This window comes from Eublepharis macularius, chromosome 2, assembly GCF_028583425.1.
Source record: "Eublepharis macularius isolate TG4126 chromosome 2, MPM_Emac_v1.0, whole genome shotgun sequence".
NCBI classification, from domain to species: domain Eukaryota; kingdom Metazoa; phylum Chordata; class Lepidosauria; order Squamata; family Eublepharidae; genus Eublepharis; species Eublepharis macularius.
Genome location: NC_072791.1, coordinates 219239755 through 219816470, shown reverse-complemented (window position 1 = coordinate 219816470; position 576716 = coordinate 219239755). Strand labels below are relative to the sequence as shown.

Below are 576716 nucleotides of genomic sequence, written 5' to 3'. Positions count from 1 at the left end.
TTCACTTGGCTGGGATCAGGTGAGGAGAAGGTGACAATGCCCGCCCCCTGTCACCCAGCCTGGATCAGGTGCAGAGGAGGTGGCCATGCCCCCCCCCCCGTCATCATCCGGCTGGGATCAATTACGGAGGAGGGAATGCCCGCCTGCCTACCCTCCCCTTTCTAGAGCCTGTTGTATTTTTTCCCACAATGGGCTTTGTTGCTAGTATTACAATATTACAAAAGCACACAACACACTTTTTAAATATATGGTGATGGCAGCGAGAGTAGCATATACAGCAAAATGACTGAGTGGATGAACAAATTGTATGAATATGCGTCTATGGCCAAATTAACCTCTTATATACATAATGGACCAATCTTAAAAGTGGAATTTTTTTTTTACTATGTAGTTGAAAATTAAGAAAAACAAAAAATAGCTATTACTAAAGTAGATCAACCGTAAAATTAACATTTTAAAATTTTGAATATGAAATGCTGAGTGTATGTAAGTAAAACGGAGAGAAGAAAGTCTGTAGTATAATATGCTGTTATATATTCTGTTTCTATTGCCTTTGTGTGCTGTTATATATTTTGCTTATACTATTTTATGCGTTGTTTACTGTTTTTACTTTTACTGTTTACTGTTTTTTCCCCCTTTCAAATAAAATTTAAAACTTTAAAAAAAGAAACTCAAATGTTGACTTTGTGAGTGTTTTTAAGCATTTAAGCCATGAGTGTGATGAGTTTGAGGTTCTGAACATAGCAAATAAAATACTTCAAAAATAAAAGACATGTCGTGCTTTATTAACTAAAATACATTTGATGCTTCCTTGGTCTTTCTCCTAAGGAAGTCAACAGAACAGTTCCCAATGAGCTAGGGTTGTCCAGGAAGTTTTTGGCTGCAGATCTGGCAATGGAGTCCTGTGCTTATGTATAGATCTTACTTCATTGGAGGAGGGAGGAGGAGCCAGTTGTACACAATTCTACCTCATTCTTGCAGCCGAAAATGCTGAGGTGCCTTCTGTTTACCAGGCTTTCCTCTTTTTAAGAAAGAGTTTGAGGACAAACGGCAGACTTGCTGGGAAAGAGGAAAGTTGAGAAAAGGTCAACTCCATCAACACCTTCCATGAGTTTTCCCACCAGTTCCAACTCAATAAATCTCCCCCTGCTAAAAAAAAAATAGCTACAAGAAGCATGAAGCAGTACAAGAGTATGCATGCAAGGATTTGAACCATCGGGCTGCTTTTCCTGTAAACGAACACTAGGTCATGATGGGTCAAGCCACGCAGCCCAAGTTTGACTAACACAAATGTGGGAGATGCAGGGGGAGTGACGTGAGGGAAAACTACAGTTCCCATGGAGCAGACTCACCTGGGTGGCCAAGTTGCGGCCTGTGAGATGGAGGAGGGGTACGGACTCCGGAGGCATGGTGGCTGCCATGTTATCTTTCTCCAGAAACTGAGAGGGCTCTCCCTGGAATTACAGACTGGAAAACCAACAAACTATTCCCAGGGGAAGTAAGCAAGGCAAAAAGCCCCACAATGAACTAAGTAGTTTTTTGTAAAAATTTTAACAATTTTGTAAAGTGCAAAACATATTTACAAAATGTTACAATCCAATCATATTGCAATATCTATACAAAATTCATATACACTCTATAATCAATTTCAAATGGTGGAAAGGATGATTCAACACAAGTTAATTCATTCACACAAATTTCCTTTTCAGCAGTGCGAAAGCTCTCTTCTAAATAACATTGAACTCTGTGGAGCAGAGAGACTGTAAAGTTCAAGTTGTTCAGGTTGTCACACCAAGGCTGTGAAGCTGTGGAAGGTCATGCCTACAGGTTCAGCTAGGAAATTTTGTCACATCCTGTTTCGCATTGTCGCTTCATCACAAGCATATTTTAGCATAAGCTTCCAAAAGTTTTCCACACTACCATCTTAACATTTTGTGGTCGGTCGGTCTGAAAAACTATTTTGTTTATTGTAGGGCTTTTTGCCTTGTTTACTTCCCCTGGGAATAGTTTGTTGGTTTTCCATGTTATCTTCCTCGGCAGCCCCTCACGCTGGCCCCATGCCCAGGAAATTCAAATCCTAGGCGGCCAATCAGGATCCACCAGGCTGACTGGGCTGGGAGCAGGGCCGAGTGCCAGACCTGGGAGGTGGGGGTTCCTCTCAGGTCTGGCAGCACTCTTTAAAGGGTCTGCCGGCTCCGGACACAGCTGTTTATTGGCTATCAGGAGAGTCAGCCGATGCTCTGGATCCAACCTCCATGCATCGCCAGTGCTCCATAAGCTGTTATTCGACAAAGTTGTGGCCTCCTTTTCTCCATTCAGCGATGTCAGTGGTTCTTTGTCACAGAGCTTCCCTCCCCTCCTCTGCCTCCTTAATGCTGGACTGTAATGTGTACGTGCAAGTTGTTCCAGATGCTAACAGTTCGTATGCCTTTGCAATTATCAATTCCTGAGGACCAAAATACAAAATACGGCCTAGAAAGGTCATGAGGAGCCAGGAAAAGGGGTTTGAAAGCCCCTCCTCCCCCTGCTGTTTCCGCTGGCAAAAGACGCATGGGAAGGAAACCAGAAGCTGCTTCTTCTGCAGCACTGAGAAAACAAGCGCTGTGGTGAATTTTCCCCTAATGTACATCTGACTGTGAGACGGGCCACGCATCATGTTCCGTATTTTGGCTGTAAGTCAGGCAGCAATAAAGGACACACAAAGCCACCTAGCTGCTTTAGTGATTGGTAATGAAGAGTGCCATCAAGTCACAGCTGACTTATGGTGACCCCCAGTGCGGTTTTCATGGCAAGAGACTAACAGAGGTGGTTTGCCATTGCCTCCCTCTGCAACCCTGGTCTTCGTTGGAGGTCTCCCATCCAATTACTAACCAAAGCCAACCCTGCTTAGCTTCTGAGATCCAACGAGATCAGGCTCACCTAGGCTATCCACTTCAGGGTACTTTACGGATGAAAAATTATTATTTTGTGCACTTAAAGAATGGGATCAAAAACAGAAAGGTGGACAGAGGAAGTTTTGGGAAAGCAGTGATCCTAGCAGTGTGGTTCACCCTTTTTTTTTTGCATAAATATGTTAACTGGTTGAACACAGTTTGTTGAACACTGTATTGTGCCCACTACAACTGGGATATAAAGTGCAAGTTGAACTTGTGGGTGATGGAGCAGCCCTGGGCTACAGTGGATATACACGGAGGACCCCGTTCAGAGACACAGTCCTAAGAGACCACTGTATATAAAGTATAAATTTAATATATCAGTGAAAGTGCAAAGTGCGAGAAAATCCCAATCAATATCATAGCTCTTGATAATTGTTCAAAGCTCACTGACCACAATATAACCAATGCCTAATAACAGTGTTCACCATCAGACAATGTCCCAATTACTGTCAATAAATGGTCGCTGAAGAAACAATGCTGGTGAGTTTCACAGTTCCTTCAACATAACTATTCGGTGATCCGTTTTTTTCTTTCCTTTTCTCTGCAGGCAAACTCCCGTCGGCACTTGACGGTGAGAGGACACACTCCAGGAGAGCTAAAGATGGGGAAACCGTGGCCGTTCCCACACGGCTTACCTGAACCCGGAACGCTGCGCAGCATGCTGGAAAAAACGCGGAAGATCGCGTTTTCTCTCACGAGTTTTGCGCAAAGTTGCACAACATCGTGCAAAACTCGCAAGAGAAAACGCGATCTTCCGCGTTTTTTCCGGCGTGCTGCGCAGTGTTCCGGGTTCTGGTAAGCCGTGTGGGAACGGCCCCTCTCCCAGGCTGTTGGCAACGGGTGCGGCAGCCTTATCACAGCCCGTTTCGCATTGCTTTTTCAAGCCTCATCGTGACTGGATTGTCAATGACAGGATTCTCTTAACATGCAAAGGTATTCATTCAAAGGTTAATTTCCCAGTGTGCTGTTTGATATCCTGGGCTACAGAATCACCTCTCTAGGAAAATGGGATGATGCAGAAAAAATCTTGATTGACCTCCATGTAATAAGCAAGTATATAATTAACAGTAGCAAACCTTGGAGGGGAGGGGAGGATTGCCACTCAGTAAATAAACGACTCGTGCCTTGTTAAACAGAAAATTTGGGTGAAATTATTGGAAAACAGCATCTATCAATCAATCAAAGCTCCCTTTGGTTACCTGCCATTGATTTGATCTTCCCACCAGACCACATACCAGCATTGCACAAACAAGTTTTATACAGTAACCACAATTTACATCATTTTTTTTCCCTCCATGATGAAAAAAATCTGCAATGCAAATAAGATGACAGGGAGAAAAAATAGCGATACTCTGTGAGACAAATCGGTTTAGCTTCAATCATCTTGCGGTGCATACCAGACATGCCAGCTCCATCCTGGCCAATCTCTTTGCTTTACATGTCTTCTCCTATTCAGGGCGTCAAAGTAATTGTCTCCTCCAAGCGTGCTTACAGATCCAAGCTCATGGATTATAGCAATCTGTTAAACTCGCTTTGTTTCCAGCCATGGTGATGTGCGGCGTGAGGTCCTTTTGTTTCTCACAAACAATTAGAATGCCTGTTGAAGCACTGCGAAACCTCTAAAAGCAGTATTGGTGGAAAACGTCCGTCACAGCTAAAGCCCTCTTTCACAAAAGGATCTTGTCAACAGAATATTTGTTGAGAGAGAGAGAGAGAATAAAAAGACAACATGCACATTTGGGAATCCTTCATTGCCCCCCTCCCACGTGCTAATGTTTTATTTAGAGTTGCCAACTCGAAATTGGGAAAGTCCTGGAAATTTGGGGGGCAGAACCTGGGGATGGCGTAGTTTGGGGAGGAAAGGGAGCTCAGCTTCAGCAGGATGTGTTGCCACAGAGACTGCCATCCAAAGCTGGCAGTCCCTGTCGTCTGGAAATCAGTTGTAATTCTGGGAGAGCTTTGCAACCTTCCTATACACATTGAAATGGTCGCCCACTTCACCTCTCTTTCAGGGCTTCAAAGGTGAAATTTGGGGCCTAGGGAAAAAACATGATTTTCTTCTCCTGCACTGTCTCAAATGCCGTCGGTAATGAACACGATGTAACTAAGTACTTGGAATATAAACATGTGATATAAAGTGTAGCGTGATGATAAATTCTTTAATACCAATGAATCCAGCTTGCCATCCTCCGCCCTGAGCCCGCCTGGTGGGGAGGGTGGACTAAAAATCTAATATAATAAATAAATAAATAAATAAATAAATAAATAAATAAATAAATAAATAAATAAATAAATAAATAAATAAATAAATAATGCCCCCATTGGTGGCAGGCAAGCTTACCAAGCCCCCCCCCCTTTTAAACAGGGGTTCTTCCTGTCACTGCTTACTTGGCCAGCAGGGTGGGAAGGAATGGTGGGAAATGAGGGGGAGGAGGGGGGATGTATGCAGCATTCTGGCATTCTGATGTCATTTCCCATGCACCTAGTGGTAATGTCAGCCTGTCACCAGGGGACACCAGGGACATTCCGACATTAGGGCAAAACTCTATGGTTTAACCTGATGCACAGAGAGTGACATCAGCATGTCTCTAGCAAAGAAATAATGTTGCTGCCACACACACACACACACCCAGTAAGTCTCCTCCATTAGTAAGACGCACACCCGGTTGTCAGATGGAGCTGAAAACCCTACAATGAACATACCCCAGGAAGATTAGATTACGTGAAGACTTCTTTTTTTCTCGTGCCTCCTCAATGATCCCTCCTTATGTTTTAATTTGTTCTCTTGTTTATATATGCATCATAAAACCATCCGTCCATTCATCCGTCCGTTTATATTAAATCTCAAGGGTATAAATGTTTTATGGTGCTTTTTAATTATTCTTGTTTTAATTGTTAGCTGTCTTGGTGGCCCAGATTGGGCAGAAAGGCAGGATTTAAATGCTGTCACTAAATCAAATATTGGTTTATTGATAAGCAAATAAGGATCCTGTCTGATTCTGTAAGTTACTGCCCTGGTCAAAGGAGAAAAGCAGATGAGCGCAACCTTGTCTGCGCACTAACCGTATTCAATACGAACCACTGGGGGGTTCTTAGACTTTGTCAGGATTGGGTGGGACTGTTGATGCCGACGGTGTTGAGATGGCCGTCCTGGCCTCCTCCTCGAGTGGGTCCGCCTCCTTTCCTGGCATCAGCCGCCTGGTTGGCTGAGTCCCCCCCCCTGCCTGTGGCAGGCGAGGGCTCCTCCCCACTTGGCCTCAGAATCCAGGTGCACCCAGGGACTAGGTCTGCCTGTCCCAAGGCTGTGCCGGGCCTGGTCTCCCTCAGGTAAGTACGGGCGGGGGGAGGTGGCAGGCGGCCGTTCATCCGGAGCACAGTGGCCGCCTCTGGACAGACTTGCAGGCCTCAGGGCAGTTGGCCCTCTTTATGCCCTCTCTATGAGTCCCCGTACATATGGTTCCTTCTTCAAAGAGCAATAATAACTATGAAAAGGGAGGGTTCTGTCTTCAGTCTCTTCAAGGGGAGGCCAATTGTGTGGTGTGGTGGCCCAGAGTGGCACACACTGGTTGATTATTCCCTTTCAGGGTTATTTGGAAGCTACAAGGCAGGCAGAGGTCTCCAGTTTAAGAAGGTTCTTAAAAAGAAGGTTCTAAAAAGTTAGGAAACCTGTGGAATAAGTAACACCCCAAAGTAGGCTAGCAGCCACTGGCATTCTCTCCAGAACAGAATATATATTCTGTGAAGAAACTGTATCTCTGTAACTCAGTCTCACCACAATTTACATTTGTACACAGTTGGTCTTTAAGATCCATTGTTCACTTTCCTCTTACTGTAAAATAAACCTTTCTCTCTCTTCGTTTTTTTTTAACCTCTGTTTTCTTCATGGTAAATTTAGAGCAGACAAAGTCAAACAGGTGATTTACCAAGGACACAATTTACCTCAGGGGTGGCTAGCTGTAAATAGTGCCAAGCATTGGCAAGCCAGTAAGTAAATATTTCTTTGGCCTCTTTCACAGCTGTGCTTGGTTGTGTGGTGGCAAAGTGAGAACAGGCAATAGTCCTCAGTTAATCCCAGAATCAACACAATTGTGAATGCAGGTTTTCCCATCAAAAATATATTAATGTATATTTTCCTAATGCAAATTAAAGAAAATGAAGGGGTAGAGAAATGCAAAACTTTATGGGCACAGAATTTAGGTAATAATATTGATCCGGTGCAGTGGAATAAGATATGGCAAGTAAATATTAAAATAACTAAATCTGCTCCGTTTAAAGAGAACTTATATAAGATGTTTCATAGATGGTACCTAACACCAGATAGATTGGCTAAAATGTTTAAAGATATGTCAAATAAGTGCTGGAAATGTAAGAATTGTACAGGGACGTTCTTTCATATGTGGTGGTCCTGTAAAGAGGTGCATAGATACCAGATAATGGTACACAAACTAATACAAACTATTTTGCAGATATCAATTCCTCTCAAACCAGAAACTTTTTTATTAAATTGTATGCCGGATATGAGCAAGGAGCAAAGACATTTGACAATTCATATAGTAACGGCGGCTAGAATTTTATTAACAATTTACTGGAAACAACAAAAAATTCCACAAGAAGAGTTAATAGTGAAAGTAATGGAAACTGCGGAAATGGACAAATTAACTTCGCTAATGAAAGGGCAATTGGAAGAAGATTTTTCCGCACCATGGGATCCCTTCTACAAATGATTGACAAATAAATATAATAATTAAATGTAATATAATACTAAGGGTAATAGTATATGATACAATAGAATTCACAGTTGATGATCTAGTAGGACGAAATACAGTGAAGAGCCAGATAATGGATATAGGCAAGTGTAATGATAACTGTCTCATGTCTCTTCTATATATATGTGAAAAACAATAAAAATATTTATATTTATATATATATAAATGCCCACTCCTGCCCCACCCACAACCTGTTACAGACTACATCATGAAATAGAGATCAAAGATCATTTTAAACCATGCAATCTCTTTGGTCTCAAATAAGTTTCAGTCTCAAATAGGGCTTTTTTTCATCTGGAACGCAGTGGAACGGAGTTCTGGAACCTCTTGAAAATGATCACATGGCTGGTGGCCCCGCCCCCTGATCTCCAGACAGAGGGGAGTTGAGATTGCCCTCTGTCTGGAGATCAGGGGGCGGGGCCACTAGCCATGTGACCATTTTCGCTGAGGGCGATTTAAACTTTTAAAAACTCCCCCCTTGTTCCAGCTGACCCAAAGTGACACCATTGGCCCTGGGAGCATGCGTGCACTTTGCGCACGCACATGTAGTACCAGGGGCACCACCTCCTGCCAAGAGTTGCCCCCTGTGCTGGCAACCCCCTGAGTTCTAGCACCTCTTTTCCCAGAAAAAAAGCCCTGATCTCAAATAATATATATACGGTATATGGTATACTCCTGCAGAGGTGAGGGGGTCTCTACTGTCTTTTGCTGATCGTAGCATCTGTTGTATTTTTTGGGTGGGTCTGAATACTGCTTGAAGGTTATGCTTTTTCATAAGCTTTCCCATCTGATCAGTAATTCCTTTGATATATGGCAAAAACACTTTTCCTGTAGGAGACTGTCTTTCCTTGGTTGTTCGATTCATCGTGGGTTTGATTGCTCTTCGGATTTCATTTCTGTAGTAGCCATTTGCCTGAAGTGCGTGGTTTAGATGATTAATTTCCTCATTGAGAAAGTGCGGCTCACATATCTGTCTTGCACGATCCACTAATGTTTTCATTATGCCTCTTTACACTCTATACTCGACAATAGCCCTGCAGAGAAGATTAGCACATCAAGCACCAATCCATATGCAAAAGAACCTCCTCAGGATACATTGAAGCCTCCCGCCATTAGCATTCCACACCCTGGGAAACTCTTACAGGATGACTCAGCTCCACCCCACCCCTCCTGAGTAGATACAAATGACCTACATCTTTTCCACACTGTGACACTGAGAGATCTCTGTCTTTTGGTGCTACACCTCTGAAGATGCCAGCCACAGCTGCTGGCGAAACGTCAGGAACTACAATGCCAAGACCACGGCAATACAGCCCGGAAAACCCACAACCACCATTGTTCTCCGGCCGTGAAAGCCTTCGACAATACAGTTCTTGGTTTCTTGTTAGACCAAATAAACTTGTTAGTTTTTGTTTGCCATGATTTCAGCTTGTTTTATGTGATTGGAACAGGTAGGTTTTGGAAGAGGAATAAAAATTGAGGAAGTACAGTTGATTTAAATTACCATAAAAATTTTAACAAATGTTAACTCATTTTTGTCTGTAGTAAAGGATTAGTCTTCCCCAATGACTAGCCTCAACAATGGCTTTAATTTACAGTAGAATGACACTTCAAATTTAATCTTGAGTACCAGTTCTTTATCATCTTCTGTGGTATCATGGGACATTGCTACCATCTTCCATGTTGTGCAATTGTCCTCCAACTCATTCCATTCTGAATATACTGAAGGAACATTTTGTGCATTGTCTTTTCACTTCTGTCTTGGTTACCTGAACATTCTTTGAATCCACCTCAAAATTAAAATCCACCTTACCTCTTGTAGGCTGTATAGCCCATTCCATACATGGCACTTGTTCTGGACCTTAGGTTTTTGCTAGAGCTCCATAACCTCTTGAATATGTCTTCCCTTCCGTGTTCTCACACTGTGCCAAATAATTTCATTGGCAATTTGTTTTGAAAATCTTGCAAGGTATTCTCTTTGATTTGTCTCTTCCAGCACAGAGAAATGATTGGGTGAATAACTATCAATGGAATCCTAAACAGAGATACACCATTCTATGCCCATGGAGTTCAGTTTACTTCGAATTTTTAAACTCTGCTGAGGATTACATCAGTCATGACCTACCATTTATTTACTTCATTTATCCTAGGGAAGCAAAGAGGTTTATATTGTTCTCCTCTCTTTTATCCTAAAAATAAAATCTGTTTTTCTCTCTAATAATTCTGGAAGGTAGGTTAGCCAGAGCGGGTGTGACTGGCCCAACGCTCTAATACATAGTGCATGCTTTATCACTGCACATTTTTGCCTCCATTTCTTTAGCTATTCCTTTGTCCTTGGTCAGTGAATTTGCAAGTCTTTACTTTTTTCAGATCATCACTCTGAAAATTTTAATGACTAAAAATATGGTATTTCAGTTATGTTTTTCAGTAGCTGTTTAGTACAGAGCACAATTAAACATCTAGGAATGAATAAAATAGATTTTATTTGTTCATACATAGAAACATAGGCACAACAGAGACGTACATAAAATCAGGCCACCACTGTTTGACATTCTAGCTTCTTTTCCCCCTATGTGATTTATGCTGTCAGGTGAAATGCTTGCTCTGATAATCACATTCTCTCACTGACTATCAGCTCACCCTGATAAATGCTAAACTGATTCAACGTATGTCTCTCTGCTTGTCAGAAATGCCAGTTTCACCTATTTTAAGGACCTCTTTGTAGCTGATAAAGGCAGGGAATGCTATGGAACACACGCTGCAGCATGACATTTTCCTAATAAACTTAGCTATCTTCCCAGATGAATACTGATCTTCTCACTAGTCTCTGGAGGAATATTCACTATCTCCCTCATCGCCAGGTCAATTTACACCTCCTGTTGAAGTGGTACCTATCAAGTTATATTCTTCCCGCACTCTGACTTGTCTTCCATTGGCAAAGATCACCGTCACATTTTTCATAGCTGATGTACAGTAGTCACCATTTCCACACAGAAATACTAAGGCATAGGTCATTTTCGCACATCTTTACCCTCGCACAAAATTGCGCAAAACTCACAGAATGAAGGTGTCTTCATGGTGCGATTTCTGACATCATCGTGCCACAAAACAGGATCATGATGGGGTGACGCCAGGAAGACGCCCTCATTCTGTGCATTTTGCGCGATTTTGTGTGAGGGTAAAGACATGTGGAAATGACCATAATGTCTGCAATTAAGAACACAAAGACAAGGCACATCACTAAGAAGAGGGCATGCTTTAATTTGGCTTATTTTTCCACAGGAAGGAAAGTAAACTTTCTAATTGTAAAAGTATCTCAGAAGTAGAACCTACTGCCCTGGGATCTCCTTTCTTGGTAGTTTGGACAGGATATTAGTACTTATAGGATAATCTGTTATAGCAGTGGGCTTCAATGCTGTGTCCATGGGCATCATGGCACCCAATGATGTGTTTCCTGCCACCAGCTGTCGCTTTCCCAAAGCTTGCCTTCGCTAAATCAAAGAGACAGTGGCTTCAGAAAGTTCTGGAGGCATCACCCTTTTGTCTATAGAGAGCACCCTGTTGTAAACAACTGACTCAATGATGATCAGATGTTGGCATGGAACCTCTGAATGTTCTGTGGGACCTCCAGACATTTTTTGCTTGGAGCCAGCCTCCCCAGAAGCCATTTTCAAATTGAATTCCCTCTACAGCAGCCATTTTGTTATTGCACACACTAATTGTTCCCAAAATCCCTCTTCGGTTTACCAAGTCCCAAGACCCCCGTATTAGACTGACGGGGATGTATTATTTGGGTGTTGCTTCACAAAGTCTTCTCTTGAAGTGAGCTCAAACAACCATGTTCATCCATCCAGTGATGACCTTCATGTGTGAATGGGCCATTCACAGATCTAACACCACAGACAGAACTTTTATACCAGTTTACTTTCCTTCAAACATATTTATTTGAAACAAAACATAGTTTATTTAAAAAAAAATTTAATAGAAAAGCCATAATGTAAATGGTTGCAAATTCACTCCAAAAGGGAGATCAGAGAAAATGGATGGGTTGATTTTTGTCATTCTAATATTGAATAAATATGATCTAATTTATAATGGGTTTGCTTTCTCATTCCTATCTGATTCCAGAAGTTTAGGACTTTATCCGTTTGGTCTGGAAAAGTGAAAACATTATGCTTTTCAGTGGAGCAGTGGGTTCTCCTCTTCCTTCTCTTGTTCCTCTGCCAAATACTGCTTGCTGGCATTTGCTCACTTAACTGTAATGGTTGCTAAGAATAAGGGACTCCCAGACGATGATTGTTTGGCAAGTTGACAGCCACCAACATTGTGTGCTTACTCACCTGGACATTGGGGGGAAAGTGAAGGAGAGGGAAGGACCTCATAGAGTGGGTCGCCACCAAAGGGAACACTACCAATGTCCTTCAAAGGTTGACCAAGTATGGAGATAGCCTCTGTTTCCGCATTCTATTAATTATACTTGAATCAGAACATGTTTGTAATCAGCTGTCTCTCTCTGCTACCTTCTCTCAGCTACCAAGAACCTCCTTTCCCCTCCAATGGCCTCTAACGCTCATTGGCTCAGCATTCCACCCACTCCCATTGGCTGTCTCTCAGGAGAGGTGGAGCTGGAGCCAGTCCTGTCATCACAGACACTGACCCTGAACATGGCACCTGTGCATACCATAGTGATAGCCAATGAGTTTACTGGTGGCCACTTGCTTCTCTTGCCCCCTCCTTGAAGTAAAGTGCCAGTACTGGTTTTCCTCCATCTCACTGAAGTAGGAGATTCTACAGAAGACTCCAGCAGGCATAATTTTTGAGTCTGCAGGGAGCATCCATTCAGAAACAGTTGCTTCCATCAATGAGGGATTCTTAGTTTTAAAACCCCTAACATTTTGTGATTATTTGTGCAAACCATGGCAGGCATTTCTTGGTAGTTCGCAGTATGCTCTCTCAAAATTTCAAAAGTTCTCACATGGTCAACAAGTTTGGAAACTCCTGTCCTGTACAAACAGTAGCTTCCTATGAGAAAATATTTATTATGTGCCAGGTACATGTAAGTCAATATAAAATATCTACACTTTTCAACATTATTTATGTTACTCTGGTTCCAAAACTCTTAATAACACCATCTTGAGATGAGAATTCCTTTTTGGGATTCCATTTCAGATTTGCTTACAAGACAAAAGTATCATGCCATGGCCAGAACAGGTTGAAAGTGAAGAAAAAACAGTCCCTGGGTAATTAGGGGCTCCTTGCTATAATTTCATCACTTATTTTCATTTCAGTTTCCTGGCTCCTCATTGGATTGATTTTGAATTTTTTTTACAATTTTTTTCTTTTTGCTACCAAACATTAAATGGAAGCATGCATTGTCCTAAAAGTGAACTGTATTACTACTCAAGAATGTGAGACTAAAATATACAGTGTATCATTATCTGTAAACAAGGGGAATCAATCTTGTAGAATAAACATTCTGAAAACAAATCAAGAAGCTGGATCTAAATACACAAAACACTGTTTACAAGTCAGCCCCATGTCTTCCTCGAGTGCAGTCAAGAAAACTATGCTGAGAGTTCCAGGTTGAAACATAAGGCCAAGCTACAAGTGATGAATGGCACTTGAATGGCAAGTGAACAGACTCACATGTATTCCTCCCTGTTCACTTGTGCTCCATATAGTGATCAAGTGGAGCGCAAGTGAACTGGGAGGAATACACGTGAGTCTGTTCACTTGCCGTTCAAGTGTCATTCGTCACTTGTTGCTTGGCCCTTAGATTCTTACTAGAGTTGCCAAGTGTCCACTTATGGTGGGAGGGCCCCTTCTTTTTGGATGTGAGATGTCCTGTCTGGCCAAAAACCTGAATGTGAGTGTCTCCTTTTTTTGAGAGTTACTACTTTGGCGAATCAGGGGAATGCTATGGACATAGTTTATCTTGATTTCAGTAAGGCTTTTAATATTCTTAGTAAAAAGGTTTGGATCCTATTAACGTTAGGTGGATTTTTAACTGGATGACCAGTCGCACTTAAAGAGTATTTATAAATGGTTCCTCATCCTCTCAGAGAGGAGTAACAAGTGGAGTGCCTCAGGGATCTGTCCTGGGCCCTGTGTTGTTCGACATCTTTATAAATGACGTGGATGAAGGAATAGATGGGATGCTCATTCAGTTTGCAGATGATATTAAATCGGGAAGAGTTGCAAACAGTAGAAGACAGAAGCAAGATTCAAGGTGATCTTGACAGGCTGGAAAACTGGATTAAAACTAACATGAATTTCAACAGAGATAAATGTTAAGTTCTGCATTTACGTGGGAAAAATCAAAGGCATACTTAGAGGATGGGGAAGACTTGTCTTGGCATGTGAAAAGAATCTAGGGGTCTTAATAGATCATACACTAAACATGAGTAGAGATGGGCACGAACAGCAATACGAACTAAAAAAACCCACGAACAGCCCAATCTGCTGTTCGCGAACAAGCTGTTCATCATGAGGCCCCATTCTAAACGAACAGGTAGTTGTTGCAAGCCTCATTCATTGCTGTTCGTTGCTGTTTGTCAAGCCAGACAATCTGGCACCTGCAATCAATTCCCATGGCAACTCAGGTAGGGATTGTCTGAACTCTGTCTAAATTCCTGCTGTTGCCCTGGAAACCCCAATCTAAGCCCAATTTAGCTTAATAGGCAGGTCTTCCTTCCAAGTGTGGACTGGAGCTCCAAATTTGTTACAAGAGGAAAAGACCAGGGGGGAGGGTGGCTCCCAGCTCTGGCTTTCAGGGAGAGACAGCTGCTGTTAGAGAGACAGGGTGAGTGCATTGGAGCTTGAATTTTCTTTGTGTGTGGTGGGATAGGGACCTACCCCTTCAGGTTCCAGGGCTGCTGCCAAGCTCTGGGGCCAAGCTATTATTTATTATTGGTACCTTTCCTGCTGCCTGCTCAGGTAGGGTTTCTGGGAGTGGTGCAGTAGGGATCTTGATGGCTGGAGGAGAGCCTGCTGGCCCCCACAAACAATGAACAAAGAACATGTTCAGGAACTGGATCATATTCGTCAATGTTCATTGTTCGTGGATGGCAATGAACAACGAACACCATGTTCGGGTTTTTTTTCTGTTCTCACCCATGTCTAAACATGAGCCAGCAGTGTGATGCTGTAACTAAAAATGCACATGCAATTTTAGGCTGTATCAACAAAAGTATAGTGTCCAGATCATGCAAAGTGATATCACTTTACTCTGATTTGTTTAGACCTCATTCGGAGTACTATGTTCCATTTTGGACACCACGGTTTAAGAAGGATGTTAACAAGCTGGAACATGTCCAAAGGAGGGCAACAAAGATGGTGAGGGATCTTATAAAGAAAGCTTGAAGGAACTGGATATGTTTAACCTGGAGAGGAGAGAACTGAGAGGTATATGATAGCCATCTTCAAGTATCTGAAGAGCAGTCACATAGAGAATGGAGCAGAGTTGTTTTCTGTTGCCCCAGAAAGTTGGACCAGAAACACAGGTTAAAATTAAAGCAGAATTCTTTTCAGATAACATCTATCAGAACTTCCCATCTGATCAGTTCCTCAGTGGAACAGGGGTCTTTGGGAGGTGGTGGGCTCTCCTTCCTTGGAGGTATTTAAGGGGCTAGATGGTCATCTGCCAGCTATGATGGTTCTCTGACTTAATATGGATGTACACAGATCTGGCGGTGCAGGGCATGAAGGGATGAGCTAGTGCTAAGCTCTCGTGGAACTTTCTTATATGCTGAGGGTAATGCTGATTGTCACGGGCTCAGGAAGGAATTTTCCTCCAGGCCAGATTGGCCAGATTGAAATCCTGGAGGTTTTTTGCAGTGTCTTGATGCCACATGTTTCCTTGCAAAATGAATATAAAGATTCGATTTCTTCAGACCAGCCTCTCGGGATGGAACTGATCTGCATTCTCTGAAATGCCTGCTGTGTCTGTGGCTGTGATCTGAAACGACAAAGCTTAAGCCATCTATCATTTCGACCACTACGCTGGCTGACCACATGGCTTCTGGAGTTTTCAGGTGCTCAGTTTTTTATAGTTACTCTTGGGTATTGCTCTGGCTGCTTTGATCCAGCTGCTTATCAGAAATATCTCTGAGTAAAGGAGCGACAAGTTTAGATGTGTTAAATTCCAAAAATGAGGCTATATATTTCATCTTCTGGATCGGCTAGTGCTGTTTAAACTAAAGAAAACATTAACTTGATTTGGCTTTTCTTGCGTCCTTCTTACCCAGTCAGAGATACATAAATTAGCCATCACATTGTTCCCCCGTAATCAGGGCTGATACTGTTAATCAGTTGCATTTCTATATTTTTGCCTTTTAAAAGCGAACACAGACAGTGGGGTGGTATTGATTGAAAAAGGGGTGATTCACATGTCCTTGAGCCCTTCGTGTGGCCACTGCAAATCTTGTCAATCAAACCTGCTCAAGGAGTTCCATACTGGGGACTTCATTCGTGGGCATGCATGGGCCTGATTTGCATCAGGGTTGAGGTACACAAAGAGAAGAGACTTAAGCCTCCCTTCCAGTGTCATTTTCCCAACATGGACAACTGCTATTTGCTTGTTGGAGAAACTTATATTCGGCTACATGTAAGTTCGCCCAGTGAGAGCCGAACTACAGCTGTGACATACTTGCACATAAACTTGGAGAACTGACCTTGGTGTAATGATTAAAAGTGGCAGGACTGTAATCTGGAAAACCGGTTTGAAGACAGCTGGGTGACCTTGAGTCAGTCAGAACTCCCTCAGAGCTCTCTCAGCCCCACCTACTTCATAGGGGGATTGTTGTGGGGATAATAACAACACTCTTTGTAAAGTGTAGTATAAAAGTCCAACTGGTGAAGAGTCATATAATAATAAATATTCCTTTAATTTGTCAACAGATGTAATTTTCATGAGAGTGACCACCAAACGAGTTGAGAAGAAATGGAGCTGTTTCTTCAAACAATCAGCCAACGGGTTTTTGCCAGCATATTTTCAATTCCCGTTTCGTACTCTTACTTCCTCACAGGCATAATGTTATAAATGGACTTTTATACTACTAATTGGTCTATTTATTAATTGTATTAATTGTATTATTCATTGACTGCTGGATTGTTGATGTATTGGAATATAAAGTGACTTACTATTTTTGTAAGTACTATTTATAAGATTACACACTATTAGTACTTTGCACTTTGATAAAAATTCTTTAAAAATTGTTATAACTGTTGTTTAGCAGGGCTTTTATTCAGCAGGAACATGGTGGAATGGAGTTCCGGCACCTCTTGAAAATGATCACATGGCCGGTGGCCCTACCCCCTGATCTCCAGACAGAGGGGAGTTTAGATTGCCCTCCACGCTGCTGGAGTGGTGTGGAGGGCAATCTAAACTCCCCTCTGTCTGGAGATCAGGGGGCGGGGCCACTGGCCATGTGACCATTTTTGCCGAGGGTGATTTAAACTTTTAAAAACTCCCCCCTTGTTCCAGCTGGCCCAAAGTGACATCATTGTGTGGTCCTGAGTTCCACCACCTCTTTTCCCAGAAAAAAGCCCTGTTGTTTAGTATTGTAGTGTTCCTCCGGAGCATCTTGTGGGTTTAGTCTGTTCTTTTCGGAGGTGCCCCATTTGGATTGGTTTTGCCATCTGTTTACAAAGCATAAGCAGGCAGCCACAAAAGCGCCACCATCATGGATTGGCTTCAAAAATCATGTGAGGAAGCTGGCAGCCTTCCGTGAGTATCGCGCTAGTTTAAAGACATGTGAAAACAGCCTGTTTCTAACGGTGCCTGTCTTTCTCATTTGAAAAGGATTGCTTCTGTCAAAATTTTATTTGTCATGGGCCAGGCAGCCCAGCAGAGCAAAGAGAGATGCAGAGGACTCTTTTGAGGAAGAGGCAGCTGGAGAACCTGACCCGGATCTGTGGCCAGCGGCAGAGGCACTGCAGGAAGAGGCAGTCTCTGAGGGGTTAGACACAGCCCCACAGCCAGGTCCAAGCACATTGGCCCCTCAGCTTTCCAGCCCTGGGCTGGCCACACAGACTCAGGCACTGGCCAGATCTCTCCTCTCATCACCGGAGCGTTGGCAACACCTTTAGAGAAAGACAAGGAGAGACTTTCAAGGCAGCCCAACGCCAGCCCTACATCAACAGTGATGATGAGTGTTTGCAGGAGCAGGCAGCTGGCAGGTGCATGATGCCACACCGGTGGCTTAAAAGCAGCAGAGAAGGGAGTGGCTGTGTGGAAGCAAGGTGTCTGCTTACTACTGTCCTGGCTGCTTGTGCTTGGAACTGATTCCTTTGTCTCTGATATTGCCTTGTGCCTGTTATTGTGGACTTGATTCTGGAATTCCCCCTTTGGAATTGAAGCTGTGAGTGTTGTCTAACCTGAGCCTGAGCTTTGGAACTGTGATTCAACCTGCTCTGACACCTTTGGAACTTCCCCTGGCTGCCATCTGTGTGAGTCAGTAATCGGTAATGTTCAACATTTCTTTTTAGTTTGTGTAACCATTGTTATTCCCCTATTTGTTTATCTGATTGCAATACACTCTTTATTTTGTGCTTAATTCTTGTCAAATCTTAAAGTCCCTTCTCCAATAAGGCAAAAATATCTCTGCAATAAAATTATTATGGTTTGCATCTATATGCATTCTTGACACACTCAGGGAAGCCTTCCTCATGGTAGGGGTAGATATGTGTAGACCATTTGGATAACAGGGGTCTGCTTGTCCACATGTTCTCAAATACATGATCCCAGCACACATGGAGTCCCTCAGTGGGATAAATGCACACACACACACCCATGGCTGTTTCCACTCCAGAAAATGGCACTGAAAGAAAAGCTGACGGACAGCACTTCAAGACACACTAAACCACAGAGTGCTTTGGAGGGTCTAGTAACACCTTAAGTACAAGGGTCATTTCATAGAAAAAGAGCTGGAGGAACTCATTAGCATAACTCATTAGCATAACTCATTAGCATATGCCACGGCTCTTGACATCGCCAGAAATGTGTCATTGGCATAACTGATTTGCATATGCCACACCCCCTGACATCACCTATCCTGGCTGTTTTGGACCCAATCCTGGCCATTCAGGGCCAAAATTGGGCACCAAATGGTCAGGATCGGGCTGCTGTTGAGTGGGAGAGTGATCCACCACCCGTCAGAGGCCCGATCCGGGCTGTTTCAGCCCCAATCCAGGATGAAATGGGCGCAAAATTTCTGAGAGTCAGGTGAGCGGGGCCACCTGACATGTGACATCTTTGGGGAACTGCCGGAACTGCATTCCTGCACATTCCCCCTTGAAATGAGCCCTGCTTAAAGACCAATGACATTTTCAGGGTATGAGCTTTCGAGAGAGTTCCCTTCAAGGCATGGAGAAAGCTCATACCCTGCAAATCTAGTTGGACCTGAATCTTGCTCTTCTATTGCAGACCAACATGGACACCAAACTATCAGTCGTAGATGTGACTGCAAGTCAGATCAAGGGAGACTCCTCAACCCAACTTGCGTCACACATATCATGCAGTTTGATCTTGAGGCAAGCAGCTCCTGGGGCTGTTTCAGATTGGGAAAATAATGCAGAAGGAAAGGCCTGGGAGATCCAGGTTTGAATCCTCAATCTACTGTAGAAGCTTGCTGGGTGCCTTTAGGTGAGTTGCGTACTCTTGGTCTACCCTTCCTCACAAGGTTGTTGTGAGGATAAAAATAGAAAATTATTTAAGCCCCTTTGAGTCCCCATTGGGGAAATGGGGCAGACTGTAAATGAAGTACATAAACAAGTAAATCAGGTTTCCACACATGTCTGGAACTCCCAGACCATGTCTATTAACCCAGCTTGTGGGTGACATGAAGAGTTTCATATATGTGAATTGGCCCTAAGCTTTACAGAGATTTATGTTGCATTTTGGTTTTGTTTGTCCTCTTTGGTAAGACTGCACTCCAAATGTTTAGGGTTGATGTGCATCTACACGATGAATTATATATATATATATATATTTATAGATCCAGAGGAGTTAGCCATGTTAGTCTGTAGTGTCAAATTGTAGAGTCCAGTAGCACCTTTAAGACTAACCAACTTCATTGTAGCATAAGCTTTTGAGAACCACAGCTCTCTTCATCAGATGCATAGAATAAAGTTGGTTAGTCTTAAAGGTGGTACTGGACTCTTTACTGTAGGAAGAGGTCAATAGTTAGGCACACCTACCTTGGCCAAAGGACATTCTGCCGATACTCATAAAAGCTTAACAATACAAAGTGTCTTTCTGCTACATGCAGTTTTCTTGTCTCTGCTAGTAACTGATTAGCAGGGGCTCAGCAAAAGACAAACATCTATTTCCTTGGTCATTGTTCCTTGTGTATGCATGCTATGTTTAAATAAACGACCACTGCCTGGCTGGGCATACCGGTGTTCAGAACTTCAACCCTGCGTTGTGTCGTTCCTACACTTTAATATTTTTTATAATGTTGATATGCATTGTATTGTATTCAGGGCTTTTTTTCTGGGAAAAGAGGTGGTAGAACTCAGTGGGTTGCCCTCGGAGAAAATGGTCACATGGCTGGTGGCCCCGCCCCCTGATCTCCAGACAGGGAGGAGTTCAGATTGCCCTCCATGCCATGGCATGGAGGGCAATCTAAACTCCCCTCTGTCTGGAGATCAGGGGGCGGGGCCACCAGCCATGTGACCATTTTCAAGAGCTTCTGGAACTCCATTCCACTGTGTTCCAGCTGAAAAAAGCCCTGATTGTATTTATTCTATCTGAATGATTTTTTTAAAAAACAAAGAAGTTCTTACAACACAAGAAGATGGCAAGCTTAGGGAACAAAAATCTATCCACAGTCCAAAGGCAACCGGCCTCTTCAGTTTTCCTGTGTAAGCATGCTTCATTTACGAAATCCGTTCTGACGACTCTTTGCTGTCTGTCCCCATGACATCAAATCCTGTATGCTGCTCCAAAATAACAGGAAGGTGGGATGTTCTTCTGTGTGTAATCGGGCTCTTGAAGAGCTATTTCAAAACTCAAGATTTGATTTTTGAAATTCTAGATTAGCAAGACTAGTTTCCACACATTCCTCACTTATGTAAATCAGAAACCATCTCATTTGATGCCTGAAGTGTGAAGAAATCTGTCTGATGCCACAGATGTCTTTTGCAAAAACAAACAACAACATCCGCATATATGTTAATATACTCTTCAAGAAGTTCTCTGAGAAGAAGCAAATAACGTCTTTTTTTAAATTTCAGATATTGCTCAAAGTTAATCCATTCGCCACACAAAAGCAGCAAGGAGAAAAGCCCCAACCCAGAAATAAAATATTCTGTTCCACAGTCATCCATATAAAATATTGTTTACTCTCCAGGCCTATTGCTTCAGGAAACTATTGATGAGTGGTAGCTGCTTCTCCATAGGGAGAAGAGACAGTCCTTTGCTCTCCAACAAGGAGCATTTGGGGGGCCACCTTGGCTTTATCTCCATACCACAGAGGCATGCAAGATTGGATTTCAAATTCAGACTAGGGAGAAGGCTGAATGCTTAGCGAAAGACTCTCTTTACCAACTTCTCAAAATAATTTTTGCAAAGGCTCTGAGCCACCTCCCTAGATTCCAAACCCTTTTGCAGAAAACAAACTAAAATGTTCAGAGCACAAGATACATACTACAATCAGCATCCAGTTTCAAATGCCTCGCTGCCGAGCTGAACACTGTAATTACAATTATAACTCTGTGATGCCTCGTGCATAAATTATTCAAATGAAACCAGCGATTATTCAAATGTTATCTGCAGGAAATGCTTCATTAAAAAAAAAATCCAAGCGAACAATCATGGGACATATGGCTTGTTGCTACAAAATGCCAAGCTATTAAAGGCTCGAATTAAAGAATAAACTGTGTGCAAAGCCAGTCACTACACACCGTGAACGGACTTATTTCAGGCTGAATTAATGTTGCATGGTTTTTATTTTTGTTCAGCTTTAACAATACCTGGCTGTTCAGAGCAAAGAAGATAATCTTATGAACATAGCACTAGACTATCATTACATTCAAACATAATAAGAAAAGCCATACAGGCGAGCTTGTTAAGAGAAGTCCTGGGGCTTGTGCAGTCTCCTCCTTACCTTCCCATAGCTTAATTCTGATTTGTTGGTAAGAATTACAAATCACAGTTTGTGGCTGAGACTTAATGATGAAGTATGGTTTGTTGTAAACCCAGCAGTCTCCATTTCCCAAACCCCAAGAAGAGCAGAGAAGAGAGGCTTATCATGTGCCCACTTGTGACGGGCAGTCTTCAGCTGATTATTTCCATTGCTTGCAGTAGTGGCAGGAGAAAAATAAAGGGGAAAAAATACTGCCGGTCTCCTTACTGGTACATCCCTTCCATGTACAACCCAGAATGGGTAGCTCTAGGAATCACTAAAAACCATAGAGTTTACCATAGAGTTTCCAGTGTTTCCTAGAGTACTTTGTCACTTCCAGATACATTGTCACTTCCAGGTGCATAAACAACACGATTGATGTCACTAACACACACCCATGTACCCGCCCCTCAACCATACTGCTGGTTGTCAGGTTCAGTCTGTAAGGAGAAGGAAGGAAGGAAGGAAGGAAGGAAGGAAGGAAGGAAGGAAGGAAGGAAGGAAGGAAGGAAGGAAGGAAGGAAGGAAGGAAGGAAGGAAGGAAGGAACCTGAAAACTGCTGTATGGCTATAAAAACCCGAGTTGGTCTGGGGAACCCAGACCCAGCTCTTTAAAAACCTGCACATGCAGAGATATCCTCAGACATCCTTCTGTGAATATGACCATTCACAATTTGTCTTTCTGCCAATATAAGATGAAGCTGGAATCATCTCAGTTTTGAAATCTAGGGGCCAAGCTACAAGTGACGAATGACACTTGAACAGCAAGTGGATTGAGTGGAGGGCAAGTGAACAGGGAGAAATACACTTGCCGTTCAAGTGTCATTCGTCATGTGTAGCTTGGCCCTGAGTAAGTTCACTTTCTAGAATTATAAATCCTACCAATTGCGTTGCTTCCTGTCCGTGTGACAGGAAAATCCGTGCTTTCCATACAACTCTGAAAGCTGCAGAAACTCAATGGTGACCGAAGCTTGGCTGGATCTCTAAACTGCATGTGAGATGGGGTGATGAACTGTTTGTTGAGCTCTCCAAACCCAAATGAGAATGAAGAGGCTACCAGTGCTAAGCTATGAGCCCTCAACCCAATGTTCATTGTGCCTCAGGAGATGTTCCTCAAGAAGATGTAGATAAACTTCAGGGAAAGTATAAACCCCTCTCTTAGCCTAGTCCAATAGCAGTGTGTGTTTGTCCATCAACTGGACCAGGAGGAAGGATCCAAATCGGCAACTTCATCAGGTCTGTCTAGACAGGCAAAATGTTGTTCCATGCTGCTCACACGTAACATAAAGCTAGTAAGCCCAACACTGATAGAATTACATTTCAACGAGCCTTCACTGCAAGAATGAAATATAACAGGGGTAGAAGGAAAACTGAAGCAAACCTTTTTGTTTCAGAGTTTGGGTGCTTGGAGAGAAGTATTTATGGCGAACACCAGTGCAGAACTGAAACCTAAAGCACCTGATGTTTTTACTAAGAGTTGCACAATGTATATTTCCTTTCTTCCAGATTCCACATCTCCCTCTCAATCATCTTCTAAAGTTTGTAGCTACATATAAGAGACCCACTGATAAGGAGAAATAAATATAAATAGATGTTAGAAATTCAGGGAAATGGAGTTGTCTCATCACTTAGCAAAACTATACAAACAGATAACTGCATTCAAATCATGGTCACTTAGGTATCATGGTAAGTAAAAGGCCAATGGTCTTTCTATATCCGTTCATTGTCAGTGCGGTACAAGCATAAACACCTCTGTGAGCAATGGTAGATGGCTGGATCATACTATGTCATCATAGCAACATTATCAACATTTATGGACTCACCCAGGTTTCTCAGTTGCCCAGACCTGGTGAAGAATTCCCTAGCCCCAGCTGTAATATACCTCCTACCCTTGAGAAATTGAGGAGCAGGGGTGGAAAAAAAATGGCCTACATAGTGACACATTAGGGATTTTCTCTACTCTGTGGTCTTTACCATAGAGAGCAGGAGGAATTCCTAGAATGTTGCCTGGAAGTGACATCATGTCCCCAAACTCCACTTACCCAAGCACCACAACCAAAATCCCACAGCATTTGCCTAGGCAACTTTGGGAACTCTAAATTTATCTGTGGAGTCTTCAGATATGCACTCTTCATTTCCCTTCTTTCCTTTCCATTTTCTCTTTACTGTCGGCTTAACTATTAAGGACCTTTGCCTCCATAGCAAACCATAGCATCATGACATTACAGTCACACAATATAGTTTCCATTGAGTCCAAGATTCCAAACTCCCCTTTAATATGGGTTTTGAGAAAAAAGAGCAAACCATAATTTGTCTTCCAAGTATAATGATAAATTATGGTTTGCCACAAAAATAGAAGTCTTTCATTATATCATCCCATATGTGAAGGGGGAATGGAATGGTATGGCAAGAAAGCTCAAGAGTCCAAGGATTCTCCAAGATTATCCATATAATGATAACTAATGACAATTAAGGGTTGTCAATCTGTTGCTGTTTGCTTGATATTGTGGCCAAACTATATATCAAACACTTGTTTTCTAGACTAGAGGACTGGGTAGATGAGAAGCAAATTATTTACCCAGTCCAAGCAGGTTTTAGAAAGGGGCTAGGGATTATTGATCAGGGCCAAACACTTATCATTTGGCATATTTGGGTATTCATGGTCACTTGGAGGCTATATATGTAATGTTTGTTAATTTGGCTGCAGCATTTCATTCTATCGATAGATACCACCTGTGGGCAAAGTTGGCGAGCTTGAGCATAGACAAAGAGACTACTTTCCTTATTACAGGAGTTACGCAGAGGAACTTCTGCCCAAATTAGAATGGGAACTTCCGGCTCGTTAACAGACAGAATTGTTATTGATAAAGGAGTGAAGCAGGGGTGTGTGCTTGTATATTAATAACATAGTTGAGAATTTATCTGGCCTCCACTTTGTTCCCCCTTCTTTGGACCAACAAAAAAAATTCTGTTTTGTTTTATGCAGACGATATGGTTTTAATCTCCCAGACAAAAATCGGTCTGTGTGGTTACGACATCAACTGGGGCGTTATTGCAAGGAGGAAGCTCTTAATATCAATTTTAAAAAGAATAAAGTAATGGTCTTTAGCAAAAGGGCAAAACGGTCCTCCTGCAACATCCTTGGTAACCCTATCCATCAATGCAGTTTTTTGAAATATCTTGGTGTTACTTTCAGAGAGACTTTAAACTGGAAACAGTAAAATCTTCAGCATTAAGAATGGTAGGGTGTATCCTGTGTGTCTATACTCAAAGAGAGGTCGTCTTATTGATCCAGTTTTGAAATTATTTCAGAGCTGAAGTTTGGGGTTCGAGAAAGGCCAGTTTGGTGTAGTGGTTAAGAGCACGGGACTCTAATCTGGAGAGCCGGGTTTGATTCCCCACTCCTCCACTTGAAGCCAGCTGGGTGACCTTGGGCGAGTCACAGTTTTCTGGAGCTCTCTCAGCCCCACCCACCTCACAGGGTGATTGTTGTGGGGTAATAATAACTCTTCGTAAACCGCTCTGAGTGGGCATTAAGTTGTCCTGAAGGGCGGTATATAAATCAAATGTTATTATTATTATTATGTTATTAGGGAAGCCTATCTAGTTTAGAAATAATCCAGAACCATTTCTTAAGACGTATCCTAGCCCTCACCAGGGGTCTCCAGCTGCTTTGATGAGAGCAGAATCAGGTATTCCTTCCCTTACAGCCCGAGTGCTTCTGGCCATTATAAAACATTGGGTAAAGAATAAAAATCCTAGACAAGTTTCACTTAGTCAACAATCCTTCAATTTTTTGATGGCCAATAACTCGCAGCTCTCTGTTTACCTTAATGAGATATTCTTAAGGTAGTCTGTTCCTGGTGATCTTATAGGGTTTCTGACCTCTTACCTCCATTTTAAGGATTGGGTTTTTGACTCCGATGCACTGATCAATCGCTCCCAAATTCTAAATGCAAAAGCAGCACCGTGGTTCAAATTTATTAAATTTGACATCATCCACTCTCATCTTGTTAACATCTCTAATCATAATCTGAGGACCAAACCACACAAGATAAAACACACTTGAATTACACTCAAATACACTCAAATTACAAAATAATCCGAGTGTAATTTGAATTATAATTTGAGTGTATTTTGTCTCATGTGGTGAGACCTTTAGAGAGGCCCTATTGCAATTTCAATCCATACCCTCAGCAATATTGTCTGGACTTTATTCTCAAACTCATATAGCCAAAGGGTCTGTATCTGTGGATCTTGTACACTATAGGCTTTACCTCTTTTTATACTTTTTTGTCCTTTATATTCGGACCGCAGATCAAAGTTTCTGGCGCAACTTTGATGTAGATGTGGGCATGAACCAGGAAAAAACTAACCATGAGGTTTGTGGTTCGTCTCGTATCATGAACCATGAACCATGAACTTTCATGAACTTGTTTCAGTTCCTGAACTGGTTCGTGGTTCATGGTTCATGGTTTGTGGGGTTTAAATGCCCCTTTCTGTACTGCTGCAAAGCAGCACGGAAAGAGGCATTTCACCCCACTGGCTTGGATCAGCTGCTTGTTGGGGAACTGCTGCTAGCTTCCGTGTCACTTTGTTTCCAAAGGGCTGTGCAAAACACTTGGTTTTTATTCCCTCTGGCAAAGCCTGAAACATGCCTGGGGGGGGGGAGGAAAAGCAGCTATTTAATTCTTTCCTGGCTTTTAAAGCCAGGAGGAAAGTGCAGTAATGTTACAATGTTGCAATGTTGCCATGTTAAAATGTTACAACTTTGCAACACTTTCTTGCCTTTAAAAAAAAAAAGAGAGAGAGAGAGACTTACAACATCAATCTTTCCTCATTTCTTTCTCCTTTTTTTGCATCAGACCATTCCATCATTCATCCCTTTGGATTTGATCATTATGACATTCCCATAAGGACCTTATGCATTTTAATCCATGGTTGAAATGTTTAAACTTTGACAATAAATATTTTATTCTGATCTGCAGGGACCTATATTTGGTTGTATACCGTATTTATATTGTTAAATAACTAAATAGCTATACCTAATAAAATGTATCATCTAATTCTGAACATGGTTTCAAACTTTGGATCCAGAATTATGCACAATGGGACCAGGTAGAGAAAGAGGAGTGTTTCTACAATATGGGGGAACCTCTTAGTATCCCACTATATAAAAGGCTAACTGTGTTCCAGACAACTCTTCCTATGCTGGTGCACCTCTAGAGGGCGCTGCTGTGGAGGGAAGCCCAGAAGAGACAACCTGTCCCTCTGAGAGCGCGCCATGTTGGGAAGCCCATTCCAGGATCATGAGCAGAGCAGGCAGCAATGCCTGCCCCCCACCTTCACCCAGTTGGGATCAGCAGTGGAGCATGTGGCAATGCCCACCTGCCCACCTTCGCCCAGTTGGAATCAAGAGTGGAGCAGGTGGCAATGCCTGTCCCCCGACTTCACCCACCTGGGATCAGGAGCAGAGCAGGTGGCAATGCCCACCCCCCACCTTTACCCAACTGGGATTAGGAGTGGAGCAGGAGGTGATGTCTGCCCCCTACTTTCACCCAGCTGGGATTAGGACTGTAGCAGGTGGCAATGACCACCCCTACCTTCACCCAGCTGGGATCAGGAGCAGAGTAGGTGAAAATACTCACCCCCCACCCACCATCACCCAGCTAGGATCAGACGTGGAGCAGGAGGCAATGCCCACCTGCCCACCCTCCCCTTTCTAGAGCCTGTTGTATTTTTCCCACAATGGGCTTTGTTACTAGTAGTCCCATAAGATCTCAGACAGCTGTCTTGGTTGCTTAGGTAAGTCCAAATGGCAGCTGAAATCTTGTTTGATAGCTTCACTGCTTATTAATCTTTTCAAATTTATTTAACGTGCCCTTTTTTGCTTTCCATATCTTTCTGCAAATCTGAGAGCTATTCCAAGCTTTCAGAAAATTATACCTGACCATAAGGTGATCCCCCTTTGTGTTTTTTAAAAAAAATTCACAAAGGAGTGCCCATTATCACAATTAGATGTACAATGCAATAATATACATAGGTTATGTATATATATGAAATATGCATACTGGGTCTGCATTATACTAGATAATCAGCGCATAAGACCTCGAAATCCTGGAATGGTTATTTTATCCAATATTTTATTGACTATTATTTGATAAACATAATTAACATAGATAATAAAATGTCTTTCATTTAAAATTGCTAACCGAAGTTATTTCAATCTGAATATTGTTGCAAATAACCAGCTTCTAAAAAACATTTTTGTGCATAAACAATTTGGCTATGATAAGGAGAAAACATTCAGCTAGGAAAGAAAGAGACTAGAGATGTGCTTGTAAAACTAATCGCTTGTTATCTTGTCGAGTCCTTTCTTTTTAAACCTGGGTGGCAAGGCATCCATTGCTATTTCTGCATTTCATCTTCATTTACTGGATGCACACAGTTAAAGTCTATTGATGTTCCATTGCAAAGGAGAACTGCCCCAGTAAAATCATCTGTTTGCCTCTTTGCTTCCTGATGGGTTTACTTTTGCCATCTGCTTGCACATTTATTCTAAAATAAAATGTAACAAAATGTTAAGGTTGCCAGTTTAGTACATGGCAACAGATTTATGATGGCAGACAGATCAATAAATTTCCTCATAAAAATGGAAGCCAGAATGTTTGTGCTCTGTCAGGTGCTTCACCATGGTTTCTGCAGTCCAAGGCAGCCAACGGAAAGAAAAGCCGGTGGTAGGATTAGGTTTTCCAAGTGTCAGGTGGTGGCTGGAATCTCCCAGAATTACAACAGATCTTCAGGTGACGGAGTTCGGTTCCCCTGGGAAAAATGGCTGTCTTGAAAGGTGGACTCTTTATATCCAGCTGAGATCCACCCCTCAGGCTCCATCTTCTAAATCTCCAGGAATTTCCCAACTTGGAATTGGCAAGCCTAGGTACGATTCATTTTTGAAGTAAATCTGCCTTCCCATGTTACGATTTCCAAATGTGGGGCTGGATAAACTCCAGGTATTGCTACCTCTGAAAAAGAGCTGAGACTAGAACTTAGGCACTTGTGGCTACCACCCAAAACAGAAGGCCTGCATTGCCTCATCTATGCACATTCAACAATGTTTGAAAATGAAAACATCATGTCATGTGACATCATCACACCATAATTTTGCTAAGTCATTTGCTGCTTGCTCATCAAGAAAATTTACACTGGATTCGGTTTCGTTTTCTCAGCCATGCCGGACGCTCCTCTCGGCGGGTCCGGGAGGAAGCGCCCGGGCACCCTGTCCGGGCAGCTGATCTGCAAGGATTAGCCCCCAGGACTCCCAGTTAGGGAGGCACGGTCCGGGACGCTGCGGGAAAACCCCCCCGGAATCAATGCGGGGGGGAATTGCCCGTTTGTCCCTATGGAGGCCGGCAGACGTGCACGGCGCCTTGAGTGCCGCCGGGCAACGAGAAACGGCAAATAAAAGAAACAGGCGGAAGCCTGTAAACAAGCGAATCCCTTCTGTTCTACAAGCGTTTGTGAAGGAGAGGTTGATCTGAAGAAGACTCGCTCTTTCCCCTTCGGTGAGTTCCAGGATCTGGCTGGCGCCCCCCCCCCCCCCAATGGCAGCAAAGAAGCAAAGTCCCGCTCTCGGTAAGTCAATCTCGGCTACCTTACAGAAGGGAGAGTCGCTCGAAGAGTTGGTGCGCAGGGCGGTGGTGGAAGCCATAAAACCCTTTGTTGACAAGCTGAACGAAACTGATCAAAGGGTGGGCTTAATTGAAAGCGAAGTGAAAACCATCAAGGAAGTAGCGGGGGGGCAGAGAAGTCTGCTCTGGAAAGTGCGTCACTTGTGAAGGCTACGAAAAAAGAGCTGAAGTTGGTGGAGAACCAGCTGATCGGGCTACAGGTGGAACGAACGCAGACAATTTTGCGTCTCCAAAACGTGAAAGAGGAGGAAAATGAGGATCTGTGGGATTTGGTCTCGGAACTACTGGCGACACCCGCGAGGACGACTAAAGAAGAGGTTAAAAGCGCCATTTTGGAGGTCCGTCGGGCTTCTTCAAAATATGCAACAAAGCGACAGCTGCCTCGCGAGATCATTATTGACTTTTCATTTAAAAAGATTCGGGACACTATCCTATATAACTCATACAATGCGGATTTGGATTTTATGGGTCTTAAAGTCAAGGTTTTGAAGGGCGTTCCATTTCTAGTCCGGAAAAGACGTTTTAAGTACAAAAAGTTCGCAGCTCTTCTGAGGGACCATGGAATAAAGTATAAATGGTTACTTCCGGAAGGAATATGGTTTGGACATAAAGATCAAGCCTATAAGATACTATCAGAAGATCAACTAAAGGATTTTGAGGATAAAAACCCGGAATTCCAGTGCACCAAGAACGAAGAAAAGGAGAAGCCTGAGGGGGGGGGAGGAGGAGAAGAGCACCGCAGCTGCGGTTGCACAGAGAGAATTGCGTCCGGGACCCAGAAGGGGGAGGAAAGTTTAATTAGAATTTGAAATGTGTATTCTGTATGATTAACCACCCCATCATTATCTTATTGAGCTATTTTTTTTTATTATGGCAGTATGAAGGGAAAACATTGAAGTGTAGTGTTGATTGTAGGTTATCCTTCCCTTTTTGTCCCTTTTTCCCCGCCCCTTTCCTTTTTCTTCATCTCTATCCCCTTCCCTTGTGATAGTCTTGTGTAGTGTTTTTGTAGTGTTGTGTAGTATACTGAAAAAAAAAATTAAAAAAAGAAAATTTACACTGGTGGTGTCTTTTCTTGTGCTTCATATTACTAGGTCCTTTTACATTGAATATTTGATTATACCCAAAGGCATCTGGTTCTGCAAAAACGTATCTCATTCAACCAGGTTATGAGTATCTCTTTTGCAAAGTGAAAAATTGATTTTTCAGTTCCTTGAAGGGAACACAGATGTCATGTGACCTGACTGTTCTTGTCTTTTGTTTTCATTTTTCATTATTTTATTAGTGCAAAAACAGGGGAAGAAAGCAAACAGAAAGGGCGGGGGGAGAAAATAGTGCTGGCTACAAAAACACTTGTGATGGACAGGACTGGCTCCAGCTCTGCTTCTCCTGAGAGACAGCAAATGGGAGCAAGCGGAATGCTGGGCCAATTACAGTTGGAGTCTGTTGGAGAGAAAAGGAGGCTTTGGGAGGAGCAGCTGAGAAAAGAGTTTGAGGCACTGCTCAAGGAGGCAGCAGAAAGAGACTGTTAATCTCTTCTGACTTCCTTTTATATTTATTTTATTTTATCAAATTTATACCCCATCGTCCCCACGAACGAATGGGCTCAGTGTGGCTAACAACATATATTATGCAACTAAAACCATATACATATCTAAAAAACCATAAAACAATACAAATCCATTCACTTCTATGTTCCATCGTGTAAATAAAATTTAATTTTGTTTTGTTTAACCCTGGCTGGCTTGAAATTGTTGGCTCAGGGAAAACACCTCACACACAGGCCTCAAACACTCTGGTCATGTTAAATGGGCCAAGTTCAAATGGTGGCAGTATATATATAGGGAGAGTAACCTTTAAGTTTCCTTTTCCCCAATAGCCCTGGGTGAGAGGAGATACATACAGGGAACAGGCTGCCTGTCTAGTGGAGTCTCTGGGAGCGGAGAGTGGGGACCCTGTGTGGATTTGGGTACCTGCTAAACTGGAGGTTGACAGGTGGTATGTGGTGACCAGTCTTTACCTTCGCGGAAAGCCCCAAATCTGTGAAGGGAGGATAAGGGTGGGTGGCAAGGGTGTGTGAAAAGTTATGTGAAGGGTCATACCTGTTCCATAATGCTATTAGCAAACCTATGCATCGGCATCTATAAAAGGTTTCCTAATATCTAAAAATAAGTCCATAAGCCATCTATATGTCTCAAATGTTAATAAGGGCTTCAATCGAGTGATTTACAAAAAGGGGATTTTGTCTTTCCAGTGCTGAAGTATACGCCTGTAAGGGCATGGAGGGTCCATTTCCGTTGACCATCAGTTAAATTCCAAGAGACAGGCAAGTAGTTTAACAGTAAGTTAACATTCTCAAAAATAAATAAATTTTCTAACACAAAATTAATATGACTAATAACTTCCTCCCAATAGGACTGAATGATTAAATATGTTCAAAGCATATGCTTAAGAGCTGCATCTCATGAATTACACCGACAACAGCAAGAGACTATGTTTAAATGTTTAGTAAAAAGATGCTCTGGTGTCCAATATACCCTAAACATAATTTTTTGCTGAAAAAGTCGCAGCTTAAGATCCATAATAGCAACAGTCATATGGCTGAAAGCCTTATCCCACTGCTTTAATAAAATTGGATGCTCCAGATAGTTATTCCATTCGTCTCTAAGGCTATGTGTATCATATTAATTAACCTACCTCAAATATTTATCCTACTATATAAAAGCCTAACCTTGTTCCAGACAACTCACTTCCTACCCTGGTGCGCCTCCAGAGGGCGCTGCCATGGAGGGAAGCCCAGAAGAGGCAGCCCATCCTTCTGAGAACAAGTCGCAGCGGGAAGCCCAGGCTGGGATCAGGCACAGAGCTGGTAGCAATGCTTGCCCCCCCTTCACTCAGCTGGGATCAGGAGCAGAGCAGGTGGCAATGCCCTTCCCCCGTCTTCACCCAAGAAGGTGTCAATGCCCCTCCCCCACTTTCACCCAACTGGGATCAGGAATAGAGCAAATGGCAATGCCCGCCCCACACCTTCACTTAGCTGAGATCAGTAGCAAAGCAGGTGGTAATGCCCACCCACACTCCAGTCAGGATAAGGTGCTGAGCAGGTGGCAATGTCCACCCCCCTTCACCCAACCAGGATCAGGAGCATAGCAGGGGCAATGCCTGCCCCAACTTCACCCAGCTGGGATCAGTAGCGGAGTGGTGGCAATGCCTACTTGCCCACCCCCCCTTTCTAGAGTCCATTGTATTTTTTTTCTCAGAACGTGTTTTGCTACTAGCCTTCAAATATTGTAAGTTCCGCTTTTTGTACTGATTTAATAAGAATCTCCGAAAATGGAGAAGATTCTGAAGCACTCAAAGCTGCTAGGCCATATTTGAACACCAACAAATGTTGCAGTTGTAAATATTGCCATTCAGCAGAAGTTGTAATTACAAAGAGATCCCTCTGTGACCTACTGACTAATAGCAAAAGCATATCACAAATATGATGGTTGTTGTGGATTTTCCAGGCTGTATAGCTGTGGTCTTGGTGTTGTAGTTCATGACGTTTCACCAGCAGCTGTGGCTGGCATCTTCAGAGGTGTAGCACCAAAAGACAGAGATCTCTCAGTGTCACAGTGTGGAAAAGATGTTGGCAGGTAATTTATATCTACTCAGGAAGGTGGGTTTGGGCTGAGTCATCCTGTAAGAGTTTCCCAGGGTGTGCAATGCTAATGGAGGGAGGCTTCACTGTATCCTGAGGAGGTTCTTTTGCATATGGATTGGTGCTTGATATGCTAATCTTCTCTGCAGGGCTATTGTCGGGTATAGAGTATTTTGTTAGCCTGGTGTTTTTCAGGACTGAAAACCATGCTCTATTCATTCTTAAGGTCTCTTCTTTCCTGTTGAAATTGTGCTTATGCTTATGAATTTCAATGGCTTCCCTGTGCAATCTGACGAAGTAGTTGGAAGTGTTGTCCAGTATTTTAGTGTCCTGGAATAGGATACTGTGTCCTGTTTGAGTTAGGCTATGTTCAGCCACTGAGTTGAGTTAGGCTATGTTCAGCCGGATGGCCAAATCTGCTGTGTCTTTCATGTTCTTTTATTCTTGGCTGGATGCTACACTGTGTGGTCCTGATGTAAACTTGTCCACAACTGCAGGGTATGCGGTATGCTACGATCAGCAAAAGACAGTAGAGACCCCCTCACCTCTGCAGGAGTATACCGCATACCCTGCAGCTGTGGACAAGTTTACATCGGGACCACAAAGCGAAGCATCCAGACAAGAATAAAAGAACATGAAAGACACTGCAGACTTGGCCAACCTGAAAAATCAGCAGTGGCTGAACATAGCCTAACTCAAACAGGACACAGTATCCTATTCCAGGACACTAAAATACTGGACAACACTTCCAACTACTTCATCAGATTGCACAGGGAAGCCATTGAAATTCATAAGCATAAGCACAATTTCAACAGGAAAGAAGAGACCTTAAGAATGAATAGAGCATGGTTTCCAGTCCTGAAAAACACCAGGCTAACAAAATACTCTATACTCAACAATAGCCCTGCAGAGAAGATTAGCATATCAAGCACCAATCCATATGCAAAAGAACCTCCTCAGGATACACCACTGGCACGGAGGGCAATCTAAACTCCCCTCTGTCTGGCAATCAGGGGACAGGGCCACCAGCCATGTGACCATTTTCGCCGAGGGTGATATAAACTTTTAAAATCTCCCCCCTTGTTCCAGCTCCTCCCTTGTTCCAGCAATCTAAACTCCCCTCTGTCTGGCGATCAGGGGGCGAGGCCACCAGCCATGTGACCATTTTCGCCGAGGGTGATATAAACTTTAAAAAACTCCCCCCTTGTCCAGCTGACCCAAAGTGACATCATTGTGCAATCCTGCTCTTTGCACATGCATGTGGTACTAGGGCACCATCTCCCACCAGGAGTTGCCCCCTGTGCTGGGAACCCACTGAGTTCCACCTCCTCTTTTCCCAGAAAAAAAGCCCTGCCAATACTTATTCCAGCTCTGTCTAATCTACCCTAGTGTAAAGTTCAACAAGTGTTCAGGCATTGTTGTGTTTACTTTCTAAACTAGAGTTATTATTTCAGGCATCTGAAATTGTTTGCCAGTACCTGTTAAGTTTTTGACCAAGTCGTCTGCGGTTATTTTTGCCCAGTGGTGATTCTTTCTTGCGCTATTTTAAACCAAAGCCAGCTCTCTTTTTATTTCCTATCTTCCTTTTTTTAAAAAAAAGATTACGTTGTCATGTGCTTGCTCCGGGCTTTCTGATCTACAACTCCTTCAGGCTGCTGGTTTGGTCCCTACCTTCAATCCAAAGAAAATATGTTGCATTACAGGCAGGCAACGACTATTAGAGGCTGACCTTCCTCAAGGTCATTGACAAGTTTTGTTACCTTGACGGTACATTGCCTAGAAGGCACCCAACAACCTGTGCAGAACACAGCCTGATGCTACAGACAAAATGCCATTACTCCATAAAAATAGCACATCCAGTTCACAGGAAAGAAGGCCTATCAGTCCTTGCCCTTGCAATGGTTGCAGTTGGGACTGTGCCTCTTGGATAGCCTTATTCAGCTATCAGTAGCTGAACAACAGATGGATCAGAATCAATGTATTTGAAATCTCTTATTTGCATTATTCAGTTGGCTTGCAGGGTTAGAGTAGGGAATAGAGATGGGCACGGACTGGAAAACGGACTTAAATTTCACACGGACCAGTCTGGTTCGTTGTTCGCAAACCAGCAGGTCATGGGGATGCCGGTTTCCCATGGACCCATGACCTTTTTGCCGGTCTGTGGTATGTTGGACCAGGGTTTGTTTTTTTTTAAGTTTAAAGTGCTCCCAGTGCCACTTGCAAGCAGCGCTGGGAGAGCTTTAAAACTCCTCCCCTTGCTCCAGCTAACTGACGGGGAAGTCCCCATCAGTCAGCTGGAGCAAGGGGGGTTAAAGTGCTCCTTGAGCCACTTGCAAGCAGCACTGGGAGTGCTTTAACTGCCCCCCCCCGTTCCAGGCCCCAGAAGTGGCCCCTACAGACCCACAGACCCACAAATTCACGAACCTGTGCACAATTCGTGGAAGTTCATGGTCCATCTGGTCTGTCAAACTCCATGGATCACGTACTGTCAGCTCATGGCCTTTTCCCAGTCTGTGCCCACCTCTAGTTGGGAAGGGAACACACATTATGTCAGCCCACTGTCAATTCATACAGCTCTCATAATTACATACTGAGTTAGCAGGCTGTGATAGGAGACCATTGCTGCTTGCAGCCTCTCAAAGCAGCAGCAGGAGAAAAAATATTAAAAGCCAGTGTCTCACACAGTGTGACATCACTTCTGAGGAAAAGCTGGAAGTGACATCACCTCTCTCTAGGAATTCTGGGTCTTTTCCTGAAGTGACATCACAGTACTTGCAACACTGGTACCCCTCATTTCCCATTCCCCAAGCTCATAGCAGTTGGCAGTTTGGCAACCCTAATTACTTACTCATCTTTTGAATAATCAAAACACCATATTCAGAAGAAAAAAAATTTAAACAGCAAAGGAACTTACTAGGCGGAACCAAGGGTGTCTCCTGCAGCTCTATCATCTTGTAATAAGTGAAGAACACAGTTCTTCCGCATTTGATTTGTTTCACAACTTTGCTGGTGGTAGTTCTGTTCTTCAAATCCTGCCCTGCCCTCCAGTTTCTAGTAAAAGCCAGGGCCCATTTCACGGGGGAATGTGCAGGAACACAGTTCCAGCAGTTCCCCAAAGAGATCACATGTCAGGTGGCCCCACCCACCTGACTCTCGGACATTTTGGGCTTGTTTCAGCCTGGATTGGGGCTGAAATGCCCTGGATAGGGCCTCTGACGGGTGGTGGATCACTCTTCCACTCAGCAGCAGCCCGATTCTGACCATTTTGAGCTCCTTTTCGGCCATTTTGAGCCCCTTTTTGCCATTTCGGGCCCAATTTAAGCCCCAAATGGCCAGGATTGAGTCCAAAGCAGCCAGGATAGGTGATGTCAGGGGGTGTGGCATATGCAAATCAGTTATGCTAATGAATTGTGCTAATGAGTTCCTCCAGCTCTTTTTCTACGAAATGACCCCTGGTAAAAGCAATGTGAATACTAGAAGTGATAAGCAGAGGGGAACCATGGAGGCACGGTAATTTGAGCTACATGTTGAGAGGAGTCTGCCATAAATCTAGGTAAGCAGTTCCTAAGAGTGGCCAAACTCAGTACAAACAAGGAAGGCATTCTGCTTTAGGACGGAGACTGAAGCGAGGGCAGAGAAAAGAGCTCACCCATCAGTTGCTGAGTAATGGAAGTGGAGCTAATTGAAATTCCAGGCATTTAATCCCGTCTCCCCACCATCATGTTACAATTATAAAATGCAAATACCAGAGAGCGACAAATGCTACGTAGCCTGGCATTTATCATTTCAGCAACAAACGCTCAGCGTCTTGCACAAACAAAGCTGCTGCTGCCCATCTTCTCATTGATTTGGGATTAGGTAAGGTACTCATAGAGACACGTTGGGAAAGGATTTTACTCTCTGTAAATGAATAGCAGCTCAAAAAAGCTCAGATCCTTTGAATGAAACTTCCAACGGAGCCAAAAGACAGTGGCTGAAAGCACAAAAACCCTTTAAAGACACCTGCAAAGCTAATTCCTAAGCCGTGTCTTCTCTGCAGATAAACGGAGGGCCATATGCAGACTCCCATTATGGCTTCTCTGCATTTATTCAACCTTCTATCAGTCTTGGGGATTAATTTAAATAGAGGATAAGGACTGTCATTTGCCAGGGTACAGGAATGTCTCAGTCTTTACTGAGATTCACTAACCCCCCTGGCCGCTTAGCATTTACAAAAGAGCATCGGATACCCCTTCAGTTGTTCCCTCTTTGGTCTTTTAAGCTGCGAATGATCTGAGCTTCTGATCTGTTGGACGTTGTCCACATGAGATTAAGCACTTCCAAGGGCCTTTGGATTTCAACAAGATAAATGTGCTTAACTCTCCTGTTCTTGACACCTTTTTTTCTGGATCATCTATGCCATTTTATGATTGAACTGTATGTTTTTTATGATTTTAACATAAATTTGTAATGTTGCTTTTAATATTGTTATCTGCTCTGAGCCTGTTCACAAGGAGAGTGGACTAAAAGTCAAATCAATCAATCACTCGGTCATTGGGACGTAAGAGAGCCAGTTTGGTATAGTGGTTAAAAGCAGCAGGACTTTAATCTGGAGAACCAGGTTTGATTCCCCACTCCTCTACTTGAAGCCATCTGGGTGACCTTGGGTCAGTCACAGCTCTCCAGTTACAGCTCTACTCAGCCCCACCCACCTCACAGGGTGATTGTTGTGGGAATAATAATAACACGCTTTGTAAACCACTCTGAGTGGGTTTGTCCTGAAGGGCGAGGTATATAAATTGAATGTTGTTGTTGTAGTTGTAGTTGTTGTTGTTGAATAGTCCCAATGAGTCTCAACTGGCATCCTCACACCAGTTGAGACTCATTCAATTGACTGTAATTGACTGTACTGAATGATATGACTGAACATGTTTGATTAACTATTGTGGTGGATACTTCTCATCCCTGAGGAGGTTGTCGACACGAAACAGCGGAATCAAGTCGGCTCTGCATGTTGGGCATCTGGGCTTTGAGAACCGCATCCCACTGGTTACAGCTCCACCTGAAAAGAAAGAATATACTATTTATTGACTTTAATAAGAACACTTACCTGTTGGACATCTTCCTTATGGGATCTTACAGTACTCCCAATTGTGTGGAAATTTGTGCAGGTGCACTAGCTGTGACTTTGAGGTGCACCGAGCTTTGACTTTGGTATTTGATTTATTGTGATTCTTTGATTTGATTTATTGTGATTCTTTGATTCTGAGAGAGTTTTTTACTCCAATATACTGTTTTGATATATTTTTTGATTCATTACTGTTTCCTACTCGTGTGCTTTAGCTCTAGAATTTCCAGCAATTCCTAGAGTGACATCACTTCCAGGAAACACCTGAAATGGATGTTACACCATAACTGACGGCATGTTTTGAAACAGCGTTTCTCTCCTGTCAGCTACAGGAGCAGTGGTGGGGAAAGAGAGCCAAGGGATTCCCAGCCACTGGCAGAAAAATGGTTTATTTGCTTACAGACCATATCCTCTGTCCAAGCCTACAGAAGCATGGTAACTTCTGCTGTGGCAACTGGCTTGTTTATCCGCCCAACATACTTCCAGTGGAGTAGTCAAGTCAAGTCAAGTTTATTATTACAGTCTGCAACCAGTACATATAAAACCATTTGCAAATCAGTTTAAAAACAGTTGAGACTGGATACAGGGGAAGAACGATGAATAAATATAAGAGTAAAAAAAAAAGATCATCATAAATTAGTTGTTTAAAAGGTTAAAATACATTCAGTCTGCCTTATGAGATTTACGTTGCTTGTAGACCTGGGCACAGAATCTTGCTACTTGACATGTTGTCTCGTGATTCCGATCAGATAAAAGATAATCAAATTTGATTTTATTTGAACTTCCGGGGAATCTTTCTACTAACGGACTGATGGTTTCCACTCTAATTTTACTATGACTTGGGCAGTTGAAGAAGATGTGCTCCATTGAGTCAATTTCTCTTAGGGGACAGGAGCAAAGCCTAAGAAAGTAAGATGCAGAGGAGTTAGCCATGTTAGTCTGTGGTAGCAAAATCAAAAAGAGTCCAGTAGCACCTTTAAGACTAACCAATTTTATTGTAGCATAAGCTTTCGAGAATCAAGTTCTCTTCGTCAGATGCATAGTACAGAAACTGGTCAAATATAGAAGAGGAGGAGGGAGGATATTTGACCAGTTTCTGTACTATGCATCTGACGAAGAGAACTTGATTCTTGAAAGCTTATGCTACAATAAAATTGGTTAGTCTTAAAGGTGCTACTGGACTCTTTTTGATTAAGAAAGTAAGGGACAGCTTTAAACTTTCCTTCCAGAATGGCAGAGGGTAGAGTCGAACTTCTAGCTAAAGTAAATGCCCTTCTGGAGTTACTAGATTCAAGAAAGTAAAAATAGGCTGCAGGAGCGGCAGTATATTTAATAGTATCTGAAGAAGTAAAATCTGGTGCTCTGAGTAAATCTGTTTGTCTTTCAATGCAGTGGAGTAGTCCATGGTTTGATATGTCAGTTTTTATTTCCTGACGCAGCTTGGCATGGCCTACCCAGAAGTGGAGGTGATATATTCATTCCACTTTTATGCAAGAACAACAGAAGAACGATTATGCTTCCGTATGCCTAAGAAAGTGGATTTCTTTATGTTTCTCTAGGCAGCTCTGGGCAGGCCGCAATGAGTGCTTTGATTCATTAGATAGGATCTCATCCGAAAAAACAAGGAAATCACTCAGGTACCTCTTGATCATTTTAAGTAGTTTCGGAACACAGAGAGAATGAACAGTTCAGTGCCTTAGCAGAGAAGGTGGAAGACAACAACCATCCTCCTAGGATCACAACAGCTGCACACCAAAGAGCCAGAACAGTGGAGGACAATACGGCAATATGGCACGGGCATACTACAAAGCTGGCATTAATAAATGGAGGAGAGATTCATGACAAGTACAGAGAAAGAGTTTGTCTCAATTCCCTGCCTGGCCTCCCACTCACACAGCCCTCTCTGTTTGATCCTCCTTTCTTCTTGAAGTGCAGAGAACTTCCTACCCTCCCAGATTATTTTCTCCCTCTTTAAGGATTATTTGTGTACAGCAAAGGAGTTTAGGGAGATCAGTGACAATATTCATTGCTATATTGTTGAAGGCTTTCACGGCCGGAGAACAATGGTTCTTGTGGATTTTCTGGGCTATATAGCCGTGGTCTTGGCATTGTAGTTCCTGACGTTTCACCAGCAGCTGTGACTGGCATCTTCAGAGGTGTAGCACCAAAAGACAGAGATCTCTCAGTGTCACAGTGTGGAGAAGATGTTGGCAGGTAATTTATATCTACTCAGGAAGGTGGGTTTGGGCTGAGTCATCCTGTAAGAGTTTCCCAGGGTGTGCAATGCTAATGGAGGGAGGCTTCACTGTATCCTGAGGAGGTTCTTTTGCATATGGATTGGTGCTTGATATGCTAATATTCATTGTGTTCTTACAAGTGCTGAGCCGTTTTTTTAAAAATGTGGTTTGGTTTTTATTTGGTTGTTTGGTGTTCGAGATCAGAGGTAGATTTTTGCTCAGGCTAGGTAAACTACAGCTTAGGGACTGAGCCTCAGAAATCTATCAGAAACCTCATAGGGTTGCCAACCTCCTGGTGCGGACTGGAGATCTCTCATAATTACAACTGACCTCCAGGCTACAGAGGCCAGTTCTCCTGGATAAAATGGCTGCTTTTAAAGCATAGACTCTACGGCATTATACCCCACTGAAGTCTCTCCCCTCCCCAAACCCTTTTGCCTCTTCTTAAGGGAATTTCCCAATCAGGAATTGGCAACTCTAAATTTTAAAAAATACTAAAATTACTAACAGTGCAATCCTAGGCAAAGTTACTCCAACCTAAACCCATTGATTTCAATGGTCTTAGACTGGAGTAACTCTGCTTAGAATTGCACTGGTATGGTAATGCTCCCAGGCTCTTCATCTTGATCACAGCATGTATTAATCTGGGCCTGTATATAAACCCAACATCTTTATTCTGAATGCAACCCTAAGAAGAGCTACTCCAGAGTAGCTCTTTTTAGGATTGCACTTCTCTGTAGGCCTTCATAATGCCATTCTGGTACCTGACTCCTTAGTAGAAACTAAAATTCAGCACAATCCTAAGCATATCTACTCAGAAGTAAATAAGTCCAGCACATGATCAATGAATTGCTAGTTTGGAAGTAGGCGGGGGGGGGGGGAGAAGTTCCCTTTTTATTCTTTTTGCCTTGGAACTGGTGGGAATCTTGTATAGGGGGCTAAATATCTGGGTATCAGAAATAATCGGGTTTTAGACTCTCTTTTTATCCCGTGGTGGAGAAACAGATGCTTGGGGGGCAACAGAGAAGGCGGTAGGAACGACGCTTTGCCAACGATTCATTGCTGCTCTGATGAGAGGTGCAAACCACCAAGGCTTTTTTTCAGCAGGAACGCGGTGGAACAGAGTTCCGGAACCTCTTGAGAATGGTCACATGGCCGGTGGCCCCGCCCCCTGATCTCCAGACAGAGGGGAGTTGAGATTGCCCTCTGTCTGGAGATCAGGGGGCAGGGCCACCAGCCATGTGACCATTTTCTCCGAGGGCAACCCACTGAGCTCCACCACCTCTTTTCCCAGAAAAAAGCCCTGCAAACCACTACATACTAGTCAATTCCTTGCCTTTAGGGTTGACCTCAGGCAAAGTGAGGAGATATGTCCCTGGTGCAAAAGGGACTTAATTCTCCTCCTCTTGTAGTCATAAGGAACACACACACACACCTTACTCACTAGTGAAAAAGGGAGTAGGATCCAACCCACTGTGTTTGAATGGTTTCAATATTTTAAGGGTGGCAATTATTTCTGCTACAGTTCTCATACAAGGTGGTCATCTTCAAAGCCCCAAATCAAAAGTAACTCAGTAGGAAAATGAAGGCTATTACACTGAATAATAATCTAAGTAATGATCAGTGAAATGCAAACGTAGCGTGAAACGATGGGGGGAAGCTGAATTACCTGTATAAAACCTTCCATATAAATGAATGTACATGGTTTATGTTTAAACCGGAATACAAATTTTTCGCCCACCTTGTGTACACCTCAGTGATGGCTGAAGCCTCCAGACCCTACGTTGGAGTCAACAAACCCAAAAGATTATTTGATGCATGCATAAATTTAACACACACTGCCCTCAAGCCTACCAAAGGCATTTGGACTTGTTTGGAAATGAGATCTGAGTGCCTGTAGCAACCTGTAGCAATGGAAAAACCTCTAAAAGTATTCGTTCTTGGAACATGACAGGTCTGCACAACATCGACACGACCCTCTGAATTCTTTCCCCTGCAGAGTTTAGCATTAGAGGAAAACAACAGAGTTTATAGCATCACCCACACGGAGGCGATATTAAATATGTAGCACTGTGAGTCCAAACATGAAGAGTTCTCATCATGTATTTTTTAACTTCTTTCAAGGTATAAATCTGAGATCAAAAGGAAGTATACTGAGGGGTAGGTTGGGTTGGAGTTTCTCATAGCCTAGGCTCAGGCAGTTAGGACAAACATGTGACCGTACTAATGTAGGTGCCTTCAAGTCACATCCAAGTTTAGGCGACCCCAGCAAAGGGATTTCGAAGCAAGTCAGAGTCCCTCTACACAAGACATCTGACACGTGAAGAACACATGTCAGGAGATGTGATGTTAGCCTGGAAGGGCAGTTTAAAAAGACAGAGTCGGTGGTAGGGCAAAGGATTTGCTATGCACTGGAACTGAGTGAAGGGGCTGTGAAATGCCAGAAGGGAAATGTCAGCCCATTATAACCTCTCCGGGTCCAAGCTCGGCTCTGGAAGGCAGCTCCAGCCCATTTTTATTCCTGGCTGCCCTCTGGTTGCGACCTCTCACAGTTCTAGACTGGATGGGTGAAATTGACAGAGCCTTCAGGGAGATGAAGATGAAATTAACAAACCCTCAGGAACCATCTCTGCCGGCTCTGTCTTTTTAAACTATGCTTCCCAGCTAACTCTACATCTCCCTACACTTGACGAACATGCACCAAAGCGTCTCATGTAGAGAGACTATGAGGAGCAGAGGTGGCTGGCCATTACCTTCCTCTGCAGAGTCTTCCTAGGTGGTCCCCCATTCAAGTACTGATCCTGCTTACCTTCCAAGATCTGAAGAGACTGGGGCTATGCCATGTGGCTTTCCTTTCCCAGGACAAATATACATAAATTGCATTGAATCCTGGTTACTATTTGCCACCATCAAGAGAGCTGTGAATTTCTGTGATCACAAAACTTCAAACAATACATTGCATGTGCTGTGCAACTTGCAGCAAGCGGTGTCCTTGGAGAGACTTTTCTCAGTTCCTTCACAATGCTACACAGCTTGAGAATGTGTGTGTATGTGAAGCATGTGATTGAGAAGTTCAGTATCAGAGAATATGGGAAGACTGCCCAGGCTCTAATCTGCCCTTTTTTAAGCAAAGTGATTGAGAGAGCTTTTGCAGACCAGCTCCAGGTCTTCTTGGATAACTCTGGTTATCTGGACTGGATGCTGCCCGAGCAAAATTATTATCAGAAGCTAGGTGGAGCACCCATATTACTGCCATTCTGCAATCGCTCCATTGGCTACCCATCAGTTGCTGGGCTCAATTCAAGGGTTTGGCTACCACATACAAAGCTCTTCATGGCCTTGGACCCACATATTTATGGGGCCACCCCTCCTCCTATCCTCTGGTATAAGGTTGCCAGGTCCTTTTACCTTCCCAGAAGGAGCGGAGGACCCAGCACTTACCTTTTTCTTGTTCCCGGCACAGGCGGCCTTGCACCAGCATGATGCTGTTACTTCCAGGAAGTGACATCATTGTGCAAGGCAGGGGAGGATGGAAGCACTCTTGGGGCAACAAACTGATCCCTGGAGCATGCTTGGGAGGCCCATTCCCCACCTTTCCCCTCACTGGCCAGGTAAATGGGGGAAATGGGATCCCTTTTCTAGCATGGCAGCCTTGCTCATCTGTACTGGGCCTTCTACAGGACAAAAACAATAGCTGCCCATTCTCTGTTATGGGCCTCACCTTATAAAATGGACTGCCTGAGGTTCCTCCTGGGTCTCTGCAAACTTTAAAATACCAGTTATTCAGGAGGCCTTTTTAAACACAGGTATTAGGGCTATGCATCAAAGAAATAATTCAAAGAGATGTTTTGATAAAGGATAGGGACTGTAGACTATACTACTGGGCACTTTCTCTTACTGTAAGCATGTCTAATATATCATGTCACACTGCTTATGTTTGTTTCAGCTCTGTTATCGGATTTCTGCTTGTTTTCAAATTTCTGCAATCTATACCTTATTGCATTGTATTGCATTGTATTGCATTGTATTGCATTGTATTGCATTGCATTGCATTGCATTGTATTGTATTGCATTGTATTGCATTGTATTGTATTGCATTGTATTGCATTGCATTGTATTGCATTGCATTGCATTGCATTGCATTGCATTGTATTGCATTGCATTGTATTGCATTGTATTGTATTGTATTGCATTGTATTGCATTGCATTGTATTGTATTGTATTGTATTGTATTGTATTGTATTGTATTGTATTGTATTGTATTGTATTGTATTGTATTGTATGTCCCTGCCATTGATAGTATAGAATTACACTGCATAATCTGCCTGGAGTCTGAGTGAAAAAGGTGGACTGTAAATAACAAATAAAATAATAAATATTGTTATTTTCTTACACGCTCAGGATTTCACGACTGTCATGTAAAAAGCCTTCCAGGCTAATCTAATTCTAGGTCACCAATTTCTCTTTTCCACTCCATTCATTCTCTGCTTCATAACTTATTGACCCCAGCAAACTTTTGACCCCTTCACCAGCTCCCTCCTCCCCTCTGCTGATTAATTCTGGAACGAGGTCATGATCCATGAGAGCGTTGTAGGAACATTTTCTCTGTGTTGAATATTCCCATGAAATCAAGGACATATCCTGGAATTTGGCTAGCAGGACACAGGCGAAAGTTTCCCACACGTCAGTCCTGACCCGACTCATTTGTTCTTTGACCTATATCTGGTTTGAGGAGGCTGCAAAGCTACTGCCTGATATTAGTCTGTCTCCAGACATGAGAATCTGTTTAGGACTCTCGCTAATTATCATGCAAGGAGTAAAGAAAGAAGGTGACCTTTGGGCGCCCTAACTCGCCAACTTTTGGTTCAACATGAGCCTGTGAAGTGCTGAGTAATTAATAAGCATGTAGAGAGAAGTAAAGGTCTCATTTTATAGCAAGAGAAATTAATTTTAGCAAAGAGTAGATATAAATATAGAAGCACTTAATGTGCTTTCTGTGGCACAGGTTCTTAATGGAGCTATTTCCTTGGGTTAAGACCAGAATCCATTTCAAAGTGGGAGATTATTTTTCCTCCATGTCTTAGGCTGTTATTCCCAAAATCAGATGAAACTCAGATTTAATCACAACCTTTGTAATGTTTCTCTAGGCGAGCTAAGGTTTGTCCTTTCAAAAAGGAAAACGTTGGTTGTTTTAGCTTGGCACATTTATTAGGTTCAGACATGATGGCCAACAATTGTTTATGGCTCTGGGAACAGATTGGGGATCCTCATTAGCAGGGATTTTTTTCTGGGAAAAGAGGTGGCAGAACCCAGTGGGTTGCCAGCACAGGGGGCAACTCTGGGCGGGAGGTGGTACCCCTGGTACCACATGTGTGCACGTAAAATGTGTGCATGCTCCCAGGACCAATGACATCACTTTGGGTCTGCCGGAACAAAGGGGGAGTTTTTAAAAGTTTAAATCGCCCTCGGCGAAAATGGTCACATGGCTGGTGGCCCCATCTCCTGGGCCTTTTTCACACTACTAACCTGCTTCCATAACATTGAAAAATGTTGCGCAAAAACTGCGGAAGATAGCATCTTCTCACGAGAGTTTTGTGCGACATCGCAAGAGTTTTGCAAAAGAAGATACTGTCTTGCGCATTTTTTGCGCAACGTTTCGCAATGTTATGGAAGCAGGTAAGTAGCGTGAAACCGGCCCTGATCTCCAGACAGAGGGGAGTTTAGATTGCCCTCTGCACCACTCAGTGGCATGGAGGGCAATCTAAACTCCCCTCTGTCTGGAGATCAGGGGGTGGGGCCACCAGCCATGTGACCATGTTCAAGAGGTGCCAGAACTCCATTCCACCGCTTTCCAGCTGAAAAAAGCCCTGCTTTAGCATACCCTCCTTCCATCTCTAAATGTCTCCCTTTGCATAATTTATATCAATATTTCTCTATTCATGAGGTCATGGTAGCCATCAGCCCAGACACAGAGGGCCAAACTTACTGCCTGCCTCCCAGCCAACTGGAATTAATACTGTAGGCAACTACCAAAACCAGAAATGACACAGTGGTTGTTGAGAACATACCAAAAGCCTTAGAAAGCACATAGACACAGGATCTCATAAGGAAGCTCTAGAGCAGAGGCCGCTTAGACGTCTCTCTTAAAGGGATAGCTGAGAGGGTAAAAAGAATCTGAAGTGTAGCATTCGATACTATGGCCAAGATAGCAGAAAGATGTGGCTGGGGAAGGGATAACATTAGCCCAAGATAGAGGCTTTCTCAAAGGAACCCTGATGTGACACAACTCCGGAGGGAACCTAAGAGTCTCTCTACATGAGACGCTTTAGTGCATGTTCATCAAGTGTAGGGAGACACAATGTTAGCTGGGAAGGGTAGTTTAAAAAGACAGAGCTGATGGAGATCACTCCTCAGAGGGATTGTTAATTTCATCGCCTCCCCAAAGGCTCTGTCAATTTCATCTCTCCAGTCTAAAACTGTGTGGGATCGCAATTAGAGGGCAGTGAGGAATGGAAATGGGCTGCAGCTGCCTTCCAGAGCTGGGTTTGGACATGGAGGGGTTACAATGGGCTGAAGTTTCCCTTCTGACATTTCACAGCCCCTTCACACAGCTCTAGTGGATAACAAAACCTTTGCCCTGCCTCCAGCTCTGTCTTTTAGCCTTCCCAGCTACCATTGCATCTCCCGACACGTGATCTTCACGTGCCAGATGTCTCGTGTAGAGAGACTCTAAGTCTCTCAGGGGTTGAGGCAGCAATTGACTTAATTCAAAGAACTACAAGCTATAAATTTACCCAGCAGACCAGTGATAAGATTCTGGACCTAGAATTCCAAGGAGGCATCGGACCAAAAGCTGTGTTCCCTGAGGTCCAGTCAAAGGAAAGGACCCCTCAATGGCATCCTTCTCAGGCCTATTTTGGTCTTTGAAGGAAGGTCCATTAGGGGCAGGCCTGGCAGCTCTCAGCCTTTAGCAGCAGCCAGTGTGGTATGCTAATTAGCATTTCAGAGTAATTATATCTGGGAGACCCAGGCTTGAATCCAAATTCTGCCATGGAAGCTCACTGGGTGACCTTGGGCCTATCAATCTCTGTCAGCCTAAGTTACGTAAAATGGAGGAGAGTGATGTAAGGCCCTTTGGCTCCCCATAGCAGGGTATAAATGAAGTAAATAGATCATACATATGGCTGAAGATGGGGGACAGGAAAAGGTAGTGGGTGGAGAGAAGGAAGCAGGGAAAGATGAGGATATAGGAAATAGTGTGGGAAATGCAGGGGAAATGAGGTGCCTCCTACAAGTCCTTGCAGGTTCCCCACCAAGTCACTGGACTCGCCCAACTCAGCCAAAGAGCCGAACTAAACGAAATGAGTTACTTGAGTTCAACACGTGTCTGTTTACCTCAAGGTATGATGGGAAGTGTAGGAAGTGTAGGCGTCCTTGCAGCTTTAAGTTTAATGTTTACAGAGTGGCATGGAGAGGAGTGCAGGCGTCAGGGTCTTGTCAGGAGCCCCCTTCCCTTCTGCTGAGTGTGGGGGGATTTCGGGGCCCCTCTCCTGCCCCCCTTCCCCGCACAGCAGACAGGGTGCCTGGCCACTGCTAGCTGCTAGTGCAGCTTCAGGTGGGGGGCGAAGAGGTCAGCAGACAGGGTGCCTTGAGCATCACTGCATCTTTCTCCCCCCCCCTCCACACCTCTCCCCCTCAGAGTGATGCTGGGCTATGTAGCTCTGGGTCATGCAGTGCGGCTTCAGGTGGGGACCGGGCAAATGGGGAAAAGGCAGTGGCATTACAGCCCGACACTGCGCCAGCCCAGACGCACATGCCACATCGCTGTGCGGGGGGCCGGGCGAGTGGGGGGAAGATGCAGCGATGCTCCGGGTGCCCTGTCTGCTGACCTCTTTGCCTGGCCCCAACCTGAAGTAGCACTAGCAGCTAGCAGCAGCCAGGCACCCTATCTGCTGTGCGGGGAAGGGGGCAGGAAAGGGGCCCTGAAACCCCCACACACACCCAGCAGAGGGGAAGGGGGCACCCAGCAAGAGTCCGATGCCTGCACTCCCCTCCCTGCCACCCTGTAAATGTTAAACTTAAAGCTGCAAGGATGTCTACACTTCCTACACTTCCTATCAAACCTTGAGGTAAGCAGACACGTGTTGAACTTGAATAACTCGTCTCGTTTAGTTTGACTCTTAGATTCTATCTACACAAGACATCGTAGGTTCAAGTGAAAGACTTGTTCTCCCATTGTGGATACACATGCAGCATTAGGGAGACAGAGTACACTTGAATATAAGACCACGGAGAAAGTAAGTCACTTGAGCATTCCTGTGTAAAATGTCTTGTGTAGAGAGACTCTTAGTTTTCCTAAGCTGAGGCTGTTAGGGAAAGGAAGGTCTTGCCAATTTCTAGGCAGCACCTCAATATGAGATCTCCAGTATACAGAGATCAGTTTCCCAGGAGAATATGGCAGCTTCAGAGGATGGACTTTGACATTATACCATAAGCATTTCTATAGATATGATTCAGATCAAGATACAGCACATGGATTGGGGCCTTCCCCTGCACCATTGTACTGACCTAAAACAGTCTTTTGGAGCAGCTATGGGCCAAACAACAAGTGACACTTGACACTAGTTGGACACTTCTCAGCTTCCCTCAAGTTTTGATGGGAAATGTAGGCGTCCTGGTCTCGCAGCTTCGCTCTCCGACTGCTGTCCAATGGACTTTTCAACTGTCACTTGTCCAACATTCCATCAAGCTGCCTACATTTCCCATCAAAACTTGAGGGAAGCTGACAAGGGTCCAACTAGTGTCAGGCGTAGTTTGGCCCTATATGAGGAAACTTAATGTATGCTGGAGGGTGGCCTCCTCTCCCCTGCACAGTAATCCTGATTCAAACAGGATTCAAACTTCCAAGCGCAGACCTCCATGGCCTTTTCTGCTGACCAGGCCCAAGGGAAGTATAAACCATAGTTATCCCCTCACTGAGTTGTCCAGAGATATAGAGGCTCCCACCAAATATTAATATCACATCTGAAACATGGAAGGGAAGTTGTTTCTTTAGTTGATTTATATAATGCACTCTCCAAAGGTTTGCCCATGGTGAATGCCAGCTGAAAAGACAAAACACAATGATACAACCAATATAAATCTGATAAATATCATTAAAAACACCAGCAGCCAAAGAACCTTTGGATTTCTATCCCTGGCCTCACTAGGTGACCTTTCTAGCTTTATTGCATGATCTGTTACACAGCTCTTTTGTGAAAAGAATAAGATCCAGTGTATCTTTATAATAAATGCTTTTATACCCTCCTTCCCAATGTTTAGCAAGCAGGCTCAAACATCTACAACAAATGCCGGCATTTTAACATTTGAGGTAAAACAATTGTTCCAGGAGATTGTTGTTTACCAGAGTCTTAGGGAATTGTCGTTTACCGGAAGAACCGTTTAGAAGCATTAGAACAAAATACAGTTCAAAGAAATGTGTTATTTTATGGAACAATTCACGACTCAATACTCCCCATCATGGTCTTAGGTGAATCAGGCAAGCCAAGATGTGTTTGTTCCTCATGCCGGGCATGTCATTTGTTAGCAAACCAAGATTCCCCCCCGGATTTATTTATTTGAATTGTGTGCAAGCTGCATAGTACTTGAAGTATCTTTTCTTTTGCCATTCCCCACCCTCTTCATGCCAGGAAAATCTCTCTCCTCCTTATTCTATTTCCTGGGCACAGGAAAGAAAATATTGCTGTCACTTTCAGTGGGGCCTGCTTTCCGTCTCGCCCTTGTGCAGTTGTTCAATGGCTTTGGGGGTCTCTAAGTGGTATTCAATTTATTTGTATTCTGATGCCACTTAGGCGAAGCATACCTCTCTGTCAGCTGAATGGAAGCTGGAGGTGTTTTGTGCTCTCAGAAACTATGGGACGAACAAATTGACAATATCAATTCTAGCCAATCATCTTGCAGGCAATTTCCACCTGTCTGCCGAAGAGCATTATTCCTCCAATTCATTCTGCAGAACCACTTACTGTCGTTGGAGCAGAGCTCGGGTCGCTTTCTCAGGCTCTGTCAAGACCCAGGAGCTCAATTTTCAACCTTCTGCATTGTAGGTAGACTCTACGCTAAATGAGAAAGGAAGCTGCTCAAGCAATTCATTGTCTGTATGGTAGAAAGAGTGTGGCACAATAATTCCATGAGGCGATTTTTCTTTATCGGATTTTCTTTTCATGTTGGAGAGGAATCTTTCAATGACTGTCCAATAGCTGTCCAATATAGGAGTTTTCTTTGTAATAGTCCCTGCACTCTAAATTGTTCCTCCAGAGACCCAGTGATAATATTCATAACATTATCACGGCTTATTGGGAGAAGCCTTGGCTCAAGTGACAGAGTACATGGTAAAATCACAGGATCAAGCATGGGGACATAACTCAATGGCAGAGCATCAGCTTGGCATTTAGATCACAGGTTTGACCCCTGGCACCTGAGCCAGTTTGGTGTAGTGGTTAAGAGTGTGGGACTCTAATATGGATAGCCGGGTTTGATTCCCCACTAGAGATGGGCACAATCCGCATTACGAATGTAAAAAACCCACGAAAATGGCGATTGCGCGATCGTGACCCAGCAGATCGTGATTGTCCACGGCCAATGATCCAGCGGTCAGGAGAGGCCTGGATTGTGGCGTTCGGGCTCAGTTCGGGGATCCAGACACTCAGACGCCAGCAATCTATTGCCCTGGCAATGGAGCCAGGGGGATGCCTGAGCTCTGTTTGCCCTCCTTCTGTCGCCCTGGAAACCCCAATGGAAGCCCAGCTTTCCTTGATCAGCAGGGCTTCCTTCCAACCACAGAGCAGCAAAACAATCACAAGTTGGGAGAAGACACCCAGGGGAGGGAGGGGGAGGGGGTGTTCTGTAGCCATGGGCACTCCAATCTCATCCCTGCAAACCCTGATAGGCAGCTCTGATGGCCAAACACAGACCTCCTGTGTTGCTGAATGGGGCCCATGCTTATAAATAGCCATGGGCTGGGAATAGTGGCGCGCCCCGCTGCGTTTTCCATGATCCACGATCCGGCTTTGGTTTGGGGACGGGAGATGGTCATTGCTGTTCAGGAATTCGGGATTGTGGTCCGCACCGAACCACGATCCACTGGTTCGATAATTTTTTTTGGTTCGTGCCCATGTCTATTCCCCACTCCTCTGCTTGAAGCCAGCTGGGTGACCTTGGGTCAGTCACAGCTCTCTCAGAGCTCTCTCAGCCCCACCCACCTCACAGGGTGTTTTGTTGTGAGGATAATAATGACATACTTTGTAAACTGCTCTGAGTGGGCATTAAGTTGTCCTGAAGGGCAGTCTATAAATTGAATGTTATTATTATTATTATCTCCAGCTTAAAAGATCAGGTGGTAGGTGATGTGAAAGACATCTGCCTGAGAACTTGGAGAGCTGCTGCCATTTTGAGTAGACGATACTGACTTTGATTCACCAATAGTCTGATTCGGTATAAGGCAGTTTCAAGTATTCGTGTGTTCAAGCCTTGGTATCTCTTTTCTGCCTGAGCTCCTGGAGAGCTGTTGCCGGCCAGAACAGAATGAGTGAGTAAGATATAAAGTCTGAGGTTCTCATTACATATTTCTCGACCCTTATTTCTACCTTATCCTTTGTAACTGTGCGAACGCTCATGTGGCAGCATCTGAATTTGTATTTATAAGAACTGAATAATGAGGGATTAAACATAAACTCACATTCATCCATAACTGAGGGCCAAACCAGATGTTACCTTACAACATCCATGAGTCTGACACATGGACACTGAGAAGATTATGGTATGACATTTCCTCGTCCTTAAACAACAGAAATGGCACCAGAGGCATTTTTTAAATTCCAAAAATAACTAACTAGTTAATTTACTTTAGAGGGGAAAGGTCTGGTGAAATTAGGGGCTGAAATTTTTTGAGGTAATTCAATGTTTCTGAGGTAAAATCAGAACATTCACAGACTTCAGTTCTTAGGCTCTTCAAAGATACTTAAAGGCTTCGATTTTGAGGCTTTGGTTCACTTGTTTCCCCCCAAACAGTCTATAATACTTTCTCTTTAGTATTCTTTTGCACTTCTGGAGTTAGGAAGGCTGATGCCCACTTTCTAGTACTCTCAAGCCCCTTCTCTTTACACACAAGTGCTTTCCTTCAGTTGTTAATTGAATCTGAAGGTCTCCACAGGCAGTTTCCAACCCCACCCCACCAGGGATCTCTTCACTCACCAAAGCTACCTCCCTGTTTGACTCGGTAGGGAAAACTTCCTCTTCTTAGAAGATTGATCCCCTTTCTGTAGCTCATTTGGGAGTCTGTGCCTACTTCCCATACTCCCTTGCCAACTTTCCCCAGTACTCCTGCTGATGTTAAAACTGCTCTCCATGAGGACTCTCCCAACTCTTCACACTCCATCTCTCTCTCTACTGTGACTGAAAACACACCCTCTGCTTTTCAGCTCACGCTACCCAAACAGATCCCTTGGCGTTGCCTGTCACTCTTTGACTCTGTGAGGGATTAACTCTTAGCGGTCTTGCAGCTATATGTGTACAGCGCTTCCAAGATTTTTAAAACGTGAAATCCATAACATACGGCCATTTAAAAATGCTATGAGGGCCAAATCCTGACCAGGCCCATGGCACAGTGGAAATCCCTTTCCCCTGCGCACATTTTCAAGTGCTAAATGTAAGTATCTGCCAGTTGAATTGCAATAACTTCACTGCAAGAGTCCAAGACTGCATGAGTTAAAGATTTATTGATGATCGCAAGTTCAGCATCCCAAAACACTCTTTGTTAAGAATAAAATCTGTTTCCCAATACCCAACATATATAGACATTTAAGCACAGCCCCGTTCCCCCCTCCCAACCCCTCTTCTATCTACCGCGGAGGCGGGAAGGAATCTAGCTATAAGGTTATGTATCTATGGCAACAGTTCTTTTCTTGGTGAAAGTTCAACCGTTTCTCTGCCTGCTTGCAGTAAGGAACAGTGTCAGCTAACAGAATCTTTTACACACAGGATTTTACACAGCATGTCAATGAATATCAAACCCCAACATAACAGTTAACATTAAGTCTAAAGCACGGCAGAGGCTGACCATGGCAGGGGCCATGACCCTGAAACTAAAACAGAAACACCCATTTCAGCCTTTGTGGCATTCTTAAATGGCCGAATTCTTCTCTGAAATGACATCTAGTTTGGCCCTGAATGCTAGCTAGTTACCATTATTTTAACTACCCTATGGTTTATATGGTAACTAGAGACACTGATGGGACTTGTTGCTAGGGAATTTATCACCCTGACACTGTTTGCCAGCCAAAGGTCTTACTTTTTGGACTCAAAATATCATCTTCCATAAAAAGAATAAGACGCCTGGGATTTAAGTTCCAAGAACAGAGCTCTCAGCCCACATCTGTTGAAACTGTGTGTGAGTGATGTGAGGCTTTGTAACAAGTGAAGCAGCCGATTGTAGGTTTAATTTTTTTTTTAAGTCCTAGGTTGAGTCCTTAGCATCTCCACAGAGGATTTCAAGTGGGTGGCTATGAAAGACCTTTTCTGCAATCCTGGATAGACGTTGGCACTCAGAGCCGACAACACTGACCTAGATGAACCAATGGTCTAGCTTAGTACAACACAGCTACATCTGTGTATATATTCACAATTACAATTCACCTTGCATGCACAAATTTCTCTGCTTTTTGAGAAAGAGATGTAAGCAGTGCTTTTTTCGATGGTTGTTGTGGATTTTCTGGGCTGTATAGCCGTGGTTTTGGCATTGTAGTTCCTGACGTTTCGTGAGCAGCTGTGACTGGTATCTTCAGAGGTGTGGCACCAAAAGACCACGGCTATACAGCCTGGAAAATCCACAACAACCATCGTTCTCCGGCCGTGAAAGCCTTCGACAATACAGTGTTTTTTTCTTTAAAAAAAAGTTCCGGTGCCCCTCTTAGCCCATGTCCGAATGCCCAAGAGGTACCGGTACTCCATAAAGAGGTTCTAGTATGCCATGAAAAGGTACTGGTATTAATCTGTACTGGTGTGTACCCCCTGGGAAAAAAAACCTCTGAATGTAAGCCTCAACTCAGAGCCCCTTGCAACAGCCTGTATGTATACCACTTCAGAAGCCATTTTTTAAAAAATTATTTATTACTGCAAACTGGCTGAATATGGCTGAATATGTCACCATTCAGATATTGGGTGGGGCACTGCTCCTGCCAGTCGTGCGTGGCAAGATCAATTCATCCCTTCCATGTATGGGCAGGAGGCTGGGAGGCCAGAGGGGGCAAGGAGATGGCCCTGAAGACAAGGGCTAATGGGAGAGTGGGGGTCGGACCCTGAGAGAGTGGCCTGGGGGATATAGGCCAGTGCCACCCAAGGCTGAGGAGGAGACCTTTGGGACTGCTCATCTCCCTAGGCATGCAGCCAAAGGTCATCACAATCAAGCAAATAAAACACATAAGCAAAACATGAAAATGAAATCCTGCCCTCAAGTCACAGTTGACTGATAGTGACTCCTGGTGGGGTTTTCATGGCAAGAGACTATCAGACATGGCTTGCCATTGCCTGACTCTGCAACCCTGGTCTTCATTGGAGATTTCCCATCCAATTACTAACCAAGGCTGATCCTTATTAGCTTCTGAGATCTGACAAGGGCCATTTCCACACACATTGAATAATGCACTTTCAATGCACTTTTGCAATCCTTTAGAAGTGGATTTTTTGTTCCACACATGGAAAATCAGTTTCAAATGTTCACTAAAGAGTATTGACAGTGGATTATCCGACGTGTGTGGAAGCAGCCAAGATCAGACTTTCCTGGGTTATCCAGGTCAGGGCAAACAAAACATAACCAAATGATGAAACTATGATGTTAAAAATGCGTAAGTATTCATTAAAACACATTATACATTAGTATACATAAGTATACATTATATATTAATGTATACATAAGTATACATTAAAACACATTATACATGTTATACATAGGTGAAGGAGTCTCAGCTATTAAGCACAGGTCAAGCCCTGATTTTCTCAGCTGCCAAGACAAACTGTATAAAGTTGCATAGATCCAGGTCAGAAAGGCGGGTTAATTCTTCCACCAAAAGGGAAGAATCAACATTTTTAAAGATTTCCTCAAGAAATTTATTTCTAGGCTCTGTGTACAAAGGACAGAAAAAACTATAGTGTGGAAGGTCTTCAGGGGCTGAAGCTCTACAAATACAGAAACAATCATCAACTGGCGTTTGTTTGTAAAGGCCATCTCTAGGAGGGCAGTCCGTGGCTGCTGTCCATGGTACTGAAGGGACTGCTGCAAACTAATACGGCAAACTGACTGCACACCAAAAGGAGATGTTTACATTTCCAAGCAAAGGAATGTTTTGATTGCCTCCCCACTAATTGCATTCTGTCCCCTTGTGATATATGTCCCCTTCTTTCTCCCCTCTCTCCCCTCCTCTTCTGTATTTGACCAGTTCGGATCATGCATCTGACGAAGAGAACTTGATTCTCGAAAGCTTATGCTACAATAAAATTGGTTAGTCTTAAAGGTGCTACTGGACTCTTTTTGATTTTGCTACTACAGACTAACACGGCTAACTCCTCTGGATCTATGGCCATGGAAAGCACCGCATTCAGCCGAATGGAGAGGAAATCCATCAACCTCATGAAGAAACTGGCACAAATACAAACAGACATCATCTTTCTTTCTAAATGCAAAAGACTGGACATTCTACCCAAGGGGCTTCGTGTGAGGAATCCATTGAAATCCACTTAATACACAGACTACAGTGAGAAACTATGCAACACCTTATCCAGGAAACTCTTAATTCACCTCATTGGACTGATGTACAGCAAGCAACAATGGATCAAGCAAGAGATGTCTGAACTAGACTCTTCCATGAAAAACACTCCCTCTGCACAGACCGGGAACTGGGAGATGTTTACCACAACCAGAGAAACTATTTATTGCAATCTATTCACTGAATTACAGAACAAGAAGGAGAAGAAATTCTCAAAACTTCTGCCTGCAACAGAGAGCAAAAACACTTTGGATCCAAGCAACATCATCAATCTTTCCAGTTACAAGCTGAGCCCAGCAGAGAAATCAGTCCTCTCATGTGGACTATCTTTTTGCCCAGCCAGACCCACACAAACCATACAACTTTCTGGAGACCTGGAGGCCTATTTTAGACACCTAAGACTGAAAGAATTCTTCAACTACTCTGCTGAACAAAATGATGAACAAAGCACTGAACAGACACCATCACAGCAGCCCTCACCCCCCCCCTCAACCCAGCAATACACAACCTTCGTTACAAAACTCCAGGAAAAAGAATTCCACTTGGACACCCCCTGAGGGCCGTAACTCCTCATTGGACTTTTACATTGAATGCTTCCGTAGACGTGCTCAGGCTGAGATAATTGACAAACAACAACACCTAAAGCAGAACCTCAGCCATGTAGAAAGAGAGGCCATAAACAGCCTCCAAAATAATTCTGGCATCGTAATCAAGGAAGCTGACAAAGGCAGAGCAGTGGTCATCATGGACAAACAAAATTATATACAAGAAGCAGAAAGACAACTCTCCAACACAACATTCTATAAAATACTACCTTCTGACACCACGGAGCAATACAAAAGGGAACTCAATAAAATATTAAAAACACTCCCCATGGACATACAAGAATGCATCCATACAGACACACCCCAGGAACCACGACCAGGAAGATTCTACCTACTACCCAAAATCCACAAAACAGGTAACCCAGGATGCCCAATTGTTTCAGGAAAATGCACCATCACAGTAGGAGTCTCGGGATACATGGAGTCTATCCTCAGGCCCTATGCCACCAGAACACGCAGCTACTTACGGGACACCACTGACTTCCTCAGGAAAATACAGTCCATTGACAACCTACCAGATGACACCATCCTAGCAACCATGGATGTGGAGGCCTTGTACACCAATATCCCACATGCAGATGGACTGCAAGCCATACGGAATATTATCCCAGACAAAACCACAGCAAACCTCGCCACTGAACTTTGTCACTTCGTACTCACTCACAATTACTTCGAATTTGGTGACAACTTATATATACAGGTGAATGGCACAGCCATGGGCACACGCATGGCACGACAATATGCTAACATATTCATGGCGGACTTAGAGCAACGCTTCCTCAGCTCCCATCCACTGGAACCACTACTATACTTAAGATTCCTGGATGACATCTTCATCATTTGGACCCATGGGAAGGAAGCCCTTGAGAGATTTCATCAGGACTTCAATAACTTTCACCCTACTATCAACCTAAGCCTGGACCACTCTACACAACAGGTACACTTCCTGGACACCACTGTACAACTACATAATGGACGAATAAATACCACCTTATACCGGAAACCAACAGACCGATACTCATATCTACATGCCTCCAGCTTCCACCCTAAACATACCACTCGGTCTATTGTCTACAGCCAATCCTTACGTTACAACTGTATCTGCTCCAATGCTCTCGACTGAGACTCACACTTAAGAGATTTACAACAAGCATTTTTGAGACTACAGTACCCACCAAATGAAGTGAAGAAACAAATCAACAGGGCCAGACTAGTACCCAGAAACAGTCTGCTCCAGGACAAACCTAAAGGAACTAACAACAGAACACCACTGGTTGTCACCTATAGCTCCCAGCTCAAACCCATCCAACGTATCATCAGTGAGCTACAACCCATCCTGGAAAATGATACCTCTCTCTCAGAAGTCCTGGGTGGAAGACCTTTCCTTGCCTACAGACAGCCCCCCAATCTTAAACGACTTCTCACTTACAATCATGAATCGGCCAGCAGAGTCACCAGCACAGGTACCAGGCCCTGCAACAGACCCAGATGCCAGCTCTGCCCCTATATCTACTCAGGGAATACAATTACAGGACCCAATGGCATCAACTACACTGTCTCTGGCTCTTACAGCTGCTCATCCTCCAATCCGATATATGCCCTCATGTGCCAACAATGTCCTTCTGCTCTGTACATTGGACAAACCAGCCAACCTCTACGCAAAAGAATAAATGGACACAAATCTGACATTAGAAATGGAAACGTCCAAAAACCAGTGGGAGAACACTTCAATCTACCAGGACAAAGACTTAAAGGTCGCTGTGGTTCAACAGAAACCTTTCAAAAACAAAATCCAACAGGAGGCTGCTGAATTGGAATTCATATGCAAATTTGACTCTGTCAAGCTGGGACTGAATAGAGACTATGAATGGTTATCACATTATCACAGGTAACAGATTCCCTTTACAGAGGCGTGGTCTGGGGGAGCCCAGTGACGCCTGGTGTAGGCTTTCGGGGACCACAGTTCTCTTTGTCAGATGCAGCTGGCAGGGAGAGCTGTGGTCATCGAAGGCTTATACTACATAGGAATTGGATACTTTCACTGCTACAAACTAATACGGCAAACTGACTGCACATCAAAAGGAGATGTTTACATTTCCAAGCAAAGGAATGTTTTGATTGCCTCCACGCTAATTGCATTCTGTCCCCTTGTGATATATGTCTCCTTTCTCCCTCTCTCCCCTCCTCTTCTGTATTTGACCAGTTCGGATCATGCATCTGACGAAGAGAACTTGATTCTCGAAAGCTTATGCTACAATAAAATTGGTTAGTCTTAAAGGTGCTACTGGACTCTTTTTGAGTTTGCTACTACAGACTAACACGGCTAACTCCTCTGGATCTATCTCCATACAGAGGCAGCAAAACTTTAAATACCAGTGCTAAGAGCAGGGCTTTTTTTCAGCTGGAACGTGGTGGAATGGAATTCCGGAACCTCTTGAAAATGGTCACATGGCTGGTGGCCCCGCCCCCTGATCTCCAGACAGAGGGGAGTTGAGATTGCCTTCCGCACCGCTGGAGCGGTGCGGAGGGCAATCTAAACTCCCCTCTGTCTGGAGATCAGGGGGCGGGGCCACCAGCCATGTGACCATTTTCGCCGAGGGTGATTTAAACTCCCCCCTTGTTCCAGCTGACCCAAAGTAACGTCATTGGCCCTGGGAGCATGCGTGCACTTTGCGCGTGCACATGTGGTACCGGAGCATCACGTCCTGCCAAGGGTGTGCTGGCAACCCACTGAGTTCCACTACCTCTTTTCCCAGAAAAGAAGCCCTGGCTAAGAGGAAGCATTGGGGAAAGCCTCGGCCTCTGAGCCCCATTTGATCGGCCCTCCAGGGCAACTAGTTGGCTCCTGTGTGAAACAGGATGGTGAATTAAATGGACCGCTGGTCTGATGCAACAGGCTTTACGTACGTTTTTATGCTTGTTTGTTTTCTTTTTATCAGAACATTTTTTTATCTGCAAACTCTGACTTTCCTAGTAGGCTGCTGCATAAAGGGCCATGGGCAGCCAAGAGCAAACTTAGATTCAGTTTGCTCAGGTTTGTTTTAATGACCCACATCCTCCCTATTATGTACCATCTCTAATCACAGGCAGAATTAGAGTCTACCATCTGCGGGGGCTGAAGCGTAAACATTACTAGATAAAATGGGGTTGGGTGTAGAATTCTATGCCCTGTGACATGAATAAAAAGTTCAGGATTTGGACCTACTCTAATTGTGTTGTCAGATTCACCCCAGCTAAGTGTAATGGTATGTTGTTCTCTGTGGGAATCACCGCGGCTACCCTTTTCTTTGCAGACACATAGAGACAGCAGTCACGTCTCTGCCTTGTAACATTTTAGGAAATTTTAATTGGGAGATTTTTCTCTCTCCTTTAATTTTCACCCAAGAGTCTTATTAAAACTGTCCGACCAGTGTCATTACAAACAAAATCCTGGCAATTACTGTTCACACAGTCATCTGTGCTTAACCCCAGGCCTCCCAACCATCTGAAACCATGTGGGGGCGGTGATGAAGAAGAAGGCTTCTATTCCATGGCTGCTAGGCCACAGTGCAGCACATGTTTCATTCCACATCTTTCCTGTATGTTCAGCTGCATGTAAATATTGAGAACGGTTGTGGTACAAATGCATATTTCCTGGGAAGATGAACAACTGTTCAATGAGTTTATGAGGATTTGACAAATAGCCAAATTTGCAGGGGAGCAGACAGGCATCCGACTCATCTTCAGTGACATTTGCATGCATTTAAAGCATATATCTTAATATGGGTAATTTTTTTTTAATTGGAGGATGTAACTATTCGGAATGCTAATTTCCCTTCAGGGTATCTTTTTAAGGAAAAAAATAGGAAGCAGCCATTTTTTTGGGAAAGCAGTATGTCTTCTAAGGGGGTTTGACACATAAATGATTCTCTGCTGATTCATAATTTCATGTTAATTCTGTTGTAACTGCTTTTACTATTTATTGCTTTGGACAAACTGCTGTTGTGATTGGCTGCCAACTTGGTGTTTCATTGAAGGATTTAGTATTTCTTGTTTGCTGCCCCCAGAAGCAGATGGCTGCAGAGAAGCTTGTGTGTGTGTACCCACCACCTTTTTGTTTCTTATTTGTCCACAACAATCATTCACTGCATAAGTCTGTTCCACGAGGCCTGAAAAACTCTCCCTTAAAGGTAAGACTATCAGTGCTTACCCCCTGATATGGCCACTATTAGAATCTCTCTACACGAGACACCTTGGTACATGTTTGTCAAGTATAGAGAGATGCAATATTAGCCAGGAAGCATAGTTTTAAAAGACAGAGCCCACAGAGATCGCTCCTCAGAGGGTTAGTTAATTTCATCTTCACCACCCAGAAGGCTCTGTCAATTTCACCACTTCAGTCTAAAACTGTGTGGGTTGCAGCCAGAGGGCAGCGAGGACTGGAAATGGGCTGGAGCTGCCTTCCAGAGCTAGGCTTGGACCTGGAGAGGTTATAAAAGTTTCCCTTCTGGCATTTCTCAGCCCCTTCACAAAGCCTTTGCCCTGCTGCCAGCTCTGTCTTTTAAAACTACCCTTCCCGGTTAACATTGCATCTCCCGACACGTGTTTCTTCATGTGTCAGGTGTCTCATGCAGAGAGACTCACAAAAGATGACTAGAGTTAGCCAGCTGAAACAGTAGGCATACATTTCATTTGCGAGATGCCCAATGATAATGATAATCCCATCTGTTTGGTCACCATGTGAAACAAAGAGGTGAATCTTGAGCCTTAAGTAAGGTATGGGAAGAAATGACATTCTAAAGGCTTCCTGTTCAGGAAGTCTTTCAAATATAACAGGAAAGTAGTGGAGTCTATCTGGCAGCTCTTAAGGGGCAAACCTGAGTCATGTCCGCAAGAATGAGTGGCCAAGTCGGAGATTTCCACAGTGTGTGTAGACACTTTTGCTCAAAAAGGTGTTGATAAAATTTATGACCTATGATACCCAGTTCTTTGGCTTCACCCTTCACAGGTGCGTGATGAGGTGGTACACTGCATTCCAGGGCCATCTTTTTGACATGATGCTGATAATGGAAGAGACGATCCTGGAAGCTATCTGCCACATTAAGCTCACACCTCCTTTGACCCACAGAAGCAGCAAAAAAAATGCCTTGCCTACGTGAAGGTGTGTTTCAACCAGCTCTTTGCAAAATGGAAGCTCAACTGGTGCTGCAGGGCTAACGACCCCAGAAAATGTTTTGAGTCCCGAAGGAAAACGTGACGAACAATTCCGCTGCACTGCCAGAGAGGGTTTTTCTACACACTCAACTTATTCCTGATTTTCTTAGTAGTCGATTCCCAGGCACTGGAATTGGTTTGGGTGTGGCTCTTTCACACATCTGCCCTCCCTTTGCATTTTTGCAGTTTTTGTGAAGTCAGTTATATTTTGTTAAATAAACCGTGCATGTGTCTTAAATCACCAGGATTTTCAAGTGAGGGTATTGTTCTTCTCGGCGGCATTATCAGTGATATCACAGCACGCACAGCCTTCTTTTTGCACGTGCTTGTATTGTTACATTAATATAAGTACTGATTTTTTAAAAAAAAGATTGAAAATGAAAACATGGGGAAGACATTGAAAGGAGAAGCTTAAAAGGGGAGCAGTTCTGCCCACCCAAGCAAAAGTCCTCTGTGGAAACAGAGCCAGAAGCAGCAGTGCCTAGCCATACTGTTTTTTTCTGGCACCAGAAATGGCCACTCAACCACTTCCCAGACCACCAGGGCTTTTGCATTTTTAATAACAATAACAAGAACGATAACGAGAACGATAACGATAACGATAACGATAACGATAACGATAACGATAGCAGCAACAATAACAATAACAATAACAATAACAATAACAATAACAATAACAATAACAATAACAATAACAATAACAATAACAATAACAATAACAATAACAATAACAATAACAATAACAATAACAATAACAGCGTTCGATTTATATACCGCCCTTCAGAACAACTTAATGCCCACTCAGAGCAGTTTACAAAGTATGCCATTATTATCCCCACAACAAAACACCCCGTGAGGGGGGTGGGGCTGAGAGAGCTCTGAGAGAGCTGTGACTATCCCAAGGTCACACAGCTGGCTTCAAGTGCAGGAGTGGAGAATCTAACCCAGCTCTCCAGATTAGAGTCCCGCCCTGTGTCATTTTCATATCTCTATATTGTCCTATCATTGTCATAATAGATGCAACAGATTCTCTGAATTCCCAGTTTTATTTAAATAATATTTTTTTTTAAGTAAGTATTTAGGCCCTTCCATTGCAGAGATTTATGGGAAATGACATATCTCTGCAATGGAACAAGCTAGAGATTTGCTTTTTTTTTTAATGAAAGCTGAAAATACAGAGAATCTGCTGCATCTGTTACTACAATGGTAGGTCAATATAATAAAATGAAAGCAATTGTTTTTAAAAAAGGATAGTAAACAAAACTAGGAGGTGGGGAAGGAAAGGAGGGAGGAGTGGTTTGATGACAAATGTCCAATTATCAAAAAGTGGATTGGAGGTGGGTAGGAGTGGGCGGGGGGGTGGGGACCAAAAGAAACATTATGCAAGAGTAAAAAATTGATTCAAAACTGGCTTCCAGAGAAAGATCAGGGTAAAAGTGGCCTCAGAAGAAGCAGGAAAAAAGCAAGGGGAATCAAAAACAAAAAAAACCTGAAGCAAAAACCTGGTGGAACGCTCTGTCTGCTGAAATCAGGGCCCGGCAGGACCTACTATCTTTTTGCCAGGCCTGCAAGACAGAGTTGTTCCGCCGGGCACATGGCTGAGGCTGGGCCTCCTCCGGCCTGGAAAAAGGGGGTGTATAAAACCCTCCGTGGGAAGGCTATCCACCATCCTGTTTTGAATGTGTTGTTTTTAATGAACATGAATTTTTAATTGTATTTCTAATATGTTGTTATCCGCCCTGAGCCCGCTTGCGGTGAGGGCGGAATACAAATTTGAAATAAATAAATAAATAAATAAAATACTAAAGGCAAAAGATGCATGCAGAAATCAGGGGCTACATCCAAGTAGTATGGGGCTGGAACAAACGGGAGTGGGATCATGCAGAAAAGCCCAGTTTCAGGAACTGTAAGATGAGACTCAGTACCTGAAGCAAAGTGTCAAGGCTGAAATATCAGCCCAGCAGACTCTAAAAGTGGACCAGGAAGAGCAGAACCCCACCCAACAGCAAAATCCTCCACTGATTTGATGGCCTCCTCTACATCAGCTGAGAACCTGGAATGGCACAATGTCTGCCAGAGAAGTAGAAGGAGAATTAACCTATAAAACCCTATGTGGACTGGGACTGTCATATCTGTGGGACCGTCTCTCCCCATATGAGCCCCAGAGGACCCTTTGCTCGAGCAATAAACATCTATTAAAGATCCCTGGCCCTAGGGAGGCCCGCCTGGCATTGACCAGGACCAGGGCTTTTTTGGCCCTGGCCCCAGCCTGGTGGAACGCTCTGTCTTACAAGACCAGGGCCTGGCAGGACCTGTTAGCATATCGCTGGGCCTGCAAGACGGAGCTGTTCTGCCAGGCATATGGTTGATGCTAGGCGGTGCCCCCCCCCAGTGGGGGGTTAAACTATATGCCCTCCTGTTCAATGTCACCTCCCATCTCTCACATATTTTGCTGAAAAAACCTCTATAGATGGTGAAAGGTGAGCGCCTAACGTGCTGCTATGCTCTCTGTTTTTATACTTATACAGATGTAGTATATTTTTAAATGAATGATATGTACTATTTATGTTTTTAATGGTAATGTTGATTAATTGTGTAGTGTGTTTTTAAGCTTTGTTGTGATCCACCCTGAGCCCACTGGTGTGGAGAAGGTGGACTATAAATTGAATAAATTAAATTAAATTAAATTTATCTATTCCTATGCCAATAAAGGACTAACTGAACTGAACTGAGTATGGATTGGAGCCAATGAGTTGGATCCAGCAAGTGTTTTTGCACAATCTCACCCAACACTCCTCCTTCCTACAGCTGCATTCTCACAGAGCTTTTCTCCATGCAGATCTTATGATCCCCAGATATTCCCTCCTCCCTAATCACAAACAGAGCAACTAGTTATATCCACCATTACGACTCCCTTCCTAGATCCTGACTCCCACCCACCAACCTTTCTTCACTTTACTTTACCTTACTTTATTTGGTATTTAGCCCTCCCTCCCCGCAAGTGGGCTCAGGACGGGGTACAACATTCATAAAATGCATAATTATATAAATACAATTAAAATCATATCATAAAATCATAACTCAGATGGCCTTCAACGGAGAAAGACTTCCTGAAAGACTTTTCTCCTTCTGAAACAGATTTTGCCCCTCACAAAAAGTTATTTTCCATTGCAGAAAATCTGAGACCCTGAAAAAAACATCTAGCCAAAGACAGTCATAGGATCCAACATAATGGAAGTGTGTTATACAATTCAATCCTAAGTATTGTGTGAAATTACTGTTACTTTTTCTTTTGTTTATGGTGAGTTCCAGTATTTTGAGAAGAAAATTTTCTCTCCCACCCACTTCACAAATTTTATAAAACTCTTATCATGGCTCCACAACTTAGAGCGCAATCCTATGGCCGGCCCCAACGCCGACGCGGCTGCACTGGTGGTGTGGCGGCGCCGCCGGGCCGGATCCTGTGCCAGCAAAGTGTGGTCGCAGCGGCGCCCGCAGCGGCGCAGAGATGCAATTTTGGAGAACCAGAAAGTGTTGTGGGCGGGCCTGATCCACGGCCGCCGCCAGGCGCAGCCAAAGGGTGCTGTTCCTGACAAGCGTAAGGGGGAGGGGCCAGGAAAGGCGCAGCCTATGGGCAGCACGCGATCCCGGTCAGGCCCCAGAGCAGCAGGCAAACCGCGCCCATGCTGGCAGACTGCCTTGGCTCGTGTGTCGGGCGGGGCTTGCAGTCGGGAAGGAGAGGGGTGGGCGTAGTCTGAGAAGCCTTTCCCCCGTTTGCCCAATGTAGCACCAAGTCCGTGGCGGCCGCGTCCAGAGAGGTTGGCATGGGACTGGCAGGCGCCCTGCCATGAGGAATCCAGGGCAGCAGCCAGTCTCTGGCAGCAGGGGACAGCCCCCAAGTGGTGCCGAAGGGGAGGGCTGGCCTGAGGCCGCCACCAAGAGGCAGACACAGCGGGCCTGCCCCCTCGTCCCCATCCCAAGGCAAAGAACACAGACACCCATTGCACAGAAATCAGCCTTTATTATTATATCATCCCACCTCCCCCAGCAGACGTGAGGAAGGGGAGGCGTGTAGGAGAGCCGCCTGTGCAGCAAAACACCCCACCCCACCCCCAAGGCGGCAGCGGCGGTCACCGGCGAGGCCGGCGGCCGGACCCCCTTGGCCGTCCGCGGGCCCGGCCTCTCGCACGCAACTGGGCCCGAGGGAGGGGTGCCTCTGGGGCGGGTGGAGCTGCTGCAGCGGGTGGGGCCGGAGGGTCGAGGATGGCGACGAGCTGCCCGAGCAGGGCTTCGGCACGGACTTGAGAGGCACACCCCACCCCTCCCAACAACCATGGCCTGTTGGCGTGGGAGGCTGGCAACTGCTCCACAGGATTGGATGCGAGGCAGGACGCCCTGGGGTGGAAGGTGTTGGAATGACCAATGGGGCTGCTGCAGACGCCTGAGGGGCTGGACCCACTCTGGGAGGCGGCCGCTCATGGGACTGTGTTGCTGGGGCTGCGGCTGCGATGGGGGCGACCCTCCCCAGGCGCGCGAGACCTCCTGCCCGGGATATGGCATCCGCCTGCCACCACCCTGGATTCTCCATTGGTGGGGGCTAGGGTTCCCGCGAGCGGACCATTTCCCCTGCCATCTCCCACCCCCTTGCAGCGGCAGCTCGCACCACCCTCTCCCTGGCTTATCGGGTGCCAGCTACTCTCCCCACCGGGGATTGATCCCCCTCCCCGCTCACATGCCCCGCCCCAACCCTCTACCTGGCCATAGATACAGGGGGGTTAGCCGTGTTAGCCTGTGGTAGCGAATTCAAAAAGGGTCCCGTAGCACCTTTAAAACTATCCAATTTTATTGTGGCATAGGCTTCTGAGAATCAAGTTCTCTTCGGCAGATGGGTGGTACAGACACTGGTCAAATACAGAGGAGGAGGGGGGAGGAGGAGGGAGGGAGGGGGTGTTACTGTGAGGGGAGGGAGGGGGCGGGGAGGCAAGACGGGGTGTGTTGGATACATTTGTGGCAATGTGCAGGTGGGGAGATGTGATGGGAGTGTTGGGGGAGGGGCGGAGGACGAAGTCAGACTCGCAGACACAGAAGACAGTTGTTGTACATCTCGTTTTATTGCACTGGAAAGAGCGGGCTTGCGTTTAGGCTGGCGAGGGAGGCCGCGGCGCGACGGTGCTTCCTGGGCTGCAGCCAACCGTCCGTCAGAGATGTTTGGGGAGGGCGGGGCGCGGGGGAGCAGCCATGCCCTGGACGTGCCTGTGGGGGAAAAAGACACGTGTGGGCTTTGCCTCGTTCCACTGGCAAGGCAAGCCCCACACTCCGCCATCCGGGGGGGGTTGCACATGGTCGAGGGCAGCAGCTGATGCCTGACGGTCTGGCGAGGATGCACTCAGCCTTGGGAAGCCTTTACCTTTATGGGAGGGAATGAGCTGGTCACAACAAACACCTGGCCACATGTGGTTTTCGAGGCGCCTGCCTCTGAGGCAGCCAGGGGCGGCCATGGTTGCCCCCCACCCCTGCTGGGCCTCACCCAAAGCGGCAAGTGAGCGGGTGGGTTCAGGTGAATGGGCGGTTTGCACTAATCTGCGGAATGCCCCCCCACCTCCTCCTTACCTGTCAGCGCTCCGTCGGTCATCACCAGGTGGGAGCGCCAGAGTCAGGGCACCTGCAAGGAAACGGGAGAGCATGCAGTTAATTTGCAAAGTGTCATTCCCTTCTGCCACGGAAGGGTTAGTTTGTTTGTGCTTAGTTAGAAGCAACTAGCATGCATCAGTTAGCTGTGGAGTCATTCTTTCTATCACGGTAGAAAGAGAGTTAGGCAGACATTTGCACCTCTTCCCCTTTATGCGAAGTTCCCCCAGTTTTTCGCAAAGTCCCCTGAGTGCATTCTGCGCCTGCCAATGTGAATGCCCTCAGCCCGTTTCGGTTTTCAAAGGGGCAATGCCACTCAGCAGACGGGCAGAGCCTCCGGCCGAGTGCTCACTTACCTGGGGGTTTGGGCGGCGCTGGCCGGATGTTTTGTAGGGCGCGGTCGCAGGTGATTGGGTGCAGAGAGGGGGGCTCGTCCACGCCGGGCGCGCACGCTGATTGGTCCCCGGGATAGTTCTCATCCTATGCTCCTTCGGGCCATAGGGGCGGGGCGGGGCGCTCAGAGAGGGGGCTGATTTTTCGCCGTTCCATGGACGCCTATGGGCTACGCCTTCTTTTTCCGTGGCGTAGCTTTTTTGCGCCGCTGTGGGCGTTCCCGCTTCTGGAGGAGCTTAGGGAGCGGACTAACTCCGACCCCGCCTTGCTCCCCGCCCCCCCCCCTGCGTCGGCGTAGGGCTCTACGCCACTCCTGCGCCGCCGCCCGGGCGCCTGTGGCTTGCACCGGTGCTGGCCCGCCGGCGGGCCAGCGCCGCATCCCAGCGCGGGTGGAAGGCCACTTACGCGGGCGTACGGGCTAGATGCGCCCTCGCAAGCCTTAGTTCGGTTCCTGTTCACTTTCCGTGCCCTTCTTAGGATTGGGCTGCCCATCTTCTTTTTCTTCCCCTAAAATAAAAAGGCTCAAACAATTTGACCTTTCCTCACAGGAGACAGTGTTTCAACTCTATGATCATTTTGGTTGTTCTGTTCCATGCTATATTAGTCCAGCAAGGTTGTATGCTCCTAATACAGTGGCACCATAGAGGTATTATATAAAGACATTATGATACTGGCTGTCCCTTCCAGGTAACTCCTAACAATGAGTTTACTTTTTCACTTCCTCTGCAACCGCATCAAATTTTTGATGATCCCCACCAATACATATGCAAAAGAACCTCCTCAGGATACAGTGAAGCCTCCCTCCATTAGCATTCCACACCCTGGGAAACTCTTACAGGATGACTCAGCCCAAACCCACCTTCCTGAGTAGATATAAATTACCTGCCAACATCTTTTCCACACTGTGACACTGAGAGATCTCTGTCTTTTGGTGCTACACCTCTGAAGATGCCAGTCACAGCTGCTGGCGAAACATCAGGAACTACAATGCCAAGACCACGGCTATGCAGCCTGGAAAATCCACAACAACCAAAATCCCCACTTTCCTTGGTAGCAATTAGAGCCAAATAAAACTACGTTGGTAAAGAAGGGTATGTACTTATTGACAAAGCTAGGGATTTGTTCAGCATTACGCTGTGCTCACTTTCATTGAATTTTGCTTTCCATTTTGCTGCCTGTTTACCCAGTTTGTGCAGGGACTTATGGAGAGTTTCACAGTCTGCTTCATGCATTTAACCAAGCTTCACATTGATTTGAATAATTTGGTATCATCCCAAACTTGGCTACATGATTGCTCACCCAGGAAAGTTAAAGATCCTTGGGGGAGTCTCACTCCACCTTGATTGTTTATTCTTCCCTTCTTCATCTCATCCTTTAAAGCACACACAGAATTCTGAACCAGGAAGCCTATCCAGATATAACAATCAATGTAGGGCTATTTCTTACAGACAGCACATTCCAGTTGATCGTAATTCATCCTTATTGGATAGAGACATTTAGCTGGAAGCTGAGTCCAGTTTCCCACTAGGCATTCAAGTCCTTGTTAATACTGGCTACACTGGGTGGCCCTGGAGCACACTTCTCATGTTCTAAACCCAGCCCATATAAATGCTTTAAGTATACATCCTTACAAGTCAAAGCTTGTCATACCTGATTTATGGCAACCCCTGGCAGGGTTTTCATGGCAAGTGACTGAGAGAGGTGGTTTGCCATTGCCTGGCTCAGTAACCTTGATCTTCATTGGAGGTCTCCCATCCAATTACTAACCAAGGCCAACCCTGCTTAGCTTCTGAGATCTGACAAGATCAGGCTCACCTGGGCTATCCAGGTCAGGACGCATCCTTACATACACACATGCTATTTGCCACACACACAATTTTTCACTTAGGCCGAGCCATTCACAAGCAGTTCACCAGATGCTGAATATTAGTCTGAGCTCTTGACACCTTAAACAGTGTCACCTGTTACCACAAGTTATTTGGCACCCAAATAATTTATTCTCTTCGCTCACATTCACAGCATAGATTTATATATCTTTTAGAGCATATTATTGGCAAATATAAATTCCATTCATTGTCACACTCATATTTTAGGAGAGCACAACACTGTAAATAAGGCACTAAAACGGCCTCCTCTTCTGCATACCAATCCGCCACATCTCACCAGACAGCCTCATTTGTGTCTGGGGGAAAAAGCAATGCAAATTACTGCCTCTGCTTTCAGCTCCAGGAATAGACAACAGAGAAATGAGGATGGGAAGTGAAGCATTTTTTTAAGCCTTGTAAAACTGTCGGCATTTGCATCTGAAGCACCCCTTGCAAAATGTCAGCTGAAAGGCATCAAGTCTGGCAGGGGTTCTAGGTACGAGTTATGAAGAGGGCATCTCCCCCCCCACGCATACTTTTTGACATGACTTTGACACAAATTATGCCTTCTGAAACTTCAAAGGACGTTGAAAGGGAGAGTCAGGAGTATCAAATCCTTTCAGGAAGCTTAGAGGTTATTCAAAACCACCACAATAGATGCTGAGATAAAATGTAAATCACAGACTAGAGAAGGGGTGAAGGAAGAGGCCATCACGGTTAAATGGGGATGTGAAGGAAATTATAACGGTCAGAGACTTCCTTTCAAAAGCTGAAGTCATGCCCAAAGGAGGGCACAATTTTAACAAATAAACTTTGGAGGAAGGAGGACAAACACATCTTTAAATACATCAGAAACAAGAAACCAGCCAAGGAGTTTATATGGGTGAGAGGAACACTGAAGGACAACAGACAACTGTCTTTACTGAAAATGTCTAAGGGCAAAACTACAAGTGATGAATGACACTTGAACGGCAAGTGAACAGACTCATGGGTATTCCTCCCTGTTCACTTGCACTCCACTTGCACTCCACTCAATCACTACGTGTCATTCGTCACTTGTAGTTTGGCCCGCAGAGTAGCTCACATCCAAACCCATATAATGGAGAGGGCCCAGGTAAATTGATAAAAAGTATGATTGAAGCTAGAATTGTTGAACACAAACCAAGCTTTGCTGAGGATGAATCAGATGGTGCCTACAAACAGAAGTCCTCTCTCAAAAGGGCCAAAACAAGACTTTTTTATTTAAAAAAGTTGGGTCAGAGATGTCCAAACTCAACCCTTATTCTCCTCAGTTACACAACAGCTTCTGGGAACTAATTTCCCAAGTGCCACAGGGGCCTAATTCAGATTGCAACTATGGCATGTGGTTTCCTGGCTGTTCCTAGCATGAGGGGAAAACGGCTTCCACACCACTTTCCCAGGCCAAAATTTGCCTCATCTTTTGCAGGGGGTTGCTCATGTCCTTGAGAAATTAGATCCTGGCTGTCGATGATTGATAACGAAAGTCGACTTGTTAAAAAAAAGTTTTATCTAGTTTGGCCCTAGGAGTTCAGAAATCTATGATCAGATCTTGGAAGTTAAAAAGGGTCAGCCCTGGTTAGGACTTGGATGGGAGACCAACAAAGAAGCCCAGGGTTGCTACTAGAGATGGGCACAAACTGGAAAAACTCGAACCATGTGGTTCGTGGTTCATCAAATTTCACAAACCACGAACTTTCACGAACCTGCCTCTGGTTCGTGAACCAGTTCGTTTGGTTCATGAAAATGTCACATCCAGGTCAGAAAACCATCACTTCCGGGCCAGCAGAAGTTCACTTCCGGGTCAGCAGAAGGTCTGCAGGAAGACTATCCCATGTTGCCTAGGAAACTGATTGATTGGTACCAGGCTGTCTGCAGTGATGAACCAAAAAACAAACCAAATGAACCAGCCTAAAAGTTCGTGGCGGATCGTCAGAAATGGGATCTGATGAACCGTGGTTCACAAACCACAAAGCGGCCTGGTTCGTGCTTAATTTTGGTTCATAGTTCGGTTCATGCCCATCTCTAGTTGCTACACAGAGACAGGCAATCGCAAACCACCTGTGAAGGTCTCTTGCCTTGAAATTGCATTGGTGAGGTTATCATAAGTCGACTGCAGCTTGACAGCACTTAACACAAAGAGTGAGATCAGTTACCCTGGAGAAAAGGGCTGTTTTGGGCAGTCGGCTTTATGATATTATGTGCTGCTGAGGTCCCTTGCCTCCCCAAACCGTACTTTTCCTAGCCTCCTCCCTGAATTTATGGCGTAATAAATCACAGTTTATGAAACTATAAAGTATCATGTGCTGAGCCCAAAGACAGCTTAACCTCTCCTGCTGAAAGACAGGCTAATTGGAAAGGGGCCTGTCTGTTTCTGAAGCTGTTTCAAAACCATCCAGGTTCTTGGTGTAGCCATGAGTGTTCAGTCTCTTTTAATATAGTGAGCATGACTGAGCAAACAGCTGTTCTCGGAGTTGAAGGCTTTCTGGCCTTCTCCAAGAGGCTCTATTTGTTTTGACAGATCATTAAAGGCAAACATGGTGAACACAGATAGCTCCTTTGTTCTTGGATCGGTGAGCGCACTTAGGAGTGTTGTGCTACCCTGAGAATTTCTACACCTTTAATACATATTTTTAAAAAATTTTGCATTCTTTCCACCACACTGAACGCTGATGACGTGTGTGGGAGACCTTGAGGCCAAGCAGACTCTTTTTTTTTTAGCCAGCCACCTTGTTTTTGCACATCATCTATTCTCCTAGTACATATTTTAAAAATAAATCACAAAAATCTGTAGTTATCAACTGCTACCTTACCAGCCAGGATTTTCTTTTTTCTTACTCCTTCAAGCTTGGGGTGAGGGGGGGATCACTTCCCCATATTAGACCACAGGGTCCATGAAGGATTAATGCACAGGCAGGTTCATTTCTGCAGTTAATAAATATAAGTATTTTTATTTGGAAATTGGTTTTGGTGTAGTGGTTAAGAGTGGCAGGACTGTAATCTGGAGAACCAGGTCTGATTCTCCATGTCTCTGCTTGAAGCCAGCTGGGTGAACTTGGGTCAGTCACTGCTCTCTCAGAGCGCTCTCAGCCCTATCCACCTCACAGGGTGATTGTCAAGAGGATAATAATAACACACTTCGTACACCTCTCTGAGTTGGCCTTAAGTTGTCCTGAAGGGTGGTATATAAATCAAATGTAATTGTTTTTGTTGTTGTTAATTGGAATTTAAAACATAAAAGGAAAGAATATAACATCAGGAAAGGCCTCTATGCCCTGGTTGTTGGCCCTGCAAAATAACTGGTTGTTCACTTTGTGAAAGAGGATGACAGACTGGATGGTCCATGGGTCTGATCCAACAGGACACTTCTTATCTTCCTAAGATATAAAGGAATGAGGAACATACATGCATCAGTGATCTGGTTTCTACTTGCATTTGTTTTGATTTGAAGCCATTTCAAAATGCCAAAGATGGCATTGGCCAAGGATCTTTCTGATCTTTGGATGAAATCATGCCTACCATTTTTTCTTTACCCAGGAATCTAGGAGAAGGAATAAGGGGGGGGATCGTTTCCCTGCCCATCTCTTTTTCAAAATATGAACTCATCAGGGTCAGCCAGAGAGGATCCACCTCTCTCCCCAATGATGTGACCCAATCAATAACTTGTGGTCCAGAAAGGGATGGCAAGGGGCATGACAAGCTACTTAGAAAAGGCAAGGCATACTTTAATAAACATCCTATTATATAAAAGGCAAACTGTGTTGCTGACGACTCACTTTTTATCCTGGTGCGCCTGTGCAGGAGCACCAGAATAAAAATGGAGTCATCAGCAACACGACCTCCAAAGGCTGCTGCGGTGAGAAGGTCAGGCGAGGTGGCCCATCTCTCTGAAGGCTGCCAGGTCCCTCTGGGTCCAAATGGGCTTGATTCTGTCTCAATCTGGCCGCTGCAGATCGCAGGAACGCTGCTGAAGCAGCACGATGAGCCTGGAGTCCTTCTGTGCTCCACAGTGGCCCAATTTTGGCCTGTTTGAGGTCAAATCAAACCTGTCTGAGGCTGAAATCAGCCCTCTGTGGAGTGCAGGAGGCACTCCAGCATCCATCGTGCCATGCCAACACCATTCCTGCGCTCCATTTTTTAAAAACGGGCTCTGTTGCTAGTATACCATAATAAGAATAACAAAATTCAAGTCCACTCGTACATTAAAGGCTAGCAATTTTTTGGTCAGTATCTGACAAAATGATCTTTGATACATGAACAGTGTAATCCTAAGCAGAGTTACTCCAGTCTAAGCCCATTGAAATCAATGATCTTAGACTGGAGTAACTCCGCTTAGGATTGCACTGGAAATCTTACACTCTGAAAAAATGTGTTGGTCTTTAAAGTGCTATGGGAGTCGAATTTTATTCTACTACTACAAACTAACATGGCTACTCACCTGAAACTTACCTTCATAGTAGAATATTTAACCTCATATATAGACTGAGGTAACAGAGCTTTTCTTGTTGTCAGATACTAGACCTTCCAGGCATGGAAATTTACTATCCACTTCTCAGAAAACCTAACTCACCTAGCAACAGAAAGACAGACTAGCAATGAAAGAACGAATTCTACTCAATATGCAGTACACGCAGGAACAGTAAAATCAATCTTTGGCTCTAAGCCTAGAATGTTTTTCAAAGGATCTACAATCTACCCTACATCCCACTCGTCTGAGCTCCAATATAGTGTAGTAATTAGAGTGGCAAGACTAGTTCTGAGGAGCTCAGACCCAAATCCTTGGTCTCGAAGAACTTCACAGGCGACCTCTTGTTCTGTCGCAGTCTAACCTACCTTATAGGGGCCTTTTGAAGATAAAGTGGAGGAAAGTCATGAACAGCGTCCTTGGAGGAATGGTGGGATAATAATAAAGAGAGATTTCCACCTTGTTTTTTCTTTATCTGATGAGGTAAGTTCATCGCAACATGGTCACGATAACAACTCATTCATATTTCTACAGCACTTCCGGTCTTTGAAGTACTTTTCATACATTATCCTGTAATCTCTACAACAGGCCTGTAAATTAGGTCAGAATTATTATCCCCACGTTGTTAGGGAGGCTGAGGCAGAGAGAGTACGGCCTGCCTAAGGCCACCAGTGACTTCAGGACAGAAATGACAGGTCGTTCTATTTAAATGTGAACCTAAATGTGTTTTAACTTAGATGGATTAGGCCAACTATTTCTTTTATTCATCATCTGGCTGAGCTAGAGTGAAATCAGCTAAAGTCAAAGCCAGAGAAAAGAGAGCAGAGGAGGGAGGAATCAGAGCTCGCATTCCAAGGTTGATGCTTTTCTTCTCTTACCCGACTGTCAGGAAATTGTCAGCTTGATGCTTCAATGTGGGCCTGATGTTATCAGTATCTATCTTGCCTAAGGACTCAGGACAAAATCTATGCCTGAATTGTTACACCTGCTACAATATTTTCTCATTAACGTGATATGACTTCTTTTTTTCCAGGTGAGTCATAAACTCCAGGTCAGGATCTTTGGGGCTTCTAATGCACTTTGGCCAGAATAAAAACATTAAATCCATTTCAGCTGAATTTCAATGCGAGTGGTTAAAAATGCTGACATCAGCAACCGGCAAGTGAAGATAATGCAAAGCTCGATTAGATGTGACATTTGGTTCCAAGAAGATGTTGCATTTCACCTGCAAGGAATGTGATTCCCTTGTTTGTTAAAATTAATATAGCAATTCAACATCTGGCCTTTATGTGTTAGGAAACTAAAATGTACTGCTCACTCTCATTTAAATGAGTATTGATAAATCACTTAACTTAACAAATTAGTTTAATGGCGGTTTAGTCTTTATTGATTGTATCTGACTTCTCTGAAATTCTGCGATGCTAAGAAACCTCTCAAACCATGGTAAAAGAAATTAAAATCGTAACGCCATAGATGAAGTACTTTATTAACTGGCATCATTAATCAGAGTATTTTCTTCTAACCACAAACATTTTAAGGTGTAATATGTTTTTGTTTTGTGTTTAGCTACACAGTCATAAGAATTAGTTGAGCTTAAGATGACAGTGTAGAGCAGCGATCATGCATTCTGCTCTAAAAAAAATAACCTGCAAAAGCTCTGCTGAGAATTCTAATTTCTGTCATTTTCTTCACCATGAACTGTTAACTTCCTTGAGAAAATGTAAATTCAATTTGCTGGTTTAACTTGCACTACCTGTACTTCATCCGATAATGTCATTTGTACTGCATCATGGGCTTTGTAGTCTTAAGGCTCCATAAATGGGTGTGTTTGCTGATAGCTATTTTATTGGTAAAAATTAGGGTGTTTTATGTAGTTCTGTTTATTTTAAACAGAAGGACTATTGGACCTTTATTACAGTTCCTCACAACCAATACTCCTTTTTTCTCCGCACAGAGCTTCAGATATTCTCTATTTTACCCAGGTTTTTACCTCAAGAACACCTTCCCTTCCAGGTTTGAATCAGACCCCCAACACCACCTGAGATATTTTGCCCCATTTGTGCAATCTGTATGTTGCTGCTTCCCTGACTTCTTCAGATTTCCCAAAAAGTTTTTACTGCCACCCAAAGCTTTTGTCCTGTTTGTCCTTTATTATATGAAGACTTTGTAATAGATGATAGTATGGCAAAACAGTCAGAACATGGGGGGCTGCTGTTAGGGTTTCCAGATAAAACCCCGGAGAGTCTGGTTTGGGGGCAGACTGTTCAGGGGAAACAAAGTTCAAAAATTGGACACCTGTGTGTGTGTGCCCAAGGTATGACCTGGGAGGCAAGCAGGCTAGCCTGCCATGCTCCTGGGGAGCATCCATCCTGCTTGCTTGCCTGGCCTGCTGTGTGCCCAAGGAGCGAGTGGCCACCCCGTGCACTCGACCACCCAGCCTGCCGTACACCCCGAGAATAGCCAGCTCATGTGTCCAACCACCCTACTTGCCCAACCAATTACTCTCCAGTGATGGCATCATGGAAGCGACAATCACTTTGGGGTCAGGAACACAGCTCATGTGTCCAACCACCCTACTTGCCCAACCAATTACTCTCCAGTGATGGCATAATGAAAGTGACATAATCACTTTGGGGTCAGGAACGCATGATTGCTTTGTGTGCACATGAAAGAAAAAGTTAGTGCCGGGGCCCCCATCTGGTTGAGGGGGAGCCATCTCGCAACCCTAGTGGCTGTGAGGTAAAAAAACAGATGCTTTTAAAATGAACCAATAAATGTATTTTTAAGTATCCTTTTTTAATTAACCCCCCCAAAAAATTATTTTAAGTACATTAAGTGTAGATTGCAGAATATTTACAGGTGTATTGGTTTCAGAATAGGTTCATAAGCTTGGTGGTTTCAAAAATAGTTATATCTTCTTAACGGTATATTCACAGATCCAGTCACAAAGACTAATTTTCCACACAGAACTTAACTAACAGAACAAACACTCCTTAGTCTCATTCACACAGGCATAGATTCCCTCAGGCTTTTCCACACAACTTGCCTGACCTAGATAGAATAACCTCTCTTTCTGAGAAATACACACTGACCCAGGTGCATGCACAGTTTGCCTGACTTACACAGAATTTCTCAGAACTCCACACAGATTCACTGAACTTGACAGAACAGTTTCCCTCAGAGCTCTGACTAAAAACTGCCATTCAATCTGCTCCTCCCAGGATACACTGCCATCCAGTCAGATCAGACTCTATTCACACATCCAGCCCTCCCCTTTCTTCCTACCTCAAAGGCCTGCATTTAAATCTACAGTAACAAATATTTTAAACCGCACATGAACAAGTAAGTAAAATACAAAAACTTACTTACATGCAAAACATTAAAGTTTAGTATGAAGGAACTAAAATATCTTCAAGTGTAAGGATACCCTCAACAGTCATAAATGCTGGATGCCAAAATCCAGTGGCAACTGGTCAGAGGAAAATGGGCCTGTTCAGGTTTTGAGACCACTTGTCAGAATTTCTGTAATCAAACCAGAATTCTAGGCAAAGTCTTCTTATTCTTTTTTTTTTTAGTAAACATAATATTTAATGAGCATTCGAACAGTGTATATTAAGTGTGTGGACCAAAAGTTCACATATTCATTATTGTCCTCCTATCCTCCCCAGGTACACAGAATCAGACGTGCCAAGCAAGTTCACTACACGGAACTTAATGTTGCAATCAGAATGTCAGCACTGGTTTTAGATGTGCTGTTCTGATCTGGCATCAGATATGCATGGATATATAAGTGTGGATATATATATTTTTATATGGATGACACATTTGTGGTGAGGTCAGAGTTGCCTACCAAGGCAAAGGCCAATGAATCACAAATTTTAGAAATTATAGTAAGATACAATGTGTGGTTTAAACACATTAGATACTAGACCAATGCTCAGTGAAGAGGTCTCAAAGACTGCAAAGATGTCCCTGTTAGAGATGGGCACGAACTGGGGGGGAAACCAACCGTACGGTTCGTGGTTCGTCACATTTCACAAACCATGAACTTTCACAAACCTGCCCGAGTTCGTGAACTGGTTCATTTGGTTCGTGAATACATCACATCCAGGTCAGCAAATTATCACTTCCTGGTCAGCAGAAGGCCACTTCTGGGTCAGCAGAAGGTCTGCGGGAAGTCCACCCTCTGTTGCCTAGAAAACTGATTGATCAGCGCCAGGCTGTCTGCAGTGATGAACCAAAAAGTGAACGAAACAAACCAGCCTAAAGTATGTGGCGGTTCATCAGAAATGGGCTCTGATGAACCGCTGGTTTGCAAACCACGAACCGGCCCGTTTCGTCATGAACTTTGGTTTGTATTTCGATTCATGCCCATCTCTAGTCCCTATCCAAGACCTTGAATGCCTTTAATTTAGTGACTGAAAATACTTCTCTTTCGAATAGTTTATTATTTATTTTTATTTACTTCCGCCTTTCTTCCCAATGGGAACCTAAACCAGCCTACATTGTTCTCTCCTCTATTTTATCCTCACAACAACTCTCTGAGGCAAGTTAGGTTGAGCATGTATGATGGGCTCAAAGTTACCCAGCAAGCTTCCATGGCAAAGTAGGGATTTAAATCTAGGTCTCCCAGAATCCTAATCCGACACTCTAACCCATACTGGCTTTCATAGTATATAAGATGATTTACTTTATTTCAAAATTTTATTTCTCTGATGTTATTTATAATACTCTAAACACGAACGGTTGCTGTAATATGGCCATGTGTTTATTCTAAACACATGGCCATATGGCAGCAATGCTGATTCTGTGAACTTGGGCAGATCATGAGGGAAAGGGCAGAAGGGATTGCATCAGTGCTTGGTTTTTGTGGCTCTTCTTACTTGCCCAGGGTAATACTGATCATTACCCTGGGGTCAGGTAGCAATTTTCCACAGGCCAGTTTGGCCAGGAATCCTAGAGGTGTTTTGCCATCTTCTGGGCATGGAGTAGCGTCAGGTCTGTTGCCCACAGTCCCTCCATACTGTTACACAATTTTAGATAGGATGTTGCAATAGCTTCGTACACCTGTTCCCCTGTTGTTTTCCAGATTCCAGTACAGCGGAGACCTTATCTCGGATGGCTCGCCGCAGCAGCCTTGAGGCAGCTCCATCCTGATACTCCCATCCTGCGACTGATTACATTTCTGCTGGATGTGCTAAGAGGGTGGGGGACATGTAGAGGGGTAGTTATAGTGTATCATGCACTCAATGCGTCATTCTTAACAAGGAACCTGTGCACAGCCAGATGCCTTTAATTGTTTCTGTGTATCCTATGGACATATATATGGCGAAGCCAAGATATCTCAATAAAACCCATTTACTCAAGAGCCTGGATTTCTTGCTGCAAGGGTGGGGATTCAGCTTCAACGTTTCCTGTCTTCCATAGGCTGACAAGTAGGGGTCACTGGGGCAGTTGGGGGGGTAGTTGTGAAGTTCCTGCATTGTGCAGGGGGTTGGACTAGATGACCTTAGAAGTCCCTTCCAACCCTATGATTCTATGATTCTATGGTGCTTTCCTCCTAAAGGTATATAGAACACCCTCATCTTAGTGTGGAACAATCAGCACATTAACGTCTTGAGGACATTGGGAGAGATTCATGAAACAGGAGGGTGGAAATCTGAAGATACTTCTAGTTAAAATGGAGGGTAATGCTGATGCATCCCCGAGGCATCAAAAGAGGCAGATTTTCAGTGCAGCTCAGAAAAACTGGAGCTATTTTTTTCTATTGCAGTTGTAATGAATAAGAAGTCTAAAGGCAAAGAATAGAATTCTAGAATGTGTAAATTTGAAAGCAAGAAAGCATTCCGATATTAAATGCAAAACAAAGTACAAGGCCATGCAAAGTAAAAGCTGGGCAAGGCAAAATATCTAGTTTTAGAGTGATCTTTTCAAATCCAAGTTAAAGCTCATGTTTATTCAATTTAGCAGCCCATAGGTCATACACTGTAAAAACAAAACTTAAGAATTAAAAATCACAGTAAAACAAAAGTTTGTCACGTCCACAATGCAGTCATTTGCACACTCAAAGAAAACGAATTGCAGTGTTACAATTAAACAAATAAAACTGTAAAGCCCAAGATTAACCCTGTTAAATTTCCAAGCATTTGAAACTGCCTTTTATCTAGCTCATACCAGGGGTTTATCTAGCTTAGTATTGTCTGCTGTGACCCCTCTTCAGGGCTTGAGGGGACAGAGATAGCTGACCATTATGCACAGGAGAATGAACCATATATAAACTGTTATTAATTAGGATGACTAATGTGGATTCTGCATACATTACTGCAGATCGTTGCCTTTAAAAAAACCCTGTCATTCTTCTTAGCTGGGTTCATTTTTTCACACATGGATGATTCAGGTCAGGTTTTTCTTTTCAGTTTTGACTAACCTTTCTGGGTATTCTCATCTGAAATGAGTAAAATGATTGAGGATGGAGTTGCCAAGCTTATGTGATCCTTGGTCCACAGCTACTTTTCAAAGCATTTCCATGGACGTCGCTTGGACTAAGTGTGCACGCAACTGTTCATCAGTCTGACAGCCAGATCCTCCAAGAAAAAGGACGGCTTATTGTGAGCTGCGGGTGGCAGGCTGTGGCCCTTGGCAAGTAATGAAATCAGCCTTCTTGAGAAAGAGCATTTTTCTCCCTCCGAGCTAGCGAATGAATACAATTTATTTGAGCATTAATCACCAGCATATCATCTAGGAGAAGAAGAGGAGGAAGATAGCAGCAATCAGAACCAAGTATTATCCAGGCTCCATTGCAAGCCACTTGGGAACTTGAAAAATTATTCACATCTTGTTACAGGAGTTGGGCTTTGTCCCTAGGAAATGTGTAGGTAACTCTCCACTAACCTCTGAAACAGATGAAGGCTTTCATGTTCAGGCAGCAGTTGTCGTGCCTGAGAATTTTCATCTTGACAACAAAATGATTGATGTCACATAAAATGATTGTGAATTGAGACACAACGCATTTGTTTATGCACAGAAATTGCTCACTTAGTGCCTTTTCCTCACGAAGGTTCCTATGCATCTAATCATCGTCTGAGAGTCATTTACAGCTCCATGAAGTAAAAAAGCTGAACCTGTTAAACACTTTGCCACCATGAAGCAGTTCAAAGGCTTTGGGAATTAAAACGTGAAGAATTAAAATGTGGAGTTGACCTAGAATTTACTGGCATGCGGAGAAATGGTGCTCAGTTGATTCCCTCACTTCACTGTCCCCTGGGTGAGGGGGATAGGATGGAACAAGCTGGCATGGTCCCACACCAAGGTGGACATAAACCCCAAAGTAGGATTGCCAACTTCGAGTTGGGGACATTGTGGAGATTTGGGGGTGGAGCCCGCAATAGAAGTTTGGGTGGGAAGGAAACTCAACAGGCTATAATGCCATAGAGTCCACCCTCCAAGGCAGCCATTTTCTTCAGGGGAAATGATCTCCGTGATCTGCAAATTGCTTGTAATTCTGAAAGGTCTCTAGGCCCCGCCTGGAGATTAGCAAACCTGCCCCAAAGATGAAGAGACACCATGTCTTCACCCCAATACAGACACTGACCAAAGGTAAAGCAACTGCAGCATGTCGAACACACAACTAGTCTAGTAACCCACTCCAAGAGAATAGTTAACCAGTCTCCTGGTTGTTGTTACTGGGCCCTTAGAGATGCTGAAAGCACTGCAGGCATAAATGAGTCACCGAAGTACAAGAAGTACAAGAATAGGATTTTAAGGAGATACTCCTTTTTAGGGGGGGGGGGTGCATTACTAAATTCCTGAGCTGAAAATATAGATGAAAATCACTGTTTTGGGTTGTTACCAGGTTTTTCTGGAACAGTAACAAAAATCTAGGATGCCTGGAAATTACAAAATCCTCTCCCGCAAAAGAATCTGTGTTGTTTTTAGGGGTTTGGGTGCTTCCCTTCAGCAATGCAGCAGCATCTTATTTTTCTTTAATTCTACTGATTTCCCAGGCACTGCTCCAGGGAAGCTTGTTTCAAATAGTCTCAAACCCTACACACACACACACACACACACAATACATATGGGTATGTAACATTTTGGGGGTTTTTTAAAGTTGGTTTTGTACTATAATTGTATAGTACCCAAGCTTCACAAAGGTGTTTGAATAAAGTGAAGCATGTTATCCCAGTTCAGGAATCTTGTACTGTCTTTCTTCAACTGTCTGCAGTTTCCTTTACCTGATTTTTACCTCAGAACACAGTGTTCCACAGCTGACCAATCAGAAAGAGGGGGGTGCAAGCAGGCAGGAGCCTGCCAGCCACACAGGAAAGCCAGGCCCCGCAGGGAGATTGACAACCCTAGAGAAATTTGAGGGGAAGACTGGGAGGTACATTTTGCCTTAGGACACATTCAATGACTCCCAATAGCAACTGCAGACTGTTTAGAATGTGGGGGGTGAGGACCAATCAGGCTGCATATACAAATGACCTCTGTGTTCCATCTGTCTCGGGGGGGGATGATGGTATGTGGAATGTTCTGAACTGCAATCAGCCCACATATGTAAATGACCTTGAAAGGCTGGTCCAATCAGGGAAGAGTGGCCAAGCTGGCAGTGGACGAAGGTGCAAGCAGGCAGCAGCCTGCCAGCAATCATGGTAAAAATCTTCCTGCCAAATTCCAGATCTGAGATTATAATAATTTTTTTCATGGAACACTCTCCTACTCCTTATCCCTGATAAAATGGGACAAGGCTTTGGGTCCGTTGTGGTATTGGAGCAAATTCTCAATCTCTGAGCTGCATAAGAGCCAGGAAACGGTGTCAAGACAAACTGTTCCAGTTCTAGTGATCCCCTACTGCAAGATGCAAGAACTGCTTTGCAGGCCCTTGCCTGAAGCCAAAACAGGACACTCACAGGGAGGAAGAAATCTTAGCTTGCAACTTGAGGTGTGAAATTTGACTGCCCATCAGAATGTGAAATAATGCAGAAAGTATTTACAGAAACATTGCTGAGCAAAGACTTCTGCTGACAGGCTTGGACAACTCCATCAGTGTTCTTCAGGGTCCCACATGCAGAGAACATTTTCACAAAGGCAAACTGATACTGCATGCTCTGCGCTTTTAAATGAGAAAGCGTGGGTATTTGTTTTTTTAAAAAAGGAATTGCTAAGATATACCAGTTTTCAGCATTCATCTTTTAAAAAGTCAATCTCTAGCCCTTTTTTGTTGTTGAGTTACAAAGGTGTGTGGCCTACACCTTTCCCCTTATAACTCCACAACAAAAGAACTGGATATTTATGCTTTTTTAAAGAAAATGAAACACTGAAATGAATAGATCATGGCAATATATCAGTGTTTCATGGCAATATATCAGTGTTTCATTTTCTTAAAAAAAAGGATAAATATCCAGTATACCTCTAATTCTATAATGATCTAGCAGTTCAAGGGTTTTTTTTTAAATAGAAACCACAAAGGGCTGAGACTAGGGGCACCAGGTCCCCTTAACCTCCCAGTGAGAGAAGGGGACCCGGCATGTACCTGTGTAATCTGGCAGGTGCAATAATGTCACTTTGGGAAGTGTAATTGCAGCTGTGGGGAGCACAACTGCTGTGCACTAACTCAGGAAGCTTCTTGCCTCCCAGGTCCATTTCTCAGGTCCTTTCCCCTCTATCATGTATGCCAGCATCCATGCCATTATTGTGTTACCATGTTTGCCATTGTTGCATTATTGTGTTACCATGCTTGCCATTGTTGCATTTATACTGAGCATGATATAGGCACCCATGCCATAATCATTTAGTTGTACCCATTGCCATAATGCCTACGTTCCATACTATAGATATGTCTAGAGCGAGACCCACGCACGTGGATGAAAAACACAGTCAATCACTCTTTACAAAAGTCAATAATTCATATAAGCCAATAAATACAATTAGTAAATATCAGACACTATCACAAGTATATATATAGTTAACACAAACTATAATCATTATCAGGCAAGCCACTCCTGTAACATTTAGGTAGTCTACCAGGTGTAGTCCTCCACTCCTCTGTGTGTAAAAGGTAACTAGAAAACAGAATCAAGTAAGTCCATCAAAGTAAATATGTGTATGCAGTCCCAAAATTGAGTAGTAATCTGGTTATTTCTTTCAACAGGTATGCTGTCTACGGTGGAATATTAGGAGTGAAAACTCCCCGCCCAACAACTTGGGCTGGCTGTTGCCAGTTGTTTCGTGTGCAACACCTCTTCAGGGGTGGTAAACACCACCACCTGCGGTTCCATACTATACCTTCGGCATTTCATATAATTTGTCTGAAAGTGTTTAGATTGCTAGTACTAATTTCGAGAGGAGCAAACAGCCTCTGTCTTATCTCTAAGAAATATGTGCTTTCACTTCGGAGCAGCCTTGGGCTGAAGCTGCAGCTGTGTGCTGAAACGTATCTTTTCACAGAAGAGAATGATTTCATTCTATACTTTGTCTAGACTAAACTGCTTGGTTCCCATGTAACTTTTTAGGTTTTTGTGCCTGAATGCAAAAGGGCGGGAGAACGTCTCTCTATATCAGTAGTCCTATTGTTTAATTACTTCTGCCAACTTCTCCCTATTAGTGAATACCTGAACTGAATAGATCTCTATATAAAGTTTCTTCAACCGATGCGTCTGTTTGCTTTCTGTGAGGGACTTGGGGATCTTACTGACACCCTAGGACTGACACCCTCATCCAACCAGGTGAGTGGTGGCAGGAGGCAGAAACTAGAGACAAGGAATCCCCCCCCCGCAGCTAAGTCAAGAAGACTGTAGAGGAAAGTGCAACAACGAGAGCTACTTTGTGTGTAAGTAGCAGCCTTCCTTACAAGTGTTGGCTAGCACTTCCGAGTTTCACAGACAGAAGATCAGCAGGCCTTTTCTGGTCATGTTCTAAGGTGGCCACATTTTAATCACTGACTGAGCCTTTACCAAGTGTATGGTAGTAGTTCTCAATATTTCACCTTTAAAAATGTTTTGATGCACATGGGGGGGAGGGGTTTCATGCTCAGATGAAAAAAATTCTTAAAATATTTGAGGAACTGAAAGGGAAATAAAAATAGTATCAATACATTATTAGTATTTCTTGCGGTCCTGGGGTGGGATGGAGGGAGGGTTGTGGGGGAGCATTACAGGACAAAGAAATTTAAAATGTACTTACTGGACTTACTGGAAATTCCTACCAGTAAGACCTTCCAGTAAGTGAACAAGGCTGCATTTAAAAAAAAAAAAATTATCCTGCTGCCACTCTGAGCCACAGTGGGCAATGAGTCCTAGGGGTAAGGAATCCCCCATCCCACCTAGGAGTTTGACAGCCCTGGGTGGGGGAAATTCATTCCTGAGACAGTCTGTTCAAACAGAAAAGAGAAAGAGTCCAGTAGCACCTATAAGACTAACAAAATTTGTGGTAGGGTATGAGCTTTTGTGAGTCACAGTATCTGAAGAAGTGAGCTGTGACTCATGAAAGCTCACATCCTACCACACATTTTGTTAGTCTTATAGGTGCTACTGGACTCTTGCTCTCTTCTACTGCTACAGACAGACTAACACAGCTCCCCATCTTGTTCAAATGGAGTGAACAAATACTAGCAAGTCCAGGCTAAATGGCTAGCATGGCAGCCTCTGCAGTCTTTATGATAGCGCTGCAGCGGCATGCTCTTTGACTCAACACACTCGCACAATGATATATGGCTGCTTGTGATGCTGTTGTACCACTATAAATGGCTTGTGTATTGCAGACGACTTGTACGATGTTGATGCAAGATGCCCGCCCTTCGTATCAGGAACAAGTTTTACTATCTCCGTGCAGTTCTCCATTTCGTATGCTGTTCGCCACACTGTAGCCTTCTTTCTATCTGCCATGACAATTGAGATGTATAATTTAATGGCCCACCTCCTTCTGTTTCCTAATTGGAATTGCATTCATTAATTTAGCAGCATACTTGGCAAGTCAGATGTCTGCATGTTTTGCTGATTGAGTTTGAGTTAATAATTGAGATTTTTTTTTTTTAGAAATGCTTCCATCTCTTCCCTCTCTTTTGGTTCATTCCAGCATTGAAGACGAATATTTTTGCAGATTTATTTAAATTGCTAAGCACGGGTACAGGCACCTGCTTTATGAACTGAACCCCCCTGCACGTTCAGCTGTGAAGGATCTAAAGAGTTCTGGCAACTGAGATGCAACTTCCTGACTTAGATAATACACTTCAGCAGCAAAGATATTTTGCAAATGTTACAGACTTGCCACACTCACATGCCACCTAGACCACACTTGGCAGATGGAAGCGAACGCTCTCCTAATCATGGGTGATGAATGAACTTATTTCATTAGCACTCATTTGCATTATTTGCTGATTATGTTTCATAAATCCAGCGTAAAAATGCAGCATTATATTGCATCGTCCCACTGAATGGTGTTTTGTTCTGCTAGAAGAGAAGGTGCTGGCTCAGGCATTAGCGTGATGTCCTCTTCCTCCCGGTATAATGTCCTACAGCCACCCAATGGTGGTTTCCAGAAGGCACAAAAAAGCGAAAAACTAGACAACAGATGTTAACTTCAGTCTTGATGAGTCAAAAGTATAGAATTCAGTTATCAAAGATGGTTCAATCTAAATTTCTCAGATCTCTATTTGGTGCACCTAGATGTACTCCTAATGTCATTCAGAGGGCCAAGCTACACCTGACGAATGACACTTGAACGGCAAGTGGATTGAGTGGAGGGCAAGTGAACAGGGAGAAATACACATGCTGTTCAAGTGTCATTCGTCATGTGTAGGTTGGCCCTTAGTCAAGAAGCTGGTTTGCCCAGAGTTGAAATAAAAATCTGGGAACATGTCATCTATCGTTGGTTGTTGTGGGTTTTTCGGGCTGTATTGCCGTGGTCTTGGCATTGTAGTTCCTGACGTTTCGCCAGCAGCTGTGGCTGGCACACCTCTGAAGATGCCAGCCACAGCTGCTGGCGAAACGTCAGGAACTACAACGCCAAGACCACGGCAATACAGCCCAGAAAACCCACAACAACCATCGTTCTCCGGCCGTGAAAGCCTTCGACAATACATGTCATCTATTACTGGCTAAGAATTCAACTTGAGCCAAAGGGTATAATTCCTTTGTTGTTAACTTCTGAGCCTTCTCCTACATGGTGCTCAAAGATAACTGATAAAATTAAATTGATTGGCTTGGACCTGGTAGCCCTGTTTGATATGGGACTCAACAAAGCAAAAGCTTTAATCACCCAAAGACTAATTAATATAGAGTCCCAAAATGATGAGGCAATGCTCCCTCTAAGTTATAAGAGCTTTAAAAAAGGACTGCGTTACCCCATATCCCCATATCTTTCGGACATTACAAACAAAAGATGTAGATGGGCCTTCTCCAGAGCACGATTTGATGCATACCCCTCTGCAGTTTTGTATGGGAGATTCTCTCATCTGCCTTCGCAGCAGCGGTGTTGTCCCTGTTCAAATAAAGTGGTCGAAAATATCACACACATACTTTTGCACTGTGAATTCTACCAAGAAGAAAGGATACAATTAATTATCCCACTACTCTATAGATTTAAACCATTAGAGTATTATATGGATTTTAGTCCTGAAACCCTTCGGGTATATCTTTTAGAGGATAGCCAGAGAACTGTATCTTACGCAGTCGCAAAATTCTGTGTGATAGTACTCAAAGCGGAATCACTTGACGAAGGAAATGTCAATTGCTGGGAAGTGAATTAACAAAGTGAGTAAGTTTTACTGTTTTATATATATCATATATCATATATCTATGATTTTATCTTTTATGTATTTACCTATCTTAAGTATTTCAAGACTGCTCTTTTTATCTGTACTTTACTTGGCTGGTCTTGTGACTGTAATAAACCTTTGGGGTTATCAAAGACAGCATAAAAACTGCCTGTTGAGAATCCACTCGACCTTTTTGAGCTGGACGCGCAACCACTTTCTTCATGCTTTGGTTGCCTTTTGTGTCGCCCTCAAGTATCTATTTTACTGGCTTCTCTCTTTCTCTTGCTCTACTTTCTCTTTCTCCCCACCAAGACCAGCTGTATTCTGCCAATCAGATAAAACTCTGAAAGTAAAATAGAAAAGAGTCCAGTAGCACCTTTAAGACTAACCAACTTTACTGTAGCATAAGCTTGCGAGAACCATAGTTCTCTTCGTTGGATGCATGACGAAGCATCTGACGAAGAGAACTGTGATTTTCAAAAGCTTATCCTGTGGTAAAGTTGGTTAGTCTTAAAGGTGCTACTGGACTGTTTTCTATTTTGCTACTACAGGCTAACACAGCTAACTCCTCTGGAACTCTGAAAGTGAATTTCTGGCTATCTACAAGACTGTAAGTCAACAGAGAAGGGACAGGACTGAATGTATTTCTGCTTTATCTTCTCACACTCACTGGGAACAATAGCAGCTACAGACAGAAACCCGCCTCTCCCTTCACCTATCTCCCAAGCATTAATCAAGACCTCTCAGTAATTAATCATGAGGGTAAAGGATTTGGCTGCCTCAACCCTCAAGCATTAAAAAGAACTAAAGCCCTCATTAGCATTTCCCACGAAGAGTTTCTGAGACCAGAGCAATCTAATTCGAACTAGGAAATTTCCTGCCACAAACACTAGCTTAGTGAGGTAACTAAAACTGTCTCTAACACACCTTCAGAAACATTTCCTCTTTGCTTAAATTGATGTATTCTCAGGTTCCTAAAATTACTCCTTCTCACTATTGGCCAGTCAGGGAGAATATCTGTTAACTCACTTAGATACCTCTCATCTTTGCCCAAGCCTGAGCAAAAAGATTCCTTTGTTCTTAGTTCAAATTTCTGGCCCTACAACTAGAGCAACCCATTGATTGATCAGAAATATGCTATTCTAAAAAAAGGCAGAGCAGCCATTGACGAGTCAAGTGTTTCTGCTAATCTTCCTTTTTGGTGGACCACCATTTTGGATTAGTGACTTCCTAGACATTTGTACCCCTTCCTTGGCAGTTGATTATAAGCCCCTGCTTTACCATTTGTTCTGCTTCCTTGGCCTTCTGCCTTATCCTTCTTGATGTGCTAGCGTTTGGTTAGGATACTGCAAATTTTGCCAAAAATGTGTTTGAGAGTTGAACTTACAATGTTCAAAGGTGTCGATCAGATGCAAGTCAATCATCTGATCTCTTCAATTTGTGCCATATAGCCGCAAATGTCGCTGAATTGGTTTGCACCTGGATTTTTGCAAGAATCTGCATGCACAAAGATGCTGCTGATTCATGTTAATCTGTGGTCATTAGCATCACTAAGGAAGGACTACTTAGGTGAACATCAAAGGGTATACTTTTATTGCAACACAGCATTTATTTTTGTCTGGTTTATATAAGTGTTCTCTCACTGGTTCCCACTGAGGGCCAAGCTACAAGTGATGAATGACACTTGAACAGCAAGTGTATTTCTCCCTGTTCACTTGCCCTCCACTCAATCCACTTGCTGTTCAAGTGTCATTCGTCACTTGTAGCTTGGCCCTCAGTGTTCTCAACATCCAGAAACCAGCGGGCGAACACTTCAATCTACCAGGACATTCCACCAAGGACTTAAAGGTCACTGTAGTTCAACAGAAAACTTTCAAAAACAAAATCCAACGGGAAGCTGCTGAATTGGAATTCATATGTAAATTTGACTCAGTCAGGCTGGGACTGAATAGAGACTATGAATGGTTATCTCATTATCAGAAGTAACTAACTTCCTTAACAGAAGCAAACTGATCTCCATATCAGACGCTACTGTTTGCATCTACTCCTTCCTCCCCTCTCCTCCTCTATATCTGACCAGTTTCTTCTTGCCCTCCATGCATCTGACGAAGGGAACTGTGATTCTCGAAAACTTATGCTACAATAAAGGTGCTACTGGACTCTTTTTGATTTTGCTACTACAGACTAACACAGCTAACTCCTCTGGATCTATAATTCATGAGTGATTTTATTTTTAAGCAACTTTCTGCTGAGTGGAGCAGTTACACAACAAGGATGGGTGGACAATAGGACTTGACCAGGCTATGTGAGAATGCAAATTCAAAAAAAACCTAACTGCACTATACTGCATTATTAGGAAGAAATATAAGGAAGGAATATAGCAAAGCAACCTGTCAAAAACAAATGAACGGATCCCCAAACTATTGAACCATTCATCAAAAAATCAAGTCCCTGTTTATGACTGATTACACAAGCTGAAATGGCAAGTGTTCAGGCCTCAATAGCATTTGGAATACTTGTATCTAAAGATGGGCATCCTTGTGTTAATAATATTGTATGCTTGATATTATTATGATATGACAGCTTGAACCGGCTACATTTTATCCTTGATAAACTCAATAAATTCAGATAGCTCACAATATTCTAGACAACAACCCTATAAGGTAGGCTTTTATTAGTAAATATATAGGGGGCTTGCCTAAAGGCTGGATGTGACTAGAAGACAAAACTTTGGGTTACAGAAAATCTTGCCTCTGATACAGCAGCAGGCAATGAAGTGGAATAAGTGAAGAGAAATTCAGATTTTGGTGCAGTCACATCACCTATTTTATCAGGGGAAAGGTACGCAGAGACACAGGGCTGCTGTTTTTGGTGGAAGCCAGGAGTCTCCGATTTTATGTTGTTTTGCTCTCAGTATGGCTGGAGCAGCATAGCCTTCCTAGGTAGTTATTTAGCAAATGCAGATGAGCAAGAGGATCTATTTATTTTTACCTGGGTTTGTGAACTGATTAATCATTCTTGTTGATTAATCACCTGCTTTTTAACTAATTAATCATTTAAACAGTAGTGCCTTTTTGAGATGTTGAAGGAAGTATGAGATCTTCAGAATTAATAAACAAAAGGCAATCATTAATTAATCAACTAAAGCATCCATCTTCTGCATGTTATCTTGGAACTGAGTCCTATTGGACTGTGTGGGACTTAACTCTGAGCAAACAAGCAAAGCAAGGGTGGAACACCGCACACAATTAAATGGTTGAAACCCAGTTGGAGTTAAAAGGAATTAAACAGCCTGTATGTGGATTGCTGACAGCCCTGTTTGTTTGTTTTTAAATTATTCACATCATAGTACTTTTAATCCTAATTTTAAAAGATTAAACCCACCTTGAATATTTTGAGGTCAGGAAAGGTTGATATCTAAACCAACAAATAAAATAAATGTATTTAAGCACAGTCTATCCTAAAACTGTGCATTCCAAATATATACAACCCCAGCACCAATTTCCATTAAAAATGCTGTAACGTTTTGAATTTGGATTTTTAAGGAATGAAGTGCAAAACTAATAGGTCTCCAAGCAATTATAACAAATTGTTCTTTTTATAAATTATTAGTGCAAGCCGTTATCCAATGAGTCATGATGAATTTTAAAAACTGGGGCAAGTCCAGAAAGAATCTTGGCTAGAACAGTGAAATTGTGAAAGCGTTTCCTAATTAAAAGTCAAATAAGTTCAAGGACCTTCACTCAAAGTCAAACAGAGGCATTAGAAAGGAAAACTCACTGTACTATTGCCCAAGGAAATCTCATTTAATTCTAACTCGGACTGCGAGTTCCAGCAGGCACAGAAGACACTGCCCTGGATTTTTGGGCTGGAAGTTCTCCTGCACAATCCATGCTAAAAGAATAGGAATGGAGCAAGAACTACGCAAGTGCTAACAAAACTTTCAGTGCAATCCTAAGCAGAGTTACACCACTCTAAGCCCATTGATTTCAATGGGCTTAGACTGGAGTAACTCTTCTTAGGATTGCACTGCCAGAAACTTATAATTAGTAACTCCAGACTTAACATCAGAAATGAAGTTGGAATACTTGAATCTTTTGAACAGCACCTCTGAAATCTATGGGAATACTCAATGACAGCAGTTCTAGAGTTTGTGGCTTATGAATGTTTGTTTAATAGCCCAGGACATCGTTTTACATATTTATTTAATCGATAAACTTATACCCTGCCCTACAGCCCTCAAATTCTCAGGGTGGCTTACAACATAAACTAAAAGCCATCTAATACCCATAACTCAAAGAATGGCATTACTATCAAATCCAAATATATATTACATCAACAGTAGAGGGGGGCACAGACCAAAAAACAAACCAAAATTTGACACAGACCGTCCCAGTTTGTGGGACAGGCGTTTTTCATGGATGCAACTACTTTGGGGGCAGTCCATCGGTCTGTTGGTCTGTGAAAACTGACATGATGGACCGGTGCCGAGCAATCAATCCCCTAGGCAATGGAGGGGATGTCCACAGACCTCCTCTGGCTATCAAACAGAGAGCTTCCGTTCTCTATGACAGCAGAAGTAAATTCCCCCCACTGCTCAGGCAAGTGGTTTCTGTTTCTAGCAGGCAGTAAGACCTGGAGAAACTGCAGGGTGGGTTTTTCAGTCACAGAGGGAGGTATCTGAAGCTTTTGCTTGAGATTCTGGCTGCTTCTGTTCCACAGCCAGGCTCAGGGACTAAGCCTATGAGGACCTCCAGAATACTTTTATATATTATACTTATTAACAGTATCATTATTATTTAGAGCACCTGTCCCAGCTGGGAAGGTGCCTGAGTGGATCAGGGCTCTGGACCACCCCCTGTCCTTGACAAGTGCAAATGCACCCCTATAAGGGGAATTTTAACCTCCTTCCCCATGGGTCCTCCCGTCCCCTAGTCCACCAGTGCCTGCTACCCTCTGGCTGCACCCCAGCAGAGAGACTTATTGTCCATAGCTGGGTTCGTTCCAGGAGGATCTGACCACCACCACCACCCCCCCAGCCCTTTTTGGGAATTCCTTTCTACTTGACCATGAGGATCCATGTTTTTGAAGCATGTTTTTGCACCAGGGTGGTGCAATGAAGCAGTGAGTGCATGGTTTTGGGGGTGCAATTTGTGGCAATAGACATGATATGGTGGATTTTGGGTGGCCCCGTGTAAAAATCAAGAGGGTCCATGAGGATCTGTGCTTTTGAAGCATGTTTTTGAGTCATGGTGGCACCATCGATTGGTGGGTGCATGATTGTTTGGGTGCTGTCTGTAGAGTAGGACATGATCTATAATAGGCTAGCCTTTCTGCTTTGTTTCAATATAAAAATCATATGAATTCATGAGAATCTGTTTAAAATTATCTGCATCCAATTTCTATCAACTCCCTTTGATCTGTTCCAGAGACCATCATTCCACTTTGGTGGCTGTCATTCCAGCCCCTGAGCAGTTTAGCTGCTTCCAGGGACTCTCATTCCACTTTGGGGGGGAAGCCTTCATTCCAGGCCCAGATAGGGATGCCAGCTCCAAGTTGGGAAATCCATGGAGAATTTAGGGGTGGAGCCTGAAGAAGGCAGGGTTTGGGGAGGGGAGGAATCTCAGCATGGTATAATGCCATAGAGATCTCCTCCAGTGCAGCTGTTTTCTCCAGATGGACTCATCTGTGTGGCCTGGAGATCAGTTCAGGGAGATCTCCAGATACCACCTGGAGGCTGGTAACCCTAGGCCCAGAGCAGAGTAGTGCATGTAAGCTTGTGCAGAAATAACAGAGAACAGTGCCTCTGCGGAGCATTTTCTGTTCCCAGAGGAAGATTCCCTAACTCCATTCCACATTTTCATTGCAACTTTTTGGTGCTGGAATGTATCTCTCTGGATCCAATGGAAGTCAAATGGCATTTGTGGCTCCTATTATATCTAACTGAGAGCTAGTTTGGTATACTGGTTAAGAGCATGGGACTCTAATCTGGAGAGCTGGGTTCGATTCCCACTCCTCCACTTGAAGCCAGCTGGGTGACCTTGGGCTAGTCATGGCTCTCTGGAGCTCTCTCAGCCCCACCCACCTCACAGGTGTTTATTGTTGTGGGGATAATAATGACATACTTTGTAAACTGCTCTGAGTGGGCATTAAGTTGTCCTGAAGGGCAGTATATAAATCGAATGTTAACAACAACAACAACAACAACAACAACAACAATAATAATGGAACTTTCCTGGGGGCAGCCGCTTTGGGTGTCTATAACTCGGACATCTGAAATCCAATCTTCACCGAACTTGGAGGGTGGCTGAAGACTCTCTGTGAGTTTGGCATCTCTGAGCATGAAGAGGATTGTCCTAGGGCCCCAGGAAGTGACAGACCATGGACCGATGAACTGGTCTGCAAACCAGGGCAGATCCATGAAAAGTTCGTGGTCTGTGGTCCATGAAACATGATGGACCACAGACCAATGGTCCATGTTTTTTTTTTTCCCGGTCCGGGCCCACCTCTAGTTAACAGACAACAAACAACATTTAAAAAGCAGGATAGCACCCTAAAAGCAGAAAAAGCAGCAATAAACAAATCAATGTCAACTCCATTTTTAAAAATCTAAAAAACCATGAATTTATAAAAAAAATCATTTCAATTATAAATATTCATCAGTACAATTATGAAATTGTACGATGTGCAGTCATTGAAGTTACCTTGGCATGCCTTCCTTGGAATGGATGCAGGTCCACTGAAACATCAAAAATAGAGGCTGTCAAGACAGCTGAGCAAAGCTGTTAATTAGAGGAGTTTTGGAAGTCATTAATTGGGAGGTGTGGGTGTGTTTTGGCAAGTTAGAACTGACTTATGGTAACCCTGTGAAGAAGTTTTCAAGACAGGTCAGAAGCAGAGGTGGTTGCCATTGTTTTCCTCTGCCGAGTAACCCCAGTCATCATGGGAGATCTCCCATCCAAGTGCCAACCCTGTATATCTTCCAAGATCTGATGAGATCGGACTATACTATGTCGTATTCATAGACCAGAAGCAACTTGACAGCACATAAAACACACCCAAGACAGACTTCACTCCGTTCCATCCCTTATTTCTTGGCCCTGGGTTGTGTGCTTCTAACAGGATGTCCAGACTTTTTAACCCTTCCTGTTCCAACAAGGTGAATTTCCCTTCACCTTGTCATGAGCTTGGGAGTAGAGCCAGCTCCGGTCATCCATTGATCATGCACACATGGAATGTTCACACAACCCATCAGCTCAAACAGGGAACTAGAGTACATCAAATGAAAGTCCAAGGGATCTGTTTTGTGGACTCATGAGCTCAAGCACTAATCATGGTTAAGTGTAAAACCCAATGGCAGCTTCCTGGACTCATCCAGAGCAAGTGGCTACTTCATACATGCATAACTCAGCATGTGATGTATGAACTCAGACCTACATGGGAATGGGAGCGCATGTCCTCTCCATTTCACATTCAAAAATGAATGAAAATGGAAGGGAATGACTTGATTGCTCAAGACAAACTTTCATCTAGTCTTCTGGGAAACTCACAAGCAGAGCATGACAACAAGTTGTCTACTCATGTTTCTCCACAGCATGTGATATTTAGAAGTATACTGCTACTATGGTTTAGTGCTGTGATGGATGAATGGATGGACAGACGGACCAACCGACGCACTGACTGTTCGACAGATCGATCAACCGACTGACCGACCGACGGGAAGGCAGGCAGGCAGGCAGGCAGATAGATAACCAATACACCATAGAATCAAATTGTCTTCCCTTGGAATACAGTTGTTTTAAACATTACATATTTACTGAGACCATCTGTATTTTAATCCCCAAACCAGCTTTTTTATTATTATTTATATTCTTAAGCTGCAAGAAGATTATAACAAGGAAGTAAAAACTGACCTCTTTGATCCAGCATTCTAATGAAGGCTGCACACCAGCAAAGGGGAGAGGTGAGAAATACAAGAAGAGACTTCTTGAAAAGTTGCTGCAATGGACAGGAGCAGTTCCAGCTCTGCATCTCCCAAGGAACAGCCAATGAGAGCTAATGGAATGCTGGGGCTTGGGACCAATGAAAGCCATTAGGGCAGTTAGTGTGGAGGGGGGAGGATTTTAAGCTGCCGAATGGAAGCAGCACAAATAGCTGGATATTGACAGCTGTTATATTATATTGCATTGTTTAAAAAGTGTAGGGTTATAAAGGCACATCTTAAAACAATGTATCTAAGTACGTGAATCATTCACTCCTGTGTTATACATCTTGTAAATAAAAGTATTCTATTTGTCTCTTTTAACCCTAGATGATTGCAAGTTGTTGGCTGAGGGGAAATAACACAAACACAAACATCAAGGATTCTGGTCACCATGTGCCTAATTAACTAAATGGTAGCAACGTACTGTGGGGAGTCAACTCAGAGTTCCCTTACTCTAATAGTCTGGGCAGTAGCTGGGAGAGGGCTAGTGAACATAGGGAATGGGCTGCCTGTCTGGTGGAGCCTCTGGGAAGAAGAGAGAGGGCACCCTGTATGGATTTGGGTCACGCCTTTATGCCTGACAATTAGGGACTAGAGAGGTGGAGATTAGTGACTACCCTGAACTGTGAAGCCCCAAACCTGTGTTTATGGTGCATGACAGTGTGCCAGAGGGTCACGGGTGCCACACTGTTGTGCAAGGGGTTTTTTTTGGTATATTTATAGTCTTCCTTTCACCTATACTAGCCCTTGTGAAAAGGAGTGTGTATCCTTAACCCTCAGGAGCTAGTTGGTTTAGTCCAAAGATGCAGTCAGTGGAGGTTAGCTACAGAGGGCATCTACTTGCTGAGGAGCAGAATAAGATTCCCTGGGACTCTGGCCACCTTGTATAAGGTCTGTATTTTTCAAGCTGAAGCCTGGCTTCTGCCATGTCCAGTTTGCAAGAGGACTATATTGGAAGACTTTGTCATTTGATGGACCAGAAAAGTTGGACTTTGTTCACCACTAAATTGAATTGACCAAGACACTATATGTTAAAAGTTTCTGTTCTCTGATACACTTATGCATTCGGATATATAAATCTTCAGGTGCTGTTCTGTATGTCTTGCAACTTCTATTCCCCACAGAACTCAGAGGGAGAGATTATACATGACAAGCAAGGATGGTGGATATGGAGCCCTTCCTGCCAATCAGCAGGTTGAGGGAGAGGAACCGAATCCAGCCTTAATCAGACGAATGACGGCCGCAACCGCAGTATTTTTTGAATGGGCTCCTTGTGAACCACCCAGTCAGTTGAATCAGACAGGTGAACTCCACATGTAGAAACTGTTTGCTCATCCAGCTATAGATATGTGTGAGGAAACCTCTTCCCATACATTTAGCGTCTAGAATGCATTGGTGTAACTATGCTAATTATGCTAAGCACGTCCCTCTGGCACCCAAAGTTGGAGAAGTCATTTATTTATTTGGAATATATCTATGCCACCTCTCCAGAGTCCCACTTGAGGCTGTTTATAGCTAAGATAATAAAAACAAAACCATTAAAAGATGCTGTTCAGCAATGAAGCCCCCCATGTCCCCACCCATCTCAGTCCTCTCATGCGCATATCACATGCATCTATCATACATATACCTATATAAATAAAGCTGCCATTTGCTGAAAGGTGAAAGCAATACCGTTGGCAGTCCAGGATACAATAAGAGCGCCATTTTGTTGTTCCAGTCTGACTAGGCCAAGCTCCATCTTACACTGGAGACCAATTATTGGATCCCTCCCGGGGCAGTTTAACCTTAACTTGCAAGCTGCATTCCAATCAGAGCTGTAGTGCTGGAGATGGAGGGTTTAGTTAATCTCTTCCCCCTCTACTGTTACTCCTAATAGGGAAAAAGAGTAGGAACAGAAAGAGCGCTGCTTGGTGGGGTCAAAGTTTAGGAGGGGAAAGTTGATCCAGGAAACAGAACAGAAGAAAACTTGTTATTCATCTACAAGCCTAACTAAGAATCTCTCTACACGAGATGCCGTGGCACGTGTTTGTCAAATGTAGGGAGACACAATGTTAGCTGGGAAGCATAGTTTAAAAAGACAGAGCCAGTGGAGATGCCTCATCAGGGGTTTGTCAATTTCATCTTTGCCTCCCAAAGGCTCTGTCAATTTCACCTCTCCAGTCTAAAACTGTGTGGGATTGCAACCAGAGGGCAGTGACAAATGGAAATGGGCTGGAGCTGCCTTCCAGAGTCAGGCTTGGACCTGTAGAGACTATAATGGGCTAAAGTTTCCCTTCTGGCATTTCACAGCCCCTTCACACAGCTCCAGCGTACAGCAAATCCTTTGCCCAGCCACAACCTCTGTCTTTTTAAACTACCCTTCCCAGCTAACATTGCATCTCCAGACACCTGTTCTTCATGTGTCAGATGTCTCGTGTTAGAGAGAATCCTAATGTTAGTGTTTTCACTAAGGATGTCCCTGGGTTCAATGAGGAGACTTTTTCGGAATTTCTGTGCTCCTCACAGGCCTGATTCAGATTGAACCACAATGAGCAGAGCGTGGGGCTTAGGCCTTCCCCTCTACTGATTTCGACACTTGAAATGGCCCAGGTGGTGCTAGTTGCCCCATTATGGGAAACATCATGAGTACTCAGGCACCTGTCCAGAACCATTCAGATGGGGAAATGGTGTATATCAAAGTCTGTCTCTGCATGTTGTGATACCATGCAGAATTGGATGTGCATGCACATATAGGTAAATCCATGACATGGGGATCACAGATCCCCAATATGACCATTTCCACACAGCTTTTCTGGGAGCCCGGGGAAAGAGTGGTCCCAGAAAGGCAGCAAAAAAACCAGAAGCCAAACAGCCTGCAACCATTTTGGAAATGGAGACATCTAGAGTCAAGGGGAAAGGCCACCAGTGTTCAGTGAGTAGGCAGTGCTTTTAATGACGTGTGGAAACAGCAATTCGGTCCTGAGAGATATGACTGAATATACCAAAACAGTTTGGGGCAAAGATAAGTCAGCTTTCAGATCTGAAAAGTTAGGACTAGACTTCATGAGGTCTCAGTGTTCCAGGTGATGACTCCTAAAAAATGAAGATCAGTGATACACTAAGACCCGAAACAGACGTGACGAGTTACCTCAATTCAACCTGGGTTTTCTTGCCTCAAGGTTTGACGCGAAGTGTAGGCGTCCTTGCAGGTGCATCGCTGCATTTCTCCTTCCCCTGCTTGCGTGGCCCGGAGCTACATAGCCGCACGTGCTCTGCCTCCCCCCCCATTGCACTGAGCATCACTTCATCTCCCCCCCTCCCTCGTCTGGCCCAGTCCCCACAGTTCTGGGCTGCGCAGCTTCTGGTGGGGGCCAGGCGAGTGAGGGGGAGATGCAGCATGCTCCGGGAGCCTTTCCTCCCGCTCTCCCGGTGCAACCCGGTGTCGCTCTGTGGGGGCTGGGCCAGGCGAGAGGGGGGAGATGAAGTGATGCTCAGTGCAATGGGGGGGGAGGCAACTCCACCCCCCTCGCCTGGCCCAGCCCCCACAGAGCGACACCGGGATGCACCAGGAGAACGGGAGGAAAGGCTCCCGGAGCATGCTGCATCTCCCCCTCACTCGCCCGGCCCCCCACCAGAAGCCGCGCAGCCCAGAACTGTGGGGACTGGGCCAGACGAGGGAGGGGGGAGATGAAGTGATGCTCAGTGCAACGGGGGGAGGCAGAGCACGTGCGGCTATGTAGCTCCGGGCCACGCAAGCAGGGGAAGGAGAAATGCAGCGATGCACCTGCAAGGACGCCTACACTTCGCGTCAAACCTTGAGGCAAGGAAACCCAGGTTGAATTGAGGTAACTCATCACGTCTGTTTCGGCTCTAAGGAGTATTAGAGGAAATACCTGAGTAAAGATTCTGAGGCAAATATTTCATCAAGAACCCATGAAGGTACTTGAGATGAGGGGATTAAATAAATATAAATGCAATAAATGTAAATTGTCTTAAATTATATAACTTAATTTATACAGATGTATATATTTAATTGTCAGTCCTTTATTTCATGCTCACAGACCTACAGGTCATAAGCAAAACAGGTTCAATAATTTAAAATACAGAATAATACAATTCAATAAAATGGTTGATCAAATAGCCAAATACTAGTTACAAAATACAAAATATGTTACAGATGTATATATTTACAGGCATACAATAAATTAAAGAAAATTAAAAACTAGAGGCCCATAAGAAATAGGGCTGTCATCCTTCAGGTGGTGCCTGGAAATCTATGGGAATCCCCACAGATCTACAGATTACAGAGTTCCTCTAGAGAAAAGGGTTGCTTGAGAGTGTGGACTCTATGGCATTATGGTCCCTGCCCTCTCCAAACCTTGCCCTCCCCAGGATCCACTTCCAAATTTACAGGAATGTCACAAGCTGGAGTTGGCAACCCTACATTAGAGAGGGAAACAATTTAGAAATCCCACTTCGACTCTCTTCCCCAAATTTTCCCCTACAAGATTATAATTCTCTCAGGGACTGGCTATTTCCTCATGTGCTCCCTTTCACATATTTCCTTAGGGCCAAGCTACAAGTGACGAATGACACAGGTTGGACACTTGTCAACTTCCCTCAAGTTTTGATAGGAAATGTAGGTGACCTGATCTTGCAGCTTGGTTGTCCAACTGCTGTCCAATGGACTTCGCAACTGTCACTCATCCAACATTCCGCCAAGCTGCCTACATTTCCCATCAAAACTTGAGGGAAGCTGACAAGTGTCCAACCTGTGTCTCTCGTCACTTGTAATTTGGCCCTTAGACACGTGTGGATTCTCTAACTTGGGTTTGAGACTCTCCCAGAACAGCAACTAATTTGAGGGAATTAAGCTGTGTCGGGAGGAAATTCCTCCCTCTTCCACAGCCCAGCTAAGCTTGGAAAAAAACTGATATACTTGCCCCCTAGGGAACAGAACAGAGCCTTGTCCCTTCCTTTTCTAAAGTATGGCACTAGTAACTCCTAAAATGGCTGCCACAATGAGTTTAGCCAAGATGGAGTCAGAGAAGTAGGGTTACCAGGTCCCCTTAGCCTCCTGGCAGGTGGAGGACCCAGCTCTGAACGTCCTTGTGTTCCCTGCAGCCCAAATCAACCCACTGTGAGGTGCAGAAGTGCTCTCAGAGCAGCACAATGATGTCAGTGACGTCATCACTCCAGCCCCAAGAGCATATCCAGGAGACCTGTTCCCTGCCTTTCCCCTCACCAGCCAGGTACACAGTGGCGGGGAGCAAAAGGTGGGAGCGGGGGATCCCCCTCCCCCCCTGGGGGAATGGGGTCCCTATGGAGAAGACAGCACAGATCTGAAAGGGGGCCCCTGGTAAAAGAGCAAAGGTACTTCTCCCCCCCCCACCCCAACACCATCCCTTTCGCTGATACTCAATTGCTGTTGTCATATTTCAGTCCTCATCAAGCTTTCATTTGAGAGTGGGTCTCCCCACCCGTTAAAATACAAATTCATATATTTTTCGGTGTGCCTGGAAAGACTTCAAGTCAGAAATTCCCTCTCTCTCTGTGCATGTTCAGGTTTAGTTGCTGGGTACTTAGGGATACCTTACTGTAAATATGCCTTATTATACAATGTAAATGTATAAATAAACCCAAGTATAATTTCTGTTGGGAGGGAAGGTGGGCATGATATAGCCCAATCACATCAGGGCCGTTTCCACACTCCTCACCCTCATCCAGAATGCTGTGGAACATCGCAAAAAACCCACGGAAGATAGCGTCTTCATGCACGAGTTTTGCGCGACATCGCGCAAAACTCACGCAAGAAGATGCTATCTTCTGCATTTTTTTCGCAACGTTCCACAGTGTTCCAAATGAAGGTGAGGAGTGTGGAAACGGCCCTAATCTTAGAAACTTAGCAGGGTTGGCCCAGGTCAGAACTTGGATGGGATACTGTTGAGGAAGTCGAGGGTCGCTATGCAGAGGAAGCCAGTGGCAAACTATTCGTCTATTCTATTCTATTCGTCTAAACTATTCTATTCGTCTCTTGCTCTGAAAACCCTACAAGGCTGCCAGAAGTTAGCTGCAACTTGAAAACACCTATGTACAAACAACGTTTATTGCATGTACACAAGTTACTTCTGTATTCTTAACACAGTTTTTAATTCTTAATTTTTGCACCACACACATTTTACTCAGCAGAATTTTAAACACGCTGTATTTTAAAGCAGTGAAACTCTACAAGAAAAAAAGAACAGTAGGAAAAGCGGGGAAATGAAAAAGAAGAGGAAAACCACTCGCTTCAACGGAGAAAGGACAATTTTTGGTATGTTTTTCAAAAGGAACAAGCTCTAGTGCGCTTAAAACTTTAGTGATTGCATGCATTCAGCATTTTGTTTGGGGGTATGCATTATACATTTGCGCAAAATATTTCTGCCTTGGCAACCCTCCTCATTGAAAATGTTTTTAGTTCATATTTGAAATACGATTTGAGAGAATATGCTCTCTGTTTTATTGGAATATGTTGTGGGTTTTATTTGAATGTCTCAAAGATCTGTAATTCATACAGCTTTTTATACCAGATGGGAAAGAATGACTTGCCTCCTCCCCCAGTCTTGAGGGTGTAAGGTATACAATGTGGAAATAGAGCATTTCAATGACAACCAATAGTAGGAATTGGTTGCTTTCCCCATCTTACCTGTGAGGAAGCACCTCAGACAACTGCTTCCTGGTTGCAGAGTCGCTATGGCGACTGTTGTCGTGGCTGGTTATTTCATCCAGGTAGTGTAATTGGACTGCTGGCATCACACCCACCTTACTTCAAGGGATGCAAATAAAATTATAAAGTGCTGCGTAAAGCCTGAAATGGCCACCTTTAAAGTTTCATCTTCCCTTTCATGCCGCCGAGTCCATAAAATATGCATTAATCCCTGTTTTTAATAGCTTTTATCAATCCATCTTCCCTCTTGCAAATGGTAGGCCATGTTAATAGGTATGGCCGCTCGCTCTCTGCTTTTTCAGCCCCGTGATATATCTTATTATCTTGCTTTGTTTGAGAATTACTTACACAGGAAGAAATAAACAGTGCCTACACGGGGAAGACCACCATAGCCGAAGCATTTAACGCACAGGGCTGTTCTGTCGTTCCTGCTGGCTGAATATTAAGGGTTGGCTAAGAGCAAAATTAATGGTTCTTTTAAAAAGTTAAAATATTGGCCAGAGAGTCGTTGGGACGCACCATACACCAATTAAATCTTTTATTCCAGAGATTTACTTTTCCAATTAACTAACTCTTCCATTTACTGACCTCTTTAAAAATGCCTTTCATATTACACTGGGAAAAGAAACAGTCCAATGTAAATTAATATTGGGCTTGTATATTTGCTGGGAATAAGGGGAATTAGAGCTCTCAATCTTGAGCAGAAGATTTAGATCAAAATAAAAGGTCTGTAGAAGGTGGAAACAGTATATGTCACCTCCTGTTCTGAGAGCTAACAATTATTATTGTTGTTGTTGTTGTTAATAATAATAATAATATCATCATCATCATCATGAACAACATTCAATCTATATACCACCCTTCAGGACAACTTAATGGTCACTCAAAGTAGTTTACAAAATATGTTATTATTATCCTCACAACAATCACCCTGTGAGGTGGGTGGGGCTGAGAGAGCTCTGAGAGAGCTGTGACTGACCCAAGGTCACCCAGCTGGCTTCAAGCAGTGGAGAGGGGAATCAAACCTGGTTCTCCATATTAGAGTTCTGCTGCTTTTGACCATTACACCAAACTAAGGGGAAAGATTCTGAAGGTCAATTTTTTTAGAGATTCTTCAGTAATACCTTAATAAATATTTTTGTATATTTTTAAAAATATTTCTTGTTATGTAAAGTGCAAAATGCTGAAATGTGCAATGTGATAATCAATGAACAGGAATACCTATAAATATAATAATGTGACCTTATATGAGAAGACTATGTAACAATCCTTCCCGTCATCACATGCGATCAATATTACAATGCTACAATAAGTAAACACTACAATGAAATATATAGTCCACAAGTCCAACCGGCGAAAAAGATGTCCTCAAAGTTAATCTTGCAGGTAAGTATTCTTCAGTATCTTCTTATTAGTAATTTATATTCCTTCTCTTTACAGGTACAGTCACCATGTGTCAACCACATGTTCCCACTGGAATGATATTCCTACTCCAGAATGTAAAAATCCTGTTGCAAGCCACAGCCTGACGAGGCTTGCTCGCATATCAACTTTCCCGTTTTGTGTTTAAAACTTCCAGTCATGTTCCATTGGAAAGCTAGCCAAGTTGGTGATAAGAGTCTGAAGAATGCAAGTCCTCAGTTATGGAAGGATGAGCTTTTGAAAAAGTTTTAAATGCGAAACGTGTTTATTTACGTACTATCGAAGAATTTCTTTTAAAAAATTCCCTTAGGAGGAGAGTCTTTTCCCTTGTTACTGGTTTTGCACCAAAGGAGCCCTCACATTGTTAGCATTACACCAAACTGGCTAAAGAGAACATATTGATAACAGGTAATTCAGGAAGCAAGCTCAGGTTGCCAACAACAAATTGGGAAATTCTTGGGGATTTGGGAGTGGAGCTTGGGGAGGATGGAGTTTGAGATGCTGGAATATAGAAATGCCTCATGTACAAAGAAAAATAGATGATGATCCTTCAGGGGGCAACAAGCTATAGTTAGACAGGACTGTAGGGGGAGCACCTTCCTTCCAATTAGGCTTTTCTCCTTGTCTGTCTGCAGAGTGCTACTCTTAGGGTAATGTCCCCTTCCTTTTCAGAACTCTCAAGAACTCTCTCAACTAGGAAGGCAGCTATGTTTATTTGTTCTCTTTCCTGTCCAGCTTGTTGGCTCTGAAAATAAAGCTTTTGTACTCTTAATTAGTTCAGTGTCCTGAGTGCTACATAGGTTCCCGGCCTCAGACCCCAGCCCCCAATCACCTGGCCAGCAGGGGGGAAGGCACGGAAAGGACCTCCCAGGGTGCTCTTCTGGCGTGGCATGATGACATCACTCCCAGGAGTGACATCATCATGCAGGCCACGGGACTGGTACTGGGCTTCACCAAGACGGCTAATTCTTTAAGAATCCAAATTCTTTAAGAATTGGCTCAACGTGAAGCTGGGCATACAAAAGGTAAGTGCCAGGTCCCCCTCCCTGCTCCCACCAGTAGGGTAAGGGGACCTGTCAACCCTAATTGAACCTCAGCAGGGAAATAATTCCATAGAACCCATCCTACAAAGTAGCCCTTTCCTCCACGAGACCTCATCTCTGTAATTCTCCAGGTCCCACCTAGAGGATGGTAACCCTAGGACAAGCCAAAGCAGGTCTACTCAGAAGTAATTCCCATTTTATTTCATGGGGTTTTCCTGAGAGTAAGTGTTCTCACGATTGCACTGCTGGTCGTCCAGATCAGGGGTGCTTGGCACGTGCAGGAGCTTCACTGAGAATATGGAGTTCTCCTGCCCGAAGGACTTCTCCATTCGGTTTAGTGAAGAGACTCCTCTTCTGTTCAAACAGAAGTAAATTCTCACTTCTACACACACACAAACCCCCACCGCTGCCCCATATGCACACATCAAACTTCACGCGTGCACAGTTCACAATCAGTAACACAGAAAGAAAGGCACCCAAATAGGCCTATGTTAAGACAATTTTCCCTAGAAATGGAGAAATTAGCAGGGGAGTGATTGGGAGGTGCACTGGAAGAAAAGGGTTTAAAGCTCTCCCCCCACCCATTGCTCCCACTTGAAATTGTAGCACCAGTGGCTTTAAGTAAGTAACAACCAAAATACCAATGAACAAGTATTAAAAAGAGAGAGAGAGAGACTGGGCAGAGTATAACAATCACTAAGAAGAACGTGATGGGTGTTTGGAGCTTGTCCACTGGTATGTGTGTGAGAGAGAAAATAAACTTACACAGCGTAGGTTTAGAAAAGAAATTAGGGTTCTTTATTGTAGGAACTCCATACTCTGAGAGGAAAGAGGAGAGATAGATTCCTATCTACCTATCTAGTCTAAAAATGCACGTGGATGGTGCAAGATGGAGAGAAGAGATCATTGTGTGACAAAGGGGGAAGAGAAGGATGTCATATGGAGGAAGTCCTGAGACTAGCAATCCACACATCAAAGGATAGTTCAGGGCAGTAAGGAATAAACAGATGCCCTGACCTCTGTATTGTTCTAACTTTCTGGTTTGACCCCTCTAAAACCTGAGGAAAGGGGCACCATTGTCCTCCTCTTCTAACAATAAGTTTATGGGACTGCCTGTAAAATGAAGTTCCACACTAACCCAAAGTGGGGCAATTTCTATTTGGGAAACAGCACAGAGGGAAGAAGTTGGGTTTTTTTTTAACTTGCCCATGGCAACTGACCAAATTTAGGTTTTCCGCTGACTACTTTTAAAGAAAATTAATGACATCTAGAGATATGATCCCAGATCTCCAGCGTCTCAGCTAGTTGATCCCTAAGAGAAAGGAAAAGCATAAAAAACTCATCTACCAACATTCCAGAGCAAACCAAGTGGTTGGGTGGCAGCTCTGCTAACAGCTTCACTGAGAGCCAAGCTGCAAGTGATGAATGACACTTGCCTGACAAGTGAACAGACTCACGTCACATGTATTCCTCCCAGTTTACTTGCCATTCACTTGCACTCCACTTGATCAAGTGGAGCGCACGTGAATGGCAAGTGAACAGGGAGGAATACACGTGAGTCTGTTCACTTGCCAGGCAAGTGTCATTCGTCACTTGTAGCTTGGCTCTGAGTTCTTGGATACTACATGCAGAAATGGGCTCCACTTCCTATTAAACATGGCTGTTTTCACACAGTTAAAACTTTCAGAAATTCGCGCAAAACTCACGACACGACGGTGTCTTCATAGCGCAATTTTTCATTTAATGGTGCAATTTCTGACGTCATCGTGCCATTAAACAGGAAATTGTGCTATGCCACACATTTTGCACAATTTTCCAGAGGCATTAACAGGCATGTGGAAATGGCCCGTGTTGCCTGCCAGATGGCATTTTCTTTATCATTTCCACTTTGCGTCCACACGTGCCACGTTACAGCCTTGCTTAAGTTGGAAAGGCTTCCCTCTGTCTTCTATGCCTAAAAAACTGTGTAGACTTTTGCCTATCTGTCTGAAATTTGGCAGAAAGGATCTCGTGGGTGAGAATTTAATCCCCCAAAGAAAGTGAAGAATAAAACCTCGCCATTGTCATGTAGTTAGATTGCCTGGGACAATTTCTCCTGTCTGTTGAAATTTGGCTAACAGGCTCTCTTATGTCTCCTTTGCTTTTGTTTTCTTTCTAGATCATTACCTTCATAGGCAATCAGGTTGTTTTTGCATATTCCATTTATTTTGCTATAAAGGTGAATGGGGGAGGGGAATCTTAATAACGAACAGTCTCATATTACCAAGGACATCGTCAGGGGAGAAAGGGAGGAATTTCTGTTGTGTAATAATGTAATCAATTAATTCAGTGCTGGAACGCTAAATGACTCTAACTTCAGAAACAAGCAAAATGAAGAGTTCAATAGCATTACATGGCCAAGACACCAGAAAGCATTCTACAAACTGCACATTTCACCAATAGAGAATGCTGAGGTTAAAGACTAGTCCCAAGTTTAATAAGTGAATACATCCAAAACACATAAAGGAATTCATCATTTAGTATGGTTGAGGCTGGGTTATAGGTGAGCCGTCCTGCCAGTCTCTTGTTGGGGGGTAGTATAGCCCTCTCTCCAGTTTCCATCAGTTTCCATCACCTCCCACCCATAGAAATGTGGGTGGGTAAATTAAGGGCTGGGTAAACTGAGATGACATCCAGAATTATTTTATGATTGAACTGTATGTTATTTATGATTTTAACGTAATTTTTTAATGTAACTTTTAATATTGTTGTTATCTGCTCTATGTCCATTCACGGCGGGGAGAGCGGACTAAAAGTCAAATCAATCCATCAATCACTCAGGGCCAAGCTACACATGACGAATGACACTTGAACAGCAAGTGTATTTCTCCCTGTTCACTTGCCCTCCACTCAATCCACTTGCCGTTCAAGTGTCATTCGTCATGTGTAGCTTGGCCCTCAGTTAAAGAACACTGATCAGGAACAGTAGTACCCTCAACAAATCTTTCTCACCGAACTCTGCTAACAAGCACTCTTCCTAGTACAGGTCATTCAGTGACCAAGGTGGTCCTTATGAGACGGCACTTTTGGTAGCCAATTACCACAACTCTCCCTTTTTTGGCACTTCTGGGTACAACCCTGAAGTGACAAAAGGTTGTTCTAGGAATCACTGGAAACACTATGGTAAACAATGTTGGTAGCAATGTTGGTGATGTCACTGCAGGGTTTTTTTCCCCCATAGCTGCTTGGAGCAGTGGCGGGAGGCTTGGCAAGCCTAGCTGTACTGTACGCACACCATCGCTGGCACTTTAGGCAGGCTAAATAAACTTGTTTTGAAAATTTCAACAATAAATTATAGCAAGGTTGGGGGGCAGAAAAGATAAACTCCAGCTTTCCCTCTTTTCAAGCTCTCCTTCGTCTTGCTGACAAACTCCCAAAACATTTGGGCTGACTCAAAACCACCTCGCTGGCCCAGTTTGGTGCAATCCAGTCTGCCACATTATTCTGCTACGTGGGTAGATGAGGCCTTTATTCGACCACCTTGTGTATAAATTCAGCTAACGGTGAATGGTTCTTCTTTTTGTAACGTAAGTTAAAAATCAGATCCAACAGAAAAATAAAAGAACCAGAGGAAGCCAATGATATATTAAACTTTTCTGTTGGAAGCATCAGTTAATGGTAACTGTCCTTATTTCCTGGGCTGTCTTTCTGGAGACAGGCCAGGGTAGCCTATTTAAATCCAAGAACATCCAAATTTTGTTTCCAAAATAAGGGGAGTAGAATCCTTTCAAACCTGTCAGGTTTCTTTATTGCAGACATATATTTCCCACTGTCACAGGAACAAATCGGCTAAGATCCAAATGTGGAGAAAGAGAGACACCAAGTGGCGCAAAACCATAATTCCTAAGTGCATTCTCATCAATATTCTTCGGTTTTCAATACAGAACTTAACTTTTTTTTTGAAAAAAAGAAAACAAAACATCCTAATCATACCTCTTTAATTAATTTGCAAACAGGTTTTTTTTCATAGGTGCTAACTTGGAATCACACATTCTCTGCTTGAATAAAAACAGTTGATACAATCAGCTCTAAGTGGTTGGAACTGCCAGACCTCCTGTCGCTGTTAATGTCACATCTGTAGAAAATGATGGTGACAAAAATAGCAATACAGCCAAAGAAATTATATAATACTATGGAGCAGGGTGGTCAAATGGCCTAAGTGAGTTGCATGCTAAGAGCCAAGCCACAAGTGACGCCTGACACAGGTTGGACACTTGTCGGCTTCCCTCAAGTTTCGATGGGAAATGTAGGCATCCTGGTCTTGCAGCTGTAATGGAGAGCCAAGCGGTAAAACCAGGACGCCTACATTTCCCATCAAAACTTGAGGGAAGCTGACAAGTGTCCAACCTGTGTAAGGCGTCACTTGTGGCTTGGCTCTAAGACCTTCGCAAAGAGAAGCCCCACAAAAAACTAAACAGTTCTTGGCTGCCATCTTGAACCCCAGGCCTGCTCTCTATATCACAGCAACATGGTCAAAGGTCTGCCTTGTAACAGCAACCTATGAGTTCCCTTGAAAGAGCAGACCATCTGGGAAGCTTTTCTTCACAGATTCTAGCGTTGCCAGGTGCGTGCCTGGAACTCATCAGGAGAATTGGGGATGGGAGATGTCATCAATGTGTCAACATCACTTCCAGCTAAAATCTGTAAGTATCATCACTGGTGCTCTAGGGATTTTGCTGATCTCTATGGTAAAATCAGAGAGATCAGTAACATCCTAGAGCATCAGTGATGTCACTTCTAGGTCTTAGTCCAAAGTGAAATAAACAGCATCCCCCCCCCCCCATTTTCTCCCACCACTCATTTGAGCACCAGTGGAGAATGAAGTTGCTTTGATCGGGCAGGCAAGTTCAAATTAAGGGCCAAACTACAAATGACACTTGACACTATTTGGACACTTACCAGCTTCCCTCAAGTTTTGATGGGAAATGTAGGCAGCTTGGCAGAATGTTGGACAAGTGACCGTTGAAAAGTCCATTGGACAGCAGTCGGAGAGCCAAGCTGCAAGACCAGGATGCCTACATTTCCCATCAAAACTTGAGGGAAGCTGACAAGTGTCCAACTAGTGTCAGGTGTCACGTGTAGTTTGGCCCTAAGCTATGACCACTGCAATGTATGTGGCTGATCTCTGGACCAGCACTATTAACAATTCTTCCTTATCATTCCAGCCCACAGCTTTTTTGTGTTATTTGGGAGTGGTTAAAGGTGATAGCTGTATTTGATGCAGCTGCGCTCTGCCTATGAGGAAAAAAACTGTTTTTTATGAAGAAAATATGGCATATCCACCAAGGCTTTCCAAATAAACATATATGGGGAGAGCAGGTGTGAGTTGGGGAGGGAGCCTCAGTCTTTCACCGAATGACTCTTTGGGATACTGCAGACTAGAAACACAGCTCAGACTTTCAAAAGACACTTATTCTGGTGGAGGAGAACAAGTTTGTGGCTGTTGGCCTATGACTCTGCAGTGAAGGGACCGGCCTCTCCAAGAAATCACAGCTGTTGCTAGGAGACAGGCAAGCCTGTGTGGTGCAATGGTTAGCGTGCCAGACTAGAATCTGGGAACCCCAGAATGGAATCCCTAGTCTGCCATGAAAGCTTTCTGAGTAACCTTGGGTCAGTCACTCTCTCAGCATAACCAGCCTCACAGAATTGTTATGAGCAGGGCTTTTTTTCAGCGGGAACGTGGTGGAACGGAGTTCCGGCACCTCTTAAAAATGGTCACATGGCCGGTGGCCCTGCCCCCTGATCTCCAGACAGAGAGGAGTTTAGATTGCCCTCTGCGCTGCCAGCAGCATGGAGGGCAACCTAAACTCCCCTCTGTCTGGAAATCAGGGGGCGAAGCCACTAGCCATGTGACCATTTTTGCCTAGAGCAATTTAAACTTTAAAAAACTCTTCCTTTGTTCTAGCTGACCCAAAGTGACATCATTGTGCGGTCTTGAGTTCCACCGCTGAGTTCCACCACCTCTTTTCCCAGAAAGAAAGCCCTGGTTGCGAGGATAAAATGGAGGAGAATGATGTCAGCCTTTTGGGGTCCCTATCGGGGAGAAAGGAGGGGCACAAATGAAGTAAATAAAAGAGAATAAGCTTCTCCCTCCCTCCCTGGCCCCTCTATGTCAACATGACAACAATAATATTAATAATAATAACATTTGATTTATATACCACCCTTCAGGTCAACTTAATGCCCACTCAGAGCGGTTTACAAAGTATGTCATTATTATTCCCACAACAAAACATCCTGTGAGGTGGGTGGGGCTGAGAGAGCTCCAGAGAACCGTGACTAGCCCAAGGTCACTCAGCTGGCTTCAAGTGGAGGAGTGGGGAATCAAACCTGGCTCTCCAGATTAGAGTCCTGCCGCTCTTAACCATTACACCAAACTGGCTCTCATTACTGAGGTAGTAATGAACTCTATTTACATAGCATTGGTGGTTGCTGGTTGTCTAGTTTGCTTACCTTCTTCCATATGAAAAAAAAATTGTGTTGCCTTGAAACAATAAAATGTTGTAACACCAATGTGTGAAGCTTGGGTGCCACTACCATGACTGCAGTTTGTTCTGAAACATGCAGGGGAGCCAATAAAGAAAAACGAATTTGAAATTTCAGAATGCAAGACTTTTTTAAAAAATTAGGATCAACTCAAAAGTCACAAAGAAGCGAGTGGCTTCATTCAGATATTACACAAAACCATGGGCCAATTAAACCAACCATGGTTAGGGTGATTGTCTAGTATAATTAAGGTAACTTTTAGTTCTGATATTGGTTTACTGTGGTTCCAAATGTGGCCTGAATGAAGGCAACCTAGCTTAATCCAGGCTTGGACTCTTGGGCTCTACAGTCCTAGGCTACAAAAAGAATGAAATGAAACCAGTATTTGAAGAAGCAACACAGGATTGGAGAGAAACCAGATCCTGGTTTCCCAAACTAACCATCAATAAAATAAACCACCGTTGTTCATATGATGACTGAACTGAGCCAATCGCTTTTTTAGTTGGCTCAAATAAAAGGTTATGCTTACTGGTGGCTTTGGCTCCACTCTGATGGGTTGAGGCTGCACTTTCATGCCTAATTTCAGAATGGTTATACATGAATATAAAAGTACCATCCATTCAGCAACAGTCAGAGCATGGGATTCCCCCACCCCCCACCCCAGTCCTTTGGAACATATCGCTGCAAAGGAATGGTGATAAGGGCACCTTCACTTTCTGTATTCAGGATGCAGAGCTCATTTTGAGGGGGAACACACTGGAACACAGTTCCGGCAGTTCCCCAAAGAGGTCACATGTCAGGTGGCCCCGCCCACCTGACTCTCGGCCATTTTGGGCCCATTTCAGCCTGGATTGGAGCCAAAATGGCCCGGATCGGGCCTCTGATGGGTGGTAGATCACTCTCCCACTCAGCAGTGGCCTGATCCTGACCATTTTGGGCCCCTTTTCAGCCATTTTCAGCCCCTTTTTGCCATTTTGGGCCCAATTTCAGCCCTGAATGGCCAGGATAGGGTCGAAAACAGCCAGGATAGGTGATGTCAGGGGTGTGGCATATGCAAATCAATTATGCTAATGACACACTTCTGGTGATGTCGAGGGGTGTGGCATACGCTAATGAGTTATGCTAATGAGTTATGCTAATAAGTCCCTCCAGCTCTTTTTTTACAAAATGATCCTTGTAGGAAGGGCATGTAATGGTTTTATTTCAAAGGACATTCAGTTGGAGGATGGATTATTTTGGCAGATCTGAATATACTGTTCTTACTGTCCGGGGCTGAGCACTCCAAGCACCCCAGACTTGCCACAGCCCCCTTATGTGAAAGCCAATGGAACACCAGCAGCAGGCACAGGGGGCCCCAGGGAGGGGGTGCAGCTCCAGGCAGCAGCAAGGGAAGGGAAAAGGGATCCAGAGAGAGACAGCAGCCAGGGGCACGCTGCCCAACCCCACCCCAAAGGGCAAGAGGTACCCACACCTGTCCAAGTTGCAAGCAATGGGACAGAGGTACTGGAAGCCCCTGCACAAGCCCTAGGGGGAACCAGCAACCCCAGCCACCTAAAGAAGCCGGCTGAACTCCAGGAGACTGGCACAGCACCTCATGAGTGAAGACAGAGGAGGCCATGGTGCATCACCTGGAAGAGCCCTGCCACCCCTGTCCTGCAGGAAAGAATGAGGGAGAAGGGAAGAGGGGAAGGAGGCACACCTGAGGGGAGCCCCAGCTGGGATACATTCAGCCCTGCCCCGGCAAGAGAAGAGAGGAATGCAAGGAGAAGCTAGCGAAAGTGAAGAAACACCTGAGGGCAGACACAGCTGGGCAGCATCAGGAGAGGGAAGGAGCCTGGGAGGAAGGGCGGGGGAAGGTGGAGAAAACCCTATAAAAGCTGGGTTAGGAGAGAGGTTGTGAAGGAGGTGTGATGGAGTTGTTGGAAGCAAAGGAGTATGTGAGGAGGAAAAGGAAGGTTGGTGAAGGAGGGAAGTGAGAGTGATGGCTGGGTCAGCTTGAGCAGGCCAGCGAGTGGACCGAGAGGGAGTCGGGGTGATGTAGACTGCCCCTCCTGCCACAGAGCAAGGTCCTGCAGTATCCCTGACAACCCTCCAGAGGCAGAGTCAGGCACTCTGGCACCCAACGGAGCAGTGCCTGGGACGGGCCCTGACACTTATGTTATATATCATTTTTTTTAATCTTGCTAGTTGATTTTTATGCTAGCAGGAGCATTTGGGGATGGGGACAATTTCTTTGGCTTTGTGCAGTTGCACAACATCACTTAGAGCATTGCCTCAACATGATGATGTCACTTCTAATTGTCCTCTGGAAGTGACATTGTGCATTGGCTCAACACTATAGGACAGACCACCATTTCCCCCTCACTGGCCTGTCAAGCGGAAGCAGAGAAGAAGGGGGGGCAGACCAAAAGATCTCCCATTATAGCAAGAGACCTGGGCCCCCTCATCCAGACTAAATTGGCAATTTCTCCTAGTTCCCCCTTCCAGCTGGAGACCCCCCACATGTCATTCCACCCAATCCCCTATATCCTAGGAGCGGCACTTAGTGGAGATCAATAGGGAGCAGAGAGGCAAAAAAGTTTCATTTCACCATTGGAAAATTTAATCTAGACCCAACCCGTTGTGTTTTATGCCTGTGCAGCTTGTTGTTGCTTTGTTAACCAGCTGGAGTCTTAGGACATACGGCAAGATATAAATATTTGAAATAAATATAAATAAATAAAAACCCATGAATAAAGAAAGTGAATCTGTCAGGGCTCTGGGGACATTTCCCTTATACCTCATGTCTCAAGATTTTGCTTAACAACACCGACATTTCTAGAATGCATGTCTTCACCTGTCTTCTAGATGCTGCCTTATAACAGGATTACAGGAAATGTAACATTTGAAATAGGGGCCTACAGAAAGAAGCATTTGGTGCTATATCACCTACGTACATGAGATTCCATACTGAGGTTCTATGCTAGCATCAGGCAGAGGGGCAGACCACAACTTATATATTATATTTTCAAACAGCAAGGTTTTAGCCCTAAGGATGTGAACATACAAGGTGCACAATTTAACTATTCTTACCACAGAATTGGACGCAAAATGTTTATATTTTTGCTGTAGGGGACACACAGCCCCTTCGCCTATTGTTTTGCATAAACCTGAGGTGGCATTTGGGAATGTTACACAAACATCCAGTTGGAAGCTGAAATTATAAGTGTTCCTAATGGTGTTACAAACAATACAAATCAGCCTTGTATGAAGACTGACCACCAGTCTACTTAGGTCAATATTGTCCACTCTGACCAGCAGAGGTTCCCTAACAGGAGCCTGACTGGTTCCTTTAAATGCAAATGACTGGCATAGAATACAGGGCCTTTTATTTATTTCGGAATTTGTTCTATTCTATTGTTAATGATATGCATTATACTGATCTTTATTGCACTGTTTCAATAACTCTGGAATCTGCCCTGAGTCTCAACAAGAAAGGCAAACCAATGAAGTGAATAAAAAATAAATAATATTTAGGGAATTTATATGACGCCTCTCCAGAGTCCTACTTAAGGTATAAAAGGCTGGCATAGAAAAGACCTGCCCTGCTACTCAGCTGTGGTCCGTCCCCTCAAAACCTTGTGATCCTAACACTGCACCCAAATTTTGCAGAGGAATGGTGGTGGTAGAAAGGAGGGTTACCAGCTCTGGGCTGGAAAATTCCTTGTGATTCAGGGGCTGAGCCTGTGGAGGGTGGAGATTAAGGAGTAGAGATGGGCACGAACCGGAAAAAACCAACATGCGGTTCATGGTTCGTCAAATTTCATAAACCACGAACTTTCGTGGACCTGCCCCTGGTTCGCAAACCCATTCGTTTGGTTCGTGAAAGCGTCACACCCAGGTCAGAAAATAATCACTTCCAGGTCAGCAGAAGGTCTGCAGGAAGTTCATCCCCTGTTGCCTAGGAAACTGATTGATTGACACCAGGCTGTCTGCAGTCATGAACCAAAAAATGAACCAAATGAACCAGCCTAAAAGTTCGTGGCGGTTCATCAGAAATGGGATCTGATGAACCGTGGTTCGCGAACCACAAACCGGCCTGGTTCGTGCTTAATTTTGGTTCATATTTCGGTTCGTGCCCTTCTCTATTAAGTTCAGCAGGGGTGCAGTGCCATAGAGGCCACCATACAAAGCTGCCATTTTCTCCAGGGGAATTGATCTCAGCCATCTGGAGGTTATTTTCAGGTGGGTAGCTGTATTGGTCTGCAGTAGATCAGCAGGACTTGAGTCCAGTGGCACCTTAGAGATCAACAATATAAGCTTTCAAGATGAAAAACTCCCTTCATCAGAAAAGAGAGCAGTTGTAATTCCAGAACTCCAGGTCCCACCAGCAGGTTGGCAATCCTAGTGCAAATTGCCATCAAGTCACAGCCAATTTATGGCAGCCCCCTAGGGTTTTCAAGGGAACAAACATTCAAAGATGGTTTCACATTGGCTACTTCTGTGTAGCAACTAGCAACCCTTGTCTTCTTAGCATTGTCCCATTTAAATACCAACCCTGCTTAGCTTCCAAGATGAGGCTAGACTGGGCCATTCAGGCCATCTCTTGTAGAGAAATGTGGGGATGAAAAATTATCCATAAAATCAGCTGGATTCAGAATGGCTCTCCGACACCCAGATCTCCTTTTCTGAATTCAAAATCAGATTTATCTACAGAATGGTTGTGCAGTAGTTCTTGCCAGACAGGGAACAGCTTTAGCCGTCTACCCACAGAAATAATGACTTTTATTTATTTCTTTTAAGTCACAGTGCAATCATCATACTTTTAAATCAGCAGTGACGGTGATAAGCTGCTATGAACTCCCCATCACAGAGACACTTTTACAGACAACATAACTGATTTGCCCATGAAGGTTAGTAGCTTTTCGCATAAACATGGAGTCCATTTGCTTTTAGCATGACAAATTATTTATAAAGGTTCATGAAAACAAGGTTACAGATATAGTTGCTGGCAATAAACAGAGAAAAGAAACCTGCGGTGGTCTGAAATTTCTGACATGCGAACGCCCAGTGTTCGAAGAAGCTCCAACTGCCTCAGAAGGGCTTTGGCTAAAGTAAATCCATCTGTCTATGAGGATCACCCTCTCTGTCATTATTTCATACTTTGTTTTTTACACCATGCCACTGATGTAAGCAGGGCAGCACACAGCCAGTGGGCCAGATTTATACAAACAAAACTAACCTCTGATTCCCACTTTGGTTTATGAATATATGCAGCTACTCTGTAGGAGTTTGGTTTCCAGCTACAGGTCATTACGGTCTGTGGATTATTAACATGTGCAATCACTGGGACTAGTTCACTGTGTCCGGGGTCTGAGCCTCAGCCCCCGGACTTGCCAGGAGGGAGCAATGGGAGGTAACCAGGAGACAGCAGCCCTGCCGCCCCTGCCTGCAACCAGGGGCAGAACCCACCTACACCCGAGGAAAGGGGCAAAGGGACAGGGCCTCAGAAGGCTAGAGGAGGAAGAGAGGCACCAGCTAGCCCCACCCTCCAGGGGGCAATAGGGGGCTCAACAGAGCAGAGGGAGAGGGCAAAAGCAGGGAGAATAGGGACCCAGCAGCTGCCCAAACAGAGCTCGTACCTGGCAGAGAGGAGAAGCAGCCCCAACAGCCCCAAGCCACACCCAAGCCTATGCACCAGCTGGAAGGCAATAACCTGGCTCAGGAAAGATCAGGGACAAAGCAGCCCCAGGTGGAGTTGCCACAGGCATTCTGGGGGAGAAGCTGGGCAGCCAGCCAAGGGGCCACAGCTGGGCCTGCCTTCAGCAATCAGCAGAGTCAGGGAGGCTTGACAGCCAGGCAACAAGATGCAGCTGGTGCTGGTCAATGGAGCCAGATCAGCTACCTCAGCTGCAACTGCTTGGGGTAGCCCAGGACCAGGCTGGAAGGAGGGCGGGGCAGAGGAAGGAAGCCCTATAAAGGTTGGCTGGGAAGAGTGCTGGGGTGGTGGGTGTGAGTAAGGAGTGATGGTGTGGAAGCGGGAGCAGAGCAGTGTGAGAGTGGAGGCTTGGAGGAGAGTTCTGGGAGGAGGAGATGATGGAGGATGCAGGGGGTGAGCAGGCCAGTGAGTGGACTGAGAGGGAGTCTGGGTGATGTATACTGCCCCTCCTTCCACAGAGCAGGGTCCAGCAGCATCCCTGGCACCCCTCTGATGTCAGGGCCATCCCAGCTGGCACCCTGCCCAGCGGCAGCGACGGCAAGCCCTGACACATTGATGCTATGGCTGATAGTTATAATAATAATAATAATAATAACAACAACCGCAACATTCCATTTATATACCACCCTTCAGGATGACTTAATACCCACTCAGAGCAGTTTACAAAGTATGTTAATTATTATCCCCACAACAAAACATCCAGTGAAGTGGGTGGGACTGAGAGAGCTAGAAGCTGTGACTGACCCAAGGTCACCCAGCTGGCTTCAAGTGGAGGAGTGAGGAATCAAACCATGGCCATTTCCACACTGCTTGCCTTCCCTCGGAATGACCTGGAACATTGTGGAAAAAACATGGAGGATAGTGTTTTCTCGCATGAGATTTGTGAGATGTCGTTGTGAAGGAAGGTAAGCAGTGTGGAAATGGCCCACGTCTTCCAGATTAGAGTCCTGCGCTCTTAACCACTACACCAAACTGGCTCTCTTAATTATGCAAACAAGTAATTTTAGTCTGCAAAAGAAATCTATGGCCGTCTGAAATTTCTGACATGCTAATGCCCAGAGAAGGTGATCCTCATAGACGGATTTGCTTTAGCCAAAGCCCTTCTGAGGCAGTTAGAGCTTCTTCGAACACTGAGTGTTCGCATGTCAGAAATTTCAGACTGCCGCAGGTTTCTTTTGCAGACCAAAATTACTTGTTCACATGATTAAAAGAGTTTGAAACCTATAAAGCTGTCTCACACGGTCAGATTGTTGGTCTGTCTAGCCCAGTAGACATTAGTCTGTGAGATGCCAGAAGGAAAACTTCAGCCCATTATAACCTCTCCGGGTCCAAGCCCCAGTACCTTTCCATTTCTTGCTGCCCTCTGGTTGTGATCCCACACAGTTTTAGACTGAGGAGGCGAAATTGACAGAGCCTTCAGGGAGGTGAAGATGAAATTAACAAACCCTCTGAGCAACTGCCTGCTCTGTCTTTTCAAACTATGCGTTCCAGCTAACGTTGCGTCTCCCTACACTTTACAAACATACACTGAGTCATCTTGTGTAGAGAGACTCTGAGATCCCTTAATTGTTGATGCTAGGAATTTCAAGATCATAAAGCATGTGCTGTATTATGGCCCTCCCTCCTGCCACAAACCCACGTCCAACTCAGGCTTAGGCTGATCTTCCCCTACCCTGAGGTAAAACTTCTCCTCTTTAAGCCTATGAAGCTGTATACTGGGCTGGGAAGCCTCTGGTAGCGTGGTTGATGTTAAGCTTCAACTTTCCTTCTCGTCCCACCCTTAAGGATTATATTAAAAATGGTTACCCAGCCAAGTCTTAGTAGGGGACAGATCAGGGGTTTGCGCTTCCCTTTAACAGAAACTGGCACACAAGGCTTGGGGAGGTTCAAAAGGTAACAGAAGGTTTATTTACAGAAGGTTAAAGTCAAAAGGCAGGTAGGCAGGTGTTTGAACTGAAGAAACAGAAAGGTTTTTATACAGCAACTTCACTGGTGTGAGGCACAAAACACTTGGAATAACACTAGGTTGCTGGCTTCATTCAGAGGTTGACACTGCTTCAAAAATGTTTCCCTTTTAAAGCACAGACACAGCCCGACTTTCCCTCCTCTCCAGACTTAAGGGTGCTCCACTGAGACAAACCCTTCCTAGATACTGGGCAGGCATTATAGTTATGAGCTGTAACCCTGTTCCTGGCACTGAAGGGGAGACTCCTCTCTACCCACTTCCTTGGCCCTCTACAATTCCCAGATCTCTTGTGTCTAAGTAGGAGTTAGTGCTGGTTCTCCCCACTTTAGTCCTAGGACTAAAAATGTTTCACAAACTGTCAGGTCTGTCATCCACAGTCCTTCCATCTTTCTTGTTTTGCTGTAATTGTTCAGTGTATGTGTGTGTGTAGTTTTTCACACAGGCCAGTTTGCTCCTGGGAAGACAACGTGCTTATCTCGAATGGCTCACCACAGCGGCCTTGGGACAGTTCTCTCCTATTCTCCCACTGACTGACTATGCCCAGCTGGGCCCTGCGGGCGGGGGACTCCCAGGGAAGGACTGGAACTTTGCAGCAAGCCTCCCCTACGTCATTCTCAGCAAGAGATCTATGTACAGCCAGTCACTTATATTGCTTCTGTATAATCTATGGACATATATACGCTTTAGTCTTGATTTTCCAATAAACAACCTTGACTCAAGAGAGCTTGGATTTCTTGCTGCAAGGGGGGAAGTCAGCTACTACGTATCCTGTTTTCCATAACCTGACACAAACATTATTTCTTCTCACAGAGGATTCTCTGGCTGACCCTCTCTGGTCCAAAGCCAGGCTCCAACTCTCTTTCACTCTCTTGTTTACCCTCCACCTTCAACTGGCAGCTTCCCCAACATTCCACCCCAAACTGCCATTTCAGGCTAGCCCCATGGTGGTGGGGGGGGGAGGAAACATGTCAATCATAGCTCACTGACTGGAAATCTCAGCATCTGAAGCTGAGTCCATCACACCTCCATACTCCCATTCTTCTCCCTGTCCCTCAGAAGACTACATTCCTTTCTCAAGGGAACCAAATCTGCTGGTTCAACTGCCCCAGATCCTCTTCTCTTGTACAATAAATTGTACTGAAAACAAGCAGGATGTCTGTTATTAGAACACGGAAGGCATGCATCGAAGGTGGGGTGTACAGTGCAATTGCTATGCTGCCCCACTGGCATAGATATTGGGGGAGGCCAGCCCACCCCCCATCAAAGCTGGTGGGTGTGTTAAGTGTCCACTGTAGCTCCTTTCCCAAGCTTTATTTTTCCCAAATAGGAAAGAACATCGCAAAAGGAAGCATTTTGGGATACCATTGGGATGGGGAATAAATTTTCACCTGTCCATGGTGACTCAGTGTCTGGATGAGTGGCAGCGGCTTAAAGGTTAGGAACTATTGCTTATGCCATTCCACAAATGTTCATGGGAACCAGTGGAAACCAATCTAGCCTGTCTTGGCTCCATCCTTCTATCTCCACCCTTTCATCTGCATATTATATAGTGGTTAATAGAGCTGTGGTGCAGCACGTCGCTAGTTCAGATCTCACTACTGCCAGGGCTTTTTTTCAGCTGGAACGTGGTGGAACAGAGTTCCGGCACCTCTTGAAAATGGTCACATGGCCAGTGGCCCCACCCCCTGATATCCAGAGAGAGGGCAATCTAAACTCCCCTCTGTCTGGAGATCAGGGGGCGGGGCCACCGACCATGTGACCATTTTCATCTAGGGTGATTTAAACTTTTAAAAATTCCCCCCTTGTTCCAGCTGACCCAAATTGACATCATTGTGCGGGCCTGAGTTCCACCACTGAGTTCCACCACCTCTTTTCCCAGAAAAAAAGCCCTGACTACTGCCATGAACTCATCACTTTTCTCGGCCCCAGCTCCCCAGCAGTATTGTGTGGATAATAACACTGACTTTGTTCACCGCTTCTGGGTGGGCAGTAATCTGTCTAAAAGAGCAGTATACAAATGAATGGTTGTTCTTGTTCTTGTTGTCTGTGTTTTCCACAGTCCATCAGATGTTTGGGCTGGAATTTTTGGTCTCTCACAGACTCAGATTTTATCGAATCTAGAAGTCAGTGAGATACCGCATTAGTTTGTGGCATATTCCAAGTAGTGTAGCTGTTTGCAACTGGCGGTGGCCAGTTGTTATTGTCTCAATGCCAATATCGCTTATCGCAGTGATCTGTTTTACTCACTATAGTGATTAAGGAAATTCCTGGAGTGTTGCTAATGCCATGATATTACTTCTGCCCTCTCAACTGGAAGTGACATCACAATGTTCACGACTCTCCCCCTCCTGGGGCTCCACCCCAAATTGCACATGGTGATTGTGAGCTGGCAAACCTGTTCGAGTCCCCATTTGCAAATTCCAGGTTCACTATACCTATTCTGAATAGTTCCTAAGGCAACATTTTCATCTAAAACTAAAGAGTCATTAGGGAAGTATACTTCATTAGTTTGTCATTTTTCATTTTTGAATCAAATGGATTTTTTTAAAAAAAATACAGCCCATTTTAAGATTTTGATAAGCTTGGGGGCACCTGCTTCACTGATACTGCTGAGTTCACCATTTTGCGGAGGCAGCTTTCACCTACGAGATATTTTGGAATTATTTTCTGACAGCTACCGAAGCTATTAAAATACAAAAACGAACCAGAGACTAAATCAATGACAAGCATTTTGGTATCTCTCTCTCCTGCATAGTGAAAAGGCCAAGGGCTGTTTAATATTCGCTCATCTGCCACGATGTGCCCATCTAATCAGGTGTGACTGAGTAACCATGAAATTTTAGAGTGCCATCAAGCAGTCTTTAGACTGTCAGACTCTTCCCCCCTCGCCTTCTGTGTTGTGTGTAAGGAAGCCCAATTGCTTCTGCACCGATTTGATAAGCTCCTTGTTGACCTTAGGACAGTGAAATGCAGTGCATGAAAGTCTCGGTAATTTGTGTGATCGGTGCTACAGAGTCACCATGACAGTATTTTAAAATGAGGGTAAAAATGCAAGCATAAAATGACTTTTTTGTGTGTGGGAGTATAAGGTTATTAAGGAATAAAGTATTTCTTGCAGAAATATGCTGGATATAATGTGCTTCATTTGTCTAGAGGTGGCATACAGAACGGGTAAGAAAACAGCACTAATTCAGGGACACCCGCCATTCGAGACCCTTTATGCACGGGCTGTTTGCCCCCCATTTGGCCCTACGCTGTGTTGGATGTTTTTCTGATTTAAGTAGAGCATTTGATACCTTCTGTGGTGATCCCAACACTGTCCTGGGGTTTGCCCAGTTTAGTGGATGCTGGTTTCTCGCAGCTTTTTCCTCAATGCAAGAACCTTCAAGGACTGACTCCCATGTAGACGTTTACATTAGCCTTCCCTCCGCCCACTGTAGACTCTTCTCCTGCACAATGATAAATGTGTTCAGTTCCTCTCCCTCCCCTTTCCTCCTCCTCCTCTTCTTTCCCTCCCTTTCTCTGCCCTCTTGATCTTCTTTCAGCTTCCAGGGTATTTTCAAAAAATGGCTCCAGATCCTTGGGGGCGCTTAGTCTGCCATCAAGCACAGCAGACCTCTTGCCTCATTTTGGCCATCCTGAAGGGTGTCTCTCCACTCAGCGCCTACATTCTCTCTAAACACATGCAATCTACACGTTTCTGAATGACTTGAAACACAAGTCATCTCTGCTGTGCGTGTTATGTGCCGTCAAGTTGCCTCCAACCTATGGCGACCCTATAAATGAAAGGTTGTTCTTGCTCAGTGCACGTGAATGCTGCTTTCATGGGACCTCCCTTTGTGTGATTGTATCTGCAAGTGTGTCCAGAGAGCAGACCACCAATTCCACTCTGTTTTCACTGTGAGAACAAGTACTGTAGGCTCCATTGACTTGCCAATTTGAATTTCTGTAAGGTGTGAGAAACTGTAAAGATCTGCTCTTCAATGAATGGATCTGGGAGGTGGGGGAAACCGGAATACTTTTAGCAGTAGAGGAGGAACTGATATCAAATGTGTGAATGTATTCACGTAGAGCAAATTGAAGTGTGACTGTGCAAGTGAGTGCTTGGAAAGTTGGAGAGGGGACATGTGAAATGAGGTTCATTTGAGCATTCCTAGGTACTTAGTAACATGTTGTTCCACCCACAAAGTCTGGCAGATCTCCAGGCACTACCTGGAGGCTGGCAACCCTACAGCAAGCCTAAGCAGATCTACTTAGAAGTACCATTATATTCAATTGGCTTATTCTCGAGAAAGTGCTTTTCAGATTGCACTGCTACTTATCCAGATCAGAGATGCTTGCTGTGTGCAGGAGCTTTGCTAAGAATATGGAGCTATTTTCTCCAGGGGAACTGAACTCTGTAGTCTGGAGATCAGTTGTAATTACAGGTGATCTCCAGGCCCCAGCTGGAGGTTGGCAACCCTAGCTCCATCATAGGCTCTCACCTGGATCTATCTAATAATAAACTAACTGGGCTCCAATATGAAAAGCAAGAAAACTGGGCCATCCACTGACCTTGGAATTTTCCTACTAAAGTGGTATGGAACTGCCTTTTACTGAATCATTCCATTAATCTAAGAAAGTTGATTCTTTCTGGCACCAGGTGATCTTTTAACTGGAGAAGTTAGGGCTTGGATCTGTAACCATGTACAGTATGTACTGTACATGGTCATACTACATGACTATGATCCTTGGGCCAAGGATGTGCAGGAAAAAACAAGACTGTTAACCAAGGGGGTGCACACCATTATTAATATGTCTAATTCTCAGTGTTTGGTGTAGTGGTTAAGAGTAGACATGGGCACGAACAGAAAAAAACCCGAACATGGTGTCCATTGTTCATTGCCATCCACGAACAACAAATAACGAACATTAACGAACATGATCCTGTTCACAAACATGCTCATTGGTCATGGGGGCCAGCAGGCTCTCCTCCAGCCGTCAAGATCCCTACCACACAACTCCCAGAAACCCTACCTGAGCAGGCAGCAGGAAAGGTACCAATAATAAATAATAGCTTGGCCCCAGAGCCTGGCAGCAGCTCTGGAACCTGAAGGGGTAGATCCCTATCCCACCACACACAAAGAAAATTCAAGCTCCAGTGCACTCACCCTGTCTCTCTAACAGCAGCTGTCTCTCCCTGAAAGCCAGAGCTGGGAGCCTCCCTCCCCCATGGTCTTTTCCTCTTGTAACAAATTTGGAGCTCCAGTCCACACTTGGAAGGAAGACCTGCCTATCAAGCTAAATTGGGCTTAGATTGGGGTTTCTAGGGCAACAGCAGGAGTTCCGACAGAGTTCCGACAATCCCTGCCTAAGTTGACAAGGGAATTGATTGCAGCTGCCAGACTGTCTGGCTTGACGAACAGCAACGGCCACTTGTTCGTTTAGAATGGGGCCTCACAAACAGCTTGTTCACGAACAGCAGATTGGGCTGTTCGTGGGTTTTTTTAGTTTGTATTGCTGTCTGTACCCATCTCTAGTTAAGAGTGGCAGGACTCTAATCTGGAGAGCCAGGTTTGATTTCCAACTCCTCCACTTGAAGGCAGCTGGGTGACCTTGGGTCAGTCACAGTTCTTTCAGAGTTCTCTGAAAGAGATCCCTCCTCACAGGGTGATTGTTGTGAGGATAATAGTAACACACTTTACAACCTGCTCTGAGTGTGGCATTAAGTTGCCCTGAAGGGCAGTATATAAATTGAATGTTGTTACTATTATTATAAATGTGGCCAGAGTTGTGGATACTTAAATTCAGAGACTGGCGGCATGAATAGACATTACAGATCCTTCTACAAACCTGAGAAGAGCCCCAGGCTTGGGTAAAAAGTGGGTAAAAAGGGGTGAAATGTATTTTCCCAAAGGCATTCAGCTTCCCTGTGTGGCTAGCAGGCTACTGCCTGCTTGCACCCCATTCATTGCCAGCTCATCCACTCTTTCCTGACTGGGCCAGCCTTTCAAGGTTATTTGCATATATGGACTGATTGGGGCTCACAACAGTCCACAATTTATTCCCTGCCCCCCAGGGACAGTTAAAATGCAGAGGTCTGATTGGTCCTCACCCCACATTCTAAACAATATGTTGCTATTGGGAGTCATTGAATGTGTCCTGAGGTGAAAAACACCTCCCAGTCTTCCCCTAAAATTTCACTAGGGCTGCCAACGCAAAAAAAAAAAAAATCCCCACAAACCAAAAAATGTTACTTATCTATAAGTATTATAACTGGATTTAAAGTAATTAAATACCCTAGCAAAGCACGGGTATCAAGCTAGTTATTTTTTAAAGCTGCAGAAAAGTCTAATTATATGTCTCCCATGACATATCTAGTTTGGCTCTGAAAGCAGAGTACATTAGGTGCCTTCCAGAATGTTATATGGGAATGGCTGTGGAAGGTTATAATTTCTTCAAGAGACTTATGGTTACCAAAGTGGAACTCGTTCTGTAGGAGGTCATGGAAACCTTGTCGGTGAGGGGGAAACCGTGTGTCATTAGAGTATATGCACCTACTGCTGTTTTTCAACTCAGCAGGAAGTTGAAGAAGAGCTGAGGTAGCTTATATTTTATGGAACAGGTGTGATGTTGGAGAGCCTGTGTTGACTTTATTCTGACTGCGGTGCCAATGGCAGCTACACAATCACATCAGATTGTTGTTGTTCATAGCTATCAACAGGCTTTGATAGCCCGAGAGTCCCTGTAGAGTGACTGTGAAATCAACACACAACTGCTCTAGAGGAGGAAGAGGTAATATGAAAAAACTCTTCTCAACAGTAGATTGAATACTATCTCTGGTCCCTGTTGTTCACTACACTATTTCTTTACCTGTGCCCCTTAGAGTGCTAGTCCATGCCGTATAAAACAGTATTACCTGCCAGATACCACAGTGTTGCTGTGTAATTTCAGTAATAATCCGCACACATTCAACTTGATCTGCTACATTTTACTACTACTGCCAAATCCTTCTTCCAATGAGTTCAAGGTGACATATTTTTTATCTTCACAACAACAATGGAAGGGGAAAAACCTTCCATTTTATCTTCATAACAATTCTGTGAGATAAATTAGGCAGGGAAGGAGGGATTGGTACTATGTCAGCCACGCATGGCTCAGTGAGGGGTTGAGCCCACATTTCTCCAGTCCTACTTGAACACACTGAGTGCTATCCTGTAATGTCTCTCAGATATAGTACTTATGATAGATCTAGGGCCAAGCTACAAGTGACAAATGATACTTGAACAGCAAGTGAACAGACTCACGTGTATTCCTCCCTGTTCACTTGCACTCCACTTGCGCTCCATTTGATCACTACGTGAGTCTGTTCACTTGCCGTTCAAGTGTCTTTCGTTACTTGTAGCTTGGCTCTTAGAGCCAAAACACATGATACGAGATACTAGTGTCTATGCAAGTGTCTTTATCACAGTCTGTCCCTACCTTCCTGTGTCTTATTGTCCTTTAGAGAACTCGTGCCAGAGCCTCTGTCTGGTGCACGTGTCAGAAAATAAGTGGATAATCATGTAGCTGCCTTGCCGAATGTCTGTGGTCAGTACCATAAAGTCATCGTTACAGAGAGGTGATTTTGTTGTTCTCTATGGTGCTTAGTAAAATTGTACCAGTTGAGTTCAGTATTTCAAATGAGCAGTTCCAGAAAAGTCTTCTAAAGAACAACTGTCTCTCAATACCATTCAGACTGACTATTGGCTGGGACTCCCCAAAAGCAGACTCCTCCATCCTGTGATCTCAGCAAATCGCAACTACTAAGTACATATGATTTCCATTTCCTGTATACGGTGTCTCCAGCTGCTTTCGTGTGTTGCAGAAAGGAGATCTCCCTTGTGATCGCTGCTCAGCTTTACAAAGGTATGTATTTTACTGGGCATTTACAATTGTGAGTAGCCTGGGGAGGGGGGGGGAGTTGTATCTGATATAGCATTGTTAGCAGGGGGAAGGAAAGGAGGGTATGTAAGCAGGCTGCCATGCAACCCAAGTCTGCCAGCTCGGGGAATGGTGGAGAAACCCATGCAAACACTAACACAGGTGCGAGCGCAGTATGGCCGCGGCAAACAAGTGTTCAGCAGTCCTTGGATTGCCATGTGTAAGTCCATACGCGTGTCAAACATGTGTTTTTCGTATCGTGTGTTTCAGCTCTTACTCTCTAATTTTTAACCAGTGTTCCAGAGTACCCAGAAGACAAGCAGCTGAACCCATCCCCAGATGTATCATATATAAAAGATATTTGGGACTGAACTTACGCATGGAGTTACTAAAATTGTTATAATACTTGAACACAGAATCCTGAAATCTGGTGAATATGAAGTCTATGTCCTTCTACTACAAATATCTGATAATTAGCAACAAAGCCCATTGTGGAGAAAAATACAACAGGCTCTAGAAAGCTGGGGCTTGGGATGGCTGGCAGGCAGACTGGGCATTCCTGCCACCACTGCCCCTGGATGGGAACTGGGGAGGGCTGGCAGGTGGGCCAGGCATGCCTGCTGCCACCGTGCCTGGATTGGAGCTGAGGAAGGCTGGCAGGCAGGCAGGCAGACTAGGAAGGGCTGGCAGGTGGGCTCACCACCCCCCTTGCCTGATGATCAGTTGGGCAGAGAGAAGGTGGCAGGCTCACTGCCCCCCTTGCCTGCTGATCAACTGGGGAAGTCAGGGTGTGCTCGGCAGTACTGCCCCTTCCCAGCTGACTGATTGGTGAGGGCATGACTGCACCTGCGCCAAATGTGAGTCATCAGGAATACAGTTACCCTTTTATATAGTAGGTAAAAAAGTAAAGGTAGTCCCCTGTGCAAGCACCAAGTCATTACTGACCCATGGGGGGATGTCACATCATGACATTTTCTTGGCAGACTTTTTACGGGGTGGTTTGCCATTGCCATTGCCATCTACACTTTAACCCCAGGAAACTGGGTACTCAGTCATTTTACCGACCTCGGAAGGATGGAAGGCTGAGTCAACCTTGAGCCGGCTACCTGAACCCAGCTTCCACTGGGATCGAACTCAGGTCATGAGCAGAGCTTGGACTGCAGTACTGCAGCTTACCACTCTGCACCACAGGGCCCATCCTATATAGTAGGATGGGATATTTATATATCCCTTTCTCTAAATAGGAGACTTGAAGTATTCCTCATAATAATTAAGAATAGCTAGGAGTACCCCCCCCCCTCAAAAAAAGGCCTTAGGCACATAGGGATAATTAGAAAGATCAGAATATTACCCATTTTTATATATTACATAACAGGCAGCATATCAACACATATGTGGTTTTGATAAACACAAACTCCTCCCACAACCCAGCTCAAGTCTTACAGAAGTAGGCCAACAAGACTGGGAAAAGATGTCCTGTTCCTTTAATAGAGGCTTAATGTGTGGAAATGGTCAACTGAAGTTTTTCATGGTATAGACCAAGGGTCCTCAACATGGAGTCAGTGGGCTCCTGCCCAGCAGGGCTTTTGATTGGTGACTGGAGATCTGATTGGCTGTCCAGATTAAAATAATATTGTTTTGGCAGCAGCTGCCACCACAGTGTTGGTTTTATTCTCTCTCTTCTTTTAAAATTCCTCCTCATATCTCCTGTACTTGGGTTTCCTGTTGGTGCATGTGTATGTGCCTTCCATGGCAGACATTTTGTGCTTGGCTCATTTGCCATTTTCTCATTGAACACACCTCTAAGGTTGCCGACCTCCAGGTGGGGCCTGGAGATCTGGAATTATAAATGATCTCCAGACTAGAGATAGGCATGAACAGAAAAAAAATCTAAACATGATGTTCATTGTTCATTGCCATCCACAAACAGGGACTCACGAACAACCACGAACATGGCCCAGTTTACGAACATGTTCATGGTTGGATGTTCGTGGGGGCCAGCAGTCTCTCCTCCAGCCATCATCCAAGTCAAGATCCCTACTGCACCACTCCCAGAAACCTGACCTGAGCAGGCAGCAGGAAAGGTACCAATAATCAATAATAGCTTGGCCCCAGAGCCTGGCAGCAGCCCTAGAACTTGAAGGGATAGATCCCCACCGTACCACTCCCAGAAACCTTACCTGAGCAGGCAGCAGGAAGGGTACCAATAATAAATAATAGCTTGGCCCAGAGCCTGGTAGCAGCCCTGAAACTTGAAGGGGTAGATCCCGATCCCATCACACACAAAGAAACGTCAAGCTCCAATGCACTCTCTATCAAAATGCCAACAGCAACTCTCTCCCTTTCCACTGTCTGCAAACTAAGCCAGAGCTGGAAGCCCCCCTCCCCCATGCTTTTTGGTCCCTTGTAACAAATTTGGAGCTCCACACTTGAAAGGACCTGCCTATCAAGCTAAATTGGGCTTAGATTGGGGTTTCCAGGGCAACAGCAGGAGTTCAGACACAGTTCTGACAATCCCTGCCTAAGTTGCCAAGGGAATTGATTGCAGGTGCCAGACTGTCTGGCTTGACGGACAGCAATGAACAAGGCTCACAACAACCACCTGTTTGTTTAGAATGGGGCCTCAGGAACAGCTTGTTCGTGGACAGCAGATTGGGCTGTTCATGGCTTTTTTTTGTTCGTATTGCTGTTTGTGCCCATCTCTACTCCAGACTGCAGAGGTTAGTGACCCTGGAGAAAATGGCTGCTCTAGAGTGTGGACTTTATGGCAAACTCAACCCCCAAAATCTCCAGGAAATTCCCAACTTGGAGTTGGCAAACCTACCCACCTCACTGTGTCAGCATTCCAGAGGTACCCACAGACTCAAAAAGTTTGGGGATCCCTCAACTGTTAAATAGCATCCTATTAAAGGTCTATTAAAGGACAGTTTTTCCTCAAGACAACTGGCAACAACGTAAGAAATGAGTGCCCGGGGGTGGCGGGGTCCAACTGTCTCTTTATCTGAGTATTTTCTTCCCTAATGGAAAAGGGATTTAGGAGAAAATGAACATTCTGAAAATGGAGAATAAGAAACCATTCTCGAAATTACAGGAACTTCCGTGCAGCCATCCCTTAATGACAGGCAGCAGCTGTGTTAACTTCAATCCCCCTCAATTAAGAATTAGTATCCAGACAAGTATGGCGTTTCAAAATATCTATTGTCTATAAATCAACAGCTTAACCTCCGGGTGAATTTGAGGGGTAAGCCATTCTGGTGGCGGGCTGCTAATTGACAAACCTTAAATGGCTACTCATTATTTTTTAATGAGGCGATTATATATGGAGCTGAGGCAAATCACCTCACAAAATAGACTGTGGCACAGATGCCAACATTTGAGTTGCTTCTTAATGCAATTGGGGTGTGTGTGAAACAGACCTTTAAAAAAACCAGACAAGGGGGGGAAACCTATCAGACTAACATTTTCTTCAGTAAAAAGCACCCCTTCTCAACCACCTATAAAATCCTATCAGCTGCAGAACTGGTCGATATGAAATGGGATAATGCACTGCTAGCAAGATTTGAGGCTTGTACGCAAGGATTCAGGATTTGCAGGATAAAGGCTCCTCAGGTTACATAGGAAAGGTGAGAGCCACAATGAAGTTCAAAAGCCTGATCTTCAATGCATTCAAAATTAAATTGTTTTTTTAAAAAATTAAAAGCATTTCTTTGGCTTTTCATTCTTTATATGTAGGTGATATCAGGCGAACACCTGATATGTAGGTGTTCTTGAGAAATAACCATATATGATACAAAGTTTGCGGGGAAGGACTTCCATTCACCAGATTTAAAGGGTGCTTAGGGTTGCCAAATCCAGATTGGGAAATTCCTGGAGATTGTTGGGATGGAGTCTGGGGAGGGTGGGGTTTGAGGAGAGGAGGGACTTCAGCTGGTTATAATGCCATGCAAACCACCTTCCAAGGCAGCCATTTTCTTCAGGGGAGATAAGTTGTCATTCCAGGAGAACTCCAGATACCACCTGGAAGTTGACAACCTTATCCAGCCCTTTGGCACCAACTCTGACTCTTACATCCACTCCCATCCTTGCTCTTATTGAGGGGCTATCAGGTTGAGCCTGTAGGAACCTTCAGAATTATGAAAATAGTTAACGAACATCATCACTAAATGTCTAGTGGAGGAATCTGGCCAACGACAAAATGGCCACCATGGCTTCTGGGGCCAGTCGTAGAATGTTGGCAGCTTCTGAGCCAAGTGTTAGGATGGCAGCTGATTCTGAATGGATGCTTCCCGAAGCACCGCCTGCTCCAATGAAATCAAAGAAAGCCAGGACTGGATTTCTGCTTTGGAGGAAAAGGAACTGGGCACCAGGAAACACATTGGCAAGCAACATAGCGCCCACAGGTACCACAGCGGGGACCACATAAGCGCAATGCCATTTCTACATGTTTGTCTGTCCTGCAAGCCACCATTATTGTCAACTTACTCAGTACATAGCCAGCACAGTAGGAGAAAAGTGGCCTGAAGACAAGGCAGTGGACAGCAGCTAATAGAAGACAAGGCTTTAAGATCCAAAACTAAGATCTTATTCAACATCCAAAGGTGCTGCCTTAATTTTATAACTGAAGAGTTTTTTCCTAATTTTTAACAAGATTATGTAGTCCAGATGGAATGAGGATGTTTCTAAAAGCAAATCTAATCTTAAATGTGATATCCTTCTCTGTCTAATTAAATTGGTGATTCTTTCACTGTAGCACAGACACTGGCCGTTTCCACACTACTCACCTTCAATCGGAACGCCGCAGAACGTTGCGGGAAAAATGCGGAAGATAGTGTTTTCTAGCCCGAGTTTTGAGCGATATCGCACAAAATCTAAATTACTGTTTTTAAACATCTAAAAACATCGGTGCCAAAGCTCCCTCATGAAAACACTTGTTTGTCGAAGTCTCATTTCTGTGGCCGGAGAAACCAATCGTGGATTTTAAGAAGAGTTTCATAAAGCCTGAAGATTAACTTATTTCTTTCAGTAACATTTTTGTAAATCCTTTATTTTAAGATTGCCTTCAGATCTTGTAGGCAGTCTCTCGCCTTCCCCAGCCTGAGTGCATCAATACAATGTCACAACATTGTAATCTGAAATTATTTACATAGTTTGTGCTTGTAGCTGTAACTCTTTTACACCTGTTAAAAACTGAAAGATGCAGCCAGCGATGTGAAGCTACCTTAGGGATATGAAGAAGGGATATGGGAAGTACTACTGCTATTAAAATGCAAGAGATAAGTTTTTTTAAAAAAAAACACTTTCTTTCATATTAACCCCTGACAATATCCGAAATTTTATTTTTTTTCTCCTTTCTGAGGATCTAATCAAAAGAAACCTTTGAAATCAAAACATGACTCCACAAAATATATTTTCTACTGTGTTTACTCAAAAGGAAGATGGCCCTGAATATGAGACAACCCCTTAAATTATACACACACACACACAATTATTATTGGACATAACTTGCATGCTAATTAGAGGTGGGCATGAACTGAAATACGAACCAAAATTTGTCACAAACTGGACCAGTTTGTGGTTCATGAACCGGCAGTTCGTCCGAGCCCGTTTCTGAAGAACCGCCACAAACTTTTAGGCCGGTTCGTTTGATTCATTTTTTGGTTCATCACTGCACTGATCGATCAGTTTCCTAGACAACAGGGGGATGGGCTTTCTGCAGCCCCAGGAGTCACCTTCTGCTGCCCCGGAAGTGATGTTTTCACAAACCAAACAGACCAGTTTGTGAACCGTGGCAAGTTCATAAAAGTTTGTGGGTTGTGGGCCGTGAAATGCACCATATGGTTCATTTTTCCCAGTTCATGCTCCTCTCTAATACTAATTTATGATGGCCCCCTTTCTTTTTGATAAATGTTCCACTGCACCAGCAGAAAAACAATTCTGGGTCTTAAGAACTCAACAATGTAAATAGCTGTGGTCTGAGTGGGGGACCTAAGATGGTATGCCACTTAAACACCCCATAGTGGTTTTGGAAGGAGTGGTAATATCATGATCTGGCCGAGACGCGTGTGCCGGGTGTCGGCTGGGCAAGTTAGCTCACCCGTGGGTTGACAAGCTAGCAATGAGGCAGTCCGTTCAAGCAAGAGTCAGAGGTCCAGGTCAAGTCCAGAAAAGGCAGTCCGAACAAGGAGCAGGCAGGTTTGCGGGGTCTAAAGCAAAGCCGAGGTTAGTATCCAAGAGGTCAATCCAATGGAGAACAATGTTCAAGGCGGGGTGCAAGGCTTCCAGGCACAAGGCTCAAGTCACAGGAGAGTGGCGAGCTAGGTTGCTTCCATGCTGAGCTCTCCTCAGCATCTCCCTTTTATACTCCTCCCTGGTTCAAAGGGTGACGGGTAGGTGTTCCCTCTTCCTCTGATGGACTCACCTCACTCTCCAGGGTCAGTTCCAACCGACACTGTGCTTGCAGGCACACGCTCCTGCGTCTCTCCCACACAGCTACTCTTGCCTGGGTCTTACATCTAGTAGCTGGCTTGGTGACTCAGCCTTTCTTGCAGCTGGTGTCACCTTTCGCCTGCACTCATCTCTGCCTCTGGTGGCTTCTTCCCAAGTTCCTGGCTGTGTTTCCTGCTGCTCTGCCCCAGGCTCTCTTGGCATCACAACAGGCTCTGGAGTTGATTCCTCTGCCCCTAGGTCTGGCCCTGCCGGCTCCTCGTCCTCCAAAGAGGACTCACAAGCAGGTATTAATGTACCAGACCGATCCTGACCAGGCTGGCTCATGACAGGTAATTCATCCCACATGCCTAGCACTCCTACAATAATCTTGAAGGGGTGTATGTGCAAAAGACTGTCTTAAATCAAATTTAAGCCTAGCTGTCCTGATGTTCTATTATAAAAATCTGCTTTGGAATCCTACCTGTGTTTTTAGCCAAAACCGAACTTGGAAAATACATTTCAGCGGTTCGCATATAAATATGGAACAACTGTGATAAAAGGGTGCTCCATCCAGCATTGCACCGTAACTATGGTAACACACATTTTAAAAATGCACCATCGTAAATACATAAACCACCCATTTAGGAAAGATTTAGTTGCACCGATGGCTGATTTGCGAATATTCCAATCATGAAAAATGCTTCTTGTTAAAATTGTTTAAAAAAAAAATAGTGTAGCTGTTTGCAATTTTTCATACTGGCCAACTGTTGTGCTTTCTTTTACTTTCTATAACTTCACTATTTTGGAGGTGTAATTTCTATTTGATTAATAAGCCTTAATATTCCGATGTTTGCTCTATTAGCTTTCTTGCACGTGTACTGTGAAAAGACTTGCGATTCTTTTCTTGAAAAATGTGAGGCCTTGTTCGAGCTTGATGTGGCTTGAATAGCTGCTGTTTAGCAATGTTCAATTCATAAACACACACACACACTTCAAAACTGAGAAGAGATTGACAGCTTTGTATTAAAAACACACTCTTTCTTTGTCATGCCTGACCTTAAGAAGGCTGCTTTCCAACAGGATACTGTTCATTCAAACCCTACAAGAAAACATATTTTACCTCTTTTTACCCCCCTTAGGGGGCGAATTTCTTAAAATCCCTCCTTAATGAGCCTCTACATCACAAAAGGAACGTTCACCCCAAATTTCACATTTCTAGGTCCAGGGGTTTGGGCTGGGCGTCGATGAGTCAGTCAGGACACTTGTCTTTATATATATATAGACTAGCTTGATGCCCGTGCTTCACTACAGTAGTTAGCTACTTTAAATCCAGTTATAATACTTATGGGTATGTATCATGTTTTGGTTTGGGGGGGGGGGGTAGTTGGTTTTGTAGTATAATAGCATAGTACCCGAGCTTCACAAAGGTGTTTGAATAAAGAGAAGAGTGCTGAAGTCGAAAACTGATGAAGTGAATTTCGAAATGTAACATTTATTGAAGAGATTTTAAAAGGAAAAGATTGTAGTGCAATAAATAAAGTGAAAAATATGTACAACCTTTTTTTTTCTACTGAAGGACCTCTTTCTAGACCTTATTGGTGGTTTTCCCCTGAGGTGCTAGGATCACCAGGCTGCTGGGAGAGCTCACTCTGGAGCAGGCCAGGTAGAACTGCCCATGTGAGAAGCAGTCCTCCCTCAAGTCAATTCTTGCCACCTTCAGTGTCTGCTCCTGGGACTTGTTCATCATCATTGCAAAGCAGGCCTTGAGGGGGAACTGCAGTCTCTTGAATTTGAAGGGGGTCTCTGATGGTATGAGTTGTATACATTGTATGAACACCGACTCCCCCCCTCCCAGCACTGCCAGTGAACAATGTGGCCTCGATGATGTTCCTGTGGAGGCTTTCACTCATAGTCTGGTGCCATTGCAGAGTTTGGGTGGGCTGAGGTTCTGGAGCAGCATCACTGGAGCCCCCACTTTGAGGAGAAGCTTGTGGGCTGGGAAGCCAGGAGGGTTCAGCATACTGAGGATTCGGAACTCCACAGGATAGTGGACCACGTCATCCATTTGCCCCACTGAGTCCACAGATCTATACTCCATTTCTGCCCCTTTGAGGGAGTTGTGTTTCATTAATGACAGCAGCCTTGTTGTTCTTTGGGGTCAGAATGGCACGCTTGCACAGGCAGTCCATGGACTTCTCCATTATAGTGACGATATCAGGGTATATTGTGGCTGCTAGGTCTGCTAGGGTCGTCACTAATGTGCCCAGATCTGCAGGTATGGACATCTTTCCCTTGAACTTAGGATATTCTCTGTTCCCTATTTTTAGTAGGAGTTCACAGGATTCCCCAGCAGACCCCTCGCCTCTCAAGTGGACCCTCATGTTCTTTCTTAGTGAGAGTTTCCTGATGAGGGGCCACAGATAGGATGCCCTGACACACACAATAACCTCGTCAGCTCAAGTTCTCCTTGGGTCTACTGGCAGAGTCTGCCAGAAGTCTCCAACCAGCAGCCCAGTGACTCCCCCCATCACTCTCTTGTAGCCCCTGACATCTTTGAGGGTCATGCTCAGTGCCTCAAAACACCCTTTCCTCCTTTTAACATGGTGTATCCTCCACAATGTCTGCCAAGAGGCTTCTTGGGGGCAGTAAAAGGTAATGGCTGCAAGAGGTGTGAGGTAGAGTTGGACTGAGGGAGGGGTGATGTGGTGGACACTTCAACAGGTCAATGTGAGAGGTTCACATTGAAATGGCCCCTAGAAAGGTCATGCACCATCTCCCCATGAACATTTAAAAACTCAGTTGCCATACTGACTTTTATATAAAATCCCTATTCAGGAGTCTTGTATTGTCTTTCTTCAACTGTCTGCAGTTTCTTGACCTAATTTTTACCTCAGAACACAGTTCCACAGCTGACCCATCAGAGAGAGGGGGTGCAAGCAGGCAGGCATAAGGTTTCCAGGTCCAAGTTGGGAAATTACTAGAGATTTTGGTAGAGTGGGATTTGAGGAGGGGAGGGGCCTCAGAATGGTATAATACCATAGAGCCCACTCTCCAAAGCAGCCATTTTCTCCAGGGGAACTGATCTTTGTCACCTGGAGATCAGTTGTAATTCTAGAAGATCTCCAGCCACCTCCTGGAGGTTGGCAACTTTATATCACAGGGAGATTGGCAACCCTAGTGAACTTTTAGGGGAAGACTGTGAGATGCTTTTTACCTCAGGACACATTCAATGACTCCCTTAGCAACTGTTTAGAATCTTGGCCCCATATGCAAATGACCCTGAAAGCTAGCCCAATCAGGGAAGAGTGGCTGAGTTGGCAGTTGGCAGGGGAGGAGCCACACAGGGAAGCTGTATCCCTATGGGAAAACACATTTTACCCATTTTTACCCCCTTAGGGAGCAAATTTCTTAAAATCTCTTCTTAGAGAGCCTCTACATCACAAAAGGAATATTCTCCCCAAATTTCAGGTTTCTAGGTCCAGGGGTTTGGGCTGGGTGTTGATGTGTCAGTCAGGACACTTGTCTTTATATATATAGAAGATATCGCATACAGACAATTGTGTATGGACTTATTTTTAGAAATTGAGGAAGCTTTTATAGATGCCTATTGCCACTATTGCCATAATAAGTTTATTTCTACATTGTATGAGGTATGTTTTAAATTTTAACATGTAAAAAATAAGAAGGTTGTGTTTTGTTACAGACCTCCATTCTCCTCTCACAAAGCACTTGTAGAGGGTGGGGGACTTGCCCAGGAGGCATGGTAGAAGCTTGTTTGATTTTTACACATTTATTAGAATTATCCATCCAGAACTTTGGCTGCAGAGCTCTAGAATTGTCTTTATTGTGTACTGCACATCTCAAGTGTTGCCAAGTCACAGCCAACTTATGGCAACCCCGTACTGTTTTCATGGCAACAGACAGACAGAGGTGGTGTGCCATTGCCTGCCTCTGTAGCGGCCCTGGACTACCTTGGTGGTCTTCCATCCAAGGACTAACCAGGGTCTGCTTAGTTTCTGAGAGTCTGTCTACAAGAGACATCTGACATGTGAAGAACACGTGGGGAGATGCAATGTTAGCTGGGAAAGGTAGTTTTAAAAGACAGAGCTGGCAGCGGGGCAAAGGCATTCCTATACACTGGAGTTGTGTGAAGGGGGGCTGTGAAATGCCAGAAGGGAAACATCAATCCATTATAACTTCTCCAGGTCCAAGCCCAGCTCTGAAAGGCAGCTCCAGCCCATTTCCATTCCCCACTGCCCTCTAGTTGCGATCCCACACAGTTTTAGACAGGAGAGGTGAAATTGACAAAGCCTTTCAAATATGAAATTAACAAACCCTCTGAAGAGTGATCTCCGCCAGCTCTGTCTTTTTAAACTATGCTTCCCAGCTATCATTGCGTCTCCGTACACTTGACGAACACGCACCGAGGCATCTCATATAAAGAGACTCTGCGCTCTGATGAGATCTGGCCAGCCTGGGCCATTAAACTTTAACCATCCAAAAGATCTCACCTCCACTAAAATGTTCTAAATCTTTATTAAGTTACCTTTGATTTATATAATTCACCATAAAGTTCATTAAAGACTTCATTAGTTTTCACTAGTCTGTAAAAGTCTTGTCACTCCTGCTGTTCACTGACAGGTAATTAACTAGGTTTCATGTTTTAATTGGGGGGCAAGTCATCCATCTGCCCCATCTCTGGCATTCTACTAATTACAATTTGCTATGGCAAAAAGAAGATAGTTTTAATTTTTCCCTGTTGGTTCCAGTCATTAGGAGTCCATATTTAATGCTGAGTGCTCATGCAGGCTTTTCTTCTCAGCATCTTATACCTCCATTGAGCTGATTCTAGTAGTAGAGAAAAAGAGCCTCAAAAGACATCTGACCTAAAATGTATTATAGACAAATTACAGCCTGCTCTCTGGAATGTCGCTTTTGCCTGTCTCTCAAAATTTTTGCTAGTTCTGGAGTCAAGTTTGAGAAAAATGTGGTACAGTTTAAGCAGGACGAAGATACCCAAAACTGGACCCACCGAGCATCTTGTTTTAAACCAGATCTTCAGTCTCTTCGTTTGCATACTTCTGCAGTGGTGATATAGTATTCGACTAGGATCTGGGAGACCCAAGTTCAAATTCTCACTCTGCCATGGAAGCTTGCTGGATAGTCCAGTCATACACTGTCCACCTAACCTATCTTACCAGATTGTTGTGAGATTAGTTGGAGGCTAGGAGAATCATCTAAGTCCCCATTGTGGAGAAAGGAAATGTACTAACAGAACTATAAATAAATCAGGAAGAATGAGATATATTTTAAATAAATAAAAAAGTTGGCACAGCAGAGATCTGTAGCCCAAGCCCATACCATATTGGCAAGCTAATGTTGAACAGGTAGTGCGAGAGGAATCTTTATAAAAGAGACCCATGCAGTTCCACCTTTAGTTTAGTTTAGTTTAGTTTAGTTTAGTCTCGTCTCGTCTCGTCTCGTCTCGTCTCGTCTCGTCTCGTCTCGTCTCGTCTCGTCTCGTCTCGTCTCGTCTCGTCTCGTCTTGGTTCGGTTCGGTTTCGGTTCGTTTCATTTCATTTCATTTCGTTGATTTTTAGCCCTCCCTCCCTGCAAACGGGCTCAAGGCAGGGTACAGCAATGGTAAAATACACAAAATAAATAATAAAACAACAATCTCAAAGAGTATAACTTCAGAGTTAAAATCAAGAATATAAATTCAATTGGGCCTAATTTTCCTAGGGGCATTCATACCATTGTGCTCTATGCAAAACAGCAGGTGCTAAGACAGAGAGTTTAATGCCCTGAACAGGGTAGACAACTTCTGGCCAGTTTGCTTGGCACACAGGGCCAATTCTCCACCCAACAGATCAAGGAAAGGCCCAGAGGTGTTGGCAGCACTGGTAGGATTCTTTGCTTGCTCTCTGCATGTCTGGTGAAGCACAACCGTTTGCACCTTCCCTTAGATACTACAAAGTTTGGGGACAGTCAGGCCAGAAGGATGCCTACACTATCTTTGGTCATCAAACATCTCTGCCAGCAAACTATTCTCTTGTTCTTTTTCCCTAAGTACCCTCTTGCCTTTTAGGCCAGATAGCAGGGCCAGTTCTCTTTTCAAGCCACCTGAACTGCTTGGCATGGTACACAGTATATCACAGAGGCTCAGCTCACACACACATACCCATCAGCAGCACAAAAGATGCTTAGCATCACTGCTTAGAACTGCACCACTGCCAATTGGATCCAAGTCAAGCTCCCATGGCAATGGCACAGGTTTTGCATGTGATGGGTTTAGCTTGCTTGGGATAACTTTGAACTGACTCTATTAGCCTGGGATGAATTATCCTGTGACTTCTCTTCTCACTTTATGCTTTGTACTTTGGTACAGATACAAGGGTTTCCAGCATGAAGGCTGGCAACGGGCAGGAGGGCTGGGGGCAGGGATGGGATGGTATCGCAAACATAGCTATGCCACTTCCAGGTAAAACCAGAAACTGTAGCTCTAGGTCAAACCACAGAGTTTCCAGAGATTCCTAGAGTTACCCCGTGTCACTTCCAGGTTTTATCCGGAAGTGACATAGCAATGTTGGCAATGTCACTATTTTTTTTCTCTCCCTCGTGCTGCTGCTTGGAGTGGTAACAGGCAACATAGCTTGCCAGGGGAGGCGCCCCACTATAGGAGGAGGCCTGACGGGCATAACAAATACCCAAGATCCTCTGGTTGTTCAACCACCAATATTCCATCTGCCTTGCACCTAAATGAAAAACAAGGAAAGTTTATCAAAGTCAATTACAGTTTAGTTCACAAATATGAACCAAAGACAATATAATCTCATACATACAAAACTGTTGCAAGTTCTCTTGGGGTGAGGGAGGGCTAATCCTATAAAGCAGAGTCACCCGTCTGTTGATATATTCCATTTCACAAATGTGACGAGAGACTTAAGAAGGCATCAGAGCTGCAAACAAGGTGCTTGAATGCCAATAAGAACAGCATTAAAAGTAATATAAGCAAGACTCCAAAAAAGGCAGATGACACAGATCGGTGGGAGAAAGTCTAATTAAAACACATTCAAGCAAAATGTATCGTCTATGTTGTCTCCGTTTGAGTAACTAGCATGTGCACCCACATGGATTTGTTTTTGTCTCTTTGCAAAAAGGGAGGGGAGTTAGGCATATTAAAATGTAATGATTTATGAGTAAGCACACGAGATTAGATTTTTTTTTTACAGATTAGCAGGCTTTAGCTTCAACCAGGTTCTTTGATTAATCTTCTGAGGATAGACAAACGGAAGCAGTTCAGAAGTGGCTGTAGGAATCCTGTTCAAACTGAAATGTGTTACTTGTGAATATAGTTTATGAGAAATGGAAAGGCAAAATGAATTCTTATTTTTTTGTCGTTTTTTCATTCAAATATACCTTTGAGCCGATGTACTTTTTTAATTTGATTTTCAAATCACATGGACTATCTAGATAGAGATGTAGATATCTCTTACGAAAATGGCTAGAGGCAGACAGGCAAAAGGGGGGTGGGAAAGGAAAAACATATTATTGTCCAAGACACCAAGTATCCCGGACTCTGTTCTCTAGTGTCCATAAAGAAAATTTCTTTAAAAGTGATGTTCAAATTAGGTTCTGTAACATAGTGCTTGGATTCTACACCTAATTTCTGCTGATCATAGTACAATCACAGTAAAGTAACTAAAATACTACAGCAAGACACCAGTCAACAACTAAAGGAGCAGGCCTAAGCAGGTCTACTCAGAAGTAAGTCCCATTTTATTCAGTGGTGCTTATTCCGAGGAAGGTGCTCTTAGATTTGCATTGTAACTAAAGCAGCTATTCCTGCACTGTATTTGTTTTAATGTGTTAATCTGTTGCTTGTGGGGCGGGGGTTCTGTAAACATCACTTAAATGGAAAGACCAGGACGCCTACATATCCCATCAAAACTTGAGGGAAGCTGACACGTATCCAACCTGTGTCAGGCGTCACTTGCAGCTTGGCTCTTACTAGTTAGAGAAAAGTATGAGAGTTTTTCTCAACTCTGACCCCTGAGTAAACTTCGCACTGCTTTTTTTGCACACTCCATTAATTGCTTGAAGTGCCCTTCTCCATATGAGAGATCAGGCTTGGATTTCTCAAACATAGACATTTCCTCCTTGCTTCTCCATGTGGAAGAATTTGCTAGGAAATCACATGAGCATAGGGAAGTCTTTTCTGCATTAGATTTAAAGTTAGGTTCATAGAAGTGACAGCCCAGTATATTAATCTACTGTGCCACATAACCCCATAATAACATAGACATTTCTTCAAAGAGCACTTTCCTTCACATTCACAAGATTTTCTTTTCGCTTTACTCAGTATTCTTATGAATATTTTATACTGGCTTATACCTGCAGTACATCTTACACATATTATTTCCCCTGGGGCCTGGTGGGCCATTTATATGCCATTTATTTTTGCACACATTTTACTCTGACTTGAGTAGATAGACACATTTGTAAGTCACCTAAACATTTTCTGTTCAATATACTGTAATGCCCTGGGTTGCTCTTTCACTGCATATGCTCAGACTGGGGGATTGGGGGGGGTGCATCTAAATTTGGAGGACGGGATCAAATTGTAGGGATGGTATAACTAAATTTTTCTCCTATAATTTTCTCAGTCTCATTCTGACTGCCTTGTATGGTTTAGATTGCATCTCAAGTTACTCTCAGATGTTCAAACGCTTAAAACCTTTTACAATACTGAACATTTATTTAGGATATCAAAGACAAATAGAATGATTGTTTGCCTACAGCTGCAATACAGTTACATGCAGGGAAGAAAGCAAGATCAGATAAAGAGTTGTGAATAGACATGGGCACGAACAGAAAAAAACAAACATGGTGTTCGTTGTTCGTTGCCGTCCATGAACAATGAACATTGACGAACATGATCCTGTTCACGAACATGTTCATTATTCGTTGTTTGTGGGGGCCAGCAGGCTCTCCTCCAGCCATCAAGATCCCTACCGCACTACTCCCAGAAACCCTACCTGAGCAGGAAGCAGGAAATGTACCAATAATAAATAATAGCTTGGCCCCAGAGCCTGGCAGCAGCCCTGGAACTTGAAGGGGTAGATCCCTACCGCACCACTCCCAGAAACCCTACCTGAACAGGCAGCAGGAAAGGTACCAATAATAAATAATAGCTTGGCCCCAGAGCCTGGCAGCAGCTCTGGAACCTGAAGGGGTAGATCCCTATCCCACCACACACAAAGAAAATTCAAGCTCCAATGCACTCACTCTGTCTTTCTAACAGCAGCAGTCTCTCCCTGAAAGCCAGAGCTGGGAGCCCTCCCCCCCCCACCTGGTCTTTTCCTCTTGTAACAAATTTGGAACTCCAGTCCACACTTGGAAGGAAGACTTGCCTATCAAGCTAAATTGGGCTTAGATTGGGGTTTCCAGGGCAACAGCAGGAGTTCAGACAGAGGTCAGACAATCCCTGCCTAAGTTGACAAGGGAATTGATTGTAGGTGGCAGACTGTCTGGCTTGATGAACAGCAACGAACGAGGCTTGCAACGACCACCTGTTTGTTTAGAATGGGGCCTCACGAACAGCTTGTTCATGAACAGCAGATTGGGCTGTTTGTGGGGTTTTTTAGTTTGTATTGCTGTTCGTGCCCATCTCTAGTTGTGAACACTGAAGCCAGGATCATGTGTTTCTCATACATTTACAGAAAAAGGTTCTCAGGTCTTTTGAGGTTGTGACCCACAGAAGGTAGAGTCTGATCAATAAAGGCAGTACCTGTGAGGTCAGGTGATATAGCTTGGTAGGGTACACCTTGAGAGTGCCTATAGGGTGAACACCCTGTCAGTGAAAGCAATGAGCCTGTGACTGAGAGCCTTCTTCCACTACTAGCCACCTGTCAGCTTCCAGCTCCCCTTGCTGACTCTTTCCCTCCCGTCCTTCTGGCCCTGCTGCTGGCCCAACTCCACTTCCCAGGTAAACTTGCATGAACCCACCACATGCTGAGCGTCTCATGTAGTTTGGATCTCAGGACTCAGGGATAAAGATTTGTGGACCTGGCAGTGGAGGCAATGACGACAGTTCTCAAGTCAGGTAGAAATAGGGGAGGCTCAGCAGTAGAATATCTGCTTTGCATGAAGAAGGTTCGAACCCTGGTGTCTCCTGTTAAAAGGAACATGTAGTAGGTGATGTGAAACAATGAGACACAGGAAAGCCACTTCGTCTGAGTAGACGGTACTGACCTTGATGGATCTATGGTCTGTTTCAGTATAAGGCCACTTCATGTGTTCAATTATATGCATTTATATGTTTTTATTGAATTACTGTGTATATATACTTTATTTTTTAAAAAAAATAATGTTAAAATATTTTAATACTTGATGTTCGCTAGTGGCCTACCACTTATATCCTAACACCCCGCTTACCAAAGTTTGAAGTCTTCCTCCATCTTAAGAAGAGTTCCTCTGACACGAGCGTCACTTCCTCCGACAGAAAAGCCACTCCCATTTGAGGAAGGCTCCAAACTTCCCTAAACGGTGTGGAAGTCTGGAATACGATTACCGATGTCGAACGTAACTAAGAACAGTCATCACAGACAGGGCAGTGGCGGGATTGGAGTACCCTCATCACTGTTTTAATAAGTGACGGACTGCATTCTGGTAAGTGGGAGATGTTTTTGTAAAGGTGTCAGACCTCAGGCAGGTGACTGCTTGGGCATTGGCCACCTGCCTGGAAAAAGAAGGCTCTCCTCCTTCATTCTAGGTGGGTGGGGGACGGAATGCCACGATGCACATGCTCAGAAGAACCATTCTTTTTTTAAAAAAATCTAGCCAAATATAATGATGCAAAATGTCAGCAGTGCATAAAGGAGTGGTTCTTCCTAGCTTTAGAAAGGACAATTTGGGGGGCTAAGATCAGGATGGGTAGCCATGTTAGTCTGTCTATAGCAGTAGAACAGAGCAAGAGACCAGTAGCACCTATAAGACTAACAAAATTTATTGTTCCAGAGGAGTTAGCCGTGTTCGTCTGTAGTAGCAAAATAGAAAAGAGTCCAGTAGCACCTTTAAGACTAACCAACTTTACTGTAGAATAAGCTTTCGAGAATCACAGTTCTGTTCGTCAGATGCATGGGGGGTAAGAAGAAACTGGTCAGATATATAGGTGGAGAGGGGAGGGGGGAGTAGATGCAATCAGTAGCTTCTGATAATGGGATCAGTTACTTCTGATAATGAGATAACCATTCATAGTCTCTATTCAATCCAAGCCTGACTGAGTCAAATTTACATATGAATTCCATTTCAGCAGCTTCCTGTTGGATTCTGTTTTTGAAAGGTTTCTGTTGAACTACAGTGACCTTTAAGTCCTTGATGGAATGTCCTGCTAGATTGAAGTGTTCTCCCACTGGTTTCTGGATGTTGCCATTTTTAATGTCAGGTTTGTGTCCATTTATTCTTTTGTGCAGAGGTTGGCTGGTTTGTCCAATGTACAGAGCAGATGGACATTCTTGGCACATGAAGGCATATATCATGTTGGAGGATGAGCAGCTGTAAGAGCCAGAGATAGTGTAGTTGATGCCATTGGGTCCTGTAATTGTATTTCCTGGGTAGATATGAGGGCAGAGCTGGCATCTGGGTCTGTTGCAGGGTCAGGTACCTGTGTCGGTGACTCTGCTAACCAATTCATGGTTGTAGGTGAGAAGTCATTTAAGGTTGGGGGGGCTGTCTGTAGGCAAGGAGAGGTCTTCCATACAAAAAATATTGTAAGGTATGAGCTTTCGTGAGACACAGCTCACTTCTTCAGATACAGCTAGAATGTAAGTCTATCTGTCCTTATATCTTGGAGAGTGGTGTGATTTCAGATGCCAAATGACAATAGTAGGTAAATGACAATAGTTGGTGAATGACAATAGCAGGCATGATTGGATTAGGTGTGGAGAAATCAGCACTGGTAATGAGACAAGAAGCCTAGGTCTCGATTCAGTCCAGGGGGATGCATCGTCTTCAGCTTTCTTATCAGATGTGATTCAGCAGTCTCTCTTTCTAACCTCCCTTTGAAATTCCATTGCAGGATAACTGCTATTTTTAGGTCAGCAGATGAATGTTCTAGAAGGTTAAAATGTCCCCCCACTGGTTTTTGAATGTTGTGGCTTCTGATGTCAGACTTACGTCCATTAATTCTTTGTCAAAGGGACTGCCTAGCTGTCCAATGTAAAGGGTGGAAGGGCATTGCTGACATGTGATGGCTTAAATCACATTAGAGGTTGAGCAAGTGTATGAACCTGAGATGGTACGGCTGAGATGGTCCACCTTTAAATCAAGTTGTACGGTTTATATCTGCAAGTATATATAGTAATTAGCTGAGTGGGGCCGCACACGTTTTGAACGCAATAAGATGATGCTGGATCCAATTAATTAAGAAGACCAGTAAGTCTGTTTTATATAATTTCTATTGGGGGTGAAAGAATTTGATTGGTTCTAAATGCAATATGTGGACAAATGTAATTTACAGCATAAATATTGGCTGGCATGGTGATAAAGAAACAAGATTTTCATGAGTTTAGATAGTTCAAAGTGATAATGACGCGTTATGTCCATGTGAATTGGGTATGTTCAAGTGTACAGTTCATATTTTGTTGGTGTTTGCATGGCTTATGGCTTCGGCCGGAAAAGCAATAAACATATTATTATTATTAATATCGGCTGGGATGAGGAAATATCGAAACGAGCAGAACTATTAGCTGGCAGGCTCGTTGCCAACTTCGGCTCCCTGGAACTCTACACGGAAGATGTCTGCTGTTCACTAATGCCATCCATTTTGCATTCACCTATAGGAGTTAATACCTAAGGTTTTCAAACAACTGTGGACCTTTTTTTGATACCCATAAAATGACGGGGAACTTATATTGGACTTAGGGTCTTACTGTTAACTGAATTGACATTTCATTGTTATCTGCTTACACAATCAATTCTGAGGACATGATATATGGAGTTGTGTAATTTATAGGATATGATATATGAAGTTGTGTAATTTATAGTGTATATTGTGATATATATGACAGAGCACTGGCATTTTAATTACAGAGCGTGATAGCACACACCTGGTAGTGTTTATTGGATTCCTTAGGATCTATATGAGAGCAAAGTTGGCATCTTGGTTTGTTGCAGGCCTTGGTACTTGACAGTTTTTAGGCTGTTGGGCATGTATTGAGGACAAAGTCATCTTAATATAACTCTCACATATGATCCTGCTAATAGCACTGTTTAGAAGCAAGGACAGTATTAAATACAAGGTCCTCAATTACATGGTTTGTGTTGATTGTCTTGTATGTTGTCTTCATGTTCCTCCCATATTTGTAGCCACCACCCTGCAGCAACATCAGTTTGCCGCTATCCAAAGGCCGTCAACGTGCAGGAAAGATCGTGTGGGTCATTTTCTGGAATCAAAATCTGGCTTTATACCGCTCACTTCCCAAGACAACAGCTGGCTTTCTGTTGATCCGTGTGACTGAGTATAATGACCTTGTAGGCAAACAGAAGAGACAGAAGCGGCACACTGAAGTGAAAAACAGTAGTAATTGGTATTGGTGGGTAAAATTCATTCAGTTGTGTAAGACCTTGAAGATGGGAAGATGTATAAATGTGGTAATTGCTTCCAGTAATAAGGGTTTATTAAAAATTAATCTGCCTGGAAACTGCAGTCAATAAAATTATGAATTTCAAACTGAAACGTGCAAAAAATTGCAAAGAGAGTTGAGGGGCTCTCCATAGGACAATACAATGGTCTCGCATCACCTGGAACCGGCTCAGAAGTTTCGTTGGGCCTAATTAATTTTGCCTCCCTTTTTAATCCTTAAGATAGAAAAGAGGGTAGAATGTACATCGTGTAAAACCAAGGGCAGTCTTACCAATGGGTAGCCTGGTTACTTTCTAGAGGGGGCCTCCATGGCCAATGAGGTGATAGAGAATGCTGGTGGAAAATAGTTGTAGAAAAAGAGCTGGTGGAACTCATTAGCGTAACTCATTAGCATATGCCACGCCCCTTGACATCACCGGAAATGTGTCATTGGCATAACTGGTTTGCATATGCCACACTCCCTGATGTCACCAATCCTGGCTGTCTTGGACCCAATCCTGGCCATTCAGGACCGAAATTGGTCCCAAAGTGGCAAAAAGGGGCTGTAACTGGCCGAGCAGGAGGCCAAAATAGTCAGGATTGGGCCGCTACTGAGCAGGAGAGTGATCCACCACCCGTCAGAGGCCTGATCCAGGCCATTTCGGCCCCAATCCAGGCTGAAACGGGCCCAAAATGGCCGAGAGTCAGGTGGGTGGGGCCACTTGACATGTGACCTCTTTGGGGAACTGCCGGAACTGTGTTCCTCCGCGTTCTCCCTGGTTGTACGTCAAAATGCAAACTGCAGTGCATTTTTTAACAGATGTGCATTGGGAAAAGGACATTTTTTTGTTCTTTAGAATGGATTGAGTGGGAATAAAAGGACTGGGGGGTATTCTTTTTACATTTTAAAAATTAATTTTATTTAGAAAAAGAGAGAGATAATGATTGAAAGAGCATAGTACCTTATACAAAATACATTAGGCTACATCAGAAAGAGTATATAGAGTATATAGAGTATATAGTAATAGATTTGAGCTGAATGAAAGATATAATCAGAATATATAATATAACTGAACATCATACTTTTATTTCTCTCCCTCACTACTATTATAAAAAAGGGGGGAAAGAATGAGCTATAATACTTCAAAATGTATCTAAAAACCCATTTTTAGGGGTTTTTTGAGGGGGGATTCAGCACAGGTGGAACTTTAAACATTTTGTATTCAACGTTACATTCTATCTCACAATATTTGGTATGTTAACTTATTAGTTTCGCTATTTAGCTTAGCTGTTAGTCTATTTTGAGATTAAATGTACATTCTAAATGGGATAGATTGACCTATTGGATATATAAAAATTGATCCAAATATGCAAAGAGAACACACAGAAATAATAAGAACATTCTAAGAACCTGATAAGAAGAGTAATATTTTAAAAAGAGAACATTAGCAGTTTCTGTGGCCTAGTTATATAAATCACATTAACTATAAGCAGGGGTCATTTAGTAGAAAAAGAGCTGGAGGAACTCATTAGCACAACTCATTAGCATAACTCATTAGCATATGCCAAGCCCCTTGACAGCACTGGAAATGTATCATTAGCATAACTTATTTGCATATGCCACACCCCCTGACATCACCTATCCTGGCTGTTTTGGACCTAATCCAGGCCATTCAGGACCGAAATTGGGCCCAAAATGGCAAAATGGGGCTGAAAATGGCCAAAAAGGGCCCAAAATGGTCAGGGATCGGGTTGCTGCTGAACAGGAGAGTGATCCACCACCTGTCAAGTGGCCCAATCCAGGCCGTATTGGCCCCAATCCAGGACAAAACGGGCCCAAAATGACCGAGAGTCAGGTGGGCAGGGCCACCTGACATGTGACTTCTTTGGGGAACTGCCGGAACTGAGTTCCGGCACGTTCCCCCTCAAAATGAGCCCTGACTATAAGTAACAGAGTATGCAAACCTCAAAATAAATGTTCAGGAGGGGGAGTATTCTAGACTTTGGCTCAGGGGCCCAGAATCACTTAAGTCCTGCATGAGACAGTCATACAGGCCATATGGCTGGTCTGTTGGTGGGCAGGAGACCTCAAGGAGGCACTCTTACGCACTATTAACTATTGTGGGTGGGAAGGCAGTGTGGTATTAGCTTTTTTCCTTGTCTTTCTCCCTCAGTCTTGAGGCAGTACATTCGCCAGCCAGACACAAAGATCCATTCAGTGTTACACAACTGAGTACACTAAACAGAGGAGTGCCAAGTTTGAGACTGGTCCGTCTGAGACTTCCAGAAAGTACTTCCACATGGAATGTTAGCGAAGCACTACATTAAAACACATAAAGGCAATGTTCCAGTAAGACAGGCCCTCATAGCACATCCTAGAATTAAATTAAACAACATGACAAGTTGCATATATTTTTTAGATTCTTGACATTTATTTAATAAAATGTATGCCCTAGTTGGATTAAATCACAGACAGCAACAGGCTGTCAGGACATAGCCCACAATTAACATGGAACAACCCGTCTTTACAACCACCTTACGTTCCTTCAGAGATGATGGAAGTAGCTGCCTCCTGACCATTATATAATTATTGGGCTCCTAATTCTTTTATGGGCAGTAATATGCCTTTAGGCCTCTTTCCATCCATAGCTGCGGCTTTAATTGAGTTTAGTCAGGAAGTGAATTATGGAGTTGTCAATGAGAAAGCTGACATCCCAGTTTTTCAGATTCACAAACAGCTAGTCATGCAAACGGCTGTAATAGCTGGCAAAAGATACGAGGAAGTTTTTGCTGTATGTCAATTCACTGCCCCAGTGCTTTGGTTTTGTTTAAAAATAAACATTTTTTTTGTATTCGCGATTGCCTAGTTTCGTTGCTACACTACTTCAGCAGACTCTTCCTCATGGCCTGCCGCCGTGTACTAGTGGTGGCGGCGGCGGCAGCAAATTTCTTTTGATTCTGCACTGACAGAACCCGAAATGCTCGCAGCATGCCATCGGCTTTTAAAAGAAAATCGGGGAATGAGCGCAGGTGGAAAAAACGGTTAAAACCAGTCAAACCCCGTTTCTGCTTCCCATGACCCCCCAACACATGCAGAACTCTGGAGAACATGGGAAGCAGAACGGATTCAGGGACGCTATAAAGTGACCATGCATAAAACACTATTGTTCCATGGATTGCTATTTAAAAAAAATATTTTTTTTTGGACTGGTACTGGCCATTCCTGCTTTTGAGCTGCAGTCAAACGTTACTCAAAAGATGTATCTTTCGGTTGGATTTTTCATAAGCGGATTTTCATAACGATTCCGCAATGGCCCATGCTTCCTCGTTAAAGTTCAGGACCAAGGAAGAAGCTATCTGTGGAAATAAAGACTGGTTGCTGGATTTACCCCATCAAATATTCCATTACTTCTGTTGGGCATACTTCAGTGACCCCATGGCACCTGCTTCAGTATCATCCCATATGGCAGCTACTACTTTTATATGCCGTGGCATCCTAAGCAAATTAGGTGACTTTTACCACGTTATCACAATCTTTTCTTATTGAACATTATTGAAGGCAGAATGACAATGGCCCAATCCACATGGGCAAATGGCTGCAAATGAAAGGCTCATAAAGCCATTTAAATTGGCTATCATTTGTTGTTCTGGTCCCAGAAAGTTGGACCAGAACCAACGGGTTGAAATTAAATCAAAAGAGGTTTTGGCTAAACATTAGGAAAAACTTCCTGACAGAGTAGTCCCTCAGTGGAACAGGCTTCCTCGGGAGGTGGTGGGCTCTCCTTTTTTGGAGGTTTTTAAGTAGAGGCTAGATACTTCAAAATGTATCTAAAACCCCATTTTAGGGGGGTTTGAGGGGGGAATTCAGCACAGGTGGAACTTTAAACATTTTGTATTGCTGCCATCTGACAGCAATGCTGATTCTGTGAACCCCGGCAGATCATTCATGAAAGGGAGGGCAGGTAGGGTCACATCAGGGCTTATTTTTCATGACCCCTTCTTATATGCCCAGGGTAAGGCTGATCACCACCTTGGGGTAAGGTAGCAATTTTCCACGGGCTAGTTTGGCTTGGGATCCTGGAGGAGTTTTTCCATCTTTGGGGCATGGAGCAGGGGTCACTGGGGTGTGAAGGGGGGTATTTGTGAATTTCCTGAATTGTGCAGGGGGTTGGACTAGATGACCTTGGAGGTTCTTTCCAACTCTATGATTCTATATAGGTCAGTGGCCAAGAACCTTCCCACAACTACTACTGGCCATTAACCTCAAAGCATACATATATTTAAAACACACACTCTCCCTCATTATCCTGTCTGGTTTCTCTAATATCTGTCATCTTTGGTTCTTTTTCTTGGTCCATCTCTCTTTCTCCAGCTCCAAAAACCATTATGGCACCACAGGAGGAATCCATAGTATGAATGAATGAATGAATGAATGAATGAATTTATTTGCGGTCAGAGTCCATAACAATGACAATACATCCTTATCAATCAATGAAATCATTAAATCCAGCATAAAAATGTAAATGAATGATTGTATGAATGCAGGGGTCATTTCGTAGAAAAAGAGCTGGAGGAACTCATTAGCATAACTCATTAGCATAACTCATTAGCATATGCCATGCCCCTTGCCATCACCAGAAGTGTGTCATTAGCATAACTGAGTTGCATATGCCACACCCCCTGACATCACCTATCCCGGCTGTTTTGGACCCAATCCTGGCCATTCAGGGCCGAAATTGGGCCCAAAATGGCAAAAGGGGGCTGAAAATGGCCAAAAAGGGGCCCAAAATGGTCAGGATCAGGCCGTTGCTGAGTGGGAAAGTAATCCACCACCTGTCAGAGGCCCGATCTGGGCCATTTCGGCCCCAATCCAGGCTGAAATGGGCCCAAATGGCCGAGAGTCAAGTGGGTGGGGCCACCTGACATGTGACCTCTTTGGGGAACTGCCGGAACTGTGTTCCTGCCCATTCCCCCTCGAAATGAGCCCTGTATGAATGTACATAAATGAATGTAGTATGAATGATTGCTAGTTATTGGTAAGGACCCTCTGAGGGGCAAATTAGATAAGAAGGACAAGATCAAAGATTAGAATATTTTATGTTTTTTAAAAAATGACTTGGCAGCTGTAGCTGTCTGCTTTGAAGACTAGGAGGGAAGGCATTCTTTCCTCCTATGATTCTTTCAAGGCTTAAAATGTCTCTCTGAGGCAGCAAATCGCTTTTGTGTGAAGGAATAACAAGATCTAGACATTTGCGTTTTTCTGCCATGCGGAGGTCATTGTACCAGAGGGGTATTTCAATCATGGAGAAGGCCTGGGAACAAATAATTAGCAGTTCTTAACCATTGTCCCTCCCCTGATCTTCAAAACTGCTAGATTCCTAAGATTGCTAATTCGTTTTTTAAAATACTAGGTCCTAATTCTGGCTCTTTTCTATCTCATCTAGTTTGGTCTTAAGAAAGATGATGGTGGGGAACTAGGGAAGAACTAGAGGGAATAAGTATATAGAGGACATAATTGCTAGGCATAGGCCATTTTCACACATCTTTAAAATAGCATGAAACTCACGGAAGGCTGCCGGCTTCTTTTTATTTTATTTAAGAAATAGAAAAAAAACAATTGATAATGCATAAAAACTTATACAGAAAGCTATTAAATAAATCTAACATTATATATGCTGTAAATACATTGAATAATAATAACAATACATTGTAGTACCTACAAAATATGAGTAAAATATATGAATTATTTTTCATTCTTTCACACCCCTTCCTCAATTCCAAGCTGATAGACCACAGCAATAGAGATTATACTTCCACCTATTGTTAAAGATCCTGCATAAATGAGACTATAAGCATCTATATAGTATTTATCAACATTAGATTCATACTAGTTCAAAACAAAGCAAAACTTAACAATTATTCTAGGCAAGTATATAAGTAATCAAATTTATAGACAACTAAGAAAAATTTAAAAAATCTTCTGCAACGAGTTAATTCATTTTTATGGTTATTTATCTACAATTAGCAAACTAATCTTCAGTAAAAGAGTTAGCTATTATTTATTTAATATGTTAATCCATTAGCATACAAAACAATAAGAAACTACTAAGAAACATATTTCAGCAAAAGAGAAATGATATTCCAACAGGGAGAAGAAACAGACAAAAAAAATCTTTTAAATTTTACATTTATTTAAAGGGAAGATTCCCCATATTTAATTCCAGCATTTTCTCATTCTGGAAAGCTATTCCTCGCACGATTTTTCACGCCATCCATGATGCTGCTGCTTTCATGGCTTCCTGACTCTGATTTTTAAACGGATGGCATCAAAAATCATGCAAGGAAGCCGTCAGCCTTCTGTGAATATTGCGCTATTTTAAAGATGTGTGAAAACAGCCATAAACCAACGCTATTAAAGATATTCATGTTTCTTGTAAGAAATCAATCGATTGCTCTAGAACAGTGGTTCCCAATGGGAACTATGGCACTTGTCAATGTTTTTGCTTGTACTAACTTGTTTCTTCTCTAAAGCAAAGAACCAGTCTGGGCTTTCCTCTACTTCATTACAGGAGGAGGTGATCCAGAAGAACCCAGGAAGAACTGGCGTTCCAAATCTTCAGGAATTTCCCACACTAGTATTAGCAACCCTACTTGACCTCTATGCCCTGTTTATTTGGCCCTCCCAAGTAACTGGTTCTCCACTGTGTGAAACAGTACCTGGGACTAGATTGACCGCTGTTATGATCCATCCAACTTTGTACCATGTCCTTAAGTGTTTCTTATGAAAATTCCTGGTTTTCACATTTCCACTTTACGTTTTTAGGTGAAGACTTTAAAACTATCCAAACAACATCATCTGTGAAGAGGTACTCAAAAGAGCTCACAAATTTGGACACGGCTAAAGATGAACTTAAAGTAATATTGGGCCTCAGTTATTCCAGGCTTCATAGGTTAAACTGGAACCTTGATTTGTGTCCAGAAGATGGTGGTAGACTACAGTGGACTAATGTAATGGGCCTTCGGTGACATGCCAAACTGAAATCCTTAGCTGCTAATCTCCATATGCTTCCTGAAAGTGTATCCAGTTAATGGCTGTTTCCACGTCTTACCTGCCGCCAAAACATCACACAAAACACCCAGAAGACAGCATCTTCTTGTGCGAAATTGCACCAAGAAGACGCAATTTCATGCAAAACTCCTGGGTGACAGCGTCTTCTCATGAGAAATCACACAAGAAGATGCTGTCTTCCGGGTGTTTTGCACGATGTTCCAGCAGCAGGTAAGACGTGTGGAAACGGCCCAAGGCCAGCTGGAGAACTTGCCTATAATCTTCTAAAAATCATATAAGCTTCCTGGAAGTCAACTTCTGGGCTTTAATGATGCCTGAATTCCTACTTAAATCTTTCATGACAGCTTAGCAAACCTGACTTTACCCAATGTGTTGCTGACCTCTCTGAAGAGCTAGTCATCGATGAAGGCTAGTTATCTGCCTTCTTGGATATCAGTTTACACCTTTTATCACAGCTGGGTCTTCTCTAACAGTCTCAGCTGCTGCTGGCTCCATCTTAGCTTCTCAGAGCATGAGTTCTATAGCTCCAGGAGCCCATAAACAGAAGTTTCAACAACACAGCAAAATGAGATTTGTAGTTTCAGGCCAAAGTCAGCCTCCTGTGATGAGCAATCATTTCTTTACAACATACCAAAAGGAGGCTTTCATGAAAACGTTTGGGAAGAATTGGGAAGCCCAATGAGTGGAAAAAAATCAAACTTGAACAAATGTGCATTAACTTTAAAAATAAAACCAGGAACAAGTTTCAAGACAAATGTGGCATTTGAGTCATTGATTCAGTCATAATTAGAGATGGGCACAAACCGGAAAAAACCTGAACCATGTGGTTTGTGGTCCATCAAATTTCACGAACCACAAACCACGAACTTGCACGAACCGACCCCTGTTTTGCAAACCGGTTCATTTGGTTCGTGAAAATGTCACATCCGGGTCAGAAAATCATCACTTCCGGGTCAGCAGAAGGTCACTTCTGGGCCAGCAGAAGTTCACTTCCGGGTCAGCAGAAGGTCTGCAGGAAGCCCATCCCTTATTGCCTAGGAAACTGATTGATTGGCACCAGGCCGTCTGCAGTGATGAACCAAAAAACGAACCAAATGAACCAGCCTAAAAGTTTATGGTGGTTTGTCAGAAATGGGTTCTGCTGAAACATGGATTGCGAACCACGGACCAGCCTGGTTTGTGCTTAATTTTGGTTTCCTATTTTGGTTCATGCCCATCTCTAGTCATAATACATTTAATGTAAGACTTAATCAATGCACATTCAAAGAAAATCTATGTGTATGGTGTACATGGATTATACAAATGTTCACTGTAATGTGGGCACAAGTCTGAACATGTTTGGTCAAGCCAAGGGTGCTCAGGTGTCAAGGATATGGTTGTCAAGTCTATCTTGGAAAATTCCTGGAGAATGAGACACAGCTCAGCAGGGACATGATGCCATAGAGTTTGCCCTCGAAAGCAGGCATTTCCTCCAGGGGACCAGATCCCTGTAGTCTGGAAATCAGTTGTAATCTCAGGAGCCCTCCATATATAGGTGGGCAACACCAGCCTAGGACAACCTCATCTCTTTGCTATTTAGTTGGCTAGCTGGGAGAAGCTTGAAGCTCCCTGCTTGTTTCTGTACCGTTTAAGACCCGTTGGATTTTATCCCCAAGATTCAAGAGACTTGTAATTCCAAAAAACGTACTGGTGGATGCAGGATAGGGATCCCAGGTTTATAAGGATCCCCCGCTCCCATCCTCTGCAACTACTCACCTGGACGGCGGGTGGAACGGGCCTCCTAGGAACACTCCTGGGGAGCAGCATGATAACATCACTTCCTGGGGTGATATCACCACACCACCCCACAAGCACAAGCACCCATAGTGGGCCAATTTGGGCCCTGAATGGGCCAAATGAGATCCATTTGGAGCCCAAATTAGCCTGCTGTGAAACGCGCACATCCTCTCGTGCCTGCAGGATTACATCACCTGACCTGGGTAGCTCAGGTAAGCCTGATCTTGTGAGATCTCAGAAGCAGAGTCAGCCATGGTTAGTAATTGGATGGGAGACCTCCAATGAAGACCAGGGTTGCTGAAGCAGGCAATGGTAAACCACCTCTGCTAGTCTCTTGCCATGAAAACCCCACCAGGGGCCACCATATGTCAACAATGACATGAGGGTACTTTCCACCACTCCCCCTCTTGTGCCATGTTTCAGACTGTATTGTACATTGCCTTTAGTTTCAAAATTTGCCCTGTGGCATTTGAACGGTAAGAGGGTTGAGTTGCCAGTCTCCAGGTGATCTTCCAAAATTACAACTGATTTCCCCCTTGGAGGGGGTCTGGTGAGCCTACTTGAATCTGAGGTTCATTTTCAAGCCTCAGAGCTTGCAGAAGTTACTGCGGCTTGTACTGAGTGCACAAGTTAAGAAAATGGCTAACTGTGGTTGTTGGGGGTTTTCCAGGCTGTATTGCCGTGGTCTTGGCATTGTAGTTCCTGACGTTTCGCCAGCAGCTGTGGCTGGCATCTTCAGAGGTGTAGCACCAAAAGACAGAGATCTCTCAGTGTCACAGTGTGGAAAAGATGTAGGTCATTTGTATCTACTCAGGAGGGGTGGGGTTGAGCTGAGTCATTCTGTAAGAGTTTCCCAGGGTGTGGAATGTTAATGGCGGGAGGCTTCACTGTATCCTGAGGAGGTTCTTTTGCATATGGATTGGTACTTGATGTGCTAATCTTCTCTGCAGGGCTATTGTCGGGTGTGGAGTGTTTTTTGTCTGTCTTTTGGTGCTACACCTCTGAAGATGCCAGCCACAGCTGCTGGCGAAACGTCAGGAACTACAATGCCAAGACCACGGCAATACAGCCCGGAAAACCCCCAACAACCATCGTTCTCCGGCCGTGAAAGCCTTCGACAAAATGGCTAACTGTAAGAGAATGATAATGATTTTATTTCTAGAACAGAAAAGAAAATAATTAGACTAGGCTAAACTTAGAATTGAATGTTATGGTTTATTAACAAGTGAACTACAGAGCTGGAACAAGGCCCTGTTTGGTAATATGCATGTTAAAAGGCAAATATTTCGGTAAACTGTCAAGAGGCATGAAGATGATATTCTCTGTAAAACAAACAACAGAATAATGATGTGACTGACAGCTTTTCAAAAAACAAAAATAGAGCAGGTTTCACCCAAGGCTAAAAATGTGGTGTAAGTGGAATAAAATTGAAGTAATCTTCTTGGTCATTAATGTTCTAATTATGCATTTCATTATGTAAAATTTTATTGCAAAGGAATTCATTAATAACAATTAGTCTGCCACCCTGTTCTAATTTATATGCACCTGCTCCTAATTACAGTGCTTCTATATCAATATTGGAAAATGCTTAACCCTTTCGAGCGACGATGCCCTGAAGCACATTTAAGTCCTATAGGCATCAATGGGGACTGAACATATTTCATTTTGACCATTTTCTCACACCTGTAACCCTCCGGAAAATTGCACAAAACTCACGGCATGACGGTGTCTTCATAGTACAATTTCCTGTCATGATCCCATTTAATGGCACGATGGCATCAGAAATAACGCCATTAAACAGGATCATGATTAGAGATGGGCACAAACCTAAATACAAATCCAAAAAATGCACAAACCAGGTCGGTTCGTGGTTCGCGAACCAGTAGTTCTTGGAAGCTCATTTCCATGAACTTCCACTAACTGGTCTACTGGTTCGTTTGGTTCGTATTAAAGGGGCCTCTGACGTGTGGTGAATCACGCTCCTGCAGCAGCAGCCCAATTCTGACCATTTTGGGCCCCTTTTCGGCCATTTTCAGCCCCTTTTTGCCATTTTGGGCCCAATTTTGGCCCTGAATGGGCCAGGATAGGTGATATCAGGGGGTGTGGCACATGCAAATCAGTTAAGCTAATGACACAATTCTGGTGATGTCAGGGGTGTGTGGCATATGCTAATGAGTTATGCTAATGTGTTATGCTAATGAGTTCCTCCAGCTCTTTTTCTACGAAATGACCCCTGGGCACAACAATGTCCCTCCTGAAAGTAATGGTATCGTGCTGGTCGTGGGAACGCTCCTGTGCTTTGTTTGAGGCTGATTATGGCACAAACAGGCTAAATTGGCTCAGCACAGAGTTCAGGAGTGCTCCCGTGGCTGGTGCGCCAACATCATTCCAGGAGTGACATCATCATGCAGGTGCTGAAGCATGTGCGAACACCATGCTGTCAGCATGAAGTAAGAGCCAGGTCCCCCACCAGGAGAATATAAGGACCTGGCAACCCTAGACATAACTGATTCTTGGCAAGTGGCCTTGGATTGCAAAAACAGCATACATGCATTTTCTTACTTCAGTGTGGTCGCCTTGGCACAGATACCGGCACTACAATCCAGAGAAAGGCCGTTTTCACATGTTTGTAACTCTCTGGAAAATTGCACAAATTCACGGCACGATGACATCTTCATAGAGTGATTTCACATCACGATTAGACACGGGTACGAACCAAAAAAATAACGAACCATGGGGTTCATGGATCGTGGGTTTTCACAAACCACGAACCAGAAACTCCCATGAACTGGTATAAGTTCACGAACCAGTTCGTGGTTCGGGGGGTTTAATTGCCCCTTTCCAGTTGCTTATCAGCAGGGAAAAGGGCATTTAATTATTTAAAGGGCCCTTTCCTGCTGCTTGCAAACGGCATGTCCCTTTAAACTATCAGCTGGCAGGCGGTAGGGGGAATTTCCCCTCCTGCCAGCTGATAGTTTAAAGGGACCTGCCTCTTGCAAGTGGCAGGGACCTTTAAATGGTCCAGCCCCAGCCTCACGCTTACCTTGCTGCTGGGGTGGTGGAGGCCATGGCCCCGCTGCCCTGCGGGCCCATGGCCGCCTCCTGCAAGGGGTGGGAAGGCCATTTTCCGCCTCCTCTGCTGCCCACGCAGGGCAGCAGAGGAGGATGAAAACAGTCTTCCTGCCCCTCAAATGTTTCGGCCCCAATCCAGGCTGAAATGGGCCCAAAATGGCAGAGAGTCAGGTGAGCAGGGCCACCTGACATGTGACCTCTTTGGGGAACTGCCGGAACTGCGTTCCTGCGTGTTCCCCCTCAAAATGAGCCCTGGTCATGCCGCCTGGGAGTGCCCACACCATGCATGTCCCTGAGGTGCCTGCGGGTGGTGGGCAACCTCTGGGGGCTTGCTACCTCCTCCCAATCACTGGTGGATCATCAGGCAAGGGTGCAAACCCCTGGGAGATTGCCCGCCACAGGTGGGCACCTGAGAACCCTAGTTCTAACCCCATTTCTAGTAACTCTTGCAGGCTACATCTTACATAGGGGAGAAGGAAGACATGTAGTTTCAGACCACATTGCACACAGGGGAGGACATGCAGTTTCAGACTGCATTGCAAAATTCCTTGGGAGTAAGCTCTGTCTGGAAATGACTACCTCCATCACAGGAGGTTGTTTCACCTGGAGCTGTCCAATATTAATTCCCATCATTTTGTGATTGGCCACTGCCCCCATGTTGTAGTTGGCCAAACAACGCTCAACAGCCATCCGGTGGTGGCATTCACTATCTGTCCTCAAAACCCCAGCAGTGCCCACAGGGTCAACAAGGCTGGGAGACTGAAACAGATTAGCCAATCTATATAAACTGTAGATCGGGGGCCCTAACATGGTGCCCGCTGGAAAACGACCCCTTTCTTTTCTTTTTTTTAAAGGTGATTTTTTTCTTCTCTTGAATTATGTTACGACATAATCGAATTATATCATGATAATCAGCCAAAGACTTATCGGTAGTGAGGGCCTCACCCACGATATCAAGAAGTCACCGACGTCTCTCTGACCTCACCTCTGGTGAAATTAGCAGCATTAAAACACTTAAAAAATAAGTACTGGGAATTACATTGGAGATTGGTTTTATGTTATGTAGAAAAGGAGATATGCAAATAGTGGTTTTATCAGCTTCAGTTTACACACCAGCTATTGTCTTACAGGATGTGGCTGCTGTGACTCACTCTCTGATCACACCCAAGTTAGACTGGCGTAATGCAATCTATGTCGGGCTGACTTTGAAAGAGTTGGAAACTTCAGTTGGTCCAAAATGCAGTGGCTGGGTTGGCTACAGGTATCGTATCACTCCTAAGCTTTTTCTGGGCATAACTCAAAGTGCTGGTTCTTACCCTTAAGGTCTGCTTTCTGTGCCCCTGCCTTCAGAGGTAAGGCTGGTGGTAACTAGAGATGGGGCATTTTCTGTGGGGGCACCTCGCCCCTGGAATGCTCTTCCCCTTGAATCTCACCTGGCACCTACTTGACTGTCTTTTAGGGGCCAGGCCAAAACATATCTTTTTACTCCATTGAATTAGGCTTTATAAAGGTAAAGGTAGTCCCCTGTGCAAGCACTGAGTCATTACTGACCCACGGGGGGCAGGACATCACATCCTGATGTTTTCTTGGCAGACTTTTTTTTAATACCTGTTCCTTTTATTTTAACACAAATTTTTACAAAGTAAACTTCCTGGTATTGTTATACAGGTTTCCTTTTTCCTTACCCTCCCCTCCCCTAATCTTATTCTGTCATTGCTTCAGCCACAGGCACAAGGTCCAAAGTTTCCAGTTAAGATCCTTCTTGGCTTCTTCCTCCATGATCCAGTCAAAATAAGGTGACCACTTCTTATTAATCAAACTCTTCTTTTCCTCCCAGGTCTTCTCTTCAGTAAATAAAGCCACAATATCTGATTGTACAAATTCAAAGAGATAATTGTTCCAATTCTCCATAGTCCATTTGTTCTCATTTTTCCATCCCAATACTATCACAGCTTTCCTGGCTAATACCATAGCTTTGAGAACCTCTTGATATTTACTCTCTATTTTATCAGTCTTTAGGGTACCCAGTGTCATTAGATTGTTATCTATTGGTATTGATACCCCTGTCTTATCTTTTATCCTATCCAATACTTTCTTCCAAAATGTCTGCACTCTAGCGCATTCCCACCACATATGCGAATACCAGCCTTTAGCCTGGTTACAGTGCCAACAGTTCGAACTCATCCCCTGTACCGTACTGGCTAATTGGGCTGGTGTCCTGTACCATTTCATGAAATATTTCAGCTCCATTTCTCTAAACTTATCCATTTTAATCTTTTTCACCCCTGACATTAATTTTTTTAAAGTTATTTCTGAGGTCAGCCCTTCTCTATCTTGGCAGACTTTTTGTTACAGGGTGGTTTGCCATTGCCTCTACCCATCTACACTTTACCCCCAGGAAACTGGGTACTCATTTTACCGACCTCGGAAGGATGGAAGGCTGAGTCAACCTTGAGCCGGCTACCTGAACCTGGCTTCCGCCAGTATCGAACTCAGGTTGTGAGCAGAGCTCGGGCTGCAGTACTGCGGCTTACCACTCTGCGCCACAGGGCTCTGCTTGAATTAGGCTTTGAAGTCATCTAATTAGGCTCTTAATTTATCTTTCCAGCTTTTTAACAGTCTGCTTCTGGTCTCAGGTCTATTTTATGGATATTTTTATACTGTTTATGTCCCTAGACTCATTTTAATGGCTTGTTGTTTTTTATACTGATAACTTACTATTTTAATTGCAAGCTGCATCGGGCAGGACTCTGATGAGATCCAATAGAAATTTCTTAAATAAATAAATATTTAAGAGAGATGAGTTTATGCATCTATACATTTAATGTGTATGCTATATTTAACAGTGTGATATTGTTTTCTGTGTTCCGTAGAAAATGAGATATGTGAATAGCTGTTAAAAGAAAAAATTCATGTAGTTAAAACATCTAAAAAAACCTACCTCTTCATATAGTTTCTTCTGAATTTCTGTCTCTCTCTCACACACACACACACATCATATACCAGAGGCATTTACAATTAGTCACAACAAACAGATACTCAAAAATAATTGGCAGAAAAGTTCATAGAACTCATTGGTCCTACAAAGGCAGTTTCATTCTTTATACATATCAGGAAATGTGAGCAAATGTAAAGGGTTAGCTTTTTTGTTCCAACTAGAAATGAAATCTGTTTCTAGACTTTTCAGGGCTACAAACAGCGGCCTTTCAGTTGCCCCACACAAAACAACCCCTATAACTTAAAGCAGTCTGCCCATATACTCTCTATATACATATACTCTTGCCCAGGGCTTTTTTCTGGGAAAAGAGGTTGCAGAACTCAGTGGGTTGCCCTCGGAGAAAATGGTCACAGGGCTGGTGGCCCCGACCCCTGATCTCCAGACAGAGGGGAGTTTAGATTGCCCTCCACACCGCCAAGTGGCGCAGAGGGCAATCTAAACTCCCCTCTGCCTGGAGATCAGGGGGCAGGGCCACCAGCCATGTGACCATTTTCAAGAGGTTCCGGAACTCCGCTCCACCGTGTTCCTGCTGAAAAAAAGCCCTGCTCTTGCCTTATACAATCATAGAGTTGGAAGGGGCCATACAGACCATCTAGTCCAACCCCCTGCCCAGTGCAGGATCGGCCTAAAGCATCTCTGACAAATATTCATCCAGCCTCTTCTTGAAAACTGTCAGTGAAGGGGAGCTCACCACCTCCCTAGGCAGCTGATTCCACTTTTGAACTACTCTGACCCTGAAAAGGTTCTTTCTAATATGCTTACTGCATTTGGCATCAATATACACCCCAGTATTGCCCTCTCACACATATGCACTCACAGACCCTCCATCTTCATTTAGAATAGCCGCCCAGCCAGTTAGATAGTTGCCATCTTTTTATTTAATTTTGGGCAAATGTCATTTTTAAATCTCCCAATAATATTTGTGTAGGTGGGGAGGGGGAGGGAGGGAGAGAGAGAGGCTATGTAGTCTCTTTCTTTTTCTGTCTCTGGAAAAGCGGTCCCTTTGTCACATGCTTGTTTTCTCTCTGAATATTCTCTCACATGCAAGAGGAATATAACCTCCCACAGGACATCTGGAGCATGGAGTTTTGTTTCTCTTGTGCCTGCCAGGTGTGCCAATCTGTGCACCATTCTTTCCAGCTGAACAGGCCACATGCTCAAATACGAGGGTTGCTTGCTCCAGGTTGGTAAATTCTAGGAGATTTGGGGGCAGAATCCAGGAAGGACAGTTTGGGGAGGGGAAAACAGTAAAGAGATGCCGACAAAGAGAGCTGTGGTTCTCAAAAGCTTATGCTACAATAAAGTTGGTTAGTCTTAAAGGTGCTACTGGACTTTTTACTATTTTGCAGCTACAGACTAACATGGCTAACTCCTCTGGGGAGGGGAAGGAGCTCATAGCATCCTCCCTCCGCCTGGAGACTGGAAACCCTAACTCCATTTAGGTTTCTATTTTTCTTCTGTTACTACAAAAATACAAATGTGATGTGAATCAGCTTCAATAAAAGTAAGTTTTATCTGTTGCAATATACTGGCTTGAAGAGTATTTCACGACATGTGATTCCGGACTGCACCTCTGCAGTAACTAACAAATATCCCCAATAGTAACATTGTCAATTCATCTCCTGCATTAAATTACTTTTAATGGCTTTCTAGCACTATCCCTTCTGAAAAGATACTGGAGTCTCATTGGATTGGAGGAGAACAGAGACTCTGAGGGGAATTGGTGATATACGGAGTTTATTTTATTGCCTCTTGCTTTTATGACCTTTGGCCTACAAAAACTCAGCATCTTCATCTCTGTTCCCTGCCGGAAAATCTTTCATGCACCAGCAGGATCTTAAAAAGTATGCTTAAAACCTATTTTTTTTTACCATGCTATATTTTGTGACATCTGGCCTGATGAAGAGTTCTGGGGAACTCGAAAGCTTGCATACTGTGTGCCATCAGGTTTGTCCCAATAAAAAATATTACCTGGATTGTGTTTTTCACTTCCCTTCAAGCCTTTTTCGCATATCAGCATCCTAGGGTGGTGACAAAGTGTAAAGCCTTTGTCCAATTCTGGATTGATCATCGAGACTCTGATGCCGTAAAGAAACTGGAGATCTTCATCAATCTTCTGTTCTGATCGTTTTATCTTGCACGAACTAAAATTCATTCCCTCCTCTCAGCTAGTAAAGCCACAAGAACAAATGTCTGCCTTGATTCACTGCCCAGACACAATCTGTGAGAGCTTCGGGAAGTAACAAAAAGAACAGCGTTAGATATGGCAGCGTTCTCTTTGCTTTTTATATTTAGTCATTTAGTCCACATGTCATTTGGAATGTCTGAGCAGATCTTATTTAAAAAAACAAAACCTGCCAATTTGAGAAAAATGGGTTAGATGCGGCTTGCCAAAACCAGTGCAAGAAATTCACTTTACATGTCCTGGTATTCCCCTGAGACCCCAAAAATACAGTGCTGAGAGTCAGACCCTTCTGGAAAAAATACTATATGGCACTGGACAAAATTGCCCCAAACCACTAGCACTAGCTGAGAATCTGTTCCACTGCTCTTCCTCTGCTAGTGTAACGGTAAAAAAAAAAAAAGCAAGAGTCTAGTAGCACCTAGAAGACTAACAAAATGTGTGGTAGGATGTGAGCTTTCGCAAGTCACAGCTCACTTCTTCAGATACTGTGTGTCAGTCCCTGGCAGTTAAATCCCGAGGTTCTCCGCAGTTAACAAACAGATGTTCCAGCTGGAGTAACTTTATTAGAGATCCATTCAGTACAAGGTGCTTAGACAGTGGAATTAGCAAAAAACAACAGAGACGCATTCCCAAGGATCCTGAACAACCTGGAAACTAAACTACTCTTGGGAACCAATGAACAATGTCAAAACATCTTCTTAAGCACAATGAATTCACATAAATATAAACTCTTCAATACAAAAATACCAATTTATATTCATCCATCAATTAAAGATACCAGTCAATTCATCCATCAATTACAGATACCAGTCAGTCAAGAGATATACAAATAATTCTTCAATACATATTTAAAGTGTCATTTACAATAGACCGTATCCCTCAAAATCGTCTCTCAGTGTAATGAACTCAAAGTCTCTCTCCTTGCCAAAATGTTGGTTCTTAGTTTCCAAGATATTAACAAGATATTAACACCGGAGACCTCCATGCTGACAGATGATAAAAAGGTACGCGGGTAAAGCAAGAGGTCCAATAATCTTGTATCTTCCACAGGCAGAAGGTGAGAGGAAGACTGCGAGAAGGCACAGACTCCCTTTCCAGCACCCGTAGTCGTGAAGAGCAAGTAAACATAATGCGGAATGCCAACAATTAATACTTCTTCTTTTGATTTCTCTTTTAGGTGGAGTGATAGAGATGGAAGAAGGACTCTGAAGGGCCCCCTGCCCTACAAGCAGCTGGCTATCTAAATCAGCTTGTAATTCCTCAGGGGCCGATAAACAATCCACCAGAGCATCACACTTTCATACAATCACAATGAAAATCTCATGTGCATATAATTCAGCACACTCCAGGATTCACTTCTACAGTGACTTCATTTATTATCTTTTTGACTTGAAATGGTCCCAGAAATTTCCACCCCAGTTTTTTACTGGGTTGCTGCCCCCTTAGATTTTTGGTGGAAATGTATATATAATTTCCATGGGGCTGATCGCTTTTTATCAGCCTGTCTTTTGTAATCCTCTTTGGCTTTTTCCAACGTCTTTTTAATTATTTCCCATTGAGTCAGTAATGTAGACCACCACTCTTTTAGGTCCCCTGATGTGTCGCTGCCTGGGGTCTTTGCCATAACCATGTGCTACCATAAAGGGGAGGCTCCTGTGGAGCTGTGTACCATGTTGCTACAACAGTATTTGGCAAAACTTAGAAAATCTGTCCAATTGTCTTGTTGGTAATTAATGTAGCACCTTAAAAATTGTTCTAATACTTGATTAACCATTTCAGTTTGCCCATCGGTCTCGGGATGATGAACAGAGCTAAACTCTTGTTCAATTCCAATCAGTTTCAATAGCTCCCACCAAAAGTTGACAACAAACTGGACTCCACTATCTCATATCAGCTTGTCTGGTAATGAGTGTAGTATGACTATGACCAGAGAGGCTAATTTCTTTGCGGTTGTGATTTTTGAGCACGGGATGAAATGGGTTTGCTTGGAAAATAAGTCAACCACCACCAAAACTACAGTCTTCCATTTGGAAAGGGGAACCTCCGTTATAAAATCCATCGAGATCACTGACCATGGATGGGAGGGGGTTTCCAGGGGCCAGAGGAGACCTGGTGGTCCCCCCCTTTCCCCATCAGGCACACTTGGAAGTGGATACATATTGAGATATGTCTTTTCTCATGTTTGGCCAGCAAAATTGTCTTTGTACCAAATGCAATGTCTTTAAATAGCTGAAGTGGCCGGCTAGTTTAGAATCATGACAGTGTTTCAGCACCTCCCCCTTCAAGCCAGCTGGTACATATAGTCTGCTGTGATGGTACCATCTGCCTCCGTCTCCCTTTTGCAGTTTGTTTTTGGGCAAGGCATCCCCCTCCTTTTCAGCCTCTTTTTTGGCTTTCTCCTCCCAGTCCACGACTGAAGGCTTATGTTTCACTGGCTTTGCCTGGCTTCGGGTGGTTACTGCCCCCTCCCCCAACTGGGCTGGAGAGAACATTGTGTCTACTACATCTTCTCTCTGGCTCTCATGCTGGGGCATGCGCAAAATGGCGTCTGCTAGGAAGTTAGATTTGCCAGGGAGGTGCTTCAGCGTGAAATTAAATTTGGAGAAGAACTCCGCCCACTGGAGGTGCTTGGCATCTAATTTTCGTGGGGTGTGTAATGCTTCTAGATGTTGATGATCAGTCCAAATTTCAAAAGGCATTTTCGCCCCCTCCAGCCAATGTCTCCAAGTGCATAAAGCCAGTTTAACTGTCAAAGCTTTTTTGTCCCACATCAACCACTGTCGTTCGGTCTCAGAGAATTTTTTTGATACATAGGCACAGGGGTGCAATTTCCCCTCCTCATCTGCTTGTAAGATAACTCCTCCCATGGCAACACTGCTAGCATCTACCTGTACAACCAACTTCCTATTCTCATCGGAATGATGTAGGACTGGTTCTGAAGTGAATAAAGATGTTAGATGCTCAAAAGCCTCTTGGCACTCTGTAGTCCAATTTAATTTAGCACTGGGCTTCACCCCTTGTACTCCTTTACCCTTGGTTTTCAACAAATCAGTTAAGGGTAAGGAAATTTGAGCAAAATTTTTTATGAACGGTCTATAGAAGTTGACAAACCCCAGGAACAATTACAATTGTCTCCTGGTTTGGGGGGGGTCCCACCCGGGGGGGTCCCACCCCACCACCACTTGAATTTTCATGGGGTCCATTTTTAACCCTTGCTTAGATATTCTGTATCCCAGGAAGTCCAACTCTTCCTTATGGAATTCACACTTAGATAATTTTATCAGCAGGCGATCATCTCAGAGAGTCTTTAGCACCCTAACTTTACATGGGACTCATAATCTTCCAAATAAAACAACACATCATCAAGATAAATAACCACGCTCTTATACAAATGTTTGTGTAGTACTTCATTAATTAGATTCATAAACACCCCCAGAGCCCCTTGTAATCTGAAAGGCATGACTCTGTATTCGAATTGTCCCAAGGCGGTGTTAAAAGCTGTTTTCTATTCATCCCTCTCCTTTATTCTCACTTGGAAGTATGCGTCTCGTAAGTCCAGTTTTGAAAAGATTTTCCCTTGAAACACTACTCCCAACAAATCTCGAATCAAGGGGATGGGGTAAGCGTTGGACATCAACACCGCATTGATCCCCCTATATTCAGTACACAGTCTCAGCACCCCGTCCTTCTTTTTGCAGGACAACCCTGGTGCAGCATGAGGGGAGCTAGCTGGGTGGATGAATCCTCTGGCCAGATTTTTGTCAATGAATTTCCACAATTCCTCACGCTCACCTGGGCTCATTGAGTAAAGTTTTCCCTTTGGCAGTTTTTGCCCCGGGATTAGCTCTATGGCACAGCCGTATTGGGGGGAGGGGGAGTTCATCAGCTTCCTCCTCATCAAACACATGGCTCAAGTCCTGGTATTCTGGGGGGATCTGCTCAACCTCCTCCTGAGTTAGTAGAGCTGTCTCTAGGGGAGGTGCACTAGGTCCCAATGCCAGGTTCCATACATGACTTGAACAACCCCCCCCCAAAAAAACATAGCTGTCCAGTTTTCCACTTTGCATACGGGTCATGGTTCAATAGCCAACGCATTCCCAACACCAGCGGGAATTTGGTGGCATCAGTTAGTACAAAAGTTCTAGCTTCCCAACGGCTCCCCATTCCTACTGGGACCATCTCAGTTTCTACATTGGCCAAGGCTCCTTTCATTCAGGACACTTCCATCTGTTCAAACACAATGGAGTGGTTTAATTTACACATATTCAGCTGCAACCCTGTGACTAGAGCTGGGGCAATCAGATCCCGAGTGCATCCAGAGTCAATTAAGGCTCGCACTCTAATGTGGCATGTAAAGTAAGGCCCCTTTTGGCCTCACCTCAGGCAGTGGTTGCTCCTGCGGGACTTGTCGTCGGGAACTCCTCATGACAAGCCACTGGCGTTTCCCGCCAGCTGTTCAGGAGTTTCTTCCTCTTCTGAGGGTTTCTCGCTTGACCCCTCTATAGCATTGAGGCTGGTTGCTACTTTGCTCCTCTTTTTTGAAGCTTTCTTCGGTGGCTTGGTTGCCTGTGGGGTGGTCGATTTCCCTGAGCGGCTCCCCTCCATCCACCCCTTCTCAAGAACACACCATGAGTGGTCCACCTCCTGCTTTGGCTAGCAGTCAAGGACACTGGCTCAGCGGAGCATGAAAGAGAAAGTAAACATTTGCAAGATAACCTACTGTCATTGTAGCAATAAAGAATTTCCCACACTCTCAGAAGCCAGAGGCAGAACCCATATACAGTCATGGAAGATATGCAAAAGGCATATATGACACAAAAGCTCATACCCTACCACAAATTTTGTTAGTCTTATAGATGCTACTGGACTCTTGCTCTTTTCTATTGCTACAGACAGACAAACACAGCTACCCATCTTGATCTATCTGCTAGTGTCTTCACTGTAGCTCTTCCCACCACATGCCAGCTGAAAGTTTGCTCACAGAATTTTTGCTTCTCACAGGAGGCCTGGGGGAAAGATGAGGTAAACCCACCTCTGTTAATTCCTAATGGTTCATAAAATCCAATTCATAATAACAACAACAACAACATTTGAACTTATATACTGACCTTCAGGACAACTTAACACCCATGCAGAGCGGTTAACAAAGTATGTTATTATTATCCCCACAACAACCACCCTGTGAGGTGGGTGAAATTGAGAGAGCTCGAAGAAGCTGTGACTGACCCAAGGTCACATAGCTGGCTTCAAGCAGAGAAGTGAGGTATCAAACCCAGTTCTCCAGATTAGAGTCCTGCCACTCTTAACCACTACACCAAACTGGCTCTCTTCTTCCGGAAGCTGGTTTTAAATTATTTTTTTCTCATGCATAAAGTTTATATTCAGGGTTTTTTTGTCCCGCCCACCTCCAACCCACTTTTTGATTATTGGATATTCATCATCATCGAACCACTCTGCTCTCACATCTTCCTTCCCCCCGACTTGCTTTTGTTTTTAAACTTTTTAAAGTCATCAGTTTCATATTTCTATACCAACCTACCTCTGTAACAATATATGAAGCAGGTCCTCTGAATTCTCTGCTTAAAGTCTCCAGCACCTTCCCTTGTGGAGATATGAGGGGAAAGGCATGTCTCTGTAAGGGAAAAGGATAGACACTTATTTTTAAAAATGATATGACATTGATATGATTTTTTTTTAAAAGCACAAGTCCAGATGGCCCAGGGCAAGGGTGGCCATTTCTGGCAACAGTTTGAAAAACACCTATCAGCTACTGCTCTGGGCTCCATCCCAACAAGGGTCGGTTTGCAAACCCCTCCCCCGCCCCAGTGCTGGCCTCCACTTCCTGGTTCCAGATCAGCCTGGGCAGGACTTTCCAGTTTGGACCATGGGGGGATTAAGCATAAGTGGCAGAGCTGGTCTCCTTTTACACTTCACGGTGCCAAGACAGGCAGTGTGTTCAGTTTTCAATCTTGTTTTAAAAAAAACAGTCCTTATAACAATATAAGCTTGTGCAAAAAATAAAAGGGGGGTGCTGTGACATCACCAATGATCCCACCAATAATGACAGCACCCTCACTAGAAAACCCAAATTATTTAAGGCCCATGCAGAAGGCAAGAAAAACTGTAAAAATGCAGAGGGAGGGATGACATGCGAAAGAATGGTACCCAAAATGATTTCAATGCATGTGGATCGACTGCGAAGAAAATCAGGAATACGTCAAACGAGCAGAAAAGCCTTTAGTTTAAAAAACCCATGGTTTTGCAATAACTGTCCCAAGGTCAACTCACGAGCTGTCTGATCAAGCAAGGATTTGAACTCAAGTCTTCCCGATCCAACTTCTCTATAGCATATTAGTTTTTATTTCAAGAAGGGGATCCGATGATTATTTTTAATATGTCTTCTTAGTATTTCCTTCGTTTGAATGTTTGACATTCAAAAGCATTCAAAGTACAGATTATGTATAGAATTATCCTTCAAGGAACATTTCTACAAGATGAAAGGAGAAATCTTTTTGTTTTCCCTTACATACATCAACTTTAGAAATAACAGCCTGTCCAATTATTAAAGTGAAACATCCCTGATTATATGTAAGAATCAATGAATAGGGGTGCAGTTTTAAAATCCTATTTGTTTAATGAATCACACTTACTAAGACACTAATAATTATATTATAAAAAGGCAATCAGAGTAATGTAAAATCACCCATCATATAATGTTCAGCATGTCAATTTTATTGCTACAATAACAGGAATTTAATAGAGAAATATGACACACACAGGAACTGATGAAGATAAAAAAGCAGGGCCGATTAATAAAGCGCTGCGTTAAGCAAGAAGCTGAAATTGTTTGCATCGATACATAAAAACACCTGTTGGCCTCATTTACACAAATAATTGTTACATTAATAGACTAATGTAACTTTGCAAATTAATTCAGGAATCAGTTCTATATGCCTAAATCGACAAACAGCACACAAGAAGACGGTTTCCCTATCATTGCATAAAATTGCACTGTGAAGTTATCACAGATCAACACGTACGGGAACTTCTGGGGGAGAAATTGCTTTGTGGGGATAATACACCTTTGTGACCCATCTGGTCTTTTCCTGCAGAGGGCATGTCCTTCATTAAGACCGATCACTGTGAGTCTCTCTACACGAGACATCTCAACACGTGTTCATCAAGTGTACGGAGACACAATGTTAGCCAGGAAGTGTAATTTAAAAAGACAGAATTGGTGGAGTTTGCTCATCATAGGGTTTGTTAATTTCTTCTTCGCCTCCCCAAAGGCTCTGTCAATTTCACCTCTCCAGTCCAAAACTGTGTGGGATCGCAACCAGAGGGCAGTGTGGAATGGAAATGGGCTGGAGTTTCACAGCTCTAGTATATAGCAAAGCCTTTGCCCTGCCACCAGCTCTGTCTTTTTAAACTACTCTTCACAGCTACCATTGCATCTCCCGGCATGTGTTCTTCATGTGTCAGATGTCAGATGGAGGGGCTATGGTGACTGTGATTCCAACTTTTGCTCCCTGCCAAGGTGGTCATCTGTGTTATCCCAAAAGATTGATGGTTTGTTTGTTTGTTTGTTTGTTTGTTCGTTCGTTCGTTCGTTCGTTCGTTCGTTCATTCGTTCGTTCGTTCGTTCGTTCGTTCGTTCGTTCGTTCGTTCATTCGTTCATTCGTTCGTTCGTTCGATTGTTCATTCGTTCGTTCGTTCGATCGTTCATTCGATCGTTTGATCGATCTATCTATTGATTGATTATTCCGCCCTCCCTATGAATGGGTTCAGGGCAGATAACTACGATAGTTAAAAGTAACAATAAAATCATAAATACAAACAATTCAATTCAACAAAAACATCACCCTAAGTGCAGCTATACTTTCTTAACCCCAACCTACAGACCCCACAGGGTGGAGGGGTAACCCCATGAACTGATGGAAACCAGAACAGGGGGTTACATTACCGCCCCCCCCACCAGAGACGAGTCAGAAGGGTCAATGTGTTCTGAGTGTTGTGTGTTTAGAAACTTAATTCCCAACAGGATTCAAATCCGGATTCCCTCATCACTGTACGGCTCCAGAGAGTCACTTCTCTCACCGGTAAAACTTATGACTAATCCATCAGTACACCAAAGGTTCCCCAGTGTGCAAGCAGCATTTCATGGGACAATTTCAGGACAGAAAAATAACAGGAAGAAAAGGCTTACATCACTTCTTCCTGTGCGCCACAGTCCTAATCCAAATTAGGCCCCTGCACACCTGGGAATTAAGTCCTGAGCACAGAATTCATGCATTACTTTGGGTCAACAGATCAACAAGACCCATGGCAGAAACAAGGGTTTCATAAAATATGAATTTCTCCCCAAACATTACTCTGATGTATTAGAGGTTTGTAATCCAGATCCGAGAACCAGGGGGGTGATGCCGAATTTATGCCAATCCTGCTAACTTTGGCTTTCCCAGTTCCCATTGAAGACCCCTGGATCCGATCCAGGGGGCCAGACTCTTCTGGGCGGGATTATTCAGCTGTAGCAGGCTGCCACAGGCACCAATCAAGAGGGCAGAGGAGCGAATGGAACAGAGCCCATCTCCACGCTGCAGCAGGAGGCTGTCGGGACAGAGGAGGAGGCAGCAGGAAGAGTGGATTCCCATCCTCCCCCTGCCCAAGCTCCAAAACACAATATAAATAAGCCAAATAAGCCGACAAAACAACTGTGTAGCTTGGATTGGCTGAGATTTAATGGATGGTTCTTCCAAGGTAACAGCTGAAGACCAGGGTTTTGCCAGGTCTTGCCAGGTGCTTCCCAAACACTTCACTGCATCACTCACGTGGATGAGTTAAAGATATTTTTATTAAAGAAAGATTCCAGTATCAAGATACTATGACAGGGGAATTGGCTGGAATGCCTAAAGGTAGTGAAACAAGGTCAATTATAGGTTAGTGTCTCTGCACCCCGAGCAGGAAGAAAGTCCATTAGGAGTTTCGGTGCGCAGTGCCTGGGAAGAGGGGAGGAGGGGAGAGAGGAGCTTCGTTCCATCTCTCTGTGTGTGGAATCCAAGGTCAGGTTTTCAGGCTTTGGCCGGAATTCACAATCAAAACACCCTGCAAGGTAAGCAATTAGCAACAGTACAACAGAAATCAGGGTTTACTCTGCATATACTCAGAGGCATATTACTCTAGCAAGAAGCCTTTAACACATGGCAGATATGCTGGAGGCCCATATGACAGGTTTTCCTCCAGGAGCTTGGGGGCAGGGGAAGGGCATGTCAGAGCAGCAGTAGCAGCAGATCCCTCTGCTGTAGCTGCAGCTGTCGCTTTGTTGACATGGCAGCTGTCTCTGGAGCAGCTCCCCGGGGACAGGCAGCCCGCCAGATGCAGGGCGCCCTGGGAAAGCGCAGCAGCTGCCTGCCCCTGAATGGTCTTTGGGGGCCCTCACGTCCAGCCAGCTTGTAGCTGGAAGAATGATTTGTGATGGCTACTGCTGCTGGCTTCCTCTAGCTCTTCAGCCAACGAAGAGAGCCTGAAACTGGCAGGTTGCAACCAGAGGCAGAAGGAGCTGCTGAGGCTGCCGCCGCCGCAGCTGCTACTCCACCATCCATTCTCACAGAGAGGGGAAGAAGTCTCCGACTACACGTCCCAGGTAAACTTGCACAAACCTGCCTTGTGTACTGCATCTCTTGTAGTTTGGCTCTAAGATTCCAAAGGCCAAGAACCCTTTGGCTGTTGCCGTTTGGCTTGCTCCCAAAGGTTTGAGCCCAAGGTTTATCGTTATCTTCAGGGAGAGAAAGACAAACATTGCCTGGAAGGAATTCAGAGCCAAGCTACAAGTGATGCCTTACACAGGTTGGACACTTGTCAGCTTCCCTCAAGTTTTGATGGGAAATGTAGGCATCCTGGTTTTTACAGCTTGGCTCTCCATTACAGCTGCAAGACCAGGATGCCTACATTTCCCATCAAAACTTGAGGGAAGCTGACAAGTGTCCAACCTGTGTCAGGCGTCACTTGTAGCTTGTTTCAGTTGCTGCCAATAGGCAGCCAGCTAGGTATTCTTTATCTTCCACTCTCAGAATCTCTCTACACAAGACATCTTACACAGTGATGCTCAAGTGACTTACTTACTTATATTCAAGTGTACTCTGTCTCTCTAGCAGTGCATGTGTTCCCACAATGGAAGAACAAGTATAAGATCTTTCACTTGAGTGTCCCCATGTAAGAGGTCTTGTGAAGAGAGACTCTCTGACAGGCAGGACATTGTGTGTGTGGGGGGGGGTCGCCCTCCCATCTGATAAGCCTCTCGGCCAGAAGTTCCTCCTCTCCCTACAGTTGGTTCCTCACAGCTGGAAGGCTGACCCCTTTTGAATGGGGATTTTGCTTTGTACAGCGACCATTAGATGTCAACACAGTCCTAGCCATCAGGATTTCTTTCAGCTTTGGATGGGTCGAATCCAGGGCTTTTTTTCTGGGAAAAGAGGTGGTAGAACTCAGAGGGTTGCCCTAAGAGAAAATGGTCACACGGCTGGTGGCCCCGCCCCCTGATCTCCAGACAGAGAGGAGTTGAGATTCCCCTCCGCACCGCTCAGCGGCGTGGAGGGCAATCTAAACTCCTCTCTGTCTGGAGATCAGGGGGCGGGGCCACCAGCCATGTGACCATTTTCAAGAGGTTCTGGAATTCCGTTCCACCACACTCCAGTTGAAAAAAAGCCCTGGTTGAATCTCACCTTTTTATCTATTCTGCAAATATCCTCACAACTTTGAGACTCAAAGGGAGTGAATGTGAGGCCCAAATGTATTTAGCTAGGTAGCAGACCGCCTGTCCCAAAGAGTTGCCTCATAACCTTGGGTTGGCATAGACGGGTGTAATAAACGCAAAATATGAATTTTAAGCACAGAATTTTTTTTAAAGCCGTAAATGTGAATAAGTTAAGCATTAGCATAAATGAAGACAAGAAATGCCTTGTAATGGGTGGGTGGATTTATCAGTGTTTCATTAAATGATGCCATCCTCTTCTTGCTTCATTGACTCTTAATAACATTTGCCTTTCTTGAAGAAATGAAATTATGTTAGCATGACACACATTAGGAAAGAAATCTGTTCCCTGAATTACAAGAATGATTTGTGGGGACTTTTGGTCTGGTTCTGTGAATACTATTTGAGCAGGTGGGTAGAGCTCTTCTCCTCAGATTTTCAAGGATTTTTTTTTTTTAAGGAGAGAAACTTCCACAGTCAAAGTTAAATGAGGAAAGAGAACAGTGAGAAAAGCAGAATCAGAGAAGGGAATGGGGGCATTAACAAGATGTAAGGGGCCTCTAATCCCCATTATTATTATTATTATTATTATTATTATTATTATTATTATTATTATTATTATTATTTATTACATTTCTAACTCGCCCTTCCCACAAGCGGGCTCAGGGCAAGGTATAACGGATTATAAAAATATAATACAAATTCTTCAAGAATACCTTGAAACAGAATCAGAAAAGAGAAAGGAGGACATTTATGAAAGGTCGTGATGTTCCAATTCCCCCCTCCCCCAGTTATTTATATTTGGGGGCCATTCGCAATGTCTCAGCCTAATCTATCTCCTAAGTTAGTTGTGAGGAAAAATGGAGGATAGGAGAGAAATGTGAGCTGCTTTGGATCCTGATTGGGGAGAAAGGTGGGGTATAAATGAAGTAAAAAATAAAATAAAATCTCCATCAAATTGCCAAGTAATTGTTATGAACCAGAGACTACCTGAAATTTATCTTGTACATTCCTCCGTACATATAAACATCCTTAAATATCTGTGCTACTCACAGATGTTGTGCAGATCCTCTTCTTTACACATTGGGAGGGGGGTTATTATTATTATTAATAACAACAACAACAACAACAACATTCGATTTATATACTGCCCTTCAGGATGACTTAACACCCAAGTGGTTTACAAAGTATGCTATTATTATCCCCACAACAAAACACCCTGTGAGGTTAGTAGGGCTCAAAGAGCTAGAAGCTGTGACTGACCCAAGGTCACCCAGATGGCTTCTAGTGGAGGAGTGGGGAATCAAGCCCGGTTCTCCAGATTAGAGTCCCGCACTCTTAACCACTACACCAAACTGGCTCTCCAGTTTTAGGTTAGGGTGTATGATTGCACAGGCATCATACATGAAGCTGCATTCTACTGAGTCAGACATTAGTCTGTTGAGGTCATATGGTTTCTCTGAAGCATCACTTCCAGCTATGAACCTGGAAGTGATGTCACCATGTTGTGCAACTCTCTAGGAACTTCCCCAATCTCTATGGTTTTTACCATAGAATTTCAGGGAAACCCTAGGCAGTCACACAACATGCTAACATCATTTATGGTTATGCAGCTGAAAGTGGTGTTGCAGTGTTGCATAACACGATTTCACCAAGGCTTCCTCCCTCTACTCTCTCACCAGTTGCCAGAACTGTGCTGGCAACCCTGATAGTTTAGAAATTGGTACCTCTCATCTTATGTTTTGAGCAATCCAGAGAGAGCTTACCAATAAAAAGTCCAAGTTACTTTCACATCTTTTCAAATGGAACATTTTCTTTCTTGAGTCATGAGATTTCAGGGGATAGGGTCAGGAGAAAGGGTATGTGTGTTACACTGTCATCTTACTTCGGAATAAGCCCAACTCAATATGCCCAAAATTGTACAGTCAGTGTATTAATGTGCCAATGTGTGCTACACACTTTTCAGTTCTGCAGACTCAGAAAAAAATATCTCTCGTAACTTTATTTAGAACATCTAGGCAACTAGTCCAAATTTCTGACTACAGCCTAAATAACCCTCCTGCTAGCTTATAGATTTAGGGGAGAAGTATATTAAAGTATAGATTTTTTTACAGACCAGCCCGAGGCTTACCTATAGTAAAACAATTAAAATAATTAAAAGACTGCACACTTCTTTAATGAAGTTGTAGCATTAACAGATTTTCCTTCTGGCTCCACCTCAGGTTCTCTTTTCTCCCCTGCCACTGATCCTCCAGTCACAGTTCTGATCTCAATCCGGTTTCTGTCCTTACTCTGTAGAGGAGTAAATCACTGTTTATCTGCAAGACAGACTTAGAGTTTAACATAATTAATGTCATTCTGAAATGCTCACTGGTAAAAAAAAAAAAAATCAGGAGTATAAAAAGCATCTAAGCAGTAACTGAAGTAAGGGTTATCTTTTTCCCAAATGAGAATGTATTGGTTGAGAGGGGAGCAAGGAGAACTTCCAGTAATTATTTACAACTGTGACATCATTAAATAATTAGGCCATCAATAATAAATGTGCTTCTTTGGTACCTTTTTATTACTATGGAGGGAGGAAAAAAAGGCAAATGCCTGCTTATTAAGCCATTGCGCTGAGTTCCAAATCAGAGTTGTCTTTACAGGGCATGAGAAATTGCCGTGTCTTTAGTTTAGACTTTCTGGGCACTGTGCTTTTCACTTGAGCGTTCAGAAGATCAGCATTTTTCTCTCAATGCCTTCTGGAATTACGCAGCGAGAGGGTGTTCTAACTAGCAAATGAACATTTGTACCTCTGAAGGCACAGCAATATACCTCATTCATTAGCACAGTCTCTGACCTTGCTATAATTAAATGATAGTCCCATCTAAACTAAATATGCTGCAAACAGCAAAGGATAAGGTTATGTACCCAATAATATTCAGACATCCATTTTGGTGGAATGAACACCAAGTAACTGACTCAACATCTCTCAGTATTATCTTTGATACTTATTTTTGGACTGTTGCCACTGTGATCTGTTCAAATGTCATTCCACAGCATCACTTCAAATCCGCTCTACCAGGGTCCTTCTTTTCCATCCAATTACAGTACAATCCTGAACAGAGTTAATCTTACTATATAATTGAGTAAGTGTATTTCAGACAACTCACTTTATACCCTGGTGCTCCACCAGAGGGTGCTGCCATGGAGGGAAGCCTAGGCAAGGCACTATGTCCCTCCAAAAAATGTGCCATGGTGGGAAGCCCAGGCCGGGAGCAGGATGGGAGCAGGTGGCAATGGCTGCCTCCCACCTTCACCCAGCTGGTATTAGGAGTGAGGCAGGTGGCAATGCCCACCACCCAACTTAACCCATCTGATATTAGGAGTGGAGCAGGTGGCAATACCCACCCTCTGCCTTCACCCAGCTGGTATTAGGAGTGAGGCAGGTGGCAATGCCCACCACCCAACTTAACCCATCTGATATTAGGAGTGGAGCAGGTGGCAATACCCACCCTCTGCCTTCACCCAGCTGGTATTAGGATCAGAGCAAGTGGCAAGGCCCACTCCCACCTTAACACAGCTAGCATTAGGAACAGAGCAGGTGGCAATGCCCACCCCCGTGCCTTAACTCAGTTGGTATTATGAGCGGAGCAGGTGGCAATGCATAACCCCCACCTTAACCCAGCTGGTATCAGCAGCAGAGCAGGTAGCAATGCCCCCCCTTTGAGCCAGTTGGGATCAGGAGCTGAGCAGTTGGCAATGCCCACCCCCCCCATCTTAACCCAGCTAGTATTAAGACCAGAGAAAGTAACAATGCCCACCCCCTTTCAGCCAGCTGGGATCAGGACTGGAGCAGTTGGCAATGCCTGCCCCCCCCCACTTTAACTCAGCTGGTATTTAGGATTGGAGAAGGTGGCAACACCCTCCCCTGCCTTAACTCAATTAGTATTAGTGGCGGAGCAGGTGGCAATGCCCATCCCCACCTTATCCCAGCTGGTATAAGGAGCAGAGCAGGTGGCAATGTCCACTCCCCACCTTATCCCAGCTGGTATTAGGAGCAGAGTAGGTGGCAACACCTTCCCCTGCCTTAATCCAGCCTTAATCCATCTGGTATTAGGAGCAGAACAGATAGCAATGCCCATTCCCTACCTTAACCCAGCTGGTATTAGGAGCAGAGCAGGTGGCAATGCCTCCCCTGACCTTAACCCAGCTGGTGTTAGGAGCAGGGCACTTGGCAATGCCCTATCCCATTCAGCCAGCTTGGATCAGAGGCAGAGAAGGTGGCTTTGCCCACTCACTGCCTTAACCCAGCAGGTATTAGGAGCGCAGCAGATGGCAATGCCCACACCCCACCTTAAACCAGCTGGGATCAGGAGCAGAGAAGGTGACAATACCCACCTCCTTCACCGGACTGGGATCAGAGTGGAGCAGGTGGCAATGCCTGATCCCAACTTAACCCAGCTGGTATTAGAAACAGAGCAGGAGGCAATGCCCTCGCCCTGCCTTAGCACAGCTGTTATTAGGAGTAGAGCAGGTGGCAATGCCACCCCCAACCTTAACCCAGCTGGTATTAGGAGCGAAGCAGGTGGAATTTCCCCTCCCACCTTAACACAGCTGTTATTTGCAGCAGAGCAGGTGGCAATGCCACCCCAAATTCAACCAACTGGTATTAGGAGCGGCGCACTTGGCAATACCCCCCCCTTCATCCAGCTGGGATCAGAAGCAGAGCAGGTGCCTTTGCCTACCCACTGTCTTAACCCAGCTGGGATCAGGAGCAGAGCAGCTGACAATACCCACCCCCTTCACACAGCTTGGACCAGGAGCAGATCAGATGGCAATGCCTGCCCTCTGTCTCCCGACTGGGATCAGGAGTGGAGCAGGTGACAAGGCCCTCCTCGCCTTAACTCAGCTGGTATTAGGAGCAGGTGACAATGCCCATCCCTCACCTTAACCCAACTGGTAATAAGAGTGGAGCAGGTGGCAATGCCCTCCTCTGCCTTAACCCAGCTGGTTATAGGAGCAGAGCAGGTGGCAATGCCCACCCCTCACCATCATCCATTTGAGATCAGGAGTGGAGCAAGTGGCAATGCCCACCTCGAAACTTCACTTGGCTGTGATCAGGCACAGAGCAGGAGGCAATGCCCTTCTTCCCTTCCCCTCGCTGGGATAAGGAGCAGAGCAGGTGGCAATGCCCACCAACCTACTGGAATAAGCCACTGAGCAGGGGGCAGTGCCCACCTTGTCTTCACCCTGCCAGAGTCAGAAGCCAAGCATGAAGCAATGCCTCCCCACCTTCAACCTGCCAGAATCAGGAGCTAAGCAGGTGCCTGCCCCCCCCTTCACCTAGCTGGGATAAGGAGCAGAACAGGTAGTAAAGCCCACCGCTTATCTTCACCTGTCAGGATCAGGTGCAGAGCAGGAGGCAATGCCTGTTCCTCCCTTCACCCAGCTGGGATCAGGCTCGGAGCAGGCAGCAATGCCTACCCCCCTTCACCCAGCCACAGTCAGGCACAGAACAGGAGGTAATGCCCCCCCCCCTTTATCTGGCATGGAGCAGGCATGAAGCAGGTAGCAAAGCCCACCACCCCTTCACATGGCTGAGATCAGGCAGATCAGGCATGGAGCAAATGACAATGCCCCTCCTTCACCAGCTGGAATCAGTGATGGAGGAGGAGGAATGCTTGCCTGCCTGTCCTCCCCTTTCTAGAGCCCATTGTATTTTTTTCCCACTACGGGCTTTGTTGCTAGTAATAAATAAAGTGCATTAAGTCACAACTGAATTACGCCACCTCCCAAGGGATTTTGAAGGCACGTGAGGAGCAGAGATTGGTTGCCACCAACCCTGATCTTCCTTGGTGGTCTCCTATCCAAGTATTAACCAAGTATTGACCTTGTTTAGCATCTGAGTTCTACCAAGCTGGGGCTAGTCTGTGCTATCCAGGCTGCTACTAAACAAAGTTCCACCCTTCTAAGTCCTCGGAAGCCACAGATTCTAGCTTTGGTTTGGACTGCATTGGTAGCTTCCTAGGTCAGAACTCCCTGGAAATTCCTGAATGTGGGAAGAAACCTTATTTGAATAATCTTTGGTAATCAGAATGGTGGCTACTTATTGTTGCGGAGGAGGAACCTTCCCCCATTTCACATGTTGGGGGCACTTTCAGGGAAGTGCAGGTTGAACTGAAAGAACATACATGGGAAATCTTGGAGAAAGTGGATATGTGTGCAATCAACTTACGTTGACTCCAGCAGGGGCTTTCGAGGCAAGCAGAGGGGGTTTGCCATTGTCTTCTTTTGCAGAGTCTTCCTTCGAGGTCCCTCATCCAAATGCCGACCCTGCTTAGCTTCTAAGATTTGATGAGATCAAGCTACACCTTCCCTCCCAGTTGCTCACATGCCTTGGGAATAAAAAAGCAAAGAATATGCTGCTGGATACAGTTTTTTTTCTTCTAGGATTTGCTTTTGGGGATTTGCAGAAACATGTGGACAATCTGAAATCGTTCCAGCAGATGGCAGTCACAGAGCCCACATCTGCGCTTGCTTTGCCATAAAACAGGGGGCAGTTGAGAACATTAATATTATTGTGACGCCCAGGGCTTTTTTTTCTGGGAAAAGAGGTGGTGGAACTCAACTCGAGACCGCACAATGACGTCACTTTGGGTCGGCTGGAACAAGGGGGGGAGTTTTGTAAAGTTTAAATTGCCCTCGGCGAAAATGGTCACGGAGGGCAATCTAAGCTCCCCTCTGTCTGGAGATCAGGCAGCGGGGCCACCAGCCATGTGACCATTTTCAAGAGGTGCCGGAACTCCGTTCCACCGCGTTCCTGCTGAAAAATAGCCCTGGTGAAGCCAAATAGCAGGTTATCTTGATAGAAAAGCTGAGGGAGACGTCAGTAGGAGGGAAAGTGTTGGGGAGGGAGGATTGGTCCCAATCAAACTCCCCCCTCCCCAACACACCCGCTATTGTTCACAGATGTGGTCATGGATTCCCATCAGAACGTGTCCTTTGGCCCTTAGAGTAGACAGAGGAGCTGGATGGCCTATTGACATCTTATGAGTTCCAGTAACAGCAGAAACAGAGCAGAGCAAGGAAGGAAGGAAGGAAGGAAGGAAGGAGAGACACGACTAAGGCTTGTTCTTTGTTATCTTCCATCAACTCAGATAAAAACTATCACAGGATAAACATTAAAACAATTTCTGGGAGCTGTTGCTCACTCATTGGGGAGGCACATAGAATGTAGATATTTATTGCCTCAATCAAAAAAAAAAACGGGTCAGCTTAAGAATTACTATAAAAGCATAAGGTGATGCAAATGGAATTCCTAATGGAACCAAAGAGCGGCAAACATTGACTGAATTTCCCTCACGCGTAATGCAATATTTCTACAAATTACAGACGTATGCCCTCATTTGCCACCAGTCGCAGCAAAACCTGACATTTTGCCTGCGAAATCATGACCGGATCCATCCAGAAAGCAGCTACTGTGAATTAGTGAAAGATCTCTGTGTGGGCTAACATGAGGCTGTCACCCACAAGGTTTCCTTTCAAGGTAAGCTTGGAAAACTCTAGGTGTAGCCGGGAGATCTCCCAAAATCCCAATTGGTCTCCAGATGACAAATATCAGCTTCGTTGGAGAAAATGGCTGCTTTGGAAGGTGGACTCAGCATTATACCTCACTGAAGTGCCTCCCCTCCCCAAAGCCCACCATCCCTAGGCTCTGGGGTTGCCAGATCCCCTTACCCTCCCAGCAGGAGAGGGGGACCCAGCACTCACCTTTCTTGTTGTCTTCACAAGCACTCCAAGGGTGGTGTGATGATACCACTGCTGAGAAGTGATATAATTACACAGGGTGTGGTAGTGCTCCTGCATTTTGTAGCAGGATGATTTCAGCTCCAATTGGACCCCAAATGGGCCTGCTGTGAAGCATGGGAGTGCTCCTGGGCCCTGCGCAATTACATCACTTCCTGGAAGTGATGTCATCGTGCTGCCTTGGGAGTGCACCCAGGAGGCCTGTTCCCCCTCCTTTCCTGTTGTCCTCACACATGAAGCATGCAAGCACTCCAAGGTTGGTGTGACAGTGATGATAATCCTAATTTCTTACCACTCCCCCCTCCGGACCCTGGGAAAGTAACGTGGAATTGTTATTTGGATGAGGTAGTGGAACAAAAAGATGACAGAGGTGGAGGGCTGAAGCTCATCACATGTATTTAATCTGTCCTAACTAAAATTATAATTAGATATTCATACTCATCCAATGTATGTCAAGAATTTCTTTGAAGAAACAATGGAGTAAGTTTCGTTAGGGTAGGGTGGTTAATTGAGTTTACGTATTCTGTCAACAAGGTTTGAAAATGTCAGTTAAAAATAAGCAAAAAAAGATGTGATGTGATATCAGTGAATGGCATTCTGAGTGGCTATAGGAAGAGACTTCCAAACTCGGACATATGGAAATCCGTGTCTAGGACAACGCTGTACTGCTCCAATGTGCTCCAAACTCTACCTAGTTTGAGTTCAGTGCTTTATTAGCCGAGAGGGAGCAACCTAAAGCATTCTTTTCCCCATTCAAGACCCTTCAGATGTTTTCCTCCAAGACTGAGCAAGCATGAGATCACCAGGAAATACATTGGAGGCCAGGGCATCTCGGGAGCCATTTCGTTGTTGAGGACCTCCAAGGACCTTTGACCACATGAATACATGAAGCAGCATTATACTGAAATGAATGATTGGTTCATCAAGGTCGATATTGTCTTCTCAGACAAACAGCAGCTCTCCAGGGTCTCAGGTCAAGCTCTTTCACATCACCTACTGACATCCTTTTTAGCTAGAGATACCAGGATTTGAAACTGGGGCCTTTTACCTGCCAAGCAGATGCTCTACCACCGAGCCACAGCCCCTCCCCTGACTTTCTTGAGAAGAAGTCGCTTTAATTTACTTTACACGTATGCTGAGATTAGCATTGCACTTGTATCGGTTCCCTGTGGATCCCTCTGACATTCTTCATATTTTAGATTTTTTTCCCTTCTTCCTCGTTCCCTAATCCTCCATGGCCGATTCCACACGGCTTACCTGAAGCTGGGACATTGCGGAACATGCCAGAAAAAACACGGTAGATCGCATTTTCTTGCGCGAGAAAACGCGATCTTCCACGTTTTTTCCAGCATGTTCCGCAACATCCAGGCTTCAGGTAAGCCATGCGGAGTCGGCCCCTGTCTTGTGTCAGTTCCCTCCCTTTTTCAGTTTCTCTTGTTTAAGCCCTTTCCTCAATGCGCATGTTCTCCTTATTTTCCCTCTTCAATTAAGAAGGTTTATATTCTGTTAAAGATAGACCAAGTGAAGCAGTCTACTCAATGCTTCAACAGTAAAAGACTCCACCTCCATAAATGTGTGGATCCAATTGTAACAGACATGTGCTGGCCAGGCAACCTTTGATGTTGACACACCTTTGACCTTTTGCAAGATAGGAAACAAGATTACGGGATCAAGGTTGTTTTTAAACTTTGCCATTGATTCGAGGTGTTTCGATTATGCCTACTATGGGTGTTGCTGTGCTGAGGGTAAGGCTAAAAAGAGGCTGCCATGACAGAAGCCAGGAATCTGAGATAAGGTCCTTAATGGAAGGTTGTGTGTGAGGGGAAGAAAATCTGGGCTGAGAAGCCCTAACGTTGGTTAACTGGGAAGAAGAGTTTTGCTAAGTTGTCCATATGTGGTGGTCGTATTTATCTAAATAAATAAGTCAAACAAATTAATCCCTGCCTTTTTTTATATCAGAACCAGCATTCTCAATCCAGAGGAGTTAGCCGTGTTAGTCTGTAGTGTAAAGCTCAAAACAACTCAGAGGTACTAATATAACTGCAATATGAAATATGAAATATTTAATAAAGTGCACTTAGCACTTTATTAAATTCAATTTATTAACTTTATTAAATTCAATATATTTCATATTGCAGTATTATATTAGTACCTCTGAGTTGTTTTGAGCTTTACAGTTTGTATATCGGAGGGACCCCTTTTGGTTAGTCTGTGTTAGTCTGTAGTAGCAAAATCGAAAAGAGTCCAGTAGCACTTTTAAGACTAACCAACTTTACTGTAGCATAAGCTTTCGAGAACCACAGTTCTCTTCGTCAGAGGCATGCTGATGAAGAGAACTTCGTCGATGCATCTGACGAAGAGAACTGTGATTCTCAAAAGCTTATGCTACAGTAAAGTTGGTTAGTCTTAAAGGTGCTACAGAACTCTTTTCTATTTAACATTCTCAATAGAACAGTTCTCCATGCTGTGAGATACAACCGTGATTTCCTTTGCACCGGACGCTCTTTTCTGGTAGTTTGTACCCCCTCCAAAGGTCTAAATGTGATACAGTGCTGCCGTGGCTACCGTGCAGACTTCCAGTTGGATGGGTTCTGGGATTTCTATGCTTCCTAGGTGTGTGGTCCTCCTAATTCAGACTGGAACTGTGGCACATGGGAAAGGGGGCTTAAGTCTTTCTCCCCTGTGCCGCTTTTTCAGTATGAAATGCCCTAGAGAATTATTAGTTGCCCTGTTGAGGAAATGTACATATAGCTGTCAGTCCATGTAACTTTCCCCAACAGAGCAAAAAGCAAGTCCCCTGGGGTCTTCTGGAAAACTTTGCAACGGAAGGTGCAATCCCTTCTTCCTGTGTGCCGTGAACTAACTAAATGATAAATATAAATATCTTTCCAATATATAATGTATTGAAAATGGGCAATATTTATTTATTTTATAATAGTTACTTATCATATTGTTTGTTGTATAATTTTATTTCAATTTATTGCCTAGAATTATTAATGTGCTCGTTGGATATCTTATGGGGCTGTCTCTGATTTACAGTGCAATCCTAAGAAAAGTTACTCCAGTCTAAGCCCATTGAAATAAATGGGCTTAGACTGGAGTAACTCTGCTTAGGATCGTACTGTTAGTTTCATACCAAATATTATGAAATTACTATTTAATTAATATTAACTGATGCTTGGTAAGGATTAGGATCCCCCCTCCCCTGGGGCAGTTAGGAAAAAGGCACGAAAGTCCTAATTCTCATGAGAAACAAAATAGGGCTGATTCCGCACACATTGGATAATGCACTTTCAATGCACTTTATCAATCATTTGAGGTGGATTTTTTGTTCCGCACACAAAAAAATCCGTTCCAAATGATCTATAAAGAAGATTGGAAGTGCACTATCCAACGTGTGCGGAATCACTCAAGGTTTGTCCAGGGCTTTTTTTCAGCGGGAACACAGTGGAACGGAGTTCCGGGACCTCTTGAAAATGGTCACATGGCCAGTGGCCCTGCCCCCTGATCTCCAGACAGAGGAGAGTTTAGATTGCCCTCTGTACCTAAACTCCCCTCTGTCGGGAGATCAGGGGGCGGGGCCACTGGCCATGTGACCATTTTTGCTGAGGGCGATTTAAACTTTAAAAAACTCCCCTCTTGTTCCAGCTGACCCAAAGTGACGTCATTGTGCGGTCTTGAGTTCCACCACCTCTTTTCCCAGAAAAAAAGCCCTGGGTTTGTCTGGCCAGAGAAAGCCAGAAGATTACAAGGAATTCGACTCCCTCTGTCTCTTGCAAAGAGTTACACTTTAATACAAGGTCAGGAAGCAGACTTCAGAGATAACAGTCTCAACATTAGTACTTTCGTTTTTAGGCAAGCTCAAGATGGCATGAATACAATGGCTACAGTACATGAGCATAATAAGAGAGCATATAGTTACATAGTAAGATCAGGGATAATACAGGGAACAGAGAACATATGAATGGCATGGGTGAATGGGATGCAGACATGACAATACCATTTATCACAATTATGCTTATTATATTATATAACATTATCCTATAGTTGTAATTTTTTTTCTTTAATGATACTCTGTTTATATTTAAATTAAAAATATTTTTAAAAAATAACTTTGTAATGTGTGAATCAGTCCAGAAAGACAAAGAATAGACAGTTTATTAGGATTTGAACCCATGGCTTTTTAGTCCAACATAGATTCTAGTGCTAAGCCCTCCTTCAAATTAATCCCTGCTATTACAGTGTGTGTGTTTGTGTGTTTGTGTGTGTGTATAGTAATTCTTTGCTTCGCTTCTTCATTCAGGAGGTATAAAGCTCCACATTTTTTTTCCCTCCCGACTCTTGCAGTAATCCAAGAAAAAAAAACCATACACTGTACCAATTTTGAGGACAATATGAAAGACCTGTAAAAAATATTGAACAGGAATGAGATTCTCTATACTACAAGGCTAGCTCATTAAAAACAACAACATCTGAGAATGTCGCTGCATTCTTATCTAGCTCAACAAAAAAACATACCCAGTTATTAGCGAGCAGTTTCTCTACGTTGGACTTTGTCGTTTGCCTGGAAAGAAAAATGTGAAAACTGCAGCCAGTCTGGACTTGAGAGCCTGGCAAACTACCCCACAATGCAAATTCATCAGTTTGATGAGATCAAGGCTCTGTGTGTGTGTGTGTCTGTGGGCCAAGCTAGACGTGACGAATTACGAAGTGGAGCGCAGGTGAACAGGGAGGAATACATGTGAGTCTGTTCACTTGCCATTCAAGTGTAATTCGTCACTTCTAGCTTGGCCCTGTGTGTGTGTGTGTGTGTGTGTGTGAGAGAGAGAGAGAGAGAGAGAGAGAGTGTACTAATACTGGAATCTTTTTTCAGAGCTCTCTCGGTCCTGAGGGGAGTTGGTGGAAATCAATGCAACCTTATATATTCATACCGGCACTCTTTGTTTTACAGAAAGAGCCCTGGATGAAATTGATTTGCAAAACTTCTTTAAAATCTCCCACGGTCTTCTCCATTAAGGATAGTGAAAAAATACTGGAGAGCTTCAAGAAATACTTTGCTGAGCTTGCATTGATCCTGCACAACTCTTAGCCTGTCACCCAGGATCTGTAAGGCTGTGCTTAGTAAAAGTTCACCACCGTGCCAATCAATTGTGCACGCACTTTTAAAGCAACGCAACCTTAGCAAGTACTCTCCTCTACAAATCGCACACGTGTTGCCAGTCAGAAGGTTAAGTTGGCTCACTTGATGGAGAGATGAAATGTCTCTTTAGCCATGCCTTAAGCTGCTCTTTCCCATTAGCTGAGTGCTTCACGCTTAGCAGAAATTCATCGTCACTGGAAACAGAAGTTTTCTGAATGAACCTCACAGCTTTTGATTGAAACACCATCAATACGGGTAATAGGTTTACCATTCTCCAGGCGGGTCCTGGAGATCTCTCAGAATTAAATTTGATATCCAAACTGTAGAGATCAGTTCCCTGGGACAAATGGCTGCTTTGGAGGATGGACTCTATAAAATTATGATGTCCCTCCACAAACTCTACCTTCCCCAGGCTCCATCTCCAAATATTCAGGAATTTTCCAACATGGAATTGGCAACCCTTCTGGGCAACATCCTTTTTCAAGCTTACTTTTGTGTTAGATAGAAGATGGATGCAGGTTCTGAATCTGCCCTGAAACCTCCAGCGAATTTATCTGTTTCAATCCTTGTGCAATCACAAGATAGTCACAACAAGGAATTCTTTCTTGCATAAGGACGACTTTGAACTTTGAAAAGATAGGGCAGAGGCAAACGTTTTGTTTCTGCAACATTAGGAGTGGTTCCACAGCATGACCTCTTCTTTGTTTTCTTGCTAAATAATAGAACACTATGTTCTCCATAAGAAGTCCATCCTCACAGCTGAGATGCAGTTACCTAACTGCTTGGGTAACAATGCAATCCTATGCACAGTTACTCCAGTCCATGTGCTTTGGAATCTTCTGCTCTGAGCGGCAGCAGGAGAATTAAAAAAAAAAAAACAGCAATGTCGGCTACGTCATGATGTCACTTCCAGGGAAAAACTGGAGGCAACATAAGATAGCTCTAGGAATTTCCCAAAACTCTAGCGTTTCAGCGATTCCTCGAGCTACCCTGTGTTGCTTCTGGAGTTTCCCCATAAGTGACATTTGTGACATAGCTAATTTCACTCACCCCCCCCCCCATTTCCCCACTTCCCCCAACCCTCCTAACAGTTTCTAGGCTTGGCCTGGCAACCCTTCTCTTTCCCTGATTTTTTGCTTGTCTTCTTTTGTTTTCAACCTAATTAATTACTCCTTGTTCTTTCTTGTCTGGTTCTCTTTTAGAAAAGAGTCCAGTAGCACCATTAAGACTAACCAACTTTACTGTAGGATAAGCTTTCGAGAATCACAGTTCTCTTCGTCAGATGCATCTGACAAAGAGAACTGTGATTCTCGAAAGCTTATGCTACAGTAAAGTTGGTTAGTCTTAAAGGTGCTACTGGACTCTTTTCAATTTTGCTACTACAGACTAACACGGCTACCTCCTCTGGATCTATGACCCTGGTTCTCTTTTGACACTCATGAATAAATTGGGTGGTGTTCCTTTTATGGGGGAGACTCAAATAATGTTTTTATATCATACTATTTATTATCATAATGGTGCGATTAAAAAAATGATTTTTAGAAAAAACATGATTGGTGGCTTTGGCAGACTTCAACCCCCACCCCCACATACACACACAACACGCCCAGAGAATGCTAATTTACAATAGGTTTATCAATGCCCTGAGCAAATTAGCTGTAGAGTACAGGAAGCAATTAAACAGGAAGTCCAAGAAGGAGATTAAGGGCCAAGCTACACATGACGAATGACACTTGAACAGCAAGTGTATTTCTCCCTGTTCACTTGCCCTCCACTCAATCCACTTGCCATTCAAGTGTCATTCGTCATGTGTAGCTTGGCCCTAAGTTTTAAATGAGCAGTAGCCCTAGGAAGTCTCAATAGTACTTTGTCCACACACAACATTCTGTTGCTGAAACTGCAGTTTTAATCAGGTTTGAGTGGGGGAAGAGAGGGGAAACAACAGAAAATTATGGAATGCGATAGTTAAACTATGGGCCAAGCTACAAGTGACGAATGACACCTGCCTGGCAAGTGAACAGACTCGGATGTATTCCTCCCTGTTCACTTGCCATTCGCTTGCGCTCCACTTCAAGTGGATACACTTGAATACACTCCACTTCAAGGAATACACGTGAGTCTGTTCACTTGCCAGGCAAGTGTCATTCGTCACTCGTAGCTTGGCCCTACAATGCCATCTGGCTTTATGTAAAAAACTAAATGAAATGAATCTTGATACTTTAAGAATACTTAGCTGGTGTGGAACTGACCTATACAAAAGGAACACATTCTGTGAATCTAAAGGTGGCGTTTTGCTTGCTATCTCCTACAAGGGGCTCAGAACTTGGGTTGCCAACTCTAGCTTGGGAAATTCCCGGAGACCTGGGGCAGCACTTGGAGAGGGACTTGATATTCCTAACATGTATGTATGTGCAGTCAAGTGACAACCAACTTATGGCAATCCAAGCAAGAGATTTTCTAGGCAGGAAATGAGCTAGGGTGGTTTGCAACCCCAGAAATCCTTGGTGGTCTCTCATCTAAGTACCAGTCTTGCTTCGTTTCTGAGGTCTGATGAACTGGCCTACACCATGTCATTCCATCATGTATGTAATTTGTGGTATATATGTGCTTAAGCACCCAAGTGTTAATGAATGTTAGCAAAACAGAGCTTTCCACCTCTGTTTCCCTCTTTGAGTGATTCCATACACATTGGATAATGCACTTCCAATCCTCTTTATAAATCATTTGGAATGGATTTTTTTGTGTGCGGAACAACAAATCCACCTCAAATGATTGATAAAGTGCCTTGAAAGTGCATTATCCAACGTGTGCGGAATCAGCCGTTGTCCACTTCAGAAGGCTGTTGCAGCATTCCCTGCCCTTGAAATCATGCATTGAAAGAGGATTTGCCCATTCAAATTGCATCTAGTCTTCAAGCCTTTAACAAAAGCAACAAAATGTAATACAGATGCTGTATAGATTTGGTTGTAATGGACGTGTATGTTCTCAATATGTGTATGATCTTCTATATAAGGTTTATGAATTTTGGAGTCCATGTCAGTGGGATAACCATCTTTGATAAAGACTCAGAAACGGGACCCTCCAAACGAACCAATCAGCCCGTTAGATGGTCTACTCTGCTTACACTACTTGGACCTGTACTCATCATCTAATCCTGTGGACTTTTTGAACTTTGCATAACAATTTGTAATTGTATTTGTATTGAAGGAATGTTCTTTTTTTAAAAAAGAGCTGTGATTACTTTCAGACATCACTGGATATAGTAAGGCAAACAGGAAATGCAACAGAAAATATAGGACTAGAGGTAAATGCGGTTGTTCTGCTTTAATTAGACAGCAGCTGGGTCCCGCTAATCCTTGAAGACTAATAATCTAATAAGTACGGAGAGTCACGAAAGCCAGTAACAAAAGCAACAAAACGCGATGTGCTAATGAAATAAAGACTTATAAACCGCTTTCAAATGACTTATATTGTCATTGCCAGAAAGAAATTGCCATTCAATATTTCTCAGTACACACAGTCTTCATATAGACCCATACATAAAGTGTTAGTGCATGGTCATAATAATGGTATAGCCTGTGAACAATTGGTATTCTTACTTCTGAAAGGTTAATATAGGTAAGTCCACAGTTGCCAAAAGTTGCTTAACAGGGAGCACGCTATCCTCCTGTTTCCAGTCCACTAGGCTTTTTCAAGAGCGTGCAATCAGCAGTTGTCTCCAGCTCCGTCTGTTCAATAACCGTAATTCACTTCTCTTAAGCCATTGTCGGCACCGTGTGGACCCTCCATCTTGTGGGACTGTGGAGTTGAGTGCAGTTGTGTGGAATTCTCCCGTTTGGAGCCACAGCCACAGCCAGGTTGGACCCGCACCATATCAAAGAAAGAGGAGAGAAGCTTATTTACTGAATTAATATCTGGGCATACCTATGTTGCAACTCCAAGTCCCTGCTCAACATTCCTTATTGGCTACAAATAGGAAGACACCTCTCCCAAAGGACTGTATTGTTGTTTTAGAAGTGGGATTCACAGATGTGAATTTTATTATTACGCTGTATATTGAAGTTGAAGTCGAACACCTGGCGCTTTAATGAGTCTAGAGAATCATCTTAACAACTCTGTTTATTAAAGCTTACATTTCTAATTTATTATTGCACGGTGTACTTTAAGAACATTCAGCTTCTCCATGGAAGGTTCTTTGTTGCTGGGACCAGGAGCAGAGCAGGTGGCAATGCCTACCCTCCACCTTCATCCAGCTGAGATCAGAAGCAGATCAGGTGTCAATGCCCACCTGCCCTTCACCCAGCTGGGATCAGAAAGTGGCAATGCCCACTCCCCGTCTTCACCCAGCTGGGATCAGGAGTGAAGCAGGGGGCAATGCCTACTCCCCGTCTTCATCTAGCTGGGATCAGGAGCAGAGAGGGGGAAATGCTCACCTCCCCACACACACCTTCACCCACTGGGATCAGGAGCAGAGCTGGTGCCAATGCCCCCCCCCTCTTTCACTCAGCTGGAATGAGGAGAAAAGCAGGTGGGAATGCCCATCCCCCACCTTCACCCAGCTGGGATCAGGAGTGGAGTAGGTGGCAATGCCTGCCCCCTGCCATCTCCCAGCTGAGATTAGGAGTGGATCAGGTGGAAATGCCCATCCCCTCTTCACCCTGCCGGGATCAGGTGAGGAGAAGGTGACAATGCCCCCCCTTCACCAGGCTGGGATCAGGAGCGGAGCATGAGGCAATTCCCACCCTCCCTTCACCCAGCTGGGATCAAGCACAGAGCAGGAGGCAATGTCTGCCCCCCTTCACTTGGCCAGGATCAGGAGCAGAGGTGGTGCCCACCCACCCTGCCTTCATCCACCTGTGATCAGTGATGGAGAAGGAGGGAATGCCCGCCTGCCTGGCCACCCCTTTCTAGAGCCTATTGTATTTTTTCCCACAACGGGCTTTGTTACTAGTAATAATAACAACAGTGTGCTTATATACCACTCTTCTAGACAGATTAGTGCCACATTTAGAGCAGTGAACAAAGTCAATGTTGTGATTATCACCACAACACAGCTGGGACTGAGAGGTGTGGCTTACCCAAAGGCCACTGGCAGAGTTCATGGAAGTAGTAGGATTCAAACCAGCAGAGTGCTGATTCGCAGCCCAACCACTTAACAACTATGCTACAGCTTTTTAGAGATCCAGGGGAGGGCAATGAGAACTGAGAAACCCTAGTAATTTAAGTTCAAAGTAGAGACAATGTTGTTTCAGGAACAGATACCACAAGACTGTCCCTAGTAAATAGGGGAAGTAGGAATGCATTAAATCCAGCAACATCTTTCTTTCACATACAACACAACAGTTTATAAAGCACCTTTCACGCTCAAGGTGTTTCCAAATGCTTTACTGGGTAATGAGTCAGGCACTGATGTTAGGGGGGCTGCAAACTCATTCGAGGTGAAATAGTGCGCACACAGCCTTGGACAGTAAACCTGCCTCCACTGGGAAGAGAGATTACCTCTAGGAGCAAGTTCATTTCCCTTTCTTTCCGAAAGGGCTGTCGTTTTTTTTATCTGTGGTAGACAGCTTGGCTGAGCCCGCAGGCAAGCACATCTGCCCACACTCATATCTTTGAACTTACTGCTGCGCTAAAACTGGAAATGTGCAGGAATTCTGAAATACACAGCCTGGAACCCAGCCTGCTCTTTTTAGAAGTGTGGTACATTAAAGCTGCATCCGGACCAGCTTTCCCCATCTCACTTCTTTGATTGCTGTTTCTTTTCTAGTTTCCTGTGCAGCTCTTTTTTTGTGTGTGCTTCTTCTTCACACATGCAAAGATCTGATAAAAAAAATACTCTGCAAGAAGCGGCCCTGAAACAGAAATTGGCAGGGGGCTGAGTTGCGGTAGTCAGAAAGGTAGAAATATTTTCCAGTTTTCAAAAGCAGCCAAGAATGTCTGTGTCTACAGCAAAAGCTCTCTTTCAACAGTTCATCTGACTCTTGCTTTTGATTGTTTTAAAGCTTTAGACATTTGCACAGTGCCTGAATTGATTAGATAAGGAAAAGGGGGCATCTAATCCATGACTAACCTGGGCTGACAGAAAGATTTGCTGGGGTAAATTGAACACATATGAAGCTGCCTTATACTGAATCAGACTCTTGGTCCATCAAGGTCAGTATTGTCTACTCAGACTGGCAACTGCTCTCCAGCTCTGGGAGGCAGCTCCAGCCCATTTCCGTTCCTCACTGGCCTCTGGTTGCGATCCCACACAGATTTAGACTGGAGAGGTGAAATTGACAGAGCCTTTGGGGAGGCACAGCTGAAATTAACAAACCCTCTGAGGAGTGATCTCTGCCGGCTCTGTCTTTTAAAACTACCCTTCCCGGCTAACATGGCGTCTCCCTGCACTTGACAGACACACGCCAAGGCGTCTCATGTAGAGAGGCTCTCAGAGGCAAGCCACTTCTTTTTGCTATGGTTATTGTTTATTCAATGTCCCAGTTATTGATCGCATGGTCTTACCCTGTGTAATCCACCTTGGGCCTCAATAAGAAAGTATAAATAACATAAATGAATAAAAAATAAATCAATAAATATATGTTGTGAGGATAAAATGGAAGAGAATGATGTAAGCCACTTTGGGTCCCCGTGGGGAAGAAAAGTGGAGGATAAATGAAGTAAATAAATAAATAAACCAGATCATTATCAGGCATCAAATAAATGAGCTCTCCTTTTTTGGAGATTTTTAAGCAGAGATTTTGGAGATTTTTTAAAACAGAGATTTTGAAGATTTTTTTAAGCAGATGGCCACCTGACAGTAATGCTGATTCTGTGAACCTGGGCAGATCATAAGAGGGAGGGCAGGAAGGGTTGCATCTGTCCTCCTGGTCCCTTCTTACACACCCAGGGTAATGCCAATCACTACTTTGGGATCAGGTAGCAATTTTCCCCAGGCCAGTTTGGCTAGGGATCCTAGAGGTGTCTTGCTATCTTCTGGGTGTGGTGCAGGGGTCACTGAGGGTGTGTAGGGGGGCAGGATGTAGTTGTGAATTTCTTGCATTGTGCAGGGGGCTGGACTAGATGACTCTGGAAGTCCCTTCCAACCCTATGCTTCTACGATCTGTACTAGCAAACTGGCCCCCTGGTCCCCTCCCATGACCCCTCTGGTCAGCGGCTCCAAAAGGCAATTCAAATATATGGGTTGATCTTCCTATGCACAGTTATGCAGATCACAGGGATATCTTTTGCATTGGGAAACAGCCCTTGGATTGTTCGGGTAAGCCCCAAAGGAATCAATCACACCAAACTTGTGCGCATGTGTATAGAAGCTTAGGAATGGTGCCTAAGAGTTATCCCATCTGAAGGGAGGAACTGCAGAATTAGCCCCTCTGGTCAAGGACAAATTCAGCATTCAAAACCGAAAATAAAACAACTGAAAGGATTGGGGGCGGGGGAATGTCCCTTTTATTGCCTATGTTTCAAAGGCAAACGAGTTCTTTAGAATGTTATCTTGGAGTAGAGCTCAGGGACAACAATAAATGTTGGTTTTTAAGGGCTACAGGAGAGATTTTTCTTCTTCTGAGGACTTGAACTTTGAAAAAGAGCCTACATTTAAAAAGTGTTTTAGAAGTAAAATATGGAAGTCTGCTTTACACGTTTGCTACAGCTGAACCTGATTATATCAAGACAGTCACATTTTTTAAAAGAAATTTTATTTAAAAAGAAAAATGACAACAGAAAGTGCATTAAAGATAATATACATATAGGATAGTAAAAGACAAGATATATAACTGCTCAGCTAAATTAGAAAATACTACTCCTCTCCCTTTTTAATTACTTATGCCCAAAATTTTATACTTTACATACTGTATTCAGCCTTATGCTTCTCATTTTATATTCGGATGCAAAATAAGCCAGAAGCGGCAAGGGACACCAACAGAAAATATTTCTCACTCTTTTACTTTATTTCTCACTCACTGAAACCAAAATCAAGTGTATATACTTATCGAAAATAAAGTGTATTCAAAAGCAGTGTGTATATAACAATCATCAACAACAATCAAAGCAATGAAAACACAGTAAATATGAGCATCATCCCTCGGTGAGTCGCAGTGTAACAAAAAGTCCTTTCTCCTGTTTAAACGCTGTCAGATGACTAATTCTCTCAACTCATACACTGTGGCTCCGCCAAACTTGTGACACTGGAGTTCCGGGGATCTGGATGACAATGAACTCTTGGCTGCCAGTTATAGATCCAAGTGCAGTGGGTAGTTAAATGAAGGATGCAGGTGGCAACAGGCAGGGTCCAAGGGTGGAAGGAGACCCCCACCGGGGTCTCTAACGCCCTACAAGCTTCCGGTGAACTACACTTGTTTCGTGTTGACCACTTCTTCCGGGGGCAACATGGACCATCCTGAACAATATTTCTCTGATGGTAAAGTATAACATTCTATTATTTCTCATCAAGTTACAACATACTCACAGTTCTGTCATTCATACAAAACTTACCCCATTGTCAAAGTAGCAAAAGTCTTGTTGCTGTTGGGTGCTAACGGACTCAAATCCTGACTTAAAGGTTGATCTTTTTCTGAGTTATTATTCAGCTATGAAACTCACTGGCCAGTGTTGGGCAAGACATTCTCCCTTAGAATTAGAGTGCGGGACTCTAATCTGTAGAGCCAGGTTTGATTCCCCACTCCTCCACTTGAAGCCAGCTGGGTGACCTTGGGCCAGTCACAGCTCTCTCAGAGCTCTCTCAGCCCCACCCACCTCACAGGGTGTTTGTTGTGGGAATAGTAATAGCATACTTTGTAAACTGCTCTGAGTGGGCATTAAGTTGTCCTGAAGGGCAGTATATAAATTGAATGTTGTTGTTGTTGTTGTTAGCTTAACCTTCTTCATAAGGCAGTGACACTACATCACAAAGCGTAAGGACTTTGAGTTCCTGGGAGAAGGGTGCAGGAGAGATACAAGAGATCAATCTTAAGTAGATCTACTCAGAACTGTAAATGCAGTACACACGTAATGGAGCCAAACTTCAAGTGAAATCGAAAAGAATCCAGTAGCACCGTTAAGACTAACCAACTTTACTGTAGCATAAGCTTTCGAGAATCACAGTTCTCTTTGTCAGATGCGAAAACGAAGAGAACTGTGATTCTCGAAAGCTTATGCTACAGTAAAGTTGGTTAGTCTTAAAGGTGCTACTGGACTCTTTTCGATTTTGCTACTACAGACTAACACGGCTAACTCCTCTGAAACTTCAAGTGGTGGCTGGAGATCTCCCAGAATCACATGTGATCTCCAGGCCACAGAGATCAGTTCCCCTGGAGAAAACAGCTGCTTCGGAGGGTGGGTTCTATGGCATTACACCCTATATACCCCCAAATTCCACCCTCTTTAGGCTCTATCACCAAAACCTCCAGGAATTTCCCTACCTGAGTCTGGCAACCCTAGCAGGGGAAGTGATAGCTTCAGGGAAGCTGTCCCCCTCACACACACACACACAAATTGCTCCAAATCATAAACCACGTGGGCTACTTTGGAGTTGAAACGGATTTATCTCAGGGCAAATTCTGAAAAGAATCCTGGTTGGTTTCAGTCCAGGCAACTGCTGAAGTCTCAAAGCAACATCCAAAGAAGTTCTCTCTCTTTCCATCTCTTAGGGCCAAGCTACAAGTGATGAATGGCACTTGAATGGCAAGTGAACAGACTCCCATGTATTCCTCCCTGTTCACTTGCACTCCACTCGATCACTACGTGAATTAGAATTAGTTGACAGTAATCAGCAATTGGGGTGGAGGGGCTCTTCGCTAAGGTTTCCCCCTGATTCAAAGCATTTAAATCTCTTAATCATATGAGGTTTGGGTCGATTGTGCAGCTGACGAAATGTGCATCAATGTGCCTAAAAACCAAGCCTTTGGGGGGGGGGGAATCGAGGGTTTCTCGGTGTAAACCTTGCAGCCTCCATGAAGTGGCTCGGTGGGATGTTTGGTGAGCAGAATAATCATTCTTTTGGCTTTTCAGGCCCTTCTCAAGAGTGAGTGAGACTCAGAGCTAAGCTACAAGTGACGCCTGACACAGGTTGGACACTTGTCAGCTTCCCTCAAGTTTTGATGGGAAATGTAGGCATCCTGGTCTTGCAGCTGTAATGGAGAGCCAAGCTGTAAGACCAGTATGCCTACATTTCCCATCAAAACTTGAGGGAAGCTGACAAGTGTCCAACCTGTGTCAGGCGTCACTTGTAGCTTGGCTCTCAGCTGTGACACAGCATGCAGGAAAGCTCAGCGCTTCAAGGCTTTGCTCCTTTTTCTGGACTTGCCACCTGTGGGCAGATGGGGAAAAGGCTGTTGTCACTTTACAAGCTGCTGTTAAAATAGTACCCTACAAACTGGAGGCACATTTGATTAACTGAAATGTCCGATTAAACAGTGTCGTTTATTGATTAAAAATGTGAAAGATTAACATTACAGCACTGATCTCAAATTAAAAAGTTCAAACTTGTCCAAGAGGTCTCTTTTTGTAAACAGAATAGGATTGCAGCTTTAATATCTGAAAAAAATAGCACTTTTTTGTTGTATTGTGTGTTCTTATGCTATTTTTAGAGTGAAGCACGAATCGGTTTAGACAAGTGGTATATAAGTAGAGTTGTTGTTTTTTGTTGTTGTTGTTGTTATTTCAGTATTCTCTAATTTTGTAATCCAGTTTTATTGCAGTGCTTGTATTATACTGGTTTTACTATATTGTTTATTGTGTGGCATAGTGGTTAGACTAGCCCAAGGTCACCCAGCTGGCTTCAAGTGGAGCAGTGGGGAATCAAATCCAGCTCTCCAAATTAGAGTCCCACGTTCATAACCTCTACACCAAACTGGATGGCACCCGTTTCTACTGCTCTGGCTCATGTGAGACATTATCAGCTAGACTCACGCAACATAACCACAAACTGGCAAATTCCAAAGCAACAAACATCTGTGCAGGCTTTGAATGAGAAGTCTGCAAACTAAAAAGCATTGAATACCACAGCAGCTGGGGCTGGTTTGGAGCTCCTTTAAACCAAACAAGGAAAGCAGAATGGGGTACCTTTAGCACCGTCAAGACTGTAATTTTACGGCGCAGAAGGGCAACAATCCTTTAAGCCATCGCTTTAAAAGCTAGCGTTTTGCTGCCCTGCAGCATGATACAGCTGATTTCGAAAGATGTGTGTTTTAGCGATCCATCTCTGAATTGGTAGATGTACCTCTAAATGGTGTCTTTACTGCAGAGTTCATCTCTAACAACATGCAGCCGCTGGCTGGAGGGAACCTGGATTGATGAAACTGTTCGACGTTTCCCACTCTCTGCAGGGAGTGCGTTTCAAGCAGAGTTACGGACAAAATAGGAAGCAAGGGGAAGAAGAGAGAGTTTATAGCAAGCAATAAATGACTTCCTGCTATATTCAAATATTCATTTGCTTCGCAGCCGAGCCGCAGCTGTTCTTAGAAATATGGTTATATCGACAAATGTTTTTCAGCTGGAAAAACTTTTTATCTGTGTTAATTCAGACAGGGAGGATGAAATAAAACACTGGTTGCAGCCGGAGTTGGGCGGAGGTGTACAAAGAGAAAGAAGGGATCTTCTCAGGCAACTTAAAAATGCGACTGACTTTCCTAATGCAGCAGTCCTGCTATCTGTTTCCATGTGCTTGTGAAGATGAACATTTTGTGGCCTGAATATCCAGCTTAGCTCAGGCTGCTCTGGGCTTGGAAGCTAAGCAAGGTCAACCAAGGCTAGCATGTGGATGGAAGACCATCAAGGAAGACGGGCGTTGCTATGCAGAGGAAGGCAATGGCAACCCACTTCAACCACCTCTGCTTGTTTCTTGCCTGGAAGACCCCGTGGATGGGGTTGCCATGAGTCAGTTGTGACTTGGTTCTTACTTTGGATCAATTGGCAGGCTATGGTGATGAGTTTTTGTCATTTTCTCAGCTAAGGTCTAGAGATGACTTGTCAGCTTTTGCTGAACAGCAATATATACAACTAGACATGGGCACGAACAGGAAAAAAACCCCGAACACCCTGTTCGTCGTTCAGTGCCATCCATGAACAACGAACATAGATGAACATGAACTGTTCCCGGACATGATTATTGTTCGTTGTTCGTGGGGGCCAGAACCCCACCCCCAAACCCCCCACTTAGCCCCCCTCCCCTCAAACCCAGTTACCTGGCCCTTTAAAGATCCCTTTAAACTATCAGCTTTAAACTATCAGCTTTAAACTATCAGCTGCCAGCTGATAGTTTAAAGGGCCTTTAAACACCCCACAAACTGACCTTCCCAATGTCCAATACCCACCAAATTTGCAGGGGACATAGTCCTCACTGTCCTCTGAAGACCACCACCACCCAAGTTTCAGAGAGATTGCACCCCGAGAAAGGCATGATCCACAGGTCTCCCCGTTGGCTGTCATTTTCTCTTCACAGTGGCAAAAACAGGACTCTCTGCTGGAAGTACTTTGAAGGGTTAAAGCCAGAAGAAAGCCAGAAGGAGTTCAGACAGAGTTCAGTCCCTCCCTGCCTCCGGTTGCCAAGGGGATTGATTGCAGCAGGTGCCATCCTGTCTGGCTTGCCGAATGGCTGCCAAAGGCAACGAACGAGGCTTTTAACAACCGCCTGTTCATTTAGGATGGGGCCTCACGAACAGCTTGTTCGAGAACAGCAGATTAGGCTGTTCCTGGGGTTTTTCTGTTCGTAATGCTGTTTGTGCCTATGTCTATTTACAACTCTGTTTCTTGGAATCCAAATATGGCCCTGCAGTATTGGGTGTTTCAGAGTCTGCCCCACTGAATTTATGCAAAAAATGAAACCTACGATACAAGTTTATAAATATTGGTAGGGGAAAGTTCCATCAAGACATAGTTGACTTATAGCCACCCCTGCTGGGGTTTTCAAGTTAAGAGCCTAACAGAGGTGGCTTGCCATTGCCAGCCTTTACATAGTGAAGTTGGTCTTCCTTGGAAGGGTCTCCGATTACTACTGCTGAGCTTCCAAGATCTGACGAGATCAGGGCTATCTAGATCAGGGCTCTTATAAATATTAGATGTTGGTTAATAAATCTGATACGCAGAGTTTCAGGAATGAATAGAAAAAGGAGTTAGATTGCCCACATTTGCCAAAACAATGGGCTAAGGACTTAAATGCTATACCTGTTACTTCTATGGATCTTAAGCTGCAATTTATTCAGCAAAAAATTATGTTAGGATATTGGAAACCACAGTGGCATTTTAGTAAAGGACCAACTACAGTGTCTACATAACATTCGATATAATAACGTTTGATTTATATCCTTCCCTTCAGGACAACGTAATGACCACTCAGAGTGGTTTACAAAGTGGGTTATTATTATCCTCACAACAATCACCCTGTGAGGTGGGTGGGGCTGAGAGAGCTCTGAAAGAGCTGCGACTGACCCAAGGTCACTTACCTGGCTTCAAGCCGAGGAGTGGGGAATCAAACCTGGCTCTCCAGATTAGAGTCCTGCTGCTCTTAACCACTTCACCAAACTGATGTATCAACCAAGATGATATAATGTATTCTGGGGTAGATCTACGACACTTTACCCCGCTGAGGTCCCTCCCTTCCCCAAACCCCACTCTACCCAGGCTCCACCCCCAGATCTCCAGGAATTTTCCAGCCTGGAGTTGGCACCACTAAGGATCCAGAAGCAGGGGACAAGGAAGAACCCCCAGTGGGAGAGCTGTGAAGAAGCAGCCTCCCTCAGTCTTATGCAAAGTTATACTTGTGATTAATTTAAATGTTACAAAGGGTATGCGTGTGTTGTGTGTGTGTAAGAAAGAAGAATACTGGTGTTCTATCTTGGTATTACTCATACAATTTTAATGAAATCAGTTGATCTCACATTATTCACTGCACTGTGAACTAGAGGCAAAAGCTGCCATCAAAGTGCATATTTACTAATGAGACCAAGATACTGATTCTTGAAGCTGCTCATTCCCAACAGAGGGTGATTCCGCACTAGTGGTTTTCCGCGGTTCAGCTTCCAAATGACCTCAATTTTTTTTTTGTGTTTCCACACGTGGGAAGGCAATCCTAGCAGCAGCTTCGAAATCACTGCAGGTTTTGTCCATTTTTTCCCCTTCCTGCTTTCCCCCAACTTATTTGCCCATTCGCTGCAGATTAGGGATTTTAATCGTGTGAAATTCTTTATCCGATGTTCTCCCCACCCTTGCCCTTTTCTCTCACCCTTCGAATCAACTAAATTTGATTGGTTGATCACGTTTTCCAAGCCACACCCACTACCCTTCCCCTTCCCCTCTTGTTTCTCTCTTTTTAAAAAAAATTATTAAAAAGTTGCAACATTTCTACATGTCTATGCAGAAACATATCCTGTATCACATGACAACAGTTGACCAATAACGAGTCCGTTTTTCAACGTGCCAGATTTGTTACTTGTTGCTCGCCGACAGCTGACAACTGACAACTTCTGAGTCAGAGGGAAAGCATGATGGAGGGGTCTCAGCGCTCGACTGGCAGATGAGGAGTTTCATGGAGGGAGAAAGAGACCCTGGACTTGCTCGATTTATGGAGAGAGGAGAAAATTCAGGAAGCCGTTTCACACAGAAACATAGACGTATTTGAGACTTGCATAAAACTGGTGTGAATAAAACTCCGGTAATTGGAACCTTGCTTGAAAAATGGGACATGCACCAGAGACGATACATATGCTTAAACAGATTGCTGGAGCAGATCGCAGATTTAAAATGAAGGCGTAACATTTGTGTTATTTGTTTTAAATGACTGCGGAAAACTAGAAATGAAGCTTAATTTTTTCCCCAAGACTTGGATTACTAGCTTCTAAAGAACTGGAGAGAGGGGTGGAATATAGTGTGCAGCTGGCAAAATTAAAATTACATTAACAATATTACTTCCTTCAAATATCTATAATAATAACTCCAGGTGAGTAGCCATGTTGATCTGTAGTAGAAGAGCAAAATTCGGGTGCAGCAGCACCTTAAAGACCAACTAGATTTCCAGGGTAGGAGATTTTGAGAGTCAGAGTTTAGCGCCCCACTCGAAGCGCTGCACAAAGTCAGTGTTATCATTATCCACACAATCCAGCTGGGGAGCTGGGGTTGAGAGGAGCAGCTTATGCAAGGCCAGCTACGGAATTCATGGTGGTACTATGTGTGGAACCAGCAGAATGCTGATTGGCAACCCAACCACTTAACCACTATGCTGCAGCAGCCATGCTCTACTCTACTGGCCTCTCATCCACATCTTGTGTAGAACCAGGGCTTTTTTTCAGCAGGAACGCAGGGGAACAGAGTTCCAGAACCTCTTGAAAATGGTCACATGGCTGGTGGCCCCGCCCCCCTGATCTCCAGACAGAGGGGAGTTGAGATTGCCTTCCACACCACTCGGCAGCGTGGATGGCAATCTCAACTCCCCTCTGTCTGGAGATCAGGGGGCGGGGCCACCAGCCATGTGACCATTTTCTCTGAGGGCAAACCCACTGAGAGCAGAATCACAAATGACAAAAGGCACAGGTTGGACACTTGTCAGCTTCCCTCAAGTTTTGATGGGAAATGTAGGCAGCTTGGCGGAATGTTGGACAAGTGACAGTTGAAGAGTCCATTGGACAGCAGTCAGAGAGCGAAGCTGCGAGACCAGGATGTCTACATTTCCCATCAAAACTTGAGGGAAGCAGACAAGTGTCCAATCTGTGCCTTTTGTCACTTGTGGTTCTGCTCTAAGTTCCACCACCTCTTTTCCCAGAAAAAAAGCCCTGTGTAGAACATTCTGTGCACAATGAATAGTGATGCTGGATGGAGTTGATAGCAAGTTATACTTTAGGTCCTCTGGAAAGAAAAAGGAAAAATGGCAGCTTCCATCTGAGAATGTAAACATCGATCAAACAGAAAACGAAAGGTCCCACCTCACAGGGTGTTTGTTGTTGTGGGGATAATAATGACATACTTTGTAAACCGCTCTGAGTGGGCACTAAGTTGTCCTGAAGGGCGGTATACAAATCGGCTGTTGTTGTTGTTGTTGTTGTTGTTGTTGTTGTTGTTGTTGTTGTTGTTATAAATGTCTAGGAAGAATCAGTGTTTTAATTAAACTGTTCATCTTTTCACTTCATTTTTACAGTTAACAACTAGCCTAAAAACTGCTCTGTGAAACTGCTCAATGTTTTATGCTGTTTTTATACTCTTTTTTATGGTAGGTGTGTATAGTTTATTAACCTTTATAAAGCCACTTTTATGATGGGGTGTTTTTTGTTGTTTTATTTTGTAAGCCACCAAGACGGACGGACGGACAGAAGAAAGAAAGAAAGAAAGAAAGAAAGAAAGAAAGAAAGAAAGAAAGAAAGAAAGAAAGAAAGAAAGAAAGAAAGAAAGAAAGAAAGAAAGAAAGAAAGAAAGAAAGAAAGAAAGAAAGAAAGAAAGAAAGAAAGAAAGTTAGTTGTTAGGTGTGTATCAAAAAATATAAACCTTAAATGTGACAAATCCATACTTGCAAATACCTGTATCACACATTTGCCAGAGAACTAGGATTGACTGGGGCTCTCAGCGGTCACTCAATGGTGAAAGATATCTAAAAAAGCACTCAGAATGGTGGGCTAATACTGGTCACCATCATAATCTAGAATGTTACCCTCAGAAGTGAGTCTCAAGAGTGATTGTTTCAGGTTGGTTGCCATGTTGGTCTGAAGTAGAAGAGCAAGATTCGGGTCCAGTAGCACTTTAAAGACCAACTAGAGTTCCAGAATATGAGCTTTTAAGAGTCAAAGCTCCGTTCTTCAGATACATTCAGAAATGGAAGTGTGTAGGGTTTTATTGTGAGTCTTTTCAGCAAACTCATTCAGTGAGATCCTAAGTTGTCCACCTCAGGGGGGGGAACGAGTGATCAAAAAATTCCTTCTTTGTCTTGTTGAAGCTAACCGAACATCTTATACAAGGAAGTTGCTGTCTCTATCAATTTCTCCCAGGCTCCATTCCCTCCTTCCACTGCAAAAAGGCTGTTTCTCTTCACTGAAAGGAGATAACCTTGAAAAGGGAAGTTAAGCCCTGTGGAAACTGAAGCATTCAGCTCCCCCACCTCCAGTCTGCACCATCTTCCCAGTACTTTCTCATGGTTACATACACATTTAACAGTATTGGCAATTTGTAGTGCTAAGTCAAAAAAAACCAAGACGCAATGCATCCAAGAGCGTCGAATTCAGACACAAGCAAGGAATTCTGAATAAATCAAGCCAATTTGTGCTTTCGGGAATGGAATCTAGAATGAAAGCTTGATATATGCCCTCATGTGCCAACAATGTCCTTCTGCTCTGTACATTGGACAAACCAGCCAACCTCTACGCAAAAGAATAAACGGACACAAATCTGACATTAGAAATGGAAACGTCCAAAAACCAGTGGGAGAACACTTCAATCTACCAGGACATTCCACCAAAGACTTAAAGGTCGCTGTGGTTCAACAGAAACCTTTCAAAAACAAAATCCAACGGGAGGCTGCTGAATTGGAATTCATATGCAAATTTGACTCTGTCAAGCTGGGACTGAATAGAGACTATGAATGGTTATCACATTATCACAGGTAACAGATTCCCTTTACAGAGGCGTGGTCTGGGGGAGCCCAGTGACGCCTGGTGTGGGCTTTCGGGGACCACAGTTCTCTTTGTCAGATGCAGCTGGCAGGGAGAGCTGTGGTCATCAAAGGCTTATACTACATAGGAATTGGATACTTTCACTGCTACAAACTAATACGGCAAACTGACTGCACACCAAAAGGAGATGTTTACATTTCCAAGCAAAGGAATGTTTTGACTGCCTCCACGCTAATTGCATTCTGTCTCCTTGTGATATATGTCCCCTTCTTTCTCCCCTCTCTCCCCTCCTCTTCTGTATTTGACCTGTTCGGATCATGCATCTGACGAAGAGAACTTGATTCTCGAAAGCTTATGCTACAATAAAATTGGTTAGTCTTAAAGGTGCTACTGGACTCTTTTTGATTTTGATAAACTGCTGTTTCTCATGAAACCTAAAACCTGATAGCCAAAATTGAAAATTCCAAATTTCTCTGTTTTCAGGTTGGGTTTTTTAAATTATTCATTTAACTGGTGATGGGGAAATGCATTTTAATTTGGAGGTTTGTACTGTGCAAAACCTTCCCTTTTAGTTTTAAAAAAGTTTCCCTCTCTCTCTCTTAGCAGAGAACTGGCAGAAGGGGAGAAGCCAATTACTCTCCGGCCATAACTGGCAGCATTTTAGAGATGCTAATGGCCTCCCTAGCCAGAGTCAATGAAATGGTCATCTCTCATCTCAAGCTGGAAGCTGACACATAGGAGATTTGGGAGGTGAAAAATGCTAGAGGGTATTTTCTTTTGAGATTTCAGGAAGGCATCTGTCACCCACAGGAGGCAGGCAAACAGAAATAATAAAACCCCTTGGCATGGGCAGAAAATATCTTCCACCTAGGGAGAAGGAGCTCTCATACTTGGGCTTGTACAGAAGACCAGCATTGCCATGTGGAGAGCTGTCAGCCTAAACAAAGACTCCAATGTGATGGGGAGTTTTTTAGAACATTGTAACCTCTAAAGAGCCTGCTTTAGAATAAGATCAGCCAGGACATGTGCAGAGTGAAGGACAGAGGGATTGCGTGTTTACCCCTTTCTTTTGGATTCCTTGCTCAGTTTGTTGCTGTGCTGTCAGTTTCATAGAATCATAGAGTTGGAAGGGGCCATACAGACCATCTAGTCCAAACCCCTGCCCAGTGCAGGATCAGCCTAAAGCATCTCTGGCAAGTATTCATCCAGCCTCTTCTTGAAAACTGCCAGTGAGGGGGAGCTCACCACCTCCCTAGGCAGCTGATTCTACTTCTGAACTACTCTGACCGTGAAAAAGTTCTTCCTAATATCCTAATATCCTTCCTAATGTGCATGTAATTTAAGCCCATTGTTTCGGGTCCTACCCTCTGCTGCCAACTGGAACAGCTCCTTGCCCTCCTCAAAATGACAACCTTTCAAATATTTTAAGAGAGCAATCATGTCCCCCCTCAACCTCCTTTTCTCCAAACTAAACATTCCCAAGGCCCTCAGCCTTTCCTCGTAGGGCTCAGTCTCCAGACCCCTGATCATCCTCATCGCTCTCCTCTGCACCCTCTCGATTTTGGCCACATCCTTTTTGAAGTGAGGCCTCCAGAACTGCACACAATCCTCCAGGTGCAGCATGACCAAGGCAGTATAGAGAGGGGCTACGACCTCCTGCGATTTTGACGCTATGGCCCCTTTGATACAACCCAATATTGAATTAGCCTTTTTTGCCACCACATCACAGTTTGTCTGGGGACATTTTATTTCTACTAAGTGCTTTATAATTTTGAATGCTGGTAGTTGTTTTCTGTACCACCTAGACCTTCACTGTCCGAACACACCATTGAAAAAGGGTGCCATGGGAAGGGGGCGGTCAGTTGGCATATTGTTAATTCTCCAGCAGTGTGCAAGTGTCATGCTGCTGCATAGCATGTACTGGGTTGTAGGCAATGCAGCTACAAGGCCCAGCCTTAGAATAGCAACGCAGGGAAGAGAAACTGAGAACACTGGTCCTTTCAGCATGTAATTCCTATAAAGGCCAGTTGGAGGCAGTGTTACCAAGAGAGGCAGAGAAAGGCCATTTTCACACGTCTTACTAGCTGCAGAAAATCGTGCAAAACATCCAGAACGATGGCGTCTTCCTGGCATGGTCTCCTGTCATGACTCTGGTTCATAGTGCAATGACGTCAGAAATGATGGGAAATCGAGCCAGGAAGACACCATTGTTCCAGGATTTTTGCGTGATTTTCTGCAGCCGATAAGACATGGGAAAATGGCCAAAACACCTCTGAGGGTTGAGAAAGCTAAGAAGGTGGCATGTTGCTAGGCAAGTGTTTGGATGGCTGCTGGTGCCTAGATGCCTCAGAGGGCCAGACATTGCACTGCCACACTAGCCATATTTATAATTACAATATCCTAGTGTCACCCCGATGGCTTAGCCCATTAGGGCTGAGTCAGTATCTGGAACCAGGCAGCTGAGGAAGAAGCCGGTTACTGGGGAGCTTGATAACATTTTATGTATTCTTATCATCTTGAATGAGGGCTGTAATTCCCAAGAAGAGGACAAAACCCTGGTTCCAGTTGCTTCATATCGCAAGGATTGTTTGCAAAGGCCTCTAGCACTTGATGGGATCCAAAAAGCTGAACGTGCTTTCCGTGGTGGATTCCGCTCATGTTGGATAATGCACTTTCAATGCACTTTATCAATTGTCTGAGGTGGATTTTTTGTTCCACACACAAAAAAATCTGTTCCAAATGATCTATAAAGAGGATTGGAAGTGCATTATCCAACGTGTGCGGAATCAGCCCTTGAGTGGTTTCAAAGATAACCAGTTACCTGACTGAACTTAAAAGACATTGTTGGCTGCAACTAGGGTTGCCAGCCTCCAGCTGGTAGCTGGAGATCCCTCGGAAGTACAACTGATCTCCAGGACATTGAGATCAGTCCCCCTAGAGAAAATGGCTGCTTTTGAGGGTAGACTCTATGGTATTCCACCCTGCTGAGGTGGAATACCATCTCTTCTCCCCAAACCCTGCCCTCTCTAGGCTTCACCCCCCCCCCCAAAAAATCTCCCAGGAATTCAAACCTGGAGCTGACAATCCTGGCTGCAAGTTTCTGGATTTTTTGTTGCACCTAAGAGCTTGGTTAGGGAAAAAAAATAGTTGTACTGTTCTGATTTGTTGAAAGGCTGATGTAAAGAGATTTTCTTAACTTACATTTGTGTTGAAAGTTTGCTTCCTAATTACAACCAGAGAACCCATACAAAAGAGGTTACACTAGGTTTATTTTTTAAACCGAATTTCAGCTTTATTTATTTTAGTTAACAAAGTAGTTATCAAACGTCTTCAAATACAGAAGACCTTTTGTCTAAGTGAAAGTTTTTCTGGATCAGGGCTATCGGTAAAATGAGGCCTGCAAAACTATGGCTATCTTGATGTCAAGTGAGTTTTCTTTTTAAGAAAGTGGGAAGTAAATATTTCTATAAATGTAAAGGTAGTCCTCTGTGCAAGCATGGAGTCATTACTGACCCATGGGGGGGATGTCATATCACGACCTTTTCTTGGCAGACTTTTTGTTATGGGGTGGTTTGCCATTGCCTTCCCCAAAATAATACTTATTTCTAATTTCTCCAATTAACTCTCGGGACACACCTACACCATAGTCTTAAAACAGTGTAACAATCAGGGCTTTTTTTCAGCAGGAACATAGTGGAATGGAGTTCCAGCACCTCTTGAAAATGGTCACATGGCCGGTGGCCCCGCCCCCTGATCTCCAGACAGAGGGGAGTTTAGATTGCCCTCTGTGCCACCGAGAGGCGTAGAGGGCAATCTAAACTCCCCTCTGTCTGGAGATCAGGGGGTGAGGCCACCAGCCATGTGACCATTTTCACCGAGGGCGATTTTAACTTTTAAAAACTCCCCCCTTGTTCCAGCTGACCCAAAGTCATCATTGTCATTGGCCTTGGGAGCATGTGTGCACTTTGCGCGCGCACATGGTACCAGGGGCACCACCTCCCACCAAGAGTTGCCGCCTGTGCTGGCAACCCACTGAGTTCCACCACTTCTTTTCCCAGAAAAAAAGCCCTGGTAACAATTATCCCCACTTCCAGGGAACCAGTCCTAGGGATAAGAGGGATTGTCATGGAAAGGCAGCTGCAGAAGGTCTAAGCCCTACGGCAACCCATCACCACCATCAGTGGGGTGGAGCCCCATGCTTTTCCCGCCCTCTGTTCCTTGGCACATGGGCAGCCATCTATGCAAGTGTCCAGAAATTTCCCAGCCTGGAGCAGGCACCCCTTTTTTACTCCATTCAGCGTTCTTGCTGCTGCTTGACTTAGTTTGGGTGGCTCTTCCTCCCTCCTTTCCTCTGCAAAACAGAGAGAAGGTAGCAGCAGTAGCCACTTGCCATCGTTTGCACATTCATCTGCCCGAGCGGGCAATGACGGCTGCTAGAATCAGCCAGTCCCCAGAGGAACAGGAATAATGCAAAGTCTGCTGTTCCTAGTATGAATCATTGTTGGGCACCTGCTCGGGCAATTAATTAGCAATGTGTTAAAACAGCTACTGTCTGATTTCTGTGTGGAGGGGAAGGGAGAGCCGCCAGATCACTGTCACAGGTGGGCTGTTTTCATACGGCCACACGTCCGGAAGATCGCGTGAAACTCACAGCATAAAAGCACCTTCCTAGCACAATTTCCAGGCACAATCCTGTTTAATGGCCCTTTTTTGGACGTCATCGGGCCATTAAAGGGGATCATGCCTGGAGATGGTGCTAGGAAGACACTTCATGCTGTGAGTTTGCATGATCTCCCAGGGTGCATGTGAAAACGGCCGTGGTTGAATAACTAGTAGGCAAGGGAAGGCAACAGAAAGCCTTGGAACCAGCCTTATTATTTCTTTGTTTGTTTCATTTACTTCATTTATTACCTGCCTTTCTCCCCAACAGGGAAACAAAAAAATGGCTCACATCATTCTCCCCTCCTTCATTTTATCCTCGCAACAGCCTGTGGGTTAGACTGAGAGTGAGGGTGAGTGACCCAAGGTCACCCCACAAGCTTCCATGGCAGTAAGGTTGCCAGGTCCCCTTGCCCTCCCGGCAGGAGCTGCGACCTGGCACTCACCTTTTGGGATATCTTGAATGTCCAGGGTGGTGTGATGATGTCACTTCCAGGAAGTGATGTCATTGCACAGGGCCTGGGAGCATGGGAGCATTCCCAGGGCCAAGTGATGATGTCATTCCCGAGAGTGACATGGTTGCACTAACCCGGGAGTGCACCCACGAGGCCTCTTTCCCTGCCTTTCCCCCCCACCATCCAGGTGAATGGTGGCAGGGGACAGAGGGCGGGAGCAGGGAATCCCCAATCCCCACTGGGGGATCTGGGACCCCTAGATGGCAGAGTGGGGATTCAAACCCGTGTCTCCGAGATCATAATCTGACAGCGCTTATGAACCTCAATCAGTATTCTGACACTCTCAACAAACTACAATTCCCAGGTTTCTTTGGGGCAGCCAGGCTCATTAACTGGTAATAAAAATTATACACGTTCACAATGCAGATCTGTCCTTAGCTGTTTTACAAGCAAGGGAAATAATGAGAAACATACGCCGAAGCTTGTAAAGTGAAAAAAAAATAAGCTCTATTCCATCACACTGGTTCTAAGAATAAGACCTGAGGAGAATTATGCAAAAACCAAAGGTTCGCTGAAGCAATGGCTATCTCTTCAACACCCTTGTGTTCCTGGAGGAGAGGCAGGGGTCACAGATAACAACACAAAACAGGTAGAAACTTTTCAACGTTACTAACAGCTTGGAATTCTTTTGCCACAATCTATACATATTCATCGGGATATTTCATTTACCGGCAAGGTCGGTCGGCAGAATAAAACGTGGTGCTCCGTTGCTGAGCCACTTCTATTAGTATTAATAGGAATCGAACTGCAAGATCTGTGCGCACCCAAGCGTGAAAAGAGACCTCGATGCCTGTCACAGATGCCTTCGAAGTACTGCTCCCGTTTGTATGATTAATCCACTTAGTTTACAGTTACCTGCAGAAGTCCTGGAGAAGACGAATCTGGAATAAATTGCTGAACAAGGCTTCCGTTTTCCATGCAACAAACATGTTACTTTCCCCCCAAAATGCTGTAGCGGTGTTTTTGGAACCGTCATTGACAAAATACAAGGTCAGACTCCAACGGGTGGGGTGTGGGTTCCATCTCCTGGAGGGCTTGCTATTAAAAAGCTCGAGGAAACAGCCAGAGACATGGGCATTAAATTGGCTTTGGTCTTCTTTTTGGTTGCAGGGCTTCTCCTGCTGATCTGTACAAGGGGCCCGCTGTGCAATTCTTTCCCTTGGTCTCATATAACAAAATGCAAAAGCGTTCTTCCTCGCCAGTGTGTCCCTACTCAAAATGATTAAATGACTATCAGTGCATTCTTAATCAGAGTTACCCCCTTCCAAGTGCCTTGAAGTCAATGGACTTTGGAGGGTGAAACCCTGTTTAAGATTTCTCGGTAGGTCTCCTTCAGCTACTGCAATCCATAATGCCAGCATTAAATCTAATGAAGTTTACTCTCCAGAAAAGCTACTGGAAAACACAGGCACCACAGAGACAAAAAGAAAAAGGAGCATGCCGGTATTATAAATCCACAAAAATGTATGTACGCTCTGCATACATTAACAAATTCTGTGATGTTCTCCCAAACACGTAAACTACAAAGATATGAGCAGAGAGAGAGAGAGAGAGAGCAGGGCTTTTTTTCAGCAGGAACGTGGTGGAATGGAGTTCCAGCACCTCTTGAAAATGGTCACATGGCTGGTGGCCCTGCCCCCTGATCTCCAGACAGAGGGGAGTTTAGATTGCCCTCCGCACCGCTCCAGTGGCATGGAGGGCAATCTAAACTCCCCTCTGTCTGGAGATCAGGGGGCAGAGCCACTGGCTATGTGATCATTTTCACCCCCCTTGTTCCAGCTGACCCAACTCCCCCCTTGTTCCAATGGACCCAAAGTGATGTCATTGTGCGATCCTGAGGTCCACCACTGAGTTCCACCCCCTCCTTTCCCAGAAAAAAAGCCCTGAGAGAGAGATGTTTTGTAGGTCAGTAAAATATTTATTGAAAGCCAGCTAACTAGATTGTGCCAAAACTAAAACATTCCCTTCAAGACATGCGAGAAGGAGGCAGTTACAAATTACACAAGGTGTGTGATAGTGAGGACAGTTTTCTTTTACTGAATGTAACTGCCTCCTATCACACTGGCCTTCCCCTTTAATGAGCAGTAGTGTAAATGATCATAGGGCAGACCTGATCAAATGTGTGTGTTTAAACATGGAACTGTCTCTTTCACACAGGCAACAGGAGGTAGGGTTGCCACTTGCCAACTCTGGCTTGGAAATTCCTGGAGATTTGGGAGTGATGCCTCAGCAGAGGGGAATTTGGAGAGGGTTTTTACCTAGAACCAAGGTTGCCAGTCTCTAGGTGGTGCCAGGAAATCTCCCAGAATTACAACCTATCAGTTCCCCTGGAGAAAACGACTGCTTTGGAAGGTGGATCCCATGACATTATACTCTGCTGAGCGCCCCCCTTCCCAAACCCTGCCCTCTCAGGGTCCACCCCAAAAGTCTAGGAATTTCCCAATCTGGAGATGCCAACCCTAAAGGCGTACCCTAACAGCTTGCCCACCCTTCACCCTCCACCAATCAACCAGCTCTTTGCCGCTCCTTTTTCACCAAGCCAAGGTCACTTCTGGTATTGGAGCTAAAACTGCTTGAGAAGAGAAGAACAGCTGCTGTGAGTAGGGTAGATTCTGCCCTCCTCTGCCTCAAACCCCAGTTGCTTTTAAAACTGGACTCACATACCCTTCCTGTGTGTTGCATTTATTTTCTTTCTTTCTATTTGTCGCCTGCCTTTCCCACTGAGACTCAAGCTAGTTGGCATAATGGCCATTTTCACACGTCTCAGCATAGCACTAAACTCATGGAACAAGGGCGTCTTCGTGGCACAATTTCTGACATCATCGCGCCACGAAAACGGAATCGTGTCACGATGAGGTCAGAAATTGTGCCATGAAGACGCCCTCATTCTATGCCGAGACATGGGGAAATGTTCAATGTAAAATATTTCAGCCCAATACGTACATATGTAAAAACATTTGCACATTCTCTTATTTATTTGCTTATTTACAAAGTGCCGTTGCCTTTTTCCATGTTTTAAAAAAATGCCCCAAATGTACAAAAATGGAAGAACGTCATGCATAATCAGTGTTAGGCATAAACAGAAGCCGCTGCCACAATAAAGCAGACTGCCAAAGCCAAACAGCAAAATTATTATGATAAAGCCTGCAGAAGTCCAGAAAGAAATCTCAATTAAAGACATTAGGCAATTGAGAAAACAGACTCCCAAAGCTTTACAAAGACCCAGGTTGAAAACGCAGACAGCATAAAGCTTTTGTTTAGACCTGGCTTTTAGAATGCTGAACAAAATGGGAAAAGAAAACCAGGGCCATTTTCACACTGCTTACCGTTCTCGCGCAAAATCGCGCCAGGAAGACACTGTCGTTCCAGGAGTTTGGCGCCATGTTCCATGGCCGGTAAGCATTGTGGAAACGGCCCAGATCTCTGGAGAGGATGAAAAAAGAAAGCACATCTCGTTCCTGCTCATCCATCCTTAGATACGAGGGCCCAGATAACTTCTTCACTTAAAGCATAACTGATTATTTACATGCCATTAATTACCACTAAAAAGCCACCTTCTGCCATTTCTAAGAGGAAGATACAAACATTTTTGTCAGTCTTCTCTTTCCATAACAAAGGTCAGTGTCGGACAAGCCCACTTTGCCATTCATTCACATTGCTGAAGAATCCACTCTTCCTCTTCTCCCATGATTTGGAGGCCAAGATGGCATTTGGTCTGTTGGTTAAATACATGCTAGCAAAACATAACTGATCTACAACATGCCAAAAATGCTGACCCTTTTCTCTGGAGCTCAGGCAGCAGACCTGCATAGTTTCCACATCAGGCATTATTAGACCATGCTCGGGGGCCTATACTTTTGAACAGCTGCTGTTATCAAAATGGCAGGCTGTGAACAGCATGGTGCCTTGGCGTTCATGTATACGAATTGATAGGCGTGTCCCCGAGAGACAAGATGCGAGTTCTGACACCATCCCACTTAAAAATTTAACTTCTAGACATCCCGGAGAGAGAAAGAGAGAGAGAGATGAATGCTAAAGAACTCAAGTGTTTTTAAAAGGCATACCTTAAAGGCAAAAATAGGGACTGTGATTTATCAGGGACAGGGATAATTTGGGAGAATTGCAAATGTACAAAGAGATGTGATAGAGGCTGCTATCTTGAATGGCTTTTCAAAAGAATTAGACAAAAGCTCAAACAAACAATCCAAGTGGAATAGATGCACATAAAATGGACAGCGGAATCTGAACAACTGCTATGCACAAAGGACTTGTGTGTAGGGTTGCCATCCTCCAGGTAAGGCCTGGAGTTCTCCCAGAATTATCTCCAGGCAGTAGAGATCAGTTCCTCTGGAGAAAATGGCTGTTTTCAAGGGTGGACTCTATGGCATTATATCCTGTTAAGCTTACTCCCCTCCCCAAAACCTGCCCTCTTCAGCATCCATTCCAGATTCTCCAGGAATTTCCCTACCTGTAGTTGGCAACATTATTTGAATTTGTGATTGGCGACTCTTCATTTTTCATGTCTCCACATAATGAGATCTGTTCATACAATCTACTGATAAGGTTGCCAGTCGGGGGAGGGCGGACATGGGGGTAAAACCATAGAGTTTCTGGTGATTCCTAGAGTGGTGTGACATCACCAGATTTCCCCAGACCAGCAGCAGGCAATGGGAGTGAGGATGGAAGATGTTCCACTCTCATCAGTTAAATGGCATTCCTATGGCATCATGTTCAGGGTCCACCATCCCTATCCTGTTTTCCTCCCTACTCCCTTGTGCATGCACAACAACCCAGATTCTTTGTGTGAAGAGGGCTAAAATTTGTGATGGGTTGCATCTATCAACAGTAACTGAACACGGCAGTTGAATGGTTCTCCTAAATTCAGCTGCAGCTGCCGTATTAGACAGTGGAGAGAAAGGCTGTTATCTTCACGGCCCACAGATGAACACCTAACTAGACACTATGGCATCCTCCAATACACCCCAGGAATGCGCCACCACTTTGTAGGAATGGGTTTTTCTAACTGTTATTTGCCTCCTGGGCAAATGACATAGGGTGAAGGCAGGAGTCCCTTCTCCCCCTGAGCTATGGTGATCCAGGTCAGAATCAGGCTCCCACAGGGCTGTTAAAAGGAGTTCCTGACAGGGGGTGGATTCCCTCTTACAAATTGGTGTGGCATCTCCAGGTGCGTCCGAAGCACACTCATGTTGAGTAGACAACACTGAAGGTACTATAGCTCCTGATAGTATATGGCAGAAAAAGAGCTGAAGGAACTCATTAGCATAACACATTAGCATAACTCATTTGCATATGCCACACCCCCTGACATCACCTATATTGGCTGCTTTGGACCCAATCCTGGCCATTCAGGGCTGAAATTGGTCCCAAAATGGCAAAAAGGGGCTGAAAATGCCCGAAAAGGGGCCCCAAATGGTCAGGATCGGGCCGCTGCTGAGTGGGGAGAGTGATCCACCACCCGTCAGAGGCCCGATCCGGGCCATTTCGGTCCCATTCCAGGACGAAACAGGCCCAAAAGGGCCGAGAGTCAGGTGGGCGGGGCTACCTGACATGTGACCTCTTTGGGGAACTGCCAGAACTGCGTTCCAGTGCATTCTCCCTCAAAATGAGCCCTGGTATATGGCATTGTAGAACTTTAAATGTAATCAGAAAACTGAAGGCTTTCTGAGTTTTCAAGCGCTTTCCTTTCAGACGCCAAAAGTGATAGCTAAGGGGGAATTTCTATATGGTTCAATCTGTGTTTTGCTGTAAAACAAGCACTTAACAGTCTTCTCTGTTCTTACAGATCAGCAAGTTTCTGGATACCCTTCTAAGGAAGTGTGTCGGTTATGAACATTTTTTATGAAATCATAAACCACCAATGTAAACACAGAGCCTTCAGTCCCTTTTTCCTGTGCGTCTCCTGCTCTGATATGGCAGAATGAAACAGCAGCTCAGCAGCCCTGCCACGGGAAACAAGGCAACGATAAAAGATGCTGGAAGATGCTGAAACATCTCTGATTTGGTCTTCCTTCCATGACGTCCTTTTGCCCGACAGAGATCAGTTCCCCAGGACAAAATGGCAGCTTTGAAGGGTGGATTCTATGTAGGGTTATCAGCTCTTGGTTGGGAAATTCTTGGAGATTTGGGGGGTGGGGCTTGGAGAGGGTGGGGTTGGGGAGGGGCCTCAGCAGGATATAATGTTATAGAGTCCACCCTCCAAAGAAGCCATTTTATCTAGGGTCATAGATCCAGAGGAGTTAGCCATGTTAGTCTGTAGTAGCAAAATCGAAGAGTCCAGTAGCACCTTTAAGACTAACCAACTTTACTGTAGCATAAGCTTTTGAGAATCACACTTCTCTTCATCAGATGCGTGATGAAGAGAACTGTGATTCTCGAAAGCTTATTGTTAGACTATGGAATCCCAGTTATCTAGAGTTCGCCTCCCCCTTCTGCAAGAAGCACAAGTTTCTTGATTCCAAAAGGTTTATTGAAAGGCAATGCTCAGGATACAGTTATCCATATTCCAATGACTAGGAAAGTCTTGGCTGAACAAAGGCTTTGTTGAGAATGACACACAAAGTGAAAGTAACAACACTTCAAACACCCATTCCCAGCCTCCCCCCTTAGTCCTGTCTGGAAGGCCTGGGAAGGCGAGGACATCGAGGTCGGCCGGAACGGAGTGATAAGAATTCTTTGCTCCCATGGATATATGGGACAACACCTGGGCCTGGAGGGAGAGAACTAAACAACTACAGATTATAACATAAGAATGTGGCGTAGCTTTGGCTTGAGAACTGACTAGCAAACTGACACTCTGACACTTATGCTACGGTAAAGTTGGTTAGTCTTAAAGGTGCTACTGGACTCTTTTCGATTTTCTCCAGGGGAACTGATCTCTGTTGGCCGGAGATCAGTTGTAATTCCAGAAGATCTCCAGTCACCACCTGGAGGCTGGCAACCCCAACTCTGTAGCATCACATCCTTGCTGACCTCCCACCCCTCCTGAAACTCCACCCTCCCCGAGCTGTACCCTATAGCTGGCAGGTCCCCTTACCCTCCCAGTGCGAAGGTGGGGATCCGGCGCTTTGGAGAGTTACCACTATGGTATTATGCTCTGCTGAGGTCCATCCCTTTCCCAAACTCTGCCCTCTCCAGGCTCCACCTACAAAATCTCCAGGAATTTTCCAACCCGGAGCTGGCAACTCTAGGTCAAGGCGATGAGGATTTTGTATGTGATAGCCAATACGTTGAAACAAGCACTATAACAAAGCAGCCATTTTCTCCATCTCTGTAGTCTGGAGATCCACTATAATTCCCGGAGATCGCCAGTCCCCATCTGGAAAAACCCGTTAAGCCCTCGGAGTTTTACTCAGCATGATATTCCACTCTTCGTCACTTCTCCAGAGAATCTCTTCTTAGTAGGAGGAATTCTACCTGGAAAGACAGATAAAATATTGTGAGATAAGACTTTTGGGGTACTCGCCATATTATTACTCACCTTGACTGGAACGGGACATTTAAAGAACAGTGGTCCTCCTCTTGTAGGATCATTTCTCACCAGTTGGACTTCTGGATATTATAGGATTCTTTATGAGGACAGTGTGAATGTGAATACTTATTGAATATTTATTGAATGTTATCTTTTGTATTCATTGTGATCAAGGCTTTTTTTCTAGGAAAAGAGGTGGTGGAACTCAGGACCGCACAATGACGTCACTTTGGGTCAGCTGGAACAAGGGGGGAGTTTTTTAAAGTTTAAATCGCCCTCGGTGAAAACATTCACATGGCCGGTGGCACAGAGGGCATCTAAACTCCCCTCTGTCTGGAGATCAGGGGGCGGGGCCACCAGCCATGTGAACATTTTCAAGAGGTGCCAGAACTCCATTCCACCGCATTCCCGCTGAAAAAAAGCCCTGATTGTGATATTTATTGACTGATATGAAATAACTCGTGGATATAATAGACAGTGGATATTAGGTTTATTTTGATATATTATATACTTTTACATTTCCAGTTTGAGCACATTAGAACATTGCACTTTCTAAAAATCTATATATATTTTAAAATTGTTTATGAATGTGTGGGTATATGCATTTTACCTCCGGTTAGTGATCTCGTTGGTTGGGAGCCCATCTGGAGGTTAGCAACCTAGACACAGCTTCAATTTTGCTTTTTTTAAAAAAAAATGCTGCAAAGATCCAGTGTCAGATTTCTTACCTCGTTTAACTCTTCACGGGGTTTTTCATGAGGTGCTACCTGCAGCCTACACCCTCATCTGTGAGGGAAGTATAATTAAACTAACATCCAAGGCAACAAAATAAGATCTGGCGTACAGAAGCTCATGAGTTAGTTTCTAAGAGGCTGTAGGCATCCACGCCGCTTTTAGTGGAAGCTCTTTTGAAATATTGGAGAAGGGTTCTTTTTCAGTGGTGAGCCCTCAAGGAGAATGCAAAACAATAAGTTGCAAATCCTGCTGAGTTGAAGTTTCCCATCTTCTCTTCATGCCATATTATGCAGACAGGGAGTTAGACTTTCAAACCTAGCCAACAACATGTGCAGGCCGGTTGGTAAATTATACAGCAGCTCTGTACCGAATGAAGTCGTTCGCTTTGCATCTTGATTAGGAGGTTGTGCCTCTGTCTGGCGTGCAAATTTATATTGTCATACAGAGTTTCAGAAAGAAATCTTTAGGAGAGAACGCTGAAATGTACAGCTTAGGGAAATAAGTAGCTGAATCAGTAATGCGCCCCGCAAAATTGTAATAAATAACAGGGTCATTGAAACAGCATTTCTCTCTCTCTCTCTCTCTCTCTCTCTCTCTCTCTCTCTCTCTCTCTTTAATGATTTATGACACCACTTTGTCACCAAAAAAATCAATGTATTTTTACCAATTGAGAACATATGTTCAGGAGATGCTGGGAAAAATAATTATCCCCAGCTCACTTTGCTTACGTGCTGACGGCAATGCATTTCAGAAAGCAAAGAAAAACTGGACACAGGGAAGTTTCCATTAAAGAAGAATCATCTGTTTCGATACTTGAAGAAGGGTGCTATGTAGTAAAATGGTGTGTTACTATTTATTTTGTGCTTGATTGCTGAGCCTGGAGACTTTGGGGTTCAAGCCTGTTTTGAAGTGATGCCCTCTGATCTGGATGCCCTTTTTCCTAAATCCAGATATCAGGAGGAGGAGGTGAATACCAAATAACCAAGGAAAGACCATTAGGATGCCCGGGCCATTATACTATGAGTCTCTCTACACAAGATGCCTTGGCACATGTTCATCAAGTGTAGGGAGACGCAATGTTAGCCGGCAAGCTTAGTTTTAAAAGACAAGAGCTGGTGGAGATCGCTCCTCAGAGAGTTCGTCAATTTCATCTTCACCTCCCTGAAGGCTCTGTCAATTTCACCTCTCCAGTCTAAAACTGTGTGGGATCACAACCAGAGGGCCCCGAGGAATGGTAATGGGCTGGAGCTGCCTTCCAGAGCTGGGTTTGGACATGGAGGGTTATAATGGGCTGAAGTTTCCCTTCTGGCATTTCACAGCCCCTTCACACAGCTCCAGTGTATTGCAAAGCCTTTGCCCTGCCACCTGCTCTGCCTTTTTAAATTACCCTTCTCAGCTAACATTGCATCTCCTAACATGTATTCTTCAGGTGTCAGGTGTCTCATGTAGAGAGACTCACAGATTAGAAGACAGGTTGTCAACAGTGGGTTGAAAAAATCCAGGAGATTGAGGAATGATGTTTTGGTAGGGCAGAGATGTGGGGGGGGGGCACAGCAGGAATGTGATACCATAGGGTCTACCCCTTCTGTAGGGGTTCTGATCTCTGTAGTCTAGAGATCAGTTGCAATTCTGGGAAGATAATAATAACACATTTTGTAAACCACCCTGAGTAGGGGTTAAGTTGTCCTGAAGGGGCAGTATATATATTGCATGTTATTATTATTTAATCAAATATTTGGTATGCCATTTAAAATATGAAACGGCAAAGCCTGTAAGACATAGCAATCGCTGAGGGCTTCAGATTTACCCAGCTGTGGATGTCATATTATCATAAGCATTGTAGGATTGAGAGTCATGTAGAGTTTCGTGTAATAACCTGGCACACCCTGGAGTAAGTCTTCTTTATTGGTGTAAATTAATCTGCTTGCATCATCCTACTATATAAAAGGCCAACCATGTTCCAGACAACTCACTTCCTACACTGGTGTGCCTCCAGAGGTCGCTGCTGTGGGGGGAAGCCCAGGCCAGGATCAGGCGTGGAGCAGGTGGCAATGGCCACTCACCGCCTTCACCCAGCTGGGTTCAGGCATGGAACAGGCTGCAATGCCCACCCCCACCTTTTTCTTACAGCCAACCACTGCAGTAAATCTCTAACTTACCTTTTCATCATATCAGTTCCTGGCAGGTAGATCCCTCAGCCCCTCTCCAGTGAACACACATTGGTTCCAGTACAAAAGCTTTATTCAGGATTTTGCAGTTCAGGTCTGCACTCCATCAAGGAGCTTGGTAGAAGTGATAAGGCAAGGCAAGCAGTTCTATGTTATACTTGATTTCCCGTGCTCTACTGTTAAGGTTTTAGTGCACAGTATACATGGATCCTGTGAGAACCCTTTTAGTTATGGCTAGACATTCAGTATACAATCATACAATCCCAGCATCTGGGCGAAGTAGCAAGAGCTGGCATCTGGACGCTCCAAGGTCAGTGCTAGCTTAGAGGAGCCTATTCCTATAAGATAACAAAAGAGGCCCATTCTGGGTCTCAAAAGTAACACTTGTACTAAGGAGAGAATACATCAGGTTAATAATGAGCATTCTGGTTACAACATACAGACAATCATGGCATGACTGAATATAGACATGACACATCTCTAACCATCGCAAAGGCAAAGATAGCTAACTTGATTGATTGATTAGATTTTTAGCCCGCCCTCCCCGCAAGAAGGCTCAGGGCGGGTTACAATAATAAATAAATTACAATGGATTATAATGGATAAAAACAATAAAATAACATCTCAGTACAAACATGAATTTCAGTATTCCAGATGGGGCACCCTTCCCTGTTTCCCTGTGCACAATACGCCAAGGAAGAAAAGGGTGAAGATGTGGGTTAGTGAAACTCTAACTCCCTGCCCCCACCTTCACCCAGCTGGGATCAGACATGGAGCAGGTGGCAATGCCCGCCCGCCACCTTCACACAGCTGGTATAAGATGCTGAGCAGGTGGCAATGCCCATCCCCAGCCATCACCCAGCTGGAATAAGGAGTGAAGTAGATGGCAATGCCCTCCCCCTGCCTTCACCCAGCTGGGATCAGGAGTAGAGCAGGTGGCAATGCCAGCCCCCGCCTTCACCTGGCTGGGAACAGGCGTGGAGCAGGTGGAAATGATCTTCATACATCCTTAGTGAAGGGCAAGCAGGCAATTAGTTTCACTTTTATTGCTATGGTTTCTAACCTCCAGGTGGTGCCTGCAGTTCTCCCAGAATTATACCTGGTCTCCAAATAGGTTTTCTAGTCCCTCTGCAGTGACATGGGATATATAAACACCAGCCCTGCTCTCTGACCCATCATATGGGAATGGACAGCAAGCAGTCTTTTCCCAGCACTCCAACCTGAGTCCCGTGTTCTCCAATCAGAACCCATGTTGATGCTTTGAAAAGAGGCAGTCCAACCACAAAGGAAAGAGGACCTTCATCAGTGATCCAGAGGAGTCAGCCGTGTTAGTCTGTAGTAGCAAAATCGAAAAGAGTCCAGTAGCACCTTTAAGACTGACTTTACTGTAGCATAAGCTTTCGAGAATCGTCAGATGCATCAGACGAAGAGAACTGTGATTCTCGAAAGCATATGCTACAGTAAAGTCAGTCTTAAAGGTGCTACTGGACTCTTTTCGATTTTGCTTCATCAGTGAGTAGCCATATGATAAAAGGGTGGACCCTGAAAGTAGCATTCCATTTATGAGTCTCTTGTTATGTGTTGTACTGAAGTTGTTAATTAATATGTCTCCTTTCTTCCATTATGGAATGGAAGACAGGGTAGGCGAACAAGGTAGGGAGTCTATTGAGCAGGCCCTGTCTTAAAATGGATATATTCATCCCTGTATTATTAGAGTACCTTGGTATGTTTCCAAGAGGGCCTTTAAATGTCTGTCCTGCTTGACAGGTGGACCCAATAGCCATTGCTCCCTGCTCAGTTTTGAATCAAGCCACAAAGTAAGAGGCTGAGGGAGAGAAAAATAGCAGCACTTGTAGAAATTGGCTTCCTGAACCTATTGTTTCATGTCACAAGGCCTGCTAAGAATTTGAAAAGAAAGACACGCTATTATAAGCACTATTATAACTCTAGCTAGCTCAGGCAGCCCTCGGGCCTCCTTCCTCTGCCTCAGGTAAATCTCCCCTTTCTTCCACCTAGATTAGTTGACAAAGTCCATTCTCCCTTGAGAATTGGATCTCTTTCCTTCTGCTATAGCTTTTTACACAACTCACAAAGAGACCTGAATGTTTTTCCTGTTTAGTTTTAAAAAGAGGGAGCTTAGTGCGTCCATTCAAGGCAATTTTTTTGTCTTCATTTAAGAGGAGCGAGACCTCCACATCATTCAGCATGGCCGATTCCAGATGACTAACCTTAAGTCGCTTCATGCCGCCCTCTTCCGGATCGCGACGGGGAAAATGCGAAATATCGCGTTTCCTCGCGCGAGTTTTGCGCGGCGACGCATAATATCACGATTAGACGCATAATATCACACATAGACCCATAAATATCACGATTTAATTTGTTCATAAACAAACTGAAATGGGAGGGGACGAGCAGTGTAATGGTCAAGTTTCTGGATGAAATTAAATTATTCGGGATAATGAAAGTGGAGGAATGAAGTGCTAAAGGAGGGTCTCTTTTTATTAGGTGAGTGGGCAGCAACATGGAAAATGAACTTCTGTGTTGAAACGTGTAAGGTCATCATGATTCACTGGAATAAAAATTCCTAGTTGGCTGAGATAAAGGCCCAAAGTAGACCTGTGGATGTCATAATGACTAGTTTGGCCCCCATGATGGAATGAGATCTTGGGGTGATAGTGGGTAGCTCAATGAAAATGTTGACTTTGTTTGAGGCAGCCATGGAAAAGGAAAACTGCATTCTGGGGATTATTAGGAAAGGGATTGAAAATAAGACAGCCAATATTATAATGCCTTGTATAGAGCTATGGTGCAGCCTCCTCTGGAATATTGCACACAATTCTGGTCACTGAATCTTCAAAAAAAGGCTATTGCAGAGCTCCTAAGAGCTCCCCTATGATTAAGGACTTGGAGCAACTTTTCTATAAGGAAAGGCTTCTCCATTAAAAAAATACATGATAGAAGTTTATAAAATTATGCACGGGGTCGAAAAAGTGTAAAGAAAGCTGTTTCACCTTCTCCCACAGTACCAGAACTTGGGGGCAGCCAATAAGGTAGTTGGGAAATTTCAGGACAGACAAAAGGAAATATTTCTTTACTCAATGAGTAATGACACTGTGGAATTATCTGCCAGTGGATGTGTGTCAGGCTATGAATGACAGCCTATGGCAGATAGATCCCTGTACCAGCGCAACAAGAAATCCAGGCTCTTGGTTAAATGTTTTTTATTCAGAAAGCAAATCATTTCCACAGATATGTCCATAGGGTTACTCAGAAGCAAGGTAAGCATCTGAGCAGTAAGACAGGAATAGTAACGTGGGGGAAAATCCCTCCTCTTAACCCACACATTTGCTCCTTCCCCCTCCCAACAATAAACAGGACTTTTGGCACGCTTTTGGGGTGAGAACATCTCACATATTTGCAGGGCTCATTTCAAGGGGGAACGCACAGGAACACAGTTCTGGCAGTTCCCTAAAGAGGTCACATGACAGGTGGCCCCACCCACCTGACTCTCAGCCATTTTGGGCCCGTTTCGGCCTGGATTGGGGCTGAAACAGCCCAGATCTGGCCTCTGACACGTGGTAGATCACTCTCCCACTCAGTAGTGGCCTGATCCTGACCACCATTTTGTGCCCCTTTTCAGCCCCTTTTTGACATTTTGGGACCAATTTTGGCCCTGAACGGCCAGGATTGGGTCCAAAACAGCCAGGATAGGTGATGTCAGGGGGTGTGGCATATGCAAATCAGTTATGCTAATGACACACTTCCGGTGACAGCAAGAGGCATGGTTTATGCTAATGAGTTGTGCTAATGAGTTCCTCCAGCTCTTTTTCTACGAAATGACCTCTGCATGTTTGTATTATCAAGTAGAGTCACTGAGAAAGCAAAAGATCAAAGTCGAGACATAGCAGTGCATGGGAGTGAGCAGGATTCAAGGTCCGAAGCACCGAAAGTTCCTACAGTCCGTTAGATAAAGCACCTGCCAGAAGCCTGTGGAAGAAACAGTTAATGGCATTGGCAATATGACATCAAGTTACAGCATGAAACATTGATTCAGAACAGCAGGTCAGTATTAGCATGAGCATTGGCATGGATGGGCTCAGACATGACAATGTGAAGGCCCCAAGCACTGATGGCTTTTAAAAGGGATTAGATAGACGGTGGGGGGATGCATGTCTATTAGCCATGGTGACTAAAGGGACCATCCATATACAGAGGCAGCAAGTTTCTGGATACCAGCGCTTCGAGGTTGCATCAGGGGAAAGCCTTTGGCCTTTGTGCTTTGTCTGTTGGGTCCTCTAGGGCAACTCTTTTGGCTGCCATGTGAAACAAGAGTCAGAGCCAAGCTACAAGTGACACCTTACCCAGGTTGGACACTTGTCAGCTTCCCTCAAGTTTTGATGGGAAATGTAGGCATCCTGGTCTTGCAGCTTGGCTCTCCATTTAATTGAAGTTTACAGAACCCCCCCCCACACACACACACACAATCAGCAGAGGGGAAGGGGGGCACCCAGCGAGAGTCTAATGCCTGCACTTCCCTCCCGACCGCATGTTCTCCCTCCCATAGACTGCCACTCAGTAAACTTCCATTAAATGGAGAGCCAAGCTGCAAGACCAGGACACCTACATTTCCCATCAAAACTTGAGGGAAGCTGACAAGTGTCCAACCTGTGTCAGGCGTCACTTGTAGCTTGGCTCTCAGACACCAGAAAGAGCAGGGACTACTGGTCGGATCCAGCTTGAAACAAAATGCCGGACAAGAGCAGGGACTACCGGTCAGATCCAGCAAGGCTCTTCTTGTGTTCATAAATCAACGTGTGAATTGGAGGAAGGGATGGATGCACTTGCGCACTGCTAACAGCGCAGGAGATGGAAGTGCAAAACAAAGCTCCATTGTGCACACAGGCCACCCTCCCTTTGAGAAAGGGGGGTCATCCATCATTCTCGGGGGAGAGCGCCCTGCTCACCACCCTCCCAGCATACAAAGTTAGATCAGGGATTTGGATGAGCGCTGAGCTGTCTTGCTTCCGAGATAGGCTGGTCTGGATAGGCTTTACAGGTCACTGTTTTGTTATTCCACAAATGTGCCGTTCTTACCCAGCTCTAAAGTGATCAAACCTATTTTGCAAAGCAGCTCCATTTTTGCAGATAACTCAGTTTCCCCCAGCACTGAAGCTGTAGAATTGAGATGCTGAGAAAAATACTGTTAAGTTTCTCAGTTCCCCAGTAGCACGTTGGAATATCCTTTGCGTCTTTAATACCCATAGAAGTAAATCCTATTGATATGTTTCTGGCTGCAGCCTCAGGTACAGTTGGCATCCTCCAGGTTGGTTCCTGAAGTTCTCCCAGAATTACAGCTGGTCGCCAGACCATAGAGATTGATTCCCCTGGAAGAAATGGCAGCTTTGGAGGGGGGGGGGCTCTAAGGCAGCACATTAATATGAACTTCCTACCCTTCTCAAACCCTGCCCCAGTCTGGAGTTGGCAACCCTAACAGGGTCACATCCCAAGCAGTGATTTTAAAGAAAGAGGGACTTGCATCCGTTGCCCATCTAGCCCTCAAAATCTACTTGCAGCACATACTAAGTCCCACTAAGTTCAGTGGCAGACCTGCCCAAACCCGACCGATGGCTGGCGATCCCCCAGTGCCAGTGGGCCCTTCCCGCTGTCACTCTGCTGGCCAGCAGGGGAAACAATGGCAGGAAACAGAGCAGAGCCCCAACACACTGATATCACCTTTTGTGCACACGGAAGTGACATCAGCATGTCGCCGGGGGATGCCAACAACACTTGGGCGTTTGGGCAAAACTCTGTGGTTTAACCATAGAAGTTTGCCCAAAGGCTAGAGTGTCCATGGTGTCCCCCAGTGACATGCTGACATGCTGTGATGTCATCATATTGCTAGCAAGCCCTCCCAACCTGGCAAGTCCCCCTGACCTCCCCACTGGTAGCCAGGGGGTCTTGGCAACCCAGTTCAGTGGTGTTTGGGGCCTGTGCTTTATTGGGGATAATAACTCAGTTGTAGCAAAACAGAAGTCCCATGGCCCCTTAAAGACTAACACCAGCATGAGCTTTCAAGAGTCACAGTTCACTGCCTCAGATAGAATTGAAGACCCAACATGGATTGTGTAGGGTTGCCAGTCGCTCTTAACCACCTGGCGGGGGACTGGCTCCCTGCACTCACCTCTTGGGGTGGGGTGTGTGCACGCCTTCACAAGTGCGATGATGTCACTTGCGGGAAGTGTTGTCATATTGCGGGAAGTGACATCATCACGCAGCCTCCCTGGAGCATGCCCACACCCCACAGGGGCTTGGATTGGGAGTGCTGCAGAGCACGGGAGCACTCCTGCACTCCACAGGCTCGTTTTGGGCCTGTTTTGGTGTGGATCGGGCCCATTTTGGGCCACTGTGGAGCACAGGAGCACTCCCACGCTCCCGTGCTCTGCAGCAGCCCCAATCTGGGCCCCCCACTAGCCAGATAAGGGGGCAGGGTGTGAGGTACAGGGCCAGGGCATCCCCCACCTCCGCCAGGGGTCTGGCTTCCCTAAGATTGTGTCATCTGTGGGCCAGGCTAGACATGCAGGTTTTTAAAGAGTTAGGTCTGGGTTCCCCAGACGCAGCTCAAGTTCCCCAACAGCTCTGGAGAATGGCTGTTATTAAGGAGAGCCCAAGAGGTCTCAGAATGCCTCCATGGGAGGACACGGGGCTCCCCTTCTTACCTCAAGCCATTTCTCTGTGTCAAAATAGTACAGGAGGGAGGTTTTCCCCTGGTTTTTTTGCTCCACATGTTCTGTGCACATAGAGCAGTAAAAACAGGGGGAAACTCCCCCTGTGCAATTGCGGCTCAGGAAAACAGTTTGCATGATACATCAGTTTGGTGTAGTGGTTAAGAGCAGCAGGACTCTAATCTGGAGAGCCAGGTTTGATTCCTCACTCCTCCGCTTGTAGCCAGCTGGGTGACCTGGGGTCACTCACAGCTCTCTTTGGGGCTCTCTCAGCCCCGCCCACCTCACAGGGTGCTTGTTGTGGGGATAATAATGACACACTTTGTAAACCACTCTGAGTGGGCATTAAGTTGTCCTGAAGGGCGGTATGTAAATCAAATGTTGTTGCTGTTGTTATTACTGCTTGACCTTGAAAAAGTCATTATGGCTGCATTCATTACAAGCTAACTCCAGTTTATACATGACAAGAATGAACTAGGAATTATTTGAGCTTGCTCCCCCCACCCTTGCCCCCCACCCTCTGGTTCTGTGTAGAACCCACATAAGAGTTTGTAACAACATCTAAGGTTTGTCATATCATCCATACTGGACACCTTCACAAATGATATTTTTCCTTCACTGTCTACAAACTCGGTTTCTCAGTCAGGAGTCAACTGTAGTTTGGCATCCACACGAAAGAAACTTCGGCATGTTCAAGAGCCTCCTTCTGACATCACAACCAATCACAGTCCACCTACAAGCATTATTTACAACTCACCTTCTAGCCTTAGATTATAAAATGGTTTTGGGAGCCGGGCAAACCCTCATTCCTCTTGATATTAAAGCCTCGTATGTGGAATTTTGGCAATATGGTTAGAGGCGGGAATGCTATCTTAGCAGTACCTCCTGCCTGACCTGATTTTTCTACAACCTCAAGTGCATATAGTAGGTTGCAACAGCAGGTTGCAAACCCCGGTTGCCACTCCTTGAGTTACGTTCTTAATGTAATCTCTCATAGAGCTGTCCAACAAATTGTTTGAGGGAGGGTTGACAAGTAAAAGAGCTTGCTCCTTTGTAGATGCATGAATAGATTTGTTACAAGGCCCGTGGATCCCCCTGGTTCCTTTGTAACATGCACCTCTCCAACAAGCCGAAATTGCTACTTTTTTCTCACAGAGTTCCTGGCCCTGTCAGAGTTGCTTGACAGGCAGCAACTGAACTTGCCAAAAAAAAAAATCTCTGCCTGTCTTGCACCTGTTAAAAGGAACACAAGCCTAGCCGGGCGGGGGGGGGGGGGCGGGAATGTCAGTAGACAATCTTACTCACAAGTGACACAATCTCACATGCTTTGTAAAAACCAGTTCCAGAAAAATCAGAGCGCCTACGAGTCAGTAAAGGGTAAATTATCCAATTAGAATGAAAGGATCTAATCAGAAGGCAAGCCAATTATTAAAATGCCACAAGAACCAACCTGCAGGATTCTCAAGGCTACACCCAACCCCCCACATACCAACCATGTCAATAAATCTGAAGCAAATTCTCACGATTCAGAGCGATCACTGCATCTTTTTCTTTGAGAAGAGGGTATGAAGACATTAGCATTTTCAAAAAAGAAGAGAAAAGGCTGCTTTTCAGGCAGACTGAAGTTGTGCAATCACTTGGATTGGTTCGAAGTACAGTCTAATAGAATTCGTAGACTCATAGGGTTGGAAGGGACCTGCACGGACATCTTGTCCAACCCCCTGCACAGCACAGGAAATTCACAACTGCTTCCCCCCCTACACTCTCAGAGCCAAGCTACAAGTGATGCCTTACACAGGTTGGACACTTGAAAGCTTACCTCAAGTTTTGATGGGAAATGTAGGCATCCTGGTTTTACAGCTTGGCTCTCCATTACAGCTGCAAGACCAGGATGCCTACATTTCCCATCAAAACTTGAGGGAAGCTGGCAAGTGTCCAACCTGTGTCAGGCGTCACTTGTAGCTTGGCTCTGAGAGCCAGTGACCCCTGCTCCATGTCCAGAAGATGGCAAAAGACCTCCAGGATTCCTAGCCAAACTGGCCATTCATCTCTGTGAATCCCTATTTCTGGAAATAAGCTGAAGACATCTGCAAAAAGAAAAAAGACAGAAAAGTAGAACGTCTAAAAAGGACATAAAAATACTGACACTTACCTTGCATTTTGAACTGCTTCCTTTGAAAACACGGAAGGGGAGCGTTTTGTCCCTCTTGGGCTATTCTTTTGTACTTGCATTTGAATTGTATGTTCATTGATAGGTATTTATGGGTGTAATGAGTGTAATAACTGTGAGCACTGATTGAGCATTTTCACTTTGAATAGATGAAGGAAGTTTCCTGATTATTTACTATTCCCCGGTGGGTTTCCACTTTCTGGTTGAGCAGGTTTACAGAATCAGCATTGCTGTCAGATGGCCATCTAGTCTCTGCTTAAAAACCTCCAAAGGAGGAGAGCCCACCACCTCCCGAGGAAGCCTGTACCACTGAGGGACTGCTCTGTCAGGAAGTTCTTCCTAATGTTTAGCCGAAAACTCTTTTGATTTCATTGCAATTTTAATTTTAATTCTCAGATTGACTATGAAAAATTTGTTTCTTAATGAAGCTAGAGTCCAGTAGAAAGCTCTCCTTGAAAATCCACAATGACACAAGGGCTTAGGTATAGAATTCACATTTTCACGCCTTAATGCTCTTTTGATGGTAATGTTTCAGCACCTTGCAAAAAGACCCCATTTCTTCAAGGGGTGTAGTTTAGAAAAGCGGAGCTGAATTCTGTCCCTTTTGACTCCAATGGGATTTTTTAAATTGGCTGAGCTAGAGAACTAAGTATGCTGATTTGCATGTTCATGGATACATTCCCTAGAATGTGCTGAAGCTTTGCAAGAAACTATAGCCCTTTTATCTGAGATTCAGAGTCAACAATGTAATCAGGGCGTTAACAATGTAATCAGGTTACACCCTTCCAAATCCATAGAAGTGAATGAGTTTAGAAGCACGTGACTCTTTTTAGCATGGCACTGTAATATTGGCCTTACTCCAAAAAATGGCTACCCTGGCCTGGACAGACGATAAAGGACACTCCTTATTTCCAACGCCACACTTCCAAAGTGTCCCTCACAGGGCTTTTTTTCTGGGGAAAGAGGTGGTGGAACTCAGTGGGTTGCCAGCACAGGGGGCAACTCTTGGCGGGAGGTGGTGCGTGTGCAAAGTGCACGCTTGCTCCCAGGGCCAATGACGTCACTTTGGGTCAGCTGGAACAAGGGGGGAGTTTTTAAAAGTTTAAATCGCCCTCGGTGGAAATGGTCACATGGCTGGTGGCCCCGCCCCCTGATCTCCAGACAGAGGGGAGTTTAGATTGCCCTCCACGGTGCTGCAGAGGGCAATCTAAACTCCCCTCGGTCTGGAGATCAGGGGCCGGAGCCACCAGCCATGTGACCATTTTCAAGAGGTTCCGGAACTCCGTTCTACCGCGTTCCAGTTGAAAAAAAGCCCTGGTCCCTCACATGTTTCTGATAATTTAAAATCATATGTAGACAGAGAAAAAACTTGTGTGATATACTAGTTAGACTAGAAACTGGAAGACACAGTTTCGAATCCTCACTTTGCCACGGAGGTTTGATGGGTACCCTTGAGACAATCACTCTCTCTCAGCCTAATCTAGAAGGGGTTTGTGTTGAGGATATAATGGAGGAGGGATGTTGTAAGCTGCTTTTGTTTCCTATTGGGTGGAGTATAAATATATCTAAATAAAGAAAAAATATCTGGTTTCACTTATATAACTAGGTAGTGAATTCATTATCTACAAGTTTACCCTAAGGCAATCAGGCAAAAAAGATATTTTGTCTGAAATAAGCCAGCAATTTCCAGTAGCTTAAGAAAAGTTGAAAGACTTCCTTTTGTAAAATGGAAGGAGTAACTCCTGGGAGAAATTGGCCGTCGTGTTTATGGTTGGCCAATTGGTGATCAATTTATCCTCTTCCGTGAACTTTACCTTTGAACCAATGAGATTAGGATCTGGGACAGAGTGGACTTTCATGGGTTGAAGAGTCTAGAAGGAGAGAATAAAAAGCATCCTTGGCCTACCCACAGGTAGTTGGCATGTTAGTCCGGGAGCATGAAGGGGGAAAGAGTTAGTCTTTGCTGGAGGTGTTAGAAAGAGCAGCCTGAAGGGTTGCTCTAAAAGACAAGAGACTGGAGGGAAGAAGAGACTGAAGAGTGTTTGGTGCCGCGGCAGTTGTGTTATGGTTGCCACCCTCCAGGTAGTAACCAAACGAAGAGGCGTCCCCGAGACTAAGCTGAGCATCAGAGTGAAAACCACACTCAGAGATGAGTAAAAAGACTCTCAAATATGTTATTTATAAATGAATAAACCACTTTGGGGACAACCACCAAAGTTCATTGATTCAAAAAGAACTTTTTGGAAGTGGCATTAGAGGACTTGAATACGTGGTCCACCTTAAGTGAGAGAGGACTTGAATATACAGTCTACCTTAAATGTTTTGACAAATGTCTTGGCAAAAGTTTGTCTATAATTTTTCTACTCAGATTGGATACATTGTATATTAATTTTGTATGAAATTTTCTGATATTGTGTTTTTTGAAACTGATGTAGTGGATTACATGTATTTTGGTTGCTGTTAGCACCTTATATATCTAGAAATTTATTCATTTATAAATAGCATATTTGAGAGTCTTTACTAATCTCTGAGTGTGGTTTTTGATCTGGTCTCAGCCTCCAGGTAGTGGCTGGAGACCTCCCAGAATTACCACTGATCTCCAGACTACAGAGATCAGTTCCTCTGGAGAAAATGGCTGCTTTGGAGGGCGGCTTCTATGGCATTATACCCCACTCCTCAACCCCTGCCTTCCCCAGGCTCCACCACCAATGCTGGGAGATTTTGAGGGAAGTGCCTGAGAAGGGTGGAGTTTGGGAATAATGTGATGGCACTTACAGGTGACACTCTAGGAACTTCCCCTAATCTCTATAGTAAAGGCCATAGAGATATGGGGAAATTCTAGACCATTCCTATGGAGGCCATTTTCTGGCCATGTTTTCTCATGCTCCTCAATTTCTCAACAGTTGGAGATTAGGGACAAGGATAGAAGTTTACCCAGTCCAGATGAGTAAACAGTAAGCCTATTTTAAGGGTAAATGGCAGTAGAGGAAAACAATTTAACATAAAGAAATATATATGATTCATTATTCACAGTGGTGCGTGTCTAAGGGGCAGAACAAGTAAAATTAAAATCTAAAAATGTAAACCTGACACACTTCTACCACAGAGTGTAATAGGCATCCACAATTCTGCAACACAAGCCAGGACGAGGGTACCTCCAATTTCTCAAGCATTGACTATATATTCCCCGGAGGACACTCCGATCAGGGGACAAACAGCTGTTGGTGGTCCCTGGTCCCAAGGAAGCCTGCCTTGCCTTGACTAGAGCCAGGGCCTTTTTGGTCCTGGCTCCCACCGGGTGGAACGCTCTGTCTGCTGAAATCAGGGCCCGGCAGGACCTACTATCATTTCTCCGGGCCTGCAAGACAGAGTTGTTCCACCAGGCATATGGCTGAGGCTGGGCCTCTGCCATCCGGAAAAAAGGGGTGTATAAAACCTTAACCCTCCCTATGAGGGTTGTCCACCATCCTGTTTTAAATGTGTATTAATACACTGTTGTTTTGAGGCAGATGAATTTTTATTGTATTTTAATATGTTGTTATCCGCCCTGAGCCCGCCACGGGGATGGCGGAATAAAAATTTGAAATAAATAAATAAATAGCAGCTAAACAGATTTATAGCCTCGGCCTAAAGAGTTTTGTTGCTATTGAGAGAATTCACTGCATTATATAGGCTGCACCAATGCTCTCATTCACCTTCACCTATGCTTGGCAGAAAGCAGAGCTTTGAGCCAGTTCACCAAATACAGGGAATTAAATGCTGAGTTTCGGCATCCTTCCTAAGCAGGTCAGAGTTAGTTGTGGTGGGTGGGTGCGTATTTTGTCTTGCTCAGTTTACTTTCTAAAGCTGAAATCTGGCTCATTGATTAAATCTCCAATCAATCCTTAAACTGAATCAATCTCCATTTCTAACACATGGTAATTTACGATATACAACATTCTCCCCAAATATACCAGAATGCATTTCAGAGTAAAGAAAAGCAAACCTCATATGGTAGCAGTATTCCCCAGGCACACCTTATGTCTAAGGAGTCTCTCTACATGAGACATTTGACACGTGAAGAACATGGGTTTGGGGATGCAATGTTAGCCAGGAAGGGTAGTTTAAAAAGACAGAGCTGGCGGCAGGGCAAAGGCTTTGCTATACACTGGAGCTGTGTGAAGGGGCTGTGAAATGCCAAAGGGGAAACTTCAGCCCATCACAACCTCTCCAGGTCCAAGCTTGGCTCCAGAAGGCAGCTCCGGCCCATTTCTATTCCTTGCTGCTCTCTGATTGCAATCCCACACAGTTTTAGACTGGAGAGGTGAAATTGACAGAGCCTTTGGGGAGGTGAAGATGAAATTAACAAACCCTCTGAGGACGGACCTCCACTGGCTCTGTCTTTTTAAACTACGCTTCCCTACTAATATTGCCTCTCCCTATTCTTGACAAACACACACCAAGGCGTCTTCTGTAGAAAGACTCATAGTAATTATCTAAAGGAACACAGAAGGGAGTTGTCTGTCTGTCTGTCTGTCTGTCTGTCTGTCTGTCTGTCTGTCTGTTTGTTTGTTTGTTTGTTTGTTTGTTTGTTTGTAGTCTGCCTTTCTTACTGAGGCTAAAGGTAAATTACAGAGCATATGTCAGTATAATCAATAGCTGGGACATTCAATAAACAGTATAGATTGCAGAGATTTGAAAAGATGCAGAAGTCTGATACAAAGCTGAAACAATGGGAGAGCCAGTTTGGTGTAGTGGTTAAGAGCGCAGGACTCTAATCTGGAGGGCCGGGTTTGATTCCCCACTCCTCCACTTGAAGCCAGCTGGGTGACCTTGGGTCAGTCACAGCTTCTAGGAGCTCGCTCAGCCCCACCCACCTCACAGGGTGTTTGTTGTGAGGATAATCATAACATATTTCGTAAACTGCGTTAAGTTGGGCGTTAAGTTGTCCTGAAGGACAGTATATAAATCAAATGTCATTAATGTTGAAACAAACATAAGCAATTTAAAATAAAATCTAAAGATTAAACTAGAATGTTTTCCTTCTATATTGTACTAGCCAAAGTTTTGTGCACTAAAAATTCCAGACAGTTTTGTAAGCACCTGAGTTCTTAATTCGGCAGCACGACGTTTATTGCAACTAGAGATTTAAAATTGTCATAAATTTTGAAGCCATGAAAGCTGCCCCCCTTCCTCCTCAGCCCGGGGTTATTATGGGAAAAATGGACATTTGTGGAAATATACGGAATACTTTCCTATCAACCCTAACTGCTTTAACAGCATAGACGCATTATTTACAACTTAGTTGGCATACAAAATTATACTTCATATAGAATTCTAAAAAAATACCAATGTCTCGGTTTTCTACAAGCAAAATTATAAATATACCCAGTACTTGAGAGAGCTGCGATCTACTACACCTGAGCACGAGTCTTTGATTTTGCCATCGAAGGGGTAGAAAAAATAAAAGTTGAACTTTGGAAACCGCTTCTGTAGCGAACCAAGGATTATTTGGACAGAGGCAGACTCAATAGGACCAGCAGAATATTTAGATAGCAAGTTAAAGTTTAAAGCGTTGAACACACTCAACTCCTTATTGTACTGTCAAATCTATTATAGTATATTGATTGTTGCCAAAATTATCCACATTTAAACAATAATATCCTTGAAAATATGTTGTATACAGTTTACCTAGGAATTGCTACCTAATGCTGTGGGTTGTCTTGCATAATTTTCATGCTACACATTTTGAGTGACTAAAACCTTTTTTTAAAAAAAAGAATACCATTCATTCCAAAAGAGAAAATAAATATTTTCTTTTTTTCCCCAAAGCCCTCCAAATCTCTTAATTTTTCCATTGGAAAGTGTTTTGACCACCACCACCACGAATTTTCCCCAGGCCTTCATATCTCTGCCCACAATTCAATAGCTGCCTCCATTTTGTTCTCAGAGACCCTCCTCAGTCTTCCCAGATATTGTGTCAAATAAGATGGATGGGGTTTAAAGCAAGGTTACTTATGGTCTTCTTTAGTGCCTTGACAGTGTTGGCAAACCTGTACTTCTTTTTTTCCCCCTTTCTTCAAATTAAAATTTTCTTTATTTAAACTATAAACTACACAACACAACACAATAAACAACAAACAGAGAACAAGAAAAAACACACAATTCTAAATGTAACACACTAACAATACATATATCTATAAACTTAAGAGAAAAAGAAAAAAGAAAACAAAAAAAACCCTAAATTACACTACAAGTTGAGTTGATTTTCTCCGCTACAAGTATATATCATATCTAGAGTCCCACTTATTCTAAGTTAGTCACAAAACCCCTCTTTTTTCTATTGTTCCTGTTTCTTAATCCATAAATCCAGATGTCATCAAATCCTTGTTATCCATTTCATGCAAAAAGTCTATTAACGGTTTCCATGCAGTCAAGAAGTTAACTAATGTCCTTTGTCTAATTAATGCAGTAAGTTTTGCCATTGACACAAACGCCAAAACTTTTGTCAACCATTCCTCCACTGTAGGCAATGTTGGAGTTTTCCACTTTTGTGGAAAGTGGAACCACACCCTGTACTTCTCAGGGCTTGAAAGTAGCCTTCCGCAAAATGGCCGTTGGTTACCTTGTCCTCAGGTAACCTTTCCCTCACATGGAGTCATCTGTTCCCCCAGTCCTGTCAGCAGGGCTCATTTCGAGGGGGAACGAGCCGGAACACAGTTCCGGCAGTTTCCCAAAGAGGTCACAAAGAGGCCCCACCCACCTGACTCTTGGCCATTTGGGGCCTGTTTCAGCCTGGATTGGGGCCAAAACAGCCTGGATTGGGCCTCTGACGTGTGGTGGATCACGCTCCTGCAGCAGCGGCCCAATCCTGACCATTTGGGGCCCGTTTTCGCCATTTTCAGCCCATTTTTGCCATTTTGGGCCCAATTTCGGCCCTGAATGGCCAGGATTGGGTCCAAAGCAGCCAGGATAGGTGATGTCAGGGGGTGTGCAACATGCAAATCAGTTACACTAATGAAACATTTCCGGTGATGTCAAGGGTGTGTGTCATATGCTAATGAGTTATCCTAACGTGTTATGCTAATGAGTTCCTCCAGCTCTTTTTCTTCGAAATGACCCCTGCCTGTCAGTATAATGAAAGCATAATCCAAGGGCCATAAATAGAAGGCTTAACAGAGGAAGAATGTTCTACTCTGTCTTGTTCTACTCTGGGGGCAGTAGGAGTGGGGGTTCCTCCAGAAACCCAGTTCTTCCGAGAGCCAGTCCACAGAATGCAATATTCATTGGACAGCGCACATTGAGACTGCTGGATATGCTTGCCAATTCTGTGCTGGAAAATTCCTGGAGATTTATGGTAGCACCAGGGAAGAAACAGGGTCTTAAGAGGGGACAGGCCTCAACAGGGTATAATGCCTTCCCAGTTGCCATCCTCTTCACCATATGTTGTACATGGCCCCAGAATGAGATCAATTAATCAATAGCTATATAGACCTCTTCCCCCCTCCCCATTACCTCCCAATAAGACATGCTTTATTATATTGATGTCAAAATTTAAGGGTGCCTCCAAATTTGCATTATTATTTAGTACTTAGATTAATGTTGTTGTTGTTGCTGTTATGTTATCGCATCATTAAAGGTCATATAGCAGAATTTTAAGGATTTTTAATATTAAAATCTGTCTGAGAAACAATGAAGCCCATTCGGGGGGCTGGAAATGGATCTTTTAAATGTTTTAGTATCACTTTTTTTTTCATCTGTCCTTAAGGTTTTTTTTAAAAAATTCTAATTTCATATGACTGAATCAATTTTGTCCATTCCAGAATAAAATGCTTGTGTGAAAATCACCATAATTGTTCAAAGGAAGGGGGATTCTTCTGACATCAGCACAAAACGTTCTGATTTTTCTGACAAAGTAACTGGGTTAGCAGGCAAATGGAATTGCCTGCTACCCCTGCTAAATTGAGCAATAGCTGAGTAGAGAGTGTGGCCACAAAAGACTTTTGACCTAATTCTGCCTTAGCTGTTTAAAAAAAAACCTTAAGAAGCAATGTCAATAAGACTAGGGCCATTTCCACACACCTTGAATAATGCACTTTCAATGCACTTTCATAATCCTTTAGAAGTGGATTTTTTGTTCCACACATGGAAAATCAGTTTCAAATGTTCACTAAAGAGTATTGAAAGTGGATTATCCAATGTGTGTGGAAGCAGCCTAGGTTTAAAAAATTCAAATAATTCGCATCAGATCAGAGGGAGAGAGATTCAACAGTTCTCCAAAGGACCAGTGCTGATAAAAATCTTTATTAAGAAGCTGGGTGAAAGAATGGGCAAAGTCCATTCTGGGCAAAGTCCGTTCTCAAAGAATCCAGCTCTGCAACTATTTAATTGTCTTTCCTCTTTTTTATTTTGATCTTTTTCCTAGATCTTCACTGGCGTGTATGAATGGGGAAGTAATGTTTTGTTTAAATTCTATCTCTTTTGGACTCGCTGGGAGATAGGAAATGGGAAGCTATAATCAAGGGGAAACGAACAGCGAAAGGGGTATTTTTGAAACCCATTACACTCATTTTTAATCAATTGATGAAACAGGTATTTTTGAAGCCTGTTACACTCATTTTTAATTAATTGATGAAACAGGTATTTTTGAAGCCTGTTACACTCATTTTTAATCAATTGATTAAAAATGAATGTAACAGGTTTCAAAAATTGGGGAAAAAACAAACCACCCCAACCCGTACAGAAACAAAAGAAGGTAACCAAAAACTATTAAATTGTTGATATTTAATTTAATTTATTAGATTTATATTCCGCCCTCCCCACGCCAGCAGGCTCAGGGCGGATATTAACAGAGCAATCCTAAGGAGAGTTACTCCAGTGTAAGCCCATTCAGATCAATGGGCTTAGACTGGAATAACTATCCTTAGGATTGCACTGTAAGTATATTTCCTCCAATCAAACTGTTACCCTGCTTTTAAAATAGTTCTTTTCCTTTCCTTTTCTTGAGATTTGTATTGCCTTGGATTGTGATTAAAACTTTTTAAAAAGAAACCCTTTTACTACTTTGTGCCTCTAAATAAACTTCAGTGCTTTAAAACATTTTCTAGGGCGCCGGTTCAACTTTAGTTTCCGCTATGCAGACTAGAAGAACCATGTGACCTTTAAGGGCAAATCCTGAGACTGTGTAGGATGTGTTGCTGAAAGCAGGCAAACCTCTGGGGCCAATTTAGTTGCAACAGCAGCCTCACCAGTCAGTTTTATTTATTTTTTTGCAAAATATCATCCAAAGGGGCATGAAAGTGAAAGGCAGTGCATTGTAATGGTTACAGTGCTGGGCTAGGAGCTGGGAGACCGGGGCTGATTCTGCACATGTTGGATAATGCACTTTCAATGCACTTTAGCCATCATTTGGAAGTGGGTTTTTTGTTTCACACTTGAAAAATTCAGTTCCAAGTGATCTCTAAAGAGGATTGGAAGTGCATTATCCAACGTGTGCAGAATGATTCAAATGCCCACTCTGCCATGGAAAATTGCTGGGCGACTTTGCCCTGGGGATAACAACAGTTGAGCAGTCGGGTTAGAACAGATAGAAGAAAATACTACTTTACACAAAGGGTGATAAACACATGGAATTCGTTGCCACAGGAGGTGGTGGCAGCTACAAGCATTGCCAGCTTCAAGAGGGGACTGGACAAATATATGGAGCAGAGGTCCATTAGTGGCTATTAGCCACAGGAGATAGATGGTATTCTCTTTGTGGGGAGGTGGTGCTCTGTTGTCTTGGTGCTGGAAGGAAGGCAGTGGGAGGGCTTCTGGTGTCCTGGCCTCACTGACAGTCCTTTAGATGGCACTGGATTTCTAGCCACTGTGTGTGACAGAATGTTGGACTGGATGGGCCACTGGCCTGATCCAACATGGCTTTGCTTATGTTCTTATGCTTATGTTCTTAACACCTACATTTGATTTATATACAGCCCTTCAGGACAACTTAATGCCCACTCAGAGCAGTTTACAAAGTATATCATTATTAATCTCACAACAAAACACCCTGTGAGATGGGTGGGGCTGAGAGAGCTCCAGAGAGCTGTGACTAGCCCAAGGTCACCCAGCTGGCTTCAAGCGGAGGAGCGGGGAATCAAACCCAGCTCTTCAGGTTAGAGTCCCGCGCTCTTAACCACTACACCAAACTGGCTCTCTCATTCAGCACATGTTGGTCAAATGTAAGGAGGTGTCGTGTTAGCCAGGAAACGTAGTTTAAAAAGAAAGAGCCAGCAGAGATCGCTCCTCAGATAGTTTGTTAATTTCATCTTCTCCGCCCTGAAGGCTCGGTCAGTTTCACCTCTCTGGTCTAAACCTGCATGGGATCACAACCAGAGGGCAGCAGGGAATGGAAATGGGCTGGAGCTGCCTTCCAGAGCTGGGTTTGGACATGGAGAGGTTATAATGGGGTGAAGTTTCCCTTCTGGCATTTCACAGCCCCTTTACACAGCTCCAGTGAATAGCAACACCTTTGCCCTGCTGCCACCTCTGTGTTCTTAAACTACCCTCCTCAGCTAACAAATCCCCAACACATAGAAAGAGACTCCCTGTTGGGGAGAAAAGCTGAACTCCCTCCTACCCCAGGTTGTTTTTCAATAGTGGAATTGAACTGTGGATCAACTTTCTTGGCCTAAAAGGGTCAGGAAAATTGCAATGTCTACCTGTGAAGGTACTGGTATGCCAGCAAACAAAGGTGGGAAGAGGAAGAGCTATACTTGGCCAGATGCACTTGGTGCTGCAAGCATCTCAAGGATTCGCCTTGAAGTCGGTTGGTTGCTCTGCACATCTGGGAGGCCACAACGGGCACAAACCATTCTGTATTCCGCACACCTGGCCCCAGAATGCTGCCCCAGCGCCTCAACTGCCTGTGACGAGATCTGGCCCTGACAGGCTGAGCCAAATGGTCTGGTGTGCCACTGTAGGAATGTCTGTGGTGGGGGTCAGGGGTGTTCTTAACCAATGGGTAACGGAGGCAGTTGTCCCAGGGTACCTCTCATGGTACCCAGTGCTGCTTGCGCCTTCCACATGTGAGGCGAGGGCTACCCCTAGCCTGGCCCTGTTGGGTGGGTGGGTGGGTGGCCTCAGTAGCAAGACAGCAGAGGGTTCGGGGGGAGCAATGCTTCTGGGGCCCCATCCTGAACTTCTGCCAAGGGCCCCAGAATTACTAAGAGATACCCAGTCACGACGACTCTCTTTCTATCATGTGGTGAGATTTGGTGCCTTAACCGTCTTGGTATTTCACCCTCTGGGTAGGTAACGCTGCCACCGGGGATTCTATTCCGATCTGGTTAACTAATTTGCCCCTGAATATTGTGCCCAAGTGTTAAAGCTCCTTCGTGAGACCGGTATATAGAAATCACATATAACTCTGGAGTGAACAAAAAAACCCCAAATAACCCTTTATTTTTACGTGAAGCATATTGGTTTCAGGTTGTTGGATATTTTTTCTTCAGAAAATAAAACTCGGCAGGTTATTCTTCTGATTCAGGTGTCGCAATCCCTTCTCTCTCCTTTTACTCAGATTTCTGTCAGCGTATTCATCTCGCTGTCCCATGATATTCCAGCAATATCAAGATCTGACTTTCTCTAGTCCTCAATATGCCCCCTAGGAGTATTTTCTTTTCCCCCTAGAATCCCAATGCCTTTCACAGCACTATTTTGGATTCAAATTGGAAGACGCTCTGTTAACTCCTGACAGCTTGACCGTTAACTCTCGATTCACGCAGCTAACTGCCTCTCTCCACACACACTTCTCAACTCCGCCCATACTCTCAGTCATCAACCAGTCACCTCATGGACTCGTCCCTCTCTTTCGGCCCCCATCTTCTTCTATAACACACCAAGCATTTAAAGAAACGCACACACTTAACTTCAAATCATTACAGACCCCCTGTCAGGTTGCCATCTTTTGGTCTACTGAAATGGAAGTTAAAGAAGGGGAGGGGAAGGGTTCATCCCCATTCTTCTTGTTGGAAGAGGGGGATCCAGTGCTATCCCTTTCCTCAGGTTTCAAAGGGGGACTAACCAAAGAAAGATAGAGAGGTCAGGGCACTCTGTTTACTGTTTACTGCTCTGATTGTCCTTTGATATGTAGATTGCTATTCTCCTGACTTCCTCCCTCTTACTTCTTCTCTTCCTGGCATTGGTCCAGGTAAACCTCTCTCCTCTCCTCCCTCCATCTTGGCAGCATGGATGCAGGACTTGTCCTAGCATCCATGTCCATTCTTAGACTAGATAGGTAGTTAGGATCTATCTCTCCTCCTTTCCTATCAGAGTATGGAGTTCCTACAATAAAGAACTCTTATTTATTTTCTAAATATAAGCAATGGTATCATTTGTTATTTTCTCTCCTGCACACATAGCAGCCAGCAAAACCAACTCACAACCACCTATAATCACGCTTCCTATGCCAAACGATAGACTCTGCAAATGGCCCAAACATGGAATCCTTTAATTAGGTTTCTGGGGCCTACAAACAATTTATTTATCACTTCTAATGTTAAAATTAGACCTGCCACCCATAAGTTATACCTGTGTATACTCAAGGTACGACCCACACCTTAATACACCAGAATGTCTTATCCTGCAGTGGAACTGGAAACGTTCCTTGAACTCGCTGCCAGAAACACTCGCACAGAGAAGGACAGTTCTCAAGGCCATCCGAAAGGGATGTGAACTTGGTTGTCTACCATCCAAGTCTGACACTCTTATTTAGGACACCACGTCTGACGTAATCCAGCTCAGTGCTGCAGTGGTGACTCTTCCACCCACAGAGCAGCACGCCTCCCTGCACGGAAGGATGTATGCAATGCAGACCACAAGATGAGTCATAGGGAGAAAACCTATCCTGGAAAAGTATTTGCTGCCATTAGTCTCCGAAAGGCCTGGCATCAGTAGTGATTGCTTCTACACGTGTGGAGTGCTTTTCCTCCCAGAGGCACTTTCCAAGCCCTTGATGTTGGGTTGCCAGATCTGGGTGGTGAAATTCCTGCAGATCTGGCGGTGGAGCTGGGGTGGGAGGGGTTTGGGGAGAAGAGAGAGCTCAGCTGGGTATAATGCCATAGAGTCCACCCTGCACAGGAGCCATTTTGTCTAGGGGAGCTGATCTCTGTTGTAATTCTGGAAGATCATCAGGTTCCACCTGGAGGCTGCAGGCAAAACGTACATAGCGGATGCCATGGAGCTGCAGCCTCCCAGCCCTCCCGCCCCGAACTGCCGCCGCTGCCAGCACATGCCCCTGGCCAAGCGCAGCAACCACAGGCAGGCGTCTGGGGCGGTGCAGGGCAACCGAGTGGGAGAGCTGGGAGTCTACCCGCGTGCCATCCCAGCCACCCGCTGCAGCAATCAGGCCGACTCATGCGCACACCCGTGGTGACGTCACATGTGATGTCATCACGCAGGCTGGTGTGTGTGTGTGTGCACGCGCCACTCCTGTTTGGGCTCGCTGCTGTGCTCCTCTCGCTGCCGCTGTCACCGCTGCCCATTCTCACCGCCGCTCTTGCCGCCACCATGGCCTGCTTGCTGCTGTGGCCCCTTTGCAGGCAATACAGCCTACAGGGCACAATTCTGCCCCAAACGGGCTGCTGTGGCCGCAGGAGTGTGCCCCCCACCCTGGGGTAATAAGCCACCCACAAAACCAGGGCTTTTTTTCCAGGGAAAAGAGGTGGTGGAACTCAGTGGGTTGCCAGCACAGGGGGCAACTCCTGCCGGGAGGTGGTGCCCCTGGTACCACATGTGCGCATGCAAAGTGCAAGCATGCTCCCAGGGCCAATGACTTCACTTTGGGTCAGCTGGAACAAGGGGGGAGTTTTTAAAAGTTTAAATCACCCTCGGCGAAAATGGTCACATGGCTGGTGGCCCCGCCCCCTGATCTCCAGACAGAGGAGATCTCCAGACAGAGAGGAGTTTAGATTACCCTCCGTGCCACTTCAGCACGGAGGGCAATCCCCTCTGTCTGGAGAGCAGGGGGCGGGGCCACCACCCATGTGACCATTTTCAAGAGGTTCCGGAACACCGTTCCACCGCGTTCCAGCTGAAAAAAAGCCCTGCACAAAACCAACATAGGAGTGCGCTCTCCACACACTTCAATATTGTTATCCCTATTTGGGACACAGCTTCTGTGGCATAAAGGAGGTGAGTGGGGGGAAATCTGATGTGACACATAATGCTGTGGTGAGCTAAAGTGATGGGCTGAGTGTCAGCCTAGCTTACATCTAGCTGCCTTCCACTGCCAAGGACCCAGTTCAGTTGAGCTCTGAATGGGTGTAACGTACTCAACCCTTAATCTGTTCTTGACTATCAGTCATTCACTCACAGCACAACCACAACATCCGCTAGGGGCCGAGGCCTGTTGCAAGGGCGGGCTGTGTCTCCCAGCCCTTGACTTTCAAGGTTGGCAGGTGCCTATCAGCTACACCATCTTCTGAGTGCGGAAGCAGAACCACTGCTGGTGTGAAGAAACGGTGGCCACAGACGAAGGAATCCAAGAGATTCTTTGGAACACAGAGGAAGATGTGGTTCTTTAATTTAGCCTATTTTATTCTGCCTCTCCAGAGTCCTGTTCAAGGCAGTTTACGATTACAAGCTGCACTATTAAAACACACACCATTAAAACGCAAGCTGTTGGACATAAGCAGTGTAAAAATTAGACACAATAAAGAAGCAGACCATTTAAAAAGCTGGTAAGATAGACCCCAGAATGAAAAGCCTGGTAAAAAGATGAGTTTTAGCCTAAAAGATCATAAAGGAGACGCCAAGTGAGCCTCAAGAGGCAAGGTGCCACCACAGAAAAAGCCCTGTCTTTAGCCACCACCTGCCTTGCCTCCGAAGGCCAGGGAGCACCACCCGTGCAGGAGCTCATAAAGTGTGACACATACTTATATCCGCCATCTGAGAAATTTTATTGCACATGGATAATGTTTTTAAATGTTTATTTATAATGTTTTTATTGTTTTAAATTGTATGTTATAAATGGTATGTTGTTACACCGCCCTGAGCCTGTCCGACGGGGAGGGCAGTCTAGAAATGTAATAAATAAATAAATAAACAGACAGACAACAGGGGTTGAAAGGCAGACCTTACCTGGAGGATAGGGTTGCCAGCCCCTCAGTGGGGGTGGAAGATCCTTCTCTCCCATCCTCCCCCCACCCCATCACTCATCTGGCCATTCGGGGGGAAAGGCATGGGAACGGGCTTCCCAGGGTGCGCTCCTGTTGCAGCGCAATGATGTTATTCCCTGGGGTGACGTCATTGCACAGGCCCCAGGAGCGGAACAGGGCTTTGTGCCAGGCCTATTTGAGTCCAAATCAGCCCAGCGCAAAGTCCACGAGTGCTCCCAGAGCCTGCTCAGTTATATCACTCGTAGAAGTGACAACTCACAGAAATGGCGCCGGGAGTGCTCACATGCAAGGACGTACAACAGGTAAATGCTGCCTCCTGTCCTGCTAGGAGGGTAATGGGACCTGGCAACCTGTCCGGTGCTTAGCTTCACCTGCCATACCCGGCAATGCTGTCATGATTATACGCCTAATGCCTAATGTCATGCTTATGGTTAATTGCTAGGGTTGCCAAATCCCTTGATTCCCTCGGTGGGGGACTGGAATCCTGACACTTAACCTCTGTGCCCTCCGGTCTTCTTTCGCTCGTGCACATGTTTGTGCATGCTCCTAGCATGCGTGATGAGGTCACTTCCAGGAAGTGACTCATCAGGCAGGTCAAAGGGCGGCCAGGTGTGCACTCGCATGCTCGCCACAAGGCTGAATTGCCCCCCACGAGCCTGATTCAGCCCAAAATGGGCCCATTGCGGGGCACAGGGGTGCACCGCACCACCGGGGGGGCACAGTGCACCCCCCGATGGCCAGGTACATGGGGTCGGGGGGAGGTGGAAACAGGGGATCCCCCGCTCCAGGCAGGGGATTGGCAGGCCTATTAATTGCTAGCCTTCTAATGGACTGCAAGGGTTACTCGCTTGTGAAAATATGCCAGGGCGGCATTTGTTCCCGCTGTTACCTGTTTGACTCCCTGCACGGTACCAGGGCCCCTCTTCTTAGCCTGGGAAAAGGCGCTTGCCCAGATGCCACACCCTTGAACGTCCCGTACATCAGTCTTGCTGTTTTCTTGCTTTGATGTTTTTCCTTCCGAGCTGACTGACTGTTGGACTGGTGGGGGAGGGGGGGGATCTTAGGATTTGCCCGAGCTCTAGAAACCTATATATTTTTGATGCTTGCATGTGAACATCATTCCTGGCAAAGATAGAGCAAGATCCTGATACTGGCAGCTTTTCAATAAAGTGCTTTTACTGCAACAGTGGAGTCTTTTTGAGAGTTTCTTGGCAGATCCTGGCACAGCCCTACTAGATGGGGTGGACAATATGGGAGGAGATGGTCCTTCCGGTACCCTGAAGATGCTTAGGCTCTTCAGAGGATGGCTTTTTTTGAGAGTTTTTGCGGTTCAGCTGTCTCTTTCTGTGGCCCCTGACAAGAAGGCATCACTAATTTGAAGGGAGGGAGGGCCCATAAAGCTGTCAAACTTTGTTTTGCAGTATCATAACCGAATGCTCCCAACCACGTAGATCCTTGCACCTGAAAAGCATATGCTAGTCCTTTCGGCTATTAGCGACAGCCCACTAACCACCTGCAGAACAATGCGCCAAACAGTTCCATGTGGGCCCTGCAGTGTCCGCCAGGGGAAAACAGAACGCTCCTTACAATCCTGGCTGTGTCGCCCAGCTCTGCACCCATCCCCCAATCCTGGATGAAACCACAGCACAATCCCAGTGCCTAGGGCTGCCAATCCCCTGCCTGGGTGGGGGATCCCCTATTCCCACCTCCTCCCCCCCACTTAACTGGCCAGTGGGGGGCACACACCCTAGGGCGCCCCCCTGGCAGTGCAGCATGCCTCCCAGCAGCATGGCATGCCCCCGGGCAGCACGGCGCACCCCTGCACCCCACTGCAGCGCGCCCCCGTGCCCCGCCACAGGCCTGTTTCAGGCCAAATCGAGCCTGCAAGGGGGGGGGCAATTCAGCCCTTCGATGAGTGCAGGAGCGCACGCCGGGCCGCCCTTTGACCTGCAGGATGACGTCCATTTCCGGAAGAGACGTCATCACGCGCGCTGTGAGCGTGTGCACAAGAAGGGACGCCAATGCCGCGGAGGGTAAGTGCCAGATTCCCAGTCCCCTGCCGGGGGACTAAAGGAACCTGACAACCCTACCAGTGCCGTATAAACATAGGGAAGAGAAATGAATTTGGGAGTCCTCAGTTAAAGATGCTAATTGGAGGTTTGGGGACTCTTCAAAGAGATTTTTCTCCCGCAAGATCGGTTCAATTGCGGGTAGAACCCACCACAATATACTATACAAATGGTGGCCATGTTATTACCATCTAAGCCATGTATAGAAGGCTGTGGAGTCTCCCGGTTTGGAAGTGAAAATCCAAATGCACTGTAGTCCTTACAATGTCAGGATCTGGGGGGTGTAGCGTCGCTGACTCCGGGATGGACGCGTGCTGAAAATCCTCCGCTCCTCCCAACCCCCAATTCTCCAAAAAAAGCGACACAAATCTACTTTTGATAGCTATATTATGAAAATTAACAATACTAAAAAGAAAAAGAACTTACCAAAAGCAGCTAAAAACTTGCAGCTGCTTTTTTCGGCGCCTGAGGAAAGTGCACAGAGCAAAGGAGCAGAAAAGGAGAGACCCAAAATGGCCGACGGACTTCCTTCTCATACATTTGAAAAGGTACATAATTTAGACATCACTCTAGACCCTCAGCTAGATAAACTAAAAAATGAAATCTTAGATCAAATTGCTAAACTGATTGCCCCATTAACGGCACAACTGGCTGAAATAAAAGTGGACTTGCAAGCAACAAACCTAAAAGCAGATAAAGCCTTAGACGCAAACTTCTCGACACAGAAAGAAGTGAACTTACTGCATGAGGCATTTGAAAACCAACAAGAAAGATTGATCAACCTAGAAGTTAATATGAGACAGAATCACCTGAAGCTGAGGGGTATTGATGAACTATTGATACCAAAAGAAAACTTAATGCCTGTAATCACAAAATGGCTGACAAAACATCTAGAACTAGAAGGAGTAAACACCATAATCACAAAAGCCTACCGACTTGGAACTCCTAAGCCATATAAGAATAGACCTGTGCCAAGAGACATAATCATAGAGATACCTGATCAAAAAATAAGGATGAAGATAATTGAAACAGCTAAAATATCAGGCTCAATATTATTCAATGGATCTCCTGTACAAATATACACTGATTTACCGAGAGAAGCACTACTAATAAGGAAGGAACTGAAACCTATCACGGATGCGTTGAGGAAAGCTGACATCAGATATAAATGGATAAATCATGTCAAGATATTAGTGATTTTGAACGGAAAACATCATGTTGCTACGAACCTAAGGAACGGAACAGAACTCTTGAATAACATCGGCGTGGAGATACCCATGGAAACAAGCAAGCAAAATCAGAAGAGGAAATCGACGGACATGCTTTCCCCACAGAAGGGAAGTAAGATCCCGATAAGAAATGCCTAGCAGATCTTGAAGAACAGAAAATTCTCAATGAACTAAAACAGTTACTGTTGTGTCTTATATATTTTGATTAAGACAAATGGAGATTGGGGGCGGGGGGGGGAGAGTGAGGGCTTTAGCACAGCTCCGTGGTATTAGAACTTTTCATTTGGAAGTTTACTTTCCAAAACTGTGGCGTATAAACAACGACCCAGTTTGAAAGTTCTACAAATAGCTGATAGCACTTAAATTGATCGTTAAATTGTTATTTAGTTAAGAGTGTTCATAAGGAAATTTGATATCTTAGGGGTAGGGAAGGGGAGGGAGGGGGAGAATTTAGGGGTTTAAACTCATTAATATCGCAAGTTTTAAGATTTTGGGGGAGGAAGGGAAGGGTTATATAGTTCAGAATAGTACAGGAAGTAACAAATTTATAAGGAAATACAACAGCACCTAGATATTTATATAGTTAATTATATTACTAAAAAAAAAATCTACAAAAAAATCAAATTAAAAATTAAAGATAATAATAATAATAGAATAAGGAGAATTATAAGGGAAAACTCCCTAAGGGAAATACAAAACCATTCAACCAAACAAACAAATAAACAAAAAATCAATCCAAACAAATAAACAAACAAACAAACAGTACCTATAGATAAGATATAGGGATTAGTTATAAGTGTTCGTGATATAAAAGAGTGGTATTAAAATATAATACCAAACTGTATGCCTTTTGATGTTTGATATTATTGTAGTAGGTTGGAATTTGTGTTATATAACAGAAGCAGAATTATATATACCATAATATGGTTTCTAAGTTCAAAATAACTACTTTGAATGTGAGAGGTTTGGGAAACTCCATAAAGCGGAGAAGAGTTATTTCTTTGTTAGCCAAAACTAAATCTCAGGTGATTTTCTTACAGGAAACTCATGCTAAAAATAATGATACAGACGTTCTAAAGGCAAGCTGGATTCAATCACAATATTATGCAGCAGGTAATTCTAAATCGAGGGGGGTGGCAATACTGTTTACAAAAGATCTACCATTTCAACATAAAAAAACCCTCAAAGATCCTAAAGGGAGATTTATCTTTGTTAAAGGTTCAATTCAGGAACAAAGCTACACTTTCGCATCCATTTATGCTCCTAATAATCAACAATTAAACTTCATAGAAGAAACACTAGGAAAACTGGAGAAATTTCAGGAAGGCCATCTCATAGCAGGGGGGGACCTAAACTATATAATGGATTACAAATGGGACAAAACACACTTTGAGAAAAGTACCACCAAAAAAAATAAAAAGACTAAATTACCACCCATCTTTAAAAAACACAATCTTATTGACATATGGAGACACCTACACGTAGGGGAAAAAGATTATACTTATTACTCTCAAAGGCACAACACATATACCAGGATTGACTTTATTTTAGTTTCTGAATCACTGCTTGAGCAAGCGGTTGACTCCCAAATTGGATCATGTTTAATTTCGGACCACTCTTGGGTCAATGTTTTAATAACCTCAGAAACACAAAAACAGAGCTCCAAACAATGGTGCCTGCCGAAACACTTACTCTACAATCACCAAGCAGCTAAAGAAATAGAAAAGATTTTAGAAAGAGCCATAGCTGATAATAATTCTGAAGAAATAAAGGCTAACATACTTTGGGACACAATTAAAACAGTATCAAGAGGACATATTATAGCGCTCTCAGCGAATATAAACAAAGAAAAATTAAAATTTAGACAGGAATTAGTAGAAACCATTAAAAGTCTGGAGGAAAAGCACAAACTGACAGGGAGCAAAAAAACGTACCAAAAGTTAACCGCCCAACGCAAAATTCTAGAAACATTTGATAGTAACAGCGTACATAGAAATTTAATTAAGTCTAAGCAAAGATATTGGTTTAACACTCCCAAAGCTTTAAGAACTCTATCGCATAAAATAAAACAGAAGAATCTGAAAAATAACATCCATCTACTTCAAGATGAAAATAAAGTAAACTGCCATGATTCCAAATCAATCTTGCAAGTATTTAGGAAATTTTATACAAACTTGTACTCATCAAGAAACCCCAATCAAACTAAGATTATGGATTTTTTACATTCACTTAAAAACGTAAAGAAACTAGAAGAGAACCATAGATTAATTTTAGAAAAACCTATTTCCCTACAGGAAACCCTAGAAGCAATCAAATTAGCCAAAAATAATAAAGCCACAGGACCTGATGGATACCCATCAGAGTTCTATAAAAAATATGCCACAATACTAGTTCAATATCTAACTAATACATGCAATATAGTTTTGGATGAATGTAAATTACCTCCTACTTGGAATATGGCCGATATAGTAGTTATACATAAACAAGGAAAAGACCCAATAAAAGCTGATTCATATAGACCTATATCTCTTCTTAATCATGATTATAAATTATTTACATCAATTCTGGTCAGACGTCTAAACACATTTATAAGCAATTATATCCATAACAATCAGGCAGGCTTTATACCCAAAAGAGAAATTACAGATAATATTTACAAAACACTAAATTTGATTGAGTATTGCCAAAATAACAGGACTGAAGCATTGTTCCTATCTCTGGATATTCAAAAAGCGTTCGACTCGGTGGAGAAAAAATATTTATGTAGCACCCTCCAATTTCTAGGCTTTGGTGAGAAATTCCTAAACACTATTGGAGCTATATACACGCACCCCACAGCTAACATTAGACTTAATGGTCTACGTTCTGAAAAAATTGCAATTACTAGAGGCACTAGACAGGGCTGCCCATTATCTCCCATACTTTTTGCCATAGCCTTAGAACCCTTCGCAATTGCTTTAAGAGAAAATGAAAATATACATGGGATCTCTATCAAAGAGAATTTTTTTAAAATCTCACTTTTCGCTGATGATATGTTAATTTACCTAACTAACCCAACAAATTCAATGATATATCTCCACCCCTTGTTATCTGAATTTGGTACCATATCTGGCCTGGTTGTAAACCAAACAAAATCACAAATTCTTCCTATCAATCTCTCTAAAAATACTGAAAATATAATTTCTAAACAGTATAAATACCAATGGGCCTCTAATCATTTAACTTATCTTGGCATTAATATTTCTTCTAAATTAAACGATCTTATCAAATTGAATCATCAAAGAATAGCAAACCAAATTAAGGAAGAAATCATCAATTGGAATAAACTAAAACTTAGTTGGTTTGACAGATTCCATCTAATAAAATCATTTATATTACCTAAATTTCTTTTTGTTTTCAGAGCAATCCCAGTAATAATTCCCATAGCACTAATTACTCAATGGCAAACAATGATCAATAATTTTTTATGGCAAAATAAACATCCAAGAATTTCATTTTCCACGTTGAGACGAAAATCTAGAGATGGAGGTTTTAATTATCCAGATCTCAATCTATACCAAGTAGCAACCAGACTTCTAAACTTACTTCAACTTATCTCTATGGAAACTACATCAGAATGGATCACTCTTTTCAATATTCAATTGGACAAATTCTCCTTTAACGACTTAATATGGAACAAACAAATAAATAGACCCAAAAACATTAATAAAAACAAATGTTTATTAGCAATTTTGCAGATATGGGATAAATTTAAAACTAAACTCATTCCACAAAAATCCAGATTCTCCTCATTTGTTAATCAGCCTTGGTTTCCTCCAGGTCAAGAAACTGGTTTCATAAAGATATTCCAACAGGCTAAGATAACAAGATTAATTGATATAGCTACAAATTCAGGCCTGATGGAGAGATCAGAAATAGAAGACAAACTAATGCAAAAACTGTTATGGTTTAGATATTTACAGATTAAAAATATGATGGAACAAATAGACATAAAAACAATAATGAAAACTCCCATGACGGAATTTGAAATGATATTACGCTCCTACACAGCTCAAAAAAAAGGAATGATCTCCATACTCTACACTACATTATTGAGTATTTTGAATAAAAAGCAAATTCTCTGTCAATCCAGCTGGGCCAAAGATTGCAAAGTAGAACAATCACCTGAGATATGGAATAAGATTTGGAATTCAACTATATTTAGATCAAATGTAATCCTAACTAAGTTGCAAACATTTAAAATTATTCACAGGTGGTATCTTACGCCTAAGAGACTATCTTATATATATCCCTCAGCTTCCCCACAATGCTGGAAAAATTGTGGAGAAACGGGTACGTTTGCCCATTGTTGGTGGGGTTGCCCTTTTATAAAAAATTATTGGGAAAAAGTGATTGAATTAATCAATACAATTACAGGATATGAAATCCCTTTGGATCCCAAAATCATTTTTTTAGATCAATGGGATGACTTAAAAATGATTAGAAAAGAATTGATAGCAACTTTATTAGTAGTAGCAAAAAACGAGATAGCGTTGGTTTGGAAAAAAGATCACGCACCCTCTGTAGATTCGTGGTTTGAAAAACTATGGAATCATTTTATAATGGAAAAAACTCACAATGACCTGTATATAGCCGAACAGTTTCCTACAGAATCCAAGTTCATGGAAAAATGGCTTCCATTCTTTGAACATGTTGAAAAGAATAATATCCAGCCTAAATCAAAAATACTTCAAACAATTACTCTTTCTAGCAGCTTTATATTGTAGCCTATTAGTTTTGTTGTATTACATAGTTCTTAATTGTATGTAATTAACTACCTCCTGTATTACAAAAGTTTTGTACTGGTTACTATTTCAGTTATAGTTATATGTGTATGTTAGTACGTTGTAATAGTTTAATTGCAATAAAAATTAAAACATAAAAATAAAAAAAACAATGTCAGGATCTGGAAGCTCCAGGTTCGAATCCCCACTCTGCCATGGAAGCACGCAGGGTGACCTTGAGCCAGTCACACTTTCTCAGACTAACCTACCTTACAGGGTTGTTGTGAAGGTAAAACGGAGGAGAAGAGGATGATGTAAGCTGCTTTGGGTCCGTATAGGAGACAAAGGAGGCATATAAATGAAGTAAATAAATAAAAATAAAGATAAGTGAGCAGAACACAAAGGTTCTAATTAAATAAACCAATCCTGTCTGTGATAATTGTATGTCTGTTGCTGATCTGGTAATTGTATGTTATTACAACAGCCCAGTGCACATTTATAACTTGGGAAGGGGAAAACAAACGTTTACACAATTACAGCTTGCATTACCCACAAACTAAGACACCCTGCTCTACATGTTTTGTGATGGAGAGTACCCTCAAGTCATAGCTGACTTACGGTGACCCCCTGGTGGGGTTTTTATGGCAAGAGACTATCAGAGGTGCATCTGGCAGGGAGAGCTGTGGTTGTCGAAGGCCCATACTACATTGGAATTGGATGGTCTAGCTGTTTGGCTGCTACAAACTAACAGGGCAAACTCCTTTGAAGCCAACTGATACACACACCAAAAGGAGATGTTTACATATACTAGCAAAGGAATGTTTTGATTGCTCCCTCCCCCTCCCCCCCTAATTGCCTCTTCCCTCTCTTGCTCTTCTGTGTTTGACCAGTCTCTGTATCAGGCATCTGACGAAGAGAACTTGATTCTCGAAAGCTTATGCTACAATAAAATTGGTTAGTCTTAAAGGTGCTACTGGACTCTTTTTGATTTTGCTACTACAGACTAACACGGCTAACTCCTCTGTATCAGAGGTGGTTTGCCATTGCCTGCCTCTGCAACCCTGGTCTTCACTGGAGGTCTCCCAGCCAATTACTAACCAAGTCCAACCTTGATGTATTGTCGAAGGCTTTCACGGCCGAAGAACGATGGTTGTTGTGGGTTTTCCGGGCTGTATTGCCGTGGTCTTGGCATTGTAGTTCCTGACGTTTCGCCAGCAGCTGTATCCTGACTATTAGCCAGCATTTGTATCCTGAGTAGATACAAATGACCTGCCAACATCTTTTCCACACTGTGACACTGAGAGATCTCTGTCTTTTGGTGCTACACCTCTGAAGATGCCAGCCACAGCTGCTGGCGAAACGTCAGGAACTACAATGCCAAGACCATGGCAATACAGCCCGGAAAACCCACAACAACCATCAAGTCCAACCTTGCTTAGCTTCAGTGATCTGACACAACCAGGCTGACCTTACATGTTTTAAATGATGGGATAATAATCTAGCAATTTAGTGTCAGTGAGATCCATTCTGGCAACATGATATGAACGTGGTCTTGAACATGAGGTGTGCTGTTACCGAAATAAGGTATTCCCCTTTTTGAATATACCCTATAGAACAATCTGTGTTCGGTGAAAACAGTTGGGTCAGTAAACACAATATACGTATGATTAATCCCAGTAATAAAACTCATACCCCTTCTGCTGACGGTGGACACTGCTTATCTCATAAAAGGTGACTGATAGATATCAGTTGCAATGTGCTTTTTAATAATCTGCATATTCGATGCTGCTTTCAGTGAACTCAGAGTTTAGGGGCAGGATTTGACCTGCATGGAGCGAACCCACCTGGATGGTTTGGCCGTCCTTATGCCAAAAAAGTCTTCCCAGCTTCCTGTGTTTTGTTTTTCCCTCTCTGGGGACGAGCCGAGTCATTCAACAGCTTCTGTTCAAATACATTTGGAGGTCAAAATGGGATTTGAATGTATTATGTTTATAATACAACACACTGCCTTGGGCAGCTTCTTGGAAAGGCAACTTACAAATAATGTAATTTTTTTAAAAAAAATAAAATGCTGTTTATTAAAGCTTTTTTCTTTCATGTATAACAACCAACAGACCTCAAGCATATATTTCTTGTAAATAGCATACACACAATATAACCAGGGAGGGAGGGAGGGAGGGTGTGTGTGTGTGTGTGCGTGTGTGTGTATATGCTGAGATGTGTGAGCGCTTTCCACCCTAAACTGAGCACAATGCAGTCATAACTCTTATGTCCTTTGTCTCCATTTTGTCTGGCATCCCTATCTCCCTAGTCAGAGATAGGGATGCCAGACCCCCAGTGGGGGCAGGGGATCCCCCGCCCCCGCTCCCCACACCCCGCCCCCACTTACCTAACCAGCGGGGAGGGGCATGCACCTTCTGTGTGTGCTCCCCCGTGGCACTGCACGCTCCCGTGCGCAGCAGCCTGGATCGGGTCTGCTGCGGAGCGCCCGCAGCACCTCAAAACAGACCCGTTTGGGCCAAAATCGGGCTCGTTTTGAGCCTGTTTTGTTGTGGATCAGGCCCGTTTTGAGGCACTGTGGAGTGCAGGAGCGCTCCTGTGCTCCACAGTGCCTCATAATGGGCCCGTTTGGGCCAAAATCGGGCTCGTTTTGAGCCTGTTTTGTTGTGGATCAGGCCCGTTTTGAGGCACTGTGGAGTGCAGGAGCGCTCCTGTGCTCCGCAGTGCCTCATAATGGGCCCGTTTGGGCCAAAATCGGGCTCGTTTTGAGCCTGTTTTGTTGTGGATCAGGCCCGTTTTAAGGCACTGTGGAGTGCAGGAGCGCTCCTGTGCTCCACAGTGCCTCATAATGGGCCCGTTTGGGCCAAAATCGGGCTCGTTTTGAGCCTGTTTTGTTGTGGATCAGGCCCGTTTTGAGGCACTGTGGAGTGCAGGAGCGCTCCTGTGCTCCGCAGTGCCTCATAATGGGCCCGTTTGGGCCAAAATCGGGCTCGTTTTGAGCCTGTTTTGTTGTGGATCAGGCCCGTTTTAAGGCACTGTGGAGTGCAGGAGCGCTCCTGTGCTCCACAGTGCCTCATAATGGGCCCGTTTGGGCCAAAATCGGGCTCGTTTTGAGCCTGTTTTGTTGTGGATCAGGCCCATTTTGAGGCACTGTGGAGTGCAGGAGCGCTCCTGTGCTCCGCAGTGCCTCATAATGGGCCCGTTTGGGCCAAAATCGGGCTCGTTTTGAGCCTGTTTTGTTGTGGATCAGGCCCGTTTTAAGGCACTGTGGAGTGCAGGAGCGCTCCTGTGCTCCGCAGTGCCTCATAATGGGCCCGTTTGGGCCAAAATCGGGCTCGTTTTGAGCCTGTTTTGTTGTGGATCAGGCCCGTTTTAAGGCACTGTGGAGTGCAGGAGCGCTCCTGTGCTCCGCAGTGCCTCATAATGGGCCCGTTTGGGCCAAAATCGGGCTCGTTTTGAGCCTGTTTTGTTGTGGATCAGGCCCGTTTTAAGGCACTGTGGAGTGCAGGAGCGCTCCTGTGCTCCGCAGTGCCTCATAGTGGGCCCGTTTGGGCCAAAATCGGGCTCGTTTTGAGCCTGTTTTGTTGTGGATCAGGCCCGTTTTAAGGCACTGTGGAGTGCAGGAGCGCTCCTGTGCTCCGCAGTGCCTCATAATGGGCCCGTTTGGGCCAAAATCGGGCTCGTTTTGAGCCTGTTTTGTTGTGGATCAGGCCCGTTTTAAGGCACTGTGGAGTGCAGGAGCGCTCCTGTGCTCCGCAGTGCCTCATAATGGGCCCGTTTGGGCCAAAATCGGGCTCGTTTTGAGCCTGTTTTGTTGTGGATCAGGCCCGTTTTAAGGCACTGTGGAGTGCAGGAGCGCTCCTGTGCTCCACAGTGCCTCATAATGGGCCCGTTTGGGCCAAAATCGGGCTCGTTTTGAGCCTGTTTTGTTGTGGATCAGGCCCGTTTTAAGGCACTGTGGAGTGCAGGAGCGCTCCTGTGCTCCGCAGTGCCTCATAATGGGCCCGTTTGGGCCAAAATCGGGCTCGTTTTGAGCCTGTTTTGTTGTGGATCAGGCCCGTTTTGAGGCACTGTGGAGTGCAGGAGCGCTCCTGTGCTCCGCAGTGCCTCATAATGGGCCCGTTTAGGCACAGATCGGGCCCGTTTTGAGCCCCTGAAGAGTGTGGGCGCGCTCCCAGGGGCCGTGTGATGACGTTACTCCTGAAGTGATGTCATTGTGCTTATGGGGGCACACGCGCACACCCCTCTCCCCCAAGGTAAGTGCCAGGCCCCGATCCTCCACCGGGAGGTTGAGGGGGCCTGGAAACCCTAGTCAGAGACCTAGAGGTCACCGATTGTATTGTATGCACGTTCTTGTATGTGTGTGTATGCACAAGAGAAAGCATTCAATGCAATCTGAGTTTTGCAAGTATACACAGCCACACAACTAAGGTGTGAGTTGCCAAGCCCAATGCTTAATCTATTAAATAACTGATGGAGGGCATCTGCATTTCCTTCCTTGCGAAATCTGACTGTTAGCCACTGAAGCTTCCCTCCTGATCTAGTCCGTGTGCGGAGTTTGAAAGGGCTTGGGCTAAAGCCAAAAGCTACACTTGAAGGCGTTTTCCAAAAATATAGAACTTTCGGATTGCAGACAACCGTTGTGTGTCCTCTTTGATACTACGGGGATTGTTTGGTGTGTTCTGAATTGCAACACAGTGTTCATGCTGCAGGATATAGAATGGTATGGTATAGCTGACCCCCGCTGTTTCTCACTTGCCTTGAAAACCCCTTGCTGGGGGTCACCATAAGTCGGTTGCAACTTGACGGCACGTACATATTCACTATGCTAGAATTTGTCAGTGTGGGGTTTTTTCCCCTCCAGGTTCTACATACTTTTATTAGGTTTCGAACTGGACAAATCACAAGCGTACAAAATGGGAGGTCACACTATTGAAGCCAAGGACTGTGGGTTGCAGCACCATTTCGACTGACCAAAAAGCGTTCAGTAGAAGAAAGCGTGAGCCGATTCGGCATCAGTGGTGGAGGCAGAAGATGCACAACGTATTGACCAGTTCTGGATAGCAGGGGACCATTTCTGCACTTCGTGCCCTCCGGACACAAAGTCGGTTGGCTAGGGATTCGTTTCGAGAGTTGGGTATAAGTTCTAAGCTGGCAGAGGGGGACGGCGATGGCTTAGTCAGCTTTCAGTGCCCTCCAAGGCTTTGAAATGCTCCAGCAAGAAATGCCAACCTTTCCAAAGTAGGACTTCATTCTGCTGCAGGAAAAAAACCCAGAAAGGCGGTGGAGGAAAGGAAAGCAACCCCCACTCCTGCTGCACTTTAACAAACCAACACAACGGCCAATAGCAGGGACTGAAGCTGGAATCAACTCAAGGTTTGTCCAGTCTATGGTTTCTATAGGATTTGTTAGTGTCTCGACCAGGGGTCATTTAGCAGAAAAAGAGCTGGAGGAACTCATTAGCATAACTCATTAGCATATATCACGTCTCTTGCCATCAACGGAAGTGTGTCATTAGTATAACTGATTTGCATATGCCACACCCCCTGACATCACGTATTCTGGCTGTTTTGGACCCAATCCTGGCCACTCAGGGCCAATATTGGGACCAAAATGGCAAAAAGGGGCTGAAAATGGCTGAAAAGGGGCCCAAAATGGTCAGGATCAGGCTGCTGATGAGCAGGAGAGTGATCCACCACCTGTCAGAGGCCCAATCTGGGCCGTTTTGTCCCCAATCCAGGCTGAAACAGGCCCAAAATGGCCAAGAGTCAGGTGGGTGGGGCCACCTGACATGTGACCTCTTTGGGGAACTGCCGGAACTGCGTTCCTGTGCGTTCCCCCTCGAAATGAGCCCTGGTCTCGACAGTCTTCCTGAAAACTGTTGTTATGAACATGAAAGCCTTGAGGCACCTAGAGCTCAAGAAACTCACAAAGCCCTCTTAAGCAGAGGTACAGCTTTGAAGTCAATAGGTATAGGATGTAATTATGCTTAGGATGTCATAGGACCGGAGCAGAATGTATTTTATTTTACTTCATTTATATCCCACCTTTCTCGCCAGTGGGGACCCAAAGCAGCTTATATCATTCACCTCTCCTCTTTTTATCACAACAATCCTGCGAGGTAGGCTAGGCTAAGAGTGTGCGATTGTCCCAAGGTCACCCAGCGAGCTTCCATGGCACCGCAGAGAATCGAACTTGTGTCGCCTAGATCCTAGTCCATTACTTCAGCCACTGCACCACACTGGCTCTTGGCATCTCTTATCCTGAAACAAATTGAAATGAACGGGAAATCCCAATTTCCCCCTCAAATTTCTTAGAAAAATGGTTCCCCTTTATATCATCTGCAGAATCAGTGAACAAACTGGTATTAAGTCCATCTACATTTAATGCCCTCTGTATATATGCAAGAGCAAAACAAACCAGTTTTATTGCATGCGTATTTTAAAAATCATCGTAATGTATGACAACATAATACACAGTTGACGAGAACTTAATTGCAGGTTTTCACTTTCCATCTTTATAATAAGGCAAACATTCCATGTCTTTGTAAAATAGGTCCAGCCCTGCCTCCCCAGACCTTCTGTGTTTGTGCATGTTCCACATTTTAAAAGAGTTTTTTAAAAGCAGTGTTTCCTGATCTGAATCACTGCTATGTATAACAACATCCTTATTCCCAGCAGGAGAGGCTCCCTGGCTTGCATTTGAACATAGTTACACCCAGGGGTCATTTCATAGAAAAAGAGCTGGAGGAACTCATTAGCATCACTCATTAGCATATGACACACCCCTTGACATCAACGGAAGTGTGTCATTAGCATAACTGATTTGAATATGCCACACCCCCTGACATCACCTATCCTGGCTGTTTTGGACCCAATCCTGGCCATTCAGGGCCGAAACTGGGACCAAAATGGCAAAAGGGGGCTGAAAATGGCCGAAAAGGGGCCCAAAATGGTCAGGATCAGGCCGTTGCTGAGTGGGAGAGTGATCTACAACCCGTCAGAGGCCCAATCCGGGCCATTTCAGCCCCAATCCAGGCTGAAACGGGCCCAAAATGGCCGAGAGTCAGGTGGGTGGGGCCACCTGACATGTGACCTTTTTGGGGAACTGCTGGAACTGCGTTCCTGTGCGTTCCCCCTCGAAATGAGCCCTGGTTACACCATGAGGTTTGTGTGAGTGTGTGTGCGCACGTGCATGTGTTATGTGCCGCCAAGTCGCCTCTGACCTATGGCGACCCTATGAATGAAAGACCTCCAAAACATCCTATCATTAACAGCCTTGCTCAGATCTTCCAAACTGGAGGATGTGGCTTCTTTGATTGAGTCAAGCCATCTTGTTTTAGGTCTTCCTCTTTTCCTACTGCCTTCCACTTCTCCCAGCATTATTGACTGTGGTTCTCGAAATCTTATGCTACAATGAAGTTGGTTAGTCTTAAAGGTGCTACTGGATTCTTTACTATTTTGCTACTAACTCTTCTGGAACTGTAGCAGAAGCATCTGGAGTATCTTTTCTATGAATGCTCTTGTTCTCGAGATTAGTCAGGGAAGCTCCATCTGTCAAGACCTTTTCAATAATTAACATAATATTATAAAACCCACTTCTTAAGGAAGCATACCTACTCACTTTCATTGGTTATTAGAAAAAGCAAGACATGTATCTTTAAAAAAAATTTCTAATTTTGCGAATTACAGGTGCCTTTAAAAAAATCAGTCAAGAATACTGTTTTATTCTAATTCTCAACAATGTGATATTAGAAAAATTATTCTTGCAACTCAAATGCAACTTGTCATAGATTGGTGCAGGGTATTTGAATGTGAGACAACTTGTTTGTATTACATTATAGTATATGTTTATATTATACTATACTATTATATTACATAACATTTCAAATAAACAAGCACATGTCACATCTGCTTTAAATATCTGACTTCCTCCTAGTCTTGGGTAAGTTACTAAAACTCACTGTCCGTTGTTCTGTAATGCTGATGAAATTTCACAAAGGTGCTATTAAACTAAATGACATGAGGCAAAATGTTAACCGCTTTGCACATCCATAGAAAGGTGAGCATAAATGAAGAGATATTTTAATTTAATTAAATTTTATACCATGCCTTTCTCCCCAACGAGGGCCCAAAGGAGTTTACATGGTTCTCGTCTTCATTTAATCCTCACAACAGCCCTGTGAGGAAGGTTAGACTAAGAGTGTATGATTGGTTCAAGGTCATCCAACAAGCTTCCATGACAGAGTGGGGTCTTAAACCTATGTCTTCCAGATCCTAGTTCCAGAGGAGTTAGCCGTGTTAGTCTGTTGTTGCAAAATAGTAAAGAGTCCAGTAGCACCTTTAAGACTAACCAACTTTATTGTAGCATAAGCTTTCAAGAATCACAGTTCTCTTCATCAGATACGGATGCACAAATGGCAGATGCACCTGACAAAGAGGGTTATGGTTCTCGAAAGCTTGTGCTACAATAAAGTTGGTTAGTCTCTGGGCTTTTTTTCAGCAGGAACGCGGTGGAATGCAGTTCTGGCACCTCTTAAAAATGGTCACATGGCCAGTGGCCCCATCCCCTGATCTCCAGACAGAGGGGAGTTTAGATTGCCCTCCGCGCCGCTCAGCGGGCAATCTAAACTCCCCTCTGTCTGGAGATCAGGGGGCGGGGTTACTGACCATGTCACCATTTTCGCAGAGGGCGATTTAAACTTAAAAACTCCCCCCTTGTTCCAGCTGACCCAAAGTGACGTCATTGTGTGGTCTTGAGTTCCACCACGGAGTTCCGCCACCTCTTTTCCAAGAAAAAAAGCCCTGGTTAGTCTTAAAGGTGCTACCAAACTCTTTACTATTTTCAGATCCTAGTTGACACTCTAGCCACTATACTACACTGCTGTCTCCATGGTCACCTACTTTTTAAATCATTTTTGTTACCTATAAGTGGCTATAGCCTTACATAACTTTGATCACTTTTTTCGTGCAGTAGTTCTTGTGATGCCATTTGACGCCACAGAAAAATAAGGTTTGCTCTCCTTTACAATGCGTCTGGAAAGATCGGGCACAGACAACCTACTCATAATATATAAGGGCCCACAAATGGCTCAGTAAACTTTTCTTTTTGCTGCCTTCCAAGCACTGAAAAAAATGGAGGGTTGGGATAAAGGGCGGCGGGCTGCACTCCTCTTGGAGGGTCACAAGGCAGGCAGGCATAATTGTACAGATAGGACTGGGGCAGCGGAAACCACTCCATATTTTAAAAGCTTGTATGGTCCTCTGCACGTGGCCCAAGAGCAACCAAAAGCATTTCCCCCAAGTGCACAGCCCATGATATAGGGTTGCCGTCCTCCAGGTGGTGGCTGGAGATCTCCCGGAATTACAACTGATCTTCAGGGGATAAAGGTCAGTTCCCCTAGACAAAATGGCTGCTTTGGAGGGTGGACTCTATGGCATTATACCCCACCGAGACCCTTCACTTCCCTAAACTCCACCCTCTCCAGGCTCCACCCCCCAAATCTCCAGGAATTTCCAAACCCAGACCTGGCAACCCGCTGACATGAAGCCACCCACCAAATACCAAACCCAAACATTTTGATTTGGTTTCTTTTGTGCTAGTAATCCAGCATAAAATTGGAATGAAAAAAAAAACCAATAATTAGAGCGGGCCATGTAGTTTTTTGTGTTTTTTCTAGTCAATGTGGCTAGGCTTAAGGCTATGACCAATAAAGCCATACCAGGAAAGGAAGATTTGATTTATTAATTATTATTTCTATCCTGCTTTCTTCATCCCCCATTCTGCCATGAAGCCTTCTTGCGAGTGCATGGGCCAGTCACACGCACACGTACACACTCTCTATCAGCATGACCTACCTTATACGGTTGTAGTTAAGTTAAAATGGATTACAAACAATATAATAAAGTACCAAAGATGCTTGAGGCAGCTTGCAAACTTTTTTTTAAAAGCCGTAACATCTTAAAATATAACTCTTTGGAGGTACTTGGGAATTTCCTGCATTTTGCAGGGGGTTGGACTAGATGACCCTAGAGGTCCCTTCCAACCCTGTGATGCTTTAAAATAATAACCAACAAAACCAGTAAGTAACTAAAGCATACGAGCACTCAGATCATCGTTCTTAAGAGTGACAGAATTTTTGGTAGGACTGAGTATTAGAACTGGGGCGCCACAGGGTGGTAGAGTGTCAGATTAGGATCCTGGTAGAGGCCTGGGTTCGAATCCCCACTTCTGGCACAGAGGTTCACTGGGTGACTTTGGGCCCGTCTCTCAGCCTCCTTCTATGGGTGGTTGTTGTGTGAAAACAGAGGGGAGAAGGATGTTCTATACTGCATTGAGTCCCCAAAAGGGGGGGGGAGAAAGCAGGATATACATAAATAAAATTTCCTTAATATGGGAAATCAACAGGGGGTGTGGGTGGGGAACTCAGAGTCCAGTGGCACTTGAAAGACTACCAAAATTTGTACCAGGAGAAGCCTGTGTGTGTCAGAGGTCAGACTCCCTGACTCACCAATCATCTGTTGCTCCACTTTTTGTTAGTCTTCAGTGCAACTGGACTCCTGGTTTGTTTTTCCTGCTCCTAACTAACAGAGCTTCCCACCTGAGCAGGGGAGAACGGGTGAATGGCCCTTTTGGAAAATGTAGCCAATTCAAGGTACACATTTGCAAATGGAAATTCTAGTGGGGGGTGGGAGAGCAGAAGGGGGGGTATTATGCACCTTGCCCTCAAGGGTCACAGCCTTCATTCACTCCTTCCAGGCACTGTCCAAGCACTCTTTTCCTGCTCCACCCCAGTAATGCTTAAAGGTCTTTTAAAAAAGACCTGCCCCCTATTATACCCAGGAAGCTGCAAATGACCGGCTCTTCTCAATTTGCACAACAAATAGTGCAATCTTAAGAAGAGTCACTTCAGTCTAAACCTACACAGTGTGAGACAGTACAGTCAACTTCAAGGACGTTTTGATAAACCGGGTAATGTATATAAATACAAGTTTGCAAACATTTAAAGCCTACAAAAATCCAATACTGAGTTGAAGAAATACAGAAACAGAGCACAAGCAGTTCTGAGATATTGAACAGCATCTAACTAACTACCCAGTAGGATCATACTTAAATCAACAGATAATGCAGAGTTTTAGATGGGTAGCCGTGCTGGTCTGCAGTAGAACAGCAGGATTGGAGTCCAGTGGCACCTTAGAGACCAACAAGATTTTCAGGGTGCAAGTTTTCAAGAGTCAGAGCTCCCTTCCTCAGACATCCACATAGTACATAGCAGTACCTAGCAGTGAATGCTATAGTCCCTATCTTTTTCTGATGCATTGCTTTGAGATCTCTTCTTCTATAGTATAGCCCTCCTGTCTGAGTAGAAATCCAATACAGAAACGAAGAGATACTTGAACAGAGCACAAGCCATTCTTAGACTGACATTTTATTTATTGTTATTGTTGTTGATTTATAGTCTGCCTTTCTCACTGAGAACTAAAGTAGATTACATACTGCAAGAGAATACAGTATCAAAAATTGCTAGAACAGTCACAGAGCAAAAATACAATATGATCAACAGTTGGGACATTAAATGGAAACAGCTACAACAGGGCATTATTATTATCATTATCATTATTATCATTATTAGTCTGCCTTTTTCACAAGATCTAATGCGGATTACATACTGCAAGTGAATACAATAGAATCAATAGCCAGGCCGCCGTTCACAGAACAAAAATACAGTATGATCAGCAGTTGGGACATTCGATGGAAACAGATCTAATAGGGCATTATTATTATAATTATTATTTATAGACTGCCTTCCTCACTGAGATCCAAGGCGGATTACACAGTGGCTGCAAATTTGAAAACTAGCATTAAACAGCCCAGTAGGGTATATTTATGCAGCTGCAGCCTCGCCGTAGGTTAAAGCGCCACTAGTCTAACTAGTAAAGGGGGGGAGACTCGTGACTACGCATGCGCCTCACTGCTACGCCACTAGCGCAGCGTCGTCTCCTCCGCAGCGTGGCTGCTGCTCCAACAGCGTAAGGGCGCTGTGTCTGCGCCGTCGACCCGCCAAGCCGCGATGAGTGAGGAGGGGGAACCTGGGCCGCGTGTGGCGTAAGCGGCGTTGAGGAATGGCGTAGTGGGGAGGGGGAGGAGGGAGGAGGAGGCGGGGGCGACAGCGCGGCGGCAGTAAGTTGTAGCCAAGGCGAGGAGGCAGCGCAGCCCGCCCGCCCCGCCGCCGCCGCAGCCCCAGCAGCACTGCGGAGTGGGAGGAGGAGGCGGCGCCCGCGCGCGCGGCGGTTTTTGGTACCGAGCGGAGAGGGAGATGCACACGGCACACTCGCGCTGAGGTAAACTATAAAAAGCCCCGCCGGTTGACACGGCCCTCCCTCGCGCGCGCGCCAGGCCGGACGGCCGGCGCTGAGGAGGGAGGCGGAGGGGAAGGGGCCGGGCCCAGGCCCAGGGCGGGAGGGAGAGGGAGGCCGGCCGGCCGGCGGGCGGGCAGGCCCCTCGCCCTCGCCGGTCCGTGAGGGGGAAGAGGAGGGAAGAGGGGAGCGCCGTGGCCGCCTCAGCGCCTCGCTGAGGGGAAGGCAGAGATTGGGGGGAGGGGGGGTGGTTTCTCTCCGGCGGGAAACGGGGAGGCCTCGCCACGGGGGGGGGGGGCGCAGAGACGGTTGGTGGCGAGGCCTCTTTGTTGGCAGGAGCCGACCACCCCCCTCCCCAAGTAAGGGAGTGAGTGAGACAAAGGTGGCACCCCCCCCGCGCTCTACCCTCCCTGTTTAGGATAGGGTTTTTTGTTTTGTTTTTACACAGAGTGTGTGGGGCAGGGGTCGTGCATCGCTGTGTCCAGTGTTGAAAGCGCGTGTTTTCATGGGTAGGTGTGTGCATAATTTTTCCTGGGGAGAGGAGATGCCCTGCTGACCTGGAAGGGGCCTCCTGGGCCCAGGGTCGACCACGCTCCCAGGGCCTCGTGGGGAGGACTGCTGCAGGCCACCTTCCTCTCCTCCCTCCCTCCTCTTTTCCCCCAAGCTTTTGAGCCACACATAAGCTTGTTCGGGGCCCTTAAAGACCATCTAGATTTCTTGGGTAGGAGCTTTTGGAAATCAGACTGATACCTGTTTTTCTTGCAGTAGGTTTAAATGGTGGCTTCACGTGTTCTGGGCATGGCAAAAAAAAGAGGGTGCTTCTTTGTTCTGGGCTGGCTTTGGTGGAGAGGGTCACAGGTTTGGGAGGCTGGGGTTAAGTTGTCTCAGGAGGTGTTTGCATTTGAGAATGTGCAGTCTGTGTGTTTTAAAAAAATCCTCCTCTCTTTCCACTTACTCTCAGTGCAGTTCTAGGCATGGCTACTCATAAGTCCCATGATGTTTGGTGGTGCTTACATCAAAGTGCATGTGTATAGGACTGCACCCTTTGAGACCACCTTGGATTTCAGGGGTAGCCAATCATGGTGGTTTTGCCTTTCTTTTCCTGTTGACCCCCTAACCCCAGTAGAGAGAGATCATTATCAGCTGCTCATGCTTAAAATAATTTCTCACAGTGATTTACAGCATTAAGGAGGAATAAATCTTATAAAAGCACTATATAATGTAGAATTTAAAAATATAAGTGAATTGCTACTGTGGCAAAATGCAGTTTCCGTAGCTGGGGAAAGTGGTGGTGGTAGAAAAGAACCTCTGTGGTTCTGTCCCAGCCTTAATGGATTGAAGGAGTCAAAAAGATTAGACGCGCGTGCTGATTTGACTCTAGTCATGTGCTGCTGAGGTATTATTGTGTAACCGGTTGCATGAGTATATGTCTGGTGATGCATATTTAAACATACATCAGAATGCCTACCATTCAGAAAATACTGTAGAGATAAATTGTGCGCTCATCAGAGGTGAAAGCAAACCAGCGTGGCCGGTATACAATACTGGTATGTATGTGGCCATATAAAAAAGCGAGTCTTCCCGTCTTCTGCTTGCACACCCCCCCCTCCCCAGAGAGCGTGGCCACCATGATCCACCATGTTTCCTTCAGTAGTATTTTTGCATGCTGAGCACCACTCTGCTCCAGGAGAACCATTTGGGTGTTTTGGGTTAAGGACTGCATTTCACAGGACAGTTTGGACTGCACTGTGTGTGTATGCGGGGGCGGGGGAGGGAATGGGGAGTCATGTTCTGCTGGCGGAAATGTTTCAGCAGATCTGACCCAGGACCATGAAGTAGTTCCTTTCACCTAAAACCATAATTTGGGTGACCAGTTTCAGTGCATATCTTAGTAGTATGAGTCACAGTCCAACAAACCATTGCACTTATTTCTTCCTAGGCTAGCTGCTGTGGGGCATCTGCTCCACTTGCTGCCGAAGATTGGTAGTTTAGGTTACCGCTGGTTTTGGTAGAGTGAAGCATTGCAGTGATGTAATAAGCTCATGATGTCTGGAATCACAGATAACATGTTTTTCCTGAAGCATGGGAACAATGTGACTTTAAAAAGAATGGAAACTGACAATGCTATGATATTGCTTGCATGTAGCAACAGCTGTTGTACCCACAAGAGGGGCAGACTAGTGTTTGTCCTTTTTGTTGACACAACAGCTGCTTATGTGCATGTGATTTCTCCCCCCCCTCCTCCCCATTGTTAATTTAGGGAAGAAACTTGGATTTAAAAGTATAAAATAGGATGTCTTAGTATTGCTCTTCAATAACAAGTGTTGCTTAAGTTGAATTCACCTTAAAGATAAAAATGAAACCTTCCTGCTTATGTTACTAAACCTGCTCATAGTCTTTATTTCAACAGATAACGCATTCAAGGCATGGGGATGTGAAAAAAATCAAAGTGAGCGTTCTAATCCCAGAATATATTTTATGTGTGGTATGGGCTACCAGATTTGCATTTCATTTGAGCATTCCTTCAAGTAACTGCTCATAGCTAAGTCTGCAGTCGTAAGGAGCCAATGTGGTGTAGGTGGCTGAGAGTGATGAACTAGGATCTAGTTCCCCAGTCAGCCTTGAAAACTTGCTGGGTGACCTTGGGCCAGTCGCATACTCTCAGCCTAACCTACTTCATAGGTCCTAGATCCAGAGGAGTGAGCCGTGTTAGTCTGTAGTAGCAAAATCAAAAAGAGTCCAGTAGCACCTTTAAGACTAACCAACTTTATTGTAGCATAAGCTTTCGAGAATCACAGTGTGATTCTCCAAAGCTTATGCTACAATAAAATTGGTTAGTCTTAAAGGTGCTACTGGACTCTTTTTGATTTTGCTACTTCATAGGGTTATTGTAAGGGGGGAAATGGAGGTGGGGGGAGAATGAAGTAAGCCGCTTTGGGTCCACTTTGAGGCCAAAGGCAGAGTGTAAATGGAGAGTATAAATGAATACATTTTCCTGGGAGTGAGCAAGTCCCACTGAATAACATTGGACTTGATTCTGAATTCCTCTGTTTAGGATGGCTCCCTGAAGTTCCTAGGCTGCAATCTAATGTATACGTACCATAGAAAAAGTGAAACTTAATTCCACATAAACATGAAGAGCATCAGGTTGTACAACATTATACTAAGAGGACTTCTATAATTGCCTCATCAAGCTGATTGATTAATGAAAAACAGTAAAAAACAAATGTGATTTTGTGGACAGCGTTGTGCCATCTGGATGTCTTCTGTTCAGTTTCTTTTTAAAAACGGTTTTCCAAAATAAAGTTTGATTTTGCTTCTTTGTAATGAGCTTCAGCTTTAACTTAAAAAAAATATAATTCAAGTATTTAGCCAAGCAGTATGATACTCTTGCCATGGAAGGAAAAAGCAGAGCTGACTTTTAATGTTTGCGTAGATGGTTGTGCTGTATATTTTATATGGTTCATGAAAGCTTTCATATCTTTCAACATAATCTTACAAATTAATCTTTTAAGTTTACTTTTGGCAGTTTGGCAGCAGTTGCCCATTCTCCGCTGTCTTTGCTTGTCTTGCTGCCCATCAGTCAACTGCACCTGCTTTGACTTGCCACACCTCTAGTCTCACCCTCTTTCTCCTTATCCTGAGGACAGCTGGCCCTTGGGGCTAGAAGAGGTTTCCGTATATATGTTGGCCTAGTCCTGTGATTAAGTGTATGTGGTGCCAACTTCCAAGTCAAGGAATTGCTGGCACTTTACAGTTAAAATAACTTCTAAGTCAGTATTCAGGTGCTGCTACTGTTCAGGCATGGGACTCTTATCTGGAGAACTGGGTTTGACTCCCCACTCCTCCACTTGAAACCAGCTGGGTGACCTTGGGCAGTCACAGCTTCTAGGAATTCTCTCAGCCCCATCCACCTCACAGGGTGATTGTTGTTTTGGGGATGATAATAACATACTTCGTAAACCGCTCTGAGTGGGTGTTAAGTTATCCTGAAGGGTGGTACATAAATCAAATATTACTTCTTACCAGTTTGAAGAAAAGTTTGGTTTCAGTGTGCAAGTTGGATCCTTAGACAAAACATGTTTGCTACTGTCCTCTGATGAGAAAGCAGGTGTCAAACTACAAGCTTGTGTCAAGCTACAAGCCATTATTAAAAGCAGTCTATTAATATTTAAGGTTGGGAAATACTAATTAAGTGACTGTGCTCAATCCTAGCATCTGCACTGTTTATGCTTGGGATCTTTTGCATTTCTGCCTAATGCATAAGTGGGCTTTCTATAAGGAAGAGAAATGTTTTCATAATAAAAGGGCTCTGATGAGTGTAACTAGCAAACCATGCTGATTTGGCCCTCTCTAACATAGAGCCATGCAGCTTTCCTTAAAATGTATCAAGTTAATGTACGTTGATATTACTCCAGTTCATTACTCCTGTACAGCACTAGGTTTTTTCAGGTAGTGCTATCCAAAAAGTGTCCTATATGCATACAAGTTGCAGTTATGTCCAGTAAAAAAAAAAATCTTGGCGTGTAACTTAGGGTATGTGTGTGTTTTACATTCAGAGTTGTCTTTCTTTTGTGTAAATACAATAGATAATAAAAATAACTGTGTGCATAGAAAGAATGTATATAAACCAGTAATGTAAGGGATGAGTTCAGATTGATGAGACAAAAGAGAGGTTATATCTATATAGTGGGAAGGTTTAAGCTTTTCCTTTGGTGGTTCCCAGGAAGCAAATCTGGAAAATAAGAGACCTTCCTCACTTCCTCACGGTTCATACCTGATGGAATCTGAGCCAGTGATGACAGACCACAGAACAGGCCTTGGTTCTGGGGATAGCTTGCCAAAGATGTCAGTAGTGTGTAGCAGTGATTTTTTAAAAAGAAAAACTATAAGTTAGCAATCATCAGGAAAGGACTAGAAGTTAATTTTTCCAATATCATAAGGCTGTTACAGATAGAGGTATCTTCTTACTATATAATTGAGTAAGCGTACTTCAGACAACTCACTTTGTACCCTGGTGCATCACCAGAGGGCGCTGCCATGGAGGGAAGCCTAGGCAAGGCACCACATCCTTCCGGAAAATGTGCCATGGTGGGAAGCCCAGGCCGGAAGCAGGATGGGAGCAGGTGGCAATGCCCACCTCCTGCCTTCACCCAACTGGTATTACTGAAGCAGGTGGCAATGCCCATCCCCCACTTTAACCGAGCTGGTATTTGGAGTGGAGCAGGTGGCAATGCCTTCCTCTGCCTTAACCCAGCTGGTATTAGTGGCGGAGAAGGTGGCAGTGCCCACCTCCCGCCATTACCCATTTGGGATCAGGAGTGGAGCAGGTGGCAATGCCCACCTCTCACCTTCACCTGGCTGGGATCAGGCGCAGAGCAGGAGGCAATGCCCTTCTTCCCTTCATCCAGCCAGGACAAAGAGCAGAGCAGGTGGCAATAAACCTCTGGAATAAACCACTGAGCTGGCGACAATGCCCACCCATTCTTCACCCTGCCAGAGTCAGAAGCCAAGCATGCAGCAATGCCTGCCCCCCCCCTTCAACCTGCTGGAATCAAGAGCAGAGCAGGTGGCAATGCCTGTTCCTCCCTTCACCCAGCTGGGATCAGGCTTGGAGCAGGCAGCAATGCCTGCTCCCCTTCGCCTAGCCGTAGTCAGGTGCAGAATAGGCAATGCCCCCCCTTTTACCCGACATGGAGCAGGTAGCAAAGCCTGCCACCCCTTCACATGGCCGAGATCACGCAGATCAGGCATGGAGCAGATGACAATGCCTACCCTCCCTCCTTCACCAGCTGGAATCAGTGACGGGAGGAGCGAATGCCTGCCTGCCCACCCTCCCCTTTCTAGAGCCCATTGTATTTTCCCTCCACAACAGGCTTTGTTGCTAGCACAAAATAATATGAAGAAAATTGGAATTTTCCTCCGTCCCTTAACATTTCAACCTGGGGTTGCCCTATGTGGTTGGCAGTAAAGTCAAAACAGAGTACACTGTTGGAATCCTCTAACAGCTGCTGGGAGTATCAGGAGGTGAGGACTGTTGTTAGCAGGCTCTACTTGTTGGGGTCCCTGTGATATTGGACTTGTCCCTGTTGGAAAGAGAATGCTAGGCTGGGAGAACTGTTGTTTTGATCCAGGATGGCTGTTCTTGCACTGTAGATCTCCAGTTGGAATTAATGAATGAAAAATCAGTAGAGCCTTGGGAGTCGATATGAAAATGCTTGGACAAATGCATGTGATCCTCTGGGCTCAAGTCACTAAAGTAGAATTCCATAAAGCATAGAGTTGTACAGAGCCAGTTTGGTGTAGTGGTTAACAGTGTGGGACTCTAATCTGGAGAGCCGGGTTTGATTCCCCACTCCTCCACTTGAAGCCAGTTGGGTGACCTTGGGTCAGTCACAGCTGCTTGGAGCTCTCTCAGCCCAACCCACCTCCAAGGGTGATTGTTGTGAGGACAATAATTACTTTAAACTGCTCTGAGTGGGCGTTAAGTTGTCCTGAAGGGTGGTATATAAATTGAATATTATTATTATTATTACAATTTGATCCTACATATTTCGCAGCCAGATCTGAAGTTATTTATATATTTCATTTGTAGCCTATCTTTCTCACTAAGACATAAAGCAGATTACAGCATTTAACAAAGAATTGGATCAGACAGCAAGGATCTCCAAATAAACAGTGCAGTTGGATAACCAATACCGACAAAAAACAACACACACACAGCAAACCTGTCTTAAGGCATGATAGTTCTATAATACAGAAAATGGGTTGCAAAGTTAGAAGACACTGCAGGAAAATTATATAGTAAACATTGGAGTAGACCATCCTGTTCCCTTATAAAAACGAACCTCGTGAGCATTATTGCTGATGTTAGTGGATTCCATGTTGATGTGTTTGGAGAGTTGCATTTGAACTCTTTGCACTTATGCAATATTTATCAGATAATTAACTTTATGTTCCAGTTCTGCCCAGGATGCGTTTTGCCTAAAAACAGGAATATAATTACAATGCACATAATCAGCATATTGAAAACAACTTGAAATGTGTGAGTCAGGCTGAGTTTATTTTTCTGCCAATCAAGCTGCTTCTACATGAGAAATTGAGCGCAAAATTTAGGAATGCAAAAGCAGTTCAGCTGCATGGGCGAACAAGTGGTCTGATCACATAGTTGCTAACGATAATAGCACGTGTGCTGTTTTGCTACAGGATCTAGACTATAGATATTCAGGACTCAAGTGTGCAAAAATACGTTTAGCATTCTATAAATCTTTTGATTTCAGGACAGTATATGAATATAAAAACATCGTTGACCCTCTGTCTTTTTAATATAGGTGCTGAACTGTGCACAAATAGGAAGTTAGCAGAAATTTCAAAATCCTTTGTAATGTAACTTATTTAGGTTTTAATGGTGTTTAGATCTAATGCACAATACACACATGATGCGTTTGGATCTTTCCATGATTGTAAGCTTCCAAGTGAATTTCATTATACTCAATATCAGTCCTTTATAAACATCTGAGAAGTTAGCACCATTTTGGTTCTCAAGAAAATGGACAGCGAACCATTAGCTGGGATGGGGAGTCATTTTATGATAATAAAGTTAACTGCATATGACAGCAATAAACATTTGTAAAATGCAATCCAAAGGTAATAGTTTTTGTCTCATCTGTTTCAAAATGAGGTCTGGTTAACTAAGAGAACTTAATTTTTCCCAGTATGTTTTTGAGTGCTTTACCTTCATAATGTATGAAAATGGGAACAACTGTTCAAACAATTATCATTAACTAAAGCTGAGTTATTTCCATTGCTGTGCTTGTAATATGAAATGATGATGCTGCTTTTTCATCATCCCAAGCACATAACTTTTCGTTGGAGGAATTTTCCATGTTCAGCTCAAATCTTTGAGTCATAAATATGTGCATGTTTGGATCAGCTCTAGCCAGAGCCATAAATATCTTCTTTTTTTTTACCCCTGGGGTGTGGAGTACTTAAATTATGCCCCCTCCACTCTGCAGGTGGAGAGGCTGCTTCACTATATATCTTGTAGTGCTTTGCCTGGTCCCTCATATAAGGAGTGGCTGCCTGGGAAGACCAGCTGTCATCCAAGACTGAGTAAGACTGAGATATTCAGCCCAGCTTCCTTGCCAGCTTCTCTCTCCTGAGTGATGCATTAAGCCGCTTAATGTTCATTTTTGTATTTTATAGTTACTTCAAAGCATTTTGTTAGCTGCTTTGAGAAGGTGTTTGGCCAGAAGAAGTAGGATACACAGTCTCAGAATACAAATGATTTCAAATTATGAATGTGTCCAATTTGTTTAGCAAACAGTTTAGGTGGCTAAATGGATCATGGGCTAAACTTGAGTCCTGCCTGATCTGAAAACAAAACCATCTGTTTTCTCCAACTTCATGCACACTCCCCCATAATGTTTTAAAAAAACACTCATTTTTCAGAGGATATATGCTGGCTGTCCTCTGCTTACACTCAAGTGGATCTTTCCAATCCGTAGGTATGATAGGTGGAAGAAGTAGAGACATGCAAACATCCTCTTTTGCTCTTTGAACATACCAATATGCGGGCTTAGGCAGTAGCAGAGTTATTTTGGAGATTGGAGGGGTGGTCTTGGTGATTGAGTGGTATTAGGCACTCTCTACATATTAAGGGCTACTATTAAGGCTTTTTCCCATCGATTCAGGCTAGCATCTGCTGAGAGAAGTGTCCAGAAAATTATATTTTTTGTTTAAAAGATTTAACACAGTAACAGGCAAAACATTGTACAATTCTTTATAATCTTTAGTAGGTGTGATTATTTTTATTTTTTTTATAGTTTGCCTTTCTCACTGAGACTCAAGGCAGATAAATTATCTGAGATAAAGTTCAATAAGGACAATTCTGGTCTTTATGTCCTCTTCCATAGCGCACAGTCCTTTTGTACAGAGATCTAGAATAGGAAATTGATCATGAGAAGCTTAAAGTAGCAGCAATAAATACTCCACAATAGTCTTAACAATGGTATACTGCAAGGCAAGTTTTATCATATTTATATCCCATCTTTCCACTGTGAAGCTAAGGGGCAATCTCTCTTGTTTTCTCCACACAACAGCCCTATGATGTAGGTTGGCTTGGAGTGCCTTTCCCCAGGTCAGCCAGAGGAGGTTCACATGTTTGAGCTGGAAGAAGACCTTGGCGTCCCACATCTAACCCACCCTTGAGCCTAATACATCATACCATCTTACAAAGGTCTTCTGGAATTCCAGATTTGTGAAATTATAATACATTTATACATAAGCCGAATACCACTGGCAACACAGGCTCTTAAGAATGAGTAATTATTTTGAAGTAACGTGATTTCACTTGCTCCTGCATGTCAAGGTTCGTGGCAACCAAAGTTCTTTCAAAGGTGGGTCTTCTGAGGCTCTTTAACATTGCACAATGTTCCACATGTATTGGACATTAGTGCACACAGTGCAACCTTTACACTAATTTGAGATTTTATATCTAGCCTAGATAGAAAGACCCCTGGGCTAGGAGTGTCCTGGGATCCTTGGTGTCTCCTGTCTTCTGTGCTGCAGAATTAAAATTAGTGAGGTAAAGTGACTTCTGTGAGGTTTCTCTTCAAATTTAGGTTTAGATTGCATTCAAGTTCATTCTGCCCTCTATTGCTAGTTAAGCCTGCCAGGACCATCAACTGTTCTTAAAGAGAGACTCAAAATCCCCCTTAACATTTAGAAGGGGAAGGAGAGTTTCCGACGCCGGAAAGCCTTGGTCGATGCATTCATATTAACGTTTACAGCTTTCCTTAACTGAAAGCAACTTCTGGTGAAGGCTGAGGTGTGTTACTTCCTGTCTGAGAACACTAGATTTACGGTTGCCTCTGCCTCCCTGGTCACTGCTTTACACTACTTACGTAAGCAAAGCAAACCTACGGTAAAAGCAGGTTTCTGGGTTGAAAGTTTCCAGCTCAGTCCCCACCGTGTGTTCTTGGAAGAACGTCCCAGTTCATCCACTGGGATATTTCTGAATAAAGAAGTGTAGAATTTGGCTGGAGGATCAAAATCAAGCGTGCTCGTTAAATCCCTGGATTATGTTTTAAAAATGGAGATTCCTAAACTCCGTTTCTACTGTCTTAAAAATAGCCTGTTGCTCTGACAATGTAAGGTGCCTTGAAAGAGAGCAGTGATAACTTGATTTAGACAAGTCTTGGTAAATATTTCCACTTCTGTTTATGGGGAGGGGGGGAATGGGATAGAAAAATTCACATTCTTAATACGTCTTTTAAAATGGCCTTTCCTTTTTGTAGAATGGTCAGACGTGGCTGGTTGCACTTGCTTTTGACAATGAAAGGACACTTACGGCCAGGGTGGATTTGATTTAAATCAAACTGATTTAAATCACAATTTAAATCACGATTTAAATCACTAGTCAGTAAGGCTTGATTTAAATCATAGTTTTCTACATAAAGACTAATTCTTGCTGGTATAACTTTAATATGCAAGTAGATGAAGATTGTTCACAAACTGTCATCAGAATAGGCCAGTTCTTGATACACTGCTCGAAACAGTCCACCACAGAGTTCCATCTAACATCTTGTGGGAGCGTTAGCTTGGTTCCACCCATCCTTTTCAGAGCTGCTGCAGCAAAACGATTGTTACGGAAGTATTTAGCAATTTCAACAACATTAGTCTCTATTTCTGGAACACTTAAGTCTTTGGCTAAGAGGTGCAGCAAATGAGTACTGCAACCATGTGTTACTAGCTTTGTATTCCCTTCCTGCTCTTCTAAATTTCTTCTCATCTTGGATACATTTGCAGCATTGTCTTTAAGGTCTTTTTCTCAACTCTGTTCATGTTATAACATTTTTGCTGTGAAGAAGAGGCGTGTGATCTCTGCTGAGCTGACACAAATTCAGTTTTGAGAACTGCAAAACCAAGCATCTGTGATAATATCTTGTAGGCAGAGAAACTGCCCAATAATCTTACAAAAACCTCTGGAAGAACATGACATTGTGAATGGATTAATGGAATTTATTTACCAAAAAAATTAAACATATACAGCCTTATTCTACATAATTAAAAACTAATCATTATTTCATGATGGAATAACCTTTGGATGGTAATATATTTTCCTCAAAAAGCATTTTATTTAAAAAAATCTGATTTAAATAAAAAAAAATCCGATTTAAATAAAAAAAATCTGATTTTTTTAAAAAAATCATTGATTTTTATCCACCCTGCTTACGGCGTCAGTTTCTGCAGATTCCTCTCCCGAATTACTTTGCCTTCTGTGCAGAGGGTCTGCTGCCTTTTATGTTGGGGGAGGGGGCTGCAGCATGTGGGTCGGAACCAGGAACATTCTGCTCTGCTAGATTTCTTTGGGTATGAACCATATTCATGTTCAGTTAATTCAGGGGGTCCCCAGCCTTTTTGAACATGGCACCTTTGGAATTGTGACACAGGGTGGTGGGTGCAACCCCAAAATGTTCTCCATAGGAGAAGGTGGGGCCAACCACACAATGTAAGAGTGGGAGATTATGCATAACAATAGACACAAGTCTGCCTTCTATTTTATCAAAGCGTTGGTCCGGCCAAGGTCAGTGCTATCCATTCAGACTGGCAGTGGTTCTCTAGGCTTTCAGGCAGAGGTCTTTTCACACCACCTGTTACTGGATTGATTCGACTTGATAGGCTAGGAATCGAACCTGGGACTTGTTGAATTCTAAGCCACTCTTCAGTATTTCAGGTAGGAGCTCTGTTTAGTAAGGTGCCTTTTGCAGTGAACCTACTCTTTTAAACTATTTCCTTGCATGCACACAGCTTTCCTTCAAACACACAGTGAAGATCCTTTTGCTGTGATGGCAGCTGCTGTCAAAGCAACATTTTTTTTAAAAAAATGCACAGCCAATCAGCAACCCACCTATACCGAAGCTCTATCTGGCCCGTCCCACTTTCTGAAAACACTTGGTAAGCTCCAGGAAAGATGTCAGTAGGTGCCATGGCACCCAGGGGTGCCACATTGGAGACCCCTGAATTAATTGCATGTGAGTAGCTAACTTAGAGTGGGAGCAGTTGCTAATTGGAAGCAACATAAGATTGGCCAGGCTGGAGATACGTTTTCAGTTTCTATCTTTGCGTTTACATCTTGTCAAAAATTGCTTTGTAACTTGATGGTATGGATTATAAGTGACCCACAAAACTAATTCAAACTACCTAAAATGTCAATTTCTAGCCTGCTTTAACACTTCCCCATTACTCTGTGGAGAAGAAAAAACCTGGGTTCAGGGCAGTGAATATATATATACACCCACCCACCCAAAAGGCAATTGTTAGTGTACCTTGATGTAGTAAAATGTCCCAAGCAAACAAATTGTGGTTTTGGTGGCAGAGATTAGTGCGTGATACCACATGGAGCACCTGTTTCAAATCTTCGCAAACTTGATGCATACTTTCACATGAGGTGGAAGGTTTTATTTGTTTACATTTTCCCCAACTGTTTTTGCACATTGAATAACTCATACCAGTTCTGTGAAAAAGAGGGAGGGGCTGCATATTTCTCCAGAACACTGAATAGTGCTTTCCTGGATCAGTAATGATGCCCTAAATAGAAAAACCGTGAAGCCGCCTATCTAGAATTCTGCCCCAAAAGTGCAACCAGGAAAGAATTTCATCCTGGAAAATCGTTAAGTCACAGGCTCAGGACACTCAATGGCTATGTTGAAAAAGGGTGTGTTGCTATCATCTCAGAGATGTCTAAATCCTCTCCAGAGACAAAACTATCCAGGGATTACGTAACCGGATTAAAACAGGAAAGCCATAACGCTTGTAATCCAAATCCAGAATCTCAGTATAGACCTACCCACTTCATCTCTCCTACATCCAATACCCATATTTATATCTAGCAGTTCGTCTTTGCTTTGAACACTTACAGCTAAAGAGCTCTAAGTAACGCACATCACATCTTGAACGCTAGATGACCGTAAAGGTGTTACCATACATGCACTTTAACAACCTAAAAATGTAGAGTGTATCTTCTGTAGAGTTGGAAGTGCTTTTGAAAGACTCACAGCGCAGTCCTCAGTGGAATTACACCTTTTAATCCATTGTAGCTGATGGGTTTAGAAAGGTGTAACTGTGTTAGTGTTTGTCTCTGGAGGACAGAGGGAGCTTAGCTTGAGTGGGCTAACATAGACTTAAATAACTGAAAAGGTCTGTGGAAAGGTGTTAGAAGGAAAGGCACAGTGTCTATTAGCCACCTTTTTCTTAGTTTCTTTCGTTTAAGGGTATTGAGCCTTTACAAATAATCTATCTGGCCATTAACAAGTGCCCCCATAATCAAGTCTGAGCACTTTATACTCAGAAAGGAAAACAACTTGAAACAAGAATGTGCATGTCGGAGAAAGATTTTTCTAGACCCTGTCCAGGTGATCAGCTACTCCATTTACACCAACTGAATGATTTTTAAAAAATCTGTTGCACTTGTGAATTCACAGAAAAATATTCTTCAGCCGTATTAATAATCTTCTAATTGCATCCTCCCCCAAACCCAGTTTTTATTTAAATGTATGTATGAATGTATTTATTTGCAAGTGGTACTAAGGTGTTTGTGAGAATATGAAGCCTATTACTCCATTTCCTCTCTTATCATTGATGGTGCTCGTTTCACAATAAAATGTGAAAATTCCAACTGCAAAATTCCACCTTTGAAGCTGCAAACCAGACTTCATTTTCTGGCCGTTATATTTCCTCTTGTGGCTTGAACTCAGGGCCATCCCATGATGTTGACTGGCAGTTAATTCAGGATGGACAAAAGGAAATACATCTTTACACAACCAGTGATTAAAATATGGAATTTGCTGCAAAGGATGGAGTGGTGGCTCCCAGCATAGACAACTTTAAAAGCGTATTAGACTGATTCATGGAAGAGAGGTCCATCAGTGGCTACTAGCCACGGTGACTAAAGAGAACAGCCACATTCAGAGGCAGTAAACCTCCGAATACCACTGCCAGACGGCAACATCCGGGGAAGACCTCAACCTCTATGCCCTGTTGCTGGTCCTCCAGAGTAACTGGTTGGCCACTGTGTGATAAAGGGTGCTGGACTAGATGGACCACTAGTCTAATCCAGCAACAGTTTTCTTAGGGTTGCCAAGTGCTCGATCCCCCCAGTGGGAGATCAGGGGCCCAGCACTTACTTTGCTGTGTTCCTGTTTGTGCACACACGCTCCCAGCTTGCATGATGATGTCATTTCCAGGAAGTGACATCATTGTGCAATCAAGGGTGGCCAGGGAGCGCTCCAGCACTCACCAAGGGGTCGAATTTGGCCCAAATCAGGCCGACTCGGGCACGATTCAGCCTGAATCAGGCTGCTATGGGCACGGGAGTGCACCGTGCCTCCCAGGGGCATGCCCCAGGAAGTGTGCCCCCCCACTACCAGCCAGGTAGGCAGGGGAATGTCACCCCTAGGTGTTTTTATACTTTGTTCTCCTGAGTAAATAAACTACCAACCCCATCTACCTACCTTTTTCGTTTTAAGGACCCAAAATATACAAGCAAGAGTAAAAAAAAAATGATTTTTATTATCTGGTTGCATAAGTGAACAGATTGTATTAGTACACACAAGAGCAATAAAGTACAAGCAAACAGACATTTGCCATTTCAGATTAGAAACAGGAGACAGGAGATGCCTGAAGGAACTTCCCACGTATTATTCCATTCCCATGCAATGAACAGAAGAAACTGGAAGACGTTCTTAGTAGAATACTTTCCAGAACGAAGACAAAAGGCAACTGCAACTCAATAGCAGAGTCTGTTTTATTCTTTTACAAGCTAGCTTGCCTAGGCCGATGATGTTCCACGTTTTATCTCCTAGGTAGCAGGAATAAAATGGATTTTATTACTGGTGCTGTGTGTTCCCTTTCTGACTCTTTCTGTGTGTTTCTTGCTGAGGACATATAAACTAGGAGAGGGGCCTAGAAAAGGCAGCCAAGCATACCATATTGGTTTTGAGGCACTAATGAAATGAAAGTAAAAGTGGGCTGCAAACTCGGTGCAGCGAAACTGAAAGTTGCAGTGCAGCAAATTCCTTTGCCTTAAAGGGCAGTCCGCAAAAGGAGAAGTCCTGGCGTGCTGGCCGGGGCTTGTGTAGGACAGTGGTAAGGTGGCATTCCCAAGTCCACAGTAACTCAAGATAGTCAAGCCTCTGGGAGCTCTTCAAAGAGGCTCTCCAAAGGTGGTTGGTTGAGAGCCACCATTTTGGGGAGTGAAAACCGCTCCACCTCTAGGTTCAAACCCACCAAGTCTAAATTCAAAGTCTAACAGCCTCCGTTAATTAATATTTTGTAGGTTATTTTTCTGCTGGCAGATTTATTGTGCAGTACTCAAAGGATAGTGGAAGAACTGCTTGAGGACCTTCCGTTTTCTGGCTTTCTCCTCCCACCAGTAGCCGCTTGTGTCCCTGGGAAACTTTCTTCCTGGACTTAAAGAACTCGTGTGGACAAATAGCCATGCCAGTTGAGAAGCTGTAGGGGGCAGTGGGCAACATTTCTCCCTTCTTCCTCTTCTGTCAGTAAAGCTCCATCCTCATAAGAGGTCAGAGGGAGCCATTTTGCCTTTCTCCACTGCCTCTTCCCAACTCTTACGACAATTAGCTAAGGTTGCCAGCTTCCAGGTGGTGGCTGGAGCTCTCCCGGAATTACAACTGATCTCCAGGTGACAGAGATCACTTCCCCTGGAGAAACGGCTGCTTTGGAGGGGGGACTCTATGGCATTGTACCATTCTGAGGCCCCACCCCTCCCCAAACTGCCCTCTCCAGGCTCCACCCCCCAAATCTCCAGGAATTTCCCAGCCTGGGCCTGGAAACCCTACAGTTAGCTCATGTGGGTCCCATGACCCTGGGAACACAATTTCCTTGTGTCAGAAAGGAAAAGCCGGAAAGATTGGAGACCATCAGCAGCTCCTGCTGAGGGACTGCAGGATCCATCCTTATGTCTATAATCTTTATTAAAACCTTTTCTGCTGTTTGATATGATTTGTGTCCAGTCAGTTGTTCCTTAAAGGATGTATGAAGCAAACATTTATTTTTGTCTTGAAAAATAAGCGTGAGTTCCACAAGTATGGATTCCCTCCCCAGGTGTGTGTACATCAGGCAAAATACATCCTGCTAAACAATTCGTTTTGCCGTACGATAGATTCAGGCCAGGGTTGAGCAGTATGGATGGCTGCCAAATTTTATTGTGTAAACTGTTCTTTATGATGTTGATTTTATTGTAAACTTACTTATGTTATGATCTGCTCTGTGCCTGTTTGCAGGGAGAGCAGATTATAAAGCCAATCCTACTATATAAAAGGCTATTCAAGACAATTCACTTCATACCCTGGTGCGCCACCAGAGGGTGCTGCTGTGGAGGGAAGCCCTCCAGAGAGCACATCATGGAGGGAAGTCTAAGCGCGGAGCAGGCGGCAATGCCCACTCTCTGCCTTCACCCACCTGAGATCAGGTGCAGAGCAAGTGGCAATGCCCACCAGCCCTTCACTCAGCTGGGATCAAGAGCGGAGCAGGTAGAAATGCCCACCCTCCATCTTCATCCAGCTGGGATCAGAAGCAGAGCAAGTGGCAATGCCCGCCTTCAGCCAGCGGGGATCAGGGGTAGAGCAGGTGGCAATGCCTGCCTGCCCTTCACCCAGCTGGGATCAGGAGCAGAGCAGGTGGCAATGCTCGCTACCTGTCTTCACTCAGCTGGGATCAGGAGGGGAGTTGGTGACAATGCCCATCCCCTGCCTTCACCCAGCTGGGATCAGTAGTTAAGCAGATGGCAATACCTGTCACCCAGCTGGGATCAGGAGCAGAGAGGGGGCAATGCCCACGCCCTGTCTTCACCCAGCTGGGATTAAGAGCGGAGTAGGTGGCAATGTCCAACCCCTGTCTTAATCCAGCTGGCATCGGGAGCAAAGCGGGTGGCAATGCCCACCCTCCACCTTCACCTAGCTGGGATCAGGAGAGGAGCAGTTGGCAATGCCCACTCCCTGCATTCACCCAGCTGGATGAGGAGCAAAGAAGGTGGCAGTGCCCTTCTCTCGCCTTCACTCAGCTGGGATCTGGAGTGGAGTAGGTGGCAATGCCCGGCCCTTGCCTTCACCCTAGCTGTGATCAGGAGCAGAGCAAGTGGCAATCCCCGCCCACCCTCACCCAGCTTGGATCAGGTGCAGAGCAGGTGGCAATCCCCGCCCACCCTCGCCCAGCTTGGATCAGGTGCAGAGCAGGTGGCAATGCCGGACCTCCTTTCACCCAGCAGGGAACAGGCATGGAGCAGGAGGAAGGGCCCATCCCCTCTTCACCCAGCTCAAATCAGGAGCAAAACAGGTGGCAATGCTCGCTCCCCCCTTCACCTGGCCGAGATCAGGAGTGGAGCAGGTGACAATGCCCGTCCCCCTTCACTCAGCTGGGTTAGGTGCAGAGGAGGGGGCCATGCTTGCCCCTCCCCGCCTTCTTCCAGCTGGCATCAGTGACGTAGGAGGAGGGAATGCCCGCCGGCCCACCCTCCCCTTTCTAGAGCCCGTTGTATTTTTTCCCACAACAGGCTTTGTTGCTAGTAAAATAAATAATGCTGCAAAACGGTTTTTTATTGTTAAATATTATAGTGGACAGATGATCTTAGTATGATGAATTGAGGTAAGGGATAGATAAGCATACTCGTTTCTTCCAATAGCTAAATATCTAGATTGAATCCAAAGAGCACCTCCAGCAAAAAAGGGTGCAGGAGTTTTGCTAGTGTCCCCTTCCCACTGCATATTACCCCACACTTCTCTGGAGGGTCCCTTGAGCTCAACATAAACAGGATAGGGGGAGTTCTGCTCCATTAGCTGAATTCAGCTGGTGGTACGTTTGCTCCAGCCCTTTTGTGGAATTCAAATGTTAACTGTTCTTCCCCACCCCTAAGAAGAATCTGCGAGCAGATCATATGTATTTCAAAAATACGACCAAGATTTCTTTAGTTAACTCCTAAATGTATTTGTTGGATTTCTGACTTGTCAGTGCCAAATAGCAGAGCGTGAAAGGACAAACTATTATGCTGTGTTTGAGGGTTAATACATAGAAATCCAGCATACAAAAGATCTAAATTGTTTGCCATTTATTCAGCCAGTGGATGCTAAAGATTATTACGTGATAGCAGCGTCCTTTTAAAGGCTTGAAATAGTATGATTACAGATGGGGAAGAGTATTTTTCTATTTTACTGTTGTGTTTTTCTGTTCACAGCAGTTCCCTGCTATGAATTTTAAAAGACATTTAGCGATGAAGCCATTTTACAGTGTTTTGTCAGAGCTCGTGTTCTCTTGATCATATACAGATTCATTCCCAGGCACATGGATTACTCTTGAATATGCTTACGATGAAGGTTTTACTTTTATTTTTGAAGAGAAAGCGCTAATGGCTGTTGGTAATAAGGGCATCCTCTAAGAGATCGCAAATATAACCATTTTAAAAATCTTTACAGAAGTTTGAAACAGGTTGAATTGACTGACATCAAGGTGAGTCGAAGCATCAGGGGAGAAATGAATTTAGATTACTGGTTTAAATGAAGTTTTCCATTCTACAATTCAGGCATTAGCGTAGTAGAAGTGCATACTAATTGTTTGCTATAATAATTAACACTTGTTGGTTTTCTCCTAAACATGATCTCTTTGCTAGGGAAGAGCATAATTCAAAGTCGTCAGTTATACATCCCACATACCTTTTGCACTGCACAGTTTTATCTCTTCAGAGATGAGGAAAGCTGGCTGAACTTACTAGATATCTCTTTGGGTTTCTGGGCACATGCAAGAAATCCTAAACAAGATTCTTGAAGTAGAGGGCCATAGCTCAGTGCAGAGTTAAGAATGGTGGATTGCGTTAGAACTTGACAGCCAGTTTGGTGTAGTGGTTAAGAGCGCGGGACTCTAATCTGGAGAACTGGGTTTGATTCCCCACTCCTCCACTTGAAGCGACCTGGGTGACCTTGGGTCAGTCACAGCTTCTTGGAGCTCTCTCAGCCCCACCCACCTCACAGGGTGTTTGTTGTGGGGATGATAACGTACTTTGTAAACTGCTCTGAGTGGGTGTTAAGTCATCCTGAAGGGCAGTATATAAATCAAATGTTGTTGTTATTATTAACTTTGCAGAAGCAAGAGAGCACTATATACTAGGCAACACAGATTCTTTTTCTGTGAGATGGAAAGTCTGTGCTGTTGTGTTGAGTGTGACAAACAAGTCATACTTGCTATAACAGTAAATACAAAACATGGCTTACTGTACACTTACAGTTTTTGTACTCAAGTTATATTTTCTCTTTGTGGAATAAATTACGTTGTTAAGGCCTCAAAGCTTACTCTTCCATGTTATGAGAAAGATCAGATCTTCCAATATGTATTTTAAGGAGCTTGGAGACCTTCATGGAAGGTGGGAGAAGGGTTTTAATCCTTCCCATTTGCACTTTTTCTAGTTGCTGTTGGTGTTAATTGGTTGGGAGGGAGACAGATATTGTGCCTGTCTTTTTCCCTACTAGGATTATTGTGGGTGAATTTCTTGGGGGGTGGGGGTGGGAATAACCTATGCACCCTCTCCGGTAGACGTGTTTTAAAATTTAATTTTTTAAAAAAAGTAATGGATCTCCTGCTGAATAATTCTTCTAAGTCTCAGAGTGCTTGATAGAAGATGTGGAATTCAGTTTCAAGAGAGAAGTCTCAAATTTTAACATGTTCGTATTACACTAAGACTTCAGGGTATTGTATTCCAGTGACATTTAGTATAACCATTGTTGTTGTTTTTAAACAGAATTAAAGCAGATGCCAAACTGTGATAGTGTCAAAAGCCTTAAATTGTCCCATTTGCTTTGACTATTTTGGGCTTCTCCCTGACTGGTGTTGAGAACCTGCTCGGAGTGGTGAAGGCCACCACCTACCAATTAGATCCTGGCCCATCTTGGCTGATTAAATCTCACTGGGTGGAAGTGCGAGACTTGTTGACTGAGATAATGAGTATATCCTCACAAGCAGTATCATGCATTCCTTTGGACTTTAAAACAAGCGGTGGTTAGGCCATCTCTAAAGAAGCTGTATTCGGGGAGGATCTGGCCAATTTATCTCCAGGTTCCCTTTTTGGGGCAAGATGATCAAGCGTGTAGTGGCAGAGCGACTTCAGGTATTTCTGAATTACGTAACTTTCCATAACCCACTGCATTCTTGCTTCAAAAATGTGGCTATGTGAGAGAGACTGTTTGAGTCGCGCTGGTAGATGGATCCGTGTCTGCTGCTGGGTAGAGGTTATGGTTCTTAGCTCGTCCTGTGGAATTTATCAGTGGCCTTCATTGCAGTTGATCTTTCCTCTCTGTTGGATCAGTTGGAATATTTGGTAGGCATTTCTGTCCCAGATGTGTGCGTTTTGAGTTTTTTTGTCTGGAGGGGCTTGGGACTTTTCAATGGGGAGGGCAGAATTGTCTCTTTTGCAGATGTAGAAGATCCAGAGTTTGGGAGCTGGGTGCCTTCAATATACAGACGGATCTGTTTATCATTCACACAGCAGCCAGGGACAGCTGTTTCTGGCCTGCCTCAGCATCTGAAGACATGGTCAGATGGATGAAGGTGAACAAGCTAAAACTAAATTTGGGGAATGGTGATGCTGTTTAAAAATGCTGATATTCTGGAAGGAATTCACTTGATGGAGTTGCAGCTAAGCCTTTCAGTTAAGGTGAAGATTTCAGTGGTGATCGTGGCCCGCTTTGTTATTAGGAAAGCAGGTTGGGACTGTTGCTAAGAGTGTCTTTTCATCTGGCTCGAAAGTTATTCTCCCTTTCAGGCTCAGGGGATCTGGCCATGTCAAGCCACGTTGCTTGTAACTTCCAGATTGGGTAACCTATCAATTACTGTATTTGGGGTTGCTCTAGAGGAAAACCCAGAAGGCACAACAGGAGTAAAACGGGAGTCGTGAGTTGGCAGGAGTTGGAGCCTCATAATTGAAGGACCGTCTCTCCGCTGTGTGAACCCACGTGACGGCTTAGTTCTGTGCAGCAGGTATTCTAGTTTTCTCCCATCAATTTGTGCAGCCTCTGCCTTCTTCATCACAGCCTGCCTTAAGGAAATCTTTACCAGAGGAAGGCACTGTGGCTCTGTGGCAGCGTACCTGCTTGGCACGCAGCCAGTCCAGGTTTAATCCCTGGCATTTGCAGTTAAAAGATCAGGTACCAGGGGTTCGAAAGACCTCCACCTCCTCTTCTGGTGCCTTTTGGCTTTGAACAAAAAGTAACACCTTCCGAATCTTAAGCAACCATTTTAAAGCGAATGTTGTGTTGTCATGAAAGGGATGGTGGGTGTGTGTAATTTTTCAGTTGATAGGTGTGTATTGGGTTACATTTTTATATTGGGGGTGTTGTTTACACAATTAGCGTTGAGACTGTCCCAGGATAATTATGAGATAGCAGTCCTAACATCAGGGCTTTTTTTTCAGCAGGAACGCAGTGGAACGGAGTTCCGGCACCTCTTGAAAATGGTCACGTGGCTGGTGGCCCCGCCCTCTGATCTCCAGACAGAGAGAAGTTGAGATTGCCCTTCGCGCCATTCCAGTGGTGTGGACGGCAAACTAAATTACCCTGTCTGGAGATCAGGGGGCGATTTACACTTTAAAAAACTCCCGCCTTGTTCCAGCTGACCCAAAGTGATGTCGTTGTGCGGTCCTGAGTTCCATCACTGAGTTCCACCACCTCTTTTCCCAGAAAAAAAGCCCTGCCTAACATGAATTAACAATGATGATTCAGGATATTAAGAACTGCATGCTCTAGATTCATTCATGGGATCTGAAAAGGTACATCCAAGCTACAGAGTGTGCAAATTCATCTCATTTATAGGCCACCTTGCTTCCTAAAGCAGCTTATGTAATTTACCTCTCCTCCATTTTTTCTTCACAACAACCCTGTCAGGTGGGTTAGGCTGAGAGTGCAAGACTGGCCCAAGGTCACCCAGAAGCTTCCACGGCCGTGTGGGGAATCAAACCTTGGAGTCCCCCAGATCCTAGTCCGACGCTGACTGCTGCGCCCCATTGGCTCTCAAGTCTACCAGGCATGCATGCGTGTATCGGAGTTCAGCAGCCAGTGAGTGTAGTGGTTAGAGTGTCAGAGTAGGATCTGAGAACTCCAGGTTCGAATCCCCAGTCTATCATGAAAGCTCACTTGGGGTGACCTTGGCCCAGTCACACGCTCCCAGCCAAACGTATTTCTCCCATTGGGGACCAAGGTGGGGTATAAATGGATGCTATCAGATTTGGATTCAGATAAATAAAATGAAAGCTTACTCCAAAGTAAGAGTTGGTGTAGTATGGTGGTGAAGACATAGTTATAAATTGAGAAGGTCTGGATACAAATGTTGTCTCTCATTAACCCACTAGGCGGCCTTGGGCAATCCCCCGTTTCAGCTAATTAATTTAAAAGATTTGCGTCCTGCTTCTGTTGTTACTGGAAGCAGCTTCCAGAAATGAGTGAAAACGCTCTTGTCCCAGGAAAAAGGTGTTAGAACAGGCCTATGGTGTTGTCTGGTGTCCTCTTGCATTTCCAGCACAGCGGGATGCACGTCTACCCAGAAGCAAGGCATAAGGGTTGCCTCCAGCGAGAAGCAACCCAGCAAATGTGATGTGATGCTTCTGCTCCACACGGGACACATCTGACCTTGTGTGGAGGGGCAATTTTAAGATGTCACACCACATACCGTTATGTTGCTCCCGCGTTGTGATTCCTCAGAAGACTTTGCAGTGCGTTTTCATGGTTCTGTTCCGCTTCTTACCCTGATGAGATTGCTTAAAGCTTATAAACACGATAAGGCGTTCAGAAATGTAATTGCTTCCGTAACCAAGTCAAGACAGTGACAGGGTCAGAACAAAAGAAAAACAAACACACACGCACACCCAGCCTCCGTTGAACTGCTGTTTTAATTGGCAAGAAGCATTAGAGGAGTTGTCTTTCACAGAATCCCAGAATCACAGAGTTGGAAGGGGCCATACAGACCTTCTACTCCAACCCCCTGCCCAGTGCAGGATCAACCTAAAGCATCCCTGGCCAATATTTATCCAGCCTCTTCTTGAAAACTGCCAGTGAAGGGGAGCTCAGCACCTCCCCAGACAGCTGATTCCACCTTTGAACTACTCTGACCATGAAAAAGTTTTTACTAATATCCAGCCACTACCTTTCTGCCTGTAATTTAAGCCTGTTGTTTTTGGTCCTATCTGCTGCCAACTGGAACAACTCCTTGCCCTCCTCCAAATGACAGCCTTTCAAATATTTAAAGAGAGCAATCATGTCGCCCCTCAATCTCCTTTTCTCCAAACTAAACATTCCCAAGGCCCTCAGCCTTTCTTGGTAGGGCTCAGTCTCTAGAGCCCTGATCATTCTCATCACTCTCTTCTGCACCCTCTTGATTTTGTCCACATCCTCTTTGAAGTAAGGCCTCCAGAACTGGGTACTCCACCTGGGTACTCCAGGTGCCGCCTGACCAAGGCAATATAGAAAGGGACTATGACCTCCTGTGATTTTGATGCAACAGCCCTTTTGATACAACCCAAGACTGGATTTGCCTTTTTTGCCACCGCATCACACTGACTACTCATATTTAGTTTACACTCCACTCTTACCCCAAGATCTCTTTTGCATACACTACTACTCAGAAGTGTATCTCCTATCCAGTATTTGTGCTTCACATTTTTGTGGCCCAGATGTAATACTGTGCACTTACCTATGTTGAATTGCATCCTGTTCACAACCACCCACTTCTCCAGAGTATTCAGGTCTTGTTGAATTTTAACTCTTCTTGGGTGTTTGCCACTCCTTACCCCTTCATCCAGAACATTCATAAAAAAGACCCAAAACCGAGCCCTGTGGCACCTCACTGGATACCTCCCTCCAATCTGATGAAATGACATTGACCCACCACTCTTTGGGTGCGGTCCTCTAACCAGTTCCCTATCCACCAAACTGCCCTATAGTCCAGTCTGCAGTCTTCCATTTTACCCATTAGAAGGTCATAGGGAACCTTATCAAAAGCTTTGCTGAAATCCAGGTAAATCACGTCGACAGAGTTCCCATGATCCAGTAAGCTCGTCACTCGATCAAAGAAGGAAACCAGGTTGGTCTGAAAAGATCTGTTGGGGACAAAACCATGTTGACTTCGCTGGATCACTAAGCAGTCCTTCGGATGCTTACAGATCAATCCCTTTAAAATGTGCTCTAATATCTTCCTAGCAACAGAAGTCAGACTGACTGGCCTGTAGTTTCCCAGGTCATCCTTCTTCCCTTTTTTAAAGATTGGGATAACATTCGCTGTTCTCCAATCTTGTGGCACATCCCCAGTCCTCTAGGAGGCCTTGAAGATGATGGACAGAGGCTCTGCAAGTTCTCTAGGAAGTTCTTTGAGCACTCTTGGGCGTACCCCATCTGGCCCAGGGGATTTGTATTTGTCCAGTGCAGCCAGATGCCTCTCCACAACCTCTCTGTCAATGTCAACTAGCCCCCCAGGTGTCCTGTCCTGTCTTCTACCATCTCTAGATAGGCTCAGGTTCTTCAGGGAAAAAACAGAGGCAAAAAAGTCATTAAGCCTGTCTGCTTTTTCTCTGTCCTCCATCAGAGTTTCTCCTTCTACTCCCAACAGCGGTCCAATTGCCTTTTACCTTGCATTTGCTTCTCACGCATCTGTAGAAGTTTTTTCGTATTGTAGCGAGCCCCCCTGGCCAGACCTAGCTCATACTGAGCTTTGGCCTCTCTGATGGCTGATCTGCAGTACCTAGTAACCCTCATATGCTCCTCTTTAGAGGTCTGTCCTTCTCTCCATTTCCTGAACATTTCCTTTTTCTCCCTTAGCTTATTCTGGAGCTCTCTGCTCATCCACATCGGTGTCTTGGAGCCCTTAACCATGTTTCTTTATGGCTTACTAGGATGGGGTGTTGTTTTGTAAAAGTTGAGCATAGTTTATCCATTGCTTCTCATAGAATGGCTAATTTAAGTAAATTATTTTTAAGTTTTTAGACTGTCTTTTGATCTGAGTTCTTCACAGCAAATTACAATATCTATATAAATGCTTGTAGCGAAGGATTCTGCATGACGTTGAAGCAGGCCTTAGCATGTCAGCCTAGTAGACTGATTAAAGGGCTTGCATCCGCCAGTTTGTAGGATTATTAAATTTTTAAAAACAGCCTCTGAATTGTAATATTTTAATAATGTACTTCTTTTAGGGTCGGTTATTTTATTGCATTCTGTTCAAGTATTTAAAACATTAATTTAGCAGGACTGTAGTCACAGTGATTTGTGCTAGTTAGAAAAGTCCGCTTTACTTAGCAGTCCCTTGAAACAGTGACATTCTAAACCTTTGTAATGATTTAATTTTATCGATTAGCTCACAATGGTTTGTGCATTTAAGGCTAATGAAGGTTATCAGGACGCAGACTGGTTGGCCTTGGCTTTTATTCAGGAGCACTGGGCGTCCTGTCGGTAGAGGCGAATTTTGTTTAAAAGGAAATTCAGCAAGTCACATGTACAGAGCAACCATAGCAGGCAAAGATCAGTTTTAAAATGCGGGAAAGGGCAGGGCAGAGGGGGTCCCGTCCTTCCGCCTAAGTGGTCTATCTATGCAGAGCTTCAGAGCAAAAGGCCTTCTTTTCTGTGTTTGCTGTCAGGTGTTACCACGATGTGATTGAACAGGTAAGCTGCCGCCTACACAAAGGCAGGGGCTTGGCTTCATGCAGTATTTGAGTACATCCGATGTTTCCAGGCTGTAGGCAGTCAGTCACCTGACATCCCAGCTCTGGTTTTAGGGTAGCAAACTCATTAATGTGCTGTGCATCTCTCAGATAAAAATGAAGATGCCAATCTTACAAAATGCCTCATTCCTTCCTATTGAATAATGAATGTGCGTATTTAAATTTTTTTTTTTTCGTCAAAAACCGCCCTTAAATTCAGAAACCACTTTGAACTCTAAACATGTTGCTGTGTTAATCGAACGCTTCCTTAGTCGGTTTCTTCTGGAGAAAAGAAAGATAGGGCTGAAAGACTGCTGTCCTTCAGCAGAAACTGAGAGATGCAGATGTAGCGTGCAAAGGAATGTCATAGGCTTTGATACTGGGAGCAAGGAAAATAATACGATGCAAATTGGTGCACTCCAAAGGAAAGAATGTACGCCCACGATTGAAAGATAGAGGCGATACCTCCACGATTCCCTTGTTGTCTGTGGCAGGAAGGTAGCAACCATGACAACATGAAATCAGTTTTGCTGAAGAGGTAGCACTAAAACAGGGAAAGGGCTTTGTTGATGTGGATTGTTAAGGTATGCAGATAATGAATGAAGTAGAAACAGGAGTGTTCAGAAATGCAGGTGATACGTTAGGAAAGAACCATTTAATTTGGGCTAAATAGGTTTGTGGAGTCACATAAAAGAGGCAGATCTAATTACACAGTAGGAGTTTCTTCCCACCTGGGGGATTGTCAGAGGTTGAGCGTTCTCAGCTCCATAACATGATGAAATGCCTTGTTGTATCATACCAAAGGTTAGTTCACTCCAGCATTGTCTGTGAGAATGGTCAGCTGGCTGCCTCTGAGAACCTCTGCAGTAGCTTGTGATGGCTCCTATTCTGGGTGCCCGGTGTCTGGTATATTGCCTCCAGATGTGGAGGTTCCATGATTCTTTATTTTGGCTAATAGGGATAAAAGATCTGCTCTAAATGGAGATTTTGTAACTCTTTTTTCAAAATCTTTTAAGCTGGTGGTAGGGAATTTGAGTCTCTTGTATACTGAGTGAAGAAGTACCGTCTGTGCTGAATCTGCTGTCATTTGACTTTATTGTTTGACCCTGAGTTCTCATGTGATAAACACTTTCTCTCTCCATTCTTCCTTGTTCATGATTTTTATAAGCCTCTTATGTCCTCCCGGCTCTCTTATTTCCTTGGAATGCATTTGGAATTCTATGCCAACAGAATACGTAGCAGGCAACAGACATTAGCTATTTACAGTTTAACTAGTGGATATTGACTGTTTAACTAGTGAGTACCACTAAAGCTGCCTTCAGTCAGAGTTAGGAAAATCTGAGATCCGTAGAACGCTAAGAAAGCTGCCGTACCATTTCCCAGTGCCGGCTGGCATATCTTTATGCTCATTTGTGAAGAGTCGGTTTCTGTTAAGAGAAGAATCTCTTACAGTGGGTCTTGAAATCTGTCTGGGAGGATATATACGTGTATCTTTGTGGACGAGAACTTCAAGTGGCTATGGGTGCTTTTAATTGATCACCCACATCCATGCACATTTTTAAAAAAACGATTATATCGTGTATACTTTCAGTATGATAGAAACTTCTTCCCTGGGGCAGAACTATTAAAGTTGACTCCAACCAAGGACAGATCTGTGAGCAGGATCCAAGATTCCTGTTAGGTTCCTGCTTAGTAGCTTGAGAGTTAATTGAAAATAACCTTCCTATGAAGACCAAAACGGCAGGTTGGAATTGGTTGTTCAGAATGCCTTGTCTCTGAAATTGGCATTCCTATGTAACCCTCTGCTTGCATGAAGCTGCCTTATACCGAATTGGGCCATCATTTCAGCAGGGTCGGTACTGTCTACTCAACTTGCAGCAGTGCTCTGAAGTCTTTTTCACCTGTCCTATTAATTGCAGACACCAGCGGTTGAACCTGGGACTTTCTGCATGCCAAAAAGATGCTCTACCATTGAGCCGTGGCCCCTCCCAGACAACGGGAGCCTAGACAGTTCCTGCAATTCGTTTTTATGATCTGAGAAAAGCTTACTTCAACCTTAAAGACGTCCATGTCAACAGGGTCTGACTCAAAGCACCCACCATCCTTGCTAAATATTCACAGGTTGCCGTTCTTGTCTTGGCTGTTATGCCCATCCAGATTATAGCACTTTGAAAGTTGTACTGGGCCATGTTCTCCCTCTGAGGCGGAGGACATCTTGGGTGATTCCCACCATCCAATCAGGGAGGCAGGAACTAACTTTCTTCCTCTTCCTGTCTAGCCTGTGGGACCACCCTCTCTTCAGTTCTGTTCCTGCCTCCAGGGAGAGCAGTTCTGCAGCAGACTAGCTCTGCTGCCTTTTTTTCTCTTTATCTCTTATTTATCTTTCTTCTTCCTCAAATCATTCTTTACCTTACTCCTTACTTACTTCATTACCTTACTCTCCTCCCATTTCCTCTTCTTTTACTCCTCTTGCCAAAGAATGAAAAGAAGAGGACGAGATGGTCTCTAGAGAGTCATTGGACTCTGAGGAAAGCTTCATGGAGAAGAATTTGGGCTGTTCCCATGGAGAGCCATCCTTCCGGTGGCGGGAACAGGCCCAGCCAGCACCAGCATGCCTCTGAGGCTGTATGGGTTCCCTGGCAAGGAGAATATGGGCTGTTCCCATGGAGTGCCGTCCTACCGATGGCGGGAACAGGCCCAGCCGGCACCAACATGCCTCTGAGGCTGTATGTGTTCCCCGGCAAGGAAATGGCCTTGGAAGAGACGCAGGCCTCTCAACAGCCCCCTCTTCCACAGAGGGAGCTTGTTCAAACAGCGTGCCTCAGCCAGCCAGCTGAGAACAGCGCCACCTGGTGGAGCTCAATTTTGGCGGGAAACAACGCAACGCACTTGCCAATCTCCTGGCAGGAGAAACATGGCTGAAACATAATCCAGACACCCAGAGCTCCAGCCGACAAGCCCAGGAGGGCCACGTAAGTGTTCCCCTGAGCGTGTTATATCTCCAGAATTCCTGTCAGCAATTAGACTGACTGTGAGGGAGGAAATCCTGTTACTTTACCAGTCAGAAGCACCTTGGCCCTATAAAGATTCCAGGAATCTCCTCAGCCCTGGCTCCATGTGAATGTGCCCATGCCAATCTCCTGGCTGGAGATTTTACAGCAGGCCTTTCCCCTTTGGATTTAGCCCTGCTTTTACAACAGGATCTAGCCCTGCCTTTCCCTGTCAGATGGGTAATGTATAAAGGGCGCAATTTTGCCGGTGTCTTTGAACCTTTTAACTCTTAAGACTAACCAGGAGAGAGGAAATAGTGGTGTGGTGTCTACCTCCTCCCTCCATGAGTAAGGCTGTAGCTCTGTGGAAGAGCTTCTGCTTTGTATGCAAAAGATCCAGGTTTGTTCCCCATTAACTCCAGTTTAAGAGTTTAGGTAGATGAGGAGAAAAACCTCTTTCTGAGACCCTGGTGACCTGCTGCCAGTCTGAGGAGATAACACTGACCGATGGTCTGAGTCAGAATAAGGCAGTTTGCAACGTTTATCAGTCAGGGATCCCCACGGAGCAGGGGGATCGCCCTCAGATAGAGTTTGTAATGACAGGGAGAAGGATGAATTCCTTCAGATGTGGCAAAGGAAGAAATATCCCTACCAGAGCAGTCAGTCCAGCTGTCAGAATCTGAGGTCTACCAGAATTTACACCTAAGACATTCTCAGCCTTAGAGCTGTAAAAATTAGCCTTGGGGGAGTAGGACCCTTAGACTGGGAATACCAAATCCAGCCCAGGGAAACGAGTCACTTCCTCGTGAAGGTTCCTCAGAAAAGGTCCTCCCATTTCCAGAATATTTGTGGAGAAGGTTCAAGGCTGAGTGTTCTACACCATAAGCCAATTAATAATCCTCAAACTTGGTCCCCCCCCAAAAAACTGTACTTACTACCTTTCTTTGCTATGAGTTGTTGCAGGTACCTGCGATGGAACCTCCAGTGGCTACTCTTCAGTCATCTGGGCTCTGGTCAGAAGATGGGTAAGGATCAGTCAGAGACCACTTAGACAAGAAGAGAGAGGCCATGCTAACAAGAGCTCACGAGGCCATGACCATGGCTATTAAGGCTACAGCTATTGTCTCTATTGCCTCAAGAGTGTCAGAAGTATGGATCTGGAAACTGATCCAACTCCTCCTGTACAACAATAGCTGCCCCCATTGAAGGGGCAAACAGAAATGTAAGGGTCAATACCTTCAAGGCAGACATCATCCTGGATACATTTACCTTTTTCTTCTAGGATTATGGTCTTGACAGCAGTGACAAGCTGGCACACTTGAGTAAGAGCATGGCCAGCAGATTCACACTCTAAAAATATCATCCTGGCTTACCTCTTTCAGAGAGACAAGCTATTTGGGGGTGCCCTGGGAAAGATCTAGATTGAGACCTAGGACAGAAGAATGTGTTGCCAAAAACACTCAAACAATCTGAGAGGAGATCCATTGGACCTCAGCCTTTTATTCATAACACGCACTACTAAGGTCCAGACAAGATTCCAAATGGCCATCCTGAGGTTAATCTAGGCAACCCTTTAATAAGGGGGGTTTTTTAAGACCACACTTGTAGTATAGCGGTTAAATAACTGAACAGTGATGCAGTCCTCTGCAGGTTTACTTCTCACTGCTGCCATGAACTTTCCATATGGTCTTGGATAAACCAGTCCTCTCAGTCCCAGCTCTCCAGCTGTATTGTGGGGATAATGCTTACCTTTTCCCAAGATCAAACAGACAGTTCTCCACACGGGGAAAGAGATCAACCTTAATACCCAGATCTCTAAGACAGAACTTGCTAGCTGTCCCGTGAGAGGCCAACTACTCTTTACCATCAAGCTTAGGTTGACAAGCAGGCAGGCCTTACACATAGTCTCACAAGGCTATTCCATACAATTTGAAAGCTGCCCTCCAGAAAGGGGTCTACTCAATCTTCTTCTCAGTCCCTAAAAAGAATAGGGACTGGAGGGTGTTATTAGACCTCAAGTTTTTTGAACAAGTTTATCAAATTATATCACTTCTGAGTGGAGACTCTGGGCTCAGTCGCAGTGACTAATCAATCGGAAGAACACATGACATCTACAGATCTCACAGAGACATACCTCCATGTACCAATTCTGACAGCCCATCAAAATTATCTAAGATTTTATGTTTAAAAAAAAAAAAATTAAAAATAAAAATTGGCAGTTCTGAGCCATCCTGTTTTGGCCTGTCCGTCACACCGAGAGTATTTACAAAATTCATGATCAACCTCATCATATGTTTCAGAGACAGGGGGTATTCATGTTCACTTGTACCCAGATGATCTCCTGATCGGTTCAAGAGAAAATCTCACCACAACACTCAATTCACCATTCAGTCCCTACAAGCTTGAACACCTGGGTTAGATCACAGTCACCAAAAGGGTTTTTTCTATCCCTCACCAAAGAAAAGGTCAGGAAGACCAAACTGCTGACTGAGACTGTCATCAGAGTGCATAATCACTTCTCACAACACTACTGAAACTGATGGGTTTGCTAGTTGCTACCTACAATGCAATACCTTTGGGGTCGTCTATAGGCAAGACCACTTCAGACCTTTCTTAGATCTCATTAACAACAGATCATGGAGAAGACAGATCTTCCCATTCAGATACCACTTCAGATCAAAACCCATCTGAGCTAAGGTCACCAACCCAATACAAAGCAAAAGATTCATGATCCCTCGAGAACAACAAATATTTACAGGTGTAAGAATCAGGTTAGGCATGTCTCCCTATCAATGACGTAGGAAGGGGAGCAATTTGTCTGGCCCTGCTCCAGTTCAGAGCTCTGTATGGACAAGGTTGCAGACAAAATATATATAAACAAGCAGGGGGGATTCAAGACCTTGAAGTGACACAGGTGGCAGCAAGGATACTTACCTGGGAGGATGGTCATCTAGCTTCAATCAGAACTGTACACATCAAAGGCATATCCAATGCCCGGGCAGACTGGCTGAGGGGACAATGGGAATAGTCCCTTAAGAAACATCTCATAACATTGCACTTCACAACACCTCATGAACCTGTGTGCGCCCCAACACAGCCATCAACTACCGGGGTACATGACAAGATTTGTTCTACTCACAAGCAGATGCCCTGACATTGCAGTGGCCATTAGGCCTCCTCTATGTATTACTACCCTTACTAGTAACAGACCATGCCTTTCCACCCTCCAACAGATGGTGATATTTCCACCTTTTACCCTACTGACCTCTTCGGTCAAGTTACAGCAGGGACCAATTTGGCTCCCTCATTTAGACTTACTCTGCTTAACCGTGTGGAAATAGAAAGGAACGCCTTCCTAAGATGGGGATATTTCTGAGAGGTGACCAACACTCTCCTAGCATTCAGAAAACAGTTTATGCTCAGAATTTACAACTCTTATTGGGAAGCCCTCACTCAGTAGACATTTTACACAGCCCTGACCAAGCATCCATTTGAACCAGTCAAGGATGTTCCCCTGAGAAGGCTGAGAATGAAGACTATCTTCCTTATTATGGTCGCGTCTGACAGAAGATTTAGTCAGACCTGAACTCTGTATCTTTCCCAATAGTAAGGTGATGCCTCGTGCTGTCTTCCAAAACCGTATTCCAAACTGCATAGTTTGCAAGAGATAAGGCTACCATATTTATACCTGTACCCTAAATAGACGAGGGAGAGGCTCTGACACAACCTAGATGTCAGAAGGAGGATTAAGGCCTCTGCTCCGAATAGTGCAAATTAGAAAGTCAGTCTTACTGTTCTTAGATATATCTCATCTCAGTTTAGGGAAGAAAATGTCTTCAGCAGCAGTAGGTGCCAATAGCAAAACATACACTATCGAAACTCCTAAAAACTCTTTTCGCAGAGGTTCCTTGTGGAATACCAGCTCACTCTTTGAGCAATGCTACTACCAGTGCAGCGTTACACGGGAACACTTTTGTAGAAGAAGGCTACAAGTTTGTCAGTCTTGACCTTATTAAGATGCTACAAATCGAATCTATATGATTCAGCGGACACCGACTGTAGTGGAAAAGTACTGCAGTGCATGATCATGGACGAAGACCACATCCCACCCAGAAACTGGAAACTGCTTTGGGAGCACCCAAGATGTCCTCCGCCTCAGAGGGAGAACGGACCTTTGGACACTTACCGTGAAGGGTCCTTCTCCTCTGAGGAAAGGAGGACATCTTGCCCTCCCCGGGTCTCCGTCCTTCTCTACCCTGCTGCCTCATTCTTATACCTCCTCCGGGTTATGCTTTATTTACAGTACATGTTAATGCAACAGGTGTTTTTTCTCTCAGTATTAACAGTTGCTGAATGATAAATTCAATGTTACTGCTTTGTGGAGTCACCTGAACTGAAGAGAGGGTGGTCCCACAGGCTAGACAGGAAGAGGAAGAAAGTTAGTTCCTGCCTCCCTGATTGGATGGTGGGAATCACCCAAGATGTCCTCCTTTCCTCAGAGGAGAAGGACCCTTCACGGTAAGTGTCCAAAGGTCCGTTCCTCCTCCTTCCTCCATGGGTGAGGCTGTGGCTCAGTGGAAGAACTTCTGCTTTGCCTGCAGAAGGATCCAAGTTCGTTCCCCGTTAACTCCAGTTAAAAAGATCAGGTAGATGATGGAAAAAACTTCTTCCTGAGACCCTGGAGACCTGCTGCCGGTTTGAGTAAACAACACTGACCTTGATGGACTGGTGGTCTGAGTCCGAATAAGGCAGCTTGTAATGTTTAACAGACAGGGATCCCCACTGAGTAGGGGGATCGCCCTCAGAAAGCATCTATAATGGCAAGGAGAAGGAAGAATTCCTTCAGATGTGGAGGAGGAGGAGGAAATATCCCTGCCAGAACAGTCAGCCCAGCTGTCTGAATCTGAGGTCTACCAGTATTTACTATCTACGACATTCTCAGCCTTAGGGCTGCAGGAATTACCCTCGGGGGAGGAGGACTCTTAGACAGGGAATACTAATCCAGACCCAGGGAAACAAGAGTCTCTTCCTAGGGAAGGTTCCCCAGGTAAGGTCCTCCCATTTTCAGAATATTTTAGGAGATAGCTCAAGGCTGAGTGGTCTAAACCATCAGCCACTAATCAATTCCCGAATGTCGTAAAAAAAACAACCCTGTACTTACTAACTTTCTTTGCTATGAGATGTTGTAAGTACCTGCGATCGACACTCCAGTGGCTACACTTCAGTCATCTGGGCTCTTGTCAGAGGATGGGCAAGGATCAGTCAGAGACATCTTAGACAAGGGGAAAGAGGCCATGCTGAAGAGAGCTCTTGAGGCTATGGCTATTACTATAAAGGCTACAGCCATTGCCTCCAGAAAACTGATCCCACTTCTCCCATACAACAATAGATGCCCCCCTTGAAGGGGCAAACAGAATTTTAAAGGCCAGTACCTTCAAGGCAGACACCATCCTGGATGCAGTTACCTTTTCTTCCAGGACTATGGTCTCGGCAGCAGTAACAAGTAGGCACCCTTGGCTAAGAGCTTGGCCAGCGGTTTTACACTCTAAAAATATCGTCCTGGCTTACCACTTTCAGAGAGACAAGCTATTTGGGGATGCCCTGGGAAAGATCTGGGTTGAGACCCAGGACAAAAGAAAGTGTTGCCAAAAAACACTCAGTCTGAGAGGCGATCCCTTGGTCCTCAGCCATTTTATTCACAACACACTCTACTAAGGTCCAGATAGGATTCCAAGCGACCATCCCGGGGTTAATCTAGATATCCCCTTAATGGGGGGGGGGTCCTTTCAAGAACCCACTTGTAGTATAGTGGTTAAGTAACTGAACTGTGTTGCAGTACTCTGCTTGTTCACATTTCACTACTGCCATGGACTTACCACATGGCCTTGGGTAAACCATTCCTCTCAGGCCCAGCTCCCCAGCTGTATTGTGAGGATAATGCTTACTTTGTCCCAAGATCAAACAGACAGTTCTTCACACGTGGAGAGAGGTCCGACCTTGATACCAAGCTCTCTAAGACAGGACTTGCAAGCCATCCCTGTGAGAGGCCAAGTACTCCTTACCATCAAGCCTGGGTTGACACACAGGCAGACAGCTGGACCTTAGAAATAGTCTCACAAGGCTATTCCATACAATTTGAAAGCTACCCACCAGAACATTGTGTCATCTCTCCCCTACGGGAAATCTTAACTCAAACTGTAATCCAGCAGCTGGGCATTCAGGCTGTGGAGCATTTTCCCCACAATGAAAGAGGACTGGAGAGTCTACTCAATCATCTTCATAGTCCCTAAAAAGAATGGGGACTGGAGGGCGTTATTAGACCTCAACTTTTGAACAAGTTTATCAAGTTGCATCACTTCTGAATGGAAACTCTGCGCTCAGTCGCAGAGGCCATTCAACCAGAAGAATACAAGACATCTACAGATCTCACAGAAGCATACCTCCATGTACCGATTCTGACAGCCCATCAACAATACCTAAGATTTTGCACACACACAAAAATCAATTGGCAGTTCTGAGCCATCCTTTTCGGCCTGTCCACCACGCCAAGAGTGTTCACAAAGCTCCTGATCAACCCCATAGTATGTCTCAGAGAGAGTGGTATTCATGTTCATTTGCACCCAGATGATCTCCTGATCAGACCACGTTCAAAAGAAAAATCTCACCATGACACTCAGTTCACCATTCAGTTTCTACAAGCTGGAACCACCTGAGTATGATCATCAAAAGAGTGTTGTCTATCCCTCACCAAAGAAGAGGTCAGGAAGACCAAACAGCTGGCCGAGACTGTCATCAGAGTGAAAATCACTTCTCACGACACTACCCAAACTGATGGGTTTGCTAGTGGCCAGCAACAAGGCGATACCTTGGGGTCGTCTACATGCAAGAACGCTTCAGACCTTTCTCAGATCTTATTAACGACAGATCATGGAGGAGACAGATCTTCCCATTCAGGTACCACTTCAGATTAAAAGATCCTTGACTCCTTGACTCCTTGAGAACAACAAATACAGACGCAAGCATCACAGATTGGGCACGTCTTCCTATCAATGTCTTGGAAATGTGAGCGATTTGTCTGGCCTTTTCCAGTTCAGAGATCAGATAGTGAACTCACACATCCTGATCTGTATGGACAAGGTTGCAAACAAGACTTCTGTAAACAAACAGGGGGGATACAAGACCTCGAGGTGGCACAAGGAGGCAACAAGGATACTTACCTGGGAGGAAGGTCACCTAGTCGCGATCAAAGGCATATCCAATGTCCAGGCAGACTGGCTGAGCAGGTAGACCATTCAGCAAGTGGGATAGTCCTTTAAGAAAGATCTCATCTAATGGATAACATCGCACTTCGCAACACCTTTCATGGACCTGTTTGCATCCCAACACAACCATCAGCTACCAAGGTACATGACAAGGTTTGTTCCACTCACAAGCAGGTGCCCTGACATCGCACTGGCCATTAGGCTTCCTCTACGCATTACCATCCTTACCAGCAATACCCAAACTCCTGAGAAGGATCAAGGAACAGGGAGCGAAGTGCTAGTGATTGCTTCTTGGCAGCCCCGCAGACTGTGCCTTTCCACACTCCAACAGATGGTGATATCTCCACCCCTCATCCTACCAACCTCTCCGGTCACATTACAGCAGGGAATGATTTGGCACTCTCATTTAGACTCGCCCTGCTTAACTGTGTGGAAATAGAAAGGAAAATCTTCCTAAGATAGGGATATTCCAGAGAGGTGGCCGACACTCTCCTAGCATCCAGAAAACAGTTCACGGTCAGAATTTTCAATTCCTCTTGGAAAGCCCTCACTCAGTGGGGCAGGAAGAAAGCACTGGACCCTTTACACAGCCATGACCAAACATCCATTTGGACTGGTCAAGGATATTCCCCTGAGAAGGCTGAGAATGAAGACCATCTTGCTTATTGTGGTTACATCTGCCAGAAGAATCTCAGGCCTGAGTACACCATCAGTCAGACCTGAACTCTGTATCTTTCACAACGATAAGGTGATACTTCATACTGTCCCCACCTTTCTTCCAAAAGTCTATTCCAAATTCCATAGGTTGCAAGAGATAAGGCTACCATATTTCTACCTGTACCTTAAATATACTAGGGAAAGGCTCTGACACAACCTGGACATCATAAGGAAGCTCAAAGCCTATCTGCCCCAAACAGTACAAATCAGAAAGTCGGACTTACTGTTCATCAGTATATCTCCCCTCAATTTGGGGAAGAAAATGCCTTCAGCAGCCGTAGGTGCCAATAACAAAACATACACTATCGAAGCTCACAGAACTCTCATTGTAGAGGTTCCTAATGGAATAACAGCTCACTCTGTGAGGAGCGCTGCTACCAATGCAGCATAACAGAGGAACACTTCTGTAGAAGAAGTCTGCAAGGCAGCAACATGGTCGTCGATCTCGACCTTGGTGAGACGCTAGAAATTAAATCTATATTATTCTGCAGACACCACCTGCGGTAGAAAAATACTGCAGCACATGATCTCGGATGAAGACCACATCTCACCCAGAAAGTAGAAACGGCTTTGGAAGCACCCAAGATGTCCTCCGCCTCAGAGGGAGAACGGACCATTGGACACTTACCGTGAAGGGTCCTTCTCCTCTGAGGAAAGGAGGACATCTTGCCCTCCCTGGGTCTTCGTCCTCCTCTACCCTGCTGCCTCATTCTTCTGCCTCCTCTGGGTTACATGTTAACACAACAGGTGTTTTTTCTCTCAGTATTGACAGTTGCCGAATGATAAATTCAGTGTTACTACTTTGTGGAGTCACCTGAACTGAAGAGAGAGGGTTTCCCACATGCCAGACAGGAAGAGGAAGAAAATTAGTTTCTGCCTCCCTGATTGGACAGTGGGAATCACCCAAGATGTCCTCCTATCCTCAGAGGAGGACCCTTCACGGTAAGTGTCCAAAGGTCCGTTTTCATCAGGTTGGAGGGGGGGGCAGGTTGACAACTTTCCTGAAAGCCCCTCTCTCATGTCTTTTGTGCACTTTGCACACTCAGTTGGCTGCTGCTTCAAAATACCTCTTTCTGGGTTTGTTTTTTAAAAAATCACTGTTCCTTGAAATGGCAAAATCAAATTTGGCTTCCTAACAACCATAACTGAGAGCAGGCAATGCTGATGGGAAACGTGTTTTCTCCAAATGGCTTCATTTGCCGTCTGATGTCGTTGTGTGCAGGCAAATCCAGTTAGCAACTTGATGACCTCATTATTTTTACGAAGAAGGCAGGTTGCGGTTATGTTTTATTTCTTGGAGGCACTAAAATTGCAGAGTGAGGCAGTTGACTTGATGGAGTAAGGCATTTGGGACTGGGGAGCTGTGGACATCCAAAGTCTGATAGTGCTATAGCAGTTGGATGAATGTCTTTGCACACAGACCTGAAAAATGAGTGGAACTAAAAGGGGATTTTTCCCCCTCCCTTGGAGAGGGGAAAATGTTCTTGACACATCCTTCTCCCCATCCCTCCCATTTTAAGCTCAGCAGTTCTTGAAGTGCTTCATACTTGTCAGCTTACTGCCTTTGCTTACGGAGGCTTCTATGGGTGTAGGTCAAGCTAGCTTAATGCAGTGCTGTTAACGTGTGACCGAGTCCTATCTCTTGCTACCACTCTTGGTTCTGGATTCAAAGAAGGCAGAATTGTTTCCAGAACTAGGCCCAGTCGCCATCTCCATACATAATTCTGAACAAATGTCCTAAATTGAGGGTGTTCAAAGCAGAGAAGAACCACCGTTCCAGTGACATGTATCCGCTGCTTTTAGAGATTGTTCCTTTGGACAGTAAGAGCCCTGAGATTTGCTCCTGAAAAACTGAATTTGCAAAGCTACTAAGTTGGACAGTTTTTCTCAGCAGTAAACTAAGTTCTTGCAGGCTCTCCCTAGATTCAGAAGCAGTATCTTGATTTCCCCCCCCCCTCTTATCTCCAGCTAACTGTTTTGCTTTATAATTAAAATTAAGACTACAAAGGAAATTGTGTTGGTTCATATCTTTTTAGGGACTTCACATTTTGACCTTTTTAAAAAAATAGTCACAAATGCATGTTAACAATCAAGAGAGAACTCAGCAGAAGGGAACAATCAATCATTGGCACTTCTAAAACAAAATATCTTGTAAAGAAAAGGTACAGTCAACCACGAATACAAAGTCTCCCTCTTTGCGGATGACATGGTTCTCTATATTGTTAACCCACTCACCTCATTAACTCCCCTGGAAAATATCTTGTATAAATTTGGGCAACTATCAGGCCTCAAAATTAATAAATCCAAGTCTGAAATTTACCCTATTAAGCTAACCCTGGCCATACAATCACATATAGCTTCTATATTTGAATACCACTGGATTTGTAATTTGGGACTATTTAGGTATCATGATTCCCTTAAATTTAGCTAATCTAAAAGATTCTAATTTTAAACCCCTGGAGGTACGGGTTAAAAATAAGATTAAGGATGGGGACAAGTTAAATTTGTCCTGGGCTGAAAAAAATACTGCTAGTCAAATCCATGATTTTACCTCTTTTTTTATTTAACTTTCGTATGCTGCCTATTCATCTCACTGATCAAGATATCCAGTCATGGCAAAGTCTTATAAATAAATTTATCTGAGCTAACAAACACCCTAGAATCAACTTCTCAACCATGAAACGCGCCTCCAATAGAGGTGGACTGGCTATACCAGTTCTAAAACATGGCTGCTCAGTTAGCAAATATAGTGCTTTTGTTAAATCCTACAGAAAATTTAGACTGGAGCTATGCTGAAACAACATACATTTCCCCACATGACATAAAAGATATAAATCTGAACAGATCATAAAAGCAGACCAGTTCAAACATTTATCAATCCTTTTTTGAAATCTAACTTGGGACAGGGGAAGGCAGTATCTAGCCCCCACTCCTTCTCTGTTATCATCCTTCCTGGACCAATCTTGGTTTCCACCTGGAAAGGATTTAATCTCATTCCAGAAATGGAAGGTACTTAAGAAAAATAGAATTACGGATATAACCAAACAAGGGGCTATCCTAAGCAAAGGGCAAATTGAAAAAGATGCAGCTGATACCTTGCCATGGTACCAGTACTTACAACTGTCACACCTTATAAGCAGCCAATCAATTGCAAATGCTTTAAAATGTGAGCTAACAGACTTTGAGTTCCTGCTAAAACAAACATCATCTCAACGTAAGGGACTTATAGCAAGAATTTATTCCCTTTTAAACCTAAAAAAATGAGCATTCACCTTTAAAATAACAAATGAAATGGAATAGGGATTGCAATATCATACTAAAGGACAACCAGTGGGCCTTAATTTGGTCAGGCAGACACCTAAAAACTAAAGCAATCAATATTAAAATGTCATCTTTTAAAATAATGTCGGGATGGCACGTGATGCCTAGTTTTCTCCATCACCTTAATCCTACTATAGCCCCGCTTTGTTGGAAGCAATGCGGCCAAATCGGAGACTATATTCACCTCTGGTGGACGTGCCCTACAATCCAGTCATTCTGGGACTTAATCTTGAGGTCTGTTACAGAGTTCACAGGCTATGATGTTCCTAAGAATCCTGAGACAATCCTGCTTGGTCTCTAGGAAGACCCAACAATACCAACGATCAGGAAAAACTTAATATTCTTGTTACTAGCTGCAGCAAAAATGCTTCTTGCATCATACTGGAAACAAGACAGACTTCCAAAATTGCAACATTGGTACCAGAAAGTGTGGGATATCTTCACCATGGAGAAAACAGCGGATTATCTTCACTCTACTGATAACCCACAGCATCATTCAACATTCTTTATACAATGGATGCCTTCTTTGAACCATCTTCATGCTACCAACCAACTGCCAAATGCAGATATGAACACTTTCAGCTTTTTGGCAATATTATGAGTCTTATCCAGCATTGTACCTTCTCTAGCAAAAATGTATTTCTCAGTGTTAGCTGATCTCTCATTGACTGTTCCAAGGTTCACTGTTAATGTTTTTTTTAATGTTATGTATAAATTTTGTATAAATTGTTACGTGTTCCAGAAAATGGGAAAATAAAAAGTTCAAAAAAAAAAAAGGTACAATCTAAAACAAGGGATGTGTAACTACATTTCCGAGAACAGTTCATTTCTGCACATGGCAGTCACATGAAACCAATAATGAGCTAGCAGGAAGGGTTAGGATCATACTTAAGTCAGAGCTAAGATCTGAGTAAGGAACGTTTTTAAAGCCGTGCGCGTGGGCTGTTTGGGACTCGTATGCTTTGCAGGAGAATTCGTCAGTCTGGGAAGAGGGTAGCAGAGCTTTGCTTGTAACAGACAAGACGTTGGTAACAGCTGTAATGGCTTCTCTGTGAATGGCAGTCTCTCTTACAGGGAGCACAGATCTGTTTCCAAGTTGTTTTGACACTACATGGCCACGCCACAGGCCATCATAAGAGAACCGTTTCTGTTCTCTGTTTCACCCATTGGCTCAGTTTCATCCCCCACCCATTTCTCCTTTCCCCTGCCAACTCCACTACTGACCCAGCTGTGAGGCACCCAGCGCAAGGCAGGGATAAGCACGGAAAGGGTTTTAGATTCCCAACCCATCTCATCATCTGTCCTTGCTTTGTTGAGAGGAGCATGTGGCAAGAGGACAGTAGGCATTTTTGAGCCCTGATGTTTGACTCTGTCCTCTGCAGATGAGTGTTGCTGGTTTGTGGTTCTCTGTGTGAGTAAGGGAGGCAGCGTAATCAGACCGGGCATGAAGAGAAGCTTCCAAGAATTCCAGGGGCTTTCAATCAATTCTGGCGCTGCCCATGGCACGAAGGCGATGTCAGGCTAGTGGGCCATCTATTCCACCATCCTGTTTCACACAGTAGCCAACCATTTGCCCTGGAGGGCCAACAAAGAGGGTATAGAAGCCAAGGCCTGATGTCGCCTCCTGTAACTGGGTTTCAGAGCTTTAATTGACTCTGGCCAGTAGCAAGTGATGGTTGTATCTTCTATGAAATCTTTGAAGTCTGTACAATGGTCCAGAGTCTTTCATGCACTCCACTATGTGTGTGTATAGCTCTAGTGTACAAACCTTGCTGCATGCTTCAGAGAAATGTGCATGAAGTGGGGCACATGAGTGGGGTAGCCCTTGAGGCAGGAGGAATGTTCTTTGGGTCCCAAGTCTGTATAAAATTGCTGGACAGGCCATTGTGTTAAGAGGTGGGTATGTAATAAATGCTATGCATACTTGAGATGTATATATTGGTTTGCATGGGGGAGCCCATTCAAGGCAGTGCACAAACTTACAGTAGCATTGAGAATCAGTGTGATGGAGACCTGAGAAGAGAGCTTGGGCAGGAAGATTGCAAGATTAGACCCTCCCTAGGTGGTTTACTCCTGACCTGAATAGCCCAGGCAATCCCGGTCTCCCTCAGCTCTTGGAAGCTAAGCAGGGTCGGCCTTGTGTAATAATTGGATGGGAGACCTCTGAAGAAGACCAGGGTTGCAGAGGCAGGTAATGGCAAGCCACCTCTGCTAGTCTCTTGCCTTGAAAGCCCAGGTAGGAGTCTATATAAGTGACTTAATGGTACGGTTGTGATCCATTTCTGTCTCCAGTCTAATTCCACCTCAGGGTGTTGTTCTGGAGTGACTAGCCCTAGGCAAGCACAGTGTTCATAGCTCCTTGGAGGGAATGTGGTCAGTGAATAAACGACTGAATATCTTTGAGGTTGTATCCATATCTCACAAGTTCCTGGAATTTCCTTACGGCTTGACTTGTGGGGTCATGCAAGTGTTGTGTTGCATCCATTCTTCCTCCATGAGTTTTTTTTTTAATCGAATTGTGTCTAAAAATAATTAGGTACTTGTTCTGGAGATCTGTAAACAATGTAAGCTTATGTAGGCTTTATGAAGGCTTGAAAGTGAACAGAACCTTTGTTATAAAGGATGCTGACTTCCTCGCTTGAATACTTTCCAGCTTTGACATGTTGGCAGTATGTAACCTCAAGTGAGGTTAGCGGGACGTCATTCCGTGTTTATAAAAACCGAGCAGGTAAGCTCTTGAACTGTCTTAATGTCATGTTGAGTCTGGAAGAAGACTCTGAAAGCTGTTTCCGTTCAGAATTCTGGTTGAGATCGCGCGCTTTCTGTAGTGAGTATGCGTTTCAGATGTGGTATATTCTTTGTGAGATCTGCAGTAAACCTGTAGTAGTAAATTGAAATAATTGTGCATCTTCGTGAATTGGAATTGTGCAGTGTTCTAACAAATGGGCATTCAGTAAGAAACTATGACTCACTTTTATATCTTACTTTTACTGAAAAAAAACCTCTTTGATCATTAGACCTTTTAATTAAAGTAGGATTTCCCCCCCCCCTTTCTTGTAATAAGGGTTTTATTTGATTTTCTGTATAGGCACCATCAAAGAACTTGGTAGCTGGCCAGTGTTCCGTGTACAGACTTTATGCCTCAATTCCTTTCCCATTGTTAAAGAGGCTGGATGGTTGAGTCTTAAAGTCGTTTCTCAGCTTAATCATTCCTTGTAATTGGTTCCTTGGAATTGGCCGATAAACTCCGAAGGAATTGCTGAATTCATTCATTGTACTAATGAAAAAGCGCAACTAGTGGCACCTTAAAGACTAGAAAATGTATTGCGGTACATGATTTTGCAGGCTAAAGCCCAGACTCAATAAACAGAGCAGGCTTTGGACCACAAAACCTTGTGCTGCTGTGTGTTTGTTAGTCTTTAAGATGCCATAACCCTGATTCGGATAGCCCAAGATAGCCTGGTCTTTCAGAAGCGAAGCAGGGTCTGCCCTGGTTCGTACTTGGATGGGAGACTACCCAGGAAGTCTGGGTCACTATGACAGACCTCATTTCTTGCCTTGAAAACTCGCAAGTCTTGACAGCACCTTACAGACCCCAGGTGCCATGATGTTCTTAACAGTAAGCATCAATCGTTGTGAATTTATCTTCCAAACAAGCTGTAGTCCTAATGTTCTGTGTAGTGAACAGTATAACATATGAATAAGTTATTTATAGCCCGTCTTTCTTATCAAAACTCAAGGCACATTTATTGCTGCTTGGTTGAACATTATAAAGAGCTGGCCGAATTAATACGTTTTCCACAGTGTGTTGAGATGATTTTTTTTCATTTCTTGCAGAAACAGAAATGAAGGCACACATGCACACACAATTTTGCCTCATTTGCTTGCTGACATTTGTCTTTCACCAATGCAACCACTGCCACGGACACGGTTCCGAAGAGAGCGACATTGACCCCCACGATGTCCATCAGATCTCAGAGGTACCATACCTCCAGAACGGAAGGACGGAACCTGCGCCAAATAAGGAAGCTGAAGACGAACAGAAATACTACATTGAAAAACTCTTTGACCGTTATGGGGAAAATGGAAAATTGTCGTTTTTCGGTCTGGAGAAATTGCTGACGAGCCTCGGCCTCGGAGAAGTAAAAGTAGTGGAGATAAACCATGAGGACGTTGGCCACGATTACGTTTCTCATTTAGATGTAATAGAAGTGCAAGAAGGAAGGCATTCTCATTCTCACAACCACCCTCATTCTCATAGTCATTCAGGTTCAGAAAACCAGACATTAAGCGAAAGGTCTGCCAGAAGATCCCAGAAGTGTGACCCTGAAAAAGAAATCTCAGAGTCATCTTCGAAACCTGATGGCAAACATGCCCATGACCACAATCTCAGGCGCCATGGGCACCACCATCACCACCCGCACCACCATCTCAGTCATAACAGTACTCACCATTCACGTAACGATTCCGTAACTGCTGGTGACCACGGGGAACCAAGTCATGAGCCTTCCACAGAAACCAACACCACTCAAGAACAGCCGGAAATAAAACCGCGCAAACCCAGAAAGAAGCAAAAAGACAAGAAGAAGAGTGTCGAGGCGTTGACAGATACAGCACAGGATTTTTCTCCTGATCGTGACTCCCATGAACAGTCCGAACACAACCACGTTCACAAGCATGGTAATGTATATTATATGTCTCTCTCATGTCCGCAGCTTCAAGAACACTTAATCCCGACAAAACAGAGGGGCTACTGATAGGGAGAAGGTTTGACCAGGAACAGGGATATTTCCTGTTCTGGGTGGGATTGTACTCCCCCTAAATAAAAGAGCAGGTTCGTAGCTTGGGGCTGTCACTGGACTTGGGCCTCCTGTTGGGCACCTTTCACCACAACACAAAATAGGGCTCACACAGGCAGATAACCAATAGACAACTAGTCCCCGTGGAATACAATCAACCAATCCAAAGTCATATAAATTTTTTTCCAGTTTTAAAGTGCAACGTGCTCAGATATAAATAGCAGCAAATATAAGACAATTAATCTATTTCCAGCCCCCGGCATGTGCAAAATAAGTTATTGTTTCGTCACATGCAACTTCATTCATAAATACACAGTCTTTAGTCATTCATCTACAGGCACAGGTAAACATTGACCACGATTGCAGAAATAAATACACAATAAATATTTCAATAAATATTACAATAAATAGTGCATAATATCGAATAAGCTGTTGTCCTGTCGATCTGTGTTGATGAAGTCGAGGATGCAGTGGTCCAGGACTTCCTGATGGTGTGGTACCTTTCACCAGCTGGTGAGCCAGTTGCGGCTTTTCCTAGCTGGGAATGATCTTGCCTCTGCGGTGCCTGCCCAGGTAACATCAGTTGCTCAGTGCGCTGTACATGGGGGGTGGGGGGCTGCCCGTGAAGACTGTCCAGAATCTACAGTGGGAACAGAACGCTGCAGCCAGAATGTTGACTGGAATGGGTCGTAGGGACCGTATCATTCCAGTCTTGCTTCATCTGCACTGGCTCTCAATTTGCTTCTGGGCCCAAATCAAGGTGCTGGTGCTGACCTTTTTTGGACCAGCATAACTTAAAGACCGCCTTCTCCCATATGAACCTAGCCATCCACTCCAGTCATCTTCGGAGGCCTTGCTTCGGGTACCACCACCGTCTGAGGCTTAGATGGGTGGCAACCCTAGAAAGTGCCTTCTTGGTTATGGCGCCAAAACTTCGGAGCCCCCTCCCCACCGGTCTCCCTCTGTTATTCTGCAGGCAGGTGCAGACTTTTTTCTTTCATTTGGCATACCCCCGGTAAACTCTTAAATTTTTGCCTGTGTGTGCATTTGTTTATATGTCTTTATTGTATCTCTGTATGCATTTTAAATGTTTTTTATGTCTTGATATTCATTGTTTGATATCCATTGTTTGTGGGACCCTGTTTTGGGTGGGAAGGTGGCATATGAATGTTTTCAATAAACATTTTAAATAAATGTGGTAACGTCCACGCAGCTCCCCATGGGCACCAGGATCACAGTCCAGCCAGCGGAGACGGGCATCGCCATGCCAGCAAGCGCGAAGCACCCCATAAGCAAATCAGCGTGGAAAAGCGAGATATTTCTCCTGCACATCGTCACAAAGACCACAGTGAAGACGAACATCACCATGAAGAGGTCAGTGTAATTCCGATAGAACCCTGCAGGCCTTTGGTAACGTAAAGTGATCTGTACACGAGAGGTCACATGCTAAGCCCGGAGATAGTGAAAATTGGCTTTCTCTGGAACAAGTTTGTAAATAGCCACTCACTTGACTGTGGCAGTTAAGGTTTTATAGCCAAATTTGATTTCTCTTTTGCCGACAAGTAACTCAACCGGAGGATACATCCGGAAAGGCAGGTTAATACAAATGTGCTTCGAATGGTAACTTTTTTTTTGCAGAACTATTATTAAAGCTGTTCCAAACTGTGCGGGAACTGTATTGCAGTTTCTGTGCAAAATAATTTAAAGCATGCCTTGAATAGTAGACCTTTAATTCTCTTTATAAGCTCCTCCCTCTCTTCAGAGCATTCAGAGGATGGGTGGACTCTGCACATTGCCTAGAGCGCCTTGGAGGATGGGCAAAAGGCGTAGCAGACAGTCAGAGGAGCCCCCTCACCGCCCCTTTTAGTCTGTCCAGCTATCCTGAGGGCAACCGTCATAGTTTGGCTGGTGTTGATAGCCAGCCGAACTTCATGGCTGCTCAGGCTGTCCCCGCCCCAGTGATAGTGAGGAGGGGAAGATCCAAACTTCCTTCTTGGCCCCAAGTTTGGGGGGAGAGCTGGGGCTCATGCCAGGCATTTAACAACAATGAGCTGTTACTAGTTGAATTTGTGATGCCCTGGCTCTTTACTGTGTGCACTGAAAGGTTAAAGTAAACCTGGGCTGAATCCACACGTACCAGCATAGCGGTAAACTGCCAGAATGCCAGTGTCTTCCTGGCCCAAGTTCTGATGTCATTGCGGCATCGTGGCGTGATGACGTCAGAAATCGCGCTAGGAAGACGCTGGCATTCCGACAGTTCAGCGCTATGCTGGCACGTGTGGATTCAGCCCTGAGCTTTATTTAGGGAGTCTTTTTGCTTCTTTTCATCAAGCAGTGGTAAGTCTGTTGTCCTCAGTTGACTCAAGACTTCAAGAAATATTGAGCTGGACACAAAAAGTTAATGGAAGATGGAAGATGATTTTTGTTGATTCCCCCCCCCCCCCGCCCTGCAGACCCCCAGTTTGCCCCCAAACTATTCTTGAGGGTCCCCCCTTTTGGGGAGATCAGTGGGCTGTCGCAGGAATGGAGAGGAAGGCCGAAAACCTCGGTTCTGCTGACGGAATAATGTAGTTGGGATCCAGCCCCATACGCCTATATCGTTTCACGTCTGCTTTATTTTGGGGTTGAGAAACGAATAAATGATGAAGAGAGGAAATGAAGAAAGCAACACTAAAGCAAATTAATTTATCCGGCGGTCTAATTTCTCGTTGCTGTTCTTTGTTTCTCTCGGAATGGCTCCCTCCAGTGCTTTCGGCCTGTTCAGAATGTGTCTTCTAATGTGTCGGCACGGTCGCGGCTTTTGAATGTAGATCCTGCTATATGTTGAATTTTCTCTTTCCTGTCCACAGTGCCTAAACGTCACGGAGCTGCTAAGGCATTACGGTCTTCATCCCAGTTCTCCGATTTCCCACAGTTTGTTTACGTACCTGTGTCCTGCGTTGCTGTATCAGATTGACAGGAGGCTTTGCATCGAACATGACGACGATCTGGTGATTGAAGATTTGAGTAAAGGAAAAAATGCATCACTTGCACGTATGAATAAAACAGGCGCCTCAGGTGAGAGGGGGCAGAATCTATGCATTTCATGAAAACAACTGGTCAGGACGCTTTATTTCTTTTCTTTGCTCGTGCAGTTTGGCATTCGTAAGTAAATATTCAGCACAATTACAGTTTTGTTCCTTCTCTGTTACAGCAAACCCTAATGTCAGCCAGTCCCTTTGACAGTACCATTGGAGAGCCAAATTCACCCTGTAGAGCCCTTATGCCTCCTGTTCTAAGGCTTGTGCTAACACAGCACTTTCTCGCATCCATCGTACCATGCTGCCTTGAGTAGAGAATGTTTATGCCTTCTGGGAAGCACATGGCATATTTAAGGCCTAACCACCTGTATTCAACCGCTCATTGAAGAAAACTTCAGTGCCTTTTAGGTTTCCTTAAGAGGTAGCACTCTGACCTGGATAGCCCGGGCAAGCCTAGTTTCATCAAAGTTAAGCGGGATTGGCCTTGGTTAGTAATTGGATGGGAGACCTCCAGCAAAGACCAGGGTTGCAGAGGCAGGCAATGGCAAACCACCTCTGTTAGTTTCTTGCCATGAAAACCCCTCCAGGGGGTTGCCATAAGTCAGCCATGACTTGACGGCACTTTCCACCACCACCAAGAAGGGTCAGCAATTTTTGCCTTCTGGTTTGTGTAGCCCACTGGACTCTCTAGAATTTTGTTCTGATGGTGGGGGGTCAGCAGACCCTCAGAGGCAGCATTGTAGAAGTCTGCAGTGGGAATCAGCAGAATTCACTGCCCGTTTTTCAAACAACTAAAGTGCCCTCCAGTCTTCAGTATATGATTGGATACAGGAAAACGTTGCTTGGGGGCGGCATGTTCTTCGCACTTACGAGTATTTCATGATATGAGGAAGAGTGTTCTTCGTGATACGAGGGGCACAGACAAGCACATGTGCTGTTCTTGTCTGTGTGAGGAAGTGCTCACAGGAATCCAGAGCCTTTTCTACTGGAGGCAAGAACAAGCAGTCCATGCCTGCATAGGCCTCTGGATCACTGTTTCCTAGGGTACCTGTCCCAAGCAACTTCAGCCATCAAGTCCCACGTGTGTGCAAAGAGTGTTGGCCTTCCAGGTAAGGCCGCTGCACACAAAGCCTCTGCAGCGTCATCTTTTTTAAAATCGCTCCCTGTGGCAGCCTCCTCCAAGTGGCCAAATTCACGTGTGGCAGCCCACTGTACAGACTGGGGCGCTTTCTCCGTACCACCACAGACAGCTAATGCTTTAGTGCGCAGACAGTCCACTGAGCATCACAGCCTAGATTAAGCCATTGCCCACGAGTCACTTTGCCATTTAGAAGCAGCCCTTTTGTGGGTCTCAGCCCTAACTCCAGATCGCATCGTGCACGTGCTTGGGCACAGGATGGAGTATTGCTTTTCAACTTGAGTATTCTTAGAGCAGTTTACATGAAAAAGGTCAGCAATTAATATGGCTCCCCCTCCCTCCCTTCTTGGATCTAGGCAAATGCCGGTTCTTACCAATAGCCCTATGGTCATCACGTGTGGTTCCAGCTGCTTATGCCAGCTGCCTCAGTATAGGCTACCAGGATTCTCCTGGGGGTCAATTCCTTGTGGTTGCATCAGCAAAACATTGTCCTCAGCCACATGGGATCTACTTACAGTTAAGCAACTAGAGGGGTTAACTGAAGGGCATCCAGAATTGCTCAGAATTGGTACTTCTGTTCTTATAGTAACTCATTATACGCTATATGATTCCTTTTGTTTTGGTCTCCACATCTGTGAACCGTATAGTTCTCGAAAGTTCAGGGTAGTGCCGTATGTTTCAGAGCTTCTTTATTGTGATGAGCTGGAAGCCCTTTTAAAAATACTGGTAACCTTAAGCCTGTACTGGAGAAGAATATAGGTTTGGAACAGTTCTGATGAGCGACACTTCACTAGTCTTTCTCAAGGCCTCTTGTGCCGTTGCCCGTACAAGATCTGCAGCCAGTATAGAGTTACCTTGTAATGTGGTTCTTTAGCCATGGAATTGGCCCTGGCCCTCCCCTCCCCAGGGGGCAGTTCTGAGTGTGTGTGGATGCCCCAGAGGGCGTGCCCGCACAGTTCTCTTCTGGTTGCCACACCAGCAGCATCTAGCCAAGTATTCTCCGGGATGATGTCTGTCCATCTTCACCCCCCACCCCACCCCGCACAGCTTTCATGCTGGGTTTGTGCACCCCCCCAAAAAATTCTGTTTGTTTTCAAAATCACCAACAATACAAATAACTTTTACAAGAATAGGCATCTGTAAACAATTGCTACATTCAGTATGTTTTCTAAATTATTATACATTCATACAATCATAAATAACATATTTACAATTCATATACAGTCATTTAGCAATTAGTGTATCCTACTGTATTGCATATCCATCCTGTTATGTGCTATTATATCTGATCACGTGGAAGTGGATGTGTATAACTAGAAGTGGAGATACAGAGGAATTATATACTCTCAGTTTACCACAGATCTGTATCTTTTAAGTCTTTTGGGGAGGGTTCGTGCATCTTTCACGTTAGAATTTGTAGGGGCAAGTTTTGTTTATAGACTGCTGGTGGGCGCATTGCTGCATTTCTCTCTCAAGGTGGCACAGCTGCTGTAGCTTTAAAAAAAAAAACCTTGCCGGGAATTGCCCTTATTTTGGAAATAATGATATTGCTAATGGCAAATATTGATTAGCCATTTTGCCAGCACTTATTAGCGTTGTCAGAAATAAAGCCCAAATTAAGTAGGTTCTGATAGATGTTAATAATTGTCAAGCAAGTGTGCCCTGGTGGTAATTATTTTTAATGACTGTAGCATCATTAAGAAAGGTTAACTTTTTGTGTATAAATCTCCTGTAGTGGCACAAACGCTCCCTCATTAACTTTGTTCAGAGATTGTGTAAACCGAATACTCTATATGCTGCATATGGTAGCAAATCGTTTGTTTCATGGGGTAGACTTGCTTTAGTCAGAGCTGACTAATTGCCAGGACAGTTTATGAAAAGGCTTCTAAGCATTTTCTGCCAATTAAAATGTGGAGACTGTTTTTTTAAAAAAATAAAAATAAAAACCAACCTCCCCCCCTCCACCTTCCATCATCTATATGCCTTTGAACCAAGTTAATTAGAAAGTTTCCACAGATGAGCGCTTCTTTTTAAAAGAAGCATTTTCTGTCTAGATAATGAGGGAGGGAATTGATGAATAAGTAATCTGGAAGACCTTTAACACATTAAGTGACCTAATTTTGCAAAATAAGTGAAATGCGTGACAGGCTTGTCTGTGCAGTTTCTGGAGGTGGTACTCTGAGCACAAACTTTAAAATGGAAAAGAAAACCTTCCGGTTCATTCCGGCAGTCTGTGCATTGCCCCGCTGGAAATGTTTCCGGGAGCAAGAAGCTTTGTCATCTGCTGAGCAGAGCAGGTTTCGAGTTCAAAACTCTTTCTGTTCTCTACAAGCTGTGCTTCATTTAAGAAAAAAACTTTTGAAAAAATTGTTATTCCATTCATCTCTAAGACTCTGTGTGTCACATTTATTAACTGACCTCAAATATTTATATACAAATATTGTTGATTTCACTTTCTGTATTGATTCAGTAACAGTCTCCAAAAGTGGGGGAGATTCTGAATCACTCAAGTTGGCAGGCCATATTTGGACACCAACAAATGTTGCAATTGTAAATATTGCCATTCAGCCAAAATTGTCAAATCGTATTTAGATCTCAGTTGAAAAATGACAAGAACTAATCGTCATTACCTGTCTATTGATCCAAAGTAAAAATTCCCTTATCTGTCCAAGACTGCCATAAGAAAGATTTCTTCTCAATTTTTTAAATCTGGATTTGACCACAATGTTAGTTTAGTATGTGAGAACGGGTCAAATTGATATTGCGATATTATGTGCCTTACTTCTCTAGCTGCAGAAATCATTGGAGAAACAAAATCCGTTTTAACATAAGTAGACCCTAATGCAGTCCACTTAAAAAGTGATTCCGTAAAGAGACCTCCAAGAGAGTCCAAGATGAATGTTCCAGTTGAGGAGAAGGATCCCAGTAATTTGTACACTTAGTGCTTGATGAGAAGCACGAAAGTCTGGGAGACCAAATCCTCCTTCATTAATTGAAAATTGCATCCTCTTTAAAGAGATCTGGGATGGTATTGAACCCCACATAAAACAAAGTATTAATTTTATGAATATATTTACAAGGTACATAAAAATGGATTGCACACATAACACGTAATTCAAGGTAAAATACTCATTTTGAGTGTATTTACTCCATAATGACAGGTTTCCAGTTGCCCATCTATCCAAATCCAAGGATATATCCGCAATCAGTTTATTAAAATTTAACGAAATCATGTCCTTAATATTCCTTGGGATCACTATTCCAAGATAAATAATAGCATCTGGGCGCCATCAAAAATGTTCCTCAGTAATTATACTCTGTGATACTTTGTCTCCCAGTGGCATCAATTCTGATTTTGCACAATTAATTGAATAACCAGCCAGATCACCAAAATTATTTAATTCAGGAATGGAAGACTGAGGTTCTGAAATAAATAACAAAAGATCATCTGCATATAAAATAATTTTAAATTCTAAATAATTATATCTAAAGCCAGGTATATGATTACTTTGCCTAATAGCACAAGCTGAAAGTTCCAAACTTAAATCAAAAATGAGAGGAGAAAAGGGACAACCCTGTCTAATACCTCTCTCAAGAGGAAATGGTACAGAAAAAATACCACGGGGGGCGGGGGGGCACCCTGATTTAGGGGATGAATCCAGAATTCTAATCCATTTCAAAAATTCTTGAAGGAAGCCAAATTTAGATCATGTAGAGAAAATAAATTTCCAATATATTTTGTCGAACACTTTTTCAGCATTAGGTGAAATAATAGCAACTTGATCAGATCTTTTTCTACTTAATGCAGTCAAGTCGGCGACCTCAAAGGCCTCTGATTCCCTCATCAGGTCCAGCCCCCTTAGATCCATCCTGTGTTCCGAGACCCCCTGTGGCTCTTGACCCAACCTTCCCTTCTCTTGTCCCTGCCTTTCGTATGCCGCCTTTTGCTTAGGCTGCATATTTTACCCGGTATATTTCCTGTAGTGCTTTGTGAACATAAAATGCTTGTATCCAAAGATGCTTTCTGGTGAGATGTTTAAACTATACTCTAAATGCTACTGCTGTTGAACAAATGGTACCCTTACAACTGCAGAGTTGATTGTAGGGTATTTAGTTATGCTGAGGTGCCCTGCTGTTCAGTTGCCAGTAGGTTGGCTGAACACCTCATATTTTAAGCCAGACTTCCCATGGCTTTATTCTCTAGACTTACTCGGAAGGACACAGATGTGTGTGGTGGGGTGCTCTTGAATTGCTGGTACCCCAAACATATCTCATCACTTTCAGCTTTTGAGTGGTACCGCTAACTCTTGCTTCTTTAAAGTAGTCAAGAAAAAGGGAGATGATAAAAAACACTCACAAATTTTACACATAGATGGGTACAGGAGAGTTTGCTTTCTATAGATGCTACAGATGGCCAGTTTTATTTATCAGCAACAGATTTAAACCAAGTTTCAAGTGGATAGCCAACTTGGGCTGATTCCGCACACAGATAATGCACTTTCAATGCACTTTAGCTATCGTTTGGAAGTGGATTTTTTGTTTCACACTTGAAAAATTCAGTTCCAAATGATCTTTAAAGAGGATTGGAAGTGCATTATCCAACGTGTGCGAAATCAGCCTTGGTCTGCAGTAGAAGAGCACGTTTCAGGCCCAGTAGCACTTTAAATACCAAAAGAATAAGAGGACATAAATTTGGTATAAAAAAATCACAGCATTTAAAAGCCCGTGAGAGAACATTTTAATCTTCGGGATGTTTTAATCTTCCAGTCCTGAGAGTAGCAGTTCTCAAACAGAGAAACTTCAAAGGAAAATTGCAACGCGAGATTGCTGAAATTGATTAGCAGTAAATTTAATAGGGGCTTAATAGGGACTTTGGATTCTTCTCACTATAGATGCTGATTTTCTTCTTTTCACACCCCAGCTCTATCAAGTAAATTACAGTATTATCGTACCTTACACCCATACTTTAAATACCCACCTTCTGGCTGGATAAAACCCTACTTACTTCCACTTCTGAATTAATCTGGAGAAGGGAGCTTTGACTCTTGAAAACTCATTCCCTGAAAATCTTGCTGGTCTTTAAGGCACAGCTAGACCTGAATCTGAGACTTCAACCCGGAGTCCCGTGTGAGCCAACTGGGTTTGCTGTGTCCAGTTTTCCCTGATGGCATTTCAGTTATTCTCAGCCAGTTCCGCTTCATGTGGCATCTGTGGGGCGGGGGGTTGATTGAAATATTTTAAAAATGTCACATCCTTAGGGTGGAACTACGCACTGTGTGTGATGTGGGGCTGTTGTGAAGAAGGGTGTCCCTGAGTCGAATGCTCCCCCTGCATAGTTCAGGATCACTTGCTCTGTGGCCATTACCCGGTAGGCATTTCCCCAAGAGGGGAAGAACTTGACGTAGGCGTATCGTATCTGATAAGAGCCCCATGGAGCAATACACTGGAGACTTTATAGGAATCAGTATAATCTCACATCTGGGCAATTCCCTGTTCTCTCCCCCCTCCATTCCCTCTTACTACCTGCAATATTTTGTTTATTTACTAGATATAGGGCCCTGGCCTGGATAGCCCAGGTGAGCCTGATCTCGTCAGATCTCAGAAGCTAAGCGGGGTCGGCCTTGATGAGTAGTTGGATGGGAGACCTCCGATGAAGACCAGGGTCACAGAGGCAGGCAATGGCAAACCACCTCAGTCTCTTGCCATGAAAACCCCAGCAGGGGTCACCATAAATCAGCTACGACTTGAGGGCACTCTCTTCCACACGAGATACAGGCTTAGATCCACTGGTAATTTCTGCTGCCAGAAGGCTTTCTGTCAGCAGAGCAGGAATTCCTTGCTGCCACCAGCCCTCCTGCTGCGGGGGCAGAGGATGCCCGAGAACAGCCTGAAGGGGAAGCTGGTGGTCTGCCGTAGAAGAAGGAAAAGAGCAGCCACCCCCTTTCCATTCATAGCAGTCCTCCAGTGGAGACTGCTTTTCCGAGGTTTTCTTTGGGGCCCGTCCTAATAAAAGATCTAACATGGACTTTGTTTTTGGATTCTTCAACTTCAGGATAAAGAGGCAGGCATATAAATATTTTAAACAAATAAATAAAATATCAGAATACTAAAAAAAAATCCTAAACGGCGGGAAAAGAGCAGAATACTAAAAACTAAACAGAGCAGAATGCATTTTGAAAAGATACATGAATCGTTTGAAAAGCAGTGGACAGGCTAATTATGAAAAGGAAGTCCGTGACCTGTTTGCAGAACATTGGAAAAGGTGGGGAAGGGCATTTCGGTCCCCCAAAGAATGAATTATAACCATCTGCAAATACAGGTAGGGATTTCTGGGAAGGTCTGCCACCCAAGAGAAGGGAAAATCCTAAGAAGAATTATACGAGTTTAAGCCAGTTGAAATCAGTGGGCTTAGACTGGAGTAACCGTGTTTAGGATTTCACTGTCAGTGTGGTAGGCTTGCAGCATGCAGTTTTGTGTATAACCAGTTCTAACCCTACTCCCCATCACATTTATGTTGTTGCAATTTCTTAGAGTGAAATGGCAAGACTGGAGTCCAGTCACACCTTAGAGTTGGTCTCTAAGATGCTACTGGACACGTCTTGCTTTTCGACTGCAGCCTAACACGGCTACCTCCCTGAACCTGTCTTTGTGTGAAATGAAATTTTTGAAAGCTTTGGATGTGAAATTTTGACAGAAGGTAAGCAGATCCTCGCAATTGACTCGACAATCAACAGTAAGAGAACAAAGTAGAGGTTAATCTTTTATCCTTTTGTAAATAAGAGCTGTTGGCAAGACACGGTGACATTTCAATCGATTGTGTTTTCTTCCGCTGAAGTCTTCCTCCTGACTGTTTATTTTAGCCTGAGCTATAATGACTCTGTCTGACTGACTGAACCTTCCTGTACCTTCTTATTAATGAGCAGTTCACACTCAGAAATGTTGGCGGAACAGAAGAAAGGGGGGGGGGAGGGTTAAAACTGCAGTTACACAGAACCGAGCACGGAAACCTTTCTAGGGGTGGTAGAGGCACAGGCTTTCCCAGGAATCGCTCTCTGCTTTTACTTGGATAGCGAGGATTTGAAGCCCGGCTCAAGGACTACTATAAATATTATTAAAAATCAAGAATGAGACCTGTAATCCATATTTTGCATGTTTTCAGAGGGCTGTCCAGAAGAGCTGGTGCCTTCACGTTTGGCCGAAAGGCCTGCAGTGTAAGAAATGGGGCAGTGCCTCCTAAGGGAGAGGGGGTCCCACAGCTGTCCGTCCACAGGCCCCCTGCTGCAAGAAACTCTTGTGGGAAGGGATGGGTTCCTGCCATGACCTTCCCCCCCCTTCCCGCCCCCAAATGATCTTAGAATCTCGACCAGGTTGTATAGTTGGAGATGATCGTGGTTGAGACATTTGCATCAAGTAGAATTCTGCAACCACCTCGGCAAAAATATTCACCTTCTTCTGGGGGAAGTTTGCCAACAGGTGCACGTTTTGAATTTTGATTCATGTATGGCTTTTAATTCACAAGAAAGCCACATATGCTGGAACTAGGATTATGAGGTTTTTGTGAACGGCTGTGCTGTGCAAAATAGGAGGGAAGTGATTCCAGCACAGTGAATGGTGCAGATTGTTGTATCAGATGGTGTTCTGTTTTTAAGTGCCCAGAATTTTCAGTGCTGGGATCCCAGAAGTTCTCAGTGGGTGGGAGAAGGAGGTGAAATATGGTGTGTTGTATCTTTACTGTTCAAGTATAACCCTAATGAAGACTTCTGGATTGAGTTTTATTTATGTCATTTACAGTCCACCTGTCTCACTGAGACTCAAGGCAGATTATATAGTGCGCGATGAGTACAGTCAGTATCAAGGACATTGCAGTAAACAGTGTCATAGGGTATATAAATGCAAGTTTACAAAGACACAACATGATAAAAAATCCAATACAGAATTGAAGAAATACTGAGACAGAGCATAAGCAATTCCAAGACCAACATTAAATTGCACAGAACTACCCAATAGGATCATACTTAAAGCGGCAGATAGTACATAGTAGTAGCACATACTTGAAGCAACAGTACATAATGGTGGAGTCTGTGGTCCCTACCTCTGTAGTGAAGCATCTCTTTGAGACTGCGTCCCTATGGTACACCCTGACCTGGATAGCCCAGGCGAGTCTGATCTCATCAGATCTCAGAAGCTAAGCGTCAGCCTTGGTTAGTAATTGGATGGGAGACCTCCAACGAAGACCAGGGCTGCAGAGGCAGGCAATGGCAAACCACCTCTGTTAGTCCCTTGCCATGAAAATCCCCACCAGGGGTCGCCATAAGTCAGCCATGACTTGAGGGCACTCTCTCCCACAGTAGATACAGGCTTAGATCCACTGGTAATTTCTGCTGCCAGAAGGCTTTCTCTTGGTCTCTTGCCAGGAAAACCCCAGCAGGGGTCGCCATAAGTCAGCCATGACTTGAGGGCCCTTTCCACCACCGCCCTACAGCACAGCCCTCCTGACTCAGCAAAAATTACTGATGACACAATTAGTGTCATCTAACAGACAGTCTTTGCCAACCGCACTTAAATAATACAGATTTAGGGAAAAGCATCTTGTTGGTCAGATAGTAAAAATTGCAAGGATTTACAATACATAAACCTCAGTGAAGAGCAGCTTTCGTTTCCGGCGATTTGGGAGGAAGCCGCTTGAGCCAATAGTTGCTGATTTCAGAATGTCCTGTTGATGACGACCGCCCTCCTGATTGATCTTCTCCCCCTCCACTCCCACAGCCTGGATTTGTGGCCTCATTTCGATCACGGTCATTAGCCTGCTCTCCTTGCTAGGGGTGATCTTGATTCCGATCATCAACCAAGGGTGCTTCAAATTCCTGCTCACCTTCCTGGTTGCTCTTGCTGTAGGAACCATGAGTGGAGACGCGCTGCTTCATCTGCTGCCCCATGTAAGTCCTGTTGCGCTCTCGTGCTTCCGTCTCTTTCCCTCCCTTTGAAAGCTTCTTAAGCCCTGCCGAGGGCACAAGCCGAAGATGCCCACTGATGTGCCCCTTTGCTGACATTCCTGCTGTTGGGTGTGCACATAAGTAGGTAAGGCAGTAATATGCAGTGGCTCAGGACAGAGCCATGCTTGGATTGTCCAGACACCATTCCCCAGTGTGGCCCTGCCCCATGTTTAGGCGAGTGGGCAAGACCATTGCTCAGAGGGGTTTGTGGTCGACCTTGAAGCAGCCACTAGCAGAGGGGCTGAAGGGTGGGTATGATGGGAGCCTCCCTGAGCTGCAGGACTTGTGTCACGGGTGGGAGAAAAGGGCCCATAATCTCCAGTAGCCTCCCATCCTCCTCCTGTAGTCTGTGCAGTCTCTTCCCAGCATGCGGGCAGGAAGAGAAGAGGGAGTAAGATCACCAGAGCCGCCCAGGGGAAGAGCCGGTTGGCCGCAGGGGCGGCTCCGCTCCCCTTTCTCCCTGGTCGGCTTGCTTTCCTCTGGGTGTCCTGGCAGTCTCACTCCCCCACCAGACCTGCTGCACCTCACGCTGAAGGAATGAGGGGGCAGGAAGCCCTTCCTCCTCACACCAGGGGAGACGTGCTCAGAGGTATGCTGGGAGTTTTAAAAGCATGGCTGTAAGCACGTGCCTAATACATTTTAACTACGAGAGCCAGTGGTCGTGTGGTTAGAGAGTTGCACTAGGATCTGGGTGAACGAGGGTGGACCCCCCCCCGCCCTCTGCCGTGGGAAGTTGCTGGGTGTTCTTGGGCCGGCCACGCACGCTCAGCCTCACCTGCCCCACAGGGTTGCTGGGGGATTAAAATGCAGGAGAGGAGACTGATGCAGGCGCCCTTGGGGGGTCCCCACTGGGGAGAAGGGCGGGGTATAAAGAAACCGAAAATTGTTCCGTGGGATGGCTTATTGTAGGGCAGGGGAACATTCTCGTTGTGTTCCACACATAGGGAGATGAAGTATTTTCCCTGGGTAATTTGAATGGTTTCAGCACACCTGAGGACATACATAAAGATCTGCTCCCCTGTGTGTGACTGCTTGCCGCATCAGCTTTTAGGAAAATTGGGGGGAAAGCACTCAAGACAGTTGGGTGATATACTTTAAAACCCATATTATTTATACAAAGACAGGTTTGCAGTGAACTTCTTTTCCAGTTGGAGAAAGTGCTTAACAGTGGCCAGATCATGTTCCAAATTTCACTTTTGTTGAGGAAAAACTGACCTGTCGTCCTTTTTTCTTGTAATGTTTCTCAGATCTCTAAACAGCCTGGTAACCCATGCAGTTCTCTGAGAGTGGGCCTTCCAGCAGGTTTACCAGCTGACAGGATTGCAATCTACAATTCTAAAAGATTTTATTGATTTCATTTCTGAAATAGAAAAATCTTTACTTGTGTGTGCATGTGGTGCAGACAAATTTAAGGGAGGATATTGTGATGACAGTCACAACTGCTACAAGTACTCCTTAATACCAGTTACTAGGGAGCAGAAATCAGTGGAAGCAGGGCTTTTTTTCTGGGAAAAGAGGTGGTGGAACCGCACAATGACGTCACGTTGCGTCAGCTGGAACAAGGGGGAGTTTTTTAGTTTAAATCACCCTAGGCGAAAATGGTCACATGGCTGGTGGCCCCGCCCCCTGATCTCCAGACAGAGGGGAGATCAGAAGATCTGTCTGGAGATCAGGGGGCGGGGCCACCGGCCATGTGACCATTTTCAAGAGGTGCCGGAACTCTGTTCCCCTGCATTCCGGCAGAAAAAAAGCCCTGAGTGGAAGAATTGTAGGCTTTCCTGACACGTCTGTTCGGCTATTGGAGATGGGGTGCTGGGGTAGAGGAACCCTGGGAATGATCCAGCAGGGCTACCATTACTTCAGTGTATGTGTGTGTCAGAGTGAGAAAATATGTTTGAAAGAAAGAAAAGAAACTTTTCTTTCTGATTGGAAAGTATAATGTTATACATCCTATAAATTTGGCCTTTTGGGGGGTACGCGTAAGAGACTACTGTACCGTGTCTCCAGGAAAAAAGTTCTGTCTGGAGTGGTATACAGTTGCGGAAAATCCCAAGTTTCCAATAGCCTACAGAATTAAAACAACCATGCCAGCAATAAAACGCAGCGTAAGAAGTCGTGACAGTAAAACCACCTGTGTACGTCTTTCTCTCCCGTCGCTTTAGTCGCAAGGGGCGCACAACCACAGTCATCACGGAGGTCCGGGTCACCTGCACGAGCACCATCATCTTCACGGCCATTCCCACGGGCACGGAGGAGTGGTTCAGAGCTTCCTAGAAGAGTACGACGCTGTGCTGAAGGGGCTGGTGGCGCTTGGCGGGATTTACCTCCTGTTCATCATCGAGCACTGCTTAAGGATGTTCAAGCACTACAACAAACAAAGGGTGTGTGCCAGCAAGGTGGGAAGAAAATACTTGCCCAGGAGGGATTTCTTTAAACAGCCTGTTCATGACCAACCCACAGAGTGGCTAGCCAGCATTATTTTATTAGTCCAGTTAGTAGTACAATGTATGGGCATGCGGAACCAATATCTGTGTCCAAAAAGACCCACTATTACATTATTTACCCCAGTGCAAGTCTAGGTTATGCTGTCAAACAACAAAGGGGGGTCCGTCTTACATTCCCATACAAGTTACAGTCATGTCCAGTAAAGAAAAAAAAATCGGTGCGTAACTTTTTTCAGGGGGGGGGGGCATCTGACGCTCAGGACCACACATTCACAAACTGGTCTGCCAAAGGTTTCCTTCCGTGGAACCTGCATCGGGTTCTGTCTGTGTCCAGCGGTGCGCTGAGCCAGACTGCTGACCCACTTAATCCATTGCTATTCACCCTACTCTTTAAGGTCTTCAGAAGAGGTCTCGCCTAGCCCTACTTAAGGTCCTTTTGCTGAAGGCTCCGGGGCTCGAACTAGGGAAGTTATGCAGGCTGCTAAGCTACGTCTCCCAGTATTTTTTATATTCAGGGCGGGCAACCCCTTTGGTAGTACTTAGTGTAGATGGGATGTCACTCAAGTATGATCCACACTGCTGTCCTCTGGAATTCTTTTTAGTTCCTGGTTAAATCGTTGACTTCCTGGTGACCTCTCTAGACAGCTTGTTGTTCCTATCACTGCTTTAAAAAAACCTTTAGTTTGAGTTTTGCCGTTTTTCTGTTGAATCAACTTTTAGGGCAGGGGATCTGTTCTTGCTCTACTCACCAGTTTTTCCATAGACTCCTTGTGACTCCTAAGAGGAGTATCTCTGAGGGTCAAGCTTGACTAGGCAGCACAGCCCACCATTTTAAGGCTGGGGATTCCTCTTTTTTAAAAAACGCCACGGGGACCCGATGCAGCCATACAGGCAATGGAGAAGCACTTTCTCCCTGCTCAGCCACGAGGTGCAAGCAGACAACACACCACTCCTTTTCTTGACCTAGGCGAGGGGTAGTGCTGCCAGGAAGTGGACTTGCCCCCTGGCTGCTCCCCACCTGGAAAAGGGCATGCCAGTCTTGCTGTCTTGGCTCCCAGCAGCTGAGCAGCGGAACTCTCAGCCTTAAAAACAGCGGCATGTTCCCATGGTGGACTCAGCATATCAGCATATACTTTGGACCTCAAAAAACTTTCAGATCCCACTCCGTGGAGCAACATTTTCTTTCCCAAAGAAGATGAAAGCAATCTTCCTTTCCTAAGTGAGTCTCTCAGTTGATTGGTTTGTGTTGCCTTGAAAAACTCATTTGTGCCCTTTCTCAAACACACACACATTACTCCTGGCCTCAAGCCACTTCCTTGATAGAGCAGCTTCTGTTGAGCTGCCAAGGGCCAGCTGTATTAAGGCTCTAGGTCCTAAAATTAGGCTTTTGTGTCTGCGGTTTCTTCTGGTATTATTGCCTTTAGATACTGCTACAGCAGCTTTGGCTTTAAAACGTGACGTGGCCTTGGCATTTCCTGGGAGGAAATGAATGTTGCGTTACCTTGAATCTGAATTCCATCCTCCTGGCATTTCATTTCATGCTGTCTCTGAGGGCAAGAGGGAATCCCTTTCGCTGATCCAGAATGTTGTTGTTGTTGTTGTTTTACGTCCTGGGTCTTTTTTAAGGAAGCAGCTACAACAAGCTAGTGAGATTTTGAGGATGTCAGGCCAGATCAGCTGAACAGACTTGATTCTTACCCTCCGAGGATGGAGGGACTGAGATTTAGCAGCTTTAGAAGATGAAACTTGGGGAACAGGAGCTGCTACCCCAGGCAGTGTGGTCACGAGCAAACCTAACAGCTGGAATCAGAAACTGGATATGAGAAGAGGCAACTAGTTTGTCTTTCCTATGTGTATGCTCTCTTACAAGTTGAAGGGGTTATTAATTTTAGAAGAGAGAGAACCATAGTGTTATAATTCCTTGAAGGCGAAAGCGGTGTTTTCCTATAAACCAGATTGCTTTGACTAAAGTTACGGTTTTGTATAAGATTTGGTCCACCTTTGAAGATACTCATTTAATCTTCAGCCTGAGTTGGAAAGATTCTAGCTCCTTGATCACCTGGATATCTGAACAATTGATTATTAGTACATGCTACTATATAAAAGGCTAACTGTTCCCAGGCAACTCACTTCCTACCCTGGTGCACCTCCAGAGGGCACTGTTGTGGAGAGAAGCCCAAAGAGGCAGCCCGTCCCTGAGAGATCGCGCCACGGTGGGAAGCCCAGGCCGGGATCAAGCACAGAGAAGTCAGCAATGCCTGCCCCCCCTTCACCCAGTTGGGATCAGGAGTGGAGCAGGTGGCAATGCCCGTCCCCTGCCTTCACCCGGCCGGGATCAGGCACGGAGCAGGAGGCAATGTCAAACCCCTCTTCACCCACCCAGGATCAGATGTGGAGCAGGCAGTAATGCCCGACCCCTCTTCACCCTGCTGGGATCAGGAGCAGAGCAGGTGGCAGTGCCCGCCCTCCTTTTACCTGCGCAGGATCAGGCACGGACCTGGTGGCAATGCCCGCCTCCTCTTCACCCTGCCGGCATCAGGAGCAGAGCAGGTGGCAATATCCTGCCCCCACCCCATCTTCACCCAGGCAGAATCAGTCATGGAGGAGGAGGCAGTGCCCGCCTGTCCACCCTCCCCTTTCTAGAGCCCGTTGTATTTTTTCCCACAATGGGCTTTGTTACTAGTAGGATTGTGAAAAAACTGAATGTATATATACATAGAGAGAGCCTTTTTCAAGTGATCAAGTAGCTGGAATCTTTCCAGTTCGGGCTGAAGATTCTATACTCTTCAGAGGTGGATCGGGTAGCGGGTAATCCAAAATCTTCCCCCACCCACCTCTGTCTTTCTGTCTTTCTGTCTGAATCTATTTAGCATTGGGAAAGAGCAGGCAGAGAAGTTAATATTAACAGTATTTTTGAAATGTGATCTGTTTTAGTGACCTTCTGATAAAACCGTTTTTCCAGCCCTGCCTTTGATCATTGTATGCAGTTTCTGTTAAAAACATAATTTGAAGCAGGGCAGGGGGGGGGGCTACGCAAACACTGCGGCCTGCTTTTATTGGCCCTGATTGGTGTTAGAAGCTTGGGATTTGTCAGTATGCCACTGACAACTGAACAAAATAGCCTGGATTTTTTTAGCTTTCTCTTGTGCTGTGTGAATTACAACAGGAGAATCAGTTCCTTATTTGCACAAATAACATAGGGCCTGATCCCCATCCATGCAAACAACTCATGACACGAACACATGAAGCTGCTGTATACTGGATCAAACCATTGGTCTATCAAAGTCAGTTTTAGTGTGATCTCATGGTGGCTCTCTTGGGCCTCAAAGATGTTTCTCACCACCTGCTCCCTGATCCTTTGGGTGAGGATTGAACCTGAGACCTTAGCCATGCAAGAAGATGCTTTGCCAGTAAGCCACAGCTCCTTTCCTGAGATTTGCCAAAGAAGGTTCCTATATACAATCTAGTGAATTTCCCTCAGCTGTCAGCCACCTTCCCCACTAAATCCGTTATCACAAGGGGCTTGGTAGTCTGCTTGGGAACAGCAGGCCATTGGATACCGGAGAGTACATTGTGGATGGGTCTGCCATGACCAAGTGTGCTGTGTTGTCTCAGGCTCAATGGCAGCAAGTCCCCCAGTGGCAGTGGGATGGGACAGAAGGAGCGACTTCAGTAAAAGATAATTGTCCCCCGTAGAGGTGTGCTGGAGTGGATGCATCACAGAGATGGAAAACTAGTATTATGCCCTTGGCCAACATACCTCTGCTTAAGGAGGTTGCTGCCAAGACGAGATTTGCATGAATTTAGGGAATTCAGCAGTGTGGGTGTGCACTTGGCAACTGAGCACATCCAGCATTCAGAGTGGGGCATGTGCCGTACCTTTAGAGAGTGCAGGATCTGTTCTTCAGATGCTCAAGTACACCCCTGTTGTAAGTTGCTTGTTAAGTTCCAGGTGTCTTTTCCAGACCAAGCAGAAATGGTGTAAGAAGAAGCAGAAGACAGATGAGTCACCAGTTGGGAGGAAACTCTCCGACCACAAGCTGAACAGGCCTGATGCTGACTGGCTTCAGCTGAAGCCTCTGGCAGGTAATCCTCATCAGTCTCGGGGCACAAGTAGACTCAGCCCAGCCACAACTGGGCCAAACGTCTTAGTGTCATCCTTGATCAATCGCTTTCAAACTGGGTCATAGCTCCAGTCAGTTACGGAAATCTTAGTACTCCTGCGAGTCCCAGTTGTTTAAAAATCTCGACGCCTTTGCATATCAATGCAAAATAGTTCTGGAGAAAGGCGCGTTCTTTTCTTGGTTTTCCAATGATGTGTACAAGTGTCACAACAACATCTTATAAAAGAGGGGATATGAGGAGAAAGGCCTTCCCCAGGTTTGTGCTTGCCTTCTGTGATATTTGCAATTTCTTGTACAATGATTGACTTAAAAAAAAAAACACTCTGCAGATCAGTTAACCAAGAGAGCCTTTTTTTAAGTCACTGCCTTGACCTGCATAGCCCAGGCAAGCCCAATCTTGTCAGATTGCAGAAGCTACTTGCATGGGTAACCAAGGGAAACCAGGGTCACACCACACAGGTAGGCAGTGGCAAACCTCCTCTTAATATATTTTGCCTTGAATCAGGGTCACTATAAGTCAGCTGTGACTTGATGGCACTTTCCACCACTACCAAAACTTACTTTAACCAGTTTAATCATTTGAAGTCCTTCTAAAAATGGATTTCATCTTGACTTGCCTGGTGGAGTCTGGCTTTCCATTGGGGAGCATGATTGTGGCCCTGGGCAGTCAGAATGTTAAGTCGTGTTTTGGTTTGCTTCACTATGCCTTAATGTTAAGGGCTAGCTGAAAGCTAGGATGATTAACCACCATTTGAAGTAGGCTTGTGTTATTTGTGGTTAAACATCAGCATTTTTACCAAACAAATCACAGCCAGTAAAAACTGCAGTTAAAAACCTGATATATTTTAAAGGAATCATTTAACTTTAGAAATACATTTTGAGTGAACTGCATGTACTCTAACTGACAGACCATATCTCGGAGACAGATTTGCAGATTTCTCTGGAAATAGTTCCAGGGAGTAGCCATGTTAGTCCAATGCAGCCAGAATAAGGGTCTCGTGGAACCTCAGACTAAGGAGTTTCTGATGGCAGAAGCGTTCATGGGTTAGAAACTTCTTCATCACATGCATTAGGCTGGCGCTGATGTTGCACTGTGCTAGTGTATCCCTGACACAAATCAGCATGGGAGTTTAGTTGCCATTCTCAGCTGCTTCAGACAGTCTAACAAATACATTTACAACAGCTCTTCTGAGTCTTTAGTATCCTCAAGACTCCATGAATGGTGCTGGTGGCAGTCTGTCAAGCCCTGAAGAGGTCCTTTCACAAGCTCTTGAATGGGAGCCCCGTCTTGAGTTTACCAGCTAAGCTTGGACTGCACAGAGGCATTCTTGGTGGCTGCTACTGGCCTATGGAATCTCAGTCCTCTGGAGATGACCCTAAATTTAAAATACCTGATTGCACTCATAGTTGTAGCCATTCTTCATTATGACATACAGACCAAGAGAAAGTTTGCCCTGTGGCAGCCACATGTCAGCAAAGGCAACAAAGAATCTTGTAGGTATGAGTTTTTGCAATGCCCTCAGTTGGCAGATGCTAAATCACACCCCAAAAAAGGGTAGCAGGGTAAATAAAATATTCAGGTCACACAGCCGTGACCTGAAAGTCAGTATTTGTCAGCTGCAGAGCTTGGAAAACTTCAACGATCAGCATGAAATTGCCGGACTAGAGTTTATGAGCAGGTCTCTTTGTTTTAGGGTTCCATCCAAACCAGGATTTTCACTTGAATTTCAGTTATTTCTTATTTCCCTGTTGTAGGGAAGTCAAAGAAGCTTGTGTGAGCAGCCAGTTTGCTTATTTTCCGTATGTTCGAACTCGGTACAGTATAGCAGACTCTGATTAAGTGGATTTTAGCCTACAGAGACTTCTGTCACCATGTAAGTGTTAGTGCGTAAGGTGCCACAAGACACTCCTTTGTGGCTGGCTTTTGCATCGCTGTGGAGGTTGTAGCCTGCTTGAAAACATTACCCTTTGTCCCCACTGCCCTTGGATGCACGTAGCATCGGAGCAAGTTTAGCATCTGCAGTACTGTAGTGAAGGAGAACAGAGTGGTACTGGGACACCTCCATCATAATCAACACCTTGTTGTCTGCCTAATTGAATAGACCCCGTTCCTTTGGCTCTTTCAACGCAGGAGCAGATGACTCGGTTCTGTCTGACGATCGACTTAATGAAACTGAATTAACTGACATGGACGGTCAGCTTGACTCCCTGCCAAAGACCTTCTTGTCTGCGGAAGAGGAGAACAGCATGCTGCATTCTCATAACGATGTCTCCCATGTCATTCGAGACAACGATCTTCCGCATGTGGAGTACGCAAGCAACCACAAAGAAGACAAGATCGTCGTCACGCGGAAGCACAACCACCTTTGGTCACACAAACATTCCCATCACTCTCACGGTCACTGCCATTCTGGCAAAGACCTAAAAGACACCGGAATAGCAAATATTGCTTGGATGGTCATAATGGGAGACGGCATCCACAATTTTAGTGATGGCTTGGCCATCGGTAAGTAAAGATCCGTCCTCTAGAAAAAGGGTGTTACAGCAGCAGCGTGAATAAACACCTCTTTGTGATAGCATTTTGTCTGGCAAATCGCAGAGTGCCGCAACAGACCGCGTTCTTGCCGTTTTCACTGCCCCAGGAAATCATTGCTGACATCTTCCCACCTGCGTACAGTTGTAGAACAGAAGTAAGGCAAGTGTGGTGGGAGGGAAAGCCTGCGGGACAAAGACTCTTCCTGGTCCATAGAGAGGGGAAGGAACCTCTTTAAGAACGATCAGCTTCCTCTGTGACGTTTCCTCTAAGACCAGATGAGGAGCAAGGAAGCTTGCCAGTGCCAGTTTCCTTCACCAGGAAAGGTGGTGTGGTGATACGGTAGAAAGTCCTGTTGATTCTTGCAAGCTAGTGTAGCTCGGTTTCTTCATGTCAGGCATGAATGGCTGCTTTTGTTCCCATCAGTCAGCCTAGGCAATTCCACAGAGTTTAGCCAAGACATCGGTCCCTTGTGAGCTGTAGACTGCAGAGGCTTAACTAGAGACGTACAATTTCTGGGGGGTTTTGTTTTTTTTTTTTAAGCAGGGGCGAGTCTCATCTCCCTCCCCTGCAAAATATAGACATGAAAGAGGGAATTGAAATATATGCAGTATTTACTTTCTTATCAAGCCAAAACTTAAGTTAACTGCTTTCACAACATAAAATGCATCATTTATAATTCGGTGTATAAAATGGTACTTTTCTGGCATATGTATGAAATTTAAGAATATGAATGTCTTCATTTCCCTAAGCGGAATTGTGAGCTAAAGGGGAGCTTAAACTGCTGTTGTTGCAGCGTATGTATCTTAGTTTTTGCCCTTTTAAGAGAGAGAAAAAAATAAAAAGCAGAAAAAACATTTCTTTTGCAGTTAAGAAACAAAAGTACATTGTTTGTAAAAAACAGTTCCATAAATGAGGTGACAGCTTATGTCCATATCAAACTTTATAACATTGAAAACATTGAACCTTTCAATAGAGTATGATCTTCATATACATTAAGCAGTAGTGGACAAAATCCGTCACATTTAAGCAATAAGTAGATGCTTGAAAATCTGTTGTATATATTTCCAGTATATACAGGAATTATTATCTATCAATACATGTATATACAGTTGTTCTTTATAGGTGAAACGTTCAAATGTTGGTAAGTTTATTTTGAGATATTTTGAGACCTTTTTATAAAAGCTTATGTATAGATTTGCCAGCATTGTGGGGGCAGGGAGCTTTTTGTTGCTTTGCACAAATTAATAAAAATTAAAAAGGAATTATTATCTATAGTTATAGATTGTCTTCCATAAAATCTTACTACTGCACATTCTAAGTAAAAGCAAATCCTTGGGGGAAAGGTTTTAATTTTCAGTCCCCCACCCTGCAAAGCGTTTGCATCTCTCACCTTAACCCGGCCACCCCACAGAGATGATGAGCCCCCACGCTCTCCTCTTGTTTTTCAGAAGCATCTTTGCTTGGTCATCTGCAGGCCGTGCTTGTCCCTCCTCGGGCATCCCGACTGAATTAGCCGTTCCAAGCCTGCTTGGCGTCCCAGACACAGTGCTGCTCTTCATGTCCTTCTTGCTGGAAAGGCCAGCTGGCCCAGGAGAAGTGTTCTTTTAGCCAGCAGCCATCCTTAGCAAATACCAGCCTGTAGAGGTTTTTGAGAGCTTGCACACTCAAAAGCCCTGTCGAGATACTGTTTCTGGCAGGTTGCCTGTCGAGGTAGGGGAGAGAGTGTGCTGTGATAAAGAGTGCTAGATGAGGGGCTGGAAAGGGTCAGAGTGTAGAGACAATCTTACCTCCTCTTAAATGATTTCAGATTCTCCCAAAAGACTTTTTATTGCGTTTTGCTGACCTTTTCTCAAAACGTGTTTCTGCTATATAGGACAGAATTCCTAAAAAGAGGTATCGGCACCTAACCCACACTGTCCCATTACATAATCTTAGGCCAAGGAATGCTTTCTCTGTTATTTCTTATGATAACCTGTTTAACCATTTCTACAACTATTCTTTGTTCTTTTTCTTTCTTTCTCCTCACCCAGGAGCAGCGTTCAGTGCCGGCTTGACGGGCGGGATTAGTACATCCATAGCAGTATTTTGTCATGAGCTTCCCCATGAACTGGGTAACTGATTAACCAGATGTCAGCTATGCGTGCTTTCCTCTTTGCCTTCGAATAAAACACAGCCCTAGTGATAAATGGGATTGTTTGGGTAGCCCCTCCTAAAATGGGCAGGTTAAATTTGGGGAAGGGGGCTGGGCTGTAACTGCATTTTGAGGTGGCCTTGATTGGATTGGGCCCCCTGTGCATGAGGTACAAGGAAAATGAAATCCGTCCCTCGGGCTTTCACAAGTGTTCCATAGCCTTCTGGATGAAGGGAGGGGGGCAGGACCAGTGGCCACACAGTGACTGTCACAGCAGCTCTCAGAAGTGACTTCTGGCACTTGTAGATGGTCCTGGTTTATTGCTTCTTTGTGCTGCTGCACAGTTGCTTACTCATGCTCTACCACGATCGGCACTGCACTTACCCTTCATTGCTACTTCCCTTTTTCCCTCTGCTGTTGAAAGTACTGAAGGGCTTCTAGAGGGTCAAGTTAGTAAATGAGCAGCTATACTGAGAGGGCTGAATTGAAGAGGGTTTTCCACAAATGCTTCTTACTGTGGCTTCTGACAGCTGCTACAGGAACATGAAGGCCCGTGTGGCAGTTCAGAAGCTGTGATATGAATCCCTCCCAAAATCCAGGTAATCCGGGTCCAAGTTTCAGGGATAAAAAAAAAAATCTGGGGTCCCTGAAATCCAGGTCAGATGCTCTCATCTGGGTCAGAGAATCTCAGATTTAACTGGCCATTATTCCCTATGGGGGAAAATGTCCAAGGCACCAGGGGGACGTTTTTTAAGCCATTTCTACCAAATTTGCAGATTATTTCTTCATGCTGTGTCCAATTGGAACGGCAAAAGAATAAGCTGCAGTTGACTAATATCCTTTAGGTGACGACCTGGATTAAGTAAAATACCGTATGCCATAAACTTTATAAAAATGCGGAATAAAATGTTGTCCTTTGATTTCTGGTAAAAACGGTAATAGACAGCAGCATTATTAGTGTTATTTATTTGTACAATAATGTATTAGTTTTCCAACAGTGCTTTAAAAATTGAGATTAGATATTTGGTTCATGATTTATATTTCAGATCAGAAAAGGCAGAAAAAATTGCTTCATCCGTCTTGCTTAAGCTACCAATGAGAACAGATAATCGCATCAAAACATAACACATAGACATACACTTTTCAGGAAAACATAAAGAAGTTTTACCACCTTACTTGATACCGACATCTGGTCTGGCCGACAGACTAACAAGGTTTTTTAAAATGCAATAAAATCATAGACCAGGTAGAGATTACCAGTATTAAACATAAAAACCACAAGTTATAGAATGCACCCGCAGGCTAAAAGCGGACTATAAAAACAGCTGGAAAAGATGGAACGCTTCAATTAAAATCCTGGATAAAAATAAATGTTTTGGCCTAGTGCCTCAAAGACAATAAAGGAGGTGTTGTGAGGCTCAGGGAGGAGGGGGTGTTTTCTAGGGCTAAAAAATGTCCTCCTCTGATCGCCAACCACTTCACCTCTGCAGGCAAAGTGCATAGAGAACCAGACGTGGAAAAGAACCGGTAGTGGCTGGCTTGACAGACTCCTGTTACAAAACTTAGTACTGAATTGTAAGGGGTATCCCTTAAGATGATATATTCCTATTAGTCGTGTGGCCCTTCTGCTCAGCAAATGTTGATCCCCTAAACATGGTAAATGTGGACAGCTGCTTCTCTGTATCTGGAGTGTGCAAAGTCCCATCCATCCATGCGCTTTCATGTCTCAAGGATGATGTGCCACTTCTGGTTGAATGATTTCAGTTCTCTCTGGTTGCTTTATGCCCTCTGCTGCCTTCTACACAGACTGAAGCTCCCTTCTCATCCAGTAGGCTTATGGGATTGCAGGAAAGGATTGGTTGATCATGTCTTGGATTGAAAAGGATGTTTGGCGGCTTTGCCCCTTCTATGACTTCTTTACTTTTGATTTCCATTCCTTTCTGCTGCAATTGAGTTATATTTTCAGTCCACCGTTCCAGTCACTGCTTTTCTTAGCAGCAGACTGATGGCTAGCCGCCCATTTTTCTTGAAGATTTGTGCCACTGGCATGGGATAAAACCATCCAGTTCCTAATAATGAATGGCAGGTACCTTGGTAGAAGTGCACTTAGGGATGATGCGATCATAATGCTGCCCATTGTTTAATCCAAGGGCGCAGGATTGTGCGCCTTCCTTGGTTCCTCCTGGAGCACAGAACCCCAGCAGCATTAGCCCAGTTGGGGATAATCAAGTTTCTTGCATAATCAGCATTTGAAACCATTGTCCAAAGACATTGTCCAAATTGTAATAGACGCAAGTTCGCTTTTGGCAGAAGATAATGTACAAGCGGCACACCACTTCAAAATACTTTTCTTATCAGGCTGTTTTCCTTATAAAAAAACTGCCCTCCGAAGTACCGTTTGCCGTTTGCAAGTCAGGTTAACTCATCAGGCCGAATGAGCCCTTGGTGATTCAGGTTTCTCTTCTGCCATCTGTCTTTCTAGGGGACTTTGCTGTGCTTCTGAAAGCAGGCATGACTGTGAAGCAGGCCATTGTTTACAACCTCCTCTCGGCCATGATGGCTTATGTGGGAATGCTGATAGGAACGGCTGTGGGACAGTATGCCAACAACATCACCCTCTGGATCTTCGCAATCACGGCTGGCATGTTCCTCTATGTAGCCCTGGTGGATATGGTAAGAGTTAGGGTTGCTTCGAATTAGCCCAAGGCAAAGCAGTTGCTGAAAGCAGGCTGCAGAGACTCCCTGCAGTTTCTCGCTTTATCACTATTTTAAGGGTTTTTCACACCCTGGGGCCCCGGGTGTCCACAAGGTTACTTTCGGGGTCTGCTAGTCTTTTGTGAAGATGAAAAGTTAGCACTTCTCATGTCCAGCCCTCCAACATGAAAATGGCAGCCTCTTCTAGCCCTGGAGACATGGATGCTGCGTCTTGGAAGATGGGGATGAAATCAGCTTTTCCCTCTCTTTCAAAGGGTGGAGAGCTCACAGGACTGGTGCTTCTTGCACTCACATAGCTTCTGGAGCCTTCATCAGAAAATGTTCTGATTGGTCACTGGGAATCTATAACTCAACCCTCAATTTGGTTGAGTGGCACCAAGGAAGGACAATCCTAAGGGCAGGGCTTTTTTTCTGGGAAAAGAGGTGGTGGAACTCAGTGGTGGAACTCAGGACCGCACAATGACGTCACTTTGGGTCAGCTGGAACAAGGCGGGAGTTTTTTAAAGTTTAAATCGCCCTCGGCGAAAATAGTCACATGGCCGGTGGCCCCGCCTCCTGATCTCCATACAGAGGGGAGTTTAGATTGCCCTCCACGCCACTCTGGCAGTGCGGAGGGCAATCTAAACTCCCCTCTGTCTGGAGATCAGGGGGGCAGGGCCACCAGCCATGTGACCATTTTTAAGAGGTGCCGGAACTCCATTCCACCACGTTCCCGCTGAAAAAAAGCCCTGCTGGTGGTGGGGGTGGCATAATTAATTCTGGTATAAAAGAGAACTGGTTTTCACTCTATTCGGAGCTGTTAATATCTTCCGTATAATGCTTGTGCAGGTTCCTTTTTTAAAAATATACTGTTATCTCATGCTACGGTCTTGCACGAATCATAGCCGAGTGTGGGACTCTCCATTGCTTTCCTGAGAGGAATGTTTCTCCTGTTTTCTATCTTTCAGCTTCCAGAGATGCTTCATGGTGATGGTGACCATGAAGAGCATGGCTACTGTCCGGTGGGGCAGTTCATCCTTCAGAATTTAGGGCTGCTCTTGGGATTTGCCATTATGTTGGTGATTGCCCTTTATGAAGACAAAATAGTGTTGGACATCCAGTTTTGACCGTTTCCAGTACTCAGCTGTGGTTACACAACACCATTACTGTAGTATGGCTTTCAGTCTGCACTGTTGTACTGTATGCACATCATTCCCAGGCAGAGCGGCGGCTACGAGCCAGAGCTCTTGGTGTCTGCGCAAACAAGCTCCTGCTTTCTAGCTAAAACAAAACAGAAAAAAGGCCTGATTTGAATGTGGTGCAGCTTCTCCAAGGTAAAAGCCTACATCGTAAGCAGGCAGTGTCGGAAGCAGAAAATACGGACATGCTGTTCAGCAGGCCATCAGCCAATGCCTCGTTCTCCACTTTGCCACTGCAGTGTGCGGCAGAAGCTGGGCCCCTTGCTGGAAAAAAGCCTTTCATTTTTTTAACTTGAGTAAACGGTGAATACGTGCTCCTCTGCTGTGCCAGAGCTACATGTTATGCAGTCCTCGGTGGAGGATGTCAACAGTCCGTTGCCCATGTCGCAGTCTTGTGCTCAGAGCTGCCCCCCCCCCACTCCCACCTCGCAAGAAATATAAATCTGTTGGTGCATGAATAGGAAGCACTCTGGATAGGGCGTTTTCCATTTTTTTTATAAAACGGAATTTACATGCATGTTGTCATTGATGATCTTAACAGCAGTATGGGCGTTTGAGTTGCTGCCGATTCTTGCGTTGGCTGTGGGGTCCACGGCTTCCCAGGAGTCTCCTGTCTCTTTTGACCTGTGCAGAATGGTTGCTGACCAAAGTGAAACCATGCCATTTCCACACCGGACTGCCAGTTTCTTTGCCAATCATCCAGTCGGTACAGGACTTTAAATGGTCACTGTCACATGCAGCCTCTTACACACACAGACGATGTGCGAATATGTCCCCTTCAGCAAGCAGCTCTGCAACTTCACAGTGGGGCAGGGAGGGCTGCAGATTCTAGTATTTTAGTTCATGCTATGCTGTACTTTGACCTTTGGAAGTGGAGCAGGTCGAAAGCTTCTGCATCAAGCCCCAGAGGCCTGCGTTTTCCACAACAGGGGTGGCATGACAAACATTAGGTATTTGATGTTAGTTTGTAGACGTTGTTAGCAAAATGCCAAATAGATAATCCTGCTGGGGTGAAGGTTCTCTCTGGCCCTTTCCTGGAATAGCTCAGTGTGTAACGGGCTTCTTGAGATCTGAACTACTGACAAGGCCTACTGTGGGTTTGTTGTTTTGTTCCTCAGATGGAACGACTGCGTTTGGATTTCCTCCGCTGCAACAGCCAGATTTGTTCTTGCTTTATACCCTTCTAAAACCCAGGCAGAGAAGTGCTGATCCAAGCATCAGAGCAGTGTCCCATGGAGGTAGTCGTGGTGCGCCGAGAACGGTTTCAAATGTGCCACTTGGAATACCTTGCCACCTGTGCTTAGAGCACCAGTCCAGGGCTGTGTTAAATGAGGCTGTGTGGGCTGTGTCTAATTTTTTGTTACGTTTTGGGTATCTAAGGGGGTCTGTTCCTGCTTTACCTCTTTAAATAATGCAGGGATCCCGCAGTTACAGGGAGGGGGTGACAGATTGGTTTCCCACCCCTGAGCTGCCTCCTTCCTGGGAGTTGGACCCCATACAGTTACATTGCTGCCTTCTTCTGGGTGGCCAGAGGGTTCCTGTGTTCAGGGAGTATTATGGGAAGGAATCTCTGCTGAGAAAACGTTGGTATCTATCCCTTTGGTGGTCACAAGGCAGCTGTGGCTGTCTTAATAGTGGCGCATGTGCATTGGGAGGCCAGGCTCCGCCAAAAGCCTTAACCTGCAGGAAAGCTTAATGTTAGTGCCAAGCAGCTTGCATTTGCCAGGTCCCATTTAATCTCTCCTCTGCGATCGTATTGTGAGTATCATGAGCAGTGCGAACCCTGCGCCTCTTCCATTCTGACGTGATGCTAATAAGAGCGCAGACGGAACATGGCAGCCGACTCCTCTCAGCTCTTCTCTCTTGGCCCCCGTCTCTGTAGATAAGCTCAGCTGCGTTCTAAGTAGGTACCGCTGAGCTTTTGTAGCTTTGTTCGTCTCGTAAAAATTAACTTGATCAGAAAGCTGACAGAGCCCGTTCGTTTCAAGTGGAAATAAACCTCGGCTACGTTAAGAGCTTTCTGTCTGAACCTTCTATTTAATCTTTGTCATCATTCCTGTTTCCGTGACCACCCCAAGCTGCTTTCAAAGTCTGTCAGACGACTTTTGTCGGGCGGCTTTCTTTGGTACAGTGTTAAGAGTGTTAAGTTTGATAAAGTACCGTTAGCTTCTGCCGTCGGTTAGCACGCAGAACTCGTTCAGAGTTTTGCAACGGTAAAGACCACAGAGTAAGGTCCTGCTTAGCTGGTCTTGCCTGCCTCTTTGCCGATGAGTTTTGTAGTTGAACATTTCTGCTCTGATCCAGGCAACACGGAGTCATGCTTAAATCCCATTGAGGTTGCTGGGACTTGCTTTCTCTGGCCCTGGGACTTTTGCTGCTTGATGGATACATCTCCCGAATAGAGTGAGGAGGGCGCGTGATGTCACAGAAGCCCCTTTTAGTCAGGAAAAAAAGAGTGAGGGACGATCCTGGCTTTTAAGGTTTTATTTTTGGAATTATGAGTCAATCTACTTCAGGGAGCTTTTTTATTTTGCTGGAATGTGCTACAGTGTAATGCCTCTCCAGGGAAACAAAAAAAGTAGCATTTTTTTTTAACAAAAAACAAACACTCTGGTCATGCTGGGAAGTGATAGGCTCTGTATTTACCATTCGAATGGGACGCTTCTTCATTGCTTGCTTCTGTGTGTGTGTGTGTGTGTGTGTGTTACACTTTGTGAACAGCAATACAGCAGCTGGGCTTTTCTTTGTTTTTGCGAGTATTGAATTCCCAGATAGTTTTTGAAACGCAAGGTTTTAAATGGCATTTGGGACAATCGCTATTCCGCTACATTTCTACCTGGCCTTCATTATTCCATTCGGCTGGAGTCCAGTCTCGGTTTCCGTGTACTTGTTGGAGGGCATAAATGTTCTTTGTACCTTACAATGCTGTCACTGTGTGACATCCCATAAGAATTTTGGTGTCAATCACACTGCACTCAATCAGCTGTGATTCTTATGCTTAGAAAATACTGTAGTCTCCTAGGAAGCAGTGTGAATTCTTCTTTCCTTACGGTTGAAACAATGTGATTATGGTCCTGAAAGATATTTGAGATATCGGCTTCTTTTTGGGTTATTTTTTTTTTAACAAACTCGTTTTTTAAAAAAAATAAAAGCTGGAAATGACAAAATGCTGTTTTGTTCATCGTCAACAGTGTTGTGTTCATCTTATGCATGTTCCTTATTCATAAGGAACGTCAGAAAATAAAATAATTGAATAAGCAAGTGGACTTCTCTGGATTTTGTTAAAGTCTTTATTTTAATTTTTCATTAAATCAGGAAAGACAAAGATTAAATATATTTAAAAAGATCCCCCCCACACACACACCCTGAAAGTCATAGTTAGAAATAAAAGCATTGTAAGATGCTTTGAGTTCCATTGCTACAGATGCTTTGAGCTTTGGATTATGAGTTCAGTTGGCATAAAAGAGCCACCCCTCGTCCTATCCAGTGTTGCTGTGGTTGGTCTGAAGGAAGAATCATCGCAATCACAAAATTGGTGGAATGGCCAGTGGTGGACAGAGTCCCTCTTCTCTCGCTGGTCTTGTACACGGGTGCCAAGTAACTTGGTCTCTCGGGAATCTCTGACCTTTTGCAAGGTTTTAGCCACATCTGTGTAAGCAAACGGACATTCTGAAACATCTTCCTTTATTCTCTTCCAGACCACAGATGAATCGTGAACTATTTCATTTGCCTTAGTGAGGCGAAATGCTGGATCCTTGTGTCCCTTCCTACCACACCCCACCCTCTCAAAATGCTTCCCATTGACTGCTTTTCAGTGGGTCTTGTTTCCCGTTTTGCAACTCTGTCCAAAATATTAAATTAGTAGACAGGCATTTCCAATCGGCTTGGCTAAAATGGCTGTTGTGTTCTAATGCTGATGTGGCAGTTGGTTTCAGGCTTCAAACTTGTGCAAGTAAATTTCACTCTAGTGAGAAATACTTTTGAGTGGATAACTAGACTTGTAGAACAAAATTTGAGTCCAGTAGCTCTTTTAAAGATCACAGCAAAAAAGGCAAGTGTAACAAACAAGCCAAAAGACCGTGGAATAGCTACTCCAGTTGTATTGTATTTGCAACAAGCAAGCCGAACAGAAAGGAAGAAAAAAAAGGGGGGGGGAGCGCCTGGGTTCTTGGCTGCTCCCGATGGGAAAATGGCAACGGGTTTGCCAGGCTAAATTATCCCGTTTCGCAATAAATTAAGCTTCTTCAACGGCCAATATCATGAATTCCTGAAAACATACAAAACACAATTCTTTACATAATGAACAAATTTACACGGAGGGCTAAAATAACATCAAAAATGTTATTTTAGCCCTCTGTGTAATGAAACGAGATAATTTAGCCTGGCAAACCCGTTGCCATTTTCCCGTCGGGAGCAGCCGAGAACCCAGGTGCTCCCCCCCCCTTTTTTCTTCCTTTGTGTTCGGCTTGCTTGTTGCAAATACAATACAACTGGAGTAGCTATTCCACGGTCTTTTGGCTTGTTTGTTACACTTGCCTTTTTTGCTGTGATTTTTGGACCGTTCCCCTCGTCGTTCTTGCTCCTTTAAAGATCAACAACATTTTCCAGGGTATAAGCTTTCCTGAGTCAAAGCTTACTTTGTCAGATCCAAATGACGAAAGCTGGAAAATGTTGTTAAGTACTCCTAGACTTGAATTTTGTTCCAGTGACAATGTAACAGTCGTTGCATCACCCAAAGTGATTTGGAATCTCAAATTAACTAGGAGGCACTGAACAATCTGTTGCCAGGTGATGAATCCAGATGTATGATTTATCTTCTTAACGATCCCATCCTATGCCTACCTAGTCAGAAATAGAGATGGGCATGATCCAAAAAAAATTGCCGATCCAGCTGATCGTGGATCGGCGCTGGTGACGATCCCGACTAAACGATCCACACCAATCATCTCCCGTTCCCGATCCATGGATCGTAGAGGCCAAAGCGGGGCGCGCTGCTATTCCCAGCTATGTGGGAAGGTGGGTGTTGGCGGCAGCCCCCGGGCCCGGCGGGCACAGGGAGACGGCGATAAGCCGCCTCCCCTCAGGGCAGGGGGTCTGGCCGCTCGCCAACAGCACCCCCCATGTGCCCGCCCGCCATGCCAAAAAGGAGCACACTGGCGAGAAAAGAACAGTGGGTGATGCCAGCGGCATCTGTATTTGTGTTTGGCCGTCAGAGCTGCCTATCAGGGTTTGCAGGGATGAGATTGGAGTGCCCATGGCTACAGAACACCCCCTTCCCCCTCCCTCCCCAGGCTGTCTTCTCCCAATTGGTGACTGCTTTGCTGCTCCGTGGTTGGAAGGAAGCCTTGCTGATCAAGGAAAGCTGGGCTTCCATTCGGGTTTCCAAGGCGACAGAAGGAGGGGAAACACAGCTCAGGCATTCCCCTGGCTCCGTTGCCCCGGGAATAGATTACTGGCGCCCGAGTGTCTGGCTTCCCGATCCGAGCACGATCCAGCCCCCCCTCCCGATCGCTGGATCGTTGGCCGTGGCCGATCACGATCCGCTGAGTCATGATCGCGCGATTGCCATTATCGTGGGTTTCTTGGGATCGTAATGCGGATCATGCCCATCTCTAGTCAGAAGTAAGACTTTTTTGCATTCCGTGTAATTTATTGCTAAGTAAGTGCATAAGATTGTAGCCTAAATTGAAGTTCAGACATTCTACACTCAAATTCAGATACATGGTAATAAATACTAACCACTGGCATATTATCATAAAGGATTTTAGGATATGATTCTCCAAGTTTCTTAGTCTTCCTGTTCCAGCGAGCTCCATCCAGGAACAATCCATGAATGAAGACACCTGCGTTTTAAAATAAGCAGCAGTAAGCGCATGAGGCGAGAGCCAGCGCATTTCAAATGGCAAAGTGAAGCAAGGTTGTGTGTGTGTACTGCAGGTGTTTAAAAGCACATAGGGTGTTTGTGTTGGATTATAAACTACAGTTATGGAAAATATTTCTGAATGGATTCCTTTGGCTTAGCTATTATACTGAGATAAGAACTTACTTTGCATAATTTCATAAATGCTTGTGGGGGAGGAGCAGGGACCAAGTGCACAAAAGTGTACATTTGCCTGTGCCTGCATTTATGTAAATGAATGTAAGGTCTACAGCATATCACACAGCAGTGAACAAGCTATGGAGGAATTGCTGGGCCATAGCATAACTTTACATTATTGCCACTGTGAAATCAAGAGAATAGCCATGAAATCTACAAATCAGCACTCTGCTGGTTCAAATCCCACTACTGCCCTGAGCTCAGCAGGTGGCCTTGGGTGAGCTCCTCCACTCAGCCCCAGCTCCCCAGTGGTATTGTGGGGATAATAATAACACTGTCTTTGTTCAATTCCTCTGAGTAAGACACTATCTAGAAGAGCAGTGTGTATAAGCACAATTGTTATTACTACACGAACAGTTTCTCTAGATGAGTTTTCCAAGCATGAATTCATAATTCTAGTTAGTATTGGAAATTAAATAATACCTCAGCGAAGTACCAATGTGGTTTAGCATAGGGTGTAAATTAGGGAGAGCTAAGATCACATCTCCACTCAATTTTGTATAACTCTGGACACTGCTGCCCAGCGCCCCCCGCCTCACAGGCTTGCGAGGAGAAAAATGGACTCTTTCATCTATGTACCCTTCTGTGAAGGTAAAACAAAATTTATGCATCAAAGCATTTTACGTTTCTGTATATGCTGGTGTAATAAATAAAGAGTTGGTTGTCTTCACCGTCTTCCGGAGGGTGTTTGTATTCCTTGTCCTCCAATACTTCATAGTCAAAGCCCAGCAGGTCTATGGGGATGGTGAATTTCCGGGCATAATTCTGCTGGGCTCCAGTTAAGAAGGCTTGAGTAAAGAAGAATCCAGAAAGCCAAAATGTCGAAGGAGTCCCATTCTCATACCAGCTCTGCAGCGAGGGGAAGAGGGGGAGAAAGTGGGGACTTAGATACATTTCACAGCATTTTTTAAAAGCCTTACATTAAATAGCAGGATTTTAGTCCAGTGACAAGTATTTGAAGAAGGGAGCTCTGCCTCTTCTTGAAAGCTTATACCATGAAAATCTTGTTGGTCTCTAAGATCCCACAGGACTCGAGTCTTGCTGTTCTATTGCAGACCATCAAAGCTACCTACTTAAAACGAAAATAAATAATATGCCAAGCCCATTTATCCAGGAGCATTTCATGTCACCGAAACTACCATCTGCCATTTTGCAAAGAATCATTAGCGTTGACAGCAAATGGCCGGAATTCCTTGCCTGTCTTTTCTCTGTAATGTAGTTGCTTTCCCAAGGATTGAGACTTGGGTTTTAATTCCAATCCAGTTCTTCTGCAGGCACACTCATGTGTCCTTTGCCAGGTCACAACTCCATTTGCAAAATGGAGCCAGTTTGGTGTGGTTAAGAATGGCAGGACTATAATTTGGAGAGCCAGATTTGATTCCCCACTCCTCTGCTTGAAGCTAGCTGGGTGATTTTGGGTCAGTCACAACCCTCTCAGAGCTCTCTCAGCCCCACACACCTCACAGGGTGATTGTCGTGAGGATAATAATAACATACTTTGTAAACCACTCTGAGTGTTAAGTAGTTCTGAAGGGCACTATATAAATTGAATGTTGTTATTATTTTTAAAATGAAAATGCCCATTTCTCAGATTTCTTAAGATGGTTCCGCATATTCTGACTTGAGGGTTCCTTCACACTGCCTTGCGAGCAGGGCCATCCGTGCAGCCTCCCAGCTAGCAGCCTGTTCTGCAGAAGCGTCAATGTACAGCTGTCATCTCCATGAAATGAATGGAACTAGCCTACCTTAGTGGGTTACTGCTTACATGGACAGATGACCAAGGTAGGCCTTTTGACATTCATTGTGGGGAGCATATGCAGCTGTACAACTGCCATTGGGAATTCATTAAAATCCCAACACGCGGAGCAGTTGGTGCAGCGCGAGATGCTCACCTGTAAGAACTTCAGTCTGGCAAGGAAGTCATTCACGTAGCTTCCAAGTGGCTTCAGGCTTGGGTAAGACTTGTTCATCCACATGCCTGGAATTTTGCCCTTCAAGATGCTGCTCACCACCTCCTCCAGCTCTGCAGACATCACCACCAGACCCTGGGTGAGATGGGGAAAGGGGGAAACACACGGGCACGGACTTGCCTTAGTCGGCTTCCGTCACGATGTTTAGTAACACCCTCAATAAAGCAAGTTCAATAAATGTTACCACTGGTTTATCTGCAGTTCAGAGAAGCAAAGGTATGAATTGAAATAAAATAAGTTAAATAAGGAAAAGAACTCTAATTTTCCTGTTACCTACTATTTTCCTGTATTTGTTTAATTTATTTACTTCATTTATACCCTACCTCCTCTTCTGCTGAAAACCCAAAGAGGCTTACATTGTTCTATTCTATTTTATTTTCACTACAACCCAGTGAGGTAGGTCAGGCTGAGAAGGTGCAACTGCCCCAAGGTCAGCCAGCAACCTTCCATGGCAGAGTGGGGCTCAAACCTAGGTCTCTGCTGGAAATCAAGAATTAGGCCTTTGTTTTTTTAAAGATCTCTTGAAAACGTGTTTTACGCCCTCAGCCTTGCCTTTCCATTTCTACTGTGAGCTCTCTACTTCCTTCTGGCACTATCTGGTCCCACAGAGGCTGGTTCACGTGAGGCCCACAAAAAGACTAATAACATTAATAACATTCGGTTTATATACCACCCTTCAGGACAACTTAATGCCCACTCAGAGCAGTTTACAAAGTATGTCATTATTATCCCCACAACAAAACACCCTGTGAGGTAGGAGGGGCTGAGAGACCTGTGACTGGCCCAAGGTCACCCAGCTGGCTTCAAGTGGAGGAGTGGGGAATCAAACCCGGCTCTCCAGATTAGAGTCCTGCGCTCTTAACCACTACACCAAACTGACTAGATGCTAGAAAGGGCCAGAGATTGTGTGTAACAGGTTCCGCTAGATGCCTGCGCTTGCACTGAATGCAAAGCTATCCCCATCCTGTGTACTGCCAAGCCAGAGGACGCCACCCTTACCGAGCATGCCGGCTTCTTTAAAAATGGAAGCACAGTGGGTGTCATTGCAAAACAGCAGCCAGAAGTGTGGGGCCAATCACAAATGGCTGCCGGGGGGGGGGAGAGGTGGGGAGAGGGACCACAGCCACAAACCATTGGAAGCATCCACAAGATGTTAGGAAGTTTCACGCTCAGCATCATCCAGCTAGGGAGGCAGCTGCTTTCAAAGGACTGTGCTCTGCCCATGCAAAGATCTGAGATCCTCTGGAAACTTCTCCTGCCCCAACAAGGCGGCGGAAGCCCAGGACCAATGCTTTGCTTTGGAAAAGAGAGGCTGCTTGGTTTTAGTTTCCAAAGAAAGGGAAGGCCACAGGGAGAGGTGGTTGAACCCCAAGACATAAAGAGGACTGTGTCTGTAGGCAAAGCAAGGGTGCCTGTCTCTGAGGCACATGCCTGGAAGGAGCTCAGACCTTTGCTACTCCATCAGCTGCAGGGGCAGGGGGGTGGTGAGCCAAAGCTCCCTGTTTTTTTCCTCTTTCATTGAAAACCCTTGAGGCTTTAAACCCCAAACTGAAGAAGCAAATAGGCACTAGGAAGCCCATCAGCAGGCACCAGTGTCCCTCCCTGCCCTACTGACCTGGCTGTGATTACGCTTAAATCTACAAACCCCCTTTCTCTCTGGCGACACCCACAACGAACTTTATGCTACTGCTGGCGGAAGCAGATCTTCCCCCACCACCCTCTTCTCTAGCAGCCCTTTTCGGCCCTTACAGAAAGGCACTGCTGGGAGAAAGGGGGCTCAAGACAAACAGCCACATGGGCCAGGTGACAAGTGCGTTGAGGAACATTACCTCTCCTCCATGGAATGACAACAGAACCCAGTGTCCGGAGCCCGAGATGCCTTCTGCACGGCCATAATGACTTGACTCATAATAGACTGCTGTCTAAATACTATCATCTTACATTATTGCTACGTCTGATATCCATCAGAGGTCTCCACTGACATTATCTCAGCCATCTTTACAACAATAAAACAAAAATCCAGTGGCACACCTGTATTTGTTTTTTATTTTATTTCAATATGAGCTTTTCATGGGTTAGGGCAAACTTCATCAGATAGATACAGGATAGAAAACTACTGGGGAATTTTTATGAGGCAGCGGGTAGCGGGGAGTCCAGGCTTGGTGTGAATTACACTCTGAGCCTTTCAAGGTTTTCCATCACGTATCTTCCTGATGAAGCAGGCTATTTGAAATAAATGTCATTAGTCTTTAAGGTGCTGCTAGATTTTTTAAAAATTTTGATAGGACAAACTAACATGGCAATCCCTTTGCAACTTTCACCACAATATTTTAGAGTCTGTCACTACGATAACCCCTATATTGCAGGTGAGAGGTGAGGCTGAAAGGGCAGTCACTTCCCTGCTCAGGACAGAGGTGAGATTTCCCTCACTAGTTCCCAGCTCGGCCTCTTAACCGCTATCCTGCAATGTTGCCTTTGTCCAGGAGCCCTTGCACCTTGACCTGTCCAAGCTTTCTTTTTTTCCCCAATGGAGCACAGGATTGGGTTGCTGTACACCAAAGTCCGGAAGATTCCTGCACTTCCAAAGGCAGGGTGGATTTTTCATTCTCTTTCTGACTTTGTTTCTGAGCAGCAGCATGCAATGAAGAAGAACACTACATCGGCTTGGGACAATAATTTACGAGCGGCATCCAGGAATGCCCACAACATCACTGACGAAAAGAGCCGTTCTACACATCTCCACAGGTCCACCTGAAGTTAACGGAAACTGACAGCCCCTCTCAGCCGCCTGCTCCCACTTAACACACCCGCTAGAGTCAGACGCTGACCTTGATTGCTTTCTGAATGTTGATGCAAGAGTCTCGTATTGTTTGCAGTAACTTGTTAAATCGGCCCATCTCTTGGACGAGGACAGTGTTCATGCTCTGGGCGTAGGTTGTTGGGTATCTCCGCATGGCGGCTTCAATGTGAAAGTCAGCAGGGAGCTTGCTTTGGATGTCACTGGCCACCTCACGGACGATCTCATCAGATGATTTTGCACCAGCACCCGATGCACGAGACTGGAACAAAAGCCGGGGGTGGTTAAACATTTCAAATTCAATTTGATATTTCAGCCGGGTGCTCTCTTTTGAAAGTCACACAGGACAGAAAGGGCTCTTCTTATTTTTGAAATTACGTATCAAAAATGTTTGATTGTTGTATGTCGCTAACCAAAATATTTTTTTTAGTTTATTTAAACCATACGTTTCTCCCCAACGGGTACCCAAAGTAGCTTTATAACATCTTTCCCTACTCTATTTTATCCTGACAACTCTGTTGCTAGGTTACGTTGAAAGCGTGTGACTGGCCCAAGGGTATACAACAACTTCCATGGTTCAGTGGGATTTGAACCTAGACCTCCCAAATCCTAGGCCAACATTCAATTAACACATTCTACATCTTTAAACTTTTTAATATCTTCTAAGTCCGATTAGTTTGCATAATTTTAGTAGTGGATGAGACCTTTTGCTCCCAGCAGTTTGCAAAGATGGATCTCACCATTGTTAAAATGTTTAGGACCAACATTTGTTTCTTTTTCCAAAACCGTAACAGCATAGTTTAATGGCAAGGATTTTGGAGTGCAGGCAATCCTTCTAGTAAGATATTTATCTTAAAACTATCTTTCAAAACTTTTATGATCAAATACAACTCCAGCACGTATGTAGAAGCGTTGCTTTTTCAGTGTTACAAAGCCAACATTTTAAATCAGATTTTTAAAAACAGATTGGGGGTGGGGGGGCAATCTTTACAAACTAGGTGATCAGACTAATGGTTGGATCCAGTAAAATTTCCATTAATTTCAGCAAATCTTCCTAAGTGGAAGTATAATTTCCTCCTTCCTTCTTCAGACCCCTAATTTGCCCCTCATGCCATTCTTAGGGGTTCCCGCCCCTCCCCCGGAGTAGCATTTCAGGAAGATCCGTGGGCTGCAGGGAAGAAAAGGCAGGAACGTTCTGTCCCCCTGGTGGAAGTGCCTTCCGTGAGCAGAAAGCTTAGTCTCAGGCCGACTCTAACAGTGAAATCCTAATCAGAGTTACTCCAGTCTAAGCCCACTGAAATCCATAGTCTTAGACTCTGCTTAGGATTTCACTGTAACAACAGCATTTGATTTATATACCACCCTTCCGGACAACTTAATTCCCACTCAGAGCTGTTTACAAAGTATGTTATTATTATCCCCATAACGATCACCCTGTGAGGTGGGTGGGGCTGAGAGAGCTCTGAGAGAGCTGTGACTGGCCCAAGGTCACCCAGCTGGCTTCAAGCAGAGGAGTGGAGAATCAAACCCGGTTTTCCAGATTAGAGTCCCACGCTCTTAATCACTATATCAGAGTAGATGGAGATGGATGTCAGTTTTTGGATACTTGAAAATGGCCTGCTGGAAAAATGGTTTCCTGTTTTTCCCCCCCGCTCATGTCTGGTCAGACAAGTCTGCAGGTTTTGAAATGCTACAGAAATGACCAAGCCTGCTTGACAGAGGGACATGTGTAGCAAGGAGCTTTCATTCCCCATCATATCTAATGCACAAGTCAACATACCTGTGTTAGAAGAATATTATCAAACAGCAGTTGCGTCTCAGCTTGATCTTTGGTGATATCAGCGTTGGCGTTCATCCCAAAGATTTCTGGGGCAGAGTTCAGAGGAAGAGTCTTTGTGTATTCAATATAGCTTAGATACTGAAAAAAAGATCAATGGATGGAAACTATAAATGGCTTGATCAGTTTTTTGGGGGGTGGAAACATAGGGGTGGACCTAGGCAGATCATGAGAGAGAGGGCAGGAAGGGTTATATCAGTGCTTAGTTCTCATGGCCCCTTCTTACATGCCAGGGTAATGCTGATCGCCACTTTGGGGTCAGGAAGAAATTTCCACCAGGACAGTTTGGCGAGGGATCCTGGCGGTGTTTTGCCATCTTCTGGGCAGGGAGCAGGGGTCACTGGGGGCGAGAGGGGGAGGTAGTTGTGAATTTCCTGCATTGTGCAGGGTGGACTAGATGACCCTATGATTCTATGAAATGACTTGATCCATTTTTTGGTGTCGAGGAAGCCAAAGCTATGTGTTAGTTGATGATCTCATGGATATTAAAGCAGCGATTCTATCTAAACTGTTGAGCCTTTTTGTTTCCCCCTAACAAATTTTCTGGTATGAACAGAAGTTATCGAGTCCTCAAAGCCCTGTCTCCCTCAAGTGATTTGTATTTTTTTCATTATGATGAGCAACATGTGTGTGTAGAAGGGACTTTGCATAGTTTAGGCCCAGGGAACAGTGCATTGTGCATGGAGAAACACATTGCATCCCACAGGGACCCTGTCAAAGAGCCACCCTGGTGAGATTTTCTGTCAAAGCAACATTGTTTCCTATAGGAGTAAGTGTTCAGCATTTATTTATAGCAGGAAACTTTAAAAAGGTCCACGCATGGAAAACATGGATGGTACTGGGGTGAGCCTAACCCTACACCCTGCCCTGGTGACTTAGAGCCAAGCTACAAGCGACGCCTGACACAGGTTGGACACTTGTCAGCTTCCCTCAAGTTTTGATGGGAAATGTAGGCATCCTGGTCTTGCAGCTGTAATGGAGAGCCAAGCTGTAAAACCAGGACGCCTACATTTCCCATCAAAACTTGAGGGAAGCTGACAAGTGTCCAACCTGTGTCAGGCGTCACTTGTAGCTTGGCTCTTAGTGTCGAGCTGCCCTGCTTCTACCTGCAAAGATGCTTCCTGGATTCTGTATCTTGGTCACATTAGCATGTGACAAAATGTCAGGAATTAGCTTCTATATATCCAACATTGGCTAGGCCTCAGTGGAATTAGCACTGTGGACTCCAACAGAACAATCTGAGGAGCATCCAGTGAATCTAGCCGTGTCCTGCTATATTTTCAAGCCTGTTCTACACTAAGTAATATCACGGCCATTTTCACACCGCTTACTGGCCACGAAACATCGCACCAAGCTCCCAGAACGACAGTGTTTTCCTGGAGCAATTTCGTGCGAAATCACACCAGGGAGACGTTGTCATTCCAAGAGCTCAGTGCGATGTTCTGTGGCCGGTAAGCAGTGTGAAAACAGCCCATGTTGCTCTGACACAATATTACTTAGTGAAGAGGGTTTCTTATGCCCTGCTCTAAAAATGTTTCTTCCCCATTTTAGCTCTTTTGCAGCCTCTGTCCTTTTCCATGGGACCTGAGGAGGACAGCATGTGGTGGACTGTGTCCCATGTATGGGAAGTAACTTACCTCTCCTTCAGGGGGAGCGAAATAAATGCCGCTAGAATCAAACTTGTAGTCGGGATCTGTAACGATGATGGGATTGTAGAACTTGTTCAAAATGCTGCGGAGGGTGCGCCGGTCCCAATCGTCAGTAACTCTGCCTCCATAATTACATTCGCCAGTCATGTAGCGGATGGCGTCAAACGGCAACTCCTAAGTCACAGAAACAAGCATTTTGGTGGCATGGCAACGCTACTAGACAATGTTTACTTGGAAGGGAAAGTTCACAAGGATCTGGGCTCTGTACAACTTAAATTCATGGTTCTTATCCAGCCCTACAGGCACACAACAACCAGCTGTGCCCCCCATAGCACCAGGTGACATATCCGCCTATTTCAATGGGGCTGAGATTAAATGGATTCTTATGAGTAGCTGGCTATGTTTGAAGAGCTGTGCAGAGGGTACCTCGTACTGATTCAGGAACATATTCAACTGCTGCACGCTGATCCGCAGGTCCGTCTCATTGAACTCATAAGGAATATTCCAACCCAAGGGGCCGAATTTTCGCCTCTCTTGGACCAGCGCGTGGAAAAAACAGAGCCCATACAGCAGCTTCTTGAATTCAGCCTTTTAAAGAGGATACAGAAAAAATGTCGTTTGTATACATCTTTCTTCTTCCTCCAGATTCTTAGCTGGACTACCACGGGAAACTTCTGTGCTTTGTTTATTCGTTTATTACCCTCGTATCCTGCCCCTTCTCCAGAGAGCTCATGGTTTCTGAATTATTCAAGAGGGCTTTTTTACTCAGGGTCAAAACACACGATACTCATGGGCAAGTGTTGGATCCTGCAATGATCCCTGGGAATTGTAGTTTAAAAAAACCATCCACTCAACGTGATTCTCAGCTGGGGAGGAAGGGGGGAGTTTCACACACACACACACTCTTTCAAAAATCCTCTGAGAACATGGGGTGGGGGTGGGGAACAACATCACAAGAGACAGGGGGGAAAGCCAAGGTGTTTTGCAAGCAAATGAGAGAAATCTTCTTTTTTCAGCAGAGAAATCACAGCTCAGATTCCCCCCACCTCACCCCCATTTCTGAGCTGAGGCGAAACCAGCTGATTGGATTTTAAAAAGAGAATCAGTCTCTCTTTGAATCTCTTTGAAAGACAATCTCTTCAGTTGAGCGGCTGTTCTTTGCAAGAAAATCCACTTCGCTTGGAAGTGGGAGCGGGGGGGGGGGCGGGGCGGGGAGGTTAGACTACCATTCCAGCAAAGATTACGAGACCAATCGAGTGTTCTTTGTGTGAAGTTCATCTTGTGTGTTCTGACCCTCAGAGGACTGTACCATAAGGAACTGGTCTCAAAGAGATTCATTGGTAAAGGGATAAGGAGGGACTATGGACTTGACAGCTATTGCTCTAAGTATGATCCTACTCGGTAGTTCCTATATTGTTTAATAGCTCAGTCTTTAGAATTACTTGTGCTCTGTTTCAGCATTTCTTCAGCTCTGTATTGGATTTCTGCTGCTTTTAAATCTTTGCAAATTTGCATGTATATACCCTATTACATAGCTTATTAAAATGTCCTTGAAATTGACTGCACTGAGAGCCAAGCTACAAGTGATGCCTTACACAGGTTGGACACTTGTCAGCTTCCCTCCAGTTTTGATGGGAAATGTGGGCATCCTGGTTTTTACAGCTTGGCTCTCCATTACAGCTGCAAGACCAGGATGCCTACATTTCCCATCAAAACTTGAGGGAAGCTGACAAGTGTCCAACCTGTGTCAGGCATCACTTGTAGCTTGGCTCTGACTCATGCTGTGTAATCCACCTTGAGTCTCAGTGAAAAAGGCAACCTATAAATAATGTAAATGCATAAACAATGGTCTCCTATGCAGGCCACTGAAGTGGCTAGACCTGGTTTTCTCTTTAGTGCTCTAAGATGCCTCTCCATGGCTCATGGCAGCAGTCTGTTTGCAGAAATCCCACCTCTGCCCTAGTCAGTCATATAAAAAAGGGGTGGGGAGGGTGAGAGGTTTGGTCCAGTTTTTAAAGCAAAAGGATTTGTGGGTGAGAAACTCCCCTGTGCATGTGGCTTAGCTCCCTGTAGCCTCTCTCCCTATTTCCCACCCACCCCAACACAACACACACACAATGTTTTTCTCCCAACCATGCCCATGCTCCCATCACAGAGCAGCCAGAGGGAAAGTGACTTGGAATCATAGAATCATAGGGTTGGAAGGTACCTCTAGGGTCATCTAGTCCTACCCCCCCCCACACACACACACACCGACTGCCCCAGTGACCCCTGCTCCATGAAGAGAGGCTGCAGGAAAATAAGACACAGGCAGCGCATGGAGAGTTTAATGCCCCTAACTCTAAGAATGGGACCTCTGCCTCTGGCTTTGTATATGCGATTGGGCAGACACGGTTTAAGCAAAAGAGTATTTTGAGCCACGGCCTGTGGTGTAGCATCGCCACAGTTTTGTTTTTTTAATTAAAATGTAGACTTCATCCCTCCTCTGCAAAAGCCCTCAAGGCAGTTTACAGGCATTAAAAAGAGTCACCGCAGTAAAGTACCACGAGTAACTCAGTAACACGTAAAGGTTCCCTGCAACAAAGCTCGCTGGGTGAGCCTGGGCCAGCCACTTTTTCTTGCAGCCTAGCCTCTCCTTCCCAGGGTTGATGTGAAGATAAAATCGGAGAGGGAAGTGCCACAATATGCCCCTCCTGAGGTCCCTGGAGGGACAGCAGGGTTAAAATATAATAAACAGATGGGTTCCATTTGCAGCAGCAGTCAAAAGCGAGGTGAACCAGACAGAGTTGGTGTGATGAAATCAATTTTTCTGTCCTGCACCACCCTCCAGAAATTCCACTATTCCAACCATCTCAGAGCCAAGCTACAAGTGACGCCTGACACAGGTTGGGCACTTGTCAGCTTCCCTCAAGTTTTGATGGGAAATGTAGGCGTCCTGGTCTTGCAGCTGTAATGGAGAGCCAAGCTGTAAAACCAGGGCGCCTACATTTCCCATCAAAACTTGAGGGAAGCTGACAAGTGTCCAACCTGTGTAAGGCGTCACTTGTAGTTTGGCTCTCAGAGTCTCTCTACATGAGACATCTTACATGAGAATGCTGAAGTGCAGGGAGACGCAGTTAGCCAGAAAGCATGGTTTAAAAAGACAGAGCGGGTGGAGGTCGCTCGTCAGAGGGTTTGTTAATTTCATCTTCGCCTTCAGGAAGGCTCTGTCAATTTCACCTCCCCTTCAGGGAGGAGAAGATGAAGTTAACAAACCCTCTGAGGAGCTATCTCCACCAGCTCTATCTTTTATAACTATCCCTGTGTAGAGAGGTGAAATTTTTAAACTACGCTTCCTGGCTAACATAGTTTCTAAAACCAACAGGAGACTTTACATTTTCCAGCATTTAAAGCTTCCTGTGACAAATCCACAAGCTTAAATGTCGTGGGAGACCCCCCACATCTGTTTTGTACCGTCAAATGTGTGGGTCCTTGTATAGACTTCAAATGCCAGAGACGCGAAGACCTTTCCATTGTCTTTAAAGGGTAGTGTGCAAATCTCTGCTCTTTTGCCTCTTCCCTCTTCCTGCTTAAAAAGCAACATTCCCCTCCCCCCCCCGCCCCAGCTTTTGGTTTGAAAAACCGTTTTTAGGGGTTTTTGTTTAATTGCCGAGGAAAGCAAAAAAGGATCATCGTCTCAGTTTAAGCACAACAATCTCCAGTTCTTAATTACGACACCTATCACAGAAACTATCCTGGGTCAAGCCCATTCGCTCTCTGAAACCTAATTACAAAAACAGCAGGTGGCTCCCCAGCCTGAGCCGTTATTCTAAAGAAGGTGTTTATGAGCGCCATCCATCAACCAGCATGGCCGCTTGAGTTCTCCCAGTTACAGGGAGCTCGCATTTTAATGCTTCCGATTAAAGACTTGATTCTCAGCAGTGCCAGGCTCAGCTATTCTTCTACAACAGGAATTTCTCCCCTGATTTGCAGATTTGTGTCAGGAAACTACTTCCTCCTGACTTTTTAAATGGGAAGCTGTATTATTAATGGCTCACCACCAAAGCTCAACGGAAAAGAGAATGAAGCTTGGTGGTAAAATAAAAATAAAATTTTAATAAAATCCGCTGTTACTGCTTCCCAGGAGCCAGTAATCAACACCAGCTTCAGCACGGAGAAGGAGGGCTGTTTTCATTTGGCAGGTTTTAAACAAGCAAGCCCATAATGTAACCGCCAGGGCCTGCTTGAGCTGCTTTACAGGAAGCCGCAAACAAGGCTAATAACAGCATACTTACAGGCCGTTTGCAGCTGTTAAAAAACTCAGGATCGGAGATGGGATCCATCAGATAGGAACGGATCACATTGGCCCGTAAGCCTTTCGGTGCCTCGTTGGTCATTTTCACACCATTCTGGAGTACAGAGACAGGGAAGTTGGGAGACGGGTAGCTCGTGAGCCACAACCGGAAATCGGGATGAGTCGCGTCTGGATTGAGCTCCTAGGAGAGAAGAGTCCGTGTAAGGAGCAGGCACCGGGCTTCCAAGTGCAGCTTTGTTTCTTGCACATGCAATGGAGGGAATCTGATAAACAGTCATCGAGTGCAGATCCTCCAGTCCCCCAGGCACCTCACTGCCACTAGGTGTGTTGAATCGTTGGCCCCAAGTGACGACGACAACCCAGACCGGTGTCCACTAGTCTCTGTTGCTTTGCCTGGACGGTATCGTCTACTTCTTCCCCCTCTCTCTGCTTCCGCCTGTTCCATCTTCTACTCCCTTCCCTACTTTTGAGCCTATTGCCTCGCGAGGCAATTCCCCTTTCTCCATTTACCAAACCGATTCTTACTCTCAACCCTTGGAGCACCGTGCGACCTCTGCTATGCTGTGAGCAGCACTATCCATCATTCCTCCATTGTCCCCTTCCTAATGACCGCCTTCGCCTGGCCCTTGCCTCTTTGATTGGCCTCCCATAATTTCAGCCCCATCCTATGCAAACTGCCTTGAATATAGTCCCGTTTCGTTCATTGGGAATTACTTCCAAATGAGTAGCGGGCAAACACCAGTGGCCTTGGACAGCGGGCCCAGGAGGTAGGAGCCCGATGTCTCCTGCGTCACGTGCAGTCTGCACCTTCCCGTTGGCGATATTATGGATAGCATTTACCTCACAGACTTTTTCTAGTACTGGCATCCATGACGTTGCCAGGTGGCAGTTCTGCAGGACCACCCAGCTGCCGTCCTTCACTGCTTTCTCAATCATACGCATCGCAATGGGGCCCTGGCCTTGGCCAAGTGACAAGGAACTAAGTTTGGATGCGCCAAAGCCCTGCACAAACAAGACATCTGTAAAAGGGAGGGGGAACTGCCCAAGGTCCAAATATTTTATTTATTTATTAAGATTTCCATGCTGTCCCTCCAGGAACCTGCCTGAGGCAGCTTACAAAATTAAAAAAAAAAATTAACATTATTAAAAAAATAATTAACATTAACATATACATTAAACTCAGCATTTTTTTCAGTATTAAAAACCCAATCCCAGCATAAAAAACATAGATAATAAAAAGAGACTACATGTAGCTTAAAAATAACATTTCCCAGACTAAAATAAGTGTTTAAAAAAATTAACCCCTTTATTTAAAGCCTGGGTGTACAGAAATGTTTTGGACTGGCATCTAAAAGAAAGCAACGTAAGCACCAGGCAAGCCTCAACGGGAAGGAGGTTACCCAAGTGGGGGGCCACTACTGGAGAAGTTCCATCTGTTGTGGCCACCTGCCTCGCCATTGATGGCAGGGACGCAGGCAGCAGGGCTTGTGGGGCTGACCTTAACTAGCGGGCTGGACAATATGGGGGGAACAGCACGAGAAACCTCTGGTGCAGCCAATTCTGGATCTATTGGGCGAAGTCTCATTCAATGAAGTCCGGTCAACTTGTTAAACAAATACAATAGTCAGTTGTCTCTCTCACACACACACAGAATCAGGCTGAATGTCTATTTTCAGGCCTCAGCTACTTCTCCAGTGCTCTTGGAAATCCTGAAGATGTTTACTCATGCATGAGTCCACCGACAAGTTATTCAGAACTCATGGCTGCACGTATAACACACTTCAAAGCTTAATGTCAACTGAATGGTTTTATACACACACACATACACACACACCTGATCATCAGCAAACTTGAGAAGTGCCGCCATTGGATCTGACCCTGGAGACAACACAAAAATCAACGGTGCACAGCAATGACTATCACCAAAAGCTTTGGACAGATCAAAAGGAGGTGGTTCAATAAACATACGGCCCAAGTTCCCAATGATAAACTCCTGCACCATTGGGATAATCTAGGAAGCAAGAACAGAAAAGGGAATAAGGCAATTTGATTATCAACAACCGGTGATGGAATACAAACATGTCTGCCTGATGTTCGCATGTCATATATACATGTAAATATTTATACAAATGTTGACTGATGTCTTTTAGTTTCTTCATGGGCAGGAAAACAGAGGAGCAAATTAAATCTGTACATTGACAACAGAAGAAGAAAAAGCAAAGTAGAAGATGTGGAAGAGAGGGATTCACATTATTACGTTCACATACAAATATAAATTCCCAAACTAATTAACACTGCCCTTTTGGATGTATTGTCGAAGGCTTTCACGGCCGGAGAACGATGGCTGTTGTGGGTTTTCCGGGCTGTATTGCCGTGGTCTTGGCATTGTACTTCCTGACGTTTCGCCAGCAGCTGTGGCTGGCATCTTCAGAGGTGTAGCACCAAAAGACAGAGATCTCTCAGTGTCACAGTGTGGAAAAGATGTTGGCAGGTCATTTGTATCTACTCAGGAGGGGTGGGGTTGAGCTGAGTCATCCTGTAAGAGTTTCCCAGGGTGTGGAATGCTAATGGCGGGAGGCTTCACTGTATCCTGAGGAGGTTCTTTTGCATATGGATTGGTGTTTGATGTGCTAATCTTCTCTGCAGGGCTATTGTCGAGTATAGAGTGTTTTGTTAGCCTGGTGTTTTTCAGAACTGGAAACCATGCTCTGTTCATTCTTAAGGTTTCTTCTTTCCTGTTGAAGTTTTGCTTATGCTTGTGAATTTCAATGGCTTCCCTGTGCAGTCTGACAAAGTAGTTGGAAGTGTTGTCCAATATTTTGGTGTCCTGGAATAAGATACTGTGCCCTGTTTGAGTTAGGCTATGTTGAGCCACTGCTGATTTTTCAGGTTGTCCAAGTCTGCAGTGTCTTTCATGTTCTTTTATTCTTGTCTGGATGCTACGCTTTGTGGTCCCGATGTAAACTTGTCCACAGCTGCAGGGTATACGGTATACTCCTGCAGAGGTGAGGCGGTCTCTACTGTCTTTTGCTGATTGTAGCATCTGTTGTATTTTTCGGGTGGGTCTGAATACTGCTTGAAGGTTATGCTTTTTCATAAGCTTTCCCATCTGATCAGTAATTCCTTTGATATATGGCAAAAACACTTTTCCTGTAGGAGACTGTTTTTCCTTGGTTGTTTGATTCATCCTGGGTTTGATTGTTCTTCGGATTTCATTTCTGGAGTAGCCATTTGCCTGAAGTGCGTGGTTTAGATGATTAATTTCCTCATTGAGAAAGTGCGGCTCACATATCCGTCTTGCGCAATCCACTAATGTTTTCATTATGCCTCTTTTCTGTCGGGGGTGGTGATTGGAGTTTTTGTGTAAGTACCGATCAGTGTGAATTGGTTTCCTGTAGACCTTGTGACCTAACTGAAAGTTTGCTTTGCGGATGACCAAGGTATCCAGAAATGGGAGTTTTCCCTCGATTTCTTTCTCCATTGTGAATTGTATGTTCAGGTGGATGTTGTTGAGATGATTCAAAAACCCCATCAATTCTTCCTCCCCATGGCTCCAAATGATAAATGTATCATCCACAAACCGGAACCATACACTAGGTTTGTGGGGTGCTGATTCTAGAGCTGTTTTTTCAAAATGTTCCATGTAGAAGTTTGCTGTGGGACAAGTTGTGAGAGCTGTGGACAAGTTTACATCGCGACCACAAAGTGTAGCATCCAGACAAGAATAAAAGAACATGAAAGACACTGCAGACTTGGACAACCTGAAAAATCAGCAGTGGCTGAACATAGCCTAACTCAAACAGGGCACAGTATCCTATTCCAGGACACCAAAATACTGGACAACACTTCCAACTACTTTGTCAGACTGCACAGGGAAGCCATTGAAATTCACAAGCATAAGCAAAACTTCAACAGGAAAGAAGAAACCTTAAGAATAAACAGAGCATGGTTTCCAGTTCTGAAAAACACCAGGCTAACAAAACACTCTATACTCAACAATAGCCCTGCAGAGAAGATTAGCACATCAAACACCAATCCATATGCAAAAGAACCTCCTCAGGATACAGTGAAGCCTCCCGCCATTAGCATTCCACACCCTGGGAAACTCTTACAGGATGACTCAGCTCAACCCCACCCCTCCTGAGTAGATACAAATGACCTGCCAACATCTTTTCCACACTGTGACACTGAGAGATCTCTGTCTTTTGGTGCTACACCTCTGAAGATGCCAGCCACAGCTGCTGGCGAAACATCAGGAACTACAATGCCAAGACCACGGCAATACAGCCCGGAAAACCCACAACAACCACTGCCCTTTTTGTTCATACTTCATGTAAAGTTTTGATTCCTGCTCGACAAACTGTTTGGGCTGTGACCCAATGCACTGCATTCTTCTAGATACCCTGGGAAGTCTTGGGAAGGGAGGGTGATGCTGGCGGGGTTTTGTTTTAGTGAAAGGTACTTGAGTAAATCCTGACATTTCTGCATGGTTCAAACTATATGTGTAAGACTCAAATGGGTGAGAAACAGCTGGAAAAACCTGGAAATTAAGACTGAGAGCCAAGCTACAAGTGATGCCTGACAGGTTGGACACTTGTCAGCTTCCCTCAAGTTTTGATGGGAAATGTAGGCGTCCTGGTCTTGTAGCTTGGCTCTCCATTTAATTGAAGTTTATAGAGCGGCAGTCTATGGGAGGGAGAACATGCAGTTGGGAGGGGAGTGCAGGCGTCGTGCTCTTGCCTACGTTTCCCATCAAAACTTGAGGTAAGCTGACAAGTGTCCAACCTGTGTCAGGCGTCACTTGTAGCTTGGCTCTGAGTTCTACAGTGTGCAGGTAGAGGAGTAGACTAGCTCCAGACGAGCTTTTCCATCATCTCCTCTTAAGCATGGAAACTGTTAACACTGTCAAAAGTAACAAAAAGACAATAAAATATTATTCAAATAGGGTTCATAACACGTGCCAGGCTTTATAATAATCTGAAATGGGGCGTGGCACTGGGTGTGCTGGAGATTCCGTAGAAGGTTTCTTGAATGGCCAAAGAAGAACAAAATGTGTTGCAAGGGCAATCTGAAGGAACTGCAGCTGCTGCCTCTTGGCAGAATATTCAAATGTGACCACGTCACACCACAGAGGGGCATTCACAGCGGGGATGTCTTTGAGGGCAGGGACACAGGAAAGCGAACATAAATAAATGTATAAATTTATAAATCAAATATTATTACTGTTAACATGCCATACACTTCCTGGTCCTTCCAAGGGGATCTTTTTGCCCTACACCTCTCCAACCTAATTGCTTCACTCAGAGCCAAACTACAAGTGACGTCTTACACAGGTTGGACACTAGTCGGCTTCCCTCAAGTTTTGATGGGAAATGTAGGCATCCTGGTCTTGCAGCTGTAATGGAGAGCCAAGCTGTAAAACCAGGGCGCCTACATTTCCCATCAAAACTTGAGGGAAGCTGACAAGTGTCCAACCTGTGTAAGGCGTCACTTGTAGTTTGGCTCTCAGTGCAATGTACAAACTGTCCTCGCATTGAGAGCTTGTGCACAAATGCCCAGGAAGAGGGGACGAAAGGTTGGTCTTGTTGTGGTAGAACACAAGAAATCCAACACTCGTGCTTCCTGGACACCGCATACACAACAGCTTCTTGTGATGCCTCGTTTCCTGTATTATTGAATGATTAATAAAAACTCTCACACTTGAATGGGAAGCACTAATCCTCAAGAAGTGTCATAAGAGACAAAGAACGGCTCTAACCAGGCAATGTCGCATGAACCATTTTATGGGAAAATACTAGTGGACTCCCAAATGAGAGAGCTGCAATACCCTTCTACCACAAAAGAAATTTTGCCTACCAATCACCAAAGAGAATGAAATGGGTGCCAGAGAGTGGGAGGGGGGCACGCGATAGTGTGTACATACACACACTAACCGCAGAATTCGATTCTGTATAAATATGAATGAAAAATGAGCTGTCTTGAGTCTGTTTTTCTACTCATTTGTAATAGGAATGTTGTAATAGGAATGTGTTGTAAGGAATGCTGTTCTACATTGAAGTCATTAATGGAGGCAAGGGGGCATTGTGCTTATCATGGGAATTTTAGTGAGCATTTTGACACAGAGATCTCACTCATGCAATGCAATTCTAAGTATTATCATGAAGTGGCAGAAAGTGGGGCTTGCTGCCTAATAATAAATAATAATAATAACATTTGATTTATATACCTTTCAGGACAACTTAACACCCACTCAGAATGGTTTACAAAGTATGTTATTATTATCCCCACAACAATCACAATGAGGTGGGTGGGGCTGAGAGAGCTCTGAGAGAGCTGTGAGTAGAGATGGGCACGAACAGCAATACGAACAAAAAAAAAGCCACAAACAGCCCAATCTGCTGTTCAAGAACAAGCTGTTTGTGAGGCCCCATTCTAAACAAACAGGTGCTCATTGCAAGCCTTGTTCGTTGCTGTTCGTCAAGCCAGACAGTCTGGCACCTGCAATCAATTCCTTTGGCAACTTAGGCAGGGATTGTCTGAACTCTGTCTGAACTCCTGCTGTTGCCCTGGAAACCCCAATCTAAGCCCAATTTAGCTTGATAGGCAGGTCTACCTTTCAAGTGTGGAGCTCCAAATTTGTTACAAGGGAGGCTCTGGTTTTGCAGACAGTGGAGAGACAGATGCTGTTGGCATTTTGATAGAGAGAGTGCATTAGAGCTTGAATTTTCTTTGTGTGTGGTGGGATAGGGATCTACCCCTTCAAGTTCCAGGGCTGCTGCCAGGCTCTGGGGCCAAGCTATTATTTATTATTGGTACCTTTCCTGCTACCTGCTCAGGTCAGGTTTCTGGGAGTGGTGCAGTAGGGATCTTGACCAAACTTGGGTGATGGCTGGAGGAGAGCCTGCTGGCCTCTACGAACAGCCAACCACGAACATGTTCACGTACAAGGTCGCGTTCGTGGTTGTTCATGAATCTCTGTTCGTGGATGGCAACGAACAACGAACATCATGTTCGGGGGTTTTTTTTCTGTTTGTGCCCATATCTAGCTGTGACTGACCCAAGGTCACCCAACTGGCTTCAAGTGGAGGAGTGGGGAATCAAACCCAGTTCTCCAGATTAGAGTCCCATCGCTCTTAACCACTACACCAAACTGGCTCCCATGAGCTTAGAAATGCTACTTTAAAATGACCTCCGTTGGACACCAGTTATGTTCCTCTTAAGCTACTGACTGTCCCATATGAAGAAAGTTTCTTTTTAAAACATGGGCCTTTAAATGTGATGCTGCTAGTGCAAGCTGGATCACTTGCTGCCTACTTTGGTTCTCGTATTAGCCAGCATTGCCCTGGAGGGTGAACATATGAAGCTGCCTTATAATGAATCAGACCCTTGCTCCATCAAGGTCAGTACTGCCTACTCAGATTGGCAGCAGTTCTCCAGGGCCTCAAAAAGAGGTTTTTCACATCACCTACTATCTGGCCCTTTAAACAGCAGATGCTGGGGATTGAACCTGGGACCTTCTGTATGCCAAGCAGATGCTCTACCACTCAGCCACAGCTCCTTCCAACAGCAATACATCTTTCTCTCCCTGAGGTTTTAGAAGGATGATGTGGCCACCTATAAGCGTTACTGTAGCAGACCTGCAAGGCTAAGGCACAGCTGGCTGAGGCAACACTGCTCACAGGTCTCTCCGGAACCCACATCACAAATAAAGCACACTGATACATGCTGTGTGACCGACCAGGCCACAGCAATGTCGCACGCAAGGCGGCCTTTCTACTTTCTGTTTAAGCTTCGAGGGCCGCTGCCGGGCAGATATCCTGCACCTGACCGGACTTACTTTGTCAGGCCTGAGGCAGCGAATAACAAGCATCCTCTGGAACTCGCCCATTTTCTCTTGCCACTCCTCTGGAAAGGGCTCATGCTGCGGCTCCTGCAAACACACACAGGCATTTGTCACTCAGAAGCCCACTCTGTTCTCCATCCTGTGCTATCTGAATCGGACCACAGCAGTGTTTTACAGAGTTCCTACTAGGGACTCACACCTGTGGTATGACTGCCAGTCTGCACTGGGAACTCATGTAAAATTACCATATAGTATGGCCTGGAGTGAATTGCCTTAATGCCAAAGAAAATTTCCTTTGCCTGAAATTAATCTGAGCAACAATGACTCTGTCCTAAGAACTGAAGTGCTGATTACAATACTAGTGATACATCACAGCCACCATATCAAACTGCCACTCCAGGTATGTTTTCCAGGAGTCACCCACCCCTGTCTCAATCCATGGTTGCACAACTTGACAACTGCTTGTGCCCTCACTACAGTACTCTCAAAAGATTCAGATTCAGAAAATATGAGTAAAAATCTGTGGGTTTGGATGAACTAGCTAGAAAGGGATAAGGAAAAGCTGGCAACATACCAGACTGTCATAGACCAGTTTCCATCCTTCTTTCAAGTGCATGAATTCCTTTCGAATGAATTTGAAAGGTCGCAAATCATCAAGGCGGCAGACTTCATCCCAGGACTTCTGGGGCAGCCAGGGGCAGGGGTTCGAATAGGGATTGTCCAGGCCTATGCCTCCCGTGAGCAGGAATTTCCACTCCAACTCATCAATCTGCAATAAAATCAAACAGGCAATGTATGAACTTTGGAACTTAAAAATACAGCAGCATTACATCTACCTTATAATATCTACCCTATCACATGACCATCTCCAGCAATGGAGCTCCCATGCATTCACTCACAGGTACCATGGATGGATCAGCTTTCTGCTCAACTGCTGCAGTGGCCCAAAAAGCCCTGCTTACATCAGTGTGATTAGTCTATGCCAGGGCTTTTTTTCTGGGAAAAGAGGTGGTGGAACTCAGTGGTGGAACTCAGGACCGCACAATGACGTCACTTTGGGTTAGCTGGAACAAGGAGGGAGTTTTTTAAAGTTTAAATTGCCCTCCGTGAAAATGGTCACATGGCCGGTGGCCCTGCCCCCTGATCTCCAGACAGAAGGGCGTTGAGATTGCCCTCTGTGCCGCTGAGTGGCGCGGAGGGCAATCTAAACTCCCCTCTGTCTGGAAATCAGGGGGCAGGGCCACCAGCCATGTGACCATTTTTAAGAGGTGCCGGAACTCCGTTCCACCATGTTCCCGCTGAAAAAAAGCCCTGGTCTCTGCAGTGTCTGATGTCTGCCATCAAAGATCTTCTTCAGCTTGATGTATCAGCACACATACACAGGTATAATTCTAGTACAGTGTTCCCCAACATGGGGCCCATGTACACCATGGCACCTGCCAATACTTTCCCCAGTGTACACCAAGCTTTTCAGAAAGAGGGCAGCACCTTTGTAAGGCAGGGCTTGTTAATGGTTGCCCTCATTCTGATGAAAAGGCTTTTCATGGATGCAACACCAGCAGCTGCCACTGGAGAACCAGAAGGACTAGTAAGCACTTCTCTCCCTCCCTTCCTCCCCCTGGGTTTTCCTTTGTTTCTTTTTATTTCCCTTCTGCAATTCTTTTTCAAAGCATGGCAGCTATTTTGCGTCTGGCTCTGTCTTCTGTGGCAGCCATTTTGGTGTGGTGCTCACCAACCCCTCTCAAAATTCCAAAGATGCAAGCAGGCTCTAAAAGGTTGGGGACCCTTCGACTAGTGTGACACTAGACTCAGTACTCTACACTGGTTCATATCTTTCTCTAAGATATGCCAGTGGCAGACAAGGAGCCTTCTCATTGCCTTACACAGTTCTGTGACATCACAGCAGTTTAGCCAATGACTGCGGAGGCTTCAGCACCATTCAGCACACTGGCAATCTGCTGCCATTTCTTGATGCCCTGATTGTCTCCAAATGGGTACATGTGACAAACATTACTGATCACAATCAATGGGCTCCTCTCTCTACCACAAAGGGAATAAATAGGTGCTTCTCCTCCTGAAGCAGCGAGGCAATCATGAACAAGCCTGCAGTGCCTTTGTAATGTGCCAGGAGCCTTGAATCCAGACCTCTACGGCACTAGAGCAGCTTGTCAGATGAGGAAGCTGATGGTCTGCTCTTCGCTGCACTGCAGCATCACCACTGCAGGTGTCAGAGGGTGGTACTGCGGCCAGCCACTCCTCGGGGATATAGTGAACCCACAAGCTGCTGACCCTCATCGGGCACCTCGGCTTGAATTATGGTCGCTGAGTCACAGACTGAATTTCCCGTCTCAGACACCAGGCTGATGGCCAGCAGAATGCTCCCATGAAGAAGAGAGGAAGCAATAACAAGGGGTGGCATTTGGGGACTCATCCAACAGATGAATAAATTATGATGCACAATACTGGATATCAGTTCAACAGTATAGAAGCTGACCTTTTTTTCATGCTTCAAGAGGTTTACATTCAGGCAGAAGGAGAAGAGCAGCTTGTCTTTTTCAAAGAGCGAGCGACAGATATTTACGTACAGGGAGTAGGTAAAGTGATCCTTGAGTATCTTCAGTCTGTATCAAGAGAAAATAGAGGAAAACCCAAATTAATCTCACTTTGCAGCTTACCACTTAATAAACACAATTACAAACTACCAAGAGTTCAGCTGTCCTGGTTGATTTACTCATAAACAATCAAGGATACTCATTAACTGTGTACACCAACTTGGGAGCAGGCATATGAAAACGTTTCAATGGAACTGGAGATGAAATTAATTCTTTTGCAGGAAGCAATACACACAAAGAAAGATGGGTTTGGATAAGCAAAAAAACATGCTTCTGGATAATCATCCTATGTTTTGCCCAATTTCCTATTGTTTTGTTTATATTTTTAGAAGATTTATATGCCGCCACTCCAAAAAAAGTTCAGTAGAAAATAAGTTAAAATAACATATCCAAATAAAGATAACCCAACCACCAATCAAAATGCTCAATCTAGCATTTTAAAACCCACAGCACCATAGCACAAAAAGAACATACATACAAGCCAGAACCATCACAAAAAGAAGCAGAATGCATTCCATAACATCTATACAGAATCACTCGGGATCATAGAAACATAGAGCGGGAAAGGATCCCAAGGCTCATCTAGTACCAACCCCCCTGCACAATGCAGAAAATTCACATCTACCCCCACCCCAGTGACGCCTGCTCAATGCTCAGAGGAAGGCAAACACCCCTCGAGGATCCCTGGATAATCTGGTCGGGAGGAAATTCCTTTCTGACCCCCTTAGTCATTATCAGTATTACCCTGGGCACATAAGCAAGGGCTATGAGAGCTGAGCACAGGTTCATCCCTTTCTACCCTCCCATTCACAATTTGCCTAATTTCATATCAACAAAAAGGAAGATCAAAGACCTTCCACGGAGGGAAGAAACAGTTACAAACATCGATGACGTCAAAGTGCACCAAAGCCTCAATGTTAATTTCCATCACAATGTTTTCATTCAATCAAAGGCAAAGTGCAAAGTGCTAAATTCATCAATAAATACAATAGTCAATAAGATATAAATATACATACAAAAGTCAATACAATATCCCTCATCAAATTGAATCAGAGGAAAAGTGCCAAGTGCTAATTCATCAATAAATACTGTATTCAATAAGTTATAAATATAACTGCAATAATCAATATGATATCGCTTCATATAATGGAACTACAAAGTACAAAAAGGGTTCACATCCAATTCATAAGTCACTGACACCGTAATAGATCCAAGTCATATTATTCAATGTGCTTGTGTCCCCTTGACTGGAAGCGCTTGCACAATTTCACAGGTGACTCCAGATGCCCAGGGGGATCTATAAAGGTAAGTTCTTTTTTTTTTTAACAATTTTTATTGGATGGGTTGACATACAATTCATTCATATCTTACAAATACATTTCCCCCTTTGTCCCTAAATGCATCCCAACCCCTCCCCCTCCCCCCTTTTCTGTGCAGACTCCCGACAGCACTACGGTCCCGTATTTTCTTATCATTTGTTCTATATTACTTTTCCTTTATCCCTACTAACTAGAGGTAAAATCCTAACTTACCATTACTTAATACAATTCTGTAACTATTAATAAGCTATTAAAAAGCCATCAGAACATATTTCTTTTGCTCGTATACATTTCTTCAAACCATTCATTTATAATTCCCATTTTTTAAAATCTAAATACATTTAGCTTAATATTTTCCCAAATAACACTATAGATTAAAATTAACAATTTAACCTTTCTCTTGGTTCCTTCTACAGTTATATGTAAATTTGCTTAGTATCAATTTGCATAGTTAACTTTCCATTACATTTCCCAATTTTTCCATTTGTCTTAATTTGCTAATTTCTTAATTTAGCTCACGACATTTCATTTGCATCATACATCCCAATTCTACAAATAGACAAACAAACAATAAAAAAACCTATTAACAATTTTACCTTCCTCTTAATTCCTTCTACCGTTTTATATATAAATTTATTTAGTATCAGTTACCTAGTTAACTATACATTACATTTCCCTTATTCACTTTATCCTAATTTACTAATTCTTCAATTGACTTTTAACCTTAAAAACCCCATACATCCCACTTCTAAGAAATGAAAAATAAACTCTTCAGACTTTAAACAGTGGCCTTAGTCTTTTAAGTAACTCCCACTTGTAACTTGATTCTTGTATTCGTATTGCTTTTCTCGGCTTTCCTCTTCACTTGAATTCTTCTATCACTTGGTAGCTTCTTCCACTTGAAGTAACTGGGGATGGCTCTCTCTTTCATGCTTGTTGTTAATCCTTGCACTTGAATCTTTAAGAATCCTGATAAATCTTCATTCAGTTCTTCTTGCAAGTACTGCTCCGTTTCTCCTCGCCCCTCGCATTTTTGTTGTTTACATCCTGCTGTTTTGTAATCAATTTCTGCCGCCTGCTCGTCTCCTTGAGTTGTCTGCCTAGTTGCTTGCTCTTCATCTTTCAATTCCACAACTATTTTAAATATATCCTTAATGCTTTTAATTAAACTTTCGTTCGTTTCCCGAATAAGTTGTATCAACGCTTCATGTCCCTCTGCAACTTTTTCTCCCAACGATTTTATAGCTGATCGCATAGCAGCCTGCCGTTTCTTCTCCGCTCTCTTCAAATTTACACTAGATTTCCCCCCCCCCCGACATCTGCTCGTCCTTCTTCGAGAGTACCTCAAAGCGATGTGGGAGATCCATCGTCCTGGACCCTCCCCCCCGCTGAGATCTCACTCTCTCTGGAACTTGTAGCGTTCTGGCTCCTCTCCTACCTGGAGAGGAGTGGCAGCCGGTGATCTGAGCACCTGGCCTGCCCAAAACAGTCACTCTTGACGGTCCAGCTCCCTGGACCGCTTCAGCCCGCCATTAGCCAAACCGGAAGTCAAAAGGTAAGTTCTTATGATCTATTGACTGTCTTTCTTCTCTTTATTATAGGAACCAAACCTGGACTTCATTGGTGACCCAGGAGTCCCAGAGGGTCAACCCCAAGAATGCCTCCTGAAGCCGCTTGCCAAGTCTGCAACTGTGTGCCTCAGTCCAAAATCCGCTCAACAGGCTGCTAGCTATGGTCCTGTGTCAAGAAGATCTTTTTCAAGAATGTGATAAGGCAGCCACAAATTTCAATTCATCAGTCATTTATTAGTATGGGAGAAGCACCTAGGAAGACACTATACTATGCTTTGCATCTCTCTACTGCCGCTCATGCAGCAACTCAGCTGCCCAGGCGAGTCTGGGGCGGGGCCAGCAGCCATTGAAAACCACGCTGCTGGACCTGAGAGGAAGCTGCACCTCACAGGTCCAGCACCCTGCCCCGCCCCTCAGCCAGCCTGCCCAGTCAGCCCCAATTGGTCTGCGGGATAGCTTGAGTTTCCTGGAAGCAGAACTCCGGCAGAGGCCATCGAGAAAGCATGGCAACCGCCATGCCTTGCGCCCCTCCGCTGCCATGCACGCCGCAGCTTGGCTGCTCAGGTGAGTTTGGGGGCGGTCATAGCTCAGCAAATTTAATGAGCATCCCCCCTATTAAGAGAATTCCTTATATTAATTGAAACATCTAAGAAAAAAATCTTGATTAAAAGCCTGGACAAAAAAATTGCCCAGATAAAATTCTTTTGACCAAGCGCCTAAAGGGCACAGGAAAAAATCCAGGTGGAAGTCATGCCAGAGACAGGGAGGCACCACTGACAAAGACCTGTCTCTAGATGCCACCCATCTCCCACCCCCGGGCCCTTGAGTGCCTGGGGTTGAGTTCCCAGCACGGAAACTGCAATCCACATTGGATTGTGCAGACTCAGGAATGGTCCAGGGAAAACATAATGTGTACTAAGTCCTCAGTCATGGACACGGAGGGTGGTACTAAACATTACAAGAAACAAAGGGCTACTCTTGAAAACAGCAGCCCTATGGTCAGGTTCTGCTCTCCCACTCCACATCAGTGGCTACCGCTGGTTCGGGCAGGAAACATAGAACTGGAAGGGATCCCAAGGGTCATCTAGTTCAACCCACCCCCAGCTGGTGTTTCCTGCCACCCCTCCAAAGAGCAGTGGGGAAGAAATAAAATCAAAAAATGCCCATCAGCTAACATCACTTACAGCATGACATCACTAACAGAAAAAAATAGGAAGTGGTATTATGTCTCCCTAGGAATTGGTCATAACTCCAGCAATTCCTAGAGACGACTGTCATTACTTCTGGGTTTTCCCCAGAAGTAACATCAGTCCCCTCTAGGAATTGCCAAAAAACTCTTATCATTTTACTAGAGAGTTTCAGCCAATTCTTAGAGAGGCCCAATGTCACTTCCCAGTTTTCCCGGAAGTGATATTTCACTGTTAGCTGAAGGCCACTGCCATGTCCCACACCCCTGATCTTCCACGGGTTGCCAGGGGATCTAGAAAAAATAAAGGATACTAGATTCACCCCTAAGCACTGTATAATCTTGTACGTGATTACAAAATTTGATGGCTTTTTTTCATATTTCACGCAAGGAAAGCTTTCACTCTTTTGGGTTTTACTTGATGGCCTCTATGGTTCTGCATGGTCACTACAAGGGACGACTCTATATTTGTTCCATGAAGGACCTCCCTCTTCATAAGAAACTGAGGCCTAAACTACACATTGCATGTGCTATGTACTCACCATGGGATTTTGCAGCAGGACTGCAGCTGTGAGTTCCTATGGGAGCTTAACTCTTCAGTGCCACAGGACCTGATTCAGATTGGGACCATGGTGTGTCGGAGGGGCTTCCCTGAGCTATTTTTCTGACTTTGAACAGCCCTAGCATTATTTACCCATCAGGGAGCTCCATGTGCACTAAATGCTTGCACATGCAGTCCCCTCAGGGGGCAAATGCTGCCTCCCCCAGGCCATTTCAGATCAGACAAAGAACATGTGGGGAGACATAAAACCCCTGTTCCCCCAAACCAGCCTCCCCTCCCTCCCATCACTTCATAACTGAGTTCCTATGGGGAACTCACAATGGCTATCCTGCTGCAAATCCCCATCGGGGATCACACATTACATGCAACATGTAGTTTGGCCCTGAGATGTAGATACTTAGACCACCTGCTTTACGAGAAGGACTCATCTTACCAACAGGGCAATGGAACGTCTTTTCTCGGTCACATTTTTATGCCACCCTTCTTCCAAGGTCCCAGGGCACTGTACATGGCTCTCCTTTAATGTCCCTCTGGAAACGTTCCACTGGGTTCCCGCCTATGTCTTATAACTTCTTGAAGGAAGGGTAAGATAAAAATATGATTGACTAGAAGCTGATTATGCTTCTAACACTGCATGTTGATGAATCGATGTCTTTGAAAAGGAACCGGAAAGGCATCTCCGACTACTACAAAATCCCCCTTATCGTACTCCAGCAAACATCAGCCGAAGCAGAGTTTGTCCACATAAGGCATCAACAAGGTTAATATTACAGGATAATTCTAAATTGCTGGTAAGTATTAGCAGGCACCTAGAAAGTACAGAGGGAGAAAACGGTGAACTTAACACCCAGGCTCTCGTCTATTATTTATCGTTCTTGGACAATAAATGAACATCACATAAAAATCTGACACTGAACTCAATTTCTACAGCACATTATTTTTTAAATGAGTTTCTAGTGAAGTCAACTTAAACATTGTGTCCAATTAACTGAAGAGACTGAAATTAGTCAGGCTAGCCTTGTTGTTTAGGACTTGTTTTGACATTTATTCTTTATATTTAATTTAATCTAAAAGAAACTTGAGAGAAAATTCTGCCCAAAAAGTTTATGAATTTCCCAATTACGTCTGAATACTCACTACATGTAGAAATTCATTCATTTTAATGGGATTCTGTTTTGCAGAGTTCTTCAAGGACAAAATTCTAAAGTGTTTCATTGTGTTGAATATTTTGCCTCATTACTTAATAATAAGTTAAAGATGTGCCCGCAATGGCTGTTTATCCCATAATATTGGACCAAGTCTGTACTTCATCCTTTCATACTGGCCTACCTTACAGGGCTGTTTTGGGGTCTGTTAGCACTGCAGTAATAATATAGATGTGAAACATTGGGCCAAACTACAAGTGACAAATGACACTTGAACGGCAAGTGTATTTCTCCCTGTTCACTTGCCCTCCACTTGCGCTCCACTCAATCCACTTGCCCTTCAAGTGTCATTCGTCACTTGTAGCTTGGCCGATTGTGAATAGTGAAAATGCCATTAAAATTATCAAAAGGATGGTGATGATTCATTAATATCAAAAAAGAGAATTGATTAGGGAGCCACAGTTTGTACCAGAAAAGACAGTGTCTCATTAAATCTTCCCCAGGTAACTTGCAATCTTAGGATAACCATTTCAGGAATAGATCCAGAGGAGTTAGCCGTGTTAGTCTGTAGTTGCGAAATAGTAAAGAGTCCAGTCGCACCTGTATCTGACAAAGAGAGCTGTGGTTCTCGAAAGCTTATGCTACAATAAAGTCGGTCAGTCTTAAAGGTGCTACTGGACTCTACCATTTCAGGATTTATGCCCCTTACACTTCAAAGCATTCTGATGAGTAAGCAATCTATCTTGGTGCCGGAAATGGAAAATCTGTGGGCATAATCATAAAACAAACTATCTTATAGACATAAAGGGTTGGCTCTTGTGGATCTTTTCCATTAACTGCAGCATCTTCCCTGGTGCAAGGCACCCTCCTTGATTCAACTGGCTCTTGCATCAGGGGAAGTTACTGCCATGGCCTGTCTTCAGCTAGTAGCCCTTGTTGCTTGCTGCTGCTCAGCCAAGTAGTGGGGGGCAGATGGGTAACAGGTGTTGTTCTAATGCCACAACATCAGTTCTGGTGACATTCTAGGACTCCTCTTAAACTCTATGGTTTTACCATAGAATTTGGGGGGAGTACCAAAGAGTTGTCTCAACATAATGATGCCAGTTCTGGAGTCATGCTAGAACTGACTTCCTGTCGGAACAATGCTTATTTTTTTATTTGACACTGCAATGTCAGAACAATGCTTATTTGCATGTTCCTGCACCCCTAAACCTCCCACCAATTTCCAGCACTTATTCTAAGATTTTTCTCCCATATACTTCAATTACAGAGAAATATGAACAGGCTGTGTAATTGCGTTAAAGTCCTCTTAAAGAGCCATGGCTATCTCCGCATTTCACTGCAATGCCACTCTTCTTCTGAGGAGCTCAGAGGTTTTTTTTTCCCCCCCAACTTGCATGCCACTCATCCATACAGCTTTCAGAGACAGACCTGCTTCATTTCAGCAGAAGGCCTATGCCTTCTGTACCACTAGGCTGAAGTATTAACCAGCAGTGCCCTATGGGATATGGAAGGAATAAAGAACACACAAGCAAACTATTGCAAAGTACTTCTGCCTGATGTCTACCACTGTATGTCTCCAGCAGTGAAGTATATCCATTAGAAGCCATCTTGTCCCATGCTGCAAAAGGAAAAACGGCCCTTTATTTTGTCCACCGAAAGCAAAGAACATTCCTTCAAAGAGCAACTGTGGATAAGGAATAATATGCGGTGCAGAGGGGATGCTTTGTAGATGTCACACAGGCACAGAATCATAGAGTTGGAAGGGGCCATACAGGCCATCTAGTCCAACCCCCTGCCCAGTGCAGGATCAGCCTAAAGCATCCCTGACAAGTATTCATCCAGCCTCTTCTTGAAAACTGCCAGTGAGGGGAAGCTCACCACCTCCCTAGGCAGCTGATTCCACTTTTGAACTACTCTGACCGTGAACAAGTTCTTCCTAATATCCAGCCGGTACCTTTGTGCATGTAATTTAAGCCCGTTGCTTTGGGTCCTATCCTCTGCTGCCAACTGGAACAGCTCCCTGCCCTCCTCCAAATGACAGCCTTTCAAATACTTAAAGAGAGCAATCATGTCCCCCCTCAATCTCCTCTTCTCCAAACTAAACATTCCCAAGGCCCTCAGCCTTTCCTCGTAGGGCTCAGTCTCCAGATCATCCCCGTCGCTCTCCTCTGCACCCTCTCGATTTTGTCCACATCCAGGCATCTGGAGGTTCACCGGATCAGCCTTGGACACTGGAGGGTTTATTGACCCGTCTTCCTTTCTTTCTTATTTTGAGCTGATGATTTAGATGAGTCTGAAGGAGTTTCTTGTATTTAATTCCCCTAGAGTTTTACCATAGCAACTAACTTCATGTCTAACTTCAAGGCATCGTGAAAATCTCAGCTACTATAACTCAAGTTTTCTCCCTGTTTCTCACCTCCGCTTGGCATTGCTTAATACTTTGATTAATGCTTCCAAACACCAGACTAGCAAAAAGACATTACCATTTTCCTAAACACCAGACAGTTGGAACCAGCTGAAATAAAATATTTCTGAATCTCTACAATTTCAATGGAAAAGTTAAACACGTGTTTAAATCTCTCTCAACAAAATTAGTAGAAGTGCCTAATAACTCTTGGATCTTATCCAGAATTTTAAAAGGTAATGAGCAACTAACAGCCCAGTCACATGCATGTTTACTCAGAAGTAAATCCTACAGCGGGGATTATTCTCAAGTAAGTCCATAGAATTGCAGCTTTTATGTACTACAGATTAAGTCTCTGTAACAAGTAATGACAAATATCCGCTAGATATTTCACAAATATTTAAAAAGTAAAATTAAAAACATATTTTACTTACCTTGTTTGTAAAATATCAGACTTCTCAGAATTATCTATAGACATGACAAAAAGGTTGATAAACCACGTGAGGGAATACTGGTACATTGGCTCAATATTGGCCAGATCAGCAATGGAAAAAAACAGAATTGATGAATGAACTGCTATGGGACGGTAGCCCAGTCTGGTGGCATCGATCTTCTTTTCCGTTTCTTCTGCTACAGCTTGCTTCTCTGAAATCTCATTAGCCAAAGCCTTGGAAGAAGACAGAATCTTGATAGCAGTTTCATCCTCTAAAATATTTCCTTCAGAAGCTGAAAGAACTTCTAAAATTTTGTCCTCTATTTCTTTTAGCTGCCTGTAATAAAATAATAAAATGTGATGATGTTTGGAAAACTGCAAACGACTTCATAGACAGCGTGGACAGTGATATGCCTATGAGAGAAAGAGGATTTAAGGGTCTCAAGAGAGCAGGGAATATTACTTCTATACACACAAAGTGGGATAATTTTATAAAATATATCATAAGGTTATCTGATTATTAATCTCAGTCTTCAATAATTGCTTAAAAAGTTCCCTACAGACTGAAAAAATTACCTAAAGAACTTACAAGGGGTTTAATTGCATAGAAGCAAACATTGTGAATGTATCATCTGTCTGGGCAATGAACCACACACAGAAATAAAAGCTTCACATGGAGCCCTGGCCTACTCCCACAGCTGGGCTACCTGCACATAACCCAGAAACTCCTTTGATTTGTTTGGGAGGTGAGAGCATAGGGCTACACTCATACAGCCCAACCAGCTGCGTAGGCCTCTAACTGGCAATGGGGAAAAAAAAGAATTAATTTTGAATTCGACAAAAAACTTATGTGAATCATCCACACAAAGCACTCTTTCAAGAGGCCCTATTCCTCACGGCAACTGCTGTTATCCAATGTACTCCACAACTGGATAACTCTAGATCCAGCTCTTCTCCCTGAAAAAAGGAACTCCTGCAACAATTACTGCCCTCTATGCCCAGTAAGACGTTGGCTTTTCCTAGCTAATAACATTTTAAAACCTTTTATTCTCGGCTCCTTGCAAGATCAGGGCTTGCTTTTCTTCTTCAAGATCTGGTCTCTCTCTTGCGACAACAATCCCAAGAAGCTGATCTTGCATTCCTTCTGGTGTTATCATGAAGTTCAATAACGTTACCTGGAAATTTAAAAAGAACAGTTCCAAAACAGAGTTATTGGATAAGGACTTAGTTCTCTATTCTGGGAGAATGTATACATTATTTATGTTGTAGGTTGTGGAACATATACGTTATTTAGTTTGTATGTTGTGGAGGTGTGATAGATTTTACGATTCTTGTTGATATGTGTCTTTTTGGTGAAAAATAAAACGAAAAATTAAAACAAAAACAAAACAGTTATGACTAGACGAACCATAAACCCATGCTAAACTCAAATCTCTGAAATTGCAAATTGAGGACAGCATTTCAACACTTGAGACACTGTTGCCGCAAGTGAAACAAAATCTACCTTCTATGTAAATTTCAGCCCATCTTCAACATAAGACGTTCACTATCTAATGGCCCATAAAGTACTGTAAACCCTTTATTTGAAAGAAATTCATAAACTCAGTCCAGACATTATGCAGAACATTGGTTTATTTTAACTATGATTAACTTGTGAAATCAAGAAATGGCTCGCAGATGTTCATTCAAAGTCCTGGTTTGTTTTGACAAATAACGGCTTCACTCCTTCACCTAACTCCCCAGATGGTGGTATCACAACCTGGCAAAGACAGTGCCGGGAACATGCCACGATGTCAGTATTCATAAATCGTAAAAACCACATATAATGGCTTCAGATCTTGAGTTGATGCACCCAAGCTACAGCCAGTGGAGCAGTTCGCATTTGAACCATCATTCTAACCATAGTTAGTTTAACCATCTCCATTGTTTCCCATCACGTCTGTACCGAGCAAGTGTGTTTGATAATGTTTTGGATAATTTTGTCCGGTTAGTTTATAAGTGAGATGTTCCAAACTGCGAGCATAACTGAAGGCAACAAGAGTAGAGTTTAGTAGGGCATTGCCTTGGCTTCATGAAAGCTGTCCTTTCACCAAGTCTTCATTATTCCAATTGGAGGAGATGGGGAATCATAGAAGAGTTTCTAGCAGTGTTGTTGGAAATTAGGCATAATCCATAATTAAAAGAAATAAGTAAAAGGAGCTGCCCACAGTAGCACATGCAAACGCAAGGAAGAGCAATGGTACCACATCATTAAACGAAAACAACATGACGTTCTTATATAAAATGCTCACTTTTACGGATGTTTCTGGGAGGTAGTGGGGGTTCCTCAGCTTGGTCGTAATATAAAAGCGAAAGTCGGGAGCATATTCAATGGTGGAATCCCCCAGGCGGATGCAGATGCTGCCAGCCTGCTTGAACGTCTGTTTCAGCAGAAGCGGCTCAAGAATAGGATCCAGTTCTTCGCCCACATTCTCCAACAGCACTTCGGTACAATAAAGAACAGAGTTTTTAAAGCCATAAAGCTTGAACTTATGATTTGCAAGGAAGAGGAACAAAATATAGAGCAAAACCAATCTTCTAGAAATACCACCAGATGGGCAATAATTTTAAAACAAAATGGAAAACAGTCTCGGGCAATCAGTTGGCTGAAGATCAGAAGAAATATTTTTCAACAGCGCCAGCTGCACCTCTGTGTATAAATTTTAAAGAAAACCACAATAAAATCTTATAACAGTGATATTTAACACTCGAGAGAATATGAAAGACCTTTAAGACAAAAAAACAAAATGTTGGGGATATGGAGATGGTGATTTATACATATTGGATGGGTTGCCCAAAGATCACAGATACAATTAAAGAAAGCTATAATTAAACAATTCAAATGCATAAAAGCGTGTGTGACCCTTTTAACACCGGAAGCAATATTACTTGGAGATATTAAAGATCAAGTCCAGAAATTGAATCAGCTTTTAGTGGAGAATATGTTTGAATAGAAAGATTCCAGATGCCACTGAATGAAAATCAAGAGAAGATTACATACGTTTCAAGATGGGTCAAATAAAACTATAGCATATTATTAACAGTGGATATATGAAGTCCATAAAAAGAATAAAATTTATTTTAAAAATTGGGGTCTGTTCATAATTTTGGATTGGAATGGAAAACATAATTTGACTAACCAGGACCTTTGACTAACACATAATTTGACTAACCAGGACCTTTGACTAACACATAATTTGACTAACCAGGACCTTTTCGGTCCTGGCTCCCACCTGGTGGAACGCTCTGTCTGCTGAAATCAGGGCCCGGCAGGACCTACCATCCTTTCGCCGGGCCTGCAAGACAGAGTTGTTTCACCAGCCATATGGCTGAGGCTGGGCCCCCGCCAGCCTGAAAAAAGGGGTGTATAAAATCTTAACCCTCCCTGTGAAGGCTGTCCACCATCCTGTTTTAAATGTGTATCAATACACTGTTGTTTTAATGTAGATGAATTTTTAATTGTATTTTAATATGTTATCCGCCCTGAGCCCGCTCGCGGGGAGGGTGGAATAGAAATTTGAAATAAATAAACAAACAAACGAATGAATGAATAAATAAATAAATATTGACATTTAACCATTGTACAATAATTACAATGTGGTGTGCAGCAAGGTTTGTCTAGGAGCCCATTTATACTGTTTATCCTTTTATACTGTTTATCCTTTTTATCCTTGAGTGTGAATTTTGCAAGAAGTTGTTGGGGCATTATTATAAAGAACATTTTTTAAAATGAAAATTAATCTCAATAAATTACAAATTAAAAACTGGGGACAAAAGGTGGTGAATGGATCCCTCAACTTGACCTGGGCCATTTCCAGATGGCTTACCTGCCTCCGGAACGTTGCGCCATCTTGCGGGGAAAACGTGAAATATTGCGTTTTCTCACGCGAGTTTTGCACAACATTGCGCAAAACTCGCGCGAGAAAACGCGATATTTCACGTTTTCCCGCAAGATAGCGCAACGTTCCAGAGGCAGGTAAGCCATCGGGAAACGGCCCTGAGCTGGTTTGTTTTAAGAATGTTAAATACCCCCATGTTTTCTACAGCAAACAATTTAAAGGAATAATGAGCAACTAAAGACAGACAGAGACAAGAAAAGCTCACAGCTTTGTTGTGATTTTGCATCTAGTGGGTCCAAACCAGGGAATTTTAACAGTCTACATTACCATTATTAACATGCAAATGCGACTTGGAGTTAGGGGGGTTAGACAAACTCATGGAGGATGGGTTCATCAATGGGTCTTTGAATATCAGTTCCCAGAGATAGGTTTCCCAACACCCAGGTGGGGCCTGGAGTTCTCCCAGAATTATAAATCATCTCCAGGCTACGGAGACCAGTTTTTCTGAAGAAAACGGCATCTTTGAAGGGTAGAATGTATGGCATCGTTTCCCTGCCGAGATCCCTTCCCTTCTCAAACTCTGCTCTTCCTTGGCACCGCCCCCAAATCTCCAGGAATTTCCCAGGGCAGAGGTGGCAGCCAGAGGCTACACAGATGCAGAGTTGTAGCTACTGCTGCTGTTTTACCATCAATTCAGAGCTGTCATTATGGACTCTTTGCCTATAGTGAGTGAGTCACTTTATCTTTTAAGTCCTTTGTCTATATTGCACATGAGTTTTCCACCATAAACTCAGATTGTGGTAGCAATTCCATTGTTCGAGACCCTCCCCCGGTCTCCTTAAAAGTTTGCAATGATATTCCAAGCCATAAATGAATTCCATATTATAAGCCCCAACCAACCATTATATTGGCTAAGATTCAAGCAAAGTGTAATGGAAAACTGAGTGCCTCATCCATGTGGAATCTCTTCAGAGATCCCAAGATCTCAAGAAAGTTCCTAGCTCTTGTAAAGAAAAGGCAAGTACGGGGAATTTGTGGGTAGGCCTGCAAGTGACATTTGACATGGGACTGCTGCCCAGACAGCACCTGCTGCATCTTGAGTCCTCCCACATTTATAAGATCATTCAGAACCTGATATACATCCCTCCCCACCACCATTAGTGTGTACACACACACACACTGTATAATATATACTATATAGCATATAATATATACTATAGAAAATACTGTATACTAGTCTATGCTATGCTAATATAGCATTAGTATATAATATATATACCTCCCACCACAATTAGTATATAATAATGCATAATATGGCTGGGTCAGGACATGAGATAAGTGATCCTACATATTGCAAGGCTTCTGGTACCTATATACCAATGCCCAAAGCGTGGGCAATAAGAAGGAGGAACTTGATCTGCCAATGCAGACAGAAAGATAGGACACAGTAGGCATTACAGAGACTTGGTGGGCTAATTCCCACAACCGAAATACAGTAGTGGATGGGGATGAGTTATTAAAAACAACAAGAAGTGCTGTAGAGGAGGTGGAGTGACAATGTATGTGAGAAAAGGGCTTGGTTGTCAGGAGGAGAGTGACAACCCAGTGGAAGTGTCTGGGTGAAGATAAGGGAGGGAAGGACGAGCAGTATTGTGGTTGGGGTCTGATACAGACCATCTTACCCAAGTACATGACAGGGATTCTGCCCTCCGTGAGCAGCTTAATAGGGTATCAAAAAACACAACCTAGTACTTATGGGATGCTTTAACTTCCCTGATACGTGCTGGGAGGCCAACTCTGCTACAGGTCCAGGGTCACACAATTTCCTGACCTGCCTGGCCAACAATTTCCTTTCTCAAATTGAGGCGAAAGCGACGAGAGGCTCGGTCATACTGGATTTGATATTAATCAATAAGAAAGAGCTGATTGATGAGCTAACAGTGGTGGGAACCTTAGGGAGAACTGATCGCATCCTCCTAGAATTCCTTTTGCGGTGGAGTACCAAGGGAGTATTCAGCTAAACGCACAGGTTAAATTTTAGTAGGGTAAACTTTAATAAACTTAGATATATGATGAAAGTTATTCCATGGACAAGAATGCTGGAAGGGAAAGGGGTGAGAGAAAGGTGGGCTTTCCTAAAAGAAAAGCTCTTGCAGTCTCAAGCTACCACCATCCCAGCAAGATGGGAATCTGGTAAAGGATCTAAGAAGCCAATGTGGATGAACAGATCTCTGTGATGAGCTAAGGAAGAAAAAGGAAATGCTCAAGAAACAGAGGGAAAGAAATGCATATAAAGAAGAGTAGGAGTAACTCGACGCTGTAGGACAGCTGTCAGAGAGGCCAAAGCTCAGAATGAATTGAGACTGGCCATGAGGGCTCACCACAACAAAAAGACATTTTTTCAGATACATGAGGAACAAACAGAAGGTGAAGGGGGCAATGCCCCTATTGCTGGGTGAAAATGGAGAAACTCTGAGAGAGGACAGAGAGAAGGCAGAAAGGCTCATTGTCTACTTCACCTCAGTTTTCTCCCTGGAGGAGAGATCAGGCCCACCTAGAGATGGTATTGGGAACGTATGGCTTTGGGGCTGCTGGTTGTCATGGGCAGAGAAGTTGTGGAGAAGTACCTTGCTGTACTGCACGTGTACAAATCCCCTGGCCAGATGGCGTGCACCCAAGGTACTGGAACGTTCAAAACAGCTTGCAGACCCTTTACTGATCATCTTCCAGGCCTCTTGGAGGGCAAGTGATGTGCCGGAAGACTGGAGGAGGGCAAATGTCACCCCAATCTTCAAGAAAGGGAATAAGGATGATCCTCAGAACTACAGGCCAGTCAGCCTGACCCCTGTCCCAAGGGAAGATACTGAAACAGATACTAAAGGCCTCAGTCTGCAAGCATCTGATGGACAACATAGTGATATGGGGAAGTCAGCATGGATTTGTCCCCAACAGGTGCTGCCAGACCAACACCATCTCCTCCTATGATTAAGTGACAGGCTTACTGGATCGCGGGAATGCAGTCAATGTAGTTTAACTGGATTTCCTTATGATGTTCCTCATGATGTTCTGATGGGTAAACTGGTGAACTGTAGACTGGACTCTAGAATGTTTAGATGGATAGGGAAGTGGCTGGATAACCACACCCAAAGAGCAGTAGTCAATGCCATCACATCTGATTGGAGGGAAGTGTCCAGTGGAGTACCACAGGGCTCAGTTCTGGGCCCAGTGTTTTTCAATATTTTTATAAATGATCTGTACAAAGGTGTGAAGGGATTATTCATTAAATCTGCAGATGACATCAAACTGGGAGGAGTAGCAAACATCCTTGAAGATAGGGATAGAATTCAATGAGACCTGAACACACTGGGAAAGTGGGCAGATTTGAATAAGATGCGATTTAACATGGATAACTGTCAGGTTGTCCGCCTGGGTAACAAAAATGCAAAGCATGCGTACTGGATGAGGGTAACCCTTCTGGATAGCAGTGTGTGTGTGAACAAAATCTTGGGAAATGGGTGGATGGGAAGCTAAATGTGAGTAGTCAGTGTGATGCAGCAGCAAAAAAAGGCAAACAAGCTTGGGAAGTATCAACAAAGGAATAACATCCAAATCACAGGATGTCATTGTCTCGCTATATACGGCGTTGATCAGGCCCCATCTGGAGTATTGTGTGCAGTTCTGGAGGCCTCACTTCAAAAAGGATGTGGACAAATTGGAACAGGTGCAGAGGAGAGCAACCAGGATGATCAGGGACCTGGAGGCCAAGCCCTATGAGGAAAGACGGGGGACCTGGGAACATTCAGTTTGGAGAAGAGAAGGTTGAGGGGAGACATGATTGCTCTCTTTAAGTACTTAAAAGGTTATCACGTAGAGGAGGTAAGGGAGCTAGTTCCTGTTGGCAACAGAGGATAGGACTCAAAACAAAGGGTTTAAACTACAGGAGGGAAGGTACCAGCTGGACGTTAGGAAAAACGTCTTCACATTAAGAATAATTCAACAGTGGGCTCCCTAGTGTTGCAGTGGTGGGTCCCCCTTTATTAGCAATCTTCAAGGAGCGGCTGGATGAATACTTGTCAGGGATGATTTAAACTGTATTGGACAGGGGGTTGAACTAGATGGTCTATAAGACCCCTTCCAACTCTTATGATTCCATGATATGGGAGGCACTAAATCCACAGGTGCCATCTTTGCTGGCATCCCCACCTTGAGTGTAATGTGTAGTTCCATTCCATGTCTGCTCAGGGCTCAGAAACCAAAGTTGTTTCAGATAAAGCTGAGCACACTCAGCAATGATGAAATCCTCTCTACCGCAGCTGCACTGCAGCTGCACCGCAGCTCCCACAGACCACAATCCTCCTTACACTTTTCCATAAAAGGAAAATAACTGGCCCCTAGTAGTAGTAGTAGAGAGCACCCTCAAGTCACAGCTGACTTATGGAAATCCCTGCCAGCGTTTTTATGGCAAGAGACCAACAGAGGTGGTTTGCCGTTGCCTGCCTCTGCAGCCCTGGTCGTTGCAGGAGGTCTCCCATCCAATTGCTAACCAAGGCCGACCCTGCTTAGCTTCTGACATCTGATGAGATCAGGCTCACCTGGGCTATCCAGGTCAGGGCAACTGGCCCCTAAGTAAACTCTTTTATCTCAGGCCCTGGTTCCTTATAAAAAAAAATATCATCCCCCCCCCCACACACACACACAAAGAGGGAGAGTGACTGTTTTCCATCGATCCCTAGGGCTGTATGAGGCATAAAACATGAAGTCTGTTGAAAGCATGAGACAGACTAGGCAAGGCTGTCATTTGGAAGATAAACACACCGTAGGTAGGAACTGGAAATTAGGTATCAAGAGCTTTATAGCTTGGTGATATTTCAGTTGAGATGACTGGAACCTGATGATGTACGACGATTCTGATGAAGCTGGAAGCTTCTATAATTCCTGAGCTAACGCAGAGTTAATCCTGCCCTCCCGAGGTTTGTGAGCAATACACTGTTTTGGGGTTTGGCTACTTACCAGGTGTGCCAAACTGAACACAGTTTTCTAGCGTTCTCACAAATTCAGCATCACTGAGCTTTATGACATGCAAGCTGTTTGCTTTTTCCATATTCTTCACCCACTTGTTTGCTTGCCCCTGAGGATCTATCATGAGAGGCCATCTTCTTGCATTTCTGGAAAGAAAGAGCACGCAGGAAAGTTCACTGGAGGGATTGGTACGCCATCTCTCAACAGGGTCTTGGAATACAGAAATCTACAATAAAACAACCATCAGGAAAACAAATGCTATCAAAATCTGCACGATTTAAAAAGAAAACAGTCACAGCAATATCGACTACAAGTACCACAGTAACTACAGCCAACAGAAACTATAAAGGCACAACACACAAACGCAAGTTTCAATCAAATGTAATAGAAAAAAATAATAAAGTGAAACTGAAAACCTCTCTGACAAAAACTATTGCCAGAGGTCCAGGAAAACATAAAAGGAATTTGCCCTGTGTCCAAAACTCAAAAGTGTAGGAACCAAGTGGACAGAAGAAGGGAATAGAATAGCACCACAGATGAAATTCCCACAACACAAAAATCTCTCTCACACACAGTTGCTCCACCTCTTCTGAAGATATGTATACACCAATAACAAAGCCCATTGTGGGAAAATATACAGTGGGCTCTAGAAAGGGGAGGGCGGGCAGGCGGGCATTGCAACCTGCTCCATTACTGATCCCAGCCAGGTGAAGGGGGGCGGACACTGCTTCTTGCTCTGCTCCTGATCCTAGGTGAGTGAAGGGGAGGCAGGCATTGCCGCCTGCTCTGCACCTGATCCCAGCCAGATGAAGGGGGGCAGGCATTGCCTCCTGTCCCGCACCTCATACCAGCCAGGTGAAGGTGGGAGTTGGGCATTGCTGCCTGCTGATCCTGGCCGGGTGAAGAGGGGTTGGACATTGCCTCCTGCCCCGGCCAGGAGGTGGAGGTGGGCATTGTTACTTGCTCCACCCCTGATCCTGGCCGGGTGAAGGCGGGGGGCAAGCATTACTGCTCCACACCCGATCTTGGCCGCATGAAGGGGGGGTAGGCGTTGTCACCTGCTCTGTACCTGATCCTGACCGGGTGAAGGGGGAGCGGGCATTGTCACCCGCCCTACACCTGATCCCAGCTGGGTGAAGGCAGGGTGCAAGCATTGCTGCCTGCTCCATGCCTGATCTCAGCTGGGTGAAGAGGGGGGTGGGCATTGCCACCTGCTCCGTTCCTGATCCCAGCTGGGTGAAGATGGGGGGTAGGCATTGCCACCTGCTCTGCTCCTGATCCCAGCTGAATGAAAGGGGGCCTGACATTGCCACCTGCTCCACATATGATCCCAGCAGGGTGAAGGTAGGTGTGGGCATTGCCACCTGCTCTGCTCCTGATCCCAGCTGGGTGAAGTCAGGGGGGGCAGGCATTGTCACCTGCTCCACTCCTGATCCCAGCTGGGTGAAAGGGGGATGGCATTGCCACCTTCTCCGTTCCTGATACCAGCTAGGTGAAGAGGGGCAGTAGGCATTGCCACCTGCTCTGCTCCTGATCCCAGCTGGATGAAAGGGGGCCTGGCATTGCCACCTTCTCCATATCTGATCCCAGTAGGGTGAAGGCAGGTGTGGGCATTGCCACCTTCTCCGCTCCTGATCCCAGCTGGGTGAAGTCAGGGGGGGCAGGCATTGTCACCTGCTCCACTCCTGATCCCAGCTGGGTGAAGGCAGGGGGGTGGGCATTGCCACATATACAACAGGGGTCCTCCACAACCAAACATGGTCATATGGGAGCCTATTCACCTAGGCTTGATTCTTAGTGTTGTTCTGCTTGCCCATCCCCATCGCACAAGCAGAAGACCCTAGACAGTCTTGACATACATTTGCACTTGAGTAAAACAACAGAGTAATTGACTGTCAATTGCGCTGCAGTGTTGGTGCTTGCACAAATGCCATTTGTAGAAGGCATTCCTCAAGTGCAACAGAACAGCCTGAGTAGAGCTATGCTTAACTCAAGAATGATCTGTAAATGTTGTATAGGATCCAAGTCATTATGTGTATATTTTGTCTTCCAGACCTCTAGGAGGCAGATGGAAATGAGGGACTAGTTATACAGCAAAGTTGGTGTTCAATGTATGAGAGTTCTCAATATATGAGAACTCATATATGAGAGTTCTACCTGAAACTGGGTTGAGTACCATAGAGTCTACCATAACAGGTAACTTTGATCTAAGCCATCCCTTGGAGACAATCCAATCTGTGCCAACTGATCAGACTTTTCAACTGAACAGAATAGTTTAGGAGTTGGTATTCTCACCAATACTCACTTCTGTGAAAACAGTTTCAAAGTACATTACCTTTTCTGTAATCCCTCTGTAATCTATGAGTTTTCCTCTCAGCACACTTAATTCTCTCAGAAGACTTTTGTGCAACAGAAAAAATCCTGGTTGTCCTTTGTATCTTCAGGTAGCTGACTGATAAAATACTTACCAATCATGTGTGTTATCTTTCATCTTGCCAGAACTTAATTTACATATATATGATCCTACTTTTTCTTCAACAACATGTCTTGTGTAGAATTCTATCAGTTTGGTAAGAAATTGTGACTTGCCCAACGATACCCCACGGAACTTTTTTTTGCTTATCAGAGATTTTGAGTTTTCTATATCTAAGTCCAGCACACATTGGCTCTGGAATAAAGTGTGTGGTGTTCCTCAACTGGCATGCTTTGTCTGCTGTTTTTATTGGGTTCCTTTATAATACCAGTTAGCCATGTGAAGAACCTTTGGGGTCAGATTTGCACCTCCCTAATAGGAGGCATACATTTATATTGAATAGGTGAAGGTTGCCCCTCACATTATAACTTAATCAAGGCTGGACCACACTCACGTGGTTTATAACAGAAAAAAATGACTGCAATGTTGTCATTGTCTATTTATTGGCCCAAAGAACACATGACATCAGCTTCTAGATCCACAATTCAGACTGAAACAAGGTCATGGTTGGAACAAAATATGTGTATCACACACAAGCGGAAAGTTGTGTACATATCTTATTAGCAAGCTTCACACAAAGAGTGCTCCAGTCATCTATAATATGATGCAATCTCATCCTTGGGGAAAGAACAAGAAGTGTATGAGTCCAGCCAGTGGTCCATCTGTGACTGGCAGTGGTTCTCCAAGGCCATAGGAACAGGTCTTTCCCAGGCCTGCTACCCAAGACTAAATGGAAATACCAGGTCTTAAACCTAGGACTGCCAGAATGTAAAGCAGATGTGACCTGTGCTTTTTTAAAAAATGTAGAATAGTGAACTATTGTGTCCTTTCAAGTAGCGGGCGAGATTTTTTTTCACCCACTACTTGAAACAAAACCACGTCTGTCTGCAGTATCTCCTACTTACGAGATAATGATCCCATTGTCAATGGAAAATGAGTCAGAAGGCAACCCGGCAATGTTCCAGGCTCTGATTTTCACGGGTTCTCCTAAAGTACTTGTTAGAGAAAAATCATCTGAGCAAGGGATGCCTCTCGCTTTGCACGTCAATACCCAATCATGCGCTTGATTCTGAAAGGGAAGAAGACCAAAGGCCAGCCATTGTTACCAGGGTTTATTGACATTGCTAGATTTGCAGGAGGAACAATGTCCATTTTCATGATACCAGTGGAGCACTGGGGGGTGGGGCAGTACCAAAGTCTTGAAAGATCCTTGACACCCTTGGAGTTGCTGACCAAATCTGTGTTCCTCATATGGTTGTTTTAAATTATATGTCCTAAACCTACACCAAAGATCAAGAGCAGCAATAAGGAGACCCAAGGACGAGGAAGTCATCTGGAATCCCATGCTCCTTAGTGAATGCCACACTCCGAGAAGGATATTCTACAAGTGCTTCTCTGCTTACAGGGGACACTGACTCTAGACGAGGCCTGTGGAGGAGGAAGGAAGGAAGGAAGTCTTCAAGAGGAAGGATGCTGCAGCTGTGAATGTTCAGGATATTTTTTATAATGGGATTAGAACTGCAGTTAAATGGAATAGCGAAGTACATAGCTTTTATAAAGAGAATATGACTGCAATCCATTTGCAATGTTGATTCTATGTATCATCTTGCTTTTACTGCATTGTCTTCTACTTTTGTAACCCACTTTCTGCATTATATCATGCCTTAGACACGGTTTTGTTTGCAGTGTTTTTGAATTCTATAATCCTAGTCCTATTGCACTGTTTATTGCAGGGGTCCCCAGTGTGGCGCCCATGGGTGCCATGGCATCCATCAACACCTTTCTCGGCACTCCAAGTGAAAGTGGGCAGGGCCAGGTGGGGTTATATCCCTTCTCAGGACTCTTAAATATTTATTTTAGGTAAATTAGATGAGATGCTGAAAGATCCGTGAATGCTTGCTCCTCATAACAACAGTAACTAGGAGTGTGCAATCCTGCTCCTGAAATCAGCCTTTAAAGACGGAGTTATGCCCATAGGGAACAATGGGGGGGGGGGTTAAATTTGGAATTCTATAATCTGGATCAGAGAATCTGACCCGGATTTCAGGAATCCCAGATATTTCTTTAATTAAACCCAGATCTGGATTGCCCAGATTTTTTGGGAGAGGGGGTGCACACAGTAACAAATTTGGATTGGGGGCATGGTTTCGGGGTGGAGGAGAGGTTATTTATTTAAGACATTTAAAGCTTTTCTGCCCCTCAGTGCTGTTTTCTCAACATCATATGGTTCTCTGGAGCTTTTGCCTCATTGGGGGAAACATACAAACAGCAGTCATGCAATCTGTACATTTCCCCCTTACAGGATAAGTAGCAGCTCTGGGTGGGGGCAACTGAGATTTTAAAAAGTCGTGTAGAGAGAAAGGGTTAAACTTCTCCTCTTCCTATGCTTTGCCATCTGGATCTGAATGGGGCAGGTCTCCTATTTACCAACACAAAATGCTCATGAGATCCACAGATGGACTTCCCAGTGTCTCATGTTTTATTGGAAACTATACCAGCATAGGAAAAAAACAACAGATGTTATGTGGAAAACATGTATGTGCACATCTTTGGATCACAGCTCTTCTCTAGAAACACCCAATAACATAGATCCAGAGAAGTTAGCCGTGTTAAGTCTGTAGTCCCAAAACAGTAAAGAGTCCAGTAGCATCTTTAAGATAACAAACTTTATTGTGGCATAAGCTTTCGAGAATCACAGTTCTCTTCATCAGATGCATCTGATGAAGAAAACTGTGGCACCCAATAACATGTTTTTGAATATCTAATCACCTGTCATGTTCTTGAAAAAGATGTCACCTCTCCCTTTAACTCTCTTCTTAAAATCTCCTGGAATTGCATTTAGAAAATGCACATACCCAATATTTTGTCTAAAGATGAAATAACGAACCCCTACATTCTCCAAGAAGTATTTGTAGATACCATCTGGACAAAGTTAAGCACCTTTAAATCCCTTGCTTTCAATAGGGCAAATTTAAGCACAAATCAATTGTAAATTCCCAGAGTATAAAATAAATAAGAGACACAATCTGAAATGTTGGACTAGGGAACCTATTTAGATGCCAAAAAAACCCCAATGAAACTGCAAGGAACTTTAATATCCCCAGGAAATTAAGTCCAATTAAATATTTCCGGATTTATCTCCCAGGCAACTTTAAAATACTTTAAGGATAATTGTCTTGCCACTTACTAATAAAATAGCAGAACTGGGATAAATTAAAGTTATTTTGATATGATATAATGTCAGCTATAAAAAGACGTGGGTTCTTTTTACTGAATTTTTATTTGCATTCTACAAGTTACAATCCACTACCACTTTCAAATCATTTGTTAAAGACTTGACAAACATTAATTTTAAAAGTGTCATTGAGATGGGAAAAAACAAAGAAAAAACATGACTACAGTACACACAGAAAACAGAATAAAGCTTCTCTTCATTAAATATTATTTGTATTATCATGTTGTTGGATTGCTTCAGACTTTTCAGGAACTCTATCAGGATACAAATTTGACCCAGTTCTTTTGGAAGAACTGCTTTGGTCCCACAAACTCTGTGGCTCTCTGCCATGCCACCTGTGGCTCTTCTGAGTTCTATTCCCCAGTCTGGTGCCATGTTTCAGGAAAGTGGGCAAGGCCCTTGCCCAGTGGGGCTTGTGGTTCGCAAGCGGTTCTCATCTTGAAACAGGCACTGCCAGAGAAACAGGTAAGTGGTAAACCTCCCTGAGGGGCAAGCCTCAAATGAGGGATGGAAGTAAATGTGGCTCTTATGATTGATGGTAATTGCAAATGAGGCTCTCTGTGGGCTGCAGGCAGTACTGCTGCATACAGGTGGGCATGGACTGGGAAAAAACCATGGGCCATCAGGCCATGGGCCATCGTGATTCACGGACCACAGATTACGAATTTTTCATGGACATGCCCCGGTTTGCGGATAGGTTCATCAGTCCATGGTCCATCACTTTTGGGGGGCTGTCAGCTGAAGCCGGCCCCATGGGGGAGCACTGGTTTCCATGCTGGTTGCAAGTGAGGGGCATGGAAACTAGGCACTTTAAACCCCACACCTTGCTTCAACTGGCAGACGGGTAAGTCCCCATGGGTCATCTGGAGCAAGCTGAGGGGTTTTAAAAGTTAAAGCACCTCTTTCCCCATGTCTCACAAGCCGCTCGGAAAGGGACGCTTTGCAACACCCCCCCCTCGGCTTGCTCCAGCTGACCCACAGGGAGTCCCTGTAGGTCAGCTGAAGCAAGCCAAGGAGGTTTAAATGTTAAAGTGTCCCTTTCCATGTGGATTGTGAGCTGTGTGGAACGGGCGCTTTGCAACTCAGCGCGACTTGCTTCAGCTGGGTGGCCAGGGAGGAAGCTCCCCTTCCCGTCAGCTGAAGCCAGCCCCGCAGGGGAGCTGTCACTTCCTGGCAGGTAGATCCCTCAGCCCCTCTCCAATGAACACACATTGATTCCAGTAGAAAAGCTTTATTAGGATCTTTACAGTTCAGGTCTGAACTCTATCACGGAGATTAGTAGAAGTGATAAGGCAAAGCAGATAAGCATTGTTATACTTGATTTTCCCGCTCCCAAATAACTGTCAGGATTTTGGGCGCGCAACTCTACACGAGTCCTGTGAGAACTCTTTTTAGTTATGGTTAAACAATGAGTACACAATAACAGGTTCCCAGCATCTGAGCAAAGTAGCAGGCATCTGGAGTCTCCAAGGTTGTCTTTGGCATGGAGACGCATAGTTCTGTGAGATAACATGAGAGGCCCCCTCTAGTTAGGAGGCCTGGAGAATTAACAGTTATAATATGGAAAGAACATGGCTAAGGAGAGAACATATGGCATCGGTGACATAACAACCAAACAATCATGGCATGGCTGTACACATACCGCTTGCAAGTGAAGGGCATGAAAATGGCACTTTAAACCCTATGCCTTGCTTCAGCTGGCAGGTGGGGAAGTCCCCGCCTGAAGCCAGCCCCGCGGGAAGCACCCGGTTCTGTGCTACTTGCAAGCGAGGGGCACGGAAATGGGTGCTTTAAACCCCGTGCCTTGCTTCAGCTGGCAAGCGGGGAAGTCCCGGGAAAGGCACGGACCAACAGACTGACGGATCGGCCCAAAAGTCATCGGGTCTGTGGAAAATGCATGTCTCATGACCCTCATGGCACTATGCCATGTCTTAATAGAGAGTGTGAAGTTGACCTTGATACGGAAAACACAATCATAGTGCAACAGTTAGAAACATGGGAGAAGTATGAGAAGAATATTGGCCTAATCTTCTCCACTGCTAAAATGTTGAGGTGACAGAATGCAGTGCACAACTCTGAACTACATTTTTCAAAGTTTCTCTATAATAGTAAGTGTGAAACCAGCGCAGAGCTAGGCTAGAACTTGCAGAGGAGCTTTTTAAATATTTGAGGGGAGTTCTTAAAGTTATGATTCATCATTTATGGGTGAAATAGTACAGGCTGTTCTAATAACCTCAACATTCTATGGCCTCATTTTGCTGCATTTAGTCTCGCTTAGAATCCCACTGTCTTCAGTGAAACTGATGTGACCGTCTTCAGATGAACTGAGCGTGATACTATTTAAACTTGATACATCATTAAGGAAAATGACATACAAGAAATATATCAGATTTCAAGAGGAAAGTTCATTTTGTATAATCAGGTGTATAATCAGTGGAACACCTGTGAGCACTGACAGGAAACACCTCCCCAACACTATCAATTGTGATGGCAAGCCAAGCGGGTGAGACAATCTCTCCTTTTGGCCATCACAGCAGTGGAAGAGCTAGCATAGCAAATACAAATGGAAAAGAAAGGCTCTTGACTGGCTTAATACTCAAAAGTGGAGGCAAGTGAGATATTGGGGGAGAAACAATGCCAATAGGGAGTCCACTGGGTTGGAAGCAATTTTTCTCTTCCTGTGCTGATTTTGAGAGGAAGGAAATGTAATCGCAGCTGTTGGACAATGCAGGGGAATAAGGCACTGTGGCCCATTCCACTACTGTTTACTCATTCCAGAGGTGCAGGATTCTTCCTCACTTTATCTATATAGCATACTTATCCATCTATTTCTCTATGGTTGCTTTGACATGGAATATTGTCCCCATTTCAGTTACCCAACTCTTGTGTGTGTGTGTTTTTTCAGATTTCCACATGATGGCATCCTCCAATCATGCCCAAATCACAGGGTGGATAAAAATCAACGATTTTAAAAAAATAATTAAAAAAATCAGGTTTTTTTCAATTTAAATCAGATTTTTTTAAATAAATTTGAGAAAAATTGGATTTTTTAAATAAAATGTTTTTTGAGGACTATATCTAAAGAAAGTTTTCTATTTAAGATACATTATAGTCCAAAGGTTAGGTAAAGATAAAAGTAGTCCCCAGTGCAAGCACCGAGTCATTACTGACCCATGAGGAGATGTCTCATCACGACGTTTTCTTGGCAGACTTTTTACAGAGGGGGGTTGCCATTGCCTTCCCCAGTCATCTGCACTTTACCCCCAGGAGACTGGGTACTCATTTTACCAACCTTGGAAGGATGGAAGGCTGAGTCATCCTTGAGCCGGCTACCTGAATCCAGCTTTAGTTCAAAGGTTATTCATCATGAAATCAGTATTAGTTTTTAATTATGTAGCATGAGGCTGTATATTCATTCAATGTTTAAATTTTTTGATAAATTAATTTCATTAATCTATTCACAATGTCACGCTCTTCCAGAAGTATCTGTAAGATTATTGGGCAATTTTTCTATCTAGAAGATATTATCACAGGTGCTTGGTTTTACAGTTCTCAAAACTTTGAACTTGTGTCTGCAGAGATCACACACCTCTTCTTCACAGCAAAAATGTTACAAAATAAACATACAAAGTTGAGAAAAAGACCTTAATCCCATTGTTCCTTTCCAAATCTATGTAGAAAGAATCAACACCTTACCTATTAAGTGCCAAGTTGCAAAAAATTCAATGAATAGAAGCTTGTTGGAGGTTGAATAGAGCTGCACAAGATGCTAAGTATGAGGAGTCTTTACGTAGAAAACTGTGATTTAAAACTAGTTTTACTGACTAGTGACTTGAATGATTTAAATTGATTTGCTTTAAATCAAATCCACCCTGCCAAATCATGAACGGCCTGTTTTTATCTAGATAAGCTTTGCTTTATTTTAAACCTCCTCTCCAAATCAAGGTTTCATAGCAAGACATTTTCAGTCTTTGGGGGGGTTGGGGGTCCGAAAGGGAAGGTATGCTCCCCTCCCTGCTTCCTACTTCTGCATTTTCTCAGTTAACCAGCAGGTGTCTCTGCCTGAGCCAATCCAGAAGAGGGTCAGAGTTTAGCACCACCTTCAAAATGGCAAGACTTAGGTCTAGCATTCTCTCCCTTTTAGCCTTGTACCAGGAGGGCCTTTAAAAAAGGGGGGGGGGGGCTCCGGTGCAGCTCAGCTGGGAGCTTTGGTTCAGTGTTTGGGGGAGGTGCTGGGCTGCAGGGGGGCACAAGATTGTTGTCAGGTTGGGGCTTCTGCCCAATAGAACAAGCAAGAAGGGAGTATGGAAGGACAGTACCAGCATCGAGTGGAGCACGCCCTGATGCATGAAAGCAGCCCCCATGCACCTTGGTTGCACAGCTGACTGAAGGGAGGTGGCTTTTCCTGCTCCTATGTGAAAGCAGCCTGTATCTGAATCCCCTAGAATGCCATTCTCACATTCCTTACTTGTCTGTAGCTGGAAGTGAAGGCTCCCAAGTAGGCTACAATGCCCGCTGAGATCAGGATATCGCCTGTCAAATTGATGTACTGTTTCCCCAGTTCCAAAGCAGTCTGGCTCCAGCGGGTTTTCTCACCTCCAAGGCCACCAAGTAATTTCTCTGCTCGGTCCAGTTTTTTGCTGCACAAGTCAACCTTAAAATCAAAACATAAAATTAAGGAAAAGCCATCGTAGCTACCTCAACTGCCAACAGTTATACATTTTGCTTGTAATGCTTAGGAGTGCTATTACAGGCGCATCGATTTTGCTGGATGATATTATTATTTTTCTATAAAATAAATGGCCTTTGGATTTGATGTTACTGTAAAGCCTTAAGGGGGGAAAAAGAAGGGAGGAAATGTGCATGACAAATGATCGTGGCTGAAGACAGCAAGGTCTAAGGCATTTCAGTTCTCCTCTCCTACAAATAAATTATTACTCTCCATCTCAAATGTGCAATTGATAATGGATTTATATGCAATCTAAAAAATAAGAGCATCCAAATGAGCAATATGTATCTCATCAGAGAATGACGCTGGCGTATGAAGGTCACTTTCATATGAATAACCTGCTGAATATCTACTGAGTTTTCTATCGAGCTGTTTCTTGAAGTTGTTTGCTAATACTGGAGATGGCAAAAATTTTGCAAAGGCCGGCAGTTCCAATTGGAACCAGAAAAAACGCCAGCTGTGAACCTATTTCAAAAAATGTTTTTACCTGGAGGTAAAGAAAGATGATCTGGGAGAAGTTCTGGATGCAACTCTCAAATTATTTCCTTACTCTCTCCCTCCCAATTACCACCTTTCCAAATTAAGCAGCCAAATAATGCAGGTATAGGTACAGAAGCTGACGGTCACAAACTATGGAGTTTGCAGCAATTCCTAGAGCCACTGTCACTTCCAGTTCTTTTCCAGAAGTGATACGGCAATGCAGCCAATGTAGCAATTTAAAAAAAACCTCCGCCGTCCCTACATGGAGTGGTGGCAGGCAGCAGAACCTGAAGGAGGGGAGATTTCCCACCCCGACCTGGGGAATGGTAAACCCGCTATGATTATTACACATTTTGAAACAATATGAAAGGCATTGACAATTATAATCTACAGGACTTGAGCCTTTAATTTTTTTTAAAAAGCATGATGTTTTAGAAGATGGGTATGGCTAAATGCTAATACAGAGGCTTGAATTGTTAAAAGAGGTACTGGAAAGAGCAGGAGAGACCCGCTGCAGCTCCATCTAGTCCAGCATTCTGTTCCTAAGAGTGGCCAGCCAGATGGGAAGCTCTGAAGCAGATCATGAAGGCAACAGCCTTCTCCTTCTGATGCCCCACAGAGGGACACTGCCTCTGAACACGGAAGTTCATCTTAATAATTTTTCAAATAGTCATCTCGGTGGCCTCTCATCACCACATCATGCAGGAGGGAATTCCATACATTAATTATGGACTACCGTACATAATTCTTATCTTACTCACTGGCTGCTGCTAAGTATTTAATGCATTATGGCATGCAAATAGCTTCAAAATGTTTGAGTGCAACAGACATCGATCCAACTAGCATTTTTGCTAGTGAAAAGGGAAGGCCTTGACCATCAAAAGAAGGTTATGCCGAGGATCATGGGACTTTCATGCAAAACTCCATGTGGGATGGGGGAGGCAGTATGCAAGGGAATTTGGGAAGATTGACTGAAAAGCTGCCTGGATGCAATCCAGTATAAAGTAATAATCATACATAGTAATTAAGCCTTCAAATCTTATTTTTGACTACCTGATAACATAAAGCAAACATTGGCTAGGAAAGGAGTACAAATCCTAACTTATTTTTGTTCTGCTGCTGTTGCTTGTCTTCTTCAGGAGTGCTTGGAAGTGCCACCCACAGATGTACAAATCCTTAACCCAGAAGGATAAAAATTCTCTATGTGGAGTCAATAGCGGAGATTAGAATTCTTCACATGTTCAGAGGGCTTTTTATTTTTCAAGCATATGTGCAGAGAAATATAGTCCCAGATAAAACTGTGAAAGATTTCAGAATCCAATACATCTGCTTCTGAAACAGGAGATGGCTGCCTTCCTAAGAATTGGGAGTAAGCTCTACTGAATAAAATGGGACCTACTTCTGAGTAGATCTGCTTAGGATCGCTTCCTTTGATGCTCAATTGGATTTGAATCTGAGTCCAATTTAAACCCACGGCCACCAGCATCATTTTAGAGGAGACTTTAGCCATTTAAAAATCGCTGCAAAAGCCCGACTGACCCATTGCATAGCAGCACCACGCAAACTTGCCCCCTCCTCACACCTTTCCAAGTGCCCAAACAACCCTTACTTGAAAAGGCACTGGGGGGGGGGGGAAGGTTACATGAGTCCACCACACTGCAGGCCCAATCACAAGCAGTCTCTCACAGCAATTTTTAAAGGGTTAAATTCTCCTCTAAAATGATGTCAGCAGCTATGGGTCGGAACCATGACATAGAAGAAGACACCCATGGCTGCCATAATGTGTAGTTGGCTCAAGAAATACTCGACAGCTAGAATTTATTTTTTCAATTACATTTGGATCCAGCCTTTGCTTCAAGAAATACATGGGGCTGTGCCATTTAATCCTTAAAAAGATTTCTCTGTTCAATCCAAGACTGCTGGTCTAGTGGATTGTGAAAGAAAGAAAGAAAGAAAGAAAGAAAGAAAGAAAGAAAGAAAGAAAGAAAGAAAGAAAGAAAGAAAGAAAGAAAGAAAGAAAGAAAGAAAGAAAGAAATTGACATCTATGACTTATTTTAGGCGGAGAAAGAAACTTTATCTAAGAGAAGAACACCCAATTTCACTTCACAGCTTTCAACCCCCAATTCTCCTTCTCTTTTGCCTATTCCACTATGTTGGCTTCAGTAGCATGAAGGATCTTCTGCTCTGCCCCACTTGGCATCTACACAACAAGAAAACTAAGGGAAGCACTTTTCCTCAGTCAAATACTGAAAGCCCAGGAAGCTATAAGGTTTGTTTTTGTAAATCACAGGAGCCACTCAAATGGCTTCCTCCAGTTACGCTGTTCACTAGGATGCCAATTTCTGCACCCCTGTTTACCTGGCTGGCAGAGGAGGCACAGGCCTCCCAGGGGCGCGCTCCCAGGTAACACGGCGTGCTCCTGGGCAGCATAGCTCGCTCCCAGGCAGCGCAGTGCACTCCTGTGGGCCTGATCCAGGACAATTCGGGCCCAAATCAGGCTAGATCAAGCCACTGCAGAGTACAGGAGCGCTCCTGCGCTCTGCAGTGGCCCATTGCAAGTCGAACCTGATCTGGGCCAATTTGGGCCCAAATCGGCCCTGATCTGATCTGGTCTGGGCCAAATCAGTCCTGACTCGGCCCCCCTGCAGAGCGCGGGAGTGCTCCCAGGGGCAGCTGCAGTCTGCACAATGACATCATTTCCCAGTAGTGATATCAATGTGCGGGCCCAGGAGTGTGCAGACGTGCTTTGCACATGTGTGACAGACAAGGGGGCAGATAGGTGCCAGGCTGCCTACCTCCCACCAGGAGGACAGGGAGACCTGGAAACCCTACTGTTCACACAGGCAGATACTTTTTGTCATTGCTGTAACTTCTGAATCAGCTCTTTGAAGCTGTATGTTCCATACCTGGTTCTCCAGGTCAGCTTTCTCTTGCTTCTTTGATTCCAGTGTCTTTTCAAGTTTAGCTAGCTTGTCCTGAACATCCTTTAGGGCGGCTTGCTTCTTTCTCAAACCATCCATAGCAATTTTCAGCTCCCCTTCAGCCGCATTGAGCTTTATTTTCTTAGGAGCAACAATTTTTGCCACTCTAAAAAAAAAAGTTAATTAAATATACCACTTACACATCTACATGTAAAAACACTACACAAATCTACCCACAATCTCTGCATGCACACAGAAGTAATTTGTTGTTCACAATACCCCAAAAAAACACCACCCTTCGCCAAGAGGCTATTTGAACCATGAAATCAACTAGCAAAGTCTCTCTCTACACAAGACATCTTCCACAGGGACACTCAAATGCACGTTAGCCTGAACGCATAGTTTAAAAAGACAGAGCCAGGGGAGATCTAGATCAGCACTGCTGTAGCAGCTGAATTTTTTTTTCCAGCAGCATTTCATCAAAGATAGCCTCTCTAGGTTTTTGTAAATGTGGACTGCTAAAGCTGTTTATTTAACAAACTGTGGTGTGTTACCAGAACTGCTCTTTATTATAATGGGGAATTAGCTGTAGCAGTCTGTAACTATTAATATTAAGCGAGGATCATAACCTATGTTTACGGAGGTCCCGATCCCAGACACTCTAGTGAAAAAAGAGGCAGACAAGGAGTAAGGTCCAAACACGTGTATTGAGTGTAGCGTAAGCCTAGCTTGCACAATCATACAAAGAACATACAAGGTCTAAGAAATACAGAGTAAGAAATACAGAGACGTTCGCATTAGCTGGTTCCCAACGATGATAGGGGGAATACTCACTTATCCTGGAGCGAAGCAGAGACGCAGCAGCGAGGGTGGCCCAATGCCAGCACTGGGACCACAGACGGACAGCAAGGAGGTCTGGATAGGGAATGGCCGAGGCACCGAGTGGTCTGAGAGATCAGCTTAAATACCCCAAAACGTACCCTGGGGCTGGTGCTGTACTTGGTGGTTCTCACAGATTAAAACAAAGGGTCTAATGGGCTACTGAATGGCTTGGATGGGCCACTTTGGTAATCAGATTGCGATAAGTGACACCTCAGGAAGAGGGGACAAAAGAGGGAGGGGGAAATCCGAGTGGGCTGAAAGGATGTTCCAGCGGACAGGGCTTGTCCTGATGTCATCAGCTTTGGAATGCGGAGGTTTCTTTGAGATGCATTCCTTAAGTGCTTGGGATGGTCGGCACTTAGTTCCTTCTCCGGGGCGGCTCCTAAGATATGCAGAGCGGGGCGAGGTACTCTCGCTGCGGACGTGGTGTGCCCGCTTCGCCGAAATGGCTTCTCAAAGCAGTCTCTTCCTCTGGGTCTTCTGGGTGCCTGAGAACATGGATGCCGGCTGGGCATAGCTGGGGCTGGATAGCAGGCTGCCCGGTAGCGAGGGCAAGCTCGGGGACCGGCTCGCGGGAGGCTCCAGACGGGAACTGACCAGGGAGCGCCTAGCCAGGCTCGCTGGAGGTTTCCTCGGCAGGCGCCCGGCTGCTAGCAGCGGCTTGGGCCCATATGAGGCAGGCTTCCATGGAGGCAGGGGGAACAATACTTTAAAACACAGTCCAAGGCAAGGAACAGGCACGGTCCGTGGCAGATGGCAATGCAGGCACGGGGAACACAGTCCAAACACACACTGGGAATTCCAGATACAGGTCAGGGCAGGGCTGCCCAGAAAGAGAGTCCTTTGTGCAGTTACCCAAACATGGAGTCAGTAAACTACACAGTCTATTGCAGCAGCAAGGTAATTGACACGCAGACAGGAAACTGACACGTGTATCAGAACACACACGTGCAAAGCAATCTTTGTGCAGCAGTGAAACAGCAACGCAGGAAACTTTAACACAGTTCATAGCAGGCTTCAAAGCAGGGGAGGGGGCCTACTTGGCAACAATTCCCCCCCTCGGAGACCCCGGGACGTCAGGCGCGCGGGTCTCCGAACTTGACTTCAAAGGCGAGGTGGTCGGCAATGTCCGGTGGTCGAGCTTCGAGCGAAGAAGGAGTGGGAAGGGAAGGAGGGGGAGGCGTCACTCAAAAATTTAGTTTGGAGAACCACCTAACCGAATAAGTGCAATTTAGATCAGCCAATGGGCTGCAGGTCTCTGGGTTCACACCAGGGGGTGTGCTAAGTGCAACCGTCAGAATAAATAGCAATAATTCATAAGCGATAGTAATTCATAGCAATAGGCAGCAATGATCAATTCATGCATATAAATAGCAATAATTCATATTTGGGTACATTGATTAATTCATGATTGAAGGTAATTCATACGGAATTCATGATGGGTTAAAAGCACTAAAAACCAGGAGCAATTAATATACATGGATCAATTCATGGATAGTTAAAATCATAAATACATATATGTGATTAAAAGCAATAGTTCATGGAGTCAAAAGCAGCAAGAATAAAAGCAAGTGCGTGGAAACAATTCATGAGGGGCAAGCGGCGGAAGGGCTCATGGGGGACAGAAAAATAAACTCTGCAATTAAAAGACCAACTCATATAGTCAGATTAAAACCAAATTCATAGACTAGAACTGCCTCGGCGGAGGGAGTCAGGTTAAAAAGGCAATTCCTAAGGTTAAAATCAAATTCATCGGGATAAAGTTCATGGGCGCACTTGCAATAGATAGAGAGAGGGACTAGTTCGGGGCTAAATTCATGGGAGTTAAAATTCATAAAAGTAATGGGAAGAAATTCATAAAACCATAGGGTAACAAAGATCACAGACGGCTCAGTCCGCAGTACAGCTGCTGGACTGGGTTGCATATTTACAGGAACAAGCAAACTTAGTCCATGTGCTCCAAAACACACTTCCACCCCCCCTTGCTGTCTGCGTCAATCCGCAGAGCAGGGCCGGTAGGCGGCGAGAAGGGCTCCAGGCACACAGTTCTAGTCCTCATGGAGGTAGTGCCGCTGGCGGTCGTTTGGAGACGGGCCGTGGGCTGGGAGGCAGAGGAATATGTCCCCCCCTAGTCCACAAGAGGGCCTCGGCGCGGTGTCCGGCAGCAAAGCGTCCATGGGGCCGGTGCAGGATTCATACACATAATAAACATAATCATAGTTCATAACAACATAAGCAACTACACAAGGGTTAAAGGAGGGCGCCAAGAACAACCCTTAAGGCAAGAGGAGGTCTGGATTGTAATGGTCCAGACGGTAGGATAGTTGGAGTTGCTGGAGCTGTCGGCGGCTCCAACAGCCCAAATAAAGTAATGAGGCACACAACAAAACTTGAAAGGCCAAAATCACAACGATCGGGTGCAAAGCCAAATTGTAAATTCCAGTGGCAGTGGGGCTCCAGCCAAAGAGGGTTTCCCACCACGAGTGCTCACCGGTGGTCTTAATCCGCTGGACAAGATCCAAAATCTCCTTCCCGTTGTGGGACACAACCAAAGCAGTGGTGTCCCCGTCCCTCTGGATGCTCTGGAGGGTGCGGTGGAGCTGGGGGTGGGTCAGGAGCTCGTGGATTAATTCCAGACCGATGCCAAGGGGGATGGGCTTCACATGTCGATAGATGGAGGGTGCCACCAGGATCTCTTCTTGGGTCCAGACCGGTACCGTGTAGGTGAAGTCGCAGGCTGCCACCGAAGACAGGTTGCAAAAGCAGCGATTGACTCCCGGGATCACGGGCTTAAGCTGGAACGCATTCAGGACCACAAAGTCGCAGGCCGTTCGCACGCAGGCACATCCTTTCCCAATGTAGACCACAGCGGAGCTGTTCTCCCGGACGACCTCGAAAGGGCATTCGTTGAGGGCGTCGACTTGCGGGGCTACACAGGGGTGATGAGGTGCAAAGGCTTGGTCTTGGCAAATGAAGCCGGTCTGGTCTCGATGCTGGCACCCTTGGAGGCTGACGAGCTGCCATCCGGTCGGGGTGAAGCGGGCCCAATGGTCGGGGTGGCGGGCGTAGAGGACTTCGGTGTCGCTGACTTGGAGTCCCAGAGGCACGACTGGATACACATGGAATGACTCGTGCGCACTGGCCGTTAATAAAAATAGTTTAAGCTCCTGGGTGGTCGGTGAGAATGAGGAATTTACGAGAGACCACCAGGATTCAAGCTCCAGTTCTATGGGTGACAATTTGGGCATAATCAATCTTTTAATTTCCAGGGGCAAGTGCCCGTCCATGGCTTGCCGAATTAGCCCCATGGCCACAGCCTGATTTAATTGTTGGGCTTGCATACATGCCATGGCTATTGACAAGTTGCGTTCCAAAGACTGTGTTCCTTTGAGTAGCAGAGAAAAATCTCTTTCAATTTGACTCTCCCAGTTAACTAAAATGGAGCTGATCTCGTGTTGCCCATTTGAAATGGAATTTAGGGACTGCACCACCGGTTTACCTAAGTCGGAGATGCTAGTCGTGACATGGGCAAACTTATTAGCGAGAGTCTCAATGTTGACCGAATCCATGATTGCTAGGCCTCCGGCTGCAGGAGCAGTCCAGTCGGCAATGCTTCGTCTGGCACGCGAGAGAGAGGGGGAGGGATCGATCCACAGTTGTAGCCATGCATTCCAACCCTTGCTACCGGCCTCCAGATAGGGAGCGCACTGCGGCAGCCTCTGGGTTACATTTAGTTCAGCTAAGTCTATGCGGATCTCTTTTAAAGACATTTGCGGGCGGACTAGAACTCTCTCTCGAATGTCAGTTTTCAAAACATGGGAGCCCACTATATGCGTGCCGCCTTGGCTTAATTGTTCATTGCTAACAATCAAAGGGTCAATTTGGATGGTGTGGGTCTCCTGGGTCTGGATCAGCAGGGAATAATTGCCTGGTTCATGAGTCAAATTTACAAAGAGCAGCCCCAGCCGGTGAAATTTCTCTACTAGGGGCTTGGTTTGGCATTCGGGCGTCTGTTGAACCAGTATCCAATCGGGTGGGCCGTGTTTGGCTAGGTCTTCCTCTTTTACAATCCAGGTCAAGTTCTCCCAGCGTTCTATAGCGAAGGAGAGAGCTGTGCCTGAAGGGGGCGTGATAGTGACTGATGCAGATTCAGTGGTAGTGGTGCCTAGTAGGATGGTCATTCTAAAGGGGTCTCCTGCCTTCCATACTGCGGCCGACACTAAAATAACTTCACAGTATGGTCCGAAAGCCTCAGTGACAAATGGCGAGGTTTCGAAGTTGGCAGGGGTGGTATATTTGTCTACCACCGGGACTGCGGTGGGGGCTGGCCTTATACGGGGAAGAAACATACAAGGAATCGGAGCAAGTGGTGACACTGTGTCAGTAGGCGAGTAGCACACTAGCTCTTGGGACAGAGTTTTGACTCCTACACATAAAATAACAAGCTCGGGGGGTCGGATCCACTGTTCTTCGCAACTGCGGAAGTTAGTGCGATCCGTGGGGGTGGTCATATTGCTTTGCTGCACAACTTTGCAGACCATCATTTCATTTCCTGCTAGTGTATTTATACATCTCCAGTGGGGGTAGGGCATTAATTTGGACGGGCGTCCCTCTACTAGGGTGCCTGCCAGCACGAGCAAACACAGAGTAGCCAGGTGCCTCATCTCCTGGCCTTCCTTTTCCTTTGTGGTGAAAATATCCTGGGGAGACCTGCGGATATAAGTACAGGCTCCCTGAGTTTATTGCAGCAAAAATAAATGAGTGAGGTGAAGTAGGGAAAAAGAAAAGGGAGGGCGTTTTTCTGCCAGCACTGTATGTTAGGTGGGGCTCGAACGAGAAGTCCCGGAGCACTAAGCGAGCCTTCCAGCTTGTTGCTCTGGGGAACTCCTGTGCGGGGGCTTCTTCCTATAGCATGTATATTTCAGAGGGGAAACGTCTTTACGTCGGGCAAGGGTCGGCTGTGCGTTAGGCGGGATTATGCAAACTTGCCCCAGGGGTCCCTGGGTGCCTAGGCTAGGTGGCCTTCAGGTGCCCCTTGCTCGGTGGCGGGCTACTTTTATTTTGCGGGCTGAGAGCTATCGGTCCGGCTCGGCCTGGCCTTGCCGTTTTGAAAAGGAAAAAAACTAAAGAGCGGTCGCCCTTAACTATAAGGGTTGCTGCAGACGGGGGCCCTCGCTTTAATTTCCTAAAAATGGGCTTTCGTCATATGTTTGCAGGACAACCAATTTTTGGGGGGGGGCTCCCTCGGGAGGCCCCATCTTCTAGTTAAGGAAAAAAAAATGATACACCGGGCAAAAAGGAAAAATACACTGAGCAAAAGAAAAATGCACTGAGCAAAAAGAAAAATACACGGAGCAAGAGGCATACGGGTGTGGGGTACTTTCGGGTTGCCCTCACTTGGAAGGCCTGGCATGGCTTCATTAAAACTTCAATATGTCTCCCCCCCTTCTTTTCCCTTATACGGTACGGGCAAGGGAAAAGATTACGTGGGGCGGGCGGCTGCTGGCGGAAAGGGCCGAAGTGGAGCCGAAGGCGCTCGGCGGCGTTTATCGAAAAGCGGCGGAGGCGGCCGAGATCTGCCGGCGCCACTGAGTCTGGGTGAATCGGGGGTCATCTTGGCGCGGGGGATCCTGGCTATGTAAATGAGGTACGCTGCCCCTTGTGTGTGGCGAACGCACCCCAATAACACATTCCAGAGGGCACATATTTACAAGATACTGGCGGGTCTTTTACCTTTGCACTAAAGCGTACTAACTGGTGGCGCCGTATAGCAACTCACCATGACGAATATGAACATTAGTAAAAGAGGGATGTTGGGCTATCTGGGGGACCTTTTCCAGGGGAGGCACGGCCCTCAAAGCCAAAGCCGACCATCATGCGAAAGCGTGGGTCTGGCAGGTGAGACCCCGAATCTACGTAGATGCGGGATCTTCACCAGCACGGCGGGTGAAATGTTTTCAAATACAGAGATCACCTTTATTGGTGTGTCTCCAATATTGGAAATGCATTCACTCTTGGGCTAAAGCCTCTCCAACCACTTTCACACAGCAACTCTCTTTTGCCTGTGCAATTTTTTTTCCGAACATGCGGCTTACGATCCAATTAAGAATCACTCTCGGTGGTGGTCCTATTTGGCTTTGATTGCCGTGTCTTCTCCCAAGGGTCCCAACTGTGGGGCCCGCCTAATGAGGTCAAAGAATAGAATTGGAAAAACTTTTAACATTTACACCGATATCTACATATTCTACTATTTCTTTTATTCTAAAGCTACAAAGGTCTGGTCTAAGGGGACACACGGTATCTCTGGCCCAGGGTGGAGGGATATCTGGCGAATCACTGGGCAGAGGGGGGCTGGACTGGTGGAGGTTCCCCCAGGGTCGTACACAGGAGGGGCGGTTTGCAGCGGCTTCCCTTTCCATTCTTTTAACTGAGAGGCATGAAAGTATTTTAGCCACGTTCCTCCTGTCCTTCTCTGGATGGCTACCTGATAGACAGCTGGGGAGACTCTTTTTGTGATAGGGACTGGGCCTTGCCACTTGGCTGCTAGTGAGTGCGCCTTTTGCGAAAACTTCCTGTACAGAACGAGCTGTCCTTCTTCCCACTGCCTGGGGTTCCTGACCCATCCCAATTTGCGGTCCATATCCTTCTGAGCTGTGCCCAACTTCTGGGCCACTTGCATGTGGACGGCGTGTATGGATGAGAGCAGGTCCTGGACCCAAGCATCATTAATCACTACAGGCTGCATGTCGGAAGGGAGCTGCGTATCTAGCCAGAAGGCTTCCGGGAGTTGCATTCTTCGCCCTGTCATTACCATATGGGGTGTGAGCCCGTGAACTGCGGTAGTGCCTCTAATGGCCATTAGGATTATGGGGAGTTTTTCATCCCAGTCTCTCCCGGAGGAGCGAACCATCTTGCGGAGAGCCTCCTTGAGGGTCCGGTTGGTTCTTTCTATGGCGCCTGAAGCTTGAGGGTGGCCGGCTATGTGGAACCGTTGCTGGATGCCTAGCGCCTTGCAAAGCTCCTGGGTGACTTCTCCGATGAAGTGTGAGCCTAAATCAGAGTCCATGACCCTCACAATGCCCCATCGCGAAAAGACATTGTTGAACAATAGTTTGGCTGTGGTGGCTGCATTGTTGCGCTTGCACGGAAACGCTTCGACCCATTTGCTAAAGGGGTCTATGACAGTGAGGCAGTAGCGATTGCCACGAGCAGTGGGGGGAAGGGGGCCGATAAAGTCAATCTGTATGCGAGCCCAGGGTCCATCAATTCTCTGATGCTGGAGGGGAGCTCTAGGTCCGGTGGGGTCTGCATTAACCATAGCGCAGGACAGACAGTTGTCTACCCATTGCGCTACTTCGGTGCGCATGCCAGGCCACCAACCAACCTCTTTTACCCTTTCCAGAGTCAGATCCTTGCCTCGGTGTCCCTGCTCGTGGACAAACTGAATTAAGTCAGCCCTAACTTCCAATGGTACTACCCAATGGCGTTCGCCGGCTGCATCTACTGCCCAAACTATGCCTTCCTCTTCTCGGATCATTAGTCTTCCTGTCTGATCTCTCCCTGCGGTTAGGAGGTCAGTTATTTCTGGGTCAGATAGCTGCAGTTGTGCTAGGTCTAGTGTTCCTGCGGTTCCCTGAGCTTGGCTGCGGGCTTGTGCCCGAGTGGTGACAGGGTGTAAGGGGCAGTCGGTAGCTGGTTCCAGTAGGGGAGCATTCTCAGTGGCGGCTGCCTTGGCTGCGAGGTCTGCCTGGTCGTTCCAATAAGCGGTCTCTGAGTTTGTCTTCTGGTGTCCCTTGACATGGGTAACCTGCGTTGGGCCTGAGCGGGACTGAAGGAGTGCTGCTACTTGCTGCCATAGCTGTAGGTGGGCTACGGGTTTCCCATCGCTAGCTCTCCACCCCTGATTCTGCCATACCGGGAGCCAGACCGTGGCGGCTTTGGCCGTCCAATCCGAGTCTGTGTAAATGGCAAGTGGGCTTTCTGGGGGCTCAAACTCAAGCACCGCCAGAAGCGCTTGTACCTCAGCCGCTTGGCTGGAATGGGGACGGGCTGGACCTTTGAGGGTATGGGCGTCGCTCACTCGCACGGCGCCGTAGCCTGTCCGAGGGGAGCCTCCAACGTGAAAGGAGGAGCCGTCACAGAACCAGCATGTGAAGCCGTTCTGTCGGGCTTCCTCTAGCGGGACTCCCCAAGTGACTGGCCAGGCAACCTGCGGTGGCGGGTCCAGGGGGCACTCGTGCTCGGTCCCGGTTACCAATAGGCCATAGGGGGCTGGAGGCTCGGTGGTCTCCTTTTTAAATTCCACTCCGCGGTTGACTAGGGCCAGGGTCCACTGCGCTATGCGGGCGTTTGAGACTTGTCCGTCTTGTATTTTTCCCGACAGGATATATTTGAGAGGCGTGTGAGTGGTTTGAACTATTGTACGTGAACCTCCTATGATAAATTCCCAATGGGTCAGACTCCAAACTAGAGCAAGGCAAGTCTTTTCGCATGGGCTGAACTTGGTCTCTACTGCGGTTAGGTTGCGAGAGGCATAGGCTACTACTCTAGCGGTTCCTGCTTGCTGCTGGGTGAGCGTGGCTCCTATGCTCTTGTCTGATACTGCTAACTGGATAAAGAAGGGCTGGGTAACATCTGGATGGGCTAGGGCCGGGGCTGCGGCTAGACTGCGCTTTAGCTCGGCTAAGGCTGTCTGTTGCTCCGGTCCCCACTCCCAGGGAGTGTTCTTCTTGAGGAGGGCGTAAAGGGGGCGAGCTTTGTCTGCAAAGGACTCGATGAAGTCTCGGGAGAAGTTAAAAGTTCCTAGAAGGGCTCTGAGGGAGGGGACATCGGTGGGTGCAGGCAGCTTGGAAATGACCTCCATTCGCTGGGCATCCGGGGTGCGACCCTCGGGTCCCAGGGTCAGACCCAGGTACTTGACGCTGGTCTGAACCAATTGGGCCTTTTCCCTGCTAGCCTTGAACCCAGTCTCGCGGAGGAGTTCCAGGACTTCCCTGGTGATTTGGCGGGCTAATTCTTCCGTGGGGGTGTGGACTAAAATGTCATCCACGTAGCTCAGTACGTGGGGCCTCGAGGAGGGTTGGAGGCGTTCCCACATCTGAACTACATGAGCATGACAAATGCTGGGGCTGGAGTGGAATCCCTGGGGGGTCCGCTTGAATGCGTATTGCTGGCCGCGGAAAGTGAACGCGAACTTGTACCAGCAAGACTCATGCAACCGGATGGAGTGGAAAGCATTGGCCAGGTCTATGACCGAGTAGAACCGGGACCCAGCGGCAATGGCCGTTAGGATCTCATTATACTTGGCCACAACCGGGGCAACTGGAGGGGTGGTGGCATTCAGGGCACGGAAGTCGACCGTCATTCTCCAGGTCACTCCATCTGCTTTCAGAACTGGCCACAATGGGGCGTTGCAGATGGACTGCATCGGGAGTATGACGTCCCACTCAAGGAGTCCTTCTATAGTCTTGGCTATCCCTGCCTCAGCTTCTGCTGGGTACTTGTACTGTCTTTGGGGAGGGGGGTCCTTTCCTTCAATCAGGACGCAGGCGCCCTTCACTATCCCACACTCGGCCTTGTCTGTCACCCACACTTCGGGAAAGTCCTGAGCCCAGGGGTCTCCTGTGATGGGGGCGAGAGGAAGGGGGGCCTTGAGGGCTGCGCATCGATGGACCGCATTAACAAAGTCTGGGCCTCCCGGGATGCGCCACAGGAGCCCGTTCGCTAAGTCAATGGTCAGTCCCTCGGCACGGAAGAATGGCATGCCCAAAAGTCCATCGTCTTCTCCCCGGTTTGCGCACGCCGAAATCCGGGTGGCCAGGTTCCCAACGGAGAGGGGGATATCCTGCCAGACCGGGGATTCCTGCGTGCCGCCCCCAAAACCGGCGAGCTGCATGGTAGTGGGGGTCTGGGTGCCCTTTGTGACTAAGGTGGGCCGGAGTATATTAAGTGAAGCTCCGGTATCTATGAGGAGGGTGGCAGGCTTCTTCTTTTCCCCGGGAGTCCCGATCCCTGCCTTCACTGTCGGTCTCCCCCATGTGTCCGGCTTTAGTTTGGCAACTATGCCCACGGAGGGAGACTGGGACTCGGGGCAACCCTATTCTGATCCTGCACCCTGATCGGTGGAAGCGGCGCTTCCTCTAAAGGGGTTGTTGGGGCTCGGGCGTTCCCGAACCGCAGCTATCGGGGGATTCGAGAAGGGAGGGTCCGGTGGCAAAGGGGGCGCCGACGGAGGTACTGGGGGCTGCTGCTGGTCTTCCCATTCCATGATCGCCTTCATTAGAACGGACGTGGGCTTTCCGTCGAAGAGCTCCATGTTCGCTCCAATGTTTTTGAGGCGCATCCATAGTTCCCAACGGAGGGAGTCCCTGGACTGGGGCGTGCTGCCGCGGTCCCGGTAGCCCTCGTGGTCGCCCTGCGATGCTCCCCAAGCATTAGACTGATCTGGAGGCGGGTAGACCTGATGGTGGTACGGGTGCGATGCTCGCGAGTGAGAAGGGGCTATGGGTGCATCCTGTAGTCGGGGCTCGTGGGGTCCCGGCTGGGAGGAGGAACTGTAACTCGGGGTAGGCGCAAAGGAAACTCCCGGACGGTAGTCCCTCGGTCCTCTTCCCCGGTTAAAGCTACTGCTCCTTCCCCTCAGGATTCCTCCCCTTGCCTCCGGATACGGGCTGCGTCCCTGTGGTCGGTACTGAGAGTGGGGGCCATGATTGGCATAGGTAACTGCACTAATCGGCTCGCTTTCCTTTCTACGAGAGGCCGGGGGCTTCACATGGCGGATGGCGCCGGTCTCTCGCAACAGGCCAGCAATGCTCCTGATGCGGGATTCCAGCTCTCCCCATGTAATGCTCCCGGGCTCGACTCCTGCTAGGGCTAGGCGAGTGGTGCTGTTGAGTCCATCTATGACTGCCCTCCTGAATTCTAAGTCGTCGAAGTCCGGCATGTCGCTCAAATCTAAATCTACCTCGTCTGCTAGTTCGGCTAGGAGCTGTTTCCTGGCTAAATATGCCTCTGGATCCTCTCCGGGTTTTTGAGATTCTGCAATATACAGGGCTTTTAAACTCTTGGTGGGCCACAGGAAGGCGCACAACTCTTTCATGGCACCATACTGACTGCGAGTGGCTAGTCTCCTGTTAGAAATGTATGCATTAAGAGAGGTGACTATTTCGGGGCTGGCACAATGGCGAGCCAGCTGAGCTACATCGGAGCCACTGGCGGAGGGTTGGGACATGGTCACGTGAGCAAACCATTGTATAGCTGAGTCTCGGTTCAGGGGTCCCATTCGATCCGCTATGGCTTGGAGCTCATCGGGCCTCCAATTGCGGGTCTCTTTAACTATTCGGTCTGTCTTCCTGCCATCCTCGTCTGTGGAGACAATTTCTTTGGTAGCTATCGGATGGAGGGGCTGTGGAGCTTCCTCGGGCTGGGGCGAAGGAGGTGACCAGTGGTCGGTACTACCTTCGGGGAGGGCCAAGAGGGCTGCGGGATGCACGGCGGAAATTACGGCCTGCTGCATTCCCAGGTGCTGTTTTAGGGCCTCTAGCTCCCTCTTACAAGCGGAGTGGTCTGCTGCGGCTATCTTAGCGACTTTCTGCTCTGCCATGAACTGGGCAGCATGGGTTAATTTTGCAATCTTCTCCTGTCCTTCAATTACTGCGTGCTCAGCCATATCGGCACGAGCGGCGGCTACTTCAGCCTTGTGCTGGGCGTCCTGGAGGGCAGCGGCTAGTCCCTGCTTCTCCAGCATGAAGTTAACGCGTTCTGAACGCCACTCGGCTGCTTTTTCCTCATGTTCCTTCTTTTCTCTCCTTAGCTTTTCTATCTCCTGTTCCTGTTCTTCCTGAGCTATCTGTAGCTTATTAATTAGGGACACGCTGTCCTGTAGGGCGGTGAAAAGTGCCCAGGCTCCATACCTATCCTTCTTACTGGACCTAGGTTTCTCTTTTTCGCAAAAATCTTGGAAGGCGCTTCTGACTATCTGGAGCGGGTCGGGTCCCTTGAAGGAACCGGCTTCCCAGGGGCAATCTCCCTTCTTAACTAGCCACTTCTCCAGGCGGGGCACGGTGGGGGCTGCCCGGTACATTTTACTTCGTTTTTAGTTTAAGGCTGATCTCGGGGGAGGTTAAAGAGTGGATCAGCGACAACCAGGGGTGGGGCGATTAAAGCTGCTCAAGGGTTTTAACAACTTCTTCCTCTCTATGTCCCTTTTGGGAGGTTTATCCTTCCCTCAGGTCCTCAAGGGTTTCTACCAGGGGGTTTTAAGGTTCTACTTTTCGGGTTTACAGGGTATTTTAAGGGTCCTACACTCGGTTCTTCTCCACCGGGGGAGAAGGAAAAATTCCTATTCCCGTTTCAAGCTTGCCTACAAGCCACGGGACCAGGAAAAGTTTACTGGCTCAGAGGGTGCTCTCAAGCTCTCTAAGCCCAAGAACAAAAAACGCTCAGTGCTTCCAAGCCTCTGCTCAGAAGCTAAAGCTCAGGGGTCTCCCAAGCCTCTACTCGGAAAACCAAAGCTCAGGGGTCTCCCAAGCCTATGCGCTCAGAAAACCAAAAAGGGTTCCCAAGCCTCTGCTCAGGAACTGCAATTAAGGGGTCTCCCAAGCCTCTACTCGGAAAACCAAAGCTCAGGGGTCTCCCAAGCCTATGCGCTCAGAAAACCAAAAAGGGTTCCCAAGCCTCTGCTCAGGAACTGCAATTAAGGGGTCTCCCAAGCCTATGCTCAGGCAACCAGAAATGCTCCCAAGCCTCTGCTCAGAAGCTGCAAGTGCTCTCAAGCTCTCTGCCCAAGAACTAAACTCCAAAAAGTCCCCAGGCCTCGTGCTCAGAGACAAACGGTTAAACTGTCTCCAAGCCTCGACCAAAAGACTGAAAGCGCTCAAGGACTGCCTCTGCAAGTCCCCAAGCAAAATTGCTCAGGAGTAACACTTACTGTACTCCCAAGCGAGGTGCGCTCAAGAGTTCTAACAACTCCCAAGCAAAAGTGTGCCCAAGAGTCCCACTGACTCCCAAGCGAGGTGTGCCCACGAGTCTGACCTAAAACTCGCAAGCGGAAAGGCGCCCAAGAGTCTTCCTTAAAACTCTTAAGCACGGTGCGGCCGGCTGCCGCGGGGCTTCAGGAACCTGGCTTTAGATTCCCAAAGCTAAACTGACTGAACAACCAAACGGACTATCGATCCCTTCCCGTTTCCTTCGGAGCGGGGATTGAAGCCTAAGTGCTGGCAGGAGCGGGGTTTGGACGGGCTTAGGAGAGACGGGGGAGGGCGGAAAAGAATTTTATATGTGCTGCTTCAGGAAGTATATATGCGTATATATCTAGAGCCTACTTCTGGGATCCCACCCACATAGACGCGTTTAGGCGGCCCGGAAAGTGGCCAGGAACTTCACCAGTTCAGAGGTCCTCACCCACAGTACACCGGTTATAACGGCTGGAGGGCCTCGCGGTGCACCACAAAAGGCAAGTAGTCCAAAGCTGGCTGAAGGAGGAAATGGGGAAAAGCCAACCCACAAGATAGAAATGCTCGCTAGAGCCACACACACTCACACTTTTAATTCCCTGAGCTAAAATTGCGCTCTTTACACTGAGGTCTGGAAAATTTTCCTCTAAGTCAGTTCGCTGAAGACACGCGTGTCGACTCACGTGTATTCACACGAACTGGGTTATGCCCGCATTCTCCACCAGTAAACTGTTACCAGAACTGCTCTTTATTATAATGGGGAATTAGCTGTAGCAGTCTGTAACTATTAATATTAAGCGAGGATCATAACCTATGTTTACGGAGGTCCCGATCCCAGACACTCTAGTGAAAAAAGAGGCAGACAAGGAGTAAGGTCCAAACACGTGTATTGAGTGTAGCGTAAGCCTAGCTTGCACAATCATACAAAGAACATACAAGGTCTAAGAAATACAGAGTAAGAAATACAGAGACGTTCGCATTAGCTGGTTCCCAACGATGATAGGGGGAATACTCACTTATCCTGGAGCGAAGCAGAGACGCAGCAGCGAGGGTGGCCCAATGCCAGCACTGGGACCACAGACGGACAGCAAGGAGGTCTGGATAGGGAATGGCCGAGGCACCGAGTGGTCTGAGAGATCAGCTTAAATACCCCAAAACGTACCCTGGGGCTGGTGCTGTACTTGGTGGTTCTCACAGATTAAAACAAAGGGTCTAATGGGCTACTGAATGGCTTGGATGGGCCACTTTGGTAATCAGATTGCGATAAGTGACACCTCAGGAAGAGGGGACAAAAGAGGGAGGGGGAAATCCGAGTGGGCTGAAAGGATGTTCCAGCGGACAGGGCTTGTCCTGATGTCATCAGCTTTGGAATGCGGAGGTTTCTTTGAGATGCATTCCTTAAGTGCTTGGGATGGTCGGCACTTAGTTCCTTCTCCGGGGCGGCTCCTAAGATATGCAGAGCGGGGCGAGGTACTCTCGCTGCGGACGTGGTGTGCCCGCTTCGCCGAAATGGCTTCTCAAAGCAGTCTCTTCCTCTGGGTCTTCTGGGTGCCTGAGAACATGGATGCCGGCTGGGCATAGCTGGGGCTGGATAGCAGGCTGCCCGGTAGCGAGGGCAAGCTCGGGGACCGGCTCGCGGGAGGCTCCAGACGGGAACTGACCAGGGAGCGCCTAGCCAGGCTCGCTGGAGGTTTCCTCGGCAGGCGCCCGGCTGCTAGCAGCGGCTTGGGCCCATATGAGGCAGGCTTCCATGGAGGCAGGGGGAACAATACTTTAAAACACAGTCCAAGGCAAGGAACAGGCACGGTCCGTGGCAGATGGCAATGCAGGCACGGGGAACACAGTCCAAACACACACTGGGAATTCCAGATACAGGTCAGGGCAGGGCTGCCCAGAAAGAGAGTCCTTTGTGCAGTTACCCAAACATGGAGTCAGTAAACTACACAGTCTATTGCAGCAGCAAGGTAATTGACACGCAGACAGGAAACTGACACGTGTATCAGAACACACACGTGCAAAGCAATCTTTGTGCAGCAGTGAAACAGCAACGCAGGAAACTTTAACACAGTTCATAGCAGGCTTCAAAGCAGGGGAGGGGGCCTACTTGGCAACAGGTGGCCAGCTAGCTACTGCTTTTTTTGTCAGAAATGCAGGTCACAGCTACTGGCCATGAAAGAGGGATGGCTCAGATCCACTGCTGTGTCCATATGCATATTAGTGAAGTGCATTCATTATCACATTTCCCAAATCCAGATTGAATGCAACTCTACTCCCTAAGGAACATTTGGTATTGGACTTCTAATAGTCTTTTGTATTAGATTTTTTATTCCTGCAGACCATTCTAAGAGCCAATTTTTGGCTGAAAGAGGACCCAAATATATTAAAGAAAGACAGACAGACAGACAGACATATGGGTATAAGAACTACATTTCCCAGGATGCCATGAAACACATTGCAAACAGCACCAACAGGCTGCAGACAACGTTGGTTAGCTGCTTGACTGGCCTGGCTCCATCATTTCTGCAGTGAGGAGGAATGTAGGGGGTATGAAGGAGGTAAATTTCTACAATAGGAATTTAAATAAGAAAAAACAAACGAAATGCAATAAAAAATTTTAAAAAGTAACATTTTGGAAACATACATTTACACGCTTGTAACGTAAATATGTGGCTAGAGAGATAAAAGGGAAGTTCTGTGGTGGATCTAATCATCCTCCAAACAGCCTTCCTTCAATGGAAGAGCAGCTTAATCTGAAGGAAGGCTTCTTAGATCAGAGGCAGTCTTCAAAGCTGACTAAAAATGAAAGGGTGAGGTATAAATATTTTAGGAAATAAATTAATAAACTTTGTTCAGTGGAGCAGTAGGGTAGGGGTAGGATCCAGCCCTCTCAATAGGATAGAGAGTGAGTTTTTGCAGCTGGCTGGGTGCAAACGTGAGCGATCAGCAAGACTATGCTGATGCTTTGAGGGAACTGATGCTGCTATGAAAACCAGCACTGCCTGTTTATATGCTTTCCCTCCCTGCTCACAATTCCCTTGAACTTCCTGCTACTCAGGGTCACTCTAAACGTTACTTCTTTTATTAGTTTGCCATGGAGCCGACTAGTGCTCTGTGCGGTCTCACATCAGCTCTAGGGAATGGCTTCTTTTAAAAAAGGAGAGCAGAAATGGGCTTGGAAAGCTGTCACCAAGGGAAGAAGAGCTCCTGCCGTTCTCCTAAGCCTCCCCCCCCCCAAACCATACAAAAAGTGCAGAGGGAGGTTCCCATTTCTGATGCCACATGTGCACGCAACACCTCCATGTGGAGCAGCAAGAAACAACATCCAGCCAGCCCACCACTCAGACTGCAAGAGCTTACTTGTCATACGAATCCATGGCTATGACCCATTTGCACAGGCCCTCGGCAGCAGTGGAAGCATTTCGAACCTTCTCAGGAATGAACTCAGGATTAGGAATATACTGTTTTCTAATAATGCTCATGTAAGCTGGAGGGATATTGTCTTTGTCATACTCATGAAGTGACTGCAAAAATCGCATATCCCCCAGAAGCTTCTTAGCTGGGCCCCAGAAATCTTCTATCTTCCTCCCAGTGCCTGTCGGATCTGGAAGTTTATCTGCCTTGATGCCTTTCAAGATGCAAATGGCTTCCATCACAAGCTTTACTCCAGCAGGGGGACTTTTCATAGACTTCACCACTGTGATATCCTTGAAACAAATAACAGTTTATAAAGACTGAATTGGGATCTTCTGTCTCCATAATTCAAGTGTTCCTTTATATTTCAATATATCAATTTAAACCTCTCCATTTTGTTACGGATTCAAGAGAACTTGTCATCTGACCTTTTATTTCATACTTGCTCCCTGTTTTTACCCAACCAACATCTATGATCCATATATTTTCTAGAAATTTTAAACCCAGGCAAAAAAAAAAGTCTAAAGATATTTTTGGGGAAATATATCAACTAAATAAATCAACTTTGTTTTCCCCTAATGAGAACATTTTAACCTGTTATTCTGTCTAAGGTAACTTAGGTTTTAGAAATTCTTTCCACCTTCTTTATCCATGTGAAGTTCTCATTGTTAGATGGACAAATCTATAATTTTCATATACTTCTTTAAACCTCCTTTTTCAGATCCGGTACTGTACTTTGTTATTCTCCAGCTGGAGACAATTCTAATGTTTTCAAGAACTCCTCCAAAAATAATTCAGCAATATAAATACTCTTCTCAATTCCATTGACTAAATGTTATAAATAATAACCCCGTGTCCTATTTTCTCATTGGGAACTAATTCAAGTACATTTTAATGCTGTATCAGCACTTGGTAATTAAAATACTTAAATATATACAAGAAATTCAATTAATATCAATATTTTTACCAGTAATTCTTAAAATTGTAGGAAGCTACTATAAAATTCTAATATTGACCAGTAAATTGGACAGCCAACTGAGTGAGTGCCCTTAGCAAATGATCAAGTCTTATCTTCATTTCCACTGTTTACTATTAAAGACAGCAATTACAAGTTCGTTTGGTGTCAATGCTGAGAAAAGGTCTTGAGGTCCATCATTTCTTTGGCTTACTAGTACTTCTGGAGAATGAGCAAGCGTCTTCAATTGTAACATGACTCTGTTTTCATTTTTCATTAATAAAAAGATCTTCTGATATTCAAGAACCAATAAATTGCCCTTGATCATTTGTAAAGATCCAACAGAATGGTAAGACTCATCGCTAACTCAGAATAAACAACACAAGGCAAATTTGTAAGCTGTGTCATACCTTCCATTCAGAAACCATTTTGTACCAGTGAGCGCACCACAAATCAGCAAACCCCCATCCCGAACGCACCTGTGCAGTCAAAGTATCCAGAGCAGCCAAGGCACTTTCCAGAATGGGCAGGGCTTCAGCCAGGTCAGCGTCGCATTCATCTTTGATTGCCTTGGCGGCCATTGCTTGCTCGTTGGCCACAGCTTCGTCAGCTTTCACTATTTTTTCTGTTTTAGCAACTTCTAAGGATTCCTTCTCAATAACAAGCATCATCTCATCAACCTGTTTACTAGCTATTCTGAGTTGGGGCTGCAAAGCTTCCAGCTCAACCTGCATTGTGGCCACCTGGGCGGCAGCCGAGTCCAGCTTCTCCAGGCCAACTTCATACCTTTTCTTCATTTTCATCACCTGACTGAAGTCAAATTTGGGAGACTTTCATTGGGGCAACAGAAGAATGCAAACTGGCAAGTTAATTTAAAAGCACCACTTTGATATCTACAATTTGTTAACACACCCTACTGCTATCTCTTCTTAAGCCTAACTTTCAGTTTCACAACTCTGCACACACTTTCATGGGAGACTGATTTCACTGATTCTTGTGTTAAATTTCATGTATGCACCACCTGCATTTGGGGTTGTATTTAGCCTGTAAACTGATGACCTATTAGTTCAGGGAACTAATGCTGACACTGAAAGCTCCTTAGCCTGGGATAAGTATATTAGAAACCACTTCTCCCTATACCTGTTCCCATACTTAGAGGGGACTTTAATAGGAGATTAGACAAACTCATAGTCCATCAATGGCAATTAGACTCTCTGAATATCAGTTGCTGGGGACAGGGTTCTCAACCTCCAGGTTGGGCCTAGAGTTCTGCCAGAATTACAACTGATCTCTGGACCACAGAGATCAGATCCCCTAAAGTAAATGGCAGTTCTAGAAGGTGGACTCTATGGCATCATATCCCTGTTGAGTTCCCTCCTGTCCCCACCCTCCACCCTCCATAGGCTCCTCCCCCAAATCTCCAGGAATTTCCCAGCCCTGAATTGGCAACCCTAGCTATTGATTGGGGGGGGGCAAACCTTGTTCTGATTGGCATTCCCTGAGTGATTCTTCCTTTTTGCCCAATGTTTTAATTGTTGTTTTTATGTCTTTGTATGTGTTTAAACTCTGGTTTTAATTGTTCTAATGATATGGGGGGTGGTTGGTTTTGATGGTCTTAATGTGATTTTATTATGCATGTTTTAATCTGTTAGCCACCTTGGTGGCACCCACCTTCTGAGGGAAGAAAGGCAATATACACATTTTGTAAAATAAATAAAAATATATTGCCTTGAAAGGAAAAAAAGGACTCAAAACTTTCTTCTGATTCATACAAACTTCCCTGCCTGTCACCTGGAGATGATTCTTACTCACCATTAGCACCAAAGGAAAAAACTACTTGCTAGTTTGAGCAAAAGCCAATTTTAATAGCAACCCACATTTTATGCTTTAAAAAAATCTACAAGTCTACAAAAAGGACAATGAACTTCTTGCTGAGCAGTTGCTTGATCCACATGAAAAACTCTATTTCTGTCTATATACATCTCTCATCAAACCAAAAGCATATATTATATTTTTCAAACACAGCAAGAAATTCCTTTTCCTAGCAAATTCTGTACTATACTTACGTTCTCTTATTTTCCAGAAGGGATTTGAAAGTGGAAATTAATTCCAGGTAGGAAGTAGGTGTTACATAGTTATGTCTTTGGAGTTCAGCAAAGAAAGTTTCAGACAAAGAAATGGTCGTTGTATGAAATTTTTTACACATATCAATACAGCCATTCCGGGTTTCCTCTGACATTTCAATATCTTCCAGGGAGCGCGTGGCAACAGCCTGCAATGCATCTGTAGGCCATGACTAAATTTAAGAGGAAAGGCCTAAATTACATTTATTTTATTTGTTTAAGAGAAAAGACCAAAATTAAGTTTCCAAATTACAACAAAAGGTAAGAATTCATGGAACAGAAAAACCTAAAGGAACTTTTATTCCATCAAGTATCCACAACTCCAACTATGGTAAAGGGATTATGCGTAATCTATAGCAGTGGGTCTCGAACAGTGGTATGCATAATACCGGTGGGATGCAGAGATAGTATACATGGGATGCAGGGTTTTCATAACAGTTACTAATAATTCACTCTACCTCAAGCCCCATGTCCACCTACAAATATGATGTATTGTCTCCTGCCAACCCTGCCTGCCACCGATTATCCATCCGTGATCTTTTGGCAGAAATAATACCAGAATCCCTGTGAATATATAAATATCTTTCTTGGGGAAAAGTGGGCTTGTTGTTTCTATCAGGGTGAGGCCCAGTTCATTGACAGAATGTTTGGTGGGATATAAGATATGGAAGATTGAGAAACACTGATCTACAGAAGCCACAATTCAATACAGAGTTATGCATACTGCAGTCCATAACAATCAACAATTATATCTGTGTGGTTAGTAGAGGTGGGCACGAACCGGAAAACAGACCAAAATTTAACACGGACCGGGCCACTTTGGTGTTCGTAAACCAGCAGGTTGGGGGATGCCCGTTTTCCACAGACCTCATGGACTTTTCGCCGGTCCCTTGGTCCATGGTCCATTAAAGCCTTCCGGTGCTGCTGGCAAGCGGCGCTGGGAGCGCTTTAACATTTAAACCCCCCTTGCTCCAGCTGACTGGCGGCCGACCAGTCAGATGGAGCAAGGGGGGTTAGAGTGCTCCCGGCACTGCTGGTAAGTGGCACCAGGAGCGCTTTAACATTTAAATCCCCCGCCTTGCTCCAGCTGACACCAGTCAGCTGGAGCAAGGGGAGGTTTAAGCGCTCCTGGCACTGGCCCGGACTGATGAACCAGTCGGTTCGTGAACCAATGCTGGACTGTGAAAAGTTTCACAGACCACAAACCTACAGCCCATGGGTTTTTCCCGGTCCATGCCCACTTCTAGTGGTAAGTATGCAGTGATGACACTAAAGACTATAATGTCAGCCTCTAATTATCTCAAGTAAGAAAATCAGAAAGTCCATGAAAACAAAATTCAAGTTACGCCATCAGGTCATAAAGTCAACTAGAACAGTAAGTGATGCACCCCAGGTAAATTCTGCTCCTATTCAGTCACTTAGCCATTTATTATAATTTTTTTTTAAACATCAGTATTCTGTTTGGCACTGTATTTCATAGATCTCAAAATAATTGTATATTACTAGCTATTGCTGTAATTCTTTTGATAAAACACTGAAATGGAAAGTTGGTTCTTGTGATGGCCACTCATTAGAACGAATGTACATATTCAGAAAAATCACATGAAATAGTCCTCCTGAGACTATACCATTTCAGACTGCAGTTAGGGGAGCATGGATTGGATCTTCCTTCTATGGATGCTTCCCAGTACAGTAAATCTCCTTACACACTGAAAACTAGCACATCAAGCAGAACAGTTCCAAATCAGAATCACACATTAATAAAATGATGTTTCTTATTTTTGATTTGTGATGTTTGTATCTCAAAACGTGCATATGGCAAGGCACCCTACCTGAAACCAGTCAATAGTGCAGCAGTTAACAAGAGCTGGAAATTTTCGAAGACGGTTACGGAATGCATCTCCAATGGGACTCATGGCCAGTACAATATGCAGTTGGTCTCGGCAGCGGTCGATAAACATGTTGAAAAGGGCAATTGGGCTACCATCTGTTTGCTTTGTTTTGTCCCGCTGGCGGTCTATTTGACGCATCTTTTCACAAATTTCTTGCTTCTCATCTACTGGAAAGAGGTTTGGTACTTCTCCAGCATTTAGCAAGTTGTTTATGTCCTCCAAAAATGACTCCCTTTTTATCTGGGTATCAGTGAATAGGAAAACTCCTTGCATCTCACCTTCAGTAGATCTCCGCAATATGACTTTTAGGTCTTCATGCCATTCATTGCTTCCATAGCTCTTTGATATTTCAACCTGAAAAGGTGTATAATCGGCCATATGAGCGGCCAAACGAGTGAGGGATTGCCGGCCACTGCCTCCTACACCAACTAGAAGGGCATGGCTACGAGGTTGCTTCAAAATACGTGAAATTCTACAAACATGTTCTATGGCAAATCGGAATAAAACCAGCTGCATGGGTTTTTTGCTCATATTATTGTATTCTTCCAGATGGCTCTCTACAACAGTTCTCAAATCATCCACGTTGAAGACCTCTCTGTAGTTTGTATCTTCCCTTTTAGGATCATGAAAATCGCAGAACATCAGACTTCGCAAATCATCTTCTTCCACCACGCCATCATAATTGAAGTCCAGTCGTTCAAAAAGTTCATGGAAGTCTTCTTCCATATGTTTTTTCACTACTTCTTGGATGCATCCAACAAGCCAGGAACAATCCGCTTTATCTACTAAACGGTCATAGTATACTCTAAGGACCTGTACAAGACACAACAGTATGATCACTACAGTAATTGTTGAGCCAATCTAGTAAAAAATACCAAAAAAGGAAGGCGCCTACGCTCAAGTATAATAATGTGAAATTAAGGTTTCCAAGCAATATAAACAGATTTGTCTGACAGCCCTTATGGAAAATTTGTATTTTCTATCAACAATCTCTATACTGACTGACAGGAACCCAGCACGCAGCTATTATGATCTCTATAATAAAAGGATAAATGTCAGCACTTTGAAAAATTACTCAGACTTGTACTTAAGCAAATTTCCAGAGGAAGAGATTTTCATCATCGAGGAAAAAGGGCAGCTATGCATAATCCACCTCTGCAATGTCAGTGCCACCTGGACCAGCCACAATGTTGGCATTCTTAAGGGGGCATCCTCAGCTGATCTGTTATGTCAAGGGATACAAATATCTGCAGCAGGATGCCCACATTTGTCCTAAATCAATTAAATTTAGGCCTCATAAAGAAACTCTTGTATGTATTTGTGCTTAACTTTATGTGTGATGGTGGAGAGTGCCCTCAAGTCACAGTTGACTTATGGTGACCCCTGCTGGGGTTTTCATGGCAAGAGAATATCAGAGGTGGTTTGCCATTGCCTGCCTCTGCAACCTTGGTTTTCGTTGGAGGTCTCCTATCCAATTACTAACTAAGGCTGACCTTGCTTAGCTTCTGAGATCTGATGAGATCAGGCTTACCTGGGCTATCCAGGTTAGGCTGCTTATGTATGAGCTTCATATCTGATAACTGAAACAATAGGTACGTTAAATTTAGGTTTAGTCCCCATAAAGAAACTGTCTTTATCTATTTTGTGCTTAACTTTATGTATGAGCTTCATACTCAGTAACTGAAGAAACAGGTATGTTACCAAAGGGGAATCATCGAAGTACCCATGACTTCTTCTGTTAAGTACTTGGGATTTTCACACTGGGAGCCAAGCTACAAGTGACAAATGACACTTGAACAGCAAGTGAACAGACTCACGTGTATTCCTCCCTGTTCACTTGCACTCCGCTTGATCACTACGTGATCCCTATGAAACATCTATCCTGGCTGTTGCTCAGTGAAACAATTAAAAAGACGGAATGAAAAATAAAAAGCAGATTTCCAATTTCAGGACCAGAACCCTTTTCCACAAAACATGAAGCGACTATAGCTGCAATGATTTCTAATCCCGCTTCCTGCCCCGCCCCGCCATTATCAACATGTATAACATTTCCTACATATTTAACAAAACTTCCAGTGCAATTTACTTAGATCTTTTACATAGCTACTTAGATCTTTTACATAGCTACAAATTTCAGAACAAACCACTAAATTGTCCTAGAAGACCAATTTTATCAGGTCAAGGCACAACCCTCAGTTATTTACTGACAGAAAGTTTACCTCGTGAACCCAAAGGCGTTTGATTGTTCCTGTAGAAATTGTTGTTTCGGGTCTTGATAGGCAAACGCCTTGAATCACCCGAGAAAAGTCGCGCAAGTTGAACAAGTAGTGTGATTTAGTCGGAGTAGGAAGCAAGTTCTTCATTGCCTCTTTATACACAGTCATGGTGCTATTGATAATCTGTGAAGTCAGTTCAACATATTCTGGAGGGAAGTTATAACTGTTCATTGAGACAAAACACGAGAAACAGAATGATTGGAACTCCGCAAAAGTAAGATTCACATTTTCCTACATTTGCTGGGTTCCTCAGGCTGCTGGTCACATCAGGCTATAACGCAAAAATTAATTGGCAGCTCAAGTTGAAGATTTCAAAACATACAAGACAGATCAATTCCAGTAGGACTTATTTGTTACATGATTCTAATATTTAGAGCAGGAATTCTGCATGATAATCAGCAGTTTTCCAGTAGAAATATGTTGCTGCTGCAAGTAATGTTCCCCCAATGTATGTCTGACTGTAAGTCCGGCCTGCATCCATGACCTGACACATTGGCCTAATCGTATATTTACATCCTAAGAGTAACCTCTTACTAGCATCTGAATGACAATCCCCAGGGCCGGATCTAGGGTTCGCAGCACCTGGGACAACCCAAGTCCAGCCATTCTCGCGTGCGCACGCACGCTGTGCTCCCAACGCTGTGTAATGACGTCACTTCATGACGTTATCACGCAGGGCAGGCAGGCCGCCAGTGGAGCGGTGGCAGCACTGGCAGCTGGGAAGCTGCCCGCACCACTCGCCTGCCCCACTGAGGGGGCAGCCAGCCTGCCACATGCTCCCTGTCCTGCAGGGCAGGTGAATGGCGCAGGTGGCCACTGAGCCCTCTGTGCCACTCGCTTGCCCAGCAGGACAGGGAGCGCGCAGCAAGCTGGCCGCCCCCTCAGCCAGGCAGGCGAATGGCACGGAGGGCTGAAAGGACGCCCGCGCCATTCGCCTGCCCCGCAGGACAAGGAGCACGCAGCAAGCTGGCTGCCCCCTCAGTGGGGCAGGCAAGTGGTGCGGGCAGCCTCCCAGCCCTCCATGCCATTCGTCTGCGCAGCTGATGGGGCAGCCAGCTTGCCACGCGCTCCCTGTCCTGCTGGGCAGGCAAATGGCGTGGGCGGCCGCTCAGCCACTGCACTGCCAGCACCGTGCTCCCAGGCAGCTGGCAGCTGCGCCCAGAGCCCCCTCTTTGATGGTGCCGGGGGCAGACTACCCACTTTGCCCTCCCTCAATCCAGCCCTGACAATCCTGCATGATTTAGTCGCCAAATAATGCAGGCAGTCCTCCTGGTGCGTTGGCAGAAACTGCAACAGCAGTCGATGATCTTAGGGCCAAGCTTGGCCCTTAGTTAAGACCAATAAAGAAACCACAAAGGAGTAAGCTAGCTTTTCAGTTCCCCAGAGCTTCTCTTCAGGCTGGATAGTAAGCAAAAAAAAAATTAAAAAGAGGGACTGGCATGGAAGAAAAGGCAGCTGATCATGATTAAAAGCCCATCAGTTCTTTGTAAGTGTCTCAGAAGGAAATGGAGGATGCAGTTTGCAGACTTAATTAGATTTGGCAGGGCTGTCTGTATACAAAACAGATTTCAAGCTGCACCAAGCGTTACTTGGTAAGAGAAGCCAGAATGGTTACTTTCCCCTTAAAAGCCAGCAGTAATCTGAATCTGTCTCTAGCAGTAATAAGAACATGCAGGTCCCTTGTGAGAAAAGCATGTTATGTTAGTGAAACTGGTAAATGTAAGGCACAGAGGCAATGTAAATGAAATTACCAAGGGGCTGGCAGGCATAGCTATGTTACATCTGCAGAACTTCTTTCTTCTGGAATGCCCCCCAAACTCAGCCATCTTATTGAAGCAATGAAACACTTTCACATTTATGCTAGAATTGACTAAAAGGAATAAGCTGAATTGGGTTATTTTAGCTTAAAATAAATTGGTGTGTATCCAACAGCTCAAGGTGGATTCGATGATTTCCTTCTACTACATTTTCTTCTGACTGATATTGGGATAGTGTTACTGGATCCAATCCACAGTATGTAGGTAGACCGTTTTAGTTAAATTTTTATGATTTATGATGTATGTTATTTTAAAGTATATTTCGCTTTCAAGCACAGGCAAGTTACCAAGCTAATAAATATGTGAACATATATACATCAAACACAAGAAAGCAATTCTAAAATAACTAACCTAAGCTTTATCTTGGCATCCTGACTGGCTCCAAAACAAATTATAGAGTATCAAAGACATCAAGAGCAACACTAGAGAAATACATTCTAAGTAGGCAAGCAACAGCTGTATTTTCAATTTTCCAGCTTGCAGACATAGAAGGGGTCTTCCAGTCATGGAAGGGGTCCTTCGATATGGACACCTTTGGATTCAATGCCCCAGATGGGATCCAAACCATTAATTATTTGAACAATTCACAAGATACCAAAGTAACTTACCATATTGTAAGATGCCAGTCTAATATTCTGGAGAAAATTGTATACATTGAAGCGTCGTCAAATTCATTAATGGTAATAGTATTGAAGTGTCGTAAGTATCGGGGAGTGATTGGGTTTCGGCCTCCACCTATTATTAGGAAGCACAAACACAGAAATAAAATATTGCAAATGCCATTATTGCAAATACACTGAACTCTTTCCTGTAGGAAGATCTGGACTGGTCTCTACTACCCATATATAAACTATGCTTTGTTGGCAATTTGCCATTTACCTTAAAGGAGGAAGACACCACAAACTTCTACTACATCAAGAGATACAGCAGAATGTGTACAAGCCCAGTCCTTACATCAATAAGGATGGCATCCAGGACTACAATGCCACCACGTGTAGATAAACTAGGACAAATATTTAGGATTATCTTGTAAGGGCAAAATTAGATGCGACAGCCAGAAATCCATAGGTTTAAACATGGATTTTCTACATGGATATGGGAAATGAGGGGTGAGGTAGAGTCTAATTATAGCCTCAAAAGGCTTTTGTGTGTTTGACACTTCTGTCTGCTTCTGTGGTTGAGAACAACAGAACTCTAAACTAGCCCACGGCTTCTTTTCCTAGGAACTTTGAATGATACTAGAAGTAATAGCACTAGAAGCAATCTCAGCTGAGAAAAAAACTTAGCCTCATTCAGAAGTGGCAGGTGGGGGAGCTTTTCTGTTCCTCCCCTGCTTACCACTTTTGCAGTCACCTGTCTCCCTGATACTAATTCTACCATGGAGAGCTGCTGTAGCATAGTGGTTAAGTGGTTGGGCTGCGATCAGCAACCTGCTGGTTTGAATCTCTCTACTGCTATGAGCTCAGTAGGTGGCCTTGGGTAAGCCACTCCTCTCAGCCCCAGCTCCCCAGCTATATTAGGGGATAATAATAACACTTGTCAAGGCTTCCAAGCCCCTCTGCCCCAGCCCAGCTAAGGGGAAGGGACACAGGCTGCCCAGAGGGCCTGTTTCAGGTATCACACAAATTACAAAATGGGCAAGAAGAGAAAGTCTCACTCTTGCCTAAGTAGGCTGCCACCAGCTCCTTTAGCTATCCCAAGGCTGAGGAGTAAAGGAGCAAAGCTCCAGAGCCTATTAGGGAATTAATAGAACAGAAGTCTACCTTGCAAAGGTGGTTTGCAAGTAGAGGTCTCAAAACAAAGTACTATTATGGTAGGTGGATCTTGAGCATACACAGGGTGAGTTTTACAAAAGATTTTATAGCTATGAGGATTCAGAGTCACAAAAACCCACACAAAGTAAAATATAATGATTTATTAATCAGAGTGCAAGGTTATCACAAGATAGAATGTGAGGAACTAAAACAAAAATCCTAAAGCAATGAGCATTACATACCACAGTAATTCCTTAACGAGGCAAATCAAGCTGGTTTCAAAGATGTAGCAATCAAAGTCTCTGGTCAAGAGTCACAGTAATCAAGCAGCACAGCAAAACATAAGGTGGGAGCTTTGGCGTCCCTCTCACAATCGAAGCAGAAGCAAAACAAAGGGGCAAGGGGCAGTCGTCTGTTACTGACACCCACCACAAGCTCAGACTCCATTTGAGTAGACGATTTATGCCAGTTGAGACCAAAGTGACACAGGCCTGAACTGCCACTCAGGACACAACTTGCTGACATCACCTGAAAGCAGGTGTCTACGTGCAGAAGGGGGTACGTGACATGGCTGCAGTCCTTGGCGCAGACTCCAATTCTGCAGGTGCAAATTATTCATCAATTAACTCAGGAGACTCAGCTATGGAGGCTCAACTAGGCACCAGCTAAAACATCTTATCTCAAGGACAGAGGATAGGAAAACAAAAGGAACTTGTTTCAAAGAGAGACGAAAAAGGCCTCTCAAGGGAGGGGGGGGAGCTTTCCTAGCAACAAACAGAAAAGCTTCTGAACCAAGTTTCACAAAGATGGCTTTTGGCATAACATTTTTCTTTACAACACTGACCTTGTCCATTGCTTTGAATGGGGCACTAGTAGAAGAGTTATATATAAGCGCAGTTATTATTATCTTTCTACATAATTCCAACTGCCATCAGCAAGGCCCCGAGTAGAACAGGCAGAAGCCAAGCATTTTACCATCCTGCCTGGCATGAGACAGATTCTCCTGCCCAAGCCCATTTCCCAATTATATTTTTTCCCATTAAGATTTTTATTGTTTTCCACAGGGTAGTAAATATAACAATAAACAAACTCCATGTAACCGTACCACCCACCCTTTCCCCCAAATTAGCCCAACAGCAAGAGAAGAAAGTAAGAGATGTTTATTTTAATTTTGTATCTGTATGATTTTTTAAAAATGCCATCAGATGCTTGAAGATCTATTTTTTTGGTTGTCATATTTTACTTGACATTATTGTGCTGGCATACTGACATAGTCTACAAATGAACCAACAAATAAACTCATGCAAAAGAACAATAGTTAAGCTATCATTGAAACATTTGGGCAAAAGCTGCTCAGCAAAGATACCCTAATACGTGATCATCACTTTCTCACTGACCATTTCCATAAAGTGTGTGTGTGTAATTAATAAAAAGGTAAAGGTCCCCTTATTGACCCATGGGAGGATGGCGCATCATGACGTTTTCTTGGCAGACTTTTTACGGGGTGATTTGCCATTGCCTTCCCCAGTCATCTACACTTTACCCCCAGGAAACTAGGTACTCATTTTTCCGACCATGGAAGGATGGAAGGCTGAGTCAACCTTGAACCGGCTACCTGAACCCGGCTTCCACCAGGATCGAACTCAGGTCATGAGCAGATCTTGGGGTGCAGTACTGCAACTTACCACTCTGCGCCATAGAGCTCTTTAATAAATTAATAAATACATACATAATAGCTACTGCAACTATTCTTGACTTGAAAGGGTCTATAAATCACTAGGGGTGTGCACCCTGAAAATATTCGGTAATACCCAAAACCCATGCTTCGGGTATTTTAATCGCTTCAGAATGCTCCGTAAAGATTCGGAGCATTCCAAAGTGATTCAGGGGGTTGGGCTTTCTCCCAGCACCCCCACCCACCCCCAGCCCCTCACCCCCCACTTAGCCCCCCCGTCCCCTCTAACCCACTTACCTGGCCAGGCAGGGAAGGCCAGAGCTGCCTCCTCCTCCACCGCCACCACCTCCTCCTGGCCCGCAGGTGCCATTGGCAGGTGCCAATGGTGGCCATTTGAGGGGGCAGGAGGGGCCTTTTTGGCCTCCTCCGGTGCCGCGCAAGCCCTCAGGGCAGCAGAGAAGGTCAGAACCTCCTCCTCCAGCCCTTCCTGCCCCTCAAATGTCCGCCGCAGTGGCCATGTGAGGGATAGGAAAGGCCTTTTCGGCCTCCTCTGCTGCTGTGCGGGCCTGCAGGGCAGCAGAGAAGGCCGAACCCACCACCTCTGGCCCTTCCTGCCCTTCAAATGGCCACTGCGGCGGCCTTTTGAGGGGCAGGAAGAGCCTGTCTTCTCCGTTGTCACACAGACCTGCAAGCCGGCAGAGAAGGCGGGAGCCTCTTCCTCCGGCCCTTCCTGCCCCTCGGCCACCATCATGGCCATTTGAGGGGCAGGAAGGGCTTTTTCAGCCTCCTCCACTGCCGCACGCGCCCCCAGGGCTGCAGGGAGGGCCAGAGCTGCTGCTGCCGTGCCACCTTCTCTGGGGTCGCAGTGGCCTGCAGGGCAGCGAGGAAGGTCGTATTCAGCAGCGCACAGCCCGGCAGGGCGGCTGAGAAGGCCAGAGCCACCACTGCCACGCTGCTCTGCTGCCTCCACGGCTGGGGTGGCTTGCAGCAATTGGCAGGGCCAAGGTAAGTGGGGTGGGGTGGGTGGGGGACTGGGGCTGGGGGTTGGAGTGGGATGTTTAAAGGGCCCTGCCACTTGCAAGCAGCAGGGCCAAGGTAAGTGGGGTGGGTGGGAGGGGCTGGGGCTGGATGTTTAAAGGGCCCTGCTGCTTGCAAGCGGCAGGAAACGGGCCCTTTAAACTTCAGCTGTAAGGTGGGGGAATCCCCCTGCCTGCCAGCTGAATTTTAAAGGGACCTGCCGCTTGCAAGAAGCAGGGAAAGGGCCCTTTATATACTTGGGCCTTGAAGCTTCCCGAAGCAACCTGAATGCTGGCCCCAATTGGAGAATCCCGAATCTTTACAGATCGGGTCTGATTCGGGTATTTTACCCGAATCAGAAACCCAAGCGCACACCCCTATAAATCACCTCTACAATGTATAAGGATACAATTTTTCGTCAAGTCCTAGCGAAACCAGTACCAGACCTTGCTGAGAGCATAAATCCCAATCTTAGGAGGCTCAAATGGTCCAGGAAACTACACTGCATTATATCCAACACCTTGTCATCTTTGTAAGTGAGCAGACTGAGATCATCTCTTTTACAAAACACCACAGATGTGATTAAAATCTTTGATGAAATTAATTCCCAGCTTAAACCTGTTTTAACAAATAACAGGCCTATGAAGTCGATATCCCATGCTCAAAGTGGTTGGTTCGACCACGAATGCAGAGCGCTTAAACTCCTTTACTCTATGAGACAGGCTAGGCATAACAGGGATAGGGCTCTTATCAGCAGTCTAACAATGCTTAAGTCCCAGTATAAAGCTCTAATTAAACAGAAGAAATTAGAACATGCTAAACGTCAAGTAATGGCAGAAACTTTGCTTAAAGCTGCTTAAAGCATTTAATGTGGAGCTAACATGGGTTGGTTTTCATAACTCTGTTCTATCAAATGAGTAGTCTAGCACCTTGCTCTAGAGAAATCATGCCTCTGACAGAGCAAGACTCCTTCATCCAAAGCAAGATCACTTCTTCTGGGGCACATTTCCTTACTTAATGGAAAGAGGCCACAGTATCCAATCCATTATGCACAACAAGGAAATGTCACTGAATAAGTGAACTTACAGAATATAGGGAGAAGAAGAAACTTTGACGTGGATTTGAATAGTGTTCTTGATGTTCTAACATGTAATATGTAGTTCTGCCAATGCTGGCACCAAAACCCAGACATCAGCACACAAGAAAACCATGCATGTTCCATCCACAGACAAATGTATTATGCAATTTTCATATATGACAGTAGGGACACATTTTCTTTGTTTTTCTATATCCACGTAAGGTTGGCAACAGGCTGGAGATAAAATGTCCTGTCCCTTTCACAGAGGCTTAATGAGCTGTTATTTACCAGGTGGTGCTACTTACACTCCATGCCATGAAAAGCTTCAGCTGTCCATTTCCACACATTAGTAGAAAATTATTTTTCTCCAGGCTGCTGGCAACGCTATATTCGTGTAGCAAAACCCCCCAAAAAACTTATTCGTGTAAAAATGGTCTGGAATGGACTGACCTCCTGACATTAGGGGTGTTTGTTTACTTGCATCCTGCTTGTAATCAGTACTGTACTTCCTAAAGAATTTCAAGAAAGACATTTTTCTTTCATGAACTGTGGAGATTTATTCTGAAACAAAAGATATCATACCTGGTGGCCCCATTGCGCACATGATTTGTACGTCCACCAGTTTAATCATAGAGCAGTCTTTCAGGTCATACCAGTTCCAGTGGTCTAACCACTGGCGAAGTAACTCTACTGGAGGCTGAGCTCCATATACCTCTCGTGCTGGCATATTGACATCATCTACAAATACAACCTGAAAACAAAACAAAAACATTCTAGACACTGTGTATAAAAAAAGACAGTTCTTCCGAGCATGTACAGAGTGAGCTTCTCCCTATCAAGTAATCATAACTAAATCCTCCCCACCACACACACACACACACCACCTTCTTTTCTCTAAAACTAGTCAAGATGGTTCTGGGTCTGGGAAGGGTGAAGACAGCTGGATAAGATTACCAATTAGATTATTTCAGTGTTTAGCCTTGAAGCCATTTGACACATGGGCAGGATTTTCACTTTGAGTTCATGTTTAGAATAGTTCAGGAATATTTAGAAATAATTAAATAAAATTAATTTCTCTTAGCATATAAATGTAAAAAATTAAGACAAAATAATAATGCCTGCATGGGGGAAAATATTGAAATTTATAATTGGTGTCCCAATGGATGGTCAGAGAGCGTGAACAATGTGCAGGCAGAGACTTGATCACAAATCTAGACAAGAGATCACTGGGAACCCCATGTAAGAACTAGAATTAAATACAGAAAATACATGTGTAATGTTTTGCATCTATATAGTTTGAGTATTTTATTTCTGCTTGCTCATGTGGGGTTTTTTAATAGTTGTTACTATAGGTTTAAATGTAGGCCTCTGAGGAAGGAAGGAGGGGGCTGAATGGGTGAACGAAGTCTGTTCTGGTTAGATGGTAGCTGTACCCTAGGAGGTGGCATCAATTGCAGTTTGTAGTCAGTGCGGTGAGAGAAAGTGTTCATTCTAATTGAGCCAGGCAAACTGTGTGGAGCTTGAGAGAGAATCTGTGTTTCTGAGAGAAAGTATTCATTCTGCCACGGTCAATGAATCTGTGGGGAATTCTGAGAGATTTTAGTAGCAACAGGCACTTGAGCTGCCTCAGAGAAAGGATTCTGGCTGTGTGTAAGCCTGAGAGCCTAAGTCAGGCAAGCTGTGTGCGTGTATCTAAGAGAGATTATTTTAGCTAGGTCAGGCAAGCTATGTAGAAAGGCCTGAGTGAATCTATGTCTGTGTAGATGAGACTAAGGAGTGTTTGTTCTGTTAGTTAAGATCTGTGTGGAAAATAAGTCTTTGTTACTGGGTCTGTGAAGATATAACTATTTTTGAAACCACCGATCTTAACAACTATTCTGAAATCAAAATGCTTATCAAAACTCTGCAACCATCACGCTTATGTTCTTATAAATAAATGCTCCTTTTGTTTAAGAAAAAAAGATCCCTTTTTTACCTCACAACCACCCTAACATATTGACCATTCTGTCAAACTACCATCTAAAACAAGCCTTCCTATATTACCAGTTAAACCAAGGAGGTCAAAGGCAAAAGCCTTTGGTGGCAGCCAGGGCTTTTTTTCTGGGAAAAGAGGTGGTAGAACTCTCAAGAGGGAGAAACACACGGAAGAAAATGTTGCTGCTTTCAAACGCCCCATTGCTTTTTTCAGATGAGGGGAGGGGAAGGAGGGGGTCCCTGGTCCCTCATCCCTCTCCCCTCAGCTGAAAAAGCTGCCAGCATTTTTAAAAAGTTTTTTTCAGCTGACAGGAGGGGAATCCCCCTCATTCTTGCCCGGCAAGAAAAGTGTTGCTACTTTCAAATGCCCCTCTGCTTTTTTCAGCTGAGGGGAGGAAGAAGAGGGGGTCCCTGGTCCCTCATCCCTCTCCCCTCTGCTGAAAAAGTTGCCAGCATTTTAAAACAGCTTTTTTCAGCTAATGGGAAGGGAATGCTGTCAGCTGAAAAAAACCTGCCAGCTTTGAAAGTAACAACACTTTTCAAATGCCCCACTACTTTTTTCAGCTGAGGGGAGGGAATCCCTCCTCACCCTCCCCTCAGCTGAAAAAGCAAGCATTTAAAAGCAGTGTTGCTGCTTTCAAGGCCCACAGCTTTTTCCCCCCAGCTGATGGGGGATCCCCCTCCCATCAGCTGAAAAGTGACAGGCTTTGAAAGCAACACTTTTCTTGCCGCTTGCAAGAAAAGTGTTGCTCTTTGCCAGAAACAAAAGAGCTGGAAGCCTTGGGCTGCGCACAGGAGGAAACAGGATCAGGGGGTGGGGCCACTGGACATGTGATTACTTTCAATAGGTGCCGGAATGCCAGTGTTCTGGATCCTCTTGAAAGTAATCACATGTCTGGTGGCCCCACAGCATTCAGTGAGGCGTCCGGTGGCCCCACGGCATTCCGGCTGAAAAAAAGCCCTGGTGGCAGCAAAACCTATTGAGGGAGACAGGGAGGCAGCAATATAAAGATCACACAAGCAAAAAAGGGCGAGTGTTCTAGAGGTAAAAGCCTAGGTAAAGTAGAGTGCTGGTTGTGGACAAAAGATCCAAAGGCAAAGGTTTAACAAAAAGGAATAAAAACAGCAAACCATTACAATGTATTTTAAAAATTGTTTTAAAATCTTTAAAAATTCTCCTGCCTTTACTTTAATGATCAGTACAACATGGGAGAAAGGGTGTAGAACTCTAGATCATAGAAATAGTCCCATCTGAGTTTTATATATGGTTGCAAACCTCCAGGTAGAGTCTGGGGATCTCCTGGAATTATAACAGATCTCCATATAACATCTCCCCTGCAGAAAATAGCAACATTGGAGGGTGGACTCTATGGAATTATACTCTGCTGAGGTCCCTCCCAAACTCCACCCAATATACGCTCCATCCCCAAATCTCCAGGAATTTTTCAGCCCAGACCTGACAACCCTAGTTTTATAATATCTGTAGATAACAGGTATGAGCCTCGGTGCCTTAGACATTAGGGCTACATTCAGATGCACCTTTAACCAGAGTTAAGTAAAAATGTTCCCAAACCTGCCTGGTTGTGGAATGTGTGCATGTGCTTCTCCAAGAGTTTATCAACCAAAGTTTCATTCAGGTTTAGAATTTCAATTAGAAATGGGTAACCTGGGGGGGCAGAGCACCACGGCTGAAAATGGCGGGCGCTTCCTTCTAGAGCTCCGAGCTGGACCCACACTCAAACTTAAAAATCTATCAAAAAGCACCCCGAACAGCATGGGAAAGACTGGGACAGGCAAGGCTAAGCCTCCCCAGCTTCAATCGACTTCTGTAAAATCCTACTTTGTTCCAGGAGATCCAAAGCCAGCTGAAGTGCCTCAAGCCGGTAAGGCACCTAAAATGGCGGATGCTACACAAAACACAGATCCTTTAACCAAACAAGATCTAGAAACGTCCTTAAGGGCTTTAGAAAGCAGTATTACTTCTAATATTGCCACTAATCTGGCTGCAAAGGTTGATAAATGTCAAGAGCCCATATCAAAGCAGCTTAAAGAGATTCAAGACTCCATAGCAGCAGTAACGCAGACTGCTGAGAAAGCTATGGAATTGGGACTTTCCCTGCAAGAGGAAACAAAGCAGATTCTGATAGTTGAAGATCTGTTAGAAGCTAAGGTGAATGAACTCGAGACGAAGCTGAAAGCAAAAAAATTAAAGATTAGGGGCGTTCCTGAAAAGGAAGAATTAAATCAGGATCTTGCAATCTTTGTATCTACATGGCTGGCTGATCTAATCCAACTGGAAGATGGAATAGCCCCAAGTATCGATTTAGCTTATAGAATGGGGCCCTTTTAATGCAAACAAAGCTAATCTGCCCAGAGACATCTTAGTTACTTTTCGTGACTTTAGAACAAAAGAGAGAATTCTCCAAGAAGCTCGGAAAAAAGAGCATTTACTATATAAAAATAAGGAAATAGAAGTGTTCCAGAAATGGGTAACCTAACTCTAGTTACCCTGCACACCTGCATTTATATAATGTTGGTACCTAGAGCTGGTTTTTAATCACAGTTTTTGGCGCAAGAAGGGAGGAGTCAGGAAAGACAAGCAACAAGCCAAGTTGGAGCACACGTTTACTTAACTGCAAGTAAGTATAACATGACATCCAAATACAAGCCCCTCCTTAGCAGTAGTATGATTGACATGTGCATGAGAATAAGGAAGCAGAATCATCAAGTGGTAGAACAGACTATGTTATTTCAGACCAGATTTTGGGGGGTGGGGGGCATACTATTTGTAATTCTCCACTATGTAAAAAAGATCCCTCCCCTGCCCCATTCAAAATACAAACCAACTTATTTCCTTATGCTTGCTTCATTCTGCTTCATGTGCAAGCCAGGCCTCGGCAGTCAGGACTGTATTATGCAGTTGGTTTGTATTTTGCATGTAATGTAAAGGGGGGGGCAGTATAGGTTTTTTTGTTTTTAATTTAAAACATTTATTAGCTGCCTTTCTACCTGTGGAAAGCCAGGAAAAGATCAGGCACACACCCCTGAGTGCTTTTTAAAAGAGACATAAAACAAAAATCCAGTGGCACCTTAAAGACTAACATTAGTTTCAATATGAGTTTTTGTGAGTCACAGCACACTTCCTCAAATATGTGATACTTTAAAGGGGAAAGAGGTTATTTGCCTGCATTGTGCGCCATATATCAAGCTGAATGCAAAATGTCCAGAGAGAATCTGCAATAAATGGTTTGGTGACATGGCAGTCTTATTCCATTGTTAAAAGTTACCATTCTCTTCCCAAGAGGGGGACCATAGACTCTTTTCCGCCTTTTGTCCAGCTTTGACATTATGATATTCTGTGTTTGAGCTGCTGTTGTCTGAGCTGAGAAGTTAATGAGCAGGGGTTTATAGATTTCCTTATTTAAGCGGTTCAGAAGAAAATCCTGTAAAGATGATTTCAAAGAGAGAGAGAAGATAGGGTCACATGAGTATATAAATCTGACAGTTTATAGCATCTGACCAAAAGGCACGAAGCCTTTACTGCTAGTCATCTTAACGGGGAGCTTTTTTTGCATCACACATTTGTCAGCCATTCTGCTTATAAAATGATGAGACGATAATGAATCCACGGTCGTTAACATTCTCTGCTTTTTAATGAGGTTCCTGTAAAAATAAACCAGGGTGATTCGAACCTTTAGGACCCATGTTCTGAAAGAATAAAAGGTAATACATCAGAGCCATTTTGCAACATTATCACAGACTTTTTAACTAGTTACTGTACATCATATTAGCGCACCCAGCATGTGCCCCATTAAATAATTCTCTTGTTAAGAGCTCGTTCTGAGTCCTGTAGAAGTTCTAGTGGGGTTTCATGATTTGTAAAAGCTTGGCCTAAAGAAAGTCTTTTCACACATAGCATTAACATCCAAAGAATCAATGAACTAACAAACGCAGTATTTTGCCTATTAAGAAATATAATGGAAGATGGAGTCACTGAAGGCAAAGGTCTGCCCTGCCCTGCACTGCATGATAATTTGGATGCTTGCATATCTTTACACAATAAGGTTGGAGGCTTTTAAATTTTAATGTAATAACAACATTTGGTTTATATACCGCTCGTCAGGACAACTTAACGGCCACTCAGAGTGGTTTATAAAGTATGTTATTATTACTTCCACAACTATCACCCTGTGAGGTGGGTGGGGTTGAGAGAGCTCCGGAGAGCTGTGACTGTCCCAAGGTCACCCAGCTGGCTTCAAGTGGAGGAGTGGGGAAGGAGTGGGAAATCAAACTCGGTTCTCTAGATTAAGAGTCCTGCTGTTCTTAACCACTACATCAAACTGTAGAGCTACTAAGTAGTATATGGGTTAGATCGAATGACTCCTGCCTGCAAAGTTGGTATCTAATAGTCATCTGCTCAAAGTCTTAGTGGAAAAGAGTTGTTGGCAGAGTCTCTGAGAGCCACCATGCCTTCCCCCCAGGCAAAGATCCCCTTTGGGGAGCCTCCCACTACCTAGACATAACCCCGACCATCACATGAAAACAAGTTATGTGACTTGCCAGGTCCCTCAACCCAGGCAGAGTACTTGTGTCCTCCCCCATCCCCCACCATGCTTGTCCCTTAGAGGTATGCACTGCTTTTAGCTGAAGCTGTTATGTTGGCCACTTGCCATTGCCCAAGTCAAGATATGTCAAGACATGCAAATTATTCAGGAGAACTTTTTACGCAGGTAATAGGACTGCGCTGTGAGGAAATGGTTCAGGAAATGGTTCAGAGAGAAGTGCGGGAAAGGGATAGGGGCTGAAGACTACACTAATGAGTACTATTTGTTGCTGTAAATATGCTCCTACTGGATAGTTCAGCATTGTTTAATATGTCATGCCAATTTGCTTATGTTTTGTTTCCAGCATTGGTTTCATCTCTGCATCAGATTTCTGCTTGTCTTCATATTTCTGCTATCTTTACCCTATTGTATTGTTTATTGAATGTCCCAGTTATTGATTGTATTGACCTACATTGTGTAATCTGCCTTGAGTCTCAATGATATTCAACTCTGATAATAAAATCACTGCACAGCCATGACTGTGGTGAGAAAGAATGCAAACTCTATTGTATATCCTAGGGTCAAGAAGACCTATGTGTCATTGGAGATAGCTTTTCAGAAATCTTGTCAACAAGATGATGACAAAGGTGTAGAATGGGATCCCCAACCTTTTTTGAGCCCATGGGCACCTTTGGAATTTTGATGCACAGAATGGTGGGCCCAAGTATCAAATGGCTGCCGTTTGAGGCAAAGCTACATACACACACAGGATGCCCAAGTGCAGAGGAAAAGAAGGGGAATTTTTAAAAACACACTGGGAAAGAGGAGTGAAGAATAAAACTATGGGGGCAGCTGTCACTGAAACTTTTTTTTTAAAAGCTGCACAGCCAATTGGATCATCAGTGGAAAGCAGATGCCCTGCTGAGCAAAAGCCCTATCCACTTTCTAAAAATACTTGGCGAGCAACAGGCAAGGTGTCGGTGGGTGCCCTGGTCCCCACAGGGACCCCTGGCGTAGAAAAACCAAAAGAAGTGAAGGCTCTGTTTGGAAACTCAAGACAGTCTCAATTGTTGGGAGTTGAGCTGCAACTTGGAGGAGGTGAACGTACGTGATGTTGCAAAGTAAGAACCTCCTTGACGGTGAACAACCTGTACAAGAGCTTCCTGACCACTATTTCTGAGAACTCTATTGGAAACTGTATGTCCTTCTCCAGGCATGTGTGAATGCAAGGTGCATCGGCTTGAAAGGGGGGAGGGATTTTGCACCTAAAAACTGAGGTTTAGAACATTCCAACCTGAAGCCCTAGTCCAGGGGACCCCAACATGGTGCCTATGGGCACAATTGTGCCTGCCAATACCTTTCTTTGTGCCTGCCAAGCATTTTTAGAAAGTGGATGGGGCCAGATGGGGCTTTTGCCCAGCTTCAATTAGCTACTGGAGATTTGACTGTCTGTGCAGATTTTTAAAGACATTGCTTTGGCAGAAGCTGCTTCCACAGCACAAGACTCTTCACTGTGTGGCCGGAGCTAAGCTGTAGCAGCCATTCTGTGGCTGGCTCTGTCTCCTGCAGCGTCCATTCTGTTACAGCCATTTTGTGGCTGCTTCCACCACACTGTGGCCGTATTCACATGTCTTTAAAATAGCACAATACTCACAGAAGGCTGCCGGCTTCCCCGCACAATTTTTGACACCATCCGTTTACAAAACGGAGGCAGGCAGTGATGATGGTGCTTTCATGGCGTTTTGTAAACAGATGGTGTCAAAAATTGTGCGAGGGAGCTGGCAGATTTCTGTGAGTATCGCACTGTTTTAAAGAAGTGTGTGAAAACGGCCTGTGTCAGAATTCCAAATGGGCCCACAGGCTCAAAAAGGTTGGGGGCCCCTGCTCTAGACAGATGTTGATCCCAGCGCTTTCAGGGCAGAGAGACCACAACGGATCATGGACAGAAGATCCTTTCTTCCTCCTGTGTCATGATTCATGAACGCTTCCAAAAGTCTTTGAAGAACATGTACAAGGTAACAAAATCTTGTAGTGTTACATTTTAACAGCTATATTCACACTAGCATTTTATAGGGATTGTGCTCTGCACCCAGGGCTTTTTTTCAGCTGGAACGTGGTGGAACGGAGTTCCGGAACCTCTTGAAAATGGTCACATGGCTGGAGCAGTGCGGAGAGCAATCTAAACTCCCCTCTGCCTGGAGATCAGGGGGTGGGGCCACCAGCTATGTGACCATTTTCATCGAAGGTGGTTTAAACTTTTAAAAAAACCCTTGTTCCAGCTGACCCAAAGTGACATCATTGGCCTTGGGAGCATGCGTGCATTTTGCACGCACACATGTGGTACCAGGGGCACCACCTCCCACCAAGAGTTGCCTTCTGTGCTGGCAACCCACTGAGTTCTACCACCTCTTTTCCCAGAAAAAAAGCCCTGTCCACAACTATCTAATACTTGGAGTTTCATGCATCAGAGGTCTTTAAGGCCCCATTGAGTTTAGTGGCTCTAGTTAGTTACAGCATTAGTCCTCATCATTCATCCCACTTGGCAATTTCAATCATAGCTTCTTTGGCCTTTTTCTTATTCTAGTTTTTATTCTGAACCAATACAGCACATTATTAAAAACTGAGTGAATGTTTGGAGGGACAAAGATTCCACCTATGAAGTACAAGTACAAATACAGATCAGCAACTAAACAGAGAGCCAAGTTACAAGTGACGAATTACACTTGCCTGGCAAGTGAACAGACTCGCATGTATTCCTCCTTGTTCACTTGCCCTCCACTTGCGCTCCACTTGATCACGTAGTGATCAGAGTATCAAGCTAAAACGAAACTACCTGGCAGACTCCTTAAAAACGTGAAGGAACATTCAGCACATCCACAGCCCACTACCCTTAACTGGCTGCCACTTGGGGTTGGGGGAATTGTAACTTGACAATATCACATTACACACTGGCTATCCTAAGCCTTTGCAGGGAGAAAAATCCAAAGAAATCACAACTCTCGTGTTTGGTGGCAGCCCCATCTTTGTCCCAATGTTTAGTTTCAGTCTCAGACTTCAGCATAGGTTAAGCTATGCAAGTTCCTTCTAATTAGAATAAATTAATTTTCACCAAGGATAATTCTCCAGCATTACATTAGTGTTTCCCCTGAACCTTGGATCTCATGTTTCTAATATTTTATCAGGGTGATAAATCAAAGCCACATTAAAAAGTAATTAAATAAAAGCCAATTATAGCCCTTTATTGCAAAAATAATTTCCCAGTTTAGTTACTTTCTGTTCACTAGAATAAATTTCTAAATATAAGAATCAGCAAAATGACTGTAGGAAGCCACTTTCCACTTTCTGTTGAAGAGCAAATCTAATTATGTGTAACATTAATGCAAAAAGTAATTACATTAATAAAAATCCATTTATGGTGAATGAAGGCATGGAGAAAACTGACTTGCAGGATGACAATAATTACTTAAGGTTTTATAAGCATCAGGTCGTGCCTATAATAATCCTTTTCCTAGATAAGGAATTTATGATTTTAAATCACATGGATAAGTTGGTGGAACTCAAAATGACTCAACTGAATGGCCACACTGTACTTTGAATATGGATTATATTTATATTTCCAAAGGTAACTAATGATATTGCAAAAATATCTGTTCATATCTGGGCCAAGGAATTTTGTGCCTAGTCATGAGAATACAATACAGTGAAACAAAATAAGGGGGTCTGGTTTTTCTGGAGCAACTCATTTTCTTACATGCCGGACTCCCTCTCATTAGTTCAATAAAATGCATGAGTATGAAGCAGGGGCAGACTGGCTATGCAATTTGCAGATAATGTTCTCAGTGGGCCACTACCCTGGAGGGCCGCTAACAACCAGGGGCAAGCAGAGTCAAGCATCAGTAGCTCTGGCAGGGTTTCAGGGGGCTCAATATCACCAGCAGCAGCAACCGTTGACATTTGCTCATCACTGGCAGCAGCAGCAGTGCAGGAGGAGGCTACAGGTGAGCCAACACTCATCAGTGGTGCTGCTAGCCAGGTAAGTACCCCACCTCCACCCCACAACACTGGCTTATAGCCCCAGTGGCCATTCAGCCAAACTTGCACTGGGGCCCATTTCAATTTATGAAGAATACTTACTATAATGTATACACTCTTGCCAGTCCCCGTTGGCCCCACAAATATGGATGGCTTTTGATGCGTTGTCAACAACTCCATTAATGAAAAATATCGAATGGTGTCCAGAGTAGGAACGATGATTTCATTGAACATCATGTCTTTCATTATAGGTGGAGCAGATTTAAGGGCTTCCACCCAGGGCTCCCACCTCCCCGAACCCTGTTTCAAAATATAATACAAAAGGGGATGAAGGAAGTGGTAAGAACGAACAGGATTTTTATAGCTATATACTGGCCACGTACAAGTCTAGCTGGTTCAGGACAGGTATGTGCAAAAGGATACTGTGTGCATATTCAGAATCCAACCCACAGATAGGGTTGCCAACTCCGGGTTGGGAAATTCCTAGATATTTGGGAAGTGGAACCTGGGAGGGCAAGGTTTGGGTAGGGAAGGGACCTCAGCAACGTATAACGCCATGAAGCCCACCCTCCAAAGCAACCATTTTCTCCCGGGTAACAGATCTCTGCAGTCTGGAGATCGGTTGTGGTTCCAAGAGATCTGCAGGATGCACCCAGAGGCTGGCGGCACACACATTCGTCCCAGATCTGGTTTGTGAAGCAGGCTGACCTTTGTAAATGGTCAGAGCAGATTACTTGGTCAGAAAGTCGCAAACCTAATCAATTTTCTCCCTCTTTTCAAAGGTGCAGTAAGGGGAGAAAGGCCTAGATCCAGGCCTCCATTCTCCCAAGCAAATAGTAAGCAGCTTCAGGGTATATGCATGTCTCCAGAACTGGGGTCAGAATCGAAACAGAGGTCGGAGTCACTCTATCACTATACATGTAAACTATGGCCATTATGAAGGGTTCGTGCATTCAGTTTTGACATAAGTATTCTGCTTTTCTGAACACTTGATCTCCATCCAAGCAGGTATATTATGGATTACAGTGACATGAACAGAAATGGCATAAATACAGTTTTTTCTTAACTAGATTATTATATTTCTTGGCATCTTTCCAGTTATATCCACCCAGTGCAGTGATGCTGGTGAACTATTGGCACTGATTACTGAGAACAGGTTTGCAGGCTTTGGAATCCCAAATCGCGAGGATCAAAATCACAAAATCTTCACCAGTCTCTAATCTGCCCTTTCTGGGCAAAGTGATTGAGGCAGCACTAGCTGAGCAGCAGCAGGTCTTCTTGGATAACTAGTACTTTGTACCCTTTTCAATCTGGATTCAAGCCAGGGCATGGGAAAGAGAAAGCTCAAGCAGATTTAGCGGATGATCCCCATCTGAACGTAGACAAGGGCCATGCTTCATTTTTGCTCCTCCGGGATCTGTCTGCAGCCTTTGCGGTTGAGGCATTTGGAGGCAGAAATGGGTGTCAAAGGTTGTGCCTCAGACTGGTTTAATTCATTTCTCGTGGAACTGACTCAAAAGGTTGCTGCTAGAGACTAGTAATCTCCAGAGTGGGAATGATCTTGCTGCGTTCCACAAGATGCAATCTTTTCCCCCATGTTATTCTATGTAAAGCCTTTAGGAGAACTCATTTGTAGCTATGGAATTGGAAGCCACCAATATGCAGATGACACCCAACTCGATATAACACTATCCAAATCACTGCAGGATGCAGTCGAAAACCTGCACCACTGCCTGACAGCTGTGGTCCAATGGCTGAAAGTGAACAAATTGAAACTGAACCCTGACAAGACAGAAGGGATGCTGGTTGGGAAGACAGAGATCTTGAAGGAGATTGCGCTTCCCATTTTCAGTGGACTCCATCTGACCTTTGCAGGCTCAGTTAGATCTGAGGGGGTTATACTGGATCTAGTACTACTGCTAGAAAAGCAAGTTAAGGCAGCTGCAAAAAATGTTTTCTACAACCTCAGTGTAGCCTAGAAGATGGCCCCCTACCTTGACACAGCCCATCTGGCTACATGGATCCATGACATGGTAGCATCGAGATGTGACTATTGTAATAGGTCTTCCCTCTAAGTCAACTCAAGACTCCAGTTGGTTCAGAATGCTGCAGCTCAATTATTATTGGGAGCTAGGAGGAGCATGAATATCACTCTCATTCTGCAGTCACATCACTGGGCCCTATCAGTTACTGGGCTCTACTGGCTAACTATCAGCGGTACTGGCTATCAGATAAAATGCTCTCCATGGCCTTGATCCAGCCTATTTAAGGGACCACCACTCTCCCTATGGTCCACCATGGCAGCTTTGCCCATCTGAACAGGGCCTTCTGCAGGTGCCACCTTCCACATGGGCAAAATCAACAGCTGCCCATACACATGCATTCTCTGTAGTGGGCCCCCACTTTATGAAATGGCCTGCCTGAAGAGGACAGGAAAGCTCCCACTTTCCTGGCTTTCCATAAATGATATAAAACGGAATTATTTTAGAGGGCTTTTTACTCAGACAGGAGGGCTATACTGTAAGGCAGTGGTCTCAAAGAGATGCATCAGTAGATAGGGACCATAGATTTTACTATTATGTGATACTGTTTCAACTATGATTCTGCTGGATAGTTCTATATTGTTTAATATGTTGTCATATATGCCTCCTGCATATCTGCCATGAATGTATATGGGCTCTGCCTCTGGTCTCTGAGAATATGGGAAGTTCTTTATTGCTGCAATGCCAGTAGGTTATCTTGCATATGTTTACTTTCTCGCTCTGCTGAGCCAGTGTCCTTGACTGCCAGCTGAAACTGGCTCAAAATGTATCCTTCTTGAGAACCAAAGATAAGTTCATCTTTCTCACTGTCTACTCTAAAACAATGTCTCACTCCAATCCCACCCCCCGCCCGCCGTTAACAGTCCTCTTTCCCAAAAGCAGGAATACTCCCTATAACTAACATTGCTAGCCCCACATACGTCACTTCTGCCAATTCCACTGTCTGAGCACCTTGTACTGAATGGATCTCTAATAAAGTTACTTCAACTGGAAAACCTGCGTGTTAACTGCGGACAACTGGGGGATCTAACTGCCAGGGAGTGACATATGTCAGTCTTAGAATTGCTAATACTCTGTTTAAGCATTTCTACAACTCTGTGTATTGGATTTTTGCTGGTTTTAAATCTTTGCAAATTTGCATTTATATACATTGTTTATTGAAAAGTCCTTGAAACTGACTGTACTAACTCAGACTGTGTAATCTGGCTTGTGTTTCAGTGAGAAAAGCGGACTATAAATGACATAAATAAAATAAAGTAACTTGAGACTCATTCCAGCCAAAATTAAGTATTTTTAAATCCCACTAATTTCAGAGGAAAGGAGTTCAGCAATTGTTTTATTGACACTCCCAGTGAAAATAATTTTTCTCATGCTACTCTTCATTATTTGTGTATGAATTCCATAATCCAATAATCCAATCCATTAATTTAACAGGTGCATTAGAAATCGATTTATTAATCTCCAGAAAACTCAGATTCAGAATGAAGATACTTACTTCTCTGATAAACCGGTACTCATAAATGGTTCCTTCTGTTGGAACAGGGACTGTAAGGATTTTTGCAGGGTGCTGCTCCATGCAACTCAACAATTTATATTTGTCTCTCGTCTCATCACTCATCGGCCCTTCAAGCAGTTCTCGCACAATCAGATCAAATTTCAGTCGATCATCCTCCTTACAGCTGGCTCCTACAGACCAGATGAGTGAAAATATAAAAATGCCCTAGGTTGTGGAAGAGGAAACAGTCATTAACCATACAGTAGGGTTTTCCGCTTATGACAAATATATTTCCATTATATTATTTTCTCAACTTATATATCACTTGAACACAGAGGCAATCCAAGTGATTAATAGCCTCAGATCATGAACAGTAAGAAAATTTAAACAACAGATTTTAATCATCATACTGGGCAACAATAGAGCAGTGGGTGAAAGCAAAGTAGCAGTAATTAGTACCAAACCAGTGGTGCACAAAGGAATTCAAACCTGCTTGGGGGGAATAATTCTCAAAGGTTAAAAAGGGAAGTGTGGAATTACTATACATCCTACAATATTTATGCATTTATTTATTACAATATTATTATATTCTAAACATTCATAAGCCTGCTAGTACAGAAGTACTTATTTCCATGTTCATCCCACACTATCCCCAAAGACAGAGTGGGGTTAACATAAACCATTGCCTCCTCCTATTCAATGCATTAAAAATATAAGGCATACCTCAAGCCAAGAAAAAATGTCACGATCACTTATGGTTTTAATCTTGGCCTCACTGGCAAACTCATCCATCATGCAGTCCATCAGATTCATTAAAGATCGAACCAGATTTGTGTCTGAAGTAGGAGATAGTTCCTAGAACAATAAAAACATTCCTGTATCTCCAGATTTACGCAGAATAAGATTTTCAATAATTACAAAAATGAGAGGCTTAGACCCCACTGCAATAACTGGCTTTGCAGGCATACACTTGAGACTGAAAATTGTAGGATGGGACAAAGCTGAAATCTTGATCTGTTTCAATCTATACCAAAATGGCCATCAGGGACTGATAAAACTCGCAAGAGTTCTCAGAACAAGAATCTAAACATCCACATAGCAAAGAAAGAAAAAGGGAATGTCTCATGGCAACAATTCAAGTACTTGTGCATATGAATTTGCGCAACCAAGAAATACAATTTTCATTCCACAACATATCTTTACCTTACCTTTGTACATTTTCTAATGAACTCGACAGAAAGTGGAACGATTCTGTCAAACAAGCTGGTTATAAAGTGTTTGTGCATATCAGTGACGGTGGGCGGCATGTGATTTAACCAAGACAGCATCAATGGTCTCCAGCCCAACATCTGGGGTTCCATGTAGACCATGCCACATCTAGAAACCTGCAAAAAAGAGTACATTTTTACATATTAAAGTCTAAATAATGTAGTCTGCTTCAAGTGGGTAGCTGGGTTGGTCTGCACAGTAGAAGAGCAAAATTTGGGTCCAGTAGCACTTTAGAGAGCAACTAGATTATCAGGAGAAAAGAGTAAGGTTTCAGTAGCACCTATAAGACTAACAAAATATGTGGTAGGGTATGAGCTTTCGTGAGCCACCACTCACTTCTTCAGATACCTGTAGCTCATACCCTACCACAGCTTTTGTTAGTCTTAGAGGTGCTACTGGACTCTTGCTCTTTTCTACTGCTACAGATAGAGTAACATAGCTACCCATCTAAATTTTCAGGGTACGAGCTTTCGAGAGTCAAAGGGAGCTTTGACTCTTGAAAGCTCACACCTTGAAATTATAGTTGGTCTCTAAGGTGCAATCTGAGGCTTTTAACATGCTGAGTAGGGTATGCAAATGCTATATGGGAAAGTACGCCACCTTGAGCCATTACCAAAATAATACAACTCAACTGGCAGTCACAGAAATTTGCTAATTGAACGCTGACATTATCATGAGACTTGTGAAGGCAGATTTAGATCTTCTAGGTCTGACCTGGAGAAAAACCCTACTTGATATTTGTGTAAATCACAGCTCATCCTGTTATATGCATAGGGAGTGGCAGACTGGAACATTAAAAGAGCCCTGGAGAGCCAACATGGTGTAGTAGTTGGACTAGGGACTGGAAGACCCTGATTCAACTCCTCAGTCTGCCATGGAAGCTCACTGTGTTACCTTGGCCCTGTCACACACTCTCAGCCTGGCCTTCCTTACAGGGTATCTATAAGGATAAAATGAAGGAATGGAAAATGATATAAGCCGCTTTGGGGCCCCGTTAGAGTAAGAGGGCAGCATACAAATGAAGTAAGTAAATAAACAAATAAGCTCAGCCAAGTGGCCCTGCAATGTAGCCTGTACCGAGGCTGCCGCAACAATATGCTCATATGCAACGGGCAAAGCTGTGCCACTGTCATTATTGTGTTTTAAACATTGTTTTAATTCATTTTATAATTATTTTATTTTTATTTATATTCTAAGCTGCCTTGAGTTCTTGCAAGATCAAAAGGCAGCTAACAAATGTTTTAAATACATAAAATTGCTGCACCCCGCAGTGCATTTGGTTCAGCTTCCTCCTGGACCTCTAGGAGCGCAGCCTATGTAGAACGTTCCTGGTAATTTAAAGAGCTAATTTACCCCTGAGCAGAGATAACTATGCCTGATTTATCCTGTAGTAGTGACACAAGAACTTACTGGGGGCCGAAGTTGGCAGGGCCATGAGGGTAGGGGGTACGGGCATGGCCGCCACCATCTTCTCACCCTGGCCGGCTCCCAACAGCACAGGCTGCTCACGTAGCAAGCCATGTTTCAGGCTCCCCCCAGCTGACCAATCAGTGAAGGCTGGCTGGGGCTTGGTGGGTGGGGTCCTGCCGGTGGATCTGGGAGGAGGAGGCTTCAGTCAGTTCCGCTGGCTGGTTATAAAGTCAAAAGCCAGCTGGGCCCATGCAGCAGATGGCTCTGACTTATACTGCAACCAGAACAGATGACTTCCCCTGGCAGCTGCAGCAGCCTATGAGCGAGCGTGTACGCAAGTGAGCAGAAGACCAAGCAGGTCTTCTTCAGCAGCAGCAGCAAGGCTTCCCCTTTTCTGCAGGATGAGTGACAGGTAGTGGAAGCGTCGATAGCAGATGAGCATGGCATGGACCTGGCCGACTCACGTGGCTGGGGCACTCAGCCTTCGGGCAGGGTCCACAGCAATGGGTGCCACAGCCCTAATGCTGGGATCTACACTCTATGCTGTGTCAATGATCCTAACACCGTAACCAACAGCCTCTGTCTGTTTGTCCTCTTGCCCCCACCCCTCACCCTCAAGCTGGTCCTGCAATTGAAAAAAATGCAGATGTAGAAATGCTACATTTGGTTTTCACATTATCCAAAATCAAGCTTTCAGACAAAGCATGCGTGGCTCACTTTTAAAAAGCCAGGTAACAGATTAAAGGAATGTCAGGGTCTGTAAACAGCACGGCAGCAGATGGTGTTAATAACAACACAAAAGGATGTCTTTAAAGTCGATGGGGATCTGAATGAGAAAACGGGGAATTTTAATTAAGGGCCAGACTACACTTGATTGTTGGGATTCTTTGATCAGAACTCTAGATGTATAATGTGGGGGAGAGGAACGAATCAGAGCCACGGCACTGAAGAAGTAGGGGTTTCATACTTCCTATACCTCATGCATATGGTGTATCCTTCCCATCGAGAATGGTTCTCACCCACTTGAGCATACTTACAGTAGCAGGAGAAGCGACTTCTAAATCCATTGGTTCAAAAATGAGGCTCATTTGCTGTGACATCTGGATGATCTCTCCACTCATCAAACAGAGTTTCTTGTTGTCATCTAGCACAGTGTTCATATTTTCAATCCACACCGCATCCACCGGCCCATCAAAAATAAGCCACTTCCTGTCAGGTGTCTGCAATTGAAAGAGGAAGTTTTGATACAAAAACACAAGGACTGGCAGGTGAATACAGACCCAAACCTGTCCAGTCCATTTCTGTCTCCAACAATGTCTAGTTACGTATCTTAGGAAATTTTACAAGGGCAATGAGATGGCAATTGCTGTGTCCTCCTATTGTCCACAGAATTTGATCATTTACTTGATCTATTTTTAAAAGTACGCATTCCACATTCTACTATGCATGAAATGGCTTCCAAAAAAGTAAAAATACAGTATTAACACAAAATGACAGAACAATCGAACTGGCCACATTCATACTCCAAACTACCACCTCTTCATTTTCTCCAGTATTATGGGGGGAAATGAACTGAACAGTATACTTGGGAAAAGACTGCGGTAGGAAACATCTGATTCGGCTACATTTTAATGGAAAGGAACTACACTTGAGGAGAAGCAAACTCCTAAGGCTGCAAAGTTTAGACAATTAAAATATTTTTACTTAAACCAGGGTTTTTAACCAATTAAAAAGTTACCCCCCCCCCCCAACCCAATTAACTGGGTGTAAGAAATGCTTTTTTCTTTATAACTCATACACTGATTTAATTCTTCTGTTAATCCATTAAAAATCATGATTAATTGACTTGCAAAACGATCCCATGGAGAGTTATTCCATTGATTAATTCCCTCGGGCAGAGAACTAGCCCTGAGCATGGTGTGCCACGGTTCAGCATGCTTACCAGAGTTTGCCCTTAAAAAAAATTATGTTTATGTGCATTATGGTATGTTTTAATCTTACTGCGCACTTACAGGTGAAGAAGCAAATGCTCTAAAGCTGACTGCTAGGATGCCATCAGACCATTCGTGAGATACGGGATCAAACTGCCCATACAACTGACCCATGGTTATGGCTTTGGGGTTGATAACTGTAATCTGGACTTTGTTTTCCTCCATTAGCCCCTAAGGAAACAAAATGGCTTGTACTTCCTCAATGTATATTACATCCAATTCATCAGAAATCTTCTCATATACTAGCCATAACAAAAGATTAACAGGCCAAAATAACAGCTGAAAGGCAGATGAGGCCAAAAGACCGTGGAACAAATTTGTAACAAAGCACCTAAAAGGATTTACTGTATGGCAGTAATTCACTTATAATTCAAGTAAAAATCACAGCAAGCATCCAAACGACAGTCCACTACAAGAGGATCAAAACATTTTGTTATTGCTTTGTGGCTATAAAAACAAGGCCTCCACTTTGAAGACTGTCCCTGCTTTCAGTTGTCAAGAAAATTCTATTTTATGTTGGCATGAGCTCAGTGTCTGTGAATTTTTAAACCACCAAGAGACAAATGCATTCTGTACTTATTGGAGACAACAAAACATCATGTGATCGACCTTCAACTGCCGTCTCACTACAGAACCATGAACCAAAGTTGTTTCTGTACCGCTCATCTAAATGGCAGAGGACTTTGTAACAGGATGGTGTAGTGGTTAGAATGAGACGACGGTCACGGAAATCCATATTGAGGGCCCTACTCTGCCATGAAGCTCACTGAGTTATCCTGGCCCAAATTATCTTACAGGGTTGTGATGAAAAATTGGGAGTGGGTGAGATAGTAAGCTGCTGGTAGGATAAAAATAAAATAAAATTCTTATTTTGATTTCCAGTCATTTTTTTCTCTATCTTCTCAGAATTCTCACGAGAACAGAGAAGGTGGTAAATCTGCTACCATGCAAAAAAAACTGTTACGAAGCCCTTGTAATTAACGCCTATCTCATGAAAAGCTTGGGCTTAATCCTTTGAAGAAACCCCTTTGAAGGCAACCAGATCATTAGCTTTAAAAAAACAGGCTTTAAAGGTAGCTGTTGACTATATTTCTCAGTAATTCATGGATGCTGCAATCACCCATTAATCAGTCGATAAAACCATCTACTACATTGGGCTACAGATCTGAGAGGCAGCTGATCGGTCGGTTGCACTTGCATTTGTACCAGGCATTATGAGAGGTATGGAAAAAAAACAGGCTGAGAGGATTCTGGTAGCAGATGCCCTCTCCACTATAAAACCATAGAGTTTCTGGAAATCCCTAGAGAGACATGACTAATTTCAGGGAGAACCCAGAAGAGACACTATGGCATGTAGCTGTCAAGCTGGGACTGAATAGGGACTATGAATGGTTATCTCATTATCAGAGGTAACTGATTTCCTTAACAGAAGCAAACTGATCTCCATATCAGCAGGAGCTGTTTGCATCTACTCCGCCCTCCCCTCTCCTCCTCTATATCTGACCAGTTTCTTTTTGCCCTCCATGCATCTGACGAAGAGAACTGTGATTCTCAAAAGCTTATGCTACAATAAAATTGGTTAGTCTTAAAGGTGCTACTGGACTCTTTTTGATATGGCATGTATGCAACACTAGCAAATAAAAAAAATTCTCCCACCAGAGCTCCAAAGCTTTTTTTTTAGTATGCTAGCTTTTCAGCCCTGCAGTGGATTGGTTGTTGTTTTGCAAATGCTTACTTTTTCACACAAGTCACCCAAGGCAGCTGCCAAAACCCGATATGCAGATGTTTTCCCACCAAAGGGCTCGCCAACTATCATAAAGCCATGCCGCACAATCATCATTTCAAATATCTGTAAGATTTTTTCAGCAAAGAAATCAGTCATCTGCAAATTCATAGATTCGCAATATATCTTAATAGATTCCAGTATGTCATTGTAATCTGGTTTCGGCAGCTTCACACCAGGAAACAAATCTGAAGTAATGCCCTGCCAAAGAAGAAATTCCAAGAAATGTTACCATAGCTTGCACAGGCTATGTTTGTATCTCATGCTATAGATATGAAGAAATAAACAATTCTCATCTAGCACCATAATCCTATGGCAATAAAAAGCATAATTTTCAGACAGAAATACTGATGTAAAATTATTTTTAAAACAAAGCATCAATCAGTAATTGACCATGTGATAGTGAGCTGCTGAACGAAACTTTTCATGAAAAATACCAACGTATTCACACTGTCTGCCAAACCACCATCTTAAGGGTAAAAATCATGCATATTATTAAGCTGATGTGAAAGACCCTGGAGAGTCACACTACCAGTAGACAATATGACCTTGATGGACCAATGGTCTGATTCACTAAAAGGAAGCTTCATGTGTCCATGTGATCTAGAGTTAGCAATGGACCCTGGCTCAGGGTGGCACTGCTGAGTAGAGGTGGGCACGGACCGGGAAAAACCCACGGCCATAGGGCCGTGGGCCGTCACATTTCACAGACCCGTGCCAGTTTGTGGACTGGTTCATGGGTCCATGCCCGCCAGTCAGCTGGAGCAAGGGGGGATATAAACATTAAAGCCCTCCCGGCGATGCTTGCCAGTGATGCTGGGAGCACTTTAACCCCCCACCGTAACCGCCATCCTCGGATGAAGAACCTTAAAGAGCTGATTTTAAGTCATGTGTTTAATTATGTATTTACTCACCTTATTTATATCCCACCCTTTCTCCAAAGGAGCATAAATCCTTGTCCTCTCCTTCACTTTATCCTCTCTACAACCCTGTGAGCTGGATTAGGCTGTGAGTTTTTGACTGGCCCAAGGACACCCAGTGTGTTTCCACGGCAGAGTGCAGATTTGAACCTGGGGTCTCCCAGATCTCTAACAACTCTAACAACGATACCACGGTAGCTCCCACTTAAGTGTGACCTTTGCAAGGCCGAGAGGCTACGCTGCTGACTCCCTGCCCCTTTCGGCCCAGCTGTTGTAGGACTCAAATACTGGAAAGACTGTCACAAGGAAGTGGGCAAAGGCTTCTTCTCTGCTGTTTCAGGGGACAAGACTAGATCTCATGGGCTTAAATTAGAGGAGGGTAGATCAGGAGGAGGTTAGAAGAAAGTGGTTTTCACACACAGTGAGGGCCAAAATGCACACTGTGTGTGACGTGAGCCGCAAGTACCCAGCCCAATTCTCAGCCACACGTCCACATGAAGACCGTAGGGTGTGGTATATCTTACAAATGATCTTGAGTCTGATTAAGGAGTGAACGAAGAGAGTTTATTCAGGAACTACAACTCTGAGAGACAGCTGAGAGAAACAGAATAGATACTAACTGCCTCACTAAACAGGGAGGAGGGACTTGCAGGAAGAAGCAGGAAGTGGCCTATCTAACTGTCAGATTTGCTGCCCCCTGCAGGTATTCCATGTCTTCTGACTTCTCTGTATGCAAGACATTGTATTTCCAACAAAGACTAACCTTTAGAAACCTCTCAGTTGCGCCACCCAGCTGCCAACTCTGCAAGGGGGAAGGAGCGGCTTCATTCTTCCCTCCCCCACTTTTTTTACCAAGGAAATGGCCATGAGTTGGGTCTGTTTACCCCTTCCTCAGGCTCCACGTGCCCTGAGATGGAGTGAGAAAACAGTTTTTAAGAGCTTGCCCCCACTTAAATGTGTGACTGAGAGTTGGGTTGGGGACCTGTGACTTAACTCATGACCCATGACTCTGCACCCATGACGTGCCTCATGTCCCACATAGCATGTATTTTGGCATCTCCTGCATCTTCAGTAGTCATAAATCATCTATAACCATATAAACAAAAAAAACCCCACCCTGTGACACATAAAAGGGCCTTTTGTCTGCAAAACCTTATGCCACCATAAATGTGTTTATCTTTAATTTCCTGCCAGACTCCTTTTAGTTGTTTGCTGCAATGAATCAACACAGCTGTTCCCCTAGAATTTGCACTTATGACCCTAAAAAGTCCTGTACCCATATAGGAACCTTCAGAGCCTTGTTAATATGTAGATTCATTCGATGAATCACTCATCTCTAAGTCTCTGTTATACTACTGAAGTTTCTTACCTCAAAAAGTGGCAGATCATGGGATAAGAATTTAGGTAAGTTTACATCTATAATAGATCTAAGCAGCAAAATTTCTTCATTTTCTGAGGGATATTTCAGCTGCAAATAAAGAGATTAAACAAATTGTGTTTCAGATCACAAAATAAAATATTACTATTTTACACATTCCCACCATTTTCTCTATATATGCCTGTCTTGCCACTTCAGGTCAATGGTACATGTTCCAGATGAAGTTTGTTATAAACTTTCGAGACATCGTCATAACATAAAACTCTGATGTTATGACAGTGACTGTCAGGGTTCATATTTTTAAAGTAAGGGAGGCTTTAATGTTATTTGGCTTTAAACCCTTATTATATTGAAAAAGAAGGAATGCTGCATGCTTTTTCAGACTCTGGGGAGATATGCTTATTCAGGTAGCAGAATCTGGGTGAGGGGTTTAATCTCTGATTTGGTTACAGTGGAAGGGTGGTGCCTCTCATGATCTTAACATAATATGGTAGTCTCCTTTTAATCCAGCAGTTCTTCCTTCCTTTGTCCTCTGAAGATTTCTCTTGCAGGAGAAGCACACATGGCTGACTCTCATAAGAACATAAGATGATCACTTCTAGATCAGACCAGTGGAATCAATGGTTTTCTTCCTCTGAACTTGAAGATTTCCTTTAGTCACATGGTTAGTAGCCACTGAAGAGCCCCGTGGCACAGAGTGGTAAGCTGCAGTACTGCAGCCCAAGCTCTGCTCACGACTTGAGTTTGATCCTGGCGGAAGCCAGGTTCACATAGCCAGCTCAAGGTTGACTCAGCCTTCCATCCTTCCGAGGTCGGTAAAATGAGTACCCAGTTTCCTGGGGGTAAAGCGTAGATGACTGGGGAAGGCAATGGCAAACCACCCCATAACAAAAGTCTGCCAAGAAAACGTCGTGATGTGACGTCCCCCCATGGGTCTGTAATGACTCGGTGCTTGCATAGGGGGCTACCTTTACCTTTTTACCTAGTAGCCACTGATGAACCTATCCTCCATGAATTTGTCCCGTCTCCTTTAAAAGCCAGGAAAGGCACATGCAAGTTTGAACATGGCTGCTATGCATGCTTGCATACACGCAATCAGCTCTTGGGATTGTTAGCAGTAATAGTGTTTAAACAGAAGCAATCTGATGAACATGGACTATTTCTCAATAAAGTAAGCTTTCTTTTTGACTTTTTATCCCACCTCCCATCTCCATTTTATTACTTTCTAAGCTAAATGCTGTGAAATAGTCACACTCTGCTATTCAGGCTCTAACAAGTCATAATAACCACCGCCACCACCGCCCATTTTCCACAACACTTTAACTTTCCATTCTTTGCATTGTAGGATATGTGCATCTTTCGGTCCAGAGATGGTTCATGCACTGCACTATCTGGCAAAATGACAGCATTTGGCTCAGGAGAGGAGCTTAGCAGAGCTTTGTCAGTTTATGTCAATCTAGACCAAACAAAATCATTGACTGAAGCTCCTCAGGTATTCAGTAAAGCACATATGGAACATCCACACAAGTTGCTTCCCCATTAATTTCCATGTAGGCGGAAGCTTCATGCATGCTGTGGAGACGTAACATTGCCTCCGCACACGTATCAGAGGAATTGTACAGAACAATTGTACATAATGACACCAATTGAGTGCTTTTATTTTATGGTACTAAAGACAAACAATATTCTACAATAAAAATATTTTGTTTGCGTGTTTGAAGATGGTAATTCTATTCCAGGTAATGGTTAGAGAAACTGTCAGATACTTCCAGAAAGGGATTCACATGAAGCTGAATCCAAAGGATTTCATATGAACATACACACAAACTGAAAGTAGAAGAATGGTAGGAGCAATCCCTTGGGAAGTGGAAGGATGGTAGAAGCAAACCCTAAAAGTATACACCACCATGTTAGTCAATACCATAGGGATCTCCTAAAAATTCAACAGCAAGTCAATGCCTCTTTGTGAATTGCATTTAGGGAAACCCCAGAGAGTACGTCCTACCTCTGGAAACATGTTTTGGATGGAAAAGTGGCATGCAAATGTTTTAAATAACAGACAGACAATTTCTTAGTGCAATATAGGCAATGAAGGAGGAATATCTGAAACCTTTGACTCCTTGTTTGACTCAGCTTAGAAACACAGCTTTGCTATCAACAAAATGGCAGACGCTAATCAGATCACTAGGAACACGCATCACTTTCTACCTTCAGGTTACCCGCAGCAGTGAGCACTGACTTCACAGCCCTCATTCCATAATCATAGTGGTGCTGGGAAGACAACTGTTCTGAACACAGGCGATAGGTAGCTACGATTTTCACCGAGAGAGGTCGGGCAGTAACAAACCCGCAGGAGTACAGGACAATCTCTGCAATCATGGCATAATCGGGTACCATCATAGCCACTGTCCGAAACAAGGCCTATGAAGCAAACATCGAGAGACACATTAGCAGCAGTATTTATAATACCTTAGGCTGCTGGTTTAATACAGCAATATATTTCTAACGATCAAATATTTTATGGATACAACATGTCAACAGTACAAAAACATTTCTACAAGCAGTAATAAACATTGCAATTATTATTTCAATGAGAAATAATTGGACTCAAGGGAGTCGACACAAATGTCAAGCAAAATTTCATTGTCAGTATGTCACAAGCTGTTCCTTCATTGGTAAAAACAGCCCCCCCCCCCAAACCAGGTATACAGATAGGATGTACACAGAGCTCCTCATTAGGCAAAATATACCTGGTTAAATCTTCAGAACTGTTACTAATGAGGATAAAGGAATTGGCAAAATAAAGTAAGTGTTATATTAGGCATACATCCTATGATTGCTCCTGGTTTCAAAGGCATGTTTGTTGTTGTTGTTGTTGTTGTTGTTGTTGTTGTTGTTGTTGGTACTATCATCATCATCTTCTTCCTCATCATCATCTTCATTTATATCTCAGTTTTCTCCCCAATAGGGATCCAAAGCAGCTTACAACATTCTCCCTTTCTCTGTTTTATCCTCTCAACAACTCTGGGAGGTAGGTTAGGCTGTATGTGACTGACCAAATCTTCCATGGCAGAATGGGGATTTGAACCTGGGTCCCCCGGATCATAGTCCAACACTCTAGCCACTACACCACACTGGCTGTTCATGCTGTGAGCCAGGAACCTCCACTGCCCTCAGCTGTAGGGCCCAGAGCAGTTTGCCCCTTTTGTACTTCCTTCCAGCCAGTACAGCACAGTAAGGGCTGGTATGCTGGGCCCAAAGTCTTCACCACCAACAATCTGCTTGTTCAACCTAGCTGTTTTGTGCGTTAGCTTTTCTAAAGTATTTTAAGACTTCAAAAAGTGATTAGTTGCAGTACCTTAAGATTGTCTGGAAGCTCTGAGCGCCCAGCATAGCCAGGATTCATGGTTATGAAGACAGCGCATGTTGGGTTAAGTTTCAGCTCAGTCCCTTCAAATATGAGGATGTCAGAACCGGCATTGATACCTAGGACCAGGGAGAATCAGTTTTATTTTTCTGAGGACTGAAATATAGTTGCTTTATTAACCTAGTTAACCCATAAAGATAAAGGTAGTCCCCCTGTGCAAGCACCAAGTCATTACTGACCCATGGAGGGACGTCGCATCACAGCGTTTTCTTGGCAGAGTTTTTGTTACAGGGTGGTTTGCCATTGCCTTTCCCAAGTTAACCCATAGTTAACAAAAAATATATTTACCTCTCTGGATAGTAAGAATTTGCTGAGCAACAACAGAAAGTACTTCCAAGTCAATTCTGTTAAATTCATCGAAACAAGCCCAGGCTCCACAAGAAAGTAAGCCCTAGTAAAAAAGAAAAAAAAACCACCCTCACCACTCAACACCAGTCATTCAGATCCAATATTTAGTGTCCATTTTAAAATAAGAGTGGAATCATTCAGCTTTGAAGGATAATAATATACTTATCAGTTTATTTAAACTCTGTCATTTATTTTATTTAGTCATTTCCAAGGCCACTCTTTCTGTTTGAAAATGCTTGGCAGCTTACAACTAACAAGGTAAAACCCATAACATATTTGTAATCAATAAGGCAATAACAAATAAGAAGAACAAAATCAAGATCATAGTGAAACATTCCAATCTCCTTGAAAGTCTTCCAGAATGAATACCAGGAGTCTAGCAATTGGGTTCCACGAACCTTTTGCTGTCAAGCCTGGTAAACTTTCATTGACTACAGAAAAAGAGCTAATTCAGAACAAACTCATGTAGCCTTTGCCTCTTCTTAGTGCACATTTAGATGGCAAAAGCAGAATCCTAAGAAGAGTTACTCCAGTTGAAGCCCATTTAAGCTTAGACTGGAGTAACTCAGTTTAGGATTGCGCTGTAAATGTGTTCCAATAACAGCAAGGCATACCTTAAAGAATTTCCCTAGAGCCAGGTAATCCAAACCATCCGAACAATTAAAAACCACACATTGCTTGGCAATAGCTTTTGCCAAGTCTTTTGTCGTTTCAGTTTTTCCAGTTCCAGCAGGACCTTCTGGGGCACCCCCAAGATGAAGGTGGAGAGCACCAAACAGAGTTCTGAAATTAAAGGGAGAAGAGCTGAAAAAAATTCCGTGGCTTCTTACAAAGAAAGGGTCACCTAGTGAAGCCATTCTGGTCCTCCTCTGCCTTTCCGAGGCCTGTATATGGTGCTGGCTCATTAGCCTGCAAGACTAACAGTGCTGATGCAACACTGATCCCCCACAAAGAACGGCTGACCAACTGAGAGTTGGCCTCAGGAATTCCCAGTCCAGCACCAATGCTTTTTATCAGCCATACAAGCCAATGCTGTGCAAGTTTACTCAAGTAACTCCCTCTGTGTTCAATGGGCTTGTTCCCAGGTAAGTTGTATGGCACTGAAACTTTAATCATGGTTTTGCATGGGGTAGGCAACTCTGCAACACGCATGCCAATAGCAGCACAACGGCTTGGTACCTGCGGCCAGGCAACTACGGCATTGGCAGTTCTGCTGGAGAAGACAACAGGCATGCCTTATGTCCCTTGTGGCCTCCCAGACCTGTACAGCCACCAACTGAGTCCAAGACAGATCCCTGAGATGCTGGCAGGATTGCTGAGGCCTGGCTTGTCCCAAGCATGTCTGGACAACTGCCACCATTGCCCACCCTCCTTTTGATTACTGGCACACCAGCACCTTCACAGGTAAATGTTGCATTTTTTCAGCACTTGGGCTATCCTTGGTTTAGCATTACATCTGTATCAATGCTAATCACAGTTAAAGCTGACCAGAGTTCTAATCTTAACCAAAATTTGAAATCAGAGTTTGAAGTGGGTTTACAAACCCTGCAAGGTATCCGTGCTTGGTATTTATGCAGATGCAACTCGAAACTACCATCCAACCTGACAAAGGAATTGGTGGGGAATTTGTACTGGAGAGGGGAAGGAGGAGGAAAGGCGGCTTGTATATTCCCAAGGTTGAGCTCTAATCTGCAAATCACAGTTGACAGGGAGTCAGCATCGCATCTCCAAGGACCAAAGGCAGAATGCTGTCTGGGCTTATAACTTAATACTGGGACAGCAGTTGTTATGTCCAGCTTTATTTTATTTGCTAGCATAAAGGTTCTGAAATACCTTAAGTCAGCCGCGCAAAAGGTAACTGACTGAGTAAGTAAAAATGAGTATCTGAGGGAAGGAAATTGAGAAATCCAGAAAATCTCAGCGATCTACTCAAGAGTATATTTGGGCACATTATGAACACATTGGGATAAAATCTGAGGGCTAGACAGACACAAACAAATGTTTCCGTAAATATATTGGAATTCTGAAGACCTTGGAATAATAAATTAAATCACTAACTTTTCAGGAAAAGTTAACATATGTGTCCATGTTAATTTAAACTTTAATATACCTATTCTAAGGACAACATGTAAATATAATAATGTTAAGATTTTCCATTATGGCACCTCTTAGAGATGATGACAATTAAATTATCCTTATTAGAGAATCTTTTTATAACAGTAACTTCTGATTTACCTGTAGCATCTATCAGTAAGTGGAGTAATAACTAGCCTAGGGGTATTGCCAAGATATTCATATCCGTATCTTAAACCAGCGTTGATCATCTTGGTCTGTAGATGTTGTTCCTATGCAAACATACAAAATGTACAGTAGAGAAAACACATCTAATTAAGAAGAAACATGCGGCCTTACAGCCTTTCAGCCTTAAGCCCTAGAACCAATGATACTGTTCAAAAAACTCCCGGTACTGGATTTCCTAACCATACAATGAATAAGATTTTTGTATATTTTAAATTTTTAAAGCTACAGTGCTACAAGTGCGTCAAGAAAACAATCATATGTCCTAATCAATAACAATCAATAGCTAAAATCAATACATATAAATACAAATATATAAGCCGAAATATCTGATGGAATAGCTGATGGAATAGCCTCTGGGTGTTTCTCAAGGACAACAGTCTCTTAGGTCCACAACTCTTCCTTGAAAAAGATGAGGTAGATGATGCCAAAATAAAGTGCAAGGTGCAGGAGAAATCTTCACATAACCGTTCTAGGCATGCTGTTTTCCTTCTTCAAACGGACGTCCACGCTGGCACCAACAGGAAGAAGAGTTCTTTTTGATTTTGCTACTACAGACTAACACGGCAAACTCCTTTGAATCTTTACACAAGCAAACTGATCCCCACACCAAAAGAAGCTGTCTGCATCTCCATATCAAAGGAGTTGTTTACATCCCCCCTCTCCTCCCCCCTCCCCCTCCTCTCCCCTCTCCTCCTCTATATTTGGCCAGTTTCCTTCTGCCCTCCATGCATCTGACGAAGAGAACGTGATTCTCGAAAGCTTATGCTACAATAAAATTGGTTAGTCTTAAAGGTGCTACTGGACTCTTTTGGATTTTGCTACTACAGACTAACACGGCTAACTCCTCTGAGTCATAGGTGTATTCATTATTTTTAATCCTAATTTGATTCATCACATTATAGAGTTGTAAGTATGTAAAACATTGAATTTTTTTGCTGTTTTTGTTCTATTTCTCATTTGCTTAAGATTCCCGTGTCAGATACTATATCTATTAGACGCATTAGATTTGTTTGTTGCCACATTTTCATGAAGGATTTTGACTGTCCCAGTGGAAACCAGTTTTGTTGTAAGAATGAGGAGAATCTGGATAAATTTGGTGTAATTTTGTATCCAAATTGGTCCCAAACGTTTAATATAGCTTCTAAAAAAGGGTTATGTTTAGTTTCTTGTGAGCATTCTTTTTTATTGGCTCAGCCCCAGATGTCCTGGAACATGCATTTGCAGCCGTGACTGATTGGTTGAAACAGAGTCGACTGAAACTGAACCCAACAAAGATGGAGGTCCTATACTTGAGCCATGGGGGACTGGATTCGGGACTCCGGCTCCTGACCCTCGATGGGGCACAGCTTGTGCCTGTTCCAAGGGTTAAGAGCCTGGGGGTGATCCTAGATGCCTCCCTGAAAATGGAGGCACAGGTCACAGTGGTTGTCAGGTCTTCTTTTTTCCATCTGCGGCAGACCAGACAACTTGTCCCTTACCTGTCTACCTGTGACTTAACTACAGTGATCCAGGCAACGGTCATCTCTAGGTTGGATTACTGTAACACGCTCTATGCGGGCCTACCCTTGTGCCTGACCCGAAGATTACAGCTGGTGCAAAATGCAGCGGCACGCATCATTATGAAAGCACCAAATAGGGTGCATATTACACCAATATTGCACAAGCTGCATTGGTTGCCAGTGGAGTATCAGATCAGGTTCAAGGTTTTGGTATTGACCTATAAGGCCCTGTGTGGACTGGGGCCAGCGTATCTGAGGGACTGTCTCTCCCCGTATATTCCCCAGAGGACCCTCCGATCAGGAGAAAAAAAATTACTATCAGTCCCTGGCTCCAAGGAGGCCCGCCTGGTCTCAACTAGAGCAAGAGCTTTCTCAGTCTTGGCTCCTACCTGGTGGAACACTCTGTCTACCGAGACCAGGGCCCGGCAGGATCTACTATCTTTCCGCCGGGCCTGTAAGACAGAGTTGTTCCGCCAGGCTTATGGCTGAGGCTGGGCCTCCACTGGCTGGAGGATATAACATCTACTCCCCTCCCTATGAGAGCTGCCCACCACTGTTCTGAAGCTGCTGCCATGTTTCAATTGCACTGCTGCACTTTCTGTAATCGCCACTAAAAAAAAAGTGCTGCTATTTTTAATATCTTTATACAATGCCTTTAATGTTTTATGATAATGTTTAATGAAATGTTTTAAATGTTTTTAATGCTGTTATCCGCCCTGAGCCTGCTTGCGGGGAGGGCGGAATATAAATATGATAAAATAAATAAATAAAAATAAATAAATAAATATTGTTCCAAATTTGGTTTTGTATCCTGCTGTATTTGCATACTGATTGTGATATTGTTACCCAATCTGGAGCATCTGATGATGTTAATATTTGTAATATGTTTAATAATCTAGATGATGCTTGGTAAAGTTTTAAGTTGGGATAATTAAAGCCTCTCTGTGACTTCTTTAAACTTAATGTACTAAACGCAGATCTTGGTTGTTGTTTTTTCCCACAAAAATTTGTTTAGGGTACTTTGCCAATGTTTTAGGGTGTTTTGTGGGATTTTCAATGGGATTGCCCTCACGAGAAAGAGAAATTTTGGTAAAATAAATTTTATAATGTGAAATCTTTCATACCAGGCAGGGTTCATTTTGTCCCATTTAGCTAAGTTTAACTTGACTCTATTTATTATTTTAATGTGGTTTATTTTAAATAATTGTTTTAAGTCTTTAGGAATAGTTGTACCTAAGTATCAGATTTGGTTTGGGGCCCATAGATACTTACTAACTTGCTTAATCTGATTTACAGTGTTATCTTTGATATTTATTGGCAATAGCTGCAATTTTGTTTGATTGACTGTGAGTCCTAAGATTGAGCAAAAATCTAATAGTTTCTTCTATAATGTGTTTAATGAATTTATAGGGTCTGTAATGTAAATTAACATAGTCTGCGAATAAGCTTAATTTATAATTATTAGAGTCTAACTCGATACTTTGTATGCTTTTGTTCTCTCTTATTGCTATTGCTAAAGGCTCTAGTGTATTGCGAATAGAGATGGGCACAAACCACAAAAAAACTGAACCATGAGGTTCGTGGTTCATGGATTTTCACAAACCAGGAACCATGAACTGGCACGAACCAGGGCAAGTTTACAAACCAGTTTGTGGTTCATGGGGTTTAAATGCCCCTTTCTGGCCGCTTAGCAGCAGCAGGGAAAAGAGCATTTGACAGTTTAAAGGGCCCTTTCCTGTCTTGCAAGTGGCAGGTCCCTTTAAACTATAAGCTGGCAGGCGGCAGGGGGGGATCCCCCCTCGCCACCTGCCAGCTAATAGTTTAAAGGGACTTGCCACTTGCAAGCGGCGGGGCCCTTTAAAATGCCCAAACCCTAGCCCCCACCCCCCAGCCCCAGCCCCAGCCCCATACTTACCTTGCCCTGCGGGCCTGCGGCATCCTCCCCCTCCTCCCACGAATGGCAGGAAGGCAGTTTTTGGCCTCTTCTGCTGCTGCATGGGCCCACAGGGCAGCGGAGGCCAAAAATGGCCTTCCTACCCCTCAAATGGCTGCTGCTCCCTCTGCCGCAGCAGCCATTTGAGGGGCAAAAGGCTGTTTTCAGCCTCTTTCACCACCCTGTGGGCCCACGCTGTGGCAGAAGAGGCCAAAAATGGCCTTTCTGCCCCTCGTGGGAGGAGGGGGAGGACGCAGCGGGCCCACTGGGCAAGGTAAGTGTGGAGCTGGGGCTGGGGGCTGGGATTTGGGCAGTTTAAAGGGACCTGCCACTTGCAAGCCGCAGGAAAAGTTTATATGGCCATTTCCCTGGGGAAATGGCCATTTAAACTGCCCCTTTATGACCCAAATGAACCAGTAGACTAGTTTGTGGAAGTTTGTGGAAATGAGCTTCAACGAACCACAGGTTCACGAACCACGAACCGGCCTGGTTCGTGCATTTTTTGGGTCATAATTCGATTTGTGCCCATCTCTAATTGCAAATAGGATGGGCGATAGTGGGCATCCTTGTCTGGTTCCTCTCTGGATTGGTATTTTGTCTGAAATCCAGCCGTTAATTTTAATTTATGCAGAGACTTGGGAGTAGATAGTATTTATTATTTTGAGGAACTTTTGTCCAAAGCCCATATATTGTAATGTTGTTTTGATGTACTGAATTTCAATTGAGAAAGGCTTTTTCAATGTCAAGAGAAAGAAACAGTGACATGAATTGATTTTTTTGACAATATGATATTAAGTTTAGGGTCTTATATATATTATTCGTTAGGCCTCTATAAGGAATGAAACTGGATTGATCCTGATGTATGTAGTTAGAAAGAAAAGAGTTTAATCTTTTTGTTTAAATGGTTGTAAATATTTTATAATCTTGATTAAGGAATGATGTTAGACTATATGAAGAAGTTTTGGAAGAGTCCTTACCTTGCTTAGGGATAACTATAATTGATGCTCTTGCCCACAAGGGGGGCATTTGTCCCATTTCTAGGACTGCATTGCAAGCTTCTGTTAATGGTTTGCATATTATAGTTGCAATGGGACTTTCTTACAGTACCATTTTCCTTATTTAAACCTTACCTCCTGCTCTGTTCCTAGTTGTCCTGCAAGGGAAGGCACTATGGGAGTTCCTGATCACCAGACTCCTACATCTTGCTGCATGCACAGATGGCACTTTAATTCTAGTTTCCCCTATAGTGGATGCTGGATCCAAAGCATGCACACTGCTTATGGCAGAGGGGCAGTCTATTTTACACCATGGATCCTACCCAGGAGCAAGATTACATCTTTTACCCCCAAAACAGAGAGTTGAGGGGCTGTTTCCGGGGTGGGACAAAGAATTGAAAAGTTGACTCCGGGGCGAGACAAAGAGCTGGCGAACTGTCTCCAAAGTTGGACAATGAGCCGGTAAACCGTCTCTGGGGTGTGAAAATGAACTAGAAAGGTTTGATTAGGTCTTACTGAGCAGAACTAAACTTATCAATTATGATTGACAACCCACAAGATGGAGGGATGAGGCGATCAGGACCGATTCCAGACGGCCCTCTGCATGCCGAAATGTCGCGCGTTGTCGGGCGGAAAATGCGAAATATCGTGTTTTCTCGTGTGAGTTTTGCACGACGTCGCACGACATCGCGCAAAACTCACGCAAGAAAACGTGATATTTCGCATACGAGGCGCGATGTTTCGGCATGCAGAGGGCCGTCTGGAATCGGCCCAGTTTTCTGAATCACCTAAGAATAGGAAAATGGTTAAGGGGAGATCAATAGGGTGTGTTGCGTTGATTAATTCAGGAACTCCGAGAAGGCCCTATTGTATTAGGATCCTTAGTGTGCCTCTGGGGCATGGGAGGGGCTGGGCTGGCCTTGCCTGTCATTTCCCATGTTTGCACGTTTCATCTCCTGGCCAGAATCTAGCTTCCAGGTTTCTGCCTGCTTGGGCAGTAGTTTTAGAGCTTGAAGCACATTCAGAAAAAGGACTTGTGTCATATGCATAATCATAAAGCCCTCTAACATTATGGGGGCAAGTCTGACTGCTAACACCACCACAGAGGTTTTATTTGTATATTCTGTTCCATGTTACACTAGCAGCACTGGATCACAACTATGGAATCTGCTGCATAACTAAATAAATAAATACAATTAATACGGTTTCTACAAAGCACTTATAAATTACCTCTTTAACATCAAGCAATATCAAACACTTATATATGCACATTTTTAAATTTTCCTTCAGTGCCATTAATGAACCATCACAATTTTCTTGCACACTAAACTAATTCATCATTAAATAAGCAGATCAGCCAGCATTTTAGAAAATATTTTGACATCTCTTCTAAAGAAGAATATGAAGATTTCCATAGTTCCTCAACAGGTAGATATTTAGAGCAATTTGCCTAATCACCACCATAATAAATTCTTAATAGCAGAGCATATCACACTGACAAGAGAAGTGTTTTCAATACACGTCCCTGCCTAGCTTTACCCAGTTTAAATGGGGATGCTGACAAATGTCAAATAAAGGCCACTCGGCAGAAAACTGTATGATTGCTTTAAGAAAAAAATCTGGATGTCTCCAGCAGCATTAGGGAGACTCAGCTAAGGCCTCTGACAGAACAAGTTTTATCTGTCAGGCTCCTGCCATCTCAGCAAGTGTGCAGGGATTACTTGGTGTGAAAAAAACCCTCATTTTAATTACAAACAGTATATGTATGGCTATTAAGCACCTTAGCTCACAGTTCACAGAACGATTGGTGAAATATCTTTGGTCATCAGCAAAAAGATTTTTTTTTCATGTTGGCATATCTTTTCCCCTGTGTCAGCAGCAAAACCCAAATTGAAAAGCTGCAAACCGAAATTACCTCCTAATAGGATTCGTGGGCCTCACTTACCTCCCAGTAGTATCTAAGCTGACTTAACCATTCAAAATCATTTTCATCGTTGACGCACTTGCTTACTAGGGATGCAAGAACATCCCTCGCATGAACGTCCAGTACAACCAGTGCCCCAAGAGTCACTCGGTTCTGCTTAGACAACTTTCCTCTCACCAAGGTGACAATGCCATCAATCTGATCGTTGCACTGGTCCAGGTAACTCTCAAGTGCCTGGGAGAGGACAAAAACAGGCAGAGAGTATGGTGACTACTTTTATCAGCGCCATGTCAGCAGAAATATGCAGGGCTTCAACGGTCATTGCTTTTGTTTCCACTACAATGGTGCATTTCTCACCCGAGTCTTGATTAATCTTTTTATAGTTGTCTTTAATTAAGAACATTTCTATGTCACCTCTTCGGAATCCTGCATGAGATGGCTTACAATTAAAAATCACAGTATTAAAAAACCATTAAAAACACAAGCCATTAGACATAAGCAGCATAAAAACTGTCAGTAAAACTGAAGCAGACCATCAGAAAGCTGGTAAGATGAAATCTCTAATTAAAACCATGGGGAAATTATGTTTTAGCCTGGCACCTAAACAAAAGTAAAATAGGCACCAGGTGAGCCTCAAGGGGGAGGGCATTCCAAAGGTGGGGTACCACCACAGAAAATGTCCTGTCTCTGGTCACCATCCGCCTCACCTCGGAAGGCAGGGGCACAGACAGCAGGGGTTGAGAGGCAGATCTTAACTGGCAGAGTATGGGAGGAGATGGTCCTGCAAATACCCTGGCCTCAAGCTGCTTAGGGCCTAAAGTAAGTTAAGTATAAGTAAGTTAAGTATAAGAATCAGCACTGTATTTGTATCTTAAATATTTATATTGTATTTATTGAGTTTTTATCTGAACATTTGTAATGTGCATAAATATAATTCGCCCTGAGCCTGCTAATGTGGGGAGGGCGGAATGGAAACTGAAATAAATAAATAAATAAAATTGCACCCAGAAACAGATGGCTAGCCAGTGCAAATCTTTCGGCAGAGGGGTGAAAAAATCCCTGTAACCAACTCCTGACAGAAGCCTGGCTGACGCATTTTGGACCAACAATTTTCAAAACCATTTCCAAAGGCAGCCCCGTGTACAGCATATGACAGCAATCCAACTTGGATGTGATCAGGGCAAGTTATCAGCGTGGCCAGTTTATACTTTTTGAGGAATAGCTGTTGTTGGCGAACCAGCCAGTGGTGATAAAAAGTGCCACATCTTAAAGGACAATAAAATTTTAAACACTTTGTACATTATCTCTCAGGTTCAGAAATCTGCCTTTAAAAATACCTACAATGGGAATAAACAATCCAATGACAGGTCTGACAATGGGTATTTTGAAAAAGGTGGGTTAAGGATGGTATACTGACATGGTATCCTAACCACTATTTGGGATGTCACAGAGCCAGCTATAGAATGCGCCTGAAATATGCTGATTGGATGTTGTTACAACTGCCAACTACCAGCAGGATCATGGGAGAGCGGGGTGGGGCTGATTTACCATGTAACTATCTAATTTATCCGTACCTCATTAGAGCTTTCGCAAAATTTGCAAAAGTATGCAAAATTTGCAAAAGTATGCAAAATTTGTTTTCCATAATGTGGATAGCCCCAGGGTCTGAAAAAAAGAGAGCCTGCTTCTCAGCACAAATTATTAAGCAGGTTCTTTCATTTAACAGTTGCCCGCCAAGGCACACAGAAACTTCCTTAGATTTTAAATTTTTATTCATTACTGAAATAAACCCTTATCTTTTTAATTAAGCAGGATAATAAAATATAAATGCATATTAAAATAAATCCAATTAGTGATGAACGTATGTTTGCAATAAAAATTAAATCCCTTAACGTCTCTCAATCATAACTATGAATGATTTGAAATCAGATCCTGCTTAGTCTATGAAATGTGCTGGAATTTCATAAACACAGAGAGATGTACATTTCTCGCCTAAAATCTTCTGGTGAGATTTCCTTCATCAAACCCCTAGTTTCTTATCTTGATGACATCGTTTTATACTGAGTGACATTTGCTATCTATACAGTCATCTCTAAGATCTTTTACATGTGACAATAATATAAAAATGTAATTACTCTTAAATTCTGCTGATTCTTCATTTTTAAATCATGTGACATTTCGCTAAAGCAAACTTGTGATTAGACATGGGCCCGATCCAAAAAAAAATTCCGATTCAGCTGTTCGTGGATCTGGGCTGCTGCCGAAAGCAGGCCACCGATTCTAAACGATCAACTCTTGTTTCCGGTCCGCAATCGGGAATCGGGGAGGCCAGCGCCCAGGGCAACCATAGTCAGGCTTTTGCGCACGCACACGTGCTCCTGAGTCGCCCCCGCCCACGCAGCAAGCCAGCTGTCCCGGTGCGCTGCGGAGCTGGCGGCAGCGCGAGTGGCTCGGAGGCTGCCTGTACCGTTCACCTGCCCCGCAAGACAAGGGGTGGCCAGCTTGCCTGCGCGCCCCTTGTCCAGGGGAAAGGCAAACGGCGCAGGTGGCCTCCCAGCCACCCGCACTGCCTTTTGCCTTTCCCCAGGACAAGGGGCGGCCGGCTTGCCCACGCGCCCCTTGTCCTGGGGAAAGGCGAACAATGCAGGCGGCCTCCCAGTCTCCCACGCTGCCTTTCACCTTTCCTTTGTGCCCACCCCCTTCCCCCTCCCTTCCCTGGGTTGCTGCTCCGTGGTTGGAAGGAAGCCTGCTAATCAAGGAAAGCTGGGCTTCCATTCGTGTTTCGAGGGCGACAGAAGGAGGGCAAACACAGCTCATTTCCCTGACTCCGTTGCCCCAGGAATAAATTACTAGCGCCAGAGTGTCTGCAATTCCGAACAGAAACTGACCCATCCGATCAAGTCCCAAACAAGCAAACTCCCGACCGCTGGATCGGTTGCCATGGACAGAACCGATTAGCTAGGTCACGATGGCAAAAACGCCAAAATCAGGGGGGTTTTGAAATCGTAATTCAGATCATGCCCATCTCTACTTGTGATGCCATTGCGCAACTGCACAGAAATTTTCCTCATGGCTGGCCAGTGAGCGCACAGTCTCAATATGCGCCTGCACAGAAGCCATGAAGATGAACAGCTTTGCCAGAAGGTCTGGCAACCTTGACGATCGCACAGGAAGTTACTCAAGCTGATACAGGATGTCTGTAACGGTGTGAGTTGCCCATTTTAGCAACCACTGTTTGTGGCTTAAATTGCTTCCTTAGATGTATATGCACTGCCTACTTACAACCCACACCTACAACCAAGATAACCAGGTTTCCACCGGTATTTCTGATTCCATGTGGAAACGGGCTACATAGAAATAATCTGGAAGCTCTCGGACTCCTCTAGGACAAGCTACAACATTTATGAACGTGCCATTCAACCAGCATTAAGGCATGGGGGCATGCAAACCTACCGCCTCTGTTCTGAGCAAGCAAATCAGATGGCCCAAACAAAAGCAAAATGCATTTGCCACTAGCTGGGCAGTCGTGTTGCTTGGTCCCTCAACCCTAGCATATATAAACATCCACATCCTGGGGTACTTATAGACATCTATGTTCCTAATTTAATATCAACATGCAAAGTTGGATGGAAGTCAACAGGTATTAATCCACTGTTTCCCAAAGGGATTCAGGGTGCAATCGTATGAACTCTTCCTTGGAAACAAGCTCCATTAAAAGAAAATGGGACTTGCTTCTGAGTAGACCCGCTTAAGATTGCTCCCTCACACACCATCATGTTATAGTTAACACAATAGCACCATCCTGCGTTTTGAAGGAGAATGTAATGATGTTTTAGCTCCAAATAGTTCTTGTATGGTTGTAACATACCTACCTCTTGGCCCTTTCTAATAGCTGTTTGCACTTCTGAGGTCCAGAAAGCCTGGGAGACGCAAAGAACCGTTTGCCCAGGCCAGTCCCTAACCCAGTTTATACGTTCATTTTTTGGATAGGCATCTATTGCCTGACCGATTACCTGGAGAAAAATAAAAAAGAGACACACCAATGGGACAAAGAAGCAAGGTCCACATTCATAATCACAGTGCTGGTTATTCAATTGGCATTCGTGCCTAACGCTATAAAAATATCCACTTAATAAAGGCATTTTTTTAGTTAAGAGAAACAACAGGAAATATTTCCTCTAAAGGTGAAAAGAGATGTGTAAACCTCGTAAATCAAGCACTGGGTTGGTGAATAAGGCAGGCCTCAGCACTGACCCCTTCCCACACCTGTCAGACAGGCTAATCGTTGAAATATTGAAGACATACAGATGTGATTATGCATACATATTCATACTTTACCTTGCTCCCCTTACACCCTGAAAAATCCCTGTTCTGGAGATCTGAAATGGTGTGGTGGTAGCGGCAAAAACACTTTACAGCTGACATTCATCACATCAGGTGGCAGAGATGGAACCAGAGTTTCCCCAGTTCAGCCTGAAGCCATTCCAAAACCTACAATATCTCTCTCCTGCCCAAATTCACCCAGGAAGAAAAATGATCTACAGAAAATGTACACAACCAGGGACAGCATTTAAACAGCCTAACTAGGAGCTGGATTGTAGTCGTTGCTAGTTTTTCTCCACAGCGGTTCTTCTGCACTGCATCATCAGTTGCTTTCTGAACTTGAACTAGCCGGAAAAGCAGCTTGTAACGTGGTATGGCATCTGTGGCCTCAACGGACAGAGATATTCTCCTGTGCTGGAAGTCAGTCGCTTTCATGCAGTCCATTCGCACTTCCTGGAGACCGCTGCATGAAAGGGACACTGAAGGATAAGAGTCCTCTTCCAAGTTCTCTCATTCACAATTCCTGTGCCATTAACACAGAAATTAAAATCCAAGGGTCTTTCCATTTTGGGGTGCAACTGAAATGGTTTTTTTTAAATAAACACAAATACAACTGTTTTGGTTATAAATCAGTATGTTGACACCACATCCACTGAGAATGCTTATGCTAAGGGCCAAACTAGAGGATACTATATCCCTGAATCCACCATGGGAATGCACCACCATTTTGGAGCTTTAAAAAGAAACTTTTTTAAATGCCCCCATGGCCCAATCCTGCTGCCATATCCAGGGGCATGGACTTAGGGACGCAGTATCCTCTAAATTGGCCCTAAGAGTACTAAAAGTTGGAGTTACATGGAGGATAAGACTATTTGCTGAGAGGCAGGAACTCCCATGTTCCAATCTCATTTCAGCCATGACTTCTCTAATGGTCTTAGGTAAATTGCTGTGTCTCAAATTCAGCCACCTGTGTGCAATATGGGGCTAACAATACTGGACTATCATAAAAGGGTTGCTGTAAAGATTACCAAGAAACTTCATGCGAACATCTGAAAGCAATATATACACACTAAGTCTTATTACTGGCACAGTATGCGGGATCCTGAAATGCGTGCAGGAATTTTGTTAAGGAAAGGAAGGTACATGGCATAACCTGTTCTCATCAAATCTCGGAAGCTAAGCAGGGTCAGCACTTGGATGGCAGACCACCAAGGAAGACTCTGCAGAAGAAAGCAATGGCAAACCACCTCTGCTTCTCACTTGCCTTGAAAGCCCCTTGCTGGGGTCACCATAAGTCTGTTGTGACTTGAGGACACTTTATGCGCACACATTGTGTGAAGAGTCAAAAACATCTATGTAGATCAAAAAGTTCAAGCAAAGAAGTGGGGGTAAGTGAACAAGGAATGGGAGGATAAATTGAGTGTCTGGCACTATCCTAGATCTTCTGGATGTTGTAAAGCTAGATTGCAAGTTGCTTACATGTTCCACATTGGGCCTGCACTGCTGTGGAAAAGGAGGTCAGATTAATTAGTTTATTTTATGTATTAATACCTGCTTTCTTACTATATACATATATAGTTCTTACTATATATACATATATATATATATATATATATATGCTTGGATGAAGTTGTAGTGGAAAACACAGAACAATTCTCTACACTCTACCTCATTATAAAAAAAGAACTCATCTTATGACTTTTGATTTGGGTCCAGTAGAGCCCAAGTCACTTTCAAAAGCTCATACCCTGGAAGTCTAGTTGGGCTTTAAGGTCCTACTGGACCCAAATCTTGCTCTTCTTCTATAGACCAACATGGCTACCCAGCTGAAACTATCTTGACACTATAATGTAGCCATCAGTTTACGTGAGCATCCATACAGAGTGCTTGCCTCGCATACTACAGCATAAGAAGAGGCCTGCTGGACTAGGCCGGAGCTCCATCTAGTACAGCACCCTGTCTCATATAGCGGCCATCCAGTTACTACAGAGGGCCAACAACAGGGCATAGAAGCCAAGGCCATCCCCTGAAGTTGCCTCCAGGCACTGGTGTTCCGAGATTCACTGCCTTTAGTCACCATTTATCTATCAGCAGCTACTGGCCACCAATCGATGGATCTGTCTAATCCCTTTTAAAGCCATCTATGCCTGTGGCCATCACTAAATTCTTTGGCAGTGAATCCCACATCTTAATCACTTGTCTTATAAAGAAGCATTTCCTTTTGGTACAGATGTGGCAGTCTTACAAGAATAGGACTCCTTGAAAGTAAGTGGGAGGAATTAGCAGCAAGGAGGAAAGTTATGCAAGAGGGGTAACAACGGGATACTCCACCAATTTTTATGAGGTCCCCTCCCCAAGGCAGCCGACAAGACTCGGTGCTTGAATAAAGGAGTATTTTTATTTAAAGAGGAAAAACCAACACACATGCACAAGAGGCAATAAAAACGGTTTGGCACAGAGAGAGAGAGAGAGAGAGAGAATGAGAGAGAGAGAGTCCTAAGAAATTAGCCAGGGGTTGGAATAGAGGGAGAGGGTGGTACATTTACCGATCAGAGGATTAGCGTGGTCCATGGAGGAAGAGAGCTTCAAACATCCCACGTTCTCAGCCAGGAGAGACAGGGTCTTAGGGAAAGTGGCCCTAAGCGTACAACACTCAGATCTGAAGGTGCAGTGTGCACCATTTGAATGGAGCAAAGCCCTGGTTCTTATAGGGAAAAACGTGTCCCTAGGCTGGGGAGCACCCTCAGCCGTTGGAACAAAGACCGTAAAGGTCAGCTCTTGGGAATGACAAAGGTTTGATTACCTTTGATTGGTGCTGCCAGGGTGTGATAAAGGAAGTGCAGAGTGTTCTCCTGGCGTTTGAAAAGAAGCAGTACACTAATGTTCCTAGAGCTAAGTTGATGAATTTAGGTATGAAACGCATGTTCTCAGAGACAAATTAGAACCTTATCAGTGCAGATTGATGACTCTTGACCTTGGGGTGGGGATTTAATCACAGAAATAAGGTATCGGAATGTGTTAAATTGGGTAACTCAGCGAGACCCTTTCATGTCACGGCTATGCCCGCAGCTGGTGGGACAGTAAACTAATCACCTCAATCCCCAGCATTTTGCATGAACATTCCATTCATGGCTTAATCTCCCAGGAGCTCTGCCCAGCTGGCTGGAATTCTCCTGAAGCAGATCAGACTGCATTAATCCAGGGGCCTTATGATTTTTATATCATAGGCAGCTATCAAATAGCTATTAAATATGGCAGAGGCCAGGGCCAACTGCTTACAGCAGAAGAGACATGCTCCTCTGCTCCTTTATTGCCAGAATAGGAACTTCAGCCCATAAGCATCTGAACCGGACTCACCTACACTAAAGCTCCCAGTGTGGCAGACTTAGCCATAAGCCAGTTCTGAGTGCTTGATTCACAGCTCTATCCTAAGCAGAGTTGCACCCTTCTGAGTTTATTGAAGTCAGTGATCTTAGAAGGGTGTAAGTCTGCTTAGGAATGCATTGCAAGTCCTCTGGACCTGAAAGAAGCAAATCAAATTCCACCCTGTGTATGCTGCAACAATTCTTTGTAAGCCTGGTCTTGCCTTGATTGACACAAAGACTAGCACATTTAGTGAGGCTTTTCAATCTAGGCACAAAGAGATGGAAACAAAATAAAGCAATTTATTAAAAATTACAATAGTAAAGAAGAATAAAGAAAGGATATGGTTAAAACAGAGGAGGGGGAGTGTTTCCAAAATAATAAATGAAGTGAGTTCAAATCAAAAATAGATTTGGAAAAAAAATGGTCAATTTACCGTTTTTGTCAGACGGTATTCACAGTATGACAGGCTGTCAGTAAACCCCACCAAAACGTGCTTTTCATTTGCTTTTCTTTCTGTGGCTGTAACAGAACATCTTCAGACCTGCAGTGTTTGCTCATTGTAAACTAGTTCATGGGAGATGCTAGTAGACGGGAATTTTGTCAAGTAGAGTCATGACAATTGTGTTTAGATTATCACAGACAAGGGAGATGCATTTATTCAAATCGGAGACCTCTTTCAGCTTGAACAAATTTTGCAAGCCACGGGCTTTGCAGTGACTTGTTCTGCCATAAGGCATCCCGAGGTCTCCACTCTCAGAGCCATGGCTCATACTTTCTGTCAGGGATGGAACTGCAGGGTAGCACTAACACCTTCCCTCCTACCATGCAAGCTCCAGTGTGCTATAAGCATGAGCAGAGACTCGACTGGCTCGAGTGACTTCTCCCCTTCAAAAAGAAAACTTGGGTAGAATCACATGTATTCAGTTTTCACACAAGTAGACAGTCATACAGCACGCCTAATTCTGCATGAACACACATAGAGCTGCCTTGCATTAAGTCGGGCCCTTGATCTGACCAGATCAGTATTGTCTACTCTGATGGGTAGTGGCTTATCATTCACACTGTCTACTACCTGATCCTTTTTAAAAACCGGATTGAACCTGGGATCTCCTGCATGCAAAACAGATGCTCTACCAATGAGCCACCGGCCCTTCCCTGCCATGCTACTTCTGCACCTGTACCACTCTGGGGTAGCTATTTAATGTTGAGCTGACATCTGGGAGACTCAAGTTCAAATCCTGATGGTGCTAAGAAATTCTCTGGGTGACCATGGGTCCATCACACTGCCTTTGCCTAACCCACCTCACAGGATTGCTATGAAAATAAAACAGGAAAAGGGAGCACCACGTGTGCTGTTCCGAACACCTGGGAGAAAGGGAAGGATAAAAATGTACTGGATTGATCCATTTTCCCTAAGCTGCTTGTTTGAACTGCAGTAGAGACAGCATTCACCCCTTGCTTGAAAACTTAGCTAGAAGCAAATTCAAAGAAAAAGAAAACTACTTAATGAATTATATGAGAACAGAATACTTAAACCTTTTCCTTTTCTCCTTCAGTCCAAAATTATTTTCCAAGCAAGCCTTGATGGAACCAGCCACGCTGGGACTGTCTTCCAACTCCACCAGTAATGAAAGGGGATTACAAGCTGAAGCTGGTGCAAACATATTGTTGCATGGTTTGCACAAAATATTTTGCAAGTATGCTTAATATATAGCTGGCTAGCACAACTGGCAGTACATAAAGCCAAATGTAGAAGACAGGAGGACATCGCCACTCCTGGTTTTTAAGAAGGTTTGTAATGCCGTTTTTTTAGGTGACCTTTTGCTGAGGCTGGCCAGTAGAGGTGTGCAATTCGGTATGCCAAAAATATACCAAATAATTACTGATTCGGTATTACCCAGGTATACTAAATAACATCCAAGAATATCAAATAAGGATACTGAATAAATGCTGGATAAACCTGAACATATGTGGGTTTATCTGACAAACACAGCTACAACTTTTAAAAAGCTGGCTGGTTGCTTGTGCAAACTATTTCCCTCCTCCCCCCACCCCCATCTTTCCAAGTCTTTTCTGGGCAAAACTTACAGAAAATTTAGGACCAATTCTGGCAATCTCCAATGTGCAGCCACTCCAGAAGCAAAAAGCTGAACAGCAATTTTCAGGATTTAAAGAAGAGGATAAACACCACCTTATGCTTAAGTCCAGTATTAAGGTCATGCTTTGGCAAAGCATTCCTACGTATATTTTAAGTTACTCAGAAGTAAGCCCCAGTTTAAGCCTCTGGTTTACTCCCAGAAAGTGCCTTTAGGATTACAGCCCTAATCACACTCCCCGTTGGAATGGCCCATCTTAAATCTTTATATGCTGACTCAGAATACAAATATTCCCCCTAAAATTAGCATTTAAGCCATTATAGATTAGTATGCGCATTATTTCAATATCACTACTGGCTTCAAACCACTGAAGCCAAAGGCAGTCTCTTTAAACAATACGGCAACATTCAGGTTTGTGTGTGTATGTGTTTAGGAGTCTTAGGGAACAAAATCAAAAGAAATGTGGTTCATTACCTTATGGATGGAATTGACCATAGCTGCTTCCAATTCAACTAACCATTTTTCCACTTGACCTCTAGCTTTAGATGTTGATATTGTGTTTATGAGTTCTACAACTTCTCCTTCACTGCTTTTCATGTGCGTAATATCCAAGACTTCAGTAAACTCAACACTAGCAATTCCTTCAAAGCACTTTTTCAAGTGCGGCTTGACCCTGCAGAAACAAGAGAGACGCAAAACAAACTTTGCGTAAGAGAATATGCTGTGACTCTTTCAAGCAGCAGCTGATTTATACGTTGGATATTTATTTTAATAGCCCCTGTCATAGTTCCTATCCTATCCATTTTTGCATCATGAGCACAATAAAAACATTTCTGCATTAGTAAAGACCACATCTTGCACAATAAATTCTCTCTAAAAGGCACAGAGAGAAAAAGAAAGAAATGAGGGTTCAACAGCCAGACTCTGGCACTTCACCTCCTAGAGTAACCAGGAATGTATTTCTGCCATAGGAAACCAACACACGTAATTTAAATGAAAATTGCTATACATGTCTCTGATGCCTGCCTGAGACCTTGGAGAGTTGCTGCCAGTCCAAGTAGAGAAGACTGGGCTAGACAGATCATTAGGTTTGCTCAGTATAAGACAGGTTTGTATGTTCACTGGGTGGCTGTACGCGTGGTACCTAACCTACCTTATAAGATTATTAAAGTAAAATGAGAAGTCCACATGCAACATCCTAAACTTGCTGGAGCTCTATTGGGATTTAAATGTAATAAGAATTAGTATCTGAGCCCTCTCTTGAAGATAAAGTCATATACTGGTTTTTTTTAATTACAATTTAAATGCATCTTCCAAATAGTGACTTTGAAGGGTGCACTAAATTTTTTAAATCTCGTAAGAAAAGTGCTCTCTCGCCCTCTCACTTAACACAGAGATTAACCATTTGCAATAATGTGCAAAAAGTCATGGGTTAACTTATAATTTTCACACTTGTGTCTCACTATACCGTGTAGGATCTTTGGTCTCAGAGAGAATCTCCAGGAGTTCATCATTGGATAAGAAGAAGAATCTGGGGAAGTAGAGGCGCTTTTTTTCTAAGTACTCATTTAGTCCTTTAAGAATTAACTCCAGTAATTCATTGCATTTTTTCAGCTTCTCCAGCATCTTGTCTATCATCACTACTGTAAGAACATGACGGTCCTGGAAACAAAAAATACAAATTTAAAACCTGGCTGTTGTGTAAAGAACTTTGCTGTTACAGAAAAAAGTGAAAATGTATGCCTGCACATTTTTGATAACAAAAACTCGTTAACTATTCTCTGAGGTCATGAATACTTGCTGAACAATCTCTGAATATTTAGCGGTATCATTTATATCCCAGTGGTTTCCAGTATGGTATCCACATTTCTTTCTGGCAAAAGTTGCTTCTTCCCCAAAGCATTTCTTCCCTAAATCAAAGAACCACTCCCGACTTTCCTCCGCTTTATTGGATTTGGAGGTACTTCAGAAAATCCCAGGAGACGTCACGTGTCTACAAGGAGCACCTATTTGGAAACAGCAGCCTCCATCATAGGATGATGCTTGGATTGGAACCTCACAACATTTTGTGGAACCTCACAACATTTTGTGATTGGACCCAATCCATGTAGTAGCCATTTTGTGATTGGCTCTCCCTCCCATGGTAGCCATTTGTTTGCAACACCCATTACCTTATCTCAAAATTCCAAAACAGCCCACAGGTTCTACAAGGTTGGGTTCTACAAGGAGGTGTAATCAGTACTGGGACGGAAGATAATTTACCCAATAGCCTCTGCTGAAAATGCTGAAGATCACTGTAAACTAAAGGGACTTGGGCTTCTTCCTACCATGTCCTGCAGACCTAAAGGCCAAGCACTGGAGAGGTAGCAGCTTATCTGTGTTCCTTCCCAGAAGCCTCTGCTGATCATCTCAAGCTGAAAGGGACTGGGCTTCACACTAACTCCTAACTTGTTAGCAGTCAGACCCCTCTCACGCTAAAAGCGAAGTTTATGGATGCAGAATCATCATATCCTCATATACCGTAAGCACAAGGCACTACCTGGCCCAGGGTGGATACCAGCTGGACAGAAGCATAGAAAACTATCAGAAAGCTGAATCAGGCAGCTAGCTGACTGACGTCCCTCCACGCCCTGGAGGGTGAAACATACCTAGAACAATGAGGTCTCCCTCCTGGCTAATCTCGTCAATGGCCTGCCTCTCTTCTCTTCACCCACCTACCCTCAATCAAAGCTATTCAGCAAGCCTGATAGCTCTTCCCATCTGGCACTTACTGGGTTACAATTTACACTTTTAGTCTACTAGAGCCATTAAGCCTCTCCTCACCTACTGTCCAAGCCTCCAGACAAACCATTAAGCTATTATTTTGGGGCAAAGACAGCAGCTTGCCCAAGAGAGCATTTTGGCCTATAACTGGACTCCCTAACCACCAATGAGCATGTGTGAGTTCTGGGACCCAGCCACACACACCCAAATTTGTTTGTGCCCTCTCTTCTTCGCTTTCATGAAATGATGGTCATTTTGCTGCTGCCTCTGTGGACCTCCATCTTCAAGACTGGTAACTATACCCCTCTCTGAAATTGCTTTCTCCCATTTTCTCCTTTTCTTCTTAGTTAGCCTTGTACGTGTGCCATGTGTGCTTAGTGTCTGTTTGTTTGCCTTTTATTTCTCTTTTAATTAAAAAAAACCCTTTCTGGTTGAACATCTGCCTGATTTATTTGAGAGTTCTTTAAGGGAACATCCCCATAAACATAGGTTGGGAATCCCAAGTTACCCTTCCTGCTCTGTCTCCTTAACCTAATTCCCCCAACTAATTAGGAGACTGCCTATTTGGGTAACAAGGTCTGAAGATGGGTAGGCTTAGGGTTGCTACATCTCAAAAAGGATATTGCAGATCTGGAAAAAGTGCAGAAGAATCCAACCAAAATGATCATGGAGTTGAAGAAACTGCCCTAGAAAGCAAGGCAAAAACATTTGGGTTTTTTCTGGATTGTTGTGGGGATAATAATAACATACTTTGTAAACTGCTCTCAGTGGGCATTAAGTTATCCTGAAGGGCGGTATATAAATCAAATGTTATTATTAGTATTTCCAACAGTGAGCAGTCAAAGGCCACAGGAAGCCCATGAGAAGGGGCCTCAGACAACAGTCCCTGCCTGCTGGCTGCTACCCAGCATTTGACAATCACAGAATTTTTGCCTGTTAACCCAAGGGTGGTCTTAATGATTCTACAGTCTTGGGCAAAAGTCAAAGTTGGGGTTCTCCACACCCCCTTTTATTTCTATTTCTACCTCCCCGAACAAGAATAAAGGGCCCAGTTTTCATAATGCATGTCCCTTAAAAAATTCTATACACCAAGTGATGTAAGTAATGGGTTCTTTGGTAGGTCGTATAGCATATAAGTCCCATTGACCATCACTCTCCCGCCTAAGTGCTGTGTCCTGGGCTATTGCCCCATAAGGTGATACAACCCCCAAACAGAGTTCCTATTCAGCTATCACGGCTAATAGCCAGTAACAGCATATCTTCCATATCCTGCATGAGATGGAAAGCAGTTACCACCTTTGGGAAAAACTGAAGGCTAGGTCGTAAAACCACCTTATCAGAATGAAATTTCAGAAACAGTGAGTCAGCCCTAAGTGCTGCTAACTCGCTGACTCTTTTGGGTGAAGTGATAGCAACCAAAAACACCACTTTGTAAGACAACATGTCCAATTAACACATTTCCGGTTTACATAATACATCGCCGTGGTGTTGTCTGTTTGAACCAAAACATTTCGACTTCGGAGAAAAGCTGAAAACTAGACAAGCGCAAAGCATATAGCTCTTAATTCCAATAAACTGATGTGTAAAACAGGGTTAACATACCTGTAACTTATGTTCATCGAGTTCTTCTGTGCTGACACACATGGGGACTGCGCAGGCGCAGGCCAGCCGCCGGAGAATTTTCTAGAGCTTCCATGGCTCCGAAGGGGCCGTTTGTCGCGCGCCTCAGCGACCGTTTTCCCGCCCAAACGGTCACGTGATCCTCCAGCGACCAACGGCCCCTTCCCTCAGTTCTCCCTTGCCGCCGCTTGACCAACACACCTCAGCCATAACACCTTAAAAACACCAATTTCCGTTACAGCCATCACATTATCGTGCATTGGAGTTCACAGCGGGGTAGGAGGGAGGGTTGTGTGTCAGCACAGAAGAACTCGATGAACATAAGTTACAGGTATGTTAACCCTGTTTTCATCTTCGTTCTTCTGTGCCTCCACACATGGGAGTGTACCAAGCTTCACACAATAAGGAAGGCGGGGGTGAAGTCCAACACAATTTTATTAAGCAAACAAGAACAACAATAAATAGATATGCATATATACATCTATGTAAAAATACTGTGTAAGGACACATAAATACTCAATATTTACATATATACACACCCCCAGGTACATATATACACTTTCACTCAAGGGTACCCAACAGGTACGCCAAGAAAGTCATTCCAAAACTCCCTCAGGAAAAAAGGGAGTGTAAGACAGCCTTGGCCACAGATACATCCTGCTCCGCATTGACATCAACGGCGTAATGCCTGACAAAGGTGTCTGCAGAGGACCATGTGGCTGCTTTACAAATGTTAACCAGGGGCACCCCCCTGAGGAGTGCCGAAGAGGATGCTTGGGACCGCGTGGAGTGGGCTCTGACATGAAGCGGGCAAGCCACCCCTGCCAGGGAATAGGCCTTGCTAATGGCCGTCACAATCCACCTAGACAGGGTCTGTGAGGACGCCCTGTTACCCTTGTCCTTGGCCCCAAAACATACAAACAGGTGAGGACTGGAGCGGAATCCCTTCGTCCTATCCAGGTAATAGGCTAGGGCCCTCTTCAAGTCTAGGGAATGGAGGGCCTTTTCCCCCTTAGAGGAGGGTTGAGGAAAGAATGCAGGCAGTGAGAGAATTTGAGGGACGGAGGGTGCAGCAGAGCATCGTACCTCCGCACAAACCAGTTCTGGAGAGGGCGCATACGCAGCCTAGCGAAAGGCACCACAGAGGTGGCCGCTGCCATATGCCCTAGTAAGCACTGGATAGTGCGCACAGACTGGAATCGGTTCCTTTTAAACATGGACACTAGACCCCTTAGGGACCGAGCCCTCTCCAAGGGGAGCAGGGCCTTACCCTCCACAGAGTCTAACAGTGCACCAATGTAGGACACCTTGCAGTTGGGCACCAGCTTGGATTTCTCCAAGTTCACCAGGAGCCCCAGGCGTTGGCAAGTGCTAAGTACCAAGGCAATGTCCTGCACCAGCCTAGACTCCGATTCAGCCACGATGAGCCAGTCATCGAGGTACGGAAAGATGGTACAGCCTTCTTCCCGTAGGAAGGAAACCACAGGGGCCACACATTTAGTGAACACTCGTGGGGCAGTGGACAGGCCAAAGGGGAGCACCTTATACCGGAAAACCCTTTGCCGGTAAACAAAGCTCAGGTATTTCCTGTGCTCCTTCCGTATGCCCACGTGAAAGTATGCGTCCTTTAAGTCAAGAACCGCAAACCAATCTCCCTGTTTCAGCAAGGCGATCACAGCCGCCAACGTAACCATTTTGAATTTGGTCACCTTGAGGAAGGCATTAAGGCCCCTCAGATCTAAAATGGGACGTAAGCCCCCATCCTTCTTAGGGACCAGGAAGAACCTAGAGAAGAAACCCTTTACAGAGTCCTCATAGGGCAATTCTTCCACAGCACCCTTGGCCAAGAGCGACACGATCTCCGCATCCAGCTCGGCCATAGTGTTATTGACAGCTGTCAGGGGTGAACTGCATCTAGGCAGCTCAACGAATTCCAGCCCGTATCCCAGTTCAACAATAGTTAAGACCCATGAGTCAGATGTTATTGACTCCCACTCAGAGAGGAGTGGACTCAGTCTGTCCGAAAAGTCCGTGGATACGGCTGGCGTGACCCGTCAGTACTGCCTCCCGGCGCCCTGCTGATCTTTCTGCTGGGCCGGTAGCTGCGCCGGACGAGGCTTGAAGGGCCGACGCCTCCTCTGCTGTTGTGCGGGAGGGTAAGGCCGCTGCTGGTAGGCAGGATACTGTTGGTAGCCCGGCCGCTGATGTTGGTATCTGCCCTGGTAGTGGTAAGGGCCGGACCGGGGAGCGTACCGTGGCCTGGAGGAGGGCTTGTCCGCTGGAGCCAGACCCAAGGACCGCGCCGTCTGCCTGTCCTCTTTTTTCTTTTTCAGGGTCTCGTCGGTCGATTTGGAGAACAGCGAGTCCCCTTCAAAGGGCATGCTCTCCACCCTGGAACGCACTTCCTGGGACAGGGCCGTAGACCGCAACCAGGAGTGGCGCCTGAGGACCACCGCCGAAGCCATTCCCCGAGCAGCAGTGTCGGCAGCGTGGCTCCCGGCATTCATTTGCTGTTTAGACAGCCGGACAGCCTCTGTCTGCAACAGGGAGACGACAGCCTTCTGCTCAGGTGGAAGGTCTCGAGTGTAGGATGCCAACTTCTCCCAGAGGTACAATTGGTACCCTGCCATGATGGTCTGGTAGTTGGCGATCCTCAGACCCAGCGAAGCGACGATGTACTGGCGCCTGCCCATGGCATCCAGCTTCTTGCCCTCTTTATCGGCAGGCACCGAGGAGTGACCCGACCGTCGGGGGTTGAATTCCTCCGTGACCAAGGAGGAAGGTGGAGGGTGTTTCACCAGTGCCGGCCAGGTACCCTGCTTGATCTTGTAGAGCTGCTCAATCCTCTTGGATGTTGGAGGCTGATCACAGGGCACCTGCCATACCTTCTCCACGATTTCCTCAATACCCTCGAGCATTGGAAACCCAACGTACGCCGGATTATCCCCGTAAATACGTTTGAGGAGCTTGTCCTTGGTCTTCGGGGCTGCTGAAGAGATGTCCATCTCGAGAGCCTTGGCCATCCTTGCCATCTGGTCGGCGTAGATGCGGAGGTCCTCGAATGGGGAGTCCGCAGATGGCACTAGCTCCTCAGCTGGCGATGGTTCGGACCAGGACTCCGACTGGTAGCCGCCAAAGCTCTCCACATCCTCCTCATCGGAACCGAGCTGGGATTCCGGAACCTGGAGCGGAGGGGGAGCCCACGCCGACCTCGATGTCGAAGGCCTCGGTTCCGACACGGAGAAGCCCGCAGGTGCCCCCTCCCATTGGCAACGGTATGGCGAGGGGAGGTAGGAAGCCTGTCGATGCCGGGACGCAGTGGACCGGACTGATCGGACACTGTCCCCGGAACCATGCCGCTCACGACCGACCGGAGGTGGAGACGGACGGACAGGCGACGGACGGCTCCGACGAGGAGACGGGCTCGGTTCCAGCCTCGGCGACCGAAGGGGAAGCGATGGTCGGCTCCGACGGCGCGGGCTCGGCTCCGGCCCCGACGAGAATTCCGCGGGCACCGTCTCGAAGGCCATCGGATCCGGCACCGGCACGGAGATGTCTTCTGGCTCCGGGGAGCCCAGATGAGGGGAAGGCGTGTGAGGAAGCACGATGACCTCCTCCTGAGGAGCGGGACGCGGCGACCGGTGATGCTTGGTCTTCTTTTTCTTCTTCGCTGGTTCCGAAGAAGACCTCTGAACCGACGCGCTCCTCGCCTTCGAAGGGGACCTCGGCTTCGACCTCTTCGCCTTGATCGGGATCGAACCGGTCGTCGGTTCCGACCGGGGACTCGGTACCAGGACCCTCGGTTCTGAAGCTGGTCTCGGATCCGACCTGGTAGAAGACGCGCTACGGGGCGGCCGCACCGGTCCCTGCGCTGGAGAGGCCGCTCTCGACGCCGAGGTACTCAGGGGACGCGGTTTCGACCCCGACCTCGCGGAGGCCACTGAGCCAGCTCTGGAATGCCGTTCGGCAGAGGGGCTAGGGCCGGCCTTGGACGGACGTAACGGGGTTCCCTCCGACATGACCTTCTGCCACAGCGAGGAATTAAGCCGGGCCTTGCGATCCTGCCGGGCCTTGCTGGTGAAACCCTGGCAGATCCTACAGGCTGAGACATTGTGGGTCTCCCCCAAGCAAAAAAGGCACAAATCATGGCCATCGGATTTGGCCATTTTAGTGTGGCATTTTAGGCAATGCTTGAAGAGAGCCGTAGAGGCCATCTTCAGGGGCACGCGAAAGAAGGGTCAAAAACAGTCCGAGTCAAATTACCGAGTCCACGTCAAAGTCCAAAGCGATATCCAAAGAATAGTCGAGGTCACGAAGTCCGAAGTCAAAAGCCAAGCAATCAGTTAGAGTAAAGTACGAAGCACAAAAGCACAGAGCAACGAAGCTCACGTTCTCTCCAAGCGGCGGCAAGAAGAGAACTGAGGGAAGGGGCCGTTGGTCGCTGGAGGATCACGTGACCGTTTGGGCGGGAAAACGGTCGCTGAGGCGCGCGACAAACGGCCCCTTCGGAGCCATGGAAGCTCTAGAAAATTCTCCGGCGGCTGGCCTGCGCCTGCGCAGTCCCCATGTGTGGAGGCACAGAAGAACGAAGATGAACTCCTGTTCTCTGACAGACCACACATCCTGAACAAACATAGCATTACAATGGGCATCCCAACCATGTAATGAGGCATCGGTAGTTACAGTGACATCACGGTGCACATAACCTCTAAACAAATTCCCATCATCTAACCACCACGCCAAGGACCTAACTATACACCTTGGCACAGAAAACTTTACAGAGGGAAAATATACAGAAGGTCTATATTTCCTAACAAACCAATTCTGGAATGCCCTCATATTAAGTCTGGCAAATGACACCACCGATGTTGTAGATGCCATATGCCCCAATAGACACTGAATCTTATGCACTGAGATCATGGATTTTATTGATCTTGCTCTTTCCTGTGGCAACAGGGCCTTTGCCATATTAGAATCCAATACTGCCCCAATATAGGATACAGTTTGACTGGGTTCAAGTTTGGACTTCTCAAAATTAATGAGAAGACCTAGGCATATGCAGATGTGTACAACCAAATCTACATCCTGCAGCAACCTATCCCTTGCTGCCACTATAAGCCTTCCTCCCTGAGAAAGGCCATTACAGGTGCCACACACTTCGTGAATACCTGTGGTACAGTAGACAACCCAAAAAGGAGCACCTTGTAATAGAAAACCTTGTTATGGTAGAGAAAACAGGGTTAACATACCTGTAACTTATGTTCATCGAGTTCTTCTGTGCTGACACACATGGGGACTGCGCAGGCCAGCCGCCGGAGAATTTTCTAGAGCTTCCATGGCTCCGAAGGGGCCGTTTGTCGCGCGCCTCAGCGACCGTTTTCCCGCCCAAACGGTCACGTGATCCTCCAGCGACCAACGGCCCCTTCCCTCAGTTCTCCCTTGCCGCCGCTTGACCAACACACTTCAGCCATAACACCTTAAAAACACCAATATCCGTTACAGCCATCGCATTATTGTGCATTGGAGTTCACAGCGGGGTAGGAGGGAGGGTTGTGTGTCAGCACAGAAGAACTCGATGAACATAAGTTACAGGTATGTTAACCCTATTTTCATCTTCGTTCTTCTGTGCCTCCACACATGGGAGTGTACCAAGCTTCACACAATAAGGAAGGCGGGGGTGAAGTCCAACACAATTTTATTGAACAAACAAGAGCAACAACAAATAGATATGCATATATACATCTATGTAAAAAACTGTGTAAGGACACATAAATACTCAATATTTACATATATACACCCCAAGGTACATATATACACTCTTTCACTCAAGGGTACCCAGCAGGTACGCCAAGAAAGTCATCCCAAAACTCCTTCAGGAAAAAAGGGAGTGTAGGACAGCCCTAGCCACAGATACATCCTGCTCCGCATTGACATCAATGGCGTAATGCCTGACAAAGGTGTCTGCAGAGGACCATGTGGCTGCTTTACAAATGTTAACCAGGGGCACCCCCCTGAGGAGTGCCGAAGAGAATGCTTGGGACCGCGTGGAGTGGGCCCTGACACGAAGCGGGCAAGCCACCCCTGCCAGGGAATAGGCCTTGCTAATGGCCGTCACAATCCACCTAGACAGGGTCTGTGAGGAAGCCCTGTTACCCTTTTCCTTGGCCCCAAAACATACAAACAGGTGAGGACTGGAGCGGAATTCCTTCGTCCTATCCAGGTAATAGGCTAGGGCCCTCTTCAAGTCTAGGGAATGAAGGGCCTTTTCGCCCTTAGAGGAAGGTTGAGGAAAGAATGCAGGCAGTGAGATATCCTGCGAGAGGTGGAAGGCGGACACCACCTTGGGCAGGAACCCGAGGCAGGGACGCAGGACCACCTTGTTGGGATGAAACACAAGAAAGGGAGGGTCAGACCGCAGTGCAGACAGCTCACTGACCCTCCTGGCCGATGTGACGGCCACCAAGAATGCTACCTTGTAGGATAGCATATCCAAGGGGCAGGTAGCCATAGGTTCAAATGGAGGCAACATGAGACGTGAGAGCACCAAGGACAGTGACCACTGAGGCACTGGCGCCGACACAGGTGGGTAAAGATTGTACATGCCCTTAAGGAACTGGCGGGATTGTGGGTGAGAAAACACCGTAGCACCCTCAATTCGGGTGTGAGCAGCTGATATCGCTGCCAGGTGGACCTTGAGGGAGGATACCTTCAAGCCCAGGCCACGCAAGTGGCACAAATACTCGAACACAACCCCCAAGGGACTGCTGTCAGGCACTACTCCTTTAGCAAGTGCCCAAAGTTCAAACCTGCGCCACTTGGCCGCATAAGCGCGCCTAGTGGAAGGCCGATGGGCATTCAGGAGGACCCTCTGTACCTCGTCAGTAAAGCCTACAGGAGAGGAACGATCCGCCAAGCCGTTAGGTGCAGCTTCCTGGGATCGTGGTGGACTAGGCTCCCGTTTAGGAGAAGGTCTTGCCGAGGGGGCAGACTCACATATGTCCGTTGGGACATCCGCAGGAGTTTCGGGAACCAAACTTGCCGGGGCCAGAAGGGGGCCACCAGGATGCAGTCCGTCCCGTCCTCCTCTATCTTGCACAGGACCCTGGGAATCAAGGGGAATGGAGGAAACATGTAGTGCAAGCCCTGCGTCCACGTAAACTGGAAGGCATCCCCAATAGAGAGGGGGTCGCTCCCTGCCCTGGAACAGAACGTGTAGGCCTTGGTGGTCGCCGCAGTGGCGAACACGTCTATCACTGGATGACCCCACATCTGGAAGATCGGCCCAACACACTCTACGTTCAGTTCCCACTCGTGGTCCAGCAAAGGGACCCTGCTGAGGGCATCTGCCCGGGCATTGTCTGACCCAGCCACGTGTATAGCACGGAGCGATACGCCGTTCCTGATAGCCCACTGCCAAGTGAGCGTGGCTTCCCGGCACAGGGCCATGGACACTGTGCCCCCCTGCTGATTCACGTAGTACATGGCAGTCGTGTTGTCCGTCTGCACCAAGACCTGACGATTTCTCAGCAGTGCTGTAAGAGACACAAGTGCGAAACGAATGGCCCTTAGTTCAAGCACATTGATATGGAGGGTCTTTTCCCTCTCAGACCAGACATCCTGCACAGACACATCACCACAGTAAGCCCCCCAGCCCAACAGAGAGGCATCAGTGGTAACCGTGACGTCATGGTGCTGATACCCAAAGGGGGTCCCTCTAAACAAGTTGTCATCAGACAACCACCAGTCCAAGGAGGAGAGGATGACCCTCGGGATAGAGAATTTGATGGACGGAGGGTGCAGCAGAGCATCGTACCTCCGCACAAACCAATTCTGGAGCGGGCGCATACGCAGCCTAGCGAAAGGCACCACAGAGGTGGCCGCTGCCATATGCCCTAGTAAGCACTGGATAGTGCGCACAGACTGGAATCGGTTCCTTTTAAACATGGACACTAGACCCCTTAGGGGCCGAGCCCTCTCCAAGGGGAGCAGGGCCTTACCCTCCACAGAGTCCAACAGTGCACCAATGTAGGACACCTTGCAGCTGGGCACCAGTTTGGATTTCTCAAAGTTCACCAGGAGCCCCAGGCGTTGGCAAGTGCTAAGTACCAAGCCAATGTCCTGCACCAGCCTAGACTCTGATTCAGCCACGATGAGCCAGTCATCGAGGTACGGAAAGATGGTACAGCCTTCTTCCCGCAGGAAGGAAACCACAGGGGCCACACATTTCGTGAACACTCGTGGGGCAGTGGACAGGCCGAAGGGGAGCACCTTATACCGGAAAACCCTTTGCCGGTAAACGAAGCTCAGGTATTTCCTGTGCTCCTCCCGTATCCCCACGTGAAAGTATGCGTCCTTTAAGTCAAGAACCGCAAACCAATCCCCCTTTTTCAGCAAGGCGATCACAGCCGCCAACGTAACCATTTTGAATTTGGTCACCTTGAGGAAGGCATTAAGGCCCCTCAAATCCAAAATGGGACGTAAGCCCCCATCCTTCTTAGGGACCAAGAAGAACCTAGAGAAGAATCCCTTTGCGGAGTCGTCATAGGGCAATTCTTCCACAGCACCCTTGGCCAAGAGCGACACGATCTCCGCATCCAGCTCGGCCATAGTGTTATTGACAGCTGTCAGGGGTGAACTGCACCTAGGCAGCTCAACGAACTCCAGCCCGTATCCCAGTTCAACAATAGTTAAGACCCATGAGTCAGATGTTATCGACTCCCACTCAGAGAGGAGTGGACTCAGTCTGTCCGAAAAGTTCGGGGATACGGCTGGCGTGACCCGTCAGTACTGCCTCCCGGCGCCCTGCTGATCTTTCTGCTGGGCCGGTTGTTGTGCCGGACGAGGCTTGAAGGGCCGACGCCTCCTCTGCTGTTCTCCCAGAGGTACAGTTGGTACCCTGCCATGATGGTCTGGTAGTTGGCAATCCTCAGACCCAGTGAAGCCACAATGTACTGGCGCCTGCCCATGGCATCAAGCTTCTTGCCCTCTTTTTCGGCAGGCACCGAGGAGTGACCCGATCGTCGGGGGTTGAATTCCTCTGTGACCAAGGAGGAAGGTGGAGGGTGCTTCACCAACGCCGGCCAGGTGCCCTGCTTGATTTTGTAAAGCTGCTCGATGCGCTTGGATGTTGGAGGCTGATCACAGGGCACCTTCCACACCTTCTCCACGATCTCCTCAATACCCTCGAGCATGGGGAAGCCAACAGACGCCGGATTATCCCCGTAGATCCGCTTGAGGAGCTTGTCCTTGGTCTGGGGGACTGCCGAAGAGATATCCATCTCGAGAGCCTGAGCCATCCTTGCCATCTGGTCGGAGTAGATGCGGAGGTCCTCAACGGTGAGCCCGCAGACGGCACTAGCTCCTCAGCAGGCGACGGTTCGGACCAGGACTCCGATTGGTAGTCGCCAAAGCTCTCCACCTCCTCCTCATCGGAACCGAGCTGGGATTCCTCCACCTGGACTGGAGGGGGAGCCCACGCCGGCCTTGATGTCGAAGGCCTCAGTTCCGACATGGAGAAGCCCGCAGTGCCCCTTCCCACTGGCAACGGTATGGCGAGGGGAGGTAGGAGGCCTGTCGATGTTGGGACGCAGTGGACCGGGCTGTTCGGACACTGTCCCCGGACCGACGTCGCTCACGACCGGCAGCAGGTGGAGATGGACGGGCAGGGGATGGACGGCTCCGACGAGGAGACGGGCTCGGTTCCAACCTCGGCGACCGAAGGGCAGGTGACAGTCGGCTCCGACGGCGCGGGCTGGGCTCCGGCCCCGACGAGAACTCTGCGGGCACCGTCTCGAAGGCCATTGGATCCGGCACCGGCACGGAGAGTTCCTCTGGTTCGGGGGAATCCAGATGAGGGGAAGGCGTGTGAGGAAGCACGATGACCTCCTCCTGTGGAGCGGGATGCGGCGACCGATGATGTTTAGTCTTCTTCTTCTTCTTTGCCGGTTCCGAAGAAGACCTCGGAACCGACGCGCTCCTCGCCTTCGAAGGGGACCTCGGCTTCGACCTCTTAGACTTTATCGGAATCGATCCGGTCGTCGGTTCCGATCGGGGACTCGGTACCAGGATCCTCGGTTCCGATGTCGGTCTCGGATCCGACCTGGTGGATGACGCGCTACGGGGCGGCCGCACCGGTCCCTGCCCTGGAGAGGCCGCTCTCGACGCCGAGGCACTCAGGGGACGCGGTTTCGACCCCGACCTCGCGGAGGCCACTGAGCCAGCTCTTGATTGCCGTTCGGCAGAGGGGCTAGGGCCGGCCTTGGACGGACGTAACGGAGTTCCCTCCGACATGACCTTCTGCCACAGCGATGAATTTAGCCGGGCCTTGCGATCCTGCCGGGCCTTGCTGGTGAAACCCTGGCAGATCCTACAGGCCGAGACATTGTGGGTCTCCCCCAAGCAAAAAAGGCACAAATCATGGCCATCGGATTTGGCCATTTTAGTGTGGCATTGCAGGCAATGCTTGAAGAGAGCCGTAGAGGCCATCTTCAGGGGCACGCGAAAGAAGGGTCAAAAACAGTCCGAGTCAAATTACCGAGTCCACGTCAAAGTCCAAAGCGAGATCCGAAGAATAGTCGAGGTCACGAAGTCCGAAGTCAAAAGCCAAGCAATCAGTTAGAGTAAAGCACGAAGCACAAAGCACAGAGCAACGAAGCTCACGTTCTCTCCAAGCGGCGGCAAGAAGAGAACTGAGGGAAGGGGCCGTTGGTCGCTGGAGGATCACGTGACCGTTTGGGCGGGAAAACGGTCGCTGAGGCGCGCGACAAACGGCCCCTTCGGAGCCATGGAAGCTCTAGAAAATTCTCCGGCGGCTGGCCTGCGCCTGCGCAGTCCCCATGTGTGGAGGCACAGAAGAACGAAGATGAAACCCCAGATATTCCCGATGTTCCTTCTTTATGGCAATATGAAAGTATGTGTCCTTGAGGTCAAGGACCACAAACCAATCACCATGTTTCAGCAAAGGTAACATTGATGATACAGTGACCATCTTAAACTTAGAGACCCTAAGAAAGGCATTAAGGCCCCTTAAATCTAAGATAGGATGCAGGCCTCCATCTTTCTTGGGAACCAGAAAGAAACGTGAGAAAAAACCTGGTCCTACCTCGTCATATTTCACCTCTTCCAATAGCACCCTTAGCCAGGAGAGATTGAATCTCAGCTTCCAGCTCAATTAAGGTATTATTCACAGCCAGTGATGGCCAAATGCAATCAGGCAACTCTGTGAACTCTAACCCATAAACATTATTAACAATAGTTAAGACCCAAGAGTCACCTTCGAAGGGTAGGCTCTCAATCTTAATTCTTGTCTCTGAAGGAAGAGCCACTGATCGTTACTAGGAATGCCTCCTGACCAGCACAGCTCCAGCCACGCCCCGAGCCAAGGTATCTACAGTATGGCTTCCAGTGTTCGTTTGTTGTTTGGAGAGGTGGATAGCCTCCGTCTGAAGCAACAAAACGAACACCTTCTTATCCTCCAGTAGATCTGCAATGTATGATGACAACTTCTCCCAGAGATAAAGTTGGTACCCTGCCATAATTGTTTGGTAGTTAGAAATGTGTAAATTTAAGGCAGACACTGAATACTGTCGCCTGCCCATGCCATCAATCTTCCTTCCTTCCTTATCTAGTGGAGTAGAATGAGAACCAGATCTGCACTGCTGAACTTCCTCTGCTACAAGAGAAGATGGAGGAGGATGCTTTATCAATGCCAGCCAGGTGTCCTGCTTAATCTTATACTTTTGTTCTATTCTTTTAGATGTAGCAGGCAACTCGGCAGGTACCTTCCAAACTTTGGTCACTATCTCCTCCAGGCCCTCTAGGATAGGAAAACCAACTGTAGCAGGAGAGTCACCATAAATGCAGCTTAGTAACTTGTCCTTCATCTTGGGACCAGGAGAAGACATGTTGGTATCTAAAGCCTTCGCCATCCAAGTCATCTGATCAGAATACATATGCAAATCTTCATACGGTAAACCAGCACTCGGGCCCACATTGTCGTCAGGCGATGGATCCGAAGTTGATTCGGATCCAATGTCGGATAGATCTGCCTACATGTCAGAGGCAGAGGACAACTGCAATTGCTCTGGGAACGGTGGTGGCAACCACACAACCCATCGACAGCCTCAGATCCAAGACACTGTAACCTGATAGAGCTCCCTGCCATGGCAATGGTACAGAGCCGGGACACAGCAAGCATGATGATGTTGTAAGACCAATGACTGCCTCAGCTCCAAAGGCCTCTTGTGTTCGGATCTGTGCCAGCTGCAATGAGACCGTGCTGGAGACAACGGTGTCCTAGAAGACTTATATCAAATAAGCTGAGAAGATCATTCAGCTACTGGAGACGGATCCCTGCTCGGCAACCAGCGTGTCTTGACTCCAGACGTGGTACCCAAAGCTTGCTCAGTCAATGGAACCGTCTTGGTTCCAGCAACTCACCCTCGGAAACAAATTGGTCGGGTCAGCACAGGTGCGGGGATAGAGCGCAAGGAGTGATCAGAACCACATCATCAGTGCACTCAGGATGCAGAGACCAAGGACGATGAGTCGAGGCCGACGCCAATCGAGACAAATGTTTCGTCCTCTTAGATTTTTTTGCAGGCAGTTCCGACGCAACTCTCAAATTCGAAGCACGTTCACTCGATTTCTTTCCCATCGGATCCGACCTCAGAGTCTACTTTGTCGAAACAATCACAGAATCACAGAGTTGGAAGGGGCCATACAGACCTTCTAGTCCAACCCCCTGCCCAATGCAGGATGAGCCTAAAGCATCCATGACAAATATTCATCCAGACTCTTCTTGAAAACTGCCAGTGAAGGGGAGCTCACCACCTCTCTAGGCAGCTGATTCCACCTTTGAACTACTCTGACCATGAAAAAGTTTTTCCTAATATTCAGCCGATACCTTTCTGCATGTAATTTAAGCCCATTGCTTCAAGTCCTATCCTCTGTGGCCAACTGGAACAGCTCCTTGCCCTCCTCCAAATGACAGCTTTTCAAATACTTAATGAGAGTAATCATGTCCCTCAGTCTCCTTTTCTCCACACTAAACATTCTCAAGGCCCTCAGCCTTTCCTCGTAGGGCTCAGTCTCCAGACCCCTGATCGTTCTCGTAACTCTCTTCTGCACCCTCGTGATTTTGTCCACATCCTTTTTGTAGTGAGGCCTCCAGAACTGCACACAGTACTCCAGGTGCAGCCTGACCAAGGTGTATAGAGAGGGACTATGACCTCCTGCAGTTTCGATGCAATGGCCCCTTTGATACAACCCAAGACTGAGTTTGCCTTTTTTGCCACCGCATCAAACTGACTGCTCATATTTAGTTTATAGTCCCCTCTTACTCCCAAGATCTCTTTCGCATACACTATTGCCCAGAAGTGTATCCCCTATCCTGTATTTGAACTTCACATTGTTGTGGTCCAGATGTAATACTGTGCACTTATCTATGTTGAATTGCATCCTGTTCTTGCATCCTTGTTGAATTTTTACTCTATCTTCTTGGGTGTTTGCCACTCCTCCCAATTTGGTATCATCAGCAAATTTAATGAGTAGCCTGTTTACCCCTTCATCTAGATCATTGATAAAAATATTGAAAAGTACCGGGCCCAAAACCGAGCCATGACACCCCACTGGACACCTCCCTCCAATCTGATGAAACGCCATTGACCACCACTCTTTGGGTGCAGTCCTCTAACCAGTTCCCTATCCACCGAACTGTCCTATAGTCCAGTCTGCAGTTTTCCAGTTTACCCATTAGAATGTCATGGGGAACCTTATCAAAAGCTTTACTGAAATCCAGGTAAATCACATCGACAGTTCCCACAATCCAGTAAGCTCATCACTCGATCAAAGAAGGAAACCAGGTTTGTCTGACAAGATCTGTTGGGGACAAAACCATGTTGACTTCCCTAGATCACTAAGCAGTCCTTCAGATGCTCACAGATTAATCCCTTTAAAATCTGCTCTAATATTTTCCCAGCAACAGAAGTCAGACTGACCAGCCTGCAGTTTCCCGGGTCATCCTTCTTCCCTTTCTTAAAGATTGGGATAACATTCGCTCTTCTCCAATCTTGTAGCACATCCCCAGTCCTCCAGGAGGCCTTGAAAATGATGGACAAAGTTCTGCAAGTTGGCTCTGCAAGTTCTCTAGAAAGTTCTTTGAGCACTCTTGGGTGCACACCATCCAGTCCAGGGGATTTGTATTCATCCAGTGCAGCCAGGTGCCTCTCCCCAATCTCTCTGTCAGTGTCAACTAGCTGTCAGTTCCTGGTAGGTAGATCCCTCAGCCCCTCTCCAGTGAACACATATTGGTTCCAGTAGAAAAGCTTTATTTAGGATTTGACAGTTCAAGTCTGCACTCCATCACAGAGCTTGGTAGAAGTGATAAGGCAAGGCAAGCAATTCTCTGTTATACTTGATTTTCCCACGCTCAAATCACTGTTAAGGTTTTGGCACGCAGTCTACACGGGTCCTGTGAGAACCCTTTTAGTTATGGCTAGACATTCAGTATACAATCATACATTCCCAGCATCTGGGCGAAGTACCAAGAGCTGGCATCTGGACCCTCCAAGGTCAGTGCTAGCTTAGAGGAGCATATTTCTATAAGATAACAGGAGAGGCCCATTCTGGGTCTCAAAAGTAACACTTGTACTAAAGAGAGAATACATCAGGTTAATAATGAGCATTCTGGTTACAACATACAGACAATCATGGCATGACTGAACACAGACATGATACTAGCCCCGCAGGTGTCCTGTCATGTCTACTACCATCTCTAGATGGGCTCAAGTTCTTCAGGGAGAAAACAGAGGCAAAGAAGTCATTAAGCGGGTCTGCTTTTTCTCTGTCCTCCATCAGAGTTTCTCCTTCCACTCCCAACAGCAGTCCAATTGCCTCTTTTACCTTGTATTTGCTTCCCACATATCTGTAGAAGTTTTTCTACAGAGCCCATTCTGGAAAGTCGCTCAGCAGTAGCTGAAGCTTTCAGAGTCAACTCTAATGAATGCCCCTTCTCAGAAGGAGTCGTAGACAGCTCTTTCTGCGAGCACTTTCTCCTACAGTGCCACTTTGAGACATTGAGATCTTTCATGCCGTGCCTTGGGGTTAAATTTTGGCAGATCTTGCAAGCCATAACATTATGGGCCTCACCAAGACACATGAGGCAGAGCACATGATCATCTGTGAGAGTCAATTTAGTGCCGCACTAGGAGCAGCATTTGAAGAGAGCCTTAGAAGCAATATCGAGGACAGATGGTTGTACCTCAGAGAAATCGTGGTCTAACAAACTGGGCTGAATACAGCAAGAACAACCAGAGTCCAAATCAACGCACGAAATCGTAGTCAAAAAATCAGTCCAAATCCAAATGAAGATGAAAAAAAAGTCAAGCAGAAGTGAAAGTATGGAGCACGAAGCGAACGTTCTTCTCCAAGTGGCAGCAAGAAGAGAACTGAGGGAAAGGGCCGCTGCTCACCATTAGGTCCCATGATTGTTTGGGTGGGAAATGATTGCTATGTGACTCATGAGCAACGGCCCTTTAGGAGCTCTAAGAAGCAATAAAGATTTCTCCGGTGGTAGGCCTGCGCATGCACAGTCCCATGTGGGACTGCACAGAAGAACGACGACAAACAACATAGATAACATTCAATTTACTGTGGTTTGCACAGGAGAACTTGCCACTAAATCATGGCCATAGCTAGAAGCTTTGAGACTGAAGTTATAAAATTGATTGCTGTCTGTCTTTCTGCTGAAGGGATAATGGCAACAAATGCTGAAGGCAGGTTAGCAGACTGATTGACCACTGGCTTACTTTGATAGGACAAATCACCTGTTTTTAACATGGTTCCAAATCAGTACTGTCATTGCACCTAATATTAAAAGGTTTAAAATGAGTTTTCTTCAGTGGCTGTGCAGATTAGAATGAAAGATTTAAAAATTTATGTCAGAGAGCTATTTTATAACATGGTCCAATTAACGAATTAGAATTCTTCCAATTAGTCATAAAAGAAGACATGAGAATGTTACTAGACGTAGCACTTGACATTTACGTGCACGGTAGAATATTTGTTTTAAAAGGAAGCAAACTTTAGCTTTTCTTACTGTCCTTAGTTAGACCGTAGTAGTAGTAGTAGTAATAACTATAGAAGAAGAATGCAACAGTAGCCCCCATTGTCATCGGAGCACTTGGAACCATCTCGAAAAACTTTGCAATTCATATGGAAAAACTGCAGCTTTCTGACATAACACCTACAGAACTGCAAAAGACAGCACTACTTGGAACAGCGTATATATTACACTGATAGCTGGTTGCTACTTAGGTCTCCAGCAGAAACCCGTATCAGTTATAATATTATAATATTCAATTTATATACTGCCCTTCAGGACAACTTAATGCCCACTCAAAGTGGTTTACGAAGTATGTTATTATTATCCCCACAACAATCACCCTGTGAGGTAGGAGGGGCTGAGAGAGCTCCAGCGAACTGTGACTAGCCCAAGGTCATCCAGCTGGCTTCAAGTGGAGACGTGGGGAATCAAACCCAGTTCTCCAGATTAGAGTCCCGCCGCTTTTAACCACTACACCAAATAGCCAAACACCTTCTTGATGCTGTGGTTAAGTCAGAGATAGCAGTAAGAAGAATTCCACTCCACAGTCGGAGGCAGCAAACCTCTGAACGTCAGTGCTGGGAGGCAGCATCAGGGGAAAGTCTCGACTTCTATGCCCTGTTTGTCCCTCCAGGGCATCTGTTTGGCTGCTGTGTGAGACGAGATGCTGAACTAGACGGAACACCAGTCTGATCCAGCAGGGCTCTCCATATGTTCCTATGTATGCAGGAAGATTACTGAGTTGACTTACCAAACTTAATGTTTCCCACGACATTTCTAGGCTAATGCTGCAACTCTAAGGAAAACTACACCCTTCTAAGCCCATTCCCTTTACTTTCAAACCCTTCAGTCTCTTGCTATGCTGGTCCTGAGGGTCTACTGACCCCAGGAACAAAAGTCGGGGGGGGGGGCTAAGTAGCAGGAGAAGGAAACTGGCAGAAATTGCCACACACGTGCCCTTGAGAAAAATCTAGAGGAACTGGTTGGATACAGGCCTTTATCATAGACTGTCCAGAGCACATCGCAAACATTATCTCACTAAACTATAGTAAAACATAAAATTCGAAAGACAGTAAAACAACAGAATTGGCCTTGATGATTTTTTTTTTAAATCAAATATCTTTTTCAAAAAAACTGAAGTTAAAACACTGCTCTGTTTCTTGGCCTTTCGGGGCAACTCTGGTCTGATCCAGCAGGGCTCTTCTTATGTTCCTATGCATGATCAATCCTGGTAACTTCTCACCCAGCCCTGACTTCCACTAGTTCCCAGCTCCTCCAGTTCTTGGGGTTTATATCTGTAAGGCCCTTGTCCCACCCTCCAGAATCTCACTTGCTTTCCATATTCCCAGTTCAAACTCCTCCTCCTCTCTTGATTTTTCTCTATCCACTTACTTGCTTATTGGCCACAACATAATCTCTATCTTGATTAAAGTTAACAACCTCCAGGTGAGGCCTGAAGTCCTCCTTGAATCTCCAGACTAGACAGATCAGTTTCCCTAGAGTAAACGGGAGCTTTGGGGAAGTAATGTATGGCATCACATCTCTGCTGAGCTCTCTCCATCCTCGCCAGGCTCCATCCCCAAATCTCCAGGAATTTTCCAACCTAGAGTTGGCAACCCTAGTGTTTCCTCTACTTACTGTGGATTATGTAGACAAAACCCCAGTGCTCTCTAAACAGCCACTACCCTTCGACAACCTGACCTCTCTGCCTCTCTCGCTTCCACCTTGGCTATTTTCTTAACCCAAGGGAAAGTGTGTTATGAGCAATGCCACTTGAGCACCCTCAGGTGGGAATTTGTGCAACTGCAGTAGCCCCATTCAGAAACGTATCTTAGTACAATCACACATTTTTCTAGACTGTCACTGGAACACTGGGATTCAAATCCATTTAGATCTATTCCAGTTCCCCCAAGTTATAGCTCCCGGCCTTTATTTCACAGCTGCAACTCTAATGGAGCCTGAAGAATAAATGGGCTGACCACAATTTGCAATCATTCAAAGCACCGATGCCATTTGCAGATGACTTGTAGAAAAATAAGCTTTATAGCAACAAAGCTACACTACGGCTAGCGATGCGGGAAAAAGAAGCTTCAGTCTTTTAAAATGCCATAAATTGGCAACTGTAGTTTATCTTTAGAACTTCGTGCCAACCAGATTTTTTTTAACAAAGTCTTCGATTTTCTTCCTGCAAAGAAACTAAGATCGCTCCTTTTTTGCCATCCGTTTATCAAAAGTAGCAATGAAATCAAAGAGCAATTTCATCCACATCGATCTGAGCCAGAGAGACAACAATTATTTAAATCTGGGGTAAAGCACAGGGCAGTATAAAAATATGCCTTTGCTATTTTTCATAGTAATCATAAAACACAATAGTCAGGCTGGAATGAAAAACACATAGGCTCCAATTTAGTGTTATAATTCACAACAAAAAAAACCCTTAAGGAACGTGTGTTGCTCATTACTAAATCCAGTTGCCATTTCTAGACACACACTGCCATCTTCTGGAAGAAGAGTAATGTCAGCACTAATGCTGTAAAAACCTTAAAATAAATGATAGTGGGCCACCAGTAGTATGAAATGTTTATGACATGCGGCCTAACGTTATACGTATTTACTCCCAAGTCATTGTGTGCAGGATTGTGACAAAGCCACCCGATCCCATACATGCTTGTTGACTAAGTCCGGGAAGGGGGTGGGGGAGTGCTTATTCCCAAATAAAAGCAAAGTAGAAATAAGAGAAACAGAGCGGACGCGGCTCTTTCCCTCTTCATCAAAACGTCCAGTTCCGCACAGCATGTGCTGTGACATCCCACTGTGCCTACTCCCACCTCACACCATTGGTAGTCAACAGGGGAGGCAACACAGCTCATGATGCCACTACACTGCCTACAATGCTGTGTTACCCCGGACATTATCAGGACGATGAAAGAGCGATGGCCGTTCTGTAATTCTTTCACAATACTTTCACAATAAGTGTGCGCAGGCTTGCAATTCAACAGCCCCGACCTATGCCTTGCCAGAAATAAGTCCCACCAAAGTTCCCAAACTGGAGTCCTGCGACTGCAGCCTTACTTTGAAAAGAAGTCATATTGAAGTCAGTGGAGTTTATTTTCAAGCAACAAAACGTTTAGGACGAGGCTGTGAGGCTGCAGTCCCACGCTCAAATAAACCTCTTTGAAACCAATGGAATTCGTTTCCGAATAAATATGCATAGGATGCAGATGCGAATTCTCTTTCACAACAGAGATCAGGGCCTGACGGTTACTTGCGTTCTATTGATGTCCTGGTACATTCAATTCCTCCAGACCGACAATCCGTATCAGGACATTTTTCAAAATACATAATTTCAGTTTACTACAGATTTAATTCCTGATGTCCTAGTTAATTTTTAATAGGTTTTTGCATAAATAAAATAAACTCGTATTTACAGGAGAGGGGTTGTGGCTCAGTGGTAGAGCCTCTACTTGGCATGCAGAAGGTCCCAGGTTCAATCCCCGGCATCTCCAGTTAAAAGGGCCAGGCAGCAAGTGATGGGAAAGACCTCTGCCCAAAGACCCTGGAGAGCTGCTGCCAGTTTGAGTCATCACTCAGTACTGACCTTGATGGGCCAGTCTAAGGCAGTTTCATGTGCTCAAGTCCTCTTCTCAGCACCAACAATAATTATTTTCTGATGAGTAGTCTAGATAGCGCGTAGGTTTTTAGACAAAATAATACAAAATCGCTTCTCAGTCTTTTGGCTAAGATCAAGTGTAGTGTTCGGTCGATATCAATATCTATAAATCTACATGCCCAGTTCTTTCAAAAAGACCATTTAGTACCTGAATGGCACATTTCATGAGGTCCTTCCAGGTTTTGTCCACAGTGGTGAATCGCCTGCCTTCTTCTGGCATCTGAGACATGATGTCAGGAGAACTGAAAATAGGTTCCAAATATAGCCAGGTAGCCTGAACCTTGAGCCACTCGTCCAAGATCTCCTGTACCAACAAAAGCTTTCCTTCCCAGTCTCTATAAAAAAAGAAGGCAGAGCTTTATAATCTACTTTATAATTCACATTTCCTTTGCAGAAGCCCCAGCAAGGCTCAGAAAAATCTTAGAATATTCACTTTGTTCCATGCCTAGATGGTTGGTAGGGAGGCAAAATAGCAGTCTCTGCTTCACATGTGTGCTGGGGAAACATTTCCAAAGGACATGCTGATCCTCAAATGGGACTCTTCATGAACTTCATACCTACCCACCCCAATGCCACTACCCCCCCCACCCAAAAAAAGTCCCAATCATAACACGGAATTCAAATCCTGTGCCACGAAGTCTCCCCTTCTGACTTCACAATACATCACAAAGATCAATGAAAAGGGGGTAATCCTTTTGCATTAACATATACAGTTTCATGCTTTCTTTGGAATCCACTTGATGGGTGCAAAGATGTTTTGCACAGGAGCCATGTCATGGCAGGAGGACACTTACAAAGGCCAAAAGGGAGTAGAAGTTTATCAGCAGAGAAACACCACTAAAGACCATGGTGAGAAGAGAACTAGGTAGCTATGCAAGAACACTGTCTTGAAGCTCACTGATCGCCTCTGGTTCATTTCCTCTGTGCTGTCAAGTTAAATGAGTTCAGAACTATAAAAGCACGCTGTATACCCCAAAAAATCAAATGAGAATTAGTAAGATGTGTGTGAGTCCACAGCATGCTTTCTGGTCTCGAAACATGGAATAGCTTACAAAAATCATGAAAAATTGCATTGCCTGCAATATTGATGGCACACTGGGGAGGGGAAGGGTTCATTTTCTAAGGAAGCCACAGGAAAACAAAGGGGACACATGGAAAAGTATAAGAAACCTAGACTTTCCTAAGCCATGAGCTATGGCTTACAGTCACCCTGACTGCTTTCATTTTAAAAGTGTGTTCCTATCTAGGGAGAGCAGAGGGATGGATATACGTGAAAAACAAAGAGTGATGTTGACCTGTTTAAGAACTCACAGAGCCAAATTGGGATCCAAGCTGATATAAAACAGAGGGAGTGGTGTGATTTAAAACGCAGAAAGGACAATGGAAGGGAAGGCTAACCTTTCCCTTCATCATTCTTGTCCCACTGAGAATGCCCAGAATGCTTACTTCCAGCTTTAGAATGAGCCCTGTGTGAAGAAAAACGCAAGACTAAGTTGGTTTGGGGTGGCAGGAAGTGTGGAAGAGAGAAGAATTCAACTTTCCCCTCCAATCCACTCATCCTTACTTTCTATTAAAAACTTCAGCAATCTGGTTTTTAAAAATGAAGCCACTGAAGTTAATGATCAACTGACAGCCAGAGCGGCAGAGTGGTTAAAAAGGTGAACTATGGCCAGAGAGATGCAGGTTCAAGACCAATTTTCGGTCATGAAGTTCACTAGGAGACCTTAGGCCAGCCAGACACTCTCAGCCTAACCTACCTCACAGGGTGGTTGTGAAGCTAAAATGGGAAAAGAGAACTATATACACCTTCCATGAGCTCCTTGGCTAGATACAAATAATAAGCATCACCAAAATATACATCCAAGATCATTTGTGAACTAAACCACAGACATCTTCCCCAAGGAAACATTTTACCTCATTTTCTTTTCGTAAGGCTTAATGAAAGGGGACCCTCTCATGGTCTGCGTTTTAACAATGTGGTCATCCAGCAACATCTGGATGTCATCCACAGATGACAAAATGTAAGTCCCTGTTTCTCGGTAAGAAAGGAGAACAAATTCCATGCCATCCCATTCGGAAATCATTTTCACCATGGCTTTCTCAAGAGAATGCTCTTTGCTGGCTGTTTCACTGATGCTTTCAAATTTCTCCAAGAACGGCTCAAGGTGCATTTCAATATATGAAGAGACAGTGGAATCTTCAGAGGGCTTCAGTGAGTAACCCACTATTTCGGACATGGCTTCCCAATGCCGGTCTTGCAAACCGGGGTTGCAAATCACTTGTATCAGTGGAATGTGCTCCTTAAATTCTTCCACTTTGGCCTTAATCCTTGTTGTTATAAACAGTGCATTAGGGGAATCATGGAAGGTTTTTTCTAATTTATAGAGTGCTCGCCAGTAGTTTCCTACGTCCAGCTCAACCTGATCTGGATTCACCTTAGTGAATATACCATCCATCCAGTTTCTGTATTTGGTGTTAAACTCTACAGTCATGTCATAAAGTCGAAGATACGGGTTGAGAGTGTCTTGTATTTTTTTACGTTGAGGATACTGGGTTGTTGGCCATCCGTAGGCCTCTTCTTCTGCATTAAATTGATCAATCTGGAAAAAAACAGAATATTTTTTAAAAGTCAACAGGGGGCTTATGTTAAATGTTACCTTTGTTACAGAGAACAAAATACACTTGCATGTTTTAAAAACTGATATGATGCTCTACTCAAAATATTCATTGTCAGAACAGGGTCTACTTATTCACACAATAGTTTTGTAACAAGCTATTCGTTCACTTTGCCAAACTCAGTAACAATTCCTTCTGGGTGAGAAGCATGCTAGATGTACTACTTAAATCCAGGGCTTTTTTTCAGCTGGAACGTGGTGGAACGGAGTTCCGGAACCTCTTGAAAATGGTCACATGGCTGGTGGCCCCACCCCCTGATCTCCAGACAGAGGGGAGTTTAGATTGCCCTCCGTGCCACAGCATGGAGGGCAATCTAAACTCCCCTCTGTCTGGAGATCAGGGGGTGGGGCCACCAGCCATGTGACCATTTTCTCCGAGGGCAACCCACTGAGTTCCACCACCTCTTTTCCCAGAAAAAAAGCCTTGCTTAAATCACTTTGCAAATGAACTGGTGGCAAGGCAAGACTTCACAGGAAGAAATAAGTCATCAAATAATAACACGGTGCACCCAAAGTTTACCTCTTCGACACCAATTCACACAACTAAAATACTGTCCTCTAGATCTTAAGTAGTGAATGAATATTAAATGACCATTACACTAGAGTATAATAAAGAGTATGAAGATGCTGGACAGCATCTTGGACACATAACAGAGCATTCACACAGCCATGATACCACTAGGCTGGTTGTAAACATTCTGAAGTTTACATTCATAATTGTGAGTACTGGCACCTTAGAGCCTTTTAGCAAACCATCAGGCAACTGTGTGAAAGTACATTCTCGAGGGGCTGCTTATGATGAGATGAGTCATTGTATGTTAAGTGGGTCCACAAACTTTAACTGAGTGGATTAATTAAATAAAGTATTCATTGATTAATTGTTTAGGCACTGAAACAGAAGGGTACACTGGTATTTTTTTAAAAAATATATTTTTATTTCAATTATTAACAAAACTGTTTACAATATGAAATACAATATGGGTAAATTGTTAAAAACTACATAACAGAGAAAGGTAAAACATGGAAAGACAAATTCAAGTTGAATGATCTGATATATTTTGGGTTATAGATTCGGGATTGTTTGGTATATTTTATTGGGAGGATATAGATTTTCTTTAGAAATGTATTCAAAAAAGGGGAACCGTTTTTCCATAAAATTTGTTGTTTTGGGGAAATTTTCAGCTTGATAGATTCCATCATTGATTTTTTCAAATAAAAAATGGTCCCATATTTTAGAATACCAACTGGTAATTGTCAGTACAGTATGAGAATTCCATTTTAAAGCAATTAAATTTTTTGCTGCCATTAAGAAGATATTGATGAGGTCTCGTCGAATTGGTGGGATCTCTATATCATCCCATTGATTCAGAAATATCAGCTCAGGTTTCTTTGGTATTTTGTAGCCAGTTAACAAAAAGATTTGGTGCAAGATTGTATTCCAGATTTCTTCTACGTAATGACATTTCCACCAACAGTGTATATATGATCCTGTATCCCCACATCCTTTCCAACATAAAGATGAACTGTGAGAGTAAATAGCTGCTAATTTTTTGGGCGTAAGATACCATCTTGTTAATATCTTATAGGACTGTAGTTTAATATTAACTGCTGATGAATTAAATATTTTAGAGGCCCATAATATTTCCCACTGTTCTTTTGATAATATTTTGTCACAGTCTTGGTGCCATTTTGACTGATATGTTAAGGTTTTAAGTTACACTGGTATTTTTGAAGATGTTTTTGCTCTGATATTTCTACAATAAGTGATGAAAAGTGAAACATTAAAGATGAATGGTAGCTTTTGATTATTTAATCACAGACTGTTGGACTATAGCAATATCTTATTATGTACAAAGAAAAGCTGAACCTGCAGGGGGCAGCAAGCTCTAGCTACAGGAGTGTAGGGGGAGTACCTTCTTTCTAAAGGGGCTTCTCCTTGTCTGTCTGCAGAATGCTATTCGGAGGCTTTTCTTCTAGAACTCTGCACACACTACCTCAACTATCAAGGCAGATAAGTTTCGTATCTTTCCTAACCAGTTTGTTAATCTAGATCAGTTCAGTGTTCCCACTGATGCATAGGTAACAACCACTCCGCCAACATAAACTATCCAAACATTGTTCAAAATCATCAGAAAGACATCTATAAAAAAATATATACAAATGTATTTAAATTTCATCCATTAAAATTCAGGTGATATATCGACTAGAACATTTTTAAGGGGTTGACCAGCTTTAATAACAAAGTTGAAACGTTCTGAACTGCTGTAAGTTCTTGTCACCTGTTCATCATCATTAGAGAAAAGGGAAATCCTGATTTATTGTCAGTTCCCAATTATCTAAAATTAAAATGTTTACAGTGGAGTTAAACGGACTTTTTGAAGCTGCCTTATACTGGGCACATGTCCATCTAGCACTGCATAATCTCCTCTGACAGAGCAGCTTACTGGAGTCTCGGAAGCTTATACCTTCGTTTCTTAAACTCAAGATACCAGGAGACTGGAAGGAGGATCTTATGCATGCAAAGCATGTGCTGTGCCACCTTCAATGTGCTCTCAAGAGAAGACTGAAACATTACCTTATCAGCTGCTGTATCTAACTTGGCATTCAGTGCCTGGGCTTTTTTCAGGTATCTGTTGACTTCCTGAAGGTCCCCATAAGAAGAGAATTCTTCAACTTGCTTGGCGTAACCTTCCAGCTCCTCAATAAATCTTTCACAGCGCATCTAATAAAAGAATACATACACACACACACAATAATGCAGTATTAAAATATGATGGCACAAGTTCACAATTATTAAATAGTGTTTTCAGCTGTGATAATCAGCAGTCCCTGTCGCTTTGGAAATGATAACCTGCATGATCTAGAGGATCCAGTGGTACTGGTCTCATACCATCTCGGGTCCCCAAAGTGGTTGCAAGTGGTTGGAGGTCATAAGGACCTAAGAAGCCACAACAGAGCATCAGGTGACATCAGTGCTCCAGTGGGAATCCCCTTGACCTAACTTGGCATAGGAGCAACATTCAGCAAGGAGAAGAGATAACGTTGTTAGGGCAAGAAGTCACCTAGTGCTTTACCCAGGAATGAAACTGATTTTCAGCCCCAAATGATAAGGTGAATTCAGCACAACTGTGCCACTTTTTTCTTTGTGTGCATGGGATTTTACCTAATGGAGCAAATCCAGACAGTACCACCTCAACAGATGTGAATAACAGGCTTTTGCAGTAACCGCACGGGCTCAAGCTACTGTTTGTATTAACAAAACTATTCAGATAACTGGGGCAGCGCTAAAAATTTATGCCACAAATCAGTATTATTCTACATATTACTATTCTAATTATTCACACTATTTGATTGCAGTTCTAACTCTACAAAATGTATTATCAATCTTATCTCATTTAGGAACCAATCCTAAGATCACCTTGACCATCAAATGCTTAAAGGAATACATGCTTAGGATGGGGTGTACAGTGAAAGGTCACAAACCATTTCATCACATCAGTATTGCAGGTATCTTTCAGTGTTCCATGATTCACGTATTACTGATCATAGTTGTGTCTATCCCTTGTTACTTTTTCTCTTTCCCTCTCTCACACATGACTAAACAAGCAGTAGGATATCCATCTTCTTTAAAACAATTAGAAGCAACAGCCATCTATATTACCTAAATCTATGCTAGACATGTAACTGACATATCTCTCATACATTATTGTATACTACTGACTCAGATTCTGATCCTGGAGCATAATAATAATAAACTGAAACTATAAACTATATTACCTCAGTAAACAAAGCACGATTTGAAAAAGAAAGAAAGAAAGAAAGAAAGAAAGAAAGAAAGAAAGAAAGAAAGAAAGAAAGAAAGAAAGAAAGAAAGAAAGAAAGAAAGAAAGAAAGAAAGAAAGAAAATACTCACTTTAAGTCCTTCTTGGAATTGTTCTGTTTTGTCCTTAACTATCTTTCTGTGTTCATCAAAAATCTCCCCCATTCGTCCATACCATTGAAACACGCTATTGTTGAGTCGAATATCAACCGGGGAAAAATTTGCACACTCTATCAGGAAGGCAAGGCAGATTTTGGCATCCATTAACTTTTGCTCCATCTCCACCATGTCCTCTGCCTCCACTTTCTGTATGTAAGCCTAGTTGGGAAGAAACATTAAGTGACCAGTGTTGGGTCAACACATTTCTGTTGTCTTTTGGATACAAAACAATCCATGTATAATAGCATACCATTATTTTTGAAAAAGAAAGGAACAGACACTTTGGCTACTCCTCTGTACAGCTTAGTGCGTTTAAGCATTCTGAAATGAATGGGGTTAGACACACCTAATTCTGTGCTGGACTGAGTCATTAAACTCAGCTCTGTAAAAATCACTTTAAAATATTTAATGTGGTTATGTGATCGCACACATAACTCAATGTACAAAATACTTGGGATGCAGTATCTTATCTTTTCAAGTAGCAAAAAGCAAGATGTGTTCTAACCAGAGGAAGCATATGTTCTTTCTAAGAACATTTCCAGATGCAGTAAGCTGTAAGGATTAGAAGTGTTTGTCTAGCACTTCTAACCCGGCAGACCAAAACAGTAGGAAACATCAGCTCCATTGGATCCGTACCAGGCCACACAGCTGACAGAAACCAGACTCTACCAAGCTGTTTTTATTTTTCCTGAATTAAGCAAGCGAAAAGGGCCACCAGTGTTACAGTGTTAAGCAAGGTAATAAAATAAAACAACAAATACCTCATGGAAAACATAACCTTCACAGCTACACCAATGTCCCATTAAGAACAGTGGCACAAGTGGCACAGGTGTTAAGAACAGTGGCACAAGGATAGCACAGAATTTGTCTGTCACCCTCATTGAGCAAAATTTGTCTTTTTCATCTTCCATGGGATATTATCACTACAACTTCCAAAACACTAAGAGTTATTATCTGGACTTGAAAGATCTTCTGCCTGCTGTCTGCAAAAGTATATTTTAAATCATGCACAAATCATCTAGACCCATTTCAGCTTAGACAAAGGAGGACAACAAGCAATAAGCAGGTTGCTTGAAAGTACTTCTGCACGGCCCATGAGGCTTATTAGAAGCAAAGAATCTTGGAATTCAGTTCTCAAACACGCAAGTTTGTTTCCATTTAAAAAGAAAAGCACACCTTAAATTCCATTAGCTCGTGCGTATTGGATGGTGTGCTAAGGGCTTTCTCAGCTATCTTCTCAAACTCATCACAAAGCCTGAAATTATTAAAAGAAGAAAAAAGAGTATGTACAATACTATCAACAGCAAAATTCTAAGGCCATCCTGTTCACCAACCTTTGTCTCAATGTCTTGTGCTCCTCTGATTTACAGCAGCATTCCTACTGTGCCGTCCTTAGTGGAGTTACACTGTGTTACCAGAATTGGGCCTCCTTGTGAGTAGGAGGAATCTGCGGCAAGGAGGAAGGCTACGCGAGAGGGGTAACTACGAGATAACTCCACCAGTATTTACGGGGTCCCTTTCCCCAAGGTAGCAGACGAGGCTTGGTGCTTTTAAGATCAAAGAGTATTTTTATTCAAGAGGAAAATACTCACAAACATGCACAAAAGCAATAAAACGGTCAGCAGAAACACAAAAGATTCTATGGCAATTTTTTCCCCTTCTACTAGTCATAAGAATGGTGAAAGGCAACAGAAGCTGGGAGCAGGAAATCTGCCCCCTCAGAAAGTGGTCAAAGTCATGCTGGCAGGAACACTACCAGAGCACTGGGGATGGAACCATATACCAGTGTCAGCAAGTGCACCTATTTCTCTCGTTTTTATCCTGCCCTTCTTCCAGGAGCTCAGCGCATCATTCTCACCTCCATTTTATCCTCACAACAATCCTGTGTGGTAGGTTATGCTGTGAGCCGAAAAGATAATGAGGGGAACGTGGATTTCCTCATTCCTAAACCAATCATTACAATCATTACAATTACAAACCAATCACTTCCTTGCAAAACGGCATCCAGTCCTAGGACCCAAACTAGAACCACATACGAACAGATCACAAAGTAGCTGAAAGACAAAGATTTGGGTTCCCAGTCCATCCTTAGACAGTTTTCCTAGCAACAAAAACTGAGCCGTTTGAACGAAGCCGTCAACAGCATAACATGTATTTTATTTGTTTTTTATTTTTATTCCACCCTCCCTGCACAGGTAGGGAAAATTATTGATCTGATTAATTATTATTAATTAATCTAATTTGCCTTTTGAGTCTCAGCAAGAAAGGCAGACTATAAATGAGAGAAATCAATAAATACACATGAGACTGGAGCACTGTATAAAGAAACATGCCCTGTTCACCGAGGGAAACCAGAGCACATTCTACATGCATAGACAATGCACACGTCTCAAACTGACTCACAAGCCCTTCTGGCTCAACTGAAGATGTCTTTCTGTCCCCACAGGGATGAGCATCCAGTTACCTATGACTAAAGCCAGAATGTGGCCACTGTTATTAATAGCGTTTTTTAAAAGAGAGATTTACCTTAGATTTAGATCCTGATGATCTTTGAACATTTTGGCAATAATTCTGTTACAAAGAGCATCGGCTCGCTTGGACAGAGATCTGATCAGTTCATCACAGTGTAACTCAAACATTCCTAGACGTATACACTGGAACACAAAGTGTTAATGAGAAAAAGACTGTGGAAACTGACACCATAATTTGTTATCCAAACATGATGTAGTAAACCACAGCAATGCCTTTTTGAAAATGTTTGATTGACAGTAATTTTGCCAGAAATTATCTTTCGTTTTACCTGAGTATAGATAAAATTAGTGTAGCAGTTATGAGTTATTGAGGAAGTCTCTTACATGTCTATTCACCACTTCCTAGTACTTAAAGTCTTTTATTCTACTAAATACTGCTCTGTTTTTATTTCCACATATATTAATCTAAAACCATTTTTTCACCAACAAAATTAATCTGGATTTTCAAAACATAAGGTTTGGAAAGAAGTGTCAAATAAATATTTTATATTGTCGAAGGCTTTCACGGCCGGAGAACGATGGTTGTTCTGGGTTTTCCGGGCTGTATTGCCATGGTCTTGGCATTGTAGTTCCTGACGTTCCTGACTATATGGACTTCCCAAAATACATAAGGATTCAGTCCCAGTCCGACCCATTGTGAGTGCCATTGGTTCACCGACATCTGAATTAGCTAGACATCTGGCAGATCTCCTGCAGGACCACATCGGGAAAACCTCGTCTTACATCAAAGATTCAGCAGACTTCATCAACAAAATCAGTTCTCTGAAACTCAATCCACAAGACATACTTGTCAGTTTTGATATTGTATCCCTGTTTACCAAGGTTCCAGTAAAAGACACTATTGCACTTATTAATCAGATTTTCCCAGAGGATGTAACAGCCTTATTCCACCATTGTCTGACAACCAGTTACTTCCAATGGGACAACGAATTCTATGAACAGATGGATGGGGTGGCCATGGGGAGCCCGCTCAGCCCAGTTATAGCAAACTTCTACATGGAACATTTTGAAAAAACAGCTCTAGAATCAGCACCCCACAAACCTAGTGTATGGTTCCGGTTTGTGGATGATACATTTATCATTTGGAGCCATGGGGAGGAAGAATTGATGGGGTTTTTGAATCATCTCAACAACATCCACCTGAACATACAATTCACAATGGAGAAAGAAATCGAGGGAAAACTCCCATTCCTGGATACCTTGGTCATCCGCAAAGCAAACTTTCAGTTAGGTCACAAGGTCTACAGGAAACCAACTCACACTGATCGGTACTTACACAAAAACTCCAATCACCACCCCCGACAGAAAAGAGGCATAATGAAAACATTAGTGGATCGTGCAAGACGGATATGTGAGCCGCACTTTCTCAATGAGGAAATTAATCATCTAAACCACGCACTTCAGGCAAATGGCTACTCCAGAAATGAAATCCGAAGAACAATCAAACCCAGGATGAATCAAACAACCAAGGAAAAACAGTCTCCTACAGGAAAAGTGTTTTTGCCATATATCAAAGGAATTACTGATCAGATGGGAAAGCTTATGAAAAAGCATCACCTTCAAGCAGTATTCAGACCCACCCGAAAAATACAACAGATGCTACGATCAGCAAAAGACAGTAGGGACCCCCTCACCTCTCCAGGAGTATACCGTATACCCTGCAGCTGTGGACAAGTTTACATCGGGACCACAAAGCGTAGCATCCAGACAAGAATAAAAGAACATGAAAGACACTGCAGACTTGGACGACCTGAAAAATCAGCAGTGGCTGAACATAGCCTAACTCAAACAGGGCACAGTATCTTATTCCAGGACACCAAAATACTGGACAACACTTCCAACTACTTTGTCAGACTGCACAGGGAAGCCATTGAAATTCACAAGCATAAGCAAAACTTCAACAGGAAAGAAGAAACCTTAAGAATGAACAGAGCATGGTTTCCAGTTCTGAAAAACACCAGGCTAACAAAACATTCTATCCCCGACAATAGCCCTGCAGAGAAGATTAGCACATCAAGTACCAATCCATATGCAAAAGAACCTCCTCAGGATACAGTGAAGCCTCCCGCCATTAGCATTCCACACCCTGGGAAACTCTTACAGGATGACTCAGCTCAACCCCACCCCTCCTGAGTAGATACAAATGACCTACATCTTTTCCACACTGTGACACTGAGAGATCTCTGTCTTTTGGTGCTACACCTCTGAAGATGCCAGCCACAGCTGCTGGCGAAACGTCAGGAACTACAATGCCAAGACCACGGCAATACAGCCCGGAAAACCCACAACAACCAAATATTTTATACTGGATTTGTTTAGCATCCACTTAGAATTACCTTACGAAAGAACTGCGGATGCCAAAGCCAGGCCTCCTGTTCAGGGTAAAAACGGTTCCTACCACGTGCATGTACCACGCCAAGTCTTTCCAGAAGAATGGCAAGCTATCTTTTCTCATCTCTGAATTTTTGTCTGCTGTTGCTTGAGGACGTGGAATTCATGCCCACAAAGAGCAGCAGCAGAAGACTCCGGGCCCGTGTCGCCCTACCAGGGCCCACAGCTGCATTCCTCCACTGCTACCCAATCTTGCACCCTTCCCCCCTCTGCTCACACAAGCGCTCCACCAGTATCACCTGTGTTTGTGGCTGAATATGCTGCCCAGCACCACGAGACAAGGGCGTGCAGCTGGTGCACAGTGATGGCAGCACTTCCAGCAGCCGCAGAGGTGGCTCTTCCAGCTACATGCACTGCAATCTGCTGTCAGGGAAAAGTTTGTGGGCAATGTAGGTGGTTGGGAGCATGAGTGGTGGGGAAGGCTTTCGAGCAGTCAAGAGAACACAGGCTAAGGGGGTATGCAGGTCGGTGGGCAGGAAGGGAAGCGCAAGCAGAAGGCTTGGTGGTCGGGAGAGGAGGGAAAGAGGTTCCTGGGAACTCTCGGCCCAGAGCCCCCCGAAACCTGGAACCAGCCCACAGAAGACTCTTCAGTGAGCCATCCAGCTAAAGGCTGCAGCCTTACCAGCCATCATTATTTGATGCTCCATTAGAACACCGCAGATAAAGTTTGAGGGCAATATTGAGCAGATCAATTCAGAAACCTCTGATCTACTCAATGGGGATTGCTCTCAGCAAAGTATTTTTAGGATGGTACTGCTTCTTTCCGGCCCAAGAGGGAAGCTCTGATCAGCAAAAAAGTAAAATCGTATCAGAACTGTGAGGCCTATTTTTCTCAACATACCAGGTAGGGGTGTGCACCCCCAAAATATTTGGGTTTCCTGCTTCAGGTTTACCCAAAGGGGGGGGGGGAATCCGTAATTACCAGAATCCCAAAGCGGCAAGCCACTTCGGGATTCTGGTATTTAGCTTGCTTCGGTATGCTCCGTAAAGATTCAGAGCATAATTAAGTAAGTGGGGGCATTTAAACCCCTACCGGCTAGATCAGCTGCTTGGTGGGGAATCTCCCCGCCAAACAGCTGATCCACAGGTTTAAATGCCCCTTTCCGTGCCGCTGGAAAGCAGCACGGAAAGGGGCATTTAAACCCCTTGACCCAAAGCTTCCTGAAGCAATACAAGTCGCTTGGGGAAACTTTGATTCAAGGTTTCTGAATTCTGAATCATTGCGAATCGAGTCCAATTCGGGTACTTTACCCAAATTGGAAACCCGAATCGCAAACCTCTAATACTAGGACACATTAAATGAAACCTCATACTCCGCTGTATTCATGTCTTACCTTTCTAGAAGTAAACTGTATTTCATCCCGCAGGTTCTGGTACTTCAGAATTTCACCAGTTATTTCTTCAAAGGTGTGCTCCTCTGACAGGAACTGCTCAACTTCCCGTTCTGCTTGCTTGGTTATCAAATCAGTATACTTATCATAGAGTTTGAGATGCTCAGTGGGTGCTATGCTCTCTTTGGCAATCTCTTCCTTAACTGCTTTTTTATGACGCTCCAAAATTTCATCCAGGATTATAGGTTTCAAGTTCAGGGATCTGTTCCTGCTGTCAGGCTTTCAAGACAATATATATAGTTTATTATGTTTTTCATATTTTTCCTTTATATTTTAGAAACAGTAAAATCACAGGCTGACATTTGAATTTATCAAACTAAATAGGCTGGATGGCATATTCCCAGTTTAGTTGTTATAGTCAAAATGTAACCATATCTGGTCACAGGATTTTCTAAAAATTGTAGTGAATTTGAGAGATTTAACTCCCCCATTTTTATGATGTTTCAGCGATTAAAGACTAAAAACTTTCTGTACCAGAATACTGTGCCCAAAGTTACAGCAAGACAATTTCATATAATAATGTCATTAAACCAGTCCTACAGAGACATTACTACGGTGTCACAGATGGCACAACAGGTACAATCTGAGCTTTAGGACTGTGATCCAGACAGGCAGATACACACCCATCTGCACATACTTGAAATGTTGTTTTAAACGTTTCCTTTTCATGCATTGCACTGTTTTTTTAAGTTAAAAAGCAGTTTGAGATCTTTAAAGAGGTTTAAAACAAACCATACTCTTTTCCCGATTTTTTCTTTAAATAGTTCTCATGTCAAACCCTCAAACTGATTTTGTAAACATGGCTACCTGAAGAGATCAGGTAAGCTCCCACTCTCCCTGCTTTCTACAAACTATGCAAATCTGAATTATTCAGAAGGACTTTTTTACACAGGTAGTAAGACTGTGCTGTAAGGAAATAGTTCAGAGAGATGCACTGGAATGGGATAGGGACTGTCGACTATAGTGCAGCGTACTGGCTGTTGCTGTAAGTATGTTTCTATCAGCTAATTTCACATCATGTAATACGACGTTTCAACTTGCTTATGTTTTGTTTCCAGCACTGTTTCCAGTTCTTAATCATATTTCTGTTTTCAAATTTCTGCAATCTTTACCCTATTGTATTGAGTGTTGATTGAATGTCCCAGCCCCTGACTGTATTGACATACAGTGTGCAATCCGCCTTTAGTTTCAATGAAAAATTCAGTCTATTAATAAATAGATAGATAGATAAGGGCAGCCAATGAGAGTAAACCCTCCAAAAGTGGGGCATGCGCAGAGAAAGCGACCATAATCCCAAACAAAGGAAGGCACACCAAGTACCATTGTTTTAATGAAATTTTAGTGTGTATAACTATACATTTTGTAGCTAATAAACACAGAAATGTCTGAATCACATAATCTGAATATTTACATAGTGTAACCGCACAATCCTAAGAAGAGATCCATCTTTTTGAATCCACTGCCTTCAATGGACTTAGGAGAGTATAACTCTGCTTAAGACTGCATTGTCCCATGCTTAAATGATTTAAAAACAAATTTTAAAAGATAATCAGATCACCAATATTAAGATAGTTTTAGGCCATGTTCGTTTGCAGTAGAAGAGCAAGATTCAAGTCCAATAGATCAACAAGATTTCCAAGGTATAAGCTTTCGAGAGTCGAGCTTCATTTATCAGATCTGTATCTAATGAAGAGGGCTCGACTCTCAAAAGTGTATACCTTGGAAATCTCGTTGATCTTTAAGGTGCTGCTGGATTTGAATGTTTCCGGAGAATCCCTCCTTCCACGAAACAGACTTCAGATCACAGCTCAAGGCTGTCAAAAATATGGGGGTGGGGTGGATAAAAGTTTATTACTAGAAAATGTCTTACCCACTTCGAATAAAGTTTGGTCTCTACTCTTGGCAACAGATTAACGGCTTTTACCATAACTGCAAAAATGTTCAGAAAAATGGCTTCATAGTCACTAAACTCTGGTTCAAACTTAACAAGATCATTGTCAAGAATCAGTCTTATTATAAATCCTGGATGTTCATAGGCTCGTACAGAGTTCTGACAATAGAAAATCAAATATATCAGCTAGCGTACAGAAATGACATTAGATTACTATTCTCAACATTAGGATAGTCAGTTTATAATGGCACAAGTACAGGAAATGAAGAAAACGTAATAATTTCGGATCTATTCAGGTAACTATCAGTTTCTCCAGAAATAGTTTGGCTGGATTCTAGCTAAGATTCCCCTTGATGCCCCCCAGTTCCCTCTTCGCTGCAGTGTGGCTCTTCCTGCGTGGCTTTTGTCTACACAGGTCCCATGACCCCTGGCATAGCCTTTCCAGTGGCCAAGATGGGCTCCCCCTCTTTTTACCAGCAGAAAAACCAGGAGGATCCAACCCACTCAGTTTTCAGAGTTGAAACAATTTGCTGTTGTGCCGTCGCAACTGCAATTCTGTCCCCAGTGCTGATTTTTCTGCTCCTTATAGCAATGTTCGCAAGTGCAGCCCCATGCCAGCTCAGTGTTCTTCTCTGTGACACTCTTCCCAGTCATGATCCTTCCATGTGGAGTAGAGCAGAGAAAAGCCATTTGTGCTAATCACACACACACACACAGCAGCTTGTTATCTAACCACACTGCTCAGCACGTTGGAACCCTTCTTCCAGTCGAAGGCACCTTTTCCCACGGCAAGTCACCTTTGGAAAAGCCATTTGTGCCACAGGAAGGCACCTTGTGGCTTTAAAAGTCAAAACCAGCCTCCAGGATCCAGAATCAGACAGGCATCTAGCTGCGGTAACACTATCATCATACAGGCAGTGCAAAAATAATCAATAAACAAGCTGCTGAATTCTGGACCAGCTGCAGCTTTTGAGATCTCTTCAAGGGCCGCACCACAGAGAGCGCATTAATTTACAGTGCAATGCTGGACTTCAAAGGGTGCTTAGGATTGTACTGTTAGGGCCAAACTAGTGTTGGCAGAGTGGCTAATAAAGCAGTGGTAGTTACGCAGTACTGATCAAAGCTGTAAAAGAGTTTTAGGAACTACATATCTGATAGTGAAGAAGAGAGATAAAGATAGATGCTGTCTATCTAACTACATATTAGAGGGGGGGGGGTGGAGAGGAGAGAGAAGGAGGAGATTGCCCTGTTTAGCCCAACAGGAGACAAGACAAGGAAATGACAATTAGCAGAGAAGAGAGGTGCTGCCCTCACATTCCTATCTAACTGATCCTTGCTGGCCCCTGTATGGAAGGGCCTTCTTCTCTTCTTCCTTCTTGTACACCAAACATTGCTATTTCCAACAACTAGTTGATATACCAGCCTCAAGTCAGGTCAGACTCTCAATGGCCATTTCCCCCCCCCACACACACCCTCATCACCACGGTCCTGAGACAAATTGGGCCTTGGCATGTTTGAGAATGTTAGTCCCCCAACATAACATTAACCTGCATGTAGAGCCAGGGCACCCAGGCCCAACTGTGGCAGATGTATTTGGCTTTCAGTCTCAAGGTTACAGTTGCATAGATCAGCAGGATCAAATCAGCTGTGTCCAAAACTGGGCAGCATTTCCTGGCTATATGTAGCTGGAAGAAAGTACTCCTAGCACTGACCTGTTTCTCCATACACTAGGTACCCCCAAGCTCCTTAATGAATTCAACAGAGGGATCCCCAGTCCCCTGGTGAGGGCAGGGGACCCCTTGCTCCCATACTCCACCCCTGCCACTACTGGCCTGGCCAGCAGGGGGGAAAGGCAGGGGAACAGGCCTCCTGGGTGTACTCCCGGGGCAGAGCGACAATATCACTCCCGGGAGCACAACCAGGCCCCGCGCAATGATGTCACTTCCTGGGAGAGTGCATGTCAGGTTCCCCTACTCCCGCCAGGAAGGCAGGGGGACCTGACGGCAACCCTAATCCAACAGCATGGACGGCACCCCATGTTAAGAAGTCAACTATGCCTGACTTTCAGATTTCCAAACTATAATTGCAAGCACTACCATGTTAAAAACTTTGCAAGTTCAAATTCCCCCTAAGTCCTCCCCTATCTTTCTCCAAGACGTACACATCAGTGTCATGTTAACTAAAGCCAGAAATAATGACTTTCCTTTTTAGATCCTTTCCTTTACAAATAATATTCAAGAGAAATAGGCTTCTGGCCTACAAAATATGATTTCCATCTTCCTAAAGTGAAGCTTGCCTTTATAACTTTTTGTCTAATGAGATACATGGGGAAATGCAGCATGTACTTTTAGTTGTACCAGTGAATTGTACTTACTGGAGGTTGCACAATCAAATCAGTAAAATCCTGCATTGAAACTAAAGCTAAACTTTGCAGCTGTTGGGTCATTAAGGCTGCGGCGCAGTCAAAGAAAGCTTCTAACTGGGTACTGCTGGCATTTGTGGGGACTTGCTTCCGTTTATTACCTTGGTAGTAGATATTTTGCACATTTGGAAACCACCTGAAAAGAACACAACAAATTTGTAAGGGCTTCATATCACCTTATCTATAATACTATTTTTGGCAGCTGACTAAACTGTAAAACAGCGTTTCTCAAATGATAATCTTTGCTAATAGTAACCTAGAGATTGGATTATTGTAGCATGCTCTACTGGGAGGTGCCCTTGAAGATAATGTGAAAGCTACAGGACTTCTGCATTTCTTTCATTATTAATTACAATAATTACGGAAATGGGGTGTTTCATATTTATAGTAATTAATATAAAGATGAAACAAATTCCTAAATAGCCTACAGTGAAAGAAACCCATGATTTTCTTTTGTTTTGTTGAGCAGCTTTCATTATTGCAGGAGGGAGTTTCTGTTTCTCTCTGTCTCTGCTATGTTTTCCTAATAAGGGCATACAAAACTGTGCTCCTTAGAGAGCCTCTCAGTTTTTTTGATTGATTGCAGACTGTAGCCACTAAGACTACATATATGTGCAAGATAGTCCACTCCTGAAGCATATGGGGAGGGGTTTTGAATCAGATAAAGTGTTCATTGCACATACTGCAGCTTGCCTCTTTGCAGGAAAGCCGGAAGCAACTCAAAGGGAGAGGAGTCGTTTGCGAGTTTTCTTGCTCCAAAGTACATGGAACTATTTTATACTATATTATTCCTTTCTTAATGTCTAAGTTTTAGTCTTGAATTTAGTTTCTGGTTTTGTGTGTATTTTCTCATTCTTTCTTAAGCTTGGGGCTTGCGCTCCCCCTCCCCCCTACTTCTTCCTTATTATTTGATGTGTGGTTTGCTTTTCTGGTTTCCTGCTGCTACTTCTGGCTCTTTGAAGCCCAATTTTGTATTTAGTCTCCCCTCAGTCTTATATCTGCTTCATTAGTCCTTTGTTTCTCTGTGTAACTTGCCGGGATCGTTTGTGTCCTTCTCCTACCCAACCCTTTTGGTTTTTCACTGTGCCCTCCCCCACCCCTGAAGCAGGCCTTTAGAGGTCAGACCATGAAAGGGCATTTATTGGTTTAAAAGGCTTCTGATAAACAAAGAGGAGTGGTTTCTGGGCCAAGTTTCAAAAGACAGTTTCAAAACAACCTGACCACACTTAGAATGGCAATTAAAGCATCTCAGATAAAACATTTTCAACAGAAACACCCTCACCAGATTGTACATACCTCCTGCTTTGCAAAATCATGCAATAATGTACTGAGAAGATCTGGGTTACTTCCTTGGTGACACAACCAAGGAGTCCTTCCTGGGAGTAAGTCCCACTGAACAATATGGGATTTACTTCCGAGCAGACCCGGCTAGGATTGCTCCCATTATTTCTCAGCAACATAACCCTGATTTTACTGACACAGAAAACATTTTCAAATCCTGCAAGACTGACTTTTTTTGAGTCCCATTGTTCTCTAGAGCTAGCTTCGTTACAGCACTTTTTTTTCATCCTTTTCTCTCAAATCAGCACAAAGGGAAAACGCTGCTGAGACTTTTTTTTATATTCCTTGAAGTTTGTGCAGTGTTTCGGGCGATTCATTAGTGACTTCAGAAGGTACTAGAGCAAACGAACTGACAGGCTCCCGAAGGGATTTCTCTCTGACACCTGGCCACGTGTCTGTGAAACTAAGCACTCTAGATAAGAAGCTCACATGCACACACCACACAAGAGTGAGACGAGGCAGCTGGGAAGTTTGCTTTATAATTGAAATTGGAGAGAATGAGGAGGAGGAAGGGCAGCAGACCTGCGGAGGTAAAGGAGTCTGCAGGAAGGAGGCAAAATAACAGAGAATGGCAATGGGATCACTGAGCTGAGTTAAAATAATGGCTCCAAGCGGTGTTTGTCCAACTGGAGCAGGTTTGCACAAGCCGTAGCCCACCAAACAGAAAGCCACCGACCCATCTGATGTGGTGGCTATCAGAAGTTCAACAAAACTTCTGTTTTCCCTGTTGCCTGGGACTGTATAAACGGGGAGGCTATTGTGCAGCAGGCACACGGACAGTGCCGATCCCCTTCTGGATCACAGTTGGTTCCAATACTAGACTGGGGGCTCATGCATGAAGCACATTTATATAATGGCTCTGAGCAAACAAGAGCACCCGAAGTAGCAAAGACCTTCGAAAGAAAACGCCCAAGTCCTGCCATCCACTGTTGGATGGGGAAGGGGAACAGGAAGGAATTGACTCCCGCTGCCCACAACACTCCCAAACGGGTGGCTGGCAGAATTTTAGCTTTTCTGAAAAGGCATCGCATGCATAGCTCCTGGTTGGATATTGTGCTGTCATTGCACTACAGCAAGCAGACAAGAATGCCAGGCTTGAGAGCCAGTTTGGTGTAATAGTTAGGAGCGGCAGGACTCTAACCTGGAGAACTGGGTTTAATTCCCCACGCCTCTGCTTGAAGGTCACTCTGTTGGGTGACCTTGGATCAGTCACAGCTCTCAGCCCCACTCACCTCACAGGGTGATTGTTGCAAGAATAATAACAACACACTTTGTAAACCACTCAGATTGTGGCATAAAGTTGTCCTGAAGGACGGTATATATAGTTAATGTTATTATTAATGTTATTAAATATTCACAAACGAATTGTCCTATGTTATGAGCAGAGAACAATCTTATATGGAGATTAACTTTCAGGATGGGACTGAAATGCAATAAACAACCATCAAATGTCACAAAACCCAGAACAAATCTCAGCTGGATGACTGCAACAACCTGTGTCAGATCATGATACGGATCAATGGTCGGGTGGCATGATGAGGTCAAAGGCCACATATTAATTTTTAGCAGCCAGACCCTAGTTCTCCAAATCACTATATTAACTTTGATGGGCAACTTGGGGCCGGATCTAGGGTTGCCGGCGCCCAGAGCAACCCAAGTCTGGCCTCTGCCCCCCTGCACACGCACAGCGTGCGTGCCTCTGGCACTGCGTGATGATGTCACTCCCTTAACATCATCACACAGGGCCGGAGCATGCCGCCCATGCGGCAAGCCAGCCACCCTGGCATACAGAGCGCCGCGGAGCTGGCGGTGGCAGCGAGGGCGGCTGAGCGGAGGGCTGCAAGGCCACCCACACCATTTGCCTGCCCCGCTGACAGGGCAGCCGGCTTGCTGCACGCTCCCTGTCCTGTGGCAGGCAAATGGCGCGGGCGGACACCCAGCCCTCCGCTCAGCCACCTGCGCACTGCCACCGACAGCTACAGCATGCTCTTGGCAGCGCCGGGGGCAGACTACCCCCCCTACCCCCCCATCAAGCCGGCCCTGGGGCAACTTCATCTTATATAACCTGCTGTGAAATCCCAACTACAAAATTAGTCACGGCGGATCCCTTAATATAAAGAATACGTTTCAATCTTACTTTTTAAAAAGCATATCTTTGGCAGCTTCCATATGCCTTACTACTACGTTCTGGAAGAATGAGAGCTCCATTGCTTCTTGACGATTGTGAAACGCTTCTTTATCAACCAAGCGCAAATTTCTGTAACATAAACACTTGGATAAGCATCTTTCCGCAATGCATCTGTCTTTGCTCTTAAACAAAGGAAATGATTGAAACCCTATTCTGTATGTTGATAAGTATATTCGTAAGATATTTAAATTCAACATACTTAATTAAAATTCATCAGCTGCCCCACAAGGAAAGCTTGTGTGTGTCGGGTTAGAATCAGGAAGACAAGAGTTCAAATACCCATTCAAGCTTTCTCTCTCAGCCTGCAAGAGGTGAATGGACAACCATGGATCTTGATCCCTGGTGAGGAAGGGCGATATAAAAAAGTAATCGACAGATATACATGATCAATAATATAGGCAATGGCCCAGATCCAACAATTCCTTGCGAATACCAGAGCTCCACATTCTACCTCTCTTCTACCTGTAGAGGCTTTACCTGTTCACTTAATGGAATATCCTCATGCACAAAGGATGAACTTTTGGGAAGACTGCAAAATCCAGTCAGATCAGATTTCATAACTGAAACAAGTTTCTCATACCACTGGTCAGCTTGCTGGATTTTTTGCAGTAAGGCTTCTATTGGACACTGGAGATCTGACTGGTTGTACAGATTTTTATAAAGTTGCGTTGGCAGAAACTGCTACCACAGTGCAAGAATCTTCACTGTGTGACTGGAGAAGTATGCAAGAAAATATTTTTAAACAAAGTGTTTATTTTAAAAGGCATCCCAATAAGTAGAGCTTCTGCCTGAAATGCTGAAGAGTTACAATTGTAGTTATGCATGACCTTACTCTCCGACATTTTGTGGTTGACTCCACGTCTTTTGGCAGCCATTCTGTGATTACACCCGCCACCTTGGATCAAAATTCCAAGTGTCTGCAACTTGGAAAACAGTTTGGGACCCATGGCTACACTCTCTGCATACATGGAGAAATCAGTAATAAAATAGGCCAAAAACAAGACTGTTCTCTCTCCACTCCTGGGGTTCTGCCCTATTAAAGTTTGGGATCTGAAGACCTAGGAGCTGAAGGTAGGGATCTCAGGTGCCCCTGGTGGGGTCAGGGGATCCCCCACTCCCACCACCCCACCCACCACTCACCTGGCCAGTGAAGGAGGTAGGCGGGAGGAAAGGCCTCCTGGGAGCGCTTCAGGGCAGCACGGCATAATTCCCAGGACGTTATGGGCCCAAATTGGCCTGCTGTGAAGCACACGTGCGCTCCTTGGCCTGCACAATGACATCACTTCCAGTGCACAAGGAGCAAATAAAAGGGGAGTGCCCGGTCCCCCTCTCCCATTAGGGGACCAGGCAATCCTAGCTGAGGGGAATCAAACACTGAACTGGAAAGAGCTGCAGAAAGCATCTCATCCTTAACAAGTCCAAGGAAACAAACTGAGATGCCCATTCATTTAGAGGCTCTGAGCACTGCCACGTATACAGACTGCAGAGTCCCCAAAGAGTTTGATATGATTCACTTGGACGCCCTGATATGACTACTATAAAATAATATTTTCAGCATTTAATCTGTTTACTGTTATTGTGTATCAGCTTTATATTTCCCTAATGAATCAAGATAAAATTTTCTGAAGAGAGTTAGTTATTCAGGGCTTTTAATGACGCCTGTGCTTTCTTTCTCGTGGCCTCCGTTCCTTTTTCTCATGCCCCTTTTCCTATTATCTAGAACTTTATGATTTTCTCCAAGAGAAAATTATTCTTATCATTGAAATGATGCTTGTCAGAGCACGTGAAGCAGAGAAAGCTTGGGGAATAAATCCACCAGATCTTGATTCCCTCCCAGGGCAGCCATTTTTGTTTCTGAGAAATGAAATTAATCAGATCCGATATCTTCAAAAGAAAATTAGCTGTATATTATTAAAGGGAATTAAGTTCCTGGACTAGGTGGCATTTCAAATGATAATTTATTGGACTATCTGATGAACTGCCAGATACTTTCCTATCCTCAAAAAACAAAGGAAATACAACTCAATTAAAACTTCCCTGAGCTATCTGAGGACTTAAGAGAAGAAAACTAACCATGACAAAGGAAAACTTTTTACAAAGTCTTTCTTGCTTTTCTTTAGTCACCAAATATGTTTACTAATAACTGAGCTTCAGGGAATGAAAAGATCCCACTTGGCAATTAGCTCAAAAGCTGATTTAAATGAGCGATGGTGATGTTTAATAGCTCTGCTCTATCGGACCCAAAAACTTATTCTTATCAGGCAGAACTCGGGAAATATTTTAAAGATAATGTTCTCTGACAACAATTAGTTCCTTCAGGGCTCTAGCTGTCAGAATGAGGCATTGCCTTAACAGAACGAGATAAGTAAATTTTACCTCCTTTGCTTTCATACTAACTGCCCGGGGCAAACATTTTCAGCTATTAATCTCTTCTTAGCTCTTTTAGATTTTTTTAAAAATTATTTTTATTGTTTGCCTGCATTCAAAATTAAACAGCTTTTTGTCTGATTATGGGATGAGGCTGCTCTCATTTGCAGTACAGGGTTTTGCAGTTGGAGGCAACAAATGCACCACAGCAAAGTGTGTTATAAGCAGGGTTTTTTTTCAGCTGGAACTCAGTGGAACGGAGTTCCGGAACCTCTTGAAAATGGTCACATGTCTGGTGGCCCCGCCCCCTGATCTCCAGATTGCCCTCCACGCCGCGGTGCGGAGGGCAATCTAAACTCCCCTCTGTCTGGAGATCAGGGGGCGGGGCCACCAGACATGTGACCATTTTCTTCTAGGGCAACCCACTGAGTTCCACCACCTCTTTTCCCAGAAAAAAAGCCCTGGTTATAAGAATATATCAGAGGATTTTAAAAACATACACCACATTTGATGTGTCAGTATTCAGGCATTCATTGTAACTGCATGGAATTAAACTTTTAAAGGACAAGCAGTTTTCTATCTGGCCCTCCACTGTGGATCTGAGATGGTCAATAGCAGGTGGGTTCCTCTCCCTTAAAATGCTTTAAAGCACAAAAGAATCATAAATAGATCCACGGAGGTACAGGGAGGGATCCAACTCTATATGCTGCAAGGGTAAATGTGTAACAGGAACTTTCCTCCTACAGAGCAGTTCATGTTTTATAGGCACTGTCACGGGCCAGTCAGAGCGCAGCAGCAGCAGCAGCAGTGAGGACTCCTCATGAGAAGGGGAACCCTGGGTAGCCAGCCCTGAACCAGGAACCAACAAGCAGACTGATGTGCTGCAGGCTTGTCAGGCCCAACAGCCAGCAGCTGAGGCAGAGCCGCTGAAGCCTTCCAGTCCAGAAGCAACAACAGATGAAGCTCAGTTGATCATTCTAGCCCTCCAGCATCACCCACACCCTTGGAGTGCCTGGTGTGCTGGAGACGAAGGCAAAGGGCAAGCCTGAAGGAGAGATAGCAACACACGTGCCTCCTGGCCCGACACCAGCTGCTTGTGGATAGTGATGAGGAGTAGCCACAGCTGGCCAAGCAGCTGACTGCAAGTGAGGCCTCCAGTACCTAGCTATAAAACCCAGCCAAGAAAGACCATGAGGTGTAGAAGCAACAAGTTGTCACCCCTCTGACTCGTGCATTGGATCCTGCGACTCCTTGGACTGGCCCTGACTCTCCCTTTGCCTAACCCTGGAACTTGCCTATGGACAACTCTTGATATTCCTGACTTTGCATTTTGGACTGCCCCAGGCTGGCTTTTGGCTTTTGGACTCTGTACTTCTGAACTAGGACTGGACCTTGACTACGCTGCTGGAACTAGCCCCTTGCCTGAGCCCTCCACGCTCTGGGAACGTGGCCCGTGTCACCCAGCCTGGCACTCAACTGGCAATGTGGTGTGAGAAGGAACCAGTCAAGCTGAAACGGGAGAGTAGGGATTCTGTAATATCTTCACCTGCCTCCCTCCTTCACCTATTTTTAATTTTATTATCCTTGTTGTTGTTATTGTTATTGTTGCTGTTATTTTATTTATAGTCCCCCTTTCTTGCTGGGACTCAAGGCAGACTACAAAATGTAAAACAATGCCGCAGAAACAGTAAAAAACACATAATAAACAGTGTCATGAGACTGGTTTACAAAGATAGAAAATAATGCAATAAAAACAGTATAAAAAACGACATATTTGAGAACCAAGAACTAGAAAACTGCAGTAAAAACAAAATGCCAGTATAATAGAATGTACTACAAAGGATAGCCCTCATCCTTTTGTAGCGTGTCCTCCTGAACAATTCCATTGAACAGAATTGCCAGCCTCTGGGTGGTCGCTGGAGATTTCCTGGAATTACAACTGATCTCCAGGCCACAGAGATCAGTTCCACTGGAGAAAATGGCTGCTTTGGAGGGTGGATTCAATGACATTATATCCTACTGAAGTCCCTCCTCTCCCCAAACCCCACCCTCTCCAGGTTCCACCCCCAAATTCTCCAGAAATTTCCCCATGTGGAGTTAGCAATCCTACATTTTTCACATTCTAGCTCTTGGGCTTCATAGTGGGGATGAGGCTTCAAAGAAAGGGCAAGTTTGGAGGAGGTATTGGAAGTCAGGGAATCAAAGGAATAACTTATCAGATGGGAAAACTTATGAAAAAGCACAACCTACAAACAGTATTCAGACCCACCAGAAAAATACAACAGATGCTACGCTCAGCAAAAGACAGTAGAGACCCCCTCACGTCTGCAGTATACCGCATACCCTGCAGCTATGGACAAGTTTACATCGGGACCACACAGCGTAGCATCCAGACAAGAATAAAAGAACATGAAAGAAACTGCAGACTTGGCCAACCTGAAAAATCAGCAGTGGCTGAACATATCCTAACTCAAACATGACACAGTATCTTATTCCAGGACACTAAAATACAGGACAACACATCCAACTACTTTGTCAGATTGCACAGGGAAGCCATTGAAATGTATAAGCACAATTTCAACAGGAAAGAAGAGAGTTTAAGAATTAATAGGGCATGGTTTCCAGTCCTGAAAAACACCAGACTAACAAAATATCCTACATCTTACAATGGCCCTGCAGATAAGATTAGCATATCAACCACCAATTCATACGCAAAAGAACCTCCTCAGGACACAGTGAAGCTTCCCCCACATTAGCATTCCACATCCTGGGAAACTCTTACAGGATGACTCAGTCCAAACCCACCTTCCTGAGTAGATATAAATTACCTGCTAACATCTTCTCCACACATCGACACTGAGAGATCTCTGTCTTTCGGTGCTACACCTCTGAAGATGCCAGTCACAGCTGCTGGCGAAATGTCAGGAATTACAATGCTAAGACCACGGCCATACAGCCCGGAAAATCTACAACAACTAACGTTCTCCGACCATGAAAGCCTTCGACAATATATAAATTGAATGTTAGCATTATTATTCAAAAGCTTCTCTTTCAATATAGAGTCCAAGTAAATTCCAAAGCCCAGTAAAAGGGTATAAACATTATATTAACACCATCAACTCTTCATCTTATGGAAACCACTTTAGTTTTTCAGCTGTGCTCTCTCTCTCTCTCTCTCTCTCTCTCTCACACACACACACACACACACACACACACACACACACACACACACACACACTTTAAGCCATTCATCCCTCTATCTTCCTGTCTCACTTCTATCCCACCCTTCCTCTAAAACAGTTTGGCGGGGCACACATGATTCGTCCGTGACAATGTCCACAAGATAAGTTGGCAACTCAATTTCCAGGTTCATGGAGGCCTGATCTGGATCGGGTGCAAGGGGAAAGGGGATTCAATCTTTTCCATTCTCTTGACCTGAAAAAGCCCAAAAAGCTACAGTACATGTAGTGATGGCTACATTTAGGTTTCTCCAACAGGGCAAACAGTGGCTCTTCAGGGCCATTTCAGCTCAAGAAAACAGTGTAGGGGGCTTAAGCTCACTCTCCCCACTCAACATGGCCCCAGTGCAAAACAGGTTCCTGCTCATCTTTGAGCTGAGTTACCAGCATGGAACTCCACATGTAACTCTAATCCAAAGTCCGCACGGTAGTCATATGTCTGCCACAAAGACTTTTTTGTAATATGTGACTCAAGCCTCAAATAGCCCAAGGACACAAAGTGAGATTTACAGCTGATTGAGGATTTCCAGGTATTGGATAGCAAACCAGAAAGGGGACTCCTTTATGAATACGCTGCACGTTTTCTGAAACAGGAGTATACGTTCAAAGTGTCACTTACTTAAAAGATGTCTGCCACAGGTCCAGAACAGCCAACATGGTGGGATTTATTGCATGCAAATTTTCATTTATATAGTTGTGTGCTGCTATGAAGGACTTGTTCCATGGTTTTGGCACTACTTCCATTCTAAAAAAAATAGGTAATGCTGAGATCCCCAAAGCACGAATATATTTACTCTTAATACTGCATTTTTCTGCAATATTACTCTTAATACTGATTTCACTAACTTGTCACAGCTTAAAAACACTCTCCTGTCAAAAATATCGAAATTAAATGGGGAGGAGGGATTCTCTTCTAAGTCTTGGAATTTCTTCACAAGACCCAAATCCCTTGTGAATTCCCAGGCCTTTTCAAATTAATTAGCCATATGCACACAATTTAAGATGTTAATAAACCAGTTAGAAATATTGTAGGGTTTTAAACATACCAGAGGCAAGAAATATACTTCATCAGAGGTACAAAATATATCAAGGAGCACTACCCATTCCTCAGCTTGTACAGAGGATTCCGACAAATCCCCAATGGAGTCTGTTAACATATTCTCCACTCGGTCAGGTGCCCATAATGCCAAATGTGCTGCAAGGCACCAGCCATGTCCAAAAATTGGAGGGTTACCCAGGCAGCTCTACTCTGAGCATGCAAGTTTTGTATAAAGGGCTTGCTTATGCATGGCGAAGTCCTCAGGTGTTCAATGGGAGCCTCTAACACAAAGTCCTCATTGCCATCCACCAACAAATATGGCAAGGGAGGCAAGACAGCCGAAGGAGGCCGGCAGGGAAAAAGAAACTAAGTCTCCAATGAGGAAGATTTCTTCCTATATGACTCCTTATGTGCACAACAGATAGAGAAGATCAGTATTGGCATTTTTATTTTTTAAAAAACTTGCTGTTGCTTACAACAGCCATAAGGGATAAGTATGATTCTTTTGTCACCTTTTTTATAGATTACACTCATCATTTGCCATAATCCTCATTTTATCCTCACAACAACCCTGTGAGGTGGGTTAGGCTGACTGTGTATGATTGAGTCAAGGTTACCCAAGAAGTTTTATAGCAGAGTGCAGATTTCTCCTAGTCCAACATATTCATACATTCTGCCTGTTATACTTTCTAGTCAATGACTTTATAGGAGGGTTTTCTTACTCTTGACGATGAGGTGGAAGAATTGGCTTCTTGCCTTCCTCTTTTTCCCTGGGATCTCTTAAAACAAAGTCAACTAAAAGAAGGCATTGAAAAAAAAAGACCAGAACACAAATAAGCTCAGCAAAACAAAGAAACCAGACCAATTATTTTGAAAGATTTCAAGGGTGTTACACAGGCATAACTGAAAGCATAAAGCACTTTAAGAAAAATCATTTACAGTCCAGCTTGAGTCTCAGAGAGAAAGGTGGACTGTAAATAACGTAAGTAATATAAGAATGTTCTGGAAAACAAAAACAACCAAAAGTGTACATATAAATGGCGGAAATGTCAAAAAATTAAAAGCAGCTGAAAAAGAAATAAGTAAAAAATGCAGAGAACAAAGCTACCTCTGCCTTCAGGCCAGGATTCTTGAAGGATTGCCTCCTCCCATATTGTCTGGCCAGCAATTTAAGATTTACCTCTCAAGTCCTGCTCTGTGTGCCCCCACCTTCAGAGGTGAAGCAGGTGGCAACCAGAGACAGGACTATTTCAGTAGCGGCGCCTCGCTAGAAGAATGCCCTTCCTCTTGAGGCTCACCTGGCACCCTCAATGCTTTCTTTTAGATGCCAAGCCAACATGCTTCTGTTCACCCAGGCTTTTAAATTAAGGGGTTGATTTTTTAAAACACTATTTTAGTCTGGAAACTGTTGTTTTAAGCTGTCAATGGGCTGTTACTATGATCTATGTTTTATGCTGGTCTGGGGTTTTAATGCTGGTTTTTCATTTATATCTTTTAATATTTTGTTTTTATTAATTTTTTTTGTAGGCCACCTCAGACAAGTTCCCGGAGAGGCAGCATACATTTTTTCTAAATAAATAAGTACCCTGAATGAAAGTTTTTCTGAGATAAATTCCGTTTGTTTACCCTTTGGTACTTAACGCATGCATGTTTTCCAGTTTTCTTGCCAATTTCCAAGTTGTACCTTCTTCAGACATTTAGGTGTCTGAAGAAGGGAGCTCAGACTCTTGAAAGCTTACACTCTGAAGAACTTCTTGGTCTGTAAGGTGCCACTGGACTCAAATCCTGCTTTTCTACCAACACGACTATGCAGCTAAAACAAGTAGTTAAATTGTGGGATTCACTGCCAGTGGACAGCGATGGCCACAAGCACAGGATAGCTTTAAAAGAGAATTAGATTCATGGAAGTGAGGTCCAATGGCTGCTAGCCATTGTGAGTAAAGCAAACCTTCATATTCAGAGGCAGTAAACCTCTGAATAGAAGGCAACATCAGAGGAAAGCCTTGATCTCTAAATCCTGTTTGTTGGCCTCCAAGTCATTTGCATGGCCACCGTGTGAAATAAGATGCTAGACTAGACCAGACCACTGGTCTAATTTAGCAGGGCTCTTCTTACGTTCTTATTCCAATTCTCCTGTTTATAGATATCGTTTTCAGCCATTTATAGACGACAAATTATTTTCAATTTTTTACTTTCAGATAACTTTTTACAAGAGCAATTTGTTTGCAAAGCAACCTTAATGATTAACTATAGAAACCATAAACACTACAAGGATTCTGGGGCAGTGTTCCAAGGTGCACGTGGTTCATACGGAGTGGCAGCCAAACCTGCAAGGCTTTCCCACCATCCCACGCAAACTGAGAACAAACCTAGAACACGCTCAAAATTCCTCTGCATCTGTTTGTTGCAGGGGGGGATCAGTAGTGGTGGAAAGCTGTTTTTCTGAGAAGTTTGTCCACTTTTGGGTGGAAGATCTGTTTGGTTTCTCAGGGAACTTACAGTGCGATCCTATGCAGTTACCCCACTCTAAACCCACTGATTTTGTTAGGCTTTGACTGGAGGAACTTTGCATAGGATCACACTATTGATGTTAAAGCTAAGTCAATGGAAAGCTGACATTCTCTCAGGGCTGGATTGTGTCATGCTCACTGGGAGGGCTATGGGTACCACGACTGAGCACTGCTGAAGCAGGAAGGGCATTTAGTGCCTTTGCCAGAGGACACTAGGAGGCAGCAATGGAAGTACTAGGGCAGCTGCTGCAGCACTACATTGGCACACTGCTACTGAGTGGATAGCAAAACCGAGTGTGGCAAGTGAAGACATTATTTCGGTTTAACTGGCTGCCCTCATGGCGGGCAACCTCCTGACCCTGCTGTAGCAGCAGGAGAAAATGGGGTGGGGAAGAATGCTGCAGACTCAGCAACATCATTTCAAGTTGCCACATTTATGACTGTCTAGGAGTTTCACAACCTCTATGGTCTCTACTATAGAAATTTAAGGGATTCCTCAAGAGTTGTACAATGCAGTGTCATCTGGAAGACCCAGAAGTGGTACCACCACATCGCGCACCATTCCCCCTCACCATGCCCCACCCCAAATTCTCCTGGGATTGCCAGGCACAGGCCTAGCAATGCTATAATCTCCTGTATGCATACTGGATACGACTGTCCTCTGAGTGGCCATGTGCTTAAATGGTGCTATGACAGCAGCCTTGATCTCCACCGGCTAACACCTTAAGGAATAAAGGCACCAAATTCCCATCCCTCTTCAGTGGCAGTGTCTATATAGTCCTCCCACTGAACCCCACCCATGAGCTACCCCTGCTTTCTCCATGTCAAAGAATTGAGATTAGTCTTACCTATTGCTTTCTTTACACTGAGAAGATAGTCCTCTCTCATTTCATCAGAAAGGGCATCAATACTGTCACTGAGCACTTTCAAGTGTGGGGGTACCAGTGCCAAGACGTGCTCCAGCCACGAGTCTTCCATTGGGGCCACGTGTTCTGTATCAATGCCATGGCGAATGTAATAGTAGTATTTCTGCATAATTAGAACATTGCATGACTTTAGTCGTATCACAAAACAGGACTTCTGGTTCTGAGGGATGTGTAAGTTGTTTCCTAACAAAAAGTATCTCAGGGCTTCAGGGGATGCAAAATGTTTGCAGCTAGGTTGGCTGCAACAGCTCTTTACGCACACAAGCGTCTTGGCATTCACCACCGTGAGCTGAACTTCCCGACTCCCTTGTTTGTTGCTACAAATTGACAGCCTCTAATGGCCCAGCAGAACCTCATCCGGGCTTCCCTGACCAATCTGTACAGTTCTGATATTTCAGTCCCGCTACTCTTCCGTTCTGTCTCTGCTTGACAGGCATTCAAATCAAGGAGTCAGTATCTCATTTACCAAAATGTCTTTCTCTATCGGAGCGGAAGATGCTGATGTGCCAGGCAGCACTTCATCTGGGGAAAGGGCCAACTCCTGAGAAGATGTTGGTTGCCTAAGAGACAACAAAAAAAAATGATCATTTTAAATCAATGGAATTTAAACAGTGATTTTTCAGTTAGCCTGTAGTAAGGGAAATTAGCTCAGATTCCTACCATAGAGAAAAACATTCTGTTTTTTCCACTGAGCAACAAAATGATATTTTTGCTACAGATACCTTTTAAAAAGATCACATTTTTCCACTTCTGAAAAGGAAAACGTGCCTTTCTTAAAAATCACAAAAAAACTCACAGGATGATGTTCACAAGTGCGCTTCGGAAATTTTCCCGGTCCTTCTTTCCGCTGCTTCTCCCTTTAGCAGCTGAGGGTCCAGCAGCTGCATCGATACCTGCAGCATCAGGCATCTTCCGTTTCTTGGGCCTCTGGCTCAGATATTCTCCTTGGGGGAGGAAAGGGCAGGTTTCATGTGAAACAAGCTCAGAGCCAAATTAGACATTACTTTCTACACGTGTTTGCCACGGGGACTTGCAGCTAGAAATCCAAGTGGTAACTCCTTTGCAGAAAGTGCAGACGAGCCCAGTTCTGAACAGGATCATGGTATGGGTGCACGAGGGGCTCCTGCCTTCCCTTCGTGCCATTTTCGAGAGCTGAAACAACCCAGGGACTGCACAGCCCAGTCACTTCAGCTGACAAGAATGGTCCATCTGCACTTTTTTACACAGGAATTGCCTCTGGGACTTGCAGTGGCAATCGGGCTGCAATTCCCCATGGTGAATTCATGTAAAAATGTCTAGTTTGGCTCTCAGATCTGCACATTTCACATGTATATCAAAGATCTGGAGAATTCACAGCTCCTCGTGGTTTTTTTAATCTTATCTACTATTGATCACATCAGAGATTAATAAAGGCACAAAAGAGTTACACTACTTGTCCAATGTATACGGACACTTTCATCCACAGAACACAATTCACTTGAAATGCTAACATCTAAATGAGTTTATAGACCTACCGAAGTAACAGCTTGCTCCTAAGGTTGAATTTTTATGTGCCACTTAAGTCCTTTTTGGCTTTTTCCGCAGGTGGAGATCATGTATTAAAAAAGAGAGGGTTCTAAGTGCCTTTGTAACAGGTTTCTGAATTGACTGGTGGTCACGGAGGAAGACTGATTTATAACTTGCATTTCAAGATTCCTCAGCTTTCCAATAGGGGTGTGGCCGTCCCTTTGCTGAAGATGATTCTAACATGAAATTAACACAAAGCAGATTGGATGGTTTTCTTTTTAGCGCTTCTCCAGTTTCCTTAAAAAATAGGTTTGCTCCTTTATTGCATCACAGCCAGGTGGAGACTGAGGCACCTGATAGTTCCCACTCTTTGAACCAAAAGGATTCATTTATTTCAATGGGGAAAGGTGACATGGTAATTCCTGAAGAGAATGCTGGGAGGAGATCTCAAGATCTCAGTCTGGTGGCGTCGCAAACCGTGCTTATAGTAGACACATTGGCCCTTTTCGCACTTACGGTTTAAACCGCCATTTATGAGCATTCGCCCCGATCGCAGTGGCTTCGGCATTGCACCTGTTCATTTCATACTGTCCACTGCAATTTCGATTTGGTGTCTGTGCTTCATTTCAAAAACTCGGTGCAATTTTGGGCTTTTGGGGCCTTGCAATTCAAGTCACACTTTTAAAAAAAAAATTGAGCATGCGTAGTAACGTTGCAATGTTGGAACCCTCCCCCCCTTTTTGCTGATTGGGCTGTCCCCTGCCCACTGGAGAGGCAATTGGTGGCAGAGTTCTGGGGGAAAACATGTACCACTCTCATTTTTTTAAATCAAGCCAGGAAAGGGTTAAAATGCTGCCGATTCATCTCCTCCCAGGAAGCAGAGGCTTGTTTCCAAAGGGCACAAACCAATCAGCTCACAGGGAAAAGGAGAGGGGGGGAGAGAAGCAAAAAGGGGGCAAAAGTGTTCACATTAGCAAAATGCGGGCCAGCTGCCAGTCGGCAGCGAACTTAAAAAAACATCGGGGTATGTCCACAGGGAGAAAAATCGGGGATACAGCGGACAAAAAGCGGGACTGCATCCCATGACTGCTTTTAAGTGTGAAAACCTTGCAAACATGGGATGTGGAACAGGTACAAACGCGCTCTAAAAACCGAATGCGAAATGTACCATTGAAACTTATTTATAAGAGGCTTGAGTTTATTACAAACTATCTTCTCAAGATAAAACCATTGAACCAGGAATACTCGTTACAAAATACAGGAAGCCATTTTATTCAGAAATGGTAAAAAAGGATGTAACATCCAGCAAAAGGTCTTCATATAACAATACTATCAAGAAAAGGACTTATTCTCCTTCCCTTTCAACAAATAAGACCGTGCTCCGGGTGAATAACCTCCAGATTGTAGCGACTATCTTTCCCTTGAAAGGTCAATGGATAAATTGGTGGGGAAAGTGGAATACCAAAAAGCATCTGTCCCATTTGTTGGATATGCCAGCTTCTACTATTACTTTAAAATTTACTGAAAAGTTACAAGAGCCAATTCAGGGAGAGAGAGAGATTTTAACCTTTCACTCGCCTAGGATCCCAGCACTGATGTTCACTAGGGCTACTTACGTTAAAAGGCACTGAATTCAACTATCAAATTCTCTCTATAATCCAATCAAAAAGCCACTCCTCATGTCTGGCCCCTTTAAGGACAGATAAACTATATACTCAAAGAGAATACAACCTTCTACTAGTGATAGAATTTTGACTGAATTTTCACGAACTAAGAATGTCCACACTCACAAACCAGACTGACTAGAGAGGATGACTTGTGAGAGCTTTAATCAACCAGATGAAGTCAAAATCCTCTCCCCTATGCCATCCTCTCTAATGGACTTTGGGAGATGCGAACCTTCTCCGATCATTCCACTCCCTACCTTTTGAGGAACAAGGCGATATAATTGCCCAATTTCAGAATCCACAGCATACACTAATACAAATTAACCAAGATTAAAATCAGTTAATTAACCAAAAAAGGCTACTATTAGCAGCCCCATACAGGTCCCCTGACAGGAATATGAATCAATCTTTAGACAATCCCCTAGATGCTGTCACCCACTCTTTGACTAGTAAGAAGACATGTGATCCAAGCCCAACAAGAGGGAAAATCCCTGTTCCTCATGAGGCAAAATTATAATGAATTCAAGGAATTATAATTAATTCAGAGAGTACCCTGAATGCCAGCACTAGATACTTCAGTAGTAAAAAAAAATGACTAACCAGGACTCGTGGACTCCAGATTTTGAGTTGGAATATAGCTGGCTGGGTTTGCTGTAAGGACACTAAAGCATTTATGGCTTCTTTTGATATTCTACTTCTTCAGGACACCTGATTAATGGATGAACCTATCTTTCCTAATTACTTTGCTCTCTTTCAAAGAGCAGGCTCAAGGGGGGGAGGGCCTTGGGGTGGCTAAGCTTGTTTAATTTCAGCTAATTTGAATATTGGACCCTGCGATCTCTTGGTAGCAGATGATCTGATTATTGCCTTTTAATTGAAGTTGGATGACGTGACAGTTATCCTTTCTTCTATCTAGATTTCTCCATCAACCCCTAGTTTAATGGCTCCGAGCTGGGATCGTGTGGGGAAAATTGCTGATGACTTGTAGGCCCATTTTCTGGAGACCCCTTTAGTATTAGCAGGTGATTTTAATGCAATGATTGGAAGTGATTATTATACTCTCTCTCGTCTCTAAATTATAAGGCCCAGATAATGAATAATTTCTTAGCCCATTCTAGAAAATCCAAGGATGTCATAATAAACAGAGGCGGTTTAGAGCTAGCTAAATTTGTGATTCAGAGAAACATCATCCCATTGAATGGCTACTCAGAGGTCAATGGAGCTGGGAACTTCACTTACATGAGTTCCAGAGGAGCCATCTTGGCCCCAACTGATTACCACTTTGAGTTTCTAATGTCCGGGGTCAGCAGCCCAGCCCCCGGACTTGCTGACAGACAGCGGCAGGGGGCAGCTGGGAGACAACAGTTCAACCGCTCTGACTGGCAAACAGAGCCAGAACCTGCCTACTCCAGGGGGAAGGGGCGAAAGGCCTAAGTCTCAGAAGGCTGGAGGGAGCAGGGAGAAGCCAGCTAGTCCCACCCTCCAGGGGGAAGAGAGGGAGCTAAGCAGGTTAGAGGAAAAGGGCCAAGGCAGGGGGAATAGGGACCCAGCAACAGCCCAAACAGAGCCCTTACCTGCCAAGGAGGAGAAGCAGCCACTACAGCCCAGAGCCACACCCTGGCTAGAGGACAGCAGCCTGACTCAGGAGTGGCTAGGAGCCAAGCCCCTCCAGGTGGAGCTGCCACCGGCATTCTGGGGGAGGAGATGGGTAGCCCCGCCCAGCATCAAGGAGCAGGCAGCCCAGAAGCTGGCCAGGGCAGCTCCTCGCGAGCAAGGCCAGGCAGGCTCAGCAGCACAGAAGCCGGCTGGGGCAGCTCCTCGTGAGCAAGGCCAAGGAGACCTCAGCTGGGGATGGCTCGCATTCAGCCCCACCGTGCCAGCAAGGCAAGGAAGCCAGGAAGGGATTAGTGGTAGGAGGGAAACACCTGAGGGAAGGCACAGCTGGGCCAAGTCAGGAGAGGGAACAAGCCTAGAAGGAGGGCGGGGTGGGGAAAGGAAACCGTATATAAGGTGGCTAGGAAGAGCTCTGAGGTGGTGGGTGTGAGTAAGGAGTGATGATGTGGAGTGAGAGTAGTGCAGTGCAAGAATGGAGGCTTGGAGGAGAGTTCTGGAAGGAGGAGATGATGGAGGACGCAGAGGGTAAGCAGGCCAGGTTGAGCAGGCCAGCGAGTAGACTGAGAGGGAGTCCGGGTGATGTATACTGCCCCTCCTTCCACAGAGCAGGGTCCTGCAGTATCCCTGGTGCCCCTCTGATGTCAGGGCCGGCCCACCTGGGGCCCTGCCCAGCGGCAGCAGCGACAAGCCCTGACATCTAAAAATTGGTTACTTTATGGGAAGTGACCATCTCCCCATTTCTATAGATTTATCTTTAGAACAGTGTGGCATTCCAGACCAAAATCAAAATAAAGTTTCTTGATTACCCTGGAGTTCTAATTCTGCTGATAAGGCTCAAACCATAATGGCCTCCATCCACTGTACTACTTTAGTCAACAGAGTTTTGCAGTCAGATCCAGTGCTTAACAGTTTGCATAACTTGGATGAGGTATTAGAACTAGACCCCTTTATGTGAAAAAAAAATCTTGATAGGACATCTTTTGAAGTTAAGAGGAATAGTTGGTTTAACATGATTGTAAAAGAATGAAAAGGCATATTCAACAGAAGCATTGTGAGTTTAAAAGTAACTGTACAATATCAGTCCTTCGAGAGCTGATTAAATTTTAAAAATGTACAGAGAACCGATCAAGATGAGGAAACAGATGGGCCTTAGTAAGGAATGGGGACTTCTTATCTCAGCTATTAATAGCAATGATAATAAGGCCTTTTGGTCTATCATCAATACCAATATAAATCCAATCTCTAAAATCCCATGCAGTATAGTCCCTCTGAGATGGGAAACTTATTTTAAGGGGACAATCTCTGATGCTAATGCACCTACTGTATCTCCTATTATTCCTCTTGAGGCAACAACACCCTGGCCCAAGGTATCAACCAAGGAGGTCATTTGCCTTATCAAAGGATTAAAACTAGGAAAAGCACCCAAGCTTTGATCTAATTCCTAACAAACTCTTTTAAGGTTGATCCACAATGGTAGGCCACAGTTTTTACTCAAATTAACATCAGTGGACAAATACCTGATCTACAGAAACAATCCATTACTATCCAGATGTGATCCATCCTGCTATCAACCAATCAGCCCTCTTTAGGAAAGCTATATTCTCTTTACCTATTTAAAAAGCTTTTGGATTGAATGGAATCAGAAACCTTATTGGGGCACGAACAGATAGGATTTAAGTGGGGTTCTTCTGCATATGACCATTGCCTAGTTCTTTATCACTTGGCTGAGAAATATTCATCTTTTAAAGGAAGGCGATTAAATGCAGCTTTTACTGACCATAAAGGGACATTTGATTCCATGAATTGTCCCCAATTGTGGAACAAACTCAATCAAACTACTATGGATAAAAGACTTCTAGGACTTATTCAGAAATTATATTTGGGTTTGACTGCCCAAGTACAATGTGGGTAAGAAGGTAACCTAACAAATCCATTTAATTTGGAAAAGGGAGTACGTCAAGGACGTTTGCTAATGCCTTTCTTGTTTCACTTATACTTAAATGATGCAGCATCAATTTTTGATGACTGCTGCCATCCACCAAAATTAGCTGAGACTGGTGTACCTATTCTGCTTTACTCGGATGTTGGATGATGCCGTGATGCTGTCTCGAACTAAGTTGGGTTGCAAAGAGTCCTGCAATCTTTTTCCAACTATTGCTCTCGAGAAAACTTGATGATCAACTACTCGAAATCTAAGATCTTAGTTTTCACCAAGACTAGGAAATGGAACCTATTTGGATTAAAGCTGTCTTCAATACTATCAACCAACCCTTAGCACAATTTCTTAGGAAAATATTGAATATTGTGTGTCTGTTATGTGTCTAACGTTGTACTGCGGGCAGAATTTGGACAGCTATCCCTGGAAACAAAAGCATGGCTATATGCCTTTAACCTCAGATTAAAACTGCCCTATGAAGACGCTCTAAATCGGGATACCCACCAATTGACTTGGATGAGAAACTCATGATAGATGGAATGTCAATTGATGATATTTTTGAGATTGGCAAATCCAACGCATCTGATTAAAAACTGTCCTAAAAATCAACCATAACAGCTTGATTTCAAGAGCCCACAGAGTATGTTTCTCACTATCTTTTGGTCTTCCCAAAACAATACCCCCCATATGTACTATCTTACTATCCCACGATACTGCAGAGCTTTCTTGTTTGCAAGATTGAATATTATACCCACAACGGTTTTACAGAGGAGATTTTGAATAGGCCCTATTCCAACAGAATCTGGCCTTGGGTCTTAATAGGATTGATACATCCATTCATGCCCTGCTTGAAGGTAGGTTCTTCAAAAATATACAGGATTATTAAGCCCTTAATTAACCAACCGTCCCCTTGTACTCCAGAACCCCTGGCTCTTCTGCTTAGCAATAAGGATCCAAATTTTACAGAACTGATAACGAAGATAATGGGAAATGCAGAATTGGACAAATTAACTTCACTAATGAAAGGACAATTAGAAGAAGATTTTGCGGCCCCATGGACACCATTTTATGATTGGATAAAAAACAAATACAGTGACTTGAATGTAGTAACTATATGAAGACACTATTGTAATGTATTGCTAATAATCACAGTTAAATGTTTGTTGAAATGTTATGATGAAAAGATATAGATAAGTAGAATTCTAACTCAAGCAGACTCTATGATATATATTGGATATTCCCTTCCTATCTCACCCCCGTCCACCTACTCCTATATGAGAAAACCAATAAAAATTATTTTTTTAAAAAAGGATCCAAACTTTACCCTAGCAATGGCAAAATATGTCTCAGTCCTTTTAGCCCTTGTATCCAAAAAAGGAATAAGTATTTTCTGCTGCTCCAGATTTATGAATCAATGAGCTTCTTAGGGAATAAAATGAAAAGGATACATTTGTTTACAAGTTGTCTCTGGGATCACTGTTATGGTCAGAATCATGTCAGCTCCAAGAATGTGGCTTTAGAAGTCTCAGAAGCTGATTTTGCTGGCAACAGTTGTCACGGGTAGAGGATGGAGCTCCTGCTCCCCTCCTCCTCAGTCTTTTCCCCGAGCCTAAGAAACCTCCGTGGGAAGTTATTCACATAACTTTGTAGAGTAGTTCCTGGAACCCACAGCTCCAAAATTATGTGAATAACTTCCTGCTGGGGGTTCTTTGGGCAAGTTGTCAGCAAAATCAGCTTCTCGGGCTTTTAAAGCCACATTCTTGGAGCTGACGTGTGCCTCTAATCAAAGTGGTGAACCAGGAGATAACTCATATACAAATGGATCGTGTAGTTAGCCCTGAGAGGATCTTTGAAAATGGCATAGAAGGGATTTTTTTGACAGCTCAGCTTTTCCTGTCTATAGAACTCTTAAGGGTACAGAAATCCTCTCAGAATCTGTTCCTCACAAAGCTACAAATTAAAGGTTACTGGATGACACACTGCAAAAAAAGGCAACCATCCTCAACAGATGGGAGGAACGGAAGGCCAGGCATCTCTTGAGGGAGAATATCTATGGCCTGTGAGGGCTCCTCAGACCTTCACAAAGTGCAGACCAGCCAACAGGGTGGGTGCGTGTCTTTTGCAAATTCACCTAGGATAAGTACAAGCCACTGCCTTGATGATTTTCTGTTAGCTAGTGCAGATTTGTAAGGCACTGAGGAGGGGTTGAAATGGTTGTTTCTGGCCACTGAAGCTACCAGCAGCCTATCTCCTTTCCAAACTTGCAGGCTGAGATCTGCATTCCCAGAGTACCATCTAGGCTGCAGTTCACACCTTTGTTGCTCTGCGGGGCCATTCCAGCATCTGCTAGGCCTCATAAAGCTCCAGGCTTGAAGCTTGCCCCCTCATCTGAGTAACTTACCTCTGAGGTGCTTGGCCCACCTGTTTTCCTTTTTCTGGACCTCAGTTGCTACCTGGATTTGAACCAGGTTATGCTATGCTTCTGCCTTAGGTCCTCGGGACCTTACTCACCGTGTTAAATCTGACACTGCCTGGATGGATAATGTTGCTGAACCCCACTTGACACCAAGGCCTCACCTCCCTTTGTACCTGTACTCAGCCCCCAGGTCCCTGAACCCAACCACCTGAACACTTAATGCATGGAGGCCTGGCAAAGTTTTGTCAAATTAGCCAGTGAATGAGGCATTCCATATATATGAAAGCCAAGACACCTCCCAAGCCCTTTCAAACATCAAAACAGACTAAGTTGTGGATATCTGTCTTCTACTACCAAAAAGATCTGAGGAAGAAGCTGGGGGTTGCTTGCAGGACCCTCCCCCCAAAAGCTGAAAGTCCTTTTTGTTTGTTCTGAACACCTGGATCTAATAAAAAATATAGTACTCTAAAGTGCAATTCAAAAACACACCTTCCAGCAGGTGCTGGCTGTTAAGAGTTTCTCCTAGCTTGTTGTTGTTGTTGTTGTTTTGGGGGGGGGGGGAGACAGAGCAATCAATATGTATGAATCATCTGTGCACTGATGCCTTTTGGTGCCTCATGTTCAACAGGAAGCACTCTGAGCCAAATAGCATCGCTTGTTTGCAGTCGTTTGTTTGTTCTGCAAAGTGGACAAAGTCTGCCATAAACAGGGCGTGACGTTAACCATAACAACAACAAACATACTCTGGGGGTAAAACCTTCCTCCGGAAAAACCCACAATGTAAACATTTAACAAAATTAATGTGCCTAACGGTGCTCCCGTTTTTACTTAACAGTAAAATGTGAAAGCAAGAGCAAGAAGAATTTATGTCCAGAGATGTCCATATCCAGAGACATGTTCTTACAATCCATTTTCAGATCTACCCAAACATTTAGTTTGATTCTTACCAGGTGTTAGCTCATTTTTTATCATAAACTCCTCTGGAACATGAGAATCCTTATCTTCCCGCAGATGGAACGAGGGGGGAGTTTGATGCCATTGCGGTTTGCAGCTTATCTGAAAGATTTTAAGTTTCATAAAAATATCACAACTTGTGATTGTGTTAACATTCACACCTTTCTGACACATTCTCAAAACATATGATTAAGCTAAATAAAGAAACTATAACTTAACAATATAAAATAAGTAGGCACTTGGAAAAGGGAACAATTCGCGCTCTTCAAATACTGGACTTAATAACCAGGACATTGTGAGCTGCGGCTGAATAGATAAGGCCATGTGGGGTATGCAAAAAGTTTAGCTTTTTCAAACAGGAGTGCAGTTGAGTTGTATGCATAAAGTGCTTCCAAGCTGCAACCGACTTATGGTGACCCCAGCAAGGGGCTTCCAAGGCGAGTGAGAAGCAAAAGTTTGCCATTGCCTTCCTCTGCAGAATCTTCCTTGGAAGTCCCCCATCCAAGTACCAACCCTCCTTAGCTTCCAAGATCTGATGACATCAGGCTATAACATGCCGCCTTCACTCCCAGCAGTTGAATTAAGAAGGCATATATGACAAATACTGTCACAGGAAAGGAATTGCTTTTACCAATCGGTGGCCCCAAAGGTAGACATGCATCACTGTCAAAATCCCCACCAAACCAGGGCAATAAGGCTGGAAAGAACACTACAACACAGATGTGGATGTAGAGATATCAGATCAATGCATGGAAGGATTTATATTTGCACAGAGCTCTCTTGCTAGAATGGTGCAGGCAGCTTTTCCCCCTCTGATATATGCTGGTAGTAAGGCAGTGGTCCTCAGACTGCAGGTCAGGCCCTAAAAACGGGTGGCAACTCTCTCACAGGTGGGTCACAAGGCCAAGAGGGATGAAAAAGAGGAACAGGGTGTGTCGGGAGAGGAGGCACTGTGAGGTTTGATAATAAAAATTTGAATTTGACTCTACATAGTGTGTGAAAAGGCCAAGACTTACAGCCTATTGCTCCATAGCAGTACATATTTATAAACACTAGACCAGTAAAAGAAAATATAGGCTGGCTCAATGTTAACCGATGTTTTATGTTGGGGAAGTAAAACAGTAGACTTCTTTTGCAGGTGGATCCCAAAATGTACAATAAGCTTAGAAATGGCTTCCACTTGCAAATGTTTGAGAATCACTGCAGCAATATCTTTATGATCCCAGAACAGCCACACCCATCGCTGCTTCTCAAGAGGCAAGGGACAAAAGAGCACACTCAAAGATCTGTGTACACAGGTTGGAGCTGAATGCCACTGCCCCTGGGTAAACTGATCTCCATCTGCAAGTGCAGATCACCAACATCACACACACATACACAGATGGCCACTTATGATTAGAGGTATGTGATCCAAGCCTGGGAAGTGGCAAAAAAGCCGGATTCATGCCGATCTGGCATAATCCTGCTATTCCAGTTCCCCAGGACAAACCCCAGATCTGATCCCGGCAGACAGATTCTGCGGGATCAAATTATCTGGCCATAGACAGCCAACGCAGGCAGCCACAGCACAGTCAAGCAGCTCACAGTGAGTGGGCATGAATGGAGCCAAGCAGCTTTGAATGGAGCCAAGCTCCACACTATTGCAGGAGAGAAGTGAGAGGCTGGTGGGGATGAGGAATCCAGAGGCAGAATGGATTCCCATCCCATTCTGCTCTTCCCCCCTCACCAAACTCCAAAAGAACCCTTCAAGCCACCACCTTTTAAATTCTGCAGCTCAATAAGCTCCCCCCCACCCTTGCTTCAGTAAAGGGATTCTCCTTAGGGATTCCCTGGTTTGACATTGGGATTCTCAGATTTGACACTGGGATTTTCAGGTTTGACATTTGTTCCCTTGCTACAGTTTGGTTCTTTTGGGCTTTGTTGGTTAAGCTTGCAAAGGAGTTAATGTTGAACCAGAGAATCCCAAGCAAGGGGAGAGAGAAAGCCGCAGAGTTTAAAAGCCTTGGAAATGTTTCCTCCAGAGGAAACAATGGAGAGTGGCTGGGGGCAGGTTGTTCAGGAGCCCAGAGAACTGGACCCTGGGGTCCAATCCTCCTGACTTTTGGTGGGTCTTTAGTGGACAGTCAGGAGTAGGTTCTATTCAAATTTGGTGGAGTTTGCTTTAAAAATGCCCCCCAGCTCCCCAGACGTTTTTCCCCACAGGGTTAAATCCAGGGTTCTCTCACTCAGAAAAGAGAATCTGGCCCAGATTTCAGGGATACTGGATTTTATTTATCCTTGAAATCCAGTCCCAGATTACCAAGATTTGGGTGGGGGTGCACACCCTTACTCACGATGTGATGCAACATCATCTTTAATGTTTCTGCATGCTAATTGTGAATGTGCTTTCCCAACTTCCAATGAAATGAAAACTGGCACCCATGTATGTGCTACTGCAAGTGATTTTCTTGAGTAAAGCACCATTCACCCACAATACTTGCTGCACATGATCATCTCTGGATCAGGACCATTATAATTACCTTCTGTAGAATAAAAGCATTCTCCTCCAGGAGCATTGTCAGTATAACCCTAATGGGATAAGAGGGAACCCTATGCAAGAGGTGCACTGCTATCAATCTCCTATTCATCAACATTTTCTCAATACAAACTTCCTTGCTGTTGAATGCTTTAAAGCATTTAATACCTGTCTCCGCTTTGAGGTTTTCCAAAGCATCAAGGCCAAGGGAAGAAAGAAAGAAAAATTACCTTATCCAACTGTGGCAAAAATTTTGTTACAGTCTTCTCTAGTTTTCCTTTGGTGGGTGGCTTAGGCTGGGAGGAAGAGAACAGAAGAGGCCAAATAAGTCTCACGCATTGACGTCCTTAACATGAAACCTCAAAACATCCTTCAAACCCCATGCATTCCTGTTTCCTTTTTCCCCCTCTTCACTCAGGAAAGAAAGGAAGGGATGAGAGAGTGTTCAGTTCTCGTGGCTTTTTCTTACATGACCAGAACAATGCTGAGCACCACCACAGGAAGGAATTTTCCTCCAGGGTAGATTGGCCCAGGGATCCTGGAAGGGGTCACTGGGGGAATAAGGGGTAGCTGTGAATTTCCTGCATTGTGCAAGGGGCTAGATCCTTGAGGTCCATTCCAGCTCTCTGGTTCTATTATTCTGTACTACATACTATTACACACATCCTCTGCTTTCTTAAGCAGAGATCCTGAAAGGTGTAGAAAGCTGTAAGCACGCTCGCAGGGAGGGCAGAATACAAATTTGAAATAAATAAAATAAAATAAATAGATTCACTCAAAGGATAAAAGTACTCCTACAGCAGTATCACTTAAATAACTGGGCTTCTGGAAGGGGTGTCACAGCTTTAGCATTTCACTCCAGTGAAAACTGCACTGTCTAAGAAAAGTCAGCCCAGTCCTGGGAACATTATGTTATTCGGGAGCCTATCTTTCACCCTTCTGACCATTCTGAAGCAATCAGCTGAAGAATGGACCAGTGATTGGCTATTAAACCAAACTATTACTACTCGAAACAAATTTAGGAGGAACATCAGTTCAAATACAGATGAACATCTCCAGAAGTGGGGTTTGGTTATTGTGATGCATCCATTTTCCTGTATTTTTGAAAAATAGCGACACACCAATCTAAGGCACCATGTAAATTCTGAGACACATATGGAGCTCCTGTCTGACCAGGTTTTCTTTTTCATTTCAGTGGACTAAGCACCACAGGCACTCACAGGGAAAGGAGGCATGGACCTTCCACCTCCACAAAAGTGATCTTTGTGGGCAGGAGGGTTCTGCATGCACAGTAGGAGCCCCCCACTGAGTTGCCATATTTCTAACACGACCATGATGCTTCCACATCTCTTTATCTTCAGGCCCAGGAAGGCTTTAGCTGGCACTGTTATGTTTCTGTGCCTCTGGCTTGCTTTTAAAAGGCACTGGAGCAGAGTTGTAAAAACTGACAGTTGTAGAGCCCACATGTCCACAAAATCTTTCTGAACTAAGTCAAAAAGACTTTAACAGTGCAATCCTAAACAGAGTCAGGCCCTTCTAATCCTGTTGACATTCGATGGACTTAAAATGGTGTAACTCTGTTTAGGATTAAGCTATAAGGCACCTAGATGAGATGTCAGATATTTGAGAGTACATCTCTCATCTGTTTTATATTTCCATTTAGTAGCCATTGCAGGAGAGAGTGAATGTGGATTAGGACTATGTTGTTGTTGAAGGTGGTTTTCCACAGAGAAATCCCCCCTCCTGAGAGCTGATATTTGCCCCAGTAGATAAAACTTACAGAACTAAAGCTATATAGCATGTGCATTTTATAGCACGGGATCCAATTCCTAATAATGCCCCATTGTATTTTTGACATTTATTTAATTGCTGAATTATTATTATTTTTTAGAAAATTTAGGCTTCCTAACTCCAAGGGGAACCTCGCCTATGGTATTCACTATAGGCAATTTATTGGCTTCCTCAGGGTTTCAAAAACCCACAGGATAAAGCTCTGTTGCAGAACACCAACCCTCGAACAAACTGCCTACTTAAGTTTACATTTCAAAAACTAATTTTAAAAAATTATATGAACAGCTGCATGGAGGATTAGATTGCTTTTCAAATGCCTGACTTTGAAGAGCGCGGGCTGCATTCTTGTTTTCCTAGAGGATGTCATCTTGCAATCAACTTGCCGCTAATGAGACGAATATATTAAAGTCTCCTTCAACAAATATGGCTACACCACCTGTTCCTTCCTCAAACAGCATGAATGTTTTAAGTAAATGTCAGAGAAGGAGAAAAAAGGCATTTCGGTAGTGGGGGGAGTTAATCCAGCCTATTTACTTTACACAAAATTCCAAAAAAAAGTTCCATTTACTTCAAATGAGCACACAACACACACACCCTGCATATTACTGAGTAATGTGAAGCAGCCAGGCTTGTTTAAATGTCCACAGGCAAACTGGCGAAAGAATGCCCTCTGCTGCCAAAACACAATATGTACACTTTCTTTTCTAGGGTGCATGTAAATCCCTGACAGATCACTGATCCTATCGTATCTGGTTTCAATTGTTCAGATTGTTTACAGTTGTTTAAAAGATTAAGCTGAAGCTGAAACAAAACAGTTGCCATTTATGGAGGAGCTTCTGATTTACCTCTGTTCTTCCTCAAGAGAAGTAACCATGCAATAGGGCTGCCAACTCTGGCTTTGGAAATTCCCGGAGATTTAGGGGATGCAACTGGTGGGGGGCAGGGTTTGGGGAAGGGTCAGAGCTCAGCAGAGAATAATGCCATGAAGTCTACCTTCTGAAGCTGCCAATTCCTCCAGGGAGACATCGGTAGTAATATCTGGAGATCTCCAGGCCTCTCATGGAGGTCAGCAACTCTTATGTTGGCTCTTCTTACATGCTCAGGTATGGTCACTAATCTTTTGTAGCAGAATTGTTCTAGAGATCAGATGCTGCAGCCCATAAAAAGTAGTAGTAGTAGTAGTAGTAGTAGTAGTAGTAGCAGCAGCAGCAGCAGCAGCAGCAGCAGCAACAGTAGCAGTAGTAGTAGTAGTAGTAGTAGTAGTAGTAGAGGTGTGCAATTCGGCATTCCGAATGCCGAAAGAAAGCCGAAAGAGACCCCTTTCGGCTTCTTTCGGGGTACCTGAAACGTTTCAGGGGCAGCCGAAACATTTCAGGGGTACCCGAAAGAAAGAAAGCTGAAAATTTTCGGCTTTTTCGGCTTTCTTTCGCCATTCGAGAATCGCCATTTTGCTAGGCGTTTGCCTTAGCAAGCGCCTAGCAAAATCCTGCTGGAAGCAAAGGCTTCCTGCAGGCTCAAAGAGGGGAGGGGGGGGAAGGAGTGAATCACTCACTCCTTCTGTCACCCCCCACCCCTCTTGCAAAGGAGGGAAGGGAATCCTCCTGTCACTGTGCTTTGCCTTGCAAATGCAAGGTGCAAGAATTGCATTGCACTTTGCATTTGTAAAGCAGCAGAGATATGTCCCCCTTAGAAGAGGGGAAGGGGGGAGAAGGAGTGAGTCACTCACTCCTTCTGTCACCCCCCACCCCTCTTGCAAAGGAGGGAAGGGAATCCTGCTGCTTTGCCTTGCAAAGCTGACAGGAAGATAATGCAATCTAACTGTGTGGAGGGGGAGTTGTGTGAAGCTGGTAGTTATAATCTTGTCTAGTGGGCTTCTTTTTCCATGCCCTGTTGTGCCCTCCTACTATGTCACCTGAATATGTTCAAAAATTTAGAGTTTGTCCTTTTAAAAAAAATTTTTTATTTTAAGATTCTCGGATGTGTAGTTAATTGTGTTGTTCTTGTGTGTGGGCGACAGTTATTATGATATGTTGAGATTTCTTGACCTATATTGCACTTTGAAAGTGACAAAAGTAACCTTTTTCTAACATTTTTTTTAAAAAAAATTTAAGATTCTCGGATGTGTAGTTAATTGTGTTGTTCTTTTGTGGGGGCGACAGTTATTGTGTATGTAGTGATCTGTTGACCCATATTGCACTTTGAAAGTGACAAAATTAACTTTTTTCTGACTTTCTTTCAAAAGAATTTTTTAAGATTCTCGGATGTGTAGTTAATTGTGTTGTTCTTTTGTGGGGGCGACAGTTATTGTGTATGTAGTGATCTGTTGACCCATATTGCACTTTGAAAGTGACAAAATTAACTTTTTTCTGACTTTCTTTCAAAAGAATTTTTTAAGATTCTCGGATGTGTAGTTAATTGTGTTGTTCTTTTGTGGGGGCGACAGTTATTGTGTATGTAGTGCTTTGTTGACCCATATTGCACTTTGAAAGTGACAAAATTAACTTTTTTCTGACTTTTTTTCAAAAGAATTTTTTTTAAGATTCTCGGATGTGTAGTTAATTGTGCTGTTCTTTTGTGTGGGCGACAGTTATTGTGATATGTTATATTGTACTTTGAAAGTGACAAAATAAAGTTTTTTTGTAACTTGAATCATTGTGTGTCTGTGTTCCCTTCTTTGATGCGACGTTGGTTCCCATCATTGGGAACAATGGGGCAGGCTAGGCAGCCTTCTCTGTAGGTGGGGGGGGGGGGTTCAGGGGGGGTTGTGTGTCAGATGCTCTTTCCCAGGGATAAGTTGGCACTCAGGAGTGTGCCCACCATTGTGGCACCCCTGGTCTGTGCGGAATTGCCCTGGGAAAGAGAGTTTAGGAATTAGGACTGGAGTTCTCAAAGGGGGAGGGCCGGCCAGCCTGTCCCTGGGGTTATGGTGGGTGTGGGGCAGCTGGGGGTGGATTTGGGTATGTGAGGGGCTAATGTGGGGATTTGGGTCTGTGTTTGGCAGATGGGGGGGAATTGGGTTTGTATGGGGCAGTAGGGGGTGGACTTTGGGGGCTGAGAGCACCTACTTGGGGAGGCCATAAAATGGCCCCCCAAGGGGGAGCAGGCTGAGCCTTGGTGGGGGGTGGGAAGAAGGGTGGGAGAAGGGCCCCAGAGGGTTGGGGGGCATTTTGCTTGCAAAATGCCACCCCTGGAAAGACAAGCCTCCCCAGCTGGAGATAAGAGCACCACCTACTTGGGGAGGCCATGCAATGGCGCCCCCAAGGGGGAGCAGGCTGAGCCTTGGTGGGGGGTGGTAGGAAGGGTGGGAGAAGGGCCCCAGAGGGTTGGGGGGCATTTTGCATGCAAAATGCCACCCCTGGCAAAGGAAGCCTGCCTCTTCATTTTTCCCCCATTGGAAATAATGAAGAATAAGATGAGGATAGGGGGACCTGGTTTGGGGGGCCATAACTTGGCCCCCCAAAGTCCAATCCCTCTGAAACTTGGGGGGTTGTTAGAGAGGGGTTAGAAGAAGGTCCCCACCAATTTCGGCATGATTCGGTGGGAAAATGCCTCCCCCAGGCGTCCGGAAAGACGCGGAGGCATTTTCCCAATGAAAACAGCCGAATCCCAAACCCCGAAAGCCGAAAAAAAGCCAAAAGCCGAAACGGCTGGCCGTTTCGGCTTTCGGCTTAAACGGTAGAGATTCTCGTTTCGGCTAATGCCGAAACGAGAATCCCGAAAAAATTTTCTCTGCACACCCCTAAGTAGTAGTGGTAGTAGTTAAATCATTCATTTAAAGTCTGCTTTTCTCACTGAGATCCAAGGTGGATTACACAGTGCAAGTGAGATACAATATAAGCAACAACTAGAACATTCAGTGAGCAAGTACCATAATGAACAACAGTTAGGATATTCATTGAATAGACACAGCAGGGTATGGTAGCAGAAATTTTGAAAACAAGCAGAAAGTCAAGCAGATGAAAACTTCTGAAACAAAACAAATAATTTACATGGCATGCTAAGCAACATGGAAACCTCCCTAGTGGTGCTTATCTGCATCAGCAGGCAGTATCCAATAGAGTGGCATATAGTCCACGTCCCTACTAAAGCATCTCTCTGAGCTATTTCTTATGACGTTGCCCTATAACTTGAGTAGAAAGCCGACCAAAATAATTCAGTTTTGCATAGTTTGTGGAAATCTTGACCACCTCAGGCAAGCCATCCCATAAGGTGCAGGCCACCAGAGAAAGCCTGTGCAGGCAGCTGTTGATTTTGCCCAGCTTCAGGGTGGTATCTGCAGAAGGCCCTGTTCAGATGAGCGAGGCTCCCTTGGCGAAACATAGGGAGAAAGGTGATTTTGTAGAAATGATGGGCTCAGGCCATGAAGGGCTTTGAATGTGATAGTCATCCATGACCTTGAACTGAGCCCGGTAACTCATGGGAAGCCAATGGCTTTTTTGCAGCTGTATCTCGTAGCTTCTCTAGTCACAGTGCTGGGTCTAATATAACCCCTAGGCTCTTAACGGAGTCAGCCAGGGTTAACTGAACCCTATCAAAGGTCAGAAGCACAATGTCCTTTAAGATTTTTATTTTACCAACCAGCATCACTTCCATCTTGTCTGGGTTCAATTTGTTTACCTTCAGCCATTTGATGACTGCCATCAAGCAGCTACTTAGTATCTCTACTGCAACATCAGGGGATTTGGATAACTAGAGCTGAGTATAATCTGCATATTGAAGGCATCCAGTTCCATAGCTACAAATAAGTTCTCCTAAAGCTTTACTAAGATATTGAATAACATGGGGGATAAATTGCACCTTGTGAATCCCACAAGGTAATTCCCACACTGAGGATAACTGGTCACCAATAGCAACCCTTAAATTTCACACACAGTCACTTTCTTTGAAGAACTCATATTATATGATACCTGAGATACATAGGGCATGTTAAAAGCTAAACTACTTCAGTGTGGCACTATGCATTCCCAAGTCCATAACCCACACGTCAGATATCTGAAGGGGAAAGCTTAATTTTCTTATTTTGATGGCATGGGCTGCTGCCTACAAAAAAAACTCACATCACAATATATCTGTCAGTGCATCAGTACTTTCTCCTCTCTTTTTTGACCTGTCTCCTGGGGTAGGTATTACAGAGCGCTAGTGAGAGACTGTTCCACTCTGGGGAATAGGGAGAAACCTGGCAAATTGTGATGGAGGTGCAGGGGACAATGGAAGGCAAGGAGTGGATTTGGGAAGAAAGAGCACTGCAGACAAGCTTCATGTTTTTAAGTATGCAATTTTAACAAAATTTAATTACACATTTTCTGTATTTCAGCTGGTAACAGGAATTAAACCACAACAGCAGCAATGTAAAGTCAGAAGCATTATGGACTTCGCATACTACATTTTTAGGCATATCTCTACAAACGTAAAGTGTGGCTGTGGCAAACCAATACTGAACGTGGTGCGTATGTCAGAGCCCCAGGTGGTTCCCATTCAAGTATCTATGGGAACAAGACCAGACCTGCTCTTGCTGGGTAATGTGTAACGCTATGTGCAATGGTAAATATTCATGACTGGACAAGATCGCTGCAATAAAAGAGGCCAGAACATAAAGGAATATGAATTAACAGCCGATGCTGGTAAAATAAACATGGCATAGGTGCGATGAGGCAGGGGAGACTTAGCTAAAGATCAGTGTGATGAAGAAATGACATCAAGTAATCTCAGGGCAGAGAGAAGGGAGGGGAGAGAGTGTAGATCAAGACTAAATGGGCCGTTGCTACTGATTCTCCCTTCCCACTGCAGCACCCACCACATCATTCCTTATCTCCCAGCATCTCCATTCAGTGGTGATCAGTGGGGTGCAACAGAAAGGGGAAGCAGGAAAGTTCCATTCTGCTATTGGATAATTTAGTCAGGATGAAACCCTATATATGGTTACTGCTCAGCTGGTAGGGTGGGAGGGAGTTAATACACCAAAAGAAGCACATCCTTCCATGCTAGATGCTAGAAGGAATGACAAAGAATGACAACTGGAAGGGGGGTATGCTAAAAAGAATGAGAACAATGACTGTTGGGAGGCATAATTTTCTTCCAAATGGCTATAAAAATGCACTAATTTCCTGAAAGGAACACTGGAAAACATTACATCAGAAGGGGATTGGTTGATTGCAATAAATGAGAAAATGTAAATGTTGTAGGTTTCATGTTGTAGGTACATGATGCTTACTGGTTGTAGGGTTTGTTTGTTTTTCTGTATCTGTGTTGTACGGATTGTGTTGGAATCTGTGCAAGTGTCCTACACTCAGTCACGAAAGAGTTAAATTGTTATTCTGTTTGTTTAGTCAGATAGCTAGTTAGCATAGGGCCACTTAGGCTTCCAGAGAAGTTCCCGAGAAAGTGGGAGTCTTAATCTTAATGAGGAAATCTAGGATTGTCTATTGGATGAGCCAGTTTATTGGGGGCAATTAGCTAGCAACATATACTAAGGTTTTATTGCTCTTTGTTGAGTAGTCAGCAGTCTGAGTCTACTACTTCACTAGACCATGCAGTCTAAGCTTTTCTCTCTCTAGTACCTAGCTGAAACTATCAAGATGTAGTCAGAAACTGTTTGTTGTTTTTCCTACCAAATGTACCTTTTACCCTATTATGTAGTATTTTTATACAGCTAGAATCACAGAAGTCCGTCTACTTATTTCCACTGTGCTATTATCAAACTCTGCAGCTCTGCAAACTTATTATTATTATATATATATATATATAATTGCCGTGCAACTGCCAACAGATTGATATATTTTTTCTTTCGGAGACCGTCCCTAAAGACCAGCTGGTTGAGCAACCAGTCCCTTTTGAATTAATACTTCCCAAAGCTCTGTTAGGCAAGCATCACCACCCAAATGGAAGAGTGGAGCATGGGAGGCGCTGAGTGCCAGGCACACAAAAGCGTCCTTGTGGGAACCAAAACGGCCAACTTTCCCAACCGGGGGGCGATGCTCAAGCGCCCCTATGCAAGTTTCCCTTGAAGATGCAGCCCAAGAGCCGCGCAGGCGCCCGGTCAGTTGGGCAAGGGCAGCCCAGGACGAGCTGGGCGACCGCAAGCTGTGGGGTGGGGGCTTGACTGGATGAGCCCCCTGCCTTTGCGCCCCCCGACTTTCATCCCCTCACCTGCTCGTTGCTCATGGCTGAGCGGCCGGCTGCTCGCCCCTACTCTGAGTATACCGCGAGGGGAAGGGGGGAAATGACAAGGGGGGGGGGCTCCAGTCGCTTCAGCCGCGGCAGTTCCTTCTCCGTCCCCTCAGAACCGGTGTGGTGTGGGGGGGATGTTGTTCCACAGGGAGAGTCCCGTCGCCTAGCAACCGCCCCGACTCTTTCCCCAACGCGCTCGGACCGGCCGCCCCACCCGCCCCGCTTAGCGGCAGAGCTCCAATCACAACCTTCCAGTTGCAGGCGCTGATTGGCTGGGAGGAGGAGGGGCGGGGTTGGGAGAGGGAGAGCGCCTGAGAGAAGGGCCGCCTCCTTCCCGCCAAAAGCGGCTGCCGGCGAAAGTGTTCCCGGTGGCTTGATTGACAAGTCGCGAGAGACGAACCCGCCTTCTTTCTCTCCCCCCCCTCAACTGTACCCCTCCCCCCTTAACGGTTTTCCTTCCGTGAGGAATATAAGTGCCCACATGAAATACCTATCGATAGATCTAATTTAGTATCAGTGAGAAAGGCGGACTATAAATAACGTAAATAAAATTAATAAGTAAAAGTTGAACCTGGCTTGTCATATTCAGGGAGGCTCACAAACAAATCTAACTGTGGCGTTAGAAAGTCCAAGCAAACAAATGCTGTCCATAAACATGTTTCTGACGCCCCATTTCCTTTGCCCCCTGACAGAACTCTTGTGTTTAGAGGTTATTAACAGTAACATCAACTTGTGAGCAACCATTCCCTTTTCTTTTAATTGTTTGTGCTTTCCCATGGCCAGTCAGGAAATCAAAGCATTTCTATAGCCAGTGTGTGCCAGGTGTCATTCTTTTAGCATCACCCACAAGAAAATCCAGTTACAGATGATTGCTGTATCACAACAATTACATAGTATCCAACAATATGTAGTTGCAACCCAGCCTGACTTGGAAATGAAAGCCAACCATAATGAATCCCTTTGCCCACTAGACGACCTCTCCCACAGCTTTAGAATCAGGGTTTAAAGAGATCTTCTGCTGCTTTTGTTCTCACAATTACTTCTGCTTGAAGAAAAGTAAAAGTTACAAAAGTATGTTTAGCTACGGTTTAGTTATGAAAGCACATAATCAGGAGGGTGATTTATTTCAAATTAATTCAACAAAGCGACCAGTGATATGGACTTGGAACAAGAAGGTCCATCGGATTGTTGCACCAACTAGAGTCCGTCAGATTGTTGCACCAACTAGAGTCCGTCAGATTGTTGCACCAACTAGAGTCCGTCAGATTGTTGCACCAACTAGAGTCCGTCAGATTGTTGCACCAACTAGAGTCCGTCAGATTGTTGCACCAACTAGAGTCCGTCAGATTGTTGCACCAACTAGAGTCCTTCGGATTGTTGCACCAACTAGAGTCCGTCGGATTGTTGCACCAACTAGAGTCCTTCGGATTGTTGCACCAACTAGGTGATCATGAAAGAAACAGACCATATGAGTATTTGGATGTCTAATATATTGTTATGAGCCTGTGAAGAAGTGGTGGACGAAACGGGATTCTAGAAGCTGGCAAAGCCTGTAGGTTCAGTTCTATAGCATTTAGTGGGACCTTCTTGTTCCAAGTCCGTATCACTGGACATCCTTGGTTGTCGATATATATACCCATACTTAGAAGAAACGTGATAGCAAAATTACTACACTGTGTGATCAGACTGGTTTTTTGCTCTACTTACCTGTTGAACTTCTTCCTCACCAGTTGGACTGCGTTATAAATTGTACCTATTGTGGATATTTTTGTAGACTGGAAGGACTGTGGATTAATTATTTTTGTATGTGTTACTGTATTTATTATTGTATTCATTGAAATGGTTATTTATTTGGAATGTTTGTTTATTAATAACACTTGGAGCACTTTGCACTTTCAGAATATATAATGATAAAAAATTAAAAATGTAATAATATTGTATATCGGTTTTGCTTGTTTACAGATCAGTTGATTCCCTCTGGAAGGGTTTTCCCTTATTGGTTTGTAGGAAAATAACCATATCAAGAAATCTAGGGGGAACTAGTTCATTTGTCCTCAACACCAACATGGGAATAAAAGTCTTTTTGAAATGATGTATTCTCCATAAGACTCACAGAGAATTACTATTCAGACACACATTGTTGTTGACTCATCAGCATTTGTAGGCAAATTCATTGTAGCCCTAAACAGAACAAAAGCAGTACATTTTACTATCACGCAAGAACTTTTTATTCTCATTACTAACTGCAGTAATTTTCTTCAGCCACGAAGGGGCGCACATTTCTTTCAAGCCCAGATCTGCATCTCCGAGTACACCAGGTTTTTTCCTTCGTGTCTGCTCTGATGCCAATGAAGTGGAAGTAAAAGTTCCCCTTCTGTGAAAATAGGATGGGATGTTCATGTGCTGTGATTTTTAAGTGTCCATTTAAAAACATATTAAAGCGTTCCTATCTTTATCTCAATTGCCCGATATTATATTAAATATATCACTGTTTCTTGCAGTGAAACTTCCATCTTCGAAGGTATATATACCTTCATGTCTTTCTCCATTGCTGTTGCTTTAGGAGGCAATTGTCTGGAAACAGTATCTAAAACATAATACATAAAAAATACGTTCCTCTTGTTATTTCAGCCAATAAAATAAAATAAAAAGTTGGAAATTCAGGTGCAGATTTTGCACTCTCAAGCTGTGGCTCAGTAGAGACTGGGAGATATCAGAACACTGCATAAAGTAATTATTCTCCTTATAGGTTTATGTAAGTTATGAACCTTATTTACCAATTCATCAGCAGTAGGGACTGGTCCACACCCACTCTCACTGAATCGTTGAGCCTTTTGAAGGGAATTTGTTTTCGTCCTTGCTCTACAGCGTAATGCCACACCTATGCCTCAAAGTGCTGGGCCTTTTGGCCTTCCTTTTTAATAACTTCTTTCCCCCCCCCCCCTTTCTATTTGTACCCCGAAGGGCGGTATCTAAATCGAATGTTGTTGTTGTTGTATGTATTATGTATAGAATCTGCTAACTGGCTTACAAAAGTACAGTGAGGATTTTGTTATTCTGACTCCTAGGATCATTCTTTTAATAACAACCTGACTCCATCAATTGCTGAGTAAATGCAAAATTAATTTGTATCAAATGCATTCAAAATCCATCAAATCAAAGTATCTCCTGCATGCAGAGCGAGATGAACCATAAGCTATACCTTCAAGGCTCCTGGTGTTCTACAAACCCAAGGGCACCTGGTCTCAGCTACCAGTCTTAGAAAGAGAGAGCTTCAAGTTGCATTTTTGGAGGAAAGGCACAGCAGCAGGTTAATACTTTGAGCTGATGTCTCCTGCATGCCAAAGGATATCTGAGTGATTCCAAGGGAGCCAGTGTGGTGTAATGGTTAGAGCATCACACCAGGATCTGAGAGACTCCAGGTTCTAATGCCCACTCTGTCGTGGAAGCTTGCTGGGTGACCTTGGGCCAGTCATAGTCTCAGTATAACCTACCTCAGAGGGTTGTTGTGAAGATAAAATGGAGGCAAGGAGAATGATGTAAGCAGCTTTGGGTCCCCATTGGGGAGAAAGGCAGGGTATAAATGCCATTAATAAACAATTAAAAGGATGGTGAATTGAACTTAATAACACTTACATAACTTGCTTATAGAATTGTAGATGAATTTGTAAAGCTCTGTATCCAACTTTCATTCATACACACAATTAATAACATATTCTGATTTGTAGGCCAGCAGAACTGTAGAGAGGAGGGAATAAAGATGAGAAAGACATTAAAAATTAAGATAAAAAAATGTCCTGGTAAGCTATAGATCATTTAATATCCTTTTTTAATGATGCTGTCCAGCCTATGATAAGACATGGGTGGAGGAGGGGTAGTAATTTATGGCAGTTCTGCATTTCTCATGATTATTAGGGATAAGACTTTGTAGGGATACCAGTTCCTTTTACTATAATTTATAGCAGAGTTGTTGCTCAAGCCTCCCAGCAAAAGACCTTGCACATTTTGCAGTTCCTTGTCCAAGTAACCACATGCACAATTATTCAAATCACGTGACAGTCCGTTTCAGTATTTATCAGGTAAGTCAGTGGCTTTTGCAACTAGGTTCATATTCCGTCTTTTTTATGTCATCCAATAAAACACCTTATCTTATTTTATTAGTCAGTGATCTCACAGCTACAGAATTGTGTTTACATCATTGCCCAGGACAACAGAAAAACTTTCCTGCCACTTCTGCAAAGCAGTATGGTGAAAATAGATTGCCAACAAACCGCTGCAAATGGCAAGTAAAGAAGTCGGCCTAAGTATGTGGTGGGCTAGGAAGATTTAACTTCCTCCCAAAAACTACAACAGATTAAATGTGGTAGAAAATATGAGGAAGATATGATTGTGAAATGGTGTCCTCTCCACTAATCAGACTAGCAATAACATCCAGAAAAGGCATCCCACATTCGAGAGTTTTCAAAAACCTTCTACTCTGACCACTGTTTGGTTTCAGGCAGCAAAAGAGACAGTGAGAAGAAACAGTGACTCAGCAAATCTGACAGGGACATTATTGACCCAGAAGAGTTAACCCATCTTCATGCCAAATAAGATTGTCCCAATCGGCATTTACGTACGTAGCATTTCCACAGCCTGCCAATCCCTGTGTTATCTCACTGGCTTTAGGAATGCTTTCTGATTCTGTGTAAGCACAGCTTCTGTTTGCATGAACTATTTCATTGCCTGGCTCTGTGCCTGCAAGAAAAGTGCAAGGCTGTACTTGTGTCATCAGCTGTTAGGCAGGACAAATAGGCCCTCAGAATCTACAGTTTTCTATTATGTGTATGCTGCTTTAGGGCCCCAGTGCAGCAGAAAAGTAGAATAGAAAGGGCAGAGTTTGGAGAGGGGAGGAACCTCGGTGGGGTAGAATGCCAATACAGTCCACCCTCAAAAGCAGCCATTTCCTCCACGGGATGTGGTCTCTTTGGCCTGGAGATCAGTTGTAAATCTGGGAGATCTCCAGCCACCACCTGGAGGTTGGCAAACCTAATAGGAAGTCAGCTGGTGCACAAGAAAAGAATGGAAAGAAATGAAATGCACCAAGATAAGTTGTGGGACTGGCTAGGGTTTCGTTTCTGCCTTCCCCACTCTCTATCCTGTAAGAAAACAGACTACTCCATCTCCCACTTGAGGGAAAGAAAGACTCACTCTCGCACTCTTTCGTATGTGCCAATGCCTACTCTGTTAGTGAGAATGTTTTATTACCAAAAGAAAAAGGAAAGCTTTCTGAGTGCAATTCAGGACACTTTTCACACTCTCACTTTACAGCGTATCCATACCTGATTCACATCCCATGTTTGCAGAGGTTTCACACTTGGAAGCTAGTCATGGGACACGGCGCCGCACTTTTTCCCCATTACCCCAATTTTTCTCCCTGTGGACATACCCCGATGTTCATTTTTAATCAGCTGCCCAGTCAGGGCAGACTCAATTAATGCCAATGTGAATGTTTTGCAGCGCTCCCCGCCCCCTCTCCTTTTCCCTGGGAGCTGATTGGTTTGTATGGAATTCACCACACCCACCAAACTCAGCTCTCTGAAATCCTCTTTTCTACCATTTTTTTGCCCGCTTTGCAGCCCTCTTGATAACTACTCACTCCCACCTGACTTCTGTGGTAAGGCAGGACTTCAATTTGCACAGCACTGTTTTAAAAAAACTCTGAGCATGTGCAGTAACGTTCCTGCGTTACATCTTTGAACAGACAAGCCTCCTCCCTGAGATGCACCGAGCAAGGGCTCAGACGAGGCGGCTCCTGTACTCCGCAGCCTGGCTGCGGAGCACAAGAGTGGCCGTCCCAGTCAAGCCCTGGCTTGGCACGTCTCAGCTGAGCCAGGGGTGGGTATGAGTCTGCTCCACCCCACTGTGCCTTACCCCTGGGGAGGCAAGTCCTGCCTTACCCTGGGAAGAGTGGGGTGGGGGGGTTGAAGGGGCGGTATGGGGGGAGGCTTGTCTGTCTGAAGATGTAATGCAGGAAGGTTACCACATATGCTCAGAGTTTTTTTTTTTAAGTGCTGTGCAAATTGTAGTTCTGCCTTACTCCTTTGGAAGAGTAGGATGGGGTGTGTGGTTGAAGGGTGGGCATGGTGGGGCCTTGTCGGTAGATATAGAAATGTTACCACACATGCTCAAAGTTAAAAAAAAAACTGATGTGCACTGCAATGCCCCGAAAGCCCGAAACTGCTTCGAGGCAGGTCTGAAAGGAATCGCGAGAGGCCAAATCGAAACTGCTGGGAAGTGTGAAAGGATCGGTGCCAAGCCAAAGCCACTGCGACTGCTCAAAAACGGCGCTTTAAACCGTGAGTGTGAAAAAATACCCAGGAAGAGCACCACTTCGCCCCCTATGCTGTTCCTGAGGTTCCAGAGACCCAGTCAGAGTGTTCAGCAGACTACATGGGATTGGTGGAAACTACCACTCTGCTCTGGCAATCACTTAAGTGTCCTTAAGCCCTCAGAGGCAAGAGGCTGGACACACACAAGTGTCTCCAGGAAATGACTTGGTGTGCCACGATTCACATTAGGCGTCCCATGAAGGGTGCCCCTGGAGTCCCTGGGGTGTGCAGTAAGAATCCACCTTTCTGAAACATGCCAGAAGGGCACACTGCAGCTTTGTTCCACAATCCAAAACACTGGGAAAGCAGAGACACTCCCATTCCTACCTATAAAATAATATTTAATGACTGTGCAGTAAAAGAGCTTGGTTATATAAGCATTGTTAACAAAAGTTATTACACTGCTTGTGTTTCATGAATGTTCTAATTCCCTTCCTTCTGCCCAAGGCCTTGCGGACTGAATGGCTGCTGTGATTATTAAGACCTAATAGCCCCCCACCCCACCCCCACCGGTAGGAGGAAGTAACTCCTCTGTGAGTGTTTGAAGTTAAAGTAGTAAAATCAATCACCCCTCATGAATTATTATGCCTGTTGATCGTTTAATTTAAGTATGCATATGTACTCTATTCACAGTCCTGTGAGGAAGGAAAGACACCCAACAACTTTCTTCTTTCCACAATAAATGTGCATACTCCCCATGCAAATAAGGCTTTGTGGGTGGCCAGAATATTCAGCAATATTCAGCCACAAAACCCCCTCTCAAACTAAAGAAGGGAAAATGTAATCTCATTTCACACATACCAAAAGAAACAAAATTAACATTCAAACTGCACTAGTCTGTCTAGAAGAGTGGTATACAAGTGCAGTTGTGATGATGATGATGATGATGGTGATGATGATGATTCATCAGGAAAGATAGCCCAGAGTCAAAACGACTACCTTCAAGGCTCCAGTGCATTGTATTAACATGTAATAATTAACATGTTACAATAGCACACTTCATAAATCGCTCTGATTGTAGCATTAAGTTGTCCTGAAGAGCAGTATATAAATCACAAAATCATAAGGTTGGAAGGTACCTCTAGGGTCATCTAGTCTAACCCCCTGCACAGTGCAGGAAATTCACAACCACTTCCCCCCCCCCACACACACACACAGTGACCCCCTGCTCTATGCCCAGAAGCTGGCAAAACACTGCCAGGATCCCTAGCCAAACTGGCCTGGGGAAAATTGCTTCCTGAACCCAAAGTGGTGATCAGCATTACCTTAGGCATGTAAGAAAGGGTCACGAGAACTAAGCACTGATGTAACCCTTCCTGCCCTCCCCCTCATGATCTGCCCAGGTTCACAGAATTAGCATTGCTGTCAATGGCCACCTAGCCTCTGCTTAAAAAACTCCAAAGAAGGAGAGACCATCACCTTCCGAGGAAGCCTGTTCCACTGAGGGACTGCTCTAATCGTCAGGAAGTTCTTCCTAATGTTTAGCCGAAAACGCTTTCGATTTAATTGCAAGCTGTTGGCTCTGGTTCAGCCTTCTGGGCAACGGAAAACAGCTCCATGCCATCCTCTATATAATAGCCCTTCAAATCAAATGTTTTAAAAAATGTGTATGTTAACAGATAGGAGTGAAACCAGGACAGGTAGACTGCTAAAGCAGAATGTGTCCAATTAAGAGGTGTCTGCGAAGATGAAAGTACCTTCTTTATCAAAGGAAAAATTCTTCAGTTTCTTAAAGTACTTCAAATGACTATTTATTTATTTATAATCTGCCTTTCTCACTGAGACTCAAGGTGGATACACGGAAATAAACACAGCTGTTGCTTCAGGGAATGGAAATTATATTTTAAGAATCTCTTTCACATACTTAAGCAGTGTTGTTGAGATTACCAATCTAGCTGCTTTTGATTGGAAAGTTTTGGTTGAATTCAAGGTGAATACAGAGAAATAGGAAGCTTCTTAATATACATGCAAAAATATAAGATATTCTGACAGGCACACTCTTTCATTCTGTGACATGAAGATAATACAGAAAAGCATATGCTAAGGAAATGTCATTCAAACCCATCTTTAATAGTCAAAACTGTCAACCAAAAGAATGCTTCCCATTAAATGGTTAAACTATGCCCCTACAATGGAGCAATATTATGGGGTGAATGGCTGAAGAAATTTGACTTGCCGTAAACTGAGCCATGCATCGAAAAGGAGATCAGGGGAAAAAAATATTTCCTGTACTAGCCAAAGTTCATAGAGCACATAAATTCTGTACCAAAGGCCTTCCATAGTCATAAAAGAACTAATGAAAGTGAGAGAGCACACAACACAGCAATGCGGTGGGGGTTGTCTTAGAGAGGCAGAGATTACCGGAACATTTTTATGACATGTTATTGTGTGAGCCTTTTTACCAGACTGAGGTGACAGAATTCTGAACTGAGTCTCTTGAGAGAGCTCCCTACAAATGATAAGTACAGCAAGGAGTACATCGAAAAGGAGTTTCTCAAGTTTATTTTTAGAAGAAGCCCTGCCAGCTGAACTCCCTCCACCATCTATTGCTGAACCCCCACGTAACTTTCTGTTCTGCTGGTAACCGTTTGGAGATCCTTGAGTATATTCACTTATGTGCAGTACACGGTGCATTAACGTACAACTGACAATAGAAGAGGAACAGCACAAAACAATCTAACTCCCGGCCGGAGAACGATGGTTGTTGGGGGTTTTCCGGGCTGTATTGCCGTGGTCTTGGCATTGTAGTTCCTGACATTTCGCCAGCAGCTGTGGCTGGCATCTTCAGAGGTGTATGGTAGTAAGTTACACCTCTGAAGTTACACCTCTGAAGATGCCAGCTGCTGGCGAAGTTACACCTCTGAAGATGCCAGCCACAGCTGCTGGCGAAACGTCAGGAACTACAATGCCAAGACCACGGCAATACAGCCCGTAAAACCCCCAACAACCAATCTAACTCCCATCCTAAAATAATAGATGAGAACCGGGGGGTGGGGTGTTTAAAAAGAGGCAGCTTCTTCTCCCCACATTAGTGTCAAGGCATACAAGGTATTCTTCTTTAGATGCTTAATAATAATTTATTAATAATAATATTGTCTTGCCACATCCTTGGAGGAAGCACTTCAGTGGGTCGGAAAGCTTTATCTAACTATGGTTCCTTTCCTCCCTTGAACTTGCAGTTTGTTTCCTAGTGTCCTTCTTCATTCTCTCCCCCGCCCTCCCATTCCATATCTTGAAGATTTAGGGATTATAGAGAAAGGAATAGAAAATAATCTTTTAAGTGGCTATTATCAATATATCTAATTCTCAATATGGCCCCTTTTTGGATACTTAAATCTGGAGACTGGATCCATGAATAGATAAGACAGGCCTTTCTACAAACCTAAGAAAAGCCCTAGGTTTTGTAGAAAAATCTGGAATTAAAAAAAACAACAACAAAAACTCAGAGGTTAATAAAAACCGTAAGAGAGACAGCACCTGTAGCTTTAAGAAACAAATGCCCTTTCAGCGATGATGGCCATTGCCAGGCAACCACAACAATATTACCAGCCTTCAATCCTCGGTAAATAGAGAAGAGCAGAGCCCCTTCCCAAGCTGTTTTGGCTTTGATGGAGGACTCCTTGGGGCCAAGCCCAGCAGCGACCATCAGGTGACGTGCTTACTACCATGCAACTTACCCAAGCCCAATTACTTGCTACTATTCTACAGCAGCCATTCCACAAAAGTCAGTGTAGTGTAGTAGTTGGGAGTGTCCAACGAGAATCTGAGAAAATGAAATCGGTATTTGAGGCACTTTGATTGATGCACAAAAGTTCCTATGAGTGAATAGGAATTTGGCCCGTAGAACCCACATTTCTGGAAAACTTTCCCACCCAGTGTACAATTTTCCAACTGCCTATTTGCAGACTTTCAGTGGACTTTATCAGACCCTTTCCTCCTTTACGCAGGCTGCCCAGGAGGCAAAAATTGGTGATCGGAGGGGAGAGAGAGAGAGAGAATGAAAGAACTTTTTGCATTAACTGTGCTTACGTACCTTCAGAAACTGAACTCTTACATTTTCCGAGAAAGAGCTGCAATAAAACGAGATGGTTATTATTCCGAGTGCAAGCTACCTTTACTTTAGAGTGTTGCTAGAGGAATGAAACAAGGGTTCATGAACTTGCACTGTTGTTTTCTGTATGCATGGAATGCACTTTCTGGAAGAGCCTGACGTGCAGTAAATTTAAAACGTTTAGAACACTTGCGAGAAAATTGAAGGCTGTCATCAGGCCAAAACAGATACATGGGGACATTGTTCCTGCTTCTGCACAAGAGTGCAGTCGCACATTTTCAAGCAGGTCAAATGCCTATTGATGTCAATGAAATTCTCTCTGTGTACATTGAATTTCTACTCACAAACATTGTACGGGACGCTCACACCTCTCGCTCTTCCCACTGTGGAAGGGAAAACAAAATTCTCAAAAACTGAACTTCAAAATTGGGTCGGATTCTACCTTCTTCTTCGTGGATTAGGGAGGGATTTTTTTGCTGATTGCCCTTTTTCCATGCAGACCTCCGCACAGCACACTGCGCTGTTCCCATGGCTGGCCTGTCTGCTCTGCTTCTATTTCGTACAGCCCTAAGGAACATTGAATGCTGCCAGAGATACAGATCACCTTTGTTACTCCAGAATTTGACATTGACCAAGGTGTGCATTATAATTCTACTGCAACTGCAGCAGTAATTTACTTCTGGTGTTCTTTTTTTTTTTTAAAGGCTGACCCTGAACATTTATTTTCTTCATTTATACTCCACCGTTCTTCTGAATGGAGACCTGTGATGATTCACCGCCTGCTCCCCAGGATTCTTTCTTTGAAATCCACTTAGGGTTGCCAGGACTCTAAGGGGCCAAAACAGGGTGTGGGGGTGCATAGGGGGAGTCGCTCACAGCGGGGGGCGGGACTCGAGTAGCTTTTCTAGCAAGAATGAAAACAGGCCAGGAAATCACAAAGCCTCCGAGAGGACAGGGTTTCTCCTCCCAAATTAAATGACTGATAGGCTTAGCACCATGTAGAGCTAGGATTCCTGGGTTCCTCTACCATCCCAGAGGGAGAGGGGGAGACCTGGTACTTATCAAGAGTCTTCTATTTGCACGTGTGTGCTCCCGGCGCTGATGTGATGACATCACTTCCAGAAGTGATGTCATCACGTCAGCCGCCAGAGTGCTCTCATACTCTAAAACAAAGCACAGGAGCACTCCCATAGCCAGCACAATGACATCACTTCTGGAAGTGATGTTGTTGCGTCTACCAGGAGTGCATGCATTGCACATGTTCCCAGAGTGCCTGCAGGTGGCAGGCAAGCAGGCAAACCGCCAAGAGATTTCCCGCCACCAGTAGGCACCTGGGATCACTATGTTCAGCAGAAATAAAGAACTTACCCCTACAAGGGGTGGGATTCCACCCACCCATCCACCCCGAGTGGCAGCAGGAAGAAAAACTGTTGGGCTGAAGGCATGACACTACTTCTGTGGGAAACTCAGAAGTGACCCCTTCCTAGAAATCTCTGGGAACTCTATGGTAAAAACATAGTTTCCCAAAGAGGCATGACATCACTTCCAGGTTTCTGTGACAGTGATGTCATGCCAACAGTCCCAGACATCCATGCTCCAATCTCCCTGGCTCCCTGTTTCCTGCTGGTTGCCAGGACATTCCCGGCAACCGCAGCGTGATGTGATTGTAAGAGGATTAATAAAAGCATGAATTAATGAATGAATGAATGAATGAATGAATGAATGAATGAATGAATTTATTTGCGGTCAGAGACCATAACAATGGCAATACATCCTTAGCAGTCAACAGAATAGTTAAATCCCGCGTAAAAATGTAAAGGACATAAAAGCCTGAAGTGGGAGTGAATATTGCTTTCCCAGGATCAAACAAGGGAGAACTTCCTTGCAGGATAGGCCCATATCAGGAGAGAGGTTTCAACTTTTGTATTATTAATTTATTTTTTAAAAAACATAGAACGCCGTAATAAACAGAGTTATCGTCTTAACATCAATACAATTTTCTAACTCCAATTTGTTAATCTCCTGAAAAACTTGGGTGGGAGCATTGGATGTCTTCAGTCACTCCACTGAAGAGAAGAAACCTTCAGGTAAGTCCAGTGTTTCATTCTCCTTCAGCGGGGAAGGGCATCCAAACTGGTTATATAGGCAAGCTTAGATTGAGAGGAAAAAGGGCTTTTTTATTGTTTCAGCATCCTCGGAGAACCCGGCTGCCAAAAGCAGCTTCTACGGAATTTTGTTGATCTGTTCTATAGCGCATGACAAAAGTGGTAAAGGACAACTAGGCTGCCGCCCTACAAATCTCCTCCATAGGAACCCTAGCAGAAAAAGTGACAGCTGTAACTGCAGCCCTGGTGAAATGAGCTGTGACTCTGTGGGTGCCCCGAGGCCTTATACTTCACAGGCCTTGTGAACGCACATTCTCATCCAAAAAACTATGGTCAACTTTGAAACCTTTTTGCCTAGATTTAGTGTTCCGTGGGAGACAAAAAGTGAGTCAGATTGTGACTGAATGTGGTTGTTCTCATATAAATACAAAGTGCCCTCCTGACGTCCAACTTATGCCGTAACACCTCCTTAGAATGTTTAGGTTTAGGGCAGAATGTGAGCAGCACCAAATGCTGGTTCATGTGATACGGGCAGAGTCCCTTTGGAATGAAGTACCACTGACTCCTTATGGAAAGTACAAAGCTCCTTCCGTATGGACAGAGCCCCTAACTGTGACAGCCTCCTCGCTGAAGTAATAGCAACTTGGAAGGCTACCTTTCAGGGAAAAAGTTTTATGGAGAGTAAGGGTTCAAAAGATGTTTTCATGAGGGCCTGCAAAACCTTGGACAGACTCCATGCTGGGAATCTGTTGTACTGGCAGTGCTAGTTGCACCATTCCTTTTATGTATTACAGAATTACAGAATCACAGAGTTGGAAGGGGCCATACAGACCGTCTAGTCCAACCCCCCTGCCCAATGCAGGATGAGCCTAAAGCATCCCTGACCAATATTCATCCAGCCTCTTCTTGAAAACTGCCAGTGAAGGGGAGCTCACCCCCTCCCTAGGCAGCTGATTCCACCTTTGAACTACTCTGATCATGAAAAAGATTTTCCTAATATCCAGCTGGTATCTTTCTGCATGTAATTTAAGCCCATTGCTTCGGGTCCTACCCTCTGCTGCCAACTGGAACAGCTCCCTGCCCTCCTCCAAATGACAGCCTTTCAAATATTTAAAGAGAGCAATCATGTCCCCCCTCAATCTCCTCTTCTCCAAACTAAATGTCTTATGTAACATCTGATGTATTTGTCAGAAACTCTTCTACCAAATCCTGATGCTAAGCACAGCAGCAATAACTGTTTCAAGGTTTTGGTGTTGACCTACAAAGCCCTATGTGGACTGCGCCCAGCATACCTTCGGGACCGCCTCTCCCCATATGTTCCCCAGAGGTCGCTTCAATCAGCTAATAAGCAGTTGCTGATGGTCCCTGGCCCCAGGGAGGTCCGTCTGGCCTCTACCAGAGCCAGGGCCTTTTTAGTCCTGGCTCCAACCTGGTGGAACTCTCTGTCTGAGGAAACTAGGGCCTGGCGGGATCTGTTATCTTTCTGCCGGGCCTGCAAGACGGAGATGTTCCGCCAGGCATTTGGTGGGGGCTAGGCTGTCCTCTCACCGGTCATACCACTGAAGACCGTCCACCACCCATGCCGGAGCCCATAAGTGTGATCCAGATCATGACTTAAGAACCAAGCCCTGCGCCTAAAATGCTGGATTTTAATATATCCGCCAATTGAGAAATTTTTATTGTATATGGAATAGTTTTAATGTTTATTTATAATGTTTTATTGTTTTTAAACTGTATGTTATTAATTGTATGTTGTCACACCACCCTGAGCATAATTGTATGTTGTCACACCACGTCTGACGGGGAGGGCGGTCTAGAAATGCAATTAAATAAATAAATAAATAAATAAATAAATAACTGCCACTTGTCTCTTTAATATATTAGGTCTTAGACCTCTTTTCCAGCTCGTATGCAGAAAGGTAATTATATCCTGCGTAGTCAGACTCCATGAATTTTTATTCTGACTACGCAGCCCAAGTACAGAAGATTGACTGCCCATGTGTAGTTGTATATCTTTCTAGCACCTGGTCATTTGGCCTGTAATTTCTCTAGTTAGACCTGCTAATTCTAGGTCATTTCCTTCAGTCTCCATGCCATCAAGTTTATCCAGGATGGGTTTGAATGATAAATAGGGCCCTGGGTCAGTAGATCGTGTCTGATAGGGAGCCTCCATGGTTCATGGTCAACATTCGTATCAGTTCGGAAAATCAAGTTCTCCTTGGCCAGTATGGAGCTCACAGAATGATGTCCACCTTTTCCTGCCTTACCTTGGTCAGCACTCTGGTGAGGATCAGTAATGGGGGAAAGGCATAAAGTAGGCCCTTGGGCCAGGTCTGATATCCCTTCTGTCTATTTCTCATCAAACCTGGACAGAAATTTTGATACTTTCTGTTTTGGGCTGATGCAAACAGGTCCATCACTGGCATCCTGAAATGTTTGGTGATTTCTTGGAAAACAGAGTTGCGCTTACCGTAACTACTGTTCATTGACGTCTTCTGTGCAGACACACATGGGACTGCGCCTGCGCAGGCCTGCCGACCGGATTTTTCTTTTCTAGCAAACGTCCACTAGGGGGCGCACGTCCGACCCAATGCGCATGCGCGGCCGTTTCCCGCCCGAGCGACATTGGGCGACGTCGCCCCCTTTCCCCTCAGTTTCTCCTTTGCCGCCGAATGCCTTCACATTATCTGGAAGAACACAGCGGGGTAGGAGGGAGGGTTGTGTGTCTGCACAGAAGACGTCAATGAACAGTAGTTACGGTAAGCGCAACTCTGTTTTCACTGTCCGTCTTCTGTGCAGCCCCACATGGGAGACTCACAAGCCACTTACCCAGGAGGCGGGCATGTGTTCTCACCGAAAAAGAGACTGAAGCACTGCATTACCAACAGCAGCCTCTTTCCTTTCCCACACATCTAGTGCGTAATGTTTAGCGAACGTGTCAGAAGACGACCACGTTGCAGCCCTGAAGATGTCTTGCAAGGGTACGCCCCTAAGGAAGGCTGCAGAAGCAGCCTGTGCCCTGGTAGAATGAGCCTTCACTTCCAAAGGGCAAGGTAACTGAGCATGCGAGTAGCAGGCCCTAATAGTCTGGGTAACCCAGCGAGAAATCGACTGGGCTGTAGCAGCCTTACCCTTCCTGGGCCCATAGTAGCACACAAACAGTTGTTTGGCACTCCTAAACTGTGATGTACGTTGGAGGTAAAATAAAATAGCCCTTCTCACATCCAAGGAATGTAAGGCCCTGTCAGGGCCACTGGAAGGGTCAGGAAAAAAGATAGGCAGGACAATGTCCTGTGAGGTGTGAAATTGAGTGGACACTTTGGGTCTAAAACGAAGGTCAGGTCTCAGCACCACCTTATTTTGATGGACCTTCAAAAAGGGAGCATCCCACCTCAGGGCAGCAAGCTCGCTAACCCTACGGGCAGATGTAATGGCAATCAGGAAGGCCACTTTACAGGATAACCATTTGAAATCACAGGTAGCCAGTGGTTCGAAGGGTGATTTCATAAGTCCTGCTAACACTACCTGCAGTGACCATTGGGGAACAATTTCCTTCACTTGTGGAAACATATTATACAACCCTTTCAAAAAAGACTTTGACAAACTGTGGGAGAACACCGTCTTCCCATCTATTTTAGGGTGAAAGGCTGAGATGGCAGCCAAATAGACTTTAATAGAAGAATTAGAGAGTCCCCCATCCTTGAGGGACAGGAGGAACTCAAACACAGAAGACAACTGGCAATCCCAAACATTAACTTCGTTGTCAGCAGCCCAGGCCTCAAAACGCTTCCATTTAGCTGCGTATGACCTGCAAGTGGTGTCCCTACGGGCATTCAACAAAATTTCAGCTACCCTGTCAGACATCCCCTCCGTCCCCGAATGCGCCAAGCAGTGAGGTTGAGTTTGGGTAGGTCGTGATACCAAACCCCTTTGTCGGACAGAAGGTCCAGGTTCAGAGCGAACCGACAATATGACCCCTGCGAAAGCTGCATGACATGTTGGAACCATGCCTGTCTGGGCCAGAAGGGGGCCACCAGAATTAAGTGCGGCCCATCCCTCTGGATTTTGCTGACGACCCGAGACAGCAGTGGGAACGGAGGGAAGGCATAAAACAGGTGCCCTGTCCAGCGTATCTGGAACGCGTCCCCTAGGGAATGGCGACCTAGCCCTCCCCTGGAGCAGAATTGTGGGGCCGTCTTGTTGGTCTCTGACGCAAAGAGGTCTACGTCTGGAAACCCCCAGTCCGAAAAGATGGAGTTCAGGTAATTGTCTGCTACGGTCCATTCGTAGCTGTCGAATCGCATCCGACTCAGCGTGTCCGCGATGACATTGGTGGTGCCAGGAATATGGACCGCCTGAATGAACATGCCTCTGTCCATGGCCCAGTTCCAGATCCGAACGGCCTCGTCGCAGAGGGCCTTGGATGTAGTGCCCCCTTGCATGTGCAACCGGGCCATAGGGGTGACAGCTGTAGAAGAGGCCATGAGGCCCAATAGCCTCTGGATAGCTGTTACGGACTGGAACCTGCATTTAGAAAAAAGGTTCACCATCCTGCCAATCTTTAAAGCACGCTCCCTGGGCAGAAAACCTCTGTTCACGTCACCATCCAGTTCCATACCGATAAACAGTATTCTCCTGGACGGGGTAAGGTTAGACTTTTGTAAGTTAACCAAAAGTCCTAATCTGGAGCAGGTGAGCATCACCGTATGAATCTGGGCCAGGAGTGCGTCAGCAGAGGGTGCTGCTAGAAGCCAATCGTCAAGGTAGGGATAGATAGTACAACCCTGTTCCCTCAAATAAGCCACTACAACAGCCATACATTTAGAAAAAATTCGTGGGGCTGTTGAGAGACCAAAGGGAAGCACCTGGTAATGGTAAACTCTATTGTTACATAGAAACCTAAGGTACTTCCTATGATCAGGATGGATGGCAATATGAAAATATGCATCCTTGAGGTCCAGGACAGCGAACCACATGTCCTCGGGCATTAACTGGAGGACCGTGTGCAAGGTAAGCATCCTGAACCTCTTGACGAGAACGAATTTATTCAGTTTCCGAAGGTCTAAGATGGGTCGCACACCTCCATCCTTTTTGTCTACCAGGAACATCCTGGAGTAAAAACCTAAGAGGGGGTCCTGAGGGAGTACCTCCTTCACAGCCCCCTTCTCCAGTAACCTCATAACCTCAGCCTGTAAGTTAGCAGAAGAGGAATGTAATGAGTGGTCAGGAAGAGACAACACTGGGTAAACATCAAACTGAACTTTATATCCAACATTAACGATCTTAAGAACCCAACTATCGGAAGTAATTTCTGCCCATGCAGAGGCAAACTGAACCAATCTGTTTCCAAACACGACAGACTGTTTGAATTCTAGTCAGAACTGCTTAGGCTGCGTTGCTGACTCTTTGGCATCGTGGGCTTGTGGGCCGTGACGAGGGCGGTAGCTAGGCCTCCGGCGCTGAAAAGAACTTGCAGGCGGCTGGAATTGCCTGTAGGACCCATAACGTGGATACGGCTGGTATCGCTGTTGCCGTCCACGATAGCCCTGCGAAGGGCGATACTGGAACCGATTCTCGGTGGATGGCCTGGTCGGAAGAATGCCGTAGGAACGGGCTGTCATCCGATCTTTGCGCTTCTGCGACAAGTAGTCATCCGTTTTGGCAGAAAACAGGGATTGACCCTCAAAGGGCAGATTTTCAACTTTATTACGTGTCTCGACCGGCAACGCAGTTGTGCGGAGCCACGAGTGCCTGCGGAGGACGACGGAGGACGCTAATGCCCTCGCCGAGGTATCCACCGTGTCACGGCCCGCATTTATTTGTTGCCGAGACAGCTGCAAGGCCTCATCGAGGATCACCTTCGCCAACACTCTCTGGTCTGCCGGGAGTTTTTCCATGAAGGCCGCCATGCGGCTCCAAAGGAATATCTGGTACGCCCCCATGATGGCTGAATAGTTAGAGATCTTCAGCGTAAGGGCAGCAGAGGAATATAATTTCTTGCCCAAGGAATCCAGCTTCCTGCTCTCCTTGTCAATGGGCACCGCATAAGACCCCTGGCGTTGGCGGGTCTGCATTTCCTCTGTAATGAGGGAAGACGGAGGCGGATGTGCAAAGAGGTATGCACAAACGTCATCTCGCGTCTTGTACAGGGCCTCCAGCTTGCGGGACGTTGGGTACACAGAGGCTGGCTTCTCACAGATGTCGTGAATGATTTCCACCAAGCCCTCGGTGAACGGGAACGCGATAGTTGGAGGGTTACCGGACTGGACATATTGTAGAATTTTGTCCTTCGGCTTAGGATCGACAGCCGATATCTCGATGTCGAGAGAACGGGCCATTCTGACCATCTGCTCAGAGTAGAGCCGGTAGTCCTCAGTGGGTGATACACGACCAGTCCCAATAATGATGTCATCTGGCGACGGGTCAGATGGTGGGCTGGGACTCGGGCACTGATAAGTCTCCGCACGTTGGTAAGGTGAGACGCGCCTGGGAGAACCATAGTGGGAGAACTCACTACGAGTGTCACCCCAATACTCCCTTCCAAACGATGGAGAGCTGGCATACAGGGAGCCCTCTCTGTCATAGCCACTCCGAGGAAGGCGATAAGGCCGGTCCTCCCTTCCCATATAATCATCGGCATGCCACGTCTCGGCAGCCCGAGGTGGAGCGTCGGGCAGATCACCATCGTCATCAGTAGAGTGGCGTAACGGAGGTGACAGGTGTGGTGACGGGGTCGAGGGCTTCTCCCAGAGGACCTCGTCCGTCTGGACCGACGTCGACTGTTGGTGCTTAGATTTTTTCTTCGACTTCTTTCCGCCTTTGGAGGCTGAAGTCGGATCGGAGCTTCGGTTCCGATCAATTGGAGCCGGTGACATGGACAACGGATCTGAAATCTTCGGATCCGATCGAGAGCCCGTCTTCGGAACCAGACCAGTGCGAGCCGATTCAGTGGGCTTCGGAGCCAACACCGTCGGAGTCGGAGTCGGATCCGACGGTTTGGGAACCGACCCAGCCGGGATGTTCGGATCCGATGAGGTCCTCGACACCTTCAGAGCCGGTGTGGTGGTCGGTTCCGACCTCGACGGAGATCTGGAACGGTGCCGCTTCTGAGTCGGATCCGGCTTCGGAGTTGAGTGCTTGCGACCCCACGCGGAACTCGGAGCCTCCTTCGGATCCGGGGTCGGGTGTTGGGCTTGTCGGCGATCCGGAGAGCGGGAACGCGAAGTGGAAGCGGTCCTTCGGACAGATCCCATCTCAGGGGGGGTGTCAGCCGTCCCACCAGCCGGTGGCGGCCCCCCCGGGGTACCCGGGGCCCCCGACGCCCGCATCGCCCTTCTCCACAGCAGGGCGTTCAGCCTATTCGCCCTCTCAGCCCTAGCCTTCGGGGTGAACCGTTGGCAGTGCTCACATTTTCCGACCATGTGCCCCTCGCCCAGGCACTCAAGGCAAACGGAATGACCGTCCGTTCTCGTCATCTTCGTCGAGCAGGTAGAGCAACGCTTAAACAGCGACTTCTCCGACATTTCTCCCACGATCAAAGAAGTTTCCTCACAAGGTCTCCTCACAAAGCGGACAGCTAGCTCTTTACCAGTCGGCGGCAAAGAAGAAACTGAGGGGAAAGGGGGCGACGTCGCCCAATGTCGCTCGGGCGGGAAATGGCCGCGCATGCGCATTGGGTCGGACGTGCGCCCCCTAGTGGACGTTTGCTAGAAAAGAAAAATCCGGTCGGCAGGCCTGCGCAGGCGCAGTCCCATGTGGGGCTGCACAGAAGACGGACAGTGAACACTTGGTTGTTCAGAGACCACTCTGCCTGATCCATGTCTTGCCAGTTCAGCCAGTCAGCTCTTTGAACATTTCCTGGCTGATGAGTGTATGGAGATGTGAAGATAGGCTTCCTTGAGGTCCAAGAAAGTTAGGAAGTCTCCCTGCTGTAGAGATTGTAATATGGATCACAGGGATTCCATGTGGAATTTTTGTCACATCACCCAGATATTGAGGACTTTTAAGTTCAATATAGTTCTCAATTCTCCCAGTTTCTTGGGAACTATGGCAGGCTGCCCTTTTCCTGAGAACTAGAATATGCCCATTGGAAACGTTGTTGGAAGGGGACAGGTTCTATAGCCCCAATGTCCAGGTGTTGGATTGCCTCCTGTATCTGGTTTGCTTTGTTGGTATCTTGGATACAGGTGACGGAATGAAGCCGTGTGGGAGGGCATCAGAAATTGAATCTTTATCCGACTTCCATCATGGGTAAAACCGTGATCTGTGGTGGTCTTTTTCTATTGGTTGGCAAAGAGTGAAAGACATCCCCCAATCTTGGAGTCGTGCTGAGGGTTTGTTTTGTGCACTCTTGTCTGGGTGTTTTGTGTTTGAGAAATGTCTCCTTTGGAATTGAGACTGGTAACTAAACTGGCGTCTAGTTCTTGATTCCCTGTTGTCTCTTGCTCTTTGGGGTGGCCTGTAGGAATGAAAGGATTTACAGGACTTAGATGCATAGTTCCTCTCCTTATTAGAAGATGTAGAGGGCATAGCTTTCTTCTCTTTAGTTTCAATCAGAACTTTGTCAAGTGCTCCAAAGAGCAGTCGACCAAAATATTTTTCAGTGGAGACGTTAGACTTGGATAGCGTGTCTACCTTTCAGTATTTCAACCAGAGGTTTCTCCTTATGACCACGTTTGCAGCTTGAGCCCTGGCACAAAACTGGATGCTGCCCTGAGAGGCATCCAAAGCAAACTGGGCAGCTCTTTTGATCTTTAGTAGAGACCTTTTGAGAGTCAAAGGATCTGGTTCAAGTTGCTGAGTAGGTCTTCTGTCCAGATTACTACTGCATGAGTGAAATTAGAAAGTACTGCTGAAACTCTTATTGCCGACGCCTCATATGATTTCTTGAGGGCGGATTTGTTCTTTCTGTCCACTGGGTCTTTTAATACATTATCTCCATCCTTTGACAGCAGTGCACTTGAGTGTAGGGCCACTACACTACAGGAGCATTGGCCTGGGGAACTTTAAGATCCTCCATGATCCCATCTGGCAAGATGCAAAACCTCTTTGGAATTGATTGCAGAGTAGACCCATAGCCTGCTACAGACCATTCTGAATGTATGACCTCATCAAAGTTCTCAGAAAAAGGGCAGCCTGACATCGTTTTAGTTGACTTCTTAAAACCCCTAGCATCCAGGGGGGATGGGGCGGTGGTCACTGATGCTTCCCCTTGAGTGGCGTAATTTAAAGTGGTTACCACCTTTTTAAGCAGCCTCTGGAAATGGTCTGAATTATCCTTCGTGTCCGACTTCTCCCCCCACCACTCTCCCACTTCCTTATCAGATGTTATGACAGCTGAGGGGTTAATAAATATGGTGTCCTCCGTATCTGAGTTGTGTCTTAGTGAGTGGGAGCTCCCTGTCTGTGTCTTTGCAGGGTGAGGAGGGGATGGAGATCTAATTCCCTCCGATCTGGCCCTCTTCGCTTTTTTATTCATCAGTAATGGCGTTTTAAAACACTTACATCTGGGGAGTTCTCTTTCAGGAGAGGAAGAGATAGAAGCGAAGACAGGTGCACTGGATAGAGTGGCTGCCTGTTCAGAGACGTTTTGCACTCTCTCTCTGTTTTCCTGCTGCTGATCTCTCACCCCCTGCTCTCCTGGTTGAACCAAAGTCTCCTTTCTGCTTCAGGGTGATAAGGGTTTATGTTGGGGACCGAAACTTGTGAGGGATTTATTCAGGCCTATTTCCAAGGCTGCGTCATCCACTCCATAGGGGGCAGTCCATAGACAGCGGGGGGACATGCCCGCCATATTTACAGTCCCTGAAGTGGCCACTTGAACTTGCTAGAAGGGGAGAGTTTGCTGGAAAGACTCCCAAATATGGGGTTCTAGCCCACTAGGAAGGGGCTGAGGGGGGCTTGAGGAATTGGAGGGGGTATCAACTCACCACCTATGTGGCTGATAATGTCTGGTGTGAAGGAACTGCGTCGCGTCTCAACCTGGTGGCCTCCGAATCACCTCGTAACTGATCCTCCTTGCCCTTCCCTTCCCTATTTGACACCTCTGGTCATGCCGCTGTTGCTGGGGAGGGCAAAGTAGATCTGATCAAGGAAAAATCCAAGGCCTCGAAAACTCCTGCCCGGTCAGCTTGTATCACTGTAGGGCCAGCAGCTGTCATCTACCCTTCCCCTGAGACCTCAGACAGGGAGGGCTTGTCCTTAACATGCCCTCTCTTCCCCATAGACCCAAGGCCCTGAATCTTTTGTGGGGGGGGATACTTTCCATTGCTGCCTGACTTGGACTAATAGATAAGGAATTCCTGCATTTTGGTCTCTAAGTAATTAGAGCTAGGCTCCTGGATCTGGTCCTGGAGGGACCTCTTGCTCTGTTCCTGGAAGGCATACACAAATGAGCATAGCCCTGCCTGGAGTGAGGTATGACCTAACCAGTCTGGATGTCTTTCCCCGCTGAAGGAGAACGGCTACGTAGTTCGCATTAGCAGGGAGAATGCAACAGGGGCTCTCCTTTCCTTATTTATCCAATTGCCCCCTCCCTCTTCAAGCAGGTGAAGTTTAAATACGTAAAACTACTTGATACTAATGCTATCCATTGCTCACCTGAACAGGAAGCTGAATATTAGCTAAAACAGATTTTAAAGCATCACAGGAAAGAGGCCTGTATTTGCTTGGCAGCTGGTATTTTCTTGTTCAGCAGAAACGGTTTTAGCAACATTGTGAACTGTTTCAAGGACAAATGAGTATAACCCAGTTCTCGTTACTTGCAATCTTAATATGACTTAGGGTGTTAACAAAGGTATTTACATATGTATTTTACTTACACACTAACAACTTCTATTGTGCAATGTCTGTGCGTCACTGTGTAGGCAGTGAGGTGCTCTGGCCTCTAATGGCAAGGATGTTTATGCAGATGTGATACCGTGTTGGGGATTGTGCATAAGTGACAGTAACTTGTCTCAGCTATCTTGAAACAGAAAGAAGGTACCTTCTTTGGAAGTGTTTTTACCAGCACTCCTTACTGTCCTATGTTTACCCTAGGATTGTCTTTAGGAAAGCTGTTGTTTGTTACCCCTCCAGTGCTGATGTGGAAGCCTCCATATAGGCCCAGGTTTCCTGTTATCTTGGATTCTCATCTAATTTTTACTGGTTAGTTTCTCAGTGCTAAATGCTTGGGTTCCGTTAATAGCAATTGTTTTTGCCATATTGGTCTGTTGTTATCTTCCACCAGTGGGTAAAGACTTTTCTGTTCT

General features: G+C 44.6%; 2 protein-coding genes across 8 annotated transcripts; one reads left to right on the top strand and one right to left on the bottom strand.

The window, feature by feature from the left end:
- Window positions 1-265802: 265802 nt before the first annotated feature.
- SLC39A10 (solute carrier family 39 member 10) lies at window positions 265803-342249 on the top strand. 7 transcript variants are annotated; one of them, XM_054970888.1, is made up of 11 exons: window positions 265803-265867; window positions 309748-310590; window positions 311923-312083; window positions 313559-313766; window positions 323634-323803; window positions 326023-326256; window positions 330270-330390; window positions 332560-332934; window positions 334995-335075; window positions 337578-337768; window positions 338758-342249. In XM_054970888.1, exons 2-11 carry the CDS (start codon window positions 309756-309758, stop codon window positions 338914-338916), a joined length of 2535 nt encoding a protein of 844 aa, XP_054826863.1. In that variant the 5' UTR covers window positions 265803-265867; window positions 309748-309755; the 3' UTR covers window positions 338917-342249. The 7 variants fall into 7 exon arrangements, with proteins under 7 accessions (XP_054826863.1, XP_054826861.1, XP_054826864.1 ...); XM_054970886.1 differs by lacking the exon at window positions 265803-265867 and adding an exon at window positions 291406-291582; XM_054970889.1 differs by lacking the exon at window positions 265803-265867 and adding an exon at window positions 292406-292424.
- Window positions 342243-532283, bottom strand: DNAH7 (dynein axonemal heavy chain 7). Its single transcript, XM_054970133.1, has 61 exons — window positions 532171-532283; window positions 531841-531934; window positions 531297-531477; window positions 528661-528733; window positions 527519-527644; window positions 521243-521362; window positions 517717-517900; window positions 515322-515501; window positions 513395-513670; window positions 509665-509792; window positions 508315-508393; window positions 507073-507297; window positions 505735-505881; window positions 502399-503084; window positions 500633-500819; window positions 477798-477991; window positions 476804-477002; window positions 470417-470557; window positions 466566-466778; window positions 460128-460237; window positions 458507-458675; window positions 457833-457935; window positions 457476-457603; window positions 456326-456538; window positions 454109-454207; window positions 451772-452020; window positions 450058-450207; window positions 449083-449265; window positions 446575-446751; window positions 446090-446221; window positions 445367-445591; window positions 441932-442129; window positions 436541-436696; window positions 431862-432030; window positions 426364-426490; window positions 423882-424101; window positions 421603-422475; window positions 419714-419943; window positions 418127-418457; window positions 416639-416985; window positions 399432-399612; window positions 395784-395969; window positions 388986-389149; window positions 385599-385753; window positions 379002-379192; window positions 377752-377885; window positions 376712-377047; window positions 367970-368096; window positions 366050-366244; window positions 365470-365562; window positions 359467-359643; window positions 358473-358634; window positions 357613-357813; window positions 353765-353926; window positions 353327-353512; window positions 351633-351770; window positions 349884-350114; window positions 346978-347130; window positions 345757-345934; window positions 344728-344831; window positions 342243-342636 (listed from the first exon to the last, which is right to left on the bottom strand). The coding sequence occupies exons 1-61, from the start codon at window positions 532281-532283 to the stop codon at window positions 342430-342432; spliced, it is 11796 nt and encodes a 3931-aa protein (XP_054826108.1). The 3' UTR covers window positions 342243-342429.
- Window positions 532284-576716: the final 44433 nt, after the last annotated feature.

What these genes read in the sequence shown, in the direction of transcription:
- SLC39A10 (XM_054970882.1), top strand. Translation starts at nt 295,560, where the DNA reads ATGAGTTGTTGCAGGTACCTGCGATGGAACCTCCAGTGGCTACTCTTC. An exon ending in AAAGGGTGTGTGCCAGCAAG is followed by an intron (nt 326,257 to 330,269) that starts GTGGGAAGAAAA and finishes TGTCTTTTCCAG; the next exon opens with ACCAAGCAGAAATGGTGTAA. An exon ending in TGAGCTTCCCCATGAACTGG is followed by an intron (nt 335,076 to 337,577) that starts GTAACTGATTAA and finishes CTGTCTTTCTAG; the next exon opens with GGGACTTTGCTGTGCTTCTG.
- DNAH7 (XM_054970133.1), bottom strand. Translation starts at nt 532,283, where the DNA reads ATGCCTGATGCTGCAGGTATCGATGCAGCTGCTGGACCCTCAGCTGCT. An exon ending in ATTTGATTGTGCAACCTCCA is followed by an intron (nt 515,502 to 517,716) that starts GTAAGTACAATT and finishes TTCTATTGTCAG; the next exon opens with AACTCTGTACGAGCCTATGA. An exon ending in AAGCTGACCTGGAGAACCAG is followed by an intron (nt 395,970 to 399,431) that starts GTATGGAACATA and finishes TTTGATTTTAAG; the next exon opens with GTTGACTTGTGCAGCAAAAA.